At 42.0% G+C, this 478,022-nt stretch overlaps 3 protein-coding genes and 1 long non-coding RNA gene across 10 annotated transcripts; 2 read left to right on the top strand and 2 right to left on the bottom strand.

The window, feature by feature from the left end:
* Positions 1-6,999: 6,999 nt before the first annotated feature.
* Positions 7,000-40,866, bottom strand: SRSF11 (serine and arginine rich splicing factor 11). 7 transcript variants are annotated; one of them, XM_045026896.1, is made up of 13 exons: positions 29,522-29,655; positions 26,590-26,698; positions 25,851-25,967; positions 25,446-25,555; positions 23,833-23,925; positions 21,580-21,629; positions 20,744-20,871; positions 19,539-19,620; positions 10,962-11,093; positions 10,203-10,292; positions 9,150-9,245; positions 8,480-8,618; positions 7,000-8,372 (listed from the first exon to the last, which is right to left on the bottom strand). In XM_045026896.1, the coding sequence occupies exons 6-13, from the start codon at positions 21,597-21,599 to the stop codon at positions 8,175-8,177; spliced, it is 885 nt and encodes a 294-aa protein (XP_044882831.1). In that variant the 5' UTR covers positions 21,600-21,629; positions 23,833-23,925; positions 25,446-25,555; positions 25,851-25,967; positions 26,590-26,698; positions 29,522-29,655; the 3' UTR covers positions 7,000-8,174. The 7 variants fall into 7 exon arrangements, with proteins under 7 accessions (XP_044882831.1, XP_044882827.1, XP_044882828.1 ...); XM_045026892.1 differs by lacking the exons at positions 25,851-25,967; positions 26,590-26,698 and adding an exon at positions 40,507-40,866; XM_045026893.1 differs by lacking the exons at positions 25,851-25,967; positions 26,590-26,698 and adding an exon at positions 40,507-40,866 and having other exon boundaries at positions 7,000-8,369.
* Positions 40,867-48,491: 7,625 nt separating this feature from the next.
* LRRC40 (leucine rich repeat containing 40) lies at positions 48,492-83,135 on the top strand. Its single transcript, XM_045028365.1, has 15 exons — positions 48,492-48,813; positions 50,387-50,568; positions 51,915-51,988; positions 53,909-54,038; positions 54,687-54,810; positions 55,927-56,069; positions 57,473-57,645; positions 57,999-58,089; positions 62,208-62,253; positions 66,518-66,626; positions 68,266-68,373; positions 70,888-70,998; positions 73,691-73,768; positions 76,609-76,794; positions 80,853-83,135. The coding sequence occupies exons 1-15, from the start codon at positions 48,660-48,662 to the stop codon at positions 80,956-80,958; spliced, it is 1,815 nt and encodes a 604-aa protein (XP_044884300.1). The 5' UTR covers positions 48,492-48,659; the 3' UTR covers positions 80,959-83,135.
* A 17,359-nt stretch (positions 83,136-100,494) lies between these two features.
* Positions 100,495-453,025, bottom strand: LRRC7 (leucine rich repeat containing 7). Its single transcript, XM_045028890.1, has 28 exons — positions 452,454-453,025; positions 419,658-419,724; positions 363,055-363,129; positions 318,313-318,515; positions 297,926-298,043; positions 290,892-290,970; positions 276,862-276,951; positions 270,279-270,335; positions 224,067-224,130; positions 219,563-219,637; positions 208,005-208,149; positions 205,478-205,550; positions 198,109-198,238; positions 197,020-197,135; positions 179,481-179,550; positions 175,672-175,771; positions 174,673-174,797; positions 163,942-164,142; positions 157,915-158,026; positions 157,490-157,670; positions 154,903-156,580; positions 148,172-148,321; positions 142,740-142,859; positions 132,496-132,714; positions 130,314-130,406; positions 123,348-123,422; positions 100,731-100,787; positions 100,495-100,633 (listed from the first exon to the last, which is right to left on the bottom strand). Coding segments are annotated over exons 3-28 (4,371 nt in total). The 5' UTR covers positions 363,056-363,129; positions 419,658-419,724; positions 452,454-453,025; the 3' UTR covers positions 100,495-100,594.
* Positions 353,568-395,412, top strand: LOC123376687. The gene is made up of 3 exons (XR_006581895.1): positions 353,568-353,658; positions 389,958-390,128; positions 395,282-395,412. It is a non-coding gene; the product is annotated as an uncharacterized LOC123376687 (long non-coding RNA).
* Positions 453,026-478,022: the final 24,997 nt, after the last annotated feature.

Raw genomic sequence — 478,022 nt, 5'->3', positions numbered from 1 at the left:
CTGCACTTAAGCAATAGCAGATTAATGGAAAGTGAATTCTAATATGTGAAACCCTGGCCTCCTGTGTTTTTCTTTTTTAAAGAGCCTGATGCTTCCAATCATTGAGTGAGAGAAATTGCATACATGTCATTTAAAATAGATCTGGAAGAAGGTGATGAGGGGGAACAACAGACTCCTCACCTCTCCTTTCATGTTTTGCCTTCAAGACATGAAGCCTATAAATGGGTCTCTTCAAAATCCACATTGAAAATTTAGAGCTTAACCCTAGTGGAGTGGAAACGATTTTATTGCAAGACTAGAGTGGTGACAATGCCTGAGGAGGAAAATTATTTTTAGTCACTGCTTAACTTTTTATAGATGTAAATTTCAACAACACTTTGGAGAAAGGCTAGCTGCTTCCTTAACATCTTAAAAGGAGCCAGAGGCATTACCTCACACACATACAGAGCAGGCAATTTACAATTTACAAGCTTTACATCAAAGCAGCAAAAGCAGGGACCAAGCTAATCCTTCAAAGGCCAAACACTACAGTAAAATCCTGGAATGTTAATTATGAGAAGTATTTTTTAAAATAGTTACAGTTGCACTTTTCACTATCCTGAAATTCTTGAAGTTGGACCTTAATCTGAATATTTTACTAGTTTGTGCAAGCTTAGTAAATAGCTCCCTTACATGTTGGCTATCTGTAATAAGCATTTTATTAACTAGTGAATCCATTTACAATTTTTCAGCACAGCACTGATAGTTGATTATTGGGAGGGGAGGGGCAGAACATTTTACCTTAATGAGAATGTGGGCACTGTCAGTTACACATCAATTCCTGGTGATTAATTATATTTAATTCAAACTAGAGCTATGCAAGGATTAGTTCATAATAATCCACAGGCTTGCATGTTTGTAGAGCAGCACTTCGTGCCTCCAAACAAGGGCATATAATGAGGTACAGAGCTGCTTCCACTCAGTTACTTCACTACTGCAAAGCAGAGCCTCCAGAGCTAAAAGGGAAAGAGGCTGGGACACATTTCAAAGAATGCAAGGTTACTGTAAGGTATGTAACCTCTCCTCTGAGTATATGTCCCTGTGGGTGCTTTACCACAGAAGACGCCCAAGCAGTAACTTGCTGAGGAGGTAAGTCTGAGACAGTTCGGAGGACTGCATCACCAAAGAGGGTAGTATCCCTGGGCGCAGATAAAATCGTGTAATTCTTGGCAAAGGTATAAATGGGAAACCAAGTTGCAGGCCTACAAATTTCTGTTATGGGAACACCTTCAATAGAGATATAGATGTGGACAGCTCTAGTGGAATGTGCTGTCACTCTGTGAGAGAGATCTGCATCCCAGTTGATTCATAGCAGGTTAAAATGCAACCTGAAACCCAATTTGATAGTCTGAGTGGAAATAGGTTAGCCCTTCATCCTCTCCCCTAATAATAAAAATAGCATAGGAGGTGCCTGGCAGGTCTTATTCCTGTCAAGGTAGAAGGCAACAGCCCTTCTGGCATCTATTTTATGTAGGCTGGTCTCCTCTCCTGAGGCTTTGCATAGAACACTGGCAGATGAATCTCTTGAACAATGTGGTATTCTGAAGAGAGCTTTGAGAGCAAATGAGAATGGGGATGCAGTGTAACCTTGTCCTTATACAAAGTGGTATATGGCAGCTCAGTCATAAGAACACTGAGCTCTTTCGTCTACCTGAAGTGATAGCTATGAGGAATAAAGTCTTTTAGGAGAGGCTGAGGAGAGAACAGGTAGCATTGGTTCAAATGGAGTTTTCCTCAGGGCATTGAGATCCAAACTGAGGTCCCAGTGGAGGGGCTGCTTTCTGTACAGGAGGCAACCTGTAGGAATCTAGCTGTAATATGGTGGGCAAAGACTGAAGCCTTTAATGGGGGAGCAGAAAGCTGTTATAGCAGCCAGATGTTCTCTAAGCTCATGAATTTAACGAAAAGGCTTATCTAAGAGATAGTCCAGGATTTTGGAGCGCGGAACCATTGAGGCTTCAGAAGAGTGAATGGACAACCAAGGCGTAGAAGCATTTCCTCTTTTGAATGTAAATTTTGCTAGATTTCCTGCTAGAGAGGATAACTGACTGAACTCCTCCAAACAGGTTAGTTCCATGCTCTCAGGTTCAAAGAGAATGTTGGGATGGATCATGGTCCCTGAGTTCTGTGACAGGAGAGCCTTCTGGAGAAGAAGTCTGGGCTGGAGGTTCAAGTACCACACTTGTCTTGGACAGGATGATGCTATGAGGATAACCCTCACTCTTTCCTGACTCAATCTAAGATCTTCAGGATTAGAAATAAAGGCAGGTAAGCATCCAGGAGGATAAAGGGGGAGGGTGGGCACAATGTTGAGGGTATCTTCCAATGAGTTGCAGACATTTTCTCTTGGAGCAGGACAGAATTTCATGTTCAGGAGGCAAAGAGGTCTGCTTCTGGGGATCCCCAAGTCTGGCAGATGCTAAGGAAGACAGCACTGAGCTCCCATTTGTGGTCCTGAAGGAAGTATCTGGACACAATGTGTATTCTGGAGTTCTGGAAGATAGCCAGTTGAGATTTCTATCCAGTTCCAAAGCTTAAACAATGCTGCACACGCAGACTGGGATCTTGCTCTGACCTTCGCCATGTCTGAAGGCACTTGAAGGGCAGTCTTGAATGAGGCATGACAAATGTAGAGGCATACGAGCTGTAGGCAAGTTCTTGCAGTTGTTTGCAAGCTATGTTGTATTGGCAAGATTAAGCTGGACAGAGTAGAGAATCTCTCTTTGGTGAGAGGCTCTGGCAGTTAAGAGCCTAGAATGACTCCAATAAAGTCTAGTCTTTGGACATCAATGTAGATTTATTTTTATTGATGCTGTGGCCTACAGATTGAAATAGGGAGCCCTGGAGATTGCAGACTGGGTCTCTACAGCTGATCAGTCCCTGAAGAGCCAATCAACCAGGTAAGGGCTGCTATGCCCCACTGATGTAGGTGGGCCGCATTGCTGAAAGGTTTGTAAAGACGGTAGAGGCTAGGAAGAGCCTGAAAGGACTCAGTACTGGCAAGTCTTCTGAACTCAAATCCCATAAATTGAAGTGTAGGAACTGTTTGTGGGATGGGTGGGTCGCTACATGAAAGCAGGCATCATAGAGGTTGACGGTGACCAACCAGTCTTCTGAATCTATGAACAGGATTATAGTGGCTAGCGTCACCATCCTGAAGCGCTGGGAAAAGGAGGTTCAGATTTCTTAGGTTGAGGATTAATCTCCACCCCTTTTGGGAAGTAGGAAATAGTTGGAATAGAACTTTCTTCTGATGCACTCCGGGGCAACTGGCTTAATCATCCCCAAGAGTCAGATTGGACCTTTTGTTTCATGAGATCTTTGTGAGATGAGTTCCTGAAGAGGGATAAGGATGAAGGGATAGTGTGGATGGAGTATCCCACATTATTCACCTCCAAAATCCATCTGTCTGAGGTTCTTTGTGCCCGGGAAGGGGAGATGAATGGAATCGTTCAACACAGGATCCACATAGGTATATTTGGTTGAGGCCCTCAAATCAGATACCAAATGTATTTCTTAAAGGGAAGTGCAGGTATTGCTGTAGAAAGGGGTAGTTCCCTATTCTGAGGCATAGATCTCCTCCTTTGAAAAGTAGGAAGGTCTCAGAAAGCCTGTTGCTGGGTGTACTGGAACAGCCTAGATGGCGGTTATATTTAGACTTACCAAACCATCTTTTTGTTGCAGTAACTCAGATACCCAGTGGCAGTAAGGTAGCTCTTGAATCCTTCAGAGTGCATAGGGGGGAGTCCATGTCAGAGCTGAAGAGCTAGGCCCTTCGAAGGAGAGGGGGAAGAAGAGGACCTTCAACTATAATCTGCACCTCTCTTGGGTGCCTGTGAATGATCTGGTGGGGGGGGGGGGTTGGTTTCTTTCTGGTTAGAATCCTTATAAAATTGTTCCCTGAGGTGACCCAGGAATTCTAGTAAACCCACTGAGGGGATTTGGGGGGGGGGGGGGGAAGTGTCCCTCCCCATGGATAGTCATAAGCCCTGTCTCCAGGATGTCTGGAGGGGTCTGAATACTGGCTCACTTGCTGAATACTTAGCAAGGTGATGAAAGAGCCCTCTATGGAGGCCTTCAGACTAAGTATCATCCCCTGGGCTGAAGGAGGGAGCATCAGACATGGGTACTGAAGGCTGGAGGTCTGACCAATGTTCAATCTAAGCAGTACCAGCAAAGGGGTCCTGGTAAAGGACCATAACAGGTGAGATTCTGGTACCTCCGGTATAAACAAGTCCTCTGAGAAAAGAAATCTGGAGGCCTATGATGGCCAGAAGACTGAGCTGGTATTGTGCCTGGCATTGTAATGAAGCTTCATTGTAGAAGAGCTTCTCTGATATTGAAGCCCTGATGTAAGGGAGGTAATGGTCCTGTGGCATGCATTGGAGGCCTGTGCCTGGAAATGTCAAGACTTATCTATATGCTGCTTGTTGTGCAGTACCAGTGGCTTGGTACCCAGGCTCAGATGGAGCCTTAGTTGCACCCCTTGAGGGATGTGAGGTCTTAGAGTGGGGTTTGAGATAACCTACCCTCTTAAATTCTCTGGAAGGAGAAAGTCTTCTTACATGTCCTAGCCTTTGATGGTGCTGCTGCTGTCATGGGACAGTCCAGGAATTTGAGGTTGATGTACACAAGGGGAAAGCAGAGTCCCCCTGAGGCTAGTGAGCACTCCCGTAGAAGGAGCTTCAGTCTAGCCTTTCTGAGACCCATCTTTAAACTCCATACAGCCATTAGATGCAGATGGGTTATAGGTGTCTCTGAGGCAGGGAAGAGCTTGAATTCCTATCACTACAAGGTAAAAACCAGTGGGCAGGTCTGTCAGGGCTTGAACCTTGTGTCTTTGGCATAAACTGGAGTGGTAGAGGACTGAAGGGGAGAAGAGTAACCCTTTCTAAACAAAACCATGTAACATTAAAGAAATAAGGAAAAAATAAATGGAATACAAAGCAGGAAGTTGAGAATCAATAGACAAGCAATTGCTTCATCTCAAGCCACAGGCAGTAAAGAAGGAACTGAATGATGTGGGGACATGCCTCATTTGGAGGCCTGAGGTACTGCTCTGCACAGGACTGAGAAAGCATGGCTGCCTGTGCGTCCTATGTTAGAGCACCCATATAGACATATAATGGGAAAACATACTGTGCTTCTGTTGTTACTTGAAGAATGTAACTGATTTTGCTAAAATGCTGAATGTTAGCATTTCTCAGTCTTCAAAGCTGGCACTCCATCAAAAGGAGTGGGGGCAATTCACATGTGTCAGAGCTACCAGTGTAGGCTCAGGGAGTTAAAATAATCATTTAGTATTGGTCCACTGTACAACTATAAGATCTAATATTCTAAAAATGAGAACTTGGATTCTGCAGCAAATTCCAAAACCTTGGAAAAAACAGAGCCATGCACAATGAACACAACTGATTACATTTTAGTAGTTAATTAAATCTGTTTGTTTTTATTTGAAGCTGCTGCTGCAAAAAAAACAGGAGCAGCTGATACCAATCACAGACCTAGTGTACCTCTGAATGCATGGGGCTCATTAAAAGCTTGCTAGGCCACATCTCATTTATATTTGTCCCCAGCTGATGAAGGGGCATCCACCCCACCCCACACACTAAGATATGATCTAAGCTAATTTCAAAGTATTCTACATTTAAAAGTGAACATTTGCCAAAATGACCCCACAGTTGTCTGCTAGTGAAAAAATGAACTTAGCAACTACTGACTTCTGAATGGCAACTAGGGCTTCTGTGTTCAATTTTATAACAGGTAGAAGCATTCACTCATTGCACTGGTGAACGAATGTGAATTAGTAAATGGTAGTTTGTAAACCATTTTTGTTACTTCCGCTGTCTTCAGGCACCTGCACTTGAGTTTTAAAATAAAATAAGTGTGTGTGTGTGTATGTGTATGTATACACACACCACCACCCCCAATTTCAACGCACAATGCTCCTATTTCAGAAAATAGTGTAAAATTAATTTATGTAGCATTTTTCCAAGTTTGTACCCACCACACTTGTTGGTTATCAGAGGACAGGAGTCTCCTCATTGTTCAATGCTTATGCAATAGTGTTAATCTACAAATGTTTTATTAAAAGCAGGATGGCTTTTTTTCTTTTGTTCTGTATTTGCTAGCAAAATAAAGTACAATTAATTTAAACGTGAAGGAAGTGTAATTTAATTAGATGCAATATCCATGTCTTATTTCTTGATTAATGAGATTATCAGCTGTTTCACTCAACTAGAAAGAAAAGGCTAGGAGAACTTTTTGTATTGACATATACCTCTCTGTATTGACAAAATACGCAACAGGTTTTTAAAAGTTACATTTCTACAAATTCTAAAAATGACACTGCATATCTAGATGGCAAGTTTCATTTTAAAACGTCTGTGGAAAAGTGACAATTTAAAAAACCAGACTCATAAAAATTATAAGCACTTGTGCTAGTTTTAGTTTCATTCCAATACCTACTCATTTAAACCAGTGAATTGTTCTGTCATTTCAGGACCTTCTTTAATAGGTTAGCTTTTAGAGTTGTATAGCTGATGCACACCCTTGCATTTCATTATCCTGTTCCTGCTAATCTTCCATCACCATTCTAGGGAAGATAAAAGGTGAAAGTGTTTATATTTCAATGAAAATACACACTTAACAATGAGAAAAATATATCTGAAAAGTACTTAACATTTTAGGTTCTCATTCAGGTCTATTACTTTTATCCCCAGTTAAGGTAAAATACATACTGTACTGAGGGGGGGGAAAAGGCTTAACTCAGAGCTGAAAGATAGGCTGGCTTAACAGTTTTCTTCACCACATTTACTAGTAAGAGATATGGATTTAAAACTGTGATTCTGTTAAAGGAGGTGGATGAGGGGGGAAAAAGACAACTCTAAATGAATGAGGTAATTTCATACATTCAATAGTGTAAATAAATACAAGTACAGTTTTACAGGAACATGAGCATAAGTTTAAGGGTTTTATTATCAAAGTCTTGTAAAACAATTTCAGAAACTGTACATCAACATGGCACAGACTGTAGCCCACTTTTGTTTTTATCTGCACAAAAGTAAAAGCTCTGAAACGTCTTTAACTAAGAAAACAGCTCGTCTAACTACTTTGCATAACATGGAATCACTGTGTGCATAAGATTACTATTGCAGTGACAGTAAACACAAATTTATTAGTTTATACAACTTGAGATCAAGTAAAAAGTACATTATCAAGTAGACTTGCTTTTAAAAGCATACAAAGGTCAATTTTAAAATGCACTACCTCTTTTTGTAACATGTTTAGCTCATGAACAAATATAAAATAAAAAACTGGGTGATGAAAACTGCACAAAGCAACTTCTATTCATTGGGCACTGGGCAAGTCAGGAGACTTTGCATTACTACATCAGAAAATTTGACCTCCCCAGACCCAAGAGAAGAAGTTAGGAATTCAACTATACCTCTCTCCACTGCCTGAGATGGACTTTAAATTGACTGAGTAAAAAACCATCAAAATTAGCCATCAAAAAAGGTTAGTGCATTTTAACCTCGTCAAAATGAAACAAATCCCACCCACCCACCCCCCAAAAATAGCCACATGGCTAAAAAGATTATCTACTTATATCAGAATGCTTATTTCCAGATGTAACTATGAATATTAATTTTGTGTAGCCACACTTAAGACCCTTAAAAAGATCCATCATACGTTGTAAAATTTTCTTTGAACATTTAGGATGTTTCTGCCACAATTAACATGCAATCAGTGCATTCCCTATACTGCTCTATTACTGCAATGAATCAAACTCTAGAAACACTATCATAAGTGAGCCAATTTACTAAAGGAGATCATACAACATAAACAACCCATGCCTGCTGTAGATGCATGCAGCTTTTCACTTTTGCTTGAAGCAGCACCAAGTTAGTAAGACCTACTTGGCTACTCAAACCAATGTGGCCATAGCAAGAATGGCAACCAAAGTACCTCTCACTATAAAGCTTTTGATGTAAATTAATATCAGGAGCTTTACAACCATTTATAGGTTAGAGCTGTATACATCTAGATTTAGGATTAACAAGTACAGCATAAAAGAATCACACAGGAATGACACTGATGCATGTCTGCAGCTGCATTCACTGCAAAGGCAATATTCAGTCACTCATATCCATGTCTTCTTCATGATGATCATCCCCATTTACTTTGGATTCTCTTGCTGAATCTCCACTTCCCTTATCCACTGGTGATTCCTTTATTTTGGGGGAAGCAGAATCTGCTACCTTCTTTTCTTCCTTTTTCTCTTTCTCGCTGTCATATCCTTGTTCTTCTTCATCATAATCCCTTGTGACCTGCTTTGCCGAGATGAAAAAGTAAAAGTAAAACTTGCCTCAAGGTTCTTATGGGTTTAAGGTTAATACTACACCAAAGGCAGTGAAACTAAACAAGTTTTTAAACATACTTTTACGTCTTTGTCACTCTCGGATTTTCTTTCCCGATCCTTCTCTTTGTCTTTGCTTTTCTTCTTCTTGCTCGTTGACCGCTCTCTCTCATCTCTGCTTCTCTCTTTGTCTTTATCCTTCTTCTTTTCTTTTTTATGTCTAAGATGACAGTAAAGTACCTTGCTCAATCTTCGCACATTGCAAAAACTAAGGTTAAGACTTTACTGTAATTCCCTCACTGAGAACCAGCCCCTCATGCTAAAATCCTAGTTTAAACCAGAAGCCACCAAACTCACAAAACATCAGTTCAGCCAAGGTTAACTATTCCTTTAGAATACAGTCACATCCAGCCAGCTCCCTATCACATCTCAAAGCAAGAGGGGGAGGTGAAAAGACAGTGTGGGAAATTTTCTAAACAGGGCAAGGCAGGACATTAAGTTTATTTTCAGAATGCAATACACCCTCCCACACATTTATTAGTGCCAGAACATCAATCATCAAAAATCAGGACTTCCCTCTCATGGAGAATTTACAGCAGAGTTCAAGAAATTCCTTGGTTGAAAAGGATAAAACTATACCCTCCACTATAGCTCAAACATTCCAGGTACCAGGACTGTTTCCTCCCCAGATACCCCTTTGAAAATTAGAGCTACAAAGCAACTGAACTCAGAGGCCTGCTAGCACACTGACCTTCTTGGAGATGGGGACCGAGACAGTTTTCTTTTAGGGGACCTGGGCTTTTTAGGTGACCTTGTTCCACTCCTGCTTCTTCTGCGCCGTCGTTCTCTGTAGGCATTAAAAGGTAACAGTCCAAAAACATCTCAAAAGTCAGAAGTGTTTAATCTACAGAGTTTATATTAACTTAAATATATTTGTACTGGCACATATCTAAAATCTAAAGGAGCACTGCTCTACAGAGACATTCCTCCTTGTTTTACCAAAAAGACACATTTACTATTAGCAGCACTGCAAAGCCAATGCAGCTGTTGATATGCAGCGCAAGCTGCCCTCTGATTCTACCTCCACTATCATGTAATAAATTGCCATCTAAGTTCCTATTACACTATAGCAGTCAGACAAAACAGCGTGATTTTCAGAGACCAACTAATACCTTCTTAGCACTTAAAACGTCTTTGAGGCACTTCATTTCCCCCTTTATAAGTCCAGGGACATCTCTCTCTCTCTCACACGTTAATTTAAGAGATGCTTTATTTGAAAGTACATTTTCTCCTATTATTCTTTTATATGTGGACAAAATAAATGCAGATATGTTCCTGTAGTTTTCAAGCTGTCACAGTAAACAATTTCTGAATTGTGACCTTTTCAAGAGTCCAGAAAGACTCAGTGTGCTAATTTAAGGTTGGTATTTTTTCCTTGTGTATGAGATTTACAGTAAAAAAAACCCCAAACAAATAAAGAGATGTGCCTAGATCAATAAGGCATTGCACAGATTTCTTTAAATGCTCCAGGTGAGACCGAGTCTCTGTTTCACTTTCCTTGAAGTGGGAGCTGCAGGTACTTTGATAAATGGGCTGTGGTGGTCTTGTTGAAACAGCTCCTGTAAGTCTCTGTAACTCTAGTTGAAGTGCTAACTCATAACCTATAGCAACACACTTCAGCAAATAACTGATTTCTTCAGAGGTGAAAGAGGATAACTGTCACAAACCAGGTTAGAAACTTTTACACCAATACCACTATATTCTAATCCTTGAAACACAGACTAAGTGACCCAAGTTCTGGTACCTGCTTGTGCTTCTAGATCGTCTAGTTGTGCTGTAGCTTTTTGGTGGAGTTTTAGAACGTTTCTTTTCTTTCTCTTCCTTCTTTTTATCCCTTGAAAGGCAAATGTTACATATTCAAAATCAGTCAGTTTTAGGAGACAAATATTTGCATGTCACTAGAATAGGAAATAATACCAGATAATCACAACTATCAAGACATTTTACAGCACAAACTGATTGTCTCTCTCCACTGTGAAACTCATTTGTGAGAAAGAGAAAGCAAAGAGGGACAATTACTGAAATAGCAGAACAGCTATTTTAATTCTTCCTGAGACATCCAAGAAGAAATTACTAAGCTTAGATGCTAAAAGTTACAACTGATTTTTAAATGTAATAAGCATCTGCAGCTCCCATTGCAACTAATGGGAGATGCATGTTTTCAGCATCTATGACAATGAGGCCACATTTAAGTGCCTAAATACATATTCAGAGATGTCTTAACTTTGGGCATCACAGTGGAACACAAACCTACTCTTATAAAGATACTTCCTCAAAGACATGCAAAGTTAAATTCTACAAAAATGCTATTTGTTTAAATCTTGTCGGTGCTATGCTTCAGTACCTAGTACAGTTAAGAGCTCCAATTTGTGGCACAGTAATAAAAACTACTTGGTAGTATTTGATGACCTGGTTATTTTCTTTAACAGACGTTAAATTACATATATTTCAGAATTAACATCTGGATTTCTAGCAAATTTTAGGAGTAGCAAGAGGGAATTACTTGGTTTTGGATGCGCTCCTAGACCTTCTACCTCTCTCTCTGGAATGAGATCTCCTCCTTCTTGGACTTTTAGATCGCCGCCTGCTTCTTGACTTTGAATGTGACCTCCTCCTTGATCTGCTTCTTGATCGTCTATCAAACAACGCATTAGCCACAGGATTACAAAAATATATTTGACCTAGACATACCAGACTATTAGTTAAATGCTGTCAGCGCATACAGAAAAAATGAAGAAGATGGACCCCATAAAGTCATGCCCAGAAAGGCCACAACAGAAAAGCAAGTGCCACAAAGTACAGGTGATGAGTGAGTGATGGAAACCTCTATCAGCTATGCAACATTATCTATTTCGGTATGTGAATACACACTTATGGTGGCAGAAGAAAACTGATAGGGTGGCAAGGAAGTTTTGGAGGAATTATTTGAAATGGAGAAAGTAAATGCATGCCACATACTCATCAGCTGTAGGAGCAACATAGAAGGCATGGCAATGACAGCCAGAGGAAAACATATTGGGCAAAGCATGTTGGCAGGCAGATCAGAGATGCAAGCAGCAGTGGAACGCTGCAGATCCGAAGGTGGGAACAAGCTGAAACTTGATGCAGAAGATTTAGGAGACCCAGTAGAGTAGTATGAAGGCAGGAGGGACATAATTAGCATGACCTAATTGTGGACAGACTATTGAGGTGCAAGGTAAGAACTGAGAGGCCAGAGACATTGTATTGGAACACCTAAAAATATCCTGGTTTTCCATTTAATCAGTCAAAACATTCTTAAAAAAAACCCCAAAGTGTTTAAGCCACTAGTATATGGAGTAAAATTTGCTGTTTACCAGGAGCAAACAGCCCAGTGGAATATGCATTCAGTATAAGAAACAGTGTTTCTGGAGTGAGGACAGAGTCAAATGATTATTTTTGAAAATATCATCCACTTTGAGATCATAGAATCTAGTCCAGTCCCCTGCACTCATGGCAGAACTAAGTATTATCTAAACCATTCCTGACCTGTCTAACCTGCTCTTAAAAAAAATCTCCAATGATGGAGATTCCACAACCTCCTTGGCAATTTACTCCGATGCTTAAATACCCTGACAGTTTGGACATTAGGAAAAACTTCCTATCTAAACCTCCCTTGCTGCAATTTAAGCCCACTGCTTCTTGTCCTATCCTCAGAGGTTAAGAACAATTTTTCTCCCTCCTCCTTGTAACAATCTTCTATGTACTTGAAAACTGTTATGTCCCTTCTCTTTTCCAGACTAAACAAACCCAGTTTTTTCAATCTTCCCTCATAGGTCATGTTTTCTAGACCTTTAATCATTTTTGTTGCTCTTCTCTGGATATTCCCCAATTTGCCCACATCTTTCCTTAAATGTGGTGCCCAGAACTGGACACAATACTCCAGTTGAGGCCTAATCAGCACAGAGTAGAGCGGAAGAATTACTTTTTGTATCTTGTTTACAACACTCCTGCTAATACATCGCAGAATGATGTTTGCTTTTTTTGCAACAGTGTTACACTGTTCACTCATATTTAGCTTGTAGTCCACTATGACCCCTAGATCCCTTTCCACAGTACTCCTTCCTAGGCAGTCATTTCCCATTTTGTATGTGTGCAACTGATTGGTCCTTCCTAAATGGAGTACTTTGCATTTGTCCTCATTGAATTTCATCCTTTTTACTTCAGACCATTTCTCCAGTTTGTCCAGATCATTTTGAATTTTAATCCCAGCATCTAAAGCACTTGCAACTCCTCCCATCTTGGCATCATCTGCAAACTTTATAAGTGTACTCTCTATGCCATTATCTAAATCATTGATGAAGATATTGAACAGAACCAGACCCAGAACTGATCCCTGCGGGCCCCACTTGTTATGCCCATCCAACAATGACTGTGAACCACTGATAACTACTCTCTGGGAACGGTTCTCCAACCAGTTTTGCACCCACCTTATAGTAGCTTCATCTAGGTTGCATTTCACATGACGTGGTCATGTGAGACAGTATCAAATATGTACGTGTCATTGTTGAATCAGAAGCTGGCAGTAGGGCACCAGCACATATAATTTGTGTGTGTCTGAATATTTCATAACCCAAATATATGTTGTAACCAAAAAGTTTCCCAGTGTTTGATTTGGAAAATATGGTCAACCTTAAAGAGAACGCTGCAGAAATCTAGACATGTGATCACCAGAGCACGGATTATACAACTAAGGATGAAAAATGAAAAGGACAGATTTAAAGAAGTACAAATTGACATTACATTGCAGTATAGAGCAGGGATCAGCAACCTTTGGCACGCGGCTCACCAGGATAAGCACCCTGGCGAGCCGGGCCAGTTTGCTTACCTGCCGCGTCCACAGATTCGGCAGATCGCGGCTCCCACTGGCCGCGGTTCGCAGTCCCAGGCCAATGGGGGCTGCTGGAAGCGGTGCGGGCCAGGGGATGTGCTGACCACTGCTTCCCGGAGCCCCCATTGGCCTGGAGCAGTGAACCACGGCCAGTGGGAGCCGCGATCGGCCGAACCAGCGGACGCAGCAGGTAAACAAACCGGCCCGGCCTGCCAGGGGGCTTACCCTGGCGTGCCGCGTGCCAAAGGTTGCTGATCCCTGGTATAGGTGATGCAGTGGTAGGATGAATAAAATCATCAAGATTGGCCAAACGATAAAATAGGTTATTTGTTGAATAAGTTATTTGATTGGGGAAGATTAATGTAATCTATTTTTAAGTTTCATTGATAGGAGGTAAAATAACTTGGAATTAGATTATAAACATTGTGTAATAGTGTGGCAGGAGCAGCACCCCCATGGATGGGGACCTTTCAAGTGCCCTAACTTTGGTCTCCCAGGCAGAGAAATGAGTCCCCCCTTCTGGTGACACTGTAGTAGGGCTCTGGCCCAGGAATTAATTGTCCCTTCAGTCTTATCCCACTGGGGGATGAGGGAAGAGCAGGGGGAGGGGCATTGAGACCCAAAACAGTTCCAAATAAAAAAGCAAACCCAAGTCAATTGTGGGCCATCCCCCAGTCTTCCAGTGGGGCACCCCACCCTTCCCTTCAGGCCTGTCTCCCAGTCTCTTACTCAAACATGGCCTGTTTGAGGTTAAATGCTCCTCCAGTTAGCAGACCTGTCCTCTCACAGCTCTTTAGTCTGCGAGGCAGAGTTCCATCCTTCTTGCTGACCAGCCAGCTCTCAACAGCCAGGCTCTGTCCTTTTATTCCTCCTCCAGGCTTGGCACTGGGTGCAGATATAGCGCAGGGAAAGCTAGCTGAGCCCATAGGCTCTCCTTAACTCTCTCTCTGCTGGTGTGGGCCTTTCTATCCCATCCCACCTCGTACCCCCCCCCCCCCCGATACCATCTTGGGTACCTCCCTCCCCCACCAGCTCTCCCCTCTCCAAAGAAAAACAATCAGAATTTGGGTAACGTGCTGGATGTGGAAGGAGAAGGGGTTGAGAGATAGATACCATCTCATAATTTGAGGCTGGGTGTCTTTCATGGAGTGGAGTCAATATAGCGGGGCATGGTTGCTAACAAAAGTGAAATTATTGTCAAGGTAGTATAACAGCGAGTCCATGGTCCACTTCACTGACTACGTCTCTTTCTTGATTATGGAATAGGCTTTTTCCACTGGGAATAATTTCCAACTAAGGTAGAGGATAGGGGTGTTCTTCACATTCCATCAACTGGGATAAGAGAGCCTCTAGTCCCACAGAGGTGTTGCTCTGTAGTGGGAATTTCCTGGTGAAGTTGCAGCTATACGAGACAGGCTCTCAGAAGAGGTAAGCCCTATGGGTTTGAAAGGCCTTTTCACAAAATGTTGGTCCACTGGAATTTCTTCGAGCTATGGGTTTTAATGAGATCCATGAGGGAGGTTGCAATGGCCAAGCAGCCAGTAATAAACTGTTGGTAGTATCATGCCAGTCTTAGGAAACAGTTTACCTGTTTCTTTGAGGTTGGTGAGAGGCATGTCTGTAGGGCCTGGACCTTATCCACAAGGGCTGCACCTTGCCCTTTCCCAGTGTGCACTCGATGTAGGTTCTCTCATTTTTGCCAGACAGCATTTAGTAGGGTTTGCAGTAAGGCCAGCCACCCTCAGGGACAGGAACAGGGCAGTTACATGTTTCAAATGGTCTGCACAAGTCTGACTACAGATTACAATGTCATCTAGGTATGCAGCAGCATGTTATGGGGCTGGAGGACCTGGTCCATTAACCTTCTGAACATGGCTGGGGGCTCATGGAATCCAAACTGCAAATCCAGAATTGAAAAGAAGCCAAAAGAGGAAGCAAGGCTGTTTTTTCCCCAGGTCTCGGGCATGAGGGTAATGTACTCCACCTCATCTAGCCAATCAAGAATTAGTCAACATATGGCAGAGGGTAGGCATCAACTTTCAATATGCTGACTTTCCTGAAATCTATGCAAAAGTAAGGGGTCCTAACTGGCTCAGGGACCAGCGTTATTGGGCTCTCCAGTCAGTAAACTCCTCGATTATTCTCAGCACTAGCACTGTGAAGCAGAAGCGTGAGTCAGTTTCTCTCATCCTCTGGGTATGGGGTTGTAGACTTCCTTGGATTTAGTGTTCTGGTTCAGTCTGGATGTGATGGGCAATCAGATGAGTTCATCTGGGCTGCACAGAAAAAACAGTGGAGAAGAAGGCAGTGATCAACTGGTGGGGCTGGACCCTCTGTTCTGGAGTGACATTACTCCTGATCAAGACTGCAGTGGCTTGTGGGACTAATTTGGTTTCCAGCAGGTAGTGGGCTATGAACAAGGGTTTCCATAGCTTTAAAAGATTCATGAGGTAAACTGTGAATTTCTGTCTGCTTGCTGGATCTCAAAATTCACAGGCTCCACTTGTATTACCTCATAAGGCCCCTGACAGCAGCTTTGATGTCACACTGGAAATAACACGAGAACTTGATCCTCAGAACTTGATCCTCCATCACCTGGAGATGGATCCCTTTATGACTGGATGCTTCCTGCTTGATCTGGGCACCTCGAAGGTTCTTGCTGGCAAATGAGCCTAGAACTTCAGGCTTCTCCTGAAGGCTAAGGACACACTGTACCACAATGTCAGCTTGAGGTGACCGTTCTCCTCACATTTTCTGAATGAGATCCAAAATCCCGCATGCTTGTCTCCCAAGTAATAGTTCAAATGTTGGGAAGCCGGTGGAGGATTGTGGCACTTCACATGGTCCCAGAGGCAGATATCCATAGCTACAAACCTTCTCAGCATATTTTTTAGCAACCTGTTAAAAGTGTTCCATTAGCCTATCTCTGCGGGGACAGTGGACAGACATTCAGAGAGTCTTCATTTTCACAACTGACATACTTGCTTCATTGTCTGGGAAAAGAGGTTTGTACCCAAGTCCATTATAATTTCCCATGGAACCCAAACCCAAGCAAAGATCTTCAAAAGTTCAGAAGCAGCTACTCTGGCATTCACGGAGCACACAAGTATGAGGCTCAGGATACCAGGTGGCATAGTCTACAAGCACCAGAATTTACTGGTAGCCTGCAGCGCACTTACCAGGGCCAACTACGTTCATTCCTATACATTCAAAGGGTATGCTCATGAGTGGCAGGGGAACCACTGTCCAGAGTGCTGTGAGCTGGCACAGGAAGCACAAGAGTTGGGGAAGTCCATATACACTGCAGGCCTATCAAAACAAAAAAAAACCCCACAAACACCCCAAAAGACTCAGACTAGAATTCGAGCCAGTGTTTTCTCCACCCCTTGGTGCCCAGGAAGGGTCTGGTGTGGTCCAGCCGTATGACCTCCCTCTGGTAGGATCTAGGCACCAGAAGCTGGTTTCTGATTTCCTTGGTTTGGTAGTCTCTCTCAAGGTGAAATAGGTGGTTGGCCTTCTCTCAAAAAGAGGAAAGCTTCATCTTGTCAAGGTTCCACCAATTCTTCACTGAAAACCATCACTTGGGTATAGAATCAGCTCAGCATGTCATCAGTTTTCCGCTCTTCAATGAGGTTGAAAATTTTGTTCTGATCTCATACTCGGGGGAAGGAAGGTTCTCCAAGTTGGGATCATATTGGGCCTTGCTCTGTTTGGCTGTTGCCAATTTGGGTGGAAGTCTCTTCTCCAGGAGCAGGAACATCTCCCACACCAGGTTGACTGAGGTGTGTGGAATTGGGGAGACTTGTTGCTCAGAAAAAGGTCCCAAAGATTCCTTCATCAGATCCCTGAAATATTCCCAATCTCAACGATTAATAACTGGATAGGCAAGTGATGGGGCCAGGCCAACCATTATGCTCTCCCAAAATTAGATTAACTTGGACACGAGGGTACAGTTTCATGTCCCTGTGTACACATTGTAGAAGGAGAGTTCCCCAGGGTGATCCAGGATTTGGAACCACCAAGCTCAACATCAGGATTGAGAATATGTTGAGTCCAAAAGACTCACCACTTCTGTCCCACTCACTCTTATGGGGGTGATCAACTTCATAAGGCTTTGATCTTCAAGCATGGGCTCCCACTATCCAGATATGCCAAAGCTGCAATCTTGGGACCAATGCCCAGGACAGCCATATCAAAATGCAAACGTTTTGGGCTTTGTTGCTGTGATCAGCACCACCTGGGATCCCTGAAAGGTCCCCTCTGAGTTGGATCCCCCTACTTCAGTTTTCATGGTTGTTGCCTTCTTAAGTCCAGGCAGGCTGGTGGTTTCTTGAACTGGGACCCAGGTCAACAGCTCCAGACCTTTGGTCCAGGCTATCCAAGGTCCCTGCAACACACAGGATCTCACCTCATGAGTCCTGGTAAGGGGTCAGCAGGGTGGAACCCATGCCAAGACGTCAGCCTCTGTGGCCAGCTCTCTGTGCTCGTCCCTTGGCTCCAGCAGGCCCGTAGCAGATCATCATCATGGGGATCTTGGTTGTCACATAGTATTCCATGAGGCAAATGGTGTCAGTCATTGCCTCAGGTTGATGCTATAGGATCCAGTCTTTTCCCTCGGGGGAGGGTTTGGAGAGGGGGAGTATCTGGGTGAACTGTTTGAGTAAAATTATCTCTACCACCTGGGCTCATGTCTTCATCTAGGTCTGAGCCATCTCCAACACAAATCTCATAGCTTTTGGGCAACTGGAGGGAGCCATGCTCTCAGAGGGTACTACTCCTCCAGGAAATGTCAGAACACCTCTTCTGAGACATCAAGAGCATTGTGGATGGCCACTCTGACATGTGCACAATCTCAGGCAGTAAAAGGGTCTAAAGTATATAAGCCATTTGCATGCTCCAATTTAAGTACAGGGCAAGCAAATCTGCCTGCTGTTCAAGGGGCCGAGCTGCTGTGACTACCTGTTCAAAGATTTTGAGGAACACATTGGTGTCACTATTAGGCCCTATCTTTGTTCCTGACAGGAACAGAGTCTGCCACTGGGTCTAGGCCTGCTGGTACCACTGTAGTGGCTGGCTGTATACGGGTGACCAATTGTTGTACCAGCTGCTGCTGTTGGGCTGCTAGATCGCAGGATTAACTGCTCCTGCTGGTTGGCCATTTGCAGGAAGAGTTGCTGTTGAGCATTCTGCTCAGCCATTCACTTCAGCAGCTAATCCATATGCATCCAGCTACAGGGGCTAGTGGCATTTGTTTAGGGTCCCTCCTTTTTTAAGGTCTGACCAGCTCCCTTCCACAGGAAGAAGGTCGTTGCCTGCATTCTTAATCAATCCATATAGCATGGCGAGAGCAGCACCCCCCTGGGGACCTTCTAGGCACCGTAACACAGCCGTAGGTCTTCGGGGAGGGGAGATCTCCACCTCCGTGTCCACTGTCACAGGGCTTCAGCCCACCAGCTAATTGTCCTTTCTGTCTTATACCCCTTGGGGCATGCCGGGGTGGGGGGGGGAGAAGGAAAGCACTCAGACACCAAAAGTGCTCAAACAAAAAGAAAGCCCAACTCAATACTGGGCATCCCCCAGACTTCCAGTGGGCACCTCATCCTTCCCTTCAGACTTATCTCCCACAGTCTCTTACTTGTGTGCTGCTCACTCCTGGGGTCTAACTGCTCCTCTCCAGCGACTGCCCCATCTAGCAGGCCTGTCCTGCTACAGCTCTGCAGGCAAAGCTCCTTCAGGTGGAGCTCTGTCCCTCCTTCCTGATCAACCAGCCCCAAACAGAGAGAGCCTGGCTCATTTTATTCCCCCTCCAGGCGTGGCACTGGCTAAAGGTATAGCAGGGTGGGGCCTGATGAGACCATAAGCTCTCCTTTAGCTCTTTTTCTGCTGGTGTGGGGCATCTGCCCCACCACACAGGGTGAGAAAAATGTGTTTCAGTGGACACTTCTAAGACTATGAAAAAGTTGCCAGTGCAAATCTTGGTGCTGTAAAGTATAGGACTGTCTGTGCTACAACCAATCCATGTTCCCAAGCCCTCTACATGAACAGGGCTTCACCCACTTTCATGCTCTGCACTGGTCCTGGTGGTCAACTTAACTCCACTAAGAAGATTTGCTTTTTTCTCTATTTATACCTAACAGCTGGCATTGCCAAGCTTAACGTTTTAAACAAATTTTTGAAGGAACTGTGTAAGGCACTTATTTCTGTTAATATTTATGGAGTGAGAAATCTAACCTGTGCCTAGAAGTAGAAGGAGTTCTCCTCCTTCTTGATCGTGATCTTGATCTTGAATGCCTTCGTTTTTCATCTTTTTTATCTGAAATTAAGAAGGGGAAACATTAGTACAAGGACAAAAGTGGTATCTATCTTTAGGGAGACCCATAAAAGGAAAGGGTGTGTTTGCACCCTCTTCAGATATCATAAAGAAGCAAAAGAAAGCCTGAAAAGTTGTTTTTTGGTGATGGTAATTTTTTTGTTTTGTTTTAAACATCAGAAATTCAAGTCTGGTTTAGCCTGTTCTTGGAAGATGCTATGGAGAACTGGAAGACTATGACATAACATGAAACTTGATTTAGAGGGGAAGTGATTTTTATTCATACTAGTGAAAACTTTTGTTCACACCTGCTCAACTCAAGCATTTAGCTGTGGAAAGAAAAAACTTGTTATGTTAAAGTTTCCATATTCCCACCCCTTCATATAAGAAGGGCTGACAAACCCAACTCACTGCTTTGGATCCTTAAAAGAGAGAGTCCTAGAACAGAAATCAAGATGACTAGAGTTAACATTTCTGATCAATGGAGCTTCTCTGAAGTTCCCTTCTCTCCCAAAATACATTTAAAGCATTCAGACTTCTTTAACCATCATGAAGCAACAAATGAAAAAATCAGAATTTGAAAGTGAAAGTGAATTGGCCCAACTCTCCCCGAAACAGAATTTTTATCCCAAATTATGACAAAAATGGCCTCCTCTCCTTTTTTGCTACTTTCTAATCTGGTCACATAAACACTAGCAATCACTGAGAATAGCACACTTTACTGACAACCAAGTGATCTGACCATCTGATATTTTCAATAAAAAACTTGAAGCAGAGGTAGCTATAGCAACTTTTCTAGAATTCATTTTGAGGGTGATTTAGGCATTTCATCATCTTCAATTAAATGCACTTTGATAAATGATGTGTCTCGTTCACTAATTCATTCTCCAGAGCACTCTTCCAGAATTTACATAACATAGAATAATAATTGTGGTCGAACTGAGCTTCAGGAGAATCATTCAGCCACTTTGAAGGATCTTCTGCAGTAAGTGAGACACTTTGCAATTAAAAATAAACCCATACATAAGGAAGTATGAAAACTGTGTTTTACAGTGTATAAGCCCTTTTTAGAGGCTACACTGCCAAAAATTGTGTTTAACCAAATATTTTAAAGTAGTTCAATTACCTGGCTCTATGGCTGCAGAAATCAGTGATTGTGCTTCTCTTACTCTTTTCATAGCTTCCTCTATTTCTTTACTGGAGGTATCCGATTTCAGACTTGGTGAGACAAGACCAGCAGCTACATGGTTCAACCTGGAACAAGCCATTAAGTGAAGTGAAAATGAAATTTCAAATTCAAAACAATTTAGCAAGCTCCACAATGCTGCTCTGTGCTGGAAGCGGTGATACAGGGTACCAGAACATGGGACAACTTACATCCTCTTACTCCCTTGGCCCAGTGTACCACTGTTCAGCCCATAAGTAGTAAGGGGTCCATTTATCGTCTTGTATAGATACCTGTTGCCAATGTTACCTCTCAAATATTTTTGAAAAGGCAGAAATTTTTATTCTGATCAGCTAAAATGGTACATCCTTAGAGAAAAAGTAAACTAATTCAGATTGATTTGACCTCTAGAACACAGGATTCCATTTTAACTTCTTGTTTTTAGAAGTCAACTTGTTCCAGTGCAAGGTGTACACTAACAGACTTGCTCGTAGCTAATGGTTTAAAAGGATTAAAGTGAGTGCACCGCAAGTTTCTTTATATAAAGGGCATGAAGTAATGAAAAAAAGTTAATTCCTCTTGCCCCCAAATTAGGAGAGAAAGTCTTTGATGCCTAGGGTGAACCATCTTTCCCCCCTCCCCTCACCCCAGGTGGTTTCCACAGGAAGCCAGTTTCCTCCGGTCTTTATTTGGCCAGGTGTGGGAAATGCATCAGTATTGAGTGACATGAGACATTACCCTCAAGATTAAGTGCACGCCAACATAAATAAGTACTGAAAGCTATCACTTCCACTTACTTTGGATCCACTGTGCTCATAAGCTTTAGTAGCTGATCTGCCGCAAGAGACTGTGAAGAGACATTTTAAAACATGTTGAAAAACATTAAATTTGCTTTAACACATTAACAGGTTAACCACCATGCCTGAATACACATGGAATATAGCTAAAAAACCAAAAGCACGAAGTGCTTACAGTTGAGAAATACTAAAGGGTTAATCAGCCAAAGTGCCTGCATTGTTTTTAATCCTTGTTTTTGTGAAATCTGTTGACTGCCCGCCCCATCCCAGAAGGTGAACTGTTTTTCACTCAGGAGCGTGTGAATCTAAATGCTCTCCTTTTAATATATGCCAGTCAATAGCATCTTTCCTGAAAAGGAATAAGGCACTTTCTTTTTTGACAATTCGTAGTGTTTACAATTTATCTCCTAATTGTCTTAGGTAGAGGGCTCACCCACCCACCTGTCCATTCAGCGTGCCTATTTTTACATTTTCAGTACAATACTCACAATCCTTCAAGCAGGAGCACTAACCAAGTGTCTTTTTTCCTATAGATTTTCTCTAACCCACCCATAAATTTCAATTTTCCTGCTCTTAAGAATATCCAGAAGATACTACAGTCAAACCTGTACATAAGGCCACTTGCTACCTACTATCACAGCCAGCAAATCTCCTCCATAACAACTCACTATTTCGTAGGTGGCCTCTTGCAGAACTATCCAACTTGTGTTGTAATCAACCTGCTAAGCAGCCAGAAATGACAGCTACTTAAAAATGAAAGATTCTTCCAGGGTCTAGTTAAATTGTTTAAATTTTTCATGTTAAATTGCTTGTTTTAGTTATAAGACAAAGTGCCTAGCCAATGCATAAGAGAAGCTTGTCGAAATGGTATGTTTCTTATGCTGCATTAAAAAGACACTTGCTATAATAGCCAAGAAATGCGGAGTCTGCATGATCACCATTACTTAAGTGGTTCATGTACTAATAGATTATTGTAACTATTTCACTCTGATTTAAGACAATAGTGTCTAAGAAATCCTATGGTGTATTATAAAAAAAACTAAGATGGAGAGATTATTTCTAAATCTATGGATTTAAAAAGCTGTCTTTAATCTTTGCTCGGGATGTTTAGCACTCAACATGTTTGTAGTGGTCTATCAACTCAATGCTTTTTTCAAACTATATTTTACATATGATTTTAGCATCTGAACTCTCAAAATATGATAGAGTTGTATATATGACCTTACTATGGGGGGAATTCTGTGCCACTGTGCAATGCAAAATTTTGCAGAAATTAATGCTGTGTGCGCATAATTTCTTTTCCCCCACAGAAATGGGCTGTAGTCCTGCTGGCCACCACTAAGGGTCGCTGGACCCAGCGGAGCCCACCTTGCACATACAAAACAAGCCTGAGGGGAAGGTGAGAGAGCTAGAGGGTTCCTGGCAGTTGCAGTTCCCTGCATGCCCTGAGGGAAGGAGAGGACAGAGCGCAGGAAACGCCACAGAAGCCTGAGACTGAGTTTCAAGCTGTTTCTTCCTCTGGATCCTTGGGCTCTAGGAGGGTGGATGTCTGGGCTGGAGGGGCAGTTATCCGGGTTGGGGGGAAGAGGGGCTGGGCTCTGGGAGGGCAAAGAAAACAGGAATTAGGTTGTCACAGTAGTTTCTTTAACATTCTACTCCTGGGGGGAACTTTTGTGTGTCTGTATTGTTACAGACATTCTTGCTGACAGATATTTTGAAATAAATTACCAAAATAATTGAAAATGACATTATAAAGTGTTGTTTTGACAAATAAAATTTGAAGCATTTTAAAATATTTTGTGCTGAATGTTTAATTTTTTGGCACAGAATTCCCCCAGGAGTCTGACCACTTGAACGCTGGTGTTCCAAGTCTTCAATTGGAATCAACCACTGGGGTTTAGAGACAGTAATTCTTTAGTATACATTATCTCAAGTGGCAGGATTAAATTAGAAAAGAAGCAAGATTGCAAAAGGATTTTTAAGGTGTACTACCACACTGCTAGGTCCATAAACAAATGCACTATATCATATGAAAATAGATGGGATTAATTTCTACAAATCACTGGACCTTAAAACTATGCCAAATGCTGGTCCCTGGCTATAGTAGTATTCTTTTTAGTACTGGTTCAGGAATAAATATAGCAAGTCCTGGACCTTCAATCAGTCAGTTAATATACTGGTGGATCACAATCTACTGATCACAGTCTAAAAGTCTGCCAGAGATGGGAAAAGAATAAAAAGTCACGTATATACCTGAGAGTTTAAGTTTGCTCCAGGAAGCCCAAGAGCAGCTAGGGCAGGATCAAGAGCAGGAGCTCCCAAAGCAGCTAAAGGAACAGCACCAATCTATAACACAGATGATAATTAAAAAACAGGCATTGGCACAGTACAATCCCTTTAACACTACCACATCACCTCCTAAATTAAACCCAATCTAGCAAACATGTACATTAATATGCCCTTTAGCAAAAAATGCCAGTAAGAGCACTTCGCCTCTCTTACTTGTGTATTTGCAAACTGAAGCACATAAAAGTTTATACTACAGGAATTCTAGAGGGTGAGGAAGATTCCATCCCACCTACCCCTGGCCCAAGGGAGTGAGAGGCAACCAACCAACTAAAAAGACTTTCCCACTATATTCCACACAAACAACTTAAAAGGACATTCTTTTCCAAAGAAAAGAAAAGAAAAAAGTGACTAAAAATATCACTGTATGGTTCTGTGTTTATTGCCTCATTTTCTATAGCAAGTATGCTCAGATTACAATTAAAAAGGCAATTTTAACAGCCAGACTACAAACTCTACCTGGATTCTTTCTGTCCCTTTCATCATGCCTAATAAGAGGTTCTGAAGGTGATATTATACCTTCAGTAATACCTGTGCAAACTGACTGATCAGATGTAAGCCATTAGAATTTAGTAAACAACTGCAGATGCTGCAAAGGAAGGAACAGAATCCATCTCACTATTTTAGTTGCAGTGGGTCTGCAATGCTAACCAAAGTAAAAGGCAGTTTTTAAAATATACAACCCCTCCCCCGCATTTTTCTCACTGAAGTGAGCAATTATGACTCAATACACACAGAAAACAGATTTGCACAGTAAGTATGTATCTCCCCTCCCCCTTTAAAGGCATACAAGGATACTCAAACAGAGTCTATGAAAACAATAATGGAATTCTGAAACATGCCTACTGAAGTTATATACCCAACTCCCACTGAATGTGAATGGAAGCTGGGCACCTAACTCCTTTAGATGCTTTTGAAAATCCATACCAGCCATTATAGTTTCTGAAAAAGCCTAAATAGTCATACAAGAAAATCTATTAAATAAATTCCAAAGTAAAGCGCATTTCAGATTGGCACAATTAAAGTTAAGGATCTGTGTACAATATACACATTTTCAAGAATGTACACAAACCATTTTAAGAGAAACTAACCCTTCAAACAATAACTGTATTTAAAGCCAGTTCTGGACCAAGTTATTTAACGCTTTTAATATAAAGAGATAGAACTGAGAACTTGCCCCAACAGAATAAGATAAGATCTTCTGAATAATTCAATCCCGTGGTTAGGAGTCATTAAAGAAATTATACAGGCTACCAGAAGCACTAATTAAATTTCTGAGCATGCTTGTAAAAACCCCGTCTCCCCACTAACAACCTACAACTGTTATACCATGCAGTTCATGGCACATGATTGATTTGCAGTGTGGTTACACTGTTTAACTAAATCACTACAATGATCAATACACAGTCAAATCTCTTCTTGCCATCCAATCCCATTTGCCCAAGTGCATTAATATAGCAAATGAAGGTGTAGCAAAATATGGACAGTATTTCTTTCACTCCAAGCAAATGAAAACCTACCTGAGAAAGTGGGTTGGGAGTAGGCAGGAGACCACCTCCAGGCAGCAGACCTGCCACAGCATTAGCTGGTGCCAAAAGAGATAAAGCCTTAGTCTCATCAGGAATAATTCCTGCAGAGAAACAGCCTTGCATTAGAATATATTCTCTCTCAAGGTCAGAAAACACACAAATACACCCAGAAAATGTCTCCCTGATACACCACCTGAGTTTGTTGAAAGTACTTATGTTGGCTAAAATATAAAGCTTGATTTCTATTAATATTTATCATTAAATTTTATGTCAGAATGAAACTTCAATGTGTGAAAATTTGACTGTTCCTTTTTCTCTACAAATGGTTAAGTTTCTAGCGTAAAAAATAGCACAATACACACTACTTTTTTGTTAACACTGCCAAGATTTCATCACCTGTACTCGATTTTTAAGTCATGAACCAAACGTAAGCAAGCACAGTCGGTTCTCCAGGGGTGTGCTCTCAACTTTCAAAAGCTGTTTTATGAACAACGACTCGTGTCGGCTGCTTCACTATAAAGCACACAGAAAAATCAAGATACACAAGACAAAAAAAGTTTGATTTAGGGGTTAATAATATGGTACAGTTCACTATGATTTTTTACACCTACCATACAAATTTTGTAAAAAATTAAGAGAAGGTAAGGAAATATTTTGTTGAATAAAGCGTAGGGCTTTTGCTGACTCAAATGAATATGAAAGTGTCTGTAGATCTCCAAATACACGCTCTGTGTGTATATACAATATATTGTGGCACATTCCTTACCTGTCCAGTAAAATGCGTATGTTCCGTTATGTGCCATGCTTACTGTACCAAGAATGCTGCAACATATTGCCATTTCAGAAAAAACTTCTGGCCCAAACTCTTGTAGCCAACTAAGACAAGTGTGGCTGATTTTACTGCCTATTCTGCACACAGAACAATCTTATTAAGGGTCCTACTATGAAACAAATATGTATGTAGGTAATTTTTATTCTATCCAACAGCAAAAGCCCTATACAGATGGATTAATCTGTTAATGTGCCCAAGCCCCCAAAATGAGAGTTCAATAATACAATTTTACTATATATTTGCAAATACCAGTAGTGTTTATGTAATACATATTGAGAAACTGCATCTCATCATAAAACATACAATATGTACAGGGCACTTAAGAGAAACTGGATAAGCTGCAGAAGAAAACTGTTGGGTGGTATTTTCAGCAGGGCCTGGTATATAGTTCAGGCTGAACCAGGGAAAAGAACTGTAAAACACAACAACAAAAAAGAAAAACCACTGTTAAATAAAGGTAATGGTTCCTTCCACCTATACTGAGAAGTGCCGATAATATAAACAAATGTATAATACACAGCACTGTTATCTTGCTTGTGTCATTGAGCGGTCATCAATTTAGATACCAAAAGTTATGGAGGGAGAGGGGGGAAAAGGTCATTTAGATATAGGGCATTAATGCATCAATATATTAACATACCTATAGAGATTAGGGGTAATTTTGCATGCAAAATTATGTCTCAGAGGATATTATAAATTATATCTACACATTTCAAATTAGTGCAAATACAACATTTCTGGCATCTAAATACAACTCCTCTGACTTGAGACACCTCATAGAAGATCTGCATCCATTAAAAAAAAAGTCATGCATCTGATCCTCTTTTTTTTTTTTTTTTAAAGTATTTAGAAATAAATAAAACTACAATTTAAAAAAAAAGCAATGAGGCCCCTCACCAGTTAATTTTCATGCGGCAAAGTTTTTTTTTACTGCTGCTTTGTTAGAACCAAGAAATACTGCTTGAATGTGTAGAAATGAAAGAAAAAGAAACAGACAAAAGAAACAAACATTAACCAAAGAACCTACATAACCCCCCAACCATCTTTAATATTACCATTCCTTCCAAATCTAGGAATATCACAGTGAAAATTAAAATTAATACTATGCCTTACCGTAGACTTTGTGTATAGGTCTAACACACAAAGCAACAGCCAACACCAAAAATGTCAGTAAAAGCTAAAACTGGACTCTGATTGTGATATAGGGGACTATTATCTGTGCAGTGTAATAATTAACATTTACTTTAGTGATGAACAACATTAATACAGAATATCACAATAGAAAGTATAAAGAATTGGGCTCCAGTTCAGCAGACTACTTAAGCATGTGCCTAGCTTTAAGCACTGAGTAGTCTTGCTGATTTCAAGTACCTTCCTGTACTGTGCTTAAGTACCTTGTTGAATTGGGGCCTTACTGATAAATATTAAGAGAAAACTGTGTATTCCAAGAAGAAAACCAACATTTTACAAAAAATAACGGACTTAAATTTAACTTGAAAACAGCAGACTGTACTGTGATATGCCATATCATGTCCAGAATTCTGAATCTCTAGAACTACACACAAGATGCTGCTCATCCCACAAGAAACTCCTTGTTCAAAATAGGCCCACTAAAATGGTAGTATTTGTTTAACTTGTAACATATCTTTAGCACATTCTGAAATGAAACTATTGGGCAGATTTCTCTAAATGCCAAGATTATCCACCATCAAGCAAATCAGTCAGTCATACTGACAAAGAGAATCCTATTACCCATCGTAATTCAAATGCTGAGTTTAAAGTTCTTAAACAAGGGCCTATGAAATATTTAGATGCTACTGACAAAGATACTGTTATTATAGCATGCTTTAATTATGTATAAATAAGAATAAAGAAGAAATTCCTTAAGATACATTTTTACCCAGATTAGTGTAAACAAAAGCAACTACTTAGAAAGTGTTCTGTATTCTGAAAAATGACTCAATTACAGATCATGCTACAAATTTTAAAGTAATTAAGTCTTAAATTTTTAATTTCTTTTAAAATTTCTCTTTTAACAAGAACCTATGACTGCTCACCAGCCCTGGAAGACAGCTGATAGAATTAAATTGCCTTGTCAAAAGTCTGAACAACATAGGCCTTATTTTAAATTTGATACTGTAATAGGACTTAATCCACAGAGATTTTACTCTATTTCAAAAGGATTTTAAGTAAAAAATTTAAGAGTAAACCAATAATCAGTATATTTGAAATAAATTGCTTCTAAAGCCTAGTAAAGTTTAATGAGACATCTGTAATAAGTGTGGTCTTCTCAGAATATTGTTTTAAAACAAGTTCCAAAAAACCTGCTCACTGTCTTTCAAATTACTGTAACACCCTAAAATGTAAAAAAAGAAGAGAAAATGTAGTTAACAAGTGGTTACACCAGGAAAACACTTGGGGACTTGAGTGCTTGCTGGCCTTTAGTTAATGTCTAGAATCCCCTGTAGCTGCAGAGGACCCACTGTGTTTCAGTCATCTGGAAGGGCTTTGCATTTGCCTTCTCCACTACAAAAATCACACACACAAATAACAGAGAGAAGAGTTTATTATTCAGTGAAATTCTATAAAATATAGCAAGCCTGAACAAGAAAACTTGGAATAAAATTTAATACCCAGTGCCCATTTGGCACCTCTTGGAAGATCTCACTTTCATCTTAAAGCATAATCATTCAAACCCTTGGTATACTGGAATTTACAGGGAGGGTGAATTTTTTTTCCAGAGAAGTTGTCAACTAAACAAAGTATCAAGGACATTGCAAAATAACTGCTAATCCACTCCCCCATTCACTCTCAAAGAGGGAGAAAAAACTTGCATGAGGAGATTATATAAAAATACATATCCTGAATAATTAATCTTTAAGGCAATGTTTCTTATGCATACAAGTCAGGATTTTTAAGTCTGGTTAGAAACATGTCTTAGGAACTCTGATGAATTAAGAGCATAATTTTCATATAATTCTGCTTAAAAATATTCACACCTTAAATGTAAGATTTTCTTATATAAAAGATTAACAGGAAGACTTCCAGCTTTCATCGTGTGTCAATAAAAAACAAAAATTTGCTTTAATGAAAGACCTAATGACAGTGTACCAAGGGTTTCAAAACGTTAATATCTTAGATATTTTACAGGTTACTAAACCTCACTCTATTGAACTATACTGGGGTAGACTACCATTTTACGATGGCTTCATAGGTCATTAAACAAGTCACAAACCTTCTGCATATGGTACGACTATCAACGCTCTGTCAACGAACACAGTGTTTGTCAGATGCTGGGCCACAACTGCTGAGTCAGGATCATGGAACTTTACAAAACAGACCCGTGATGAAACAGGCAAAGGAGAATCACTAAAAAAAAATAATAATAATAAAGTATTAGATAAAGATTAACAACAACAACAAAAAATCAGACAAATTCATTAAAAACAATTAAACATTTGCAATCTGTTCACTGTATTAAGTCTAAAGACTATGTATTTGAATATAAAGCACAATATTTAAAGAAGTGTTGCAGTTTGGTTTCAATTTTGTACCAGTTCTTACTATTAACCTTTCCTTATCAATCATCATTGTTAATGACATGTACATAAGAATTAAATAATACTGAATGAAGTTGCTTTGCTGGATCACCAGAGATCTAACTACAGGACTGGAAATTACTTTTATTCCCCCATTTACAACAGATAAATAAATGCTAATTCTACCACACACAATCATCTCTAAATTAGCGAGTTATCTGAATACAAACCAGTAAGTATGATTCAGGAGAGTGATCCAGTGGGTAAGGGGGAGGGATAGCTCAGTGGTTTGAGCATTGGCCTGCTAAACCCAGGGTTGTGAGCTCAATCCTTGAGCAGGGCCATTTAGGGATCTGGGGCAAAAAACAAAAACAAAAAAACAACTGTCAGGGACAGTATTTGGTCCTGCTAGTGAAGGCAGGGGCCTGGACTCAATGACCTTTCAAGGTCCCTTCCAGTTCTCTGAGATAGGTATGTCTCCATATATATATATATTATATATATATATATATATATATATATAATTAAGATGTGAAGTGGTGGGGTGGGTGGGTGGGATTTCCTCAGGAAAAATACAGAAAGAAGGTATATGCCCCCACAGAAATTCCAAACACAGCAATTTCTACACCCTCTGCTTTTGGTCCAAAATTTGAATACTAATAATTTTTGAAGTTATATTAAGCACAGGGTAATGATTAAAATAGCACCTTCATTTAGCTATAATTAGAATTTGGAACAACACAGAACCTGCAATAGAATAAACAGAAAGTCATGAAATTAAGGTGGAACGCAATGGGTTTTAAATCTCACCAATTGCATCATCAAGAGTTTTTGAACTCTTATGTGGTGAACTTGAAGGAGATTAGAATGTTCCTTATAGGGCAGATCCAGATCTATGTCTATGCCACAGTTCAGCTGCAGCAACTGTTGGTGGAACTGCAATTAGAGCTGAATGAGTACCCAAAGGAAATCCACGTGGGCACCATGTAAAACTGTCTGTTGTGGGATCCGAGGGAGGGTGAAGAACCCTGGAATTTCTGGCAGAGAATGGGAAGATCTTTTCCATTCCTCTGTGATAAGGGGTGAAGAGTTGAAGGTTGTATGGACATCCTGAAGCTGATGGCCCCAAGAGGACGTGTAAAGGTTTGGAATTTGTGTTTTCAGTTACCCTAGTAGGAATGGAGTTTTTCATTTACGCAGAGGAATAAACTACCCAGCCAGTGAGGGAGTCTGAGGCAGCAACCATACTTGCATAGCAGATGAGGTAAGACCCCTATCAAAGTTAGGGACACAATCCCCCACAAATTAAAAATATCTCACAGTTCTGAGCAGTAGAAACACTGTGGCTGGAAAATAGTCTAGCAAATGAAGGTTTTCTTCATTCAGATACCTGCAAACATGGAGCATATTTTACCTGTCCACAATAGATTACTGGCTTCTAATTAGTATCCTGGTGCAATTCAAGGTGTTTGAAATAATCTATAAAGGGTTCATAATTTGGATTTTATGTTTTCAAAACAGGGTGGCTAAAAACTGATATTAATTTTTTTAAACATCTGATCTCTTTATTTAAGAAACCTATTTAAAATTATGATAACTTATGTCAAGGCCTTCATTTACTATAATCTTAAAATCATTTAAATTAAATAAAAAAAATAAGCAGTATCTTTCAAAGTCAAATCACTGGTGCAAGTCACTTGCTAAGCACTAGGAACCAGAATTTGTTGAAGTGCTAAACCCAGCTTCTAACAGCAGTAGCCTCTTCTGCAGGTGGAGAGAGACTATTTTCTTCATTTCAGTTCATTCAACTAGTTCAGTTCAATGACTAGTTCATTTAAAGCTAAGAAACTGATTGTGAGTTGAAAAAGCAGGACAGCTTGTTTTCCCCTTCCATCTACAAATAAAAACTAAGCGTGAGAGAATGAGACCTTTTAGTTCTACAATCTTGAAGGACATGGTGACCAGAAAGAAATCAGTTCAATTTACTAATGAGAGACACTTCCTTTAATAAATCAGTTCGTTCTAAATGCAAAACATGTTGCATTTAAACTTTTTTCTTATGTATCCAGCACACTTAAGCTAGTTTTATTTAATAAAAAAAATTTAGAATGCATTTGTGCATTTTTCCAAATAGAACTCGACAAACCACACGTAAAATGTCAATCTAGTAAATAAGTAATGCATCATTCACCATTTTCTAACATAAAATAAAAGTTAGGAATCTGAATGCATGTATGTTAAGGTATACAACTGCTTAAATGAATGCGTATAGAGTTATCCTTCTGGTTAGCAAAGAGAAGCACCAAATTTAGTATAAAGGCTAAATTTAGTTGCAAGGGAACATGTAATGGTTACTAGCCAATAAGAATCAACTTCTCTTTTGAAAAAAGTACAAATACAAAACAAGATTAAAATAGTTTTAAATAAAAGGTTTCCTGCTTGATGATGTAAACTGAGATTAAAATCAGTGATTTAAAGCAATCTACACTGATCAGAAAGTACTACTACTTATCTTACTTCATTTTTGTCTCACCAACTGAAATCATCCTGAATGCACGATCCCAATCTAACAAAGCAAGGTCTAACCTTCAAGAACTGAGGGTATGTCTACACTACCTGCCATGCTCCCCATAGCTTGGCCTTAAGTACCTGAGGCATAAATAACCTTGACAGAATCTAACAGCAATAATACAATCACAATTCAGTAGGTTTTAAGACAAAGCCATTCAAGAGTTGCTTTTGACCACATTCCTCTTTTAAATAGGTAACCTTTGCGGCCCTACAATACCCCCCCCCTCCCCCCCCCCCCCCCCCCCCCCCGGTCATTTCTTCAGTAGTGTCTGCTATTTTCACTCTAGTTTTGCCATGAAGTGGTTCTGGCACTTTCTTCAGCAGCCTTTACCTTTTCGGTGCACTCAATTTTGATCAGGAACTTACTAAGCTGAAAAATCACAAGAACTGTACCTACTATTATTCCAAACGTAAATTCTGTAATTCTCAATACCGCTGAATCTGTATTCAAACCCAATGACTTAAATTTTAATTTACAAAACTGATGCTGCTTAGTTTAAATAGAATTGGTAGAATTGTATAAAGAAAGCCAATAATTCCTGCTGCAAGAAAATGTAGAATGCTATTGTCAAAGATTTTTAAACCTTTTCCAAAAAGGATTCTTCTATGGAGCCAGAATCTGTTTACACAAATATATCTCCTCTCATCAACCTACCCATTTTACCTGATTCATATCAATAGTTTGATTCCATATATTTGTAAAGTTTTGACATCACACAGGCAATACAAACACTAAAGCTTTGATACCCCGCAATGATTGGATAGCACATGGTAATTTAATGAAATTTTAGTAAATTATTAGATTGGTAGCAGCCAACAGTTAATTTCAAATCAGATTTCTGAAACTCATCTAATGAAGCTAAAATTTTCCCAGCTTGGTCACCACCTCAAGGTACTTTTTTTTTTTTTTTTGGAACATTTGGGTAAACAGTAATGCTTAAAATTAGAGTGAAAAGTATATATTTTTCCTCTAAAACTTTAAAATTGATCTACACTCAACAGTGCAAAAAATTGAAGTTTGGTACAGAAGATCATCCTCAATAAGTGCTTTTTATTAGTAAGGTGAATATGGATTTATTTCAATGTCATATGAGCCTTTTGACAATGGTGTTTTTCACTAAAGTTATAATTGTTCCACTAGGAAAATATGTTGTACATGCCATGTAGCTATTCTAACTGCAAACTCAATTTTAGTTCCCCTATCCCTCTTGTCCATCATTGTAGTATCTAAATACATTTAGCTGCTGAAAGAGAACCAACCAGAAGCCCACAATTCAGAAGCAGGACCCTTTGCAGCAAATTGCCTCAAAAAGATTAAACAGTGTGGCTATTCAGCATATTCCATTAAGGACAGATTGCATAAAAATGGCTTTTTGTGCCATAAAGATAGCAAGGTGTAGTTCTGACAGGATCAGATTTCAGAGGTGAGGACCTGACACAGAATGCTTTGTCCCCAATCCTTTCCACGCTTCATCATGAGGTATCTAGCGTAAGTATTCCCCTCCAAGTAGTAGGTCTAAGATGCCTAGGACAGGCCATTTATGGCTTTGTAAGTCACGTATTTTGCCCAAAAGTGAATTAGCAGATTGTGAAGAGTATGAAACACTGCTAAGATTCTTGCTAGTTTACCCCATCTAAAAGGGGTGGTATGTGTTGGCCCTTAAGTGACTGAGATGACAAGATCTGCATCTGGGAGGAGTGTTCACTAGGCTAGAAATGACAGGTGTTATGCATGGCAGCTGGCACCTAAGAGTGTTCAGGAAAGTCAGTTTTTTTAAAGTACTTCTATCTGCCAACCAATGTCATTTTTCTTATTAGGGCTGAATATAAGCCAGCTAAGTTTTCAACCAGGTCCCTGCTCTTCCAAGTACCAGGAGAGTAGGGTAATAGCTCTGTCAGATTCCAGAGAAAAGGAGACAGAGTTCAACACCAGCATATTAACAATACTGTAATGCTTTTACCACTGTAAGATTCCTTTAACAGTTTATGGTAAATACAAATGCCAAAGTCTACCATGCTCAAGAATATCCTACCTCAGCCATCAAAGACAGAGGGATCAGTGTCAGCCTAAGCTTTTCATTACAAAATTAAGTACAGTCAGAAATACTCTCTACAATACATTGCCTTAGCATTCCCTATACAGTATATTAAATCTGAGAGGGGGTAGGTAGAGTGGGAATATTTTTCCAATGGAATCCTGGTTTTTCAGCTATTTCTGCAGCTACAACATTGCTATGAGGTCCTTGACTACAAGTCTAGTTTTAAAATCCCTGAATTGAAAAACAAAAAGCATACTTTCACAGATACTTATTAACTGCAGGCAATCTCACTAGGTCATAAATTGGATTGCTGTTGCAGTTTGTTCTTCTTACTACTGGATATAGACTAGTTTTCTCAAAGTTTTGTATTGGTATTATGACACTTATTTGACTTCTAAACACAAATATAAATAAGATTACTAGAAAACTTCATAGTCAAATTTTATTAACCAAAGATATGTATTTGTTATAATTTAATATGGTTTATGTTGACTTGGAGAGATCCACTGTGAATTACTAATACCACAAAATGTACTTTGTCTATTTGACAAGCATGACATAGAATGAAATTGACAATTCGTAGCACATCTTACAAAAATAACTGAATCGGTAATGTTGGTTTTAGCCCACGAAAGCTTATGCCCAAATACATTTGTTAGTCTCTAAGGTGCCACAAGGACTCCTCGTTGTTTTTGCTGATACAGACTAACACGGCTACCACTCTGAAACCTGACTCAGTAAGGAAACCTTACCACAGAACTCTAAGATTTGGGTGAGAAATAAGGAGAAACCACTATTTGTATCCGTGAATTATCGTACCCGTGAATTAAATTCTGAATTATACTACTGAAAGTTTTTGAAACAGCAATTAATTGGGTAAGCAAAATACAACTTTTATCCTTAAGCATAAATTATTGTATTTGCTCATACCATTTATAAGCACATTTGTCACAAAGCAGGAAGTGAACCTATTATATACACAAATCCTGATTACTGTGACAAGAAGAAATTAACAGAAATACATTACGAGAGTATTCTTCATGAGGGTGCAATTTTAAGAAGTTAGACATCAAATGCATCAACTCACATTAAAAACTATTATCTTCTAATCCTATGTTTCTCAATGACCGGTCCATGGACTGGTGCCAGTCCCTGAGATTTCCCTGACACAGTTGAGGAAGGCAGCAAGCTGGTGCCTGATATCAAAAAGATTAAGAAACACTATTCTAACTGGTCACAGATTTACACAAAATAAATCTGGGTTCGGAACCCAGTTTCTGAAGAATAGGAATGTCACAAAAGCCACCAGCACAACAAACCTGGATTCTTGATGATGTCTCAGCAGAAGCTATACTGCATAGACAGAAAAATTTATCCTCTCACTCATAAAGATCAGTCTAGAACAGGGGTAGGCAACCTATGGCACAGGTGCCGAAGGCAGCACGTGAAGTGATTTTCAGTGGCACTCACACTGCCTGGGTCCTAGCCACCGGTCCGGGGGGGGCTCTGCATTTTAATTTAATTTTAAATGAAGCTTCTTAAACAATTAAAAACCTTATTTACTTTACAGACAACAATAGTTTAGTTATACATTATAGACTTATAGAAAGAGACCTTCCCAAAATGTTAAAATGTATTACTGGCACGCGAAACCTTAAATCTGAGTGAATAAATGAAGACTCGGCACACCACTTCTGAAAGGTTGCCGACTCCTGGTCTAGAATAAAGTGGAGGCACAGTGATAACAGGGTACATAAGCTTGTATTGGGCCCATGACATACAAGGTTCTGTGGGTAAGGTACATATTGTAACCATTAAATACACTCAATCCCTAAAATAGCCCAGTAGCTCCTTTGCCCTGCCTTCTACTTCTTGAAGATTAAATTTAATGCACGATTTCCTCCCTGTATAAAAATAGTTAATGAATCAAAACTGGGATACATTCAATATACAAAGTTATATTTCCATGCAACAGGAGCTTTAAAAAAAATTTTTTTTTAAATCAGTTTGTCCATTTTGGGGGCAGAGAAGGAGATGGGGAAGAGAAAGAATGGTAAAAAGCCTGAGATCCAGATTTGCCACCCAGGAATTAACTTTCTGCAAACACTTTGCAACAATGAAAGTGAGAAAAATATAAACTTTCCTCGATAGAAATGGTGGACTAAGCCTAAGAAGAAACTCTGTATTCTGTTGTGCCCTCAAAATAATCTTCATTGCAGTATTTCTAGGCAAGGCTATTAGCACCACCTATTATTAAGGTTACCCAAAACTTTCCATTATAGTTAGGCAAGAGTTAAATGAAAAGTTAACAGTGAGAAAGAAATCCAGGTAACTAACAAGCAAAAACAGGGGAAGCCCAAGGACACTGACAACTGTAAACACTTGATAAACTTGTATGGTAAAGTGTCTGCCCAGTAACTCCGCTCTTAGAACAGAACAAACCTTCCCTTCACAGCCCTCTGGATATCTGTAAACACTCACCCCCAACCTACCCCTTTGCTTTAAGATAGTCATGAATAATTGATGTAATCAAAACAGTTTGATGCATAGGTTCTGCTCCTGTCACTGTCATGCTAAGTGCATTCTCTGTCTCTGAAACAATGTTTGTCTCTGTAAGAACAAGATAAATGCAAATGAAGTGATAAGAAAAAAAGTTATAATTGGTCATTGTAACCCCACACCTTTGAAGCTGCTTGTCATTTTTCCCAGTACCATAAATAAACCCCCTTCAGTATTGTCTGTGCCTGCCTGATTCTTGGGGAAAAGAATCTTTTTGCCTAACAATAGAAAGCCTGCTTTCAAATTCTTATAGATTTGCCAAACTTTAATTAGGATGAAATTTTCAATGTCAGGTGTCTTCCTCTGGCTGAACTATTTTTGGAAAACTTCTGCCAAAATGGTTCCGACATTGCTGAGAATTGGGTTAGGGAAGAATACTTTGCTTTCTCCATGTTAAAAAAATTCTGGTGACCTATATGTCCCATCCACCCCTAGTGCTGTTCCACAGAACATGACAAACAGCTACTGCTATCAGTTACTCTGTTGGCTCAAGGAGCAGAGGTTTATGCACTGATCTAAAGGATCCAATTCTGCTGATGCCACGTGCTGGTGTCAATATAGTACCACATGATGGAATTTGTCTTCTGAGCTTGCTTTTTGAAATACCTAGGAAACTACACACAAACAAAATTAAAAGAATGCCAAGGTGACAACCTTAATTCACGTACTAAAAAGTCGAGAAACGTTAGTATTAAGGTTACTTGTGCAACCTTAATTTAGTTTTTTGTGCATTATGATACAATTTTAATTACATGATCACATAGTATTTTTTCCACAGAAGCCCTGCCTCATTCAGTGCATAGTGTGGATCTGCTCTGGGGATTAATCAGGGTTGGAGACAGAATGAGAGGGTTACCCGTAGGACCACTTAACCATGAGATCATCGTTTCTATTTCTGCAACCCCATGCCTCTATCACTACACACCTTCCAGCTTCTGTAATAAATAAAGATGGAGTCCTACAGACAAGAGTTTCCTTTCTCTTGATTCATTCCCAGAGCATATCCTAACTTGAGTGCTTACTTTGCAGTCTTAATAAATATTCTTTCAAAGTCTACTTGTGTACAACGTGAAACTTGAACAGTACATGCCAGAAATGGATTTTAACTATGAAATCAATCTTAAAATGGACAAAGTACTGTTGAAACAGACTTGCAAACTAAACACATTACACACTTCTCCTACTGTAGTGAAGTGCAAATATTTGCTTTTGCAATCTTTCATTTCTTCAATAAGGCGGCAACGTGTCCCCTAGTGATAGTGCTCTGTCCCGGGCACATTTTTATCTACCTCTGACAAAGAGATAAACATTCTGTCTCTAACAATTTGCCAAAACTTGTATAGTTTGTTGTGACAATAATGTACTCTTGAACTGAATTTGGGTGCCTGTGTGAATGAGTGAGGATCAATTAAGAACATATAGGGCCATATACAAAAAACAAGTGAGTAGATGAGCTCACCAGCAGGAAAAGGTGGAGCTTCAGGAGTTATTTCTAGAAGCAACTACTGTCAGGAGCCCTATCCGCAGAAGTAGTAAAAGCATTAGACTGGTATTTGTGAGACCTAAGTTCAATATTCAATACCCAGTTCAACCAGACTCCCTTGGGAAAGTCACTAAATCTACCCTATGCCTTAGGTTCTCATCACTAGAGTGATGGTAACATCCACCTCATACAGGTGTTAAATATAAATATAAAATGTAAAATGACAGGACTTTTTTTTTAAATGATTGTGAGATGCTCAAATACAGCGAACAGGACCATAACACAGCCTAAACACATTTTTCTTGCTAAAGACAGCTAACTCTTTGTTATTTGGTAGAAATGAACTTTTCTGGCACTTAAATATGATTTTCCCACATGTACAAATTTAAAATTCATATTTGATATTATTCAAATAATAAAAACCTGTCACCAACTTTAATGTAATTGTATGCAGTTAGTTTTCTTCTACACTTCAAATTCCAACACAAAATTGCATTAACATGGGGTTCAGATTGCAAATGTCCATTTGAAAATAAACACCAAGACCACAGAAAACTCTGTGTTGGAATATACATACATATCCATCTAAGAGCACTGGAGGATTTTCCTTTTTTTTGGGGGGGGGGGGAGGGGGGAGTGAGAAAGAGGTGACAGGATGAAAGAAGCTTTGTGGTGATTTCCCCCACCCCAGTAACTATTTGAAACTAGGTGAAGAAATTGGTATGTTAGAAACCATCTGAGGGGAGACTAAAACAGGCACAGTCAAATCAAGGTAGTTTGTCACGACTGAAAAAAAACCAAAACGTATCATATAGACATTACATATTATAGTTACAAACCCAAAATTCCATGTGGTGGTGACATCCATGATCTATGTGACATTTATTTTGACCTCACTTATTATATAAGCCACTTATTGAGTAACAAAGGCAACCCTGATTCACAAACAACAAAAAAAGGAGTACAAACAGAAGCTTGCAGTTTTCAGTCATTTAAAAATAGCTTTTCATTCAGTGTTGCACAACAAACAAACAAAAAAATCACCTGTAATAGTTTATAGATTTTCCTTGCATGGATTTGGGATTACCATTTGTGAGTTGGGCAGATTTTGTGCATGTTCTTGTTAACATGCATGTATATCATGAACTGTTTTAAATCTTTCGTAAAAAAATAAAAATTGTTATGAGTTATATTTTCATATAGCTGAGTCCCTTTTAAAAATAACTGTAATCCATTAAAAGTAAATTGGAGGGGTTGAGGAGTTACTCCCAGCAATGCAAAGCACTATTTACTAAAACTATTATTATTATTATTTTGGATGTATGACCATAACTCAATCACTGATTCAAGATTTACTACCCACCTTGCACCTTCTGTGTGTATTGAAGAGAAAAAATCCCAAGTTTGTAAAGAGAAAAGCAAAGCCCCCCCCCGCCCCTTTTTAAATGGCAGCTGTCCAACAGGTGTGCGGTGGTTCTGTATCTGAGGGACAATCCCACCACAGACGGGGGTATCAGTTGGGGGCCCCGGAACAGCCAGCATACAAAATGACGAGCATTTCGCAGTGATAAGGGCACACAGGTTCGGGCCCTCCCCTCACGCGTTGATATCACGCATGCTTTGACAACTATTCCTGGAACATAAACCCAGCCGTGAACTAATCTGGCGCGTTGCTAGTCGAGGAGAAGCCGTGTGTGGGGGCCGACACACACAGCTCTCAAGCGCCCCCGGCACCACGCCGCTAGCTATCCCTTACGGTGACTCGCCTACACAAGCGACAGGGTGAGGCAGGCTTCCTGCGCTGCGGGAGAGGTTAAAGCTTCGGCGGGAAGCCAGGTCCCGCCGCACCGCGAGCCAGGCCCCACGGCCTACGGCTTCACGGCCCAGCGGGTCTCTCAGCAATGGACGGCGAGGAGCGGGGCATGATGGGAAAGAGGCGGGACGTTGCCCAGGAATGGGGGAGGGGAAGCCTGTATGGCGCGGGGGCGGAAGGGGACGAGGGGTGGGGGGAGGGAGCTGGCGGACTCACTCGGGAGGGAAGAGGCGCAGCTCCTCGATCTTGCCCAGGAAACCGAAGAGTGTCCGCATCTGCTCGGAGCTGGCGCTAGGAGAGACGTTGGTGACCTGAATCACGTCGGTGCCGCTGCTTGAAGCCATCGCGCTGCCGCCCACTCCAGTGCTACAAACACATCAGGGAGAGGGAAGAGCGCGTTAGGAACGGGGTAGCTTTTTGTTATGTCCCCTGCTGCTTCCCGTCCGGGCACAAGCACGGGCCCCGCGCACAAAATAACCGTTGTCGGGCAATAACTGCCACCAGCTGCCCGCTCCACCAGCCTGCCCGGGCCGCAGACTAGTATCCCACAATCCTTTACTGCTCTTCTCTACGCAGGCGCGAGCTGCGTACTTCGGTGGTCCTGCGCAGACTCACAAGTCGCCTCTCCCACAGAAGCCCTATTCGCGCATGTGCATTACGTGTACCTCTCCCAAGGACTTGCGGCTCGTGCACATGCGTACTAGTCAACCACGTCTTGCAGGGCTTGCTGCAGCGCCAGCGCACGCCTCATCCTGGTGCCTTTGCTGGACCCGCGCATGTGCAGTACGGGGAGCTATTCCGGAGGCGGCGTCTGGGCGCGGGAGGGATTATCTCCGTTTCCCGCTCCGAGCTCGCTACAGCTGAATCCCCAGGGGGCGGAGAAAGTTCAGCCAGAGCAGAAGGCGTCGGGCCTAGTCTGAGGCCTGCCCGGGGCTATCGGCACAGAGCGCTTAGCTGACGAGGCTGTAGCCTGGGTGGGCGCCCCCTCCCCATCCCCATCCTTAAGGGTCTACGAGCCCTAGAGCTGCAGGGCGCCTCCTCTGATCTTCCAGGACCAGCAGACCCTGCATGAGCACGGTGCTGAGCGACCCGTTTCTCCAAATGACTCCAGTGGGAGTTGAGTGTGATCAGCAGCTGGCAAAGGCTGCTCCTAATTATTTTACTGTTGTCAATTTAAAGTAGACTTCCCAGGGTAGATATTGAACTGCGAGCAAGGCGTGCACCGTACACGAGAAGTAGACTACAGTATTTCATCTCAATTTTAAAAGACCTGAATAATAATAATTTCCCAGTCGTTTTTCAGTTCTAGAGTAATTCTTTCCTAACTCTTATGCTGAAAACGAAACCAGTCTGCAGCCTGATCTTGCTGTAACTGAAGTACATTTAATGTAAGCAAAATTTGCCAACCCCTCCTCAACCTATCGACATCAAGGGGTTGTTACGTTATGCTAGTGGTAGTGGTAGATGCTTCCGTACACAGTAACAGCTTCTTTAGAAGTTTATTTTACATTGATAGTGCAATGCCACTATATTGCTTCTATAAAATCAATGCACCTTTCCAAGTAATACATTTCAACTGTCAGACTAGGTCAGCTGCTACTTAATTATAATGTTGTTTGTATTATTATTGATGTAGAAATAATTTGTTTTTTAAAAAATATACCAAAAAAACCTCTACTGAGACTGTGCTTCCACCAGTTTGTTTACAATTTGAGCCCCCAGGTAACCTGGGAAAAATCCTATTACCAGGTAGCCAACAGTAACACAAGATTTCTCAAATATCCAAGAACAAATTTAATTCAGATCACAGCTAAATGTTACTCATTCAAGGTAGATCCTGAACAGAGAAATGTGTTGAATCTGAGATTGCTCTGATTTCAAAGCAGGGCAGCAATGGGGATTTGTGTCAATTTCAAATTGCATAGGTCCTGTGAATAAATGGTGCTGGTATTCAGAAGCTTTCAACTAAAATTGCAACTCAGTTAACAGAGTATTTCATCCAAAATCTAAGCACCAATGCATCCAGTTAAGCAGAACTAATAAAACTTTGAGTAATAGTGTCATCTGCTGACTCCCAGTAATATTACACAGGTGACAGATAAAGGATAAACAAACAAGATGATAAAAATCAGAAGAAAACTGAGGAAAAAGAATGAATGAGCAAGCAAGAAAAGAGAGCCAGCCTCAAGACCATCATAGTTTGGTAAACTTGATTTTAAAGTTGAATCAGGATCAAATGTGAACTATTTTACAAAATGTTAGACCAGTAGATTTATTTATTTTTTAATTTCAGAGGAATCTTTAAAAAAAAAAAAAACTTTCCCCTGCAGTGTTGGAAACCCAGAGTGAGCTGGTACCTGAATGCCAAAAAATGAAACTGACTATAAACAAAAGTTGTAAATGGCTAAATTCTTAATTGTCCAAGTTGAGGGAAGTGCAAAAGTAAAGAACATAGGCTGTGAAAAGAAAACATTTTTACAGTTCTTTCAGTTTTAGCAATCTAGGAGTTACTAATAACATAGGAAGGAGATTTGGTTTTGTATACATAATTTTTAAAGGAAATTTGTCAAAGAAGGCTTATATTTTGCTTACCTGAAGAAAATTCTATTTGATAACTGATAGCAAAATGGATTGAGTTGTTTTCTTGTCTTTTTTTGTGATGGGATAGGAAAGGGAGAAGCATTATTATGCCTGGGACTAGAACTTTACATACAACACCAATATTTTCAGTACTCTTTCACCTACTAAAAAAAAGTCCATTTTAAAATAAATTAATAAGCAAAGGGAAATGGGGAGAAATTGTATTCTAAGGATAAGCCTAAAAGAAAGTACTTTATTGTTTATCTTGCCTTGTTCTCTTCAAAATGTTATTTTCAAAGATGTTACATGGTCTCTTTTATTGAAAATAGATCTGGCAGCAGAAGGAAACATGAGCAAGACATGAAAGGCACAGGCTGTCGGGGGGAAGAGGATTGGGGAGAATGAGATTTGTACAATGCCTAGCACAGAGGAGCCCTGGTCTATGTTTGTGGCCCTTACGTTTTATCATAGAATCATAGGACTGGAAGGGACCTCAAGATTTATCTAATCCAGTCCCCTGCACTTATGGCAGGACCAAGTATTATCTAGACCAGCGGTTCTCAACTGAGGGTCTGCGAGCCCTTTCGGGGGGCTGTGTATCCCTGCAGCTGAAACCCAGTGCCCCAAGTCCCAGTGCTGAAACTGGCGTCGTGCTTCCCCCCCCAAGCCGGAAATGGCACGGAACTGAAGCCGGCAAACCTCCCTCCCCGACCCAAGCCAGGACCCCCAGCTTCCCCCCCCCACCCGAAGCTGGAAGCCACACTGGGAGCCCCTCCCAGCCTGTACACAGCCCCTAGCTACCGCCTGCCTGCACCCTGAGCTACCTCCTGCCCACACATAGCTCTTAGCTACCCCCATCCTGCACCCTGAGCTACCCCCTGCACGCACACAGCCCTTAGCTATCTCCTGCCTGCACCCTGAGCTACTCCTCTCACTTCACACAGCCCCTAGCTACCCCACTACACCCTGAGCAGTTTTCAATTTTTTTTACTGACTCCCCCCTTTGAGTTATATTTTTTTATTGCGTCCCTCCACAGCCCAGACAGGTTGGGTGGCCTCCTGAGTGAGTCAGGGGGTGGAGGTAGTGCATCCTCCCTGGACCCCACTATGCTGAGCTGGCTTGAGCCCTGCCAGCTCTTGCCCCCCAAAGTAGAAGTAAAACTATGCCTATGCCCAAGGGTTCCCCCCCCCCCAGAGCCCTGAGTTCCCTCCCCTCCTTTCCCGCTGGGCCCTGGCATTTTTATAGCATGTTGAGGGGGGCTTCAGCAAGAAAAAGGTTGAGAACCCTGATCTAGACCATCCCTAACAGATGTTTGTCTAACATGTTCTTAAAAATCTCCAATGATGGCAATTCCAGAACCTCCCAGGGCAATTTATTCCAGTGCTTAACCACCCCGACAGGAAGTTTTTCTTAACATCCAACCTAAGCCGCCTTTTCTGCAATTTAAGCCCAATTCTTCTTGTCCTATTCTCAGGGGTTAAGGAGAATAATTTTTCTTCCATCTCCTAGTAACAACCTTTTATGTATTTGAAAACTATTATCATGTCCCCTCTGAGTTTTCTCTTTTCCAGATTAAACAAATCCATTTTTTTTTCAATCTTCCTGCATAGGTCATGTTTTCTAGACCTGTAATAATTTTTGTTGCTCTTCTCTGGACTTTCTGCAATTTGTTCACATTTTACCTGAAATGTGGTGCCCAAAACTGGACAAAAATTCTTCAGTTGAGGCCTAATCAGCACAGAGTAGAGTGGAAGAATTACTTCTCATTTCTTGATTACAACACTCCTGCTAATACATCCCAGAATTATGTTTTCTTTTTTTGCAACAGTGTTACACTGTTTACTCATATTTAGCTTGTGATCCACTATGACCCCCAGATCCCTTTCCACAGTACTTCTTCCTAGGCAGTCATTTTCCATTTTGTATGTGTGCAACTGATTGTTCCTTCCTAAGTGGAGTACTTTTGCATTTGTCCTCATTGAATTTCATCCTATTTATTTCAGACCATTTCTCCAGTTTGTCTAGATCATTTTGAATTTTAATCCTATCCTCCAAAGCACTTGCAACCCCTCCCAACTTCGTATAGTCCGCAAACTTTATAAGTGTACTCTCTATGCCAGAGATCGGCAACCTTTCAGAAGTGGTGTGCCACGTCTTCATTTATTCACTCTAATTTAAGGTTTTGCGTGCCAGTAATACATTTTAATGTTTTTAGAAGGTCTCTTTCTATAAGTCTATAATATATAACTAAACTATTGTTGTATGTAAAGTAAATAAGGTTTTAAAAATGTTTAAGAAGCTTCATTTAAAATTAAACTAAAATGCAGATTCCCCTGGACTGGTGGGCAGGACCTGGGGCACTGCGAGTGCCACTAAAAACCAGCTCGCGTGCCGCCTTCGGCACCCGTGCCATAGGTTGCCTACCCCTGCTCTATGCCATTATCTAAATCATTGATGAAGATATTGAACAGAACCAAATCCAGAACTGATTCCTGCGGGATCCCACTCGTTATGCCCTTCCAGCATGACTGTGAACCACTAATAGCTACTCGCTGGAAATGATTTTCCAACCAATTATGCACCCACCTTCTAGAAAGCCTCTCCCTTAGTAGCTTTCTCCAACTTCTGAAATAAAAAAAAGTCTCCAATATATTCCAGTAACTTTTAGATAATCTGTGCTCTGCTGTATTATTTTCCAAACAGATGTCTGGGTAGTTGAATAATATGTATAATAATAATTAATACCTTCTTAGGTCACTTTTTCAGTACAGTAGAATCAGTTATGGAATTCCAATTTGTGGTGGGAGAAAAGGATGGGGGGAGGTGGGGAAGCCTATCTCTTTCCATTTTTTCAGGGGACCTAGAATGAGAGGAAGACTGTGCTATAAGAAACGTCCATCTTTCCTCTTTGAGGAAATGGGATTGGAAACTAGGCATGGGATATTTCTTTGCTTCATCAGGGAGGAAGAGGGGAGGAAGAAGAAGAGGGGATGGGATTTCATGAAAGAGGCCATTGTCTCTCAGGAAGGAGAGTGTGCATGGTGGGAGGGGTCTCTCACAGTGAGGATTGGGGTTTGCTTGAGAAATGGGAAATACAGCATGCATGCTCAGGACAGAAGTCTTCGGGAAGCAGGTATGGGAGGAGATGAAAATGAATAGAGGATGAGTGTCTGTTTTAGAGAAACATCAAGAGTTAGAAGGGATGTAGCTGTGGGGGAGAACAGCCTTCCCATCACAATTGTAAAAAGAACAGGAGTACTTGTGGCACCTTAAAGACTAACAAATTTATTTTAGCATGAGCTTTCGTGAGCTGCAGCTCACTTCTTCGGATGCATAGAATGGAACACACAGACAGGAGATATTTATACATACAGAGAACATGAAAAGGTGGAAGTATGCATACCAACAGGCAGAGTCTAATCAATTGAGATGAGCTATCATCAGCAGGAGGAAAAAAAACTTTTTGAAGTGATAATAAAGATGGCCCATAGAAGGTGTGAGGAGAACTTAACATAGGGAAATAGATTCAATTAGTGTAATGACCCAACCATTCCCAGTCTCTGTTTAGGCCACAGTTAATTGTATCTAGTTTGCATATTAATTCGAGTTCAGCAGTTTCTCTTTGGAGTCTGTTTTTGAAGTGTTAATGTTGTATGGTGTGCGGTTGCTGGTGAGTATTTGCTTCAGGTTGGGAGGCTACCAGCAACCGCACACCATACAACATTAACACTAACCCAGGAACCTATCCTTGCAACAAAGCCCGATGCCAGCTCTGTCCACATATCCATTCAAGTGACACCATCATAGGACCTAATCACATCAGACACACCATCAGGGGCTCGTACACCTGCACATCTACCAACGTGATATATGCCATCACGTGCCAGCAATGCCCTTCTGCCATGTACATTGGCCAAACCGGACAGTCTCTACGCAAAAGAATAAATGGACACAAATCTGACATCAGGAATCATAACATTCAAAAACCAGTGGGAGAACACTTCAACCTCTCTAACCACTCAGTGACAGACTTGAAGGTGGCAATTTTGCAACAAAAAAACTTCAAAAACAGACTCCAAAGAGAAACTGCTGAACTCGAATTAATATGCAAACTAGATACAATTAACTGTGGCCTAAACAGAGACTGGGAATGGTTGGGTCATTACACTAATTGAATCTATTTCCCTATGTTAAGTTCTCCTCACACCTTCTATGGGCCATCTTTATTATCACTTCAAAAAGTTTTTTTTCCTCCTGCTGATGATAGCTCATCTCAATTGATTAGACTCTTCCTGTTGGTATGCATACTTCCACCTTTTCATGTTCTCTGTATGTATAAATATCTCCTGTCTGTGTGTTCCATTCTATGCATCCGAAGAAGTGAGCTGCAGCTCACGAAAGCTCATGCTAAAATAAATTTGTTAGTCTTTAAGGTGCCACAAGTACTCCTGTTCTTTTTGCAGATACAGACTAACACGGCTGCTACTCTGAAACCCATCACAATTGTATTATCTTGGTGTGGGAGAGTTGTCCACCATTAATCTCCCGCAAATATGTTTGATAGCAAAACAATCAGTGTATATTATTTTAAAACAACACAATTCCACATACTGACCACATTAAATGTGACCTGTAAAAGAAAACAAACCTTGTTTTAGTGCCCTTTGTGTTTGTTTATGGTATATAAAGAGGTTTTGAAACAGTTGTTTTTTTCTGCTAGCTTTTTCTTAGAAATTTCAGGAATGGCAAATCTCTCCTGTTTTCATTTGAGGACTTCTGGATAACTGAGGGGATTGGGGTCTTTCTCCATCTTTAGCTGAAGATGCAGACATGCTGAATGTTCAACAAAGAGTTTTTCTTCAAAGTATTTGTTAAATAGTTTACAAAATAATTAATGAGCAAAGTTTTAAATGGTCTGATTACATATCATGTCCTACCGCAATCAGACTTCACTTGCCTGGCCTCTCTAACATAATATAAATGTTAGCTCTCCTCTTATCCATGGGGTCTTCTGAGAAAAACAGGGTTTCTCTGGAGGGAGCAGGAGCGCTCTTAGACCTCAATTGGAAATGAGGTGAATCTTTCACAAAGCTTTTCTCCCAGGTGTTTGTCAGAAGTTTGAGTGAACTAGGTTTTAACAAAACAATCACAAGGTTTTAAAGTGTGATTCTACTCTGCAAAGTTAATTTGTGGGAGGACGTTGTGGAGTTCTGGGTTTATTTTTTCAGGATGACTCCAGATCCAATCCGTTCAGTTTACAAGATGGTTTTTCTAACTGCCATCTCTACAAACTCACTGAGTCTGGGCTCTAAAAGTTAACCTGGAGCCTCTCTGGCTCACACATCAGTAAGGAAGGGCTGGAGCAAGATTCAGAAGGGACTACAGAAGAATACCCCGCGGGGTTAATGCTAACGAACTGCGGATGGCTCTGGTCACTGACCCATGCATCGGGCTTGGCACTGCTAGGTCCCCCTTTAACACAGCATGACAAACCACGCCCAGAGACACAAGGAGAAGCCTCGGGGGGGCGAGTGAATAGTAGCCAGCGAGCGGGGATGGGGGCAGATTGCCCAGCCTCACTTACTGAGGCGGCGGACAGGGGCAGAGGGGCCCACGTTGGAGGTTGAGCTGCAGCAGCAGCAGCATCCCGGAGGCAGGCGGTGACCGCACCTCACCACGCCCGCTGGCGCTGAAGGCGGAGGCCGTGGCTGGCTCCGCCCGCCTCCCTGGCTTGGGGGCGGGCTGACGCGGTCGCGGGGAGGCTGGGCGGGCGGCGCTCGGAGGGGACATGGCGGCGGCGGCGCGCCGAGGGAGAGCGGGAGATCCTCGCGCCGGCTTCAGGCGGGACGCGGGGGAGCCGGGGCCCGCGGTGCCGCAGGGGCTGATCAGAGCGGCCAGGAAGAACGGCCAGTTAAACCTGGCAGGCCGCGACCTGAGTGAGGGTGAGAGCGAGAGCCTGGGACCCCTGCCCCGACCCGGTGTGAGGGGCTCCCCGGCAGGTGTGAGGGGCCCGGGCTCGCCCGAAGGCAGGAATGAGACCGGCGCATCCCTCCCCCCTTGTGCGCCGAGGCCAGGCCCTGCCCTTCCCCCAGGGGCAGACATGCTGCCACCCCACCGCCCAGGGAAAGGGCACAAGGCGAGTGCTTCACATTAGGGCCCTGCGGGTAAGGGGGGTGCCAGGCTGGCCCCCTTGCGGGATCTGAATAACCCGGGGACTCAGGGAGGACACTGTCAATGCAGCGCTTTGAAGATGTGATGCTGCATGTTTGTTTTATCGGCCAGTGTGTGGGCCTGGGCTTGTATGTTAAATAGGGCTTCCCTTGTTGTTAAGGCTGGTAGATCCGAACTGGTGGGCGACTTTTGCAGAAAGGCTTCTGAAAACTGTCAGAGGGGTAGCCGTGGTAGTCTGGATCTGTAAAAGCAGCAAAGAGTCCTGTGGCACCTTATAGACTAACAGAAGTTTTGGAGCATGAGCTTTCATGGGTGAATACCCACTTCGTCAGATGCATGTAGTCCATCAAGAGCTACATGCATCTGACGAAGGGGGTATTCACCCATGAAAGCTCATGCTCCAAAACTTCTGTTAGTCTATAAGGTGCCACAAGACTCTTTGCTGCTTTTTCTGATAGCTAGGATCCCAACCACATAGGGCTTGGGAATGCCATTGGCAGGTAGGTCCTAGGTGTAATGTGCTCTCTTTGTGTAAGGCTAACCCTGGCAATAAGCGAGCTGATGGATTCTGCTCTAGCTGAAGCTTCTGGACAGTCCTGAGGGAAAGCACATTATAATACTCAACTCAGCTCTTGATGTTACAAAGGCATAGGTCCAAAGCCAAAAGAAAAGGATGTGGCTGTTGCAACCAAGCACAGATTATTAAAAAAGGTCCTTTAGACCAGTGGTCTCCAAACTTTTTTGATCTCGCACCCTTATCAGTAAAAAGTTTTTGAGCATGCACCCCCTGCTGCGCCGCAGGGCCGGCTCTACCATTTTTGCTGCCACAAGCAAGCAAAAAAAAAAAAAAAAGTGCTTGGACTGTTGAAGTGGTGCTGTTCCAGCGGCGCGCCTCCTGCTGTGCACCCCGAAAGATCCTCTTGCGCACCCCACTTTGGAGACCACTGCTTTAGACAAGCAGTGGCACCTGGCTGTTCAGGAGTAGCTGGGGATTCTGTAGATTCCCAGAATTGTAAATGCCTTTTTCAAGCCCTTTCAGTTATGAGGATCTGACACCATCCTCCTCACGCTCTCCATGATGCTCAGCCAATTCATCTGGTTTAACTACAATTTATGATTACATAAGTACTTTGGTTAAGAATGAGAGCTGATCAGAAAATAGGGGGGAAATACTAGTGAAAGTAGTCACTTTTTTTGTCCATTTCATTTGGACAAATGTTCCAACCAGCTCTATGAAGAATAAAGTTATTAAACATTTTTGGATAACCACAGTGACAGTAAAAGTTTAAGGTTAAATATTGGAGACATTTATTTTACAAATATGCCACTTTTGTATGTGTGTAGTACCTGCGAATGTGTGGCGAATAAATTTGGATATTCCGGAGGAAGCCCATCAAAATCTGTCTTTTGGTGCTACTGATCGTTGGTGGGAGCAAACAGATCTGACCAAACTCATCTTAGCCTCAAACAAACTGCAGTGTCTTTCTGAGGATGTCAGACTTTTGCCTGCTCTCACTGTACTGGATGTAAGTAAAGAACACCTGTTATCAGATTGTGCTTGCATTCTGGAAGGGTGGGGGAAGGACTAGATTTCCTCACAGAGGTCTCAAGTTCCCCTCTCTTGTATTAAATGCTAGATGTATTAAAGTGGTATTGATGTGTTCGTAGGGAAATATAGGAATTGTTATATCAGATTAATGGTGCATCTAATCTAGTATCGTGTTTTTGACAGTGGCCAGAACCAAACTTTTCACAGGAAGGTCCCGGATACTCCATAATGGACAATTATTATAATAACTTGCCTGTGAGGACCAAAGTCCAGTCCTCCTCCACAGAGATTTGCCTAGATGGTGTCTTTGAGGAGAAAAGGCACCTGGGGGATCTTCAGGACCCAAAACAGAATTTTGAGTCTACACTCCTTCCCCACAAACTCTCTAGGTATTTATTTAGCCACTATCACAGTTGTATCTCAGTACCTCAGGTTTCTAGTATATTAGTAATCACAAGAGCACTGCAATAGCACTGTAATATCTTGTGTTCTGGCACCTGGAGTGCTGCAGAGGCAATGTGCTCAGATCCTGTCGGTATGAAAGCATGCTCTGATGCCCTCAACAAGCTAAAACAGTGGTACTGGTTGGTTTTGGGGAGAGTTGTTTCTTCTTTCCTGGAGGGAAGGTTGCCCTGGCAATGCCCTTTTCTGGATGGTAGCTGGCGAATAAGGGCATTTAGATAGGGTTCTTGGAGGATCCCTGAAGGAGTGAAAAATTAAGGAATAGATATATTCAGAATTTGGAGTCAAGTATCGAGGGGTAGCCGTCGTAGTCTGTATCCACAAAAACAACAAGGAGTCTAGTGGCACCTTAAAGACTAACAGATTTATTTGGGCGTAAGCTTTCGTGGGTAAAAAACCTCACTTCTTCAGATGCGTGGAGTGAAAGTTACAGATGCAGGCATTATATAATGACACATGAAGAGAAGGGAGTACCTCACAATATTCACAGTGGCACATGAAGAGAAGGGACTACCTCACCAGTGTTCTCCACTTGTGAGGTACTCCTGTCCGCCAGTGGGAGGGAGGGCCTCCCCTGCACCCCACTGGAAGGAGGCTGTTTTTTTCACTCTCCCCCAACCTTTTTGGTTTATCTCTCACCTCTGCTTCTCACAGCTTTTCCTGTCAACTGAGTGAAGCTTTTGTCAGACAGGTAACGCTGTAGTGTTCTATTAGTAATGAAATTATCCTGACAATTGGCACTTGTCAAAGCCTTTGTACAAAATTTTCTTTTGTATGCACGTAGCATATTTTGTTTCTTGGCTATATTAAAAAAAAGGGTATTGACAAGCAGTTACAGTTCTAAAACCTTTTTGTTTCTAGGTACACGATAATCAGCTGACATCTATTCCTTCTGCTATAGGATTTTTGGAAAATCTTCAAAAGCTCAATGTCAGGTAAATATGTTTTACAAATCTGAATACAGTAAATATGATATGTGTCGAGTGGTTGAGAAAATTAAAATCTTCTAAAATTGTCTCCCTGTAATTTAAGATAGGCTCTCTAAACCAGCACTGTGTTCAGTGTTATTAAATATATTTGTAGCAGTGAGGGAAGAACTTTGTGAGTGTAGTCAGGCTTTCAATTTGATATTTTAGTGTAAAATTCATAAAATGACAAAGTCCCATTTTGGTCCTTGATTGTGCAAAGAGAATCATGCAGATAAACTGTTATGCCTAGGCAGACAAATTGCACAGGTATTGGGATCTGCCTTCATGGTTCTACTTGCAGGATTGAGGCCTTGATTTGTCACCTTTTTAAACTGTTATTGGTCAATGATTGTGTTCATTGGTTTTTCTATACCCAGTTCTCCTGGCTAATTTTCAGAGCTTTTAGCCCAGTAACATTAATCCTTACTTGTGTAGTGTACATCTCAGACTTAAGACCCTGGATCTCTCAGGTTTCAGTTCTTAGAAGTATTGTGACTAAGTCATATTTTTATCTGGAAGGTGATCCCCACTGCTGACGCTTGACACATGTAAGGATGCTTGGAGAAAACAGCGATCTGAGCATGCTCACATGAGTCATGTAAAATTGTTGTGAAAATTTACCAGCTCAGATACAGAATCTACTCATTTGATTGATAATAGAAAAACGTAATGACATTCCATTTGCCTGTTGAGATCGGTGGGTGGGGGTCCCCCCGCCCCCTCTCCCCAATATCTTCTGGGACTAGTTAGTGAATAGAATTCTGCCAAGGCAACCCTAAAAACAAACGGACAGAACTTCTTTCATGAAGAAGGCCAACATTATTTGTATTTAAACACACTCAGTGAAAGAGTGGGAGTCTGAGTCTTGGAGATGTCACTGCTCACAGAAAACATATGTTGTCTCTACATTTAAATATTTTTGATGTCATAAAACTTCAGTTTGATTTCCTGATAAATGTACACTATATGTTGTTACTCCTGTCACGTGACAAATAAGGATGTTGAAGATTCTGGGCACTAAGGATGGAATTTTTCAAAAGTTCAAAGGGAGCTACACACCAAATTCTCTTAACTCATTAAAAGCCAACGAGAGTTGGGGATTAAATTCCTTCATTACTTCTGAAAGTCTTGGCCTAAGTTACTATATATAGCAAGGTGCATTGCTTTCTGGTGATTAGGCGCTTGATCTGAAGCACACTGAAGTGAACTGAAGTTTGTCCATTGACTTAAGTGAGCTTTGGCTCAGATCCTGGACTTGCAAGGCACCTCCACAAGCCTTTATGCTCTTTTTTTTGTCTCTGTATTAACAGAATTTGTTTTTGTACTTCATGAACATATTTAAAACACTGAAAACCTCAATATTTGGGTTTTGGTATGATCAGGGAAGGCCTTCCCTCAGTCTTGTGGTAGTTTTTAGGTTTTCATCTATTAATTCTTCAAAGGGGCATGTGCGCTCAGTCTAACAGCTTCAGTTTAAAAGATAAAAAGTACTCTTCATATGGAATGTGTTTGACAATGAAACTTTAAAAGCTTATTTGTGTTGAAAAGTGGTTCTTACCATATGAACCTTCAGATTTGTGGACTGAAAAATATAGGTACAATTTTCTTTAAGATGCTGTCTGGTAGAATAGCAACTTGGCAAGATTCAGCTGAAGTGTAACTTCAGATGGTGGTTTAAAGTCGTCTTGAGCAAATAAACATAGGGGAGGACAACCTAGAAAACTAACCATTCAAAATCTGCTTAATATTTATATCCATTTACATTTGCACTACTACCTTAACCCTGTCTTGCACAATGCTGTGTGAAACAGAAATATTTCACAAACAGTTGAGTTTAGAACAGGTTCATACTGATGTATCCCTTCACATTTATTATTTTATTACTAGTCACAACAAGCTGAAAAATATTCCAGAAGAGCTGACACAGTTGAGACACTTGAAGAGCCTGCTTCTCCAACACAATGAGTTGAGTCATTTGCCAGATGGGTTTGGACAGCTTATCAGTTTAGAAGAGTTAGTAAGTTGCATCTTTTTCTAATGGATTTTGCTATTGGCAGTTCAAAAAGCCTGTCTTTGACAGGGCTACCACCTACACCCACTTCATAAGTGTTTTAAAATATTCTAATGATTGCTGGGTACCATTGGATGTGACACTATGTCTGATTGAAACCATGTTCTTTAGTTTGCCAAATATTAGAACTTTTTGCAGCATCACACTTAGCTAAAGACAATAGATGGAAAGTTTATTATCTTGAAGTTAATATTAAACCCTTTCCAAAGTCTTTCAGATGTGTAGCAAAAAAATCAAAGGGACCTGGGCTCCTAAGTCACTGACGCACTTGTGAATATCCCACCTCTGGTTGTCATCATGGACAGTTCAATGAAATAATCTATCAATACATAGCAGTGGTTAAAGAAAAGCCAACAAAATGTAAGAATGTTTGAAGCATGGGATAGAAAAACTACTATAGTTGACACTACTCTCACCACTGCTGGAGAACCATGTCTTCTGCTCTTGTCCCTAGACGAGGGAAACTCCCAAACATGCTACCTAACTACATTTGATGTTCTCTCTCAGTGATTAACTTTGCACATGGGCTGTTTCTAAACACTCTTCAAAGCCATTTTGTCTACAATGTCTCAATTATTTTTTTTCCCCACCCAGGATCTTTCCAACAACCAACTTGCAACCATTCCATCCAGTTTTGCTTCCCTAACCAGTTTGGTGTGGCTCAATTTGGCCCATAACCAACTGAAGAACCTGCCGGCAGAGATCAGCGCAATGAAAAGTAAACGAGTTTCCCACAGCATTTTAAATGTCTTACAATAAGTCTATAGTCTTTTATCTTGAAAAATGTTGCTTGCATTTTTATTGCAGCTGAATAAATAGGTATAATGTGAGATATTGTAAATGGTTGAAATAAGTCATAGCTCGTGGGTTCTCCTGGATATCAAACTTCAGGTTTCCGATAGCTGTCATTTCTTGATAGAATGTGAGGAGCAATCAAAGAAGAGCAAAGATAAACCTTGTTCTGCTTAGAGGCTAGTGTTCTGGTTAAGATTATATAATAGATGAGCCTTTTCCTTATGGCATATGCTGTATGGAAAACCAAGCGCATAAAGGAGGTGATGGAATTAGAGCTGGTGAAAGTATAAATGGAATATTTGTAAAAGTTCAGTCTTAATCTTTGAATCACCTTAAATCATCAGGCTTAATAGCCATTTAAGCTAAATATGGGCCGTAATTGCTGTAGCAGATAAAGAGGAACAGATTTTGTACTGATGGTAGACTGTTAGGCTCAGTCTACATTGGAGGGAATCGATCTTAGTTACGCAACTTCAGCTACGTGAATACCGTAGCTGAAGTCAACGTACTTAGATTGACTTACCATGGTGTCTTCACCATGGTGAGTCGACTGCTGCCGCTCCCCCGTCGACTCTGCCTTCACCTCTTGCCGAGCTGGAGTGCAGGAGTTGACTGGAGAGGCCTAGACTAGACGCAATAAATTGATTCCCGCTGGATCGATTGCTGCCCGCCGATCCAGCCGGTAGTGAAGACATACCCTAAGTTTCTAAACTGACATAGTTGAAGTGTGTGTAGACCAGCTTGTGATCCCTCCATACCACCCCCAAACAAAGCCTGCTATGTGGCCAACCCTCTGCATTGTCATTGAATACTTAATATTTAATGTGCATAGAGTACTCTGAAAATCTTTGAAGTCTGTTTATAATTAGACAAACAGAAAGCTTTTGCAAACACTGAAGGTGTAGGTATTTCTGAAATTGACAGCTGCCACACAAAGCTTATTTTAGAAAAGCATATTTCTGTGTGCTATCTGCGTCTCTAGTAGATGTTTTAGAATTTTTGATATTTCAGTTTTTCACCACTGAAATTATTTCTCTAGGCTTAAAACAACTGGATTGTACTAAAAACCAGTTGGAAACCATACCTTCTGAATTGGCCACCATGGCATCTTTAGAACAGCTTTATCTAAGAAAAAATAAATTACAGTATTTACCAGAATTTCCATCATGCAAGTTACTGAAGGTAAGTTTTGTTACAGCTTTTGTAATCTAAATGTGTTCGGAGTAAATTTTTTTCTTAACCGTGCTTTGCCGTTGTGAACATGTAAATTATCACAAATTACTTTAAACATTAATCTTAAACTATAATGCTAGGCACAGAATTGTTATCAGTGTGCACAGTAATAACAGTTTCAAGTAACAGTTAAACTGGAAGACAAATCTACAACTATCTTTAAATTTGGGAAAATAAAAATGTGGATTAAAGGGAATGACTGAAAAAACTGAATGTAATAATATACAGTAGATATATAATTTATACTAGTCTCTAGAAATGCTTCTTTGTTCCAAGCATTTTGTAAAATAATGGGATGTCCATCTGATCTGTACCTAACAGGAAGATGGACCTGTCTTGAGTAAGAATATTCTGAAAGCTTATATGAGAAGCACATCTCTCCATGTATAGACTGAAAATTCTATTCACATTTGTTTTGTGATTTGAGAACTGCATCTTGAGTGCAGAAGGCAAAACCTAAAATAATTCCCATTGACATCTGCAAGGCCTGCTTTTGTTGCAGTTTGTGAGTCATATAGATATACACAGTCGTATAGTGTAAACTTATAGCAAAACCTACCTGGATCAATGTGCTGTGATGTCTGAAGATCCAGATTTACTGGAAAGGAAGTTATTCCTAGCTTTTTGTTGCAAGGAAGATATATAGTCTTTCTATACATACAAACCCTATACCCAATGTTCGTTTGTGACCAGAATTCTTAATACTTGATGATGCAGGATCTTGCATATTAGCTGAGTGACAGACTACAGAATGCTTATTGTTTTGTCTTCTGTATGTAAGTGGGGAGCATACAAGGGAACCTACCCTTTCTTTTCTACATACTTCTCTTCCTCCCATGCTTTGAGACATGTATGCTTTGAGAGCATATCTGCTTTATTTACAGTTAGCCCCATAACTTTTTAATATTAATCATCAGTTAGTATAAGTGTCTTTGGTGGGGGACAGTAGTTTTTTATAATATGAGAAAAATATACGAAAGGGCTATGAAGGAAATGGAAAGAAATTCTCCTCTTTAGTAATTAGGCCATGTTCTATTTTTATTGTAAATGAATTATCTGTGGTATCGATAACAATGATAGTGTTGTTACTTTTCAATAACAAACCCTTCAGAAATGGGATAAGCAACAGAGCTTTAAGGACAAAAAAGATTTAAGGCTAACATTTTCAAATGTGGGTTTCTGCAGTTAGGTTTTTAAGGCCAAGATTTTCAGAAGTGACTTGTAATTATGAACATTACCCCCTTCACTTTGTCAGGTTGGACACCCTAAAATGGAGGTGCAGTGTCAGAATTGAGATGAGTAAATTGCATTTTGCCACAGAAATATAATTTTGATGCTCTCTGCTTCAATAGGAGTTACATGTTGGTGAAAATCAGATTGAAGTGTTAAGTGCAGAGCATCTTAAGCATCTGAATTCTCTCTGCGTGTTAGAGCTTAGAGATAACAAGCTAAAATCACTGCCTGATGAAATTACTCTGCTTCAGGGGTTGGAGCGACTTGACTTAACCAACAATGATATCAGTAGGTAAGATTAAAAACCACATGAATCTGTGGTGAGGCATAACTAATTAAATCAATCTTCATTGTTTGAAGCAGTGAATTATTATTCTAATAATTCTGTAGTTATAAACTTACATTGTGCTTCAGTATTTTTGTAAAACAACTAAATTATTTGGTTATAAAATAAAATTGAACCCTGAGGTGGTTCTTCTAGTTCACTTTACCTTTTGTGGTCTTGATTCCACTACATCTTCTTTCTTACATGTGATAGCCTTGTGTATCTAAGATTCAGAATAGTAGGTGATCTGACTGACTGGTGCTAATCATATTCTAGTTTTGTTGAAGTCACTCTCTGAAATGAGCTACTTCTATTTGCAGCTTGCCTTGTGCTCTGGGGAATCTTCCTCAGTTGAAACTCCTAGCATTAGAGGGAAATCCTTTGAGAACTATTCGAAGAGACATGTTACAGGTAAGTACGCTTAGGAATCAAATATAGCTTGATATATCAAACTATGTTAAGGGAGTTTATTAAAATTACAAAGGCAAGCTCTCAAAAGTTAGGGAATGCCAGAATTAAGGTTGATTGTGTAACCTTAATTCATGTTGTCTCCTGCCATGTGTATGCATTGTGATAGTCTTTAGTTACATTTTTATATCCTGTCTTTTTCCACAGAACCTCTACCTTATTCAGTGCACATAATGGAAGATGATAAATTAATGAGCAGCTATTCAATAGTTTTTTCTCCTCGTTCTTCAGTGTGTGGCCTGCATACAATTCAAACCCTGTTCTGAATACAGAATTATTAATTTCCTTGTGGGCTTTTCTGTGGCACTGTGAAGGAATTGACTCCTTGTGGCCAGGTGCGGTGTAGCAGGCTCTCCTCTTTCTGGGTATACCCTGCAGATAACCGCTCCAGCCCTGTAATGGTCTGGCCCCTCTTGTGACTCAGCCCTCTGTCCAGGTCACATATTTGTCTGCCCTTTTTCGGATATATAAAGAGACCAGCAATAGACAGACCTATGGTCAGGCGAAGGCTCCAGAATTCACCTGGTCGGGGTCTCAGAGTCTTGACTTTTCTTTTACTTCAAGGTCTTCTCTTGTCCAAATTCCCCCATATGAAGAACAGGCAACTGCCCTCTCCTAGGGTTCCAATTCCAGGTGCAATAGTAGGCAGCTATATTATACACCCAAAATACTATGCTGCTGCTTCCCTGGATCACTTCCTACTAGTCCCCTCTTTCCCAATGCATAGTCACTAAAAAAACTGAAATCAACGGTAAAGTCTCAGACCTTCTGCATGTCCTTTCTCTTTGGGTTTGGCAAAGTCACCACAGCCAGAAAGCTCAGGCAGATGGCCCACCTGCAGTGCTTCTTCCCAGGAGCTGCATGTGAAGGTTACTTTATCTCCATTGTCTTTCCTTCCTACAGAGCTGGTCTGTTCTCCTTTTGAGCTCCTCCTCCAAGCCATACATGCTTTGCAGGAGTGGCGGGGTAGGGTTCCCCAGGCCCAGAGTTGGTTCTTAATTCCTCTTTCCTGGTACAGGGTTTGAATACCCTGTCACAGGGTCTAATCACTATAGTATCTGAGTGCTTCAGAATTTTTGTTTACAATACCCCTCTGAAGTGAGGGTATGGTATTATCCCCATTTTACAGATGGAGAACTGAGAAATTAAGGTCAGAAGTATCCGCTAATTTTGGCTGCCCAGTTTGAGACAGCTAGAACCTGATTTTTCAGAGCACTTAGCATTATATAGCACTCTGTGTGTTCCTCATTTACTGGTGCCTAATTTAAGATCCTGGGATCTGATTTACAGAAGCACTGAATCACACAAAACTGCAGCTGAAGTCAATGGGAATTGTGCTCTGAACATACAATCAATAACCACATATGAAAAGTTTGGTTTAAATGACTTTCCTAGCATCATATAGAAGCTCTGTGCCACAGGCAGGCATAGAATCCAGTTCCCCAGAACAGCATTCATCTGCTGTAACCACGAGACCATCCATTTTCTTTCTGCAACTGTCTGCCTTGTTCATTACACACCTTTCAGGGCACACATTTATATGGGGTGCGTCAGGTTACAGCTCCTCTCCTGACTCCTCCAAAACCTTTTACTGAGATTCTGGCTGTGCTTCTCCCCTCACCTCTTGATTTTTGCATACCCCATCTGTGGCTCCACAAAATTGCAGGACCACTTTGTCAACCTCCTGGTGTTGACCAGTATGGCCACCCATCATACCAGGAGGAGGAAGCTGGATGCGGGGGATGCTCTTTGACTGTGGAGCCTATTTCCATTCCCTTCTCCAATCATGCCTCTGAGCAGAGTCCATGGACTCCCTGGACTCCTTTGAGGAGCAGTGGGTGCTGTCAGGGGTTCGCTGCTCGGGGTCCCCCTCTGGATCTCTGATTTTTTTAATTTTTTTTTTTAACCTTTGGAAAAACAGGTCATTTGTTGTCCCCAGAAATCAATTGTGGCCTGGGCTTAGTGGTTCATCCTCCTTAATTGAGGGGGCTGGCCTTTAGTTATGAGTGGGCCTAAACCTTTATGCGTCAGTACTACAAGTAGTACTTCAGCTTCTGCAATACTTCCAGTTTCTGCAACAAATGGGGCATGGATCCTGTGGGAAAAATAGTACATGAGCATGGAACTAAAGACTGTATCATAGTGCAGTCATAAGGGGGGCAAATTAAGGTTTCATAGGCAACACTAATTCTGGCACTTCCTAACTTTTGGGTGCTTAACTTAGGAACCTTAATAATGTTCTTTTAATGTATTTTTATGTTATTTCCTATGTTTTCAATTTGCTTTTTAAAAAATCAGAAATTCCATCATTTGCTATTATACTGAAACCCACATGGTTCATCACCGGGGTTGGAACCATTAGGTTCTCCACACAGACCTCTGCCGCTTGAGCTAACAGAGTAACTGATAATAAGTAAGGTGTCCACCTGGAGTGCTGTCCTCAGAGAGGATGACAGTCCCACTTTGCCTGTGGGTTTGACATATATTAGCTCATAGCAGAGGAACGGTGAGACTCAGAAAACTTGGATTCTTCTCCAGGTTCTGGAGGGGAGTGTTCTCTAGTGGTTGGAGATCCTTCTGCCCTGTCTCTTCCAACCTGTCCCAGTCCTGTCTCTTCCCCATCTCTGGCTCCTTGTCCCAGCCCCATTCTTCTTCCCTACATAGTCTCAGTCTCCATTCCTCAAGCTTCTCAACTCAGTCTCTGTGCCTAGCCAGTCCTAGTCTCCCACTCCCAAGTTGCCTGTTTGAGTCCCAGTTCCCTCCCCCCCCCCCATTCCTAGTTTCTCTTGTTTCTACCCCAGCCCAACATCTTGTCCTCTGTCTTCTGGCCCAACCAGTTCCACCTGGCTCCTTGTTTGATCTGTCTCATCTGTTCCCAGTCTCTCACACTAGGTTCTTCATTCCATCTCAGTCTCCCACCCCAACCCTGCCTGGCTCCTTGTTTCAGTCTCCGATCTCTGTTTCCTTTTCCCGGTCTTTTTGCCCCGCCAATCCCAGTACTCTCCCCATAGCCCAGTTCCTTGCCAAATGTCTTAATTCCCCCCACTAATTTCTAATCCCAGTCTCCCTCCAGCTCCTCTGCAGATCTCAGTGATATACACTCCAGCATTCTGGTAAAAAAAATTTCCCCTCAGCGCCTTTCAGTCCAAGTCTCCTCCATCACCAGCTCCCAATCCCGGTCTCCTTGCTCAACCAGACCCAGCTTCCCTTCCCCCTTGGACTTTTAATCCCAGTCTCCATCCTCCCCCAACTCCGAGTCACAGTTTCTCTCTTCCCCTCCTATCCAGTCCCAATCTCACTAAGCTCCTTGTCCCATCCTTTCCCTGCTGCTAGTCCAGCTCTTGTCCCCTCTGCATTCCAGTTAGGTTCCCTTCTCCATGCTGCCTGGGTGTCAGCAGGGAGATCACTGAGAGCACTTCAAATACAAGCTACATTTCCTACCCTGCAGCAGCCAGCGGTGGCAATTACAGGAAAAATCTGGCTTCACCCCTGTATTCTGAGGCAGGCAGAAACATGCCCAGTCACTTTGTGGGGAAGAGCGTACAGAAAACTGAACTGATAATTCTGTGAGGAACTCTCTACTGAGCGTGTGTGAACTGAGATTTTTTTCAAGGGTTTATTACATTTAGCTGAATCTGGGTGGATGTTCACAGGAACAGCGAAAGGCCCACCCCCTGCCAAATTTCAAGTCTTTGCTCCAAAGCATGGAGGCATTAGAGCTTTTTAAAGAAAAGGTTACCATAATTTTTTAACATTGGCAAAACAATGTGGTTTTCTCTGACTTCATTCTTGGAAATGATTGTCATTTCCCCCAAAAAATTAGCCCGAGGCAGATACCAGACATGGAAATCTTCAGCCCAAATGGTTAAAGTTTTTTGCAAAGTTGATAATCAACTGAAAACATGATCTTGTAGTGGGAAGTGTCAGGCAACCGTAATAACATGCAGTGCTATGAGCTTTCCCTACAATACTGACACTTTTCATCCGTTGTTTCTAATAAAATTTCAGAAATACTGATTGACAGGTGCTTTTATCTTCATGTTTTTTCTCTGCATTTTTAGAAAGGCACCCAAGAACTCCTGAAGTATCTGAGAAGCAAAATCCAAGGTACAGTATTACTTTGCAACATGTTGAAAGGAGAGACTCTTATTTATTTATTTATTTAAACTGTTGTGGCTTTAAATGCATTAGAACTTAGAACAGTTGCCCTGGTTATCTTGTCCAGTTCTCCTAATATGATTAGCAGTGCTCTTTTTCCACAACTGATTTGATCTTGGAAGACATAGATGCTACATTTGAATCTAGCCTCTACCTCTCTGGATAGGAGAGTCAAAAAGCTATGTAATAGTATGAAAGACAGTGGATTAAAATTTCCAAAAGCACCTAAGTGAAAAATAAGAAAATAGATTGGGAGGGATGGGAACTGAGCCCTCTCTAGCCCTAGCCACCCCACTGCCAGTGCTTGTTTCTGCTCTTTTCGAGAGAGAAAATGTGCACCATGAACCTTTCTAACTTGTTTTTCAGGATCTTTCATTTAAATGTCTCTGTTATAAAGCTAATGGGAAAAAAATATGGTAGTATGCCTGAAAACAAATTAAATTATCTAGTTTTTTTATTTAAATGGTAAATAGGTGTGTGTGTGTATGTGTATGTGTGTGTATGTATGTGTGTGTATATATATATATATATATATATATATATATATAAAAATTACCTCATACACTTAGGAATTTAGAGAAATTTCTCCATTTAATATAGAAGGGGCCTATAGCCTGAGCATAGCTGTTTGAATACACATACTCAGGACCATTTTTCCTTCTAGTATAATATCTTTCACTGACTATGTATGGTTGATTTATTCCTTTTTATAATGTGTATCTCTTTGCACCAGAAGATGGCAGTATTAAACAATCAGTTTAGTGCCTTGCACAGGGTTGCATATGGCATTTGAAATGTCAGGTTCTTCGATATTGTCCTGAAAAATTAAATTCTAGCACTAACTGGGTAAAGTGCGTATGGATATAGGTAGTTTATCAGACTCAGTTTATATAGAGATGCTATGCTGTAGATGATAAAGTTAGTTATACTTACACTTATTGCAATATCTTTCTAGGTATTGCACCTGTTACTATGAGGTTTGAGAGCTAGATAAACTGAAGACTGCAGCAGTCCTGTTTCATAGAAGTTTGGCTTGAAAAATAATGCATGTTGTTATTTTTGACCCCTCTGTAGTAAAAGCATGTCTGGATGTATTAAAAGATAGGAAACAAAGGGTAGGTTTGAATGGTCAGCTTTCAGAATGGAGAGAGGTAAATAATGGTGTCCCCCAGGGATCTGTTCTGGGACCAATCTATTCAACATATTCATAAATGATCGGGAAAAAGGGGTAAACAGCGAGGTGGCAAAATTTGCAGATTATACAAAATTACTAAAGATAGTTAAGACCCAGGCAGACTGTGAAGAGCTACAAAAGGGTCTCTCAAAACTGTGTGACTGGGCAACAAAATGGCAGATGAAATACAAAGTAATACACACTGGAAAGCATAATCCCAACTATACATATAAAATGATGGGGTCTAAATTAGCTGTTACCACTTAAGAAAGAGATCTTGGAGTCATTGTGGATAGTTCTCTGAAAACATCCACTCAATGTGCAGCGGCATTCAAAAAAGCGAACAGAATGCTGGGGATAATTAAGAAAGGGATAAATAATAGGACAGAAAATATCATGTTGCCTCTGTATAAATCCATGGTTTGCCCACATCTTGAATACTGTGTGCAGACGTGGTTGCCCCATCCCAAAAAAGATACATTGGAATTGGAAAAGGTTCATGTCTGTTACAGCTGCCTCCCTGCTGCATTCCTTTTTTGTTTTCCTCTCTGTGTGTCCGCCCCTCCCGGCCATGGGCTAGCAAGAGTCATAGCCTGGCCCTGCTCATTGGAATGGCCTTTGCAGACTAACCGGAGCTATTGCTCTGCTTGGGCGGGGCGGGGGGGTGGACTTTTGCTCCTTTGTTCAGACCTGGGCTAGGTGTAGGGGGCGCTGCCCAAGAATGCAAGACCTGAAGTGGCCACATAGCTGAGCATGTGAGTCATGCTTGTGACTTAGAACTAGCCCAGACATGTCTGTGCCACATGAAGTCTGCTTTCAGTCTCCTCTCCTCCCCTGTAAGAAGGAGAACCAATCAAAGTTACTGGCGGGAAGCTGCCCAGGTTTGCCTTTATAAACAGACATTTTCTAAACAGACTTCAGAAAGAAAGATTCCTGCATTGCTGCCTGGTCTGATCAGCCAGGAGTTCTGGGGGGTCCTTTCTCCGCTCTCGTTTTATTTTTGAGCGTACCCCCGTTTTTAAACTCCCCTCCCACGAACAACGAATTTTGCCTGGAGATCTCCTGAGTATTGTGAGCGAATTGAGTCCTCTGATGCTGAAACTACTGTACCTGCTTCTGCCTTTGCTGCTGTCCTGGGGATTGGTAAGAACTCCCTCTTGCAGACCTCCCCTGTCCTAGCTGCTGACTTTCTTTCCCCAACAGACAGATCCAAGTTAACTCCTTGGTCTGTATCTGTAATCTACTTCTAGCTGCAGCCACCACTGGGCACACACACCACTCTGCCCTTTGAAACTACCCCTAGCATAAGGTGCACCCATTAGGTTAGGTTTAGCATTATACTCTGTAAGTTAGGCTTAGAGAATTGTTGCATTGTAATTTCATTTTGCATAGCTGTGGTTAAGTTAGGTTTAGCATTATACTCTGTAAGTTAGGCTTAGAGAATTGTTGCATTGTGTTTTGTTACTTGCTAATTTGTGTAGTCTTGGTTAAGTTAGATCATAGATAAGATTTTGCTGTGTTTTGTATAATTGTGGTTAAGTTTGTCTTCCCACTGCAAACACCCCCCCCGCCCCCGAGCTTCTCTGTGTCCCTCTGACTTCTTACAGTCTCTCTGTTCTCTGTGTCTCTCTTTTAAATCTCCCTCTGCTCCACCACGTGCTCCTCTTCCCCACATCCCAATCTAGCATAAAACCCCATTGGTTACTTTTTCCTCTCTGATACACCCCACATTCTACATTTACACCACTGTGACACATTTTTACCTAAAATTGTTTGTTGTTTAACATATTTTTCCATAACTGTGAGTTGGTTATATGCTGCTGTGACACACCTTTTTACATAGAAATTGTTAGCTACCTGTTACTTTTATACTTCAGTGTTAATTGTTTACCAACTGTATTGTACCCCACTGTATTGTACCCCACTATTGAAACCCCCTGTACTGTTCACCAAAAGAAACCCCTCCCCAATTGTCTACTTTAACAAACCCCATACCCCTCACTATTGAATTTTCCCTGTTTTTGCATTTTCTTAATAAAGTTTATTTTGCACCCCACCAGTGCAGTAATTGTCCCCCAAGTTCCCCTACCTGCTGGCAGGGACAGTTCAGAAAAGGGCAACAAAAATGATTAGGGGTATGGAACGGCTTCCGTATGAGGAGAGAGTGATAAGATTGGGACTTTTCAGCTTGGAAAAGAGATGGCTAAGGGGAGATATGATTGAGGTCTATAAAATCATGACTGGTGTAGAGAAAGTAGATAAGGAAGTGTTGTTTACTACTTCTCATAACACAAGAACTAGGGGTCACCAAATGAAGTTAATAGGCAGCAGGTTTAAAACAAATAAAAGAAAGTATTTGTTCACACAATGCACAGTCAACATGTGGAACTCCTTGCAGAGGATGCTGTGAAGACAATAACAGGGTTCAAAAAAGAACTAGATAAATTCATGGAGGATAGGTCCAGCAATGGCTATTAGCCAGGACGGCCAGGAATGGTGTCCCTAACCTCTGTTTGCCAGAAGCTGGGAGTGAGCGACAGGATGGATCACTTGACGATTACCTGCTCATTCCCTCTGGGGCACCTGGCACTGGCCACAGTTGGAAGACAGTATACAGGGCTAGATGGACCTTTGGTTTGACCCAGTAGAGCCATTCTTATGTTAATCTATATCTGCTCCCATTCATTTTTTCATAAGTGCTGCTTAAAGTCTGTATAGTTTCCTTTCTTAGTGGAAATTAGGCTTAGAATATAGTTGTACTTTCTGACAGATTCTTATACTAACCCATGGGTACATGGTGTCTTAAAGTCTGTTGCTGCAGCTCCATACATGCACAGTTATAGATTTGGATTCTTTAATCCTCTGGATTTACTAAAGAGAGACATTCCAGACTGTTCTCTAACCACTGACACCATTTTCCTCAAGATGACAGATAACAAACAGTAGGAACTCTAGAGAGAGGGTACTACATGTGTGCTTATACAAGTATTAATATCTATTAAATGCTGTTTTTTACATGTATGGTTATGTTTTCTCTAGATGATATAACTAGCCCAAATGAGGGGTCTCCTGTGACAGCCATGACTCTTCCAAGTGAGTCAAGAATTAACATTCATGCCATAACTGCATTAAAAGTATTAGAATATAGGTATGTGTTTCACAAAGGCTATCTATTTCTAGAACTATAAGAATCCTTTCTTTTACATTTCCTTTGTTTTCAGACTCTCAGTGCTAGAGCTGGTCAAAATATTTTGATGAAACATTTTTCTGCAAAAAAACATTGTTTTATCAAAACTGAAACATTTTGTGGAAATGTATCAGTTTGGACAAAAATTTCATCAAGAAGATTTCTTGGGTCAAGACAGCCAGAGAGCCAGGCACTCATCCAGAACTGCCCAGTGATTAGGACACACATCTAGGATGTGTGGGATGTCTACACTGCAATTAGACACCCATGGTTGGCTCGTGTCAGCTGACAGGCTCGTGGTGCTCAGGCTGCAGGGCTGTTTAGTTACGGTGTAGACGTTTTTGGCTCAAGCTGCAGCCTGAGTTCTGGAACTCTCCCACCTTGCAGGGTCCTAGAGCCCAGTCTCCACCCAGAGCATGGGACATCTACACTTCAGTTAAACAGCCCTTTAGCCCAAGTCTTGTGAGACTGAGCCAGCTGGCACAGGCCAGCTATGGATTTTTAATTGCAATGTAGATATACCCTGGGAGATCAAAGTTCAAGTCCCTGCTCCAAACCAGGCAGGACTTGAACCTCGATCTCCCACATCCCAGGTAAGGGCCCTAACCACCACTTTCTTGTCTATTTTGGTCTGTCTGTCTCTTGCACATAGGTTTTTTTTGTGAAAAATTCAGAAGGTTTCATTTTCGTTCCAACTGGGAATGAAAATAAATTCCAAAACCTCTAACGTTTTTGCAAGGAAGAATTCTGGTTTTCTGACCAGCCCTATATGGTGCATACCAGACATGCAGAGATCCTAAATTCTTGCACATCCTGGTATTGCTTCTGTATCTTTTTATTTTGTGTGCCCTGTAACAAGCATGGCAGAGTTTCTTTAAAGCTCACTGAAATGTTAATGCATCAGACACTTTTAGCACCTTTTATCAGATCTCAAGAGTTTTAGAAACATTAAGAAATTACCCTCCCAAAACCCCTTTGTGGTTTGTAAGGAATCTCTTCAACTACTTTTGAAATGTAAGCAATGCTTCAAAGGTTAGGTCAAGAAATGGAAAAAAAAATACCACATCCACTTGAAACTGCAGGGTGTGTGCACAATGTAATTATTGGAGCTGGAATAGGGCCAGAACAATAGGGTTAAGGCCCTTTCTCTAATGAAAAGTGCCATGGGATCTTTAATTACCACAAATGTTCAGAAATTCAGCTTTATTTCTCATCTGAAAGATGACCACTCCAGCATCAGGGACCCTGTGGCACTATACTGGGGCATTGGCTCTGAGGTAAGAGTGACACCTATGTAGACCCATTATCTTTTCCTCTGGCACTTACATGTTTGAGGTATTGATTTGGCCCAAGACTGTGCATCTTCTAAGATCTGACAACAGATCAGGATCACAGCATGAGGTGATAAAATTGCCTATGCACGAGGTACCATGGCACCATGTTCTGATAGCCTTCTGATTAAGAGGAATTCAAAAACATCCACATTTCAGTAAATGTTTCTGCTGATTATCTTTCTAAAAGAGGAAGAATGTCCAGTTAATGAACAGAGAATGATTGACATGTTCATGTTACTCTGCTAAATAAGATGCTTTTTGTTTAGTGAGAAGCGAGCAGCTGTGATTCCTGATGAAATATTTAATGCAGTCGGAAGCAATTCTGTCACTACTGTAAACTTCAGCAAGAATCAGCTGAATGAAATTCCAAAAAGGTATAGCTACTTTTTAGTAGATGTCACTCCACATCCTAATGATTCTTTTCTCTCCTGGTCAATCAGCAATATATTAAAACGTGTTTTTGACCTTGCTGCCAAGAATATTTACTCCATATCTTAATTTCTACTTCAAGACGTATTTTATGTTATGATGCTATGAATAAGACAATTGCACCTTTTCTTAAAAAGGACTTTGCTTATTCCGAGTAGTGTGCAGGTATCTTACATAGATGCTAATTGTAAGTGAAAGAAACCTAGCTAGGAGAAGAGATGGCTGAGTAATACTTTCATTACACACATGCATGAATGTGTGTGTGTGTTTTTATTTTTTTGCTCTGCTAAGAGTTGTTGAAACAAATGAGGGGATACTTCATTGACACCTCACATAATAAAAATGCAGTACAGCCAGTTGACCGGTTTGGTGAATCTGTAGGATTGTTCATTGTTCTCACCACAAAGTGGTTCACCTTTTCCTATCCAAAGAAATAATTTGTGTGGATCCACTGCTTTGAGAGCTGACAGCTGTGTGCTATAGATGAGGTCCAACTTAAAATGCAACTTTTCCAGGTACTTCAGTTTAGTGCAAGCATAAATAATTTTCAACATTTTCCCCCGTCACTGAGAGTCTGGAAGACTCTCCAAGCATAAAGCCCCTAGTACTGTAGCTTTAGATATTATTGGACTTCATTCTACCTCAATGGAAGTCCATGGAAAGTGTCGCAATAACTTTAGTGGGAGCAAAACAGTCTTATTTGTAAAGCACTTAAGAGTGTGCTGTACTAGATAAAAAGGAAGACATGATCCCTGCCCCAAGGAGCTTACAGATTAAATAGACAACACAGGAATGCGCTTAATTCTAATTTATTTAATAGCACAGTGATATCTTTTTTACAACGAGTTACTATTTGTGGGCCTCAAGAAAGAAGTGAGTTTTCAGGAGGGATTCCGATGCTGAACAGGAGGGCTGAGAGCTACTGAAACTGATTCCCCTATCTGGCACAATAGCCTTGTGGCTCAAGATAGGAGCCACGGATCAGAACTGCCAAGCCACCATCCATGCAGTGAGACAGAGATGAAGAGTCAGAAAGAAAGCCCTCCCAGGGGAAGGAGAAGCCACAATCCTGATTAGGGCCTCTAGGGGCTACAGTAAAATAAAAAATATTATCTGGTAAGAGGAACCCCCATCCTTGTGTTCTGACAAGCAGAGTATATAAGCTGCAGTGCCTAGACACGCACAAATGTGAACGAAATAACAGTCACTCTTGGTTCTATATGTTAGCTAGTTTCTTGCTGTTTTACGGTATTTTGCATCCATACCACAGTTTTGATCTTGCAGTCCTTATTCAAACAAAACTTGTATTATCTTAAATGGGAGTCTCACTTGAGTAGAAGCTCTAGAATTGAGCCCTGCATAAATGCTTATAAACTCTTCTGGGAAGGGACCATCTCTTCATATGTTTGTACAGCCCTAGCTCAATAAGGCTGTGATCCTAACGGGGGTCTCTAAGCAACATTGTAATATAAATATGTAATAATCATATATGCCTGCATGTCTAGACATAGACCTGTTATTTATTTGTATTGTAATAGTGCCCAGCAGCCCTTATAATGGACCAGGACTCCATTGTACTAGGGACTGAACAAAAACAAATACAACTGAGAGGGACAGCCAGTTTGTTCTATTTCCTAAATGAAAATATCTCTTCAATGCAGGTGTATTCCTAGAATTCTATAGAAAAATCAGTTTATTAAACCAGTGTGTGTGTAAACAGCCCCATTTGTTTAGTCACTGTATTAAAGACTGGGGGAGGAAGGTGTAGGTGAACCGTGTATGTGAATAGCTGCTTGACAGGAAGGAATTTCAGGAGAAATCACAATTTGGAAAGAGGAGTACTCTGTGTGTTAATTACCTCCCGCAATGGTTAAAGTAAAGCCTTAATCTGAGGGATTTCAATTAACTTCATGAACTTCCAAATAGTTCACATCGGAGTGTCTCAAAATTATCTCAGTACACTGCTTACCAGAGCAACAAATACAATGTTCTCTGTAATTCACAATAGTGATACAATGAAATAGAAATGAAAGACTGGAATTTAATTTCAGCATTGAAAGAAGCTATTGCATTTCATTGTGGCTAATAAGAAGAGTGACTCTTCGGTGCCTTTTTAGTAAAACAGAATTTACAGTGTGGAAGTTAACAGTGAAGGTCCAGTCCGTTTTTGCTATAGCTTTCTGAAATATTTTGTTTGCTGACTGAGGGCAACCTCAGAAAGTTAACTGTGGGCTTTTGTCTTGGCATTAAAATATAAGCCTCAAGGACAGTCAGCTTTCATAAGTGCATCTCCCATTATTTTCTTCCTGCCAACATGGCCACTGAAATCCCAAAGAGCACAGAAAATACCTGACTTGTAAATGAAAGTCCCATAACAAGGAAGCCGGTTTTTATAAATTACACAATAAAAAGGGAGATGTTTTACTCATGTAATAAACTTTATTTGTAATGGGTTGCAGGATTGTGGAGCTGAAAGAATCAGTCTGTGATGTCAATCTTGGCTTCAATAAACTCTCTTCCATTTCCTTGGAGCTCTGTGTACTTCATAAATTGACACACTTGGATATCAGGTTTGTGATGTTTTGCTGGATTCCTTTTAGAGTAATTTCTTTTAATGCCATTTTAAACCATCCGTTGGTACAGTATTGCAGTACTGAAATCTTTCATTTTCCTAATTGTTTCTATGATGGTTGAACAGTTCGCAGGCTTGGAGTTGGATGGTGATCAGGTGGCCTAGAGCTAACCATTGAAAACTGATCAAGTGGACAAGCCTTAAGTAAATAAGACATGAACTGACTGAAATGCTCTGCATCAGGGTTGTAAAGGCTGTCATGGAGTTTAAGTGACTCTGAGAAAAGAGCCTTCAGGGCAGTTGTGACGGCAGTGCCAAACAGTTATGCTCTCTGAGAATTACTCCTGGGACAATTCTGCGGGACTGTGTGCCCGCAGAAAACACCCCTCCTGCAGAAAACAGCAGGGAAGCAAAGGGAAGCTGTGTGGGGGCACGACCATGGGCACAGTTTTGGCAGGGTATTGACCCCCCCCCCCAACAGAGGCGAGGCGTTGGGGAACACAGGGTTACATGCCACTGGCCCTCCTTCCCCCATTTCTGCAAGCGCAGAGCTGCCCAGCTGAAGGAGGCTGTGTGGGCTCTGACTCTGCAGCTGAACGCTGCCTTCTGGGTCCTAGTGCCAGTCAAACTCCTTTCGAGGAGCCTTCCTCTTCTCTGTGCAACAGTGAGTGCCCATGGTGGGGTGGGGAAAATGAGGGAAGGGGGGTGAGAGGGTGGAGGGGAAGAGGCAGTGGGGAAGTGTGCGGGGGTGGAATAGGGCAGGGGGAGGGGAATGTGGGAGTGAGGCACAGGTGCTGGAACTAGAGGTGCTGGGTGCTGGCTTGAAGTGGTTTCCATTATATACAGGTTCGATGGCTTGGTTCAATGACTCTCAGCACCCCCACTATACAAATTGTTCCAGCACCCCTGGAGTGAGGGGGGGAGGATGAGGCATGGGGTATTGGGGGCGGGAGATGAGATGGGGAAGAAAAGGTGATAGGGAAATCACAGGGGGAAGCGGGAGCCCAGCATGCAGTGTTCCCTGGGCAGCAGCTGGGGCTCCCCCGTTAAGCAGGCCCATCGAACCCTCAGTCTGACAAGCCCTACCCCCACCGGAACCCCCCTGACAAGCCCCCCACATCCAGCCCACTGAGCCTCAACCAGCTACACCTGGGCCCCCAGCACGCAGATTCCCCCACACCGACACCACCCCCACCGAGTCCCATCTTCCCACACCCAGACCCCCCTGCTGAGCCCCAGCCACCTTCACCTGGATCCCTTGCAGAGTGCCATTGCCCCTGCACCCAGAACCCCTCCTTCCAATAAGCCCCTGTGCATCCAGATCTCCCACCCAGAAACTTGTCACCCCACACCTGGATCCCCCCCATACTAAGCCCCTCCACCCTTGGATCCTGCTGGGCTGAGCCTGCCTGTCCACACCTGGTGCAGAGGGGCTGGGCTCTGGGGCAGCCTCACGGCCAAGTCCCTGTACCGGGGGAGGTGGGAGCTTCAGGGTGATCTCCCACCTCAGTGCAGCCAGTTGCCTGTGCTCCCCACTGCCATGCCGGAGCCACATTTATTTATTGGCAAATACAATTTGCAGAAGTTTAAAATATTGTGTGTGTGTGTGTTTTTTTTTTTGGCGCAGAATTCCCTCAGGAGTAGAGATTAATAAGCTTGGAGTGTGGCCTTGGGCAACTATATTTGTCGTGGCTTCAGTAACTTCCAGTAGGCTCCTTATTGTCATTCAGATGAATACATTTAATCTTCATAACTTCTCAGGGTGTTCATTCAAGGTGGTGGAATTGTCATTGGCACTTGTTACCAGGGTATAGTGCAAAGTGAAAAGTAGCCAGACACAGCAGCTTGCATTGGCTTAGTTACATGTAAGCCAGCTTGTTTTAATTTATGTGCTGCTGAAGAGGGAGAAGTGGGAGGAAGAGTTAGGCTGCAAGTTGCAGGGATGGGTAAGACCATGTGAGGTGGTTGATGGGGAGGGAACGAGGCTGAGTGCCCAGGAAGGGAGTGACGGCAGATTTGTTTAGTCTAAGACTGCAACATTTAATGACCCTCAGTGATTAGTCTCCCTTACTTGAGTACTGTATATGAAATGGCCCATTCCGTCTCCTCTTCTCATTTAAGCAGCTCCTGAAAACCTTTTAAGAAAGAGGGTGGGTTTGGGCAACGTCATTGTACGTATGTTCTGTGTTAGAGGTGGGGTGGGGGATGCCAGCTCTTTGCACTGAAATGTTCTCAACTGTAACTACATGTTATTTTAGTCCATAAGCTCCTTGGGTGGATCTTTGTACGTCACTCTGACCATGGTACAATGCTGGGTACACATTACAGTACTATATAAATGCAATATTGAAATTATGGCAGTGACGTGATTAAAGATTTGATTTACTTAATTCCTACTCCGTACATACTGAAAGTTATTGTCAAATGAAGGTGATGCCACATTACAAAATGTTTGGGTATGTCTTTATGATAAAATCTGTTCTCTGACTGGCAAAAACCAAATGCTAAAGAAAACAATGATTTTGATGCCCATCTGCACTAACTGTGGTTTTGGCATACCCATGAATCAGTTGACTGGTTTAGCATGTTAGTAACATCAGCTCCAGGGCAGACTAGCAAATTTTGCTTTCTGGAAAACCTTAAATTTGCTAAAGGTTAGTAAATGCTGCTTTTCTTTGTCTACAATTCAGAAATAACTTTTTGACATCTTTACCTGAGGAAATGGAAGCACTGATAAGACTGCAAATAATAAATCTTTGCTTCAATAGGTAAGTACCCTTGCAAATAGACCTATTAACATATAATGAGAATGAGGCAAAGACCATCATGTGGTAATCCTGTTTGTGTGTTTGAAGCAATGTGCACGGGAGAATAAAAATGACAATGCTTCCCCCTCCTCAATACTACTGAGTCTGTTCATATTAGGGTTCTGATTCTGCTAGTAAAGAAGTTTTTTGTTTCCAAATCACTAATGAAAACAATGGAGAATAATTTGAGATGTTAGTTACCTCGTTTCATTGTTTTTTCTATGAGAAAAACACCTTGTCCTGCTTTCCCAGCCTCAGTAAGAACTTTAAATGTTCAAAGCATTCTGCAAATATGTTAACTAAGGAACTGGGTTGCACTGCATGTCTTATTAAGCAGGTGCAAGTGTTCTATGATTCCATCTGCTGATAATTAACACAGGAATATTCTGTCACTGATGCTGGGAGGGGGGCACCTGATAGGAAAAATACTCTGTACTTGTGATTTATTTTATTTTTTTTAAAAAAGGATGTCTGTGGGTATTTTTGAGGGTTTCCTGCCGGTCACTGGCTTCATCCTGTTTCCGTCATAGACATTTGTTGTAAAATCTTGGCCCTACTGAAGTCAATGGAGGTTTTGACATTGAATTCAATAGGGCCAGAATTTCACTCTTCATATTTTACGAGCAACAAAGAGTTTACAGACCTGGGCTATCGACCAAAGCCTTTCACTTTCTTGACTTGTAATGAGCTTGCATCTCCCACTTTTAGTTAGTGGTGGCTCATGGTTTTAGGAAGAAACTACTTTATCATGATTTGGAGCAGGCTTGAACATTTGGCACCATTGCCAAGCAGAGCTTTTCAGGGCAAACTGCTTCTTACCAAAGTGTAAACACAAACTCCTGCCTAGCTTGTTGTCTGTTTGGAGGAAACAATGCGTGAAAGTATAGATTTTGATTCCTTTCTTCCTTTTGCAAATGGCATTGCTTGGTGCTGGTTAGTTTCATATAATTTTCAGCCCATTTAAAAGAGGATCAGTTTTACAAGAAAATATAAATTGTCCCTTGTGCCTGTTCCAGGTTTTTTCATTGAAACCATATGTCAGTTTGCTTGAATGTATCAAAGTCAGCACTTTGCTGGATCAGGCCCTATGTGAACAGTGGATAAGGGAACTTTCTTCAGTAGCAGATACATTCCCGGTACTAGGCTGTGATTCATAGAGATGCTAGCTTTCTCTGCCTATGCTGGTGCCAATTGGGGCCAAACTTTAAAAATAGTTTACAAAGCACAATGGGATTTATCGGCATACACTCTTCTGCATGCACCATATGGTGCTTATTTTTCAAAGAACTTATTGCTGCAGCAAATAACTGGTGCTTGCAGGGAGCAATATATGTCACTGGTTTCCTGAGGCATAGTTGTTGTTTAGTAATAATCAGAGCTAGTTATGTATTTATAACAGAGATTTAAATAGATTCTGATTGATATTTATTCTCTTTCTAATTCCCATCTCATTTGGATGCTGCAGAGAATGGCAGGCCCCTCCTGTCTTCGCTAGTGATTCCTTCCTCCAGGCAGCAACACGTGTGGCTAAACCCAGTGTGGCTGGCTCCATTGCTCCAATCGAGCCTGCCCCTGCCTCTCAAAAGCTATGCTTAAAGTTTTTTAAAGAACAGTCTCTCCCAAAGCACTCCCCTTGTCTCTGGCCACCCTGGCTGCAGCAAGACTCTTGAAAATGTTGCCATTAAAAGAGCAGAATAAAAACTGAGTGGGAAGAAAGAGAGGCGCTCCTCCCGCCCCCCCAAAAACCCCACCCCCATTGTGAACTCTGATTAGATCTGTAACATCTCAGTGTTTTTCCAACAAGAAAAAAATTAATAGAATTCTGTGGGGTGGAAGTAATTTTCCTTCCTCTAAGACAATCAGTGCACATTCTGTTTAACACAGGATTGTTTTAATTGCGTTTTTTGGGGTTTTTTTAAATGACTAGGTGAAGATCCGTTTTGTTTTTAAGCAGTATTGAAGGTTCTTCCTGTATTAATATTTAAAAGGAAAACACTCTTTTTGGAACCAAATCTTGCCTGTGTCTTAATTAATGAAAACAAGCCGTGAAAATGGGGGGGTGATTTAGTTTTTTTTGCCAAATCACTGGGTGCTATGCATTATGCTAGAAATACAGCTGTTAGTATTTAGCAGAATCTATAAATAGTTTGTAAATAAGTATTTCTGAAACATTTTTAAATTGTGTGGTGCAGTAGTGTTTCAGAGCTGCATTAGTCAGCTGTCACGTTAAGGGAGCAGTGGGCGGATAAAATGCTGGATGATTACAAGTAACAAAGCTTCTACTTAATTTCTTTGTGCTATGGACCATAAACATGGTGTCTGTAAATGAAGGGCTCTTGTTTTAATATATAAAGTGGTCATAAGTATAGTGGGATTTGGGGTGGGGGGGTTGGTATCTGAATGGTGACAATTTTTTCATGGGTATAAAACAAGCAGGATTAAGCTTGGGGAATGTAATGAATGTGTTTACAGGAACTTAGCTCAGACTGTAGGAGGAATGTGTCTGGCTGACATCATTGCTATGCTCAGTTTTACAAAACGAGTGCTGCTGGCCTTTTGTTCTCTGAGCAGTCGTCATACAAATTACATTCTGCTTTTATGTTTGTGAAGTAGACTAATCAGTATTACTGCCACCCTCCCAAAAATGCATGTTTAAAATGTACCTTTAATGAGTGATTATTATTAAACAAATTCAATTAAATCTAGTCTTTCACCTCACTATTATCTGTTTTGTTACCCATTTTGTATATCTGTGTTTCTGATTTGATTCCTTAAGTTAATTTATTTTCATTTTTTGGTAGGTTTAAAATATTTCCCAATGTTCTTTATCGCATCCCAACACTTGAAACTATCCTACTCAGTAACAATCAGGTTGGATCCATAGACCCTCTGCAAATAAGGAAGATGGACAAGCTTGGCACCTTAGACCTTCAGAATAATGACCTCCTTCAAGTGCCACCAGAACTTGGAAACTGCGTAAATCTTAGGTGACTCTTTTTTTTTTTTTAATACTGCACAGTAACGTGGTTTTGATAACTGTTTTTTAGGCCTTTTTTTAGTCACAGGAAAATGGTAGAGTAACAGTGTACTTGTGTGTTGGTCTAAATTCATAAAATGCCTGACCTCTAGTCATCAGCTATGAAGCAGCTGCAATTTTTTTCATAGTTTCTCAAGACTAATTGAGAATAGAGGACATTTTTGGTTCATGATTTAATTTATCTATTTATTAAACAAACAGAAAATTATATTTTGCATTAGAGGCTAACTCACATTACAGAGGGGTACTTGAATGTGGAGTTTGGCCTTGAGCATCAAACTTGGAGTTAGTCCAACTTAATAAACCCACAATTTTGGAAAATTTAGAATTAAGCTGCTGGTCTGCTCTTAACTTGCCTTATCTTTACTTACTTCAGGGATTGTTCATAACAGAGGATTGTCCTCAGACTCATGTATAGTTCCCCATTTATTGACATTTGTCTCTTGGCCATTTGTCAAAGGCAATTTGTTAAAAGACTTAACAGTAGGCTGCCCAAAGATTCTGGTATTTAATATATTGATCAGTGATCAGGAAGGGGCGGGTTAGTAAAGTGTCATCATTTGCAAAGGACACAGTATTTAGATTAGATAATTGGAAAAGCCACTGAGGAATTTCATAACAAAGATAGGGGAATGGGCAATGTGATGGCAGATGAATACAGTGGTGACATCTGTATGATAACCCATATTGGAAAGAATAATTTGAACTCCTCAACTACATTCATCTGGACCCACGGGAAGGAGACTCTGGAAGAATTCCACCACGATTTCAACAGCGTCCACCCCACCATCAACCTCAGCTTGGACCAATCTACACGAGAGGTCCACTTTCTAGACACCACAGTACAAATAAGTGTTGGTCACGTTACCACCCTATACCGAAAACCCACCGACCGCTATGCCTATCTTCATGCCTCCTGTTCCACCCCGGACACGCCACACGATCCATCGTCTACAGCCAAGCGCTGAGGTACAACCGCATCTGCTCCAACCCCTCAGACAGAAACCAACACCTACAAGATCTTCACCAAGCATTCTCAAAACTACAGTATCCGCACAAGGAAATAAGGAAACAAATCAACAGAGCCAGACGTGTACCCAGAAGACTCCTGCTACAAGATAAGCCTAAGAAAGAAACCAACAGAACTCCACTGGCCATCACCTACAGTCCTCAGCTTAAACTCTCCAACGCATCATCAGTGATCTACAACCCATCCTGGACAATGATCCCTTGCTTTCACAGACCCTTGGAGGCAGGCCAGTCCTTGCCCACAGACAACCTGCCAACCTTAAGCATATTCTCACCAGCAACCACACACCGCACCATAACAACTCTAACTCAGGCACCAATCCATGCAACAAACCTTGATGTCAACTCTGCCCACATATCTACACCAGCAACAGGACTGAACCAGATCAACTACAACATCACCGGTTCATTCACCTGTACGTCCACCAATGTTATATATGCCATCATGTGCCAGCAATGCCCCTCTGCTATGTACATTGGCCAGACTGGACAGTCACTACGTAAAAGGATCTATGGACACAAGTCAGATATTAGGAATGGCAATATACAAAAACCTGTAGGAGAACACTTCAGCCTCCCTGGCCACACAATAGCAGATGTAAAGGTAGCCATCTTACAGCAAAAAAAACTTCAGGACCAGACTCCAAAGAGAAACTGCTGAGCTTCAGTTCATTTGCAAATTTGACACCATCAGCTCAGGATTAAACTGGCTAGCCAATGACAAAAGCAGTTCCTCCTCCCTTGGTGTTCACACCTCAACTGCTAGCAGAGGACCTCACCCTCCCTGATTGAACTAACCTCGTTATCTCCAGACTGATTTTTGCCTGCATAATTATACCTGCCTCTGGAAATTTCCATTACATGCGTCTGGCAAAGTGGGTATTCACCCACGAAAGCTTATGCTCCAGTACATCTGTTAGTCTTAAAGGTGCCACAGGACTCGCTGTTGCTAAATTACTTTGCGCATTCAGGAGAAAGATCTGGATATAGTTGTATACGCGCCATGAAAATCTCTGCTCGGTATGCTTCAGGAGTGTTTAATAATAAAAAAAAAAACACAAAATGTTTGGGTGCATAAAGAATGTGATAGAAAATAACACTGAAAAATTATATGGGCACTTTATAAATTAATTTTAGGGCCTCACCTGGCATACTCTGTTCAGTCCTGCTTGTTCAATCTCAGTGTTTATCTAGAGACAAGTGGTTCAGAGATGGGGATTGCAAATTATTAGAGGCATAACAAGACTTCCTCATGAGGAGAGAATGAAAGATTTGGGACTGTTCTGGTTTAGAGAAGAGAGATTTAAAAAAAAAAGTCAAAAAATGATTGTTACAGAGAAGGTAAATTGAGAGCAAATATGTCCTTTTTTTTTTCCCCCACACTACAAGATTGCAGAGAGGGTTGATGAAAGTGGAAGGTAACAAATTTACATTGATAAAAGGAAATGTGTGTACACACTAGAGCTGCTCAGGAATTTTTCTATAGAACAGTTTTTGTCAGAAAATGCCAGTTAGTTGAAACCAAAGCTTTTCCTGGGAAAGGATGGTTTCAATGCAACTTGCATTAGGAAGGTTTCTTAGGTCCACGGTGGGGGAAGTGTGAGAGAGAGGCCAGTGGTTAGACCACTCAGCTGGGATGGAGGGTACATGCCTGGTAGTGGGTCTCCTCCCTGCCAGGTGAGTGCTTTAACTCCTGGTTAGATTCAATAGATAGCCATTTTGAGAATATAAACTCTCAAGCTTCAGGGAATAATCCAACTGCTACATGAAAGAGTTTGAATAGAAAGTTGCCCTAGGGGCTGGTCATACCACTGTGATGTACTGGTGTTGACAAAGGCAAGATACTAGACTAAATGGGTCTCTGGCTGGCAATTCCTGTGTTTCTTTTTGCAATTCATTAAATAACATTTATTTTTTAAAATTAAGGCTTTGAAGTCATATAGGGACAAATAACCACTCTTCTGCCTACCACTAGCTTTACCAATTTAAACCATTTTTGTGAATGAAATGGAAATCTCAAGTGGGCAGACAGCTTGTATACCAAGCTTCAGTTCAGCATAGTTAAAAATGGGCAAGTTATGAACCCTAGCACTGCTTTTTCCAATAGAAATAGCAGTTGTTCTCTTACCATAGTGGCATAAGTGAGAACCACCTGCTGCACAACTGATTTGGCTTGCGAAGAGGTGCTGAGTCACCCACATTTCTCAGAGTAAACAGCATGCTTGTTTTTCTGACTGAGGAGTTTACAAGTGACTTTGTTTTAGATTTATTGGATAATCACATTTTCAAGAACATGGGCGAGGAGACTTTTGCAGACTTACGGAGTGTAGTTTTCTTGTGAACTCTAAAACTAGCCTCTGTAGCACTGGCAAATGCTGTTCATGAGTAGAATTTTAATGTGTTAGTTAATACAACAAAACAGCATCTTTTCCCCCCTATTTAGACAGGGCCTAAGGGTCTGACTAGTTCAGCAAAACACAGATCCTAGGTGATAAGGAAGACTTGAAGGGAACATATGGGAATGTGCTCTGGTGACAGGACTTGTGCTTACCTGAGAGCCTGTGTAAAACAACTGAGTTGGGAAAAGGTAAAGTTGCCATTTAGCATAGCTCAGTGCTACAACCAGTTATTCCCATTGATTTTATCATTTATTTTTATAAGCGCTTCCCTCCCCTCCCCCAGCCAGGGGTTTTACTGAAAAAGTATTTCCCCTAAATGTACAGTAGTACAGTATTGCAGGGCACATGTATATTATGCACACAAAACTATCCATCAGTACATCGCTGTTGTCATACTGTTAGCACTTGAATTAGGCCAATATGAAATCGAGTAGCAGAAATTCATAATACAGTGTTACTATTCATCTTTAAGCAGGATTCTTTTATTTTTCTAAAGAGCCATAAGTGTGCATGATGTATGAATGTGCTGGCACAAGCAAAAGCACTGACAATATTAATTTTTATTTCTATACTTCCCCAGGACACTTCTGCTAGAAGGAAATCCATTCCGCACCCCTCGAGGAGCCATTTTGGCAAAAGGAACAGCAACTGTACTAGAATACCTAAGAAGTCGAATTCCTACTTGATCAGAGTACACTTATTTTTTTGTTAGGCTTATGGATCAAAATACAAGCAAGATTTTTACCATCAGAAACCCAAAGGCCATACACCAGTCTGACTTCCTTCCTGTTTGTCAACTATTGATTAAGCTGGCCTGTGCCATAAAGCATTTTTTATAATACTGCTTTTATTCTGTTGGAAAAAAATGCCCATCCATAAAATCTCAGATCTTCTTCCAGAGTTGCATAGATCAACATTTCAATTGAAAATAGCACAATGCTAATTGTCTTTATTTGTAATGCAGTGATTTCAATGGATACGACCACTAACAATGACAATTTTTTCTATAGTTCAGTTTAAAAAAAAACTTTTTATGAATTAATTTTAGGAACACTAAAGGGGTTGCATAAAAAGTAAACTTTCTGATGTTCTTAGGTTTGTATTGTCCATAGCTGTGTGGGACCAAATGCTTTATAGCAGGTGACTTCTTAATCAAATAGGTAAGTGTTTCACACTGTCTGCCTCCTGTTAAATGCCTGAAACCTTAAATTACACACCAATGCTATAATAATGGTAAGGATACAGTATGTGCTACAAAGAGTGTGAAGAATGTTTACAAAAGTGATTGAATTCTACTTGTTTGACTAGTAATGAATAAATGTTTCCTGTTGGGTGTAAACTATTACCTTTGTTTAGTTTAATGTACCAGTCAAACTCTCTAGCTCAATAACATTAATATGTGCTTGCCATATTACATACAAATGTGTTGATGCATCTTAAGGTGCCATTTCCAGGATGAATAACACTGGTGATAAATTTGTTGGGGGAATGGGTGTGTCAGATCTGAACTGCGATGCAAATGTATATACATTGCTCTTTGTTGCATGTAAAAGCCTAAAAAATTGTAGCCTGAATCAAAATTGAGCCCATGGTGGTTTGCATTGACTGTTCTTTGAGCACTTCACTTCCAAACGGTATTGAAGACTGACAGCTGCCCTGTTTTTAAGGCTATATTTTCAAGGGAATTCAGTATTGTACTGAAGGTCAGATGGCTTTTAATTCTTACAGACTAAACTACAGTACATACATTAGGAATGGGTGAACATCTCCACCTACCTTGGCTTGCAAAAGTAATTTTTAACAAGCCTTTTTCTTCTGAGTGCAACCCATTTTCCCCATCTTCCTGATTGAACTTAAAAGAAAATGAGGTCTTGTACCTAAAGAGAATCCTGTGCTAATTATTAGGAATAGAAAAGCGACCTCTTGCCACATTCACTCTGCTCATGCCATTAGAAGACAGCTGAAGTGGATATTATGTATGGTGTGTATAAACTATGCTTTCATTCAACACTTTTCTCTTTCTCCATTCCCCATCTCCTATCCAACAGCAAAATTAAAAAACAATTCCAATTAAACTTTCAACCCAATGATGGTTGAGTGGGTCCAAAATTAAGACAAAATAAATACACCCATCCCTAATGTCTTACATTTAATGAGCACCTTTCATCATAAACTATCACAATACATGCAACAGCACTGAAATGTAACCCCCTCTGGGGAGGGAGGACAGCAAACAGCTGGCACATAATACTACATAGCAATAGGAAAGGACAAGGAGGTTGAGCATTTGAGTAGATGTGTTACTGTTTTAAGACACAGCCCCATGCAAAACAAAAAACAAATAGCCTTCCCACATAAATACATTGCAAATAGTTGAAGGCCAAAGTTGCCTCTTTGAATGAATGGTACCCAGCATTTTATAGCTCTTTCAAGTCTAACATTTAGATTACTGAGACACTCTTTCCAGCTTCTATACAAAGCACATTCTATATAGACACTGAATTTTAGACCTTCAGGTGCTGTAGCTTTTCTTCAACCAGTTGTGATAATTTTACAGTAGAACCTTAGACTTTCAAACACTTTGGAAATGGAGGTTGTATGTAACTCTGAACAAACATTATGGTGGTTCTTTCAAAAGTTTATCACTAACCATTGAGTTAATACAGTTTGAAATTTTACTATACAAAAGAAAAATAAAACATTAAATGGCAGTTGAAAAGGAACTAGACAGAGACCAACAGCAGTACAATTAATTACCTTGGGATAATTGATATCCCTTCTTTATATTAAAAGATGACAAAAGTTTGTTACAATAATGTGACATTTTTATTATTTGTACAATAAAGAGACTTTTTTAATGTTATTCAAAACACTTTTTAAATACTGAAAAAGTTGGTACACCAAAGCCGAAAAATGGCTCTGCTATACACTGCACAGCATTGTTTTAGTCCCTGTATTTCTTTTATGTACAGAAAGCATCTGCAAAATGCATTCTAAACACAATATGCACCTTACCAATTAGTGTCAATACATAAAATAAAACTGGAAGGATACAACTTGCATGTGCAAATTAACTAACAAGATAATTGATTTCACTGAATCAATAGATTTAAAATATAGTTTTAAAGTACCTTTTTGCACATAAAATGAAGCAGATTTCAAGTTCTGTAAGTCCTTATACTGCAAAACCATTAAATACATTCACAATCTATGTTAAAGTAGTAAATATTTCTTCATTCAGCTTTATTTACATCAATACTGTAATTAAACTGAAAAGTACAGTTAGTCATCTGTAATATAGCAATCTTTTTAACACATACAAAAATGACTTTTTTGTATATAATTTAAGCTCAATATCACAATTATCTCAAAATATTAATTACAATACAGCCATCTCCATCATAATTAAACATGTCTTTTATAAAATGGTAAAATTTTTAATAAAGTAAGCTGTTGGTTTTGAACTGGCTACAGTACTCCCAAGTAGAAAACTTAACATAAGTCTTGGTTTTTACCATGATTTCAGAGTAAACCCACTTAGGCTAGCAAAGAGGCCTAAAAGGCCCCAATTGATAAATATCAAGCCTCTTGTGCTGCACTGTTGTGGCTTGTTGGTGGTTCTTCATTAAATGCTTTACAAGGGGACAAGTTACTACTCTATGCAATGAAATGGAGTGCATTCATATACAGAATATCTGCTTGAATTGTCTGAGGCTATTAATGCTCAGAAGGATTGCCAAAGAATTTCGAAATAAACAAGGAACTGTTTAAGTATCAAATAATACCTACTTTTGCAAAGGTGAAATTTCATTGAGGTCTGATGAACATTCAAACTGCCACTCTGAGGAAAACAAGCTCTGGTTACATTGCCTGGCCTCTGGGTGTCACTGTTGTGCTGCACACATATGGCTGTAAGGCCATTTACTAAGCATAGCAAAACGAGTCATAAAAAGGCCAACTCAATTAATATCCAATCCAAACTACTGGCCTGAAAGTTGCATCATTGCTTTTATGTTTAGCTCATATTTACAGTACAGTGAAATAAACAAATCGGTTAATAAAAAAACAAAATTTATAATTTGATTCCACTTATTTGAAATCTAAAATGGACTGGATGACTATTTTAATACTTACATTTTGGAAGTTTTAAACTATAAAAAGCCCAGACGCAGAAAATGAAAAGCTAGTAAGTATATCTTACTCTTGGATTTCCAATTCAAAGCCCACCATTGGCAGCTGTAATTTTGTGTCCTTTTATGAAGATTAATATAACCACCTGTTTGCCAATGTTTACTTTAGTCCCAGCTGGGCGTGCATGGTAATTTCTGAGCGCAAGGTGAATGGAGACTGAACCCAGTACATTCACAAGCTAACTTTACAGAAAGTTGACAATCCCCTTTTCTAGTTAGGAAGATGGGTGACACAGATTACAAAGCTAGTTGAGCTAATGGATATGACCTTAAATTCCCATTGACTTCCCTGGAAGTTGGGACATGTATCCTGTGGCAGAATCAGGTCCTATGCTTCTTTTGAATGTTCACTTGCACAGGATAGGAAGAGAACCTAGGGTTTGTGAAAATGAACTCAATCATCATTTTTTCTTTACTAATACACAAAATATACATCTGACCACATAAGCTGAATAACAGGGATTGGTTAGTTACAAGCAGGAGCACGATGTAATGTGAGCAGTACATAGTAATAGCAGTGGCAAGCAGATTTCCTAAACACATTACATTCGATTCTTTTAACAGTTTATTATGGTCAGATGCTTTTTGAACAGTTAAGAATCACTGGTACTCGGGGAAGTGCTCGTGGTATGAGTTTGCAGCTGTAAAAATAACCAAATGAGCTAAAGCAATTTTGTGCAAGTTTCTTCATTTTCAGAAAACCTCGTAACATCTGCCTATACTCTTTCAGCCTGGGAAATTCAACAAACAGCTGGCAGCTTTTTATTTTACCATTTACATGGGATTTAGTGAACTTCCTTAAAATTGTCCCTGTGTATAAATAGAGTAGAGACACTGTCAAGAACTGCCTTAGTTATAGTTTGAGTAGTCTCTCAGTAGATCAGGCTGTAATATAATTGCACAAAGGAGAAGGATTGTGATGAATAAAGAGACAAATATATTTTTACAAATGTGGCTTGTTAGAAAATACATTTCAGTGAATGAAAAGATACTTGAAATTTTAATTTTTTTAATTACAATAAAAAAAAACCCAGAATGCGTAAAGCATTGTTATTGAGCCTGGAGGCTTCTTTAGGAAATGAATTGAGTCTCCTGTGGTCCTGTCTCTTTAGATATTTCTCCCATTCTGAGAATGACCTGTGGCCAGAGGTTGTTGGCTAGTACTCAATTCCAGCTGTGGCATCAACCAGTGGGATGCAACTGGGGAAAGAAGAGCTTTAGGCTCAGAACAAGCTTAGAGAAACTAACCCACACCCCAAAAATCTGGATGGGGGTTCTGTATAAAACTGAAAACACAAAAGTGGGTTGTGCCCTTTCTTGGATCGATTTTATATATGACTATCTGTAAACATGGTTGATTGGGGAGTTACTGTTGCATTGGCTAATACAGGTTTGGCTAAGATACAGCTGATACTTTTGTTACACATTTTCATAGTGGTGCTGAGAGTTGAAACCACGATAAGTTCTAGTTTCTGTACAGTGATTTGCCATGTGAGCTTTGATAGTAACCAGTCTGTGTTCCTTAACAGCTGCTGTAAAACCAGAACAAGGGAATTGTAGCAATGCCCTGCACTTTTAATCTAACCTTTACTTGAGGAGCACTTGCTGAGCTTTGTTGTGCAGAAACCTAAAAAGCAGTGTCACAATTTTACTGCTAGCCGAAGTGTTACCATGGGAACAAATTTAGCACAGCTGAAAGCCGACAGGAAGCTGGAAATTGAAAACGGTAGAAGTTCCAAAGGCAATTTGGAGTTTCTGGTTTTATTTCTAAAACACCATGTTTCAGTCATTGTCAAAAATTCTCTTTAGTAGCTAAAAAAAAATTCCTGAGCTTTAGGTATTGTGTACTTGATATGAAAGCACATGGTGTACTATCTAATAGCCTGGACCCAGGAACCTATATGCAATTTTGAGATCACAGCTGCCTGCTTCAGAACTCATTGACTAAACATGAAAATAACCACATCTATGGAATATACTCCAGGGTGCCTCGTCATATATATGCTATTCATCTGCTGCCAGCACCTGCCCTAGAATCTCAAGTTTAACAAGATAGCTGAATCAAGGTATCCATGCACATAATATGTGACTTCCTAACTGCATCTATTGAATCGCTCCAGAAAAGACAAAAGGTGTGTTATATCAAAACAAGAACACCACATACTAATTAGCCACAATGAAGACTTCCTTCATTGCTCAAAATATGAGCATCCCCTCTGCCAATTTGTATATAAATACAACAAACTACAAAGAGAATCATGCTTGCTTTTGGGGGGGTTGAGGTGGGGAAGACTCATCTTGAAGCTCAACTACTGTCTGAAAGAAAAGCCTGAACTCCTGCTCACTTACCAAGAGCTCTTTTACTTAACCAAGCTTCCGTTGACTCCAAAATCTGCAGCATTAGGCCTTAAATGTGACAGAGGTTCCACTGGAATGTCTGGTTTTATTCCCAACAAAGACTTCATTAATTAAGGGGGAAGTTAAAGTCTGACTATATAATGGAGAAAAAAACAACCTACTTGTATCTTGTAACACTCAGGCTTACAAACCACATTGGCATAATCTGTGTATATAATAAAAAATCCATCAGAACAAATGTGGCACAAACACAACACACTAAAGATCACTTGGCTTTTGTTATATTACATCTTTCTTCAATATGTTGTCTATGTAGTTTGTAGGCGCCCTAAGGCAGAACCCTTGTCATCCCACTTGTCTCTGTAAAAAAGCCGACCATATCTTGGTGCTATATAAATACAATATTTAATTTTGTAACATGCTTCAGGATTCTGTCTTTTAGTTTTGCTTAGAGGAGGGATGTAGTAGGCAATGTTACAGCATGACTCAAAACTAACTTTTTAGTTACTCAGTTTTCTTGCCAGAAGCAGAAGTCAAGGGAAATATTTGAGCTATGCAAATAAATTACAATGAAATTCCCACAGAACGTATTCCATTTAGTGTGTTTACATGGAGTGAATTTCTGCATGTAAAGAATGGATGTGAGCATCTCGTGACTGTTTTATTACAAAAGGGATAGATGATGATGACAATTTGACTAATGGACTCTGCAATTATGCAGCTGTTATAGACATTCTCTGACTTATGCAAACATTCTGTTCTGGAACACCTTGCATAAGTCGAATGTTGCGTAAGTTGAGGACATATACCTGACAATTACGCAAAACAAAACCAACCAAACCAAAAAACCCCACGTACGGAACTTTTTCCGTAAGTGCGGGTTTGCATAAGTTGGGTTTGTGTAACCTGGGGAGCATCTGTACACTGTTAAAGATGCTGCATTCCTGCACGCCAGGCTAACACAAATACTCTCAGTGAAAGAATAACTAAATTCAAACTATTTGGGTGTAAATATTTAAAATTAGAGCTGTATGGATCAGCTGTAGTCAGATAAGATACATGATATTATTTCTGCCTCCTGAATGGATGTGTGCAGCAGCACTTCCAGTGTGAGGACTTGTACAAATCAAACATTTGTTTTCTGTGAGAACTTACACGTGCAGGTTTGGAATAAACTTTCCAGTTTTGCAGTAAGACGTGTAATCATTCATGTTTGTGGAAAGCAAACAATAAAGGGGATGTGAACAGTCATCATTTTAAAACCAGGAACTGTGTAAATACAAACAAAAGGCCTAACCCTGCATTCCCATGCACCCAAAGTCCCCAGTTGCCTCAGAACCACAATTTGTCATTGTGATGAAGCTGACTGACCAAATCTCCAGCCGTATTGTCACATTGCAACAGCTGCCAAATGCCAGCTGAAAATAAATGAAATCCAAATAAGACAATTCAAAACATTCATCAGGGAACAAGCCCCCACCTCAAATATCTAATGAGCAACAGAAGACCATATAGTAGACAGAACATTACATAAACTGACATATATATTAAAAAAAAGATGTTTAATTATATATTTCAATTAAACTAATCAATACGTAAATGAATCAGAGGGGAGAGGGAAAACTTTAGTTAGTGTAAGTGTAACCCACACACCTCTTGGGGGTGATGTTCTGTCCCATCTAGTGGCATTGGCGGGGGGCAGACAGACTGCTCTACAGCCTTAGCTACTAGCCAGTTGGCTTTTAGCTTATGCAGTAGCGGCTCATGCACTAAGCTCCAAAGGTCCCCTGTTCAATCTTGCCTGTTGACAACTGGGGTCTGGCAGCATTACATAATAGAGACGCACCTCAAATTAACTAAAAAGTTCTTGATAGTAACTTTTAAAATCTACAATAGCCACAATTCAGGTGATCTGTGTTTTTTAAAAATGTTCAAATTTAATAAAACCAATTCAGAATACTCAATTTATTTCCTTCAAAAACTCTCATAAGGGGCTCATTCCTTCTGCCATTAGCCGTTACAATTTTTTACCATTGACTTCAATGGAAACAGGATTTACCTAATATATGTCGACTCATCCATGGCACAGAAATTAATTTTCCATGCTGTCAGCTGTAGGAATTACTAAAGCTTGGATTACTGAAATAACACCAACGTAATGTAGTTCTGTGCTGTGTCTGTTCCCGTCCCCTTAGAACTGCACTGAGATTTACCTACTGGTATTTATATAGCACACCTCAGAGAGAAACTCTTTTAAATGTCATCTAGTCTTACTAGCGATGTATTGTCCCACTGATTTCAATGGGCCTGCTACCCACAAAGGGCTAGCTTTGGCCCTCCTTACTCAGGGGTATTATAGTCTGGTGGGAGGATTGGGAATCAAAGTTTATTGAAAGGGCTCTATCATTTTAAATATATTAAAAAAATTCAGCATTAGGTTTTCCTGCCACCCACCACTCACTGCTTTTATTTGAGAAACAACACTATCTGAAATTATCGTGTCTGTTTCAACATGTAATCAGCTAAAAGGATCAGACAAAAGCAATTAATTTTGCCTAGACTATTATGTTTAGGTCCCAGGCTTGAAAGTATAATTTATGAAGTATTTCACCCTGTATTGCAATAATTCAGCTAATTAGTATGGACTCAGCACTAACCACTGTACTTGTACAGTTACTTCTATAAGGCATATATATTTGCATTGAAAAAATCAACACACTAAAGTTCAAATTTAATATTTACTTTCTTAGTGGTGTCTATGAAAATATTTTTTCTCTATAATCTTTCTTTTAGTATAGCACTGGTGATAGAAATATTTTATGGGAATTACAACTCATATGTTTTTCTTTATAAAGATATATACAACTTTGAGGCAGTATTTTTGATGGACAGCAGAATTCATAAAGAGCTTGTGTGTGCTTCTGTGTTCTGAAGTTTATGAAATCCACTTTGAGAAGTAACTTGATTAAAAAAGAAACTGCACCAATGCACAGCCAGAGGCTGACAATGAAAACTAATACATAACCACATGAACATCATATTTATATAGTTAACATTTTTCAAGAGGCGCAGTACTAACATATAGTATTATACATTTGGCACTAATGTTTGCCATTGGTCCAGCAATTGGCAAAATTTGTTTCCTATGTATAAATTTCTGTTTGAACGTTAGATCTGGCTAGACATATGTTTACTATTTATAAAAAATATTTAGACAGTAAGCTCACGTTGAATAACTAGGTCTACTGTATTCTGGAAACTCTTCAGTAGTAATACAGCTTTCTCATGTTCCATATGTACAAAACTGTGTCCATTTGCCTGTAACACACAAATAAAAACAGGAAACAATCAAATGAAGTTATGTTTAGCACTTTTTCCTTTTTGGGGAGAGAGCTGAAAATTAAAGTAAAAGAAACGTGATGGTTCAAAGATTAAAAAGAACATTGGACTACTTGTGATTACTTTTGATTGGTGGCAATGTGATTCCATACCTTGAAGAGAATAACAATAACATTCTAATTAAATAATAGTGTAACAATTCACTTCTTATAACTTTTAAAAAAAATCCTGCTATAACAGTATCTTACACAACAGTTAGAGCTATAAAATTAGAGATTTAACTGGACCATTAAGGGTATAGATGTAATCTCAGGATACATAAAGTAGATGTTACCCTAGCAAGCATGGTTTGTTGAGCGACAAAGCATAAGAAAGTTAGTTCCAGAGGTTGCCAAGCAAGCAGATGTAGCCAAGTATGTACGTGTTATGCTACCATCATCTAGCAGCGATGGAAGAGAGAAAACACAGCAAACACTCAGGGAAGGACTCTATATGGAAAAAGTGGATATGTCAGTTGAATAAAGAGTGAGCTATCTGCAGTGAGAGCCTGATGGTGAAGTTACGCTGTGTGGAATGCCTAAATGAAGCTATTGGGAGTCCTGCATGCAGAGAGGCTGCAGGTTGAGTCCTATACTCAGGGAGCATGTCCTCTGAATCTATCAATAATCTTAGCAATTTATAAGGTGCTTTTCCCTGTAGTTTCCAAATGACATTTCCACAGAAGTTAATTCTGCCTAATGCATCATTAACTACTAAAAGAAAAGCAGTTCACAGTGACGGGGAAAGTGGCAGATGGGTAACTATGTATTAGGAGGCTAGATACTGCTGAGCAAATTGTTTACATCTAGTTCTATCTAATTTCTACTTTGCCTATCGTAGTATCTAGACACCATAACAGACAGAGCTGGTACTCCCACCTCAGAAGTACAAAGATCCAGCTCTTGAGTTGAGTCTAGGCATATCACCATAGGGGCAGACCACACCAGTTGTCCAGGTGGACAAGCTGCCAAAGGTAAATATGTCAAAGCATAAGACTACTGATTACATGACATAAGCATTTCCAGGTGTATGATCACTCCACATACTGCTATAGACAGCAGTCACAACATGGCCCCCAACACAACACAGTCACATATGCTCCCTTGTATGCAGGACCTTGCCAACTAGAAACAACAGTCCAGAGGGATTTGTTTTTTTATTATTTAGTCCTGCATTCTTTCACATGACTAAAATGCCACAGTACTCTCTTGCTGCAAGTTCTTGGGGTCATAGAATTTCTGCCTCCTTTCAGTGTTTTCATGTTATGTCCAGAAGATGTGTGACTGTAGATTATTTCAATTTGTGCTATTTTTCAAGTACTTTATCCACTTCTGACTGCTGGTAGGCTGTGGCTCACATGGTGTTTAGGAGAATGTCTTCACTGCACTTTTTCCTGTAGGCCAGTGTTTTAATCATATCTTCTGTTGCATCCAAGAAATTACACCAAAAAGATTGTGTGTATGTTGTATTAGACCAGATTCTGTTCTCATTTACATTAGGAAAAATCAGGAGTAACTGCACTGAATTCAGGCCCACCACAGAAAGCTGAATGGTAGATGTGATAGGGGGTCTGGAATTTTGAAGCATGAATAGATTACTTATAAAAACATGATGATTTCATTACGTTTTAAAAAATAATAGGTGATGACTATAAATCCCAAGAAAAAATGCTATATTTTGACAGAATTGGTGTGAACTAGATGGGCCAAATTCTGCTTTTGGTTATATTAGTCTAAATCTGAATTAACTTCCCTAAATTCCAAAAGATGTTGTCTCTCTCATACATGCAACTCTCTACACAAACACTGTACAAACTTGTCATCAGTTGTGGCAGTTTTACTAAGTCACTAAATTAGAATGTCTAGGGCCAAGTAACGGATCTCTTGATGGAAGTTCTTCCACTCTTGGTCTATGCAAGTCCAAGGTACAAAAGCTCATCTGTTTACATGGGCTTTTGTCAAAGATAGGAGAGGTGACTGAAGAAGCAGGTTCCAACCGGTTTGGGCTAGAAGTACATTTTGTTCTGATATTTGTTGTTTATTGTTTTTTCATTTTTATAAAGAGGTTTGAATTTTAGTGGAGAAGTACATTTAATAAATTAAAAATAAAGAAATGATAATATGTGAGTGGGACTGTAATTTCTGAAGAAGCTATATGTGGGTCCAGATCCTGTTCTACTTGAACACATCCATTGTCTTGAAAAAGCAAAGGATCAGGCCCCTATGCGTGGTGAATAAATGGAAGAGTCCATTTTATTCGGTTGTTCATGAAACATGAAGAAGATCTCATTTGAGAGGCAACCGCACAGTTGAAATCTTCATCAACACAAAAATGCATAATGAATGCAAAAGATTCAGGATGCAAACTTCTGACAGTGGGGAAACAGAAGGTAGGAAAAGTGCCATGTAATAACAGCGTAGTAGCCACAGCAGTTATGTACATGTACTTTAAAGGTGTAAGTAAAGAATAACAGGCAGAAGCATGTTGAAAAGAAAGACAACACTACAGTAAAGAGCAACTCCTTTTATTCATTTTTGTTTTGCTTCATACAGTAATGTAATTTAGCACTGAGAAACAGGGTACAAATATCAGGCAGAAAAAGGTTTCAAAGGTGTGTCGTAAAGCAAACCCCCAAAAGGACACGCTGGCATTCAGGGCTGTGTTTGGAGCCTCCTTGGCCCCTAGCGTTATACACAGTGACCTCATGAGCTGATCTTTGTTACAGCAAAGTCACACAGCTACCTGCAATCTGTTCCACCCACTTAGAATAAGCCAAAGAACTGTGCAATCTCATCCACAAGATGCTTGGTTCTGCAAGTGAGGGTTGAATAGGACCAGCCCTAGTCATTGGAGAAACCCTCTTTACAGAGGGAGTATTTCCCAGGGTGCCAGTTTACCCCGCATTAAGAACATAAGAACATAAGTGATCTCTCTCCTGCCATCCATCTCCATCCTCTGACAAACAGAGGCTAGGGACACCATTCCTTACCCATCCTGGCTAATAGCCATTTATGGACTTAACCACCATGAATTTATCCAGTTCTCTTTTAAACGCTGTTATAGTCCTAGCCTTCACAACCTCCTCAGGTAAGGAGTTCCACAAGTTGACTGTGCGCTGCATGAAGAAGAACTTCCTTTTATTTGTTTTAAACCTGCTGCCTATTAATTTCATTTGGTGACCCCTAGTTCTTATATTATGGGAATAAGTAAATAACTTTTCCTTTTCCACTTTCTCCACACTCTTACACTTCCAGAGCAGCTGAAACAGGCCACAACTGGAAAGAAAATTCTTTGTTAGGTAACATATGGATAAATGACAGTCAGGAATCCTCTATTTCTTTCAGCCTATGTGCTGTATTCACCCCACTCCCTGTAATACATGCTATTAAATCCATGTATATCTAGGATTTATGGGCCTTGCTCTCCATTGCTTTGTACCCTGTATAGTTATTTAGATCTAATTCCTGACAAAAACAGTATGTTAAGATGGAGGCAAGGTTGAGAGTACTTATCAATAATTTACTGTAAAAATATATTACAGGGATGTTGTAATTATCTCCCCCCAAAAACCAATAAAATAAAAACAAAACAAAGAATTACAAATCCAGGAAATTCAGTTATGATTAAAGTTAAAATGAATCCAAACATATTAAAGTATAGAAATGTACAGTGAGGACACCCAAACAACCTTAACTCTGTCCTACAGTGATGACCATACAATTAAGATTAATGCATTTTAGAGTCCACAGCCCAGATTAAATTAAAGAGATGATTAATGACAAAGTAATTCCGCCCAACCCCCCCATGATGTCACTGCGGTGTCACGCCTACTGAGAACAATGAGAGATGGCAACCATTTTGAAAGAAGGTAATTCTTCACTGAATTCTCTGAGGAAAAGACGGTTACTCACCTTTGTAACTGTTGTTCTTCGAGATGTGTTGCTCATATCCATTCCAATTAGGTGTGTGCGCGCCGCGTGCACGTTCGTCGGAAGATTTTTACCATAGGAACACTTGGTGGGTCGGCTGGGTCGCCCCCTAGAGTGGCCCTGCCATGGCGCCGGATATATACCCCTTCCGACCCAACGGCCCTTCAGTTCCTTCTTGCAGGCTACTCCAACAGAGGGGAAGGAGGGCGGGTTTGGAATGGATATGAGCAACACATCTCAAAGAACAACAGTTACAAAGGTGAGTAACCATCTTTTCTTCTTCGAGTGCTTGCTCATATCGATTCCAATTAGGTGACTCCCAAGCCTTACCTAGGCGGTGGGGTCGGAGTGAGATGTCGCAGAATGTAGAACTGCTGAGCCAAATGCCGCGTAATCTCTGGACTGTTGTACCAATGCATAATGTGACACAAAGGTGTGGACCGAGGACCAGGTAGCTGCACGACATATCTCCTGGATGGGTACATGCGCCAGGAAGGTGGCAGATGAAGCCTGAGCCCTGGTAGAATGTGCGGTAAGGTGGCTCATCGGAACATGAGCCAGGTCATAGCAGGTGCGGATGCACGATGTCACCCAAGATGAAATCCTCTGGGAGAAGACAGGTTGGCCCTTCATTCAATCTGCCACCGTGACAAAGAGTTGGGGTGTTTTACGAAAGGGCTTTGTTCGCTCGATGTAAAATGCGAGCGCCCTACGGACGTCTAGGGAGTGCGGTGGCTGCTTCCAGCGCGATGAGTGTGGCTTCGGGAAGAAGACCAGAAGGAAGATATCTTGATTGATATGAAAGGCTGACACCACTTTAGGGAGGAAGGCCGGATGTGGTCGCAGTCGTACCTTGTCCTTGTGAAACACTGTATACGGGGGGTCCACCGTGAGAGCCCAAAGCTCGGAGACTCGTCTTGCCAATGTAATGGCTACGAGGAAAGCTGTCTTCCAGGACAGGTATAGCAGCGAGCAGGTTGCTAGCAGCTTGAAGGGAGCAGCCATAAGTTTGGCTAGAACTAGGTTGAGGGCCCAGGTTGGGGCGGGGCAGCGTACTTGTGGGTATAATCGCTCCAAGCCCCTGAGGAACCTCAAAACCATGGGGTGAGAGAACACCGAGTGGCCGCTCTCCCCTGGGTGGAAGGTAGAGATGGCTGCCAGGTGCACCTTTAATGATGATACCGCTAGGCTGTGCTGTTTTAGAGACCAGAGGTAGTCCAAGATGGTAGGGACTGGTACCTCGGTGGGAACAACATTATGTTGTTCGCACCAGCAGGAGAAACGCTTCCACTTGGCCAGATATGTTAACCTAGTAGAAGGTTTCCTACTACCCAGGAGTACTTGTTGTACCAAAGCAGAGCAACGTAACTCGGACTGGCTTAACCACGCAGCAACCATGCTGTGAGGTGCAGGGATTGCAGGTCTGGGTGGTGAAGTCTGCAATGGTCCTGAGTTATGAGATCCGGGCAAAGAGGTGGGGGGATTGGGTTGGCCACCGACAGGTCGAGCAACATGGTGTACCAGTGTTGCCTCGGCCACGCTGGAGCGATCATGATCAGGTGGGCTCTGTCTCTGCGGAGCTTGAGCAGGACCCTGTGAACCAGTGGAAACGGTGGGAAGGCGTAAAGCAGATGGCTCATCCACGGTATCAGAAATGCGTCTGAGATGGAGCCCGTGGAGAGACCTTGGAAGGAGCAGAACGCATGGCATTTCCTGTTCTAGCGGGAGTCGAAGAGGTCTATGCGGGGAGAGCCCCACTTCCGGAAAACAGAATGGATAATGTCCGGACGAATCGACCACTCGTGAGACAGGAAGGATCTGCTGAGGTGATCCGCCAGAGTGTTCCGAACCCCTGGGAGAAAAGATGCTACCAGGTCTATCGAGTGGGCTATGCAGAAGTCCCAGAGCTGACTAGCTTCCTGACAAAGGAGGGAGGAACGTGCCCCACCCTGCTTGTTTATGTAAAGCATGGCTGTTGTGTTGTCTGTGAACACTGAGACACAACGGCCTTGTATATGCTCTTGAAACGCCTGGCACGCAAGGTGGACTGCTCTCAGCTCCCGCACATTGATGTGCAAGGCCAGTTCCTGAGCTGACCAAAGGCCTTGAGTGCGGAGATGTTCGAGGTGGGCACCCCAGCCGAGCGATGACACGTCTGTTGTCAGGATCATCGAAGGCTGTGGGGGATGGAATGGCATTCCTGCACAGACCAGGGAGGGTGTCAGCCACCAGTCCAGGGAGCCTAGGATGTTCGGGGAGATCGTAAGGATCGTGTCTATACTGTCTCTGCCCGGCTGGTATACCGAGGTGAGCCAAGTTTGAAGGAGACGGAGACGTAGTCTGGAGTGTTTGGTCACAAAAGTGCAGGCAGCCATGTGACCCAGGAGGCCGAGACAAGTGCGAGCCGAGTTATCGGGAAGTTTTGTAGGCCTTGTATAATTGATACCATTGCCTGAAACCAAGGCTGTGGTAAGCAGGCTCTGGTGAGATTGGAGTCTAGGATGGCCCCAATGAAGTCTATTCTCTGTGTGGGAACCAGAGTGGACTTCTCTATATTGATCATCAGGCCTAGTCGCCTGAATAGGTCCTTGACGATGCCCACATGATGGGTGACTTGGGTCTCGGAGGTCCCTCAAATGAGCCAGTCATCGAGATACGGGAAGACGTGTATCCGACGACGATGGAGGAAGGCAGCGACTACAGCCATGCATTTTGTGAATACTCGTGGGGCTGTAGAGAGGCCAAACGGAAGGACTGTAAATTGGAAATGTTGACGGTTGACCACAAACCGGAGGTACTGTCTGTGGGGTGGGTAAATTGCAATGTGAAAATAAGCGTCCTTCATATCAAGGGCGGCATACCAGTCTCCGGGATCTAAGGACGGGATGATGGTCCCCAGGGATACTTCAACTTTATCATGAACTTGTTGAGTTCTCGCAGGTCTAGGATAGGTCTGAGACCTCCCTTCGCCTTAGGGATTAGGAAATAGCGGGAATAAAACCCCTTGCCCCTCGAGTCCTTCGGTACCTCCTCTATAGCTCCCATGGCAAGGAGCGTCCATACCTCTTGCAAGAGGAATTGCTCGTGAGAGGGGTCCCTGAAGAGGGACGAGGATGGGGGGTGGGGGTGGTGGCAAAATAAACTGGAGGTGGTATCCGAATTCTACCGTGCGTAGGACCCAACGATCCAAAGTTAGTTGAGTCCACACAGGGAGGAAATAGGAGAGGCGGTTGTAAAAGGGAGGGGAAGGATCCTGGGAAACAACTGGTATGCCGTCCTCGGGCATGCCTTCAAAAGTTTGGTTTGGGTCCCGCGGGTGGTTTGGAGGGACCCTGATTTTGACCCCCTTGGGTCCAGACTGCCATCTGCGATTGCCTCGGCCGTGCCTTCTGCCGAAGTCCTGTCGTGGCCTAGGCGGGGGGTAAGGGCAGTGAGGCTGAGGATGGAAGGACCTGTGCTGAGTCAAAGGTGTGTGCATTCCGAGCGAGTGCATGATCACCCTGTTGTCCTTTAGGCTTTGCAGCCTAGGGTCAGTCTTTTCAGAAAATAGGCCTTGGCAGTCAAAGGGCAAGTCCTGTATAGTCTGTTGTAATTCAGGTGGAAGGCCTGACACCTGAAGCCATGAAATTCTCCTCATGGCGACTCCTGAAGCCAGAGTCCTGGCTGTGGAGTCAGCTGCGTCCAGCAAGGCCTGGAGAGAGGTTCTCGCCACCTTCTTCCCTTCCTCCAAAAGGGCAGCAAACTCCTGGCGGGAGTCTTGGGGCACTAGCTCTGTAAATTTCCCAACTGCCTCCCAGGTGTTATAGTTGTACCTACTCAGCAGGGCTTGCTGGTTTGCCACCCTGAGTTGGAGGCCCCCAGCAGAGTATACCTTGCGGCCCAATAAGTCCATGCGCCTAGCCTCCTTTGATTTTGGAGCAGGAGCTTGCTGGCCATGGCGCTCCCTTTCGTTGACCGATTGCACGACAAGGGAGCAGGGTGCACGTACAGGTACTCGTACCCCTTAGAGGGTACCATGTACTTCCGCTCAACTCCCCTGGCCGTGGGCAGAATAGAGGCTGGAGATTGCCAGATGGTATCGGCGTTTGCCTGAATAGTATGAATGAATGGCAAGGCCACTCTTGTGGGGGTGTCAGCTGACAAAATAACCACCACAGGGTCTTCTATCTCCGGGACCTCCTCCACCTGAAGATTCATATTCAGAGCCACCCGCCTCAGGAGGTCCTGATGTGCCCGCAGGTCAATTGGGGGAGGGCCCGAGGAGGATGTCCCTGCCACCGCTTCATCTGGAGAGGAGGAAGAGGAAAGGCCAGGGACAAGAGGGTCCTGCGTGTGCTCCTGTTCTTGGGTGACATCAGGCTCAGGTGGAACCTGAGGGTCTGTTGGCTGAATGAGAGCTTCCTCCGTACCCGCAGGAGGCTCCATCAGGAGCTGTTTGAGACAAAAGTCCCACTCCTTCTTCGTCCTTGGCTTAAAGGCCTTACAGATCCGGCACTTATCCGAGAGATGGGATTCCCCGAGGCACTTAAGACAGGAGTCGTGGGGATCTCCCACTGGCATCGGCTTGTGGCAGGCCGAGCATGGTTTGAAGCCCGGTGAACCGGGCATGGGCCCCGGTACCAGGTGCAGGGAAGGGGCTAATCCCCAAACCCCTCGCAACTATATACATTAACTATATTATAGAACGAATAAAACTAACTACAACTATAGAAAAATTATAACTATATACACAAGAATTAGTAAGAAAACTACGAGTAGCTAGGGAAGTGGAGATCAGCTAAGCCGCGCTCCACTGTTCCAATGACCGACACGGGCGGTAAGAAGGAACTGTAGGGCCGTTGGGTTGGCAGGGGTATATATCCGGTGCCATGGCGGCACCACTCTAGGGGGCGACCCAGCCGACCCACCGAGTGTTGCTAGGGTAAAAATCTTCCAACGAACATGCACGCAGCGCGCACACCTAATTGGAATCGATATGAGCAAGCACTCGAAGAAGAAGATTATATTACAGCTTCTGCTGACTGACAAACTTTCAGTTACCAAAAAAAAATAAATCAGGAATAAATGCCTATTAATCCCTACAGTTTTTTTTCCAAATGTAGCCTAGGCATTAAACGTCAGTGGGTAGTTTATAGAGTTGTATTATTTTGTTACCAAGATCATTCAAGACCAAAAAAAATCTTACATCCAAGAAAATGGCACTTACATAATGCAAAGTTATTGCAAAATGGGTGTAAAATGTTAACCAAGTGTAAGAGAAGAATTCTGATTTGGTAGTTTTACTTGCAAACTAGCAGTAACTGAATACACAAGGCAATAGGCACTGGGGAATCAGATGCAGTAACTCTATTTTATTCTAAATTCTTTGACATCCGTCAGTTCTGTTTCTAAGGGAGACCTCCTCTTTTATCTGTTACAGAGCAACCTTTGAGCTTCAGAATGCCCAATGTCAAGTCAAACAAAGGCAACTGCATAAGCAGACTAGAAATTTCTCTACACCTGAACTGCATAACAGGCTTAGAGACTCAGTGCACCACAAAAGGCAACAAAAAGCATAGAAAAATCAGCCAAGGAATTGAAGACTCATCTCCACTCATGCTCCTACCACAGTTTTCTTTCCTTACCATCATTTCTGATTCAGATGCTTGTTGCTGCTTCAGAAGGTACAGCAAATCCTTCAGTCTTATCTGAAGGAAGACATTTCATTCTGAGTCACATTCCTTACAGCAGTTAAAAAGGGGGGTATTTTTAACCTGGAGGCCTTGACTGGAAGCCAAGAGACCACGAACACTCACAAACTTCATATGTAGGACATGAAGTACTGTAGCTCTGAATGGATATTTTCAGCTGCTCCCAGTCAGGACTCCAGAGAAAATGGAAAAGACACTCTTTGTGTTGCTGTTGCTCTGTACACTGTGTCAAATCTGGAGATTTTTCTGACCTAGTGATGGTGAAAATTGATAGGGAGCTATTGTACTGAGAAATTAAATACGATCAATCCCAAAGTCCCTACAGCTGAATGGCCTTGAAAAAGAAGGGACATTTCTCAGTAATGAGCGGTTCTTCACCTGCAAAGCATGTGGTTTCCCTGTATCTTTCGTGCTGGCCCAATGTCTTTCCCTGAAACATTCGTAACTTGATTTACTCAGTGGGAACTACTGCAGATTGGGTCTGTATATTTGCCATTATTTCCCCACCATTCCTAAAAAAATTCAATGCTGACTTTAAAAAAAAAAAAAAAAACCAGGAAGGGCAGGCTTTTTGAGGAGAAATGTTCCCCATTCATGAGCCATATCAGATAGCATGCATGTTATTGCAAAGACCCAACACATTTTACATGGGGCAAGCTAAACAGCTTCCCCAATACACACACAAAAATCTCACTTCTGATACCTCAGACATTCTAAACATGCTCTACAATGGACTGTGTTATTTCTTCAGGACAGAAGATTGGCTCTGAAATGGGATCAGGAAGTATCTGCCTCTTCATGTGTTCTCACTGCCATCTGCAATGAAAAGAAATATGTTTTATAACATTTTTTCACCATTTATACCATCTTTACAGAAAAATCCTCATCAAGTCTAATTCAATGGGAGACTTACCAAGAATCCATCCCAAGTTTGTTGGCCAGAATTTAAGCAATGGCCAGGTTCTGAAATCTGAAAAAGGAAAGCATAGTGGCTGGGTTCTGGATAATTTGCCACTATGTTATCATTATTAATAACTTATTATTTACTGAGTGTCAGCCATGCATTTGGTGCAGAACAAACATTTAAGATGACAGTCCCTGCCCCCAGTTACTTACTGTCTAACTCAGACTCTAATAGTACAGTTCAATCACATATAATAACCCATATTGGCTTGTCAGAGGTATTAAGATTCCCTGTGGTAAATAATCTCTGTTGGGGTGATTTAGCAGTATCTGGTAGTGAGATGAAATCCAACAGAGAAAGGGAAATTACCTCAAACACCTTTCAGCATGATGGAAATTTAGCTTCTTCAAGCTAAAATGGGCCACTCTCTGACCCATTACTGTTTGTTGTATACCCATAGGTTAGATATACTTCCTAGCTCAGAGGAACTGGATTAGCCACATTTGTCTCAAGATGAATGCACAGTACAGCACATACAATCACCTTGGAAATAGAGTGATACTGTAAGGCCCCACAGGTGAGGTGAGGTTCTGTGGCCTGCAATGTGCAGGTCAGACTAGAAGATCACGATGGTCCCCTTTGACCTTAAAGTCTGAGTCTAGAACCTAGGCCTGTAGAGCTACCAGGCAGCTGGCAGCTCCAGGTTGTCACTCAGCAGGAGCTGTAACTAACTTGTGCTTCACTTACTATGATCTGCTGTGGACCCAGACCATGGGAAGTTCTGTCTCAAGGGTTTGACAGACAGCAACCCTGTGGCTCCTTGCCCTATATAAACCCAAGCGGTATTCCAGGAAGTATCCAGACAACAGTATGGATCTTCTGTAGCTGCCATAACTGTTCCTTGCACTTGAATCACTGGCTTGACTTTGCCTTGATTTGGACTTTGACTCCTGACTCAGACTTGGACCCCTGGTATTGACCCTGGCCGGACTTGACTACAAAATCCTCTCTTATCCCAGCTTTGGTTTTGCCTCTGCTCTGACTGCCCTTGGTGGAATCATGACAGATATTGCACCTGATCCTGGAAGGGGCACAGCACTTGCAACCTCTGTTGATTTTGGCTGGTATTTCTAACGGAACTAATGGGAAGTAGGCACCCAAATCCCTCTGAAATTTAACAGAAGTTAGGCACCTAACTCCCTTAGACTCCTTTGAAATCCCAGCCTGTGTAAACACTATATTAGCCACAGATCAGTGACAAAGTCCATTGAGCTGAATATCGCCTTCTTCCCATGAAAACTGGGCAAGTGGTGGAGGCCCACCACTGTCCCCCCTTTAGTACTACTGCAAGGTGCAGATTGAGGTCTCATCCTCTGCCATTTCCATGGCGGATGTAACTCCTGCATCCCTCACAGCCCCAAAGAAACTGCTCAGAGGGCTAGGGTGGACAGGAGCTCATTTGCATGACTTGCCCATCCTTCTTCAACAGCTTCTACCTGTAGAGCAGCAGGTCCCCTTTTTTCCACTCTGCTCATCACATTAAACATACTAAGGAATGGTGAGCCCTGTGAGCAGTGGTTTCACATATATACACCCTGCCTTTAGGAGACTATATCTTGCACAACCAATTTTTTCTCCAAGTTATCTCCATTTTTTGTTTTGAGAGTTGGCAAAGTATGCTCACTTGAGCATGAGCTTTTCTTTCCCCAATCACTTTGTGTACACATCAAATATAGGAAACACTTCTTGGTAAGTAGCAAATAATCTTGAGGGTCAGCATTCATTCAGGGCAAGGTTCTGCCACCATTAGCCCTTTGGAGGGCTTAATTTCCACTACTTGCATCCGAAGAAGTGGGTATTCACCCACGAAAGCTCATGCTGCAAAACGTCTGTTAGTCTATAAGGTGCCACAGGATTCTTTGCTGCTTCTATAGAACCAGACTAACACAGCTACCCCTCTGATACTTGACCCTTTGGAGTAATTCCACTGAAGTCAATGGTACTACTTGTAGAATAAGATACTACTCAATGTATGTAAGCGGGAAGAACTGAGGCGTTATATTTTATTTTTACTTTTTTTTTTTTTACAGAGGAAAGTCACATTCTGCATTTTCTCATATAAATAGCATTAAAATTGTCTGCCTGCTGCTCTCTGAAAATAATACTCTATGTTGATGTTGCTGGACTTGAAGGACAATAACATATGAAAGCAAAAGTTATTTGAAATAACTAGATATTTTTCTTGTCATATTTTCTGGACTTGTATAGTATAGTCATTCATCTTAAAATGATCTATTAAAATTCCTGCCATTTTTTATAACAATATAAATGTTTCTTATCTGATAAGCAGTTAAATTATCTATGAGTTTATGAGTGACAGAAGAAAGATATGAAAATTCTGGTTGATAATGAGATATTGTTTAATGTTCCACAAAGAGGCCAAAAGGAAGCTACAGAAACAAATGACTTTTCATCCTCCAAATAATTAACACTTGGCATCAATACAGCACCTTCTACCTAAGGATCTTAAAGCACTTTACCAACATTAATGAATTAAACCTCACAATAGTTCTGTGTGATATCTGTATTAATATCCCCTTTTATAAGTGGTGATACTGGCATACAGAATGTTTAAGTGACTAAGGGTAGGTCTACACATAAACTGCTACAACAGAACCACTGTAGCGCTTCAGTGTAGATACTGCCTATGCCGATGGAAGGGATTCTCCCATCAGTGTAGGTAATTCACTTCCCTTCTTCCATTGACCTAATGCTGTTTACGCTGGGGGCTATGCTGATGTAAGTTTCCATTGTAGACCAACCCTTACTTAGTTAAAGAAGTCTGACGCAGAACTGAGAATGGAACAGAGATGTCTTGAGTCCCAGGACTCTCCATATCAAAACCATAAGAAAACTATCTTTCCCTAAAGTTTGAACAGTCATATTCAGCTATGAATTAATAACAGCCAGAGAATTCTGTTATTGTGTTTACTGTGCATATGACAAATTATTCTTAACCTAATACATTAATTAGTAGATCTTTTATCCTCATTTCAGTGACTTCTTTATAACAATAGACAGTAAACATCTTCATGGCTTTAAAACAGAGCAAAACCAACCCATTAAAATCCCTGAATTACATTTTCAATTTCTTTCAGTTGAACTTTATTGATAATTTCAGAGTACAAAAACTCCAGAATAATTTCATACTGTTAATTGCATCTTAAAAAGACTATAAACCCACTAAACTTTCTGTGGTTTTAGGATAATAATGCAGCTTTTTACAAGATGTATTCAAGTCAGCAAGGCTGATGAAATTCACCCAGAGTACTTAAGGAACTAGCAGAAGCTACATTGGAACCATTAGTGATTGTCTTCAAGAATTTATGGAAGATGGGTGAAGTGCCAGATGACTGGAGAACGCAAACACAGTATCTATTTTGTCCTCTGACAGACTGAGGCCTGGTCTACACTAGGACTTTAAATCGAATTTAGCAGCGTTAATTCGAACTAACCGCTCAACCGTCCACACCAGGAAGCCATTTAATTCGAACTAGAGGGCTCTTTAGTTCGAATTCGGTACTCCACCCCGACAGGTGGAGTAACGCTAAATTCGACATGGCTAGCTCGAATTAGGCTAGGTGTGGATGCAAATCGAACTTAGTAGCTCCGGGAGCTATCCCACACTGCACCACTCTGTTGACGCTCTGGACAGCAGTCGGAGCTTGGATTCTCTGACCAGCCACACAGGAAATGCCCCGGGAAAATTTGAATTCCTTTTCCTGTCTGGGCACTTTGAATCTGACGTCCTGGCTGGACATCGGGGCGAGCTCCGCAGCACCTGCAACGATGCAGAGCTCTCCAGCAGAGGAGTCCGTCCAATCCAAGAATAGAAAGAGGTCCCCAGCATGGACAGACCGGGAAGTCCTGGATCTGATCGGTGTGTGGGGCGAGGAGTCTGTGCTGTCGGAGCTGCGCTCCAACAAGCGGAATGCAAAGACCTTCGAGAAGGTCTCCAAAGCAATGATAGAGAAAGGATACAGCCGGGATGCAATGCAGTGCCGCGTGAAAATCAAGGACCTGAGACAAGGCTACCAAAAAGTCAGAGCGGCAAACGGACGCTCCGGAGCCCAGCCCCAGACATGCCGCTTCTACGAGGCACTGCATGCCATTCTAGGTGGGTCTGCCACCACTTCCCCACCAGTGACCGTGGACTCAGTGGATGGCATAGTGAACCTGGACAGTTCCTCCTCGATGTTCACCGATGTGGAAGATGAGGAAGGGTCTGTGGAGGACGGCGCAGGCGACAGCGAACACAATACCGCTTTCCCTGACAGCCAGGATCTCTTCATCACCCTCACAGAGATCCCCTACCAACCCTCCCCGGCCGTTAACCCGGACTCTGAATCAGGGGAAGGATCAGGCGGTAAGTGCTATAAACATGTAAACATTTATTTTTTATAAAACAGGTATAAAAAAATAGAAATACTATATATAAAATTTTCAATGAAAAACTATATGAAAAGTAGGTCCACACATATAGGGATTGAACAATAATCCTCCAGGGACAATTCAAGAAAGGTCTCATTTAGGTCCTCGAAAAGCCTCCGCAGGAGGTTCCTGGGGAGAGGTGCCTTGTTGGGTGCTCCGTGGAAGCACACTCTTCCGCGCCAGGACATCCTTATGTAGATGGGAATCATCGCCTCCACAAGCATGGCCGCATATGGTCCTGGTCTCTGCAGGGCTTCCCTTAGCATCCGCTCTTTGTGACTCCGAGGGACCCGCATCAGGGTGATCTCGTTCATGAAATGCTGCATCTAATTAGGGCAATTAGTGTATTGTTACTGTTGTGAATGGTTGACTTTTACTTTGCATAACAATGACCCTCGCTTAACAGCCATGTGTTGTAGGCCACATAGGAAAAGCATACATTGATCTTTCCCGTGCACTGGCGGGAGTGGCTGGAAAAGGGTCAGAGTATATGATTTCCAGATTGCCTTTAGCGGGAGGGCACAGCTATCCATTAACTGATAAGCAGAATGTACTGTAAGGCTTACCAGGACTGTCTGCTAGACGGATTCAGCTGTCTCTCCCCACTTGTCCGCTCTCCTGTGCAATGCCGCAGCCAATGAGAGCGTATTCCGAAATCTCGAACTTGTCCTGAGATCTCGTGAGACTTGTTGCCCTGTATGGTCTTGTTCAGAGAAACTGACTAGACTGTGTTCACTGTTCGCAAACATGTATCTGTTCAAGGAAATCAGTTACTTTTCCCATCACACAGCTTCGGGTCTTTCCCGGACTGCCCCGGCATCCCCCTCGCAGAGGCTGGTGCAGATTAGGCGGCGAAAGAAAAAGACTAGGGACGAGATGTTCGCGGAACTGATGGCCTGCTCCAGAGCCGAGGCGGCAGAGCAGAGACAGTGGAGGGAGACCCTATGTCAACAGCATCGCACACACATCAAACGGGAGGATAGGTGGAGGAAGGAAGACCAGCAGGCGACTCAAACGCTGCTTGGGCTAATGAGGGAGCAAACGGACACGCTCCGGCGCCTTGTTGATGTTCTGCAGGACCGCAGGCAGGAGGACAGAGCCCCCCTGCAGTGTATCTGCAACCGCCCTCTCCCGCCCAGAAGTCCTGCCCCCCCCTCACCCAAAAGTACAAGACGGAGGGGCGGTAGGGGCCGTGAGAACTGTCACTGCACCCCACTGCATAGCGCTAATGTACCACACACCTCTCACGCTATAAATTTGTAGAAGTGCTTCCCTTACAGGCTCACCCAGTCCCAAATCCAAGTTTCATCCCCCCACTGTGTATTAGATTATTAAAAGCTGTTTGCTGTTATTCACTGTTTCGGTCACGTCTTTCGTGTCAGAGGATTTTTTTGTGTGGGGGGGGAGGGGATTTATAATTGCACGGTATAGCCTACATTACCAGGGTACAGACTTGGGGGCATGATCAACTGCAGGGCACACACACACTGCAGTCAGTAGGCACCAGGGTCACTCTGTGTGGTGTATGCTGCCCCGGGTCATTCTGTGATGTGTATGCTTGTCCAGGGTTCTAGCGCCTGCCACCCCCTTAATGTTAAGGCACGCTGCCCTTACCATGCACTTCCACCGTAGCAACGAGCCTCTCCGCTGCCCTGAGCCCCAACAAGAGCCCTCATCCACGGACAGATACTCACCCTTCCCCCACACCCCTCACCCCTTCCTACGCCCAAACCCGCAGCCCACTGCCGTCATCCAAACCCCTATCCAAAGAAGGCACCACTCGCCCCTTCCTGCAAACCCACCCCTTCCTGCAATCCCTCCCCTTCATGCACAACCACTTGCAACCGTCCCCCACCCCAGAGACCTATGTAGGAGCAGGAGGATGTCATTCCTCTATGGAACAAGCGATCTGTACATCAGTGCACACCATGCCCAGCACAGTATGCGTCCATGTTTCAACACCTGAACAGAAATGCAAAGTAAAACAAAGATTTATTAATAATGAGCGTAACAATTAATTTGCTTTAAAACGTGCTTTGGAAGTGGGGGAAACTTGGAGAACGGGGTATGTAACCGCAGATTGAAATCGACACATACAGACACAGGCCCAGGGTCAGTTTCTCTTGAAAGCAAGTGGAGAGTCATAGGTTACCCTGCTCTCCGAGGAAACTTCCTTTCAAAGCCTCCTGGATACACAGCGCTTCCCACTGGGATATTCTCTCGGCACGGGTGTCTGGCTGAGCGTAAACTGCAGCCAGGTGATTTGCCTCAACCTCCCATCCGGACAAAAAGGTCTCGCCCTTGCTCTCACAGAGATTGTGTAGCACACAGCAAGCAGCAATAACTACGGGGATATTCTTTTCGCTGATGTCCGAGCGAGTCAGTAAGCTCCGCCATCTCCCCTTGAGACGTCCGAAAGCACACTCCACCACCATTCTGCACTTGCTCAGCCGGTAGTTGAAGAGTTCCTTCTCTCTGTCCAAGGCGCCTGTATAGGGCTTCATGAGCCAGGGCATTAGCGGGTAGGCTGGGTCCCCGAGGATCACTGTAGGCATCTGCACATCCCCAACCGTTATTTTGTGGTCCGGGAAGAAAGTACCTGCCTGGAGGCGTTTAAACAGTCCAGAGTTCCTGAACACACGCGCGTCATGAACCTTGCCCGCCCACCCAACGAAGATGTTGGTAAAACGTCCCCTATGGTCTACCAGTGCTTGCAGCACCATTGAAAAGTAGCCCTTTCGGTTAATGTACTCGCTGGCCTGGTGGGCTGGTGCCAGGATAGGGATGTGAGTCCCATCTATAGCCCCACCGCAGTTTGGGAATCCCATCGCGGCGAAGCCATCTATGATGTCCTGGACGTTTCCGAGAGTCACTACCTTTGAGAGAAGTTGCTCAACGATTGCGTGGGCTACTTCAATCACAGCAACCCCAACGGTAGATTTGCCCACGCCAAAGTGGTTCGCTACTGACCGGTAGCTGTCTGGCGTTGCAAGTTTCCAGAGGGCTATGGCCACTCGCTTCTGCACACTCAGGGCTGCTCGCATCCGGGTGTCCTGGTGCTTCAGGGCAGGGGACAGCAAGTCACAGAGTTCAAGGAAAGTGCCCTTACGCATCCTGAAGTTTCGCAGCCACTGTGATTCATCCCAGACCTGCAGCACTATGCGGTCCCACCAGTCCGTGCTTGTTTCCCGGGCCCAGAATCGCCGTTCCACACCATGAACTTGACCCATTGCCACCATGATCTCCACGGTGCGGCGTACCCTGCTTTGTGAGAGGTCTGCGCCACTCTGTGAATTCCTGTCCTCACCGCGCTGCCGGAGCCTCCTCGCCCGATTTCTCAGCAGCTGACTGTGGAAGAGGTGGACGATAAGGTGCGAGGAGTTGACAACGGCCATAAGTGCAGCGATGATCGCAGCGGGCTCCATGCTCGCAGTGCTGTGGCGTACGCGCTGTAACTGACAAGAGAAGGGCGCGAACAGATTTCCCGCCGGAGCTTTCAGGGAGGGAGGGCGTGATTGACGGTTCAATGATGACAGTTACCCAAAACCACCCTCGACACATTTTTCCCCCAGGAGGCATTGGGGGCTCTACCCAGCATTCCAATGGGCAGCGGGGACTGCGGGAACTGTGGGATAGCTTCCCACAGTGCACCGCTTCCAAAGTCGACGCCAGCCCCGTTACTGTGGACTCAGAAATTCGAATTAGTGTATTTACTGTGGATACACAAATTCGACTTCATAAGGTCGAATCCACAAATTTGACTTAAGTAGATTCGAAATAGTCTTGTAGTGTAGACAAGGCCTTACAGACCTAGTGGATTGGGGAGAAGCAACAGATGTGATATAACTTGATTTTAGTAAGGCTTCTGACACAGTCCCACATAACATCCTCATAAGCAAACAAGGGAAACACAGCCTAGATAAAATTACTATAAGGTGGGTACACAACTTGTTGAAAAACCACACTCAGAGAGTAGTTATCAATTTCTGCACAAATGTATATAAATAAGGCAGTAAAGAATTAGGCCCAGGTGGGCCCAAACCTAACATCCCAATCCAAACACCTCCAAACTCTGGGTAAGTCTATATCCCCATTCCGATCCAAAGTTTGGACTTGGAATCTGATTGTACAATGGATTGAAACAATACCCCAGATCCAAACACTTCCACATTTTCAGATGTTTCTCAACTTTGCAACCCAGGACATCTGTTTTTTGTTTGTTTGTTTTTTAGCAACTCTGATTTCAATCCATTCCTTGGGATGGATATGAGCAAAGAAAGCTAATTTTGTGCTATTCAAGCCAAATACTAATACTACAATAACAATTTTTTGTACCCCATGCTACCGGAGGGCAAGGGAAGTTCAGTCACAGCACACACAATTTTCTCCTCCCCTAGAAAATACTTCCATTTTAACTTCCATGTTATTCTCTAGTGGAACCTTTTTCCAAAATGCCTTTTGTTGGCCTCACTCTTTAAATTTGGCAGAGAGAAGTACCTGTAGCCCTAAAGTGGTCATTTTGCTACTAGCTGCTCCTTCCTGTATCTTCATCTATTTCAGCTAATAAGTGTTCTTCATTTCTGATAGGTTCCACACTTATTCCTGAGGAGAAGTTTATGTCCTAGAAGCATGTTTAAAACAATGTTAATCTGACTGTTTTATTCAAATAGAAAGTTAAAGTGGGAGGTACAGTTCCAAACTGAAGCACTGGGAAGATGTTCAGAACAAGAAGTAATGGGTTTAAATTGTAGCAAGGAAGATTTAGGTTAGACACTAGGAAATGCTTCCTAACTGTCAGGGTAGTTAAGTACTGGAACAAATTACCTAGGGAGGTTGCGGAATCTCTGTCCCTCAAGGTTTTAAAGAGCAGGTTAGGCAAACACCTGTCAGGGATGATCTAGGTAACACGTAGTCCTGCCTCAGTGCAGAGGACTGGACTAGATGACCCACTGAGGTCCCTTCCAGTCCTACATTTATATGAAAATTGGTAGAGGAAGGAGAGCGGACTCAGAAAAAGAGAGAGAGAGAGAGAGAGAGAGATGCAGTTGGTGGTGGGGGTGACACCTGGGCTCTTCAATGTGGCTAGGAGAGTTTCCCCTTGTAATGAGTGAATGTTTGGATAGCTGGAGAAGACTAAAAGGGGCTAGTGTGGGAGGCTATGGAGAGCCCTGCCCTGGGGAAAGTAAGGAGCATCAAAAAAGTGACCAATTCTGTATTACTGCAATGAAGTTCTCTTTAGCTCCTTGAGAGAGTATTCATGTCTGTATGTCACTCCCAACCCTTCCTTCCAGTCAGAGTACAACACGATACTCCACTTCTATGAGTGAATGGTAGCAGATCCCAGAGTACTTGGCCTACAGGATGTGGAAGACATGCTGTCTCTGCACCATACTCCCCTTCCTATCCTTCCACATCCTGGTAGAAGCCTCTTTGCAGATGCTCTTTGTGGTTGGGCCCCTGAAGTTCTGAAAGGGGCAGGCTGGCTACCTCCTACAGAATGTCCCTAACCACACCAACCTGTGAGCCAATCTGATTTATGTTAACTTTCAAGGGCTCCTCCTCTGTCCTGGGAATCCACCCTCTCTCCTCCTCCAGGGAGAGATTAGGAGCGGCATTGGCCAATGTGAGATTAAATTGAATTTGGGAAATATGGGGCTGGGGGAATGGGAGGGAAGATGTCTGGTGGCAGTGCAGAGGAAGAAAAGTTCCGCAACATTTTGAGGACCAAACTTTCTTCAAGTTTTGCCTGGGGATAATGGAAGAACTATTCTCCTAATGGAAAAACACACGGGGAGGAAACTGCATAACTAAGAATTTGCAATTTCCTTAACTACATGGGGAAAATCCAAATAAGTAAGCACCAGGCCCTTACATTTTTAACACGTACCTTTTCTCCTGCTTGGGGCACCCCACAAAAAAAACCCAACCCAGAACAATAAAACATTCTTTGATTAAGAATAATACAGGGTAAGCAGATCATGTTAGAAAATGAAGTAAGCATTGACCATTCCATTCTTGCTCCACACTACTTTGTTGAATGAGTTCATATTTCAGACAATAAAACTGACTTAGAGAGCACTGCCATTAATTAGGTGCAGATTTAGGGATGTATGAGTGGGCTGAGTTAATCATTGATTCACTTTGCATTGATTCACAAAGTAGTCAACATATTATTTTCTCCAGTGTTTTTTGTGTCAGTACAAGTTTTCATCACTGATCCACTAAAACCAAGTCAGCTTTTAAAAGGGCAGCAATATTAAAATCAATAAATATTTTAGAAAATTCAGAAGCCACAGGAATTATTTCTTTAAGCTATTTTGGATGATACATTATTAATGTTTAAAAAATTAAAAGGACACTTTGCTTTACATGCAGACTAAAGCACAGTTTAATTTCTACTGCCTTCAGTCCATTTTAATAAAATTACAGCAGATGGCATGGAATAAAGTGAGTTTCTAACAAATTTAACTAATTTCTCTTACATTCAGATAGCTACAATCAATTAACAAAATCTGTTGAAACTGAGGGAAAACAAAATATGAATCTAACATACTTTGGATTTGATTGTCTGTATTCCTATTTTAGGAACTTAATGGTGAGCACTATAGCTTAGGTAAAGTTGCCTTAATCTAATATCTGTACTTTTTTGTTAAAATTATAAACACTGATTAAGTGTAGCAGTAAGAAATTACTCAGGAAGGGCCAGAATCCACCATGCTTTCTAATCCTGAGTCGTAGCTTACTTCTGGATACTTAAGTAATAAAGTTCTACTCTACATGAGAAAGGGTGGCAGAATATGACCTTAAGGAGTAGAGTTCTTGTGGTTGTGTTGGTCCCAGCATATGAAAGGGAACAAGGTGAGTGGGGCAACATCTTTTATTGCACCAACTTTTGTTGGTGAAAGGGATAAGCCTCTGAGCTTCACAGAGCTCTTCCCGGCAGACCTGACCTGAGGAAGAGTTTTGCGAAGCTGAAAAACTTGTCTTCCACCATCATAAGTGGGTCCAATAAAAGATATTACCTCAACTGCTTTGTCTCTCTCCAAAGGGCTAGTCACAAAGGGACTTAGGCCTTGTAATGCTCAGTACTGTGATGCTTAGGTCACCTGCCACCAGGGGCGGCTCCAGGCCCCAGCACGCCTGCGGGAGGTCCACCGGAGCCTCAGGACCGGCGACCGGCAGAGCGCCCCCCGCGGCGTGCCGCCGTGCTTGGGGCGGCGAAATATCTGGAGCCGCCCCTGCCTGCCACTCTGTGGAATTCATAGTCTGGAGTAGGTGCCCAGGCATGGGGAGAGGTAGGTGCCTAAGAATGGGATTCAGAAAATCCAGCACTCTGAACAGGGAGCTGCCTCACACAGCCAGTAGGAAATGCTGAGGAGACAGGTGCAGTTTAAGCTCCACTTCTCAAAGGAATTTAGCTGTCTAAATCCAGGCCAAAGGGAGATGCGTATCTCTGCTTGGGATTAACAGCCATGAACCCTCTCCTGGAGTTAGGTGCCTAAGCCCTTTCTTGGGTTGGAAAAAAACCAAACCAAAACAAAAAACAGTGGTGCTGGTGCTTCCCCCCACTTTATTACCTTTCGCCTAGTGGTTATAGCAGTCAAGCAAGACATGGTTCAATTCCTCCTTCTGTCTGATGTGGAGCAGGAATTTGAACCCCTCAGAAGAGTGCTCTAATCACTGAGGTATGGGCTATTATGGGGTGTCTCTGTGTCCCTCCTGTTGAAATTGTTCCATTTTGTATAACCAATTAAATAGAGATTTGAACAGAGAATTGAATTTGGGTCACCCGTATCCTGGGTGACTGTGCTAACCGCTCAGCTAAAGATTATAAAGGTACGACCATCACTTCCCTCCTCTGGCCTTCGAGTACATCTACGGATCAGGCCCTGCAGGTGACAAAGGTAGGGCAATGCCTAGTTTTACAATCCTGCCAAGGCTTAGGCATGAGCAAGGCAACTGGGATCAGCACTGAGGCAGATGTGCGCATGCTCAGCAGCAGATGTTTAGGTGCCTATACTGGCAGAAAACTAGACTTAGAGGCCTACCGAATTAGGCAGCAGCTAAGTGGTGAATGCCAGTGGTAGCTAAATGTTGGAATTAAGCAGTTAGTGGCAGTTAGGCACTTTAATCCCTTTGTGAATCTGGACCTAAGTATATATGAGTCCAATCCAGCAAGCCCTCTACATGCAGGACTCCGGATTAAGCACTGAGAATTTTGTGCACAGAAGGGTTGGGTGCATATCTATCTTTATAGAAATCTTGAAATACACAACCTACGGTAAGAAACATTTACATCTCAGATTTGACACAGCTAGTTAGCTATAAGTGGCAATAGGGCTATTAAGAATGAGCATGCTCCAAGAATCCACCAGCATTTCACTGTGAGGCAGCAAGTTGGTCTTGTGGTTAAGATATTGGATTGGGAATCCAGGTTCAATTCCTGTCTGTGATCACAGGCAAGTCACTTAACCAGACTTAATTCCTTATTTGTGAAAGAGGGGTGATAATACTTTGTCGGTCTTTGCCTATTAGAGTCTGCGCTCTTCAGGATAAGGACTATTTCTTATAGTTTTAATGTGTATATAGTTCTTAGCAAAACAGGACCTCAATCTTGGGTTTGGGTTGCGCTAGACATTTCTAGTCACCAGATGTCACTCTGCAAAGTGCAGTTTGGGCCTTCTCTAGCTGACAGCTCTGTTCTAGCTGTTGTCCAGGAATAGAGCTGGTTAAAAAATTTAAAAGTTTGGAATGTCAACATAAATATGGTGAAATTTTCATGAAAATAATGTCTTGTTTTTTGCCAGCTATAAATGGGAAGGGGGGCAAGGACCATACAGCTGACAAAGTAAAAAATGACGTGCGACTGGGGGAAGGGGATAAGGGTGATGAGGCAGGAGCTTTTCCTATTCTTTCCCAACAACACCCTTCTATACCTAGAGAAGAAGGGAGGAGCCCTTAAAAAGATCCAAACTGGTAACTGGGGTGAGAACAGAACATAGAAGCAGATTTCATCCAATAATACCTTTTGTTTTTAAAAAACAAAACCGTAGTTCATAGTTTGGCTTGGATCCAATCTGTCCCCACACTTGTAGGAGAGCTACTCCAACACTACTAGAGGTGAATGGCCAGAAAGAGAAGAACTAATTCCCCTGAAACATAACCTGTGGGTGCATGGAGGGAGGGCGCATGACTGCATGAAATCTCCCAGCTTGTTTTTTAACATGTCAATATGGACCTGGTTCTTCTGGAGCATCTGCAACAGTCTGACTCTGAATAGGCCACGCTGCTGTGGTGCCAAGATCTGCTTCCTTCTGATGCTTGTACAGCTCTGAAAGCTGTAGATATTTATGTCTGAACAGGTCACATATCCCACACAATCACCTGGGTACTTTCAAACTTTTCTGAACAAAATACAATTGTATGTTGGTCTTAAAGAAAAATTCATAAAATGATTAAGGAGACAGATAAAGACATACATGTCATGGAATACTGCATTTAAAATTGTTTATGTCAAGTTATTAACCATTGAGTTTATAGACCCAATAATTTTAAGATTATTTAGATATTCAGGTTATTATTTCCATAATTTTAAACTACATTGTAAACATTATCAGAGGCAAGACAATGAGTACTACTGCAACTTGCTGATTTACTGTATGATTAAGGAATTTATGCTGCCTTAAATTGATGACAAACATTTTGATTTAAGATTGATAATCATTATTTCCATATCACTATCATGGTTTTTAAAACTCAGTTTCTAAATGTGCAGTTCTACTCTGAAAAGTTATTCTGAAAAAATTGGCATATGGAGCTCCATGTTTACTGTCTCACTGATTCCAAATTGAATTTACTTTGTATAAAAGTAAACAGATTATACTTTGCCAATTCTGCAAATTTACCTGGACTCTGAGGCATAAGTTGGGTCCTTTCATCCTTGCGCACCATTATCAGTAATAGAGGTTCTGCAGGTCAGATCACTCACTGACTTCTGCACAACCCCATTAGCCTTCAGTAGCATTGTACAGATACAAGAGAAGGTATAACTGGAAGACAGTAGGGTTGCACAAGGGTAACTGAGGACATAATTTGCCTAGGGTGTGTCTGTTACTGGTGATAATGTACAAAAGTAAAACCTTGTTTAATTCCCAGCTTGAGTTTGGTACTGAGAAAAAACATATTACATTTGATATGGAAATGGTGAGAAACAAACCTGGAATGCCGTGTTGCCATTTTTAGAAAGTCACTCTTCAGAACAAAACAGCAATGTAAACTCCCTTGACTTCATTGTGCCTGAAAGGCACTCCCCCAGTGGTGGCACCAACCAGGTAGAGGCCGGTACTGTGACTACTGCTATGCCTCTTCATGAAGTTCAGTTTACTCCTCTGACACATCTAGCCAGCCTTGCCAGGCACTGCACAGAGAAGAGGGAAAGCTAAGCATCACTTTCTTCCCACACCTTTTAAGGGTGCACAGGTGGGGAAGGAAAGACTGCTTGTGTGCTTCCTCTTCTCTCCACATTTCTACATATGGGTCAAATGCAATCCTATTTTACTAACTCGATAAACTTTGCTAAAGTAGTTCACTAACAGGAGACAGTTGCACTTCTTTGTTTTTCACTTGAAGCTGTTTTTCAGTTACCTATGGTAACTGAATGGTGTTCACAGGCAAAATTGGCTCTAAGCTACCACCATGAATCATGTTGTTAGACCTCGCAGTCTACTTGGTACAATAAATATTTTCGTCTAACCTGTTTTTCCTCTCAACAACAAAGTAATCATAACTAATTGAGTGTCACTATTCAAATGAGATCAGAAGTATAAAAGGTATAATAAATTAGGTTGGTAGGTAAACCATCTGCACTGTTTTTCAGTTACAGTGCATTCACTCTTGCAGTATGGACAGCATTAAAGAGAGAGAATGCAGTTCCAAAAGTTGCAGGTAAATTTATTATTAATACTTGTCTCCTATTTGGAATACATATGTTTTGTCTTTCTTGTATTTAATTATATCATGAAGACTCCTGCCTGTTGATGTATAAGTGAAAGAGTACAGACTAGATTAACAGAAAAATTCCAAATAATTTAAAATGGAAAGCAGACATCCCATGCAATTATGTATTGCTGCTATTATACCTCCAGCATTCCTTTGCATCTCTTGATCTCAGTTGCTTTGATTTTAAAGAGCACTGAGTCAACCTAGTGACAAGGGCATTTCCAGAAATTCTCTCTCCTGGGGTCAGTCAAATTACTGCACTTCTGCAATTATCAGGCTACAATGTAGGAAGTGTAGAACAATTTATTACAGCAGTGACATTAGCATGTGTCACTGTTAATGGTAGATAACTCAATGCCATTCACATGTTGTACTGTGAAAGGGGGAAGCAGGGGCTAAGGCCAACGAGGGGGGACCACCAGACAAGGAAGATGGGCGGTGGAAGCATGTGACCGTGAGAAGCAGGCAGAGGAAAAGGAGAGCCAGTGAGGGGGAAATTGAGCTAAGGAACAGGTATGAAGGTTTGGAGAATGAGGAAGGGGTACAGCAGGTGGTAGCTGATGGTGGGGGGCCAAGGAAAAAGAGACGAGCGGCCAGTCCCATGGAAAGAGGGGAGGAGTCTATGGAGACAGCACCAAGTTTGGGCCCAGGGAGGTTACAGGATGGCTTAAGGGGAACCATAAGGGACGATAGGAATGGAAGGAGCGTGCGACGAGGGGGGACGGGGGATAGGTTAGAGGACCGCACTGTCCCCAGGCAAAGGCAGGTCTACGTGATTGGGGATTCCATACTGAGAAGGTTGGATAGGCCTGTGACTAGGGCCGATCCGGAAAACAGAAGGGTGTGCTGTCTACCGGGCGCTAAAATACGGGATGTGGACCTGAGGTTGAAAAGGATCCTAAGAGGAGCGGGTAAGAACCCTTTGATCATCCTTCATGTGGGAACGAATGATACTGCTAGATTCTCGCTAGACAGGATCAAGGGAGACTATGCCAGGTTGGGTAAGACGCTCAAGGAAATTGAGGCTCAGGTGATCTTCAGTGGGATCCTACCTGTTCCTAGGGAAGGGCGCCAAAGGGGTGAGAGGATAGTGACGATTAACAGTTGGCTAAGGGAGTGGTGTTACAAGGAGGGCTTTGGGATGTATGGGCACTGGGAGGCTTTTGGGGACAGACAACTGTTCTCACGGGATGGGCTCCACCTAAGTAGGGAAGGAAGTAGACTTCTAGGAGGGAGGCTGGCTCACCTGATTAAAAGAGCTTTAAACTAGACACTGAGGGGAGACGGTTGGGAGAGGTCCTGGTGCTCTCCACGCCAAATTTATACATTGGGAGCGAGAACAACAAAATAACAACAGATATAGCCAGAGGGGGGCAGGCAGGTGTAAGGAAGAGGGGGGGGACGGATACTAGATCTACAGGTCATGCTGGTAGTACTGTGTCCCTACCGAGTTGGGTGAAAAGAGTGAGAGGAGCCCAACAGCAAAAATTAGGATGTTTGTTCACCAATGCAAGAAGCTTAGGTAATAAAATGGAGGAACTGGAGCTCTTGGTCCGAGAATTGAAGCCGGATATCGTAGGAATAACCGAAACATGGTGGAACGGTAGCCATGACTGGAGTACAGGTATGGAAGGGTATGTGCTGTTTAGGAAAGACCGATGCAAAGGTAAAGGGGGGGGAGTAGCATTGTATATCAATAATGAGGTGAGATGTAATGAAATAACTAGCAATGCAATGGATAATACGGAGTCTGTTTGGGCAATGGTCACATTGGGGAAGAAAACTACTAGAGCCTCACCCGGGATAGTGATTGGGGTGTGCTATAGACCGCCGGGATCTACCCTAGAGACGGATAGAGAGCTCTTTAATGTTTTTAAGGAGGTAAACACTAATAGGAACTGCTTGATCATGGGGGATTTTAACTTCCCGGATATAGATTGGGAAACAAATGCTAGTAACAATAATAGGGCTCAGCTTTTCCTAGACGTGATAGCTGATGAATTCCTTCATCAAGTGATTGCTGAACCGACGAGGGGGGATGCCATTTTAGATCTGGTTTTGGTGAGCAACGAGGACCTTGTTGGGGAAATAGTTGTAGGGGACAACCTTGGCTCGAGTGATCATGAGCTAATTCGTTTCAAAATAAATGAGAGGATAATCAATAGTGCATCAGAGACTAGGGTTTATGATTTCAAAAGGGCTAACTTTACTAAACTAAGGCGACTAGTTAGGGAAGTAGACTGGCCTAACATATTTAGGGATCTAAGGGCAGATGACGCCTGGGGTTACTTCAGGTTGAAGTTGCAGGAGATGTCAGAGGCATGTATCCCAAGAAAGGGAAAACGGCTCGTAGGTAGCAGTTTTAGACCGAGCTGGATGAGCAAGCGTCTCAGAGGGGTCATTAAGAAAAAACAGAAAGCGTACAAGGACTGGAAAATGGGAGGGATCAGCAAAGAAACCTACCTTATTGAGGTCAGAGGGTGTAGGGAAGCAGTGAGAAAGGCAAAACGACGGGTGGAGATGGACTTAGCGAAGGGGATTAAAACCAATAGCAAAAGGTTTTTTAGCCATATAAATAGGAAGAAAACCAAGAAAGAAGAAGTGGGACCGCTTAAAACTTTGAACGGAGTGGAGATTAGGGATAATCTTGGAATGGCACAATATCTGAACAAATATTTTGCCTCGGTCTTCAATGAGGCTAATGAAGGGCTAAGGAATAGTGATACAGGGACCGATGGGAATGAGGATATGGGGGTAGACATTATGGTATCGGAGGTGAAAGCCAAACTTGAACAGCTTAACGGAAGTAAATCGGGGGGCCCGGATAATCTTCATCCTAGAATATTAAGGGAACTAGCGAGTGATATTGCTAGCCCGTTAGCGATGATTTTTAATAAATCTCTAAATTCGGGGATTGTACCGTTGGACTGGAGATTAGCTAATGTAGTTCCTATATTCAAGAAGGGGAAAAAAAGTGACCCGGGTAACTACAGGCCTGTTAGTTTAACATCTGTAGTATGCAAAGTCATGGAAAAAATTTTAAAAGAGAGAGTGGTTACGGAGCAGGAGGCCGATGGCAACTGGGATAGTTTACAGCATGGATTTACGAAAGGTAGATCGTGCCAAACCAACCTGATCTCCTTCTTTGAGAAAGTAACAGATTTTTTAGACAAGGGAAATGCAGTGGATCTAATATATCTAGATTTCAGTAAGGCGTTTGATACGGTACCGCATGAGGAATTACTGGTTAAATTGGAAAGGATGGGGATTGAAATGAAAATCCAGAGGTGGATAAGGAGCTGGTTAAAGGGGAGACTGCAGAGGGTAGTATTGAAGGGGGAACTGTCAGGTTGGAGGGGGGTCACTAGTGGAGTTCCTCAAGGTTCGGTTTTGGGTCCAATTTTATTCAATCTATTTATTGCTGACCTGGGAACCAAGAGTAGGAGTGGGCTGATAAAGTTTGCGGACGACACCAAGTTGGGAGGTATTGCCAATTCGGAAAAGGATCAGGATATCCTCCAGGGAGATTTGGATGACCTTGTAAGCTGGAGTATTAGTAACAGGATGAAATTCAATAGTGAGAAGTGTAAGGTTATGCATTTAGGGATGACTAACAAGAATTTTAGTTATAAGCTAGGGACGCATCAGTTGCAAGTAACGGAGGAGGAGAAGGACCTAGGAGTCCTGGTTGATCGTAGGATGACCATGAGCAGGCAATGTGATGTGGCCGTTAAGAAAGCAAATGCGGTATTGGGATGCATTAGGCGAGGTATTTCTAGTAGGGATAAGGAAGTGCTAGTCCCGTTATATAAGGCGTTGGTGAGACCTCATTTGGAGTATTGTGTGCAGTTTTGGTCTCCCATGTTTAAGAAGGATGAATTCAAACTGGAACAGGTACAAAGAAGGGCCACTAGAATGGTCCGAGGAATGGAAGGCCTGTCATATGAAAGGAGACTTGAGGAGCTCGGTTTGTTTTCCTTAACCAAAAGAAGGATAAGAGGAGATATGATTACACTCTTTAAATATATCAGAGGGATAAATACCAGGGAAGGAGAGGAATTATTTCAGCTCAGTGCTAATGTGGACACGAGGACAAACGGATATAAATTGTCAGTTAGGAAATTTAGGCTAGAAATTAGACGAAGGTTTCTAACTATCAGGGGAGTGCAATACTGGAACAGCCTACCGAGGGAAACAGTGGGGGCGAAGGACCTCCATGACTTTAAGACTAAGCTAGATAAGTTTATGGAGGAGATGGTATGATAGGATACCGGGCTTAGTCAATAGGTTAATTAAGTGCCACACTGGTAAATAGTACAATGGGTCAATGATATGTTATTCTTAACCTTTTTCCAGAGGGTCTGGCTGAAGAGTCTTGCCCGCATGCTCGGGGTTCAGCTGACCGCCATATTTGGGGTCGGGAAGGAATTTTCCTCCAGGGTAGATTGGCTGTGGCCCTGGAGGTTTTTCGCCTTCCTCCGAAGCATGGGGCAGGGGTCGCTTGCTAATGGAGTGGGGAGATCGGCTAATGTGGCCTGCATCTTGCAGGAGGTCAGACTAGATGATCATATTGGTCCCTTCTGATCTATGATTCTATGATTCTATGATTCTATGATTCTATGAAATGTCCCTGTTGTATGACAACATGAAAAATCACTTGAGATAACATGTCAACTATGAAATTAAACTAGGTCTGAACTGTACACTCTAGATAAAAATTATATAATGTACAGAATAGTAGAATCCATCATCTACACTTGTATAAAACAGTACAAATTACAAAGGATTCTATCAGGAATACCCTCACAGTTTCTGCACATTGCTTGCAACTTTAGACAACATTCTTACCTTACCATTATTTTTGTACTATTCTTTGTTTGTTTGCTTTACTTAACCTACCATCAATGTTCTGCTTTATAATTATAGCTGTCTTTTATTTAAAACACTTAATTTAGATTTGTTGGCTGATTTATTTAATTCATTGCTCTCTGGGAACACTTTCAAGTAATATAATATAATATAACATAACATTAATAAATTAGTTCATATAGATGTATGTTAACTGCAAACAAATTAGCAACAATGAAGGCCTGATTCAAAGCTTGTTGAAGTCAATGAGATTCTTTCTAGTGCAAGGTGACCTTGGAGAACAAGGGAACAGGTATGATACAGTAGTGTAACTGTAGATTTCCCCACTATAGACGTTTGCAAAATACAATGTACCTCAACCCCAGGATGAGTTCAAGAGGATTCAAAGTCTGCTATGAACCTTTTGCACAGCTAGAATCACTCTTCCCTCACTCACATACTCACTCCGCCTGAAAATACTATTTATAGTGACAATACATTTTCCAGGTAAAAATAATGGTTTCCAAGATTCTGTAGAAAAGCATCTTTTTTTTTTTTTTTTTTTTTTTTTTGAAAAAGTATAGTTATTTGCCATTACTTCTGAGTGGGAAATCTTGATCTTCCACCAGTGGAGAATTTCTAAAATGCTGTCAGGGCAGTTTGCCTTGCCTTTGCCTGGATTACACCAGGGGACTTGATTTAAATAGTCCATACTAAAATGTAGAGCTTTCATTTGAAATCAATTGACAAAAAAGGCCCCAGGTTTCTTCTGAGGCCATTCAAATGTTTTTGTTCTCCCGCACAAGGGAAGTCAGTTCTTCTGGGGAGAGTATTTCAAAGATATTCACACAGTGAAGGAGAGGCAAAGTACTGCAGTCACATTTCTTTGTGAAAATGTGACTGCAGCGAAATTTGGTCTTATATACTGGAAGAAAATGTGAAAATCATAAACATGACTTGAGTTAATAAAATGTTCAAATTCTTGCTCTCATTCATGTACAAGAAACAAGCAAAGGAATAACACTGAAATAGCATGATGTTATTCATTTATACAACAGCACAATTGTTGAGGTAAAAAAATATTGCATAAACTAATAGTGACTAAAAGAAGTAAACAATTTTAGAAAGTTGTAAGGAAAACTGCTTTTTATCATCTCAGAGTAGCTCTATTGTTGGCTTTGCATTTAAAGACAATAAATGGGACTGTTATATCTGTTGCCATTCGAAGTATGGGTTTACATATAGTTTGGGTCCTTTACAGAGGGTCCTTACCCACATAATCCAGAGAGCCTGAGATCATACTCCTGCTACTAGATCCATGATTTCAACTCTGCAGGGCAGGTGAAAGGGCATTCCCAGTGAAGATCCCTTTCCTTTGGAGTATATTATCCTGTTAGTTTAACAGAGCTGGAATCTGTTGATCTTGCTGCAAAGCACATTTACCAGGGTTTTACCTGTGTGAGAGAACTGTGTGGAGGACCATTCTTTATTTTTGGTCAGTCTGTTCTCCGGAACTGATTACTGGAGTATTTGCATTGCACATAGACAGAGGTAACGAGATGGGCACCTCACTGTACATAAAGAAGAGCCCAATGCTTCCCTCTCTGAAAAGTACATGGGAGGGCAAAAACGATGGGGGACAAACTCTCTACCAAGTTCATCTTGATGCCATAGGCTCATTTCAAAAAGGAGCAGACTGTGGTCTATGGGAAGGAGAAAGGTCACAGTTTCCAGACCCTGTGGATCCAGAGCATAAGCCTACAGAGCTTGAGCCGATCCTGGTAACAGACTTTCTCTCTGAACCCGTTCTCTGCAGGGTCTAGTAGCTTCCTCTGTGTTGCCATTAGCTCTTCCTTCCTGTGCCTGAACACTACCATCCTCTGAGGGAGCAGAAGCCACAGAGAAGAATGAATACTGCTTGGACCTCATGCCCCACTACTGTGTAATGCTGAGCTCTGATCTCAGAGATTTCTCCAGGAGGGTTTCTTCAGCTCTCAGGAAGGTGGTGCATGCCACTGAGACAAGTTGTCTCCTTTCTTCATGTTTCCCATCCCTTCCACACTGGTTTGTTCCCATTCCCTCTGAGAAAGGGAAGAGAAATGCCTACCTCTAAATAAAGTACTATGAATTAATTATAAACTAAATTAATAAACTAAATTAGCTAACAAGAAGTGGGAAATAGTCTAAACTAATTGGCAGTGAGAAAAAAAATTACTTGTATATTGTGCAAATTTGATCTAGAAGTAAATTCAAATTACAAACTAAACAAAAAACATAGTTCCCTCTTACCTTAAGGATCTTATCACCAGGCTGGAGCAGGCTGGATGCTGGTCCATCAGGCTGAACCCTAGTAACAAAGATACCCTATAAGTCAGAAGTAACAGAGGTTAGGATTCTATTACCAAGCACTAGCTAAAGGTTCGTTTGATATTTTGTATTAAAAATGGAGGAACTTCAGCAATGACCCCATGTTCTATGTAGCTCAGTTTCTAAAAGGTCCCATTCATTGAGATTTAAAAAGATTTGATATTGTGCAACAGGAGAAAAACTGCCAGTCACCATGCAATAATAATTTAGAAATATGCATACTTGAACCAGTCACTAAGAGTGATTTGTCCAGCTCCAGAAGCATGGTGTTGAACTATATATGCACTATAAAAACTATTTTATTTTAAATCATCTGGAAGCCCTCCAGTACTCAGCTTTTCTGAATATACCCTGTAGATGTGACCCCAATTATCGCATGCACCCTTCAAAGATGTGTTAGAACTGTTTCTCTCATTGATAATTTTACCTATTATAAGTTTAAAAGATTTATGAACAGAAGTAGACCAGTGATTATACACTCTTACTTCAGTAAAATACTGCAAGTACCTGACTGCATGCATTACAGAAGCTTTCATAAAGAACTTTAAAGTACTGATGCTTGCGAAACATCTTGTAAGAGATCAGTACAATCATTTCCTGAAATCTGTCCAACTGCCTGTTGTTTGCTGATCTGAAGGCTTTATATAATCCTGTTAATGCTTTAAAGCTAAAACTTTATAAGTAGCTAAGCAGCAGTCCCAAGTTACAGCACCTCTGTATTGTGCTCTCATGGTGTTTCTCTCCTGATATCAATTTAATTAGTTAGAAGTCACTTGGAGCTAAGATTCTAGCTCTCAGAATAAGCCAACGTTTTCATCATTTCTGGATATAAGCGAAAGGAATGGGTTTATTGGGAGGAAAATGAAGCAAGAGCTTGTTAGTTACAGTCTAATTTATGCAGGATGCTTATTTATTTTACTTAGATGGGGAAAAAAGCATTATGCTGAAAAGCATACCTTTTGTGATTTATTGGCCATCAGGCTCATTGCATAAGAGTTTCTTTTAGTTCTATGTCTCAGAAATGAACAACTTAAAAGATGGCAATATTAAATGGAAAAGAGTGTTTTTAGTTCCAGTATTTCAGGGAAGTATAGTGTACAAACTAAGAACTGAAATATAATTTCTGGGTGATCATCACATTTTGAACATTTCACATAAAAACACCCCATGAAACACAATCTCTTCAGTGTTATCCTCAGCCCCGTTTACTGTGTATCCTATTTTCTATGCGTCTCTTTGAACTGTAAGATTTTAGGAAGAGGATAGTCTTAACTTCTGGGTTTCATGTTGTCAGTACCAAGAAATTATATTTTTTTTATCATCATTTAATCCATGGTGATTCCACTGCAGTTTACAGGCCTTTTGTAGCTCATCACCTTCCTTCTTGAACCCTCAGACAAGGTTCATTTCCACCATTGCTGTTTTGTCTTGTCAGCACAATAAACCTTCTGAGAAAGGAGGGTGGAATTCTCTTGTGTAGCTTGCATTTGTTCACCCATCTGGTCTATATGCTATCATACTTATGAGACAGATCTGCTATTCAGCACCCCTGACATGGACATAGAGGCAAAATGAGTACAGACATGCATGGAATTAAGCAGCAGACCTAAACTTTTATTAAACTAACACAGGGGAGGGGCGCTACCCGCCCATTACCCATACTCTCCTATACTAGGCATTTAATTGGTTCCAGTGAGGGGGTTACAGGTCTCTTTACCATGTAATGGGGGTAGGACTCAGCTCTCAGCTCTCTCAGAGCCAGAGCACCCTCACCCTATGATGGAGCAGAGGGTGAGCCACAATGCGAGGGACACAACGGCTGACCCTGGCCCACAAAAGCCACAAGGTCTCACCTTATCACATGAGCCCAAGGCCCATCACCAAAATCCCAGATCTTTTACTTCTGGGAAACATTAATTTTATTCTCTTAACCACGCTGGAAACCAGGTGCAAGTTGTGACAAATAAACAACTCTATCCAAGTACCACAGTTAGTTACTTAACCAACTGTGGTTTGAAGGTGCTGTGAAAAAAGGCAAAAAACTCCCCGGATCTCTGCCAATTGGCCCATGGGAGAAAGAATTCCTTTCTGAACCCCAAACAGATGATTGGCAAGACCAGCAGCCTCTCTCAGGCCAGGTTCCCATTCCTAGTTCAGGTGGGTAGGATGGGATATTGGATTGGAGCTGTAAGAGGCTACCCATGCCTCCTGCACTGGGTTAAATTCTGGGAACTGGGGAATGCTGGCCATTCAGCACCCCTCACCCCCAGCTGACCAATGGGTGCCAGAGACTCCTGGAAGAGGAGTGAATGTTTCCCTTCCTTGTTGCTGGGCCTGTCCCGCTTTCACCGCTGGACATCAAGTTCCTCCATATGTTTATGTGGGTGGATGGCATTTTTTATGTTCTCAGTTACTTCTCTGTTCCTTTGGCCCCCCTCTGAATCATTTTGTTTGCATTCTTTCTTTATCGGTCACACCCTACTTCTCTGCTTTTACCTAAATCATTTTACTACGTTTAACCAGCATCTTTGGTTCTTCTCTCTGTTATATAGGTCATGCTTGGAAATAGAGATTGGTTAAATAAACTTTCTCTTGATTTAGTTTGGAATCTGACCTCTGGGTAGCACACAGAAGGGGGAGGGCAAGGAGGCCAGACCATTTCAAAAACATGATCCAGAAGGTACTGCACATAGGAAAAGAGTTGAGGACTCCATCAAAATAACTGCTAGGTGATTAGGAAACTGAGACAAGGAGAGGTCACTCAGAGTTGCTGTTGGCTAAGGTTATTATGGACTGAGCAGGCAAGATGATCTAGGCAATTCTGAGACAGTGTTACTCCATCAGCACATCTTATTTTAACTATCTATTATTATGAGGATGAATATTCTTTAGCATGATGTGCTATAAGTTTACTGATTTTACATGGTATACAGTAAAATACTGTACATTAAGTATTTATATCTGAATTATTGGAATTGTATGATGAGAGAGAGTTGAGCCCCACTATGACCTTTAAAATATTATAAATACGCAAATAATGATTGAAGCATTAAAAATACTTAAAAGATCTCAAGTAAAAAAACATGTAGATTTAAGAGCAATGATTTGAAATAACCTGAAATAATTAATTTCTTTGATAAAAAGAAATAATGTAGAAATGCAACCACACACAGTCTAACACACACACTCAAAAGACAATTCTCTGGTCCAATTTAAACTTTTCTTGATTAATTGTTAATCATATTAAAATTTATGGTTATAATTTTGCTATATACAGTTGTTACAGAATCAAATGTATTACTTATGCAGATACATTAATGAGGGAATATAGTTTCTTTTCCAAAAGAAAAGTGTGAAGAATTTTAATTGTCAAAACAACTGATACAGAATTTCATTATAATATCATAAGCCAATTTAGGAACCATGACATGAAGTCACATTTACATTAGTTATAAAGCACATTGGAAAGACCATATTAAGCAGCATTTCAGCCTCCAGGCAGGAGAACCAATACATTTTTAAGTACTACAAGTTCAAATGTCTATTGGTTATACAGAATAAAATGATCTACTTCCTGTAGTCCAAATTAATAGAATCATAGAATATCAGGGTTGGAAGGGACCTCAGGAGGTCATCTAGTCCAACCCCCTGCTCAAAGCAGGACCAATTCCCAACTAAATCATCCCAGCCAGGGCTTTGTCAAGCCTGACCTTAAAAACCTCTAAGGAAGGAGATTCCACCACCTCCCTAGGTAACCCATTACACTGCTTCACCACCCTCCTAGTGAAAAAGTTGTTCCTAATATCCAACCTAAAACTCCCCCACTGCAACTTGAGACCATTACTCCTTGTTCTGTCATCTGGTACCACTGAGAACAGTCTAGATCCTTCTCTTCTGCAGACTAAATAATCCCAGTTCCCTCTGCCTCTCCTCATAAGTCATGTGCTCCAGCCCCCTAATCATTTTTGTTGCCCTCCACTGGACTCTTTCCAATTTTTCCACATCCTTCTTGTAGTGTGGGGCCCAAAACTGGACACAGTACTCCAGATGAGGCCTCACCAATGTCGAATGATCACATCCCTCCAATTCAGTAATTGACAACGTAAAAAATCGTCAGAACTGTCCATATTACATGGGTATCTTCAAAGGCATTTGACATTTTCTGTAAATATTAATTTTCCTTTCAAGTTTAATGGAAGCTGATGGGAAATTTAAAAAAAATTATGGAGTCTAAGGCTACATATGAGGATTTGTTTAAAAAAAAAAAAGCCGATCCCATGATTTGCTTAGCATTCTCAGCTCACACTGAAATTTGTGGGCATAGATGGCTGCAGAGATGAGGGTGCTGGCCACCCAGCAGGATTGGGTCTAATCTTAACACAGAATACACCATGTTTAAAATATACAAATTTATAGTCTTTTATATGTAACAAGCTCCACTTAGTTTTAGTACGCATCACAGATTAATTCAGACACCTCAGAGTCCACTTTCTAATCTCTAGACCATTTTAATTTGATAACCCTTGATTGTCACACTTTTATTTGTCCCCATTTTGCTGACTAAAGAGATATATCATTCTCCTAGACTATTTAATGTAAACATGCAATAGATCTAGATGTTTATTACCAAAAACTTCACAATCCTGATTACTAAAAGGCATGCTCATTTATAGGGAAATGTGTGGAGAGTCTTCTATAGACCTTTCCACAACTATTAATCTGCAGAGTACAAATAGGATCTGTTGTGTTTGGCAGAGTAGGCAAAAGCCTAGGCAACTGAAGCTAGTTAATGACACTACTACTGTTCAAAATACCAGTGAATTTATCCTCCTAATTAGGGACCAATCCAACCCACACTGAAATCAATAGGAATCTTTTCAACTACATCAGAAGGAGTTGGATCAGGTCCTAGTTTTGTTCTGGAAAAAATATATGCTTACAACTAGGGTGACCAGGTGTTGCTGTTGCCCAGACCTCTTCTCCTCATGCAGCTGCACGGTCTGTTGCCCCATCGCCGGCACCCAGGAGTTGGAGGTATGTGAATCCCCATCTCCAAGTGCTGGGAATGGGGCTACACACCCATCCCCCTCACTGCATCCCTCCCCATCCCAATCACCTCCTGCACCCCCATACCTCCGTCATTGCATCCCTCCCCATCTCACCCCATCCCCCTAACTGCATCCCTCCCCTGTCTCATCCTGCCCCCCACACCTATCCATCCCAGTCCTGTGCCCCCACTCTCCCACCCATCTTCTCCACTTCCCACAGCCACCACCCCCATGTCCCTCACCCCCACACCCTTGCACCCCATTCACCTCCATACACTGCTGCACTCTCGTTATGTCTCTATATATCCCTGTGCCCCCCACCTCCCAGAGCCACCACCCCCATGTCCCTCATCCCCCACGCCCTTCCATCCCATTCACCTCCATACACTGCTGCACTCCCATTATGTCCCAATACACCCCTGTGCCCCCCCGCATCCCCATCCACCCCACATACCCACCCCCTCCACCCTGCTCTTGTCCTTGGCCTCTTTCCCTCTCCATCCTCTCTCCTCCATCCCCATCCCCATCTTTTCCCCTCCAGCCCACCACCCTCCCTTGTCGGCTGGGTGATTTACGCAGCCCCTGGAAAAGTGTATGAAAAAGTGTCTCTGTGTAGGCAAGTGTGTGAATGCATTCACTGTATGTGTGTAAGAGACTATGTCTTTGTATAGGGAGGTGCGTGTATTGCCGCATGTGTGTATACCTGTGTGAATAAAATTTGCAGCCTAACTTTGATTTTTATTCCTTTTGTTGGCTTGTGGGAAAAAATTGATGACATAAAGATGTATGTATTCATTTAATAAGTTTTTAAAAGAGAAGGGAACTCTAAAATAAATGTATTATTTCTTAAAAAGTAAATGTTGTTGACTAGTAATTGCAGAAGAGCCAATGCACCATACATTTGTCCCCACCTTTGTCTAGCTACATTATAAACTCTTTGTTGCAGATTCTCTCTTTTTGTGTGCACATTCAGCACCTACCACCGTGGAGTGCGGATCTTAGTTGGGGTCTCTAGGCACTAAACAACAATTGTAATAATAAATAATGTGGAAGTATATGTGCTAGTGCATGCTAGATGTGTACACATGAATACACATGTGTATCTGCATGTAGGTGTGGGAGTCAGTTTCTACAGATTTATTTATATAGGTATCTGGACAGGTGCATTTCTGTGGTTGTGCTCTGTGGATTTGTATTTGGGCTTCAGGAGTGGGCCTTTAATGAACCCATTGCAGCTGTGATAATGTGTGGTCCTAATTCCACACATAAATTACAATAACTTTAGTGAACAAAAAACATGGAGCTGATTATGAAAAATGGGAAGAGGAGAGGGAAAGAATCATGAAAACCTTTGTGAAATTTCATTTTTTTTTAAAATTACCCTTTTTGACTATTTTGCTGTCAGCTCTAGCATCCTGTAACAAATAAAACCTGAACTTAACATAATACATCTGTCAAAACAATAAATATGCCTGTTTGGACCGTTCAGTGAAAATGAGCACGAGCGAGGGTGGGGGAGAGAGAGCGGGGGTGGGGCAAGGGTGTTCGGTTTACTGGAATTAGAAAATTGGAAACCCTACTTACAAGAAGTCAAGGGAGTTGGTACTTTGGAAAAGGCAAAAAGCTTGAAAAGATTAACTAGTCCAATACAGGGAATAGCCTATTTGATTAAACCTTTATTTATCAACCAGAAGGAAAATGCCCATTTTTGTTTAAAAAAGTCACATCCTGGACCAATTTCTATATGTTCACAACTTCTGTTGAATTTCACATGCTTGTATCTGAGGACATTGTTTGGATCGCTGTAATAAAGACTATTAGTAAGAAATTCACATCTTACCTTATCAGAAGGTTTGAATGGATTTCCTTGTCCACTTATTCCACCACTGATACTAAATCCAAGGCCAGGATTCTTTTCTATTCTCACACAAAACTATGTTAAAAAGATATGGAAAGATAATCGAACACACTCATTAAAGCTAATCTTCTAAACAACTGTGTCTCTGCCTGACACATTTTGGTTTATGGTGAACTATTGGAATTGACCATTCTGAATGATATTGTACAGAGTATTAAAAACCATTAAAATTGTTGTTTTGAAGTACACAAATGTGATATTTCACCATTTTTAATATGCTGTCACACTTCTGAGGCTCATCCAAACAATACCTGTGCCTGACAGGTACTATTTCTTCTTTATTCATCTGACTGAAGAACACCTTACAAAGTAACTGTTAATCTAACTCAAAAGAAAATAGCCATAAAGGGCAAAATTAAAATAAACTGATGAGGAAAGTTATTACATGCAGTGTCCTCATTTCAGATCACTGCACTTTTGGTGGTTTAAAAGGAACTGAAGGCCAGCTAGGGGCTCTCCCCATTTTATATCCTCAGAATCCTCTATGAGGGAAGGATTGGATAGGGGTGAGTGACATCCACAGACACTGCTCACTAGAAAAATTCCAGAATTCAATGCAAGAGGCGCCAGATCACACTAGTGGTAATCAGGGGCAGCTCCAGGCACCAACGCTCCAAGCACGTGCCTGGGGCGGCAAGCCGCAGGGGGGGCGGGAGGCTCTGCTGGTCGCCGCTAGGGAGGCAGGCAGGGTGCCTTCGGCGGCTTGCCTGCGGAGGGTCCGCTGGTCCCGCAGCTTCAGCGGACCTCCCGCAGCGGACCCTCCATGCTTGGGGCAGCAAAATGTCTAGAGCCGCCCCAGTGGTAATATGCAGAAGCCACTTGAAACACCGCTGTTTCTCATTTCTCTGAGTCTTACTCCTTAAAAGCTGTTTTTCTTCAATGTTTTGTTTATATAATGTTCAGACTTCTAAAGTACACACTCTTCCTCATACCTAAGAGCCAATACACTGTTCAATAAAACACATCTAAATGCACATGAATCCTCCTTTCTTCAGCGGTAGAAAATAGGATCATCCTCCACAGCCAATCAATTCCCCCATCATCCCTCTCAAATCAATGCCAGAAAGAAGAGACTGGCTTGCACTGTGTCCTAAAGGCCAAAAGACTCTGGTTCAGTTGGACCATCTCAGAAAGTGTCAATTCTTAGATTGACAACGATATTATTAAAATAACTGCAATAATAGGCCTGGTATAGCTCCCGTTAGTAAATGGAAAAATATCAATATGAATTTGCACTGTGCTGGACTTTAGGTTTTCAGTTAATGTTAAGTAAAACATCACATTTAAATTTAAGCAGTATTTTCAGGAATAAAAATACATTTATGTATACATCTGTCAGCTGTCCACAACATGGATACATGTATGACATACTTGTTACTGAAACAGTCATTTTAATTAGCGAATTGGGGGGAAATGTCAGCAACCTTCCTGATAAAAAGTGGATCATATTTGTCATTAATGCATCACTTGTTTGTTTGTAAGTAGGCTTTTTAGATTCCCAAATATTATAAGTATTCAAGTACCCAGTTACAAAGTGGACAGAAATGGGAGCGGGTGTACGTTCTCCAAGTGAAACAAATTGCTACAGGCACAAATAATAAGACTGGAGCTGATTAAGGCCCTGAGACATTTCAATGAATGCTTTTAGAAAAATGGCATGATCAATAGTACAATTTATGTCCATTCAATTTGCTAATACCGTGTTAAGTGCAACCTCAGTGGAATAACTCAGCTACAAAACAAAACCAAAATGCTTTGGAAAAAATCATGATTCTGCTGCAGACAGAAAGTTCTCTTTAAAATCTGTCCATAGGAACTCAAATATAAGTAGGCTCAAAGTTCTGCTCCTTCCATAAAATATCAGACTAATCACTCACATTGCTCAATGTTGTGTATATGGCAATTGTCATTCATAATCAACATGCCTAAGCATGTGCACACAATCATAAAACACTAATCAAAATTCTTGCAAATTGATAACTCTTACATAGACCAAGAATCATAAATTCCTGTTCATGTAGCCCCTCACTCTGCTGCTACCTGACAGGAAAAAAAAACAAATGTTGCTTCATCAGCATGTTATTTTAGATACACATTTTCTCACCTGCTCCTGATAACCATCCATACTCCTCTGCCCTTTGGTTTGAATTAAGCACCGCCCCGCCTGAGGTGCCCGAGAGCTCTGCGAAGAAGGGATCTGAATTGGCAGTGGTGACTGAAACTGCTGAATGGTCACTTTATTCATGTTTCCCTCATATTGCTGCTCTCGACTCCGATGTTGTAGGCTTTGAGATCCCATCAAAGTCTGGATATGGCTACCTGCCTGTGGGTAACGTAACCCGTTAGGCCAGAAATTCAGGAAGCTGAAAAGAAGCAATTATTACAACTTACACAGTCAAGTAAAAGCAAACCTCTTCAATAAATATCAGAGGTTTGCCTTTTGACCACAGTTGGAAACAACCGTGATTAAAATCTGCAAGGATTTATCCATTGCATTTAGTGAATCTAGGAGCCATAATTGAGATCAAATGTACAGAGTCTGATACATAAAAGGAAAATATTTTACGTCCTATTTCATGTTATATGTTTCTGCTCAGAAAAATCTCATGAAATGAAAACATATAACGATGAAATAAATAAGCACATTCTAAAAAATGTTAAATATTGGGTAGCATTGAATTTGAGGATAGCTTGGAATAGAGTTTATTCTCTATTGATCACAAATATAAATATTGGCCTAAATTGTACACTGTTTCAGGATTATCTATTTAAAAAAATCACATTTTATAATATAGTTAAAATTCAGTGCTTGTTTATAATCATGTCACAGGCTAGCAGAAGCCAAGTGGATGCTATTCAGTATCAATGCATTGTCCCAATAAAGAATGTGGTTTTTACATGATCTTATGTTTACTAATGCCACTAATCGTATTATCAACTTTTTTAAAAGAGCTAGTAGTTTGTAATTTGGAAAGACTCATACTTTTCAAAATTATGGAAAATATTGAACTTGTGTTGTTTTGTTCACTGTCTTTTGATATTTATCAGAGAAAGGCCACTGATAATAGTCTTCAATCCCTGCTTATCTGTCACATTTTCAATTTTATTGCTCTAACGTGTGGGGTTTGGTTTGTGTGTTACTCTATTCTTGACATGGTAAAGTTGCACACTTGCTTACTTTTCAACATACATTCTGTTTATACACATAAATTACATACACATTTGAGTCAAATCATTTAAAAATAAATTAATTGAAAACAATTTTACATTGTTTATGATGACAGGATTGAACTGTTGATGCTTATTAATAATTGCATTGCAACTTAGCCATAAAGGAATGAGTAAAATGAATGCTCCAAGGAATGTTTATATATTACTACTTCCATGAAACATCACAATCCTATGTTACTGGCCATCTTCAGAGTACATAAATTCAGCAATTTATGATAGGCATGTTAGACATCATGGTCCAATTGTGTAAGTATAAGTACATTTTTCTGACTCTTTGGACACAGGTGCATAAACCTTTCTACATAGCCCTACATACTGGAATGTCCTGGTGAGCTCTATAATTGTCTGGTGGAGGCGAGGAACTCTCTGACAACACTGCCTCCTCAGGCAATGAGGAAGAGGAAGCCAATGCTTGAGGAAGTGGAGCCTCCTCCAGTTCTTATATGGGAGTATCACCTGAGCAGATTGCTCCTGTTCGGTACAGAGCCTGGTACTGGGAGCAGCTTCCTTCTATTCTTCATGGGACTGATCTCAATGGCTACTAGATGAAGTAGACCAGGGAGGGTGTGGATACAACCTGGAGGCAGGTGGAAAACCCCAGGGGTTTCAAAGTGGCCACTGGTATGGTCCCAGAGCCCATGTCCTTCCTAACCATGGATCTCTCCCAGTCAGGCAAGATGGAGTTTCTGCTGGGTACAAGGGTGGTAACTGCTCAGTGGGAAGCAGTGGCTAACATGATGCGGTCACGGCATATGCGAGCCAACTTTCAACTCTAATGAAGAGCTGGATTCCTCTGACCAAGGAGGAGCTGCTCCTGTGGGTGCCAGATATCATGCTAGGACTACAGAGAAGAGGGTACTGGTGATATTGTCAGTTTGCCTCTTGACAGTACCAAACAAGGAGGAACCATAGTGAGCAGCGGTGCCCACAGAACCAGATGCTGAGCCACCATAGATGGCAAATCATAGACTATCAGGGTTGGAAGGGACCTCAGGAGGTCATCTAGTCCAACCTCCTGTTCAAAGAAGGATCAATCCCCAGACAGATTTTTGCCCCAGATCCCTAAATGGCCCCCTCAAGGATTGAACTCACAACCCTGGGTTTAGCAGGCAATGCTCAAACCACTGAGCTATCGTCTGTATAGGGCAAGAAGATTTTTGGTCAGCTGGTGAAACCAGTACTGAGAGACTCAGCAGGTCACTTGCTGCAGCATATGTTTCAGGAGTTTATAGTATCGGGAGAGTCTCCTGTTGCTCTGAACCAGTAAAGACTGCACTGCTGAGCCAGACAGTGCCACCTTAGGGGTCAGTCTCTATAGGGCCAATATTGGCCCTGGAACTGATGACCCTGACTACAGAGACCTCTACCTTCTTTGCTGGCAAGTTTGCTGGACTTCGGTGCTGGGGACCTCAATCTCCTAGGTATTGAGTCTTTTGATGCCCTTTTCTGGTGCCTCCTCCTTAGTATCAGAGAAGGACACCAGCATAAAGAGTCCTCCAAAATGGGAGGAGCACTCCTGATTGAAGCAGATGTTCTCAGCACATGCTCTGAAAGGGGAAGCTGAGAATGGGCATGAGGCTGCTTCCATCAGAAGGTATTTTAGTCTAATCTCTCTGTCCTTTGTAGTTCTTGGTTTAAAGTCCCTGCAGATTTGGCACCTGTCTGATGTTAACCTCTCCTAGGCACTTCAGGCACCTGGAGTGCAGCTAACTAAGTGGCATCAGCTTCTTTGAAGGGCCCTGTGATTGAGGCATGCCTTGGTACTGGATATGTACATAAATAGCAGGCATCAAATAGTACCAAAAAAGTACTCCAATAAAGGAAACCTACAACTAAAACTATATTAACACTGAAGCTATTAACTATTAAGGAGTACCAACTGTATACAAATGTAAAAGAAGGGAAATTGCAGTAGCAAGATAGAACGTTCCAATAACCATCACAGGCAGTAAGAAGGAACTGAGGACGGTCGGAGGTGGCTCTGCCCTTTATACCACTGCACAGAATCATTGAGGTCGGAGAGGGTGCTTGTGCCATCCTTACAGGGCCGGCTTTAGGCCTATTCCACCAATTCCCCCAAATCGGGCCCCGCGCCTAAGAGGGCCCCGCGACCAGTGAGAATCCCTTCCCTGGCTAGAGGCGCCTTTTTAATTTTTACTCACCTGGCAGTTCTCCGGGTCTTCAGCGGCACTTTGGTGGCGGGTCCTTCAGTGCCGCCGAAGACCTGGAGCGAATGAAGGACCCGCTGCTGAAGTGCCGCCAAAGACTCGGAGCACCACCCGGTGAGTACAAGCCCCATGTGTTTTTTTACGTTTTTTTTTTTTTAAGTCAGCCCTGCTAGGGCCCCGTCGAAACTGTTCGAATTGGGCCCCGCACTTCCTAAAGCCGGCCCCACAGGTACCACTGAGAGTAAAATCTCCAACAATAGTGCACTTTGTGTGTGCACTTGACGTGAAATGGACATTCAAAACCACTTGAAGAAGAATTTAAAGTGCCTCAGGCCTGGTCTACACTACGAGTTTATGTCGAATTTAGCAGCGTTAAATTGAATTAACCCTGCACCCGTCCACACAACAAAGCCATTTTTGTCAACATAAAGGGCTCTTAAAATCGATTTCTGTACTCCTCCGACGATGGGATTAGCACTGAAATCGACATCGTCGGTTCAAATTAGGGTTAGTGTGGACGCAATTCGACGGTATTGGCCTCCGAGAGCTATCCCACAGAGCACCATTGTGACCGCTCTGGACAGAACTCTGAACTCGGATGCACTGACCAAGTAGACAGGAAAAGCCCTGCAAACTTTTGAATTTCATTTCCTGTTTGCCCAGCATGGAAAGCTGATCAGCACAGGTGACTATGCAGAGCTCATCAGCACAGGTGACCATGCAGTCCCATGGAAAAAGAGCTCCAGCATGGACCATACGGGAGGTACTGGATCTGATCACGGTATGGGGAGACAAATCCATGCTATCAGAACTACGTTCCAAAAGACAAAATGCCAAAACATTTGAAAAAATCTCCAAGGCCATGATGGACAGAGGCCACAACAGGGACTAAACACAGTGCTGCGTGAAACTTAAGGAGCTGAGACAAGCATACCAGAAAACCAAAAAATTGAACGGATGCTCCAGGACAGAGCCGCAGACATGCTGCTTCTACACTGAGCTGCATGCAATTCTAGGGGGGGCCCGCCACCACTACCCCACCCCTGTTCATGGACTCTGATGATGGGATATTCTCAGTCACCATGCCTGAAGATTTTGCGGATGGGGAAGATGAGAAGGAGGAGGAGGAGGACAATGAGGTTGAGGAGAGCACACAGCACACAGTTCTCTCCGACAGCTAGGATTTTTTTCTCACCCTGAGTGAAATACCCTCCCAACCCTCCCAAGGCAGTATCCTGGACCATGAAGCCATAGAAGGGACCTCTGGTGAGTGTACCTCTGTAAATATAAAACATGGTTTAAAAGCAAGCATTTTTTAATGATTAATTTGCCCTGAGGACTTGGGATGCATTCATGGCCAGTACAGCTACTGGAAAAGTCTGGTAACGTGTCTGGGGATAGAACAGAAACCATCCAGGGACATCTCCATGATGCTCTCCTGGAGGTACTCTAAAAGCCTCCTCACCCAGACACCCAAGAACGTGGGGGGTGGGAGGGGAGGACGGACGGACTCCGGACACCCAACCACTCCACCTCAGTGGCCTGCCCAAGCAACAGAAGGCTGTCATTCAACAAGTTTTGAAATGGCCTTTTCCTTCCCTCCTCCCTGTCTCCCTCACCCCACCCAGGCTACCTTGTGAGTTATCTCCCTGTTTTTATAATCAATTAATAAAGAATACATGGTTTTTAAATGATAGTGACTTTATTTCCTTTGCAAACAAGCTGCGATCGAATGCGGGAGGGCGGTTGGCTTACAGGGTATTAGAGTCAACCAAGGTTTTCATCAAGGAGAAACAAATAGAACTGTCACATGGTACCCTGGCCAATCATGAAACTGGTTTTCAAAGCTTCTCTGATGTTCAGCGCTTCCTGATGTGCTCTTCTAATTGCTCTGGTGTCTGGCTGTGCGTAATCAGCAGCCAGGCGATTTGCCTCAACCTCTCACCCCACCATAAATGTCTCCCCCTTACTCTCACAAAGATTGTGGAACACTCAGCAAGCAGCAATAACAATGGGAATATTGGTTTCGCTGAGGACTGAGTGAGTCAGTAAACTGCACCAGCGACTCTTCAAACATCCAAATGCACATTCTATCACCATTCTGCACTTGCTCAGCCTATAGTTGAACAGCTTCTGACTACTGTCCAGGGTGCCTGTGTACGGCTTCATGAGCCAGGGCATTAATGGGTAGGCTGGGTCCCCAATGATAAGTATAGGCATTTCAACATCCCCAACAGTTATTTTCTGGTCTGGGAAGTAAATCCCTTCCTGCAGCCATTTAAACAGACCAGAGTTCCTGAAGATGCGAGCATTATGAACCTTTCCTAGCCAACTCACGTTGCTGTTGGTGAAACATCCCTTGTGATCCACCAGTGCTTGCAGCACCATTGAAAAGTACCCCTTGCAGTTTATGTACAGGCTGCCCTGGTGGTCTGGTCCCAAGATAGGGATATGCATTCCGTCTATAGCCCCACCGCAGTTAGGGAATCCCATTGCAGCAAAGCCATCTACTATGACCTGCACATTTCCCAGAGTCACTACCTTTGATAGCTGCAGCTCAGTGATTGCATTGGCTACTTGCATGACAGCAACCCACACAGTAGATTTGCCCACTCCAAACTTATTCATGACTGATCGGTAGCTGTCTGGCGTTGCAAGCTTCCACAGGGCTATTGCCACTCACTTGTGAACTGTGAGGGCTGCTCTCATCTTGGTATTCTTGCGGTTCAGAGCAGGGGAAAGCAAGTCACAAAGTTCCATGAAAGTGCCCTTATGCATGTGAAAGTTTCGGAGCCACTGGGAATCATCCCAAACATGCAACACTATGCGGTCCCACCAGTCTGTGATTGTTTCCCGGGCCCAGAATCAGCGTTCCACAGCATGAACCTGCCCCATTAACACCAGGATGTCCACATTGCCGGGGCCCATGCTTTGAGAGAAGTCTGTGTCCATATCCTCATCACTCTCGTCACCGTGCTGCTGTCGCCTCCTGGCCTGGTTTTTCAGGTTCTTGATCTGCACAAACTGCACGATAATGTGTGAGGTGTTTACAATGCTCATAACTGCTGCAGTGAGCTGAACGGGCTCCATGCTTGCCGTGCTATGGTGTCTGCTTGGGTAATCCAGGGAAAAGGGCACGAAATGATTGTCGTTGCTTTCACGGAGGGAGGGTTGACTGACGACATTTACCCATAACCACCCCCGACAAATTTTTGGCCCCATCAGGCATTGGGAGCTCAACCCAGAATTCCAATGGGCAGCGGGGACTGTGGGAACTGTGGGATCGCTACCCACAGTGCACCGCTCGGAATGTCAATGCTTGCCATGGTACTATGGATGCACACCGCCAAATTAATGTGCTTAGTGTGGACGCATGCACTTGACTTTATACAATCTGTTCCCAAAAATCGACTTCTGTAAAATCAGAGTAATTTCGTAGTGTATACATAGCCTCAATCTCCAGCCATCAAGTGGTAGTGACTGACGAAATTGTTCCCTACTTTGTAGGCAAAAACAAAACAAAACAAGTCCTCCTCCTTCCCTTTTATATTACCTGAGGATATGAAAACACTTTTCAGAAATTGGTTGAGTTCGGCCTCACACTCAACAGCCTTGTGAGACGGGGGAGTATCATTAATATCCCCTTTTTACAGCAGGGAAAACTGAGACCCTGAGAGAACTTCAGTGCCTTGCCCAAGATCACAGAGGCAGAACATAGCCAGGAGAAATCTGATCTAGTGACTCAAAACAATGTGCCTTAATGATAACTGGTCAGATCCTGAGCGGTTTAATGAAGCTATGCCAATTTACACAAGCTGATTATCTGGCCAGAATATATGCGCAGTTTCACATTGACTCCGTATTTGGATTTTCACCAGATATTCATCATGGGGTGCTTGAAAATGAGTAGTGTCTCATCAGCTTCAAGTCACAGCACAAATGTAATCTGAAGATGTCCTTTATAGAAGTCCACAGCAGGTACACCGTCTAACTCAGAGGAAGAAATCTGCTGAAAGGTCTTGCATACAGAAATTGTGGCCCAACACCAAAAAAACTTCATATCTATTTTACTGGCTTGGATCACCTCACAGTTGAGTGACAGATGTACATAATGAAAACAAAACGGAGCACCAGCTCCTCAGCTATGGCCAAGGCATGCACTCAACTCAGAAGAGGAGGGAAATAGCAGTTTTAATCACTTTTGCATATTCTAATTCTAGGCCAGCAGTCCAGTGGTCATGTGTACTGGCACAGACCACTAACTTGCACCAAATTCACCACAGACCAAATTATTCTCAAGGGGATCATACAACAGCCAGCGTGCAGGGATGCCCTGGCCCACACACCTTTTCCCTAGCCATGTTTCTTATAAAAAGCTGCAAGGAGGGGAGTGGGTGATATTGTTACTTGTATTCTGGCTCCATGTCACAGGCCAGATACACCAGGTTTGTATACTATACTTCTTCCATTTCCCTTCCTTCATTCAACCTCGTTCATCTTCCCCTTGAGCAATCCCCAACTTCATTTTCAGTGATCTCACCTCCTAACACTGAATCCCTTTCTTTCTCATAAATGAGCGGTTAACTCGTAAGATAAATATGTAGATGAGTTCGTCAACTAGTTTCTCGTAGGCACCACAGAAAGAGTGGGTCTCCAGCAGTATTAAAATGAGGAGTGGATTGTTTTTCAGCAAATGAATAGACTTACAGAGTGGCATTCTAAATCAAGGGCAAAAATACCAAACTACTTTTTAATGGAAATAGTCTAGTGATTTTCTGCAGATTACTGTGTAATTGATCACCTTGGATCCAGAAGCAACTGGCATTTAATCTGCATAGTTAAGAGGAGAGAAATAACCATGAATTACTATGTAATTGTATAGTAATTACCATGTTAATGGTTGCACAGTAATTACCATAGTTGCATGGTACAATACATACATACTGCAGTTACATGGTGATTACCCATTGCCTGGTAGTTACCATGTAACTAGTCAACACTGGCCCTACAGGTATGGATCATTAACATGATATATATTCTGTCACGCAAACCGAAGAAATCAGATTTATTATGGATAGGTGACACACATGGGGCTCTGTACCAGATTCTGCTCTCATTTGCATTGACACAAATCCATTGAAACCAGTGTGATTATGCTAGTGGGAGAGCAGAATTTACCCCTTATTTATTTTCACAAAATCACATTATTCAGTATATGGGAATTTACTTTTACAGAAGACTCTGAAATTAATTTCAAAATGATTGCAACATTTACGCCTTCAACTGGTGGAAAAACAAAACAAAATATTCTAGGTAACGTTCAATGCAAGGGAAATTAGCATTGTCATAAATGCATATTAAAAAGTACCTATTGAGAATGAAAAGTAAATAATATTCATAATTCATTCTCTCATTCATTTTCATAGATTTTGTTTGCAAAGATTATATCAATGCTTCTTGTGCCTTTATAGCATGGTTTCTGATAAGTTGAAAATAAAATCCTTTTCTTAGAAAAAAGAATCACTAATTCTGCTGAAAAAACATCTCTATTGTGTGGAATGTTTTCCCTTGATTTCATTTGTATTCTATATATTATTTTAACATCCATCATAAAAGTTAATTATTTGAAGCTGAGAGTCCGTTATTGCCAATGCAATTAAAACTGCTGATGATGGCTACAACAATGGATAGTGCCAATGAGTTAAACAGATTCTGATGCATTGTGTAATATTTTAACATACCACATCTGTACAGCGGGATATTGAAATGTCTAATACGGATTTGACTTTGCAGTTTCTTATCACAATAATGTACAAATACATATCATATATTGTTTGAGATGATGAGTCTAATCCTGATCTCACATATACTGGACAAAATCAGGTGTAACTCCTCTCAGGAAGTACAATCTTTCTCCCAGCTCCTGTGTACACTATACAATCCCTTTGAGTGGTTCAGCCCATTCTCAGTGCCCGTTTCCACAAATGGAAGGCCAGGGCCCCATCTGCCTTCGACCGCCCTTTGTCTCTTGCAATGATTTATGTTCCTGGGGGTGCCAGGAGGGAACAGTTCCTGGGCTGCACAGAGCAGAGTGACTTCTATTGCATCTGGACCTGATGCTCTACTTGAGTAATTCTCCTGCACATTTATAAATGACCTCTTTTCACTGTGTAATTTTTGTAATGGCAAAGACTGCTGCTTCTGAGCCTGCGTTGAATGAAAAAATCTGAAGTCAGTAGGAAAATATTTACCTTATCAATACTTAAAAGATATTTGAAGTGCAGCATTTGCAAATATATTCATTATGTCTTTGGACCTGACTCTGATTCACTTACACCATTTTTACTCACTTCCTCTGTTCACTCCTATGACTAGTGCAAGAGAGATCAGAACCAGCATGTGTAGATTAACAATTTAATTATCTCTACTGTTTTTACAGTTAGATCTTTTTAAACTTGAGTTTTTAAAACATTTTAGTTTATTAAAATTCTTTGTCCTTCAGTTTTATGAATATTCATAAACAAGTTTACCACTAATGGTCAAACTTTCAGCAAGCCTTAAGCTGGTCTCTTTCTCCACATTTAGTTTTAAATTACTGCACCCTAAGAATGTAGGAATCTGAATATTTTGTGCAGGTAGAGTATGCAGCTATTTGCCCAGCTATCTAGTTTGTGTATGCAGAACTACTGGTACATGCACCCCCTTTTGCAAACATAGTAAGTTAACTTGGCATAATTGAGCTCAAAAAACAGGTTAGGATTGAAAATATGACCCTTAGATTATTGATTTACAAGCTGTTTTAAGCCTTGACGAAAAAGTGTATTGCCCCTATTCTGTGTCCAGTGAAGCCAACTGGTGTAGGGGGGTTGCTGCTGATTTTGGTGGGAGAAGGCGAAAACTTCCAGTACATAAGTGTCAGATTTTATATCATCATGTTGCTATTGGTTACCTTTTTAGTAATGGTTTCTGGTGGCACATCCCGCCTTCCAAGTGGATATGGATTCCATTGGCTACTAGCAGAAACATCTTCTTGTCCGTTGTCTAGGATGTTGCTCTGCTGTGATGGGGTCTATCGTAAAAATGGTAGGATATACTTTAGTGCCTTGACAGATCACCCTAGAAAACCACCACTTACTTTTGCCCCAAATCCACCTTGTTCAATTGCACAACATTTCATCTGTAATGGGAATCATTTTATGCTTTATCCCTATATCGTGTTAATGTGTAAGAACTGTATACCTGCTGCAGTCTTGACTGTACTGTTGTCTATGGACCTTACTTTAAATCAGAGAACTTTAGATGCTCATTAATTATCTTGGCAATAATGAGAGAAGTGAGAAAATTAACTCAAATTCTGAAGTAATAGAACAGTAAATATTTTTCTGAAATTACATTTAACACAATAGTTTGCTATAGAATCACACAATCTAAAAGCATCTTACTGCTCATTCAAATTGTAAGTACAGTAAAGAGCAATGAAAGAATGTATAAATATCTCACCATCATCTATAATGTAAATATGAAATGTTAAGCTTACAATGGATACTTTAAAAGGTTATATTTAATACTGACAATATTGAAGTTATAGTTGTCATACCTTGGGTTACCTTCTGCATTACTCTTGCAGACCTCAGTTCAGGAAAGCACTTAAGCATATGTTTAAATTCCATTTAAGTCAATGGGACTTAAGCGCATGCTTAAAATTAGGCACATCCTTAAGTGCTTTCCTGAATAGGATAGACTTAAGCACATGTTTAAGTGCTTTCCTGAACTAGACTCATACTTCTTTTATTCTCTTCTGTTCAACTCCCTCCTCCCCCCCAACACATTTAATTCTGGTCATTTTCCTTCACTGGTGACTTTACACATCTCTTTTTTAGTTATTTTTGTGGTCTTCGTGTCCTATTCTATCTTAATCTAATTTTATTTTCCATTTATTAATTTTTTTAGTTAGGCTTAATTAATTTTTATTCACATAAATATAACTTTCTTGTCTGAATCCTTTCAAAATCCTGCCATCACAGGGCAGATCCAGCCACAGGAGGATTTCTACAATGTGGAGGATCCTCTGATGATACTTCTGCTGGCACAAATGCATGGCTAGGAGAAGGAGAGCATGGCTGAGAGTCCATTACCTTTGGCTGATCCCTCATCTATTGTAACAGACCCTTGGGACCATCAGCAGATAACATAAATTAAAGCAGATTTTAAACCACTCTAGTTTATGCCAGGGACTGGCCTGGTGCCCAGAAGGATAAGAGGAATGCAAAAGTTGCTTGGAGCCATTACCATACCACTTACGCTCTACTGTTTTCCTTGTCTGCAGTTCAGAATTTGGGCCACTGTTTCAGATTATTTCCAATTTATTCCCCCCCTCCGGAAACCCTTTAGATATCTGAGTACTGCCAATGCCTCCTACTCTGTTTCTCAGTTTGGCTGAATGAGGCTGCATGATTGCTATACCCTTGGAGACATGAAAATAAGATGTGTATCTTGTGAGATTATTCCAGTGAGCAACGTTAGAAATAAAAACTTGCCATCGCATAGTCTCTATTCTGAGAATAAAAATACACAGAGAAAAGCAAATGTGTCATCCTTGTGATGTGACTAATTTCCACCAGTGCCTCTCATGGACTGAAATCCCCAGAGTTGCTCCTACTTTGTAAGAATGATAAGAACATTTAAAACAAATCATGCGCTATATGCTATTCAAAGGACTGTGTCTATATGACAATATTTTCTGACAAAGTAACATACTGTTTGATTGTTCCTAGGGGAGAGAGTAATATGATTTTGATACTGAAGTTCATCTAAGCAACAATCCATACAGTGTAAAAAATAATTATCATATGAACTTTAAAACTGAAGGCATTCTTCTGAAAGAAGTTCCTTTTTTCACTGCAGAGAATGTGGTGCCATTTTTATATATGTGATGCCATTTTTATTTTTAAAGCTGCGGAATAAAGAAAAATTAGGCAGTTATTTACTGTTTTCTGTATAAGATTGGGAAAAATCTGTGATGATAGATCTTTTCATTTTTGACAGGAAAATGAATTTGACTGCTTATAAAGTTATTCATTTGACAGTGGCTGAATGAGCTGCACATCAATAGAAGTTTTACACTTACTAAATCTAGATAAAAAGTAAGAAGCAACAGTTCAATGTGATAGTAGATGCAGTAGAACAGATTAAGAAAGATAAACACATCCCTAATTGTTTTCTTTGACTCTTTGAGCTGCTATTGGCCAGTTAGGCCTTAATTATGGCTCTTTTGAGTCTGAGCAACACTAGGGAGAAGGAAGAGGAGCAAACCATCCAAGTGGTATTGTCCGGATATATTACAGCTTTAAAAAGCATAACGCACATGATTCCTTCTTACTTTCACCAATGGAAATCAGTAACTCCTTTGGAGTCAAAGGAATTACGCTGCTGTAAATGAAGGCCTGGAGTAAACAACTGATGTAGTGTGATTCTTACTATAACTGCACAATAGGTATAACAGGCATTCTCCCTAGTATAGCAATCCTGGTATATAAGGGGCTGAGGACCAGGTCCTCTCCTCCTACTCCAAAACACACCATTTATTGGGCCCTTAGCTCTCTGTTGAAAGCACTAGCTGCTTCCCCTTGATTCATAGCACTAGAAGCCAGATTGTATGTGAGTGTGCTGTGGGGACAAACTCCCTGCTACATCTCCTCCCTTTAATGCACCTACATATGGGAGGAATACTTTTGCTTCTAGAGTTTCTGTCCCTTGCCTGAGTTCTCAGAGTCAAAACAACAGATCCAGCTGAACATCAATAACTTAAGCATAGCATTGTTTTAAATGTGTTAAAATTTGCTCTCCCGTCAATATATACTCCAATTAATGTCAGCAGGGATTACATTCATATAGAATGTATCCCTTTCAAAGCTTTTAAGTAGACAAATGTAGAATTGAAAATTAAGAATCCAATAAAACACTGTAGATGTTTAAACATATGATGGTGTTGTTTCAATCTGTCTAGATGTGGAGACACCTGCAAAATGAAGTAAGGTTATTTTAATAACCAGGAAAATAATAAAAAAAATCTTAAACAAGTCAGAGAGAACATAGCAAAAGCTGCCACTGTCATTAAATTTGCAGGCTCCACAGGTGTGGATTGCTCACAGGCATTCAGTTTTCAGAAAGAAAAGGTTGATATATGTAAGCAATCTTTTTCCCTGTGAGATATGCATTCTGAATGTGAGAATTTTAAGCGATTTATGTTTAGTTATAAACATTCTACTGCATTACCCTTCTTTGAATAAAAACAGAATCAACATTTTCTGTGAAAACAGTCTGAATCCACAACACACTTCCAGACAATTCCAGAATTTCCAGTAGACACCTCTCAAAGATCTACACAGTGCCATTGGAAGATTTATAGTTTAACATTTAGTTCACAAATTATTTATGTCTTGCAGCCAGAAATACAAAATGTTCTAGAAGACATCAAGGAATAAAAATAAGCAGTATTAGGAATTCAAAGTATTACATCAGTACTAACTTTGTCGTTGCTTTGCAAATTGTATGGTAAGAGAATATCATTCTTCCACATTTTTTAAGATGAGATTTTATGGTGGCATGTAGCAGATTGTGACTGAGTGCTTAACAGAAGGAATACTAGAGCAAGAGTTTGGAGAGTCCTTAGTTGCTGGTCACATGAATATGCATGTGGGGTCATATATCACCTAGATTCATACATATAACTCCCCATTGACCTGAATGCATTAAAGTCAAGTATAGCATATGACCTAATATTCTTGATGTGTGTGATATATGAAATACCTCATTCTTAAATATACATGCATAAAATACCAAGGCAGTCTGGAATTACACATCAAAGTGATTCCTTGTAATGACATGGAACAAGAATTAATATATCACCCAAAGATATAGCAACAAACAGTCTTTGAAAGAAAAAAATATGATAAATGCTGGAAAACTCCTTTTCAAAGTGAGTACCAATTAATATGCCAATTGTCATTAATTGTGCCACATTGGAGATGTACAAGTACAAATATGAAGGTTTGTAACACTCTGGATAAGCAGAAAGTGAGAGGCATAAGAAACTAACCAAATGTGAAAGGATAAGTTACTAGGTGCAGCTTGGCAATACAATGTGTGTATTTGTACTGTTGAAATATACCGGTTTGCTTAGTGGCTGGGAAATACAATACACTATATGTATTAATAGTTAGATCAGGCTGTCAGACTCCAGTTCAGCAAAACTCTTAAGCCACATGGGCTAATGTCAGAGCATGTGAGTAGTCACATTGATTTCATATGCATACGCATAAATAATATGACAGTTTGGAATTTTATGTCAAAATTATTCCTTGCAAGGACCTATCCTTACTTCAGTGAGACTACTCACATGTGTTAAAGCTGAGACTACAGTCCCTTCTACATAATCCTATGAATATTTTGGCAAGATTTTAATGCGTAGTATTCTACTCTGCTACTTCTTTCATGAACCATGTAGATTAGTAGATGTTTATACGTGTGTATGATACATATATACATGCATAAATATATCAATAATAGGTATGAAATCAGAAACAGAAAAGTTTGAGAATACTAATTTGCTTTTCTATATCCTCAATACTTAAAACCAAAATTTAAAAATACTGTAATTGTAGCTAGTAGGGGCTCAAAGCATGTCAGTGCTGTTACAGATAAATTAGTGGAAAGTGGAAAACCTTGGCTCCTATGATGCAATCTACATACATTCTTTAAAAAATGTCTATAGTGTCATTTCTAGGATTAAACATCTACAACAGGGGTAGGCAACCTATGGCACAGATGCCGAAGGCGGCACACGAGCTGATTTTCAGTGGCATTCACACTGCCGGGTGCTGGCCACCGGTCCAGGGGGCTCTACATTTTAATTTAATTTTAAATGAAGCTTCTTAAACATTTTAAAAACCTTATTTACTTTACATACAACAATAGCTTAGTTATATATTATAGACTTATAGAAAGAGACCTTCTAAAATGTTACAATGTATGACTGGCACACGAAACCTTAAATCAGAGTGAATAAATGAAGACTCGGCACACCACTTCTGAAAGGTTGCCGACCCCTGATCTACAACATGAAACATAATCCCAGCTCTATTCCCAGAACATATAATCAGGATAACATTAGTCTGCAACACAAGAGCAGAAAGCAGCAATGACAGCCATGTGAGCTGGTTAATCCAAAAAGCAAGGTTATTAACTAGGCAAACTATGGTACTAGCATCTTTGCTTTTTGGACTGATTACAGGGTATAAGCATGAAAAGCTAAAGCAGGAAAAAGCAAAGGGTATTAATTTATTCTGTGGTGTTGGTATATACTGGCTATCCCATACTTACTTTTGGTAGAGGTAGCTCTTGCTGAATTTGGTTTTCAAATTTAGATCTAGTCTGCAAGTTTAAAGTCATGCTTCTGCCTGCATGCATTGCTGACAAACTTCCAGAGTGCAGCATGCCAAGGTTAACAGTGTGGTGTTTGTAAGCAGCGGTCTGAGTAGAGGAAATAACCATGTGACAGGATATGAACACACATGCTCATTGAATTAAGTATCACACAAACATGGTTAACTTCACAGGTTTTAGTTTAAGCAAACAAACAATACCAAGAAATAAGTAGCTTTTTTGATGCATGCACTCAGTTGAATAAAAGCACATACAGTACTGGTTATACATAAAATGAATACCATAAAAAGACTATAACACTGATAGCAAATAAAATATTTTTATACCTATAGTCTGAAAACTGTGGTATATTGTATGGTACAAATCCTTTTATGGATATAGGGCCAGGGATGCCCTACACTCCCAAAAATCTGTGTATCCGAAGTCCAGGGAAGTAATAGCAGGAAAACCCATACAAGAGGTCTCTGTACCATCTTGTGTGCTATTTAATTGATCTCTAAGGCAGCTCTTTGTGGAAGAGAAGATTTTGGTTGGGACAGACACATAGTGAATGGGTCTGTGCACACATGGACTAAATGGACCAAAATTCCACATAATAGGATCAGCTGGCTGGATCCACTACTGCCCATTTCCTTTATTAGCAGCTACAAACCAGCTGCACAGGCAACCTGATATGTTTGGGTTGAGGATTCCATCAGTTAGCACAATATGTTTTCATTTGGAACAAAGACCTTTAACATGAAGTTTGTTACACTTCCTACATCTCCATAAAGATTGGTCCATAAAACTGATCTTGTGCAAAGTATCGTTATGGTCACAGTCTCACTTTCTGACTGCATGCTACAAATTTACTATATATTAGATGACTTTCAATTGCATTAATCAATATGAACCTAATTTAATCAATCAGGATCTTCACTGCATGCTTTATATGAATGAATGTATTCCTTACACCAAACACAAATATTTAAAATAATTGTAAAGTGTGTCCTAAACCAACAAAATCCAGAAAATACAAAGTTTAGCCTGAAACCTCTGTCCTTAAGATACCACATTTTGATTAGGTATTATGTGGTCTCCAAACAAGGAGTAATTTTACATACCACAAGTACAGCAATGGAGGTAAGGAAGAAGTTTCAGTCTTCAAGATAAATTTTTTAAGTTTGTCTGTTTAAGCCTTAATGTTATTTTAACATGCATCATTCTTTAGTACATGAATAGCAATGGGTATCTTGACTTCAGAGTTGTTAAGATCCAGCATAAATTATGTATTTGGATACATTTTAAAAATGCATATAATTTACACATTAGACCACAGCAGTTTTTCAAAGCCGCTTTGGTTTATGAAACAAGCCCATACTTATAAAGTGTATTTTTTGCTGGATAGTCAAACCATGCATAGAAATATTATATCATCAGTACTAGATTTTGCACTGAAAATAAACATGCTCATCTTTCTACAGCTAAATGGGTATAACAATAATCTCCACACTGAAAAGCAGTAATTGTGCATGTCCAATGCTTCCATTACAAGTTAAATAAGCTACAGGTTTAATATTGCGCCCTAAAAACACCAATGAGGGTTAGAATACACTTTTGACAGTTTACTTATGTTTTTTTTCCCTCTCTTTAAAAAGCTATGATGTATTTGTAATACACTATTGCCAAACAGTATCCAGAGCCTTTCAATGCTCTCTGAGCATTACTGAAAGGGTAGGGTTTCAGCAGTACACCCATATCACTTCTGACAAAACCATTAGCAGGTTTCTTTTTCTTTTTCTGTTTCTTTTTTTTGGGTAAGGACTCCTGGAAATCAAAAGAGTTAAGCCTTCTGAGTTAGTTTTTCAATGAAGAGTGCATATTACAGGCAAAATGGAGTCATGTGTGAAGAACTTCTGAAAGCCACTACCATCCCAAAGCTGGAGAAGAAAAGTCATAATGAGTCTGTCTTCAAAACCTCAACCAATCAATTATTTACTTTAATATGACTTCTGTTAGTGATTGTCAGAAGTAGAACTGACTGGAAATTTGTGTTAAAACCGTTTTCATTTAGAAAATACTATTTTGATTAAACTGATTTTTTTGTGAAATTGTATGGATTTTAGTGAAATTTCATTTAAAAATTGGAAATCATTTTGAAAATGTCAAAACATCCTATTTCAAAATTTTCAGAACAAAGTTTTGATTTTTCATTTCAAAACATCCTTTCATTTAAAATTTACTTTATTTTTATAAAAATAAAAGGGGGATCAAAATTGAAAACTTCCTATATATCAAAACAAAACATTTTGAGTGACCCTAAACAGTTTTTCCCCAGAGTTTTGTTCTGCAAAAAATTTCGGCTTTATGTCCCAATTCAGAATGAATTTTTTTCACAATCTCAAAATGTTTTGAGGGATGGAAAATCAATTTTCTGACCAGCTCTAGTTAGTAGTTTTCATTGGTTTGACTTTTTTTTTAAAGTGATATGATGTTTGAAACCCCAATAAGTCATGAATGATACATTACCAACCACAGACCATATTCTGCATTAAATTATACCCCTATTGCACATCTGTAAATGAGAACAGAATTTGAACCCTTATTACAAAATCATTTCATTTATATAAAAAACAAATCTACTATCCAGCCATCCTTTATGTAAGTTAGATTGGTTTAAAAAAAAGGAAGATGAAAAACAGTATAATTTTTTTTAATTACCTTGTTTAATTTTATTTTAAAAGACAATATTGCTTTGGCCTGTAGTCACCAGCCCCCAGCAACTCCTTCTTTCTTCTTCCAGTCTGCTTTGGTGTTTTTCAAATATTGGCCTTGCTTTAAAATGGAACCTTTACTTACAAAACTAAACTGGGAGTACTGAATCCTAATCTGGATGGAGGGAAAACAAGTTATTTCCCACAAATTTGGCCATTTGAAGAGTGTTAGCCATTAGACATCAAAGATAAAGTCTAAGTCTGGTTGCCAAGATTTGGAGGTGGTTGAACCTCTTTGGAAAGTAGATAATTTACCTTTCATTTGAAAATAAAAATTCACAGCAGCCAGGTGCCCGTTTTTCTTGCAGGCCTGTCTGACAAAGGATGCACAAGTATCCTTTAAAATGTGACCATCAGGGGTTCAAGCGGTGAGACATCAGTGGGAAACGTTCCATGTTTCTCTTTAGCCAATGTGGCTCTCAGCTGTGCTTCAGAGGTAGCTTTGGTGCCATGAAACTTTAGGAACAGATTTTCTGTCTCCCGGCTGTGGCAGTACAGTAGGGCTTAATAAGCACCTTATGGCGTCACAAAAGAATTCCCTGCATGGCCTTATGCTGTCCTCCCTGCAATCTCCAGCACATGAGGATGCCAAGGGTAAGGAAAGGAGGCATTATAGGGGGCAGGTCCATAATGCATGGCACTATGGAGATTATGGCCTATGTTGCAGCACATAGATCATTCGAGATAGGCTATTGTATGTTAGCTATACAATTTATGCTGGGGGTAGGGTAACCATACATCCCATTTTGGCCAGGATAGTCCCCTTTTTAAGCCCTACCCCGGGTGTCCTGATTTTTGGGTCAAATGCCCAGTTTTGCCCCAAAAGTGCACCCTATTTAATGGGGCATGGAAGAATGTTTGGGAAGGCGGGAGTAGGCTTGCCAATTGTGGTTGGATGTATTCCTGGAGGTTTCATCACATGACATAATGTTTAATTAAAGATGTCTAATTCCTGGAGACTCCCAGACAATCCTGGAGGGTTGGCAACCCTTGGGGGAGTGAGCGGCAAACGCCAGACCCACACAGTGGGGTTCAGGCAAGCAGTGATGCCAGGTGGCTTGGGACAGCCCTGCATGCAGGAGGGAATGCAGGCAAGCAGCTCAGACCAGCTCTGCGTGGAGGGCTGGATGAGAGACTTGGGCGAGCCCCACACAGTATCCCATTTTCCCTTTGGGAAATATGGTCACCTTCGCTGGGGACCATTTTCGACACTAGAGCAGCCAAGAATCTGAAGTATGCTGTGACACAGAGGCCCCTTGGGGGTTCACTACGCTGTGTCAGCAACTCTTGTGAGGCCTGACATACTCACTACAGCTAATACTCGTCATGATATATATTTAAAAGGTGGCACGTAATATATCTCTGGAAAATGAATAACTCACTGATCATTAATATTCTTGCATGATGTATGCACTGTCAACCCACAAGGGATTACACAGATCTTCTGGAGTTATGACTAAAACGTGTTTAAACCAGGCATATCAGAAGGAGTTGATAAAACAGTCCCCCACACTCCCAGACAAAGGAATGAGGTTGTGTCTGCTTGCATGTGTATTTCATCTAAATTGAGTAAGATGTGACCAAAGACAAAAGCATATTTGCATGCCAGGCTAACAAAGCCACAAGGAGTGCAAATGGGGAAAAAGCAATCACAGTATCAGCGAGAGATGGAGACTGAACCCCCAGGAAACCTTCCTGCCCTTCAAAGAAGAGTTAATGAACCTTGAGATATACTTTTCAAAGGTTTACTGGACTATAGAGAGAGGAACAGAAAACCCCTAAATTATTCTTCACCTGAGGAGACAAGGAAAACCAGCACCTTGGACTCTGTGGGGATCCTAAGAGCTAGTCACTGACCGCTGGAAAAGGAAGCTTACACAAGGTAGTTTCCTCACTGAAGACTGTAGCTTAAGTTACACCTTAGTCATTATAAAGCATATTTTGACTTTTGTTTTTTGGTAACCCTTTCTATTTTTACCCCATATCCTCACTTAAACCTCTCTCTTTTTGATTGAATAAGCTTGTTTTTACCTTTTATCTAAACCAACCAGTGCTGTGGTTGAAATAACAGTGTTTGTCAAACCCCAGTTAGATTAATGAGCTGCAGAGTATAGTCTCTTTAAAGGAGCAACAAACTTAATAAGATTCTGTGAGTGCTACAGTCAGAAGGACTGGACACTACAAAGCAGATGGTTTGGGGGACATTCAGGACTGGGAGGGTCTTGGAGTCACTTGGCAAACAGTAACTAAGCAGTGGAAGCCAGGGTCTGACATGCATGCTTGTGTTGAGGCTGTTGGTGTCAGGGCTGTGAGCCACCATAGCATAGCACTTAAGGCACCCAGAGTTGCAAGGCAAGTGGTGACACACCTCTTACTGATCTGGGTTGAACCCAAAGTGTCACAGATGCAAAGGTGGGTGGCATAAGGCCATATTTGGTCCCTCCTCCCTGTGCACTTCCTAGAGGTACAGCCAGAGTCAGATCCTTACTCTACTTTTTAAGTGGAGTTCAGACCAAAAGTTGAAAACCTCGGTACCTATACTGCCATCTAAATGAGTTTTGAAAAGTTTCTTCAATTTTTTCCGAAGATACACCATGAAATAGCTCTGACAAAGCTGAATTGGGAACTTCATATTTTAAAGTAAAAATTACATTTTAAACCAGATTAGTAGTCTACATAGTATAATAGTTTTTCTGGTGGAGAAAGGAGGAAGCTGATGAAGGGGATATGAGGGAAGAAAAAGGCCATTTTAAGACTCTTTGTTAGTTTGGCCACTCTTCAGCAGTGCATTCTCACCCACTAGCCATTATTAATTTTCACATTTTTCCTCATGAAGGTTATAGGGGAGCTGTAACATTGTTGTTTACATTCACCCCCCAGAGTTCCATCAAGGTTTGCAGTTTAGCATCCTTCAGTAGGAAGTGAGTTGGAAATGACTACTGGCCACAAACTACTGGGGGAAGGGCATTCAAAATCACAGGGGGACTGAAGAAGACTGTGTCCAATAGTCTGAGAACACAAAGAAGTCAAACAAATACAGCTCTGAAATACATTCACTCAAAATAGTAGAGAAAAGTTTTTGTAATAGTTTCCTTACAATTTTTTGCTTTTGCTGCTATGAACTGTTTTACCTAATACGGAGATATGTTGCATAAACTACCCTAGACAATTTTAAAATTATTTTTGAAATTATGGGGCAAGATTCTGATCTTGATTAGTAGCATAATTCAATTAACTTACACCAGTGGGATATAAGAGTTATGCTCATTAAATTTACAATAGCAACAAACTAAGCTAGGATTTGAAACCATTGGCCACTGGTGCCCTTCTTGGGTATCCCAGACACCTTGTTGTGGCTAACTGCACTAATGGACTCAGAATGGATTTATTTTCTACAGGTTTACATTGACAGTAATTCCATCCAGATCATCTACTCTCAATCTTATTTCTATTCTCTGAATTTGTTTTTAAAATTCTTCCTACTTATTGTATGGATAAAAGTTTAGTGATATCATTTTGGGAAATTGAAAAACAGGAGAGTTGAGATTTTTCCACTAAGATTCAGTCCTTTCTAGTTTTATTTCAGAACCTTCTACTATGGCTGATACTGCTCTTTGATAGTAATTATGGTTGTAGTGTTTCAGACAGTCCCGAAGTAGTAACTAAATGAAGCAGGTTTTTTGGTACCAAACACTTTTATACATAAGCCTCCATAAATCATTTACCCCAGAACCCCCAATACTAATTGATTATATATCTTACGTCAACAAAATCCTTCACAGATGAGTTCCCCATAACACAAATACAGGGAATCTCAGAATCAGAAATTTGTATATTCACCACTGTACATGCACATACTTAGAAATATTAAAATATAAAACTAGAGCATTAATTCCAGAGAAATGCCAAACATACCCTGTCTAACCTTCTAGCTTCTATATGTCTAAGTAGCTGTTGTCTCCAGTCTGCAGGCATTTTAGCACAGCTCTCATTTCCCTTCACAGGGGTAGGCCTTGTCTTTATATCACTGTTATCTGAAGGCTTGTCACCATAGTTACCCAAGTTATAGTCCGATGGTATCTTTTCCAATAGAGCTGCCATTGTAGGCCGAGCTGAAACTGGCCTAGTCTGAGATGTACCATAACTCTCTGTACTGTAGCTTCTTGCAGACAATGGCCTCCTTTGTGTAAGGTTTTTAACTGGAAAACTTCCAGATTGGGCTTTCACTTCTTGATATGAAGGGTGTTCATCTTCATACCTGCCATTTCTTTTGAGGAACTGGGTTTCAGACACTGAGATACTGCTTTGGCGTTCCATAGCTGCTCTATACTGAGGTCTGCTATACCTATCACTCTGAGGCAGTTCGTGAGGTTCGCTTACTCTTCTATACATTGACATTTCAGTGGAGCTTGCCAATGAATCAGCTCTTCTCAAAAATCCTGACCTTGATCCCTGGGTTGAGAATTGAGCATTAACAGCCTCCTCATTAACTGAAGGCTGAGAGAATGAAAACATGTGCTCCATGGGGGGATAGCCTCTATAGGCTCTTGGACTAACCAAATCCTTGGCAATGTTTTTACTCTGCTGGGGAACATATTCTGGATTGTGTTGAAAAGGTGGTGGTATCCTCTTTTCTGCTTTAACTTCCACTGCTCCTTGAGGGTTGAAGCTTTGGTCAAACTGATAGACTTTTTTGGTAACAGAAGGCTTTTGCTGCTGCTGTACCTTAACACTTCCATAACTCAGCAACTCATCATCTAGCATTGGTACAGACTGGCTACGAGACATACTAGACATACCATGCTCCTGCCCTATCATTTTATCTAGTCTTTCATGGGTTCCTGCATTGTCATTACGGGATGCATAGTTTTCTAATGGAATATTATAAACTTTATATGTACCAATGTCTATCTCATCAATACTTTGTGACTTCTTAAATTTACTAGTTTTTAAATCTCTCATCATTGGGGAAAGCCTCTCTGTACTCTTGCTCATTGCAATAACACTTTTAGAAGACTCTGGACGGCAATGAATATGTGAAAAGACATTACTAAGACTTCTGTTAGCATTTGAATCATGATACTCCCAGGCTACTCCTGGAGAAAAAGTGCTAGCTGCTTCAGGAGATTCTTTGATATGATCTTTCCTTTCGGGCAAAGGGCTGGTGGTGGGGGTGCTCTCCAGTTTAGAAGGAAAAGCTGTCCTATCTTCAAAAGGACTTGGAGTTCTGGTCCAATTCTGCCAAGGATTGGGAGGAGGCACTTCTGATTCAGGTGCATTTCTGAGTGTAGGCTGTTCAAGTTCCAGGGGAATGCCAACTATCCTGTCTTGTCTAATTAAAGGCCTGCGTCCATGAGCAGATGTGCTTCTAGATTTAGCGCATAAGAGAGGGTTAGTGCTAGGATTCTCCACTGTGCTCTCCTCTGCAACAAACCCTGTGTTATCATAGTGTGGGGTATCATTCCAGCTGTCAGCAAAAGTGTCACTCATTGGATGCCTATCATTGCGCTGCTGCAGATTTCCCACTGGAGCAGACTCTAGCTGGCTGAGTAATGGCTTTGTCTCAAGAGGCTGTGGAAAAGACTGCGCAAGCCTGCAAAAAGTAAAAATAAAATGCAATGAAAACTATCCCGGTCTCTGTTACAATAAGTGAGCAATCAGCAGAAAGAAGTTCTTACAAAACATCCTTATGTTTTCTCATGTATATCTAGCCCTTTGGATTATATTACAATATATAAAAATTATGCCAGTGCTTTGTCACGAAATCTGGCATTTTCTAACTTTTGAGGGCTTAGCTTTTCAACTTAAATAACTTTTAATTTTTTTTGTATGTAATATAACTTATTTTTCGGCAAAGTGGGTAACTCTGCACATAATAATTCAGCTATAAAAGCCTCTGCTGTCATAAATCCAGGAATTAACACAATTCCAGGCTGAAAAACAAAGCTTCTGAAAATTTGGTGCACGATGGCCCTGATCCTCTTGTCCAGTTGGACAGCTTTGTGCTTTTGCAGCAATACAATGGCATCCCCATAAAGCAAGCTTAACCTGCCTGTGGAGGATTCCGCATGTGTAGGACACATTTTGGTGGCAAAGAACTGCTGTAGCAGTTTCTATTTTGTGTTGTCAGTGTAGGGGCATGGCTGGGGTAGAGAAGAAGTGACTCGGTATCCCTATGCCCTGGCAATCTCCAGCTGCTAGAATAGTCCCCTTGAGGCTGTTGATAGCCAGTGAAAATTAAAGCAGCTTTCAGGCTTCTTATTTGTGCAGAGGTCCTCTCAGGACAAACTGAGGGCTGGGGGTTACAAGCATTCTGTCAATCCTAAGGTGTGCCAAGCACTCCTCAGCTGCAGCTCAGGATCTAGGCTTATTGTGTGCAAACTTTATAGCATAGCAATTTACTATGCACTTTCAGTATGTGGTTATTTCACTTTAGAAAATATAACAGAGAACCTGACTCTCCACTTCACCAGAGAATCAGACCTAGTAAACATATACACACCTGTTACCCCACAGAGAATTATTCACTGCTTCTTTGGCAGTTGTTTGCAAGGACCCCATTTTAACACGAGCATTAGAGGACCCTGAGGAAGCTTGGGAAGGTGAGTAGTCTGAGTAAGTGCCTGAGGAAACACTGTTATTGAGACAGTGGATTTTATCTGCTTCAGATTCATCTGTTGATTCTGAAATAAAATAGAACAAGCATTATGTGGGGTTGGAGCATTCAGAAACTAAACATTCTGGAAAAATAAATGTTCACACTGTTATTATGCATATATTTAAAAACATGTTTGTAAGATATCTGCAAATCAGAGTGTAGTATCCAATACATTCCAGCACAATGTATTACTTCTAGCTCATCTGTCTAGCTGCATGCATTAAACATGCCTTCACTGAACACCTTTGGGAGTCAAGATACTGTAGTACCTTTCTTTTCTTTACCCAGAAGAACAAGTTTGGGTTGATACAAGGGAGCCTCAGCCATTGAAGGGCGAAGTTCTCCTATCCTCATGTCATTAGCAGGGTGTCCAAAGGAATCCTGAGACAGAGAGAGAGAATAATACCAAAGTATAAAATAAAATTATAGTAAGGTGGACTTGCAAAAGGCAATGAAGAAACAGCTGCATTTGTCATGAACATGGAACTACATAAACCCAGGCACAGACAGTATCATTCTAATCATGCTGAATTTGTCACTCTAGAATTCTACTTATTCATAAAATATTTTAACAAAGCAGTAATATTATGATGAGAGTGTGTTTATTCTGAACATGCAGATGAGCTAGATAGAACTTATGAGATGTGTCAAGACCACACACACATTCTTGATGGAGTAAAGGTTACAAAAATGTAAAATTTAAGTAGAAATGAATGAAAATTTAGAAAAAACTATTCACTTATTGAAGAATTAAGTACTACTCATTCATTTGTTCTGATTACAATGGGACAGATCTTTACAAATTCAACTGTCCCTACATCTGCACTGAACCAAAAAGCTATCTTGGCTCCAAAATAATTTTCTATGAACTTAGGCTAATAATAATGTCAGCCCTGTGTTTTGAGAGTAAATGCTAATCTGGCTGAACTTCAAAAGGTTTCCTACATAATGCAAGGAGCAAACAAGATGTGTGCTGCTAAAATCCACGCTGCAAAGAATTAGACCAGTAAGTCATTTGTTTCTGTTTTTAAACAAAACACGTGCTTTTATTGGTTGAAATATGTGTTCTGACACTTTTGGTTAATTATGACTTGAAAGATTATTTTAGAAATCATAGTTTGCAGCTCTCTTTAATAGAATAATTCATATTAGGATTAAACTGAAAAACATTTTGAAAATCAAAAGTCACTAGGTTCACAGAATTTAAACAATAATGTAAAGAAAATTTGGGGTTGGAAAAGCAGGGAGAACTTTCAATGGTCTGATAGAACCCCAAAGATTCTGACTCATCTCTGATCTACTTATAAAACCCTTGTTTTATAATACCTAGCATTTACATATTTATTTTTCATACATAATCTCAAAGAATTTTACCAAGATAGGTAGGCGCTATTATCCCAACACACAGATAAGGAAACTGAGGCACAGAAAGATCAAGTGACTTGCCCCAGGTCACACAGTGAATCAATGGCAGAGCCAGGAATAGAACCCAGCTCCCCTAGTCCACCATTCTAGTCATCCATGGTGCCCCCTTAAGTGTTGTTTCTGATATTGTATGAGTTGGATGAAACCTTGTTATGGGGTTGCGGTTCATAGGTGCGAATTCACCCTTCAGTTAACATAACTGTAAGCATAAGACAAAAGGAGTGCATGAACCCACCCAGAAGCTTTTGCTGAGGTTTTTTTGGGCAAGTATGTGTATGGGAAGACAGGACACAAAGAAACTGAGAAGGAATGAGAGAGAGAAGGCCTGCACACACAGAAGGGAGCTATTGAAAGTATGATAGCTGTCCCTGGAAGAAGCCTGGGGAAAGGTTTTTGGGTCAGGAGTGCAGGCTGGAAAGAATGCTCCTGGTGCTATGAGCAAAAGAAGCTGTTTCGTGCTATTTCATTCCTTCTGTAGTCAGACACAGACGACTTCGTACATTTGTTGTAAATAAACAAAACAGCATAAAGAAATATCTGATTACCACCAATTTCTACTCCCAACTGGTACACCAATGGGACCCCAAACTTTGACTTGCCACTCGGGTCAAAAGGGGCAACAACATTTTGATTTTAGGGGCTGATAAGGAAAAGTAAGGGGAATTAACTCAATGGATTTCCTAGAGACTCTGCCCTTTTGCCTTCCTAGTACTGAAATAAATTCAAATTGAGTCCTTAGATTGTGTTAAGATTGAACCCATTTAATTTAAAAAGTAAAGTAATATATGGTTTGGGGGGCCTTCTCAGTTGTTCCCAGCTGGATGTGGCTCCTCTTTTACAGCTGTCATTTCCAGCATCAGATTCTTTGTCCACAGCTCAACCATAAAACTGTCTTGTTAAGTCAACAACCCAACTTCCCATCAGAAATGCTCTAGACTCATCCATTCGTTCATTATAACTCACCCAGCAGCTGCTACTGCTTGATGATCTCTCACTTCACTCAGAACTGTTTTAGCACAATTTATCCCTTTGTTTTTCATATCCAACCAGACAGTTGCTGCTTCCCTACTTGAGAAGCTTTATGATTCCATATATGTAACTGAGCCCAAATGCTGCACTGTCTGACATCTCCAATCTGACTGATTTTCTGTACTAACCAGCTATCAGATATGCTCTGAAAACACCAAGAAAGAGGAAGAAGGGAAGTGAGATAGTGGCTTGAACCATGGAGGGGTAATTAAAATTAGGGAATCACAGAACAGGGCAGCTAAGTGAAAGGAATGGAGATATGAAAAGGGATCATTCTCTGTATTTCTCCTTCTCTTCCCTTCCCATCATGACATGGACATGGCTCAGGTGTGAGGAGGAGACTGCCCATGGAGACCTTGTGAAGGACACAAGGTGGGAAGGGAGATAGTGGAAAACACACTATCTAGAGGAGTTACGGGGGGGATCCAAGCCTTAGGGGAGACCTTGGGGAAGGCAGCTGATGGAACATAGCCATAAGGGGCACTCTGATGGAACACAGGCTTTGGGGGATTGTCTTGTGGGGGGTACCCAGCCTCAAGGATCAGGAAGGCTGGTGTGGGACACAGCTTTGGTGAGACACGTGGATGGTAGATGAGTTAGGGGGACGATAGATTCAGAAAAGACCTTCTGGGAAGGGTGGACACAGGTTGGAGGAAGAGGGGATGATAGTATCGGTCATGGGGAGAAGAATGAACATTTGGTGGAGAAGACTTGGTAGCAGAGAGAGAGGGAGAGAATGAGAGGTGTTAGAAGGGAGAGGGAGGAAAAATTGGCATTTATAGGTAGGAGTGAGGGAGGGAATGTTGGGGGAAGAGAGGTGGTTTGAGCCTTGCTGGAGGTATACTTGTAGCTGAGCACTTCTGCTACAGAAGGTGGAGGGGGGTTGAGGCACTATGAGACTCTGTCCCCCCAGCCTTTGTTGGCAAAGTTATTCCATCAATAGTGAGTTAAATGACTTTGTGGAGAAGATGAAAGAAAGGAAAGAGGTGCAATATTCAAAAACACAATTTCATTAATTAAAAATGAAACCATGTTATTATTGCTCTTATTTTCATAGTTTTATAAGATGTATACTTTATTAATTGCTTTTAGTAACATGAGTGAAAGCAAAAATCAGTGAGAGGATTGCCACATATACAGTCCTTTGAGAGTACTATTATACTTCTGTAGTGATATTTTAACATTTTTGCCTTACATGTAGTTATACCTTCTCAAAATTCCTGAGATTCCTTATCAGTCAGTTTAGTCAGTCCCTCAATGTTGGCTAAACAAATATATATATTTGTTTCTTATGCATACTCCATATTTATTGTAATATATTCAAGACCTCAAATTATTTTGATACACCAGTTACAGTTCCTTTATACTATTTTGTATAAAAATACACTATATAAAATATACTATATTTCCTATACAATATAATAAATACACACACAACTTAAAGCTGGCCATTATTTAATAACATTTTGCCAGTGCATCAGTCAGTTTCCACCCCAATATACAAACTTATCATCCAATGTCTTTTTGAAAAAGTACGTGTGTAGCATTCTCAAGCTGTGATATACTGTAATGTTTGAAGCACAGAGCATGTTAAGTTTCTTATTGTACCTCTGAGCATTCTGTATGTTCTTCTTTCTTCTTCCTGTTTGAGATTTCCAAAGTCAAGTTATGAATGTTGTCTGAATCAGACAGGTGGTTTTTTGGAATGCTTGATTTTCTATTCCTTGGTCTACACTACAGAGTTAGGTCAACGTAAGCTGCCTTACATTGACTTAATTGTGTCAGTGTCTACACTACAGCCTTGCTCCCACCAATGCAAATGCCCTACTACATCAATATAATAATTCCACTTTCACAAGAGGCATAGGGATTAGCTCGGTGTAGTTAGGGCAACACAGTGTCCATGTAGACACTGTTATTTACATCGGCTGTTGGCGGTCATACTTGCCAATTTCACAGCTGAAAAGAATTGAAAAGAAAGACTGTTAGGCTCCCTGCTATGAACCCCGCACCCGGCTCACAGTTTGGGCTGTCACCCTGGGGCGAGTGGGGAGCTCCAGCTAAAGCTCGGCTGTCCCCCTGGCTCCTGGCTCCCCGCTGGGCTGCCGTCCAGGATGCCCACTTCAGGCTGGGCTGCCACCCAGGCTCCTGGCTCCCCGCTGAGAGCCCTGCTGACCGCCCACTCCCAGCCAGGCTGCCACCCAGCTCCCCAGCCCCCACCGGGCTACCACCCAGGCTCCCCGGTTCTTGCCCCTCGCCAGGCTGCCACCTGGGCACTCTGCTTCCCACTGGGAGCCCAGCTGCTACCTGGGCTCCCGGCTCCTGGACCAGGTGCCACCCGGGCTCCAGGCTCCTTGCTGTTCAAAGCTAGATGATACAATACAAATTTATCTAGTTGATGTGAACAAAATGGCACAAATACCATGACTGAAGGAACAGGATTGTAACAACATTTGGTAAAAGTTAAATGATTAGAATGTATTTCAGAGAGTTAAAAGAAACAACATTTGGATTCAAGGACTTTAAAGAAAACAGCAAATTATTTGATTTTGAATACTCTGATCAAAGTACCCAGCTGAAGCAATACCTAGGTTTTGTGAACATTTGTGGAAGCAGTCCCAAGGGAAAACAATTGTGCTAAAGTGTGCTTTAATAAGAACAAGCCCAAAAGAAATGGAAGTGAAACACACATGGCAGTGCAACGAGTGGAGCAATGATTACTAGGACTATTGGATGTGTGAAAACAACCCAATCTGCAGTGGTACATGCACAATGGGTGAAGACAAATTAATGTAATTACACAGCAACAGCTGGCCACAGGGTGGTACCTTTCAAGGATAATGCATCAATTGTAACAGTTAAATTACAAAGAGGTGAAAAGAAAATTTGATAAAGATTGAATGACTTTGTTTTCTAATTTATTTTCTTTTTAAAATTTGGGTTTTGTAGGGGCTTCCAAAAGTGTGTCAGGTGCTTTCCATGGATCTCTCCAGGTATGTTATAAAATGATCACTAAGTACTTCAAGCATCATCACAGCTGTAATTTGTGGGTTTAATTGTAATTAATTGGTTTTAAAAAGAGGCTAAATTCAGACTTTGTATAAGTGAGTAAATGTCCACTGAGCTCAAAGGAACTGACCCTACTTACACGAGCTCTGAATTTGGCTCCATATAGCTAGTAAATTTTGGAAATAACTTCCAACAATGTTCATGCTAGAATTGCAGCCTTTTACCATATAAGGACTTACCTTCTCTTGGTAAGTATCTATTTTTTAAGGAGCAGGTTCCGCAACTCACTCACAATGAATAGTACCTTACTTCATAAGTAGTCCAATTGACATCTATGAGACTTCTTCAGTAAATACTATTCAATGGGCCTGACAAAGTTCATTGAAGTCAATGGAAAGACTTTTGTTGACTTCAGTAACCTTAGGATCAGACTCAATGTGAGTAAAAGGCAGAATCTTGCCCTAAATCATTAGATTTGTTATTACATATACTCATAAATGTCTTCTTGATTCAGATATGACTGAGATGTAAATTATTATATGGTCTATTCTGCTACTGCTATGTATATTTCACTGCCATTAACATTTAGGAGAGTTACAGACACACATGAACAGCAGAATAGCTCCTTATATCAAATCCGATTGAAAATTGAGAAAATGAGTCTCAACTAATTTTAGAGAAAAACTAGGAAAAATTAATCTGATTCTAATAAAAAAGTTAAAACCAGAAACAATTGCCTATGATTTTAAGATCAGACATAAAACAATGTCACGTAATGGAGCCAGGTTAAAACCCACCTTGAGCTCTTGAAAGTAACAATCTTGTAATATTACCTCCACTGAAATCTCCTTTGTTGCCATAGGCCACTTGTGCTCATACTTTTCTTTCATAATTTGCTCACTGTTGGCAGCTGGTGTTGAGTTCTCAGGCCTCACTCCATGGCTTGTTTTGCCCACCAGATTTTGAACAGATTTTACCATGTTCTTTAAGTCTTCTGGGTATGGAGTTGGATAACGTTTTAGATTTATTTCAACCTAAACATTTATAAATAGAATTAAAGCACAAATATGAAATAAAAATAACATGCAAGTTAAATCTATGGTTACAGTACTATGGATAAGTACATAATATACAAGCAGTGAATTAAAATATTTGAGAAATGTGCTACATATATTTGTCATTATGAGCTGAGCTGTGTGAAAAACTGATTTTTCAGTTCAGTGGCTGAGTGTTTTGTTTCATTTGACATCATTATTTTTACCTTTAAAAAAAATTAAACTGAAGCGAAATTCAAACAGCAGTTTCAATCAAAAAATCAAAATGATTCATTTTAAAAATGTCAAAATTAAACTCATTTCTTTTTTGCTGAAACAATTTAGCAAATTCAACATTAATTCACAAAGCTTTGTTTAAAAAATTTCACCCACATCTAATCATGAGTCGTTTTCAAAGTCTGTGGGCTGGAATCTATTTCAGTTATACTAATGTTAATCTAAGGTATAACTCCTCTGATGTCAATTACAGATCAGAATCTTTCCCTGTATGTTCAATTTTTTACCACGTAAGAATACTGAGGTTCAGATTCTACTCTCAGATCAAGATCACTATCAGATCAGATCACATTCTGTTCTTAATGACATCTGTGAAAATCCAGAATAATTTTCCTATATTCAGTGGAGTTATTTTAGATTTACATCAGAATAACTGATAGCAGAATATAACTCATTGTGGAACTATTTGTCCCTTGATATATACATGTAGCTTGCACTGATGTCAATGAGATCTATTCTTATGCATAAACAAAAACAGGAGAATAAATCCTTATTGACTTAGCAGTGAGTCACACTGAATAGTACCTTACTCCTGATAGTCCTGTATAGACCTGTTGATTTCCTGTACTACTCGTGTGACTCAGGGTGGCATAACTAAGTCTTTAAAGATATACATAATAGAATCTTATTTTCGATCAGTAGAAAATTTTCTAAGTAGAAAATATATTGGAGGTCCCCAAATGCAGCAGACATCTGTTGATATGCATGTCCTAGAAATTCAAAAACATGACTGATTTGAAAACTAAAAGCTATGGGAACTAACATTCAGTTCTTTACTATAATAAAGTATATATTAAAGATGGTATGTTTTGATATGCTCTTTAATACAAAATGTAAATGTATGATTACTATATTACAAGTTAATATGGAACTCCCACAGGAAAAAGAAATTGGAAATGATGTGTAAAATATAACCTTGGTGAAGCTTTGGTTGATTTACAGTTGAAAGAAATAATATTTATATGTGGCCTAATTATGCATTTGATTTACCACAAAATCTGGGCCATGATTTAAAAGCAAGAATACAATATAACCTTGCTTCTTCTGCACTGCACAGTAAAGAGCATCATTTAAACCAAAGTATAGAATACTTGTCCTGCACAGTATGTCTTATTTTTAAAAAGTGCAGTTTATTCAAGTGAAACATCACTATTGAAACACATTCATATTGCACTGAAATAGATATTCAAGCTGTGCTTGTAATATATATAGGTATAAATATGATATGATGAAATATGTTTAAATGCACTGGAAACAGTTTATTTCAAAAGATGGAGAAAGCACTAGAGGAGAGGTTGTTCTTGATTTGATTTGACAAACAGGGAGGAACTGGTTGAGAATTTGAAACTGGAAGGCAGCATGGGTGAATGTAATCATGAAATGATGGAGTTCATGATTCTAATGAATAGTAGGAGAGAAAATGAAGGAGAATAAAGAATGGATTTCAAGAAGACAGGCTTTAGCATAATCAGGGAGTTGGTAGGTAAGATCCCATGGGAAGCAAGTCTATGGGGAAAAAGAGTTTGAGGGAGATGGCAGTTTTTCAAAGAGACATTATTATGTGCACAGAAGCAAACTATCCCACTGCATAGGGAAGATAGGAAGTATGGCAAGAGATCACCCTGGGTTAAAATCAGGATATCTTTGATAATCTAAAACTCAAAAAAGAATCCTTCAAAAAGTGGAAACTAGGTCAAATTACGAAGGATGAATATTAAATAAAAGCCAATACAAGCATGTAGGGACAAAATTAGAAAGGCCAAGGCATAAAATGAGATTAAATGAGTTAGAGACATAAAAAATAACAAGATGACATTCTATAAATACATCAGAAGCAAGAGGAAGATCAAGGCCCATTACTTAACGAGGGGGGAAAGACAATAACAGAACATGTGGAAATGATAGTACTAAATGATTTTTTTGTTTCAGTTTTCACCAAAAAGGTTAGTAGCGATCAGACATCTAACATAGTGATTGCCAGTGAAAATGAGGCAGGATCTCAGGTTAAAATAGGGAAAGACCAAGTTAAAAATTACTTAGATAAATTAGATGTCTTCAAGTCAAGGAGCTGACTGAGGTGATATCTGACCCATTAGCAATTATTTTCAAAAATTCATGGAAGACAGGAGACATTCCAGAGGATTGAAATAGGGCAAATATAGTGCCAATCTATAAAAAGGGGAATAAGGATAACCCAGGGAATTACAGACCAATTAGCTGAACTTCAGTATCCAGAAAGATAATGGAGCAAATAATAGAGCAATCAGTTTTCAGACACCTAGAAGATAGTAAGTAACAGTCAACATGGATTTGTCAAGAACAAATCATGTCAAACCAATCTAACAGCTTTCTTTGACAGAGTAACAAGCCTTGTGGATGGGGGGGGGGGGGAAGTGGTAGATGTGGTATACCTTGACTTTTGATACCATGTTGTATGACCTCTCATAAACAAACTAGGGAAATATAGCCTAGATTGAGCTACTGTAAGTGGGTGCATAACTGGTTGAAAAATCATTCCCAGAGAGTAGTTATCAGTGGTTCACAGTCAAGCTGGAAGGGCATCTTGAGTGCGGATCCAGTTCTGTTCAAAATCTTCATAAATGATGAAGACAATGGAACAGAGAGTACACTTACAAAGTTTGCGGATAATACCAAGCTGAGAGGGGTTGCAAGTGTTTTGGAAGATAGGATTAAAATTCAAAATGACCTGGACAAATTGGAGAAATGGTCTGAAGTAAATAGGATGAAATTCAATCTGGACAAATGCCAAGTACTCCTCTTAGGAGAGATCAATCAATTGCACACATACAAAATGGGAAATGACTGCTTAGGAAGGAGTACTGCAGAAAGATCTGGGGGTCATAGTGAATCACAAGCTAAACATGAGCCAACAGTATAACACTGTTGCAAAAAATGCAAATAGCATTCTGGGATGTACCTGCAGGAGTGTTGTAAGTAAGACACGAGAAGTAATTGTTCTACTCTACTCTGCACTGATAAGTGCTCAACTGGAGTATTGTGTCCAGTTCTGGGTGCCACATTCAGGAAAGATGTGGACAAAGTCCAGAAGGAGTGTACAGGGAGATCTTGGTGGATCAGCAAATTGCTTGGACCACTACCAGTAGCTGGAATATTGATTATCATGCTTATTGCAAAAACAGTCAAGTCAGTAGGCCTTAGCATAACTAAGCCAGGAGGCGAGTAGATTTGAGTGATCACAAGAAGGGAGCCTTTCCTTGCGTCCTTCCTGATAAGATTTCTGTTGAAATTGCGGAGGAATGTACTTTTAGAAAATAGGAAGCTTATCTATATTTGCCCTCTGGGTTGTGTTTCTCAGGATGCTCAAGCATACAGACTTTGCAAAAACACATCCGTCTAATTAGTGATCTGAGGAAACCTCTGGTTTAACCTTTGAAATTGCTTCCTTAAGTTTTTTGATTGACATTTTATTGTTATACTAACACAATAAATAAGAGTGGAGAAGTTTGGGATAGTTGAATCACTTTGTGGACACATCTTAGGACCCCATTAGCAGACGAAAGATTGGCCATTGGACGAATCATGGCACTCAAAAACTGCTCCAGACTCTGGTAATTATTGAGGGTTGTGGTGTTTTACTAACCTGTTGCGGATATGTGTCAGTGCTTAAGACTAAATAAAGTGTAGCTTTAAGTAAGAGCACTCTTGTATTGTACTGCTGGTGTCAACCATCTATTAGTCAGATTGCTGTGTCCCCACTGATTTATTTCCTGCCACTGCCTCACCAAGAGTAAAGTTACCAAGAACTTTGGATTCGGAAAACCCCGGGTAACAGGAGAGCAATGAAAATAATTAAATGTCTAGAAAACCTGGCCTAGGAGGGAAGATTGAAAAAAATGGGTTTGTTTAGTCTGGAGAAGAGAAGATTGAGGGGGGAACATGATAATAGTTTTCAAGTACATAAAAGGTTGTTACAAGGAGGAGGGTGAAAAATTGTTCTAGTTAACCTCTGAGGAGGACAAGAAGCAATGGGCTCAAATTGCAGCAAGGGAAATTTAGGTTGGAGATTTGGAAAACGTCTTTAACTGTCAGGGTACCTAAGCACTGTAACAAATTGCCTAGGGAGGTTGTGGAATCTCCATCATCGGAGGTTTTTAAGAACAGGTTAGACAAACACCTATCAGGAACGGTCTAGTCATTACTTATTCTTGCCTCAAGTGCAGGGGACTGGACTGACCTATTGAGATCCCTTCCAGTCCTACACTTCTCTGAGTCTATGAATGCTATAACCTGAAAAGGACAATGCCAGTATTCAGTTATGTAAAGGAAATAGCATATGATGGAATTTAGATTTCCCCACCTCTTAGAGCTGGAAGTCAAGATTTCGATTGCTATCATCTCTATTATTAACGTTTGAAAATTCCTAGTACCCTAACATTAACATAGTAGTTTTTGTATATATAAAAGTATGTAGCTATTTCCAAATGCTTTGTTCTAATTTAACTAAGTGCATGAACACCATCCAAGTAACAGTAGTAATAATGCTGTGAACATTTTCTGTACAGTCATGTTATAGTTATTTGCATCATACACAATGTTAAAAAATAGTTCTAAAAATTCTTTAGGAAACATTACAAACATAAATAAAGACAAAGAAGGTCCTTTGTATTGTAATGGCAACTCTTTTATTTTACTGGCAATTTTCTATACTGTTGTATTTCTTTTAACAATTGTAACCAAATTATATTTATGTCACACTGTATTTTTAAAATTAGAAGTAATATTCTACTATACAAAGCTAATAGGACTACAAAATTCTTCACATTACGAAGCAGTCGTACTATGTTAATACAAGAATGGTATTCTGTTCCAGCTCATTTCTAAATTATTAGTATAGGTCAATAGTGCAGTTTTTGGTTTTTTGAACTGATAATATACTAATGGATAAAACTGGCATTTTAATCCACTATTCACTGGGTTTTGTATTTGTACTGAACCAGAAAACTGTAATCAATCTACTGTAAGATTTCAGTGTAACCTATTAATTATGAGTGCATGATTTTTTAAGTCAATTTATTTTCTATTTAACATCAAATAAATAGTGGACTAGAGTGTATTTAATCTGGTCACAACCAAGTGGAAGAGAACTTATAATAAAACAAAAGAAAAAAAAGTCTACAGAAAATTGAAGCTCCAAACGTAAAATACAAAGAGTAGCTATAATTTTATTACGTTTTTGTGTTTTATTTTTTAGAATTTAAAAAACTGTGATTTTATTGTTACTCATAAGACATTATCTCAGATATCATTTTCCAATTTGGGTCTCTTACAGTAGTGGTCAAAGACTTACAATGGTGAAGTATTTAGTCTGTAATAATTCACTGACACTATGTTGGAAGTAGAAATTTTTGTCCCCACCTGAAAACAGATGGAACTGATGATGATCTCACACCCATGAAAATAAAAAACAAGTCCTATGACAATGCTGGAGTTACATTCATTTAAAACTCATACTCAGGCCCAGAAAATGGTCCCTGCTCTCTATATAGAGTGCACAAACTGGAAGGATGCTCTTTGCACTCTCCATTTATTGAACACTTATGGCTAGGGCCAGGGACAACATGGCTATTTGTATTTTGAGATATCATTTGATAAAGGAAATTAATTATTATTTACATTTTATGTGATCCCTAAAGGTTATAAGGTAGCGAAAGGAACTGTGTAGCAGGAGTGGGAGAGTGGGGGAAGATTCTGCCTCATGAGTCACCTACTCAGGGCTATGGCTAAGTGCTCCAAAACAGCATCTAATCCTGTGTGCTAAAAGCTCAGAAGCATTTCTACTGGGCAAAGTAAATAGCCCTGGTGGAAGCTTTCTATTGCTTAGCAAGACCTGTCAAACCTGATCTGAAAAGGGCAGTTCCTTGGAGTTCAGCCATGCAGCATCCATGCCATCAGGAACAGGGAGGCGAGGTTTGGGTGAAGCAACCTGCCATGGTCTTCTGAAGTCAAGTCTCAATGGAGTGGGAGTGCGAGTGGGGCTGCCACTGAGAGGTCCAAAAGTATGCCGAACCAATGGTGGTGTGGCCACACCAGTGCTATCAGGATAACCCTCACCTTGCCCAATTTGATTTTTAGGAGCACCTTGTGAACCAAGGCGATTGGAGGAAAGGTGTATAGCAGATGATCTGCTCACTAGAGCAGGAAGGCATCGGAGAGGGAGCCTGAGCTGTGCCTGTGCGGCAAACAGAACTAATGGCATTTCCTGCTTTTCTTGGTGGTGAAGAGGTCAACCTGGGAAGGCCCCCACCTCTGGAAGATGACACTGACGACCTCCGGGTGAAGAGACCACTTGTGGTGAGAGGAAAAGACTCTGCTGAGGTGATCTACCAGTATGTTTCAGGCTCCTGGGAGATGCATCCCCTCAAGGTGAATGGCATGTTTCACACAGAAGTCCCACATCCAGAAGACAGCACAAAGCTGAAGATCAAGCCGCTCCCTGCTTGTTGGTGTAAAACACGGATGCGGTGTTGTCTGTCAAGACCTATACCATTTGGTCTGAGATGTGGGGAAGTAACACTTGGCAAGCTAAGTGTACCACCCTGAGTTCCCTGACATTTATATGTAGGGAGAGTTCTTCTTGGGACTAGAGCCCTGGGTCCTGAGGTTGCAGAGGTGGGCTCCCCACCCTATGTCTGACATGTCTGAGACTAAAGTGACCGAGAGTTGAGAGACAGTAAAGGGTATCTCTTTATTACTGATCCTTGGTCTTTCCACCAGGTCATGGAAGTTAGGACCAGAAATGGGACTGTGAGCACTGAATCTAAGTGCTGCCTGCTTAGGGAGTAGACTGATACCAGCCACATTTAGAGGGGGCTGAAATGAATACTGTACCAGCAGGAAGGCTCTGACTTGGAATGAGTCAAGCACTGCCTCGATGAACTCTATCCTCTGAACCAGGACCAGAGTTGACTTTTGCTCATTTATCAGCAGGCCCAGCACCTGGAATGTGGCCCAGACTCTACTGATGCTGTGCTGTGCCTGAGTCTGTGACCAACCTTTGATCGCCTTGGTGCTTGAGGAAGACCGATACTACTACTACCACCATACACTTTGTGAAGAACCATGGGGCTGATGATAAGCTGAAGGGAAGACTGGTGAATTGGTAGTCGTGTTGACCCACTACAAACCTGAGACTTTTCTGTGGCCATGGAAGATAGACATGTGAAAATAAGCATCCTTTAAGTTGAGTGTAGTGTACCAGTTTCCTGGATCCAGGGAGGGAATGATGGGAGACCAAGGAGACCATGCAGAACCTCAGTTAACTGAGATATCTGTTGAGGTGATGCAGGCCCATGATGGGCTGTAAACCCCTCTGGCCTTTGGTATTAGGAAATACTGGGAGTTAAACCACTTCCTTCTCAAATCTCAGGGACCTTCCTTTATGGCCCCCACACGTAGGAGGGATTGCACCTTTAGGGCAAGGAGCTGCTCATGAGAAGAGTCCCTGAGGAGGGACTGGGTTGGGAGGGAAGGGTGGACACAAACTGGAGGATACTGTACTGTTACTGTACTGAAGACCCAATGGTTCAATGTTATATATGACCTCGCTGGGCTGAAGGGTGACAAGACAAGACAAAAACAAAAGAGGGGCTGGATCCAGAGCTGAGACTGGTATAATGCCATCGGGCACACCTTCAAAAGGCCTGCTTGGCCCTACCGGGATATCTATGAGAGCTCAACTAGGAGACGGAAGTGGACAGGAGGGGTTGGCAATGCTTGTAACCTTTCCCTTTTCTTTTGTGGGGCTCCTATTTGGGAAGCGCAACAAATTTGGAAGGTTGCTAAGGTTTAAAGTGCTTTCGGGATGCTGATGGTGTATCAAGTCCTAAGGTCGGCAGGGCTGCCCTCGAGTTCTTGAGGCAGTGAAGCTTTGAGTCTTTCTGCTCCGAAAACACGGAGGAGTCTTCAAAGGGGAGATCCTGTTGAACCTTGTGAGGGAGGTTGGAGGACTGGACCATGAACAATGCCTCATGGTGATTGCAGACACCATAGTCCTGGCAGCTGAGTCTGCCACATCCAGAACAGCCTGGAGGGAGGTCCTGGACACACTCTTGCTCTCCTCCAAGACTGCTATGAACTCCTGTCTTGACTTCTGCAGGAGGGAGTCCCTAAATTTGGACAATGAGTCCTATAGATTAAAATCATACCTCCCCAGCAAAGCCTGCTCTTTGGAAATATGTAACTGGAGGCTGTCTGTTGAATAAACTTTCTGCCCAAAAAGGTCTAGTCTTTTGGCATCTTTATTCTTAGGGCAGGCACTCAAATAATCCTGTCTGTCCTGCTTATTTCCTGCTGACACTACCAGGGACCCCGGGGGAGTGTGAATAAAGGTACATACTCTGCGGGGCAGAGAAGACCAGGTTTGCCACTGTGTTTTGACTGGCTCCATCACTGTTTCATTAATAGGCAAAGCCACTTTGGAGGGGGCAGCTGCCACCAGGATGTTGATCAGGCTGTGTGCGGACACCTTAAGGTCTTCAATCTCCAGACCCAGGTTCACAGTGACTCTTTTCAGGAGGACTTGATGGGCCCTGAAATTGACCCGAGGGAGTAAGTTACTGGGTCTTGCCATTGCCTCAGCTGGGGATGATGAAGAAGAAGCTTGTACTGGAGGGGGAGCTTCCTCCTCCTCCTCTGCCTCCACTACTTTCATTGGGATCAGTTTTGGAATCAGGGTCTGGTGCCAAGCAGGTAGGGCCGGTAATGCATCTTTCTGAAGCCACTGAGTGTGAGCAGTGAGAAGGGGGCACCAGTATCAGGGAATACTCCCGGTGTTTCAATATGGCCAGTGCATTGGCCCTTGGCCCGCTGGCCATGTGTCAGCCAGAGGACCAGTACCAAAAGTCTGCTGGGTACTGGTGGAAAGATTTTGGTGGGGCAAAGAATTCCCCTTTGGACTACGAAGAGGATTCTTCCTGTGGTGACCATAGTGAAACAGAACCCGCTTCTGTCACCAGGTGGTCCCAGCAGTCTGGGGACCAGTGGCAGGTCGGTGACCATCGTGCCAGGATCATGGAAGGCTCTCTCCTATGGGGTGCCAAGGTGGTTGGTCCTGGGAAGGAGCTCTGCACTTCCTGCTCTCCCCTGTTTCCAGCTGTCTTGGCTGCCGGTGGTCCCTGCAGGGTTGGAGGAATCAGAAGAGACAGCAGGTCCTTTGCTGCCTGGAATGCCTCCGGTGTTGAAGGAAGCCTAGCACTGCAGCTGCTTCCAGTAGTCGGCGATAGGTCCCAAGCTGGACTCAGTCCATTCCCCACTTATCCCTCTTCTGCACAAGAGAGCGCCCTCTCTCAGTGTTTGTTATGCTTCTTCCTCAGCACCGGAGATGGAGAACAGCGCCAAGAAGAGCACGGTGCCGGTGAAGTACTCTGCACGGATGTCAAAGTGCTTGGCGCTGATTCGGAATGGCTTGGTTCTGAGACTTGTCTGAGGGCTACCTCCAGGAGAATGGCCTTCAGTCAAATGTCCCTGTCTTTTCTAGTGCGAGGTCTGAAGTCCCTGCAGATCTGGCACTTATCTTTATTGTAAGATTCCCCCAGACACTTTAGACACTTATAGTGTGGGTCACTCACTAGCATTGGCTTGTCAAAAGAGGCACATGTCTTGAAGCCTGGGGCATGCCCATCACCTGGGGTGAAAAGTCCCTCGATGACAGGGATAACTATTTACACAACTATATATACTAACTCTAAGAACTATATACACTAACTACAGTAACTTAAGAATAAACTGAGAAAGTCGAAACAACTGGAAGGAGAACTTGCCACAGCAAAAAGGATCATTCCAGTAACTGTCATGACTTGTAAGAAGGAACTGGGGTGTGCAGCTAGTGGTAGTCCTTATATCGGTGCATTGTCACATGACTCCAGAGGGCACTAGAGACAGCCCTGTGGATACCACTAAGGGAAAAGTCTCCAGCAACAGTGCACATGGCATGCACACAACTAGCATGGAATGGACATGAGCAAACACTCAAAGAAGAAACAAAATCTGATAGTCAGGTAACAAGGGCGTGAATGGAAACTATTAGTGCATACTTCAGGGAACACACACCCCTCATTTTTCATTAATGATTATATTTGGTCTCAAACACTCTCTGCAAGTTTAAAAGATAAAAACATGTTAACATGGCATTTGTGTATTGGATCTTTTATCCACAATATATAAAGCAAGAAAAAGTGAAAGCTAACTAGTTACCTTAACTTTTCCTGCATTTTCCTCCTCTTCCTTTTTTTCTTCAAATTCAAAGGCTACAGTCATCCGCTGCTGTCGCTGCTCCTCCCATAAAGTAGGGTTAAAGCTATCGCTGTCTGACTGGAAATCTACAGTTAAAATTCAGGTAATAGCTTAGTAAAACTGCTTTGTAACAGAATGTGTAATTAGTGCACCAAGCAAAACAAATGAAATGTTGTTTATACTCTAAACGACAAAAAACTTATGTTGTGCTGAGGCCTGCACCCCCTTCAGTTTTACACTTAAATCATCCAAAGGGTGTGAAAAGTGACAAAAATTTGTCACAACCTATAAACAAGTTACATAATTTTTAATGTAATAAGGTGAAGTTGAAAGGAGTGGTGCAAACTGGTTGTGTTTGAACTAAATATTGTCAATTATGGCATTTCAAGACTCTGAGTGAAGTCACAGGATTGCTTTAGCAGAAGACTAAGATGTATCCCATTTTATTGTAATTTAGGTCAGAATAGGGAGGATGGGAAAGTGGTGGAAACTCACTAGATGAGTGCCTCCTGCTACCAGATCTATGAAAGAGCACAGGCCATCCTCCTGCCTAATGTAAATATCAGACCAAATTCTGCCTTTCATTGGCCCCAGGCAACCCTAATTAAGTGAATTCAGGGTGTTTATACAGTGTGTCAGAAGGCACAATTCTGATCCTCCTCCCCCCAGCATCCCAAAGAAAAAAAAAAGAAAAGGGAGAACAAATCTCAATCCAGAATTAAGGATTTGGGAAACCTTAGATTTAACATACAAAAAGAGCCTGTTTAGAACCCTTTTCAGTATGACTAAACATATACTGCCTTGCATACACTGTTTGTTATATAAACAACTGTAGCCATTCTCATCCACGGAACCATGGTTTCAATATTTAAAAATAAATTCCCCATTTTCTCACCAGGATTTAAATAAGCATTATAAACATGTTTTTGCCTTTGTAATAAATTGCTGACACTATTTTACCTTCATCACCTCGGGGTTGCTGGGGAAACATGTAGTTAGTCAGTACTCTTTGCTTTGTTTCTGGATGGGCCTCAGTTTGCAGAGGGATAAGGGCCTTGGACTATAAAGAAAAAATGAAAGATTGTTCATAAGAATTCCAAGAAAATCAGATTTTATGATCTGATAAACAGAAAATATCAAAAGAAAGTAAGACTAGTGTCCTTGGTCTAAATTAAACTGTTCTTACAGCTGCTGACTGAAAAAACATACTATTGTGATGTGGAATTTTTTTCTTCGATCCCTCACTCTTATTACATGTATAATATTCCTACTGACTTCAGTAGGAATATTTCCAGTGTAAGGAAAACAGAGTCTGACACACTGTAGTGACTGAGTGAAATGAGAAGCAGAGGAGGGTGGGAAGGGGAACAGTGTAAGCACTGAGTGTCTGATTCTAATCTTATTCACGCTTGGGTAAATCAGGAGTAACTCCACTGACGGCAGTAGAGTTACACTGGTATGAAACTGGTGCAAGTGACTAGAGATTGTGTTCTCAGGCCCAATGAGTATTCTGATGATACTGGTATATTTTAATTAAATTAATGCAAATTAATCTATGATCTCTTGTAGAAAAGTCCAATAAGTTGAAGAAAATAATGTGTCCTTAAAAGAATATAGGCTCTCAGTTGGTGTGCAAGCTAGATGGGCTCTTGAGCAGGCACTCAACTGTCCACATTAACTTTTCATATTATTATGGGGTGATATTTCTATGTTTGTAAGAGGTCACATTCTACTGATCAGTTTTTGACAGGTAGGAATAGGAAGGGGAAGAGAGAGAAGGATCTAGTTTACTGCGTTGAAGTCCACACATTGTTTTCCACCCTCCTCCCGTCAGTTTGTTTGCTTGCTTGCTTTTTACATTCAGGTATATATAGATGTCATTTAAAATTCTGAAAATTAGCTATGTAAGTAAAAATAACATTAAGAATGAGTAAAATTACTTGGTATTAACAATAAATCTCCTTATTTGATTAAATTTGTTCTTATGGCAAGCACAGTGATGCTGAACTATTACTTATTAAACAAGAGTCAGGAATATATATACTCTATGTTTGTTGGGAGAGGAACATCTTAGGCCCCAATCCTGCAACTGACTCAGCACAAACAGACCTCTGTGTCTGTGCTAAACCTCACTGAAGTCAACAGTACTCAGTACAGGTACAGGAGTCCTCCCACACAGGGAATGTCTACACTGCAATGTAAACCCAGGGTTAGTGGGACTTGAGTCAGCTGATCCACATTAGGGAACCCTGGGCTTGAGTGTTTACATTGTATTTTAATCCTATATTGAGACTTTTCTAACCCATGCTCAAACCTAGGACTCTGGCATCCACACTACAGTGCACAGAACCGTCTCGAAGTAACCACATCCTAGAGCCCCTAGTACCACTTCCCTCCCAATGTGACTGCTCTAGCCCTAGAACTAAGGTGCACTGTGAGAAAATTTTACTACCTGCCCTGTGTGTTGCAGAAAGTTTGAAGCAGCTTGCTTTGCAAAAGGCTTGACTGATTCACTCTCCATTGCAAAACCAGGAGGCTCTCTGATAGTGTGCTTGCAGATTGGTGATCAAAAGAGAATGGGTTAACGCTGACCTGAGCTGTTGCCGTTGGCAAAGTGGGGGTGGCTTCCATTTTCAATAGAGTGGATTGTAGATCGCTGGGATAGAGAGGACTAAGGAAGTTATCCCGTGGAATTGTGGGATACTTCCAGCTGACTCTTGGAATCTGAGTCAAGCGGGGCTGTCTGTATGCTGCAATTAAGCAATAGAGCTCAGACCCTGGGTTCTGGCTTAACTTGAACTCAGACCATCCAGTCCTGCAGGGTCCCAAGACCCTAGGTCTGAGCCCTGTGTTAGCTCAATTGCAGTGTCAACACAAGGGGGGTTAGGCTTCAGCCCAGCTCGAGCATGGGCTTGCACTGCAGTGTAGACATACCTTTAGAGGTAGTTGCAGGATCAGGGTCTCAGTGGCTTTTGCACACAAACAGAATGGATTAGTTTACAGTGATAGGAAGTTTGGACCATGCAAAATTATACTGATCAGACCTGAATTCAAGAAGCAACAGTTATCTGCAATAAGTGTACAATTCTAGAGAAAAAAAGAAGTATTGAAGTTATTGCAATAATGGAAGTATCACTTTTAGCTACATTGAATATTTAGTTTTTGTGAAAAGTAAGTTCTTTTCCTTTTAGAGTAAAAGTTTAAATGCCTAAAACTGTGAATTCCTTTTTCTACGAACATTTGTAGTGGTTGATAGGTCTTAATCTACAGCTTGTAAATTGGTTGATTGTTATATTTCTGAGCACCAATGCTGGCTGCATAATTAGTTTAACAATAAAGCCTAAAAATACAGACAGTATTAACATATAAAGATGATTTAACATTTTAACATTGGACCAAATCTAGGAGTACTCAAGAAACTCCAACAGAAGTTGATGAAAGTTTTCTCTAAAGAAGGACTGAGGACCCTCTTTGTGCATTCTTTACATGCCCCAAACTCACATTGACTTTAGTGGAAGTTTAGGCTATTTCAAGAGTGCAGGAATATAGGTGCCAAGTGAAGACTACAAGATTTGGCACTTAGGACTTGACCAACATATTTCTGGAACTCTGGGATCAGTAGTCTCGTGTTAGTTACAGATTTTCATGCTACAGACAAATAATAAGACTCTGATCCCACAAAAACTTATGAATGTTCTTAACTTTAAATGCACAAATAGTGCATAAATATTTGTAGGATCTGGGCCTAAGATGGGTTGCTCGTCATGGCTTGGCTGTGGCAAAAGTCAAAAAATTGAGAAGTTGTAATTTTGGGGCTTTTTTAAAAAGAAAAAAAAAAGGAAGATGCACAAAACACCAGAATTTCAGATGATGTAAATCTACATACTTCCGTTGACTTCAACAGAGCTATGCTGATATCCACCAGCTGAGGATTAAGCCTAGAACACTTAAAATATTATTGGCTCTGGTTGGAAACTTTTCTAATGACACCTTTATTTAGAAGAAAACCAAGGAAAAAAACTCTTCATGAATTTTTTAGACATTTTAGACAAGGATTAAAATGTTCAGAAGTGCCTAAAGTCCCTCAGCACTAAGAAGATGAAAATCAATGGAAGTTAGGCTACTAAATGCCTAAGTCAATTTTGACAATGGGACTTAAGACACTTATCCTAGTTCTATTTACTATGTTTACTTTCTATTAGCAAGAATTAAAGAGTTGTCATTGATAATTTAAAAGCATAGAAAGATAGCAAAACACCAAATGAGAGCCTCATGTGTAAAAGTTAATGGAAGAATCTTTCTTCCACATGAAGAGGTAAAAAGGTGGGGAGAAGGAGTAAACAAAAACAGGAATAGATAGGGAATGGGGAGCCAGAAGACAAGAATGGAGGCACAGAAGGATTAAGGGATACAAAAGACAGAGAATATGCCCAATATAAAATCCTTGGGTCCCAACATGGGCCACGAGTGATCCCATTCACTATAGTCCTCTGTGAATACTCTTGGCCTTAACTTATTGAATTTGGTCAGGACATACAATCCCACCTGATGAAAGCAATAAATCCTTCAAAGGTGAGCTTTCCCAATTAATACCACAACATTCAGCGGAACCTGAATGTGTAGCTAATACAGAGGACATGGAAACTGCTGGGACTAAAAGCTTCATAAATCTAACAATAGTCTGTTAAAACATATGTTTTATCTATGGCCCTTACCAAGATATCTTGCTCCTTACTACTAATGAAAAGACATACATTAAAAGTTATTACCTGGTTGTCAGATAGCCACAAAGCTGCAAGTTCTTTAAGCTTAGTAAAAGTGAATGGTAAATTCTTCAGTCTGTAAACAACAATATTGGAACAACATGAATGTCTCATGTATGCAGTAGTCTCTTTTAAAGAGACACTGTCAAGATTTTTATACAATGTATTTCAGCTGGATCATACTGAAATTGGTAGCATTTTTCATTTTTATTTTCTTTGTTTGGTTTTAAAGAAAGATATTTTTATAAAGGCTATTCTCATTGAATTATTGCATTTAAAAGCGAGAGCCACATTTTAAGCCTGAACAAACTGATAAAGTGCCTTAGAAATATTAAAGAACAATTGTCTTTGCCTTATTGTTAACATATGAATTGGTAGCTGTATGAATACTTTCCCCCTTGCACAATAAGAAGTTATTATTCGAACTTGCCTGGCATTATACAATATCAATAACGAACATACAACCAAAATAATGCCTCATAACATAGTATTTCTTGGCAAGTACCTGCATTAAGGGAATTTGTTTATATATATAACATACCATTTGACATTTTAATTTTCTATTAGAATATATTCTGCAATAATCTGAAACACCTTTTCGAAGAGACACTATAATACAGTCATTATGATTTTTCCCATAAGACAAAATGGAATGTAACAATAAAACAAAAGTTCTAAATTGCAAAATGTAGTTATATACATGAACAGATGTTTTCATGTAATACCAGTTAGCTTGGTCTGCTAAAAGTGACCTGCAAAAGAATGATGGGAATGGGTAAATTTTCTCTCCCTGCCCTCTTTTTTGTTTTCCTTTTCTTTTTTGTTTGTTTCTTTATGAAGCTAATAAAGGCCTGAAAGTTTTTGTCCCAGGCCCCACAGGAAGACAGACAAGACACCAGGATTGTGGTTTAACTAGCCTTTATTAAGTAACATATCTCAAAAATTCATCCAGTGCAAGTCATCCTTCCTTTGTAATCTGTACCACCTGGTGGAGAAGCTGCCATCAGCCCTCCATCTTGACAACCTGTTCCTGGCACCATTGCTGATCCCCATCACCCTCCACCTGTAGAAGGGTTAATTGGGGGTAGGGGATTGTCTCCAGAGATTAGAGGCCCTAACCCCATTAATTCTTTAGGAGGTGCTTTCTACTAATCCATTTCCAGTTTATCAGGGAACTGGACCTCCTACAAAATGACTTCCTGCACTAAGCACCTGCCAAGTTGCAACAAAATGAATTTTACAGCCTAACATACCCTCTAGGTGTTGGGATTGCTGCAAGGAAGGTGAAAAAACCCACACCACCCTAGCTAAACTGGCAGCGAGGAAAAATATTTCTTCCCAGCTCCCAAAAGGCGACTGGCATAATGCCCAGAACAAGGCCCCCAAACCTCGTACTACTCTAATCCCAAGAGGGAAAAGGGAGCCTTTCTTTCTGGTGCAGAAAGACCCACCATACAATTTCCATACCTAGATGTGGCCCTCAAGCCAAAAGGTTTGCCCTGCATTAGACTAAGGCTTCATCTGTCTGTCTGTCCAACCAGTCACAGAGCCCCCTCTCCTCAAGTCCAGGGGAGGGGCTCTATAACTGATTAGTTGGTCAGACAGATGTCCAACAAGGATGGGAAGAAACTAAGTTTTTGCATCACATCATCACCAAAGACAAGTATATAAGCTATTTAGTAAAGACAAGGATATAAGCTATTTAGTTCAAAGACAAGGATATAAGCTATTTAGTTAAAAAAAGAAGGATAATATTTACTTCTGATAATTCATTTCAAATAGTTATATTAAAAATACCTGAAGGCGTTGCATCTGAAGAAGTGAGACTTTTTACCCACAAAAGCTTATGCCCAAATAAATCTGTTAGTCTTTAACGTGCTACCGGACTCCTTGTTGTTTTTGTGGATACAGACTAACACAGGTACCTCCTGGTATTAAAAATACTGGTTTCCTCGTCTATTAGAATGAATGAAATTCCATTGCTAAATATGAATATATATTACCCCGGTGAGATAATCTCCAATTCCTGGTATGTAAAATGACTCTATGGACCGAAAAGTGTTATACATTTTAAATCCTATAATTAGTACCACAAGAAAGGAAAAGATGCCTAAACTAGCTGAAATTTAGTTTTCACTACTATGTTATCAGTAAAGTGGATCACGGATTAATTAATTACTATTTGTCTCTGGAACACTGCAGGCTCTGACATATTCCTCATAAAATAACATGATAAACTTAAGTTCTACAAGAATTAATATAAAGATTCTCAAGCAGAGAGAATACCTGAATTTTTCATTCAGAATTTGGCTCCTCTTTAAAGAACTAACATTTATTTTGTGTATTGAGACACACTGAAATAATATTAATATTGAAAACCTACTTTGACTTTCATTGTTATGCCTAAATATGTAAAATTGCTCACTATACTGAGACAAACTAATTCATGCACACAGCAATGCCTGGCCAAATTTTCAAATTCAGAATTGGGTCTAAGAAAGTTTAGAGGGATCTTTAGTTAACATAGAATTTAAACCTTCTCCTGATGCCCCTGACAGCGAATGGTATACAAATGTAGACTTCCTCCAGACCCAATTAAATTCTCTTTTATTTATCAAAATGTAATTAGACACCCCCTCTATCTTATTTATTGCCCCAACTTTGGGTCCCCATGCTTGAGTATAAGGGAATGTACGTTGGTATATGTCATGCACTGAGAAGACAAAAAGAGACAACTGTAGTATGAGCTTCCAAACGAGGTTTTCCTGCTGGGTGTCCGAGCACAGCATCTCTCCCTCACGCTCTTCCATACAGGCTGTCCTGGAGTACCTGCTCTATTTGAGGAATCAGGGCCTGGCACATTCTTCCATTAGAGTGTATCTAGCGGACATCTCCGCTTTTCACCTGCCAATCCAAGGACAGATGGTGTTTTCCCACGATATGATGGTCAGATTCTTGAGAGGGCTTGAGAAACTCTTCCTTCGGGTATGGCCTCCTGTTCTGCAGTGGGATCTTAACTTGGTCCTCTCTAGGTTCACTGGCCCGCCCTTTGACCTCTGGGATCCTGCTTCCTTTCCCACCTGTCATGGAAGGACGCGTTCCTGGTGGCAGTGACATTGGCAAGACAGGTCTCTGAAATTAAAGCCTTGACCTCAGAACCTCCGTACATGGTCTTCTACAAAGATTCAGTTGTGGCCCCACATGGCCTTCCTCCCAAAGGTTGTTTCCACCTTCCATATGAATCAGAACATCATCTTCCCAGTATTCTGTCCCAAACTGCACAAGACCAGTGAGAAGAGGCATCTTCACGCCCTGGACATCCGGAGGGCCTTGGCTTTCTACTTAGAATGTACCATGCCTTTCTGAAAATCGACTCAACTCTTCATTGCTATAGCGGATAGGATGAAGGGTCACCCGGTGTCCTCGCAGAGGATTTCCAGCTGGATCACCTTGTGCACAGGGACCTGTTATGACCTGGTGGGGATTCCTCCACCACTGATTGTCAGAGCCCACTCGACGAGAGCCTGGGCATCTTCAGTGGCCTTCCTGGCACACATTCCTATCCAGGACATCTGTTCCTCTGTTCACACGTTTACCGCTCATTATGCCATCACTCAGCAGGCCAGAGACGATGCTGGGTTCGGCAGAGCTGTGTTGAAATCTACACGTATGTGAACTCCTACCCACTTCCAGGTGTACTGCTTTGGAGTCACCTAATACGGAATGGACATGAGCAAGCACTCGAAAAAGACAGTTACCTTTTCCGTAACTGGTGTTCTATGAGATGTGTTGCTCATGTCCATTCCACAACCCTCCCTCCTTCCCCACTATCGGAGTTTCCGGCAAGAAGGAACTGGGGAGGGGGAGCTGGTGGCGCCCCTTATACGGTGCCATGTGGGCGCTGCTCCAGAGGGTGCCAGAGCCGGTCCCCTACAGATACTGCGGAGGGAAAAACTTCCAGCATCGGTGCATGTGGCGAGCACACACACCTAATATGGAATGGACATGAGCAACACATCTCAAAAAACACCAGTTACAGAAAAGGTAACTGTCTTTTTCTAGCTATGACAGAATACTATAGATTTTTTATTTTACAGAAAGGCCTTATTTGGCACAATAAGTCATTTGGATATCTGGCATGAATATGTGTATCTACACGGGCTGCTGTCTGCATCTAAAACACATAAATTATTTCCAAATATCAAAGACTCATGATAACAACCTCAGAGGCTCCAGTATTTGCTCATGATAACAACCTCAGAGGCTCCAGTACAGCCACCCAGGAATATTATAAAGGAAAGAGAGTAGTGGCCCAACAGGAAGGATACCAGGCAGGGCATGACTACCCTCATAACTCCATACATCCGCTGTTTAGATCTGTAGAGACCCCAGACTCCTCTCTGACCCATAAAACTCAGAAGAAGGGGCTTTAGAGGAATAGGTGAGAGAAGATCCCTTTGTTGGGAGTAGGAAGAGGAGTAAGAAAAGTCTATTCCAAAAGAGAGGCTGCAGAGACAGAGGTACTAAATTGTAACCCCACAATACAGTGCTTGAGAAAAGTTCGGTACTGTTGTGACAGTGGGCCCATATACTAGTGGAATGTGAAGCCCTACTGAAAGCAGGGAATCAGGTTCTTCAGTGACCTGGAAGTCCTTCAATACCATGGACCTCATTGGTACCAAGGTAGACAGGGCTGTGAACCCTGGGGTTAAAGTATAGTGCATAGAAGTAGCAGGAACTGAAGTAATTAGTACTGATGTGCTCAGTACTGAGACAGTTATTGCTGCTGAAATGAGGTAGCAGCTGATGCAGACACACAGAGTGCCACAGCACCTCAGCAGTTGTAGTCTTGGTAGTGATCATGGAGAATGTATCCTCAGTGAATGGTACCTGATAGTTGGTACTGTTGAAACTCCTCCAGTACACACTTTGGGCCGTGGAGTCTCCTTAGATTAGAAGTGGAGAGGCGATTTTGACCTCTTTCTTGCAGAAGTCTTTTGAGGAGCTCTATTCTTCAAGGCTGAACAACAATCCTTTCTCTCAGCACTCTAACAGGGACAATCCTACCAGTACACCTGGAAGTTGAAGGTTAAGTAGATGGAGCCCTGAAGCTATCAGATGCCAGGCTCAGCAGGGCACTTCTCAGTATCACAGGCTAACATCCCAGGGGAGTCAGATGGACCCAGGTCTGATGCAGGCACATGAAGTAGTCAAAGAGAAACATTTTATGCCTCACATCTCTGACCTTTAAGGTCTTTTTTTGAAAAGGACTTACACACAGTGAATTTACTGGAGGTATCCCATAAGAAAGGCACCTCATATGCTCATTAATGAGGGTTTCTGCCTCACCAGAGAGGCAAAATTGATTACTTTTACTTGTACAGTAATTACTGTTCATTGAGATATGTTGTACACATATACATTCCACTGTAGGTATATATGCACCCAATGCATTTGAGTTGGAGACTTTTGCCAGAAGTACCACTATGTGCCCCAACTATCCTCATCAGGGCCGCCCGGGGGGGCAAGAGGGGGAATTTGCCCCAGGCCCTGGGTTCCGCAGGGACTCCCACAAGAGCTTTTTGGGGTCCCTGGAGCAGGGTCCTTCACTTGCTCTGGGGGCCCCGGAAAACTCACATGGGGCTCAGGCCCCTCGAGCTTCTTCTGCTCCCGGTCTTCGCCGGCGGGGGGTCCTTCCACCCCGAAGCGGAAGGACCCCCTGCCAGCGAATTACCGCCAAAGCAGGACCCACCGCCGAAGTGTAGCCGGGTCTTCGGAGGTAATTCGGCAGCGGGGGGGCCCTTCCGTTCCGGGACCCGCCACCGAAGTGCCCTGAAGACCCGTGGCGGGGGCCCCCTGCCACCGAATTACTGCCGAAGACGCGGCTGCACTTCTGCGGTGGGTCCCACTTCCGCGGCAATTCGGCGGCGGGGGGTCCCTGCCATGGGTCTTCGGGGCACTTTGGTGGCGGGTCCTGGAGCAGAAGGGCCTCCCGCCGCCGAATTACCACCGAAGTGGGGCCCCCTGCCACCGAAGACCCCAGGCCCCCGGAATCCTCTGGGCGGCCCTGATCCTCATGCATGGAGCTGAGGATACAGAGAGGCATGGATGCCACTGCCTCCCTCTTTGTTCCTTCCCACCACCATCTAATTAATACCCAAAGTAGCAGAGAAGGTGGAAGGATCCGGAATCATAGAATATTAGGGTTGGAAGGGACCTCAGGAGGTCATCTAGTCCAACCCCCTGCTCAAAGCAGGACCAATTCCCAACTAAATCATCCCAGCCAGGGCTTTGTCAAGCCTGACTTAAAAACCTCTAAGGAAGGAGATTCCACCACCTCCCTAGGTAACCCATTCCACTGCTTCACCACTCTCCTAGTGAAAAAGTTTTTTCTAATATCCAACCTAATCCCCCCCCTCTGCAACTTGAGACCATTACTCCTTGTTCTGTCTTCTACCACTGAGAACAGTCTAGATCCATCCTCTTTGGAACCCCCTTTCAGGTAGCTGAAAGAAGCTATCAAATCCCCCCTCATCCTTCTCTTCTGCAGACTAAACAATCCCAGTTCCCTCAGCCTCTCCTCATAAGTCATGTGCTCCAGCCCCTTAATCATTTTTGTTGCCCTCCGCTGGACTCTTTCCAATTTTTCCACATCCTTCTTGTAGTGTGGGGACCAAAACTGGACAAAGTACTCCAGATGAGGCCTCACCAATGTCGAATAGAGGGGAATGATCACGTCCCTATGTGCACAATAAATCTTGAAGAACAGTTACTGTACAGGTAAGTAACTGTTTTTTCTCCTTTAAGTGATTGTGCACATATATATCCCACTTTAAGTGATTCACCAGCGGTTTCCTTACAGGTGGTGGGACTTTGGATTACTTGGAGAGAATGTAGCACTGATTTTCCAAAGTAGGTGTCATCCTGGGAAGCTTGAGTGATAGTGTAGTATCTGGAAAAAATGCATCCATATGGACATTTGTAAAATGGCAGCGTGGTCACAACAGCTATGTTAATCCAGAAGGCTGACAAAGTGGACTGAGCTCTAGTGGAATGGACTATTATCCTCGGAGGAGAAACTTTTGCTAGATCATAGCAGAGCTGGATATAGTTAGAAATCCAACGTGACATGCACTGGGCTGTAACTGGTTGCCCTTTAATACTTTCAGCAAAGGCTACAAAAAATTTAAGAGACAACCTGAAAGACTTTGTGTGGTCCAGGTAAAAACACTCAAAAGAGATCTTTTGAAATTCTTCATGAAACAGAATTTTCTTGGGCTGGGTTCTAAAATTCCAGTGTGGACCTGAGAAACTTTCTAGATGAAATTTTAATCAAATAACATGTTTCCACAAAATATATTTCAGTTGTAATGAACTGGCTTTTTTTTGATGGAAAAAAAGTTTTTATGAAAAATTTTCAATCAGCTCTAACAGTGACCCACATATGCAATTCCAACAGCTATGACAGTCTTCATGTTCATATTCTTAATTGAATTTAAATAGATTTTAATAAAGTAGTCTATATAAGAAATACTATCCACATTCCGTGACTTTCCACAACTTCTGTGACTTCCACAGCTGCAGTAGCCGGTGTGGCAGGCCAAGGGGTGCCTGAGCAGCTGGCCCAAGGGCCAGCCATACCAGTCACTGCTCGAGCGGCCCCAGGCAGCACTCCAACAACAGTGGCCAGAGTGGCTGCCCCAGCAGCAGTGGTCTCGGGGTGGCTTCAGGAACCACCTGAGCAGCAGCCCTGGGAAATGCCCAAGCATCAGTCCCAGGGGTGGCTCCAGGGACTGCCCTAGCAGCAGCAGTCCTGGGGGCAGCTGGAGCAGTGGCCTCGGAGGTGGCCTTGGAAGCCATCCGGAGAGCGGTCCCTAGGGGCCTCAGAGCAGTGAGGCCCAGGAGCAGGGATTTAGTAATGGGTATTTATAGTAAAAGTCCGGGACAGGTCATGGAACATGATTTTTTGTTTATTGCTGGTGACTTGTCCATGACTTTTACTAAATATACCCATGACTAAATCTTAGGGTACGTCTACACTACGTGATTATTCCGAATTTACATAAACCGGTTTAACAAAACAGATTGTATAAAATCGAGTGTGCGCGGCCACACTAAACACAAATAAATTGGTGGTGTGCGTCCACAGTCCGAGGCTAGCGTCGATTTCTGGAGCATTGCAATGTGGGTAGCTATTCCGTAGCTATCCCATAGTTCCCGCAGCCTCCCCCGCCCCTTTGAATTTCCGGGTTGAGATCCCAGTGCCTGATGCGGCAAAAATCATTGTCGCGGGTGGTTCTGGGTAAATGTCGTCAGTCACTCCTTCCGCTGGGAAAGCAACGGCAGACAAGCATTTCATGCCTTTTTTCCCTGGATTGCCCTGGAAGATGCCATAGCATGGCAATCATGGAGCCTGTTTCGCCTTTTGTGACTGTCACCGTATGTGTACTAGATGCCGCTCACAGAGGCGATTCAGCAGCGCTACACAGCAGCATGCTTTTGCTTTTGCATGATAGCAGAGATGGTTATCAGCCATATTGTACCATCTACCATACCATAAATTGGTAATAAGATGATCGTGGCTACCAGTCCTTTTGCACTGTTCCATTTGCTGCTGTCATAAGTGCCCCTGGCTGCTCTTAGCCAGGGGCGCAAAAGCCAAAATTGGGAATGACTCCCTGAGTCAATCCCTCCTTTTTGGTATCTAAAAATAGAATCAGTCCTGCCTAGAATATAGGCAAGTGTACTAGAGAACCACTGTATCAGAGAACCAGAGAGCACAGCTGCTCTGTGTCAGATCCTGCAGCAATTATGAGCTGTATTCTATTCACAGGGGGTGCTCCTGCAACAACCCCACCTGTTGATTCCGTTCTTCCCTCAGCCTTCCTGGGCTACTGTAGCATTGTCCCCCCACTTGTGTGATGAAGTAATAAAGAATGCAGGAATAAGACACAGTGACTTGTTAGTGAGATATGAGTGGAAGGCAGCCTCCAGCTGCTATGATAGTCCAGACAGGACAGTAAGGAGTGTGTAGGAGAGGAGCCCAGCATCCCTCTGCTAGTTCAGGGGCAATTGAATCTTTTCTTTACACATGAAGGGTGGGGGCTGATGGAGCTCAGCCCCCTGTTGCTATGATGACGATGGTTATCAGCCATACTGTACCATCTACCAGGAAAAATTAGGACCAGACGCCCTTGATCGACCTAACAGATGCTAGTCAGCATGGTTACCAGTCCTTTTGCACTGCCCCATGTGCTAATAGGCTGATGATGAGGACGGATACCAGTCATTTTGTACCATCAGCCATCCATAGCGTGGGGGGAGCAAGGATGTTGGTGTTGAGTGCTGCACCATCGCGTCTATCTGCAGCATTCAGTAAAGATAGGGTGACATGTAAAAGAGTCAATAGAGGATTGTTTTCCCTTTCACTTCTGGGGGTGGGTGGGGGTTTGCGTAAATTGCCGAGCTATGCCCTGACCCACCGCGGACACTGTTTTTGACCCTAGAAGCATTTGGAGCTCAGCCAAGAATGCAAATGCTTTTCAGAGACTGCAGGAACTGTGGGATAGCTTGAGTCCTCCAGTCCATGAGCGTCCATTTGATTCTTTGGCTTTCCGTTACGCTTGTCACGCAGCAGTGCGCTGAGTCCCTGCTATGGCATCTGTCTGGAGATTTTTTAAAAATGATTTTGAATTTCGTCTTCTGTAACGGAGCGCTGATAGAACAGATTTGCCTGCCCTTACAGCGATCACGTCCGCATCGTCCATGCGGGAGCTCTTTCTTTATTTTGATTTTTAACTGCATCACCACACGTGCTGATCGGAGCTCCACGCTGGGCAAACAGGAAATATTCAAAAGTTCGCGGGGCTTTTCCTGTCTACCTGGCCACTGCATCCGAGTTCAGATTGCTGTCCAGAGCGGTCAGTGGTGCACTGTGGGATACCGCCCGGAGGCCAATACCGTCGATCTGCGGCCACACTAACCCCAATCCGATATGGTAATACCGATATTAGCGCTACTCCTCTCGTTAGGGAGGAGTACAGAAACCGGTTTAAAGAGCCCTTTATACCGATATAAAGGGCCTCTTAGTGTGGACGGGTGTGGCGTTAAATCGGTTTTACGCTCCTAAAACCGGTTTAAACGCCTAGTGTAGACCAGGCTTTAGTCTTACGTATGAGAACAAAACTGAATGGACACATTTTCAAAACTATGACTTTGGGTGTCCAGTTTAAGACACCATAATGGGAGCATATTTTCAGGTCCTTTTAAGGCAAGGTCCCCAAACTGTGGGGCATAAACCTTTGTGGGGGCCACAGCCAGGGCCGGCTCCAGGCACCAGCCTAGCAAGCAGGTGTTTGGGGCGGCTAACGGAGAGGGGTGGCATGTCCGGCTCTTTGGCGGCGGGTCCCTCACTCCCTCTCGGAGCGAAGGACCTGCCGCCGAATTCTGAAGCGGTGGCGGTAGAGCTGATCGCGATCATGGCTTTTTTTTTTCTCTCTCCTCTTTTTGCTGCTTAGGGCGGCAAAAACCCTGGAGCTGGCCCTGGTCACAGCAGGGCCCAGGCCAGCCCCCATGGGGGGGGGAAGACGGGGAGGGAGTGCCATCCAGCCCCTTCCTGCCCACAGCTGTGCTCCGGTCCTGCTTGCAGCAACATTCCCGGCCCCGTGCCTGGCCCCATTCCTGGCTCCACTCCCTGCCCCAAATAGACCCCTAGTCTCAGCCCCCTTATCCATGTCCTTGCCCCACACCCCTTCAGCTGCGGCCCTAGGGAGGCAGGGGATAACAGACCGGGGTAACAGGGGCGTGACTCTCAAAAGTTTGGGGACCACTGCTTTAAGGTGTCTAAAGTTCAGCACCAGAAATATGAAGGCATACAAAATTGCTAGTCATTTTTGAAAGTTTAGACCAGAACAATCTGAAATCTATATAATATATCTTTTAGTTCTACAGTGCATGTATTTTGTGAATTTAATAATCACAGTTAAGATGTAAGACATGAAAATGGGGGGCAATCATTTACATATATCTGTTTCAAACATTGTTCATTCTACCTATTGTATTTTCAGCTAAGATGAGACTCTACTTTCTTTTGTGGTCACAATTTGATTTCACAAAATTTGTGACCCTGTTTTTGTACCTGAATTGAATCATCAGTGAAAATCTGATCATATGAACCTATCTTCTTGATTTGTGCCCTCAATCTAGTGGTTAGATATGCTGGTAACTCAGATTTGAATCAGCAACTGAACTACTAATATAAATTTTGCATTTCAACAACACTTCTGAAAATTGATCCCATAATACTAATCACAGTTCGCACACTGATTTAGGCTGTGAATGGTGAAGAAACGAGTAGATGTTTTTTCTTGGCTGCTCAGTCAGAATTATGTTACACTGTAGCTACAAAAGGATGCAACAAAGGCATTGCAGTGTTGTTGATTAATTACTGATGACAGACAATGGTCATATTCCCAGTTGCTGTAAATCAGCATAGTTCCACTGATTTCATTTGAAGCGATGCTGATTTTCACCTCTAAAAATATAGCCCTATATGCATCCTCCACTGAGCAGAATAGATGATATAAAAGTGCACTATGCCCATTAAAATTTTAAAGTGTGTTTAATCTGCCTTGCCTCCATTTATCCAGCATTTCTGATGAGAACATTCAGAAAGTATACCAACTGCACAAAGAAGTCTAAAGTCTATAAATGTGCTATTCAACAAAGTGCTTATCTTTCATGCTTAAATGCCTAAATTTCTCACTAGACAGTTTGGAAAATTACTTACATAATTGCTTTTTTGTGTAATACATAGTTAAGGAAAAATGTATTCACAATATTAAGTTTTCCTAGGTGAAAGATGAACTGGTACATGGATAATTTCTGAAGGAGTTACCTAAACTAAATTAACATATAATTCAAAAGCAAAGCACACGGTACCAAAGCAATCAGTTTCTACTATGGGCCTAAATCTCTTCCTGGCGTGCATCAGGCCTGAGTAAATAAGCTTCTGTGGCTGTCTGTGATGTGGAAGTGAGTTGGAATCACAGGCTCCTGTGTGATTGCTCCACACCCTCTAGTTCCTGCCAGTAAGGGGTGGAGGGTGTCTAATGGGTGTCTGTAGTCACAGATTCTGTGGCCATTTCCCAAGTTGTTAGGAGGCTGGAGTTCACAGGTTTGTACTGTGTGGGATTATCACATTTTTTACTTCTCTACCACTCTGAGTAGAGGAATCATACCAGTTTCAATGCATTCAAGGCCTTCTGCTGCCCTTATTTCCCTGTTTGAGCTACAGGATTTGGATTTATGTACATGCTTTTGTAACCCTTCTGCCAGGCCGAAACAATAGCAGCAAGGGCCGGGTTCAATACATATGGGTCCCTTCCCTACAATGTAATGCAAAACCAGCTCGAGCCCCCACCCAGTGACCTGGGAAAACCTTACACACACCCCTGGGCGCCTCAAGGAGGCAATACTTCCCCTCTCGCAAGCACAGAGTCTTGGTGTAGCAGAAAAGATTTAATTACATGAGGTAAACAACAAGCATTAAATTGGGAAAATACCTCAGCTAGAGTTCATAGATCAAACCGTGAGCAAAGACCCACCCAAGGAAATTGGGCCGTGTCCTTCTCTCTGGTCTCTTGAGTCCAGCAACCCCCCAAATCACCCACAGTCCCAAAAGTCCCACAATCCAAAAGTCTCTATCCCAGGTCAGGCAGCCCAGAGTTCGAGAGTCTACCTGCAGAGGTCCCCCTCCCCAGCCTCGGTAGCAAGGGGCACCTTACGTGGTTTGGGGCCAACTGCCCTGCCTCTTCACGGGGTTCTGCTTCCACTAGTCGTCCCCGCAACTGCTCAGCTCCGTGGCTCCGTGGGCTGCTCCACCCGTCCCACAGCTGCTCCGCTCTACCAGCTGCTCTGGTCCACTAGCTGTCCTGTGAGCCGCTCCAGCCGTCCTCGGAAACTGCTCGCTCCACTCTGCCAGCTGCTCTGCTCCACAGTATAGCTTCAGGCTCCCCCACTGGTTAGCACAGTACTCAGTGCTCTTAGCTCAGCAATTCCAGTGATTTCAACTCTTAGTGATTTCAAACTCTTAGTGATTTCAGCTCACAGTAGGGGAGCCCAGTGCCAGTGCACTACTGGTCCAAAGTGAGTTCAGCTCAGTAACCTGTATCTAGATTCTTAAGGGAATCAAAATTAACTCTGACATTCCACAGTGGAGAGAGGCATAGGCAAAACTGGGGCCTCTGGCTCACACAAGGAGCCTGCACCACCAAGTACAGATACCTATCCCCAGCCTCTCTCGAATCACTGGGTTTTGGAACCCATATCCCCTGTCTAGCAAGTACTATTTAATGTAGGTTGAGTCATTTCTGTCATAAAGCAGTCTCATAGTTCCTCATTCACATAATTAAGGTAACAGCACTTTTTTTTCCTTCCTGCCCCAATAACAAAGAAATTGGGGATTCCACAGTGTGAAAATAACCTTCCCATGCTGCTGTGTGTTATGCTAAGTGGAATGGGTTTACCAATGCAAATGCACATTCCTAAAATTCCTTTGCCCACTCCTCATAATGTACCACCAGATGTCAGGGTAGAGCTCATCCTGACTCTGTTTACACTTTTAATCACCAATAATTAAAATTGCAATCTCTTGGAAAAACTAACTTCTTTAAAGAGTTTAACACAAGTGATAACTGATTTTTTAAAACAGCATATTAGTGCCACTCAGATTGTCTGAATTCACATTAATTTAATTAAACAGAACAAAATATAAATGTGAAAATCACAGCAGACATTGATAGATGAAAAAATTGAAATATTTAAAATAAAAAACAGGAAGTCATGAAACAATACTTTGATAATATGCTAAATCCCCAGCTGATTATTCAATAAAACCACTATTTACAGTAACTTGGAAGAGCCCTGACAAGTATGGAACGATGTGTTCCCTTTTCTAATGTTCAATTTTCATATAAAAAGTGTTTTCCTGTATGACAAAAGATGAGGAAAAGTAGAATTTCCCCTGAAGTTCTTTGGAAAGAAAAAAACCTTTCTAAATATATTCCTAGGTCCCAAACTGTCAGTAAGAAATGATTCCATATCCTGTCATAAATTACATATCAGCGATTAAGTTGAGATAAAGACTTTGAAGCTATTTCTTTTTATCATTATTATTAGGTTAAATTCTAGTTATAAACTGAGATGTACTTTAAGAGCCAACTAACATCAAATTTGCCTATGTCTAGAGAAGAGTTGGGAAGCTATCTTAGCTTCAGTTCAGTACTATCCATAGTTTCTGACAATATGAGCCAGATCACTTCAACCATGAGTCTGTGCTGGTCTATAGATTTAACCTGGATCAATTTTTAAAAGCTCAAGCTGCGTTAAGTGTAAAGTTATTTTAAAATCTGTAGCACTTTAGGAGCTAGTTAACGGATGTCATGTCCAGGGAAAGAAGTAATGTCTCTTTTGATTTTAGTCAATTTATTGGATTCCCTCATTTATTCACAGATCAGCTGTGGATAGCTGCTGTGCCACCTTCTCTACTCTTGCCTACGAAGGTGTCTCCTCTGTGAGTTGGAGAGACTGCCTTTAGGATTAAAAGAGTAGTTCAGCCTTTATTTCCTTACACTGTGTGGCTGGTTCTAAGCTGATACCTGATCTGTAACATACAATATCCCATTAATTAATATCCTCAGTAATTAACACAAATTAGCATGGCAATATTAAAAAAAACTAGGACACATTCTGATAACGCATTTGTCTTTCAAAATATGGAAAATGTCACTGGGCATCCTCTAATAATGTAAACAGTGTTAAGTGGAATACGGCATGAAATGAGGGCAAAAAATATTTTCTAGTGGGAGAAGAAAATATTCATTTTGGCATTTTATTCTAAGTTTGTGGACAGAAACAGCCTGAATTTTTCTTTCTTGATGGGTCATTTCTCTTATGTTCACCCATTGAATACTTACAGGTTTCAGAGTAGCAGCCGTGTTAGTCTGTATCCACAAAAAGAACAGGAGTACTTGTCTTTAAGGTGCCACAAGTACTCCTGTTCTTTTTCCATTGAATATTGTGTGTTCAATTCTGGATTCTGATTTTGCCATGTTCCAAATAAACAAACACAAACAACAAACCCTATACTTATATTTCTCCAAACCTTGTTTATACCTCTTCCCCAAAGAGGCTAACCTCATAGTATGTGAAACATTTTATACTGAACATTAGCTGGAGGATTCTATTGAAAGACAAGTTAAGTCCCCTAGAGCTCTTAATACACCCAGGACTATTTTCTAAATTCATAAACCTCTGTACTTATTTTTGGTGACATTAAAAATAAGAACCCAAATAATGACCAATGTATCTAAAAGAGAGTGAAAATTAAAACTACTGAGTGTTATGTCCGATTTGACAAAGGAAGTATCACAAAGAAGGCCTCAGCAGTCAGGCCCACAGAACAGGGATGATTGCTGTTTGTGACCCAACATCTGGGAAGATGATGATTTTCCACAAGAAGAATATAAAACTAAGCATGTGTTACTGTTTGTATGATAATGGAAGGATGCCAACAGTACTTTTACATATGATTAATATTTTACATAATTTCATGATTAGTGATGGGGAAAACCTGTAAGTCTAAGTTTTGGCTAAACACCAGAACATTAGAATACTTATTTGAAATTTATCCTAACACTTTGGTCTGGAAATCTTGTGAGATCAGGATTTTTCAGGAATTCCTAATTTCACCCAAGCTGGAAGTACCATGATAAAAAAGCGTTGTTCACAATGTTTCAATAATTCCACATTCAGTCACCACTGAAATCAGTGACCACTAAGATGTGAAAATTTAAACAAAAACAAAAAAGCAATACATGTACACCACAGTTTTTCAAATCTCAGAAAAGATCTAAGTTTGCTCTTGCTCCTAATTCCTCTTAACTAGTTCCATCATCCCATTATGAGCCTGATTCTGCTCTCATACAAGGTTTACACTGGTGTAACTACCTTGACTTCAGTGAAGTTACTCCAGTTTTTTGCTGCTGTCAGAGCAAAAAATCAGGTCCTATGACATCTAACTGACTTTCAGAAAACTGTTCCAATAAGTGGATAATTGTTATCAAGTGCATTATAGGATATTTCTGTGTTAAGGATTTATAATGTGTTGGTGAACTAATTTCTGTTAATAGCCCCCAGTATAGAGGTGCAAAGTCATTCTCAGTATTGTCTCCATCTACCATTTGCCACACTACCGAACAAACCTGTATCTCTTTTTATTTTGCTGAAAAGGGTCCTATCCAAGTTATTCTTGAAGTACATGTATGCATGAATTTTTTGATAAAACCGTCTTTCTCAGTGTCTATATGTGGGGTTAAATCATTCTCATCTTATTCATGCAAATAGCCATATTTTCTTCAATGAGACTAGGTATGTGAAAAAAGGGTTTGGCCTTAGGTTAATAGATTATAAAGTCAGAAGAGACTGTTATCATCTAATTTGATCTTGTGTGTAACACAAGCCATAGGACTTCCCTGAAATAATTCTGTTTGAACTACAGCACTTTTTTTTTTAAAATCCAGTCTTGATTTTAAAATATTCAATGATGGAAACTCCACCACAAACCCTGGCAAATTGTTCCAATGGTTAATTATGCTCATCATTAAAAATGTGCACATTATTTTTAGCATGAATTTGTCTAGCTCAACTTCCAGCTACTGGATCTTGTTATACCTTTGTCTTTTAAATTGAAGAGCCCGTCATCAAAGTTTTGTTCCCTATGTAGATACTTGATTAGTCTGTAAAGTCACCCCTTAACCTTCTCTTGGTTAAGCTAAACCAATTGAGTTCCTGGAGTCTGTCACTAGAAGGCATGTTTTCCTATCTTTTAATCATTCCTGTGGCTCTTCTCTGAATCCTCAGTGATTTATCAACATCCTTCTTGAATTGTGGACACAAGAACTGGACACAGTATTGTATTAGCAGTCTCACCAGAGCCAAATACGAAGATAATATAATACTTCCAAGGAAAGTCTTTTTCAGAGTTACTGCTTCCCAGGATATAGGTTGGGAGACTAACTATACTCTGCATTCTTTGTTCCTAGATGTATACATTTACAAGTGGCCATATTAAAATGCCTATTTTTTCAGTTTTGCCATTGACTTCAATGGAGCCAGGATTTCCCCCTTGATGTTTACATTCTTTTGTGCTTGCACCTAAAGACCTACCATATACCAATACATGACCATCTTTTAATCAAGATCATAATATATACCATCATAAGGCTTACCTAAACTTTTTCATGAAGCAAAACATTCATGAACATAAACATTTTCACATGGTAATAATAGGAGACATGAGTGGTATCAGGATTTTACTTTTGTGAATCCATTGGCCCCAATGAAGTTTTGATATGGAGTTCAATGGGACCAAAACTAGGTGCTTAATGATGAAAGACTACCACCTCAATAGCTATTAACTTTGAATGTTTAAAATCATTCAGCAAAACACTTCTAGGGTGAGATGATTAAATTATGCAACGTATACCTGTTATCACTCAGATTTAACACTCTCAGCTTCTGCATCTGACCAATCTCATCAGGAAGAAATTCTAGCTTGTTAGAGCGCAGGGACATAACTGTTACGTTCTTACAGCTTCCGATCTATGGGCATAAAAGACAAGAAGTTAGGATTCTCACTTTGTCAAAGTTTCTCACCACTAATTCTCCTTATCTGAGAAGGTGGCCTAATTATGTCTTTAAAAATAATGAATGAGATAATGACTACCTATTGTGTACTTCTGAGATAATACTTTGAGCCAAACTGACTTCAGGTACTTTACTTGATAAATGGCTTTTCAAGTTATAATTTAACCTATTTGCTATCAATAGCTTCCTGCTATATTAAGATGTATGTATACACATCACATTTCTTCACATAGTTTGATTAAAATGCTTTCTATCATCATGTGTTCATTAATGAAATACTCTTTTCCAATTCTAGTCTCCCTATTTTACATTGATATTGACATTAATGGTCAAGGACATAAGCCCTCGGTTTACAATGTAAAATGACAAACAAAATGTGAAAGAGACAAGGTGGGTGAGAGAACATCTTTTATTGGACCAACTTCTGTTGTTGAGAGACCGGGTTTTGAGTTTACACAGAACTCTTTTTCAGTTAACATGGAGGTGACCTGAAGCAGAACTCTGTGTAAGCCCAAAAGCTTGTGTCTCTCACCCCCAGAAGTTGTTTCAATAAAAGATGTTAACTCACCCACCTTGTCTCTCTAATATCCTGGAACCAACCCAGCTACACCAACACTGCATAAAAGCATTAGTAACCCATGAGAAAAATGAACAGGGCCAAATACTGCTTGTCTTGCACACAGGGTCAAATCCTGCTTGCCTTGCTCATGTGAGTGATATCACCTGTTTCATGGGAACAAGTGATTAAGGCAAGCAGGACTTGGCCTTCCATCTGGATCATTTATGACCCCATCCTGCAGAGTGAGAAAAAACTTCCATACACCTGCCATAACTTCAGTGGATGTTTTGTCTGAGTAAAGATTGCAAGGTTAGGCCCTTCATGTAAAACATACTAATTAATAATTTAAAAACAGAATCAGTTTCTCACTTCTCTAGGCAATTCAGACAGGAAATTCTCATCCACAGCTAATGTCCGCAGGCTATGAAGGTAACCAATGGTAGAAGGTAGGGACTCCAGTTCATTACAGCTGCAGTCAAATTCTTCTAATAGAGATAAACTGAAATTTTAAACACGTTGTTAGACTTTTTGAAAAAGTAAGAACACAAATGAACAGTTTCAAATCTCTGCAAGTATATAGTGTCAGATTACTACATTTGCAAATCATATATTGAAAAAGTAACATTTATTATTCAGATTCTCACAGAACAAAAGGTTGAAGATATAAATAAATATAAATACACCTAAGGGTATGTCTACTCTACCCGCCGGATCGGTGGGCAGCAATTGATCCAGTGGGGATTGATTTATCGCATCTAGTCTAGATGCGATAAATCGATCCTTGAGCCCTCTCCAGTTGACTCCTGTACTCCAGCGCTGCGGGAGGCGCAAGCAGAGTTGACAGGGTAGCGGCAGCAGTCAACTCACCGCAGTGAAGACACCACGGTAAGTCAATCTAAGTACGTCGACTTCAGCTACATTATTCACGTAGTTGAAGTTGCATAACTTAGATCGATCCCCTCTACCCCCGCCCAGTGTAGACCAGGGCTAAGTATAGTTGAGTATTGGTAATACTATTAATATTGAGGTAATCCTATCTATTTATCTAAGGCAAAGCCAGCAAGGTATTGTTTAAGGGATACCATTCTGTCCCATACATTATTATTGTTATTTATTATTTGTAGTGTAGAAATGCCTAGACTAGAGACATCTGTCAAGGATCAGTGACCCAGTGTGTTAGGCACTGGACTTATGCACAAAAAAAGACGATAGGTGGGAAAAAAACTGTTTGGTGAGAAGAAAGTATCTTTATACACTACTGAAAAAAGTATATTTTTCAGCTGATGTCACTGACACAAACTCTGATACAAAAAGCTGGTTAGTGGAGAGAGACAAACATTGATCCAAATTCAACAAAGCCTGCTATAATTAGCCATTAAAGCAGAAGATGTATTATTTGTAAGTTATCTTTCAAATTTTGACAGATTATCTTCTGAGATTGTTTCAAAACGCAGTATGGGATAGCCAATTGTATAGAAAATATTAATACAAAAGCAAACAGAAATAAGTCATTTTAAGAGTATTTGGCTACTGAACTTAAAGTACTTCAAGGTTTTCATGCCTAGTCTTTAATATAAAACTGCCTGATTAGTGGAACTGTGTAATGTGCTGAGCACCTGATGTACTAAATACTAACATGCTCCCTTTATGAAGAAATAAATTATCTCAATATCTGCCCTGGATCCTTGTTGTGCTGCACCTCTAAAAGCTCACAGCAATGTAAAAGACTGTAGTGGAGATCAGAATGCCCACTTGCATGCTTCAGAGGTGCCTCACCCATGTCAATCTAGCTATGATTGTAGTGTAAGAGATTTAAGGTTTAAAATATAAATAAGAGAAAAGTGAGGCCTAAGAATTTGACCTTTACTTGAGTGAACAGTGCTCACACTCATGGGTACAATTGCAATACTAAAGGCAATGACAGTTATAAGTGAGCAATGGTTGCAGATCTGGACCTTTCAATATTTCTTTAAAATTATTTTTACCCAACTAAATTATTTAAAAAACTCTTCCAGCCTTCGAACTCTGAGAAATGTAATGCCTGCAGCAGCTAATCTACACCGAAGGCCCAACTGGTTCTCAGGTCTGAAGCATATCACCCCTCCATGAGCCATACGGTGATTAATTAAGTGAATTGTGAGGAGAACAGCTGAAAGCTTTGCCAGCTATTTTATTACAAGTTTTGTATCTATCAACCTGTCTTTCAAACCAGACAAAGAGCAATATTTTGCAAAGGTAATACTCAAACATGTTGGCCTAGTTCATTCAAGATCTTTCCTGGCAGGAATAGGCATAGGACAGAGGACTCCTGTAAAGGAAAGTATAGTGGAAAGTATGCCATCCTGGAAGCTGCCCACAATCAGCTAGGGTTTGCTAGGGTGATGTGCTGATTTAGCACAACTCCCCTGTCCCTACTTAGATCTAGAATTGGGAACATTACAAACACTATCCTGAAAACAGTAAATGTCAAGAGCCACACAAGGGGTGCCACTGAAACCTTAATAGGCAATGTAATTTTAGTTAAAAGATACAATCTGACATATACATTCTCAAACTCTTTCCCTCTTGGTAACAATCAGGACAGAAATGAAGTTTGTGATAACAGAGGGAATACAGTCAAAGTGAGACTGGACTTAATCTAGCTATCCAACAGCTATACAACTTCGGTGCAACTCAGAAGTCTAATGTTCATTGTTCAGAGTTTGTGGACGGAAGGTAACCTGGCCGCAACAGCTTATCATATGAATTTAGTTAGGGTTCTAATAACCTCATCACTCACTGAGGGTCCACTCATTCTCCCTGGGTGTGCAGAGTATGAAAGCAATGGACCTTTATGGGTCTTCTGTGCAGGGGCGGCTCCAGGCACCAGCGCAGCAAGCATTTGCCTGGGGTGGCAAACTGCGGAGGCGGCCTGTCAGTCACTGTGAGGGCGGCAGTCAGGCTGCCTTTGGCAGCATGACTGTGGGAGCTCCGCCGGTCCCACGGCTTCGGCAGCAATTTGGTGGCGGGTACACCGGAGGCGCGGAACTGGCAGATCACCCGCCAGAAACGCCACCAAATCCGCGTGACCAGCGGACCCCTGCAGGCATGCCGCCGAAGACGGCCTGACTGCCGTGCTTGGGGTGGCAAAAAACATGGAGCCTCCCCTGCTTCTGTGTCCTCTGGAAACCATGGGGCTATGCCCAACACATGCTCTACCTGTATTAGAGAGAACAGTAACCCATAGCTTAAGAAGTCCTCGTTCTCATGTCATTTTCACCACATATTTGATCAACCATCCTAAAGTTGGGGAAGGATGGAATTGATAACAAAATGGATACTAGATGCTTGGTGGAAGAAGCCTGTAACTTAAAGAAGCCCTCTCTCACCATGATTTAGTTATTACTTCTCTGCATTGTTTCCCCCTCTTTCACTTCGTGCAGTTTTTCCTACTCTACTTTGATTGTGTAGATCCACCAGAAGGATAGCTACAGATGAGATAAATGAAGGGAAATTAATGCTTTTCAGTATTTTTGAGAGATGCATTTTTCCTCAAGTATTTTCTTAACTGCACCTATCATTTAAAAAAAAATGTATATTGTTTAAAGCAGTGGTTCCCAAAGCCGGTCCACCGCTTGTTCAAGGAAAGCCCCTGGCGGGCCGAGCCAGTTTGTTTACCTACTGCATCCACAGGTTTGGCCGATCACATCTCCCACTGGCTGCGGTTCACCACTCCAGGCTAATGGGGGCTATGGGAAGGGCAGCCAGCACATCCCTTGGCCTGCGCCACTTCCCGCAGCCCCCATTGGCCTGGAGCGGTGAACTGCAGCCATTGGGAGTCGCGATTGGCCAAACCTGTGGACGCGGCAGGTAAACAAACTGGCCTGGCCCACCAGGGGCTTTCCCTGAACAAGCGGCAGACCAGCTTTGAGAACCACTGGTTTAAAGTACCAAAGAATACTAGGAGAGTGGTGATGGTATGGTACTGAATATCACCAGGATATTTTAAAAAGTTACCTCACATTGACGTGTAATTTGCATTAAGGAAGGTAGGTATCAGGCCTGAATCTACATTTTTTGCACACCAAAAACGCTCCCTGAAATCAGTGGGACTTTTGGGTGTGCCAGAAGTGCAGTTTGGGTCTCATCATATAATAAAACAACAAATTTGTTGATAAGTAATCACCAATTTGTTTGATTTTATGATAAAAACAACAGTGAACAATGTAGCTGTTTCACATATGTATGTTTGTTATAGCAGTTGCCAGGATTTATATGACATGCATTCTGGAAGCCACTCAAACGATATTCATTACATGAGTTACATCAGAATACTTCCTTACAATAGTTTGCATTCTGCAGTGCAGTACATGTGCTACAAAATACAAAAGTTTTCCTTTGCTCAAGTATTTTCACCATATTGTATATGTGTACTGAGACCTGATAAAAACTGTGTTTCCTGACATTGGAAAGGATGTAACCAATTGCTTCTTTAGCGCAGTACCACTTAGATCCATGCTTGAAAGTCCCAACCCTAGGTCACTACTGCAGATATATTTTGCCATCCTGGGTGGAGAAAGGGAACCAGACTCAGTAAACAAGATAAGGCAGCTCTCACTGACAGAGCCAACCAGGAAGAAGTAGTGAAACAAGACTGGAGACTCAACCTAGCCTCATCTCCCTGTGTCCCTCTAACTCTCCATAAAGGGCCAGCCACTGTGTGACACCATCGTTCCCATCTGACAAGTTAATTAGTTTTCTGCTCTCATTATGTCATTTTCGTTGTAAGTTCAATCCTTGAGGGGGCCATTTAGGGATTTGGGGATTGGTCCTGCTTTGAGCAGGGGGTTGGACTAGATGATCTCCTGAGGTCCCTTCCAACCCTAATAATCTATGATTCTATGTGTGCAAATGATATCTCCAGGTCATGAATGAGCACATCTCTAGAGATGAGCATTTTTTCTCTCTATGGGCTCAATCCAGCAAAGCACTTAAGCAATGGGAAACCATTGGGACTATTCAGAGTTCTTAAAGACATGTTTAAATGCTTGTTGGATTGGGGCTACACTGTTCAGCATCTCACAGGGTTGAACCCTAAATATCTCTGAGTCTAGGCTGATACTGACTAACCACCATCACTACCACCTTTTTGGCTCCAACTGCTTTGTTGGCAGTTCTATTAAGGCAAGTATCAAATAGTTGACAGACTGCTCTCTATGTCATTATAACATCCGGCTCCAAGAGAGTCAGTTCTCTCCTCCTCATTGTTGATTTTTATATTACAATAACATGTTCCAGTGGGTACCATGGCTACCACTTTTTGAGAAAGACCCAGCAGGAAACTGTCTAAAGTAATGAATGAGTCAGAGAAGGGAAGCACAATTTGAAGTTATAGGTACAGTGCTCATTCTATGGAAGAAAATTACTTCACCTCTAGTGCTGCCAGGCCCCTAAATTTAACAAGCACAATCATTCAAAAATGATGTAGCAGTATTAGCTGTCTATCCTAGTGTTCTGCAAATCCACCTCTTAGAGCTGCAGTCTCTCTCTTTTGAGATCTAATTAAGGCTTCTTGAGAAACAATATTTAACAGAAAGTTGGCATAAGACCAGAGGATTCCTTTCAATTCTGAACAATTCCATCACCGAGATAATATCTTAATGACAGGATTCTTTTTTTAAAAAATGCACACTACAAAAAGCCACCAAAGTGCCAACTAGTGCATAAACCATCTGGATAGTGTCCAATATAATTTCTATCATCTTCAGATCTACCTGGCTTTCAATATTTACTGCTATATAAACTTTGTCTCATAGGATTCATGAAACCTTCTATTGCTCTACACCAATGCACATCACATAAATCCAATGACCCTTCATCAGGTAAGCTATTTCAAGGTAAAATTCAGCTTTCATTGCTTACTGCTGTAATGTTGCAGAATTCAGAATTTTTCTGAATGTCATACAAACAGTTAATTAAGTTATTATTGAAAGATCCTGCAAAAAAAAAACTTGTTAAAGCTCTAGTTATACAGAGTAGAGACTAAAGCAGTTCTACAGGCCTTAATATATTTGGTATTGAGTCAGAATACTCTTAAATCTATGTATTTTTGGAGAAGTATAATGAGCTATTCAAGAGAGCTTTACAATGACGTCTTCAGGACAGAACAGACCTAGGAACACTGTCTGGAGTAAAAGCAGGGTTTGTTGAAGAGGGCTTTACTAGAGTGAGGAGTGTGTGAATGCTCTGCCCACCATACTAAGCTGCAGAGTGAGTTTCCTGTGGCTCACAAGTGGGATCCACTTGCAACATTTTGCTATTTGTTCAGAGGTTCTCTAACTTCACTCTGGTGTGCAGTAGTTCTGTATCTAAAGAATAAGAAAAAAAACCCTATGTTCTATCAACAAGAACGTATTTGGATTTAGAACTTTTAAATAAATGCTTTATTTATGGGCACTTTTATATAAATTAAAATGCTATAATATAAAAATATTCAAATATGACATTTCATATGATGGATATTCAATCACTATACTTACCATAAATACCTACCTAAAAAGAAAGATAAAAATAAAATAAAATCTCTGACAAAGCAAGCATCTGAATGAACTCCATAATTTAGGTATCTATTTGTTTACACTACTGCTTATTAAACTGAGGTTAATCTGGAAAATGCTTTAAAAACAGATAATTTCAAAAGGAACATGATTTAACAAAATGCTGACTGTTTTATGTGAATTTTTTTAAACTGTATAGATAGAGCACATTGTCAATCTCTTACACAAGACAAACTATTTATATTCTGAAAAACTGTATTGCTTGAACAAACTTGTTCTTTAAAAATCCTACTGCATGTAGATGCAATATTAAATTCTAGTAGACAATATATTATATTCTAAAAATCCCTACAAGCATTCATTTGATCCACATTGCAGCAGTAAAAACGGTAGAGGGGGAAAATGCTTTTAAGACAAAAGTGTCAGCTCTCTATCAGTTTTCTATCAAAAAAGAATACATATAATTGCAGTCTAGTTGAAAAATAGGCAAATCTTTTCACCGTTTTAGAGAGAGGTTTCCATCGGTCTTGAATTTTGTAATGAATTTGAGCTTTAACTCCACAATAAACCCAAGACTAAATAAAAAAAGCACTATGAACTCCAGTACAACTGACAGACTATATTGCAAGAACCAAATAACTTCTCATACAACTACAGAGTTAAGGAGTTATAGAAGAACACTGTTATGAGATAATTTACACAGTATTATCCACATTGTGTAATATGTACCTATGAAACTGTGATTCCTTTTGTTTTATGCAATATGTTCTATTCCTTTAAAAATTCTAAGCAATGTTCATGTGTGTAAAGTTTGGCAGCCATTTTGTTCTCAGAATTCAGTGGAGACCATCACTGAAGAGAGACACACTTCTTGAGAGAAGACTTTACTTTTTTTCTTTCCAGTTTTGTTCCTCTATTGATCGGAACTACAAATAATTTAGACTGAAAATATATCTTTGCTCTTTGTATATGGAAAACATAACAGATAGTGGTATGTGATTTTCTGCTTATATACACTAGTGTAACTCCTTGACTTCAAACATAAGATGAGAATTAGACCCATATTCTTAAAATTACCGTAGTTCTCATTTCAGTAGATTATTTTACTTTTGTCTCTTTCAAAACAATATGCATATGGCAAAGCAAGGCAGGTTACTCCTAATGTTAGAGATGCTGTAGTATAAGAAATTTCTTCTACTTACTTTCCAATTGCATTGGGCAGTACTGTAAGCTGATTGTCATCTACTTTTAGTGTTGTAAGCCTTTTCAACAATCCTACAAAACAGAGAAAGTTATTTTAAATGACAGATATGTGGGTAGAGAGAATTTAGTACAATATGTACTTAGAACAGACTAAGTCGGTATTGCAGCATACGTATTATACCTCCAATCCTGAATGCACATGTTTAACTTCAAGTATGAATGGAGTTATTTATGTGCTTCAAGTTAAGCACACGCACAAATATATGCAGGACTACGGTCTACATTCACAGATGGGGAATGTGAAACTCCTGTATTCCGATGGCAACAATAGCAGGAGTTAAGAGAAAAGAGTAATAGGCTGACAAAAAAACCAACAAAACAAGATTTTTTGGCTAAATTGGTTCCCTGAGCACCTGTGTGGCGCTAAGAAGGCTGCTGCGCAGCTGTGCAGCTTATAGGGAACTTAGGTTGTGACCTAATTAAACCCATCCATGGCCTCCTATCTTTCTTCCAGCACGGATGGCCAATGCAGGAGCGTGTCCTGTAGCATATTCATGAATGCAAGAAGGAGGGTGTCTCTTCCCTGCTGGTGCAGATGTGGGAGGCCCAGCCCCCCCTTATTTAACTTTCCTTCAAATCCTTCAAAGGGATACTTTACTTCAAATCCTTGTCCAATCTATTTTATGTGATAACCATATTCCTTCCATAACAAGTGCCTGCACTGGACATCTGCCACAGCAAGTCGCCAGAAAAATGCTTGGCTGCCTCCCCGCCACCCTGCCTGGATTCCCAGATATCCACAGATTCCTTCCATATTTGCATCCTGTGTCTGCTCCCAGGCTGCCAAAGAGCATACAGGGTGCATCAGCTGTTCCCATCCTGGTACCAAGTGCCTCTCTGTGGCTGCATGTAAATATCCCACCACTCATCCAGTCAGCAGAAAGGACAATACAGCGACATTGTTCTGGCCTAGCCCCAACTGCTTCCTGCCCTTCCTGTCTATCCCCGTAAACTTTCCCTCTTTTCCCAATCTGCTGTGAGGGAGCCCTTAAAGAGGCAATACTCCTTTTCTTTCAGTTAGCTGGAAGACCAACTTGCATAATGGTTGCTACAGGCACAGTGGTAGGGTGATTAACAAATTGTTTTAATTGATATTTTACAAATCAAATTTCTATATGCTAAATTCTGTTTTAACTATTACCAGCGTAGAACTGGAGAAATGTTATGACTTCCATGCCTACTTTGGATTTAGCAAACAGATCAGGATTTGTCCCTAAAAATTTATTTTAATTCCAGTGTCAAAGGTTTTTAAATTATACACTTGTAATCTTATATTCAAAGCAAATAACTCAGAGCTAACAAAAGTGTCTCGGATGATTAAGTGTGGATTTAGGCACCAAATCAGAAAGCATTTGCCTGTTTGAAAGCATAGTCCCAATGAAGTCAAGTTAGGTATGTGCTTAAGTACTTTGTTGAATCAGGGCAAGACATGAAAAGAAATTATGAAAATCTAATACAATCAAAATGACTTTGTTCTATATACATTTAATTTTTAATGAAGATAAAATATTTCCATATATTTAACTGAAAATGGCCTTGATTCAGCTAAACTCTTAAGCATGGGCTGAAAGTTAAGCATATGCTTAAGTGCTTTGCTGAACGGGGCCCAATATTTGAATTTGGCACTTAAAATTAAATTGTATTTGACATGTTTAAACTTTGCAATACCAAATAAAGATGCTGACCGTGCATAGCAAATGAACATACAGTACTTAGATGAAAAGGACTCAGCTTGAATGTCATCTGTCTACATACCACATCTAGTAATATGGCCTTTACTATTATCAGATTATTCTAAGTATATGGCATATTCTGATAAAAATAATACAAATCTTTTAGACTGAACAGTTTAGAACTTCTTTTAAATAGTGGAAAATAAAGTAAGATCGCAAAATAACAAAAAAGTAATTCTTTACAGGAATATGCATATTTGTTTTGTAAGTATCTGTAATTGCAGAAGTATTAATAATTCCATTAGAAATTATATGTAAACCAAATAGTCAAAAACAGAAAATAAAATATTTTGACCCAATGTCTTCTCCCACTTATATTGGTGCATTCCCATTGACGTCAATTTTGGTTGCACCATTGTAACAGAGCAGGATTTGTCCCTTAGATTTTAAAGCAATTAGTATATATGAATGGACTGTCATAAACACTATCAAATTTACATCCGATTGACTTGACCAATAACACCTTTCTTTACTGTAAAGTAGAGATGATCCAGAACTAGAACACCAGATCTCAGTTCCTCCAAACATGGGGAAAGTTTGTATCTAGATGCAGATCCTGATCCTATCTTTGCAATTTGAACCAGAGCACCAAATATAAACAACTCTTGAACTTGGGGGTAGTTTATATTCAGGTCTGGATTCTAGCTTGGTAACTCAGGCCCATCTCTGCTGCAGAGATATAAATAACACCAACAAATTTAAAAGCTTATCAATCAGCATTTACTCTTCTCACCTAGAGAGTCTGGCAGTTGTTGTAACATATTGGATGACAATAGGAGATCTTCAAGTGCTTCACATCCTGATACATCCAAGTCAATAGTTTCTATCCTGTTTTTTGACATATCCAGGTACACCAACTGCTTTAACTTCCCTATAGACTTAACGACATGGTATAAACAGGGTTAGCTGAGCAGATATGCATTCCATAGGAATCTCTAATGCTTAACAGAAACATGCAGTAGTAGCCCAGGCTTATCTTTTGCTATCTGAATGTTTACTTTTACCCAGATTGCTGTTGCTTCGATAAAATTAATCTGATTTGAGAGCTTTCCTGTTCAGATAACCACAAAATGAAGGACTGACATCTGAGAAAGTTGAAAACAATTGATGTTATTTCTAAAAATTATGTTATTATATAAAGCCTAATAAAATGGTGGTCATCAGCATTACAAATCCTCTAAAATTTGCTATAATTCCAGGCAACTGGAAAATCAACTATTGCTTGTTTTTTATTGTTTAGATGTACCAACCCAGTCAACTCTGCAAAAAAAATTGTTTTTTCAAAATAAAAAAAAATCACTAAAGTGTCATTGGTTCTTTAACTAGGAACCAATCCTAGGAACTCTTACTCACACAATCAGTCTATACTTAGGTGATGTCTACACTTAAAACGCTGCAGCTGCACCACTATAGGGCTTCAGTGTATACACGTACTACAGCAACAGCTACAATCACTGTAGTAAATCCACCTCCCCAAGAGGTGGAAGCTAGGTCAATGGACGAATTCTTCCATCGACCTAGCACTGTCTACACTGGGGGTTAGACAGACATAGTTACATCTCCCAGGGATGTGGATTTTTGACACCTCAGACGGACATAGCTATGCCAATGTAAGTTTTCATTGTAGAACAGCCCCAGTTGTCCTTGGCCTCAGTGTGACACTAGGTATGTGAATGAGTCTTTCTAGGGGTCAAGCCGATATGGTCTAAATTTTATACAATTATGGATGCTGACTTAAAATCTGGCTGGATCTTAAAAGGCAATAATTCACTGCCCAAATACAATGTTTGAGCTGCAGCAATACCATCAATGATCAATTTGGTTACCCTAAGGAATTCTGTAGCCTTCTGGGATCTCTCTCAAAATCTGTTTAACATTAAAGTGTAAGTAGCCTAAACTGAAGTTAGGTAGTTAATACTTTCTAAAAAGCTGTAGTCCTAGTAAAAATGGCAACTATAATTTTAAAGATGTATCCATGACAAATCACATCTGACAAATCAAATGTAACATTTAGAAAGGAAATGATTTTTGGTCCGCTAGAGTAGCATTGGCACGTTATTCATGACATAAAAGTTCACCTGGAAAAATTAACATAAGCAGTGCTTGTGATTTTTCCGAAGTTTATATCTATTAAACTTGCATGTAGAATAAACATATTGAAAAAATAGGCAGAGGTGGACCTACAGTAGTGACAAGATAATTGCCAGTTATTGTGAGATAATGCAGCACAGTAACATTACCATGAGCTACATGCAATTATTTTTCTTTCAAGTGCTGTTACAATCTACAACAGTGGTTTTCAATTTTTTTTCTAGTGACCCAGTTGAAGAAATTGTTGATGCCAGCAACCCAACGGAGCTGGGGATGGGGGGTTGGGGTGTTGGAGGGGGTTAGGGCTCTGGGCTGGGGGTGCAGGCTCTGGTGTGGGGCTGAGGGGTTTGGGATGCAGGAGGGGGCTCTGAGTTGGGGGGGCTCAGGGCTGGGGTAGAGGGTTGGGGTGAGGGAGGGGGTCAGGGCTCTGGGCTGGAGATGCAGGCTCTGGGGCGGGGACATGGCTACAGGAAGGGGCTCTGGGTTTGGAGGCGGCTCAGGGCTGGGGGAAGGGATTGCGGGCTTACCTCGGGCGCCTCCTAGTCAGTGACGCAGCGGGGGTGCTAAGGCAGGCTTGCTGCCTGTCCTGGCACTGCAGACTGCCCTGCGCCCCGGAAGCAGCCAGCAGCAGGTCCAGATCCTAGGTGGAGGCATGCAAGCAGCTCCATGTGGCTCTTGCCTGCAGGCTCTGCCCCCGCCCCCCGCTCCCACTAGCCAGGGCAGGGGCAGCACGCAAAGCCCCATGGCTCCTCGCCTAGGAACCGGACCTGCTGCTGGCTGCTTCCGGGGCACAGCACGGTGTCAGAACAGGTAGGGACTAGCCTGCCTTAGCTGGGCAGCACCGCTGATGGGACTTTTAATGGCCCAGTCGGCGGTGCTGACAGAGCCACCGCAACCCACTGCCTTACATTCCACAATTTGAAAACCACTGATCTACAGTAATTACTTTGTTCTTACTGCAAAATTAAATGAGGGACATCAATACTCATGTTTAAATACATAAACAAAAATAGCCCCTGCCTTGATTCCCTCATGTACATCCATGAAGGACATGGGAGCTGCCTATAGTATTTTATGAATGATATATGTTCCACCTGTTTATTTTGTTTCTGTGTTCTTTGCTTTATGATTACAAGTAGTTAATTCAAGCACAGATTACTTCCAGGTATGCAGGAAAGGGGATAATAGTTTCAGATTTATTAGTATTTAAAAGAGAACTTACATTTGGTCATTATTAAAATACAGATATGAAACATGGATATGCAGACAATTGAAAAAAATGAATTACAATCCTTTGAATTATGGTATTAGAAGAATTCTGAAAATATCATGGATAGATAATTAACCAACAAAAAAGTATTGGAGATAATAGGTACTCAGAAAATGCTTGCCAGATGAATGAAAACTGTATGAAAAGAAATATTTGAGTTTAGGGCACCTTTTAAGAGATTCAGTGTGAGGCATGTTTATGGGCTCTGGAAGAGACAATTGATATACAAAGAACAAGGCAGAAAAAACAGTTACCTACCATTCTTAACTGTTGTTCTTTGAAATGTGTTGCTCATGTCCATTCCATTCTAAGTGTGCGCATACCCATACATGCAGTCGTCAGAGATTTTAGCCTTAGCAGTATCTGTAGGGCCAGCTGTGACGCCCCGTTGAGTGCCGCGCTCATACAGCGGTATATCAGGCGCTGCCAGCCCTATGCCCTGTCAGTTCCTTCTTGCCAGCAACTCTGACAGAGGATCAGGAGGGCAGGTAATGGAATGAACATGAGCAACACATCTCAAAAAACAACAGTTATGAAAGGTAGGAAACCATTTTTATTTTGAGTGCTTGTTCATGTTGATTCCATTCTAGTTGACTCACAAGCAGTATCAATGGAGATGGGCTCAGAGTTCATGGTCTTGCAGCTTGCAGCACTGCTCTGCCAAAGTCAGCGTCATCTCGAGCTTGCTGGATAAGTGTATAATGAGATGCAAACATGTGGACAGATGACCAGGTAGCGGCCCTACAGATCTCTTGGATTGGCACCTGTGCCAGGAAGGCCGCTGACAACGCTTGTGCCTTAAGTGTGCCATCACAGGCACCTTCACCAGCTCATAGCAGTAGCGGATGCAGGCCATGATCCAGGATGAAATCCTCTGAGCAGACACCGCAATGAACAACTGCGTTGACTTATGGAATGACTTTGTTCTATCTATATAGAAGGCCAATGCCCTCCTAACGTCCAGGGTGTGTAGCCTGTGCGCCTCATCTGACGCATGAGCCTTTGGAAAGAAGACGGGTAAGTATGTCCTAGACAGTATGAAACTGGGAAATGACCTTGGGTAGAAACACTGGATGTGGTCGCAGCTGGACCTTATCCTTGTAGAAGACCTTATAGGGCAGCTCCGAAGTAAACGCCCTGATCTCGGACACCCTGTGGGCTGACGTTATCTCGATCAGGAACGAAACTTTCCAGGAGAGAAGCAGGAGAGAGCAGGAAGCCCCATAAGCCTCAACAGCACAAGATTCAGTTCCCAGGGAAGGATGGGATCCCAGGCTTGCAGGTATAGATGCTCCTAGCCTTTCAAAAACAATGAGGTCATGTCATAAGTGAAGATCGACCTGCCTTGGACTGGAGGATGAAAAGCCAAGTCAGCGGCCAGGTGGACCTTGATCAATGACAGGGACAAACCATGGAGTTTGAGGTGCGGCAGATAATCCAGGATCTCCTGCAGCGGGGCCTGCTCAGCCTGAATATGCTGTTCCGAGGCTCAGCACATTAACCTTTTCCATTTGGCCAGGTAAGTAGCTCTGGTGGAGGGTTTTCTGCTACCCAGCAAGGCCTGCTGAACATGGGCCAAGCATACCCGTTCGTCCATGCTTAGCCATGCAGGAGCCAAACCATCAAGTGCAGTGCTGCCAGGTTCGGGTGCAAAAGGCTGCCATGGTTCTGGGACAGCAGATCTGGCCAGTGGGGCAGCTACCGAAAGGCTCAGCACCGTGCCAAACCAGTGCTGGCGAGGCCACACAGGGGCTATTAGGATAATTCTCACTCTGTCTTGCTTGATCTTCACAGCACTGGGAGGAAGGCATATATCAGCACCCCCGACCACGGAATGAAAAAGGCGTCTGATAGGGAGCACCTGTCCATCCCCTGGATCCAACAGAACACACGGCACTTTCTGTTCTGCCTGGACACGAATAGGTCTACTTGGGGGTCCCCCACCTCTGGAAGATTATGCTGCCCGCCTCAGATAGAGCAACCACTCGTGGTGAGATGAGACAGTCCTGCTGAGGTGATCTTCTTAGACATTCCTGGTTTCACGCAGGTGTGCAGGTATCAGATGGATGGCATGCCACACACAAAAAACCCAAAGGAAGAGAGTTTCTTGACAAAGGGCTAAAGACTTGGCACTGCCTTGCCTGTTGATGTAATACATTGCGGTGGTATTGTCTGTCAGGATCTGTACCACCTTGCCCTTCACAAGGGGCAAGAAATCCTGGCAGGCCAGGCGAACCGCTCTGAGTTCCCTGATGTTGATGTGGAGGGCCAGATTGTCCCACAATCAGCGTCTCTGGGTGCTTCTCTCTCCCAGGTGCACTCCCCAGCCAAGGTCCAAAGCATCAGACACCAGGGTCAGCGACAGGGTCGCAAAGAGGACTCCCTCCAATACTGACCTGGGGTCCAACCACCAATCCAGGAACGACCTGATGGGGTCCAGCACCCTGATTACTTAGTTTAGGTTGTGCCTGTTGAGGACATAGACTGACACCAGCCACGCTTGCAGAGGCCGGACATGGAGCCGAGCATTGCTGACCATGTATGTACATGTGGCCATGTGGCCCAACTACCACAGGCAGGTGTGAGCCATGGTGAGTGGGTGGTTCTTTACATAGGAGATCAGATCCAACATGGCCTCAAAACACACTTCTGGAAGGAAGGCTCTCGGTCGTATGGAGTCAAGAACTGCCCCAATTAATTCTATTAGCTGGACCAGTATTAAAGGTGGATTTTTTCTCATTTATTAACAGTCCCATGTCGCAGCAGGTGCAACGCACCAGATCGAGGCTTCTCTGCACTTGTACTTTGATGAGCCAGACGTCTCAGCTAAGCAGCCATTGGCGCCATACATTTTGTGAACACCCTTGGGGCTAATGAGAGGCCAAAGGGCAGCACTGTGAATTGAAAATGGCATCCGCCCACTATGAACTGGAGGAAACATCTGTGACCTTGGAATATGGAATTAAGCATCCTTCAAGTCAAGGGCAGCATACCGGATCCAGGGAGACCATGTGAAACTTCAAACTTTCTGAGAGACTTGTTGAGGCAATGCAGGTCCAGGATTAGGAAGTAGCGGGAATAAAACCCTTTCCCCTTCATGTCCTGAGGGACCTCCTCCACCACCAAGGTGCAGGATGTTCTCAACCTCTTGGACAAGGAGTTGCTCATGAGAAGGGACCCTGAAGAAGGATGAGGAAGGAGGGGCGGTCAAAAATTGCAGGGTATAGCCCTGAGATACTATGTCCATCACCCAGCGATCCAAAGTGACCCACGACCAGGCCGAACGGTGGGGATGAAAATAGTCAAGGAAAGAACAAGATGGATCCAGAGAATTGACTGGGGTATCGCTCTCGAGCGTACCTTCCAAATGAGCACTTCTGGCCCCTGGGATGCTTTGCAGGGCCAGGCTGCATGGGTGAAGGAAGGGCGTCTACAACGGAAGCTCATATTTCTATCCCTTCCCCTTGCAGGCCACTGACGAAGCTGCCAACGCCTTGGTGGTGGGGGTGGCCGGAACTGTTTCCATGCAGACTGCAGCGTATGCATGTCCAGCAAGCAAAGGATGGCCCAAGTCCTTTAACCCATGCAACCTCACATCAGTCTGCTCCGAAAAGAGACTGTTCCCATCAAATAGGAGGTCCTGCATAGAGGTCTGCATCTCTTGGGACAGGCCGGTGGCATGAAGCCAGGAGCTGCATTTCATGACCACCGCCGATGCGACCACCCTAGCTGCCGAGTTCCACGTGATCTGGAGAGAGCACCTAGCCACAGTGGTGCCCTCCTCCACCAGGATGCTGAATTCCTGGGCCAGACCCTGAGGGAGGGACTCCTTGAACTTACGAAAGGAGTACCATATGTTAAAATTGTACCCGCCCAAGAGGGCCTGATTGTTTGCCACCCAGAATTGCAGGCTGGCTGTTAAATAAATTTTTCTCCCCAAAAGGTCCAGTATTTTGGGGAGTTGAATTAGTGTGCCCCTGCTTCTTTTCTACCCTTTTGGAGGTGGGAGGGATGGACAACAGGGTTTGCCAGAGGGCCTTGGCAATTTTCAAGACCCCGTCATGCATTGGTAGTGAAACATGTGCCAGGGTAGAGGCTGAGAGGACACTGAACAAGGTGTCTGCCTGCTCGGCCATCTCCTCCATCTCTAGGCCCAAGTTCTTGGTCACCCATTGGAGCAGGGCCTAGTGTTCTTTAAAATTGGAGGGCAGGCTAGCCCTTGAGGGTCCCGCGACTGCCTCGTCCGGGGATGATGACAATGACTGTACTGCCAGGGAAAGCATCATCCCTCATGGGGGAGGGTAGTTTTGGAGTGGGCGCTGTCTCCTCTACCCCGATCTCTGAGTGAGTCTCACCCACCGAATCCAGTGCTGTCAGTACCACCAGCTGTTGCTCCGAGGTGGCAGTAGATGAGCGGTGCAAAGGGGATATCGTCATCACCGGCGTGCCCAGGCACTCTAATATGGCCACTGCACTCGCCATGCTGCCAAGGCAGCGCCAGAGATGCTGGCGCAGCCTCAGGTGCCCAAACGCCGATGGGGTCTTGGTGAGGGGCTGAACTGCCTTTCTGTGCCGGTGGAATCCCCTTCTGGTAACCACAGCAGGACCGTCGACGCCTCTGCTTGCCTGCTAAGCGTCGATGCCAGAGACCAGTGTTTGGAGTGAGAGGATCAGTGCCAGTATTGAAGGGACCAGTGCCGGGGCGGACTGGAATCACAACGGGGAGTGCTCCCTTGGGGCAGAGGACCGAGATCTGCACCAAGGCGACGACTGGTGGGAGGGTGAACACTGCCCGTAGTACAGAGACTTGCACCTCCTCCTAGGTGATCTGCGTCAAGATGGCGGGGACTGCAATTACAATGCTGGTGACGGAGGGCGAGCCCCAGAGGATCTGGGCTGTGACATCGGAGATCTGCAGTACAGAGATGGAGAGCACTGCCTTGTCTTGGAGGATTGGTGAGGCTCCACTGCCCCCTCAGGGGTCTTAGCAGCTGGCTTGCCCACATAGGGAGTCTTTGCTGCTTCCTGTGGCACATGCTGGCGGAGGCCTCTGCTTTCTCAGCACTGGTGAAGCTTGGGAAGGCATCGATGCTGCCAGAAGTTTGGGTCTCTACCACTCCCAAGAGTCGGTGGTGGATCCTTTAAGGGGCTACGGGCCCTGACTGTGGAGGCACGTCCATGTGGCTCCGGAGTGGCAGGGAGGCCCGAACTGGGTCCTTTGCCTGATGCCCCATGGCCTTTCTTGCCTGGTGCTGGGAAGCCGTGCTTCTTCATTTTCTTTCTGGGCACTGGCGACAGGGGGCCAACATACTAGGCAAGTCTTGGTGGGACAGCTCAGACAAAAGGCAGCCTCCATGAGGAGAGCCCGCAAACGAATATCCCGCTCTTTCCAAGTCCTTGGTCAGAAATTTTTACAAATATGACACTTCTCCTTCACATGTGATTTCCCCCAAGCACTTGAGGCAGCTGCTGTGGGGGTCACTTACAGGCATAGGCCTTTACAGTCCACACAGGGCTTAAACCCTGGAGACCGGGGCATGCCCCACCTGGGGCAAAGTCTTCGCTGGGACTTTAACTTCTAACTCCTAACCACACTTAACAACTACTTAACATTTATGAAGCCCTAAGGCTCGAAGTCAGAAGAGACGAAACCGCTAGCCATTGCTATGCAAGGAAAGGAGTTCCGGCTACCCACCATGGGCAGTAAGAAGGAACTGAGAGGGCATAGGGCCGGCGGCGCCTAATATACCAATGCATGAGCGCAGCACTCAAGGGGGCGCCACAGCCAGCCCTACGGATACCGCTAAGGGAAAAATCTCTGAGGACCCCGCATGTGGGCACATGCACACCTAGAATGGAATCAACATGAGCAAGCACTCGAAGAAAAAGAAGCTCTTGGATAGACAATGTGGTATCCTGGGTGGATCAAAAGGATTATTCATCCATAAAGAGATTAGCAGAGTATTGTACAGAATGTCTACTATGGTTGCAAACCTCCAATAATGGAGATGCCACATAAGAAGAAAGGAGAATGTAGGTGTCACTCGTTTTTTAAGTTTTACTTCAGACCATGCTGAACTACAGGAGTGGGAATCCAGGTGGGAAAAAGTGAAACAAAGAACTCTGGGGTACATAAAGGGGCAGTCCCTGAAGAACAGGCAAAGAATGAGGCAGAAACTGCTGGGAAGCAGTCTGAATCCCACTCCTCAGAGGTATGGGTGTCTGTAATTAGCTATGCCTACGTAAGCCTAAAAGTAAGACGTATGTGTCTAAATCTTTTATTGTGTCTAAATCTTTTATTGTGTTAAAAAAACACCCACAGGGTACTGTAGTCCTGGCCCCAGTCTAAGAGTGGGAAAACTGCAGGATTCCTCCCAGGCATGGTTGCTGAGGGAGGAGCACTTGGAAAGGCCAAGGAAAAGTTGCAGAGAGCTCTGCACTATGACTGCATCTTATTGGATAGTTGTTCATTAATAGAGATTTTACATTTTACTCTGAAACACCCAGTACTGGCCACTGTCAGAAATAGGAAAAGGGCTGTGTAGGCCATTGATATGGCAATTCTCACATTGCTAAGTATGTGAAATGCACTATATGGTAAAAATGGAAGAATAGCTCAGCAAGTTTGGACATAATTTATCTCGAGATAAACCAGTAGGTTTCTACTGAATGTTTCTAAAAATGTATACAGGATGTATTACACTTGATCTCATAGCTGCCAACTTGGTTTTGACTTAGAACCTAGTCTAAGCAGTAAGGATAATTAGCTTCCTAGTAGAGTCCTGTTAGTACAAATGACCTCCCTGTACATTAAGCAGTTGTGGCTGTTGTCTTGCTTGTTGGAAAAAGTGTGCGCCCCTTTAAGGACTAGAGAGCTACAGACCAGGTTAGTATGGGGACGCTGACCCAACCCCCTCAGGTGACCAGAAGAGAGGGGAGACTATATAAGTTCATACCAGTGCAGGAAAAGCCATCTTTTACCTGGAGTAGCACCCACCCTCCCTCCTGTGAAAGTGGTGAAATACTGGGTTTTGTCAGGATCCACTGTGGGCACTGCGCTAGTCACTCCAGAGAGCTGGGAAGGAATTTTTCTCTCACCGCCTGACTGGCCAAGATGAAGCAGGGTTGGGGTTTTTTTCACCTTCCCCACGCAGGTTCAGGGGGACTTAGTTGGGGCAAACATGAAAGGGGAGTTAGGCTATGATGTTGCAACTCATTATATAAACATGGGGCAGCGCATGTACTCTGTAATGAAGGAATACAGTGGTCAAATAAAATGGATTGGTAAAGGATTTAAAGAGATATTCTTTAAAGGAGCAGAAAGGGTGGACTCATGGACCTAAAGCCCCCCTCCTCGATAGTCCCCCATTAACCCTCATACAAGGTGGGGGGAATGGTGAGGTCCCAGCAGCAAGTTGGCTGGGTAAGGGGGAGGGCTGACAGAAGCCACCTGGGGATATACTGAAATGATTATAGAATTACCTGCACTGTACACTTTAATCTGCCAGATACTCACAGACATTTAAGAATAAAGTTGTGACCTAAATAAACTACATCCAGTGTTTCCTGTACAAGCAGGGAATTCTTATTGCCAAGTAACTCAGCTTTGCAACTGGCCAGCTGTTCCTAGGATTGTTGGGCTTAGTAAAGAAGTGGGGGCAGAGGGTAGCTTCCCATCTCTGGAACACCATCATCACTCCTCATTGTCTCTCACCAGTGTGAGAGAAATGGATTGGCCTGAGGTGCAGAGGAGGAAACATTCTCAAAGTCCCTGTTCCCATTCCTGTTTTCAGTCCATTTTAGAGCGGTCAGCTGAGATTCTCTTTTCTGCACATACCATTCAATATCCCTGGATGAAACAATTGGGAATGAAACTCCACTCCCCTCACTGGATCATCTGTATTCATCGGGCCCCAGCTGGAGTGGAGAGGTTGATTTTACAGACTTAACTCTTGGAGAGGTGGCCACATAAAGACCATCTGATTGCACCTGAAAGACGCTCTCTGAGAAGAGACTGAGGTATCTGCAGGCACTGAGTAGATTAGTGCTGTGAGGATGTTTTTGACTCTGAGCACAAACAGATAGGGCCAGAATTTGGCTTAATGGGTACATTGTTTGAATTAGAAGTGTGCATGCAGGATTTGGTTCTCTAGATGTTACACTATATAGTGTCTTTGTGCCACAACAACAAAGCATAGAGTGAATCATGAGGAGATTCAGGCCTCAGATTGTACATGTAAGCCATGGATGTGTCTTCTCCTACATCAGGATGTATGAAAGACGCTGAGCATACTCAGTTTTTTTTCCCCATGAGACCATTCACAAGTGTCTGCCCATTAAATAGGTCAATTGGGCTAGGTGGAATAAGAGGGTTTTTTTTCTTCAGAAGGTAGCATTGAAAGCCTACTGAGGTATCCCAGTAGTAACTGAAGAGAGGGGATTTTCACCCTGACAAACAGCCTCTGGGGTAGTGCAATCCACAATGCTCGCCAAGCTTCCATAGCCCATCTGTCATAGAAGTTATTTTCAGCTTAACCAAGCCCAGATGTATCAACATCCATTTTCCTTCCATCTGACAGGAAAACACAACTACTCCTCTAGCATTCAAAAACACATATAGTTTAAGAAAATGACAATTTACAAATGTATGACCAAAAACCAAATAAAGTGGAATTTTTCACATATTAAAACAAGATTCAACAGAATTATTCAATGCTACTATAGAGCAATATTTTCTCATTTCAGTATTATTGTGAAATAATGCAACATTTAAAATGTTTTGTTTTATTTCATAGCACATTCTATGATGGAGATCTCCATCTATTATTAAATGAAAATAATCCCTCTATGCGCGCACACATACACACACACACACACACTTATTCATTATATCTTACAAGAAAATAATTACATAATATAAATGTCCATACCCCAGGCAGCATCTGAAGTGAATTATTGTCCATCCACAATTCCTTTAGGTTTTGTATTTGTTCCAGAACCTCAGGCTAGAGAAAAAATAAATAGTGTAATCGACACGCTCATTAATTCTGTATTTTTTTTCATATGGTTTCCCTGTCCTCTTTTGTTCTTTATAAATATATTAATCATCTACATCAGACTTTCAGAAATAAAAATTAATTAAGCAGTACAGTTCTTTAATTTACATACATTATTGTTCTTTATCAAACGGTATAGGAAATCTCAGTAGAAATGGATGCAAAGGCCTTAGGAGTCCTTGATGCAATTAGAATATTGTCAGCTATCAAAATGTAATTTCTGAATGAAACAGAACAGAAGTCAGGATTGTGGAGCTTCAAGATAGATGTGTTGACTTGAAAGACTAGGTCTTAGTTTGGAGCTTTAGTTAAATTTTGCTTTTGGCATAATATACAGTCTTAACAGTGAGGGCAGCATAACAGTGTACACTTTGCTGAGCTACTGGAGCACCTAATGCACTTCTGAATTACCTATATCTCCCAAATCCTCATTCTGAGCAATAATTTTAAGGATCCACTTTTTTTAAGACTAGAAGACTTTAGTGATAGCAAGACCTTCTCTCTGAGTATCATATGTCTCAGACACACTTCAGCTTTTTAGTCAAATTACTGCTTGTGGAAACAAAAAAAAATCAAGAATCAGCTTTATTAGCAGGCTTCAGATACTTGCATCATGTAAGATTGGGCAACATTTAATTCATGAAACTAACTTCATTAACTTAATTTTTTTATTACACTTAAAACTAGACTGCTAAAATAGGAAATCTGTCTTTTTGTAGTATTGATTTTTGTACATTTTGCAAAAATTTTCCATCAGGAAAAATCAAAAAGAAATATTTTGTTTTGGGTCAGTTCGTGATATCGGAATATTTTGTTGCGTTGAACTGACCTGAAATGCTTTACTGCATTGCCCTATCAGTGCACTGCCTTATGGAAGTTGTCATTCAGAACCCCATCCTCCCCTATTAGCCAGTGTCATAAGGCAGGGCTTCTCCCCAGCTTACTACTACCCCTGCAGTCTTCTTTTTAGGCAGGCTTTTATTGTTCCTACTTACGCAAGCAACCAAAATCAGTTCCTCAGCTCATTCTTTGCTTCTCTGGCTTTCACTGCCTCCCACCCAGGGGACTCTGACACTCTTGCTTCCTGCAGCTTCCTACCTCTCTCTGACTCACTCTCCCTCAGCCAGTTCCTTCTCATATCCAGTCCTTTGCTGGAACTCCCTCCAACCTTTTATAGCCCCAGGTGCAGCCCCACTCCTTTAACAAGGCCAGCTGGGAGCATCTGTTCTGCAACAGCAGAGCTGGACCTACTGCATTTACAAAGGCCAGCCACCCAAAATCAGCTAGGCTCCCTGGAAGACCAGGTGCACTATAGAAGTCACAAGAAAAAACATAGTCCAGCCAGGGAGTCTGACCTACAGGGAAGAATGGCACCAGGCCAGGGATCCTGAACTACAACTCCCATGAGACACTATACCACAATAGGAAAATTATTTTTAATGTTGAACTGACCCAAAACTGTTTATGATCAGTTCAACAAACCAGAATAAAACATTTTGATTTTGGGAATGTAGAAATGTTTCATTTCAATCAAAATTCCAATTTTTTTTTAATTTCCAATCAGTGAAAAAATTTACAATTACAACTTTTTGTTCCTATTTGAGACAAAAACAAATGTCAAAATGTTGGAATTTCCCATGAGATGGAAATTCTGAATTTTGCTCAGCTCTGATAGCATGCAGTTTATTTGTTGAATGTAGATCTTTGGGGGAGGGGTCAGTGAAATGTCCTCAAACAGACTGATTTTTACAAATGTTTTCTACACAGATATTTCAAATTATGAATTAATAGTAATTTGTTTTGAGATGTATAACCTGTTTCAAAGGTTTGAATCCATATTTTTTACCTGAGGAACTTTAAAAGAGAAGGAGTTGTACAAACCACTTTTTTTTGCTAGAGACACGTTTATGGTATATGAAAAGGTGAGTTTTATCTGAAAATGGGTTGGGAGGTTTGGGTGGTTATACAGTCTTGCTTCATCTCAAAGAACTATCTTCTCCTATTAAACATTGTATATATCAATAATCATCAAGATGTTTACAATAATCAAGAAAGAAAATCATATTGAGCATGCTGCTACATAGGGACATTGGGATGCTAGTGGATGTTTCAAATACGTTGAAATGAGTGTTTATTTTAAAGTTTTGTTTGTTTTTATAAAATGACAGCAAACGCCATCCTAATCAAAGATGATGGATCATTAGAGTCAATGGCAGTCTTTCCATTGTCTTCAGTTTGGCTTGGATCAGTCCAGAATGAGGAACCTTAATGACTGTTGGATATTCAAAAGGTAGACAAGTCACCCACAAAGAATAATCTAGAGCTAGTGTGAAATGTTTTCCAAGAAAGAAACTCCTATTTCCATGAGAAATGTTAGATGATTTCAACAATCACAATCCCTGCAACTTCTCCCCTCCTGTCCCCTTTCCTACAATTATTATTACTTAAAAATGTCTGATCATACATTTAAAAAAATTCTCATATACTATAACTGTTTATATTTTGACCTTTCTTTTTCCTCTCTGTGATTCTGATGATATATCTGATAGAAACTTTCTTCTTTTAAAACCTCCTCCCGTTCTGTGATTTATACAATTATGCAAAAGAGCACTCCATTGTAGTGAAAAGTAATGTCACTAATGCTTCAGAATTAGTTTTAACATATTATGCATGCCAGTCAGAAATGGATGGTTTGCACTGCAGTGCCAACGATATGTGCATGCAACTAAACATACAGACTTATAACTCGATTTCTCTAATAAGAATTTACCTGGATTTATGATTAATGACAATTTTTACTTCACATGCAGTTCTTCAGAAATTATTTATATTGGAGGAAATGGGTCAAATCCTGTTCTATTATACCTATGCAACCTAATGGATTTTTCATATACCATGAGAACTTCAGATATAGGGTCCTGAGTTCACTTTTACCCATTATATTAAGTGAACACATTTTTCACTCAACCAGAAATTTTTACCATTTCCATCCTAATAGATCCATTTCTTATTTCTGAAATAAAGTACATCTCTTTCAGACAATAATGTTGGCATCTATTTTGCTGCACATTATCCAAATAAAGAAATTTTTCTATGTATATCTTTGGACTTTCTGAAAAGAGCAAACACATCCTAATCAATGACAGTTTCAAAATTGTTTTTGAAGAACATTAAATCTTACTTTTCAAATAAAAAGCTTACAGCTTAATGGACTTCTGTGCTTTCTCACAGATAGGCTTACTGCAGCTAATTCAGGATAACACCATACACAAGAGATGAAATTGTCCCAAAATTCTGGTACATACAAACATGCTGTTTTACAAAGGCCTGGACCATGACAGATCTCTAGCAGTTGAAAGTCTGACAGAGGATGAGGCAGCAGTGGTGCAAAGTGGCCTCAACCTCTCTTGAACTTTAGAACACCAAACACAAAATGCTGAATAATTTGTTATTCATCAGCTCATTTAGAATTTATTGTTTTAATTGATGGAATGTAATATTATTTAGAAGTCCACTGCTGATGACCAAGCTGACATTGTTTACTGTTAAATATTAATGGTTATTTATATAATGTCAATTGTGTGCTAGCTGCTTTACACATACAAGTGGGAATACATCATATTATAAAAAGTTGTAATTTAGGTATTAGTGTGATGGTACTATAGAAATAGCTAAGACAGACTGATAGAAAGAAGGAACTTAGTGCCTGATAAATGTGCTGGATTAATAGCTCCTCTATTTATCTACAGAATAAGCACAACAGAAGATCAGTTTAAGTTTCCTCACATTGCCCCACAAAAGTGCCTCATCCCTGAAATTACAGAAACACACCCATAGACGATGTTAAATTAGTCCTTTGTCTCTTTAATGAGAGAGTACAATTTTCCAAAGCACTCAAGTAACTTAGGTCCCATTTTCAAAAATAACAGGCATTTAGGAGCCTCAGTGAAAGTCAATGGGACTTAGGCTCCTAAGTCACATAAGTGCTTTTGAAAAGTTTACCCCTGCTAGTAAGTATGCCACATAGTGCCAAATGTGGCTCTAGCTTTGGAAATATTAACACCTGTTCAAAAGTACCTATGATGGGATCACCAATTCATTTCACATATTGGCAGGCCTCCCACATCTATTAGTTGTTATTGATATTCATTCACTTCCAACTTTGACCTGATTTCAAACAGCTTGCTGGAATTGAAAGGTCCTGTAATTCCATTACCAGTCCTCTGAGCCATGGCAAATTCATTATTTTACTAATAAATGTGCCCAGGACCAAAACATCTTTTAAGTTAAAAATTTAATTCTCCATGCCAAAAGGTCTAACACACACACACACACACACACACACACACACACACTCTACCAAAACATTTTTCCTTACCAGCTCAGAGAACTCATTATTGCCTAGGTCAAGCCTCTCCAGCTGTGTCAGTTTGTGCATTGACCTGTAACAGACAAGGAAAATATGTAAGGTGAGAATTTTACCTTGAAATTTTGGGCCAAATTCTGCTCTGTTAAACCAGATTAAGCCTCAGATAAGGCTACGGATTTCAATTGAGTTACATCAGATTTACACTGATATAAGAGCAGAGTCTATACAATTTGTTTCAGATTTAAGGCATATTAGCTTAAGTTCCTGAAGCAAAAAATATTACTTCTAATACAAAGATAGCCAAAAGGGAGCAAATTGAATACTTTTACTGATTTTACCTGAGTCACTCCAAGAATGAATTTGACCCAAGTATTTTTTTAATCATATATATTTTCACAATTCTAATTAAAAAAAATTATTTATACAACCCCCAAAAATGAATTAGGGGCTTTATAGAAAAAGTACAAAGACATGGTCCTTGCCCAAGAGGGGTTTGCAGTCTAATTTCAGACATGACACAATGAAATTGAAATTCATCTGTGTGCAGAGGAGCAGCACAGAGTCTATGTAACAATTAATTCCCACTTAAACCCTATTTTGAGGGCTTACATTGGCCTGAAGTAATGCACAAGCCTGAGACTAGTTCTCTGCTCATAGGCAATTCTGGCCCTGCATACATATAACAAACAATAGGAGGAAATGGAGTGAGAAAAGAAAAGGGATATACAGTAATAACATTACTAGATTACTCTGTTATTGTACATTTACATTTTATTGATAATCTGAAACTAATCATTCATTCCTGCCATAACTAAACAGCTACACTGAAAAATATTATGGATTTTTTCTGATCTATTATCTTAAATAAATCAATGTAAACACTCAAACTCAAGGACACAATTTTTAATTAAGCAATTATGCACTGTACCAAGATATCTAGTGGCGACATTTATTTACGGAGTGAAACCTGAAACCTACTAGATATTTAGTGTAATTTGCTATTTTATAACATAAAGAGCAACAATGCTCAATAGAGGATTTGATGTGATTAGCCTTGTCCAAGAGATTAACCAAAATGAAAGGAGACAAAACAGCCTAAGACATATACAGTCTTTTAAATGTATTGGTGATTTGCCAGTCCCTAGATAAAGACCCACTTTAATAGTGAAATAATATTCAGGGCCAAATATGGCTGTCTCTCATGTCAAAGTATTGTGCAAGCAACTTCATAATCTTATACAGAAAGAGAGATGTTCTTCATTAGATAAAAGATATTGGGCAAGAATTTAATATTCTTGAAGCATATTATAACAGTTTATTCTTTTTCTGTCTCTATCTTTCTACACTAGAAAGTCTGAGAGACATTTTTTCTAGGGATCAACAGACAGCTGGTACATCAGTGAAATGGAGGAAAGTACTAAAAATTACCAGATTGTACCGGATTGTTTATGCTATTCTGTGGGTGCACGAAGGAAGTGGGAAAGCATAATGAGCTCCTCCCGCTTTGAGCTTTGCTCCACTACAGGGCACAATTGCAATGTAGGACAGATATTTCTTCCTCTGTGCACTCCCTGGCATACACGACATCCAAAAGGGAAGTAGAGATCCCACATCTGTGTGGGGGAAAACGTGCCATATTCCCTCATAGCTGACTTCCTCCCCAGGGTGGTGAAGCTCCTTGCTGCCTGTACTGCAGCACTGTGTAGACATGGAACAGTAAAGCCTACCAAAGCAGCTCACCTTCTTTGGAACACTGTGAAATGCAACGAAAAATCAAGAATACGAGGTATGCAGGTCAACCAATTTATGCCTCCTAATAATTAATCAACCACAGTGAGTATGGTAAAGGACTGTATCAGGAGGAACCTGAATTTACATCTGTGATTAATCACTATGTAACCATGAAAAACACCTTCTACCTCAGTCAATGAAGCTGCAAATTATGAAAGGCAAGACACTCACTCACAGTAAAATTCTAGATTTGAGGTCAAATTTATCTTGGTCCTGCATAAATCAACTGTAATTCCTACTCGACCCCTGCAAAAACAACCAATCACCAAAAAATAAAAAACCCTACTCCTAAAAAGCCCCCATCCTTTAAATTCCTGTTATGTGCTACATTGCATTCCCCCCTACCCCTCAAATACAGGTAACAAACATCACTGAAATGTATATTTAAACTAAACTATGTGAATTTCACAAAATCAGAAGGAGCTGAGTGTGACAAAAGGCAGAATAAGAATGCATTTGGGAGATTTTATTTTCTAGCACTGCATAAAAAAGTTAGGCCACATTCAGGCTATGGAATTTAGAGCTCCATTCTACACAGCAAGAGAATAGAAAAGGTCCAAAGGGTAAGAAGGACAATAACTACCCAGGCTGCTTCCAGTGTCAATGTTCACATTGCTGCTTTAGTGCACGAGTGTGAATCTGTCTACTGGGCTGGGAATGGCACCTTCCAAGCTGCAGTGTAGACCTACCCAGTGGGCCCAGGATTTCAGCCTGAATTGTATTGTTTATTGTAGAGCGGACAGAGTCATCCCAAGCATAAAACTGACTCTGTTAAAGCCATTTGAATTACATCAGCAATGAATAAGGCCCAAGATACTTAAAATAATATGTAAATGGAGTTTGTAAGATTCTCCAGTGAGGGTAGCAGTATAATGTATGCACCTTTTGGACTGATATTAAATACAAGGACAAAAGACAGCAAAAAAACCTCAAAACTAGGTACAAGATTTTCAAAAGAAGGTAGAAAAATTTTTGAGTAACTTATGAACAGCAGTGGGAGAAGAAATCGAAGTTATTTTTGGTTATTGGTAGGTGCAGACAATATCTTGGTCAGACCAGACTGACTTAGCATTTTTTCCACTCATTACAAAGTTTCCACAGGGCCGCTGTTGCCAAGTCCACGAGCACACCAAGCCGATGCTGGCAAGGTCATGCCGGGGTGATCATGACAACTCTGGCTTTATCCTTTTTTATCTTCATGAGGGTCCTGCTGATAAGCAGGATAGGTGGAAAGTCATACATCAGGTGGCATCAGAAAGCGATCCACTGTCGAGATCTTGCAGGGAGAAGAACTGGGTCCATGAAAAGGGATGGGGAAGGGGGGGAGAGGGGAATAGAAATAAACTGGAGGTTATATCCTACTACTACTGTGCTGAGGACCCACTAGTCTGATGTTATAGCAGGGAGGAAAGGAAACAGGTGGCTTGAAAACAAAAGGGATGCAGGATCCTGGCTGCAGACTGGAAAGTTGCCATTGGGCACACCCTCAAAACGCCTGCTTGCTTCCAGGCGGGTAGTGGGCGGAATCCAAATAGGAGGAAGAGGCTGGTTGTTGGCCTTGATGGTGCTTGTAGCCCTTGCCCTTTTTACGGTAGGGCTCTGGTCGGGCTTGGCCTCCTGGTCTTTGAGGTTGCTGTGGCTTAAACCTCTTTCCCTAGAGTCCTAAAGCCCATGTAACCATGAGACTGTCTGTTCCACAAACAGGCCTAGGTCCTGAATTGACTACTGGGCCTCCATTGACAGTCCCGAATATAGCAGCCATGACGCTTGTCTCATTGACACAACCGTAATGATGGACCCGGCCGCTGAGTCTGCCACGTCAGAGGCTGTTTGAAGTGAGGTTCTTGCCACATTTCTCTCTTCCTCTAGAACAGCCAGGAACTCCTCCACCATGGCCAAAATGTCAAAGAGGGTGTCAGAGGATTCCATCAGCTTCTCTGCTTCCAACCCCAGGTTCGCTGCCACCCACTTTAATAGCTCTACATGTGCCTTGAAAGAGTCCTGAGGCACTGTCTTGGATGGTCTTGCCACTGCCTCTTTGGGTGAGGAGGACGAGGAGGGGAGGGAAGGGGGAGGAGCTTCATCCAAGGCCAGAAGGTGCTGGTAGACACCTTGCTCAGATCCTTACTCTGAGTCCGGGGGCGGGAGGAGAGGACGCACGGGCAGGAGATTGTTACCAACTGCCTCTCTGACACCTCCAACACCGATCATTGCAACTGGGTTTCCAATGCCTGGGGGAACACCCACGGGTTCTAAAAGTGCCTCAGGGTGGGCCCTGGGGGCATGCACTGGCTGGTAGTCCCAGGCTCTAAACATCACACTTGACTGAACTGTGCTTATTAAGCCTAGATGAAGACACCTATATTCCAGTACATTTGGGGAAAAGACACCTGACAATCCCTCTCTAAGCCTGGAATGTAGAGGACTTGAGTGTAGCCAAAGCAGTGTTGTCTTTCTGAGTCTGCACGCAGCCTGAACATCATCATAGAGGTATGAACTCCTTAGCCTCTCATGAAAAAAGGAAAACAACTCATTTTAGACCAAAATTTATTCCCATCCCATAGAAACTTGGTGCTATTTCACTGTTTGTTTCCGTCAGTTATATTAATCACAACTACTGAATCAGACTACAGAGCAGTTTGTATGCATTAAAAATTAGATTTAGGGCAGGTCTACACTGTGAGGTTAAGCCAACATAGCTTAGGTAGACTTATTGCGGTGTCTAAACTCTTCCATCACTTTACCTTACACTTCTCATCAAGTCGACGGGGGAGTGATCTGCAGTCGATTTAGTGAGTCTTCACTAGACCCGCTAAATGGACCCCCAGTGGATCGATGGCCACAGCATCAATCCCCAGTAAGTGTAGACATTCCTTTAGTATGGCCATGCCCCAAAACCATCTGTGCAGTTGAGATTAAGGATACCTAAATTGTGGCTCTGGGTTCCCTTTGGTGCAGCCACTGGAAGTAGCTCTCCTCAACAAGTAAGTGATATCAAGAGAGGCAGGCAGTATGTGGAGCCACAACTCCCACATACACTCTACCCTCACCCCAGCCCTGACCAAAATGCAAGCCTGGTGCTAAAGAAGAAGTAAACTACATTTTGTTTAGGGATTGTTTGCTTACTTCCTGCAACCCCAGGAAATAGGGGGGAGGGAGGGAACGGTGATTCCAGTATGCAGCATATCCTAACATTTTTGTGCCTATGTCTTCCACATTTCCTGAGAAATACTCCCAAACAGGCATTCCAATTCTACAAAAAAACAAAAGGTTACTGAATATAATTTTTTTTAATTAATAGGCAGTAAAGTTATAGACCATGGTAATCTACTAATATAGAGCATAACTGGATTATTACATGCATTCAAGAGATAGACCCAGGTCTCGACCTTCATAATCTCCCCAAAGTTTAGAGGTTGGAGAGCCACAGGTTAGTCACCAAGTTGAGAGCTGGATCTGAATTTCTCGAGTGTTTAATTCTGGAGTTTTGGTATAAGCTAATTTCTATTTCTTTCTTTTAAAATATATTTGTACAAATGAATATCAATTATATGTTACCTGACATCAATTCCAGTAAATACAGAAATGTTTAGAATAATTCAGATCTACAAATCTAACTGGTAAAATCATCTAAATGGGGTTCCATTACAAGCTTGAATAAAGTATTACACATGGGTATAATTGTTCTCACTATGATGTTTCAATGGAAATCAAGATGGTATTTTCCATTGCTTTTATCTTCTGATAGAACGTGCTATTGGGTAATCTCGTATAATATGTGGCAAATGTAAAAGCTACTTATTAAATAAGAGATAAAAGTGTATCTCTGTAATGCTTGGTTATTACAGGATACATTTACTTTTCTGGAAGATCAATACCAAGTATAAAACAAACCTTTAAAGAAGTAATAGGGTTTATATTTGGGTACATTTTTTCAGTGACACGTACTACAGCTGAAATGCATAACTCCTACTAACAATAGATGTGCCCATCCTTTTATACCACACTGGAAATTACCACTAAAAGATTATTGGTAATTAGTGGCTAAACTGGAAAAGAATAGAATGATAAAAGTCCTAATGGATAGCGCACTATACTGTCAACATTTTTCACGCTAATTGTATGAGAAGTGAATTCGGTAATCAAAGAGGTTAAATCTAAAATATGGCAATCTACCTGACCTTGTGCTGAAAGTCAGATAGAAAATATTGATATGCATTTATTAATATGAAACTATCTCATTTTTAAGTTCTTCAAATATAGACAAGGCCTTTTTTTATTTCATAGAAAGTTTTTTATAAATACTATTCTTTTCTAGTAGAATGTGCAACTGTCACAAACAAATAATAAATCAGTTTTCTTTGAAGAGGTTGGTAAAGCGAGAAGCAAATAGATAAGCAAATGCTCAGCTACCAAGTTTAAGAAGCTATCTGCTTAATTAGATTTCTGTAATTAAGCAGACACTTTGGTTAACCTATTGTACTCCAGCCTTCAGCATAACTTCAACCTCATACATGAGGGTCATACATTTAAGTCAGGATATGAACATCAGTGTGACAATTCTGATACTACTGTGCACATAATATTATTATTATATTATTTGTACTACCACAATGCCAATGAACCCAAGTCATGGATGAGGACTCCATTGTGATAGAAGCTGTACAAACATGTACCTGAAGCCAGACAAATCTCTCTCTAACATACAGTAATTAATGTTTTACAGCGAGAAGTTGTTGAAGTGTATTTCTAGCTCGGGGTGGGCAAACTTTTTGGCCAGAGGGCCACATGTAGGTATGGAAATTGTATGGTGGGCCATGAATGCTCATGAAATTGGGGGTTGGGATGAGGGCGCTGGCTGAGGCTCTGGGGTGTGGCCAGAAATGGGGCGTTCAGGGTGCGGTAAGGGGCTCCAAGCTGGGGTTGCGAGCTCTGGAGTGGGGCTGAGGGGTTAAGGGCGCAGGAAGGTGCTCTGGGCTGGGACCGAAGGATTCGGAGGGCGGGAAGGGGAATCAGGGGCTGGAGCATGGGAGGGATTGGGGTGCAGGCTCTCCAGTGTGCTTACCTCAAGCAGCTCCCAGAAGCAGCGGCATGTCCCCCTTCCGGCTCCTATGCGGAAGCGCAGCCAGGTGGCTTTTTGCACTGCCCCGTCTGCAGGCACCACCCCTGCAGCTCCCATTGGCTGTGGTTCCTGGTCAATGGGAGCTGCAGAGGTGGCACTTGGGGCGGGGAAAGCGTGCGTAGCCCCCTGGCTGCCCCTATGCGTAGGAGCCGGAAGGGGGACATGCTGCTGCTTCCGGGAGCCGTGCACAGAGAGGCAAGCCTCCGACCCTGCTTCCCAGCAGGAGTTCGAGGGCCAGATTAAACATCTGGAGGGTCGAATGTGGCCTCTGGGCCGTAGTTTGCCTACTCTGCTCTAGATTCTGAGACAAATGCTCCAGCAGCGAATCAAATTAGTATCTCCCCACACATGTATCAGCTGAATAGCTCATGAGCCTTTACATTACACTTACAGTATAATATATAAATTACAGCATTTTCAAATTTAGAAGGAGTTAAGCAAGATAAAGTAATCAATACAAGACTAATTAAACCATTTGTTCGGAAGCCTCAATGTATTAGCCAAATCCTGCAGTCCTTTGACTCTGGTGTTATTGGAATTTTCACCAGAGCAAGGACTGTAGGACGTGTCTTTATATTATTAAATCATCTTCACTTGTTTCTTTAACCTCTATGCCTTCCATATGGTTTTCTTCTACGTTTTCATTGTTCTCTTACTGTTTTTCTTCATTTCCAAATTAGTAAAATCTCAGACACCCCCCACCTCTCCGCCAGTCCTTTAAACCTGCAAATCAACTACATCTTGTTGATCACTCAGCATTTTAGGATGTGCATATCACTGTTACAGCTCACATTCTCATTTCTTTCATCTTCCCACTATGGTCCCCATAGACCCTGCTGGTGTGCACTAAAAGTTCCCTAATTCCCTTTAACATAGTACTGTTCCAAACAGTACTGCATAAAAGCACACTAGGGAACTTTTAGTGTGCACCAGCAGGGTCTACTGGGACCAATTAATGAGTAACACATTAGTGCACTTTAGAAATCACCCTCCACTCCATACAGCACATTGCCACACTGTTTAGACAAGCCCTTAGTTACGCAGCAGGGTGAGACTGATTTTGTTCTGTGCTGTCCCCCAACTTCCAACTTGTCCCTTAATAAAGTTTTGTTCTTAAAATGCACACTTGTTAAAACTGCAACTGATTTAAAACCAGAAGGAGTGATGAAAATATTGTACCTTTCCACATTAAACAGGTAAGGTTATTTTGACAAAAAGTTGGAGTCATTCAAGACAGAACAAAGCACGAAAAGGTAATGAAATCATCTCGATTAAATGGGTGCTTTAAATCCCCTCCCCAAAATTATTTTGTTCCAGTTTTATTCTGCAAGAAAATTCCATCTAAAAATGCATCCCCTCTCCTCCTCCGGACTTCTCACTGTATTGTATTTCTGACAGGAAAATGTCATGTAAAATCTAACCGAAATCCACATATCCAGGAAAATGAAACTCAATTAAACAAAGGGCAGAAAGTACTGAGTTTGAAAAAAAGAAATAAATATGAAAACAATGAACAATTATTACTAGCTTTCTGATGAGTTGTAACTCACTATACCCAACTGCCTAAGGGCTTGTCTAAACTAGAAAATTTGCACTAGTCTACCTAAATCAATTTATAATTGATCTAGTTATACCAGTTCACACTTTTAGTGTAGATATGTTTAAATCAGTTTAGTTTAATCAGAATTTTGTCATTAGTTACATTGGTGCAAGTTTTCAATACTAACGACAGCATTAGTACCATAAGGAATCCCATTGATATCAATGGAACTCCTCAGACTAGTATGAGCTACCCTAGCAGAAAGAGTCTGCAAGATTGGAATTAGTTTCTGAATAATGATTACATTTAATTTTCTAGCATCTTGCCAACTATTCCTTTGTGGATGGAAGCATCTTGTATAAATCATATGAAAAAGATTCAGCCCTTATACAGATTAACAGTCCCTCAAGCAGTAAGATACTGTACAAGCTCTCAGAATGACCTTGAAAATGATGAATGCAACCTTTGTGAATTATGAGAGTTCTCTGAACACCTCCCTCATAGCATCTTTCATTTCTTAATATCATACAAAGGCTTTTACTTCCATAGAAACATACTTCAAAATGTAAAATTAGTATCCCAAGCATACAGTTATTTACACTACCTGGTAACATGCCTTTGTTTGCCATTACAGTTTTTCAGCAGTATTATACAATACATGTACATACATAATTTAGTACAATGCCTTCACATGTGAAAAGAGAAAATGCTTGGCTCTTAAATTTTCCATTGACAGTTAATATTACATTCTAATATAAAATTTTGTTTCTCACAGGTAATTATTTCTGTACCTTTACCATTCAATATTTAAGGAATTAAAAATTGTGAGTGATTATGCTCCATCATGCCCTATGCTGACAAAAAATGCTCCAAGGAAAAATACCTTTATCATTCCAAAAATACCTGCTAACTTGGCACCAGCAAATAAATAGCAATATGCTATTTTTATATTTTTTTAAATTTATGTTTAACATAAACTCTTCTCAAGTAAGATGAAGTTGATATTTTAAAGGCGCAATTAATTCTACAGTCTAGTTTGTTTTGCAAAAGTATACATAAAAAACCCTATGTTTATTGTACATTATTTTCAGTCTCAAATAAAGATGTCTTTGAAAATTGGCTTGTTTTCTAGAACTTTAACTTCTGCATAAAATTATTGCAAAATGTGCTCAGAAATATACCGTTTAAGCAATATTTTGCATAATTAGTGATGACCATAGTCAAGCAAACAACTTAAGAAATTATAGGTTTTTTAAAGAGGTGACAGGACAATTTCCACTGGTTTATAATATATAAAAATATATTGCACAATGCTATATAGTAATTTTATTGCACTTAATGGAATTATATATATTCATTGTACTTTGCAGTATTTACAAGTTATTTTATATAATCATTATATATCTCTTGTATGAAGAATTAATCAAATTTCTAATGAGGGTTACTACATCAAAGATGGCATTGTAAAGGGGCACTCAAGACTAATGCTTAGTTTAATACTCACTGCTTAGAAGATCTCATGCAATTATTGTGACTTAAACTGTATACAAAGGTTTTAGTAAAGTTTTGACATAAATGTTTATCCAGGCTGCACTAGATTTAAAGAGTCTATTCTTCAATTCATAAATAAGTGTCAGCTTTATACAAGAGGGCCTGACCCTATGCTTCCGCAGTCAATGGAAGTTTTGCCATCGACTTCAATAGGCAGAGGATCAGGCATGTCACTCCTATACACAGCAGTGGGAAAGCAGACTTCTGTAAAATTGAAACTATGTGAAAAACTAAATAAATTAGTATTTTGGAATGTTTGTTTTACAGTTGATGAAACATCAGCAATTATTACAGTGATATTAACCACATTCACACTCCATAAATTATGATTCAAGTGGTAGAAGTCATTGGCATTAAATATAAAATTTTATTGTAAACCTAAGAAATTGCTAATCCCCTTGTGATGTTTATTTTGATTGTCTTTGTTAGCTTGCACATAGCGGTCATACCCCAAACATTTTAAATAAGCTGCAAACCTGGTCCAGATTTACATTTAATAGAAACACAAACATCCACGTTACTGGCCAAATCCTGGTCACTTTAGTCATGATGAGTATTCCCATAGGCTTAAAATGGTGATTATGGCAAGAAGGATTTGGCCTTTAGAACACATACTTTTCACTAGATTCAAGTTTTTCCACATACAAAGCAATATATACTCATGAAAAACAACAGCATCTATAAATGTGGTAAAATCATGAATGAGAATCAATATATCAGGACAGCTTACATTTATCTGGTAATAAATACAACATAATTGCCATGGAACTAATGCATACCTGCTATATCTTGTCATTTTTGTCAGTTAAAATATAGGGAATTAGGGTATGACATACACCATTTTCCTGTCCAGCTGGATACAAGGTGAAATTTTTGTGCTAGATAGTGATAAATGGAAGCCATTATTGCTTGGGAAATGAAAAGCAACCAAAAGCAACAATGTTGCCTTTATTGCTGATGTATTATTTCCAAATAATATGTAAGTTGTTTTCATACCACCTTTGTATAGATTTTAATTTGTTAATGATCTCACAATCAAAAATACATTCCCTTCAGGTCCTTGCACTTTAGGACTTACTGTGTAACTTTATAATTATCTCATGATACAATTTTAAATTTACTTTGTAAAACCTGCAATTTAGTTTACGTTTCCCAATGCAGTGTAGCTATATTTTAACTAGTACTAATGAAAGTGTTACCATGTACACCCAGTAAAACTCACACATCAGTTTATTTGCATACCAACTAACAAATTACATGTGAAGCCAGTATCAGCTATAAAATGAACCTCAAAGCAATATATACCATTTATACCAGTGGTTTTCAATCTGTGGTCCATGGACCTCTGGGGGTCCACACACTATGTTTAAGGGGTCTGCAAAAGGTTGTCGTTACCATAGAACAATGATATGATGTCTAAAATTTCCAAAGACATCCGCATCTTCATTTGAAATTTTATAGGGGTTTGCAAATGACAAAAATGAAAACCACTGATTTATACAGTATAAGATGGTGTATGTACTGTATAAAGCTAAGCCATGTGTAAATTAATGCATTATATATTATTGAATATATGTTATCTGGACTTCACAGATAATCCAGTATGTTTAATTAAAAATTAATTTTCATCAGATAGAAAACATTCTTACACGTGAATAAAGATAGCTATCACAAAAAAAGTGATAATACAACACCCATTTCAATTTAGGCAAATTGGAAAACTCAGGATTTTGTACTCTGAAATAACAATCAATCGAGAATCAATAAATGTCATCAGGGACTATGACAAAATATTAAAGTAAGTGATTTGTCTCTGAAGACTTTAAATAACTCTAGAAGTTCGCATATTAAAGTTAAGTAATTGTCCTCCAACATTAAGTTTGCATGGGTCTCTTATGGCCATTTAGAATTATTCTTATTATAAATATTATTTCTTAGGTCTACACAATCAACAAAGCATAACGCCTGCTTTGGTTGCATGGCAATTAGGAATATTAATCTGCAAAATGCATGGCTGTGCAACAACACGTTGCAGAGGTTTGGCCAAGTGTATAATTAAGCAGAGGTTCAAATAAGGAAAGTGGGATTTTCCCCTTTAAACCACATAGGAAAACTACGCAACATTTAATAGAGAACAAATATTTTGCACAATATTCAGAAACAAAGAGGCAGCCTCCATCAGCATGTAGTATACCAAAATGGTTTGGTTTCATAGTATAGTGCAGGAGAACTACCTCAACACAGTCTACTCGTACTGATGCTCCTGATGCTGCCATTTCTGGTGCCCGAAAAGCTGCTGCCTCCACTTCCTCTGCTGTTCGTGCCACTGTACACTCTCAGGCGATGGGGCAAAGGGCACACTCTGGATCTTCAAATGCTAAGATGAGAAAAATCAATTTCAATGCCCAAAAGATGGAACTGCTGGTGTAGAAGGTGACTAAACACTACTATTTGGCCTACTGAAGTGGAATCTTGAGAGTTCTAATCTAGTTCAATATAAAGGGGTTTGAAACAACATGTTCTGCTTTTCCTAGGGTGTCACAAAGACATACGATTCTAGAAATAGTAAATGGAAAGTGTTTTTCCCTTGTATCAGGTGGAATGAAAATGCATGCATATCTGATTGTCAAGGGAAAAAGTGTTTGTGTGTAGTATGTAAAAAAATAATTTCAAAAAAAGGTCACCCTCTTCCTATTTCCTCTTATATATGCTGCTAAAATTACTGTTAACTTTGTTTATTGTAGAGTTGAACCTGAGCTCCAAAACAAGGATCTCAGTTTGGGTTCAGGTTTTGAACTCTACTGAATTTAGGGACTGGTCAGATTTCAGATTCTGCTTTCAGAGAGGCCCAAACTGCACAATTTTGACTTGTATTGCATCTGAATTTCTTCCCCTATATAGCTTCCATATAGGGGAGGAGAACTGGATACAGGATTTTGGTTCATGTCCATCTCTGTTTAATTGGTTATATGAGTAAAGAATAAATCCCCATTATATAACAAAGTTCTCTACCCTATCATGTTTCTCTCTCAATATTCTTTATTGTGTTTTTCAAAATTTCCCATTTCCCCCCTCTTTTTACTTTACACCTTCCTTTTTGGATTTCTGCACCTTCTTCCTGCACAATGTGTCTTGCACAGCCAATAAATAAATAAATAAAGGCTGGAAAATATATTGCCATTCTCTTTTCTCAGTCCAAATTACATGAAAATCAGCCTTACATGGTGCACAAATCTATTCAGAATGTCGGACATAGGGTTTGAGCCCATACAGGAATACTTCTTGTATATCCCTAGAAGGAAGCCATTTGCTCACTATCCTCACTGAATAAGTAAGCTATGTAATGTAGCACTGGCTGCTTTCTGTAGGATACCATGCTGAACAGGACCTGTTGAGACAGTAAGTAGCACTTATCTGCTGCTCCCTAGGTAGCAGCAAAAAGGCCCATGATGTAGTGTGATGTCTGAGTGCACATCAAAGCCCAAATAAATATATTCTGTATGTTGTATTTCCAAACATAGTAAAAAAGCCAATATTTCCAGACAAGGATTAACTGCCTTTGCACAGGTTTCAGAGTGGTAGCTGCGTTAGTCTGTATCAGCAAAAACACCTAGGAGTACTTGTAGCACCTAATGGCATGGATACAATTGCAGATATAGAGCGCTATGAGTTAAACCCGCCTTCGTAGAGCACAGTAGGGAAAGTGCTGCAGTCTGTCCACACTGACAGCTTCAAGTGCACTGGCCTGGCCACATTTGCAGCACTTGCAGCGGCATTGGGAGCAGTGCATTATGGGAAGCTATCCCAGCATGCAAGTGACTGCAACATGCTTTTCAAATGGGGGGTGAGGTGGAGTGTGACAGGGAATATGTTGTGTGTATATGGGGAGAGAGAGAGTGGGTTTTTGGGGTGCTGAGAGTGTGTCAGCATACTGTCCTGTAAGTTCAGATCCCCCTCTCCCCACCTCACCCCCGCCTCTCTTTCACTCACTCAAAGCAAACAGTAAATGTTTGCTTTTTCTCAGAGCTGATAAGCAGCCGGATTTTCCGAAATGGAGCTTTGAAAGGGCATTTCTGCATTCCTGCAGCTGATTTCACAACAATGGCCATTTGACTTAAGGGGATTATGGGATGTTTCTGGAGGCTGATCACAGCGCAGTAACGCAACACCTCATTCACACTGGTGCCACAGCACTCCAGTGGGGGCGCAGCAAGCGGTATTCCACTCGCTGAGGTGGAGTATCAGCAGTGCTGTAGCTGCAGAGTCAGAGCGCTCTACGTGCCTTGCCAGTGTGGACGGGGAGTGAGCTAGGGCGCCCAGGGCTGCTTTATTGTGCTGTAACTTGCAAGTGTAGCCAAGGCCTTAGAGACTAACAAATTTATTTGAGCATAAGCTTTCGTGGGCTAATGATGAAGTGGGTTTTAGCCCATGAAAGCTTATGCCCAAATAAATTTGTTAGACTCTAAGGTGCCACAAGTACTCCTTGTTGTTTTTGCCTTTGCACAGTTCACTTCTATTGGCAGCTGAATAAATCCTAGCTCCCAAATTCCTCTTGATTGAGCCAGGCTGCCTCATCTGAAGCTACTGACACTCTGGATCAGATTTGGGAAGGGTTCCTTCCTAACTAGTAGCTCCAATAACTCCATCAGATTCAGGGGATCACTAATTCCTTCGTTTCATGGGTGGTATTGGAATATAGTAGTCAGTGGCTCCAGAGAGTACCTGAATCACTATTATATGTACAATCCATCCCAGGGTCATGCATCAAACCTGGGATCACTTGCAGCTGAACTCTTGGCAGCCTTGCTCAACCAATCCTGTTGCATAGTTATTGAATACATGTTGTCCTGGTTTTACATTGTTTCTGATATAGTTGAGAGGTTATCTTCTCAGTACCTGGTAACATTATTTTCCTAAATGCTTAAATCAAGTAACCTCTCTTATACACCAACTAAAAACAAAACCTTGAAAAAACTATTTCATTTCCAAACATTTATGTGCATCTGCTACCAAGTTATCACCAGCTCCTTATTCTGGAATCCCAGACACTGGGCTGGTGATTGGTGCAGAATATACCACAGGCTGGGGGACTGTGCATCTCCCCTTGCTTGCAGAGCCCTTTCACTGTAAGAGACTTTTGTATATCTAGCTATTTTGCAGGTACAGGCAATAAGGAATAAGCATGAGTCCTTGACATTTTTTCAAGTATAAGATTGGGCGCACAGTGGAATGTGCTTTGAATGTTGCTCTATAAAAGACTTTAATTATTGTAAGATTCAGCAGTCAAAGGTAAATGTATTAGCATAATCATGTAATCACAGAATAATCAAAATGTAAGGCTGGAAGGGTCCTTGAAAGATCATCCAGTACTATCCCCTGTGCTGAGGCAAGACCAAGGATACCTAGATCATCCCAATGGGAGTTTATCTAACCTTTTCATAAAAGTGATTGAGATAGCACTTGTAAGCCTACTTCTTTGCTTAACTATCCTTTATAGTTTTTCCTAATACCTAACCTACATCTCCCTTGCTTCAGATTAAGCCCATTACTTCTTCTTGTCATTTGAAAACTTATCAGGTATCCCCTCACTCTTCTTTTCTCAAGACAAAATGTGCCCAGTTTATTTTTTTAACCTTTCTTCAGAGGTCTAGTTTTCCTAAACCTTTTATCATTTGCATTGTTCTCCTCTGGACTCTCTCCAGTTTGTCCACATCTTTTTAAAAGGTGGTGCCCACAAATGGACACATTAAAGTCTCACAGTGACAAACAGAGCGGAACAATACCTCACCTGTATTACATACAACACTCCTATTAATAAAGCCCAGAATTATTTTAGCCTTTTTCACAACTGCATCATGCTGTTGACTCGTACTCAATTTGTGAACCACTATAAGCCGCAGGTCCTTTTTCAGCAGTACTACTGCTTAGTCAGTTTTTCCCTATTTTGTATTCGTGCATTTGATTTTTCCTTCCTAAGTGTGGCACCTTCCACTTGTCTTAACTGATGTTAATTTCAGAACAATTCTCCAATTTATCAAGGTTGTTTTCAATTTTAATCCTGACCTCTAAAGTGCTTCCAACCCTTCACTGTTTGGTGTCATCCACAAATTTTATAAGGCTACTCTCCACCCTATTATCTAAGCCATTAATGAAAATATTGAACACTACTGGACCCAAACCAACAGGACCTCCAATTAGATATGTTCTCCCATTTTGATAGGAAACCTTTTCTAATTACTTGAGTAACTTTCAACCAGTTTTTCACCCACTGCATAATAATTTCATCTAGACCACATTTCCCTAGTTTGCTTATGAGAAGGTCATATGGACCCATATCAAAAGCTTTACTAAAATCAAAACAGCTCACACCTACTGCTTCCCCCTATCCACTATGCCAGTAACCATGTCAAAGGAGGAAACAAGGTTGGTTTGGTATGATTTGTTCTTAACAAATCCACCCTGGGTAGTATTATTAAAACCTTATTATCCTTTAGGTGCTTACAAATTGGTTGTTTAATAATTTGTTCCAGTATCTTTCCAGATATCAAAGTTAGGCTGACTGGTCTATAATTCTCCAGGTCCTCTTTGTTCCTCTTTTTAAAGATAGGTACTATGTTTCTCCTCCTCCCATCCTCTGGGACCTCACTCGTCCTCCATGAATTCTCAAACTTAATTGCTAACGGTTCCAAGATTGCTTCAGCTAGTTCCTTAAATATTGTATGATGAATTTTATCAAGCCCTGCCAAATTGAATACATCTAACTTATTTAAATGTTCTTTAACCTGTTCTTTCCCTGTTTTGGCTTGCGTTCTTTCCCCTTGTCTTCTCAATTTATCTTTTTAGTGAAGACTGAAGCACAACCCAGCAGCCCAGTGTCTGCCTTTTTGATGTCACTCATTATTAGCTATGCTTCCTCACTAAGTAAAGGACCTGCACTTTCCTTCATCTTTCCTAATGAATTTATAGAACCTCTTTCTGTTGGTCTTTGTCTCTTGCTAAGAGAAACTCATTTTATACCTTTGCATTTCTGATTTTGTCCCTACATGCCTGTGCAATTCTTTTGTATTCCTCATTAGCAATTTTGCTGTGTTTCCACTACTTATAGAATTCCTTTTTTATTTTCATGTCACTAAAGAGCTCCTGATGGTGCCATACTGGCCTTTTAATATCTTTCTTAAGATTATTTTCAAAAATCTTTTTGATTCGTACCATGTATAGCCGTGAATCAATTTACTATATCCAATCTAACTCTGAAATGAAGTCAAAAGATAATAGATCATGGTTCTGGCTCCTCCCCCACAAGCAAAAATCTAAATTTTCTGGAAGAAACAAGGTGGGTAAGGTAATACCTTTTAGTGGACAAACTTCTGGTGGAAGGGACAAGCTTTTGAACTTCAGAGTTCTCTCTTTAGATCTCCTATATAAGGAGATCTAAAGTCATCTTAGTCATAGGTATTTTTAGTAAAAGTCATGGACAGGTCATGAGGAATAAACAAAAATTCACGGCCTGTGACCTGTCCAAGACTTTTACTATAAATACCCGACTAAATCTTAGCTGCTCTGGGACTCTCAGCTGCTGCTCTGGGGGGAGCCCAATGGCTGGCCATTGCTCCGGTGTCACAGTCTGACTATCCCAAGCTGCCCACTGCTCTGAGGCCACCTGGGACCACTGCTCCAATGGCCTCCGGGACCACCGCTGCCCCCAGAACCACTGCTGATCCGTCAGCCCACCTACGGTCATCCCAGCAGCAGCCAGTGCAGCTGGCCCTGGGCTGCCCCAGCAGATGGTCCCAGGGCTAGCTGGTTGGGTGGTCCTGGGGTCAGCCGCACCGGCCACTGCAGCTGCGGAAGTCATAGAGGTTCCGGAAAGTTCGTGACACACTCACATCCTTACTTATATATTTTCTGTGTCAGTTAATGTAGTTTGTGCATCTAAAACCACTATACGTGATCCAGTGGAAAGTGAGAAATAGTAGTAAATTGTATTGACATGTCCTTGTTGAATGTAATTATTCAGCAGGAACCATCCTGAATCAATTAATCACACTATAAGTCATCTTTAATTATGCAGTGGTCCAACACTCAAAAGTCAGTCACATTTTTTACAGTTAATAACTATTACCCATTTTGTTTATGATTGCTGAATTACTGTATTTTAACTTAAACGAATTAAATAAATCGGACATCTTTCTTAATTAGCAACAAACTGAAAATTAGAGATGCTTAAATAGCAAAACATAAGCCATCCTTGTTTTGATAGCTATGATTATAACTGTACACCCAGGGCCAGATCCTGGCGTTGCTCAAGTAGCTGTGCATTGCTGAACACATTCTAATCCTCTGGAAGCTCCCTGTGGATAGGAAAAGCTTTCAGTGGCAGAGAACCACCGTTGGCACTGCTATACCTTCCTCTTTGCTAGCCTCAAGTGTAGGGGGCATAACCAAGGAAAAGGGGCACAGTCGGGGCATACCAGCATGCTGATGATCTCTGACTGCCAGAATGGCTATATGGGGCCATGGGCTCTAATTTACACTAAGGCCCAGCCCAGCCATAACTTCAGGGTAGCTTAAAGGTAGTTTAAAGCACCTTTGGCATAAAACAGATTTGAGGGGGCCAAGTGAAGTTTGGATGAAATAGAGAACTGGGCCCATAATTTTAAATTATGGTTAATGAACATTATTTTGTGCCATTTGTTTTTTAACCTAACAAACTCCATCTCTGCACTTTAACTTAATTAAAAAGATTGTGAGAATTAAATAAATATACAAATGCAGTACACAGTATAAATTGTCATTTTGAACAGTTACTGGCTGAATTTTTGCAGCATTATATTGCAAGCATGCTTACAGTGATGAATCTTTACCTACGTTAGTTTTATAGTTCTTTGTTATGCACATAACAGAACAAAATAATGATGAATACAACCATCTTGCTTTCCAACTAAAAAGATATAGAAAGAAGATTTCCACTTTAGATCATGCTTTTCTTACTCAAGGTACACTTAAAACACTTTACAATCATAAGCCAGGTGGTAGAAAAGTAACTACGTAGGCATTCAGCAATTTCTCACTGGCTCTTAGCAATTCATTTTACTGAGAGATGGAATACTGGCCAGAAAATTAAGGTTCACACTGCACATTGTGAAGCTTCTACTTGGACAGCCATCAGATGTTGACGCACAATATTTTAGTTTGATGTCTTATGCAGAGAGACAAATTCTGCCAGTGGATGGGTCTGGCTCCAGGGGTAGAATTTATATATTAATATCCTGGCATGTGTGCAGTGCCATTGATTCAAGGATCTCAATGTACTTTACTTAAGCCTCTCAAAAGTCCTACAAAATTATTTTTACTTGAGGAACATCCTGGTTCATGGCTGATGGAAAACAGTCATGTGACACTTTATATTAGTAAATTTATATTGATTATTTCAGGGAACTCTGGAGTAATGTTATCCAGTCAGATCATACATGCATCTTAACTGGCTACAATGAGTTAAACTGATCTATTATCCTCTTCCCTAGAGTTAGATATGTTTTTCTGGACCTCTAATAATAGTTTTAGAATGCTAGTTTTAGTGGGAAAAAATGTGGCACTTGTGAAATTCACAGCTGTGAGATTTGTAAAGATGTCTAAATAAAGGCATGCAGAATATATGTAAAAATATATACATAGACATACACAAGCCTCTGGATGAAGACAAAAGGGAAAAAAAGTGGTGACCATGTTAGGGGATCTACTATGGACCACCAAATCAAGAGGAGAGGGCAGATAAGGCATTTCTAGAACAACAGAAATAGCCAAAACACAAGACATGGTAGTCATGGGGAACTTTAACTAGCCAGATATATTGGAAAAGTAATACAGTAAAACACAAAATGTCAAAAAAAATATTCTTGGAATGTGCTGGGGACTTCTTGTTTCAGAAATAACTGGCAGGGCAACTATTTTAAACTTGATTCTGACCAAGAGGGAGGACTTGGTTGTAAATCTGAAGGTGGCAAGCAAGTTGGGTGAAAAAGGAGAACAAAGAGGATTCAGGGACTTATAGATTCAGTCAGCTTAATTTCAATACTTGGAAAGATACCCAAACAAATTATTAAACAATCAATTTGTAAGCACCTAGAAGATAATATGGTGATAAGTAATAATCAGTATGGATCTGTTAAGAACTCATGCCAAACCAACCTAATTTCCTTTTTTGACAGAGTTACTGGCTGAGTGGTTAGGGAGGAAGCAGTAGACATGATATATGTTTATTTTGGTAAGGCTTATGACACAATGCCATATGACATTTTTATGAGTGGTGTGGTCTAGATGAAATTGCTATAATGTGGATAAAAAACTTGGTTGGCTGTCAAGCTGGGAGGATATATCTAGTGAAGTCCTGCAAGGGTCTGTCCTGGGTCCAGTATTATTCAATATTTTCATTAATGACTTGGATAATGGGGTGGAGAGTAGGCTCATGAAATTTGTGGATGAAGTCAAACAAGCACTTTGGAAGATAGGATTAGAATTCAAAAGAATCTTGATAAATTGGAGAATTGGTCTGAAATTTACATCAGTCAAGACAAGTGGAAAGTGCTACATATAGGAAGGAAAAATCAAATACACAAATACAAAATGGGGAATAACTGAGTAGGCAGTAGTACTGCCGAAAGGAATCTGGGAAGTTATAGGGGATCACAAACTGAATGAGTCAGTGTGATACAGTTGTGAAAAAGGTTCATATTATTCTGGGGTATATTAACAGAAATGTTGCATGTAAGACAGGTGAGGTAAATGTTCCATTTCACTCGTCACTAGTGAGGCCTCTGATGGAATTTTGTGTCCAGTTTTGGATGCTCCACTTTAAAAAAGATGTGGACAAATTGGAAATCATCCAGAGGAGAGCAACACAAATGAGGTCAGGTTTCTAAACCTTTTATATGAGGAAAGGTAAAAACAAAAAAAACAAACACACACACAAAAACACCCTGGGTATGCTTAATCTTGAGAAAAGAAGACTGTGGGATGATCTTACAAAGAGTCTTCAAATATGCTACAGGTTATTATAAAGAGGACGAGAAGTAATAGGCTCAATCTTCAGCAAGGGAGATTTTGGTTAAATAGTAGGAAAAACTTTCTAACTAGAAGGATAATTAAGCACTGGAATAGGATGCCAAAGGAGGTTGTGGAATCCCCATCTTTGGAAGTTTTAAAGAACAGGTTGATAAACACCTATCAGGGATGGCCAAGGTATCTTTTGGTCCTGCCTCTGTGCAGGGGAATGAACTAGATGACATCTCGAGGTCCCGTTCAAGGCCTACTTTTCTATAAGTTACAGCTTCTTGGTCTATATTTGGCCAATGAAATTAACCTTTGCTTATTCTACCCATTTTACAGATGGAAAAACTGAGGCAGAAAGATTTTACATCACTTTCCCAGAGTGAGTAAGGGGATGATCTAGGTTTAGAAATGCCCTTTGTATGTGTGTGTGGGAGGGAACCATACCTCTGACAATACAGCTGTCCTTCCAAGTGGCACTGTCAGCATGATTATGAGCCCACACCCTGCTGCAGCATTTGAATGCACAATTACTGGAACACAGGCAACACTGTTTTCTCCAAATATTTCAACAAAGATCACATTGGCTTCAACCAGTTCTGTTTAGCAGATGAAGTATTTCTCAAAACAGAATTTATTACTTATATTCTGTTAATATATTGTTAAATTGTAGTGCAATCTTGCAAGTAAATGGTAAGCTCTGCAATACGGATAAGCATACTGCTTTTGTAATTTTAGCCAAATTTTACATATGCAATAGCAAAAACATTAGGGGCTGATTCTCATTGACATCTACACCAGTGCTTCTCAAAGCTGGTCCGCCGGTCCTTCAGGGAAAGCCCCTGGTGGTCCGGGCTGGTTTGTTTACCTGCCGCATCTGCAGGTTCGTCCAACTGCGGCTCCCACTCGCCACGGTTCGACGCTCCAGGCCAGTGGGGGCTGTGGGAAGCGGCGGCCAGCATATCCCTCAGCCTGTGCTGCTTCCCGCAACACCCATTGGCCTGGGATGGTGAACCACAGCTAGTGGGAGCCGAGATCAGCTGAACCTGCAGACGCGACAGGTAAACAAACCGGCCTAGACCATCAGGGGCTTTCCCTGAACGAGTGGCAGCCCGACTTTGAGAAGCACTGATCTACACTATTCTGATTTGGCAAGGTTTTACACCCATTTTGCATAGGTGTAAATGACTCCACAAGTAATAGGGCAGTGGAGAATCAAGCCTTCTATTTCCTCTCAGTAGATGCTGCCTAGCAATAACAAATAGGGTATACAACTATAACCCAACAAACACTCTCTAAAGAGTACGTGATATGTGCTTTGTAACCTGATTTGTTAGTTTTACCTTTACAGAATGAGCAAGTCTGAGAGACCTGTTTTTAGAATGCACATATAAGGGTTCAATTTTGCAGTCAGTGAGAGTTCTCCCATTTACTTCACTGGACAGCAGAACAGGGCTTAAGTTAGTACACTGAATTATTAACTAGTATGAGAAAGTTTAGAGAGGTACTACTGAAAACCCAGGGACCAAGGTTTGGCAGAACAGACACACCTTGGAAAAGCTGAGTCTAAGTACTTGGCTCTCACCCACCAGCTACTTATCTAGGAAACAACAAAAACCCCTTTGATCCCTGTTTCTGTTTTTAACATACTCTCATGACAATCAGCACACTTGTAAAAATCCAGAAGCACTTCCAGAGCAAAACCCAAGACTACCATTGGGAATGGTGATGGCTTAAAATAAAATGAAGACACCATTGAAACTGGGGACCATGCATAAACTGTATATGCAGATAGTACTTTATATAGGTCACTGTTTCTATCTAAAAAGAACAAAATGTATACGTTCAGACTAGATTACTTATTTTAGTTGAAAGTCAAAAGAAAAACAAAGTTCAAATAGAAAATCTCATAAGAGAGCACAGAGTCTCTTTAGTAGGCTGCAGCAATTCTGCCTCTTAAAATGACTGCAAGTATGTCTGCACTGCACTTGGAGGTGTGACTGCAGCATGAGTAGATGTATCTGAGCAAGCTTTAATCTAGCTAGCTCAGGTACCAAGAACAGTAAAGACATGGTAGCATGAGATGCAGCAAAGGTACATACCCAAGCATATACCCAGACTCCCTGGAAGGCTTGTACTGGACTAGCCCATATTATAGCCTGTGCAGCTGTGGCTATACTGCTTTTGGTACCTAAAGCTAGCTAGTCTACTTTATCCTGCAATCATATCTCCAACTTCATTGTAGACATAGTCTATGTCTCTGCAGACAGAAGTGTTCTTTGATACTTAAAGGTGCACTACACAGAAAACAAATGCAACAGTTACATAGCCATTGTGATGTAGTTACCTATGTACATAAAGAAATCATCTAGTTACATATCACGGAAACGTTACAATACCCATGTAAACAAATTTGCCAAATTTAATATACTGGTACTTTATCTTTTTTAGATGTAATTTACATCTAAACCAACCTGATTTGTATTAATACTATTGAACAAAAGGAATAGGCCCTCAGTCCTTATTCAGTACAAATTAATATCTTGGAGGGCCCAGAGGTCTTAGCCCGCCTGGAAAGGTTGAAAGTAGTAAATAATATTCTAGGAATTTTAGGGGCATCTAAAGCTACGAGACAGTCTAAAAAAATGCATTTTAAAAGATCTAAGGGGCAGACTCTGCTACCCATGCAGTTAGAACTTCCTATTTTCTTTTTCTTGCAAAAATAACACAAAACAGAGTCTCACTGTGTAGGTCGGGGGGAGTGGGGGAGAGCGTGTAAACAGAGATTTAAGGGGAGTGGAGTGGTAATGGACTTTGAAGGTGATGTAAGGGAAGCCACTGAGGGGATTCCAAGACAGGAGTGAAATGGTCAGAGCAGTAGGGAAAGATTATTTTAGCAACAGCATTTAGAGGCCTGGAGGAGGCAAGACTAGTCAATATATGACTATTAAGGCATGGATACAATAAGAATAGAGAGAGGAAGATGTAAATTTTAGAGATGTAAATGAAGTGACAGGATTTAGTGACAATCTGTGTATTACACTGGGGAGAAGTACAATAGTAATCCAAGATGGCACTGAGCTTGCAAGCATGGGTGACAGAAGACAGTGACATTACCATTCCAGTTACTTGACAGGGATTTGGAAACTCCCCATCAAATTTCTCTCCTATGGAAGTGTAGACAGTCTTTCCATCATTAACCTTCCCCAGGGTTTCAGCTGAGAGTAACTGGCAGAATCTTCAAGAGAATTCTATCTCCTAGTTACTACCTAATTTGTGGGCTACAGTGGCTGCTCACCAGCCCCTTTAACGGAGAGAAGATTGTGGGAACATTGGGCGTCATATGGCATAGCATGAATCCCCTGCTGACTCTGTACTAGACCTGTGGAGTGTATCTAGCTTCAGATTTGCACTCAGGAGCTATGGCTTTAAAAAAAAATCCTACAAGTCTCTGCCCAGTGGGACAGTGCCTCTAGCTCAGTTCAACTAGTAGTGAGAATTGTTGAATAAGGGAAGGACCATTATATTCCATTAGGGAACAATTTTAAACATGTACAAAACTCGATAATCCCAAGCGACAGTTGGTGAGGAGACTGGACAAAGTTCCTGAACTTTGAGTGAGCCAGTCTACCTGAATGATGTGAGAGAGAGAGAGTTGGAAAAGCCAATTGCACAAAGGTGAGCACCGAAGAAATGCTGCCAAAGCACAAGTATATGGCATATATAACAGATATGCCTTTTCTACAAAAAAATATTTATATTGCAGTCACAAGCAAACAGTATGCTCAAAATCTCTCAGACATTCAGGGTATGAAGAAAATCAGGGTAAAAGAAATAGTTGGTCATGTAGGCCACAGCCATACGAAGTGCATAGTATAATTGTGAAATACATGTTGAAGGTTAAAAAGAACTCAAGTACAGTGTACATCGATGCAGCTGAGCTGCTGTAACGTGTCTGGTGAAGACATGCTATGCTGACAGAAGAGAGCTCTCCCATCGGCATAATTACTCCACCTTGGCAAGGAGTGGAAGCTATGTCAGTGGGAGAGCGTCTCCCATCAACATAGCACCGGTGCGGACAGCACAAAACTTGTGTTGCTCAGGAGAAGGCCTTTTTCACACCCCTGAGCGACATAAGTTAGATGGACTTAAGCGGTAGTGTAGACCTGTCCTTAAACTTTTTAGCTTCCAATATAAAGAGATCAAGCAAGTATAACAATTTATTAGGTGGTTGTGTATTCTGTAGCCAAGTTTTCAAATGTAAGTCAATCACAATATTTAATCATGTATTATAATCTAAGCAGAGATTCATCAAGTGTTGCATGATTTTTATTTTGCTGATTGCTGTTAGAGATAATGAATAAAGCGCTTCAAAACAGAGTGAATTTTTCAAGATTGGAGGGAAACAGATGTAACCCCCTGTGTACCAAAGAGCCATGGAAGTTCTGTCTGTGTGGCTACTAACAGGGGATTTTGGGTAGCTGGGAGAACAACTTGGGGCTCAAGCCAGCTATGTCTTCTTTTACAGAGAGAATGTGGCAGTAGGGGTTGTGGTTATACGCCCTGCTACTGGGGATGGAAACAACTAAGAAAGCTCTTGTTCAAGGTTTTAACCCAGATGAACCACAGTTTGTTCCACTGGGCCAAATTTTGAAGTCCTTAGTCTTTACACAAGCAAACTTACTATTAAAGTCGGAAGCCACAAATTACCCCATAACACTATGCTGAAGCATTGATTAAATACTGACTCAGAGGAAAGAGGACAGGAGTACTTGTGGCACCTTAAAGACTAACAAATTTATTTTAGCATGAGCTTTCGTGAGCTACAGCTCACTTCTTCGGATGCATAGAATGGAACACACAGACAGGAGATATTAATAGACGGCTGCTATTCTGAAACCTGTCAGAGGAAAGAGGGTTACTTACCAAATAACTCAGATCTACTCTATGCACTGGGATTCAGTAGGTGATTTACTCCTCTGAGAGTCCATGGTGAATTAATATCTCATTTATGAGGTATGCTCTGCTAGAAGTTCCCTATTTCAGTTGAAAAAAGTAAAACCAAGATCCCATAGATTCACAGTAGTTAAAAATCCCATACTGTTCTCATTAAAATCCAACTCAAGTAGCTGCTTACCAAAATTCCTTCTCCTGTTTCAATTGTCTACACAAAGGTGTAATAAATTAAGTTGAAAAAAATTACTGTAGAGTAAAATAAAATGTATACTGATTGAAAGTTGACTCATCATGTAATCAGTGACTGATTATGCAGTTATGGATGTTCACTGGCCTCATCGAAGAAGGGAGTTTTGAGGTGGTATTTGAATAAGGAAAGAGGAGTCACTTTTGGGATGAGATGAGGGACAGTATTCCAGACTTAATGGGGCTACCTGGAGAGGAGATTGGGAGAGAAATATAAGGAAGACAGTCAAACAGAAGACTTGAGAAAAGCAAAGGCAGAAGGAACAAGAGGACTTGAGAACAGATATGTGCCACAGGCAGAGATGGAGTTGTGCAATATGATGAGGAATAAGATGTGAAGCGAGTAAAGAAGTTTGAGGTAGAGGGGGAGGAGAGGAGAGATGGTCAGAATGTCAGGAGAAAGAAATAATATTGCTACTACTATGCCAGTGAAGGCTTAGTTTATGAGCAGCATGTTGACCTAATTTTAAGAGGCGGAATATACTAAACCACTTCCATGTATCACATAAAACTATACCTCTACCCCGATATAACGCGACTTGATATAACATGAATTTGGATATAACACAGTAAAGCAGCGCTCCGGGGGGGTGGGGCTGCGCACTCCGATGGCTCAAAGCAAGTTCGATATAACATGGTTTCACCTATAATGCGGTAAGATTTTTTGGCTCCCGAGGACAGCGTTATTTCGGGGTAGAGGTGTATATTAGAAGAGGAGGCAAAGCCGGAGGAATCAATTCCTCATTATGACATGAAGTACAAATAACTGCTGGTGTCAGAATAATCACTGAAGCAAACAAAGATGGCATCTCAAGAAACACATACTCAGAGAACAGAAAGAGACCCTTTGATTTTTGGATCAGCTAAGTACTGAGACCAGTGATGATCTGACAAATCTAAGTACACAACAGACTTCTTAACATACTGCAGAGTAATCAGAAAGTAATTAGCTTAATTAACATCCTGGCTAAAAAGGTCCAAACAAAATCTAGATGGTCCATTACAGAGATGGAATCTATTCACAAGTTCAAATCCAAATCCAAATGTCAACATTAAGGAATGTTCACATTCTGGGTTTTATTAGGATTTAATGTACAGAACCAAAAATATCTCTAGGGAGATCAAACCGACAAAAGAAGTTTTGCACAAAGTTCTTTAAAAAATGTCATACATTCCGCTGCAGACCTGATGTAAACATATCAAGCCTCACTAATAAGAGTCATAAGGAATTACTCAGTGCATTTAATTCCAAGTCGTGCTGGAAAAAGCTCTCAATGCTCTTTTAAAATTCCACCACCTAACTGAATGGAAGGAAGGTTGGGATGATTTCCTTGCCTCTGAAATGTCAACTTCTTCTGTGTGTTCACTATATTGTTAAATCCCTGCCAGCAATTATATCCCTGGGACTCATGTAAGAGCAAAATTACTGATTCAGGAATGCACCAGACTGCATCAAATGTTATGTATTTAACTAAATAAAAACAAAACAAAAAAATCCAGGGCAAGGAAACCTTTCAATCCACCCTCAAGGTTTCAATTTTTACTTTCCACTTCCTCTGTCCACCTCACATGTTAAACAACATAAACACTCTGCTATGCTATTAATGTACATAGGATGCCAGATCCTGGAATCCTGTTGGACAAAGTTAGCTTAAAGTCATCTTTGCTCTCCTCCAATCATAGGACAGATAGGGACCAGTTCATCCCAACTCCTAAAATGGAGTTGCCTCTAATTTATAAGAGAATTATTGGTCCAGAATATTGAAGTACAAGAAGTTCTGGACATGCCTCCTCTCCACATGCTTATTACTTCGGAAGTCAGAGAACCAGCATTAACTGGCTTTGTGTCAGGCTGGGATTCCCTTCCACAAGGGCATTTACTTTAGGACAGCTTTCTATTCCCTTTGCATCAGGTCTAGCCAGTATATTTATCAGGAGCAGAGTACCTCACATTTTTTTTTTAATACTAGGAAAACGAATGAATACATTTGCCGGCCCCACTCCTTAGAAGCACATGGACCCCTACTACACAGGATTTATCACAGCTTAACAGGGAGCTATTTTGAGGACACCACTTAATAAATATTGGCAGCACATTACTGATCTAGTGCCAAAGTCTTCTAGAAGATGATTTATTAATTTCAGCTAGAGCTGATTTTTCAAGTAAATAGGTCATCAACCAGGATGAAAACATTTGTAGCTTCCAAAGATGGGAAACCAAGTAGAACCTTTATAATAAGCTAGGAAGAGATGTTAAAGGAATGGGCCTACATTTTCAAAAATAAGAATGTAAGATTAGACTTCTGAATCCATATATAGACACCTAGGGGCAGATCCTCAGCAGGTATAATTTACCATAGCTCCACTGACTTCAATGACAATTTACACCAATTTAGGATTTTTCCTCTAATATGAGATTTTCAATAGTGCCTAAGTGACTTAAGAACACAAGCCCCATTAACTCCTATGGGACTTGTGCTTCTAAATCACTTAATTATAACAATTATATTGCTCAATCCACATTTGTAAAGAGCAACTGAGTGTGCAATTACTCTGATTTCTGAGTATCTTCTAAACAAAATTATTGAAAAATTCCTGCAGAGATGTTACCAGAAAGATAGGAATGTGAGTGCTTAAGGCTAAAGAAATGGGTAAAGTATGACGTAATTTATTCCTAAAACATACTGCAAAATGTTTAAAATTCTCTTACAAAGACTCTGACATGTCTCAGAAAAGCAATATACAGAATTGCTACACTAAGGTGTAAGAAAAGATAGCTGAACTCTATTTGAAAATATATCAGTGGGATTCTTTTCTTTTCAGGCATGTTTCATATATTGCATGCAAATTCACAAATATGTATGTGTTTTTACCTATACCAAATAGATTAATAAAGTCAGCTAATAATTCCATTTTGTTATCTTATGCACAGTGTCTTTAAGATTTACACCTAAATTGTAATACTTATGGTATTTTACCATTAGGAGTTAGAAAGTTGGCAAGATAATAACTCAGAGTGCACTGCTTTCTCACCTCCCAAAAACAGTTTTTAGATGGAGGTTGTACAGGGTAATAAACTTTTTTTGCCTGCTGCAATCTGCAAACACAAGGTTTTTTCCCCCAAAGTAAAAATGAGTGAAAATTTGGAACTTTATACGGATTTACCCCTACCATTCTTAAAAGCATGATAGTGTGAAAATGGTACCTTCTTACTCAACTGATTTTCTCTCTGTGTGCATTCTTTCATCTATTTACTTTAGTGGCAAAAATATGTTTTGACCACTTTTTCACCTCTTAGCTTAACAAAAAGAACACAGCTAAAAAAGTATGAACTGGATTCTATTCCTTCTTGTGCATCACCAACAGATTTGTTTATTCCTTTCTAAAAAGTTATACCATATAAGTGTAATTTGGGTCATGGTTTTACGTCAATGCGGTTGTACAGGTGTAACTCAGGGCTGTTTTGTCCCTGCAGAGCCTTTATTAGTGATGTTGCATGAGACAAAAACAACCCATTTTGACTCTTAGATTCCAAGTTGAGTTTACTTGCAAACTGAGCTGAGTTGATTTGGACATAGCTGAGAAGGCAAAAACATGGAATCCCACACCACCATTTTTACAGACAAGATCCACACCTTAAGGACTATTATGGATTAGGCTTTAAAATGAGCTCTCTCAGATGATAAACTTTTTTGAATCAACTGTAGAAATAATAAACTAATCTTGACTTTGCAGATACTATTCTGGTCTGCAGCAACCGCATCAGAGAAGAAGGAATGACATCTTGTCAAAGGTAAGTTGATCCTTCATCTTATCTTTGTTTTTAAAAATTAAAGTTAATTAAAGTTATCAGAAAGGAGGCAAGATAATTTTTATGGCAGAAAAATAGTAGTGGAAACATTTTGCCTTACCTGGGTAGCTATATTGAAATGGATATGTAAGATCCAAAGGAGGTATATAGAAGGCTATGAAAAGCAAGTAATATATTCCAGCAGCTACTGAAGATCTGGTGAATCAGAAAGACCAGTTTAAGGAATAATTTTAAAAATCACTTGTTGATAAAACATTATTGTTGTATTTCTATATGGAAAAGAGTTGTAGCATTGAAACAGACGAACAGAATAGACTTGATGCTTTTCATAGTAAATCTCTGCAGAGAATTTCTGTGGAGAGATGAAAATAAAATGATCCAAATAAGGACAAACCTGTCAGCAACCTCCAGCTCCTTCCCCAGCATAGAGCTTCATATATAAATTATGCACAAGAGATTTAAAAGGGGTCAAGTATAAGGATTTTCTCCCAATCTACAGAAGCTCTCCATAATAAAAAATATGGGCTGTAGTGACAGCTGGGGTCCCTGTATGCGCTGTAGCTGAGAATTTGTGGCTATATTATACCCTGGCACAGCTTGCATTCTTCTCAGAGCTTCCTGGTGCACAAGAGAAGTTGGGTGCCTGCTGCTTTCATACTGGACGGCATAGTGCATCTAGACAGCTCCATGGGACAATATGGAATAGATGCAGGGTGATGGTCCCATTTCCTCTCTCTCTCCTCCCTGCCTCCTTTTAAGGAGCAGTCCCTGATCTCTGTGGAACACAATGATTGCAGTTATGCTCCACTGCTGTACAGGTTCACAAGGCAAGGGGATTCTTTGTGTCCTTCACAGAGCAGCAGGACGTGATCTGGCCTCATGCTATGGATCCACATGGTGACATGTCTACTGGCTCCTTCCCTGGCCTATCCTTCACATTCATCTAAACTGTCCTATTTGCTGCCGCAGAGAGAAGCGAATTGTACAGAGTACAGCTCTGGCCCCAAAGAGATGTACAGTTCCCCTGTGTGATAGTTCCATTGCATTTCTTCTGCCTTTAGGACTCCCAACCCAACAAAGGAGTCTGGGGAGAAAGGGGCAATATTTTGTCCTAAAAATATTAATTATAATCAATTCTGTAACCAAGCATCACTGAATAAAACAGAATACATTGTCTCAGACACCTCCCCCGCATTCTTTCAACTAACAGGCAGCGGGACAATGGCAATGTTCTGTACAATACAAACAATCTGAACTTTGTGATTCACATATCAGAGGGGTAGTCGTGTTAGTCTGGATCTGTAAAAGCAGCAAAGAGTCCTGTGGCACCTTATAGACTAACAGACCTTTGCTGCTTTTTGTGATTCATGTCCCTGTCTACAATCAAGTTGAAGGTTGCTGAAGGGACAGACCACACTGAAGTAGAGAATGACTTTAGTTCATGAACAGTGCTATATGAAAGAGTTTAACTGCTAAGACCATCTCACAATTGGAAATGAGCTGAATATTCCACCTAAACCAATCTAATTATCCTTCTAGAAACAATAAACAAGCTCACAGGAACACTAAATGCATACACAAAACAGCTAACATAGTGAGATTGGTTAACTAGTGGCCTTGAGTATTACAGTCTAGCATGTAATAATCTGTTGGGGCAGAGGGGTGGAAATGGGGAGTAGACTGTATTCTCACAGGTGCCATTCCAATATTATATATACAAAATATGCTTATCCAGTGTGAATTTGTGAACAGACTGCAGTTTGGTACTGTATTTCAGAAATTAAGTAGTCATTTAAGAATAACACAAATGCCAATGTAAATTTAGGTGGAGAAAGTTAAAAAAATAACTAATACTTAGCGCTCATATAGCCCCTAAAATGATTGAAGTGCTTTAAAATATTAACTAATTTATCTTCAACAAAAACCCTTAATTATTCCTGCTAATGCATACAGGGGAAACGGAACCTTCTGGCCTGGTCTACACTGCTGCTTAAGTCGATGTAAATTGTATTGCTCAGAGGTGTGAAAAAATCCCCCCTCCGACCCCCCAGAGCAACGCATCTTACATTGACCTAACATGGTGTCTACACTGCGCTATATCAGCGGGAGATGCTCTTGGGGAGGCGGAGTACTGAAGTCGTCAGGAGAGTGCTCTCCCATCAACTTATCGTGTCTTCCCGCTGCATCCATCGCAGCAGTGCAGATTTAGCATGCCAGTATGGACAAGCCCAGAGACATGAAGCAACTTGCCCAAAACCACATCATTAGGCAATGGAAGAGTTGGGACTAGAAACCAGGTCTCCTAACTCCTACTCCCATGGTTAATCCCCCATGCTACCTACCATGGCAGAAAACATGTGAGCCAGTAGTTTCTATAATATGCTGGAGAGTTTGTATCTGTTCTATGGTGATATTCCAATTTCTCACTTATTGTATATTTGGTTCAGATTCAAGTGGAAGTAAATGTCACAAGACTCCCTCATATACCTCTTATTGGGTTCACCGCTGATCCCTCAATGATCCCACTCTCTTCTAGTTGGTCAAAGTCTTAGTACTTTTCTGTCTGAAAATAAGGGTAAATCCAATGAATGAGGTTTTCATAATATTCCCTTGGCAAGTGGTATAACACGCCTGAAATTGCTTTGCATTCTTGGGCTGAAATCTTGGCCTCACTGAAGTAAAATTCAAAATTTTAATGATAAAATATTGTCCAAAATAGAACGGATACTCTTTTTGCATATAATTTGGTGGAAAATGTTCTTTATGGTGCTAGAATATATATGTTCAATTATGTAAAAATAAAACAGCAGCTAAATATAAGGTAAAACAGAGATGTGCTGCAGCTTGAGACATTCAAAGAGGCAGATAGAAAATAAAGCAAAATATTACACATAATTTTTACCACTATTTATCACATATTCACAGGCAAGTCTTAATGATTTATCAAGTGGCCTCAATTCCTGATAGAATGTTTCTTTATTAGTAATCCTTTGAAATAAGACTTTGTTGGTGTCAAAAAACACAGTCTATACTTTTACATCAATATATTTTATTACAGTTGAAAACAAATACAGTGCAATCACACACATAAGTCCTACATTCTATAGAACATATTTTATAAGCATTAATTCACATTAGAGGATTGAAAGTACATAAATGTAAATAGGCTAATTTACATTGTAAAGTACATCTTAACACAAGGAAAAAACGACTACAGTAATCATATCCTATAAAGTGATTTCATTTTCCCTCCAATTGGTCAGTACAAGATTTCAGCAATGAAGGACAACTGCATTAAAATGATCACAAATAGAAGGGACAGAGATAATATACGAAGTAAAAAAACAACCTTTCAAAACTTCTTTAATATGATTGACAAACATATTAGAAAACAACAATGTATGTGCTCTTCTCCAAAGAGATATTGAAAAGACTGTTACTATATAAAAGCAATCTTATTTCTCTTAGTCATGATAAAGACTTACCGTTCTTAGAAATTTTTTAAAACCTCCAGGATTTTGCCTTGCCCAGAATGTGGATGTTACGTGCTGATTCACCACCCAATTCAAACCTTCAACATTCTGAAGTTCTCCATTTGAGTATAATATTTCCACAACATACTACTGACAACAATAACTTAACCACAGGGGCAAAACTGAAATATTTAAAGCTATATTCAGAGAAAAAACATGTCAGTAAAAGAAGACAAACCCAGGATTGTGGGAAGAACAAGGATGGCTTAAGGCTCCTTGACCATAGTGAAGGATCTGAACCATATAGTCTTCTGACTAAATATTTAAAGGGGACTCATCCCTGATCAAAAACTTACAGCCTCAATTTTGCAGAATGCATCGTCACCCCATTACTCAATTTGCCTGAGCAAATGTAGTTTGGATGCTCAAATACAAGGTGTACAATTTGAATATACAAAAACCTGGATGAGATGTTGCACCTGAGAAAACTACTGCAAACAAATTATGCCTGAAATTATAGAGGCTACTTTTCAGAATTTGTTCCAGTGTCATGGCCTTTTCTAGCCTGCCAGGCAAGTGAATCCTGAGACATAGAGAGGTAGATATGCAAAAAGTCATCAAAGGGTAACATTATTTTCTAGTTGATCTGTGTTTCCAACACATGAACCTCTAAACATCTGCATCTTTGAAAATGTCTCCACTGTACACTGTTTCCTGAAAGCGTAACATAATTCCATTATGTCAGTGTCAGCTCCCACTGTCAGGACCATGGAAGCAGTAGGAGGGTGAGCTACTGTTTTAGGTGGGAAACAGTGACTCACTATGATGAATAAGAGAAATAAGAATACTTTTCAAAAATTAATAGTAATCTCTATTTCTCAGATTTATTGCTAACGATTCACTATTTGTTCACAATTATATTTATTACCTATCCTATCTGGCATTCTTTAATGTTTAATACTACTTCATCTCTATCTGAAGGACTCCCAGGAAACCCTGGAAAAGTATTTTCTCTAATCATCACACATCAGAAAGAGCAAACATCACTCTAAATACACTGCTATCTTTTGCAGAAATCTTTGAGTGCATTAAAGTGTAAACAGATTTTTCTGGCTGCCCAGTCTAGACAAAAGCAAGTGTCATTATGCATATTATTTCATAAGATGTGAAACACTGATATTCCTCTCAGAAAGTCAACAGGATATTAATGTCCCCAAACATTCAATTTAGGAGTGACACATTTGTTACTCTGATGAACAATGACTATTCAGGACAGGATTTTATCTAAGGATATACATAATTCAATGCAAATTAATGAGTTTATAAAGCAGAAGTATCCAAATCGGGCTTAAATGTGGTTGTTAGAAAAATTTATGCCAATTATTATAACATTTGAAATGGAATTTGAAGATTCATTTTGAACCATGTTGTAAAAGTCTCCATCAACTCCATTTGAAGGATTGATGGAGATTTACCCAATCCTGAGTTGCCGGTATGCATAGCAACTCAGCAGTGTCTTGACACAAGTAACAGAATTTTCCTTAGGCGCACATGAACAGAATGCAGAATATTGATGGAAGACCTTTGAATCTCTGGATTTTATATATTTGCTATTACACCTGAAACACATTGGGCTAGACCCAGCCCATAGCAAGGCGCAGTAAATTATTTCGCTGCTACAAAAGCAGACTGGGGTGGTTATTTTGACAAATTCCCTCTGAGACGCCCCACCACTCTAGGAAAGGAGTAAACATTAATAAGTCTATACTTTCACAGCATACCTTTCCCAACATGTTAGTATAAATATGCCACCAGACACATTGGGGAGGTGGAATAAAGGCTCCACCCACTCCCTGCACTCTCCTGCCCATCTGTGTGAGGGGAATATGTAGTAGTTTTGAGTAGCTTGTTTCCCCTTGCAGAAAATGATGTTATAGTTCACCGGTACAGGAGAGTAAGAGGGTGCCTTATGTCCCCTGTACTCTCTTCTACCAGTGCACCGGTCATGCCCTTGGAAAACAAAGTTAAAATGGCTATTAAAAGAACATTCAGTAGTAACTCTGAAAGAGGCTAACTGATCAATATGAACATTTACTGAGACAGGAAGATTGAGAAAATAGATAGTCATATATTATTTGCCGCTAAGAGAGCAAAACCACATCCTTTTTCTATATTGTAAATTTACACCTAGTTTGAATGCCAACACTTTTGCATTTCTGTTTTACTAGAGGCAAACTGATCCAAATTGTGGAAGATCTGCTGCCTATTACTTAATGTATTGAACCCACGTGTCCAAAAACACACATCCTTCAAACTGCAGGTCTAGGATGACACAGCTAAATTAAAGATGGTGATTGCCAATGTGGCTCTACAAAGTAAAGTTGACTCTACATAGTGTAAGAGCTCACTTACATAACAATTAGTAGCATAAAGATTTCTGTATTATTTAAACATATGAATAAAAATTCATAGAGACATTGATACTGATTTTATATATATAAAATCTAAAACCTGAAGGCGAGACACATCTAGTAAACTCCACTTCCAAAACTGCAGAAAACCTTATAGGTACATTACGCTGTACAGACAGTTCCTCAAACTCAATTAATGAAATACTTTATGCACCTTAGATTTTGAAATAATCATGCAAATTTGAGAGTCATGATTAGATCAGTCTTCACATGGAACTCCCTATTGGAGTTAGAGGGAGTTCCATATATGGAGCTCTTAAAGGATTGTATTCTATACTTGCAGTCAAAATCATAAAAGGGCTGAGTCTTATAATGAAGTTAAAAAGAGTTTTACCTGTGTAACAAGTGTAGGGTCAAACCTTATACTTTTAAAGGCTGCACTTTTGAGATTCTTCTCTTTGAAACAATGTTTGGTAAGTAGGTTCAAAAAGATATGAACACAGACAGACACAGGATCAGACCAATTGTGCTAGGCACTTTACAATCATATAGATATAGAAAGACACAAGTTCCCTACTCCAGTGATCTTACAATCTAATTTCAGACAAGGCACACTAACTGACATTATAAATAAGAGGGGAAATGGAGAATAAGGGTAACAGTGAGATGAATAGGCCTTTACATAGGCTAAGAATGTACACAACTTATGGTTACACACACATTTACATAAAATATAACCACAAACTCCACATATCAGCATATACCTGGGTATGCTATCTAGCCACTGAGGATCAAATGCATTACTTTTGATGAGACATTGTCCTTTATTAATAATAATCTTCTAATATACTTTTAGATTTCATACATCAGTATGAATGTCAGCAGTGAGAATGGTCCAGTCAAAAATACCAAGGCCAAATCGTGTATGGGCACTATGTAAGTTCACAACTTGGGAGGAGTGGGAGAGGCACTCCCATTCCTTGTATCTCCTCACAGTTTCTGGGCAATAATGGCAGTCTCTTGGTCACAAGGAATGCACAAGGCTATTATCCACAGTGGCTCTTGCATCTTCAGATTGAACAGATGGGGCAAATAAGGTCACAGAGAAAAAAAAAGAGTATGCTGAATCTTGTAATTATGTGGCATAAGGTTTGCACTCTTTTAGCTCTGCAAAGCATTGTATCTGATACAGGCATTGTACCTGCTTCATAGCAGAGTGTTGCACCTGTTCATAATCCTTAATGAGGACCAATGCCTTAAAGGCACAATTGATCCCAAAGTACTGTAACTATATAATGCTGTAGTCTTATAAATGCCTCTTTGTAATGATTAATGATCTAATATGTCTAGTACAAGTTTTAATGTAGACCGAATTAAAAATATTAAATACATAATTCATCTAAAATGTCAACAGCCAGGAGATTGCTTAGTTACATACAGAACATGTACTGCTAATTTCAATTTATTTTAAAATGATATATTTGACAAAATCTATTTTTATGTGGTGCATCATGTGTTTTATTAGACAGAAGAAATAAAACAGTAAACATCAAGGCTTTTTATAGCAATAATAGCATAGCAAAATAAACCAACCTACTTTTTCTCTGTTTCATGTTTTCATATTTCATATTAATCTTCTGTTGAAACCCCCCCTATTTTTCAGTTTATAAAATAGTAATAAAGCTGAATCCACTTAAAAGAATTAGCAGAATACCTAGTTAAAAGAGGAATTTGTATGTGCACCAAACATGAGTAGTGTAGAACAACCCTTTAATTAATAATAATGGACAAAAAAGCACATCAAAGAACCAAAAAGGGAAGCACCTACAATATAAGGGCTATTTGGTCTGTCAGAGAAGTAGTCTCTGTGTGTCAAATATGTACCTATTAAAAAGCAGAGAACTTTTTGCATAAAACCATTATGATTCTAGCAAGTGTATATGAAAATCACATCTCAATGTTCAGACTGTATATAACAAAAGAATAAAGCTACAGTCTCATCTGTATTGAAAACCTTGAACAAAAGATTGCAAATTATGGGATGGATCTGGGGCACCATAGACTGTAGTTGCAAGGACACACTCCAAACATAGGACATATTTTGTAACATCTTGTTTCCTAATGTCACATTTTATTCTACATATCAGTCTAAAGAAAAAGAGTTCTTAGAAAGCAATTTTTGCCAACTTCTTTAATTGTAATTGTATAACAATGTTGGGATATAAATTTCATTTACAAAACAATGCACAGTGCCATACAACTAATCTTGTAGGCAGGATAATGGAAATTACTTATTCACACCTGTCCAGTTCTGAATATGCAATGAAGTTATGAACAACTGTAGCTTCACTGATTTAATAATGAAATCCATTAGGGACACGTCTGGTAAGGGAACAGACAGTTAAAACACACTTTTCTCTCTCTCTCTTTTATGAAAGAATTTACTGGTAATATTGTTACCTAAGACTAATATAAAACTGATACAAAATTGTTATTAGACCAATTTTGCAAGCTTTGGTCATGTTGTGAAGTACTTACTCATTTACTTCAATGGGACTGTTTAAGAATATTCAACCTGTTCAGCACTAAAAGACTAGTCCTGACATTTTCTCTGCAAGAAGCATAAAAACCTCTTTAGCCTTTCTAATAATCTACTTCTGATGCAGAAGTCTTTTCATATGTGGAACACCCAGCAAGATCAAGGTAACACCTTAGTTTATATATTATACAAAGTGCAAAAATATAAATGAAAAAAAAATTGAGAGAGAAAGAGAAGTGTATTTAATTGCTTTTTTCTTTACCGGCTATTACTTCTATACAAATGATATACTACATGCCTCTCACTTTGCCAAAATATTGTATCCCGCAGCACTCTGGCAGTCCTACCCAATTGTGTAAGATCATGCTGCTCACTAAGATCTGGAGGCTCAAGACCCCTAGTACTGTTACACAAGTATGAGTGTTTCACAGTTAATTATGTAATTTACTTATATAATAATATCACTGTATCATTCTCCATAGCCCTGGGTGCAGGATGTACATGAAATCTAACATCATATTAAAATAAACTTTCCATAATAAAAAAAAATAGCACAAACAGCCCCACTGCCAAAACTAAAGTAGTAAATAACATTATTACAATCCATAGTTAAGTAAATGCTTGATCAATAGGACGTGCTCTGCACTGCTGTATAAACAGTGGTAAACTCAGGCTCTCGCAGATCCGCAAAGAGAGTGAGTTCCATTTTAGGGAACCTCTATTAAAGTTGCACCATCTCCAGTCCTCAAAAGAGTGCATGTACAGACTGTCAGAAAATTCACCTTAGCTGATCTGAATTGTCATGGTGGATGTGGAGAGAGGCAGTGTTTAAGGTAGCTGGGTCCTAAACTACATCACAATTTACATAATAGAACCCAACCTCCTGAAGTGCACTAAGAACCATATGAGAAGCCAGTGCAGTTCTGATTAATGTGCTGCTACATTCTCCTCTAGCTAAGTCTGTGAGTGATCTCCGTGATGGGTAGGACCAAATAGAAATCATCGCAATAGTTCACCCTGGAGGTAGCAAGGCATGGATAACTATTATAAGGTCCACAATATCAAATAAAGGCTGTCATCTCCTAGATCACTACGGATGACAAAAATGTTACAAGCAAGCAAGCATTTACTACCTTGTACTCCAACAACAGGCAGTAGCTCAAAAGGCACCTTAAAAGTGCACACCTCTTGATAAAAGTGTTATAATTTTTCCCTAGCAATTCATCAAATTGCTTCCCCTATCAACCTACATTCCTTCCCCCCTCTCTCCCCCTGGATTGAGCTTCAGCCTTCTCATCATCACATAGTTCCCAGACTCAGCTAGGTATTGGGGAAGCAAGGACACTGCATAATCTTTTCTGCAAAGTAAGTTACACACTGATGCCACCACAGCACAAAGAATCTGATCCAAAGTCCACAGATATCAATAGAAATATTTCCACTGACTTCAGTGAGTTTTGGATTGGGCCAAAACATCTTACATGGGGCTGTCCATAAACTATGTAACATCAATTCTGCATGTTTGTTTCACTGTTACAAGGGGTAGATGGGTTTTGAAAAATCACCAAAAAATGTGTTAGTTGATTTATGGAGAGCACTAGTGGATTCACATACACATTACACAAGAAAGGGTAACAAATTAGAACCCTACAGGATCATATGTGAAAGGGCTGTTGGAGTGAACAGGATTAACACAACTGTTTTGAGACTAAATTTCCAAGGACTGATAAAACAAGGAAAGACTTAATTTATTCCTGGATGGTGATGACTTAGTTAGCCGCTGCTGTGCAACGTACAACTTTAGTTGCTGTTTAGGTCAGTGTTTTCATTGCCCGGTGTTCTGTATTTACCCCCGCCTCTTTTTTGGGGGGGAGGGGGGATGCTAACTTCTAACATTCTTAGGATGATTAAAGAGGAATTATATCTTTGTATAAACAGAATCAAGAAATAGTTATCTTGTTTATTTTTCTAAGCCAAAAGATGGCCCTGTGAAATAGTTTGTAATGTTGCTTAAAACAGGGAGATGGTTTGAGTTTCATAATTATCGGTCGAAACTCAAACTTTTTATTCAAAGCATTTAACAGATGTAACAAAGAAAAAATATATACTTTTGTAATTTCATTATGTATCGGTTTAGGTCACTAATATAATATTAGAAGTGATTTTTCAGTATTGGTCAATGATTTCTCTACTGCTTCCAATCTCCTAATATTTCCACATGTTAAAAAGCTCATAGCAAGAAATATAAATATTAACTAAATAAGCCAAATGAGACAAAAATGAATGATTAATTTACAGTAAAAATCCTGTCAGAATGTTTGTACAAAGTACAATGCAAATTAATTAAACAAGGAAAAAAGATTATACTTTATAAATCTAACTGTGTAATGTTTTCTGTCAAATAAATTACTATAGACAAAAGACAGGAACACCAAATACTATCTTTTAAAATGAAAGAAAGATATTTACTAATCCATATACAACAGATCAGTTTCATATACCGGTATTAGTCTGACTGTTCTATAGGCCTGTTAAAAAGGATTATGAGATATATATTATTTAAAAAACACCTTTATTGCACAATGCATCACTAATTTCCATCAGGACAGCGTCCAGAAAAAAATTGGAATGTTTGGGCATGCTTTCAGACACCATGAGTCCTTCTCTGATAATCTTAAAACAACAGAGAAAAAGAAAGCACTGAGCATTTTCATGTAAATTGTAGTAAATAAATATGCTGGAGATTTATTGCTTGCGTAGAAAGCCACCTTTCAGCAAGGTACAGTAAATACAAATAATTTAATATCCCTTCATAGTCAGTTACCATGGATACTTTTTACTCAATAGAAATCATGAACTGTGTACTTGCATGAAATATTGCAATCGTTAAACTACAATAAACAAAAAAGTACTTAATACTTATCTATGCCAAGAATCCAAATATTTGCTTCAAAATACAGTATCAAAGACAGCTGTGAGGACATGCAGAATTTCAAGTATCTACTACTCTCCTATATGTATACCTAAAATGTTTTTTCTAAATTATATTTAATATAAAAATAGAAAAAAAAACCAATAAGGCAATCCAGCTCCTATTATTAGGAAATCAATAGAAGCTGATTTAAATGGAAGCATGGTCAGACAACATGTTTAAAAAATATATTCAAAACTACATTTCTCAAAATGAAATTCTCTTTTCACTTCTTTTCATGCTTTGCCTTCCATTAGAATCATTCAAGTAATTTCCATCTACAACCAGATTCTCTTACTCAATAGTGTACTCAATCTTGATCACCAAATTCTCTCATCAAATCGCTGAATGAAAATGTAAGTCTTTCAAGTCCGTAGATGGAAGATCCAGATGACTTTTTGTACAGCTATGTTAAGGAATATTTTAATTTATACTACTACTACTTTTAACGGACAGACATGCCTTTCATTTAGACACTGTATACTGGTCATAATAATACTACTTTTATTTCCCGAGCAATGCATTCAACTTGAGGCATTTCTCTTTGGCTGTAACACAACAACTTTGAAACACCATTGATTTTGGTGCAAATCAAAACACTAGAAAAGCCTGCATTCCCTTAATCCACCCTCCCCCTGCCACAATTTCCCTGTGTGCCACATTCCCACAACCCTCTGTTTCACGGACTCCACCAATAGTACTCACCCATTCCCTCATGACAGGGCCTATTGTCTTATGGTCTTCAGCTACCTATTATTTTCTATACATACCCCAATTAACTGTGCTGAATTTGAGCAAAGCATAAGATGGAATTCACCTACTAACCTGGAAACAGGACAAGGGGTTGCAGCGTATCCCTCTGGCTGCTATTGCAGTCTATGTTTTAATGGGAGCCAATCCACTATACTGGGACATCTCATTTGTTCCCTTACACAGAAAACTCTTCTATGGCATAAAGGTGGTGCAAAGGCAACCTTAAATAGCCACCATACCTACAGTTCCAAAGTGAAGTATAAATGACCTTTTGCCAATGTCCTCCACCTCAGGTGAATTTCACCTTATAATATTTCATAATGTAGATTTCCCATTTCTCTTATAGTCTTAGCTACAACCTTCAAATAAGTCATTTACATAGGGAAATAATATTTATTTCCAGGTCTTATTAGCAGGGTATATAGATACTTTCTGCCATAGCAAAGAGCAGAGGACATATATGGACAACTAGAATTTCCTCACTGTTTTACAAGAGTCAGTGCAGCATTCGCAAAGCCAGAAATGTCTTATCCACATCATTCTGTTTACGAAGCAATTAACTATTGGAAAAACACAGTGTGGGAATAAAACTACCTATCAACCTCAAAAAAAGTATTGTTTAATTGTTTTGAAGGACTGAAGCTATGTAGTTATTAAGAAGACAAGCTACACTGTGAATCTTCTAAATAGAATCACCATCCTAGAAACTAGAAATTTCCCTGCAAAGCATAATTCATTATAGAAATACATACATACATACATACATAGTGATAACTGGCCAAGTTTATGAAGGCCCTACACTCAACTTAGTGGTATTTGTCTATCTGTAATGCAATAACTTTTGAATGCTGCATCCAATCAATTCCAAAATTCCAGGGGAGTGTTCTAAGCGTCAATAGCCAGAACTCTATTGATTGTAATGAAAATCAGAAAACCAAAAAGGGAAAAATGGAAGACACACGAAGCCCCTGCCAACTCTTTAGCTTAGCCACAGCCTCAAGCATCTCTGTAATAAGACTGGAAATAAGGTGTTCAGACTGGAAATGAAGAATAAATTTTTAACAGTGAGAGTAATCAATCATTGGAACAATTTGCCAGGGGTCATGGTGGATTCTCCATCACTGACAATTTTAAAATCAATATTAGATGTTTTTCCAAAATACATGCTTTAGGAATTATTTTGGGGAACTTCTGTGACTTGTGTTATACAGGAGGTCAGACTAGAATGATCGTAATGGTCCCTTCTAGCCTTGGAATCTATGAATTATCTATAGATCTATTGTACTCATTGCCTCCCAGCATAACAATGCTCCTAACTCATTTCTGTTCATCCTCCCAAGAGAGTTTAACATGTTGATACCCCAAACTATTTATTTCCTGGGCAGAAAGAAGAATAATGGTGGGTCAGGGAGAGGAGGAAGGGATTATTGGGGTTTGCACACAGCCACTGGCATGGGGGTAGAATGGAGGACACTGGTATGGGACATACAGAACCCCTGATGGGGGAGGGGGCTGACAGAGACGCTAGCACAAGGGTGAAGTGGACATGAGGGTGAAATGGAAATAGAAAGAAAAAATGGGAGGCAGACAGAGCTCTTGCCATCGGGGCGGGGAGGAATGGGAAAAATGAGGATTCACATTGAACCCCTGCCATGGAGGGAATGAGTGACACTGTCATGGGGGGCACACAGAATCCCAGGTGGGGGAATATTGGAAGACCCCGGTGTAAGGGTAGGGGGAAATGGGAGGCATGGGGTGAAAAGGGAGGAATAAGATTGCACTCAGCATTCCTGTAAGGGAGGGGGATAGGGGACCTTCAAACAGAGAAAGGGAAGCCACAGAGCCCCACAGAGTAGGGGGGAATGGGGCACACAGAATCCCTGGTGAAGAGGAGGTTGGAGGATTCTGGTATGGGAGGATGGGGGAAATGGGGAACATAGGGGAAAAGAGGGGAAGATTGAGGAAACCTGGTATGGGAGAAGAGGGGTACACAGAGCTCCTGGCATGGGAAGAAAGTGGAAATAGGGGTGCACACAATGTACTGGTATGTCAGGGAGAATGGGGCACACAAGCAACTGTGGTGGGTGGATATTGTGGGGTTGCAGGGAATCCCTGAAAAAGAGGGGATGGCAGGGCAGTACACAGGGAGTCTGTGGGGGGTGGGGGAGAGGAGAATGTGTGTGTACTCCTTACATCCCTCCATTCCCATCCAGGAGCTCCCTGTAATACAATAAGCCCTGGTGTGTGTGATAAGATCACCCTATACAAGCTATGAAATATGTGACTCCCTAGCATTAATTGTGACAGCACACAATCTGTACCCAATCCTGCTGCAACTGAAGTCAATGGCAAAACTCTCCATTTTTGGAAGTAGGACTGGGCCAGAGATATAGACTACCATTGATAGCATAAGTTCTATTGGAGGGAGCTGATCCTGCATTCCTGAACACTCAAAACAACCACTGACCATCAGTAGCTGGAAAGGATAAAAAATGATAAATGATTGTGTAGCATGTTTACAAGGAGTTGCTGATTGTTACAGGAGTTTCCTGCCTGTTGAAAATTTGCATTTTATTTTAGTCCTTTGTACAAGAGGTTGACTTCTGCAAAATTGGTCTAGTGTACAGAAATAAATGTTGCCTTCTGGGTCATGCAAATCCTCAATGGCTGCACATGTACTTTGCTGGACAGGGCCCATATTTTAATGCCTTCTCAGTAACAGCATAAAAGACGGCTACTCACCTGTAGTAACTGTTGTTCTTCGAGATGTGTTGCTCCTATCCATTCCAGTTAGGTGTGCGCGCCGCGCGTGCACGGCATCTCGGAACTTTTTACCCTAGCAACCCCGGCGGGCCGGCTGGCGCCCCCTGGAGTGGCGCCGCTATGGCGCCCATTATATACCTCAGCCGGCCCGTCCACTCCTCAGTTCCTTCTTACCGCCCGTGACGGCCAGTTGGAACTGTGGAGTGCTCTCTGGCCTCCACAACCCTAGCTCTCGCTACTTCTTGTTGTACATAGCTTGTTTAGTGTTAGTATAGTTAGTTCAGTAGTTAGTTAGTTAGTATTTTAGGTAAGGATAAGGGGGGTATTTCCTCCCTTCCCTTCCCCAGTGCGGGCTCATGCCCAAGGCACCGGGCTTTAAGCCCTGCGCAGCGTGCCAGAGGCCTATGCCGGTTGGTGACCCTCACGGCTCCTGCCTCCGTTGCCTGGGCGAAGGACACCTAACTGGAATGCATAGGAGCAATCACTCGAAGAAGAACATCTTGTTTCTTTTACCAAAGTTATATGATTTCTAGAAGAGTGGACATAGTTTATACAGAAAAATTACTCCTAACTATTGTTAAAAATCTCCTTTCAACCTCAGAAAAATGTTACCTTCCTTTAGAAAACACCAGGGACAAATTCTGCCCTCAGATACCTACCCACTGAAAGCAATGAGAGCTGTAATCAGACAAACGAAGGCAAATGTTCCCCTTAAAATCTCTAATGTTCAAAAGGTATTTTGATATGTGCATTTCTTTTTAAAAGTGCTGCTTATAAGGTAAATTAAGTAACATATAATGGGGCACTAGCAAGGTTTGACAAATACTGATTTTCAACAAATTACTGAACTGTTAGCTATCTTATGAATAAAGTATTGTTGACTAAGCTAAGATCACAAGTGTTTTGCCCTAACTTTTGCATCCTTCATTGGCCAATTTTGTTTAGGTTTTTTATTTTAAAATGATGCATATTGAATTATACACATTAATTTGTGGAGTAATGTTTTACCTGTCTTCATCCCCCTGCATATGTGATTTGCTCACCACTTGCATGCACAACAACTTCTTGTCTAACATATTCCATAAATATGTAGTTTCTTTACACAACAGAAAAAAAATAACTTACATAAATATAACTTACATAAAAATAACTCAACCAGATTGCACAATTATCAGTGGAAATATTTTACATTGTTTGTGAACTTCAGGACAGAACTTAGTTAAAAAAAACCCATTAAATCTCACTTACTTTGGTAGAGTTTTCAAATGATTTTCTCTTAACTCCAAGATACGCAATTTGACAAGTCTAGAAATACCAATATAAAACAGTATGATTAATACATTCAAGTGAGAAAATACTTCTGAAACCAGTAAGAATTACTGGAGAATTGTTTATTCCAGTACAAAAAGATTTAGCCACATATTTGCATTACATTATTTTTATGTACCTGGCCAGTCTCTGCTGGAAAGTACTACCACAGGGGTCGGCAACCTTTCAGAAGTGCTGTGCTGAGTCTTCACTTATTCACTTTAACTTAAGATTTCGCGTGCCAGTAATACATTTTAACGTTTTTTAGAAGGTCTCTCTCTCTAAGTCAATATTATATAACTTATAATTGTTGTATGTAAAGTAAACAAGGTTTTCAAAATGTTTAAGAAGCTTAATTTTAAATTAAATTAAAATGCTGATCTTACGCCACCAGCCCACTCAGCCCACTGCCAGCCTGGGGCTCCGTTCACCTAGTTTGGCAGCGGGCTGAGCGGGGCCTGCGGGACCCCGGTTGGTAAGGGGATGGCAGCCGGGACCCCAACTGGTAGCGGGCTGAGCGGGGCCGGCTGCCAGGACCCCAAACTGGGGGTGCAGGTGGGAATGTGTGTGTGGGGGGGGAGGGTGCAGGAGCTCCCGTTTGGTGCTCAGGGTGGGGGTTGGGATGTGGGGGGTGCAAGAGTCAGAGCATGGAGTGTGGGGGGCTGGGTATGTGTGGGGGGTGCAGGAGTCAGAACGGGGGCTGGAAGTGTGTGAGAGGGTGCAGGAGTCAGGGTGTGGGATGGCTGGGTATGTGTGGGGGGTTCAGAAGTCAGGGCTGGGGTTGTGGGGGGTGCAGGGATCAGGGCAGAGGGCTGGGTGTGTGTGGGGGGGTCAGGGCAGAGGGCTAGATGTGGGGGGGTTCAGGGGTCAGGAGCTGGGGTGCTCAGCTTGTGGGGGTGCTCCCAGCACCCTGCCATTAGCCGCTCACGGCACGGGGCTGGAGGGGATATGCCCCGATTCCACCCCTTTCCCCAGGGCCCCATCTGTCCCCACATCTTCTCTGCCTCCTCAGCGGAGCAGCGAGCGCGCTGTGGCTCCGCTCCCCCTCGCAAGGGCGATCAGCTGATCGGCACAGGGAAGGAGAGGAGGAGAGGCAGGAAAGCACCACACTGGGGGAAGAAGCAGAGGAGGGGGCAGCTTGGCTGCTGGCAGGACCAGGAGAAAGCAGTGGGCGGAGGGGCTGAGTGGGGCCAGGACCCCGGCAGACAGCAGGTAGCAGCGTGCCATTAAAAATCGGCTCGCGTGCCATCTTTGGCATGCGTGCCGCAGGTTGCCGACCTGTGTGTCAGTTGCTAGAAATAATTCTAAATCAATTTTTGATGATTATTCAAACAGGAGAAATATGGTGAAACTTAATTTACTACAAATATTTCCAGTTCTGTTATAGTAATCAACTTCAGTTCAAGTTGCATCAAGCTTTGATTACTGGCAATAGGTTTTGGTCTGGAAAATCATGAATACCCATGTAAAAGGATTAAAATTGTTTAAAATATTTAGAGCACTTACACAGATGCATGGCATTTTGAATGACTGTTCACAAGTTTACACAATTTTTTGTAGAGATCATAATTTCTTTTTGCATTTTTGGGCCTTGATCCTACAACTGACTGCACACAGGCAGACTGCTACCCCAACACAGATCCCCACTGACTTCTATCGGATTGAAGCACAAGCCTTTATTTGCCATGCGCATAAGTGCTCTGTTGAATTAGAGTCTCTATACTGCAGTAATTTACATCTTCAAAACATTGTACAAATATTAAATAATGAATACTCATAACACCCTTTGAGGTAGAACAGTAAGTTCACAAATGGGAAAAAACTGAGACAAAAACAGGGACACACAAAATGGGGGTTGAGGATCCAGGATTAGAACTCAAGAGTTTTTGGCTCTAAGTTTCAGTGCTCAGCCATGGTGACCATCAAATGTCACCCATTGACTTCAATGGACTTCAAATCATGCCGCTATTCCTGGGTTCTTTTATCTTAGACCATTGTTAATCCCAGTGGTGAAGGGTATAGGAGCCAAGGGATCTCTACTCCTGACCCAACGTCCTACAATTTCAGCTGTAGAGAATCTGTGGAGTGTTAACTGTCGCAATAATTAGGCCTGCAAATAAAGCCTAATTATAAGCTCAACTGTAAAAAGTGAGAGAAAGTTCATAAGATGTCATGGTAACCTATTACAATAAATGTAGATGGGGAAAGGTGCAAAAAAGAGACAAAGACTGAATGTGTTCAAACAAAAAGGTCTCCTGATATTATAATTCAAGAACTGTGTTAAAATCATGCCTGGTAGACAAAGAACAATGTGAGACCAGAAATCAATTAACCAAAATTATTGTGTCCGAAATTAGTTCTAATTGGTGGATAAAAGATTGAGAGAATGGGCTATTGCACCCAACACTCCCTTTTGAGGTTCTTTAAAAAAAAGAGAGAGAGAGAGAGAGACTTTCAGGGGGAATACAGATGAATGGATGGAGGCTACTCACGATAATGGCTTACTTAGTCTCCACACCCTCTTACACCAATGTGTCCTTTTCATTCCCTACCTTATTTCTTTTCTTTTCTCTCTCTCCTTTTCCCTTCTGTCTAGTATGAGTCTGACTTAGCTGACCAGGACTGTATATTTTTCAATACTACTGTAAGCCTGTGGCCAGATAGAGGCAGCAAAATGCAATTCTCTAAACAACGGACACTGGCACAAGTTTGCCATGTCTTGGAGTGGCTGATAAGACTGCATGCTGGGCCTATGTTTCTCAAGAAGTAAGTTGCAAGTGAGTCTCAGCACGAGAGACACAAGCTGCATTTTCTATCTGAGCTGTTATTTTTCCCCCCCTTTTGTGTTTGTCTTGTTTTGGCTTCTAGGAAACAGGATTGGAAAACCAACAGCTCCAGTCCATCTTAACTAACTTCTCTTTTCTCCTGAAAAAATAATTATTATTACTATCTTTAATACCATCTAAGAGACTGTCAAACAAGGGTTTTTTTTCTTCTAAAAACTCTTCAGATAAAGAGAAAGAGAACAAGGGATTGTTAAAATTAAAGCCTTATTTAAAACTTTACATTTCAAGTGCTTTAATTGTCTGTCTTCTTTTCTGTATCCTTAATAAAAGGTTAAAAAAATGGTGCATTTGCCAAGGTACTATGTGGGCTGAAGTCTCTATATACCAAACCACAAACTGTGTTTAAAACTGTAATGTTGGACAGTTTCAGGGTCATGTTAACACCTTTGACTCTTTGGGCCCATATGCTAAATTGAAACAACAGAATTCTCTAAAAGCAGCAAAGAGTCTTGTGGCACCTTATAGACTAACAGACAGTTTGGGAGCATGAGCTTTCGTGGGTGAATACCCACTTCGTCGGATGCATGTAGTGGAAATTTCCAGGGGCAGGTATATATATGAGCAAGAAAGAAGCAGGCTAGAGATAACGAGGTTAGTTCAATCAGGGAGGATGAGGCCCTCTTCTAGCAGCTGAGGTGTGAAAACCAAGAGAGGAGAAACTGGTTTTGTAGTTGGCTAGCCATTCACAGTCTTTGTTTAATCCTGAGCTGATGGTGTCAAATTTGCAGATGAACTGAAGCTCAGCAGTTTCTCTTTGAAGTCTGGTCCTGAAGTTTTTTTGCTGCAGGATGGCCACCTTAAGATCTGCTATTGTGTGGCCAGGGAGGTTGAAGTGTTCTCCTACAGAATTCTCTAAGTGATTTGGGAGCATGCAAAATTTGTACCAAGCATTGTCTTCCCATGACTGACTGATTCCACTCTGCTCAGGCCTGAACTTAGTAAAGGATTCTGTTAAACTGGGTTAACCCACATAATTCTTTTGCAAGTTTGCCACTCCTAAATAGTGAGGCCATCCAAAAGCCATGCCACTGAAATCTTTAGTTTACACCACACTATCCTTCCTATATATGCGACGGGAATATATTTCAGAAAATTTTAGAGGGTTTTTGAGTGATTTTGTTGATATTTTTATACCCCTCTACCTCTAAAGTCAGGCTCCCTAGATACCATGAATCTAACTGTACAGACCTCTGAGGGAAGGAAAACAATCAAAGTGCATGATAAATCCAATATGTACCATATATTGAGGGGATATCCCTGTGGTAAACTGCAGAAGCATGTCATGCATTTATTTTCCACTGATCTTTGACCACATTGCCTGCCCTCCACACAAAACCATCTCCCTTGAGATTTACTCAAATATTTCAAACCCCAGAGTAAGCTAAAACAGCCAACATTTTTCTTCCTGTTTCTCTTTAAGCGGGAATTTTTTCTCAAATTACTCCTGTCCAAAGCCCAGGACTGGTAAGATTCAGTTCCGGGTCAGTGTTTTGAAGTAAAAAAAATGTAGCAGCTTAAAATTCAATACCTCATTATCCTGCAGGGCTAGAAAAAGGTTTAATACCATTGGAAAGAGAAATTCCCAGATTACCAATGGGACCCAGCATTTACTTCCTAAAATAGCATACTCTGAAGTCATGACTTTTTTATGTACAGAAAAACTGTTTTAAATTATCAGATCTTTTATGGCTCCCTCTGAGCCCTGTACAATCGGACTCATGGTAACTAAGGCAACCAGCTTTATATGCAGAAGGTTACAAGAAATACTACCAATACATTTTTTTTAAATAAATCTAAAAAGTATTCCTAAAACTTTTTTTCTGAAACATATTTTGCAGCTTACAAAAAACATGAAAGATTTTGTCAACATTCATCTGCATAATTAACCTGTGGCTTAACCACTCATGAATAGTATGATCATCCCAAACCCATACTGATAAAACCTTTATACCACACCACCATGTATGACAATTTCTATATCGGGATGGGCAAACTATGGCCCAGGGGCCACATCCAGCCCTTCAGACGTTCCCAGCTCCTGCGTGTAGGAACCGCGGCCAATGGGAGCTGCAGGAACGGCGTCTTCTCGTTAAGAGCCGGATGGGGGACATGCTGCTGCTTCTGGGAGCTGCTTGAGGTAAGCACCGTCCAGAGCCTGCACCCCTGACCCCCTCTTGCGTCCCAACCCCCTGCCCCAGCCCTGATCCCCCTCCTGCCCTCGAACCCCCTTGGTCCCAGTCCGGAGGACCCTCCTGCACCCCCAACCTCTCATCCCCAGCCCCACCCCAGAGCCCTCACCCCCTCCCACACCTTAACCCCCAATTTCATGAGCATTCATGGCCCGCCATACAATTTCCATACCCAGACGTGGTTCTCAGGCCAAAAATGTTTTCCCACCACTGTTCTATATCCCCAATACATAAGGTAAGTGTACTTTACATATTTACTGTACATACACAATGTATGGTAATACAGGGTGAAATCCTGCAATCCTTACTCAAGCAAAACTTCCCTTGACGCAATAGTTTTATTTAAATCTGGACTTCAGGATTGGGCCTACAATTGGTTACATTGAAGTGGAAATCCAAACAGAGATGCTGGCAATATCTTGAAATTAGCCTGTCTCTTTCAGCAGTCATTGGAGTGGCCACACTGCACACCCAGAGAGCAGAACAGAAAAAAGTGAAATAACAAACAGTGATGATTTGTTCAGTCCAAACACCATTAAAATTACTGTGTGGTCAATCATAGCTAGTGCTGTCTGCCATCTACCACAAAGCATTCAAGAATTGCGCAGACACTGCTGGGTCAATTAGCTAGCCAACTTCAAGGCAGTTTCCAAGGGCAACGTGTGCAATAGTGCATTTGCAACATCCTTATTGCCAACACTCAAACTGTATTTGCTACCCTGTTTCTGCAGACTCAGCTTTTTTTTTTTTTTTTAAGTATCGCCTGCTCCAACTTCTCTTATTTCTTGTTTTTTCCCCCCCTGCTCCTGGGTTTTCTGTTTTTCTATTTTCTCAGCTTTGTCTTCTTACTACTCTTTTCACTTCTTCTCTATATCTATCAATCAGTCTACATTCCCTTTTTCCTCTCTCTTTGGCTCTTACTTTCACATCTCTACTTTGGCTCACTCTGCCACACACATTTTTCTCTTTCTTCCTGACCGGCAGCCCTTGGATTCCTCACCAGAGGAAGCAACCAGAAATAGACCCTACCAGAACAGACCTTACTTTGTTCCTTCTGTCCTTTTGGCCAAAAAGTAGCAGTCACTTTTGGTCAAGGACAAGCAAAGAGAAGCACAAACACTGGCCACTGAGAAGCTGGATCAAAGTATTGCAGTAAACCAAGTTGCTTACACAGTGCTGGCACACACTAGCTAATTCTGGGGGTCATCAGTCTAACTGCTTTTATTCTACTGTCCTCTAGCTTGGCACTATTCCTCTTCCCACATCCATCTCTTCCTAACTCATTTAATAGCTCCCCACTACTCAGGATCTCTTCCCCAACCTCCCAGCTGAAACCAGTTCGACTCCTACCTCTTATCATTCATCAGAACTGGATTGCAGAGACTAACAATCATATTTTTTGTTTTTCGTGCATACCGTTTCTAAATGATCTTTTAAAACTAAATTAATTGCTTGTGAAGTGGTAATGTGGTTTAACAATTAACTTACCTTCCAAAGTTAGCTGGAAGAAACTCCAGAAAGGCATCATTTAGGTAGAGCTGGGTCAAGTTTAGAAGCTGCGTGAAACCATCTGGCAGCCTAAAAAGAAGTTAAAGATTTAGTCCTTGAATCTGAGTTGCTATAGAAACAATGCAAATGTAAATCTCTAAGGAGAACATGGTAAGTTCTCCACCCTCACACCCCTTAGCTACGCAGCTTATGAAAAAGAAGAATTTATTGAGAAACTTGTTACAGATGGCATTTTTGCTTGTTATTAAAACAAATAGCACACAACTTCTCCCTGTTACTGTCACAGGATTAAATTTATGTGCCTGACACATTAAAGCGGCTTCATCCTTCTCTCTTGTCCTATTTTAAGCTTTTTATCAGAGGATTTTTTTTTTTACTGAAATGGCAAGCATATGCTGAGTGCTTCACTTTTCATAACTTCTTGAATGGGGCTCTATTTCTCTATGATATAGCATGTCTTTTGATGATAAAGGTAGTAATGTAATTGTATATACATTAGGGGGCTGTCAAGCGATTAAAAAATTAATCACATGATTAATCGCACTGTTAAAAACAATAGAATACAATTTATTTTAAATGCTTACTACCTTTTCAAATATATTAATTTCAATTACAACACAGAATACAAAGTGTACAGTGCTCACTTTATATTTATTTTTATTACAAATATTTGCACTGTAAAAAACAAAAAAATGTATTTTTCAATTCACTTCATACAAGTACTGTAGTGCAATCTGTTTGTCATGAAAGTTGAACTTACAAATGTAGAATTATGTACAAAAAAACTGCCTTCAAAAATAAAACAATGTAAAACTTTAGAGCCTAGTCCACTCAGTCCTCCTTCTTGATCAGCCAATCACTCAGACAAACAAGATTAGGTACAATTTGCAGGAGATAATGCTGCCTGCTTCTTGTTTATAATGTCACCTGAAAATGAGAACAGGCATTCACACAACACTGTTGTAGATGGCATTGCAAGATATTTTAGCCAGATGCACTAAAGATTCATATGTTCCTTCATGCTTCAACCCCCATTCCAACCATGCCTCCATGCTGATGACGGGTTCTGCTTGATAACGATCCAAAGCAGTGCGGACTGATGGATGTTCATTTTCATCATCGTGAGTCAGATGCCACCAGGAGAAGGTTCATTTTCCTTTTTGGTGGTTTGGGTTCTGTGGTTTCCGCATCAGGGTGTTGCTCTTTTAAGACTTCTAAAAGCATGCTCCACGTCACGTCCCTCTCAGATTTTGGAAGGCACTTCAGATTCTTAAACCTAGGGTGAGTGCTGTAGCTATTTTTAGAAATCTCACATTGGTACCTTCTTTGCATTTTGTCAAATCAGCTGTGAAAGTGTTCTTAAAACAAACGTGTGCTGGGTCATCATCCAAGAGTGCTATAATATGAAATATATGCAGAATGTGGGTAAACAGAGCAGGAGACATATATTTCTCCCCCCCCCCCCCCCAAGGAGTACAGTCACAAATTTAATTGACGCATTTTTTTAACACGCATCATCAGCATGGAAGCGTGTCCTCTGGAATGGTGGCCAAAGCATGAAGGGGCATATGAATGTTTAGCGTATCTGGCATGTAAATATGTTGCAATGCCGGCCACAAAAGGACCATGCGAATGCCTGTTCTCACTTTCCAGAAGTGGTCTGATCCTGTTGCTGCTGAGAACTTTGGGCTCATTACTGAGCTGAGTCATGCTGAGAGGAGGGAAACGCAGGTGGCACACAGACAAATCTCCCAACCCTGGGCCAGCTAAGATGAACTAAACTGGCCCTCTGCATAACTTAGAGCAGCCACTGGGCTGCTGGGTAGAACAGTCTCCTAAGGTAAGTCTACATTGCAATAAAATTCCTAGAGCAGTAAGTCTCAGAGCCCGGGTCAATTGACATAGGTTTAAGCTCATGGGGCTCAGGCTGCGGATCTAAAAACATATCCCTAGAGACCTTTCCATTGGCCTCCAACCACAAGCAACCTCCTGGCATCAGATGAAATCAAGAGAGACTGGCACAAAATAAACTATGCTTGCCCAGGACTACCCCTGTTGGGGGAATAAGCATCCTCCTCCTATATGGCAGCTTTAAAGCTACAACACGTTGCAGAATGCATAACATTTTCAACCTGGTGGCATGCAAACCCAGTCACTGTTTGGGCAGAATGGAGTTATCTAGGTATATTGGCTAGGCAACCCAAGGAAATTCCATACAACAATACATTATTTAGATAATACTGAGGTGGGAAAATTAAGCATTTAGCCACTGACTTTAACGAGATTACAATTGTTCTGTTGGATTGAGCCATTGTACTCAACACCATGCAGAACTGAGCCCATTAAATAGAAAGTCTTATACCTCAGAATAATTAAAAAGATGCTACAGATGCCAAGCCAAACAATGTCACATCAAAGAGCTCAAATATTACATTATCTCTTACAATTTTTTATTATCACACTATAATCTGGCAATTATTCAATGAACACTAGCATACGTTTTAAAACAATCTACCACACCATATATTCTGTATGAACTAGGGGCCTGATTGGAGAAACCCTTATTCACATGACAGTCCTCACATAAGTCAGGGTTTGCAAGATTAGGCACTTATTTTTCAAAATGTGATCATTTAATTTATAACCAGTTTTAGGTTTCAGATTAATACAGGAATGAATTTTGAGTCCTTGGACAAATAACTCAATTAACACAAGATTTCATCTTTTCTTTACATCAGTGTTTCATTTCGAGTGTCTTCATAATACACTATAGGGCAAATCATAATATATAGATCAATAACTCAGTAAGCTCCATTGCATTTTCTGTCAAAGGTTAATAACCTGAAATCAACATTTACAGACTTTAAAATCCACAATCATTAAAAGAACATATATGTACATTTAAAATGGCAATGTAATTTTAGAACAAAACTTTGGACAATAAAATTTACTGCAGGAAACCACACAAATATACCATAAAACAAGAAATTACATTTAATGAGCACCTGAAACAAATGCTATTACCAACATTTCAGCCATCTCTTTTTTTCTAGCTTGCACAGTACCTATACGATAATCTTAGACCCTGATTTTGCAGTTGTGCTTGTGCATAAAACCCATTAATTTGAATGTCAGATGTTATTAAAGAGCTCTCTGCTTATCTGTTGCATCTATTGCATACTAATTAGTAACTCACTACCATAGCTGGTGTTTTAAAATGTTTAAATGTCCATTTTGAATGAGAGTGAGTGAGTGAGTGTGTGTGTGTGTGTGTGTGTGTGTGTGTGTGTGTGTGTGTGTGTGTGTGTGTTCGAAAATGACTTTTCCCTTTACTCATGCTTCCAGCAGTTGATGACACCAGGCATCAAAAATAGTACAATACTGCATTCTTTATTGTTTGGTATGTTTAGGTTATCAATTTTTACAGGGGAAAAGTAGAAAATCTTAAACTCAACACTTGGGTCTTGACCCTCCCAAAGACCTATGAACATATCTGTAAATCTTTGCAGGATTGAGACCTTGGAAGAATAATAACAGAAGGTTACTTACTGTAACTGGAGGTTCTTTGAGATGTGTGGTCCCTATCTGGATTCCAAATGTGGGTGTACATGCGTGCCATGTGCCGGAACTGTTCACAGTAGTGTCCACTGACCCGCACATGCATCGACCACATGGTGCATCAGATGCTTTAAGAGGCCATGAGGGTCAACGCCACTCCAGTTCCCTCTTACCAGGCAGTAGCAAAGCCCAGAGCAGAGGGGATGGATAATGGGATTGAAATCCAGATAGGGACCACACATCTCAAAGAACCTCCAGTTACAGTAAGTAATCTCTTCTTCTTCATGTGATGGTCCCTATGTGGATTCCAAACACGGGAGAGTAGCGAGCAGTACTCAGTGCGGAGGCGGGTGCAAGGGCTCTCCAGAAGTCACAGTCAGAAGGATGGCACAGCAAACGGCCGCATCTGCCACCACGGTGGGGTGAGGCATAATAAGTGGTAAAGGTTTGGATGGAGGACCAAGTGGCTGCCTGGCACCTGTCCTGCCATGGGACGTCTGCAAGGAAAGCTAATGTGGCAGCATGAGACCACATGGAGTGGGCTGAGACTCATTACAGGAGGTGGGGGGGGGAGCCAAACGGAGCATAACAGTCCACAATGAAGCTGGAGATCCAGTGGGAGAGACGTTGCGATGAGAGAGTGTGCAGCCTCGAAAGCGGTCAACGATGGCGAGGAAGAGACTAGTGGAGGCACAGAAGTCACGGGTGTGCTGGAGGTAGAGGGCTAGTGCTCAGCAGACATCGAGGGAGTGCAGCATGCACTCCCTAAAGGAGGCATGCAGCTTAGATTAGAAGGTGGGTAAGTGTACACACTGGTTGAGGTGGAATGGGGAGACCATTTTGGGAAGGAATTTGGGATGAAGGCATCCACCTTGTCACAGTGGAAGATGGTGAAGGGCAGTCCCACCATCATGGCTACCAGTTCACTGATGCACCGTCTGGAGGTGATGGCAACCATTGCCCAATCCCACCAGATCTTGCGCAGGACCTGGGGAAGCAGGAGAATTTGGGGCGGGGGGAGAGACATAACAGAGCACGTTGGTCCAGGGAATGAGAAAGGCATCTCCCTGGCAAAGAGGTCCCATCGAGGCATGCCCCACTGGCGAAAGATGGAGCAGATCGTGGATTTCCCACTCATGACTGGCATGGAAGAAATGACTGAGCTCATCCATTAGGAAGTTGCTCATGCCGGAAAGGTGTACAGCATGGAGGGTGATGCTGTGCCGGAGACACCAATTCCAAAGGTGAATGCCCTCCACACAGGGGGAGGGGGACCAGACCCCGCCCTGCTTGTTGACATAGACGACCACCACCATGTTGCTGGACAATACCTGGACATGGCAGGAACAGAGGAGTGGCAGAAAGGCCCGGGAGGCAAAGCGAATGGCACTTGGTTCCAGGATGTTGATGTGCATCCTTGCCTCTCGGGGTGACCAGAGGCCCTGGGCCTGCAACTATCCAAGTGGACTCCCCAGCCCACTAGTGAGGCATCAGTGGTGAGAGTGGAGCGAAGCATAGGAAGTGTGAACGGAATGCCCATGAGGACTGTGGATGGGTTACACCACCAGGACAGGGAGGCCAGGGCGAGGGGGGGGGGGAAATGAGTGAGTTTAGTGAGAGCGTCCCTTTGCAGGTCGTAGGTTGAGCAATAGCTACAGTTGGAGGCAACGCATATGCAAGCAAGCAAACGGAGTGATTGCAGTACAGGCAATCATCTGGCCTAAGAGAGAGAAGCACTGGCAAACGCGCATGCATGATCGGTGGTGTAGTTGTGCGATAAGAGCAGTAAGGGCAGCAAAGCAGTGTGAGGGGACTGGTAAGTAGCACAGGGACGAGGTCAGAAAGACGACCAGTGCCACCTGTAGGTAGGGGCGGAGGTATAGAGGCCCAGAACTAGAGGGTGACCCAAGAGTCCCTCCGTCTCTCCTTAAGGATTCATCAGTTTGGTCACCGAAGAGTTTTTGGTTATCGAAAGGGAAGTTCTCAAGTACGGTTTGGACCTCCTTCAGGGAACCGCTGGACTGCAGCAAGAAGTCACAGCGGAACACCAGTCCAGAAGCAACGGAGTGGGAGGTAGTGTCAGTAGCATCGACCGCAGCTTGAAGGACTACCTTGGCCACTAATTTGTGCTCGTCTAAGAGATGTTGAAAAAAACCGGTTACCCACTTTTTCATAACTATTGTTCTTTGAGATGTGCTGCTCATGTCCATTCCATTCTAGCTGTGCGTGTGCCCACGTGCGCAGTTATTGGAGATTTTTGCCTTACCCGTATCCATAGAGTCGGCCATGGTGCCCTCTGGAGTGCTGCACTCAAGCAGTGGTACATCAGGCACCGCCAGCCTTACACCCTCTCAGATCCTTCTTACCGACAACTCCAACAGAGGGGCAGGAGGACGTATAATGGAATGGACTTGAGCAACACATCTTGAAGAAAAACAGTTATGAAAAGTTGGGTAACCGTTTTTTCTTCTTTGAGTGCTTGCTCATGTCAATTCCATTCTAGAGTGACTCAAAAGCAATATCCACAAAGGTGGGCTAAGAGTTCACAGTCTTGCCGCTTGCAATACTGCTCTGCCAAAGCCAAGGTCATCTCAAGCTTGCTGGGTAAGCATGTAATGAGATGAAAACGTGTGGATAGATGACCAGGTAGCAGGCCGACAGATTTCTTGGATCGACACCTGCGCCAGGAAATCTGCTGATTATGCCCGCACCCTAGTTGAGTGCAGGGGCGGCTCCAGGCCCCAGCATGCCAAGCGCGTGCTTGGGGCGGCATGCCATGGGGGGCGCTCTGCCGGTCCCCGGGAGGGCGGCTGGTGGCTCCGGCGGACCTCCCGCAGGCGTCCCTGTGGAGGGTCCGCTGGTCCCGCGGGTTCGGTGGAGCATCCGCAGGCACGCCTCCGGGAGGTCCACTGGAGCTGCAGGACTGGCGGACTCTCCACAGGCACATCTGCGGGAGGTCCACCGGAACCAGCGGACTCTACACAGGCACGTCTGCGGGAGGTCCACCGGAGCCGCGGGACCGGCGACTGGCAGAGCGCCCCCCGCGGCGTGCCGCCATGCTTGGGGCAGCGAAATGGCTAGAGCCACCCCTGGTTGAGTGAGCTGTCACGATCACTGGCAGAGGCACCTTTGCCAGCTCATAAGCAACAAACAACTGCATTGACTTACGGAACGGCTTCATTCTGTCTATGTAGAAGGCCAGCGCCTGCCTGCAGCCTCATTCTTCATCTGACACATGAGGCTTGGGACAGAAGACTGGTAAGTATATGTCCTGACCAGTATGAAACGGGGAAATGACCTTGTTCAGAAATGCCGGGTGTGGGCACAACTGGACCGTATCCTTGTAGAAGACTGTATAAGGCGGTTCCTATGTGAGCGCCCTGATCATGGGCACCTTGGAGGCCACAGTTATAGTGACCAATAAAGAAACCTTCCAGGAGAGAAGCAGGAAGGAGCAGGAAGCCAAGGATTCGAAGGGAGGACCCATGACCCTTGACAGCACAAGATTCAGGTCCCAAGCGGGGGGACTGGGTCCCGGACGTGTGGGTAGAGGTACTCCAGACCTTTCAAGAACTGCTCTGTCATACGATGGGCGAAGACTGACCTGCCTTGAAACAGAGGGTGGAATGCTGAAATGGCCATCAGGTGGACTTTGACCAAAGAGAGGGATGGACAGGTTTAACGTACAGCAAATAGTCCAAGATGTCCTGCAACAGGGCCGCTTCAGCCCCGTGCCAATCTGAGACCCAACACGTGAATCATTTCCATTTCACCAAGTAGGTTGCCCTGGTGGAGGGTTTCCTGCTGCCCAGCAAAACCGTTGGACACCAGCAGAACACGCCTGTTCGTCCAAACTTAGCCATGCAGTAGCCAAGCTGTCAAGTGCGGCACCGCCAGGTTCGGATGCAGCAGATTGCTTGGCTCTGGGACAGCAAATCCAGCTGAAAAGGCAGCTGCAGCGGGACAGCTGCCAAAAAACTTAGCAACATGATGAATCGGTGCTGGTGAAGCCATGCTAGAGCTATCAGGATGTAGGACAAAGCAAACGTCTTCACCTTTACCAGGACCCTGAGGATTAATGGAACCGGTGAGAAGGCATACAGCAGTGCTCCTGACCACAGATCGAGAAAGTGTCTGACAGGGAGCCCTTGTCCCTTCCCTCAGAGAACAGAACGCATGGCATTTTCTGTTCCACCTAGACATGAACAGGCTGACCACCTCCAGATGGAGCGACCATCCGTGACAAGACAAGAAGGTCCTGCTGAGGCAATCTGCCAAGACGTTCTTGCTTCCAGGTAGGTGGGCGGCTACCAGATGAATGGCATGCCACACATACAAGTCCCAAAGGCTAAGCGCCTCCCGACAAGGGCCGAAGACCTGGGACCGCCCTGCCTGTTGATGTAATACATCGTGGCGATATTGTCCATCAGGACCTGCACCACCTTGCCTTTCAGGTGGGGGCAACAAAGCCTGGCAGGCCAGGCAAATCGCTCTGAGCTCTCTGATGTTGATATGAAGGGCTAGGTCATGTCAAAACCAATTACCCTGTATGATGAGCTTGCCCAAGTAGTCCCCCCAGATCTGATGCATCTGAGACCTAGATTAGTGACAGGGTCACAAAGGGAACTCCCTGCAGCATTGACTCAGGATTCAGCCACCAGTCCAGGGATGAAAGGATGTGGTTCGGCACCATGACCACTCGGTCCAGGGTGTGCCTGCTGGGGATATGGACCGAGGCCAGCCATGCTTGCAAAGGCCGTAGATGAAGTTGAGCATGGCTGATCAGATACATGCAGGCAGCCATCTGGCCCAGCAGTCGCATACAGTGTAGGCTGTGGTGAGCGGGTGGTTCTTTACATGGGAGATCAGGTCCAACATGGCCTGAAATCACGCTTTCAGGAGAAAGGCCCTGGCTTGCGTGGAGTCAAGAATCACGCTGATAAACTCTATGTGCTGGACTGGCATTAACATGGACTTTTGCATGTTTACCAACAGATCCAGATCGCAGCAGGTGGAACACACCAGATCAGGCTCCTTTGCACTTGCTCTGAAGATCTGCCCTTGATGAGCCAGTTGTCGAGATACAGGAAAATTTGGATCCCTCATTGTCTCAGATAAACCGCTGCTGGTGCCACACATTTTGTGAACACCCTGTGTACTGAAGACAGGTCAAAGGGCAGTGCCATGAACTGGAAATGGTGTCCAGCCAATATAAAACAGAGGAAACACCTGTGCCCTGGGAATATGGAGACATGAAAATAAATGTCCTTTAAACCGAGAGCTGTGTACCAGTCTCCTGGATCCAGGGAGGGGATGATGGAGGCCAGGGAAACCATGCGGAACTTCAATTTCTTGAGAGACTTGTTGAGGTGACACAGGTCCAGGATGGGTCTTAGTCCCCCCTTTGCCTTCGGGATTAGGAAGAAATGGGAGTAGAATCCTCGTCCTTCCATGTCCCAAGGAACCTCCGCCACAGCCCCCAGGCGCAGGAGCTTTTCGACCTCCTGCAAGAGGAGTTGCTCATGAGAACAGGCCCTGAGGAGGGACGGGGGTGGGTGAGAGGGAGGGGCAGCCATAAATTGCAGGGTATAGCCCTGAGATATTATATCCAGGACCCAATGGTCCAAGGTTACCTGCAACCAAGCCAAATGGTAGGAGCGGAGACAGTTGAGGAAAGAACACGATGGATCTGGGTAACTGACTGGGGCATCACTCTCGAGCGCACCCTCAAAATGAGCACTTCTGGCCCCCTAAGTGCTTGGCGGGACCTGGTTGCACAGGCAAGCAAGAGGAAGAAGGGCGGCGATGACTGAAACTAGTGTCCCTTCTTCTTGCAGAGCCCTGATGAGGCTGCCAGGGCTTTGGCGCTGGGGGTGCCAAACACCTGGGCCAGACCCTGCAGGAGAGATTCCTGGAACTTGCACAGAGCATCCCACCTTAAAAATATATCTGCCCAACGGGGTCTGATGATTTGCCACCCGAAAATGTAAGCTGGCCATTGAATAAATTTTTCTCCCAAAGAGATTGAGTCTTTTGGCCTCTTTGTTCTTGGGAGTCGAGGAGGTGTGACTCTGTTTGTCTTTTTCACTGGCCACAGACCCAACCAGCGAGCCCTGGGGTGGGTGGGTATATAGGTATTCAAAGTATCTCTTTTCAGCCCTTTTGGAGGGGGGAGAGATGGAAGAAGGGGTTTGCCATAGGCCTTTGGCAATTTTAAGAACTCTTTCATGTATGGGTAGGGCAACCCGGGTAGGCACAGGCTGAGAGGACATTAAAGAGGGTATCCTCCTGCTCCATCATCTCCTGCACCTCCAGGCCAAAATCCTCAGCCACATGCCGAAGTAGAGCCTCATGTTCCTTGAAGTCGTCTGGTGTGCTAGCCCTTGAAGGCCCCACAACCGCCTTGTCCATTGATGACAAGGAAGATTGGACTGCTGGAGGGAGTCCCAGGGGTTCTACCACCTCCAGAGCAGGAGACTTAGGGGTGGGCACAGACTCCTTCGTCAGACCTCTGAACAGGTCCCCTGCACCAAGCCCGGTGCCATTGTTGCCGCCAAACGATGCTCCAAAGCGGCAACCAAAGAGCGCTGCAAAGGGGGCATCGTCATCACAAGTGCTCCCCATGAGCTCCAATAAGGCCACTGTGCTGGAATGGCTGTGCTGCCACTGCAGTGCTGCAGACAATGGCCCAGGCTCTAGTGCCCAATCTCGCCGATGGGACCTGGGCAATGGGCTGAACTGGCCCTCTGTGCTGGAGGAATCCCTTCCAGTGACCAGGGAGGGGTTGTCGAAGCCTGCGTCTGCTTGCTGGTCATGGCTACTGATGACCTATGCGAGTTGGGTGATGGTTGTCGGTACTGGGGAGATTGGTACCAGTGCTGGGGGGACCGGAGCCGAGACGGGGAATGCTCCCACTGCGCTGGCAATTGGTTGTCCTGGAGGATGACTGGTGCCAGGAATAATATGGGGAATGACGTTCTCATGCCGGTGAGTAGTGCTGAGGGGATCTTGACACTGGTCTGGGTGACCGAGGGCGAGTGTTGGACCTGTCCCAGGATCCACAACATGATTGGGAGGATCACTGCCTCTTCTCCAGTGACTGGTGGTACTCTCCTGCTCCTTTAGGGGTCTTAGTGTCTGGCTTGCCCTCTTGTGGAGCCTGAGCTGAGTCCTGTGGCACCCGAGTTGTTAGCGGCGGAGGCCTCTGCATTCTCTGCACCTTGGAAGATGACGGTGCCAAGGGTGTGGATCCCATACCGCTCCCAGGAGTCAGTGGCAGACTTTTGAGGGGGCTGGGAGTCCCAACCGGGGAGGCACGAACATGTGGCTCCGGAGTGGCCTGGCAGTTTGGCCCAGGTCCCTTGCTTGACGACCCTTGGACCTTTTTGCTCGGCACCAGGGAGCGTTTCCTGGGGCGAAGTCCCTGCTGCAACCCTAACTGCTAATTAACAATTACATTTAACAACTATTTAACTAATACTATAAACAAACTATTTACAAAGGCTTCAAGGCATAAAGTTGGTTGAGATTAAAAACTGCTAGCCCTTGCCAAGCAGGGAAAGGCTTTCCGACTAACCACCATGGGCAGTAAGAAGGAACTGAATGGGCATAGGGTCAGCAGTGCCTGGTATACTGCTGCACGAGCACGGCACTCCAGAGGGTGCCACAGCTGACTCTATGGATACTGCTAAGGCAAAAATCTCAGACAACTGCACAAGAGGGCACGTGCACACCTAGAATGGAATCAACATGAGCAAGTGCTCGAAGAAGTGCTGCTGCTTATCCAGTGGTAGGAAGGCTTGAAAATCCGCAAGATTGGTTTAGGATAAGAAAGTCATATTTTGCCAGGATGGCCTGGTAAACTGGCACTGCAGAAGTGCAGGCCCACAGAGCAGTAGACCAATAAGACCAAGCTTCTTCGCTGCCTGGTCCGAGGAGGTGGACCGAAGATGTTGCTGGTGGGCACATTCCATGGTCACCTAGATCACCAAGGAATTTGGTGGTGGGTGGGAGAACAAGTCTACATGGTTGGCTGGCACACTGTATCTGCACTTGGATTGTTTTGGGGTCAGGACACAGGAGGCCAGAGTGTGCAAAACCGCTTGCGCTAGTTCAAGGATGGCATAGTGTATGGGCAAGGCGGTATGGGAAAATCCTGGGGGGTAAAGGATGTCCAGGAGCTGATTGTGGGGTTCCTGTACATCTTCCATGGGGAGGTTGAGAGCAGCTGCCATGTGGCAGAGAAGGTCCTCATACTGGATGTGTAATCCGGAGGTGAGAGGAGGAGGAGAAGGAATGGGCATGTCATCCGGTGAGAAGAAGCGCCAGTGGGAACCAAGGGAGCCAATAGTGCCGGCAGCACAGAGGGCACCGGAAGAGCAGAAGCATTGTGTGGATCCTCAAAGACAGAGGGATCAATGGGAGGTGGACACGGGCAGTGCTGCAGGCATGACGAGAGTCCGCACTGGATTCCAGACAGACCAGTAGGGCCGAGCATAGGGGTCATTGGGCATCAGTGGTCCCCGTGGGTAGGCAAGCCATGGATTGGCCAGTGGATCCTAGGGGGGCAGAGAGGGCTGGCTGCAGGGGTCCAAGCTGTAGGAGTGAGCCAGGAAGAAGGCTGGGTCCTGTTCGGAAGACCAGTCTGACTCTGAAGATGGATCTGGTAGAGACAGACCCATCAGTGTGGGGTGGGATGACTCCGGGCAATCCATGAGCAGGAGAGGTGTTTCATAGCCAGAGACGGAGGACTGAGATTAACCAGTGGTCCAGAATGTGGAGGAGAGCCAGCAAGCAGCAGCAGTTTAGCCGTCAGTGTCGGGGGGACAAACATCCCAGTGTGTGCACAAGACCAGATGGGCAGGCTGGATGGTCTTTGCAGTGTGGACAGTGCCAGAGGTGATGGTAGCGGGATGGAAACCATGGCTAAGGATGGTGCCAACAGAGCGTGATGCTTTGATTTATGCTCCGAACACGTGACCCAACCTGGCGCAACTTGGGGAGGTAATGTTGTATTTAGCAGCAGTCCCTGTCGGGGAGCCGCCCTTGTTTCCAGTGAGTGTCGTTCTTACGCACACAGTGGGATTTGAGCAGAGGTGGCGGTACCGCTGGCACTGGGTGGGAAGGACTGGGGGAAGCGCCTGCTGCCAGTGGGCACTCTGACAGATCCACCGGTGCTGGATCCAAAGGGCCACATTGCTTCTTCCATGAGGAACTTATGGAGGCAAAGCTCCTGAGCTTCCTGAGTATGGGGCAGAATCAATCAGCAGCGAGCGGTGATATGGACTTTGCCCAAGCAGTAAAGGCAACATTGGTGCTTGTTGCTCACAGAGAAGGAGTGAGGGCACAAACCACAGGACTTAAAACCTGGCTTGCCTGAAAGAACAAGGAGCAATGGTCTGCAGTGTGGGAGGTCTAAGCTGGATATTAGGAAAAACTATCTCACTAGGAGGGTGGTGAATCATTGGAATGGGTTACCTAGGGAGGTGGTGGAATCTCCATTCTTAGAGGTTTTTAAGGCCCAGCTTGACAAAGCCCTGGGTGGGATGATTTAGTTGGCGTTGGTCCTGCTTTGAGCAGGGGGTTGGACTAGATGACCTCCTGAGGTCTCTTCCAATCCCAATCTTCTATGATAGTCCCCAGGCTGCAGAAGAGTCCCACAAAGGGAGGGAAAGTCTAAAACAGTAACAACTAGCAACTATCTGAATGGACAACTAACTACAACTAGAGAAGAAAAAACTATGTACAAGGAAAAACGGTGAAAAAGGCAGTACTTGTAGCAAACTAGGAGCACCAAGGAACAGGGGTTCTGATTCTGGCCATGCAGCAGTAAGAGGGAACTGGACCGGCATCGACCCATACAGCCTCTTAAAGCCTCAGACATGTGATGTAACTGACACTATGAACAGTTCTGGCTCTGGTGCACATTCACACCATGTTTGGAATCCACATAGAAGAAGGAAAGGTTTTCAAATATGTTATGCAAAATTGGAAAGTAAGTATCTGTATTTGTGTAATCTACACACAGTGCATTTTTTTAATCAGAATTCACCCCTCCCATCAAAAATCCAGAGTGATCAGACTTTGTGTAGGGCATTAAGTGGATGACTGGATAGAATTCACACCCATTGACATGCAAGTAATGATGCTACAGCACAGCCTCTCTGTGGCTTTTGTTTCAATTTACTGGCATGAATAATGGCTACAGAAGATTCACCCCAATGGATCCACATAAATGAAGATCCAGAGTGACTCCTTTCCAACAACCTGCACAGCAAGTTACTGATGCATCAACTTGGGTGAAATTCATCCTTAATTTGGGATCTTAATTAAAAAAATAATTAAATTAACTTTGTACACGGGCTTTGCAGTGCACCTTTACTTTTCACTTCCACATCTATAAAATATCTGCAGTGATAAATATAAACATAACTCTAATTATTGATACTCACTTAGAAATTGGATTGACACTGGCTTCAATAATTGTTAAACACTTACAGCACTTTATAGTTTCTGGAAAATCTTGAATCCCTAGAAAGAAAAAAGTTTGAAAGGTATTATAAGGATGTCCTATGAAAAACTGCTAAACTTGCTTTGCTTCTAGATATCTAATTTAGTCAAGTTAGATGTCTAAATGAACAGAGCCTGATGAGATAAATCCTAGAATACTTAAGGAACTGGCTCAAGAGATCTCTGGGCACATTAGTGATTATCTTTGAGAACGGGAGATACACCAGAGGACTGGAAAAGGGCAAATATAGTACCTATTTATAAAAAAGGGGAATAAGGACAACCCATGGAATTATAGGCCAGTCAGTTTAACGTTGGTACCAAAACATAATGTAGCAAATAATCAAACAGTTTGTAAGCACCTAGAAGAAAATAAGGTAGTAACAGTCAACACAAATTTGTCAAGAACAGATCATGTCAAACCAACCTAATATCCTTCTTTGACAGTATAACAACCATTGTGGATAGTGGGAAGCAGATGATGTGATATATCTCAACTTTAGTAAGGTTTTTGATACTGTCTCACATGACCTTCTTATAAACAAACTTGAGAAATATACTCTAGATCAGTGGTTTTCAACCTGTGATCCATGGACCTCCGAGGGTCCATAGACTATACCTAGGATTTCCAAAGGGATCTGGCACTCCATTTGAAATGTTTTAGGGGTCCACAAATGAGAAAAGTTTGTAAACTACTTGTTTAGATGAACCTATTATAAGGTAGGTGCATAACTGGCTGGAAAACCATACTCAGAGAGTAGTTATCAATGGTTCACAATCAAGCTGGAAGGGCATATCAAGTAGGGTCCTAGAGGGATCTGTCTTGGGTCCAGTTCTATTCAATATCTTCAATAAATGATTTGGATAATGGCATAGAGAGTACACTTATAAAGTTTGTGTATGATACCACCTTGGCACTTTGTAGGACTACAACTCAAAATTATTTTTACAAACTGGAGAAACGGTCTTAAATAAATAGCATAAAATTCAATACATCAACTACAAACCGGAAAATGACTGCCAAGGAAAGAGTACTGCAGAAAGGGATCTGGGGTTACAGTGGATCGCAAACTAAATATGAGCTAACAATGTAATACAGTTGCAAAAAAAGCGAACATCATTCTGGGATGTATTAGCAAAAGTGCTGAAACCAATTAATGAGAAGTAATTGTTCCACTTTACTCAGCACTTATAAAGCCTCAACTGGAGTATTGTGTCCAGTTCTGGATGCCACACTTCAGGAAAGATATGGACAAACTGGAGAAAGCCCAGAGGACAGCAACAAAACTGATTAATGATCTAGAAATCTTGACCAATGAGGAAAGACTGAAAAAAATTGGTTTCTTTAGTCTGGAGAAGCGAAGACTGATGGGGGACGTGATAACAGTCTTCAAGTACATAAAAGGTTGTTATAAAGGGGAGGGTGATAAACTGTTTTCCTTAACCACTGAGGACAGGACAAAAGTAATGGGCTTAAGTTGCAGCAAGGGAGATTTAGGTTAGACATTAGAAAAAACCTTCTTATCTGTAAGTGTGGTTAAGCACTGGAACAAATTACCTAGGGAGGCTGTGGACGTTAAGAACAGGTTAAACAAACATTAGTCAGAGATGGTCTAGAAAGATAATACTGTGTCGTGCCTCAGTACAGGGATTGGACTATATGTCTTGAGGTCCCTTCCAGTCCTACATTTCTATAATTCTATCTTCACCAAAAAGTTTTCATTATTAATGTAAAGTACTGCTATAAATTCAGGTCAGCATTCAGACATTAATAGGTTTTTGTATTTTTTTCATTATTACTGATCTTTCAGTTGTCTGTGAGGTGGCTATAAAGCTTATATTCCCAAAAATCAACTGCAGTATTTGGGTAAATACTTCTGGCAGGTCCACAGAATAGTAGCCAACATAGGTACCATCATTTGCAAAACTCCCACTGGATCCAATGCGGAGTACCACCAATGTAGGGTTATGAAAGTATTTTGTCTATATTTTGTGACTGTTACAGTCATGATTCGAATACCAGAACTGGCAAAATTTTATATATTGCTTAGAAAAAATCCTTTTATCCTTTTATCTTCAATCAATGGTAATTGCAATTGCTATTCAAGACCTATGTCAGGGTTGGCAACCTTTCAGAAGCGGTGTGCCGAGACTTCATTTATTCACTTTAAGGTTTCACATGCCAGTCATATATTTAAATGTTTTTAGAAGGTCTCTATCTATAAGTCTATATATGATATAACTAAACTATTGTTGTATTGTAAAATAAACAAGGTTTTCAAAATGCTTAAGAAGCTTCATTTAAAATTAAATTAAAATGTTGATCTTACACTGCCAGTCCGCTCAGCCCGCTGCTGGTCTGGGGTTCTGTTCATCTAGGCTGGCAGCGGGCTGAGCGGGGCCTGTGGCCGGGACCCCAGCTGGCAAGGGTCCGGCAACCAGAACCCCAGACCGGCAGCGGGCTGTGTGGGGCCGGCGGCCGGGACCCCAGACCGGCAGTGGGCTGAGCAGCTTAGCCCGCTGTCACTCAGGGGTTCCATCCGCCGGCTCCTGCCAGCCGGGATCCCAGCTGCCGGACCTGCTCAGTCCGCTACCGGTCTAGGGTGAGAAAAACTGTTTGATTCAAATACTGCATAGTCTAATATGATTTAAGATTTAGACGGAGCACTTACCTTTTATTTTCTTCGGTAACTATCTCTAACCTTTTGCGCCTGCCACTTATAATCATTTAAAATCTTTCTCTAGTTAATAAATCTGTTTTATATTTTACCTAAAACAGTGTGTTTGGTTAAGTGTCTGGGAAATCTCAGCTCAGTTTACAAAGGCTAGCAGGTGTCCTCTCCACATTGAGGGAGGAGTGGACTTGGTAATAAACTTACACTGGTCAGGCTTCTGAAGAGGGCAAGATGGTATATTCCACGGGTGCAAGGCTGTGGGCTTGGGAGATTTGCTGGTGCCTTTTTCTGTGTGATTTGTGAGTGGTTCAGGGAGCATTCACACAATTTAGCTGGGTGTGGGGCTGGTCACCAGCAAAGCATTGTGAAAGACAACCCAGGCTGGAGAATTGAAAGGGCACAGAGGTACCCCAGCTGCAGATTGTACCCCAGGGATCCTGTCACAACTATACTGGACATTTCCTTAAGAGGTTAATTTCACTTCTATTCCATGAAATAACTTTCCCCTAACTAAGCTGATATACACTCAAATTGTGAGAGAAACCAAGAGAGAGAAAGAAATGGCTCCCAATGGTCTATGTAAGTGTAAGAATCAAGCATGGATATAAAAAAAGAAACAACTAATAATTACAAATGTATGTGTCAGGGTGCATATCAAAGCCTGACTGATTTGTTCAATTGAGTTCTATCTATTTTGGTTTAAAAACAACAAAAAGACTAAATGAGAATGGAACTTAATTCCTTACCCCTTCTCACAATCCATTTACCTTTCTGATAATTTATTATGAATGCTTACATTAACTACTTGCTTCTCTCCAGGAGAGCATGACTGGAATAAATACAATTTCGACTTGGTAAGTAAGCAAGAAAAGTAAATCACAGATAGTTAAAAAATGGAAGAACACATAGATGACAAGAACTCTGCTTATGTTTATAATGTGGGTACAAATATAGAAACTAATGTCTCTGTAAAAAGTCTATGTATAGCTTACTGTGTTCCTAAAGTGCCAGGACTGTGAAAAACATTTGTAGCGTCACATCTTGCCATTGTTCCCTGTGCAGAACTGCCACTGAAGCCAGTAGGAAATTAACTTTTCCATACATAGCAGGACATAGCTCAAAAAATTATAATCATGGCAGGGTTAGCAGACTTTCAGGTATGGCTACTGGTGTAAGTAGAAATGCACAACAACATTACTAGCAGCAAGAACTGCTGATATTTTCTATTCACTGACCCTCCTCCCTGACTTGTTAAAGTATTCTAAGTACTTTATGTGTCTGTATCAGTATGACAACTGTCTGTATTCTAAGTATTGCAAGTCATCAGTTGAAGTTACTTATGTTAATTTTTTTTATTAGACATGACATGGAAACAGCCTCTGGCTGTTTACTCTGTGAACGGAGTGAAGTAACCCACGAGGTGACAAACTCAAATGCAACATCAGCTATAGAGTGCTGACACAAAAAATATTACATCTGAGCATGCCACCCAAGGACTAGGATAGGGGTAGGCAACCTATGGCACGCATGCCGAAGGCGGCACGTGAGCTGATTTTCAGTGGCACTCACACTGCCCAGGTCCTGGCCACCGGACCGGGGGGGTTCTGCATTTTAATTTAATTTTAAATGAAGCTTCTTAAACATTTTTAAAACCTTATTTCCTTACACACAACAACAGTTTAGTTATATATTATAGACTTATAAGAAAGACACCTTCTAAAAATGTTAAAATGTATTACTGGCACGTGAAACCTTAAGTCAGACTGAATAAATGAAGACTCGGCAAACCACTTCTGAAAGGTTGCCGACCCCTGGACTAGGAGATTACAGTCTGATGCTGTTAATGGAAACTAGTAGCTTTGTGCCATTTCCCAGCCACATTCTAGTTTTTAAAGTAAAGTCTAACCTTTTTCCATTTAAATTTTCAGTATAATCTTTTATTTTGGGGGAAGATAAATACCCAAATATTAGTAAAGTATATTCTAATACACTATATCAGGTATGGACATTTTGCTTTTTATTCCCCAAAATAAAGATAAGATTTATTTTCTACTAACTCTTTCTGCCTTTCATTCATTTTTGAACTGCTCGTCTTTCCCACTTGTACTTCCTGTCTTCTCTGACCTCCTTGTTTATAACTCTAACCTTGACCTTGGGTAAAATTTTCAAAAGCACCTGAAGACCAGTGATGGAGAATCCACCACAAACTGTGATTAAAATGTGCGCCTTATTTCAAATCTGAATTTGTCTAGCTTCAACTTCCAGCCATTGGCTCTTCCTATACCTTTGTCTGACAGATTGAAGAACTTTCTATTACCAAATTTCTGTTTCCCCTGTAGGTACTTTTAAACTGTAATTACGTCACCCCTTACCCTTCTCTTTGAGCAAGGAAAGTGGACACTGAGGGTTAGCTGTCCTGCTGCACTCCATGGAGATGAGCAGGGGACCCAGGTGCTGATTTTATTCATTCATTTAATTATCAGTAGTTTATCCCCATAATCCTGCTTCAGACGGGAGAAGGAAATTGAAATATTTTCCAAGAAATCTTCAAGCAGCAAGCAATTTTCCTTCCCTGCATGGGTTCTCTCTGAGTTTCTCAATGAAGGAATTGGCCTGGGACTCAGGGACCGGTTTCCCAGAAGCTATACCCTCTTTTGCATGTAATCCATATGGGCTAGATAGATCTGTGTTTCCTTTGGAGGTCTCAGCCTTGGAGCCTATTACCCCTTTTCACACTCTCTGGTGTTGGCAATGCCCATGGTGTGCCCAGTGCCCCGCCATCCATGACCCATGGGGAAGAAGAGTGGGAGACAGAGACCGAGTTCTGTAGTCAGAGGCATGGCTGCTTGTTCAGGCTAGAGAGACTCAGGTGCAATCTTCTATCCGGTGCACTGCCCTTCTGGTTTCACACCTCTCCTGGAGATGGGGGATAGGTGGCTGCTTGCTGCTGGAGCCAGCTCTTTTCCAGTCTTGCCTGGCTCCTGGCCTGTAGAAGGGTGGCACCAATGCAACCCCATCAGGCTTTGGCTTCAAGGGAAGCTTTATCCCTGGCTTTATCTTCACTATAAAAGTAGGTGTATTCTTAACTCAAAATAGCATGTCCTGCTAGCTTGTGCACAAACTATAACCTGCCTTGTCTGTCTTCACTAGGATTTTACATCAAGTTACCTAAGTTAAGAATAGGCCTTTTTTTGTAGTGAAGACAAGCCCCCTGAAGTCTGCAGGGGCAGCAGCCATTGCAAACACCTCAGAGGGGAAGTGGAGCCAAGGGGACAATCTCCCCAAAAGGTGAATGCAGCCCTGGAACGTGGCTGGAAGTTTAGACAGAAATTTATGAACCAAATTGTTAGTCAAATTTTTTTTGAAAAGCTCTACAGCAGAGAGGTCTGGCTAGGCCATGGGCCACTTTGGAGACAGAATAAAATGGAGGGATCTTAATGGGACAGACTATCCCCCTGCTGCTAGTGACTGACAGGTCTAGTTCTGCCCCTAAAATGCAAACAGGATGAAGAAATGTATATGTGGACCGTAGCACGATGAATATCTACTCTAGTCACTGTAAGATTCACAAGGAAGCAGGAGTAGGAATCAAAAATATATTTTAATAACAGTTTTGATTAGAATAAAGTGAGTCAGGTGTACAGTGCTAAAGAATAGTTGCCTGGGTTTTGTTTTTGGGATCTTCACCTACACCAATAATGAAAATCTGCTAGAAGAGAATATCCAATTAGGCAATATTGTTACTTCAGTGAAAAACTGAACATAAACAAATCCATGCTATGGTACTGTCATCTGTCTCTTAATCACACCATAATTCATGCTGAAACTTGAATATCACTAAAATTGTTTTAATTCCAACATTCAGATTCATTGCTGACTTGCTAAATGGTTAAACTATTTAGCATGTGATTTTATTTATTTTTAAATCTCACTTTATCTGCTACTGTATATTGTGCATTGGGAACGTATTAATCCTTATAAAACATAAAATAAATTTCAGGTTCTATAGCTATTTTACACTATCAAGGCCAAATTCTGGCAGGCATTGCACACAGATGTATATTGGAGGATGGGGATGAAATCTTTACTGACCACAGTGAAATGTCAGAGAGCCCACTAAAAGGAGTGGAACTACTTTGGTTGTTAACAGAAAGCAAAATTTAGTTAATTTGTTTTAGAGTTTTTTTGGAAGAGTAACTTTTTCATTCATTTAGCATTACAATCTTATTACAGCAACACTATGCAAAATGTTCAAAAATTTCAACACATAATTTCAAATTATTTTATTGTTGTGTTCTTACCATTTTTACTGATGTCAAGTTCCTTGAGATTAACTAAACTAGCAATAGTGGTTGGCAGGCTTGAAAGGTCGTTGTCTGGTATACTCAGTTTACGTAGAGCTTGACAGTTGAACAATTGCTACAACATGAAAAAGAACAACTGCAATTAACATATTTTAGTAAAATTCAGTTTAGCAATGTTATTTACACACAGATGCAATAATAACTATCATAAAAATATTTTCGTTATTTTTAGCCTATTATTTTGCTGTCCTCAATCAACCTATATTAAAACTGTTTGGGAAGACGTACTTATAGATTACATTACACTTTAAACAAGGAAGATTACCCAGAGATAAATGTGCTGCTTACAAATAATTCCTAATGAAATATAGTTTTAAGATGGACCTTTATAAGTTTATGAATGTGATTATATGATGGGGTTGCTCATGATAGCAGGGGACTGGTCTTGATGATCCACAAGGTCCCTTGCAGTCCTATAATTTTATAACAATAATAGAGCTATTTGAACATTTTTCAGCAGAACTTTTCCCCCCGTCAGAAAATGCAAATTCTTCAAAATTCAATATAAAAAATGTTTCATGTGAATGTGTCAATTTTGATGAAATTTTTGATGGGAAAAAGATGAAATATTCATTTCAATAATGACAATAAGGTAAAATGTTTCATTACTTTATATTTCAATTCAATTTGCTTCAATTTTTATATTACATTAAAATATTCATTTTAATATATTACATTTTTCATAATTTTCACTCCATAGGAAATTTTGAAATTTCTGCTTTTTGTTTCAATTTAAAACAATTCTTTTCCAAGTGTTGGAATTTCCCATGGAACAAAATTTCATTTACTGACTAGCTGTAATCAATATATCATATGGTAACCATTTATACTGCTGCTTCTTCCATATAATAGCAGTTGTTATCCAACTACAGCAACTTCAAACCCAAGATAAATACTAAAATAATGGAGACAATACTGTACTGAGCAAGAGAAGTCTCTAGAGCTAGAATGTGACATTTAGACACAGTGCATTGTAAGGGGCAAGTACAGAGCTTTTTTATGAGGAGGAAGCAAGCTGCACCTTTAAGATGGGGAAGCCTGCTCTCCATCACTCAATCCATTCCTCAAGCTGGTGCAGGTGTGGGGGTGAAGCCGTGGCACACCCTCCTCCCTTGGAGTGGTGTGTCTCCCCCCCATGGATGCATGCAAGGAACAGTCTACATGCTCTCCAAACACAGGGACAGCGTGCGCCTATTAGTGTAAAGGACATATAATGGAAAAATAGACTGCAAGAGCGGAGGACAGGGAAACTCAGTCCATGGCTGGCTGGCCTGACTATTAAAAAAACTGATGTCCCCAGGAGCATCACTCTGCATATTCTGGCTTCAGGTATCTGCAAAGTGACCTCTCCCCTAGCCACCTATCATACAGACTGCATATATCTTGCAATGCTTAGGTGCTTAACCCCAACCCCTCATTTGTGTACTGCAGATTTTTAAGCAGTTACCTTGTAAAAATGAGTTTGTTATTACTAGTCACTAGTCTAATTATTAATATAATTAGAAAACAAGTTTACCCAGTGATCTTTGAATGAGTCTATGGATTCCAAAAAGAGCTTACTCTCCTTTGGAGGAATCTTCATGACTCTTCAGAAGTTAATGGTATTTTCAAAACAGCTTTGATACCTCTTTTTTGCAAAGTTTCATATCCAAATGACATTTAACTTTGTACCCAAATGTCTATTTGAGAATGTAGCTTGATTTGATTACCAAACTGAGCAAATAAAGAAAACTAGGTAGCAGGGAATTAACTACAAATGACGCTCAAAAGCTAATGTGAACTAGACAAGTCATTTAAAGTAAATTTGAGCTCATTTTCAGGCTCTCACTTTTTTTGAAAACACTATAAGTTTACATCTGAGCCTTTTAATAACAAGAACCCTCTGAGCTGCTTTTCAAGGCAGTATACTTTCTCCAAAACTGGAAGTCCAAAACCAGCTTTAACCAAATGGGAATCACATTAATAGAATATAGGCAGAATGAAACATATAGGACAATGACCACCACAAATTTCTAACAAATAGGAGTGGTTTTTTTAACTGAAAGAATTCCTCTAGACTTCCTCTATGCATTGACAGACTTTTGCTGTTAAGCCTTCTCTTTTCCTTTCAAAAAAGGCATTATCCTAAGAATTGCTTTTACGTTTATTACAAAAAAAATACTAGGGCTGTCAAGCGATTAAAAAAATTAATCGCAATTAATCGCACTGTTAAACAGAATACCATTTAGTTAAATATTTTTGGATGTTTTCTACATTTTCAAATATATTTATTTCTATTACAACACAGAATGCCAAGTACTCACTTTATATTTTTGATTACAAATATTAATACTGTAAAAAACAAAAGGACAGTTACCTGTTCCATAACTGGCGTTCTTCGAGATGTGTTGCTCCTGTCTATTCCACAGTAGGTGTGTGCGCTCGCCACATGCACCAGTGCCGGAAGGTTTTCCCTTAGCAGTATCCGTACTGGGGGAGCACCGCGGCGATCCCTGGAGTGGCACCTGTATACCGCGCTATAAGGGGAGCCGCGGGCTCCCCCCACCCTCGGTTCCTTCTTGCCGGACAACTCCGACAGAGGGGAAGGAGGACGGGATGTGGAATAGACAGGAGCAACACATCTCAAAGAACGCCAGTTACGGAACAGGTAACTGTTCTTTCTTCTTCGAGTGATTGCTCCTGTGTATTCCACAGTTGGTGATTCCAAACAATATCCGTGGGAGGTGGGTAGGAGTTCACGATGGTTGGGGACGAAGTACCCAGCATCATCCCTAGACTGGGAGATGATCGCGTAATGCCAAGTAAATGTGTGAACTGATGCTCAAGTGGCCGCCCTACAAATGTCCTGGATGGGGACACGGGCGATGTAGGCAGCTGAGGAGGCCTGAGCCCTCGTAGAGTGTGCCCTGACGATCGGTGGCAGGGAAATCCCTGCCAAATCATAGCACATGCATATGCACGAGGTGATCCAGTGGGAAAGCCGCTGGGTGGAGATAGGTTGCCCCCTTGCCCGCTTGGCCGAGGCAACAAATAGTTGAGATGATTTCCGGAATGGCTTAGTCCGATCCAGGTAAACAGCCAGCGCCCGACGCACGTCGAGCGTGTGGAGGCAGCGTTCCTCATTAGAGGAGTGGGGTTTAGAGCAGAGCATGGGAGTAAGATGCTCTGCTCCATATGGAAGATGGAGACCACCTTCAGGAGGAACGCCGGGTGTGGGCGGAGCTGGACTTTATCTCTATGAAAAACCGTATGGGGGCTCCCAGGCTAAGGCCCTGAGTTCCGAGACACATCGGGCTGACATAATCGCGACGAGGAAGGCCACCTTCCACGAGAGGTGCAACTAGGAATACGTGGTCAGGGGTTCGAAGGGAGAATCATAGAATCATAGAATCTCAGGGTTGGAAGGGACCTCAGGAGGTCATCTAGTCCAACCCCCTGCTCAAAGCAGGACCAAACCCAACTAAATCATCCCAGCCAGGGCTTTGTCAAGCCTGACCTTAAAAACCTCTAAGGAAGGAGATTCCACTACCTCCCTAGGTAACCCATTCCAGTTCTTCACCACCCTACTAGTGAAAAAGTTTTTCCTAATATCCAGCCTAAACCTCCCCCTCTGCAACTTGAGACCATTACTCCTTGTTCTGTCATCTTCTACCACTGAGAACAGTCTAGATCCATCCTCTTTGGAACCCCCTTTCAGGTAGTTGAAAGCAGCTATCAAATCCCCCCTCATTCTTCTCTTCTGCAGACTAAACAATCCCAGTTCCCTCAGCCTCTCCTCATAAGTCATGTGCTCCAGCCCCCTAATCATTTTTGTTGCCCTCCGCTGGACTCTCTCCAATTTGTCCACATCCTTCTTGTAGTGTGGGGCCCAAAACTGGACACAGTACTCCAAATGAGGCCTCACCAGTGCTGAGTAGAGGGGAATGATCACATCCCTTGATCTGCTGGAAATGCCCCTACTTATACAACCCAAAATGCCATTAGCCTTCTTGGCAACAAGGGCACACTGTTGACTCATATTCAGCTTTTCGTCCACCGTAACCCCTAGGTCCTTTTCTGCAGAACTGCTGCCCAGCCATTTGGTCCCTAGTCTGTAGCAGTGCATGGGATTCTTCCGTCCTAAGTGCAGGACTCTGCACTTGTCCTTGTTGAACCTCATCATATTTCTTTTGGCCCAATCCTCTAATTTGTCTAGGTCCCTCTGTATCCTATCCCTACCCTCCAGCGTATCAACCACTCCTCCCAGTTTAGTGTCATCTGCAAACTTCCTAAGGGTGCAGTCCACACCATCCTCCAGATCGTTAATGAAGATATTGAATAAAACCGGCCCCAGCACCGACCCTTGGGGCACTCCACTTGATACCGGCTGCCAACTAGACATGGAACCATTGATCACTACCCGTTGAGCCCGACCATCTAGCCAGTTTTCTATCCACCTTACTGTCCATTCATCCAGCCCATACTTCTTTAACTTGCTGGCAAGAATACTGTGGGAGACTGTATCAAAAGCTTTGCTAAAGTCCAGAAATAGTACATCCACTGCTTTCCCCTCATCCACAGAGCCGGTTATCTCATCATAGAAGGCAATTAGGTTAGTCAGGCATGACTTGCCCTTGGTGAATCCATGCTGACTGTTCCTGATCACTTTCCCTTCCTTTAAGTGGTTCAGGATTGATTCCTTGAGGACCTGTTCCATGATTTTTCCAGGGACTGAGGTGAGACTGACTGGCCTGTAGTTCCCTGGATCTTCCTTCTTCCCTTTTTTAAAGATGGGCACTACATTAGCTTTTTTCCAGTCATCCGGGACCTCCCCCGATCGCCATGATTTTTCAAAGATAATGGCCAATGGCCCTGTGAGATGGGACAAGACCAGGTTGAGGTCCCATTGCGGCACGGGGGGCCTAGCGTATGGGAACGAACGGTCAAGGCCCTTCAGGAAGCGGGAGGTCATTGAGTGGGAGAAGACCGAGTGGCCTTGCACCGGCAGGTGAAAAGCCGATATGGCCACCAGGTGCACCCTAACTGAGGAAGGTGCCAGTCCCTGGGCTCTAAGGGATAAGAGGTAGTCCAGGATAACCTGGAGAGGTGCAGTGGTGGGAGAGACTCCCCGCTCACTCGCCCACCTGGCGAACCTGGACCACTTCACCATATACGTTTGACGAATGGACAGCTTCCTGCTTTCCAGGAGGACTTGCCTTACCTGCTCCAAACACCTATTCTCCTCCTCATTCAGCCACGGCGCATCCATGCTGTCAGGTGGAGCACGGCCAGATTGAGATGGAGGAGGCACCCTCCGTCCTGGGAGAGGAGGTCCGGATGGAGCGGTAGCGCCCTCGGGGGGGCCGCTAAGAGGCGTAGGAGGGGCCCGTATCAGTGTTGGCAGGCCCACGCTGGGGCTATGAGAATGAATTCCGCCTTGTCCGCTTTCACCTTCTAAAGGACCTTGGCAATGAGGGGGAACGGAGGAAAGGCATAGAGGAGTTGGCCCAACCAGCTCAGGAGGAATGCGTCGGAGATCACGCCTTCCCCCATTCCTCCCCCGGAGCAGAACCGGGGGCAACGCCAGTTTTGACAGGTTGCAAACAGGTCAATCTGGGGAGCTCCCCACTCTTGGAAGAGCCGGAGAGCAACCTCCGGGTGCAGTGACCATTCATGCTGGGGAGAGAAGACCCTGCTGAGGCAGTCTGCTCGCGTATTGTGGATGCCCTGGAGGTGAGCGGCCCTTAGGGAGATATCGTGGGCTATACAGAACTCCCATAAGTTCAGGGCTTCCCAGCAGAGGGCTAGGGAGCGGAGTCCCGCCTTGCCTGTTGATATAGTACATGGCGGCAGTGTTGTCCGTGAGGACTCTGACCACCTTGCCGCGGAGGTGCATGAGAAAAGCCATGCACACCAATCGAACTGCCCTGAGCTCCTTGACGTTTATGTGAAGGGGCAAGTCCAGGGCCAACCACGTTCTCTGGGTCTGAATGTTCCCTGTGTGGGCTCCCCTTCCGAGGTCCGAGGCATTGGACACTAGGTCTATGGACGGGTTGGCCTCTCTCAAGGGAACCCCTTGCAGCATATTGGTCGGGCAGGACCATCAGAGCACGGAACCCAGTACCAGGGGCGGAACCGTGAGAACCTTGTCCATACCGTCCCAAGCTTGGGAGAATTGGGAGGCCAGCCATATCTGGAGAGGCCTCATGTGGAGTTTGGAATGGCGGACCATGTAAGTGCACGCCGCCATGTGTCCCAGAATCCGGAGACACGCCCTTGCCGTGATCACTGGGAAGGTCGTGACTGAGGCAATGAGATCCCTTAGGGTCTTGAACCGGTCTAGGGGAAGAGAGGCTGTGGCCCTGGAGGAGTCTAGCATGGCCCCAATGAACTCTATGCCCTGAATGGGCACGAATATTGATTTGGTCTCGTTCACAACCAGGCCTAGATCGGCGCATGTCGAGAGGAGCAGCTCCACGTGGGCCTCCACCTTGAAATGAGACTCCCCCTTGAGGAGCCAGTCATCCAGATAAGGGAAGATCTGTACCCCCTCCCGCCTGAGGTAGGCCGCCACCACGGACGTACATTTCGTGAAGTCTCTGGGAGCCGTGGAGAGGCCAAAGGGGAGGACTGCAAATTGGTAGTGGCCCGTCCCCACTATGAATTGGAGGAAGCATCTGTGCCCTTCAAAGATATGAGCGTGAAAGTACGCGTCCTGAAGGTCCAGGGCCGTGTACCAGTCCCCCGGGTCCAGGGAGGGAATAATAGAGACCAGGGACACCATGTGGAACTTGGAAGGGGTTAGGAACCTGTTCAGGCCACGCAGGTCCAGGATAGGCCTGAGACACCCTTTTGCTTTAGGGATCAGAAAGTATCGGGAGTAGAACCCTTTGCCCTGGAACTGAACTAGTACCCTTTCCACCGCTCCCAGGTGAAGCAGCCGATCCACCTCCTGACCCAGGAGGCGGACATGTTCCGGGTCCCCCGGGGCCATCCTGGAGGGTGGATGATTTGGTGGGGGTGAGGTGAACTGCAACACGTAGCCCTTGGAAATGGTACTGAGGACCCACTGGTCCGAAGTTATATGGGATCACGCCCTGAGGAAGGCAGACAATCAGTTGCAGAACACACACTTTATTAATCGGGGGTTCTCCTTGGCAACAGGCCCGGTGCCCCCCTGCAAGTAGTCAAAACTGCCTCTTTCCCTGCCTCTTGCCTTTAGAGGGTCCAGGCTGTGGGGCAGAGCGGGACTGCTGCTGAGATTGATGCTTCTGGTCTCTGGGTCTTTTGTACGGGGGTTCATATCTGCTCCTCACAGGTTGAGCCACTGGGAGTGATTTGGCCTTGTCCTTAGCCAGGGGGGGACGTAAAGGCCCAAGGTCTGCAAGATGGTGCGGGAATCTTTCATCCTATGCAGCCTGGTCTGCAAAGAGCGCCTTGCCATCGAACGGGAGGTCCTGCATCAGAGACTGGGCCTCCGTCGACAGCACGGACAACAAGAGCCATGAAGCCCTGCGCATGGCGATCGCGGAAGCCATTGAATGGGCTGCCGTGTCAGCAGCATTGGACGCCGCTTGCAGGGCCGCTTTAGCCAACGACGACCCTTCTTCCATGAGAGCCTTGAAGTCCTTCCTATCCCGGTCTGGGAGGAGGGGCTCAAATTTAGGCAAGGACTCTCACAGGTTGAAGTCGTACCTGCTCAGTAAGGCCTGGTGGCTGGCCACCCGAAGCCGGAAACTAGCCGACGAATAAAATTTTCTGCCAAAGGAGTCCAGTATCATGTCATCTTCATTCTTGGGGGTGGGCGCAGGCTGGCCCTGGCGCTCTTTGTGGTTTACCGATTCCACTATGAGCGAGTTGGGTGCCGGGTGGGAATAGAGGTATTCATGGTCCTTCGCCGGCACAAAGTATTTCCTCTTGGCCTTTTTTGAGATTGAGGCCAGAGAGGTGGGAGTTCGCCACAGGAAGGTAGAGATATTGGCAATACCCTGGTGCAGAAGCAGGGCCACGCGGCCCGGTGCCGAGGGAGATAAAAAGGGTATCAGCTGGACCCTCCATCTCCTCAGCCTGCAGCTGGAGGTTGGATGCTACCCACTTTAGCAGGTCCTGGTGCGCCTTGAAGTCCTCCTGCGGGACCGGTGGCGGAGGCACCACTATGGTGTCGTCCGGTACTTGAGAGAGGGCCCGCACGGAGCCGGGCGCCTCGGTCGGTGCCAGGGTGTCGAGACCAAGGTCAGAGTCCTGGCGTGGGTCCGCCGACTCGTAACCCACAGACTTGTCCTGTGGGCGACCAGACGGGGCCGATGGAGCCTGGGACACTCCGGCAACCAAGCAGGCCCCCATTGGGGCTGGCACCGATGGCCACGGTGCCCACAGGCACCACTGTCCTTGCCATGGGGTCCCTTGCCATTGGTTCGGCTGCGCCTGGGATGGCAATATGTGTCCCGGCGGAACAGAGCGTGCCGAGGATGGGTGGACAGGTGCTGAGGCCGAGGTCACCGATGAGCGCTCAGTGCCGCGGGAGCAGTAGGAGCAGCATCTGTGACGTCATCCACCTCGGGACCGATGGACGTCGATGAACGGTACCCATGTGACAAACTGCTTCAGTACGTGTGACGGCAACGCAAAGCCCAGTGCCCTGATGCTGAGGTACCCCAAGGGGAGTCTCTGGCGTGATGTCCAGACGAGCAGGAGCTGGAATGGGAACAATGACATCTGTCCCATAGAGAACAGCTCCGGTAGCTACGTCTAGCAGGGGAGCGCTCTCGGTGCCTCTCTCAGTGCCTACGCTCGCTGGCAGGCGGCGGAGAGGGTCCCCACGACTCCCGTCCCGACGGCGGCCCAGACTGTCTGGTTGGCATCGAGGGTGGCCGGGAACTGTCAGAAGAGCGGCTGCTGCACGCCAAGCGGTGCGGGGAGTGGTCCTCGGAGCCGGAACTGCGGCTGCTCGGAAAGATCTGGTGGGCACCCAACAGGGGCTTGCCTCGCGACCTAGGGCCCGTGCCCGTTTGTGAGCTTGGGACAGGCAAAGACATCATGCCTCCAGCGCCGACAGCATCCGTACTGGTGGGAATGCCTGGGCCAACGGTACCGGGCTGCTCCGCTCCATGCAAGTCGGAGCTTTCGAGCCTGGGGGAGACCTAGGGCTGCCCAGCGTGGGACCAGCCTCCCCCTTATCCTTGTCACAGCGTCGTTGTGAGGCCAGGCCCTTCCCTTGCTTTTTGGAGGGAGAGCGGCGCCGACTGGTTGAAGGGGCCTCGCTACGTACCAACAACGTGGCGGCTGGTGCCAAGTCCGATCTGCGTACCGGCGTTGGGGTCAGCGCCAACTCCATCAGGAGAGCTCTAAGTCTAAAGTCTCTCTCCTTCTTGGTCCTTGGCTTGAACAACCTACAGATCTTGCAATGGTCGCTAATGTGAGTATCAACCAGGCAGCAAAGACACTCAGTGTGAGGGTCGCTCCTGGGCATGGAACGGCGACAGGAGTCGCACAACTTGAAGGCTGGGGCATGGGGCATGCCCCGAGCCCACTCTAACAACTGAAGGACGATCTATCAGTGGTACCACTAAGGTCGAGAAGAAGGGCTGCAGCAGAGCTGGAGCACAAAGTTCCGACTACCTTCACTGGCGGCAAGAAGGAACTGAGGGTCGGGGGAGCCCGCGGCTCCCCTTATAGCGCGATATACAAGCGCCACTCCAGGGGTCGCTGCGGTGCTCCCCCAGTATGGGTACTGCTAAGGGAAAAACTTCTGGCACCGGTGCACGTGGCGAGCACGCACACCTACTGTGGAATACACAGGAGCAATCACTCGAAGATTATTAATATTTTTCAATTCACCTAATACAAGTACTGTAGTTCAATCTCTTTATTATGAAAGTTGAACTTACAAATGTAGAATTATTTACATTATTTACATTATTATTATTTAAAAAAAACTGCATTCAAAAATAAAACAATGTAAAGCTTTAAAGCCTACAAGTCCATTTAGTCCTACTTCAGCCAATCACTTAGACTAACAAGTCTGGTTACAATTTGCAAGAGATAATGCTGCCTGCTTCTTGTTTACAATGTCACCTGAATGTGAGAACAGGAGTTCGCGTGGCACTGGTGTAGCTAGCATCGCAAGATATTACGTGCCAGATACACTAAAGATTCATATGCCCCTTCATGCTTCAACCACCATTTCAAAGGACATGCATCCATGCAAATGACGGGTTCTGCTAGGTAACGATCCAAAGCAGTGCAGACCTACTCATGTTCATTTTCATCATGTGAGTCAGATGCCACCAGCAGAAGGTTGATTTTCTTTTTTGGTGGTTTGGATTCTGTAGTTTCTGCATCGGAATGTTGCTCTTTTAAGACTTCTAAAAGCATGCTCCACATCTCGGCCCTCTCAGATTTTGGATGACACTTCAGATTCTTAAACCTTGGGTCGAGTGCTGTAGCTATTTTTAGAAATTGCACATTGGTACCTTCTTTGCGTTTTGTCAAATCTGCTGTGAAAGTGTTATTAAAACAAACATGCTGGGTCATCATCCAAGACTACTATGACGTGAAATATAAGGCAGAATGTGGGTAAAACAGAACAGGAAACATACAATTCTCCTCCAAGGAGTTCAGTCACAAATTTAATTAATGCATTATTTTTTAACAAGCGTCATCAGCATGGAAGCATGTCCTCTGGAATGGTGGCCAAAGCATGAAGGGGCATACAAATGTTTAGCATATCTGGCACGTAAGTACCTAGCAACACCTGTTCTCACTTTCAGGAGACACTATACATAAGAAGCAGGCAGCAACATCTCCCATAAACATAAACAAACTTGTTTGTCTTAGCGATTGGCTGAACAAGAAGTAGGACTGAGTGGACTTGTAGGCACTACAGTTTTGCATTATTTTGTTTTTGAGTTCAGTTATGTAAAAAAAAATCTACATTTGTAAAAATCTACACTTTCATGTTAGAGATTGCCCTCCAGTACTTGTATGAGGTGAATAGAAAAATATTATTTCTTTTGTTTATCATTTTTACAGTGCAAATATTGCAAAAAGTGCGGCACATGAGCTGATTTTCAGTGGCACTCACACTGCACGGTCCTGGCCACCCATCTGGGGGCTCTGCATTTTAATTTAATTTTAAATGAAGCTTCTTAAACATTTTAAAAGCCTTATTTACTTTGCATACAACAACTGTTTAGTTATATATTATAGAAAGAGACCTTCTAAAAACATTAAAATGTATTACCAGCACGCAAAACCTTAAATTAGAGTGAATAAATGAAGACTAGGCACAGCGCTTTGGAAAGGTTACCGACCCCTGGCCTAGCCAGTTATTCCCCATTTTGTATTTGTGCTAATACAACTACTCTTTGAGTATGGCCTTTCAACTAGTTGTGCATCCATCTTTTAGTAATTTAATCTAGACCACATTTCCCTACTTAATTAATGAGCATGTCATGTGGGACTGTGTCAAAAGCCTTACTAAAATGAAGAAAATTCACATCCACTGCTTCCTTCCTATCCATTAGGCTAGTAATCCTGTCAAGGAAGGACATGAGGTTGGTTTGGCATGATTTGTTCTTACAAATCCATGCTTGCTATTCCTAATAACCCTATTATCTTCTACGTGCTTACAAACTGGTTATTTAATAATTTGTTCCAGTATCTTTCCACATATCAAAGTTAAGCTGACTGGTCTATAATTCTCCAGGTCCTCTTTGTTCCTCTTTTTAAAGATAGGTACTATGTTTCCCCTCCTCCCACCCTCTGGGACCTCACCTGTCCCCCATGAGTTCTCAAAAGATAACTGCTAATGAACCTGAGATTGCTTCTACTAGTTCCTCAAATACCCTATGATGAATTTCACCAGGCCCTGTCGACTTGAATACATCTAACTTATCTAAATGTTCTTTAACCTATTCCTTCCCTGTTTTGGCTTGTGTTCCTTCTCCTTTGTTATTAATATTAATTGTAAGTCAAGTCTGAATTTACCATTTTAGAGAGGACTGAAACATTAGGCATTAAATACTTTCACCTTCTCAGTATTGTTTATTATTAGCTCTCCTTTCTCACTAAGTAGTGGACCTGCACTATCCATAATCTTTCCTGAGATACTCATAGAATCTCTTCCTGTGTCCTTTTATGTTTCTTCCTAGGTGTATCTCATTTTGTGCCTTAGCCTTTCTAATTTTTTTTCTCCTACATGATGGTGCTATACTTTTATACTTCTCTTCAACAATTTATCCATGGCTCTACTTTTTGTAGGATTCCTTCTTGATTGTCAGGTAATTAAAAAGCTCCTGATGTTACCATATTGACCTCTTACTATTCTTCTAAATTTTTCTTTACCCTGATTTTGTTTGCCATTGTGCCTTTAATATTGTCTCCTTGAGAAACTGCTAGCTTTTTTGAACTCCTTTTTCCCAGGGGACCTCATCTACCAATTCTCTGATTTTGTTAGCATGCTTTTTTTAAGACAATTGTCATTATTCTGGTGTTCTCACTCCTTTCTTTCCTTAGAACCATGAAATCTATCATTTCCTGATCACTTTCGCCCAAATTGCCTTCCAGCTTCAGATTCACAACCAATTCTTCCCTGTTGGTCAGGATCAAGTCTAAAATGGCTGCCCCCCATTCAATTTTCTGAAACAAAAAGTTGTCCCTAATGCATTACAGGAACTTACTGGAAATTCTGTGTTTTACATATTACCCAGATGTCTAGGTAATTACATTCCCCATTACTATCAGATCTTGAATTTTGGATATTTGTAAAGATAGTAGACCCTTACCATGATGTCACCCGTTTTTCTCCTTTTATCTTTCTCTTGATATTAGTAATATTATAAAATACACAAATTGTTATCTTCTCAGTTATATTTATACAGACTCATTTGACCAAGAGTGAACTATCTTTATAAAAATTAGAAAAGAGGCCCAGAGCTTCAGAAAGTTTGAGACCCACTGAACTGTGATCAGGAATTTGGATTGGTGAATAAAGAAGCCTAGTGAAAACTGATTTCCATTAAGAAAATTATTTCTTCCAGAATAATTCTACAATGTAACACTCTCAGAAAGAAATTATAAGTAATAGCAGCAATAAGGCGAGAGTGGGAATACATTCGAACAGGCACAACGTTACTTTAACAACCATTTTAAAGCCTTTTTAAAAACTTTTAGACTTTTATAATCGTGCCGTTAGGACTCAAACTTAATTATCAGACAATACGTCCTTATAGAATCATAGACTCAAATATATGTAGGGCTGGACTGGTCACTGGGAGGTCATCTAGTTCAGCCCCCTGCAGTGAAGCAGGACCAGATATACCTAGACCATCCCTGATAGTTATTTGTCTAACCTAGTCTTAAAAAGGATTGGGATTCTACAACCTCCATTAGACACTTATTCCATTGTTTAGCTATCCTTACAGTTACAAAGTTTTTCCTAATATCTAAACTAAATCTCCCTTGCTGCAGATTAAGCCAATTACTTCTTGTCCTACCTTCAGTGGATTTCGAGTACAATTGATCATTGTTATCTTTATAACAGCCCTTAACATACTTGAAGACTGTTTTTATTCCTTTTAGGCAGGAAAACAAGTGATCCTAATGGTGCTGTGATTTAGGTTACACAGTGGATTATTCTACAATTCTCAACTTCTTGGTTTCATGAAAATAGATCTTGAAGGCTCTCAGTGCAGCTATAGTAAGGTAAAAATATTGCTCTTTAGATTCCACAGATATAGACATAAATTAAGTCGACATAAAATGAATTGGTTAATGGAATGGAATGGGGAAATTAAATGTCAGGATGACAAAGAAATATCACTTTTAATTTTTTTTCAAAAGCGCAAACAGAGCTCATTGTTGGGCAGATTTACAAACTATCCAACTCCCTCTGCTAAAATAATTATAACCAAATGGAAAATTCAATGCAGAGGATTGCAGGTAATTTATAATGCCTACACACTTATGTACATGAGCTGTACTTCACCAGGGCCCTTCTCGCCTTATTAGACAGAGATAGGATTGCATATTTTCATGGGATGATCAAGTCTACTTTGAATATTCAATTTCAATGCAGCTTTTAGTGCCACTGATCCACTGTGTACTTTTTTTCAAATAAAGAGGACATAGCCTTTGAAATGAAAAATATCTCCAATTTATCACATACATTTCATCTTGTAACAGGACAGTCTGCTCCTTTAAAGGCCTATGTGAACAGGGAGCAGGGGCCCCTGTTCTGGAAGGAAGCCCAACAAGCAGGTACAGAGAATCATCTGACTCAGCTGGACACCATTCAATGATTGGGGCTGATGATTCCCAGCTAGGGGATATAAAGGCGAGCTCCAGATCCATGAGAACAGGGAGGACCAGGTGAGGTCTTGGAGTGCACTCTCCTGTAGCTGCAGCAAAAGGCTGTGAGAGGGAAGGAAAGCCCTGCAGACCCCTAAGCTGGGGAAAGGTCAAGTGCATCAAGTTAAAGGTGTCCTAAGGGCCCTACAATCTTAATTGAAGAATAGAACCATTTTTTATTGCTCCAGTTTCTTTTTTATATTAAAGAATAAACAAAGTCCCAAAGAAAAGGCCACAGAATGAACTGGTAGTGACCAATTGTTAGTCCCCTGCACTTATATTAACTTAAGATGAATTATTTTTCAGTTCTACATTTTTTCCAAGAGACTAGAAGGAACTGAAAAACTACTTCATTTTATATACAGGTTTCAGGATTTCTCCTTAATCTGTCTACTTCCTATGCAATACAATGAAAAATATGTTCTTGCAGTAAAAAATTCATATTTGGATAAGTTACATCCCTATATTACTGAAAAAACAATACAGTGTTATGTCCCTTTCAATTTCACTAGGTACATAAAGAGGAGGTCAGCCAGTTCAACTATATTTTGTACAAAGACTTCACTGAATCACCTTATCCTTTTGAAGTAGCTACCCTATTTTAGGATTTTTCGTCTACTACAAATTAATGTGTCACCCAGCCAAAACCTAAAAGCAAACTGCTCTCTGCAGTGACAAGCTGACTTACAGCCCCCATTCATTTCATACAGGCTTCCAGGTTCCCCGCAGTCAAGAACAGTGAGGAAAGAAACAAAGAAAGCATAGCTTGTCTTTGACAACTACACATTTTAGTATTGATTGGGAGGGCTACTTGAAATTGAATGGTCTTTAGCACAAGATTGATATTTCCAGAGTGAAGTACAAATTTATGAAACCCCTAGAATGGTTGGAAAGGAACAGGCAACAAAATTAATGGCTTACAATAAATATGACCTTATGGGGTTTTCCAGTTGTTTATGAGTCCTGCCAGTCTTTCCCTGAAGAGGCAAAGGACTCATGAAAATATACTCCCAAATGCAACAACTACTCCAGGGCATTAAAGTGAAAAATGAGAAAATTTAAATCCTTAGATTCAGCATGAAGACTACCAAAGCATAACATACGAGAATCGTAGAAGGAATGGATACCCAAAAAAAACAGGGAAGCAGAAAAATCCAGAGAAAAGTATACTTAAAGGGCAAGTGTAAGAGGTCATTCAAGCCAAACAAATGACTGACTATCAGAAATTGGTAAGAAGCCTTCACAATAACTGGTGCAGCCTGCTGGATGGTCAGGGAGTAAAGGAAGCAATTAAGGTGGATAAGGACACTATAGAGACGCTAAATGATTTCTTTACATCTTTTTTTTAATCTGCAGAAAACCACAAAATTCATGGCTTTCTCTAGTCTTGATTAAGCCAAGTAATCACTTCAGAGGCACTTAAATCTCAGTGAATGACAGACAGAATTCAGTGTTAAAAATAAAAAGTAATTCTCTCTGGAAGCAATAATTTGAATTCCTTACGTACACTAATGGACAAACTCAATGAAAACTTTTGCTCAATGTGTTCGGTATAAGGAATGCAAATGAAAGTACTGAATATACTACAATGTCATTATATAAAACAATGGCACACTTTCACTTCTAATATTGTTGACCTTAACTTATAATATATATAGCAGAAACAGGAAAGGTTCAGAGATGAGTGATAAAAATGGATTTGAAGCATGGAAAGACTTTCATCAGAAGAGAGAATATAAAGACTGAAACTTTTGAGTTTATAGAAGTGAGTATTAAGAGAGAACATAACAGAGCTATTAAAAATAATGAATAGTATAAAGAAGGCAAATTGGGAAGTCCTATTAATGTTTTAATATGATACAAGAACAAAGAGAAGTTCAATAAAACAAATACAACAAATTTAAAATTGATAAAAGGAAATTTTTTTACAATTTTATAAATCACAAAACACCATTGAGGGGAAAGGATTGAACATCTATAGATACATTAACTAGGATTATTTTCTTGAAGGTTCTGCTTGTTTGTTTGTTTTGTTTAGGAAGAAATATAAGCTCCAACATTTCATATAATAAAACCACCACTAACTGATAAAAGTTAATAAGAAAATTCTGCTATGAGCAGGTTATTCCGTTATCCGTTACTTGTTACTCAAGTCCATTATCATGTCCCCCTTAATCTCCTCTGTTCCAACCTAAACATATCCAGTTCCTTCAGCCTTTACTCATATGGCTTGCATTCCATCTCTTGGATCATCTTTGTCACTTGCCTTTCCAGTTTCATTACATTCTTTCTATACATTGGTGACCAAAATTGGACACAGTACTCCAGCTGAGGCCTAACCAGCGCCAAGTAGAGTGGTACTATCACCTCCCGTGACTTACATGCTATCCCTCTGTTAATGCAACCTAAAACTGCATTTGCTTTTTTTGCAACAGTATCACATTGTCGACTCATGTTGAAGTTGTGATCCATCACAACTCTCAGATCCTTTTTAGCAGTGCTGCTGCCAAGCCAGTTATCCCCCATTCTGTATTTGTGCATTAGGTTTTTCCTTCCCTTACATTTGTCTTTACTGAATTTCATTTTGTTGTCTATAGCCCAGTTCTCCAATTTATCAAGACCCCTCTGAATTTTAGCTCTAGCCTCCAAAGTGTTTGCAACCCCTCCAGCTTTGTGTCATCTTCAAATTTGATCAGTGGGATCTGAGGGAAGTGGCCTGTAGAATTTGGTATTGGAGAGTTGTCTGGCGGCCTCCTTTTGGTAGTCAGACCTGTTCATGATGACAACAGCACCTCCTTAGAGCCCCGACCAGGGTTATTCTATCTACTACCCAAGATCCACAAACCCGGAAATCCTGGACGCCCCATCATCTCGGGCATTGGAACTCTCACTGAAGGACTGTCTGGATATGTGGGCTCTCTACTCAGACCCTATGCCACCAGCACTCCCAGCTATCTCCGTGACACCACTGATTTCCTGAGGAAACTACAATGCATTGGTGACCTTCCAGAAAACACCATCCTAGCCACCATGGATGTAGAAGCTCTCTACACAAACATCCCACACACTGATGGAATACAAGCTGTCAGGAACAGTATCCCTGATGATGCCACAGCACAACTGGTTGCTGAGCTCTGTGCCTTTATCCTCACACACAACTATTTCAAACTTGATGACAATATATATCTCAAGTATCAGAGGGGTAGCCGTGTTAGTCTGGTTCTGTAGAAGCAGCAAAGAGTCCTGTGGCACCTTATAGACTAACAGATGCAAGAAGTGGGTATTCACCCACGAAAGCTCATGCTGCAAAACATCTGTTAGTCTATAAGGTGCCACAGGACTCTTTGCTGCTAATATATATCTCCAGGTCAGTGGCACCGCTATGGGCACCCGCATGGCCCCACAATATGCCAATATTTTTATGGCCGACCTGGAACAACGCTTCCTCAGCTCCCGTCCACTCATGCCCCTTCTCTACCCATGCTACATTGATGACATCTTCATCATCTGGACCCATGGGAAGGAGACTCTGGAAAAATTCCACCACAATTTCAACAGCTTCCACCCCACCATCAACCTCAGCCTGGACCAATCTACACGGGAGGTCCACTTCCTAGACACCACGGTGCAAATAAGTGATGGTCACATTAACACCACCCTGTACCAAAAACCTACCGACCGCTATGCCTACCTTCATGCCTCCAGCTTCCATCCCAGGCACACCATAAGATCCGTTGTGTACAGCCAAGCACTGAGGTACAACCGCATCTGCTCTAACCCCATAGACAGAGACCAACACCTAAAAAGTCTCCACCAAGCATTCTCAAAACTACAGTACCCGCACGAGAAAATAAGGAAACAGATCAACAGAGCCAGACGTGTACCCAGAAGCCTCCTACTGCAAGACAAACCCAAGAAAGAAACCAACAGGACTCCACTGGCCATCACATACAGTCCCCAGCTAAAACCCCTCCAACGCATCATCAGGGATCTACAACCCATCCTGGACAATGATCCCACACTTTCACAGGCTTTGGGTGGCAGGCCAGTCCTCGCCCACAGACAACCCGCCAACCTGAAGCATATTCTCACCAGTAACTGCACACTGCACCATAGTAACTCTAGCTCAGGAACCAATCCATGCAACAAACCTCGATGCCAACTCTGCCCACATATCTACACCAGCGACACCATCACAGGACCTAACCAGATCAGCCACACCATCACCGGTTCATTCACCTGCACGTCCACCAATGTAATATACGCCATCATATGCCAGCAATGCCCCTCTGCTATGTACATCGGCCAAACTGGACAGTCTCTAAGGAAAAGGATAAATGGACACAAATCAGATATCAGGAATGGCAATATACAAAAACCTGTAGGAGAACACTTCAACCTCCCTGGCCACACAATAGCAGATCTTAAGGTGGCCATTCTGCAGCAAAAAAACTTCAGACCAGACTTCAAAGAGAAACTGCTGAGCTTCAGTTCATCTGCAAATTTGACACCATCAGCTCAGGATTAAACAAAGACTGTGAATGGCTTGCCAACTACAGAACCAGTTTCTCCTCCCTTGGTTTTCACACCTCAACTGCTAGAACAGGGCCTCATCCTCCCTGATTGATCTAACCTCGTTATCTCTAGCTTGCTTCTTGCTTGCTTATATATACCTGCCCCTGGAAATTTCCACTACTTGCATCCAATGAAGTGGGTATTCACCCACGAAAGCTCATACTGCAAAACGTCTGTTAAACAATATATAGAGGTGAGAAATAAGAGACTTCAACCCTATTGTCCCTCTTCACATTTGTGTACACAGATCTCTTACCTCTCTCTAAAAGTGCAAAGTTTCAAAAAGTTCAGTGAATAGAAAATTGTTGCGGGGGGGGGGGGGGGAAATAGATCTGGACAAGGAGAAGAAGTCTTGAGATAAATGTGAGATGAGAGGGATTATGAACAAACAGGAAAAGGAAGGTGAGGACAACCGAGATAGCTGAAGAAGCCAATATTTTAAGTTTCTCATGTTGACCTGGCTGACATACTCAATTTAATTTTTGATTTTTTAATTATTTCATTTAGCTATTTTGATTAAAAACAATTTTAACAAAAACAAACCTGATTTTAAAAAATGTGAATGTTTAAATTCAAAAATTCATATGCTTGTTTTGTTAAAATATTATGTTTGCTGTTGAAGAAAAAAATTCAGAATACATAACACTGTTGTTTTAGTTAAATAAAACAATTTAAATGTCTGTCTGGTGATGATCTCCTCCTAATACTGCATGGCAAGAAAATCCTCCAAATATTAATGATGAACCTGTTGAATTGGAGATATCTATGAAGTCACTGGGAGGTGAACTATCTGCTTCAATTACCTTTGGTAAATGAAATAACCAAACAATCATTCACTTTCTGATATAGCTGCAAAACTAATCTGAAAAGTTTTTAAAGCGATTTATTTTGAAAATGTATAGTGTGTACCTTTTAAAAACAAAACCTACATCTATCTCTGAGTTGTGAAGAATATGTATTAAGGTTATAACAACCAACAAGAATGCACTTTTATGTAGAAATCTATGATTAAATCAAGTCTTCCTGATTAGTGATTTAAATCGTGATTTAAATCAATTTGATTTAAATCAAATCCACCGTTCCTTTTATCAGATTTGAATTTCCCACTTTTTTATTTCATTGAATGTATCCTTAGTATCACTAAACAGGGAGAAAAGATGCTCCCAATCTACATTTTCTGTACTATGTACTAGAAGGAATAGAATCCTACTCAATCTCTCTTAGCCATGTTGGCTCTGAAGAGCTAATGGAAGAAAAATACATAAACAAACCAAAACAGTAAAAACATATTGTAAGAGTAAAACCTGTTATATCAGAAGGTGTTATTTTTATACAGACCCTCTTCAAAATCGAAGTTCACTTTAAATGCTCATTTAGTAATACACCTTTTATTTCTCTATTACAGAAAGAACAGTATTTACCTTAGGCAGATCTTCAATTTGATTGGCATCTAGGTAAAGCTCCTCTAATGTCCGTTCTAAGTTAAAAACCTCCTTTGGCACCTGCTGTAGGCTGCAATGGGAGTAATCTAGCACTGAGATGATTTCCTCTTCACCCCGGAAACATCGGCATGGCACCAGACGGCCAATAATTTTCCTTTTGGTTGTCATCTCCAAACACTGCACTAAAGGAAAAGAAAATTACTGTTTTCTAAAATCATCACCATATGTGATAATATTTATATTATTAAACTATTGTCTTAGTAATAACACTAATCTTCTCACATGCATGTGAAATCTGAATTATATATGTCCTGGAGTCTATTTTTCCATCCTTATAGGGTTAGAGGAGGGGGATTTATATATGTCTGCATAAATCCTGTGTCCACAAACCCCTTCACCTGGAAAAGAGTCGATGGGAGGCTTTGTATTTTATGCTTTGGTCCATTATCATCAACTTAATTAAAACTAGCTGAGGTACTAGTTTTTATCCTGACCATCTATAACTAAAATATATATCTTGCATCCGAAGAAGTGGGTATTCACCCACGAAAGCTCATGCTGCAAAACGTCTGTTAGTCTATAAGGTGCCACAGGATTCTTTGCTGCTTCTAAAATATATAGTTAATCCATGTAATTTTTTCTGGATTTCAAGAGAGCATATGACTTTTTTCTTTCTACAGTCGCTTGTTGGGTCTGTTTGTTTTTTGCACTTTCATCAGGATGATAAAAACCCCATACAAAACAATTGGTTACAAACCTGCTAATATGCAAACAATCTTTACATTGGATATCTTAGCTCTCATTCCTGTCTTTCAACATTCTTTGTTAATGCAAAAGATTACTTTGAGTTTCATACCATTATTTTTTGTGGAAGGGAATACAATATATACATTTGTGAAATTTTATCAAATTACACCTCTAGGTCCAGCTCCTGAAACCCTTACTTACATAAGTAATCTGTCCATTCAAGTAAATGGAACTACTCATGTGAGTAAGGGTTTACACAATCATTCCCTATTGTTTTTCAACTGATCAAAAATATTTAAACTAACCTGCTGTTTCATGCACACTATATTCAGTAACCAGATACACTGGTACAGTATCTACATTTGAGGCTGATATTGCAAACATTTGTTTTTAGAAGCATTATTTGAACATGACAACAGATAAATCAGGCTGTTATGGGACTTGACATAGCATTCCCAGTATTGTTTCCATCACCTACCTTCTAAATAATTTGGAAAGCTTGTGTTTTACTTTATGGGAAAGTGCAGCAAAGTAGATTAGTCTATAAATTGCCACAGGATTCTTTGCTGCTTTTACAGATCCAGACTAACACGGCTACCCCTCTGATACAAAGTAGATTAAGTACCCCAGTGGTCACCAGTCAGACTGCTCATCTTAGAGAACAGCTGTACATCGATGAAAAATATCAATAAACATAAAAGACACTTATTTCGTAGTAAAAGGGAACCATTGTTTGTGATATGTGGGGTCACACTGTGATTTCATTTACACTCATGTCAATTTAGAGTAGCAATACAGACTTAAGTGAAAGAACCCTTTGAAATATATGCTCCGGACAACTCCACCACACATCAAAGGGAGTTGCATCTATATCTGAGTAAAGACAGAACATTCACACTACCTAAACAATGACTTAATTGAAACATAACAGGCAGTTAGTCCATAACATGAAGTTAGTGGGCCAGATCCTGTTTTCCAATGTGCTTCTTTGGCTTCACAATACGCCACAGAATACATACATTTTTCTGAGGTAAATACACACTCAGATGTTAAACTCTAACAAGATTCAGACAAGGAAGTGTATCTGCCTCTAGCAATCCCATTTAATTAACATATGAAAGCTGTCAGAAAAAATATCTATTCCAAAATTTCTCAAGATGTGAAGAACAAGAGAAAGATGTTGAAATAAACATCAACGGAAGCAAAGTGCACCTGGTTTCTCATTTGGCAGTGCCAATAACAAATTTTCTGTTGACTGATTTTGGCCGAAGGGTCATAGCTAAAAGTGAGAGCAAAAAGTAAAGTAATTTTATATTTCAACTAGACTAGATGCTGAGCTTTTATGCATAATAATCAAATTGCATTTTTAGTTAATATCAGCTGTTAAAATGAAAGTATTTTCACATCATACACGTCTACCCCGATATAACACTGTCCTCAGGAGCCAAAAATCTTGCTGTGTTATAGGTGAAACCGTGTTATATCGAACTTGCTTTGATCCGCTGGAGTGCGCAGCCCCCCCCCCCAGAGCACTGCTTTACTGCATTATATCCGAATTCGTGTTATATTGGGTCGCGTTATATTGGGGTAGAGGTGTAGTTTACAAAAGCATATGAAAAATTTAAAGTAGACTGGACAAAACACTAGTAAATATGCAAAATGGGGACAATTCTTCATTGACACAGACATGGACTACATAATCTAACAGCCTTTTTCCCCCCCCCCTAGAGTCTATTTTATTTATTTATATATTCCTAATGCACAGGAGAAAGGCAAAAACAAATTACACAATCTAAATTGTATGGTATGTCACTCATTCCAGAATGGTATTTAGCTAAGTTACCCACAAACTTGGACTTTTTAATACCTTGTTATTTCAAATTTTTCACATAAAAATACTGGATCTTAATCCAAATGTCACATACAATACTATAAGCTAATGCTGGATCTTCTGTGCATCCAAAATTCCCAGTGAAATCAAAAAAATCAGGTTCAATGTGTTAAAGAAACAATCATTTAAATATTGCCCTCATCCCTGTTTTTTGTTGCATCATTTGCATTTTGGGTGTTTGAGAATGGTTTTTTTTTACAAATATTTGAGATATGGCAGAGTAACTCTGTGGCCTCTCTTACACAGACTTAAATAGCACTTCAGTGGAAACTGTATTCCAGGGTAGGTGCTCATTCTGGTCTAGAAGGCATGGAAAGTAAATTCCACATGCTCTCTTTACAGGTTCTCTTATTATGGGTCAGAGTCTCTGTTAGTATAAATCAGCACAGCTCCACTGACTTCAGTTGAATTACCCTGAATTACACCGACAATCTGGCTCTGTATGTGTTCACCCCTCTCCTGACCTGTATTCTCTCAAGTTTTGCTACCATGAAAGAATCATGATATTTTGGGGAGAAAACTAAGCATGGCTCAGCGAAAACAGACTTACAATAGATCCTAGGCTGTACATATAGTTGAGTGTCAGCTATGTTTTAATTTTAAAAAATAGTTTTGGTCTAAAGTACACAAGAAGTAAGCACCCTCTCATCTGGCACTACTGCAAGGAGCAGGTGGGACATGACACTTAGAACTGCAACCCATATAGTATCTTTCCCTGCACCCTTCAAGTCACACTCATTTGTAGATCTTCATGGGATTGTGTGACCACATCACTCCCTTTCCTCGGAGTCCCTTCACTCCCACTCCTCCCCTGCATCAAGAGCAAGCTATGTTTTCTTACCTTCAAGGCCCCACATACACACTGTTCCTCCCTACTTAACCACGTTTTCAAAAGTGGCCACTAATTTTGTGCCTCACTTTTCAGGCACTCAATTTCAATCACTGTCGCCTGATTTTCAGCCACAGCTTCATGGAACTTTTAATTAAATTTAATAATTGGAGATATACCAATCTCCTAGAACTGGAAGGGACCTTGAAAGGTCATCAAGTCCAGCCCCCTGCCTTCACTAGCAGGACCAATTTTTGCCCCAGATCCCTAAGTGGCTTCCTCAAGGATTGAACTCACAACCCTGGGTTTAGCAGGCCAATGCTCAAACCACTGAGCTATCTCTCCCCCCAAGCAGAAGTGGGGAGTGAGGAAAGAGGTGTGGAGACCATTGTGGGAGAAGTAGAGAAACAGATGTCAGTGCTGGCATCATTTGCAGAGGGGAGAAAAACGGGGAGGACACAGTAACAGCCACATTTTTAAAAGTGGCCATTGACAAGTCTGAGAGTGCCTTGACTTTCCTTCCCAATTGCAAGGGCCCTTCCCCTCCCCAAGCATCATCCCACAACTGCCACAGAACATTGTGGATCACCACATTCCAGCTTCCCTTGACCAGAATTAAGGTTGCCTGTGGAATCTTTTTTCAGCCCCCTGGTGTGTATGACCACTACCACTTAAGATAACAGAATAACTAGTAGTAGCAGGCTGTTACCCTCTGAAACATGGCCCCTCACTGTCAGAATGGAAAAGAGATTGGACAGCATTCATATGAAGTACTTTGGAATGACTGAAAACATCAAATGATACAAATCAAAGAGATGTGTTTTCTAACTAAACAGATCCTGCTCCCTCAAACAATCACCCAACACTCTCTCCTGCACTCCCCAGTCTGTCTTTGCTCTTCCTTCTCCACCCCTCCCCACCCAAGACTGCATTCCCTCAGCCTGCCTCTGTCCATCCTATCACACCTGTGCCTGTGCTTGTGCCCCCTTCCCTCTCCCTGCTCCTCATCCCTGTGCTTTCAAGTCAGGCTGCTTCCCTTTTCTTCTCCACATCACCTGGGCACCCACAATCTCCCTGCTTTTTGTTCCAGTGCCCAGCACCATGGCAGTCATCAACAGCCAGGAGAAGCAACTGCAGGGAAAGATCTGCTCAGACTTGGGTTGGAGCAATCTTAGTGAGCTCCATGTGGTGAAGCCTCTAACAAAATTTCAGTCCAATTAGCACAAAATACTGCACTGAAGTAATATTACTGTTCATAATTAAAACCACACAGATACACACACAGAAAATAATTCAAACTTAAATATGCACTCAGTAACTTTGTGTTTCATCAGTGGCTGGTGCTTTGTTAAATTATGATTCAGAGATTAAAATATATTTCCAAGAGTTTTGGAGCAATCCAACAGAAGCTCATGCATGATACAATGCCAATTTAGACAATAGGCGGAAACCCAAAATTTCCTTTCTTTTGTGGTTCTGCTTGAGAAACTTTAGTATTATTTTAACATAGTTATTTCTATTTAAGTCCCAACAAAATGTATTATTCAACAAGGCAGTTCAAAGTAATGGAAAATAGTATAAAATTTATCCTTTAACAAAAGCCTAGAAAATTGCGATAATCTGTATTGTAAATGCTTTTCTCTTATTTCTCTTTGAATTATATTAGGTCAGAGAAAAACTGCAGCAGAAGAACAAATATAAACAATGCAATTAAATAGCTTGGTGCTGGAACTCTTTATAATAATCTGTAAGGCTTATTTTCTTAGAAAGCCTTTAATCTTGCAAAAACATTTGTTGTACAGAAATTAATTAGAACAATCTGATCTCTGCTCAATTAGAGGATTTTTTGTGAAGCAAAATTACTAATCCCTGTTTCTCACTAATCATGAGACAGGAATGCTTTCACCTCGATTTAAAAGATAGAGAACACAGGAAATTATGGTTTCACATATAGCTCAATAAACTTTAATTTAGAGATAGAACAAACTGGATTGTCAAACTTTAGGTACCTCCAAACCATAGGATCAGTAATTTTTTTTCTACCTGCTCACCACTTACTCTCCAAAGCATAAGCAAACCTCATTTTGATTTTAATTGCAAAAGTCTCTCTTGCTATTACCCTGTATGAATAAAAGGCAGCCATTTTCCTTTGTTCTGATTGGCAGACAAAATGAGTTTGAAAACACAATTCAAAGAGATGTGTTTAACTTAAAAAAATCACACTTCTGTCTGACATTCTTAAGATTACGACATCTGAGACAGAGACAAGGTGGGTGAGATAGTAACTTTTGTTGGTGAGAGAGACAAACATTCAAGCTCCACAGAGCTCTTCTTCAGGTCTTGGAAAGGTAGAGTGTCACAGCTAAATACAAGGTGGAACAGACTGTTGCAAGAAACCATTCAAAATGAAGTGGGCAGTTAACACCTCTGCAGCTGTAGGACCAAAGAGAGTTAGTGGGTTACAGACTGTTGTAATGAGAAACAAAGCCATTGTCTTTACTGAGTCAATAATTTTTGGGTTTGGCGAGTTATGAATTTAAGCTCCCAGTTTTGTCTTTTGAAGGTGTTGTGCAGGTTTCCTCTGAGAATGAGAACTGGGAGGTCAGATATGGAGAGAATGTTTTGTGCAAAGTATTTCTTCACAAATGATAGGGTTTGTCTTTTATCATTTTTCTGGAAGAGTTCATTTGAGAGCATAGTGATTGTAACTTGCAGCCATCTCTCCACTGCTACTATGACCAATACCTCCCCTGCAACACATCTATCAAGATCCATGGGTCCTACATATGCCTCTCACAACATATGATGGACCTCAAACCGTACATCAAATCTCCCAACAACTCTGGGGGTGAAACCAGACAATTACTATACTTTAACCCTTGAGCCTTATAACAGCTTGCATTGGATCCCCTTATGTTGACATGTCATCAGTAATGCTGATCATGGCCAGCATTATTTCAAATGCCAGAGTTTGAGGACTAAGAAAGCATTTGAAAAACTTTTGAAAATGCAAGAAAATGTAATTATAAAGCATTTAATGCAATTTGTTCTTAGAAGCAAATTATAATCCGTTGCCAATCACCTTCAAAAATAGTAAGTAGCATGGCATGCCACAAGAAGGGGGGGGGGAAGATCTAGTTAAAACAATATTATAAATGAACATAGTTTAGCTTTCTGTGGTTATATTTAGATTGTGTGGCTTTTGTTGGCTTTTCATTTCAATACATCCATTGTTTAAAACAGATTTGTTATGGATTTTACCACAAAACCACAAGCTATCAATGTAACCTTGCACTTTCTTTAAAATGTTTATTTGTGTGTGCATTATTTATCTCAGTGAAGTATTATCTCCCTAGTGCATGGCCATAGTTTATTAGCCTGGGGCAAAACTCAATATCCATCTCAAATAGAAAAGAAAACAATCAACTAACAAGAGCTAAAGAACTAGCTTGTGTTTCTTGCAGGGACAGAGCATTAGAGTAACTGTACCCTTGTAATTCCATCCAGAAAAGCCCTTCATGAAATTGTGAGGAAGGTTAGAGGAACCTGATAGTGTCTCAAAGTCATTGAGTGATAGTGAGAATTAGGACTACATCGTTTTAGAATAAAAATATTTCAGATCTGAATAGAGAAATAATGTTGCCATTTACTATAGTATCCAGAAAACATTTAATCATATTCACAGCAGCAGACAGTCCACTTCAGTGAGTTCCTTTTCATACATTCATGTCCATATGCATGCTAAAATAATGTGTAATCTCATAAAATCTGAGGGGCATCGTGTGCTCAGATAAGTGGAACAGTGGCAATTACATGGTTGATTACATGTCTATCACAGCACATTGGATACCATCAGAAAACATACAGCACTAACAATTCTGAAAAGACCACACTGAAGAGTACAATGGTCTTTCAAGCAAAGGCATAAAATTGCCAGCCTGACTTTCTGAATCCTCCATATGTTAAGCATTTAATCTGTCCTTGTTTGAACATGTATGGATCCAATAGAGATTAACACATAAAGTGAAATTCTGGCCTCCTTGAAAATAATGGCAACAGTCCCATTGGTTTCAATAATGGTTGACTCCAGAGACTGGAGTTGGAGTTGGTGAAACTTGGCTATAGAAAATATTATAAAGGCACAATGACCACCCAGACCATCTCATCACTAAAGTATCAGAGCATCTTGCAATCAGTATCACAAACCCTACCACGTCATATTTCTCTCCTTTAGTTCTCTTCCCACTCTGATATGAATTGGCAATTTGTGTGTGGGGGAGAGGGGTTATTTTTCTTTCCCTTTTTCATTTCTATCTTATTAGCACCATCATCATTATTCATATCCTAGGAACCATTAATTATTAAGTATAGTATGTGGCAATAATTGAGCCTGGAAATCAAATGTATGGATCACTGTGGCCAGGTCACTGTATGTCAGGAGAGATAAAGACCTCCTAGACAGATATGGGTGGAAGATAATCTTTCTAACATCTCTTGCTATCTGTGCAACTAATAGCAGCAAGGAATCCAGAAAGACCCCACCATCCTGATGATCTGGAGCAGATAGCTTCAAAAGATGTTTCCTTTGCTGTTGCTAAGTCCTTGAACTTTCTCCCCTTATTGCATCAACATCACCCCCAACTGCTCTTCAATCCAAGCACTACTCTCGCTTACACACTGGAACAGCTGAGATGATATAAATTCACTTGAGGGCTTGAACCTGAACCTCCAAGGTTTCCTTCTACTCTCCAGTTACTCCTCCCTTCCAACGTCTCCCTGTGAATCCTTTCCCAATGTCATGCCTTCCACAACATACTCTGTTTTTCCATCGATAAATTTCTTCCTTCAAACTCCTTAAAACACATCTGTCCGGAGGGCCTTTTCTTGGTATTGTAGTTGATTTGAGCTTGCACCATTACTCATAGTATTATGCATATATCTCTGAACTACAGGTAAAATGCTTCCCTTATTGAAGTTAATGGGAGTTCTGCCATTTACTTCAATGGACCAGGATTTCTCCTGGTATTTTAACTATTTAATTATATTTCCACTCTTTGAGATATGGACTGTGTGAGTATAAAGATGAGCACATGGCTGTAGTTAAAAACAAAACCAAAAACTCTCTAAATTCCCCCAAGCCAAAAGCCCTCTTCCCTAGGAGTACATTCCTGGCACCTAATAACCATGACTTTCTTGCTTTGTTTATCCTTTTTATTTTTAATTGAGTAGGTTTGTGCTCATTTAATTGAGAACTTCATTTACAAGTTGGCCATTCCCAGACTGGTAGTTACGAGATATGCTGACCTACTGATATAATTAAGGAGCCCAGAGTTCTTTAGACATGACATACTAACCAGTTACAATTATTCTTTATTATTAATACAATAATATTACACCTCTACCCCGATATAATGCGACCCAATATAACATGAATTCGAATATAACGTGGTAAAGCAGTGCTCCAGGGGGGTGGGGCTGTGCACTCTGGTAGATCAAAGAAAGTTCGATATAACGCGGTTTCACCTATAATGCAGTAAGATTTTTTGGCTCCCGAGGACAGCGTTATATCAGGGTAGAGATTTATTTAATAATAATAAGTGTGTGGAAAGATATTATAACTACCCGTTTGGCAGCCAAGACTATTTTGCAGTCTAGCCGCTTCTGTTGGCTTTTACTGTTTACATGTGCTGTTGACCTTACTGTCAACTGCATCTCACCATGGGAATCATTTCAGTTTCATGGTTTTGGCCAAGTCAGCAGAAAAAAGTATATGAGATCTCAGTAGAGTACTTCTTTGCTTACTTCTTTGTGAATATAATCCATTCTTTGTCCCTGAAATGTTTTTTGTTTTTAAAACCTAGGCAAATTTTTTTTATCTGCAGTCACAGCATCATGCTTGTGATGCTAGAGTTATGGGTAAGAAAGCGCCTTCATCATAAGCCTCTATGTATTATTCAAGTTCTTATAACCTTCCAACATAAATTAGAGTTTGTGCTGAAATTTCTCCTGTTTATACTTTACCTGATGATAAGCAAATCTTTTTTTTTAAATATAAATTAATCTGGAAAAAAATCTAATTGGTAAATTAGAAATATCAAAGGAGGGAGGGAGTTTTCACCAATAAACACACTTTTTAGAAACTTTTCTGGTGTTCATGTAACTCAAACTCCTTTCAACTAAACTTCAAAACTTGCCATGCATTTATTCCCACTGATGAAAACCCCCCAGAAAAGCTGCCTTTCAACACACCTACTGGCATAAAGGAATTCACAGCTGCTTTCCCCAGGGGTTCCATCAGGGAGGACAAATATAATATGCAGTGAAGCAGTACATCCCAGAATGTCCTGTCCACATCCCAAGTTCCACCCAGCACTGCCCACTATTGAACTTGTCAGCTCTAGGCCACTTCTAGGAACCCTGGGGAGATATTCTGGCTGAAGCTAGGGCTAAATAAAGCCCAGTAAAGAAAATGCATTATAAAATTACATAGAAAGCATATGAATAGAAATTGTTTAACAATGCATGAAGGTGAGGCTCCCTACACATGCACATGTATATGGCTAAAATATTACCCACTGAGACAGAATGTAAGCTGGTTAAGACACATTTGAAGCCTGATTGATCCATATTATCCTTGATTACTCTGGAGCCCCCTGCAATTTGGCCAACCAGCAATCCCTTTCACATCTCCATGAACCTGCCAGCTTTAATGGAATGCACTATCATCATTAGAACAGATATGCAAGTCCTTTATCTTCAGTTACTATACACTGTTACAGAGAAGATACAAACACTATGCTCTCTTATGGAGGTTTTTAAAATTTCTTATAATTTCCCTTAATTTAAATATAATTGTAGACTAAACTATATGGACGCTCTTTGGGTATAGAAAAACATAGCTTCATTTCTTTATAGAAAAAAGATGATATAGTTGCGTGCAGGGAGAGAGGCAAAGGTAAGAAGTTATAAGAAGGATGGAATATACATAAGGAAACCATTCCAGCCATAAATATTCTGAAAACTAGTATATCTTATCCAGAAATAATATTAAAATTCATGAAAATAGAGTCCTATTTAATATGATTAGATCATTACTGTATTAAAGTTCATCTTTAGAGTCTGTAAATCCTATAACATAACTGATATTAGAACATGAATAATTAGATTGCAACTTCTCTGCCTGACCCCCAAAGACCCCCAAAATAGTTGGAGGTTGTCACATCATTAGAAAGGTAATTTTATCTATTGTTGCAATAAGATCTGGGACTTCATGCACAACTTGAGTATTATTAAATTTTGGGCATTTACAACAAAGATGAGTAAAAATCCAGGGTGGTATTAATTTTGCAAAGTCTGAAAATTAGTTTTTGGACTTACCAGATCCCTGTTGCATTCTAACCTAGGAATCAATCCACTTCCCACTGAAGTCACAGTAAAGACTCCCAATGATTTTGGTAGAAGTTTGAGCAGGTCCCTAACTCCTGAATTTCAATGTAGGAATTTCTGGAAAAATTGGTTTTGGATTTTGGTTTGCCTTCATTTCAGACAGTGATGGACAGAAACTGGGACAATTTTGAAAATTCAGAAGAGAAGTGTTTCAAATTTGCATGGCATTCTACCCAAACACCTAAAATTTGTGCATGCTCAGATAAAAGATTCTAGTTTGGGGCAGTTTCTTTTTATACAGAAATTAGAAGAGTTTGAATAATTAGTTATGTATCAACAATTCAGCATAATCCATATTTAAAATTACTTATGATTTGCATCCTACCAACACCTAGAAATTTCAATCTGCTTAGGGGCCCATTATGCAAGATGCTATACAAACATATAGTAAGAGATAAACCCTGTCCCAAAAAACTTGCAATACAAGGGGGAAAAAAATCAACCTTTTTCAGAAAGGGTGCTTAAGTACATTTTTAACTGTAAGTTAAGCATGGCTGAATGGCTTTCCTGAAACTGGGCCTAAATTTAAACTTGGATACAGTTTGATTTGTACCTGAAGTTGTCCTTCAGTTTAAAGAGATTCTGTATGAATTAAGAATAAAATGCTGTATTCCTTGACCCCACACTAAAACATTGTTTAGCGTTCTATACAAATGAACAGAATCTGTACCCATAACAAAACACAGAAAACAATTTACCTGCCAAGGTATTATTAATTGAATAAATTGATATTTAAACATACTGTAATTTTCAGAGTGCAGATTTCTTCCTATCACAGGAAAGACGCTTTAGAGAATATCCAAATATTTTAGTGATTTACACCACAGTTTTTCTACATTATCCTTACTAAAGGAAAACTATACTCATTTTGCTGAGTTCATTTTAGTCTGAAAGTTTCAGAGATCATAGGAAGCAATGAAAACACTGAAGTACGTTTTGGAAATTAAGTTTTTAATTACAACCAACAACAATGAATTACCCAAGACAGATACTTTGCTTAAAAAACAATTATTTGTGACAAGGACAGCATGGGAGACCAATGTAAGCAAACAAACTTATTTCTATAGTGAGTAACTAACATATTGTCTAGGCAATTTATTATATATATACGTTGCCTTTGCCAGGAATAGATACTTCATAGATGTCTAAATAAACAAACATTAAGGCATGTTAGAAATAAGTTTGTTTGCTTACACTGGTCGCCCATGCTGTCCTTGCCACAACTAATTGTTTATTAAGCAAAGTATCCCCACATCAAAGCAAAGTAACCCCACATCCAGACATCATATAGTCCTCAGCCCACCCCTTTCCCAAACAGGTTTATCTATCATTACAAAAATGTTGTCCTGACTTATAACAAGATGGCCTGCCCTGTTAGGGGCCTGCAGACCCATGGCTGTCCAACTATTTAATTAACCCTGCACTGCTAAACCAGTGCTGGGTGTAGGACTTAAAAAGGGAGAAAACCTGGAAGTTTGGAACTGGCTGAGGAAGAGAGCATTTGAGCTGTATTATGGCTGGAGAACTAAGTTGTTGTAAACATTTACAAAGCTACCTCATTATCATCCTTTAAATCCCTCCTTAAAACTTTTCTTTGCTGTGATGCCAACTTTTTTTTTTTACAATTGCTAGGCTGCAAATGTGCTGAGGCCACTACCTATCATGCCGACTAATATTTTCTCACTGTTTCCCTGTACTCCCCTGTCTGTCTATATCCATGTGTTGTCTTTTGTCCCATGCAGTAGAACCTCAGAGTTACAAACACCTTGGGAATGGAGATTGTTCATAACTCCAAAATATTTGTAATCTGAACAAAACCTTATGGTTGTTCTTTTAAAAGTTTACAACTGAACACTGATTTAATACAGCTTTGAAACTTTACTATGCAGAGGAAAAATGCTGCTTTTAACTATCTTAATTTAAAATGCAATAAGCACAGAAACAGTTTCCCTACCTTGTCAAATATTTTTTAAAACTCTTTTATTTTAATTGTTTATGTTTAACACAGTACTGTACAGTATTAATTTTTTTGTCTGGTCTCTGCTGCCTGATTGTGTACTTTGGGTTCCAAATGAGCTGTATGCCTGACCAATCAGTTCATGATTCTTATGTTCATAACTCTGAGGTTCTATTGTACTTAGATTGTAATCCCTTTGGAACAGGATCTGTCTTTTACTCTGTGTTTGAACAGCGACTAGTACAACTGTGGTTCTGGACCCTGACTAGGGTTCCTAGGTTCTATGGTAATACAAATAATAATACTAAAATAAAATAAATAATAATAATATAAAAACATTTAAGTGATCTTAAACACTACGTACTTGATCCTATCATCTAATATTCTGGTATTTGTGTCAGACAAATCATCAAAGACAACCATGTCAAGGTACAAAAATGATGCACAAGTTCAAGCCTAATTTATGTGTACAATTCTCACAACTGTGCATGCACACTGGGTATTCATATATTCAAATGCACAGTTAGGCATCTAAATAGTCATTTTTCTCCTCAAAATGCCTGGTACCTGCAAACACATGGATTATAATGTCTTATAAAATCACCTGTGTTGTGCTTCTTCTGGATTTCACAGAGCATGCAATGGTTCTCTCCTATATATTGCTGGGCAGGATTAAGCCATAAGATGTTAACAATCCCTTTACTCACAAATAATTAGAGAACTGCTACTGGAGTTTTAAAATAGAGATGTTCCACACCGAGCCCCCCGATTTGAAAGTCCCCAAAACTCTGGGTAATTTCACATCTGAACTTGAAATATCTTCACATTAGAGAAAAGTTCCTCTCATGACAGGAAAAATCATTCTAAAAACTATATTTTCTTGAGGGAGAATTGAGGCTATGTCTATAATTGTATCTGGGGATGTGATTTCAAGATAGAGTAGACATACTCATGCTAACTCTCACTGAGGTAGTGCGCTAAAAATAGTAGTGTAGCTGCATTGGCGCATATTCCATGGGTATGTACTCAGAGATGGTAGCTCCTGCCACTGTTGCTCATGCTATTGCCGCTACACTACTATTTTTAGCACACTAGATCAATGAGAATTAGCTCAAGTATGTCTGTTTAAGCTGGGAATTTCACCCCAACTCCAAGTATATATGTAGCCTGAGAGATGTGACTCTCTCGTGGATTTGTAGAGGCATTTCAACAGATTATTTTCCTTTTCTCTACATATATTGTGCTATATTAACCACTTCCACTTAAAATCAAGCAAGATTCAAATTCTAAGAAAAAGAAATATCTTAGGCTAATCACCTACAGAAGAGCCAGCTAAAGAAATATCACAAGTCATATGGCAGGAAAAAGAGTTGATATCACTATTGGCCTATAAAGTAAACATATACATCTTTGTGTAAGAAGAATCATAACGTCCTTTGCAAACCAAAATTATTGTCTTCAGGAAATCACAATAGAAGATTATACCTCAAAACTTGAAAAAACGCACTAACATAGCCATTTTTATTGAATATGTACCTTAGCTTTTTAAACATACAAGCTCCATTTTCAATTAAGTTAATGAGACAAAGAGGACCCAAAAAGTCAACCTCCAAAAAAAAGATGAATTCGTTATTGGCGTCCTTCCACATATAGTTACACCAAGAAATTCACAAAGGATCATAGCAATGAGTTTTAATTTTATTACTATACAGTCATGCCACATAGTACTGAGGAATGACTTGTTTTGATTAATTTTTGCTTCACTCAGTAAACCTACAGACAGCATATTTCAGTTTTCTTGCTTTTTACAGCCCTATTTTCCCATGAACGTATGTTTCACCATTTTGCATTTTTTCTCTTTCATTATTTAAGCAGTTCTTGCCACCCTCAATTTCCCTAGCAATTTTGGGATAAATTAAGAAGAGCATCACTGGCCAAAAAAGAATCATCTTTTTTCCTTTATAGAGATTGCTATGTCCTTTATTTGCATGCATCATCAATCATCAACCCGTTGTGGAAGCTGCTGGGAGCTACTCTTTCCTATTATGCTGGTCAGTTTAGTATGAGAACTGTAAAATTTCCAGGATACACTAGCTTTCCATTTTACTGCCTGCAAAATGCCTGGAAGGTCTCAAAGTAATAACAACCACTATAAAAGAGAACAGGGAATTAGAAACCAAACCACCCTTTGGTTGCCTGAGATGCATCTATATTGCCACTATAGGGCTCTATGGGATCACTATTAAAGTAGGGCAATTGTCTATGTTATTAAGGCAGAAAAATGTCCCTTCAGCTGTTTATGAAATTGAACTTTACATTAAGAAAAATGCATGGGGATTATCATCAGCTTAGATTAGTCGTTTAAAATGCCAGCCCTGTGTTCTGCACCCTGGAACACTTATCAAAAATAGGTCTACTGATTTCCTTTGCTATGCAACAAGGAGAGCAGGAAATGTGCTGGGGGATACTTCAGAGAGAAAAGCTGGCTATGCAGCATGCTCCCTCTTCATGCATAACTTCCAGCAGCACCTCCAGACCAACCATGCATGGTTTAACAGACACATGTTCAGCCACTGGTGGTGCGGAGAGAAAAAGACAGGGAGGTGGGTTGTAAAATAAAGTGTGTGCATGCACACTGAGGGAGGGGAGAAGTGGTTTAACTTACAACCTCCTGTTGGTTGCTTTTCCAGCAATGTGCCTCTCCCATACACACTCCACTCCATCATCTGTCCTTATATTACCTCTCTGAATACCAAATTAATCAAGTTACACTACCACTTATTTCTGACCAATTTAGATATATACATTTTATCACCATTTACACCACTACACCATTTACACCAGTGACATACATCTGTTTACCCCAGGTTTGCAATTTGGCTGAATGGGCCAAATTCAACTCAGGTGAAACACTCCAGTGGTGTTATATCAATCATGAATTTACCCCGCTCTGATGGAAAAAATGAATTCTCACTAATCTTATTATGATCATCTTTGCAGCTATGGAAAAAGCACAGAATAAATACAGTCAGTCACATAAAATCACCAGAGTTAATTAGGCTAGGCAAAATTCAATTTCTGTATAATTTTGACTAATTTATTTTTAAACATTTTTAAAGATTTATTTATTTAAATGTTCACAATTGTGCAAATTATGGAGCTTTTTCATTTTGATCAATTTAAACGTTCACTGTTGTGGGAAATTATGGGGGTCAGACAATAATTAATGATGGTAGACATTGCAATTCAAAAACAAGCTTCATAACCATTAAAACACAAATTGTCAACATCACATGTCAAAATATACAAAGTAAATATCCATAAATCAACTGATTTATCAAGCAGCATTTTTCTTACTTTGCCTATCTATAAATTTGTATCATCATCAATGGAAATATTTTTTGTTGGGCTGTGTATATGCTGAAATTGATGTTTACCAACACTTACTGATAAAAATCTAATCTTTCCAAGCCTAAAAGTAATGACTTCTGAAATCTGTGAACCCAATGACAAGGAGTCTAAAAGTCATTTTCACCGAAGGCTGCAGGAATTAAATTCATTTCCCATTCATGGGATACAAAAAGTGGTCCTGAGTATTCAAAATAGCAACTTGCTTATTAATCTAACTTTAAATAGTTATTGTTTTTCCCACCAGCAGAGACCTCATACCTACATTTTCTTAAATACCATGCTCCCTCTCATAATTAATCTGTTCAAATGGTGTTTAAATCAATTCAGATGCTGTTCTTATGGTACAAACATTCTGTTTTTTCTCACAGCTGAGCTATCAAATGCTGAGATTTAGAATATTGGAATGTCAAGCTTTTTAAAAGGTCCAGGAATTTGTAGAGTATAATCAGTCTTTCTATGCCCAATTATACAGTATCTCTTACCCTTATCTTTGGTGACAACTTTTGTCATTTTCATCATGGGTTGGACTTACCAACCAAAGTTGATGTCTAGTTCTTCCAGTAGAGAAATACAGTAGTTGTCTACATATCCTACATGCGGTAGGTCAATTGGCCTTTTAGTAACTGCTGTTTCCAGAATAATTCTGGAAGATACAGTCTTGTTGGTACTTTTTCTCCCAGCAAGTATGAGTCCTTTTTGCTTCTACAGTATTTCCATTGCTCATTGGTGCTTTTGTCCAGGGGTCACAATTTTAATTGCTAAATTATCCACTCTTATTAAACATAATGCCCTTCCCTTGTCTCAGCTCATTTAGATGACCAGGCATTCTTCAGCTAGAGATTGCACACAACTAGACCAAGATACTTCCCTTAAGCAATTACCATAAATACTAAAAGTCAGAGTAATTTCTTGCTGTATGAAACAAGACAGAGAAGTATACGGACAAACCACAGAGTAAGATTTTAGCATCCACCCACTTGCTTAATTCTTAGGTATAAGAAAACAGAGATGGCCCGCTGGCATCCACTGATAAATATACACAAACTTCTGGAGTAGTACTGTCTACTCTGGTGACAGTAATTCCAGATGTTTATCAAAGTCAATGTTACTCTTTCAAATATAGCCCTTGATACTAACTATAATTGTTAACGGACACTGACAGAATATGAAATTTGCTGTACTCAATCTATAAGTCCTCTTATGAACACTTTTCCTGAACTATGTGTTCACTGTTATTATTTATTTGTATTACCGTAGTGCCTAGGACTAGGAGCCCTAGTTATGGATCAGGACCCCATTGTGCTAGGCACTGTACAAGAGATAGAACAAAAAGATGGTCCCTGCCCAAAAGAGCTTACATTCTAAGATATTGTCTACACTGGTGGTGGCATGTAGGATATGTGTTTCTACATGCCACAGTGAAAAGCAGGCTGCATCCATGTTACTGAGCGTAGCTACATGCAGCAATGAAAGACACAGGCAACAGGAGTTGCCGGAGCTGCAGCCTTTCACTGTGGCAGGGCAAAACTCCAGCAGCAGGACACAACAATGTAAAAACAGAGAGTTGAGTAGGGTATATACCCTAAAATTCTGGCACGTCTTTAGTTGCCTAAGCAGTGCCTCATTGTGCACACTGTTATTCATACCCAACAGAGACAGACAGATGAGAATACAGGAAAACAACGAGATGCTATCGACCACCAGCAGTCTCACCATTGTCAACTTTGAGGACCCTCTGGAAAAAGAGTTTGAAGGAGGGATTTGAAGGAGGATAATGAGGCAGCTTTGTGGATGTTTATGGGAATCTCCTTCCAAGTGGGGATGTGAGGGCAGTATGGGAGAAAGCACCAAAGTTATAGTTAGTGTCAAGGGCTATACTTGAAAGAATAACATTGACTTTAATAAAGAAGCTAAGGGACAAATGTCAGGAAGAGCATGGTTTACAGTGTCAAAGGCATCTAGAAAGGTCTTGAAAATGTGACCTACGTGGAAAGATTGAAATAAATGGGTTTGTATAGCCTGAGGAAGAGAAGACTGAGGGGGGACATTGCTACAACCTTCAAGTACATAAAAGGTTGTTATAACTAGCATGATGGTAAGTTGTTCCCTTATGCACTGCAGACAGGACAAGAAGTAATGGGCTTAAATTGCAGAAAGGGAGATTTAGTTTAGACGCTAGGAAAAACTTCCTAACCATAAGGGAGTTAAGCTCCGGAAAAAGATACCAAGGGAGGATGTGGAATCTCCATCATTGGAGGATTTTAAGAAGAGGTTAGGCCAGGGATCAGCAACCTTTGGCACGCAGCCTGTTAGGAAAATCCACTGGCGGGCTGGGATGGTTTGTTTACCTGCAGTGTCCCCAGGATCGGCCGATCGCAGCTCCCACTGGCCACGGTTCGCCATTCCACGCCAATGGGGGCTGTGGGAAGCGGTGCAGGCCAAGAGATGTGATGGCCACTGCTTCCCGCAGCCCCCATTGGCCTGGAACAGCAAACTGCGGCCAGTGGGAGCTGCGATCAGCCAAACCTGCAGACGCTGTAGGTAAACAAACCGTCCCAGCCCGCCAGCAGATTTCCCTGATGGGCCGCGTGCCAAATGTTGCCGATCCCTGGGTTAGACAAACACCTGACAAGGATGGTCTAAATAATACTTAGTCCTGCCTCATTGCAGAGGAATGGACACTAGAGGAACTATCAAGGTCCCTCCAGTCCTACATTTCTATGATTCTATGATAACTCAAGGAAGGTGAGAATGTAGTACTGGTTCTGAGCTTCAGCTAGGAAAAGATCATGAGAGACTTTGGTGACAGTGGCTTCAGTGGTGTAAAAGGGGTAGAAACCACATAGGAGAGGGTCTAGAATGGAACTGGAGGAGAGGAACTCCAGATAGTGACTGTAAACAAGGTATTCAAGGAGCTTAGTGATAAAAAGGAAAAGGGAGATGGGGAGTATCGACAAAGATCAGTTTTTAAAGATGAGAGATACTAAATATGCTTGTATCATAAGGTGAAAAGCCAAACAGTGGGAGATTAAGGAGAAGAGTAAGGGAGGGAATGACCGTGGGTTGCAAGGGAGCTCAGCAGATGGGATGGGGTCGTTGGGGCGAGTGGAGGGATCAGATGAGGAGAGCAGACAAAATGTTTGTATTTGTGACAGCAAAGAGGAGGAGAGAGTTGTAGTGGGGGAAGAAGGAAGGATGAAAAGAAGGCAAGCAGAGAGGGGAGAGAAGTTCATGTAATATTTTTTCAATTTTCTTTTCAAAGAAATCAGTGACAGAAGTGGAGGCAGGAGATGGGGAGGATTTCAGGAGTGAATCAAAGGTGAGAGCTTCACTTTGAAGATGTCGCACAGGGGGACTGGCCCCAACCGGTCAGCTGTCCCCAGTTAGGTTTAAAGGAGAGCACACTGAGCCTAGAGCAGAGTGAGACCTAGTGAGTGAAGCAGGAGCAGCAGGGGGACTGCCAGAATCACCTGGGGTGGGGAAGCTGTGGGAACCTGCTAGAGTTAAAAAGCCTCCAAAGAGAAAGCCTGGCATGAGGGTGCCCAGTGAGCAGAGCAGGGAAGATTTCTGCAAGAAGCCCTGAAGCAGGAAGGACAGAGTTAAAGGGCAAAGTGCCACAGGAGCTGTAACCCAGAGTGGGCTGAGGAATTGATTTTGTTAGTTTTGCTTATGTTGGGAAAATAAAACTGACTGGAAAGACACTGGGTGTGGCTGTGGGTCCTTTTGTGTGCTGGGAAGAAGGCCAGCTAGTTACAATGTCATATTACTTCAGTTGCAATTTGGGCTGTCAAGCAATTAAAATTAATACAGATGAATCATGCTGTTAAACAATAACAGAATACCACTTATTGAAAATATTTTTGAATGCTTTTTACGTTTTCAAATATACTGATTTCAATTACAACACAGAATACAAAGTATACAGTGCTCACTTTATATTATTATTATTAGGGCTGTCAATTAATTGCAGTTAACCCACACAATTAACAAAAAAAATTAATCACACTTAGAACAAAAATACCAATTGAAATTTATTAAATATTTTTGGATGTTTTTCTACATTTTCAATATTGACTTCAATTACAATACAGAATACAGAGTGCACAGTGCTCATTTTATGTTGTTATTTTTTATTACAAATATATGCACTGTGAAAAAAGATAAACAAAAGAAAGAGTATTTTTTAATTCACCTCATACAAGTACCGATGTGCAATTTCTTTATCATGAAAGTGTAACTTACAAATGCAGATTTTTTTTGGTTACATAATTGCACTCAAAAACAACACAGTGTAAAACTTTAGAGCCTACAAGTCCTACTTCTTATTCTGCCAGTCACTAAAACAAACAAGTTTGTTTACATTGACAGGAGATACTGTTGCTCGCTTCTTATTTACAACATCACCTGAAAGTGAGAACAGGCGTTCATATGGCACTTTTGTAGCCAGCACTGCAAGGTATTTACATGTCAGATATGCTAAACATTCATATGCCCCTTCATGCATTGGCCACCATTCCAGAGGACATGCTTCCATGTTGACGACACTCATTAAAAAAATAATGCATCAATTACATTTGTGACTGTACTCCTTGAGGGGAGAATTGTATGTCTCCTGCTCTGTTTTACCCACATTCTGCATATATTTCATGTGATAGCAGTCTCAAATGATGACCCAGCACACGTTCATTTTAAGAACACTTTCACAGCAGATTTGACAAAACCCAAAGAAGGTACTGATGTGAAATTTCTAAAAATAGCTACAGCACTCGACCCAAGGTTTAAGAATCTGAAGTGTCATCCAAAATCTGAGCAGGACGAGATGTGGAGCATGCTTTTAGAAGTCTTAAAAGACCAACACTCTGATGCAGAAACTACAGAACCCAAACCACCAAAAAGGAAAATCAATCTTCTGCTGGTGGCATCTGACTCAGATGATGGAAATGAACATGCATCACTCCGCACTGCTTTGGATGATTATCAAGCAGGACCCATCATCAGCATGGAAGCATGTCCTCTGGAATGGTCTTTGAAGCATGAAGAGGCATTTTAGCGCATCTGGCACGTAAATATCTTGCAACGCCAGCTACACCAGTGCCACTTTCAGGTGACACTGTAAACAAGAAGCAGGTAGCATTATCTCCTGCAAATTGTAAGCAAAGTTGTTTGTCTGAGTGATTGGCTGATCAAGAAGGAGGACTGAGTGGACTTGTAGGCTCTAAAGTTTTACATTGTTTTATTTCTGAATGCATGTTTTTTTGTACATAATTCTACATTTGTACGTTCAACTTTCATGATAAAGAGATTAGTGGGCCATTTGCTCACTTTCATGATAAAGAGATTAGTGGGACACGGAATGGGCGGAGCCTTAACTGTACACCCCAACTCACTGACTACTCCAGCTAAGCCAACATGGGGGTATTGTAAATTTGTCCTGTGTATAGGTCACCTTCCTCTTAGTAAGGCAGGGTTCTGAACTGCAGGGGCTGCAGTCAACTCCAAGTTTTGGGTGTTGTTTTGTAATTATGTAATGTACAAACAAAAACAACAGAAAAGATGGTTACTCACCTTTGTAACTGTTGTTCTTCGAGATGTGTTGCTCATATCCATTCCAATTAGGTGTGCGCACGCCGCGTGCATGCTCGTCAGAAGATTTTTACCCTAGCAACACTCGGTGGGTCGGCTGGGCGCCCCCTGGACTCTGGCGCCGCCATGGCACCGGATATATACCCCTGCCGACCCAACCGCCCCTCAGTTCCTTCTTGCCGGTTACTCTGACAGTGGAGAAGGAGGGCGGGTTTGGAAATGGATATGAGCAACACATCTCAAAGAACAACAGTTACAAAGGTGAGTAACTGTCTTTTCTTCTTCGAGTGCTTGCTCATATCGATTCCAATTAGGTAACTCCCAAGCCTTACCTAGACGTTGGGGTTGGAGTGAGATGTTGCAGAATGCAAGACTGCTGAGCCAAATGCTGCAGCATCTCTGGACTGTTGAACCAGTGCGTAATGCGAGGCAAAGTTGTGAACCAATGACCAAGTAGCTGCTCGACATATATCCTGGATGGGAACATGGGCCAGGAAGGTGGCAGATGAAGCCTGAGCCCGAATAGAATGGGCGGTGAGGTGGCTAGCCGGAACATGAGCCAAATCATAGCATGTACGGATGCAGGACGTCACCCAAGATGAAATTCGTTGGGATGAGACCGGTAGGCCTTTCATCCGATCTGCCACAGCTATGAAGAGCTGAGGTGACCTTCAGAAGGGTTTTGTTTTCTCGATATAGAAGGCGAGAGCCCTGCGAACATCTAGGGTGTGCAGCTGTTGTTCCCGTCGCGATGTATGCGGCTTCGGGAAAAAGACTGGGAGGAAGATGTCTTGATTGACGTGAAAGGCAGACACCACCTTAGGGAGGAAGGAGAGGTGTGGTCGCAGCTGTACCTTATCCCTATGGAATACCGTACACGGGGGATTAGCTGTCAAGGCCCGAAGGTCAGATACTCGTCGCGCCGAAGTAATAGCGACGAGGAAGGCTGTTTTCCAGGAAAGGTACAGTAACGAGCAGGTGGCCAGCGGTTCGAAAGGGGCACCCATAAGCCTGGCTAAGACCAGGTTAAGATCCCAGGTAGGAGCCGGTCATCTGACTTGAGGATACAAACGTTCTAAGCCCTTGAGGAACCTTGAGACTATGGGGTGAGAGAAGATCGATCGGCCATTTTCCCCTGGGTGGAAGGCGGAGATGGCTGCCAGATGGACCTTTATGGACAAGACCGCTAGGCTCTGTTCTTTCAGGGACCAGAGGTAGTCCAGAATAGCAGGAATAGGCACCTGCATGGGCACTAAGTTACGCTGGGTGCACCAGCAGGAGAAACGCTTCCACTTGGCCAGATATGTCATCCTAGTGGAAGGCTTCCTACTGCCCAAGAGCACCTGCTAGACCGAGGCAGAACAACGCAACTCAGATTGGCTCAACCATGCAGCAGCCACACTGTGAGATGAAGAGACTGCAGGTCCGGATGGTGAAGCCTGCCAAAGTTCTGAGTTATCAGATCGGGCCAGAGTGGCAGAGGAATCGGGTCTGCCACTGCAAGGTTGAACAACATGGTGTACCAGTGCTGCCTCGGCCACGCTGGAGCAATCAGGATCATGCGGGGGCTGTCCCTGCGGAGCCTAAGAAGGACTCTGTGGACGAGCGGGAACGGTGGGAAGGCACAGAATAGGTGCCTCTTCAGGAACGCGTCTGAGAGGAAGCCCGGGGAGCGTCCCTGGAATGAGCAGAACACCTGGCATTTCCTGTTCTCTCAGGAGGCAAAGAGGTCGACGTGGGGAAACCCCCACTTCCGGAAAACCGAATGGATGACGGCCGGGCGGATCGACCACTCGTGAGACAGGAGGTGATCTGCCAGAGTGTTCTGGACTCCGGGGAGAAAGGACGCTACCAAGTCGATCGAGTGGGCTATACAAAAGTCCCAGAGGCGAACGGCTTCTCGACAAAGGGGGGAGGAGCGTGGTCCGCCCTGCTTGTTTATGTAAAACATGGCCGTTGTGTTGTCCGTAAAAACTGATACACAACGGCCTTGGAGATGGTCTCGAAACACTTGGTATGCTAGATGGACCGCCCTCAGCTCCTGCACATTGATGTGCAAAACCAGCTCTTGAGATGACCAAAGACCCTGAGTGTGAAGGCCCTCGAGGTGGGCACCCCAACCCAGAGATGATGCGTCCGTGGTCAGAGCCATCGAGGGTTGCGGTGGGTGGAATGGCATCCCCGCGCAAACTATGGTGGAGTTCAACCACCAGGTTAGGAAGACCAGGACCTCCTGGGGAATGGTGAGTACGGAGTCCAGGCTGTCTCTGCGCGGCCTGTATATTGAAGCTAGCCAAGCTTGAATGGGGCGGAGGCGTAGTCTTGCGTGCTTGGTTACAAAGGTGCAGGAGGCCATGTGCCCTACCAGGCTGAGGCAGTTGCGTACCGACGTTGTCGGGAAGGTTTGGAGACCTCGAATAATGGAAGCCATCGCTTGAAAACGCGACTGTGGGAGGCAGGCTCTGGCCAGATTGGAGTCCAGAGTCGCTCCGATGAAGTCTAGTCTCTGTGTAGGTGTTAGAGTAGACTTCTCTGCGTTGATCATGAGGCTGAGGCTCCAGAAGAGGTCTTTGACTATGCGCAGGTGCTGCGACACTTGCGACTGAGAAGTCCCTCGAATGAGCCAATCATTGAGGTATGGGTATACGTGTACCCGACGATGGCGGAGGGAGGCGGCGACTACGGCCATGCATTTCATGAACACATGCGGAGCTGTAGAAAGGCCAAACAGGAGTGCAGTAAACTGAAAGTGTTGAAGGCCGACCACAAAACAGAGGTACTGTCTGTGCGGCGGGTAAATTGCGACGTGGAAATATGCATCCTTCATATCCAGGGCGGCATACCAGTCTCCCGGATCCAGGGAGGGAATAATGGTCCCCAGGGTTACCATGCGGAACTTCAGCTTTATCATGAATTTGTTGAGTTCTCGCAGGTCTAGGATCGGTCGCAGACCTCCCTTTGCCTTGGGGAGTAGGAAGTAACGGGAGTAAAACCCCTTGCCCTTCATGTCTTTTGGTACCTCCTCTATGGCTCCTAGAGGTAGGAGCGACTGGACCTCTTGCAAGAGGAATTGCTCGTGAGAGGGGTCCCTGAAGAGGGACGGGGAGGGAGGGTGGGCAGGTGGGGTTGAAACAAACTGGAGGTGGTATCCCAATTCCACCGTGCGCAGGACCCAGCGGTCGGAAGTGAGCTGGGACCAGGCAGGGAGGAAATGAGAGAGACGGTTGAGAAACGGAGGAAAAGGATCCGGGAAAGTAACTGATGGGCCGCCGTCGGGCGTCTCATCAAAAGTTTTGCTTGGGCCCTGCTGGTGGTTTAGGGGGCGCCTGATTTTGGCCTCCTTGAGGGCCAGACTGCCTTCGATGATTGCCTCCGCCACACCTTCTGCTAAAGTCCTGATGCGGGCTAGGCGGGGCGTAAGGCCGGTGTGGCTATGGCCGGAAGGTCCTGCATTGGGTCACTGGCGTGTGCATACCCAGCAAGCGCATTATAACGCGATTATCTTTCAGACTTTGCAGTCTGGGGTCAGTCTTATCTGAAAACAGGCCTTGGCCTTCAAAGGGCAAATCCTGAATGGTTTATTGCAATTCAGGGGGAAGGCCTGATACTTGGAGCCAGGAGATGCGCCTCATCATCACTCCTGATGCCAAGGTTCTGGCTGCCGAGTCCGCTGCATCCAGAGAAGCCTGGAGGGAGGTTCTCGCCACCTTTTTACCCTCCTCGAGGAGAGCGGTAAACTCCTGGCGGGACTCCTGCGGAAGAAGTTCTGTGAACTTCCCCACGGACACCCACGTGTTAAAGTTATACCGACTTAGGAGGGCTTGTTGGTTTGCCACCCTAAGTTGGAGGCCCCCGGCAGAGTATATTTGACGGCCTAGGAGGTCCATGCGCCTGGCCTCCTTTGAGTTAGGAGCCGGGGCGTGTTGGCCATGACGCTCCTGTTCATTCACTGATTGGACCACTAAAGAGCAAGGAGGTGGATGAGTGTAGAGGTATTCGTACCCCTTTGAGGGGACCATATATTTCCTCTCAACCCCCCTTGCTGTAGGTGGAATCGAGGCCGGGGACTGCCAGATGGTATCCGCATTGGATTGTATGGTGCGGATAAATGGCAGGGCCACTCTAGTGGGTGCATCAGCCGAGAGGATATCCACAACAGGGTCCTCTACTTCAGGGACCTCCTCCACTTGTAAGTTCATATTCAGAGCCACTTGTCGCAGGAAGTCCTGATGGGCTCTGAGATCAATCGGTGGAGGGCCTGAGGAGGATGTTCCCGCCACCGCCTCGTCAGGCGAGGAGGAAGAGGAGAGGCCCAGGACCAAGGGGTCCTGTGGGGGTTCCTGTACTTGCGGAACGTCCTCTGCGTCAGGTGGAGTCTGGGTGTCCGCAGTTGGGATCGGAGCCTCATCTGTGTCTGTAGGTGGAGCACGGCTTAACGTCGCCTCTGGTGCCCGGTGTTCTGACGGGACCGACTGTGGAGCCACTAGTGGAGCACCTTGGGATTGGTGGTATGCCCACGGTGTCCAGAAGGACCAGTGATGAGCTCCTTGGCTGGGGATGTCAGAGTTACGTTCCTGCTGGCAGGATGCACTACCAGCCTGAGAGGACACCGATGTGTGTCTGGAAGGCCACGGCAGTGCCGAGAGATCCTGGGGGGGTGTCACAGATCTGGATGTGCGCTCCTGGGTCGGTAGCGGAGAGCGGTACCGTGAGCCATAACGGTACCACGAGCAAGACCGGGACCTTCTACCATAGCGGTGCTGAGAGGTCAACCAGTACCTCAAGTCCTTTTGTCTAGAGCGACTGCGGGAAACACGGTGCCGAGAATCGGATCAGTACCGGGAGTACCTGGTCGGCGACCGAGATGTCGACCGGTGCCGCGAGTGCGACCGGTACCATGATGGAGAGCGGTACCGGGACTGCGAGCGGCGCCGGGAGCGAGAACGGTGTGATCGAGAGCATCTGCGAGATCGTGATCTTGAACGACGACTCTCTGTTGGGGCAACAGAAGGTGGCCTTACCAGGGCCGGTTTCCCGACAGATTGAATAACCCGCACCGGCGGTGCCAGGGATTGAGGCCGTGCCGACTCCGTCATGGCAATGAGCTCCCGTGCCGTGGAGAAGGTCTCCAGTGTAGAAGGCAGGGCAAGCTCAACCACAGCATGAGCCGGGGAGCTGTCAGGCACCGGACTCAACGGCCCTTGTGGGACCGGAATCGACGGTGCTGAGCTCAGTGGAATCGCAACTGGCGGTGCCACGACTGACGGTGCCGTGGCAGAGGATGGTGCTGGGCGGGCCATCTTCGAAGAGCGCTCCTTCTGTTGAGCTGCAGCAGTTGGAGCGCTATGTTGCTTCCTGGGTCTCGGGGACAGGGAGCGGTGCTGAGCAGATGTCGGTGCCGGTAAAGGTCGGTGCTGGGGCTCCTTCTCGGTACCGGAGCGGTCCGGGGCCGAAGGGGCGCTCCTTACCGAAGCAGTCTGTTGGGCACTCGGTACCAACGCTGCAGGACTAAGTGCCGACTCCATGAGGAGCTGCTTCAATCTAAAGTCCCGCTCCTTCTTCGTCCTTGGTTTAAAGGACTTGCAAATGCGGCACTTATCTGTAAGGTGGGATTCCCCTAGGCACTTGAGGCAGGAGTCGTGGGGATCCCCTATTGGCATCGGCTTTTAGCACACCGAGCACGGTTTGAACCCCGGTGCCTTGGGCATGGGCCCGTACCGGGGCGGGGGAAAGGGGCTAATCCCCGATCCCCCCTTTTTACTATATACACTAACTAACTAATACTAACTATAACTACCAAACTCGAACTATGACACAATTAGCAGTATAGAACTATGAGTAGCTAGGGATGTGGAGATCAGCAAAGCCGCGCTCCACTGTTCCAACGACCGTCACGGGCGGTAAGAAGGAACTGAGGGGCGGTTGGGTCAGCAGGGGTATATATCCGGCGCCATGGCAGTGCCACTCCAGGGGGCGCCCAGCCGACCCACCGAGTGTTGCTAGGGTAAAAATCTTCTGACGAGCGTGCACGCAGCGCGCGCACACCTAATTGGAATCAATATGAGCAAGCACTCGAAGAAGTGTTAAATACAATTGCTCCATACCCTACTAAGAATAGCACCACATGGTATAGATACATTTAAGAGCAATCAAAGAATTTTCACAGCGATTCCAGATACCTTAACTACACATATAAACCCACTAAGGATGGACAGCTGAAAACCTCCACCAGGAGTAAGGTTTGGGGGAAATGTGGAGGAACCATGGAAGTTTTTGAAACAGAAATCCTTGTTGCATGTGATTGAAGTGGATGCAGATAAAATGAATAGTACCAGCCAGTGAATTGGCCTTATTATTGACTGTAGTTGGTGCAGAGGCCCTAGATATATTTAATACTTTTGTAAAGAAATGTCTAATGAACTGTTACTAAATTTATATTAAATAATCTTACAGAAGTACATGTTATAAGAAAATGTAAAAGGGAACTTTTCTGCTTTCTGTGTTTCTTGTTGACACAGGTTTCAAAGATTGTAAAAAAATGAGAAAGCTTGTTTGTGTCTTATCTACAGTGGATCCTCGGTCTGTGTAGATAACAGGGCGAAGCAACCAGACCAAAGTGTGAATTACTAGCTAGATGTAGAGCTCCCTAGTAAAACAGACTAGGGAGGACTAGCCAGCAACTCCAAGGACACAAAAAGATAACTGAGATAATAATAGAAGAGTTGTAAGAAATAATGAATATATGAAAGCAATGGTTTAAAACGAGAGAGAAGAAATATCAATTAGAGCTTTAGCAGGATAAGTAAAAGTGTATTAGAAATATATTTAGAATGAAATATTTGTAGATGAGGTAGCTTTAATAATTTGTATTTGTGTGATGTTATGAAGCAAGGTATGAAAGGATATGTTTAGCAAAGTGGGGGAGGGTGGGAAGCAAGGCAGAACTTACACCAGATCAAACCAAGCACGGATCTGACAATGATAGAAACAGCCTTCATGCACCCCTGGACTGAGTAATTGATTGCTGTATCCCAGGGGTCGGCAACCTTTCCGAAGTGGTGTGCCAAGTCTTCATTTATTCACTCTCATTTAAGGTTTTGCATGCTAGTAATACATTTAAATGTTTTTAGAAGGTCTCTTTCTATAAGTCTATAATATATAACTAAACTATTGTTGTATGTAAAGTAAATAAGATTTTTAAAAAGTTTAAGAAGCTTCATTTAAAATTAAATTAAAATGCAGAGCCCCCCACAGGACCCAGGCAGTGTGAGTGCCACTGAAAATCAGCTCGCATGCCTCCTGCGTCACGCATGCCATAGGTTGCCTACCCCTGCTGTATCCTGTTCGATCTGCTTTACTTATGCTTTATGCTTGATTAAGATGGTAATATGTTGTCCTAAAGTTTCCTTATCAAAGATTTAAATTAGTTAAGCTTAGTAATTGGTGTGGACGGTGCTTTTCACCCAAGAGTTTCCTGCTCTCATCTGTGAATAGAGTCTGCACAATTTGTGAGCCTGGAAAGAATGGAAACTTTGAGAAACTCCTTTTCCACACAAGAGTGCAACTCCCACAGGGATGGGTAGGTGAACACAGCATTGTCAGCTAAGCAGAGTATGGATATTGGCTGCTCAGAATTCAATGAACTCATTGCCACTGAATCCACATCAGGGACAGAATGTGAAATTCTCAATTTCAGCCTGAATGAGAAAAAATAAAATTTGGACACAGTTTGGCATGAAGCCCATTCATTTCTCCTCATCAAGGGAAGCAGATGGTATAACAACACCCTGAAAGCTATTTTGCTGCTTCTAAAGGAGGGACTAGAGATCACCTACCAGAACGTTGGGAATAGACATAACTTCAGGAGGAGCAATAAGGAGCATTAAAGAATATTCCAAAGCAGTCAAAGCTAGAACCAGATTTGCAGCACTGTTTCTGTACACATGGTTCAGTTTACAGTAAAATGTCAGTTCAAGAATTAGATGCAGTACTACTACATTGGAGAGACCAAGACTGGGGCTTTGAAGCATACATATATGCAGCTTCACAGTCTTATTTTTTTTTAATTATTATTAAAATAGAAGGATGTGTGGAACAGCTGCTGTTATGTAAGGATGGGTTTATCTGCAAAGAGCAATGGTCATCCTCCATTTTGGAAGGCAGGATTCTGGACTGTGGGTTGCAATCAACACCAGGACCTAGTTGCTGTTGTGTTAGTTATATAAATATTTAATTAAAGTTATTTTGTTGTTAAATGGAAGACCTCTAGGGCCTACTGAAAAAGACTACCACCAATTATCTTCCTAGAAAATTTTAAATTGTAGCTGGTACACATTTGCATAATGCCCATTTTCAGACTGGATAGCCATTTAAAAAAAAATCCTTAAGACAGACTATAATGCCAGTAGAACTCACTTTATGGTTTAAATCTGGATGATGATAACAAATAATAATAATAATACTTTTCAATCAAAACTTCAAATGGATGACCTTATTAAGAAACAAACACTCAGGTATGTTTAAAAGGGCTCTTAACTTGACTAATAAAAGATCTGAAAAATCCATTGTTCTCTCATCTTAATTAAATTAAGCCTTTATCTTTTCTCAAATTCACCATTAAGGTAGCTTGTTTTTATCTTATCTTTTCAGTCTTATGTTAATCTGTTCATAACTTTAGAGTTTAGAAATAAGGTATTGAACATGTTCATTAGTGACTTTAAAAAGCTACATGCCATATTGCAATTTATTATACTAATAGCATATTACATAATATATTATCAGGGTAGGCTCCAGGCCCCAGCACGCCAAGCGCGTGCTTGGGGCAGCATGCTGCGGGGGGCGCTGTGCCGGTCGCCGGGAGGGCGGCAGGCGGCTCCGGTGGACCTCCCGCAGGCGTCCCTGCAGAGGGTCTGCTGGTCCCGCGGCTTCAGTGGAGCATCCACAGGCACGCCTGCGGGAGGTCCACTGGAGCCACGGGACCAGTGACCGGCAGAGCGCCCCCCGCGGCGTGCCGCCGTGCTTGGGGTGGCAAAATGGCTAGAGCCGCCCCTGTATATTATGTAAACATATTTTGCTTCTTTATATTAAGTTTCCTCAAATTGAAAATGGGGTCAAACTCCCAGTATGAATTCTTTTAAAGTTATACCTTTACTACTACTGGTGAAAACATCTAGCTGAATCTTCCATGCATGTCCCTTTTAGTTATGCAGGGAAGGTGGCCTTGTGAAAGAGGTGAAAAGTGGGTTCTACTGTGTCAGTATATGTAGGAGATACATGAGAAAGTCTGCACTCAGTTATGAGAATCAAGAAAGCTGTGCAGAATACACATCTTTTCACCAGAGTTCCCTTCCCCTTTGACATCATGGCTAGCTCTGCCATGCTTGCATTTGCTTCCTCTCTCTGCTTCTTAAACTGAAGGTTTTACACCATTGCCTCCTTTTTGTCAGTCATTATATTTAACTGTTCTTTCTAATCACAGAAAGAGTGCAAGGGCAAGTTTACAGGTTATCAATTTTTATTTATTTAATGATCACTGGAAATTTGGGATGATAATTTGGAAAACAAAAATAAATTTCAGCAGATGAGAATCAGGAGCAGCTACTATATAGTCCAGGTAATTGTTTATAGTCACATAATAGCCATTTACAAACTTTTAAAATAAAGAGCTAGGCAGAATTTCCTTACTTAAAAGGAATGTAAAAAGTTCTACTCTCCTGTCAATTCCAGGCAGCAAAGGGCCTTTAAATACTTCCCCGCCTCTGTCACAATGAGAAATCCACAAATTAACAACAGATGGCTTGAGAGGCAAAAGTGAAATGTTAGGTCCTCCTCCCTCTGCTGGGATGGGGGAACGGGGACGGGACACTAAGGTGCCATTACAGTGACTCTCTTTGTTATCATGCTATGAGCTTTTGTTGCAGGGCACAAGCCTAGGGCACAGATGGAGTGCCCTATACTCTAGCTATCCTGAGCTGTTGGATCAGCCATGGGGAGCCATTTGCAGCTGATGTAATTTAGAGCATTCAGTTACAGCTTAAAGAGGCTAAGGCTGCTCTAAGCTATGACAGGGACTGGGACTATACAGAACTGGCCTCAGGTTTGCGGAGGCCCAAACAGCTCCTTTGTACTCCCTCCTCTCTTTAGCTTTAACCAGGAAAATCTGACGCTTAGATCTGAAACACAGATAAATTCCTGGGCCTCAATTCTCTTTCCACTTATACTGATGTAACTTCATTGATTAGTGGAGTTACTCCAGATTTACATCCAAGTTAGAAAATAACATGGCCGCTGGTTTCACTAAAAAAAATATTTTTGTAGCTCACATATCAAACTCTGCAGGCAGTCAGGTAGAGAAACAAGTAGTCAGAAAGGGAATGTTAAAACATTTAAAGTTTAGTTATTTTTTTCATCCACACTGGATGCAATTACCTCAAAATGCAAATATTTTATAGGCAACTAGAAAAATACCTCCTCTGATATTTCTTTCTTGAAAATTTTGCACTTTGTACACTTTGCATATGGCTAATTAAAAGGAAGACACAAGTGTCTCTAAGTTGGTGATTGGTCCAAATGCCAACTGGCAAGAATTAACATGGCCAGTGCTATTCATGTTCTAAGGATGTACATACATACTTGATTCATTACTTGTGTTTTAGGGAACAATACAATAATAAATAATGTATTAATGAAAAGTTAGTGTGTTTGACATACCAGAAAAAAGGACAGCTGTTTTAATATTACAAAGCTGTACAGTTGCCCTACTTATACTCCGAGTACCTATGGCAGACTCACTTTTTTTAGTCTATTCATTGTCCTAACTACTCCTTACTATTTCCTATGCTCAACATTGCTCAGGGAGTAAAAATAAAAAAGGGTACCATTATTCCCTTTAAATTTGAATCCTGTATCCCTGTGTGAACACACAGACACAATCTACAGACAAACAGGCCAATTCCACTGAAATTAATGGAGCTACTCCAGATTTACACTGGTGTAAATGAAAGCTTCTGATTCTTCCAATATTTTAAAAACTGTTACCCTGAATTTTAGAAGGGAGATGTTTCTGCTTAGGGGCATTGGCTGATTTCTTTTTCACTTATAATAAAGGATTTCATGCTTAGCCTACATGTACAGTCATCCTCTCAGTGGGAGCTGTCTACATTTTTTTTGAAGGAACAAGAGAATGTAAGTGAATCAACAGAAGCGTTGGCAGCTGAGATATCAGTTTCAGATGAGTGAAGATAAGTTATTTTCTTCCCTTAACTTTTCATCCTACTGTTCAAAAAAAAAATCAGTGAAAACAACAGTGCCCTATAAAACCTGGTAAAATTATGACGACTTATTTGTACTGCATCAGCAAACTCATTGCAGCAGGCAATATAATTTAAAACACGATGCATCAAGTAGGCATAACAGAAATGGAGGGAGTGGGAAACTGAAAATAAGGGCAAAAGTAACCAGAAAGGATAAAAAGTTCTTGTTAGTAAGAGAAACATATGCAGCGTACTTGTAACTGTGTCGGTCCCAGGATATTAGAGCAACAAGGTGTGTGAAGTAATATCTTTTACTGAACCAAGTCTGTTGGCGAGACAGAGCAAGAGAAGCTTGAAAGCCTGTATCTCTCACCAACTTAAGTTGGTCCAATAAAAGATATTACCTCACCCACCTTGTCTTTAACCAAAGAAAAATTTGTTTTGGTTAAAAAAAGATATTAACGTTACTAGTAATCCTTACTGGTCACATGCCTGGTCTTTATCCATTGGCAATTTACTGTGAGCATCATAGCAGAAATGGGTCTTGAGGGAGGATTTGAAAAATGACAGAATAGAATGCAGAAGACATTTCATGTGTAAGAATTACATGCCAGAAAGCGAGAAGGTGATTATGGGAAAGGTGGGCGAATAAGGCAATAGAAGATGGCATCTCATCTGAGATCTCAATCCATCTTATTATAATTTTAAAGAATGTTTCTCCCTGTTCACATCCTAGACAGAAGGTAAAACACCTATTGGGCCTGATTCAAAATGGTATTTCTCCAGTGTTACCACTGTCATGCCATTGATTTTGATGGTTATACCAGTGTAAAAACTACAGTAAACAGTAGTGAATCAGACCTATTGTTCTGTATTTAGGGCTTTTTGTTTATTTCTAGTTCAGATTAGTTAGGCGTCAAAGCACAGATATAAGTACACATACCCTCTAAAAATAAAGAAGTGTATTAAGTTTGAAAATTCCCATCGACCAAGATCACCATGGGATTTATTGAACTAGAATTGTGAGATTCATGATTATCTATAATAGACAGAATTATAATAAAAGCATTTAATTGTCACACACTTATCTTTTATGATATAGACAAGATGGAACGCATCAAACAAAATAACTGTCTTCTGGATTTAAATTCAGCTACTATAAATGCCATTCTGATCTACGAAGCAGAAATCCCTACTGATTTATGGAACAAATTGTACCCTCAAACTTGCTTTAATTATTTCTTTCCTTTTTAAAGGGACAGTTTTGAAACAATCAGTTTAACAAATCAATGTATGAAATTTTTTCAGCTTGTTGGGAGATCCCTTGAAGTGTGCTACAGCTAACCTCCTATGGCACTGTTTCAGCAATTTTTAAAAAATTACACAAAATAGGACTACACATTGTTATATGCACGTAAGTAGCCTTTAAATGTATATCCATAATTCTGAAGTGCAATCCCTCCCCCAAGCTTGTGCATTTACACACATCCACTCATATGGCATGTGCAAATATTTGGAGTGCAGATTTGGGGTTTTGAATAGATAAAAATATTGTGTGTATACAACTGAGTGCAAACTTACAAGTGTGGTTGAGGTTACTATAAAAGTTTGACTCTATCTCTGATAAACTAACAATATGTCATCAGAATCCAAGACTGGCATAATACATTGGCTCATTTATGTATAATTAATACTACACACCAATCCACATCAAAATGTAGGGAGTTGTTCAAAATCTGAAATTGGATCAGCTCTAATTTTGCAAGTAACCATACACTTTAAAATGTATATATTGTTTTAATAGAGTGTAATAAAAATTCTAAATAAAAAGCACATCCTCATGTGTTGTGTTTTACTTGCTTGAAGTAAGTGGTGATATTTGTCTGCTAAACACACTATAGACAAGATATGAATACGCAATATTAAAATATGCAGGGTTTTTTTGTTTGTTTTTTTTGGTAGGAAGTGGAAAACAAACAGTCAGGCCTTCTTTTATCAAGCAACAAAAAAGGGCCTAAATCAAAGTTAGATTCCCCTTCAAGGCCCCTTTATGGTGAAAAGCAGTTGATCTCATAATACAGTAGAACCTCAAAGATAGGAACACCAGAATTACGGACTGACCAGTCAACTGGACACCAGGTGAAAAGTAACCAATCAGGCAGCAGCAGAGACACCAAAAACTGTACGGGGCCTATATCGCATCTTAAAGGTAGGCACATCTGGGCTACCCCAGGGCACCCACTTACAACTAGGAATTGAAGATGCTGAGCTTTGCAGGCAAAGCTGTGAGCCCCTGCTGCCAGTCCAAGGCAGACGGCGCAGGAACAGCATTAGATCCTGGCTGCTTTCCTGTAAGCCATGAGTGCTGTTTTCATCTCCTCTCCATAGACCGGGGGGGTGGTACTGTTCTCCTGCCCACCCCTGGGGTTGCACTGTTTTCACCACCATCCCCCCTTCCACCCTGCAAGGAAGCTGTCTAGCTGCCTCCAGAACCTGGCCCGGAGTGTTAACTGCTGGAATCAGAGCTGCGTTATGTTCAGAGTCACGAACATTTCAGAGTTATGGACAACTTCCATTCCTGAGGTGTCCGTAACTCTGAGGTTCTACTGTACTGAGTGCTTGTCTACATTCACAGCATGGGAGAGCTTCTCCTGTTGGGTATAGGTATTCCACCTCCCTGAGAGGCAGTAGCTAGAAGCCCTCCCATCAATACATTGCTCTCTACACTGGGAGTTCAGTCAGTATAACTGCGTCGCTCATGAGTGTTTTACCCTATACTATACAGATTTCATGGAGGAGACCAGCATTTCTCAAAATGGATCCTAACCCAAAAGGGAGTTGCAAGGGGATCACAAGGTTATTTTAGGGGGGTCGCAGTATTGCCACCCTTACTTCTGTGCTGCCTTCAGATCTGGGCGGCAGGAGAGTGGTGGCTGTTGGCTGGGTGCCTAGCTCTGAAATCAGCACTCTGCCAGCAGCGGCACAGAAGTAAGGGTGGCAATACCGTACAATTCCACTCTTACTTCTGTGCTGCTGCCTTCAGAACTGGGCAACTGGAGAGTGGCGGCTGCTGACTGAGGGCTCAGCTCTGCAGGCAGCAGTGCAGAAATAATGGTGGTAATACCATCCCGTGCCATCCTTACTTCTGTGCAACTACTGGTGGTGGCTCTACCTTCAGAGCTGGGCTCCTGGCCAACAGCTACCTTTCTCCAGCTGTCCAGATCTGAAGGCAGAGCAGTCACCAGCAGCAGCGCAGAAGTAAGGGTAACAGTACCGCAACCCCCCATAATAACCTTGCAACCTCCCCACAACTCCTTTTTGGGTCAGAACCCTTACAGTTATAACACCATGAAATTTCAGATTTAAATAGTTGAAATCATGAAATTTATGATTTTTAAAATCCTACAACTGTGAAATTGACCAAAATGGACCATGAATTTGGAAAGGTCCTACACATGTCTAATAGTACATTTATATTTCACATAATACACAGTCATCAATATTTCTTTAGATGTATTTTGATAAAAAGTCTCACACAAACACACCCACAGACACACACCCCCTACAAGTTACAGTGTAGAGCAGGGATGGGCAAACTACGGCCCGCAGGCCGGATCCAGCCCATCAGGGCTTTGGATCCAGCCTGTGGGATTGACACCCTTGTGGCACCATGGGGCTAAGGCAGGCTGCCTGCCTGCCCTGGCTGCTCCTGGAAGCATCCGGCACCCCGCCCCCGAAAGCCCCTAGGGAAGGTGGGGGGGAGGGGAGTGCCAGCAGAGGCCTCCGCGCACTGCCCTCGCCTGCAGGCACTACCACCCGCGGCTCCCATTGGCCAGGGATGGGGAACCGCAACCAACGGGAACTTTGGGGGAGGAAGCACAGGGGGAGCCCACACCCTGAACTCCTCCTCCAACCCCCTGCCTCACCCCTCCTGCACCCCAACCCCCTGAGTCCCTTGCCACACCCCTCCTGCAACTCAACCCCCTGCCCTGAGCCCCCAACCCCCTGCCCTGAGCCCTCGTCACACCCCGCACCCCTCCTGCATCCCAAACCCCTGCCATTAGCCCCCAACCCGCTGCTGTGAGCCCCCCATACTCCACACCCCTCCCTGCACCCCAACCCCCTGCCCTGAGCCCCCTCCCACATTCCGTACTCCCAGCCCTGAGCCCCTCATACATCCCACACTCCTTCTGCACCCCTTGCTCTTGCCCTGAGCCCCTTCCTGCACATTGCACCCCCTCCCACACTCCACACTCCCTTCCGCACCCCAATCACCTGCCCCAGCCCTACATTCATGGCCCTGCATGCAGTTTCCCCACCCAGATGTGGCCTTCAGGCCAAAAAGTTTGCCCACCCCGGTGTAGTGGCAGATCCTTGTTCCTATCCTGAGACCCATAGACATTGTAACTCACAAGATTAAGGCCTAAGTTATTTCACAGGTTCCCTGGATTCCTCCTCCACTTTCAGAAGGAGAAGGATGCCCATGATATTTCATCTTTCTTATTTTGTTTCTCTAATTATAAATAATTTCATCTGATCCAAGATAAAGTATACAGATGAATGGTAAAATAACTATCTATATAGTTGCAGGTTGAATTTGTATTGCTTCATAAAATGAACTGTCATGTTCTGCATATTAAACAGAATAGCTTATACAAAAACTCTTGATAAGCTCAGCGTAGCTGGTGCAAATTGCCCTAGCTCTGTTAGATCTTGCCCTAAGGCTGAGGAATAGGAGGCTTGATTACGCACTGCCTCACACTTTGTGTGTAGTCATTTACTCTTGTGCAAAATGAATGAAAAAGGGATACGCAGGATGTTAGTGTTTTACATCCACTTTGCATAAATGTAATGACAGCTCTGGGCCTGATTCACAAATGAATTACTCCAGTTTTAGGCTTGTTCTAGCCATTGGAGTTACATCAATCTAAACCTGAAGTAATGCAATGGAGAATCAGGTCCATAAGGTGCAAAGCAGTGTAAAGTGTGGCCATATCATCTAAGTGTTGATAGGCAAGCCTAAAAATGCAATTCCATTCTCAATTGCAAAAGCAACTGTCAAAGTTCTGCTAAGAGCAATACAGGGTCAGATATTGCCTAACTTACACTGAGATGCGAGTGGAGTTAACTATATCCAAGAGGCTGTTCACTCTCTCTTCTGAATTAAGTGGAGTTACCCAATGCCATTGACTTCAGTGGAGCCAGAATTTCATCCTGATGTCAGGTTCACTGGGCAAGGCCTAACTATGAAGTGTGATGATGGTGGCAGCAGATCCCTCAATACAGGACATCTGACTTGTTGGTGGAGCCTAACTAAAAAGTCCAGGCATGGAATTAGGAGAACTTAATGTTTTATTTTAAAAAAAGGAAGTACCTCACTGGGAGTAGATTATACAGCTTCAGTTACATTTCATAGACATGAAACTGGTTCGACAAACTAGCATAAATCAGCAGAACTTCATTAACTGCAGTAGGCTAGGCCGATTTACAACAGTTGAGAATCTGGCCCAGTCTCTTTATATAGCCGTCATTATATAGCCAAGACATGTTTCCAAAGTTAATCTGATTTTTCAAGCCTATATAGAAGTTTACCACTAGAGGAATTCCCTTTGCGAAATTTAATATTTAATACTAAACTTTAATACTAAAAATGCAGTATGTATATTTTGTCATCTGACACAAAAGTTTCCACTGTATCTAGAGTTTATGTTTGAGTACAAAACTTTATCATATTTTCTTAGATTACCCATTTTTCACAGTTTGGATTACAGGACATTTGAACTACAGCTATTTGGCCAAATTCATCCTTGGGCTAATTCTACAAATTCTTCAAGTTTTTGAAAATTAAAAACTTTAAGATGAGGTAAAGACATACCGATGCTGCCACTTAGGCCTTGTCTACACTACAAGACTATTTCGAATCTACTTAAGTCGAATTTGTGGATTCGACCTTATGAAGTCGAATTTGTGTATCCACAGTAAATACACTAATTCGAATTTCTGAGTCCACAGTAACGGGGCTGGCGTCGACTTTGGAAGCGGTGCACTGTGGGAAGCTATCTCACAGTTCCCGCAGTCCCCGCTGCCCATTGGAATGCTGGGTAGAGCCCCCAATGCCTGCTGGGGGAAAAAATGTGTCGAGGGTGGTTTTGGGTAACTGTCATCATTGAACCGTCAATCACGCCCTCCCTCCCTGAAAGCTCCGGCGGGAAATCTGTTCGCGCCCTTCTCTTGTCAGTTACAGCGCGTACGCCACAGCACTGCGAGCATGGAGCCCGCTGCGATCATCGCTGCACTTATGGCCGTTGTCAACTCCTCGCACCTTATCGTCCACCTCTTCCACAGTCAGCTGCTGAGAAATCGGGCAAGGAGGCTCCGTCAGCGCGGTGAGGACAGGAAGTCACAGAGTGGCGCAGACCTCTCACAAAGCAGGGTACGCCGCGCCGTGGAGATCATGGTGGCAATGGGTCAAGTTCATGGTGTGGAACGGCGATTCTGGGCCCGGGAAACAAGCACGGACTGGTGGGACCGCATAGTGCTGCAGGTCTGGGATGAATCACAGTGGCTGCGAAACTTCAGGATGCGTAAGGGCACTTTCCTTGAACTCTGTGACTTGCTGTCCCCTGCCCTGAAGCGCCAGGACACCCGGATGCGAGCAGCCCTGAGTGTGCAGAAGCGACTGGCCATAGCCCTCTGGAAACTTGCAACGCCAGACAGCTACCGGTCAGTAGCGAACCACTTTGGCGTCGGCAAATCTACCGTGGGGGTTGCTGTGATTGAAGTAGCCCACGCAATCGTTGAGCAACTTCTCTCAAAGGTAGTGACTCTGGGAAACGTCCAGGACATCATAGATGGCTTCGCCGCGATGGGATTCCCAAACTGCGGTGGGGCTATAGATGGGACTCACATCCCTATCCTGGCACCAGCCCACCAGGCCAGCGAGTACATTAACCGAAAGGGCTACTTTTCTATGGTGCTGCAAGCACTGGTAGACCATAGGGGACGTTTTACCAACATCTTCGTTGGGTGGGCAGGCAAGGTTCATGACGCGCGTGTGTTCAGGAACTCTGGTCTGTTTAGACGCCTCCAGGCAGGTACTTTCTTCCCGGACCACAAAGTAACGGTTGGGGATGTGCAGATGCCTACAGTGATCCTCGGGGACCCAGCCTACCCGCTAATGCCCTGGCTCATGAAGCCCTATACAGGCGCCTTGGACAGAGAGAAGGAACTCTTAAACTACCGGCTGAGCAAGTGCAGAATGGTGGTGGAGTGTGCTTTCGGACGTCTCAAGGGGAGATGGCGGAGCTTACTGACTCGCTCGGACATCAGCGAAAAGAATATCCCCATAGTTATTGCTGCTTGCTGTGTGCTCCACAATCTCTGTGAGAGCAAGGGCGAGACCTTTTTGTCCGGATGGGAGGTTGAGGCAAATCGCCTGGCTGCAGTTTACGCTCAGCCAGACACCCGTGCCGAGAGAATATCCCAGCGGGAAGTGCTGTGTATCCGGGAGGCTTTGAAAGCTAGTTTCCTCGGAGAGCAGGGTAACCTATGACTCTCCACTTGCTTTCAAGAGAAACTGACCCTGGGCCTGTGTCTGTATGTGTCGATTTCGATCTGCGGTTACATACCCCGTTCTCCAAGTTTCCCCCACTTCCAAAGCACGTTTTAAAGCAAATTAATTGTTACACTCATTATTAATAAATCTTTGTTTTACTTTGCATTTCTGTTCAGTTGCTGAAACATGGACGCATACTGTGCTGGGCACGGTGTGCACTGATGTACAGACCGCTTGTTCCATAGAGGAATGACATCCTCCTGCTCCTACATAGGTCTCTGGGGTGGGGGACGGTTGCAAGTGGTTGTGCATCAAGGGGAGGGATTGCAGGAAGGGGTGGATTTGCAGGAAGGGGCGAGTGGTGCCTTCTTTGGATAGGGGTTTGGATGACGGCAGTGGGCTGCGGGTTTGGGCGTAGGAAGGGGTGAGGGGTGTGGGGGAAGGGTGAGTATCTGTCCGTGGATGAGGGCTCTTGCTGGGGCTCAGGGCAGCGGAGAGGCTCGTTGCTACAGTGGAAGTGCATGGTAAGGGCAGCGTGCCTTAACATTAAGGGGGTGGCAGGCGCTAGGACCCTGGACAAGCATACACATCACAGAATGACCCGGGGCAGCATACACCACACAGAGTGACCCTGGTGCCTACTGACTGCAGTGTGTGTGTGCCCTGCAGTTGATCATGCCCCCAAGTCTGTACCCTGGTAATGTAGGCTATATCGTGCAATTATAAATCCCCTCCCGCCCCCATACAAAAAAAAAATCCTCTGACACGAAAGACGTGACCGAAACAGTGAATAACAGCAAACAGCTTTTAATAATCTAATACACAGTGGGGGGATGAAACTTGGATTTGGGACTGGGTGAGCCTGTAAGGGAAGCACTTCTACAAATGTATAGCGTGAGAGGTGTGTGGTACATTAGCGCTATGCAGTGGTGCAGTGACAGTTCTCACGGCCCCTACCACCCCTCTGTCTTGTACTTTTGGGTTGGGGGGGGCAGGACTTCTTGGCGGGGGAGGGCGGTTGCAGATACACTGCAGGGGGGCTCTGTCCTCCTGCCTGCGGTCCTGCAGAACATCAACAAGGCGCCGGAGCGTGTCCGTTTGCTCCCTCATTAGCCCAAGCAACGTTTGAGTCGCCTGCTGGTCTTCCTGCCGCCACCTATCCTCCCGTTCGATGTGTGTGCGATGCTGTTGACATAGGGTCTCCCTCCACTGTCTCTGCTCTGCCGCCTCGGCTCTGGAGCAGGCCATCAGTTCCGCAAACATCTCGTCCCGAGTCTTTTTCTTTCGCCGCCTAATCTGCGCCAGCCTCTGCGAGGGGGATGCCGGGGCAGTCCGGGAAAGAGCCGAAGCTGTGTGATGGGAAAAGTAACTGATTTCCTTGAACAGATACATGTTTGCGAACAGTGAACACAGTCTAGTCAGTTTCTCTGAACAAGACCATACAGGGCAACAAGTCTCACGAGATCTCAGGACAAGTTCGAGATTTCGGAATACGCTCTCATTGGCTGCGGCATTGCACAGGAGAGCGGACAAGTGGGGAGAGACAGCTGAATCCGTCTAGCAGACAGTCCTGGTAAGCCTTACAGTACATTCTGCTTATCAGTTAATGGATAGCTGTGCCCTCCCGCTAAAGGCAATCTGGAAATCATATACTCTGACCCTTTTCCAGCCACTCCCGCCAGTGCACGGGAAAGATCAATGTATGCTTTTCCTATGTGGCCTACAACACGTGGCTGTTAAGCGAGGGTCATTGTTATGCAAAGTAAAAGTCAACCATTCACAACAGTAACAATACACTAATTGCCCTAATTAGATGCAGCATTTCATGAACGAGATCACCCTGATGCGGGTCCCTCGGAGTCACAAAGAGCGGATGCTAAGGGAAGCCCTGCAGAGACCAGGACCATATGCGGCCATGCTTGTGGAGGCGATGATTCCCATCTACATAAGGATGTCCTGGCGCGGAAGAGTGTGCTTCCACGGAGCACCCAACAAGGCACCTCTCCCCAGGAACCTCCTGCGGAGGCTTTTCGAGGACCTAAATGAGACCTTTCTTGAATTGTCCCTGGAGGATTATTGTTCAATCCCTATATGTGTGGACCTACTTTTCATATAGTTTTTCATTGAAAATTTTATATATAGTATTTCTATTTTTTTATACCTGTTTTATAAAAAATAAATGTTTACATGTTTATAGCACTTACCGCCTGATCCTTCCCCTGATTCAGAGTCCGGGTTAACGGCCGGGGAGGGTTGGTAGGGGATCTCTGTGAGGGTGATGAAGAGATCCTGGCTGTCAGGGAAAGTGGTATTGTGTTGGCTGTCGCCTGCGCCGTCCTCCACAGACCCTTCCTCATCTTCCACATCGGCGAACATCGAGGAGGAACTGTCCAGGTTCACTATGCCATCCACTGAGTCCACGGTCACTGGTGGGGCAGTGGTGGCAGACCCACCTAGAATGGCATGCAGTGCCTCGTAGAAGCGGCATGTCTGGGGCTGGGCTCCGGAGCGTCCGTTTGCCGCTCTGACTTTTTGGTAGCCTTGTCTCAGGTCCTTGATTTTCACGCGGCACTGCATTGCATCCCGGCTGTATCCTTTCTCTATCATTGCTTTGGAGACCTTCTCGAAGGTCTTTGCATTCCGCTTGCTGGAGCGCAGCTCCGACAGCACAGACTCCTCGCCCCACACACCGATCAGATTCAGGACTTCCCGGTCTGTCCATGCTGGGGACCTCTTTCTATTCTTGGATTGGCCGGACTCCTCTGCTGGAGAGCTCTGCATCGTTGCAGGTGCTGCGGAGCTCGCCCCGATGTCCAGCCAGGACGTCAGATTCAAAGTGCCCAGACAGGAAAATGAATTCAAATTTTCCCGGGTCATTTCCTGTGTGGCTGGTCAGAGAATCCAAGCTCGGACTGCTGTCCAGAGCGTCAACAGAGTGGTGCACTGTGGGATAGCTCCCGGAGCTACTAAGTTCGATTTGCATCCACACCTAGCCTAATTCGAGCTAGCCATGTCGAATTTAGCGTTACTCCACCTGTCGGGGTGGAGTACCAAATTCGAACTAAAGAGCCCTCTAGTTTGAATTAAATGGCTTCCTGGTGTGGACGGTTGAGCGGTTAGTTCGAATTAACGCTGCTAAATTCGAATTAAAGTCCTAGTGTAGACCAGGCCTTAGATAATTATCACAGCACACAGATCACATTTCAGAAAGAAAAAAAATATAACTGCACGAAAAATAAGTCTAAACATATTACCAGGATCCAATAAAGATAATTGAAAAGGTTTTTCTGACAAACTGTCACATATTCTTGCTTATTGTTCAATGCGGTAGTTTCCTAATTCACTTATTCCTACTCATCCAAATGTCATATGTTCTCTAATAATCCCTCATATTTCACTCCTTGAAAATGTCATGAAGTAATGATAAAAATAAAGCAAACCCTTTTAGTATGTTGGTAGTGTTTGTCTGCACTGAGATTTATTAAAGCTTAACCTTTCAAAATATATTTAATGTTTACTAGCCAAGTGAAAAAAGCATATCATTGCAAAATGAGCATTTGTGGGCATTTCAGAGGTGATCCTGTTGGTATTTATGTACTTAAAGATATTTCTTACTCTCTTCCACAAAATGTGTCTTCTCAGATCTGATCTGAGAAATAGTAATTGATACAGAGAAAAAATTTACTCTCAGTTATACAGATATAAACCTGGGAATAGCTCCAATGACTTCAGTGGATTTAACTGGGTTTAAATAGTAAGAAAGAGTAAAATTAAGATTAAAATAAGCAGCGATGTCTTGAAAGAAGTTGAAACTTAACATCCTGCAACACAGAAAGAGACACGTCATATATTATATAGCACTAAAATGATGTTATCAATTCTTTTATTAAAATTAATCATTAATGTTTTCTCCCCTCTGTTTAAATATTAAAATGATAATGTTTATCAAGCACTGCCAAGCACCATTTCACAATTAAACAGATATGACTGCAAAAATATTGTTAATTTTTAAATAAATACTTATAAAGAGCAAAATAATGCAGTATCTACTTGCTAATAGTTCCTGTAGCTGCAGATGTCTAGGTAGCGATCATTTTGACTCAAGGTTTTTCACGTAGTGCGTTCCTTTAAAAAAAAAAAAGTAAATTTTAATTAGTCATGTTTAAAAAGGCCCCATGTGAGTATAACTAGGTCAGAATCTGTGCTGAAAAGAATACTGTGAAAGAACCTGCTCGCCTGTTAGGTTACATGCATCACTGTTTCACTGAGGCTACTCAGTCTAAACCAGCAAACTTGGGGGAAAGGGCAGGAATGTGGGTTGGGAGGAAGATATTTTCTAAAAAAAATGGGAACACTGACGGCCAAATCTCAAATCCAGTGCAAAATCGTTCAATTAGCAATCTTTTCCTCACCCTGCTGTAAGGCCCACGATCTAGTGTGTTACACCCTTGTCTCGCCCATCCACTCCAAACTCCTATGCCATGACAACTGAGAAGAGATAAGATGGAATATTTAAAGTGCTGGGCATGTGTATGAAAGGAGTTGGAAAAATGGCAGGAACAGTACTCCCAACCTCCAGAATCCAAAAAAACTTAAGCCTGGCTTAAAATATTATGAAAGGAAGAGGGGGAGAGGGTTTAAAAAGTTTTCAGTTTTGAAAAAAAGCTTTTTTTGTTTGTTTTCTTTTTTTCTCATTAGAAAAATATTAAGAAAATTTCAAAAATTAAACTTTCCACAAAAATACACTGTTTCTTTAAAAAAAAAAAAAGAAGAAGAAATTAATTCCTAAGAAAAAAGTTCTGAAAGAAAAAAATCAACCCTGTTTAGTTAGCATTTTGGCAGCTTCTTTGGTTTGGTAACATGCCACTACCTGAATTTCTGGGCATGCAGATTCCACATGTGGACAGAGAATTCCAGGAATTCTGACTTCTGGTTTTAAATTTTCCAATGTAACATTTTGTGAGAAAATGCCATTTCATTGAAATCAACTTTCCAAGTTGATTTTAATTAAATTTCATTTAGAAAAAAAACGAACAAGGCATTCTGATAAGGTTGAAATATTCTGTTTCAACCGTAGAGAGACAAAGTGGGTGAGGTAATATCTTTTATTGGTCACCCACCATGTCTCTCTAATATCCTGGGACCAACACGGCTACAACTGTACTGTATACAACTGTTTCAACCTTATCAGAAGGCAATGTTTTCATTTTTTTGCTTTTAAAACAACTTTTCATTAAGAAATTTATTTTATATTACATTACAATAAAGAAACAAAGTCAAAATCAAAATAAAACCTTTCAAAATGGAGAATTCTGTCCAATCCAAAATGCATTATTTATGTACATTTTGTTTCACAGGAAATGAGAAATTTAGACTTTTTTTGGTTTTGGTCTGACTCGGTTGAAAACAAATGCTGAAAGGTCAGAATCTCCTGTGAAGCAGAAATTCCAATTTCGACCAGCTCTAGTCTCAAGGCAATAAAGTAATTCCTGCTACAAACAAGAATGGGGCGGGGAGAGGGCATTGTCTGTTTAGGCTTCAAAAACATACCTTCCTTAGATACAAGTGAATCACATACAACATCCCCAGAGAACCCTATACCTAATATGAACTTTACTGATGTATTTAACCCACAACACATTTGGGGAGGGGAGAGAGGGATGAGAAGGGACTGCCCAGCTATAGGAAAACCTAGAGACATTCAACAACTCAGCCACTGGAATACTGAAAGGGCTAAAAAATACAGAACCAGCCAGACGAAACTAAACCAGTAACTAAATCCAGGATGCTGTTCATTTATTCTTTAGGATTCTTTAAACTAACATTTGACAATAGCACAATACATATGTAGCCAGTTACAATCACCCACATCTCAATACACACCCTGAAAATAAAATACATCTCAAGCAAATAAAATAAAATAAGTATAAGGATTAGGGTGGGTTTTTTTGTTTGTTTGTATTTCAAGAATAAAGTGGGTAAGAAAAAGAGCAACATTTAAAAGTCTTTTATAGATGCTGTCCCATTTTTGGTATAGTACATTGTTGCTCACTAGTGCACCTCCAGGGGAAAATTACTCTTCGAAAGGCTTTTAAAGAATGCCTATACATATAGTAACATTATTTGAAAGCCTTTTGAAAAGCCAGCGTTGTTGCTCTCCACTATCAATCTTTGTGCTCTATGCCCCAGCCTGAATGACAAAATGGCAGCATGTGATAATACTTTTATCAGCTTCCATAAAAATAATAAAATTAAAAAATTAAAAACTGTTAAAAGAATGTTGCAAAGTCAAGCACTTAAAAGTTAAGAAATGCCAAGGAAAGCTGCCTTGTGCAACTTTAATTCTACCACCTTGTGTGTCTACATTATGCTACAGTTTTTACTTACATGATCACATCAATGGGGCCCGGGAGCACTCTGAGTGCAGCTGGAATACTCAGAAAATTAATTCTATGGAGCATGTACAAATGGTGATTTTCCTGCTGCATATAACTCACTCTAATCTGAACAAAATTTCACCAGGATAGCAAAAGGTACTACTTTAATGTTATAACTAGATCCTTGACAAATTTCAACTTTACACAACCCCCCTCCTCCCAAATCCTCCGAGGTGCTAGAATGGTTCAAAAATATGGTAGGAAATGTGTTTAAACACAAGCACAATGATCTATTTTTCACCAGTCCCATTCTCAGACACAGTTGCAACAGATCTGCTCAAAACTTGAAACAACAATTTGAGGCAGAGACCAAGCACTGAATAATTTCAGTGAAAGTTACACAACTGAAAATAGGTTAAAATGGAAAATGTTAGACCCCACCTTAACTATAGGTATCACTACTGCTCCTCCTATAAATTAGCCTAAATAGATGCTGGCAAGGAAATTCAGCAGCATACCTGTAAAGTTTAGAATGACAGCTCCAATTTGTGTGCTACAGGGAAGTAGTTCTCTTTTGTTTACAACTTTTAATTAATGTAAATTGTAATAAGGGAAAAGAGAGAAACATGAAATAAATAAAATAGTGAGCATTGACAGATTTGGAGCTGTATCCATTACGAGTACTGTGGTACAGTGCAACAAAATGTTAGTACACCTCTATCCCGCTATAACGCGACCCGATATAACATGGGTTCGCATATAGCGCGGTAGCAGCAGGGTTCCGACGGCGCTTTAAAGGATCCAGGGCTCTGATTGATTCCCAAACATCTCCTAGAAGGAGGGGTCAGAGTTCAGTGGGTCACCGACTGCAGCACCGCTCTACCAAATGCTGCATCATCTCTGGCCTGCTGCATAATGGCGTAGTGTGATGTAAATGTATGAATCGACACCCATGTGTCTGCCCTCCATATATCATGGATGGCGACTTGTGCCAGGAATGCCGCTGAGGATGCCTGTGCCCTTGCAAAGTGTGCCGTCAGCATGGGGGCAGGTATCTTTGCCAGGTCATAGCATGCCCTAATACAGGCTGTGATGCACGAGGAGATTTTTTGGGACAACACAGGGAGCCCCTTTATTAGCTCTGCAATTGCAACGAAGAGTTGAGTTAATTCCCAAAACAGCTTTGTCCGTTCGATGTAAAAAGCCAACACTGACATCCAGGGAGTGGAGCATTCGTTCCCAGTTGCTAGCATGTGGCTTAGGGAAGAACACTGGAAGGAATATGTCCTGGTTCACGTGAAATTGCAAATCTACCTTTCAGAGAAAAGCTGGGTGTGGACACAACTGTACCTTGTCCTTATAAAAATAGGGGGTGGGGGGGCTCAGAATTCAAGGCCTTAAGCTCAGACACCCTCCTGGCTGAAGTAATAGCCACCAAAAACACTACTTTCCAGGAAAAGTAGAGGCGACAGCATGTTGCTAGGGGCTCAAAAGGAGGGCCCATCAGCCTTGAGAGCACGAGGTTGAGATCCCATGGGGGGATTGGCTGCCTTACTTGGCAGTACATTCAATCTAGTCCTTCGAAGAAGCAACCAACCATGGGGTTAGCCAAAACTGACCGGCCAGCTAAACTGGGAGGGAAAGCCAACATGTCGGCCAGGTGTACCTTTATTGACACCAACAGACCTTGCTGTTTCAGGTGTAGTAAATAGATGGAGGGAACTGATGTCTGGAAAGGCTGAGGGCCCTTTCGTAGTGACCAAATCAAGAATCTCTTCCACTTGCCAAATAAGTGGCTCTAGTGGATGGTTTCCTGCTGCCAAGGAGACCCCCACCAACAGAGTCTGAGCATGAGTTCCAAAGGATTTAGCCACAGAGTTTCCATGCTGTGAGGTGGAGAGACTCCAGATTGGGATGCTGGAGGTGACCGTGGTCCTGAGTGATCAAGTCCGGGATAAGGGGCAGAATTATAAGTGTGTCCACCAACAGATCTAGAAAGGTAGTGAGCCAGTGTTGACACAGCCACACTGGTGCTATCAAGATCATTGATGTGCCATCTCTTCTGACCTTCAGCAGGACCTTGTGTACGAGCGGGAAGGGCAGGAATGCATACTTGATAACTGGAGGAGTAAGTATGATCAGGAACAGTAAACATGCATTCACCAAGGGCAAGTCATGCCTGACCAATCAGATTGCCTTCTATGATGAGAGAACTGATTTTGTGGATATGGGGAAATCAGTGGACGTGATATATCTTGACTTTAGCCAAGCTTTTGATATGGTCTCCCACGCTATTCTTGCAAGTTTAAAATGTATGGATTGGATGAATGGACTATAAAGTGGCTAGAAAGCTGGCTTGATCGACGGGCTCAACAGGAAGAGATCAATGGCTCGATGTCTAGTTGGCAGCCAGTATCAAGCGGAGTGCCCCAGGGGTCTATCCTAGTGCTGGTTTTGTTCAACATCTTCATTAATGATCTGGATGATGGGATGGGTTGCACCCTCAGCAAGTTCACGGATGACACTAAGCTAGGGGGAGAAGTAGATACACTAGGAGGGTAGGGATAGGGTCCAGAGTGACCTAGACAAATTGTAGGATTGGGCCAAAAGAAATCTGATGAGGTTCAACAAGGACAAGTGCAGAGTCCTGCACTCGGGATGGGCGAATCTCATGCACTGCTATAGGCTGGGGACCAACTGGCTAAGTGGCATTTCTGCAGAAAAGGACCTGGGGATTACAGTGGACGAAAAGCTGGATATGTCAACAGTGTGCCCTTGTTGCCAGGAAGGCTAACAGCATATTGGGCTGCATTAATAGGAGTACTGTCAACAGATCAAGGGAAGTGATTATTCCCCTCTACTCGGTACTGGTGAGGCCGCATCTGGAGTACTGTATCCAATTTTGGGCCCCCCACTACAGAAAGGATGTGGACAAATTGGAGAGAGTCCAACAGAGGGTAACAAAAATGATTAGGATGCTGGGGCACGTGATTTACGAGGAGAAGCTGAGGGAACTGGACTTATTTAGTCTGCAGAAGAGAAGAGTGAGGGCGGTTTTGATAGCAGCCTTCAACTACCTGAAAGGGGGTTCCAAAGAGAATGGAGCTAGGCTGTTCTCAGTGGTGGCAGATGACAGTACAAGGAGCAATGGTCTCAAGTTGCAGTGGGGGAGGTCTAGGTTGGATATTAGGAAACACTATTTCACTAGGAGGGTGGTGAAGCACTGGAATGGGTTACCTAGGGAGGTGGTGGAATCTCCATCTTTAGGGGTTTTTAAGGCCCGGCTTGACAAAGCCCTGGCTGGGATAATTTAGAGTTCAAACTAATGTGTTTTCCATCTGCAGAAGTGTTTTAATCATAATTTAAGAGAGCAAAGCCAGCACATAATTTCATGAGAGTCAAAAATGGATTAGCTGGCTCCAGGCCTATGGAATGTCAGACAAGTTTTGAAGGCTGGTTGATGAAACAAGGTAATCTCTTATTTTGTTTCATGTTTTTCCTCTAGCTAAGGTCCTTCTTGTACTTGGCAAAACCTTTTTTCAAAGGATTTACTAGGCTGTTAACTGTAAGGCAACGAGTCCCCTCAGACACTATGCTAAGTTTGCTAGCAGGCCTCTAGAACTGAGTCTGCAAAACTTTGCACGTGTATCTGTTACCCTGCAGAAAACATTACTTCTCACATGCAAACTGGGTAATTAAATTTCTGGATACCCAACTAGCATATGAAAATGCATGTCAATAGGTGTAAATGTGATTTTTACAGACACTGTATTAGAGCCTCTGTTTAAAAATGTGTCCCTTGGTGTCTGTTTGGTAGCTATCAAGCTAATAGCTTGGGAAAGTACACATGCCCACTTAAACAATGTGAGAGATTTCCTGTGCATGCTCAGTGAAGTGCAGTGCACCTCAATACTAGTCACTACATGAAGAACAATGCCTTCTAGTGAGCATGTTAGAAAAGTGTGGCAAACTACAACGTACTGCAGCTATAAGGAGACAATGTGACCCGCATTAAAAATCAGGGAACTGGGTTATTACTAGGAAATTAGTGATAAAGATATGAATAACTGTAGAAGTGTTGAACAATCTCAACTTTGTTCAGTAAGATCATTATGCTGAAGATCTACTTGCTTTGAAACACATGCTGGTTGCACTCCAAATTCTAGTAAACATGCTTCCTTGTTTTTCTGAAAATGTCAATATAATTCACTGTTCCAGTACTTATCATCATAAGGGTGCTTGCTGGGATTAGCAATGAATGTTTTTGACACATTTAATCGGCTCGATAACTAACTCTGATGCACTGGCAAATTTATGAACTAGTAGCATTAAGTACGTTAGGGAAACAAGATACATGGCTAATAATAAAATGTAAAGTTTTAGCAATAATATCTTTAACAATAAGAACTTATACAAGTCACAAAACTCTGACAATACCATTTATAATTCAGAGATCTATAAATATTTTTCAGTATTGCCAATTTCAGGATTAAAAAAAAAATCATTAATCCAGCCCCCATCTTCTACAAAAATCATGAGATGGCCACGTGTTGTATCCTCTGTTCTAGATCTGTACAGCTAAGGAATTAGACAGATTTATTTTCTCTCCTATAAGTAGGTGTTACTTTTAAATAGAACTATTAATGCACCACCTCTTCCCCTGCCATTAATGACGTATTGAAAGAGGAACTAGATGTTACACATCACACACAAAATCCACTGCCATCAAATGGCATGTTCGACAGAAAAAAAAGTTTTGATTACAGGATATATACTAGGAAGTTCTTCTCTTTTAAGACTATGGAGGTAGACATGTGTGACTACAGAACAAAATCATATGTGTATATAAATAGTGGAAGAAGGTAAAAAAACAACAGTATTTTCACTATTCATGCTTTTCACAGAGCTGAAGGTAAGTACAAACTTAGGCACTGATCCTACAGTGCAAGCCCCATTGAAATCAGTAAATTGGAGTTGCCCTATCAATTTGGACATGGGGTAACAAACAGAGGCAAGCATTAGCCCCATGTTTGCAGGATTGGATTGCTGAACAAAGACCACGCCTAAATAAAAAGAAATTAGAGCAAGACTAGAATACTATATTTTAACAGGGCTTCAAGAGAATAATGGTATTATTCAAAAGTGACAATATACTGATAAGCAGAGACATACAGGGGAAATCAGAGGTTATAAAAATGTGTTCTAAATTCAGGATATGAATGATCTGTTCAGAACAGTGTATAAAACAAGTAGGTGTGGACAAATATGGTTTGTTAAGTAAGTTTTGAATGCAGCCAGAGAAGAAAAGCAAAGGCTTTCCAAATGTTTAAGAATACAAGAAGAAAAGCTGAAATCCATGTGAAAGACAGAAGGGAAACCTAAGAACAAAAAGACAACTGCCAGAATGTAAATGAAAATAATAAAAAGGAGAAGCAGAGAGATGCTGAGTGCGGCAACTAGCACACTAGGACAGGGGTAGGGAACCCTTTTTCTATCAGGGGCCACTGACCCACAATTTAAATCAGCCACGGGCCACAGACAGCCCCACAGAGCGGAGGCTCGGGGCTTCCCATAGACTCCAGGGTGGGGCCAGAAATTAGGGGCTCAGGGTGCGGGAGGGGGCTCAGGGTCAGGGCCAAGGGGTTTGGAGTGTGGGACTGGGCTTAGGGCAGGGGCACAGGAGGGGTCAGGAAGGGAATTGGGGTGCAGGAGGGAGTGCGGGCTCTGGGAGGGAGTTAGGGTACAGGAGGGTGTTCCAACTTGGGTCAAGGGAATTGGGGTGCAGACTCCATCTGGGCAGCGCTTATCTCAGGTGGCTCTCGGTCACGGCACAGCAAGGCTAAGGCAGGCTCCGTGCTGCTTCCAGAAACAGCCACAGTTCTCGGCCAATGGGAGCTGCGGGGGTGGCACTTGGGGCAGGGGCAGGGGCAGCGTGTGGAGCCCCCTGGCTGCCCCTACGCATAGGAGCTGGAGGAGGAACATGCCGCTGCTTCCAGGAGCTGCGCAGAGCAGGGCAAGCCCCCAACCCCATTCCCCACCTGGAGCACTAGAGGCAGGTAAGCCCCAGACTCCGCTCCCCAGCAGGAGCTCAAGGGCCAAATTAAAACATCTGGAGGGCCGGATGTGGCCCCCGGGCCATAGTTCGCCCACTCCTGCTCTACATTCTCAAAAGCTCATGAAAGTAAATGTATAGGACTATTACCCTATACAAATACAACCCCCTGCCCCAGCTGGCTAGCATTCCCCTGGAATTGGGAAAGATCCTTATGGATTGTTATGTTTTCCATTCTATAAAGAGAGCATACAGAAAAGAATAATCACCTTTAATGTTGAAGTACCCTAAATGACTAGAGTATATGTATTGCAACTATCAAATGTGTTAATATGCCATATTCGTTCCCTATTTTTTGCCTCAGCAAACCCCTGAAGTGTGGGGAGCATCTTGTCAAGAAACTTGAACACTCTTCAAAGAACTATTTCATAGAAAATGTTGTACATAGCAAACTAGAACTTACCTAAATATTGAGGAAGGGAAGAATGGATGCCACCTTGATGATCATCTCTGATCATTATCACTTATGTTGGGGACTTTGGCTACCCCTTTTCTCTCCTCTTTTCTCCTGTGCTAGGAACTAGGAAAGAGCATTAAATGAGGCCAATACTATGAATTGGTGACTCTGCTGAAATTGTTTTGCATTCTTCCATTTTGCAAGTGGTATTTCAATGGCAATACTTCAGTACCCCATGTAATCAGTTTCATGTCCAACCAATGATGAGCAACAGTTAACATGCCTCCCATCTTCCAAATTTTCCATTTGAAGCTCAACAGCCAAATGTTGTTATCATTCAATGCATGGTTGTGGCTCTTACTCAAATGAAGTTGAGTTGCTCACCTGCTTCACCCCAATAATTTAATTTCATAAGCTGTATACTTCCAAAGGAAATACAATTTTTTTCACCATACGGATGCTCATATCAATAAAAACAATGTGTCACTAGAAGATTAACAGTGGTGCATTGGTTACTTATGTCAAATGGTGTCTGCTGTCAAGCCCTCTCATGGAGTGTTAACGATCCTTTATGGAACCATTTATGTGGAGAATAATGGAGTTATTTATATTATTTTTATGAGTATCATAAGTGTCTCAGGTAAATGTTGTACTGCCATGTACTTGGACTTAAAGGGTTAAATCACAGTTGAGCTGTGGTCTGACCATATGTGGGAATTGAAGACAATGACTTTAAGTACAATCACCATTTTCCAAAAAAAATCAACATGTGAATTCCTTTTAAGCGTCATGTCCTATCAAAGTTTGGCTACCAACCTCAGATGGTCAAATATTGTCAGATATGCCAGCAAGAAGACTCTCGTGTAGGTGGCAGCCTACCTTTTTGATTGCATCATGGTGCCATCTGTTAGCAACCCTATTTAAACGTCTTGATCATTCACTTTATTACATGCTAATGCCACCTGTTGGGAAACAGGTGAAGTGAAAGTTGAGCATTTTGACTGGCTGCAATTTTCTAGTATAAACGTGTGTGTATATATGTCTTTATTTGTATACTAGGACACCAGCATACATGGTGGTTTACAAAGCACATTAAAACGAGATAAAAGACGCAGTCCTTGTCTTGAAGAGCTCACAGACTAAAATGATTACAGAAGCAGAAATTTGTGTTATTGTTCTAATAAATTAGTGCTTTAAATATTTGACATTATCTGAAAATATATGATCAACATTTAACTGGTCAAATTACTTATTTTTTGACCAGTGGAACAGCAAACCCTATGCCTGGCCATTGTCATCAAGCAGCCTCCTGCTTCAGATTACAAACAGCTCAGGTTTAACCTGTCCATATGGGACTTCAAGCAGGTGGCAATTGTCAAATAATGCTCAGTATCATAGACACTACTGGAGGATGTGGACACTTGTATAACAACAACTGCTGCCATGTTTTGAGCCCTAAGCTCACCATTGTTATACCAACTCTATTGTATGACACTGAAACACGGGCACTGAGGAAGGCGGATGAGCAGTGCATTGATGCCAGCCCTGGAGCTGCAGCTGCTTCAGAGGCTGGGGGAGAGCAGCATGGCCAGAAGAGGAGAGATTCTGGTCCTGCCTCTTTCCTTCTGGCTCTGCTGCCTCTCCTTGCCCCCTCTGATGCGGGGAGGGGCTGCATCCTACCTCTCCCCCTCTCTATACCTGTTCATAAGCCAGCCCCCTTCTCTGATGCTTCCCTTTTTTACTAAAAAAAATTCGGCTTATGAACGAATAATTAGACTGGATGACCAATGAATCAGGAAGCATGTTTACCAAGGAATGCTGCTATGTGGCCAGTGAATCACAGCTGCCAAAAGCTTCAGTGATGCCAGTGATAGACATAACCCAAATAGACAGACAGACCACATTAAGGACCTAGCCACAAATCAATCTGGATGGCACTTGATCTGCATGGAGGCTACGTCCCTTTAGGATTTGCCATGATGATGAAGAATTTAGAGCAAAAATTCAAACATGCAATTAGATACATTAGGTCAGTCTCACATATAAAATCACACTACTGGGTATTTGTGCAGGAAGCCAGCTAAGGGCAAAATTATTCTCTCAGATCTGCTCATTAGATTTTGACTCCAATATTCTGCTCTATGTGCAAAGAACTTTCACTCACATCACTAAGGGTCAAATCCAGCCCTCTGGACATGTGTGGGAGAGACCTAGGGGTGAGCACCCCTTCTGTGGATTCCAAGACTAAAAGAACTACTGGCCTCTGGACAGTCTCCCAGTGGGAGCTGAGTTTACATATGCCTTGTTTAATTAAAACTTAATCAAAATTGACTTGTAATTAGATGCACACCACTCATCAGCAGATATCAGTAACTAAACCAAACCATTATATACAAATGTTCTGAATAAAACTGTTATTCAGTTTCACAAGCTAATTTTTTTTTATTTTTACAAGTCATAATTGCAGAAAGATAAGAAACTGCAACTATATAACCATGCAATGTTTAATCAACTGAAAGAAGGAGTGCACACTTGAAATCCAAGTTGGATAATTTTGAGCCTGAGACTACTTTCCTCTCATGTCAAACCCTCCCACCGTTACCAACAGAAGTTTCATGTGATCAAGGAATGTGCAGAATCAGGTTACTTCAGTTACATTTTTATCAATTCCAAAAACTGAACCAGAGGTTAGATGATGAGCCAGTGACTACACAAAAGCTTGGGCCTTGACATCAGCCCAGCTAGCTAGAAAACTGCTGAGTCAGCAGTGTTACAGGGTATGTCTACAGTGCAACTGTAAGCCCACAGTTAGTAGAACTTGAGTTAGCAGACCCTCGATTTGTTAGCCTATGGCTTGAGCATCTATATTCATTTGTAACCCACGTTAGGAACTGTTGACCCCTGGGTCTCAACTTGGGGGGCCAGCATCTATGCTGCATTATGTGGCCTGAGTTCAGGGTCCTCACATCCTCCCGAAATGTGGCCACTTTAGCCCTTTGTCTATGGTGGAATGTCCATGGTGGAATGTGGGAATACTTGACCGTCCACCAAACATACACCATCCAGAGGACAATGTATGTCAGCCCATGAGACTGCGGAATACTTTTGGAAGACTACCAGAGCATGAGTCCAGTGGGATTGTATCTACGGCCTGGTCTACACTACGCGTTTAAACCGATTTTAGGAGCGTTAAACCGATTTAAGGCCGCACCCGTCCACACTAAGAGGCCCTTTATATCGATATAAAGGGCTCTTTAAAACGGTTTCTGTACTCCTCCCCAACGAGAGGAGTAGTGCTAATATCGGTATTACCTTATTGGATTAGGGTTAGTGTGGTCGCAAATCGACGGTATTGGCCTCCGGGCGGTATCCCACAGTGCACCACTGTGACCGCTCTGGACAGCAATCTGAACTCGGATGCAGTGGCCAGGTAGACAGGAAAAGCCCCGCGAACTTTTGAATATCATTTCCTTTTTGCCCATCGTGGAGCTCCGATCAGCACAGGTGGCGATGCAGTCCCAAATCCAAAAAGAGCTCCAGCATGGACTGTACGGATGTGATCGCTGTATGGGCAGACAAATCTGTTCTATCAGAGCTCCGTTACAGAAGACGAAATTCCAAAGCATTTTAAAAAAATCTCCAGACAGAGGCCACAGCAGGGACTCAGCTCACTGCTGCGTGACAAGAGTAACGGAACGCCAAAGAATCAAATGGACGCTCATGGAGAGAGGGAGGGGGGACTGAGGACTCAAGCTATCCCACAGTTCCTGCAGTCTCCGAAAAGCATTTGCATTCTTGGCTGAGCTCACAATGCCTGTAGGGTCAAACGCATTGTCCGGGCTGGTTCAGGGCATAGCTCGTCAATTTACCACCCCCACCCACCCCCACAAGTAAAAGGGAAAAAAATCGTCTCTTGACTTTTTTAAATGTCACCCTATGTCTACTGAATGCTGCTGGTAGACGCGATGCTGCGGCAGTGAACTGCAGCATCCTCTTCCCCCCACCCTGGTGGCAGATGGTACAATATGACTGCTATCCATCGTCATCATCAGCCTGGTGGCAGACAGTACAGTGCAGAAGGACTGGTATCCGTCCTCATCATCAGCCCGTGAGTACTCCTGGCTGGCCTCAGGTGAGGTCGGCCGGGGGCGCCTGGGTAGATGGTACAGAACGGCTGGTAACCGTCTTCATCATAGCAACTGGGGGCTGAGCTCCATCAGCCCCCGCCCTTCATGTGTAAAGAAAAGATTCTGTACTGCCTGGACTATCATAGCAGCGGGATGCTGGGCTCCTCTCCCCCACACTGCTTAATGTCCTGTCTGGACTATCATAGCAGCTGGAGGCTGCCTTCCCCTCATTTTATCTCACTAACAAGTCACTGTTTCTTATTCCTGCATTCTTTATTACTTCATCACACAAATGGGGGGACACTGCAATGGTAGCCCAGGAAGGCTGAGGGAGGAGGGAAGCAACAGGTGGGGTTGTTGCAGGGGCACCCCCCTGTGAATGGCATGCAGCTCATCATTTCTGCGGGATCTGACACGGAGCGGCTGTGCTCTCTGGTTCTCTGATACACTGGTTCTCTAGTACACTTGCCCCATATACTAGGCAGGACTGATTCTATTTTTAGATACCATAAAGGAGGGATTAACTCGGGGAGTCATTCCCATTTTTGTCTTTTGTGCCCCCGGCCGACTTCAGCCAGGGGCACCCATGACAGCAGCAGACAGTACAGTACAGTAACCGTCATCTCATTGCCAATTTACAATGGCAGCAGACGGTACAGAATGACTGATAACCGTCTCTGCTATCATGCAAAAGCAAATGAATGCTGCTGTGTAGCGCTGCTGTATCGCCTCTGTCAGCAGCATCCAGTACACATACGGTGACAGTGACAAAAGGCAAAACAGGCTCCATGGTTGCCATGCTATGGCGTCTGCCAGGGCAATCCAGGGAAAAAGGGCGCGAAATGATTGTCTGCCGTTGCTTTCCCAGAGGAAGGAATGACTGACGACATTTACCCAGAACCACCCGCGACAATGATTTTTGCCCCATCAGGCACTGGGATCTCAACCCAGAATTCCAAGGGGCGGGGGAGACTGCGGAAACTATGGGATAGCTACGGAATAGCTACCCACAGTGCAACGCTCCAGAAATCGATGCTAGCCTCGGACCGTGGATGCACACCACCGAATTAATATGCTTAGTGTGGCCGCGTGCACTCGACTTTATACAATCTGTTTTACTAAACCGGTTTATGTAAAATCGGAATAATCCCGTAGTGTAGACGTACCCTACATTGCAAAGCAGTAGGGCTTAAATACTGGGTCTTGGCATGACTCAGGCTTCGACCCTCCACTCTGTGGATTTCTGGGACCTAGAGTCTGAGCCCTGAGTTAGCATGATTTGTCTGTAGGCAGAAGGGAGTTTAGGCTTGAGGAGCCTGAGTTCAAAACCTGGGCTTACGCTGCAGTGTAGACATACCCACAGAGACATCAGCTCTGGAAGAGTGGTGCTGAACCAGAGATCCCACACAGACCCGTAACCTCAGCAAAGCTTGCAGTGTTGCTGACCAGAAGTTTTTAAAAATCAGGAGGCAGATCTCCTCCCCCTCCCAAAAACAAAATAAAAAATAAAATAAAGGGGGGGGGGAGAAATATCAAGATTAAAAATAATCCCAAAGTAATAGACTGTGTATTGTTTTTATCTGACTTCCAGTGTGAGTATTTAGGGGTCCCCTTTTCAAACTGTCTGAAACCATGAAGACTAGGAATTTACTCAGAAAACAAAAGTGGAAATTCTTGCATAACCTCATGATTCCAGGAGCTGGGGCTTTAACTAAATACTGTATAATGCAAAACTCAAGTTTGCAACAGTGGATTTGTACCTTAACACCAGCCTAGCAAGATATAAGTATTGAGCCAAGAACTTCAATACCAGGTCTTATTACTACCAGAACAAGTCAGTTGTACTTAGTGTAAACCTCACAATAATCTGTGATTTGACATTAGTGTAGCAATCTAGTTATTAAGCAAGTGTTAAATTCAAGGGGAGTGCATGTGACAGTGCAGTTGCCCTTCTTCAGTTAATGTCGGAGAGAGACAGCTCGTGTTCCTCAGCCTCCCTCTCTCTGAGGGCTGAGGCAATACAGCTTACCCACTTCCTGCCTCTTCACTGGCTGATCTGAGAGCAGCAGGGGTCATGCCCTTGCTGGGGAGTTTATGGAGCTCCAAGATTTATCACTAGTAGGTGGAGCAGCACCCACACCTGATGGGAGCAGAACAATTCTCCAAGCTGGGAGTCTATCACCCTTCTTTCTTCAAAACAAAGATCTGCCTCCTATGCTTGTTCCCTCAGAGGGACAGAGTGGGTAGGAGGCACCATCTGCCACCCCACTCTTCTTCCTCTCCAAGAGGAAACACAGACCCAGTCACCTGAACTGGTGAGCTCTCTTCCTACTTAACCTCTGAAAACACTGCTGATGTAATCCCCTGGTACCCAAGCAGTATCCCAGGGAATGGGCCAAACAGTTTGTTCTTATGAAAGAAGCCAGGCAGGAGTGTTCTGGTCTGCAAGTCACCAGGATCCAGCAGTTGGACTAAAAAAGATTGTACTTTCTAAAGATGTGATACATAGAAGATTGTATCCTACACAGATCCCTGACAAATATCCTTAGGAATATTTAAAGTTTGGTGTTATTTGGATGTAATAAGAAATAACAACTGAGGCTCTATTCCATCAGCAAAAGCAGTTGTCGATTAATAATTTAAAATAAAATATTATGAAACAGCAATTATCTTTGATTAAACAAGTGTGAAGATTAACTTGGATGGTTACCCTTTATTTATCTTAGATAAGAAAAATGAAATACCTATTCTGAATGGGTTATTTTTTAACTCTTATATACCTATAAACAAGGTGTCTAATTTTGTAAACAGAGATGACATTGAAATGAATAGGAGTTCTGATCACAAAGCCTTACAGAATCAGGCTTTTAGTTAACTGCAGCAAAAATAAGTATTCTTAATTGAGGAGGTAGAGACTAACTTGGCATTACCAAAACTCTGATTTTATTGTAAAAGCATCAAAGCTCTAGACTCATATGAAATAGCAAAAGGCTAAATTCTGCCCTAGGATTTAATAATAATAAATCACTGAACCTGTAATTTACTATAAATCTGTACAGCACCTAGCCCAACGGGGCCCAACCTGGCTGGCCTCTAGGCAGTACCACAAATATTAAATCATTATCACCACCAATGCTTGTACCTACTACATTTTTTAGGTACTCAAAAATAAATGTATTCAATGCCACTGATATACACAGTGCTTTACAAAATGTATGTCAGCTTTTCTTTTCTTTTTTTTTTTAAATATGGCTCCCCTGACTAACATGGGATTGAGCACACACATCTGAGGGGAGAATTGGGTCCTAAACCCTTTCTTACGCAAGCGCTAGCATGCACCAGCAATCTTATTCATTCAATATAAACTTGCCTATCTGCAGGTTTATCAGCAACAGCGGGCAAATTTTATAAATGGGGAAGTAATTCTCTGCAGCTTTACACAAGTGACACAACTTCTGAATTTTCCCTGACATATGTGATCTCTACCTACACTATGCCCTAGATCTATAAGCAATTTGGTCACTGAATAAAATAGGTCTCTTCAGTTCCAATATCAAGCTATTGCTGCCACAACATGAGGTTAACGAAACTAAGTTGAAGTTAACCCCTTCTTACCTACATAGTGCCACTGCATGCTGTCACATACCACTAAAAGGTGTGCTGGGTAACAATTTCTATTTCTCCTTTGTTTTTATTAGGCCCAATTGTTAAAATTGTTCAAGTCACAGACAATCCACTGTGTTTGTAGAAAGCTAATTTTGCTCCTAGAATTTAACTCGACATGTTTGCAACACATTTAAACTGTATCCATCTTAAAATGCTATTGATAAAATGGCACGCACCTATGTATACTAAACTCAGTTCAAACAGAGGAGGCGGTAACTTTTATAGACACCATCACTTCCCACTTGCCACAGTAATGCTGTCATGTGTTATTATAGGCTTTCTACAGCAACTTGCAAAAATACTGCGACTTTGCCACGGCAGGAGCCTTTTCAAACTTCATCAATAATCATTTGAGTCAGATTCTTCCTGTCTCTTACTCATCCTCCCTCCTACAGTGCACCTGTGGAAGGAGCTTCTCACCTTGCTTGTCTAGCCCATGGTAAAGGCTAGGCAGCATTCCAACCCCTGAGCCCAAGCATGGACTGATCCCTTCCAGCTTCCTGTACAAGCAACTAATACCCCAGATGGGGCTGTGCCGCCACACAACTCCAGCCTGCAGAGCTGGCTGGCCATTCAGGATATGTTATGCCCCTTGAAAGGGGAGCACTAGTGCAGAATGCCCTGGGTATCTTGCTACAGAAACTAAAATGTGGTAAGTGATGAGTCATAAGAAGGCATAAATTTAGATCATCAGGAGAAACTCCTTCCTGGCTTTGTATAACCGATTCTCATGGACACAGATCTCATTGCAGTTATCCATGCCTTTGTCCAGGCTACACAACTATAATATACTCCTTAGCCCTCTTTTCTGAAATTGATCTGTGGTCTATAACAGCTGCAGAACTGCTACTTTGCTCTTTAGGATAAGCATGCAGGATGTGGCTAGTTATCATTAATTTCTATTATGCTAAAAGATAAGGGTTCGTCTATTTAACTAGCAACTAAGCAAGCACTTAAAAAGGAAAATATAATACCAAATACAAGCACAAACTTTGAGAGTACACAAAGACTAGTATATCATAACAGTGTTTGCACTCAAAGATTATATCCTCAATATGTGGTATGCCTAACATTTTAAAATGGTGTGACGTCTAAAAGTTATGTGATATCTTTTAAAAAATCCTTTTAGAATACAGTATATTATACCCATTACAAAGATGAATTGACAAAATAATCCTACTACTGTGCTATCAGAAATGAAGGCTACATTGAGAAGTTCACGGAACTGATGGGCAGGATCCTCTGGGAGACTAATATGAGGGGAAAAGGAGTCCAGGAGAGCTGGCTGTATTTTAAAGAAGCCTTATTGAGGGCACAGGAACAAACCATCCCGATGTGCAGAAAGAATAGCAAATATGGCAGGCAAACAGCTTGGCTTAACAGAGAAATCTTTGGTGAGCTTAAACACAAAAAGGAAGCTTACACGAAGTGGAAACTTGGACAGATGACTAGGGAGGAGTATAAAAATGTTGATTGAGCATGCAGGGGTGTAATCAGGAAGGCGAAAGCACAATTGGAGTTACAGCTAGCAAGGGATGTGAAGAGTAACAAGAAGGGTTTCTACAGGTATGTTAGCAACAAGAAGATGGTCAGGGAAAGTGTGGGACCCTTACTGAATGAGGAAGACAACCTAGTGACAGATGATGTGGAAAAAGCTGAAGAACTCAATGCGTTTTTTTGCCTTGGTCTTCACAGACAAGGTCAGCTCCCAGATTGCTGCACTGGGCAGCATAGTATGGGGAGAAAGTGAGCAGCCCTCAGTGGTGAAAGAACGGGTTAAGGACTATTTAGAAAAGCTGGACATGCACAAGTCCATGGGTCTGGATCTAATGCATCAGAGGCTGCTGAGGGAGTTGGCTGATTAGATTTCAGAGCCATTGGCCATTATCTTTGAAAACCGGTGGCGATCAGGGGAGGTCCCAGATGATTGGAAAAAGGCAAATATAGTGCCCATATTTAAGAAAGGGAAGAAGGAAAATCTAGGGAACTACAGCCTCCCCTTAGTCCCTAGAAGAAGTATGAAGCAGGTCCTCAAGGATTCCATTTTGAAGCACTTGGAGGAGAGGAAGGTGATCAGGAACAGTCAACATGGATTCACCAAGGGCAAATCATGCCTGACCAACCTGACTGCCTTCTTTGACGAGATAACTGGCTCTGTGGATATGAGGAAAGTGGTGGACGTGATACATCTTGACTTTAGCAAAGCTTTTGATATAGTCTCCCACAGTATTCTTGCCAGCAAGTTAAAAAAGTATGGATTGGATGAACAGACTATAGGGTGGACAGAAAGCTGGCTAGATCGTTGTGCTCAACGGGAAGTGATCAACAGCTCAATGTCTAGCTGGCAGCTGGTATCACGCGGAGTGCCCCAGGGGTCAGTCCTGGGGTTGGTTTTGTTCAACATCTTCATTAATGATCTGGATGGTGGGATGGATTGCACCCTCAGCAAGTTTGTGGATGACACTTGTTGTGTATTTGGTTGTCATGGTTTTTGGTTCCTATGGTAACTGAGTTAGATTATTAGGGGATAGCTCAGCCAGCTTCAGCCGGCTGGGTGAGTTCTGTGAGTCTGTAAATAAAATGGTGGTTTTGTTAGCTGTCTGCTGTCTGGCCTCAAGTGATTTCTTCCTAAACCGGTTGCCCCCAAGGATATAACAAGTGGCGACGAGGATGGGATCCTGGTGCTGCTCCAGTAACAGAAGGAAGTAGAAGTCAAGGTACAAAACAAACAAATAAAAATAATGCTTGTTTGCACTAACTGTGAAAGTGAAACTAAAATCATGGCTACTCTGACCAGGCCACTGGAACCTTTTGATGAGAATATAGAGCAGTGGCATGTGTATACTGAGCGTTTTGAGCTTTTTGGTATTGCAAATGACATTACAGAAACAAAGAAGGTGCCAATATTCTTAAGTGTTGTAGGGGCTAAAACCTACTCCCTGCTATGCAGCTTACTACACCCTGTTAAGCCTGAGACTAAATCTTACAGTGACATTGTGGAAATCCTGGGGTCCCATTTCTCCCCAAAACCACTGGTAATTGCTGAAAGATATAGGTTCCACAAAAGAGACCAAAAGGAAGATGAAACAGTTGTACAATTTGTAGCCATTTTTAAAAAGCTAGCAGAACACTGTGAATTTAAAGAGATGTTAAATGATGCCCTGCGTGACAGGTTAGTGTGTGGCCTGTACAGTGAAGCTATATGGAAGCGCCTACTGACAGAGGCTCAGCTTACCTTACAGAAGGCTGTTGATATTGCTGTCTCCATGGAACTGGCTACAAGGGAGGCGCAATACATCGGTGCATCCCCTAGGGTGAAAAAAGTGTCACAAGAACTGACCCACAAAACGGTGCAGAGTCAAGAATGTTACCGCTGTGGTAAGCCGGGTCACCAGGCATCGGAATGCTGGTGTAAGGACCTGGTGTGTCGACACTGTGGCAAAAAGGGACACATTGAGTGTGCCTGTAAACAAAAGAAAAGGAGGCCTGTGGTCTGGCCGACAAAAAGAGGAACCTTGCATACCCTAGAGCAGACCCAGGATGATCAAGGTGACACCTCAGCGCAAGAGAAAGTGCCACTGCATGTTTTGTCTTTGGCAGTGGGCTCACATGAATACTGGGTAACCCCGTTATTGGATGGCAAACGTATACGCATGGAACTGGACACCGGTGCAGCCGTCTCACTAATCTCCGAGACTGTGTATAAAGAAAAGCTACAGCATCTTCTGCTTAAGGCAACAAAAACAGTTCTGAAGACGTATACGGGAGAAGCTGTGCCATGCTGGGCACTATTGATGTTAAGGTGGAGCTCAATGGACAGGTGGCTAAATTGCCACTGTTTGTGGTAAGAGTAACTACCCAGCCTTAATGGGTAGGTCTTGGCTTGGGAAGATTCAACTGAACTGGGCAGAAGTGCACCGGATGACTAAAGAAGAAACCAGTCTAACCCCTATACTAAGGAAACATGCTGCTGTTTTTGGAGATGATTTGGGAAGTATGAAGGCAAATGGGATACACCACATCACGTCAGCACCATATCATCCATCCACCAATGGATTAGCTGAAAGATTTGTGCAGACAATGAAAAACGCTTTGAAATCAGCAAGGGGACAACACTCCATTCAAAAGCGTCTGGATATCTTCTTACTTTCCTACCGAAACACACCTCATGCTACGACCCAGGCATCCCCAGCCTTTCTAATGTTGGGACAACAGCTGCACACTTGCTTTGATCTGCTGAAACCTTCTGAACCCAGACAAACTGTGCAACATCAGCAGCAATATCAAGTCATCAGACAGGCACCCAGAGCAAAAGACCGAACCTTTAGCCCGGGACAGCCAGTTTTGGCTCGGAATTATACTTCCAGAGCTAAATGGGTCCCGGCCACGGTCATCACTCAAACAGGACCTGTTTCCTACACAGTCCGGACTGCAAAGAATCTTACCTGGCGGCGACATGTAGATCAGCTGTTGCCAGGTCATGCCAGTCCTCAGGACACATCTGCAATTGAGGGGTCTGACTTCACCTCTTCTGGTGAGACACCAAATCACGAATCACCTATTCCTGACTGTCCTCCTCCCTTACTGCCGGCAGCTGAGATGCCCCTTTGCCCAGCACGAGCTGATACCACCTCCTCACCCGTTCGTGCTGGGGACCCTGAGCCCATGGTACTTTTGGGTGCAACAACACCAGAAGTTCGCCATAATCCACCTAGAGACAGAAGGCCTCCTCATCAGATGGATCTTTAGCTAGGGCGAACCCATGGTTATGGGGCAAAATAAACTACAGGGTTTAGCCGGGAATGGAGGCAGTCTACCCTCCTTCTCTAGTCTAGTGTGTGTTTTATTTAGGGGATGTTCTTATTAGGGGGGGAGGAATATGTTGTGTATTTGGTTGTCATGGTTTTTGGTTCCTATGGTAACTGAGTTAGATTATTAGGGGATAGCTCAGCCAGCTTCAGCCGGCTGGGTGAGTTCTCTGAGTCTGTAAATAAAATGGTGGTTTTGTTAGCTGTCTGCTGTCTGGCCTCAAGTGATTTCTTCCTAAACCGGCTGCCCCCAAGGATATAACAACACTAAGGTGGGGGGAGAGGTACATATGCTGAAGGGTAGGGATAGGGTTCAGGGTGACCTAAACAAATTGGAGGATTGGGCCAAAAGAAATCTGATGAGGTTCAACAAGTACAAGTGCAGAGCCCTGCACTTAGGATGGAAGAATCCCATGCACTGCTACAGGCTGAAGACCGACTGACTAAGCGGCAGTTCTGCAGAAAAGGACCTGGGGATTACAGTGGACGAGAAGCTGGATATGACACCATAATGTGACCTTGTTGCCAAGAAGGCTAACGGCATATTGGGCTGCATTAATAGGAGCATTGCCAGTGGAGTGAGGGAAGTGATTATTCCCCTCTATTTGGCACTGGTGAGTGCACATCTGGAGTACTGAATCCAGTTTTGGGCCCTCCACTACAGAAAGGATGTGGACAAATTGGAGAGAGTCCTACCGGGGGCAACAGAAATGATTAGGGGGCTGGGGCACATGACTTACGAGGAGAGGCTGAGGGAACTGGGCTTACTCAGTCTGCAGAAGAGAAAAGAGTGAGGGGGGATTTGATATCAGCCTTCAACTATCTGAAGGGGGGTTCCAAAGAGAATGGAGCTAGGCTGTTCTCAGTGGCGGCAGATGACAGAACAAGAAGTAATGGTCTCAAATTGCAGTGGGAGAGGTCTGGGTTGGATATTAGGAAAAACTATTTCACTAGGAGGGTGGTGAAGCACTGGAATCGGTTACCTAGGGAGGTGGTGGAATCTCCATCCTTAGAGATTTTTAAGGCCTGCTTGACAAAGCCCTGGTTGGGATGATTTAGTTGGTGTTGGTCTTGCTTTGAGCTGGGGGTTGGACTAATTGACCTCCTGAGGTCTCTTCCAACACTAATCTTCTATGAATCTATGATACTACAGCTAAACATTTGGGAAAACACAATATTTTTATTACTGGTGCCAACGAGCTTGGTTTGTAATTATTCCATGATCCCAAGAATAAAAAATAACTTTATTTTGATATAAAATATTAGTTTTTTTCTGGGTCTAATATCATCTCCATTTACCTTCTGTACTACTAATGACAGTAATGAGAGTTACATAAGCATTTTATACAAAGAAAAGAATGGACCTTTTAGTTAGTTTACTCAATACATTTTAGCCCCTGGTGATTCCAGGGGATAATTTTTCCATTATCACAATAAAAAGGAATTCTGAACTTAACAAAGATGTGGATAAAGAAAAGATCAAGCCATAGGAAGCAAAATTTTTCTATACTGAAAGTCAAACAAAAATATTCTAGTTTTAAGGCTAGACCCTCAGCCAGTATAAGTCAGGGTCGCTCCACTGATTTTGATAGGGCTACACTGATTTACGTCATCCGAGGATTTGGCCATTTCTCTCAAGTTTCATCACTGCACTCTCAGCTTTCAAGCTTCACAACGGTGTGCCACTTTCATTCAAGTCATAAGGAATAAGGCAGCTGCAGCTGTTTGGCAGGATATCACACATAAATTAACAGAACATTATTGAAATATAGGAAGGTTTTTTGTATTTTTAAATAGAAAAATTATAAAATGTATAATGATATAAGGAGGCAGGACGTTAGCATAGAGAAGACACTTATAGCGTTTGTGGACAATACCAAGCTGCGAGGAGTTGCAAGTACTTTGGAGGATAGGATTAAAATTCAAAATGATCTACACAAGCTGGAGAAATAGTCTGAAGAAAAAAGGATAAAATTAAATAAGGACAAATGCAAAGTACTCCACTTAGGAAGGAACAATAAGCTGCACACATACAAAATGGGAAATGACTACCTAGGAAGGAATACTGCAGAAAGGGATCACAAGTGGATCACAAGCTAAAGATGAGTCAACACTGTTGCAAAAAAACAAACAAACACACACACGCACACACACACACACTCTCATTCTGGGATGCATTAGCAGGAGTGTTGTAAGCAAGACAAGAAGTAATTCTTCCACTCTACTTCATGCTGATTAGGCCTCAATTGGAATATTGTGTCCAGTTCTAGGTGCCACATTTCAGGAAAGATGAGAACAAACTGGAGACAGTCCAGAGAAGTGCAACAAAAATGATTCAAGGTCTAGAAAACGACCTATAAGGGAAGATTTAAAAAAAACTGGGTTTGTTTTCTCTGGAGAAGAGAAGACAAAGAGAGGACAGGATAACAGTTTTCAAGTACATACAAGTTTGTTACAAGGAGGAGGGAGAAAATTTGTTATCCTTAACTTCTGAGGATAGAACAAGCAGCAGTGGGCTTAAATTGCAGCAAGGGTGCAAAGGGTGGTTTAGGCTGGATATTAAGAAAAGCGTACTAATCGTCAGGGTAGGTAAGCACTGGAATAAACGGTCTAGGGAGGTTGTGTAATCTCCATCACTGGAGATTTTTAAGAGCAGTGTGACGGGGCAGCGACTCACCCCTGCGGCACCTCCTGCTGGTCGTCCAGGGAATTAGCGTTTCCAGTCTCCAGAGCGCCCTCTGCAATCCGGTGTCCCGCTTGCCGCTGGGCCCAAGTCCCTCCTGGACCCCGGTGCCCCTTTCAGGCTGGGGTGCTGCCCCCTGGCAGTACCCGCACATATCTGGGTCTCCCCTCCCCAGGGAACCCCCACCTTCTATCCCCACCTCGCCTCAGTCAATAGCCACTGCCAGTCATCAAGTAGCACCCGTTCCCTGGGGCAGACTGCACTGTAAGTGCCACTCATCACTGGCAAGGTGGGGGGTTGGACCTGCTGCCTCTGCCTGCCCTTGGGCTGCCCTCTGCAACCCAAATACCTTCTTTGGCGTTTAACAAGGCCTGCAGCCTGGGGGGTTTCTGGGACGGAGCTCCTCAGCTCCTCGGGCCTTCCCCCAGCCCCGCTCCAGTCTTCCAGCTTCCAGGCAGCCAGGCCCTTCCCCCTCTACTGCTAGAGAGAGACTCTGTGTGCTCCTGGCCCACTGCCCTCTTAGAAGGGCCAGCTAGGCCCTGACTGGGGCATGGCTGCATCTGTGGCTGGTTCCCCAATCAGCCGAGGCTTTCTTCACAGCCACAGCCGTCTCCAGGGCTGCTTTTAACCCCTGTTCCTCAGGAGTAGGGCAGCTGCCCCATTACAAGCAGATTAGACAAACACCTATTAGGGATGGTCAGATAATACTTAGTCCTGCCAGGAGTGCAGGGGACTGGACTAGATGACCTCTTGTGGTCCCTTCCAGTCCTACAATTTTAATTTAGCTATTAATGTATTGGCATATAGGTAAAATAATCCAACAGCAGACAGTATGCAAGATGAAAAATGGCATAAACCTAAACATCAGTTCTATTATTTCTTTGTCCTCTATTTAAAAATATAAGTTAATGTCCCCAACACATTATCTCAGGGCAAACTGTATATTTAAAAATTAGATTCAAATGTTAAAAATTAAAAGGGAATTACTGAATATTAGAAAATCTGGGTGGTCCTCAGTTGTCTATAGAAGCAAAATAAAGTTAAATTTGAACAGTAGCATTGCTTAAGTTTATGGAGATATCACTGGTTCTATTAATAAACTGAATTCACTCAGACCTCTGTTGTCAAAATTCACCATTTCACATCAGACAAATTCATGTTATGATTACTCATATTTGGCTCTTCTTTGTTCCTCCACCTCAGTAAAGCTTGCAAAACTGAACTAACAGCTGCAAATATTTGTTTTAATTAAAAAAGTTTAAAGGCATGAATTAACGTTCTCTAGTTGGCTGTGAAAAATTTATTGACAGAATATAACAAAGTATGAATATGCCTAATATATGAGAAAAATATGACTGAGATCCAAGTTAGACAATAATTAGTCTATTTTGTTGCTATTGTATGGTAACGAACAGGCAGCAATGCAAGACTCTTTATTTGGATTTCTCTATACTAAAAACATACTAAGGCTGTAGACATGCCTGAATATCTGTCAAAGGATTTTGTTTCAACTTATTGACATTCTCCAGTTGCACATAACAAGGCACCAACTAGAAATTATGGGTTTGATCAAAAGCAAGAATTACTTTTATACTCAGACTTCAATGATTTTTCAGTTATACATGTTTTTTAAAAAGTTATGTAACATTTACTCCTGGGGGAATTCTCCATCACTGAGTTCGCAGAATTCATGTCCCCCACAGATTTCTTTGTTTCCATGCAGAAAAATGAATTCTGATGGGGAAGCAAAGCGAAGCCACAAGAGTGGTCACGCGCTCCACCCCGGCAGTGAAGGCAGGTCACTTTGAGTACCTGGAGCAGCTGGTAGAGATGTAAATCACTGCTTGGGGGGGCAGTCATGCATGAGAGACATACACACACACACAGTCCCTCTCGCTTGCTATTGTGGCATGCTCAGCATGGAGGGGCAGGGCATGGGGTGTTTCTGAGGAGGTAGGTGTAGGGGCAGGCTAATAACTAGAAATAAAGGGTCAAACCTAGCTACATTACTATTAAGCAAAGGGGTTTGGGGATTTTCTCCAATGCTCCCCACTCCCATTCTCTATCCATTGTATTGTAGTTTAAATAAATTACCATACCAAAATAATTGAAACCAGCATGATTATATTGCATTATTTTAACAAATAAAATATGCAGACTTTTGCAGAATTTTAAAATATTGTGTGCAGAATTTTTTAAGTTTTGGTGCACAATTCCCCCAGGAGTAAACATTCATGGTTGCTAACAGTAATTAACTACTTGTTGCTCCCGTAAAGGATGTTTCTGAGATCAATTCAGTTGGTGCCAATTCAATTGCCAAAAGATCGGGATAGTGCATGTGAAATGGGGGCAGAGGGAGAGAAGCTGGCTGACCATTCTAAATCATTCACAAGAAACAAGTTTTCTTGATTAGATTAAGTCTCTTGCCCCTGGTCTAGAACAAGTTCACAAGGAAGATTTAGGTTAGACACTAGGAAAAACTTTCTAACAGTAAGGATAATAATACTGTAATAGGTTATTAAGGGAAGTTGTGGAATCCTGGTCACTAGCAGTTTTTTCAAGAACAGATTAGACAAACCCGAGTCAGGGATGGTCTAAGTATATTTGTGGTCCTGCCTCAGCACAAGGGGATCGGCTACGTGACTTCTAGAGGTCCCTTCCAGAGTCAGTGTTATCCTCTAGCCTCAGCAGGAGCACTGGCACTGGCCCACATCCTACCAGCTCCTGCCTGGCTTTCTTAAGACCATGGAGCATGGCTTCACTTGTTGATCCTTTCTCTGCAGCAAAGAACAATCACTACTTTGGGATTTCCTGCAACCCAGACATCCAGGATTCACCCCCCAAAAAGATGACATTTCAGCAGCTGCATCTTTGGACCCAATGTCCTGGACCAGCTCCCAAGATTGCATTCCTGCACAGCTCTTTTGACCTCCCTCTCCTTCTGCAGTCCTAGGGTATGTCTACACATTTTTGAACTTGAAAAAATTGATAGTAAGTTAACTTGAGCTAACAAACATGAATGTACACACTAGTCTGGACACTCCAGAGTTGTCTGTGGTTTACCCTAGCCTGGGGTAAAAATGGACTGAATGGACTAGCACCAGGAGTAAAGCTGGAATGATCCAACTTGAAAAGAAACCAGCATGTCTGCTGCAACCATGAATCATAAGGAACTTCACAAGCAACTTCTATGCAGAAGCTGAGATCTCAGTATTTCACATCTGTAACCCTTACCACTACAATGGGGTGGGCTCGTCCCATTGCACACTCATTCCATAACCACTGATCCCCTTAAAGTAGATTCACACAGTGAGGGGAATGGAGATGCATAAGGACTTCCACAGCTCCTATGCCGTTGGGTGCAATTCACCTAAATTGAGTATTCAATTAAGAATTCTAACTAGCTGATACAACAAATGAAAAAACAAACAACTATTTAAATGCCAATATCTTCATAAGATATATATAACTGCAGATTAATCATGGTATCCTTGTAAAAACTAAAATATGGGGTAACCGCTGTGTTTAAACCAGACATCTCAATTTCCACTTCTTATAAAACTGCAAGCAGCAGCACTTAGGACTGGGAAACCAAAAGTGAGTGTGGCGCACGCGCGCGCGCACACACACACACAGTATTGAAAAAAAACACTTGTTGAAAATAGTGGATCTGTCACTCATGCTTCAGACATATTGACCAATCTATCCCTTCTATCATAAAATTAGTGGCTTCTATGAAAATGCTATGTGGTTGAGCAGAAAGTGCTACTAATACCACACTTAGCCCACTAAGACCATGAATCATCAATCTTGAGCCATTTTCTTATCCATTTTCCTTCTGCCACTTATAGTTTTTACACCATTTTTTTTAAACTGTCACCATATAAACACCACTTTCTGCCTTAATATTCAAGGGCAATAGCAAGTCACTCAATTAACTGAGCCAAAAGAATGCTTGACTCCTGGTGTATTAGACTAATACCATAAAAACATGACGAAACTCAAATAAGACTTTTAGAGGCAAGCATCTACAAGAAAAATATAAGCCTTTAATGCCAGGAAGTTCATCTGTTTTCAAAAACTGCCCAATTTGAAGGATGACCAACTCAAAAGGGGCACTCATATGATTTAGTGCAGCATTTCTCAAACTAGGGTCTGCGGTCAACAAAGGTATTCCAGGGGGTCCGCCGGCCCCACTGATCAACTCCTCCCTCTCCCTCCCAGAGCCTCCTGAATGCCGGGGAACAGCTGTTCAGTGGCGCTGGGAGGGTGGGGGAAGAGTGGGGACAGGGCATGCTTGGAGGAGGGGGCGTAAACGCGGGGAAGAGAAGGGGCAGGGGCTGGGTGGAAGGAGCCTTGGGGGAAGGGTTGGAGTGGGGGCGGAGCCTGGGGCTAAGCTGGGAATTTGGGAGTCCATGAAAATTTTTAAATAAAAATGGGGGTCTTTGAGTTGGTAAAGTTTTAGAACTGCTGTTTTAGTGGGATACGGTGCCTCTCTCACTTAGAGGATTAAAACCCAGCTCTCTAAAGGGTTACCACCAAAACTACAACAAAAATCAGAAGGAAAAAACACTAACAGGTCAGGGAATGTATTGTCAATTAGGTTAAGAGGAGGCAACCTAGCATTAAAAAAAATAAAAATTAAATTAAAAAAAACACCAACAACCCACATGCCTCACTAGGACATCAAACATTGGAATAACAACTCAATTTTGACTAATTAAGAGGCCTTTCATCCCTTCTTTTTGGATATCACTGCATAAAAGCCATTTATAACAAAAGCTTTACTTTAAGTAACCACAGTAATAATGACAATGTAGTATGGACAATGAGCTAATGTTTTGAAATACATTCTACACTGGCACAAACAGTGAAAATGTATCTCTACCTGATTATTTGTGTTTTGAATGTTTTCAATTTCAAAAAAATAAATAAATAAAATAAATCACTTTTTTCAGCCTATTCCAATTTAAAATAATATGAGATTAGTTTGTAATCTGGTCACTTCTACAGTAAGTGGTGCTAAAAACAGGAAGAGGTGGAATACAAGAACTATACCATTTTATGATTGGGCATTCATATGAGTAGCACACATCTCAAGGGTTATACTATATGACTATTCATAATTTGGAGTTAGAAAACCAGAATGTGCATTCAATACTACTGTTTCCAGTGTTTAAGGAGTTAAAACTTCTATTTAACACTCCCCTGCAACCCCCACACAAAAAAAGTTGAATGTACATAGAAAGGTCAATCAACTTGAAATTAGGGCTGTCAAGCGATAAAAAAAATTAATCATGATTAATCGTGCGATTAATCGCACTGTTAAACAATCATAGAATACCATTTGTTTAAAAAAATTGGATGTTTTCTACATTTTCAAATACATTGATTTCAATTACAACACAGAATACAAAGTGTACAGTGCTCACTTTATATTTATTTTTGATGACAAGTATTTGCACTGTAAAAAAAACAAAAGAAATAGTATTTTTCAATTCACTTAAAGAGGTTGCACTACAGTACTTGTATTATCATGAAAGTTGAACTTACAAATGTAGAATTATGTACAAAAAAACCTGCATTCAACAATAAAACAATGTAAAATTTTAGAGCCTGCAAGTCCACTCAGTCCTACTTCTTGTTTGTCTGAGATTGGCTAAACAGGTTTGTTTACATTTGCAGGAGATAATGCTGCCCGCTTCTTGTTTACGTCACCTGAAAGTGAGAACACTGTTGTAGCTGGCATCGCAAGATAATTACGTGCCAGATGTGCTAAAGATTCATATCTCCCTTCATGCTTCAATGACCATTCCACGGGACATGCATCCATGCTGATGATGGGTTCTGCTCGATAACAATCCAAAGCAGTGTGGACTGACGCGTGTTCACTTTCATTATCTGAGTCAGATGCCACCAGCACAAGGTTGATTTTCTTTTGGTGGTTTGGGTTCTGTAGTTTCCGCATCGGAGTGTTGCTCTTCTAAGACTTCTGAAACCATGCTCCACACCTTGTCCCTCTCAGATTTTGAAAGGCACTTCAGATTCTTAAACCGTAGTTTGAATGCTGTAGCTATCTTTAGACATCTCACATTGGTACCTTGTTTGCATTTTGTTAAATCTTCAATGAAAGTGGTCTTAAAATAAACATGTGCTGGGTCATCATCCAAGACAGCTACAACATGAAATATATGGCAGAATGCGGGTAAAACAGAAGGGGACATACAACTCTTCCCCAAAGAGTTCAGTCACAAATTTAATTAACGCACTTTTTTTTTTAAACAAGCGTCATCAGCATGGAAGCATGTCCTCTGGAATGGTGGCTGAAGCATGAAGGGGCAGATGAATGCTGAGCATATCTGGCATATAAATACCTTGCAAAGCTGGCTACAAAAGTGCCGTGCGAATGTGTGTTCTAACTTTCTGGTGACATTGTAAATAAGAAGAGGGCAGCATTATCTCCTGCAAATGTAAACAAACTTGTTTGTCTTCGCGATTGGCTGAACAAGAAGTAGGACTGAGTGGACTTGTAGGCTCTGAAGTTTTACATTGCACTCAAATAAAAAAACAGTTATGTAATAAAAAAATCTACATTTGTAAATTGCACTTTCACTACAGAGACTGCACTACATTACTTGTATGAGGTGAATTGAAAAATACTATTTCTTTTGTTGATCATTTTTGCAGTGCAAATATTTGTAATAAAAATATACACTGATTTCAATTACAACACAGAATACAATATATATGAAAAGGTAGAAAAATATTTAATAAATTTAAATTGGTATTCTATTAACAATGAGATTAAAACTGCGATTAATAGTGATTAATATATTTGAGTTAATTGTGAGTTAACTGCGATTAATTGACAGCCCTACTTGAAATGTATGCACTGTATAAAAGAGCTCTATTTTAAATAGTGATTTGTAACAATGATTTAAGTGCCTCTTTTCCTCTTCCTGGAAAATCTTTGAGAGATGAAATCCATTAATCTGCCCTGCTACCCAGCACCAGTTCAGTGAGCCAAGAGGAGAAATAGTACTTGAAAATCCCTGCTCCCTTTGCCCAAAGATTTGGGGTGTCACCACACAACATATCCCAGCCTCGTCACGATCCCAGAGACTGGCCACAAACAGAGCAGCAGCTTGTTCTCTGTAACATGCAGCTCAACTGACTTAAGAATGCACTGGTAATTGGGGTCAGTGTGCATATCTCACCATAACTGTTACATCTTTGGCCTTTAATAAGATTAAAAATTCTGGGAGCTGTAATTCCTCTGTATGGGCTAGATGTCCTCAGTGGAGATTATCTCCCAGAAAGATCACATGTTTAGGGGGATCATTCTACTAGCACTAGTCAGACCATTATTGCAGAGACCAAACTAAAGCATGGCTCACTCCAGCCATGCTCAGAAGACTTCCCCCACAGCTCTCCCCTGTTCTCCTCAAAACTCCTGCCTTCTTCATAGTGAGATCTTACTGCCAGACTGCTCCAAATTCTCCATAACACTCCCTCCCTTATTGGGCCCAGTTCTGCCCTCACTTAAAAATCGACAGCAAAACTCCTGTTGGCTTCAAGGGTAAAAGTATTGGGTTTATGGTGTGCTGAGAGGAATTAATTTCCATCGCTATTACCCTGAAAATCCCTACACAGCTAAATGCAGGGGAGGGTTAACCCCTGCTAGCCAAAGGGAAGGGTTAACCCCTGCACTGCTAAATGCAGGATGCCAGATCCTTGGCAGAGCAGTCCTGCTGTATCAATACATCTGTCACCTCTCCCTCAGACAACCGCATAGGAGGAACATCCCAGGAAAAGGGAACATGGCTAGGGCATCTGTATACCTTGGCAACCCTCAGCTCCCAGAATCGCCCCTTTGGGACCATGAGCAGTTAGCATAAATAGAGGAGCTTTAAAGTACATGCCAGCACACAAGCCCAGACCCCCAACTTTGCACCATCTTCTTCCTAAAGGGAGCCAGACAGAGGCCAGACTGGAAAACCTGGCCCTGGTTTTTACTGGGTAAGGCAAAAGAATGTCAGGTCAGTCCAGTGTTAGCAGGGAGATTGTCTTACGAGTACTAAACAATGTTTGTCTTTTCCATTTTTAGATTTTGTTATCCTGTAATTCTGGGAATGGTTCCAGTGGTTCAGCAAGAAAAAAAAGACCCATAAATACTTGATAAAGCATAAATTTTCATTCAGTTGAGGACTGCTGTATACACACAGACAGAAAAGCCAGCTCATTACACTGCAATTCATATTTGGACCATTTATAATTTGGAAGATAATAATTTTCTGACAAAATATATTAATAGCCAAATGCTAGCTCAATCTTCATTACTGCCTCCTTTACTGCTCAGTTTTTAAGCATTGCTTCAAAAAAAAAAAAGACATTGCTTCAAAAAAAAAAAAGACTCTGACACTCTAAATTTGTAAATAAATTACATTTTTATATGTTCCCTTGAGATACAATCCTCTTTTATTGCTGGTGTGTATATTAAAAGTGATCTGTAGCATCCTAAATCATTGTTGAAAAAAAAAGGCAGCCTTCTGCAGTAAATCTGAAGTTCTAGAAATGGATAAGGACTGTGTAGCATGTGAACAGGGAGCATAAGTTTGGAGTGGTTTCCAGTATATCTGACAAAAGGCATTTTGATCTTGATTTCATGCTACAGTCTTCCTATTCACAGTGGTTAGTACACCAAAACAAGTTACTCGCCACCTTCAATATGTTTAGCAGAAATTAACGTTTTAAAAGTGAAATGAATAGACTATTTCTTGTGACAGGAACTTACTGACAGTTCTGTGTGTGGATCCTGGTGTAAGTGGTCATAGCTCTACTGACTCAATGAAAATTTACAGCAGCCAAGAATCTGCCTCCTGGAGCCTATTTGGACAGGTACAATCAAGGCAGGGCAGCACAATCATCCTTCCCTACCTCCGACCTACCAATGCCCCTTATTCCTCTCCTGATGGCACTGTCTCTAGAGGTTTGGTCTCCATACCCTGCAGTGTTTGGCCTCTTTACTGAGACTACCAACCAGCTGGTAATTAGCATCTATTATGATTGTAGCTTTTGTGATGTATTTTAGGTCCATGACACCTACAAACCAGACTGGAACAATCAACAATCAAACTTGTGTTAATATTCAAAAAGAATAAACAGGATGACTCAGGTAATTATAGGTCTGACACTGATCCCAGAATTAAAAAAGGGTAATATAATTTATGACAATCATCCTGGGTTTATGGAAAATAGATTTTGTCAAACTAACTTGACATCTTTTTTTTTCAATAAGAGTTCAAGTTTCATTAATAAAATATAGTGTTGATGCAGTAGATCTGTGCAAGGCATTTGACTTGGTACCACAAAATATTTTGAGTAATAAACTAGAACCAAAACAGTTCAACATGGCCAAAATTAAATGGATTAAGATCTGGCTAAATGATAGGTCTCAAAATTTAATTGTAAGCAGGGGATTATCAAGTGGGTGTGTTTCCAGTGGGATCCCACACGGACCGTTTTTTGGCCTTATGCTATTTAATATCTTTATCGGTGACCTGGAAGAAACACAAAATCATCATTCAGAAAGTTTGCAGAGGACACACAGATTGGGGGAGTTGAAAATAATGAAGGGGACAGGCCACTGGATCACTTGCAAGATGGATGCAAGCAAACAATATGCACTTTAATACAATCAAACCTAAATGTTTACATCTATAGACAACGAATGTAGGCCATACTTATGGGATGGGAGGACTCTATTCTGCGAAGCACTGACTCTGAAGAGGACTTAGGGGTCATGATGGCTAATCAGCTGAACAAAAGATCCCAGTGTGATACTGCGGCCTAAAAGAGCTAACACAATCCTTGAACGTATAAATGGGGGAATTTCTAGCAGGATTAGAGAGGTTATTTTATTTCTATATTGGGTATTAGTGTGATCATTGCTGGAAGACTGTGTCCACTTCTGAAGTCCACATTTCAAAAAGGATGTTGATAAATGGAGAGAGTAAAGAGAAGAGCCACGAGAATAATTAAAAGTTTAATTTATTTAGCATATCAAAGAGAATGTTAGGGAGTTATTGATCAGTCTATAAGCACCCACATGGGGAATAGAAATTTGGTAATAGAGGACTCTTCAGTCTAGCAGACAAAGATATAACAAGATTCAATGGCTAGAAGCTGAAACTAGACAAATTTAGACTAGAAATAAAGCACACATTTTTAAAATTAGGGTAATTAACTACTGGAACAATATAGCAAGGGCTGTGGTGGATTCTCCATCACTGGAAATGTTAAAGTCATGTTTTTCTAAAAGATATGCTCTAGTTCAAACAGGAATTAATTCAAGTCAGTCCTATGGTCTGTGTTATTCTGGAGGTCAGACGAGATGATCACAGTGTCTCTTCTGGTCTTAAAAATCTATGAAAAACAACACATTCTCATGAATGCCTAATTAAAAATCTAATAGAATCATAGAACTTAGGATCAGAAGGGACCATTATGATCATCTAGTCTGACCTCATCTTGAGGGAGGTTAACCAAACTTTTCAATTTAACTTTGCAGGGCGTGTGTAATCAGCTAGCTAAGAACATAAGGACCGGGGATGAATTGGAGAGATTAAAAGTATAAATATGGGAAACCCAAAGGCGAACACCAGTAAAATTTAAGCATAAATATGTTTTGAACAAAATAATCATGCAACTAAGGTGAATTGGCATAAGAAAGTGAATACAAAAAAACCTGTATAGGAATGGAAATTAGGTAACATATAAAGTAAGAGATGGAATAAGGTATTCAGCAAGAATGAAGGCTTAAACAAGAGGTGTAATATAACAAATATTGTACATAATACTAGCTCTTTCTCAACTGAGTGGCAGTTAAAATTAATAAGGCACACATTAAGTGGAAAAAATGGATAACTGATAGGTCTGCAATTTTAACTGGGGAATTATTATCAAGTGTGTATGTTTCCAGTGGGGTTAGCAGGGGCTGGTTCTTGGTCCTACACTATTTAACTTTTTTTTAAATCAGTGACCTGGAAAATCATCACTGATTAAGTTTGCAGATGACACAAAAATTGGGGGAGTGGTAAATATTGAAAATGACAGGTCACGGATACAGAGCAATTTGGAGCTCCTGGTAAACTGGGTGCAAACAAACAATATTCATTTTAATACAGCTAACTATAAATATATACATCTCAGAACAAAGAATGTAGGCCACACTTGCAGGATGGGGGGCTCTATCCCCAGAAGCAGTGACTCTGAAAAAGATTTGGTGATCGTGGTGGATAATCAGCAGAACAAGAACCCCAGTGTGGTCCTGTGGCCAAAAGAGCTAATGTGATCCTGGGATGCATGAACAGAGGAACCTTGACTGGGAGTAGAGAGATTATGTTACCTCTATATTTGGCATAGGTGAGACCACTGCTGGAATATTGTGCCCATTTCCGGTGTCCACAATTCAAGAAAGATGTTGATAAACTGGACAATGTTCAAAAAAGAGCCATGAGAATGACTAAAGGATTTAAAAACAAGCCTTATAGCAGAGGTCCCCAATCTGTGAGGCATGCTCCCTTAGGGGGGTGCCATGGAACATTCGGGGGGGGATGTCTGGAACCTGGGTCAGCTCCCAGCTGTGGCCCCAGCCACCGGCCCTCTTACCCCTGTCTGCGTCCCTCCTCCCAGAGCCACAGCCCCACTCCCAGCCCGAGTTCTGGGAGGCTGGGGGATGCGGACTGGGGCAATGGGGGGGGGGGCACAAGAGGTAAAAAGTTTGGGGACCACTGCCTTATAGTGATAAACTAAATAGATTGAGCTCTTGGAGTCTAACAAAGATGGTTAAGGCACTGACCTGCTATGTGACTTTGGGCTAGCAGCCATGCTGGGGACACTACACCACTCTGAAAAGTGAGAATATAAAATAAGAATAAAACAGCATATATGCAGCTCAACTCTCTGTGCCATTCCCAGCTGTTAATAGGTCTCCCAGAAAAGGACTCCATGTGAAGAAGCTGCATGGCATGCCAGAGTCTGTATTGTGCCCACATGCATGCTCCAGTAGCACTGCATTCCAAACAGGGCCGCCCAGAGAATTCCGGGGGCCTGGGGTCTTCGGCGGCGGGGGGGGCCCCTTCCGTTCCGGGACCTGCCGCCGAAGTGCCCCGAAGACCCGCGGTGGGGCCCCCTCGCCTCCGAATTACCACGGAAGCGGGACCCGCCGCCGAAGTGCAGCCTGGTCTTCGGCGGCGGGGAGCCCCCGCCGCGGGTCTTCGGGGCACTTCGGCGGCAGGTCCCGGAATGGAAGGGCCCCCCCGCCACCGAATTACCGCCAAAGACCGGGCTGCAGTTCGGCGGCGGTTCCCGCTTCCGCGGTAATTCGCCGGCTGGGGGTCCTTCCGCCCCGGGGAAGCGAAGAAGCTCCTGCGCCCGGCTCCGCAAGAGTTTTCCAGGCCCCCCGGAGCGAGTGAGGGACCCTGCTCCAGGGCCCCTGAAAAACTCTCGTGGGGGCCCCTGCTGGGCTTGGGGCCTGGGGCAAATTGCCCCTCTTGCCCCCCCCCTCTGGGCAGCCCTGATTCCAAATAGCTCTAGAAACGTTCTTTTAAATTAGGATAAGATTCAAAGGGTGCCAAGCCCAGAAAGTCTTTCTAGCTTCCACAGAAATTTGCAGAAGCCCTAATTTCTGCTGAATAAAACTCTGGAAGGTTAAACCTCAAATGCAAAAATGAGAAAGAAATACTCAAAATACAGTGCAAACAAAGTAAGGCTGCCCAATCCACCAAAACAAATTGAATGCTGGATTATAAGCAATAAAAACCTCAAATGTGCTAAACAGGCTATAGGTTTTTCATTAAACGTGACAATATGATAGATAAGACACAGTCACTTAAATTGAGAAGAAAGTGAATGAACATTCAAACTTAAATACCATTCCCAGGCTGATTATCTGTGTCATTTCTCTAGAGAAGAGCTTCCCCTCTAATATGCTTTTTGTCCAGATGTCTTTCCTGGGAGTGACAATTGTGCTTCTCCTTAGCCGTATGTAGTATTGTTCCACAGCATCAGACAAAGAGTTTTGATTCTTTAAAAAAAGTTCTTTAAAAAAAACACTGACTAAAAAACAAATTTTACAGAAGTTTTTCATCTATTATGTTTAGAAGTGACACGTCTGATTAGTATAAGAAAGAAATTAAAGAAGCGTTTTCCCTCTTTACTGTGTGTATTTGACAACACTTTTTGTATAGTTAGCTTCACTGTTTCCACGGTGTATTCAATTAGTCAGTCCCCTTTTATTTTTTACAAAACAGATGAGGAAAGAGGTTTTTGGGTTTTTTGTTTAAAAAAAAAAAAGGAAATATGGTTGCAAAATCGCCAAAATTAACAGAGGGTTTCAGAGGTAAATGCTGTAGTTGAAATGCCTAAGTTATTTTTTAAAATCAGCTAGATGCTTCATAATAACTACTACTTATGGTCCATTAAAAGTCTTTACCAAAATTCAGCTGCTATGTACCCTACTCTAGATCATTTATTCCAAGCTTAAATTAAAATATCCCAATACCAGACATTAAAAAATGGTAATTAAATCCATCATGAATGTGCTGTACATGCTTATTCAATTTTTTTTGGGCTACGTCTGAAGCTCAGTTTCAATTTGGGTGAGAATTTTGCCTGAGTAAAAAAAAAAAATGAACTGAGTAAGGACATTAGGATTTGGCTCAATATTTTTAAAACCAGTGAATGGAGAAAGGATGACATCTCTGCATTACTTAGGGCGAGGCAATTGTACTGTGAGCTAGATCCTGCCCATAGCTTAGGGCAAGAGACCATGGAAAGTCTCTTACCTCCCCTTCTCCCTAGTGTAAACAGTGGGAGGAGGGTCTACACAGGAGTACTATAAAGAGGATCAGTGAATATGCAGACCCAATCACCACGTGCATGTTCCCCTCTAGCCAGCAGGCCATGGTGATGTCTGGCCCCAAGTGATCCACTGTACGTGCTTCAATCAGCAGAGAACGTTAATTAGAAGTTGCATATTTGTCCCATTTAGAGCTGCAGTGAAATATGCCCACTGTATGTAATCCCTCCAACATTCCCCATGAAAAACTGTCCAGGCAGGGATGACAGGAATCCTGGAGCAGAGAATACAACGGTCATCAGTCCATGGTAGATCCCAGAAGACATAGAAGTACCCTCAGGATAAATCCCATATTTACAACATTATCTGTTTAAAAGGGCTAGTCAGATTATTATTCAAGCATCAAGTACCCACAACATGCAGCATATGTTCAATTTACAACAAACTCAGGGTCAGCTCTCCTGTCACTTATGCCAGGTGGATATTGGCATAATATAAACAGGACATCAGCCTCACCACATTTCTCTCATTTAAGAGTACTCAGATTTCCAGAGGTTTCGAGTTTTTTTAAAATGGCAATCAGAGCAAACTGACATATTGAATAAAAGAAGAGGTGATAATTTGGGACGCATCTTGGACACAATTCACCCAAATTAGCTGGTTCCACACATTTGCCTTTGCCACATAATAGACACTTTTCAAAAACAGAGCCCTAAATACATGTAACCCACTACTCACTGTATAATATGCATCCAACTCTGCCCAACACATAGAAGATATGGGTCTTTTACACACTCCAGCTACAAGACCTGGGCTGTTTAAGTAAAGTGTAGAGACTCATGCTTTTTGCTGTGGTCCAACAGGTTGGCCAAATTGGAGGTCTTCACATACACACTGGACCTGGTTTCCATTCATCCCAATCTGTCATCCCTTCCTAAATACATTTTAAGACAACATAAAAAGCAGCAATAAACACAAGTACTTTTAACAGACCAAATTCTGCCCTGCCATAATGAGAGAGCACACAACTCCACTTGATTGCATCGCCAGCTACACCCACTGAAGCCAGACTGAATTTAGTCCAATGGCTCTATAATAAATCATAATAAAGATTATAAAACATATGTGCCTATGTCTATTCAAAAGGTTTTGCTTTATTTTCCATATGCAAGTTAACATTAGGTAAGATAAAAGCTTTTTTATGTAAGAATCACCTAGTGAAAGGTATGTCTTATTTAAATACAAAAGTAAAATATACGGGCTAGATTCTGATCTCAGTGATGTTGGTGTAAATCTGGAACAATTTCACTTAAATCTGTGGCATTACAACAGTGTAACCTCAGTCTTCACGGCTGAGGATGTTGGGGAGATTCCCAAACCTAAACCGTCTTTTGTGAGTGACAAATCTGAGGAATGGTCACAGACTGAAGTGTCATTAGAGGAGATTTTGGAATTAATTGATAGACTTAACAGTAACTAGTCACCTGGACCAGATGGCATTTACCCAAGAGTTCAGAAAGAACTCAAATGTGAAATTGCGGAATTATTAACTATGGTTTGTAACCTGTCCTTTAAATTGGCTTCTGTACCCAATGACTGGAAGATAGCAAATGTAACGCCAATATTTAAAAAGGGCTCTAGGGGTGATCCCGGCAATTACAGACCGGTAAGTCTAATGTCAGTACCGGGCAAATTAGTTGAAACAATAGTAAAAAGAATATAAATTGTTGAGCAAAAGTCAACATGGTTTCTGTAAAGGGAAATCATGTCTTATTAATCTATTAGAGTTCTTTGAAGGGGTCAACAAACATGTGGACAAGGGGGATCCAGTGGACGTAGTGTACTTAGATTTCCAGAAAGCCTTTGACAAGGCCCCTCATCAAAGGCTCTTACATAAATTAAGTTGTCATGGGATAAGAGGGAAGATCCTTTCATGAATTGAGAACTGGTTAAAAGACAGGGAACGAAGGGTAGGAATAAATGGTAAATTTTCAGAATGGAGAGGGGTAACTAGTGGTATTCCCCAAGCGTCAGGCCTGGGACCAATCTTATTCATAAATGATCTGGAGAAAGGGGTAAACAGTGAGGTGGCAAAGTTTGCAGATGATACTAAACAGCTGAAGATAGTTAAGACCAAAGCAGACTGTGAAGAACTTCAAAAAGATCTCATAAAACTAAGTGATCGGCCAACAAAATGGCAAATGACATTTAATGTGGATAAATGTAAAGTAATGCACATTGGAAAAAATAACCCCAACTATACATACAATATGACGGGGGTTAATTTTGCTACAACTAATAATGAAAGAGACCTTGGGGTCATCATGGATGTTCAAAATCATTAAAAAAGGGATAGAGAATAAGATGGAGAATATCTTATTGCCCTTATATAAATCCATGGTATGCCCACATCTTGAATACTGCGTACAGATGTGGTCTCCTCATCTCAAAAAAGATATACTGGCATTAGAAAAGGTTCAGAGAAGGGCAACTAAAATGATTAGGGGTTTGGAACGGGTCCCATATGAGGAGAGATTAAAGAGGCTAGGACTTTTCAGCTTGGAAAAGAGGAGACTAAGGGGGGATATGATAGAGGTATAAAATCATGAGTGGTGTGGAGAAAGTGAATAAGGAAAAGTTATTTACAAGAAATACATAATACAAGAAATAGGGGCCACCAAATTAAAAATAATGGGCAGCAAGTTTAAAACAAATAAAAGGAAGTTCTTCTTCACACAGCGCACAGTCAACCTGTGGAACTCCTTGCCTGAGGAGGTTGTGAAGGCTAGGACTATAACAAGGTTTAAAAGAGAACTAGATAAATTCATGCAGGTTAAGTCCATTAATGGCTATTAGCCAGGATGAGTAAGGAATGGTGTCCCTAGCCTCTGTTTGTCAGAGGGTGGGGATGGATGGCAGGAGAGAGATCATTTGATCATTACCTGTTAGGTTCACTCCCTCTGGGGCACCTGGCAAGAGCAGCACATGGCAGTGGTGGGAGGGACACAGCTGAACTGCAGGCAGCTGCTGCACAGGGAATTTAGGGGAGCGGGGAGCTGATAGGGGGCTGCTGGTCCACCCTGGTTCCAAGCCCCCACCAGCTAGCTGCAAGAGGCTGCTCTTCCTGCAAGCAGTAGACAAAGCAGGCAGCTGCCAAACGACATTAGATGGGAGCATTACACAACTTTAAACGAGCATGTTCCCTAATTGATCAGCAACGTAACAATGAAACAATGTTAACCGGGACGACTTTAAGTGAGGAGTTACTGTACTACCTTTTCCTTAACTTCTTTATTCCCAGTGAGGATTTGGAGAATGAGACAGCCACCTACACTGCCTAGTTGAAACACTGGTTTGCAGGGTAGACTTTATACATAATAAAAAAGTGCCCATCCAAATGTCTCTGGACACATTTTACATAACCTAAACATCACATCTAGCTGTGTCTAAGTAACCCTACAATCTGCCTTTAGTTCTTTGGGACCACTGGAAGCATTTGTCCTTTTGAATCATGGAAAGAGCTGAAAAACAGCTAAGGGACAGACTGTGCAATTAATACAATGGCCCTGCCCTGCAAGAGGAGCATCCTCACTGAACAATGCCCTTGGATGATGCGGGCTATTTCCACCTGCCTGGCTTGCTAGCCTTTATAAGGTGGGTGGAAAGAGGAGACAAGTCATCGCCCTGCTTCTTCTTTACCCCCTCGACCATTTTCCACACTGGTGGGAGTGTAGGCAGGACTGAAAGGACTGAGATTGTATCTGGCCTTGGTCTTTGCACTGTATTTACAAGGCAATCCTTAAGTAGGTTAAAATATTTTCACATCAGGATTACTTACCACAAACAACAATAAAAAGTCAGTATTTTAAAATGTGTTCTAACGGCTGGGGTCAGGAACCTTCTGGCAATAAGAAACAGCTTTCAAGTACACTGTGGCAAGTAGTTGAGGCTTGAACTTTAACCTGCTTGTACTTTAACATTGCCATGTTCTACTGTGGTTGGTTACTTTTTTCCTCCTAAACATCATAATATTCTAAATTCAAGTTGTTTTTAAATTATCACCGTTTATGCAGAAGCTACAATGTATTTTTGCTCTCATAGTGGCAGAGACCCAGCCAGCTAGCAGAAGGAACACACATTAAAACACTCTTTTCACAGATTTTAGTGATGGAAACACTGATGTTGATAATAAAATTAATGTTTGCCCAAATGGAAAAGGACAAAATTGTTACAGTAAATTAATCTTTAAGCTTCAAGGGTTATTACATACAATGGAGAGTAAATATATAGGCAGAGTGTGAGTGTACAGACGCCACACACCAGTAAACATAACAGAGAAAAAAATTCATGGCCACACCCATATAGACACTACTGAGGTTTGTGCTGTTGTGTAAGGTTGGTGGGCTAGAGAGGTCAAAGCGGTCACCTTCCATATTGGAGGGTAGGGCCTTGGACAGAGAGTGAACTGCAGGTTCTCAGTATTATTATGTAATGAATACATAAAATAATGTAAGTGTTAACACACATAGCTCTTGGTTTAATGCAAAGAACACCACAACTACTACACTGGGTATAAAACTCAGGATCTTTGGCCCCAAAGCAGTGGTCTGTATCTTAAAGAAGAAATCCTACTGGCTAATATGGGGGAAAGTGATGGAGGAGAAGGCCGTGGCGCACATGCAGACAAAACAGAAAGCTGCCCTTTTATCACCCTTCCGACAGGCATGCTAATGACCAACTATGGGGAAACGTTATAGCCATAGCAACAATTGGTATTCTTTGTGGAATACACAGGATTTTCAACTGTTTGGATCCCCAGGAAACCCAGACTGGAAAAATAGTTAGCCAAATGATCTTGAGGACAAGAATAATCTATTGATCTACCTTTCCCCTGTAACTAATTTTAGATTACTTAATAGAAATAATGCAATCCCCCAAATTAGCCTCATTACAGATTTGATCATATGCTGCTGAACAACAAAAGGCTGAGAGAAGACAAATTGCTCATCAGATTTTACAGTGTCCAAACTGTTTCTCAATCTAAGCAAAAGAACCTGCCATATGGATTCATATGCCAATTAACTCCTTGTGACCAACTAGGAAAGTTATGACAAGCCACATACATACATTTTCTGGATGGGAGAGTTGGAGGCACATTATAGAAAAGTTGCTGTATGATTTATACAACCTTGCGCGGATACAAAATTTGTATCTGCATAAAATCTGCAATCCGCAAAAATAATCTGTGGATGCGGATACCCGCGGAATTGCAGGGCTCTAATGATTTGTTGATATCAAAACCCTGGAAACAAGAGGAAAGTGAGACCTCATACTCTAACTGAAGTCAGTGTGAATTTTACTAACAAACTCAAAGAAGCATGATCAGGCCTGAAGGCAGGAACAATCCTTGAATCAGGCTACAAGGGGTTTCTACAGGGCTGAAAGTAAGAGGCAAAGTAGGCAGCAACAGTTAATGGATTCCAGCTGGCTATCTGTGGTTGTGGGCTTCACCTGACAAAAGATATCAAAGATTCCTAAGTAGAAGAAATACAACAGTCTATCTGGTCACTGGGGCAGGAGAACTGAGAGGGTGAGTTCCACCTTGTCCTGTGCCTGAGTGTTTTGAGGGGACTTGACATTTTGATTAATCTGGGAGCCATTCAGCTGGAATCCATCCAAAACAGGAGCGAATCAAGAACCTTTCCAGGTTATACACAGTTGACTTATTTCTATACCCATCACAGGACTCTGAGGAGTTGCATTCCCCAGTTCCCAAAAATTAGATATAGATAGGCCTCAACTGCAAAGTTTACATCAGAACTGGACTGGGAGTGCTCCGATCCAGGATTTTGGGTCTGCCCATTATAAAGACATAGGGATTGGATGTAAAGTTAGAGGAAAGTCAATTCTGTATGCTATGTGTGACAATGAGTGAAGCTGGAGTGTTGGTCCAGACCCATTTATAAAATTGACCCCACTCTACCATCTCCCATCTGGTTCTCAATTAGCGGTATGTGTAACCCTGGGGGCACGCTGAGGTCTTTCAGGGGGTACATCAACTCATCTAGAAATATGCCTAGTTTTACAACAGGCTACATAAAAAGCACTGGCAAAGTCAGTACAAACTAAAATTTCATACTATTTGTTTATACTGCTCTATATTCTGAAATGTAAACACAATATTTACATTCCAATTGATTTATTTTATAATTATATGGTAAAAATGAGAAAGTAAGCAATTTTTCAGTAATAGTGTACTCTGACACTTCTGTATTTTTATGTCCGATTTTGTAAGCAAGTAGTTTTTACGTGAGGTGAAACTTAGGGGTACGCAAGACAAATCAGACTCCTTAAAGGAGTACAGTAGTCTGGAAAGGTTGAGTCACTGCCCTATCCAACCATAAAGCTTCACTTATCATGTAGAAAGAAGTATTTGAAAAGAAAAAGCATTCACCCATAACCCAGGTTTTCTAAGAATGCTCTTTATGAAAAAAATTATGCTGGTTTAAAACAAATATGCACACTCTGAGCTCCCGAGTACTGGCAGCTTGCGAACATAGCTCCTAATCTGTTGACAGACCATGCTTGTTCCTGGGCATTATGGAGTGCCTTTTGTCCCTAATAAGTAAAATCCCTCAGAAACCACTAAAATAATCTCTCACATATTTGATAAAAAAGGGGAATTAGCAAATCATTATTGACCATCATGATCCCCACTATATTGTCTCACACATGTTACCTCCTTCATTTAATCATCTTCATAAGTTATTTATTATCTCACACATAAATCTCAACTTCTCTGGGAGCCAGCTAGTTTATCTAGGCACTATCCCAGATGAAATGAAGCTGCAAATTAGAGCAGCATGAACCATGGTAAGTGTCTGGGCTATAATTAGATCTGGAGGACAAGGCTGATTCAAATAATCAGTGAAGAATTTGGGCCATATTTAGCATAAATGAAAAATTAAAATAAGGTGACATATTGTCAGTCACCAAGCCACAAGCATTCATCTTTCTCATACTGTGGATGCATATCTCTCACTAACAGGAAGAAATAGCAATTGCTTTGACGCACTGCTTCAAAGACAGAACTGGGATTGAGTAGTCCCTTATTTTCCAGGAAGTTCCAATGATTATTCATGGAGTTAGGGATATTCAGCAGGAGTAAGGATATCAAAATGGACCGCTGAGATTTTATCCCCGAGTTCCCCTCCCACAGATGGAGGATGATTAGGCCCATACATTCTTTTTTAAATGAATCCCTAGAATGTGCAAACTACTGGAGAATGTACACTAAAATTGTAGGAGTCAAGATTACTTAAACACACACAAGTTTCACCTGTCACCTGTCTCAGGGTTTTGATCTCTGAGATCTCCCTCCCTCATGCAAATTTTGTCAGCCGAAATAGCCCCTTTTCTTTTTAGTCATGTCAGGCAAGAAGAATACGCACTATTATAAAAGTCTAAAAACCTTCCTCAGGCAACACAGTGTTGGTTGCACTACTACACAAACCTGAATAGATTAGGGAAAGCTTCATTAGATGGTGCTAAAAGTTTCAGCAGTTGCCCACTGAGTTGGGTCTGAAGTTATTTTTTTTTAAATTGCTTACAAATTGATTTTACTTTTTTTCCTTCCAAACACACAAAAGCATTGGTGCACGCCAGGTTTCAAGTTACAGGGCCAGATCTTCAAACTGTGACTCAGCGCAACTTCACTGTCATTAAAAGAGCTAATTCAGGGCTTTGGAGCGGAGCCCAGAGCTGGAGCGCGGAGCAGCTCGAGAGCAGTGGAGCTGCAGGTTTTTTCCTGGAGCTGGAGCAGAGCTCCAAAGTCCTGGTTATTTATACCAACAGAGAATCTGACCCATAAACTTCATAAACTGCTTTTGCTGCAACTCTTTTCATAAAGATCTGGTATAATGTTCCTCCCCACAATAAGAAAAGTGGCTGAAGGGATTTTACTGAAAAACAAATTTACCATCAGGCAGAACATGGAAAATTTCATTCCCAGAGGTGAATATTTCAGAAGTTAGGAGTGTATGAAAACAAGGGATTATAATGCAATTTCTTTTACAATTTGCCAATCAACTGCCACAGCTACAACCATGCTGCAGTACAAAGAAGGGTTATATGCAGTACTACAATATGAATAGTTGTGTGTATAAAGGAAGAAGTACTGCCATTATAAAATCTCACTATCAGCCTTTATAATATCGAAGCAGAGAAATTTCTTTAAAAGCATACCTGCAAGGAGAGGAGAAAAAGCAGAACTGACTGACAATCTTTCAGTAGATAAAGGAATTTGGAAAGACGACTGATTAAAGGCCAATGTAAAATGCTATAGGAAAGTCACAAACTTTTTTTTTTCTTGTGAGCCCAGTATTTGTAAACTGCCAGTCAAGCTGCCAGTCTTCTTCATGGCTCAGGCTTCCATTACCCTACCACACCCCATGCTCATGTCCCTCCATGGGCTCCCAGTCAGCTAAGCCTGGATCTTAATTTTCCAAGCAATTCATAGATCAAGCCCCAGCTACATCAAAGAAATACCGGTTTATGAACCACTGTGACAGCTTTGCTACTCTGCGACAATGCAGATCAAAGCCTAGGTCAATGCCAGTGAGAGCTTGGGGACAAGGCATTCTGTTATAGAACCAACATCCAGAAGAGATCAGGCAAATACAGAATCTGACCCTTATTAGGCAATGCTGTAAGGAATCCTTTCCACCATAAGAATGATGCTCAACACCAACATTCCCTTCTATCTAATAAACATGTACCAAAAACAACCAAAAACCCTACCGAAGCAGAAAGACTTCACTACTGCTATTGGATTTTACATGGAAGATACTCAGATATTACAGCAATGAGTGGCTGTATAAGGTCCTAAGGTGGGGGTGGGCAAACTTTTTGGCCCAAGGGCCACATTGGTGTTGCAGAACTGTATGGAGGGCCGGGTAGGGAAAGCTGTGCCTCCCCAAACAGCCTGGCCTCTGCCCCCTATCCACCCCCTCCCATTTCCTACCGCCTGACTGCCCCCCTCAGAAAACCCCAAACCATCCAACCCCCCCCCCCGCTCCTTGTCTCCTGACCACCCAGTCTCCAAACCCCCTGCTCCCTGTCCCCTGACTGCCCTGACCCTATCCACACCCCCGCCCTCCGGGACTCCCGCCCCCTATCCAACCACCTTCTGCTCCTCATCCCCTGACCACCCCCTCCCGGGACACCCCACCCCTAACTGCCCCCCAGGATCCCACCCCATTATCTAGCCCCCCCGCTCCCTGTTCCCTGACTGCCCTCCCAACCCCTATCCACATCCCTGCCCCCTGACAGGCCCCCCGGGACTCCCACTCCCCAACCCTCATTGACTTTAATGAGCTTTGCATCAGACTGTAATTAATGTGTCCAGGATTTTAAAAACATGAAGCACTACATAAGAACTTAATTTTCAGAATATTTTCATTACAGAATGCACAAGGATCATACTGTTTGGGGGCAGGGACAATGTATTTTTTTTATGTTCCTAAAATGCCCAAATATTGTGGGCACAACCAGAAACAAATATTAGCCAAATTATGACAACAGAATTAACAAATTTATTATCAGAGGGGTAGCCGTGTTAGTCTGGTTCTGTAGAAGCAGCAAAGAATCCTGTGGCACCTTATAGACTAACAGACGTTTTGCAGCATGAGCTTTCGTGGGTGAATACCCACTTCTTCGGATGCAAATTTATTGTAATTGTATCCAGGTCCAGAGACGGTTAACAGAAGTTGGATAGAAAAAAAAAAGTCATTTTGACCACAGTCATTTGAATTCTTAATAGTAGGTTTTTGAAGTGCTAAATGTCAAAGGCTGAACACTGACCCTTTCATCTTAAGAGACTTGTCCTTACTTGTGTTTATTCCAATATCTATAGACAATCTAAATTCCAGGAACTAATAAAAGAGCCCAGTTCAATCCTCTTGGGATGAAATATATAAGTGGCCTCCATTAATGTATCATTTCCTGGGGCAAAACCCTGCATTTTTGTGAGTTTAGTGGACAAACTATGTAACTGAGTCCAAACTACAACTATGCACAGGTAAATGAGAATTTTGTGTATGGACAAATACAGCAGGTCTCACACGGTCGTCTATGAAACACCATCAGTCTGCACAGCCCTTCCCGGTAGATTACAGAATTAAATAAGTCAAGCAGTGTAAGAATCAGCATGTTGGGCAGAGTAAGTACGTCTCAGAGAATTTCTCTCTTACAAAGTGGTCTATAAAATGAAGAGGTAGGAGCAGGGCCAGCTCTAGGTTTTTTGCCGCCCCAAGCAAAAAAAAATTTGGCTGCCCCCCGTCCCAGCCCTGGGCTCCCCCCTGCATCCCCCTGCTGCCCCAGCCCTGGGCTCTCCCTCCACCCACCCACACCCTCTGCAGCCCCAGCGCTGGGCTTCCCCCTTTGCCCCCCACCAGTGCCCCCCACACACACCTGCTGCCCCAGCCCTGGGCTCTCCCCCCCGACCTACACCCTCCTTCTGCCGCAGCCCTGGGTCACTGGTAACTCGCTCCCAGGGCAGGAATTTTTGATGTGCACAAAACACAGACAGGATTGTTTCCCACATGATTACAGAGCTGCAGTAAAGTGGAACAATTTTCAGCTTGTCTGATTGGAGGATATCTGGATGCATATTATAAGACTGTCCTCCATAAATGAGGAAAAGTTGAGGTGCCTTTATTATTCTTTTGTTCCACTCTTTCTTTCTATGGGGAATTAGCCAATGCAGTATCACTGTCTTCCTTTTAAACAAAACAAACAAAAAAAAAGGCAATGGCTGTTGAAAATAGCAATTCCAGTCCTAATAACCACTGAGAAGCATTTCTTGCTCAATTTTATCCTACTTTTTCTACAGCAAGTTACAGTGGATCAGTATATTTGATTTGGGAGAAATGAAGTAACAGCTGCCCAAACTGAGCTTGAGCACTCCTGAATTTTGAGGTGTTCAAATCTGGAAGGCAGGTGCTGGGTGGGGGTGGGTGCTGTGGGCTCCGCGGGAGAGCATGGCAGCATGTATGCAGCAGCGTGTCTGGCACTGCGCTGAGCCAGACACGCAGGTCTGAGTGACACGGTAAGGGGGCAGGGGGGTTGGAGAAGGGGTAGGGGGTTCTGGGGGGCAGTCAAGGGACAGGGAGCAGGGGGGGTTGGATGGGGCAGAGGTTCAGGGGGGGCAGTCAGGGGCAGGGAGAAGGGGGGGTTAGGTGGGTCAGGGGTTCGGGGGTAGTCAGGGGACAGGCAGTGGTTGGATAGGCATGGGAGTCCCAGGGGTTTGTCAGGGGACAGGTAGGGGGTGGGGTCCTAGGGGGGAAGTTGGGGGGGTCTCAGGAGGGGGCAGTTGGGGACAAGGAAAAGGGAGGCTTAGATAGGGGGTGGGGTCCCAAGGGGCAGTTAGGGGCAGGGATCCATCAGGGGACAAGGACCAGCGGTGCTTAGATAGGGGGTGGGGTCCTGGAGGGCAGTTAGGGGCAGGGGTCCCAGGAGGGAGTGATCGGGGGACAGGGAGCAGGGCGGGTTGGATGGGTTGGGGTTTCTGTGGGGGGCAGTCGGAGGGAGTGGATGGTGGCAGGGAGTGGATGGTGGCACCCCATGGAGTGTCCTGTTTTTTGAATGTTAAAATATGGTGCAACTCTCCACTCACAGCATGCTGCCACATTAGGTCCTCCTCCTTCCTTTCCAGTTGGTAGTGGCCAAGGGAATGCTGGGAAATGTAGTTCTTTCCCTGCTCCAGGGCTGGCTCTATAGGCAGGGAGCTAACCAAGGAACTACAGCTCCCAGAGCCCCCTGTTGGTTCTCAGCTCCCATGCTGGATCCCTGCCGCCCCTGCAAATGGGCTGCCCCAAGCAGGTGCTTGCTTTGCTGGTGCCTAGAGCCTCCCCAGGTAGGAGAATGGCTAAAAGATCTATACACTAGCATGTTAATGGTGGACAGCTAAATATATGGTTGTTGAGTTCTTTGGTAAAACTATTAGGTTACACTCTGTCCTCAGATCCCCAACAGCAATGTGCATATCTAAGAGTAGAATTTGAGCTTTTGGGTCTGACCCTGGAAGTTTTACCATGGGCTTTGATAGCAGCAGAATTTGTATCTTACCTACTGAACTTAGAAAGCAATGAACCCAGTTCTGATCCCATACTGGTTTTATGCCTAGCCTTCCATGGAGCTATTCCCACCTTGTAATGGAAATCAGAATCCAGCCCACTGCATTATAAGTAGCAGTTGGTTACTTGTGAATTTAAGTAATTTATCGAAATACTTTACATAAATTACTGAAAATCACAAGTATTGCTATGAAGCCTATTATACCACAATCCTCTCTTTTGTTAACATTGTATCTGCATGTTCAATGACTTCATCATGATTCTAACTACATTACTGCAAATCAGCAGTAACGCCAATTAAATAAATAGATTTATGCTAATAGAAAACAGGGATAATTGTGAAGAGAACAGGACCCACTGTGCTTCTAGCAGTGAAGTCACCAGGGTCAATACAATATTAGCAGCCACCCTTCCAATAATATATTCATGCAATACAACCAGAGTCTGTAGAAATAATTTCAGAGAGTTTACTGTACAGTGTGCAATTTCATTACCTTTAATGAGGCTGCATGTAGTGCAAGCCAGGATTGAATTTGGCCCTCTATCTGTGACACTTCATCAAAATTATCACTGTTACAGTCCTAAAGCAATTACAAATAAACCAGCTTACACTGATCTTGTTTATGAGATCACAAAGATACAGGAAACATCACAGAAACACGAAATACTAATCACCGTGCTGCCCTGGGTAATAAAACACAAAACCAAACCAATATTGAGATTTCAATATACTGAATATTTCTTTCGATGCCTTTCTTTAAAGGGTCATATTTACTACATTTTCAATTATTTAATTTTAAAGTTGTTTTATTTAAATAAAATATTTAAATGTTACTTTATCTGTTGATGCTTGCTGTATGTAAGTAAACTTTTGAGAAAACAGCATGGAAAACACAGGGCATCCCTCATCCACATTTTTTCTGTTTGAATCTGGTTTTTAAACACACTGACACTAACATGGAATTAATTTACCTTTGTACATAAGACAGTGATTCAAAATGACTCCCAAGAACAACATAAAGTCAATTGGCTACATCTTTTGTACTTAAAAAAAAAAGTTACAGAAATAATGTTAGTCCTAATACTTAGAACCTGATTCTGATCTCACATTGGTGAGAATCAGGGGTAACTCCATTGACATTAATATAGTGCTAAAAACATCTTAGTTAGAGGTCAGAATCAGACCAACTCGGCCTCAGTCCTGCTCAAATTGATGTCAATGACCAATATCTTCAAGATCGGCCTTTTCACATGGCCCGTGCTCCAGGTTAAATCCCTGAAGCTGGAGAATCAGCACCTCCCCTATAGATGGCCACTGGGTGCCAGACACTCTATGAGGAATGGAGAGGAGATACGTGGTGTCCTTCATTGAACATTCTCTCCCTCACTGCGGCAGCTTGTCCCCTTTTGCTGCCAGACCATTCACCTTCCCCCATCTGTTGAGGCAGATGGGTGGAATTTCTGTGCCCAACATAGGCATCAGGTTTGAATACAGCTTTAAGCGGGTCTAGTTCTGAAGCACAACTTAGAGCAAACACATGGCACACTTTGCCCTCATTTTACACAGCTATCACTGACAGCACAGAATACAGGAGAACAGCGAGCCAGGCCCTGTGTCATGGAATAAAGAATAAAATGAAGTGGATGCCAATATTGAAGAACTATGACTATATGCTGCTTGAATAAGATGCAAGGAGAATGGCCAATGCATGTTCTGTGTTCACACACAAAGCAGGAAATAGTAGATTACACTTATTATCAAGTCATCTGAACATGGTCTTTCTGCAGCACCCTATGTACGTAGGCCCACCTCACCTGCTGTGCATGCAGATATGGAACCAACCTCTGCCCTTAGACAGATAGACTTAATGGAGTCATATGGATGCAAGTCAGAGCAGAATTTGATCCAATGCAATTTAGAAAGATAAAGAAAATGAAAAAGTTAGAATAAGGGAAATGAAGAAAAACCTTAACTGGTGTTAATGTATAGATTTTCTTCTTCTTATGGAATAATTTTAATATCCGAACAGTTAGCCCATCTCAATAGCAATATTGTAATATAGCTTGCTATTAAGCTCTTTCCCCCCTACGATTAGCACAAAAGTGTTCACATTATTAACATCCCCAGTTAAATTTTGTCAGTGGTTATTACCAATCTCCATTTTAACTCTACTAACTAAATGTTAGCCACTCTCAGTGACATTTTGAATTTTTAAGACTAACAGTGTTAAATGTCTGCCTCAATTTGCTAAAGGTCATTAGATGAGAATGCATTCACATAGTTTCAAGAGGAAAGGGAATGCCTACTGGTGAACTCAGTTACTTTTTGAATTTTGTTGTCTTAGTTATCCTTTTTTAATAGCTTTCTTAATTAAACAATACATTTTCACTGAGATGACAGTTTAATTTGAAATACACTTTTACAAAATAAGCTTTTTTAAGATGTTAAAAAGACATTTAAATAGGATGCTACAATTTAGTCAGAAAATTGGATATATTCAACCTCCTCATAATTACAGTGTTATGTAAGCAAGTAAACCACCAGTGCTGCAAAGCAAGAAGAGGAGGTTACTCACTTTGTGCAGTAACTGACATTCTTCGAGATGAGTGTCCCTGTGGGTACTCCACTCCAGGTGTCGATGCGCCCCTGTGCCTTTGATCAGAGATTTCTGCAGCAGTACTCGTACCAGCCACGCATGCACAGAGCCTGCCCTCCCCCCGCCACTCTGAGTATACCTCTTATTGAGCATGCGGGGCCGGTTCCCTCAGTTCCTTCTCTACAACGGAGGCTACCCCAACTCCGAAGTAGAGGGGAGGAGGGTAGGTAGTGGAGCACCCACAGGGACACTCATCTCGAAGAACGTCAGTTACTGCACAAGGTGAGTAACCTCCTCTTCGAGAGAGAGATGTCCCTGTGGGTGCTCCACTCCAGGTGACTTAGAAGCAGTATATCTCAAGGAGGTAGGGACTTCGGATGTGGTAGGAATGCAGTAGATAATACTGCTCTACCTAATCGTGTGTCAGAGAGAGGGCCCTGAGTAAGGGCATAGTGTTTAACAAATGTGTGTTCGGAGGACCAAGTGGCTGCTTTACAGATGTCAGTCAATGGCACTTTACGTAAGAAGGCTACAGAGGTAGATACAGATCTAGTGGAATGGGTTCTGATGGATGCTGGAGGTGTAATGTTTTTTATCCGATAGCAGAGTCATATGCAATCAGAGATCCAGTTTGAAAGTCTCTGGGTAGAGATAGGCATGCCTTTGGAGTGCTCTGCAATGGAGACAAAAAGTCTAGAAGAGTTTCTGAAGGGTTCTGTCCAAATAGAAGGACAAGGCCCTGCGCACATCCAGCGTGTGCACTGTGGCTTCGAAAGAGTTTGCATGGAAGAAAGTTAGTAGATGTATTGGCTCATTAATGTGGAATGAGGCATGAACTTTTGGAAGGAATTTGGGATGTAGCCTTAGGGTAACCTCGTCCTTGAAAAAGAGCATATATGGTGGATCTGCCATAAGGGCTGCTATCTCTCCTGCCTGTCTGGTGGAGGTAATCGCCACCAAAAAAGCTGTTTTCATCGAGAGGTGTAATAGGGAGCAGGTGGCTAAGGGCTCAAAGGGTTGATGAGTTAGACAGGACAATACTAGGTGAAGATCCCACGGAGGGGTAGATGGCTTAATGTCTGGGTATAGGGTTTGGAGTCCCTTCAGGAAACACTTGGTGATGGGATGAGTGAAGACCGAGGTATTGTCGATTGTATCATGAAAGGTTGTGATGGCAGCTTAATGGACTCTGATGGAGCTGAAGGAAAGGCCGGCTTGCTTGATGTCCAATAGGTAGTCGAGTATGCGGGGAAGGGGTGTGGATGTAGGAGACAGTTGTTTAGTTGGAACACCATACTGTGAATCGCTTCCACTTTCGGAGATAGGTGGTACGGGTGGATTGTGTTCTGCTGTGTAGGAGCACTCTTTGAACTTGTTCGGAACAATCTAGTTCGTTTTAGGAGAACCATGCAGGTACCAGGCTTTGAGATGAAGCATGGAGAGATTGGGGTGAAGAAGCTGGCCGTGTTGCTGTGATAAAAGGTTCGAGATGAGAGGCAGTGAGATTGGTGGTCGAATTGACATTCTGGTGAGGAAAGGGAACCACGGTTGTCTCAGCCATGAAGTTCAATAAAGTCCATGAATTTGTTATAGTTTCTGTGTTCATACTTTGCAAGAACTGCAGTATAATTGGGAATTCGAAATTGTAAAGTTGAAGAGGCATATACTTTGCAACCAAGGAGGTCCAAGCGTTTGCTTTCCTTGTTGGCTGGGGTGGAGCGGAAATATTGTTGTTTGTTCCTTTGGTTGGCTGCATCCACTACCAGTGAGTTTGGCGCAGGATGTGAGAAAAGGAATTCAGAGCCCTTAGAGGGAATGAAGTATTTACGGTCCGCTTGTTTGCAGGTAGGCTGGCTTGTGGCTGGAGCCTGCCAGATGGACTTAGCGGGTTCCAGAAGGGCTGCATTGATTGGTAATGCCACGCTGGACAAAGAAGAGGGCTGCAGGATGTCCGTTAACTCATGTTGTTGGTCCGGGACTTCCTCTAAGTTGATTCTAAGCTCGCTGGCAACCCTTTTAAAAAGGTTCTTACAGGAGGAGCAGCGCTTAAAGCCTGTGGAGCCAGGCATGTCTGAAGCGGCTGCGGCTGAGAGAAAAAAAAATTATTTTTTTTAAACGGTAGAAAAAAGGTAAGTAACACTAACTAACAAGAAACTAGCTAACTACGAGTTATTTTAAGATGAGGAAAGAAATTCTTTAACGAGTCTGCTGAGCTCCGTCTCAAGCCGAGTACGGTAGAGAAGGAACTGAAGGAACCGGCCGCGCATGCTCAATAAGAGGTATACTCAGAGCGGGGGTGAGGGGGCAGGCTCTGTGCATGCGTGGCCGGTACGAGTACTGCTGCAGAAATCTCCGATCAAAGGTGCAGGGGCGCACCGGCACCTGGAGTGGAGCACCCACAGGGATATCTCTCGAAGAAGAATAAGAAGTTACCATTTAAAGCTTGAAAGAGAAATTATGTCACTCCACAAAATGCATAGTAAAGACAATATAAAAAAACTCTTAATAGCAGTGATTATGGATTCATTTCACACTAATGTTAGGGCTTGACCATGCTTCCACTGGAGTCAGTGGTAAAGCTCCCTGCTTCAATAGGAGGCCAATAGGATCCTTAAAATGGTTCTTCCCTCACAGTAATAGATTGTTGCTAAGTGTTTTAGACCAGTGCTTCTCAAAGTCAGGCTGCCGCTTGTTCAGGGAAAGCCCCTGGCGGTCTGGGCCAGTTTGTTTACCTGCCGCGTCTGCAGGTTCAGCCGATCGTGGCTCCCACTGGCCACGGTTCACCGTCCCAGGCCAATGGGGGCTGCGGGAAGCGGCGCGAGTCCAGGGATGTGCCGGCTGCCCTTCCCACAGCCCCCATTGGCCTGGAGCAGCGAACCGCAGCCAGTGGGAGCCACAATCAGACGAACCTGCGGACATGGCAGGTAAACAAACCGGCCCGGACCGCCTGGGGCTTTCCCTGAATAAGCAGCGGACCGGCTTTGAGAAGCACTGTTTTACACTGTACTACAGAAAATAGGATTGTATCAGTGTCCACTTTCCTTTCAGCTCTCCAGAAATTACTTTTAAAAGTTCTAATTTATCAGGCCTTTCTGGAGACCAGAAAATCCCAATCCTCCACTGCTTTGATTTCTGATTAATATATTCTTGGTTTAATTCTGCTCTCAGTTACACTGAGGCCCTCCACTGACTTCAGTGAAACAGATGGAGGGTAACAGAGGAAAATTTGGCCTCTTGTGTATAGCCTCCTCCTAAGGAAGCTTTGGAGCCTCTTAGCATGGGGCTTCATGTTTGTGGTCACCAACATCTCCCCACAGATAAATCAGGTCTAGTCTGAGCAGCAATAAAAGATCAGAAAAATATGGATGTTCTACTACTTTAGTGTCAATTTGTTGTTGAAGTGAGTCCCACACAATGCATCATAAATAGATGTAAAATATTTTTAAAAGGATACAAACAAATTACAGTTCATAACTAGAAACAGTAGAAAGTATTCATCCCATTATGGTTGATTCTACCATCAAATGTCCAGGTTTCTAATAGATTATTGACACTTGTAATGGGATGACTTATTGACAATTTTATGTTTCTATTGAGATGGATTCTTGAAATTTGATGTACCCTCATTATAACTTACTAAGTAAACAAGGAAAGAGAAATCCACATTTAAACTTTGACCTTTCCAAGGGTCACCAATATGTCCATCTTTGTATTGAGCATTTTTGTGCTATCATCTTGAAATGTGATTTATTTGTTCATTATCGAATGCTGTGTACGTAAAAGTTTTAAAATGGACATTTCTGCCACAGGAGGTCAAGAGTTCAGATTAACTATTTACAAAAGTTATCTTAATTTCTGATGTAAGGCTAATCTGTGGAATATGAGACTTACGTTTGTAGAAGTTAGGGTCATCTGCAAGTCACCTCCAGCTTACAATTATTGGGTTCAGCCAAGAAAACTGAAAAGCAAAGCAAGGGCATTGTAGACTCTAGTGCTGCTAGCCAAACCCATCTGAAGGCTGAACTGCCATCTACAAGTGTATAAAAATATTCCCAGGCCATGTTCAGAAGAGACCAATCCATTAACTCTTTCTAAGAGCAACAGTCTGCCTATGCTCCTGGCGAAAGTCACTATGTAATGAAACACGTGCCTTAGAAGTTAAGATAATAAAATGCTTTCAGATATCTCATCATTCCTTTCTTGGGAAAAAGAGTGTGGGTTAAAATGAAAACACAACAGAAGGTTGGGGGGAATCATTAAAAGCTCTAATATCAAATCTGGTTTGCACATTAGTCTGCAATAGACAATTTAATAGCCTGCAGTTCAGTCAATAAAGTATCAAATGTATTGTTAAACACTGTAATTAAAAATAACCCAAAAATATTCTGGATAATTAAGCTACAGACAATGGAATACTGAACCATAATTGCAGCAGTGAAAATGTATATTTTTTAAAAGAAATGCAGATAGGAAATCCATATAGATTTTATAAAATCCCATTCTATATTATTACAAAGAACTTTGTTAAAAGAACATTAAAGTTGCAAAACCAAGCACTCAAAAGTTAGCAAATGCCAAAATAAAGATTACCTGTGCTGTTTCAGTCTCCTTGCACTGCCAGTCCCAGTTCCTCCCTCTACTCTCTTCCCCCCCCGCCCCCCCCGCTGCCCATCCTGGCCCAGCCACCCCCCACCCATGTCCTTTGTCCCCATTGGCACCCTGTCCAGTATCCCTCCCCAAGCTCCTTGTCCAATCTCAGTGTCCATTTCTCCCACATCCCAGTGTATCTTCCCAGTCACTTCCAGTCCCCCTGCCCCGCAACTCCCAGTCCAAATTTCCCTCTCCCACTGTCAGCCTTGTCTCCGTTTCTGTAGTCCCCTTTCGCAGAGATATGGCTCTTGTCCCCTCTGTATTCTAATTAGGCAGCTTCCTCCTCCATGATGCCTACATCCAGCAAGGTTTCATTGAGAGCATAGGAGAGACAGGCTTCCCATTTTTAAGTGCCTAGACCTAAACCCAGCATAGGTGCAGGACGATTGCAAAATGCCAGGAAAGTCCTCTTGTTTTCAGCCCTAGGCCAATGCAGACAGAATCTACGAGGAATTTATCTGCTGAAATCTCAAGTCTCTACTGAACATGTGTAAACCTCAATTTTTAAAGGCTCACAACTTTGTCAAATTTAGACAGATTTTCACCAGGAGTGCAAAAGGTACATCCCTGACCCAACAACCACCCCTACCAAATTCCAAATCCCGGCTCCAAAGCATGGGGGTGCTAGAGCTTCTCAAAGAAAGGTTTACTAGATTTTTTTTTTAAAAAAACATGGGCAAAACATATTTTTCACTAGCCTCATTCACAGAAATGACCAAACTCTTGTTTTGGCTGAAAAATAAATAAAAATAATAATAAAATAAAAAATGAATAGTTACCCAGCATGGAAAATTTCAGACAAAACAGTTACAGTGTTGCAAAGATATAACCATCTGAAAACAGTCTTATGTTGAGAAGAGTCGGACAACCTTAAAAGGCAGTGGTGCTCCTGGCCATCTACAACACAATTATCATTTGTATAGATAGTTACTGTAAGGTGCTGCCCCAAAAATTTTACGATACCAGACACTCACATAGAAGTTTTTAATAATGCTTGTAGCACCCTGTATAAATCTTGCGTAATGCTTGTAGCAGAACTGTCACAGGTTACCCTGCTCGCTGAGGAACCTAGCTTTCAAAGCCTCCCGGATGCACACCACTTCCCGCTGGGCTCTTCTAATTGCACGGGTGTCTGGCTGAGCATAATCAGCAGCCAGGCGATTTGCCTCAACCTCCCATCCCGCCATAAAGGTCTCCCCCTTGCTCTCACAGAGATTGGGGAGCACACAGCAAGCTGCAATAGCAATGGGGATATTGGTTTCGCTGAGATCTGAGCGAGTCAGTAAGCTCCTCCATCTCCCCTTCAGACGTCCGAAAGCACACTCCACCACCATTCTGCACTTGCTCAGCCGGTAGTTGAAGAGCTCCTTGTCAGTGTCCAAGGCGCCAGTATAGGGCTTCATGAGCCAGGGCATTAGCGGGTAGGCTGGGTCCCCGAGGATCACTGTAGGCATCTGCACATCCCCAACATTTATTTTGTAGTCCGGGAAGAAACTACCTTCCTGCAGGCGTTTAAACACACGCGCGTCATGAACCTTGCCCGGCCACCCGACGTTGATGTTGGTAAAGCGTCCCCTGTGGTCCACCAGTGCTTGCAGCACCATTGAAAAGTAGCTCTTTCGGTTAATATACTGGCTGGCCTGGTGGGCCGGTCCCAGGATAGGGATGTGAGTCCCATGTATAGCCCCACCGCAGTTTGGGAATCCCATCGCGGCGAAGCCATCTATGACGACCTGGACGTTTCCCAGGGTCACTACCTTTGACAGCAGGAGCTCCACGATTGCGTTGGCAACTTGCATCACGGCTACCCCCACGGTAGATTTGCCCACGCCAAAGTGGTTCGCTACTGACCGGTAGCTGTCTGGCGTTGCAAGTTTCCACAGGGCTATGGCCACTCACTTCTGCACAGTCAGGGCTGCTCGCATCCTGGTGTCCTGGCGCTTCAGGGCAGGGGACAGCAAGTCACACAGTTCAAGGAAAGTGCCCTTACACATCCTGAAGTTTCACAGCCACTGTGATTCATCCCAGACCTGCAGCACTATGCGGTCCCACCAGTCCGTGCTTGTTTCCTGGGCCCAGAATCGCCGTCCCATAGCATGAACATGACCCATTGCCACCATGATCTCCACGGCGCGGCGTACCGTGCTTTGTGAGAGGTCTGAGCCACTCTCTGACTTCATGTCCTCACCGCGCTGCCGGAGCCGCCTCGCCCGATTTCTTAGCATCTGACTGTGGAAGAGGTGGACGATAAGGTGCGAGGAGTTGACAACGGCCATAAGTGCAGCGATGATCGCAGCGGGCTCCATGGTCGCACTGCAGTGCTGTGGCGTCCGCGCTGTCACTGACCAGAAAAAGTGCGCGAACTGATTTCCCACTGGCAGGAGGGACTGTTGAATTCTGACAGTTACCCGAGACCACCCTCGACACAGTTTTCCCCCCAACGTGCATTGGGGGGAAATCCCAGAATTCAAATGGGCAGCGGGGAGTGCGGGAACTGTGGGATAGCTTCCCACAGTGCACCGCTTCCAAAGTCGACGCTGGCCCCGTTAGTGTGGACTCACAAAGTCGAATTAGTGTCCTTAGTGTGGATACACAAATTCGACTTCGTAAGGTCGATTCCACAAATTCGAATTAAGTTGAATCGAACTACTCTTGTAGTGTAGACATACCCTATGATACATAGTTCCCCACAACACACACAACACCAGTGCTCCCTGCATCCTGGCCAATTTCCCCACCTGGGCTGTGAGGCATCTGAAGCTGTTACTCTCCTGCCCTCTCCTTACGTAACCCAGGCAGGGAAAGTGACCTGGATGCAGGAAACCCTGACATTGCTCCTCGCTCCCCCCCCTCACAGCTTCCTAGGGGTGCTTGGGGTGGAGCAGCAGCAGTCCAGTGAAGGAGTGAGCAGCAATGCCAGCTGCTCCATCCAGGTCAGTTTCTCCACATGGGTGCAGGAAGGGGACGCAGAGGTTAGGGGTGCAGGAGGGGTGTGCAGGCTGAAGTGAAGGGGGCACAGTGCAGGAATTAGGGGAACAGGAGGGAGGTGCAGGGGCTAGGGATGAAGGGGGTGCAGCGCAGGGGTTAGGGGTGAAGGGAGAGTGGGGAGCCTGGGGAGCCCATGAGGGCCAGGAGAAATGGGGGGGCACACCACACCTCCCGGGGAACCAAAATGCAAGTTTGCCCAGGGTGCCATTTTCTCTAAGGCCGGCTCTGCCAAGCTGTCAAAACTGATGGTTTGAGGCGGGTGGTTGTGAAGAGGAAGACTGAGGGCCTGATGGATTATGCTTTGAAAACCTGGATTTTTTTCCTTTTTGGCTCAGAGGAGTGCTGAGTTGGAAAGTATGCTGTGCGGGATTTATGTTGAGGTTGAGGACTAAATTTTCTTTTTCTGTCCGGGTGTATAAATCCCTAATGACTGAAAAGTAGCCCCGGAATATGGAGGGACGCATCAGTCTTCTCGGCAAACAATTTAGTGAACTTGAAAGGGAGGTTCTCTACTGTTGTTTGCATTTCCTTAGGGAAGCCAGAGAGGTGCAACCATGATTCTTGCCACATAATGACAGAAGTGTAGATGGATCAGACTGCTGGGTCGGCTGCATCAAGTGCTGACTGGAGTGCTGTCTTGGTCACTAGTTGTCTTTCAGTAACAATGGAACAAAACGGTTGACGATGTGACTCAAGGAACTGATCAATAAATGCTTTGAGCTTGGAGTAACTGATGTAACTGTATTTTGCGGTCAGGGCCTGATAATTTACAATGCTGAATTGCAGTGTGGCAGATGAATAGGCTTTTTTTTCAAAAAGGTCAAGGCACTTTCAATCTCTGTCACTGGGTGGACTTCGCCTGGTGTTGACAACCTCGGGAGTTCACTGCATCTAGAACAATCAAATTACGGAGGTGATGGGAAAAAGAGAAAATCTGTATCCTACGCCAGGACATAATATTTCTTATCAGCCCATTTACAGATAGGTGTGACAGATGCTGGAGTTTGCCATACAAGCTGGGCTGGATCCAGAAGGGCCTCGTTGATTAGGAAGGCTATTCTGGAGGGAGAAGAGATGTATAAGATGTCAAGGAGTTTATGGTGAGTGTCTTTTACCTCAAGAGGTACCTGTAATGCATCTGCCACCTGTTTAGCCAGATCCTGAAACAGCCTGAAGTTGTCTGTGAGACACGGTGGAGTGATCATCACTGCCTCGTCTGGAGAGGAGGAAGAGATGTTGGTCTGTGGTATGACCTCCTCCTCAAATCCAACCTCTTGTTCCTCCATGATCTCTTTGAGAGGATCAGAGACTCTGGATATGGTGGCTGAGGGAGAGTGCCTCAAAGGCTCACGGTGGGCCATGCTGGATGTTCGGAAGGCGTGGAGTCTATATGCCACCCAGGGATCCCAGTAGGGATCACAGTGGTTGGGCCCATGGTTGGCCATACCACAGTAATTGAGGAACAGATGATGGGTATGACTGAGGGGGCCCAGGCTGGTAACAGGCACTATAAGGAGTACAGGAAGAATGATAGGAGATGATTTTGTGACGTTGCACTCCATATGCTTTATGAAAATATGCTTGGAATGTGGATATGATGTAACTGGAATATGTTTTATACAAAAGGTCACTTGTAAGGTATCATTACAAAGCTTATAACCTACTAAGTGTGGTCATCCTATTTGTATGAATGTACCATTCTTGTATCTGAAACTAGGAATATGAAATATAACTCTAAGGTCCTATTGTAATTATGCAAAGTGTGGGCCATTAATGGTGGTTTGGAATTAACCAGGACAATTGGCTGTAAATGGCTGTGTTTACTCACAAACCTTCCTGGGTACATGCAGGCCAACCCTGAAAGAATGGAGAATGAGGTCTTACAGTGACATGTGATCATGTCTCCTGGTACTGGAATCCATCTTAAACCTGGTGCTTTTCCATTTAGAAGGAAGGGTGGGAACCCAAAGAGAGATAAAGGATTCCTGCCTTGTCCCAAAACTATAAAAGGGGGTGGAACAGTTCAAAGGGGGTTGCAGTCATGAGAAATCTCCTAGTTACCACCTGAGCTGGAACTAACAAGGACTGTACCAGGGGAAAGGATTCAGCCCAGATTAAAAAGGAGTCTAGTCTGTGAAAGAAGCTTATTGTAAAATCTCTGAGAATGAGATTTACTTGCATTCAGTTTCTTAAATATATTAGGCTTAGACTTGCGTGTTTTGTTTTATTTTCCTTGGCAACTTACTTTGTTCCTTCTGTTATTTCTTGAAACCACTTAAATCCTACTTTTTATACTTACTAAAATCACTTTTGTTTATTATTAAACCCAGAGTAAGTGATTAATACCTGGAGGAGCAAGCAGCTGTGCATCTCTCTCTATCAGTGTTATAGAGGGTGGACAATTTATGAGTTTACCCTGTATAAGCTTTATACAGAGTAAAACAGATTTATTTGAGGTTTGGATCCCACTGGGAGCTGGGTGTTTGGGTGCTGGAGACAGGTAATTTACTGAGTGATTTTCAGTTAAAGCCTGCAGCTTTGGAGGCATGCACCAGACCTGGGTCTGTGTTGCAGTGCAATAGCATGTCTGGCTCAACAAGACAGGGTTCTGGAGTCCCAAGCTGGCAGAGAAAACGGGCTCAGAGGTAGTTTCAGCATGTCAGGTGACAGTCCCAATGGGGTCTCTGTGACCAAACCAGTCAGAGATTTCCTCCTAGGTTTTCCACTAGAAAATGGAGGTGCGTGACACAGTACTGGTGAAGATTCCCATGTTTGAGATAAACTCTGGTATTTCAGATACCTCGAGGTTCTTTGAGTATTTGAACTCTTGTGGTTCCGTCATTATTCTGTACTGATGGCAGTCATTGGTGCTGGTTGATGGCACCAAGGGGACCAGTGATCTTGGCCATACCAGGCGCTCTGAGGCTGGATGGCAGGGCCGCCCAGAAGATTCAAGGGACCTGGGGCAAAGCAATTTCGGGGGCCCCTTACATAAAAAAAAGTTGCAATACTATAGAATACTATATTCTCGTGAGGACCCCTGTGGGGCCCAGGGCAATTTGCCCCACTTGCCCCCCTCGTTCCCCATCCCCTCGGGCAGTCTGCTGGATGGTATGCTGTTGACTGTACCAATGCTAATCTCCATACCGCCAACATCTTTCCAGAGGTAGTCCAGTCCCTGTCCTTGTCTTTCCCTATTGGTACCATTGCTTCAGTGCCTGTGCCTGTCAGGTCTTTAGGTGTATAAATGGTACATGCCACACTGGATTCTCATGAGCTATGGATACCATGTCTGGATGGCTTCAGTGCCATTGGTGCCGACAATACCGAATGTGCTGAAGATCTTTTTTGGCTAGTCCGGGGCTCATTCTGGGGACACACAGCTCTCCTTTTTAAGCCTTACACGAGGGGTCCATGGTTGTTTTCTTTGACTCATAGTCCTTAGATGTCAAGGGCTGTGGGAAAGATGCACACTGCCTGGGTGACTCTTGGTGCAGTTAGAGGACAGTTAGAGTACTGCTTCCATGAGGAAGAGTTTTAGTCTCAATTCTCAGTCCTTCCAAGATCCAGACTTCAGTTGATGGCAGAGACCACATCTTTGGGAAATGTGGCTTTCCCCAAAGCAACAGATGCAGCGGGAACGTCCATCCACTACTGAGATGGCTTCTTTGCATGAGAGGCACCTCTTAAACCCCGATGAACTGGGCATATCCCATGCTGGGGCAATCCCCAGACAAGGGGGAAAGTTTTTTTCTTTTTTGTCATTGTTTTGGGAAAGAAAAAGAACTAGAGGAACTCTAAGACTTAGAAAAGGACTAACTAGCTATTAGAATTCAAACAGAGTTAACAATCCAATGAATGGACTGCTAATAGCTCTGTCTCTAGCAAGGGGTGGCTGATAAAGAACTGAGGGGGTTCACCTGCACAATGCTGGGGGAACAGTGTATGTGCGGGCCGAACGGACACTGCTACCAAACTTCTCCGATCACCAGTGCAGGGACACAAGCACACCTACAATGGAGCATCTATAGGACGGCTACTCAAAAGAAGAATTCTTAATTGTTTTCCCAATAAAGATTATGGGAACACAGGACATAGGACTGGGAGGGACCTTCTAAGTTGACAGTCTGCACAAGACAATCTGTTCTATGATTTCTCCAATATATTCATTAGCTTTCACACTTCATGTAAGCACTTACCAACATCATGTGCCAAACTTACATAAGCTCCCTAAAATTTTACTAGATAGGCTGATATGAAGAAACAACCTGCATGCACAATGTACAATTTAAATCACTTTCAGAACACTAGTCTACGGCACAGCATCCTTATCCTTCGGATGGAACTGACAACCCACAGGGGGAAAAGTGAGTTCCTAGATCACAGTATGCTGAACATTTTTAAAAAGATGTTTAACTCTAATACTGATCATCTTGCTTGCTGCTGGAAATTGAGGTCTGCTATACGAGATTTTAATTGTGCAATCTCTATTAATGTGAATTCAATTAGGGGTGTGTGTGTGTGTGTGTGTGTTCGTTTTGTTTTACAATTGAGGATGACTACACAGATTGTTACACTGAATACTAATGTGGATTTCTCCAGTACCTAGAAGAAGTCTGGCCTCAAAAGAAACGAGATCAAGTCATATAAAAGAGGACAAACCACATAAGGATGGTAAGAAAAGGATGAAGGATTTAAAAAAACAAAAGGCAGTTTTGTGGGTAATTTAATTGTTCAGATTTATCTGTTCTTTGGTTAGGCTATGATTTATCCTTTTTGTGCATTAAAAAGTTTCCTAAAAATGGATGTTATATTGCAGTGTAAGTATTTATTACAAAGAAAAATTCTTAACTAGAATGCATTTTTTAACATTAATTGCTTTGAGTTTTTTTAATTTAGTCACTCTGATGTAAAAAAGTCATTAAACTGATACTACCAAAGTTAGTGGATTGAGGCAATGAAATTAGCAGAAAACCAGTGGAACAAAAAACCCTTTTATGTAGCATTTCTCAAAACCATTCTGGAAGTATAGCCAAACACACACACACACACTCTTATCTACCGGAAATGAGAGTTAAGTATCAAACTATGGAATTAAGTGTGGTTCTCCTAAATAAGGAGTTTGCTAAAAACCAGACTTCTATGCCCGTAGATCTGGCTCTTGAGAACATACTGATGGACCTCCATCTTGCAGTCCTATGCTAGTGCAAGCGTCATGCTTGATGATTCCTACAGTTGCTCTTGCTCTGTCTAAAGTGCCCTATTTCCTCCTGGAAGTGTACACTGCAACTGTCCCTCTAGAAATAGAAATGAATCTAAATCAACACCCCTCCCATACCAGAATTTAACACTCTCAAAAAAGGAAAAGTTGGGATCCAAAGTCTGTAGCTTTGACCTATACCTATTTTGAAGCTGCCACAATTACATAAAACAAATAGCCTGCCATCTTGCCAAATTCTGCCAACATTAATTAAATGTTCAGTGCCCTCCTGGCAACAGAAGAATTAAGATCCCCTTTCTTTCTAACTGTGACCAAAAGGCTGGGTAAAATGAATGCAAAATTATTTCTTGATCTCTGTGAAACTCCCTTTTCACTTTTTTGAGTAACTTGTGCCTAATAGAAGAATTGGATCAATGGCCTAGGAGGGAAAATATAGGGAAGACACTAGTTCCATTTAGAGAAGGGATATCAAAATATATAAAGCCAAGTAAAATCTCTTTTGGCAAAATTCTGAGGGACATGCAGGGGAAAGCCACTGATCTGACTGATTCTTAAAATTGCATGCCTATAATCTTATTTGTAAATCACACACATTTTATTGGAAAAACTGATTTTCAAGCACCTGTACTCACAATAGTCAAGGCTGGCATGACAGGGAGTGCAGGAAAACTGCACTATTGCTCCACAGTCTGATTTCTTACCAAAAAAAATCTTACTGCAAAATAATTGTTAGAAGTATAAAGATGAAAAGTAAGCCAACTTGGGGGAGGGAGAGAGAATGAGCTATTCCTATCTACATATGAAAACCTGGAGGTAAGAAAGAATGAACAGATAGCCCAAAATTGGAGGTGGGGCGGGAGGGGGCTGTTTCAAGAGTTTCACAAGGGACATTGAGTTAATTACAGATGAGCTCCCCATTCCCTTCCAGACTCCTGGCTCTCCCTCTTAAAGGGACTGTTGAGGCTTCTCCAGCCCTCTGGGCCTTATGTATCAAAAGAGTATAAAGGAACCACCATTGTTGTATACCAGCAACCAGATCTGGCGAGCCCAACACCCTTATTTCTTACTCCTAATAGATCTTCCAGTTGTTGTATTTGTCTCCCAATCACACTATTGGATTTGACTAGGGTTTGGGGTATTTTTTTTAATTATTAAGGGGTTTACTGCAATTTTTTTAAATAGTTCATCTAAGCAAAATGTGTTTAGCAGCTTTGGCAAGATCTAACCAAAAGCAAACCCTCTCTATCCTGGCACCTATACCCTCTCCACACTCTCCACTGCCAAGTACTATCCTAATGCAGTTATGAATAACTCATTTTCTATCATGAGTGGCCTGTTTTCTATCCTTGTCCCTTTAACAAAAGGTTAATATAAATTTTTTTGAAAAAGAAATGTTTATTTAAAATCAGGGGGAAGGAGCGTTAGAAACCATTTATGTTGGGTAGTGGTTTTATTTTTGAAGTGTCTGATCTTCAAACTGTCATCACTGACCAAACTGCCATTAATATCAATAGGAGTAGAAGCAGGCTCAAAATGTGCATCTCTGTACTTATAAAACCCAGCATGGGGCAGGAAGACCTTTCAAACAGCAGAAATACTGTATTTCTGCTACACAGATGATATGAATGGATGGGCCAAAATCTGGGAGATACTGAGTAGCTGATGAGTAGCTGCACATCCTGTTGAAGTCAGTGAAGGGTTGCAGCTGCTCATCACTAAGGATTTGACCCCAAAATAGATAGATCATGCTAGATTACTCCACATCTCCCCAGTAAATCTCACAACAGAAGGAGTTGTGGGCACAAGATCCACTGGCTCAAAATGGCATCTTAGAGAAGGAACAGACCATTTTGAATGTCTTTCACCCACTCTGTGACTTTCAATGTAAACCTGGACCAGCTCCATAAGCCCCAAAACAGGTTGGGAATAAGGACTCTGACTCCAACAGAGGAACACCCTTTCAGCTCGTCTCTACTCCATGTCCAGGATTGTACCCTAAATAATTACACACTAGCTGAATGGTTCTCCTACTGTGCTACACAGGGTATTGGTGTTCTGCAGAGCACCTCCCAGTGGCCCATGGAGCTGCTTTGGGCAGAAGGCTGAAGCATCTACCAATACCTTCCTGATACCTATAGCCCATTCTAGGATTCCATTGGTGATTCCAGTGGAATTTCTGATCTCTACACTCTAAACAAATAATCCCTGTGTACTCTCTGAAATTACTTCATGTCTTTCATAACCAAGAAAAAATTGGTACAGTAATATATATTCTGCTTTGACCAGATTTGCTGATGATACCCAAACTGGAGGAGTAGTAACACATAGGAGGCCAGAATTAAGTTACAAAATCAGCTAGAGAGAAGAGAATAGCGGAAGCTGCAGGAAGTGAGAGTCCTAATAAACATTAATTTCTCCACCCTATGATACAAAATGTAAGCAAGCAGCCAGACGCATCACCTCAAAGTGAATCTTTTTCATCGTGCCTCATTATTGTCTTAAAATTATTTTCTCAAGTACCAAATTAATACAATTGCCACAGCATAGATGCAGGATTGGAGTTGGGAGGGGAGGTGGTCATGAAAGGACCTCTCCTTTAAGAAACAATCCACAATATAAGAAAGTCTGAGAACCACTGTATTAGTGACCCAATGTACTTTAAACATGTTAAAGTGCTATCTGAATAGGAATCTTAGACATGACAACTAATGACAATAGAGGCCTGATCTAATGCTCACCGAAATTAGTGGAAAGATTTCCATTTGTTTCAATGGGCTTTGGATCAGACCCTAGTGCTATAAATTGAGCAGCCCTTACACAGAAATGCACCTGAGAAACAGGGCTAATTAAATGTTTTTCAGTATATACAGCTATTTACTATGACATCTCCTACAAACTCAGATGAACTGAAAATAGAATAGGGGAGAAGATGTGAGTTGTACAGTGAATTGTTTTTGGGTTTTCTCCCCACGAATGGTATTTGTATAAAATTAAAAGAGAGGGAGAGGGAGAGAGAGAGACTTTCTAAAAATTAAGATATCATGGGCAAGGACTGAATAGAGGATGACAGTTTTATTGCACCTATTTATGTTAAATCTGGTACACATAAAAATAGCACTGATGATTACAGTGTTGCAGCAGTCCTCTACTTCTGAGAGACAGTCTCATGACTTATTTTTTTAACTTGTCATAGTTTATACATTATCACCATTATAAATGGAAATAATCCTTCAACAGCGGTGTATTAATGCTTATTTTTTAAAAGTACATTTCCCTATAATTTTCTTAGGAGCATGTATGAAAACGTTTATTCTAAAGAGCTTCCAGAGCACAGATTTTGAACCTCCATAAGGTAACAAGTCAAGCTTTTTGACATTTTAATATTTATATATTTTATGTATCAAATATATCATCATGACTTCTTTCACATATACTCCCATAGGAATATTAAACATGGCTTTGCCAGGAAAGTCTTTCAGTATTTATAAAATTTACTGCAACGTCAAATGTAACCCCAGAAAAAGAACAAAAACAGTTGCATTTTTTGACACAAAACAAAAATTCTTCCTTACAGAATACATACTAACTACTTCTTTATTTAAAAGTGATAAACATTATTACTATTAAACTGACATGGTAAAGAAGTGCCTACTTTGTTTGATGTCCATGACGTTCTTATGAAGTTTACCTTCATCCTGGCAGTAGCTCTGAATCACACACATTGCTCAATGGATGACAGTTACAAACCAGTTTGTTACGTACAGCACATGTGTGGTTATACATACAACATATCTGTGCTCTAACATTTCATGCATAAACTAAATGTGTATGCTGTTAAGCATACAATACATACCATCATTAGACAATATCAACATTTAATTTCAGTACTGAAACTTTCATGGGTTGTTCATTTCTGAAAGTAATGGATACAGCTACTGCATTAGATCAGTACTTCCTAATTGGGAATATATTAGTACTACAAGTGAAAAGCATTACAAGTGAGATGCCTTTTGATGACATTTCTTTCTTTGATCTGATTAGCCTCCTTTATTCATAAACAATAATCTAAAGAAAATTGCAAGCATTTTATTATGTAAATTAAAACCCAATTGAGCTACAAGATAATTATTAAAGAAATGAACAAAGCTTGGAAAAATATTAATATTGATCATAAATTGTAGATAAGATGAGTAGAGTTCAAAAAGTAACTCCTTTCCATGGTATACACATAGGTAAGCAATTTTAGAAAATTCACAGATGTACAAATCCATATTATATGTACGTATAATAACTCTTTGTTTACACTGAAACTCATTTCAGGATGCAATATGCTCCCATTTAAATGAGAAAGAGCTGTACCCAAATGCAGCAGGGAACAGAATTTGCCCCTGTATGTTATCCATCAGATCTAAGGAAGGCCGTCAGACTGGGAGCATGTATCGAACAGGGTTCTGCAGGGGGTTTATTCTGCGTCTGGTACTATCCAACATTTTCATTAATAACTGGGATAATGGAGCAGAGAGTATAATAAAATTTGCAGGTGACAGCAAGCCTGCAGGGGTTGCAAGCACTTTGGAAGACAGAATTAGAATTCAAACAGATTTTGATAAATTGGAGAACTGGTCTGAAATCAACAGGTCAAATTCAATAAAATGCAAAGTACTACACTTTGGAAGGAAAAATGCAAATCCATCAGGGCCAGCTCCAGGGTTTTTGCCACTCCAAGCAGGAAAAAAAAAAAAAAAGCCACGATCACGATCTGCGGGACTTTGGCTCTACCGCCGCTGCTTCAGTCTTTGGTGGCAATTCGGCGGCTGGTCCTTCGCTCCGAGAGGGAGTGAGGGACCCGCCGTCGAATTGCCGCCAAAGAGCTGGACGTGCCACCCCTCTCCATTGGCCGCCCCAAGCACCTGCTTGCTGGGCTGGTGCCTGAGCCAGCCCTGAAATCCATGAATACAAAATGGGGAATAGCTGGCTAGGCAGTAGTACTGCTGAAAAGAATCTGGGGATTATGGTGGATAACAAATTGAACATAAACCAATAATATGATGCAGCAGTGAAAAAGCCTAATATACTGGGGCATATTAATAGAAGTGTATTATATAAGACAAGTATCAGAGGGGTAGCCGTGTTAGTCTGGATCTGTAAAAAACGACAAAGTCCTATGGCACCTTATAGACTAACAGATGCATGACATGGGTATTCGTCAGTCTAGCATCTGTTAGTCTATAAGGTGCCACAGGACTTTGACGAAGTGGGTATTCACCCACGAAAGCTTATGCTCCAATACGCCTGTTAGTCTATAAGGTGCCACAGGACTCTGTCACTTTATATAAGACACAGGAGGTAATTGTCTTACTCTACTCAACACTAGCCAAATACTTGTAAAGAATGTTCTAGGTTTACTTGGTCCTGCCTCAGTGTGTTGGGGGCAGAGGGATGAACTTCCAGCCCTACATTTTTATAGTTCTATAACTGTGTTCCTCATGTAAATCAGACTGGATTCTGTGATGATCCCAGAATGATCATGACAATTCTACAACATGAATATTTTAGGCCCACAGAGGTCCAAGAAATTCCATGAGGTGAACCTGAGGGACCAAAATGTTTTCCTATATGTTGGGGCAGGAAAGAGGGATGGAGGAGGTGAGGACGGAAGAATGAGGTTTGGGGACAACTAGGGAGACACAGGCTGTGGCTTTCAAATCAAGTAAATCTAGTGGATCCAGAAGGAACTCTAGATTCAACTTGGTTGGTTTTCCCTCCTAAGTACTTTTCAGCCTCACTAGCTGCATCTTCCAGTCCCACAGCAGATCCCAGTATTAACATTTCCAATTACATCTGTGCAAACTCTCCTTCTCTGAAAGGTGCAGATGTGTAACAGAAGTTGAAAGGCATCATTAACTTTCACACAGATACACATCTAATCCCCAGGGAAGCATACTATGGAGAGCACTGGCCTCCTCACCATGCTCCAGCAGTGCAGTCTCCCACTCCAGAGCTCTGACCATATAGTGAACTTCCATCAGTTTTCAGTTACATCATCCAGGCCTCACTTGCAAGTATCACACATTTAGAAAGCAACAGAGTGCTGGCCCTTAAAATTCCTCCTGTATACAAGATGGAAGTGTTTTTAGGGTTGAAATCTGTTTTAGTCACTGGAATTCACCCTGCAGGATTGGAGGTCAAGACTGTATGCTGTCTTTACAATAATTTAAACATGTTTTCATATGACATGTCAGAGGTTATCATAATCATAGAAATAAGAGGTAAAATCACTGCAGTGTCAGATCATTTAGTGCATCCACTGCAGTTCTGGTGTTTTGTCCATATTCTAGTTATAACGTCTCAGAAATGGAGATTCAGACATAGTTTTAGAAGGCAATTTCACATCTCAACATCACGATCCTTTTCGTGATACACAACCTAATTTTTTCTGTTCTTAGTCTCAACTCTTTACTCTTGATTATTTCCCCATAGATGACCCTAAAGAATGCTTGATCCTCAGTGCTATACTCTTCATATTCTTGTAGTCAATTATGTCTTTCCTTAGTCAGTGCTGACTACATATCACCACAAAAAACACTAGTTGGTCCAATAAAAGATATTCCCTCACCCACCTTGTCTCTCTCAAATATCAGTCATTTACTTCACCAGACATACTGTGTGACATGAAAACGAAGCTTCTGGTATTACACAAGACAACGTCATGCAATATGTCACTTTATCAAGATATACAAAAATCTTAGCTTGTCCTATAGTACTCAGTTGGATGTACGGTCAAGAGACCACACATTTGAAATGTCAAAGAGGCTGTACTCCAGGAACGGTACCTACCTCCAACCTAGAGAGAAAAAAGTAGATAAGCGTCACAATTCAAGGCCACAATAGGCAGAGGGCTCCCTTATTGACTTCAATTTAGATGGCTACACCTATTGGTATCTGTCCTCTGGTGTGTCCGTGCCTTGTCATGGTGGGACGCTTGAGTGCTCTAACAATCCCCAGAATCTGTGTCTGTGGGGGCTTTTTGCATCTGGTAGGTTCAACCATGCTGGATTGGTCTGTGGAGGAGGGGCCAGACAAAACAAACACCCTGGTCCTCCAGGTTGAGGATTAGGCACAGGGCTAACAACCCTGTCCCATAAAAAACAAAATATGTTACAGAAACAGTGACGGAGCAGTGGATCATTAGTGTGTGTGATGGCCTTCAGGAGTCAATGACCTGTATGACTGACAGTGGTGAAAGCCAAAAGGAAGCCACTGGCATGAGGACAGAAGTGATTAACACCAAGAAAAAAACAAACTTGTTTTTTGGAACGTACAGACAATGTATGAAACAGGGAAGCTAGCTCAGGGCACAGCAGAGATGAGATGTTACAGCTTACACATACTGGGTGTCAGTGAGAGCAGATGGACAGGATCAGGAAGATTAACAATAGCCTCAGGAGAAACTTTGCTGTATTCTGGACGGGATGATGGACAACACCATGAGGGTGTTGCCATCCTTTTGAGGAAGGGAGTGGAACATTCCCTGCTTGAATGGAAGTCCATCGGCAGCAGACTAATGAGAGCCAAACTGAAAGGGAAATACAATAATATCACCCTGATTCAGTGCTATGCTCTGACAAATGACAGTGATGAAGTAGTAAAGGAGAAATTCTACCTTGCACTACAGGCAGAGTTAGAGAGAGTATCATGCCACAACCTAACTATTGTTATGGGAGACCTGAATGCCAAGGTCCGTAAGGACAACACAAACAACAATAGAGCAATGGGAAGACATTGGTGTGGCATGGAGAGAGGCTTGTTGATTTCTGTAATATGAATGACCTAGTCATCAGTGGAACCCTATTTCACCACAAGCTGACATGGTGTTCTCCAAATGGCAGAGATAAAGAACCAGATCAACCATATGATGATCAAAAGCAAATGGTGATGCTCACTGACAGATGTGAAAGTGAGAAGAGGTGCAGATGTTGGCAGCGACCACTACCTTGGGGCAGCCTCCATTAAGCTAAAACTGAGAAACGTGGGTCCACCAAACAAGAGACATAGACTTTATGACATTGACAAACTAAAGTCCCCTGAAATACAGAAAGCCTTCACTCTGCAGTTAAAGAACAGGTTTCAGGCACTTGCAGACCTTGATGAAGAGGAGGGGAATGCAGATGAGGAGATTAATAAGTGGGGCAAAGTAACAGCAATTTATAAACAGAGCAGTGAAACCTATCGAGGCTACAGGCAGAAGAGAATGGAGGAGTGGATTACACCCAGCACATGGAACACCATAGAAACCAGATGACCCCTGAAGAAAAACGTTTTAGAGGCAAAATCCCAGAAGCTAAAGGACAAATACCACGAGAAGTATAGTAAGGCACACCAGGAGGTCAAATACCTTGTGAGAGTGGACAAACAACATTATATTGATAATCTGGCAACACAAGCAGAGGATGCAGCTGCTCGTGGTGAACAAGGAACAGTCTACAAAATGACACTGCTTATCAGTGGTAAATAGCAGACACCAACACACACTCTTATCAGGGACAAACAAGACCACCTACTAACAACAGAAAAAGAACAAGAAATATGCTGGACAGAGCATTTCAAATAATTGCTGAACAGAGAGCCACCTAAAGTGGAAGCAAACATCCAGGAGGCAGAAGAAGATCTTGATATCAACACAGACACCCTACCTAAGTAAGAGATCATTCAAGCCATCAAATCTTTAAAAAATGAGAAAGCTCCTGGCAAGGATAACTTGAATGCGGAATTGTTCAAGGTAAATCCTGAGTTAGCAGCATCTATCCTGGAGCCTCTATTTACATCAGTCTGGGAAAGGGAAAAAGTGCCTGATGAGTGGACCAATGGGTTTATAGTTATGATACCAAAGAAAGGAACTCTTAGTGATTGTAATAACTGGCATGATATCAGACTTTTATCTATGCCAAGCAAAGTATTGTGTAAGATCATAGTCCAGCGTACATCAGAGGCAATTGATAGCATTCTCAGAAAACAGCAAGCTGGTTTTTGGAAAGGGCGTGGATGCACAGACCAGATCTTCACTCTATGAAACATAATAGAACAATGCTTAAAATGGCAACAGCAGCTCTACATAAACTTAATAGACTTTGAGAAGGCTTTTGATAGCATTCCATATAATCATCATCAAAAGCTTTTATTTCAACTTTACATGCAATGTTAATTACAGTGAGCTCAGTTTTGAAGTCAAAACAGGAATACGTCAGGGGTGTGTCATGTCTCCAATCCTCTTCAACATTGCCATTGACTTGGTAATGTGCCGTACAACAGAAGATATGCCTAGAGGCATTAAATGGACACCCTTCTCATTCCTTGAAGACCTGGACTTCGCAGATGTTCTCGCTCGCCTATCACATACCCAACACCATATACAAGAAAACAATTTGACTCAACACATTCAGCCAGAAAATTGGACTGAAAATCAATTGCAATAAGACAGATATCATGACCTTTAATATTACATAGAATCATAGAATCATAGAATCTCAGGTTTGGAAGGGACCTCAGGAGGTCATCTAGTCCAACCCCCTGCTCAAAGCAGGACCAAACCCAACTAAATCATCCCAGCCAGGGCTTTGTCAAGCCTGACCTTAAAAACCTCTAAGGAAGGAGATTCCACCACCTCCCTAGGTAACCCATTCCAGTTCTTCACCACCCTACTAGTGAAAAAGTTTTTTCTAATATCCAACCTAAACCTCCCCCTCTGCAACTTGAGACCATTACTCCTTGTTCTGTCATCTTCTACCACTGAGAACAGTCTAGATCCATCCTCTTTGGAACCCCCTTTCAGGTAGTTGAAAGCAGCTATCAAATCCCCCCCTCATTCTTCTCTTCTGCAGACTAAACAATCCCAGTTCCCTCAGCCTCTCCTCATAAGTCATGTGCTCCAGCTCCCTAATCATTTTTGTTGCCCTCCGCTGGACTCTCTCCAATTTATCCACATCCTTCTTGTAGTGTGGGGCCCAAAACTGGACACAGTACTCCAAATGAGGCCTCACCAGTGCTGAGTAGAGGGGAATGATCACATCCCTCGATCTGCTAAAAATGCCCCTACTTATACAACCCAAAATGCCATTAGCCTTCTTGGCAACAAGGGCACACTGTTGACTCATATTCAGCTTTTCGTCCACCGTAACCCCTAGGTCCTTTTCTGCAGAACTGCTGCCCAGCCATTCGGTCCCTAGTCTGTAGCAGTGCATGGGATTCTTCCGTCCTAAGTGCAGGACTCTGCACTTGTCCTTGTTGAACCTCATCCTATTTCTTTTGGCCCAATCCTCTAATTTGTCTAGGTCCCTCTGTATCCTAGCCCTACCCTCCAGCGTATCAACCACTCCTCCCAGTTTAGTGTCATCTGCAAACTTCCTAAGGGTGCAGTCCACACCATCCTCCAGATCGTTAATGAAGATATTGAATAAAACCGGCCCCAGCACCGACCCTTGGGGCACTCCACTTGATACCGGCTGCCAACTAGACATGGAACCATTGATCACTACCCGTTGAGCCCGACCATCTAGCCAGTTTTCTATCCACCTTACCGTCCATTCATCCAGCCCATACTTCTTTAACTTGCTGGCAAGAATACTGTGGGAGATTGTATCAAAAGCTTTGCTAAAGTCCAGAAATAGAACATCCACTGCTTTCCCCTCATCCACAGAGCCGGTTATCTCGTCACAGAAGGCAATTAGGTTAGTCAGGCATGACTTGCCCTTGGTGAATCCATGCTGACTGTTCCTGATCACTTTCCCCTCCTTTAAGTGGTTCAGGATTGATTCCTTGAGGACCTGTTCCATGATTTTTCCAGGGACTGAGGTGAGACTGACTGGCCTGTAGTTCCCTGGATCTTCCTTCTTCCCTTTTTTAAAGATGGGCACTACATTAGCTTTTTTCCAGTCATCCGGGACCTCCCCCGATCGCCATGATTTTTCAAAGATAATGGCCAATGGCTCTGCAATCTCATCGGCCAACTCCTTTAGCACCCTCGGATGCAGCGCATCCGGCCCCATGGACTTGTGCTCGTCCAGCTTTCCTAAATAGCCCCGAACTACTTCTTTCTCCACAGAGAGCTGGTCACCTCCTCCCCATACCGTGCTGCAGAGTGCAGCTATCTGGGAGCTGACCTTGTCTGTGAAGACAGAGGCAAAAAAAGCATTGAGTACACTAGCTTTCTCCACATCCTCTGTCACTAGGTTCCCTCCCTCATTCAGCAAGGGGCCCACACTTTCCTTGACTTTCTTCCTGTTGCTAACATACCTAAAGAAACCCTTCTTGTTACTCCTAACATCTCCGGCTAGCTGCAACTCCAAGTGTGATTTGGCCTTCCTGATTTCACACCTGCATGCCTGAACAATACTTTTATACTCTCTCCAATTTATCCACACCATCACCAGTATGGATAGAGGATTATGTTCTCATCAATGTAGAAACATTCACATATTTGGGCAGCACCATCAGCCAGCATGGTGGAACAAGCCAGGACATCCAGAACAAAATCAATGAAGCCAGGAACACCTTCAGGAGCTTAAATACAGTCTGGAAATCATCAAAATACAACACCAAAACCAAACTCAAGATTTATCAGAGCTGCGAACTTTCAACATTCCTTTATAGTACAGAATGCTGGGGAATGAGAAAGTATGACATGTCCAAACTGTCTTCATTCCATACAACCTGCCTCAGAAAAATCCTCCGTAACTTTTGGCCCAGAACAATCTCAAACCAAGATCTATTAACACAGGGCAGCCAAGAGGATATGAGCACCATCATTGCCAGGAGGCGCTGGAGATGGACTGGCCATGTGCTTTGGACGGAAACTGATTCCATTACCAGAGCAGCAATAAGATGGACACCTGAAGGCAAACGAAAAAGAGGCCGCCCAAAAACAACATGGCGAAGAACTGTGGAAGCTGAGCTGTAAAACCTGGGGCACAGCTGGGGAACCATTGAAAGACTTGCCAGAAACAGACAGGACTGGAGGAGCTTCGTCACTGCCCTAAACACCAGAGACATAATGGGAACATGATGATGATGACCTATTGGTATCTGAGCATCATTTCTCCCAATGATAGTAGCCTGTACAATATGTATGACTTAGTAGGTCATATTGTAAGCTACTTTCCACAGAAAAAAAATGAAGAACATTTCACATCTGATTCATAACAAACATATAGCACACAGCTCATCAGGAAGATTAAACTGCAAAATAGCTGCAGTAGAGAACATTCATGGGTATGAGAAAAAAAATCTTTTGCCATATAAGGACTGTGAAAAAATTTCCCATTTTAAAAAAATGTGTGGGATCATATTCACAGACATAGAAATATGTTCTGTTCCCTAACACCCACAAGCCCTAGAACATTAGGCTGAAGTGCTGGCATGAATAAAAACCGTTCATTAAGCAAAAAAAACTCACAGATTAGAACACTGTTGAAAACCACCAATTTAGTACTCAGCTTCCTTTCAAATTTAATAATTTTTATTGTAATGAAAGTTACAGTTTGATTATGACCAAAAAAGTGGAAATGCATGTCATATGAACAATACAAATTATCAAGCACAGAGTCAAAATTAAATACAAAGACAAACAAAATTCTGTCACCTACCACATAACATCAGCAGAAACTATCATAACTATAATATGGAAATGGCTCACCATGCAGTAAAAAGGCAACTTTCTCCCTCTTCATTACCTAAGCAATCAGTACTTTCAACTATTCCAGCCTCCAAGACTATCTTTATAACTAGGTGACAAAGAGTCCTGTGGCACCTTATAGACTAACAGACGTACTGAAGCATAAGCTTTCATGGGTGAATACCCACTTTGTCAGACGCATGTGGTGGAAATTTCCAGGGGCAGGTATAAATATGCAGGCAAGAATCAGTCTAGAGATAACGAGGTTAGTTCAATCAGGGAGGATGAGGCCCTCTTCTAGCAGTTGAGGTGTGAACACCAAGGGAGGAGAAACTGCTTTTGTAGTTGGCTAGCCATTCACAGTCTTTGTTTAATCCTGAGCTGATGGTGTCAAATTTGCAAATGAACTGAAGTTCAGCAGTTTCTCTTCGGAGTCTGGCCCTGAAGTTTTTTTGCTGCAGGATGGATACTTTTACATCTGCTATTGTGTGTCTAGGGAGTTTGAAGTGTTCTCCCACAGGTTTTTGTATATTGCCATTCCTCGATATCTCTAGACTGATTCTTGCCTGCATATTTATACCTGCCCCTGGAAATTTCCACCACATGCATCTGACTCTTTGTTGCCTTTTACAGATCCAGACTAACACGGCTACCCCTCTGATACTTTATAATTAGGTAGGCACCTATGTCTCCCTTCTATCATAGTTCTGTACCTGTCAAACTGCCCTTTTATTGTTGTTTAATTATTAAGGAGGTCAATAAATGTTTGCAAGGTGTTTTACACAAATGAAAACAGTCCCTGTCTGAAGTAGACAAACACAGAAAATGAAAACAGGAAAGATGGGGTCGGGCAAGATCTAGAATGTATAGTACTTGAAGCTTGACTGAATTTTTTTTTTTTAATCTGAGAATAAGGTGAGGTAAGAGAAATAGAGAGTATTAGAGGGTTCAGTTTCTGGCTCTGTCAAAAGTTTCCTACATGACCTCAAGCAAGTCACTTAAGGGCCTGAGCCAAAGTCCACTGAAGTCAATAGAGAGAATCTCAACAACTTCAATGGGCTTCACATGAAACCTTTGAACTGTGCTTCAGTTCCTCATTTGCAAAAAGGGGATAATATGTCCCCTCTCCCTGCCTTTGTCTGTTTCACCTATTTAGAATATTAAGTCTTCAAGCAGCTTCTCTCTCTTACTAGGAGTTCCATTTGGTACCTTGACAAAAAACAGTAACATACTCATCACTTGAGCCTCTAGATGCTATCATAATATAATAATAAATTAGTACCACAGTGGCCAGTCTGTAATTTATCACACACTACATTTTAATTAAACTAATGTACTAATGCTTGGGTTCTTTAATATATTACTTATTTTTATAATATTCTTCCATAATACTCTGTGGCATGCCACATTTCTTACAGATATCAAATATGCCATTTGAATTCACCAACATTCTAATAAAATTAATTATAGTAGCAGAGAAACAAAAACAAAAAGAGGTATTTAAGTAAAATTTTAACAGATCAGGCTGTAAACTATAAAATAGACAGATTACTGTAGACTGAAGTTCTAAATTAAATCATAGAATCATAGAATATTAGGGTTGGAAGAGACCTCAGGAGGTCATCTAGTCCAACCCCTGCTCAAAGCAGGACCAACACCAACTAAACCATCCCAGCCAGGACTTTGTCGAGCTGGGCCTTTAAAATCTTTAAGGATGGAGATTCCACCACCTCCCTAGGTAACCCATTCCAGTGCTTCACCACCCTCCTAGTGAAATAGTGTTTTCTAATATCCAACCTAGACCTCCTCCACTGCAACTTGAGACCATTGCTCCTTTTTCTGTCACCTGACACTGCTGAGAACAGCCTAGTTCCATTCTCTTTGGAACCCCCTTTCAGGTAATTGAAGGCTGCTATCAAATCCCCCCTCACTCTTCTCTTCTGCAGACTAAGTAAGCCCAGTTCCTTCAGCCTCTCCTCATAAGTCATGTGCCCCAGCCCCCTGATCATTTTTGTTGCACTCCGCTGGACTCTGTCCAATTTGTCCACATCCCTTCTGTAGTAGGGGGCCCAAAACTGGACACAATACTCCAGATGTGGCCTCACCATGGCGAATAGAGGGGAATAATCACTTCCCTCAATCTGCTTGCAATGCTCCTACGAATGTAGCCCAATATGCAATTAGCCTTCTTGGCAACAAGGGCACACTGTTGACTCATATCCAGCTTCTCATCCACTGTAATCCCCAGGTTCTTTTCTGCAGAACTGCTGCTTATCCAGTTGGTCCCCAGCCTGTAGTGGTGCATGGGATTCTTCTGTCCTAAGTGCAGGACTCTACACTTGTCTTTGTTCTGCCTCATCAGATTTCTTTTGGCCCAATCCTCCAATTTGTCTAGGTCACTCTGGATCCTATTCCTACCCTCCAGCGTATCTACCTCTCCCCCCAGCTTAGTGTCATCCACGAACTTGCTGAGGGTGCAATCCATCCCATCATCCAGAGCATTAATGAAGATGTTGAATAAAACCAGCCCGAGGACTGTCCCTTGGGGTACTCCGCTTGATACAGGCTGCCACCTAGACATCGAGCCATTGATCATTATCCATTGAGCCCAACAATCTAGCCAGATTTCTATCTACCTTATAGTCCATTCATCCAATCCATACTTTTTTAACTTGCTGACAAGAATACTGTGGGATACCGTATCAAAGGCATTCTAAAGTCAAGATATATCACACTCACTGCTTTCCCCATATCCACAGAGCCAGTTTTATCATCTTAAAAGGCAATCAGGTTGGTCAGGCATGACTCGCCCTTGGTGAATCCATGTTGACTATTCCTGATCACCTTACTCTCCTCCAAGTGTTTCAAAAAGGGTCCCTTGAAGACCTGCTCCATGATTTTTCCAGGGACTTATCCTCTGCCTTTGACTTGTGCCTCAACTCCATGAGCTGAAGTCAGGAGGCCACATGCTGCTCAGTTACACAGCTGTAAATCCAGAGTAATAGCTACAGAATTAACGGAATTACTCTGAATTTACATCAATGTAACTGGGCAGAATGTCATATGTCAGACTTGCCTTTCAATTTCCAAGTTTGTGAATTTGTATTTAAAATACACTTTAAAAAAACCCCCAAATTATACAGCTGCAGCAGTGAAACCTTGAAGGGAAAAACAGCACTTGAGCAGTGGCAGATTTAGATTTAGATGGTGGGGCCCAGCTTCATTTTCAGGACTCCCCCTGTGAAGTGAAGTAAATGAAAATAAAGTGAGGTACCTTGATTGGGGAAGGGGGTTGTGGTGCAGTAGGGGGTGCAGGCTCTGGGCTGGGGCAGGGAGTTGGGAGGTAGGGGGACGGTGCTTACCTCAGGCAGCATGGCTTCCAAAGTGACTGTCATACACACCCCTCCAGCAGCAGCTCCTAGGTGGGGGTAGGGGGAAGACAACCGGGGGGGGGGTCTCCATGCACCACTGCCCGCAGGTGCCGCCCCTGCAAATCCCATTGGCCACAGTTCCTGGCCAATGGGAGCTGCAGAGTCGGCGCTTGGAGCAGGGAAGCACACGGAGACAGACAGACAGACAGACACACACACACACACACCAGGGGCCACAGGGATATGCAGGCCGCTTCCGGGAGTGAAGCGGCGCGGAGGGAGGGAGGCAGAGTGGGCAGGGAGCCGCCTTAGCCCTGCTGCTGGCATATCTCTGTGCGCCCCTTTGGGGGAGGTGGGCAGCGGGTCTCCTTTATCCTTTTTATTTTTTTTTTAGAAAAAGCTATCCTTTTTCTAAGCACAATGGAAGACTGTGGTAATCTCAGAAGAAATTACTGGTAAGTAACTTTGTAATAGCTTCCACACTACCTTCTGTAGTAAAGGCCACATTCTGCCACAGAGAATGGCATCATTGTAGTACCATTACCAGATATGAAGATGCACATCTTCTGTGTGGGATGGAGTCCTGCTCAGTGAAGTTTACGCTGCTGTGGCATGTAGGGTGGGTTGCATCAGGGCAAGACACACACAAACCATCCAAGATGTTGCACACACCTGAGAGTGGATGTTTGCATGGTTTAAAAATAAAATAAAAACAAAAAACCAAAGTATTATATGCCAAGTGTTGGGGAAGGGTGAAAACTCAAATGGATCTAAAAGGAAATTTCCTGTAATTATTACAATTTGAAAATGAACCCTCTTTGTGCATATCAAGATTACACGGTCATCAACTTAAATTCATTCAGATCTTAAAATACAGGATATGTTTGAAAACAAAGTAGCTTCCTTTTGTTGGAATCACATGAAAGAAAATTACTAGGGCTGTCAATTAATTACAGTTAACTTATGTGATTAACAAAAAAATTAATCGTGATTAATTGTAGTTTTAATCACACTATTCAACAATAGAATACCAATTGAAATTTATTAAATATTTTGAATGTTTTCTACATTCTCATATATATTGTATTCTGTGTTGTAATTGAAATCAAAGTGTATATTATTTATTACAAAATATTTGCACTGTAAAAACAAAATAAATAGTATTTTTCAATTCACCTCATACAAGTACTGTAGTGCAATCTCTGTCCTGAAAGTGCAACTTACAAATGTAGATATAACTGCACTCAAAAACAAAACAATGTAAAACGTCAGAGCCTACAAGTCCATTCAGTCCTACCTATTGTTCAGCCAATCGCAAAGACAAATGAGTTTGTTTACATTTAAAGGAGATAATGCTGCCCTCTTCTTATTTACAATGTCATCAGAAAGCGAGAACACACGTTCGCATGGCACTTTTGTAGTTGGCATTGCAAGATATTTATGCGTCAGATATGCTGAACATTTGTATGCCCCTTAATGCTTCAGCCACCATTCCAGAGGGTATGCTTCCTGCTGATGACACTTGTTAAAGAAATAATACATTAATTAAATTTGTGACTGAACTCCTTGGGGGAGAATTGTATGTCCCCTGCTCTGTTTTACCCGCATTCAGCCATATATTTCATGTTATAGCTGTCTCAGATGACCCACCACATGTTATTCATTTTAAGAACACTTTCAGTGCAGATTTCACAAAACACAGAGACGGTAACAATGTGAGATTTCTAAGGCTACATACAGCACTCGACCCAAGGTTTAAGAATCTGAAGTGCCTCCAAAATCTGAGAAGGACGAGGTGTAAACTACAGAACACGAACCACCAAAGAAGAAAATCAACCTTCTGTTGGTGGCATCTGACTCAGATGATGAAAATGAACATGCGGTCCAGACTGCTTTGGATTATTATCAAGCAGAACCTGTCATCAGCATGGACGCATGACCTCTGGAATGGTGGCTGAAGCATGAAGAGACATATGAATCTTTAGCGCATCTGGCACGTAAATATGCAATGCCGGCTACAACAGTGCCATGAGAATGCCTGTTCTCACTTTCAGGTGACATTGTAAACAAGAAGCGGACAGTATTATCTCCTGCAAATGTAAATAAACTTGTTTGAACATAAGAACATAAGAAAGGCCGTACCGGGTCAGACCAAAGGTCCATCTAGCCCAGTATCTGTCTACCGACAGTGGCCGATGCCAGGTGCCCCTGAGGGAGTGAACCTAAAAGGCAACGATCAAGTGATCTCTCTCCTGCCATCCATCTCCATCCTCTGACGAACAGAGGCTAGGGACACCATTCTTACCCATCCTGGCTAATAGCCATTTATGGACTTAGCCACCATGAATTTATCCAGTCCCCTTTTAAACATTGTTATAGTCCTAGCCTTCACAACCTCCTCAGGTAAGGAGTTCCACAAGTTGACTGTGCGCTGCGTGAAGAAGAACTTCCTTTTATTTGTTTTAAACCTGCTGCCTATTAATTTCATTTGGTGACCCCTAGTTCTTGTATTATGGGAATAAGTAAATAACTTTTCCTTATCCACTTTCTCAACATCACTCATGATTTTATATACCTCTATCATGTCCCCCCTTAGTCTTCTCTTTTCCAAACTGAAGAGTCCTAGCCTCTTTAATCTTTCCTCATATGGGACCCTCTCTAAACCCCTAATCATTTTAGTTGCTCTTTTCTGAACCTTTTCTAGTGCTAGAATATCTTTTTTGAGGTGAGGAGACCACATCTGTACACAGTATTCGAGATGTGGGCGTACCATGGATTTATATAAGGGCAATAATATATTCTCAGTCTTATTCTCTATCCCCTTTTTAATGATTCCTAACATCCTGTTTGCTTTTTTGACCGCCTCTGCACACTGCGTGGACATCTTCAGAGAACTATCCACGATAACTCCAAGATCTTTTTCCTGACTCGTTGTAGCTAAATTAGCCCCCATCATGTTGTATGTATAGTTGGGGTTATTTTTTCCAATGTGCATTACTTTACATTTATCCACATTAAATTTCATTTGCCATTTTGTTGCCCAATCACTTAGTTTTGTGAGATCTTTTTGAAGTTCTTCACAATCTGCTTTGGTCTTAACTATCTTGAGTAGTTTAGTATCATCTGCAAACTTTGCCACCTCACTGTTTACCCCTTTCTCCAGATCATTTATGAATAAATTGAATAGGATTGGTCCTAGGACTGACCCTTGGGGAACACCACTAGTTACCCCTCTCCATTCTGAGAATTTACCATTAATTCCTACCCTTTGTTCCCTGTCCATTAACCAGTTCTCAATCCATGAAAGGACCTTTCCTTTTATCCCATGACAGCTTAATTTACGTAAGAGCCTTTGGTGAGGGACCTTGTCAAAGGCTTTCTGGAAATCTAAGTACACTATGTCCACCGGATCCCCCTTGTCCACATGTTTGTTGACCCCTTCAAAGAACTCTAATAGATTAGTAAGACACGATTTCCCTTTACAGAAACCATGTTGACTATTGCTCAAGAGTTTATGTTTTTCTATGTGTCTGACAATTTTATTCTTTACTATTGTTTCAACTAATTTGCCCGGTACCGACGTTAGACTTACCAGTCTGTAATTGCCGGGATCACCCCTAGAGCCCTTTTTAAATATTGGCGTTACATTAGCTAACTTCCAGTCATTGGGTACCGAAGCCGATTTAAAGGACAGGTTACAAACCTTAGTTAATAGTTCCGCAACTTCACATTTGAGTTCTTTCAGAACTCTTGGGTGAATGCCATCTGGTCCCGGTGACTTGTTAATGTTGAGTTTATCAATTAATTCCAAAACCTCCTCTAGTGACACTTCAATCTGTGACAGTTCCTCAGATTTGTCACCTACAAAAGCCAGCTCAAGTTTGGGAATCTCCCTAACATCCTCAGCCGTGAAGACTGAAGCAAAGAATCCATTTAGTTTCTCCGCAATGACTTTATCATCTTTAAGCGCTCCTTTTGAAATTTGAATTTTGATCATCAAATCATGACTGAGTGATTGGCTGAACAAGAAGTAGGACTGAGTGGACTTGCAGGCTCTAAACTTTTACATTGTTTTATTTTTGAACCCAGTTTTTTGTGCATAATTCTACATTTGTAAGTTGCACTTTCATGATAAAGAGATTGCACTACAGTACTTATATTAGGTGAATTGAAAAATACTATTTCTTTTGTTTTTTTACAGTGCAAATACTTGTAATAAAAAATAAATATAAAGTGAGCACTGTACACTTTGTATGCCGTGTTGTAATTGAAATCAGTATATTTGAAAATGCAGAAAACATTCAAAAATATTTAAATAAATGGTATTCTATTATTGTTTAACAGTGCGATTAATTGTGTGATTAATTTTAATTGTGTGACACCCCTAAAAATTACTCTACTTTTCCCTTTCTTTTTCATCAAAAGAAAATAAAAAATAGTGTGAAACCAAAATTTATTTATAAGAAAATTAAACTTAAAATTTGTGAAAATAGATCAGTTTTTCAACATACTTTATTCCCTTATTTATTGATATAGATACTGAAATTAATTTGATAGGTTGGTGTTTGTATTTCTTTAAGAAGGTGCTGCTATTTCTGAAACAGAATATGTTCAGTAACATTTGATGTAGGAGTTGCCATGGTAAGTATACGTGTCTTGTTGAATTCTAGATGAATAGATGCATAAAACAAACACTCACATAGCTAGTCTTTGCAAGTTACTTTCCTTGTCTGATCATTTAAAGTTAGTGTTAAAATGCAATTTATATAGTTCAAATTACAGTCTTCTGCACATTAAAACTATCCAGAACAGTTCAGATTAAAAATAGGAATAAAACTGGGATAAATAAAAATAGGAATAAAGCTTTTTAGCTGAAAGTTATGGAATAAGAGAATTAAGCATTTTGCCATGGGAACAGGCATGTTAAAATTCCCAAGATAAAACTACCACCTACCTCCCCACCTCAGGGAACTTTTAATAATACTTTCACTGTTGTTATAACCCTTCACTAGCCCTGCCTCACAGAAAAAAAACCTAACTCAATCAGACTACTCCTTAAAATACACAAAAGCCTGATTGTGCTTTCATTTGCCCCAGGGTAAAATAGGAATGCCCCACCTCCCATTTAAGCAAATGGTGCTATGCCACTATTAGAGGGAGAAGATCCAGGCCCATTGAACCAGCATGTAGGCCCCCATCCTGCTCCCACTGAAATCAGTGGAGTTTTGCTACTGATTTTAATAGGACTAGGACCTGGTGCATACTTATTCTCAACCTCCTGGAGTTGTAAGAAACCAAGTGTTTCAGTGAACTTATATCCCTAACACACCAAGCTTCCCCAAATTGGTTACTGTTTAAAAGTACCATGCTTTAGAATAGAGGTGAGGGAAGTCAAGGCATACAGGGAATAAATTAAGCCCATCTTTCTGGAAACATGGCAATATTAGTATTTCAAAATGACTGTATCAGTATTTGTTTCTAATCATTAGAGGTTCAGCAGAAGTTAAGATATGAAGATTGGAAAGGGCACAGGAGGATTGCTAAGCTTAATATCTTATTTCAGAGGGTCAAGAGGTGGTGACAATGAAAATACACCATCTCTGCAAAAATACATTTTACCCTATAAACTTACACTTTTTAAATGCATTCTGGGGGAAAAAAGGATACATACACTGTCTATTCATAGGCTTGGTCAGAAACAAAATAACTCCCAAGGTCTTCCCTGACTGAAGTATCAAGTGTTTTACTTTCGTTTTAATATACCCAGTAAAGCATTTAACTGTGTCCAGAAAGTTGGCTTTGATAGCCCTTTACCGTCCGTTCCTTAGTAAGAACACTGGAAATACTGAACCAATTGTTATGGCCTACAGAGATCTTACAAGCCCCTCAGGGATTTATTCTGATCTTATTTACATAGGTGTATGTTAAGAGTAACTCATGGTTCAAATTCTTCCCTGATGTTACAGTATTCACTGAGCCAAATGCATTCCCCAGTGTAACTGACAGTGAAGTTCCACTGATGTAAATTAACACTCCCTCCCCGCCCCAGTATCTTTATCTAAATCTTGAGCAACCCCAAGCACAGTCAGCATAACGTTGGAATGATGATTAGGAAGGAATCAAGAAGTGAAGTTGGATTATATATAATCAATCTCTTTACTGATGTTCCTAAAGAAGACATGCCTGAATCAAGAATCATGTTGCTTTAGAATCAGAAAATAATTTAATTGGTGGGATGAGGTGAGATGCAAGTTGGGTGATAAAGATTTCCAATATTTTGACTTGGTCGTAATGAAGCAACATGGTAAACAATTTTTATATTAAAAATAAAAAAAATTTTCACAACACAGCAACTACAAAAAAGGGCTGTCTTTGAAATAGCACTTCAGACTCCTTGAGGTTCCTGAGATCACATATGTGATCACCACTGTAAGGCAATTTCCTTATTAAAAAATACCCACCTTACTGTGCCAACATTTTTGCCTTTCCCTCCCTCCCACCCTATTCTTCTCCTGTAGTACTAAAATAAATGCCCTTTCCTCTGTCTAGGGGTGGAAACAGAAGGAAGTAGCAGTGGAATTTCAGAAGAAAGAGCTCATCAGCTTCTGCACATGGAACACAAAGGCAGTTTGGAATCACTGAAAATGGACCTTTTATGCCTTGGGGGGAAACACACACACACACACACACAAACACACACACTTTCTCTCTCTCTCTCCCCTTCTCCAAACAAGAATGTGCTTAATGAATCTGCCTGTTTCCCCCACAGTCACGATCAAGCAGGATCTTAAGAAAAGAGGCATGGAGAGTGGCAGCAAATTTCCCTCTCCACAAGTGTCAGTGGTGACTGCAGCCAGGGAAGAGCTTCCATTACCGATTGAATCCCCCCGCCGCCGCCGCCGCCACCACCTCCTCCCCCGCAAGAGACTGCCCAGCATTTCCTTTCCATGCTGAGCCCAAAAGAGGCAACCCCGCTCGGGGGCAGGATCGTCCCTACTCTCTGCACATGGGGTTTTTGGGGGGAAGGGTAAAGCGTTAATGGGGGTGCACACTAGCAGAGGTATTCACAGCCATCCTTCTTTGCAGTAGCTGCTTTCCTAACGCGATTTAATCTGGTAGGTACCATCACACCCAAGGACACCGCTTCCCTTCCATCCCACCATCCCCGCAACCGGCAGCAGCACATCCAGCGGGCAGCGAAGCCACAAGGAGCTACTCCCTCCAGGATCACCGCTGCCCATGCAGGAGACTGGAGCGTTGTGCGCTGCTGCTTGCATGCCGCTGGTACACCCCCCCCCCCCCCCGCCACACGCCTCCACAAGGGGAGCAGCAGCTGCCCCTTCCTCCAAGGCAGCAGGCACATACTCACATTGCAGAGTGGAGGAACTGTCCATCGGTCTCCGCTGCCCGGAGATAAGCAGCTGGAATGGTTATTCCTAAGGTTTGGGGTCCGTTGTTTGGGGAGGGGGGGGGAAGGAGCTAGAGAAAAGGGGAGGGGGAGTTTTTTCGTGGGAGACCCCTCGCTAAACCATGATGTAAATGCCCTTCAGATGAACAGCTGGATATTTCCCCACGAGGCAGAGAGTAACGCCAGGGAAGCTCTGGAGCACAGGCACCGTGTCAGCTGAAGTCTCTCTCCTTTCCCACCCCACAGACCGACCAGCAACCAACCAACCAACCAACCAAAAAAAAAAAAGAATAAAAATCTTCATCCAATAAATCCCTGGGAAGAGAAGGCGAGAGGAGACACACGCACACAGAGGGGCCAGGCTGCCCCCGCCCCACAGTACCTGTCAGTGGGGGGTGCCGAAGTGGGCCTCCACAAGGGCAGGCGGGGAGATCCTCTTCGGCTCCCGCATGGAGCGGGTTTGGGAGGTTGAGGCGCGGGGAGGCCGAGAACCGCGAGATGATCAGGACCCCTGGAGCCGCTGCGTGTCTTTCTCGGCCCTCCTCAGTGCAGCAGCTTCACTCACTCGCAGGTGCAGTCGTTGCAGACGAGGCGATGCATGTGGCTACTCCCGCCAAGCTCGCCAACCTGCCCCCCCCCCTTCTCGTAACGCCGCCGGGGGTCACCGCGGCTGGACAGCGACAGACGTTGGCGGGCGGTTCACAGGGAGCAGCTAAACCACCTCGATAGGAAACCGCCGTGTACGGCAGCGCTCTTCCCGCGGCAGGCGGGCTGCGGGACCCTGCGCCCGGCACCGCCGGGGAGGAGCGGGCAAAGCAGCAGGCGCTGGCTTGAGGGAGCAGTGCCCAGAGCCAGCTCTCCGGCGCAGGAGGTGCACGGGCGGCAGCAGCCTCCTGCCAGGGCTGAGTCAACGGGAGAAGCCCCAGTGCTCAGCAGCTGTCGCCGCCAGCCCCTCCCGCCCCCACAAGATCCGCGTCAGAGCTCGAGCGGCTGCCGTTGCTCTAACGGGCAGGCTGCGCCCGCCTCCTCGCGCGCGTTTAGCCCGAGGCTGCGCTGGGAGAAGAGGGTTTGCACGCGACCCCCTCCCCCCCCCCAGCCCGGCCAGGCTCCTGCACCCCAGCCCTTGCCCGTCCCCTCCCTCCCCCCAGCCCTGTTGCGTCCTCCCACAGCCCCTCCGCTGCTGTCTCCTCCCATTCTCTCCCCATATACTGCTTCCCCCCAATCGTTCCCCCCACCCACACCCCATTGCTTCTCGCCCACTAGCGCCTCCTCACCTGTGTACACGGGTTGCTTCCTCTCACCCTGCGTCGCCCAGGGGTCCTATCCTCAACCCACCTTTACTACTGCTACTACTTCCTCTCACCCCCCACATCTCCGCTGTATCCCTCCTTCCCTCAATGTGCTCCTGCTCACCCTCCTCTCACTGCTGCCTCCCACATTGCTCCCCCCCTCCCTTCAAACCTCACACCTTTGCTGGTGCATCCTTCCCTCCAACCCCCCAAGAAAGACTATAAACCCTCCTGCATCAGGATAACCTCTAACAGATAGCATTATGAAGAAACTTTAGCCTAAAGGCAAGTTTATTCTGTAACTGTCCACTGTAGTGTTTCTTGCAACAGCTGAGGCTTTTATTACTGGCTGCTGCCCAAAACAAGAGACTGGACGAGATGGAGTTGTGCTCTGGTCAGGCATAACCTTTCCTATGTTCTTCTCACTTGTGCCCTTCCCCACACATTTTAAAGACAGGACCCAGCTGGAAGACTGAGCTGGCTGCGGTCAAGCCCTGCCTATTATATTCAGGGCCAACCAAGAGAGCACCTTCCCCAACAGAGGGAGTTTCCATGTGCAGGAAACCCCTAGAATTTAGGATAGGAGCCTCACACCTCAGGGAGTTGGACTAATGACAAGGGCTGAGCAAATCTTTTCTTGGTCAGCTCAGGAGCTGGAAGAACTTGGCTGGTACATGCAGATCCTGTTCTCTCCCACTGATCTTTCTACGATCCTATAATGGCACTCATTGCTGTAGGATCTGAGCATCTTCCAAGGCATAACTAAAAAATAGACCAATTATTACATTTTCCTCCCTACTTTCTTGAGGGAAGTAGAGACTACATTTCAAAAGAAGTTTCCTTCTCTCCCTCTACTTTACACTCTTTTCTGAAGGCACGGAGATCGGTGGCTGTTTAAGGGTATGTCTACACTACAAGAGTAGTTCGATTCAACTTAAGTCGAATTTGTGGAATCGACCTTACAAAGTCAAATTTGTGTATCCACACTAAGGACACAAATTGGAAGCGGTGCACTGTGGGCAGCTATCCCACAGTTCCCGCAGTCCCCGCTGCCCATTGGAATGCTGGGTAGAGCCCCCAATGCCTGCTGGGGGAAAAATGTGTCGAGGGTGCTTTTGGGTAACTGTCATCATTGAACCGTCACTCCCGCCCTCCCTCCCTGAAAGCGCTGGCGGGCAATCTGTTCGCGCACTTTTCTGGTCAGTGACAGCGCGGACGCCACAGCACTGCGAGCATGGAGCCCGCTGCAGTTATGGCCATTGTCAGCTCCTCGCACCTTATCGTCCACCTCTTCCACAGTCAGCTGCTGAGAAATCGGGCTACTTTTCAATGGTGCTGCAAGCACTGGTGGACCATAGGGGACGTTTTACCAACATCAACGTCGGGTGGCCGGGCAAGGTTCATGACGCGCGTGTTTTCAGGAACTCTGGTCTGTTTAGACGCCTGCAGGAAGGTAGTTTCTTCCCGGACCACAAAATAAGTCTTGGGGATGTGCAGATGCCTATAGTGATCCTCGGGGACCCAGCCTACCCGCTAATGCCCTGGCTCATGAAGCCCTATACAGGCGCCTTGGACAGCGACAAGGAACTCTTCAACTACTGGCTGAGCAAGTGCAGAATGGTGGTGGAGTGTGCTTTCGGACGTCTCAAGGGAAGATGGCGAAGCTTACTGACTCGCTCAGATCTCAGCGAAACCAATATCCCCATTGTTATTGCAGCTTGCTGTGTGCTCCACAATCTCTGAGAGAGCAAGGGGGAGACCTTTATTGCGGGACAGGAGGTTGAGGCAAATCGCCTGGCTGCTGATTACGCTCAGCCAGACACCCGTGCGATTAGAAGAGCCCAGCGGGAAGCGGTGTGTATCCGGGAGGCTTTGAAAGCTAGGTTCCTCAGCGAGCAGCGTGACCTGTGACTGTTCAGTTTCTTTACAGAGAAGCTGAACCTGCCCCTGTTTCTTTACCCAGTTACTGTTGACTATCCTCTGCAGTTACATACACCGTTCACCCCGTTTCCCCCCTTCCAGCACACGCGTAAAAATAAAATACATGTTCCATTGTTACTTAAAGATTTCTTTATTAATGACTTTGCGTTAAAGGGTTGAAACTGGGATGCAGACTGTGATGGGTAGGGTGTGCGGTGATGTAAAGACCGCCTCTAAACTCGAGGAATGACAGGCTCCTGCTCCTAGAGCGGTCCGCAGTGCTGGACTGGTTGTTTCAACGGAGCCTGCCATCCCTCCTTTTTGGGACTCTGTGTGCGGGGGCTATGTGTTCTTGTTGTGGAGGAGGACGGCTACAGATTCCCCTGCTGCGTGGCTCTGTGGTCCAGGACAAGGACCGCTGCATAAGATCTGTAACCGCCCTCCCCCGCTACAAAGTCACGTACCCCCCAACCCACACAGAACATGGAAACCACCTCCCATACCGACCAGGGTGCCTACTGACTGCACTGTGTATGTGACCTGCTGCTGATCCTACCCCCGTGTCTGTACCCTGGTAAAGGTGACTGTCCTATGCAATTGCCAACCCCCTTCCCCCCCCCCCCTTCAAATAGAGTCTTCTGTACAAAAACATGACGGAAACAGTAATTAACAGCAAAGTATTTTTAATAATCAACTAGACAGTTAGGGGATGAAACTGGGATTGGGGCTTGGGTGAGTCTGGAAGGGAAGGACTTCTCAAAATTTAGGGAATGGGAGCTTTTGGGTACTTGAGCACTCTGCTGGGGTGCGGTGACAGTTTTAACGGCTCCTGGCGCCCCTCCTTCTTGTTATTTTGGGTGAGGGGGGTATGGGACTTTGTGGCGGGGGAGGGCGGTTGCAGATGCAGTGCAGGGGGGCTCTGTCCTCCTGCCTGCGGTCCTGCAGAACATCCACAAGGCGCTGGAACGTGTCCGTTTGCTCCCTCATTAGTCCAAGCAGCGTTTGAGTCGCCTGCTTGTCTTCCTCATGCCACCTCGCCTCCCGTTCGCTGTGTGAGCGCTGGTACTGAGAGAGGTTCTCCCTCCACTGGCTCTGCTGGGCTGCCTCGGCTCGGGAGCAGCCCATAAGTTCAGCGAACATCTCGTCCCGTGTCTTTTTCTTTCGCCGCCTAATCTTTGCCAGCCTCTGTGAGGGGGATGCTGGGGCAGGTCTGGAGACAGTCGAAGCTGTGTGATGGGAAAAAGGGAGTGAATTCCTTGCAAAGATACATTTTTGCGAACAATGAACACAGTCTAGTCTGTCTCTGTGAACACCACCATGCACAGCACCTATCTCGTGCGCACTCCTGCTGCAGGCAATCCGGAAAGCACAAACTCTGCCCCTGTTCCACCCCATCGCAGTCTCCCCCACCCCTTGGAATTCAGGGTTGAGATCCCAGTACCCGATGGGGCAAAAATCATTGTCGCGGGTGGTTCTGGGTAACTGTCGTCAGTCGTTCCTTCCTCCGGGAAAGCAACAGCAGACAATCATTTCGTGCCCTTTTTCCCTGGATTGCCCTGGCAGACGCCATAGCGTGGCAACCATGGAGCCTGTTTTGCCTTTTGTCACTGTCACCGTATGTGTACTAGATGACAGAGGCGATTCAGCAGCGCTACACAGCAGCATTCATTTGCTTTTGCATGACAGCAGAGATGGTTATCAGCCATTCTGTACCGTCTACCATGCCATTGTAAATTGGCGATGAGATGACGGTTACCAGTCCTACTGCACTATACCTTCTGCTGCTGTCATAGGTGCCCCTGGCCGAGATCAGCCGGGGGCACAAAAGACAAAACTGGGAATGACTCCCCGAGTTAATCCCTCCTTTATGGTATCTAAAAATAGAATCAGTCCTGCCTAGAATATGGGGCAAGTGTACTAGAGATCCAGTGTATCAGAGAACTAGAGAGCACAGCCGCTCCGTGTCAGATCATGCAGGAATGATGAGCTGCATGCCATTCACATGGGGTGCTCCTGCAACAACCCCACCTGTTGCTTCCCTCCTCTCCCAGCCTTCCTGGGCTACCGTTGCAGTGTCCCCCCATTTGTGTGCTGAAGTAATAAAGAATGCAGGAATAAGAAACAGTGACTTGTTAGTGAAATGAAATGAGGGGAAGGCAGCCTCCAGCTGCTATGATAGTCCAGACAGGACATTAAGCAGTGTGGGGGAGAGGAGACCAGCATCCCGCTGCTATGATAGTCCAGGCAGTACAGAAACTTTTCTTTACACATGAAGGGTGGGGGCTGATGGAGCTCAGCCCCCTGTTGCTATGATGAAGACGGTTACCAGGCTGTCTACTTATGGGCTGATGATGAGGACGGATAGCAGTCCTACTGCACTACACCATCTGCCACAAGGCTGATGACGAGGATGGGACCGCAGTCCTACTGCACTACACCATCTGCCACAAGGCTGATGATGACGACAGAGATCAGCCATATTGCACCATCAGCCACCAAGGAGGGGGGGCGAGGATGCTACAGTACAGTGCCGCAGCATTGCATCTACCAACAGCATTCATTACACATAGGGTGACATTTAAAAGAGTCAAGAGACGATTTTTTCCCCTTTTCCTTCTGGGGGTGGGGGTACATTGACGAGCTATGCCCTGAACCACCGTGGACAATGTGTTTGACCCTACAGGTATTGGGAGCTCAGCCAAGAATGCAAATGCTTTTCGGAGACTGCAGGAACTGTGGGATAGCTTGCGTCCTCAGTCCCCCCTCCCTCCATGAGCGTCCATTTGATTCTTTGGCTTTCCGTTACGCTTGTCACGCAGCAGCGTGCTGAGTCTCTGCTATGGCGTCTGGAGATTTTTTAAAAATACTTTGGACCAGGCCTAACATTACACTAATTCCCCTAATTAGATGCAGGAGTCGCCGAGCGAGATCACCCTGAGGAGGGTCACTGAAGGAGCTAGAGAGTTCATGCTGCGTGAAAGCCAGCACAAACCAGGGGCCAACACTGCCATGCTCCTGGAGGCAATGCTCCCAGAGTACCTGAGGATAGCCTGGCGCGGAAAAGTGTGCTACCACGGAGCACCCAATAAGGCAGCTCTCCCCAGGAACCTCATGCGGAGGCTTTTAGATTACCTCCAGGAGAGCTTCGTGGAGATCTCCCAGGAGGATTTCTGTTCTATCCCCATATATATAGACCTCCTTTTCACATAGTTCAGATTCCTGTTACATTAATAATAAAAGTTTACATGTTTAAAGCACTTACCGACTGATCCTTCCCCTGATTCAGGGTCTGGGGTAAGTCTTGGTCTCTTGGCAAGTCTCACATAAGTGATGGCTTTGGTTTGGGTTTTTTGCAGCTGTTGTAATCTGAGTGTTCCACAGTAGTGAGGAGCCATTTGACAATCTGGAGGCAGATCCCTTCAGGAGAGGGTGAGATGTTAAGTCTTCAAACTATATTCTTCTTCCCACCACTACCATCATCTCTACTACCCAAGTTCAGTTTCAGCCAGTGAGTTGTCTTGTCAACATAGAATAGTATCTGGGAGTTGATGCCACCTGTGCTGGAGGTAAAGGAGATATAGAGCAGTATGTTGTCTTCATACTACTGGCATTAGAAACCATGGTGTCTCATACTTTCCCCCCTAGTGGTTTCATATAGAACTTTAAAAGGATGGAACCCCACAGGTGAGCAATCTAGATGTAGAGGAGTTGCCTGTCAACACTTTTGAAATCAGTGCTTCAAGGAAAGATCAGAGTCATTTCAGAGTTTTCACATCAGCCCCCATTCTATCTGTGAAGAAAGTCAGTAGGATGTTCTGGCTGATAGTATCAAATGTTCCAGGTGATCCAGGGGAAGGAATATGCATATCCTGCCTCTGTGTATGGATAGGAAGAGGACATTACTCATCAGCCCTTGGGACACCTGATTAATACATACAAGAAGAGGACAAAAGCCTAGTGTTTGTAGTTACTTAAGAGGAGATAGAAAAGCAAAGCTATGGAAAGTTAAGAATGGTGATGCTGGCTATTTTAATGGCTCTAATGGACTTTATATATGTCTGGCAGAGCATTTGCTGTCCTGTGGGTTTTGATGTACACAGCATTTATTGGTGTTTTAACAGAGCACAGAGGTGGCCCATCCATATAGGCACCCTAGGTGGTCACCTAGGGTGCCAAGTTAAATGGGGCGCCAAATTTGAGGAAAAAAAATCAAATAAAATGAAAAAAACACAAATAAAATACAAAGATGTCATTATTTCAATTCCCATGCGCGTATGGAGGGAATATGAATTATAATTCGTTTCTCTACATTTCTGAGAATTTATTAATATGTCAAATCTTTTATTTACTGCAAAAATATTTTAGCAAAATTTGTTTTCAAGTTGCGACGTAGGGTCAAGATGACCCACTCGGCAATTTTGATAAACAATAACTCAGCCACAATTAAACATCCGCCAGCGGCAAAAGCTGCAATGCTAGTGCCACCTAACTCGAATATACATGAAGGTCACATAACCGGAAATTCACATAGAGTGGAGATATCACGAGTTGATACATGTCAAACGGTCATTTTAACACACATTGCAGGCAGCTGGTTAAGAATCAAGCAAATACTGTAGAAAATTGTGATTCTTGGTGCCAAAGAATAAAGAATGTCTTTCAGCATTATAAATCCAAAATGTGAATATTTTTAAAAGTTATTAAACTCTAGTGTTATTATCGGGCTGTATAATTATGAACTTTTCTTTGTTATAACTGGTTCACATGTAATAAGGTCCATAAAAGAAAAGTAACAGCGTTAACACTTAATAGACTATGGAAGTGATGACATCACACTCCAAGTGGGTAACCATGAGGAAATGGATTACTTTCCAAATAACCGGTGTCGGGTTATAATATCAAAAAAGGTAATTTTGTTTCCGTGTAAATGCTGTAATTAACTGTTTTAATAGATAAGTGAGTGTATGCTACTAATCATTGAACCTTTAAGCAGTGAAAAGACATATTGGGATGTCTGCAATGTGGTTTAAAATCACCAACCATGTGATGGGTGTGTCAGCCATCCTTAAGGCTATATGCTTGCAGTCAGGAGCACAGTACATAATATTCAAATGCCCCATGGCAGAAAGAGGAAAAAGAAAACCCTCAGGAGCTGAGTATCATAAATGAAAGGCTGAGAAGGAAAAGGACCAAGCAAAAACAGCAGGGATCCTTCCTGAAATATCTTCTCTTTAATCCCAATAAAGATGGAAGCAGTTCACAGCATCCAGATGAAGGAATTTTACTTGGAGAAGAGGTTAGCTCACATCCGCATGGAAGCAGTTTGGAACATCAAGATGAAGGTATATTACTTCGAAATGAGGGTAGCTCACTTCCACAAAAAAGCAGTTTGGAAACTCAAGATGATGGAAATTTACTTTAGATGAAGGCAGCTCAAGCATCAGACTGATGTGGAAGTGGAGAAAATTTATTCACCTTCAGAGACACATGCAGAAATTGAAGTAAATGAAGTAGAAGGAAGAAAGGATGAGGAAGTTACAAACAAGTTACAGTATGGGGACCCAGTTTCATGGCCCAGATGTGATGACAGTGTGCAGCAAATTCCTGTGGAACACGGACCCAAACAAGTTCATGAATTTCTCTTCCCTAAGGACAGAAATAAAAGAAAATTCTCTGATCAGCATTACAGGAGGAAACTCATTAATGGGGAAGAAATTCATCAAAACTGGTTGCAATATTCAGTGTCAAAGGACTGTTTTGCTTTTGCTGCAAGTTGTTTAGAAATCCAGCAATTGGATTCATCACTTACTGAAAATGGTTCGAAGGATTGGAAAAACATATCTTCAGTTCTCTCCTCCCATGAAAGAAGTACAGAACATTTGGAATGTTTTTAAAATTAGAAAACTTGAATTACAATTGAAAAAAGGAAAAACTATCGATGAAGAACATTTACCTGTGATCAAGGAAAAATATTGGCGTCTGATTGCTTTAGTGAGAGTTCTCAGTGGGCAAAAATTTAGCATTTCGTGGCCGTGGAAGAAATGAAAAATTATACACGTTGGGTAATGGAAATTTAAAAATTTGTTGAATACCTAGCTTTGTTTGATCCAATCATGAAGGAGCATCTACGTAAAATAACTGATCATTCTACATGTTTTTCTTAAGTAGTGAACCTGTTTCATGAACTGATTCAAATCCTAGCAAATGCCATTAAAAAGAAAATTGTAGAAGCTGCCCATTCTGCAAAATACTTTTCAATAATACTGGATTGCACACCAGATGCAAGTCATGTTGAACAAATGACGATCATTCGTTTTGTGGATATGGAAAAGTCTGCAGATGAAGATGCTGAAGTGCTCATAAAGGAACATTTTTGGGTTTCGTACCACTGAAAGAGACGACTGGAGCATTTATGACAAACTATTCTACAAGAGCTTGAAACAATGTAATTATCTATTGAAAACGTACGTGGCCAAGGCTATGATAATGGGAGTAATAAGAAGGGTAAAGCCAATGGTGTGTAAAGGAGAATGATGGGCCTTTTTCGTTCCTTGCAGTGCGCATTCTCTGAATTTGGTTGTCAATGATGCTGCTAAATGCTGTTTGGAGGCAAGCAGTTTCTTTGACATGGTGCAACATGTTTGTGTGTTTTTCTCAGGCTCAACACACCATTGGGAGATTGTGACTCACCATGTGAATTCTCTAACTGTGAAACCACTTCGTCAGACAAGATGGGAGAGTCACATTGATGCTTTGAAGCCTCTTCTCTATGAGCTTGGAAACATTCATGATGCCCTAATTGAAATTTCTGATGATACTACCTTTACTGGATCATCTGGCATTACAGCACATTCAGATGCAGAAGCTCTTGCAAATGGCCTTTTAAAGTTCAAATTTGTTACTTCACTCATTTTGTGGTATAATATCCTTTTTGAGATTAACCTCAATAGTAAGCAGCTTCAGGAAAAGAACTTTAACATATATTCTGCTATTCAAAAACTGCAGCAAAGTAAAAATATTCTGGAGGAATACAGAAGTGACGAAGGGTTCAAAAGAACACTGGTAGATTCTCTCAAGCTTGCTGAAGAAATAGACTTTCTGACAGAATTTGAACCAGAGCCAGTTCGCATTCGGCAAAAGAAACAGCAGTTTTCATCTGAAGGACGAGACACACCCATTCAGAACCCAAAACAAAGGTTCAAAGTGAATTTCTACTTCGCAGTCCTTGATACTGCTATTCACTCAGTTGACGAAAGATTTCAACAGATGCAGCAGTTAGAGTCAGTATTTGGCTTTCTATATGATATCCACAGCTTGCAAGAGAAAACAGCAAAACAGATAAGAGAATTGTGTATAAAACTGGAGTCAGCATTGACTCATGAAAATTCAGAAGATATTGATGCTACAGATGTGTAGTGAGCTTCAGGCTTTTTCAAGTCGACTTAAGGAACATTCCACTCCTGAAGAAGTACTGAAGTTTGTTTGTGAAAATAAACTCTCAGACAGTTTTTCAAATATTTTTATAGCTCTACGCATTCTTTTAACTTTGCCAGTTTCCGTAGCTGGCGGGGGGGCACTTAGCTTCTCAAAGTTAAAATTGATAAAAGCATATCTGCCTTCAACAATGGTGCAAGAGAGACTTGGACTTGCCTCAACGTCAATAGAGCATGAAATAGCTGAAAAACTGGATCTAAAAGAACTAGTGACTGAATTTTCAAAACTTAAAGCAAGAAAAGTCATGTTTTAAGAGCACAGTGTTTTTTATTCCGAGTGTTTTGTAAAGGTTAAAGTTCACTGAAGAGTTTTCTCATTTCTTTCTATATTGGATCTGGTGGTAATGGCAGTTAAAGCAGAATAGCGTAATGGATGATTTTGGATTTGTAATAAAAATTAACATTTTTAATGCATTTTTATTTGAAATCGGACTGAAATATCATCCAGCTGTCATGTACAAATCTAATATGATGTCTATTTTATCTGATCTCAGAAACATTGGACAGACAGACAGACGGACAAACTGAATAATTAAGCCTGTGTTTTTTAAAAAACCACTTAAACGTTAAAAGGAAAAAAGGGGCAAAATGTTCCCCAGTTTACCAAAAACCTCAGCCTAGATCTGGGCTGTGGGGGTGCCGATTGCACGGTTTGCCTAGGGTGCCAGTTGCTGGAGGCTAGTCTAGGGCCACCTCTGGCAGAGCAGTTACTCTAGTACAAACTAGAGTCCTTTTTGCCACCTCAATCCAGCATAACATTTGTTTTGAAATACTTCAAAACCTTTTCCAATGCACAAATTGCATCTGGTATTTAATAGTTCCTGCCTCTCCCTCCCACAATTTTGTTTATATCAGTTGCCTCTGCCCCTTAATTTTGTAAGCTTCTCACAGGTGTGAGCCATAAAATGCCTCTCTGGAAAAATGACCTGTTAACAATCAATGTCACCCGGAGGTCATCCAACTGGGATTGAAAATGGCTTGGTTGTAGCAATGGGTGTAGTTGTGTGTGGGTGGGTGGGAAGACGTTGCCTCCCCAGACAGAGGTGATGCAGAACTCGGGGACGAGGGCAGTGTCACACGCTCCCCCCCACCCAATACAAGTGCCAAGATGCTCTTGCAGAATTTTCTCTGCTCCGTCTAATGAGGGAAGGGGGCTCTGTCCTCCTTAAGTTGCACCCCCCCAACTCCAGCTTGTTTCTGGCTTGCTCGGCCCCTCTCCCCAGCAGTTGGGCCGGGTGAAGAGCAGAAGCTGCTTCTCCTGCTCGGTGAGTGTGTACGCTCCACAGCGGGTGCCTCCAAGAGCCCGGCTGGGGAGGTGGTGGCACTCCACCCTTCAGGGACAGCAGCAGCCCCAGGCTGGGTGCACGTTTCTTCCGTTCAGCCTGAGTTAGGGGCATTGCCCATCCCCCCATCCCCAAAGTGTCTGCAACAGCATGGGAGTTCTGGGGAGAAACTGAGTTATTCCCCTCCACCCCCACACATGCTCCCTGTTCCTGTGGTCTCAGCCCCCTCCCATCAGGATTGACTGCCCTGGTCCAGGGAGGGGATGGAAGGTTCCTGCACCCAGGGGCAATGCATGGGGTGGGGTGATCAAGTGACCCTTGCAACATTTGAATTGTGCCTATCAGCAGGTATGGGTCATCTCTGCCCCCAAACTGCAAGCTCCAGGCAGGTCAGGAATTTGCCCTTCCCCACGGCCCTGTTGGCCTGATTGAAGCTAGCCCTCCCAAATATAGAAGTCAAGCTACACCTATGGTTGTAGCATAGACAAGTTTTCAGGATTGACTACAGAAAGGCTTTTCTAATCACTGCTCCACTGTGGGAGTCACATTACACCAGCAGCAGTTCCTGGAGCCATTCTGCCTTTGGAAGAGAGTCACAGGCAGATTGCTACCAGAGATGATGGGTGCAAGTACACAGAGGAGCAGACATTTTCACTAGGCGCAGAGTATCCACAGATCGTCTTTTAGAGTGATTAGCACCTCCAGTGGAGTTAACCCCCTCCCATTGCTGGTGTTCCCAGCAATCAAGCAGTAGAATTATGGAGACCTCCTGCACCAGCGCACACATTAACAATAAAGAGCTCCCTATGGTCTCTCCTCACACACCTGCATGATAGGAGCCAAAATCTGGCCTACAGTGGCCTTGTGCCAACCACATTCTGTGGGGAAAAAAAAGAGTTTGGTCCTAGCAAACAGCTAGACGGGGGGAGGGAGTGTCTCAAAAGGTGATTTCCCATGTCAACAATAATGAGTTATTAACTAGCAGAGGTAAGGCCTCATATAATCTGTTTTGTATTGCTCATGAGGTTATGCTTGGATAGGCAAACCAGTGTGTGCCTGCCTCCATCAGACCATAATCACCAACACAAAAACAATTATTGAACAGTCTGCTACCTGAAATATGCTTCCCTAGGCAGCCATCCATTCTGTCTGTAGGGAAGAGGCAGGCTTGATTCTGCACATGTCCTGGGATCCCACTAGAATTACCAACAATGCACAGCTAAAGAAATGACTAACTGTACATAAGATTTCTTTTCAGCAACAGTGTCCACTAGAGAAGGAAACAAGCCTTTGCCTTTTTTTTTCCTGTTATACATGATCTTCTATATGGCTATGTGGAATCACTGGACCTCCTCCAGCTCCATTCTCTGAACCTGTGCCCTGAGATCTGCAGAATTTAAGACTTCCACAGGGTAGATGCCTGCTCTTGGGGAGGTGGTGGTGAACTGCAGAAGACCATGGCTGTGCAGCTTTATGTTCCCATCAGAAACTGGTGAAACATTTTTTTCAAAACCACAATGGCAGAAACAAGGGTCAAAAAGGCCTATGGAAGGAGGGAGGAAACAAGTTCACCTGGGGCTGCCACGGCAGAATGGTTCCCCGAGGAGCGATACAGCAAAATGGTTAATTTTTAAATGTTTACAATAAATTCCTTTATTTTTATTCAGACTCCAGCCATGGTTTTCCTAGGGCTACAACTCTGACTCTGTTTTAGAAATGTATGCCTTTATGGAGCTCTGCAGCACAGGGGGCTATGAAAGTTATAGCTTTTAATAAAAAATACAGTGCAGAGAAGAAACCCATTGACACCAAGAGTAATAAAAAAGAAGTCCGGTTTCATTGTTGGGTCTGCTTTGTACAGTATATAGGCAAAATAGGATTCAGTAGATAGCACTAGGGATGGACAAAATGAGTCTGGTATTTGCTTGAATTTAGAATTTCACGGTTAAAAATGGGAGGGTGGGGAAATGTATACTCATGGGGCATCCACCTAGATTACACACTTAGTTCCAAGCTAGCCAGCTTCTGAATGTGTCTGATATTAAATACAGTATCAAGGGTCCTGAAAGATCATTCATTCAGCATAATAAAATATGACTTATATAAGTTCAGATGTTAAGTTTTCAGGTTTCCAGCATATCTCTAGGCAGTTCCTGTTATGTTACTTATGTTAAGTGACAGTGATACTTTACATTGCCTTACTGTATTGCTGGTCCTGGCACCAAGAAGCAAATAAAAGCGCAGTTACTGTAGCCTAGTGTCACAAACAGCTGTTGCATTACATTATGTCAAAGAGTGAAAAGGATACATTTGCAATAAAACCACATTCTTTGACAGTAATTAATGAAATCACATATGGTTAACTTGAGATATTGTATCCCACTGAATACAAAGAACATTAAAAAAATCATGCTTTTGTTAAATCAATAGCACTGTATTTGTATTAGTACTTTTGCCTGTGTATAACATTGGAAAGGTTGAACACCAACAAAGAAACATGCTCAATCCTGAATCATTGTTAGATTAGCAAGTGGATACAAAAGTCTGATTCTTCTTGGTCTTATGATTTCACATTGGTTGCAATTCCACTATGGAGCCACTCCTGATTTACACCAGATAAACAGTAGACTCAAGCCCAACAAATTTGCTTTAACAGAAAAAAAGAATTAAGATCACTCTCTAAATATAGCATAATAAAATTATGAGATGGAATTATAGCCTGTCTTTGAAAAGTGTGTTCAAATGTATTTTTCACCAGCACGCATATGTAAAATACACAAATTTGTCAAATGGAGTACTCTTCTTTGGGGTATTTGGGCAGTGAAAGTTTTAAAGCCATGCAACTTTTTGGTGTTTTTTATTGGAAAGCTAAATATGTACATAAATCATTGAACTCAGATTACACCAGTTTCTAATGGAGTGACACCAACCTACAACTGGTGTGACTGCGCTGAATCAGGGCCTATACACGTTTAAAGAACATGTATATTTTCTTCATATACTTGAACTAATAGTTCTTGAAAAATTATTTGAAGAACGATGTTAAAGTATTTTGTCTGAAGACTGAACACTAGAAATATGCAAAGCAGCAATAACCATTAAAAATGATGTTCTTAATATATATAAATAGCCATGCTACAGTGGTTTGAGTTTTCTTCCCTTTAAAGCTCTTGTATTAATCTATTTTGTTTGTCAGATCACATTTCTCTCAATCTCTGCTTAACACATCTCTGAACAGTGATTTTTTTCATTAACATATTACGATTAAGGGGATTGGATGTCTCAGAGGCCTATAATGGACTATGTAGATGTTCATTTCTAGGTCATTGGTAGGACCCTACCAAATTTATGGTCAATTTCACTGTCATGGGATTTAAAAAATAATAAATTCCATTATTTCAGCTATTTAAATCTGAAATTTCACGGTGTTGTAATTGTAGGGGTCCTGACCCAAAAAGGAGTTGTTGGGGGATAGGGTCACAAGGTTATTGTAGGAAGGGTTGCGGTACTGCTATCCTTACTTCTGCGATGCTTCTGGGCACAACACTGCCTTCAGAGCTGGGCAGCTGGAGAGTGGCAGCTGCTGTCCGGGATCCCAGCTCTGCAGGCAGAACCACCGCCAGCAGCAGCACAGAAGTAAGGATGGCATGGCATGGTATTGCCACCCTTACTTCTGCACTGCTGCTGGCATGGCGCTGCCTTCAGAGCTGGGTGCGCAGCCAACAGCCTCTGCTCTCTGGCCTCCCAACTCTGAAGGCAGTGTAGAAGGGTGGCAATCCTGCAACCCCCCTAAAATAACCTTGTGACCCCCCCCCCACAATCCCCTTTTGGGTCAGGACTCTCAATTTGAGAAATGCTGGTCTCCCCTGTGAAATCTGGTCTTGTGTGTGCTTTTACCCTATAATATACAGTTTTCATGAGAGGGAGACCAGATTTCATGGTCTGATGCAGTGGTTTCCCCAGGAATTGAAATTAGGGGGGGGTGTTCGAATTTACAGGGGGGGGGGGTGTCAGGACCAATGAGATATGAAAAGAGATATGAATAAAGTAAATGTTTTGTTAGGATTATGCAAATTTAACATAAGAATAATGCAAGTTACACCAAAACACATAACACGTCTAGATTTCTAAAAAATATATACATTTAAAAAAAAAGTATTTAATTTAAATTGACTTTTGAAAAGTAAGCCATCATGGGGTAAGAGGGAAGATCCTCTCATGGATCAGTAACTGGTTAAAAGATGGGAAACAAAGGGTAGGAATAAATTATCAGTTTTCAGAATGGAGAGAGATAAATAGTGGTATCCCTGAGGGGTCGGTACTGGGACCAGTGCTGTTCAACATATTCATAAATGATCTGGAAAAATGGGTAAACAGTGAGGTGGCAAAATTTGCAGATGATAAAAAACTATTCAAGATAGGTAAGTCCCAGGCAGACTGCAAAGAATTACAAAGGGATCTCATAAAACTGGGTGACTGGGCAACAAAAATGGCAGATGAAATTTAATGTTGATAAATGCAAAGTAATGTACATTGGAAAACAATCTCAACTATACATACAAAATGAAGGAGTCTGAATTAGCTGTTAACACTCAAGAAAGATCTTGCAGTCATTGTGGATAGTTCTCTGAAAACATCCACTCAGTGTGCAGCAGCAGTCAGTGATTCCCAACATTCTGTTTGCTTCTTTAAAAAGAACAGGAGCACTTGTGGCACCTTAGAGACTAACAAATTTATTTGAGCATAAGCTTTCGTGGGCTACAGTCCACTTCAACGGATGTAGCCCACAAAAGCTTATGTTCTTTTTGCAATACAGACTAACATGGCTGCTCCTCTGAAACCTTTGCTTTTTTAAGAAAGGGATAGATAATAAGACAGAAAATATCATATTGCCTCTATATAAATCCATGGCACATGTACACCTTGAATACTGTGTGCAGATCTGGTTACCCCATCCCAAAAAAGACATACTGGAAATGCACAAAGTACAGAGATGGGCAACTAAAATGATTAGGGGTATGAAACAGGAGAAGAAATTAAAATGACTGGGAATTTTCAGCTTAGAAAAGAGACAACTAAGGGGGGATATGCTAAAGGTCTATAAAATCTTGACTGATGTGAAGAAAGTGAATAAAGTAAATGTTTTGTTAGGATAATCCAAATTTAACATAAGGAAAATGCAAGTTACACCAAAACACATAACAGATCTAGATTTCTAAAAAAAAAATTTTTTTAAAATGTATTTAATTTAAATTGACTTTTGAAAAGTAAGCCATCATGGGGTAAGAGGGAAGATCCTCTCATGGCTCAGTAACTGGTTAAAAGATGGGAAACAAAGGGTAGGAATAAATTATCAGTTTTCAGAATGGAGAGAGATAAATAGTGGTATCCTTGAGGGGTCAGTACTGGGACCAGTCCTATTCAACATATTCATCTGGAAAAATGGGTAAACAGTGAGGTGGCAAAATGTGCAGATGATACAAAATTATTCAAGATAGTTAAGTCCCAGGCAGACTGCGAAGATCTACAAAGGGGTCTCACAAAACTGGGTGACTGGGCAACAAAATGGCAAATTAAAGTCAATGTTGATAAATGCAAAGTAATGCACATTGGAAAGCAATCTCAACTATACATACAAAATGATGGCATCTGAATTAGCTGTTAACACTCAAGGAAGAGATCTTGGAGTCATTGTGGATAGATCTCTGAAAACATCCACTCCATGTGCAGCAACAGTCACAAAAGCAAACGATGTTGGGAATCATTAAGAAAGGGATAGATAATAAGACAGAAAATATCATATTGCCTCTATATAAATCCATGGTACGTGCACACCTTGAATAGTGTGTGTAGATCTGGTCACATATCCTAAAATATACATATTGGAATTGGAAAAGGTACAGAGATGGGCAACTAAAATGATGAGGGGTATGAAACAGGAGGAGAGATTAAAGTGACTGGGAATTTTCAGCTTAGAAAAGAGATGACTAATGGGGATATGATAGAGGTCGACAAAATCTTGACTGGTGTGAAGAAAGTGAATAAGGAAATTTTATTTAATCCTTCACATAACACAAGAACTAGCAGTCACCCAATGAAATTAATAGGCAGCAGATTTTAAAAAAACAAAAGGAAGTATTTCTTCAGACAATATAAAGTCAACCCAGGGAACTCTTTGCCAGGGGATGCTGTGAAGACCAAAACTATAACAGGATTTTAAAAAGAACTAGATAAATTCCTGGAGAACAGGTCCATCTGTGGCTATTAGCCAGGATGAGAGGGATGCAACGCCATGCTCTGAGTGTCCCTAGCCTGTTTTCCAGAAGCTGGGAATGGGCAACAGGGGATGGATCACTTGATGATTCCCTGTTCTATTAATTCCCTCTGAAGCACCTGGCCTTGACCACTGTTGTAAGACAGGGTACTGGGCTATATGGACCATGGGTCTGACCCAGTACGACCATTCTTATGTAAAAATTAATTATAATAAAAATGTTTAGTACAGAAACTCCCCAACATAATGACCTCTCAAGATAGCAACAATGTGAGATAACAACCTTGGCAAATACTGCATTTTAAAAATCTTGGCCTACTGGGAAACATATTTATATAAGTTTCCATTCCCAGTCACAAATCTAGCATTCTGGAGCAAAGTGACTAAAATATAGTCCAACAAACAAATGTTTATTTAACGTGTCCCTCACTTTTCCCTCCACCGCACTCCACTCACCGGTGTTGTCCTTGGTCAGTGCAGACTCAGAGTTCAGAGGTGCTTTCACGTGAGTACACCTTCCAGGTGGGGGACAAAAAGGCACAGTTTGCTCTGGCCACGGCTGTTCGTTGTGCCATGGTTCACTTTACCACTCTGTTGCCAATGGCCCTGCACAGTCACCTTCTGCTGTCACCTACCACTGTGACCTCTGCGAGTTGGTCTCTTGAGGTTCCACCAGCTCTCAGGGTATGGCTACACTGGCGATTTGCAGCGCTGGAAAGCCTCCACCAGCGCTGCAATTAGTAAGTGGCCACACCTGCAGGGCACTTCCAGCGCTGCAACTCCCTGGCTGCAGCGCTGGCCGTACACCTCACTCAGCATGGGGAATAAGGATTGCAGCGCTGGTGCTGCAGCGCTGGTCATCAAGTGTGGCCACACACCAGCGCTGTGATTGGCCTCCAGGGTATAAGGATGTATCCCAGAATGCTTTTATAAATTACTCTCTTTGTTTTGTTATGCAGCCTCTCTTTGTTTTGTTATGAACGAGCTCCGATCGGAGCTCCGTTGCTTATCTAAAAAACAAACAGAGCTCCTGTTTGCTGTGATCATCTGTACCTGGCTGTAAACAATCAAATGAGAGGCAGGGAGGGAGTGAAACAGCGGGGAGTCGTGTTGGCTGCAGGCTGTTTGCAATTAAGAGTTAAGACTAAGGGGTTGGAAACATGTTCTGATTTTTCAATGCAGGAAGCTAAACACACAGTGTTGGCTCCAAAAATCCCCTCTCTCTTTCCCCCCGCTCCCTGTCACACTAGACCCCACTCCACCCCCCTCTTTTGAAAAGCACGTTGCGGCCACTTGAACGCTGGGATAGTTGCCCATAATGCATCACTCCCAACAGCGCTGCAAATACTGCAAATGTGGCCACACACCAACGCTGGTAGCTGTGAGTGTGGCCACACACCAGCGCTGGCCCTGCACAGCTGGATGACCAGCGCTGCAAACTACCAGCGCTGCAAACCGTAAGTGTAGCCATACCCTCAGTGATTTCAGCTGAGCTCTCAGTGCGGGAACCTTGCTGCTAGTGCAGTCTGGGCTGTCTCTTACACAAAAACACTGTACCCACAGGAACACTGTCCCCACAACAGGACTAAGCAGATTGTCAGTGATTTCAGCTGCAGTGGTCACTTAACAGAACAAAAGACTATCTATAGAGCCTAATCAGCTCTGTCTTTAAACAGTGGAGAGGGACAGGTCCCCACCCTCTCTCTTTATGCCTTCAAATCATCACAGGCTAAGTACAGTTCTACTGCCCTTTACTCATACAATAAGAACAACATTTCATCCCCCCTTCCCCGACATTCAAGTGGTTTGTAACCCAACCCCAGCCAAAATCTATCACTTGGACAACACAGCTCTGTTTGCTGGATACCTAGGTAGATTAGGTGTGAATGTAAATATAATCTGGCCCTGAAGCCTTAGCCCCCAGCTCATCACTAGCTGTCAGGGAGAACTCATTTAGACTTTGCTTACAAATCATCATTTGAAATTATTAGGTTGGCCAACATCAACTAAATGAATGCACTGACATAATAAAAAACAGCTGTATAAGGAAGCAAGGAAGCTAGTCTATGTTCATACTTTTCAAATATATTATACTTTTTCAGATACACATATTTTATCAGCAAAGAATCCTGTGGCACCTTACAGACTAACAGACATTTTGCAGCATGAGCTTTCGTGGGTGAATACCCACTTCTTCGGATGCAAGTAGTGGAAATTTCCAGGGGCAGGTACATATATGCAAGCAAGAAGCAAGCTAGAGATAACAAGGTTAGTTCAATCAGGGAGGATGAGGCTGTGAATGGCTTGCCAACTACAGAACCAGTTTCTCCTCCCTTGGTTTTCACACCTCTACTGGTAGAACAGGGCCTCATCCTCCCTGATTGAACTAACCTCGTTATCTCTAGCTTGCTTCTTGCTTGCATATATATACCTGCCCCTGGAAATTTCCACTACTTTCATCCGAAGAAGTGGGTATTCACCCACGAAAGCTCATGCTGCAAAACGTCTGTTAGTCTATAAGGTGCCACAGGATTCTTTGCTGCTTTTACAGATCCAGATTAACACGGCTACCCCTCTGATACTTGACATATTTTACCATACACTGTATAAGCTTTTAAAGTGTGTATTAATGTTTCAGTTTAAATTCAGATTTCCAAACAGACACTAAATTGGTATGCAACTAGCTCACAAAACTTGGGGGGGTGTTGGGAAAATTCAGGGGGGGTGTACACCCCCCCCTGGGGGGGGTGTAGGGAAATCACTGGTCTGATGTATTTTTCATCGTCGTGAATTTGTAGGGCCCTAGTCATTGGGTCTGATGCCCTTTAGATGACTGGTTGGGACATATGAGAAAGGAGGTCTCAATACAATTTCTAGTAGAAAAGTATCCACATTACAAAAAGTACCACCACAGTTGTCGTTAATGGGCACCCTTGTTAGCAAAGTTAGAAGAAAAGCAAAGATTTTAAGGAGTCTCACCCATGTAGATGTTTTTCTAGATTGAGACACAGGGCATTGCTAGGTCAGAATGTGGAAGCCTACCATACCTCTACCTAGACTATACCTGTTCTGTGGACAAAGTACTTCAGTTTCCAAAGCAGTCGGTCTGGCACTTATTACTACATTTATATTAAAACAAAAACATTAAAGGTAGAGTAGAACCTAATAATCTTCCTAGTATGTTATCATTCCCAACATGTTTAAGTGGAGGATAAGAGAGCTACCTTCAAGCAAAAATCAGAGGTAATTGAAGCAGAGAAAATATGTTCAATACATTAAAGGCAATAGTGTAAACAAGCCTTCCAAAAGTAACTGAGAAATAAGCAAAAGAAAACAAATATAGCAAAGCTTTAAATAGAACTTTTAAGGGACAAATGCTGTTGACCTTATACATCCAGAGTCACACTGACCACTGTCATCCAAGCAGGATTTAGACCTGTATGTTAATATTCCCATTACTTCACAAAGAGGAATAGTGCAGTAGTCCTTACGATTATGAAACATCTAATGAGATCTATTTACAGAAGACAAACAGTACAATACAATTTGCTACAGTGACATCAAGTGTATAATCATAAATATCTTAATACCTGGAGTTTTCCAAGGGAATTAATTGTATAAAGGATAATGGTGATGATAATCTCTACAGTGTCTTCCTGACAATCAGATCTATTAGTCTTTAGAAGCCTTATACATGGGACCTTTAAAACTAAACTAGACTAGACAGAGTACAGGGATGGACCATATGACCTAATTGGATGGATGGGAAAAACCTATTTCTGTAATACATTCAAATACTGTGAGGTGAAGATAAACAGAAAGGAGACATTGTAGGGACATGGAGGGAAAAAAAAGTTTTGATGGGAAATGGAAAAAAGGTTTGATTAAAAACAAACTGACTAATGATTCTCGACCAGCATACAAAGGCCTGGTTTGTTCCACCCTGCCAGAATTTTTCCTGTTAGGCTAGTAGAAATAAATACAGTTGACCTGCAGTGTAATAGTGCTAATCTTTGGATCTGGTTCTTTTAGCATTATAAAATAAAGGGAGATGGAAACCATGCAAAAATCCTTTGGTCAAGGTGATGGCAGGACTTGTATCAACCGACTGCGAACTCTTTGCACCCAGATCTAAAGTCAGACTGAAAAGATAAACTTATGAATTATAAGACAGCTTGGCAGGTTGGTATTCCAAACTGAATGTAAATGGAAATGAAAGAGGCACAGATGACTTGCCTTTATGGATTAGATTTTGATCTCAGGACTTCATGGAGTTATTCTGGATGGCCTCCACAGCTGAGGTAAGTAAGATTCTAGACCTATCTGCTCATGTTACTTCAAGAAACTGACCTTTTCGCTTTGTCCAAAACCAGTTTAACTCTTCTTGGGTGTATGAAGTGAAATAACTCATTCTATATATTTAATAGCAAGATTAAACAATCTATATCAGTTAATAAGCACTTAAGAACCTTTATTATAAAATATGAGTAGTCTTACTTTGCTCATTCTTCTCCACTCAGTGAACTCAAACTGCTGAGGTTTCTTTATAAAAAGTTTTCCTAAATTTAGTCAGCAGCATTTTTTAAATGGTTGAGATGTATGGGGTTATAATGGAGAAACTGACAGACCTTTAACTGTAATGGCATGAACAACGTTTCAAGAATTGATTATTGATGGCAGTATAGCAAAAGGCTAGAATGCCTCTGTGGTTCAAATGCACACCAACATTGATGTTCTTCCCAAATTATATTTCCCAATAACAAATTAATCTGTTATTACTACTTGTTTTTGGCTGGATCCAAGATACCACTAGTACTGATATTCCTCGTGATATTTCTGCTTCCAGTCCCATCCCAGCCTGAATAAAGCAGAGTGACACATGAACATTAAAACAAAAAAGTTTACCTTGCTTTTCTCTAAAAAATAGATTTGAGGGAGAAGTTTATAGTCCCAACAAAAGAGATGCTAGGGGACAGTGTAGTGGCATGGATGTGGGGAGTTGTCACAGCTACACTATAGTAGTTCAGTCCAAGGCAAAGGTTTAGATTTGTTCTCATTTTATCTCAAGTTATTTATGCAGTGTTATAACTGTGGTTAGATTTTTTTAGTACTGTCCTTTAATGCAATATGGGGTCATGCGGGGAGGGAATAGCTCAGTGGTTTGAGCATTGGCTTGCTAAACCCAGGGTTGTGAGTTCAATTGTTGAGGGGGCCATTTAGGGATCTGGGGCAAAAATCTGTCTGGGGATTGGTCCTGCTTTGAGCAAGGGAGTTGGACTAGATGGCCTCCTGAGGTCCCTTCCAACCCTGAGATTCTATGATTCTATTCTATGTTCCATGATTTGGAGTTCTGTAGCTTCCAAGGATTTTTTTGTTTTTACTCCCATCCCTCTCCCGCAACTCTCATAGCTTCCTCCCAGTGTTAGCCATCAGATAGTGAAAAAACCCTCTGCTCTCACTTGGTCTCCATTCTGCAAGGTGGTGAGCACTATGGCCTCTTCTAGCAGAGGACTTACTGAACTTTGTGCATTAAATTCAATGAGGCTACTCACATGCTTAAAGTTGGACACATGCTTACATGCATCACTATAGCAGACCAAACTGCTCAGCACCTTGTATAATGGAGTCCTAAAAGAGGGGTTTGCACACCTGCTGCTCCCCTCTTTTGCCTCCCCTCAAAGGGAGGTGAGGAGACCTGCTGCTCATTCTCCTGGCACTGCTTTAATGGTGTGAGGAAGAAACTTGCTTCTCTTGACTCCCCTATGGAGGGTGAAGAGATAGGGTGCTACTGCTCATGTAGCAGCAGGGCCAGGAGAAATGGAGGCAAGATGGACAGTTTTTTGGAGTTTTTTTGCAGGGGGGGGGAGACACCACACAACCCACAGCTGAGTCACAAAACCATTATTTAATCTGAATTTACCAGGTCTGATTCCCATTGATGTCCATGAGAGTCTTTCCACTAGCATCAGTGGAAGGTGGATCAGGCCCTAGGTTTATTCTAAAGTTTGGGTTTCAGGAACAATGCTGGAATCAGGGCTGGGTTGGAGCCAATGGCATCAAAATCTCCTTACTGTTTTCACAAGAATTATGCCCCAAATAACAAAAGCCTCAGGAATCAAATCAGCCACTCATCAGCTTAGACTGAAGTCTCGTGAGAATAGCCATTCTTTCTTACAAAATTCTGGCTGCATCTCAGCTAATATTAGAAAAGAGACTCCCTTCCAATATTTAATCTAGCATGGAACAAAAAAGAAAAACCACACAACACAGGTCTGGAATCAGTGGAACTGAATCTGAAGATCTTTCCTAATCTCCAAAACTCAAAATGGTTCAAATTCAAAATTGTGTAGCTAACTGGTCTGTATCTAATTTACCATGAAGTGTACACTGTCAGTTTAAACATCCTTGGCCTGACTACACAATTTCTTACAAGCTAAGCTCTTCTTGTTAGCAGATGTCAGTGATCAATGAACTAAATTAAATAAAAGGAGGAAACAGAGGACAATATAGATTAAACATGTTCAGCAGAGTTAAAAGATTGGTGGTTGGAGCTATTTTTACAGATGTATGGCTGGTCTTGATCTTCTTGGTAGTAAACGCTGCCGCAATTGATGCAGCAGGGATTGATTTAGCAGGTCGAATGAAGACCTGCTAAATTGACGTCAGAGCACTCTCTGGTTGACCCTGGTACTCCAGCTCTCTGAGAAGACTAAGAGAAGTTGACCGGAGCGCATCTCCCATCAATGCAGCACAGTGAAGACACCAGGGTAAGTCGATCTAAGCGAGTAGCATAACTTAAGTCAACTAACTCCCATAACAAAGACAAGCCCTTAGGCTTTAATTCTGTAATGAGTGCTAGGCAAGCAGGCAGACCCCTGAGCCTGTATGGAGTGCCATTCCTTGTTAGGGAGTCATCTATTTCGAGCTCATTGCAGGACCAAGATCTATTGATCAGTCTGCCCACTAATGGCCCAGTTCAACTCCCTTCAAAGTCAACAGAAATCTCTCCATTGACTTTGAAGGGAGTGGATTAGGATCCAAGTGAATTCTAGAATCCCTCAATTCAGTGGATACTGACTTCTGCCATGTGATAAGGGCATGAATCTTTTGTAACCTTGACTCAGCTCATGTGATCAAGGCCAGGAAATAAAGATTACTTTCTTACCAGCACCCCCAAGCATCACATCCTTATTAACTCAAGCCCAAATCCTGATTGATAACAATTAGTAGCACCTAGTATAAACCAAAGCCACAATATTTTGGTAATGATGTTCCACCAAGTTGTATCAAATGTCTTATAGCTTTTAAAAGCTATAACTGTTACTAGGGAGTGGCCATATGGAGAGAGGTACAGCAAATTAAGAAGCTGCCTATGACTGGGTACATTTCACATGCTTCACACTGCCAACCCCAAGCATTCAAAAATCAAGACCCCAAAAATCACAAAGTTGGCTTACAAATCGTAAGATTTTGACAAAAGAATACAGTTAGGGATTTTATTTGCCTTCTGGTTTTGAGTCCTTTAGGCACACTTCTGTTACATTTTCAAGCTCCCATCTGAGGACTGCCCAGGCCACACCCTAGATCTGAGGACTGGTCTACACTACTGCAGTAAATCGATCTAAGTTACGCTACTTCAGTTACGTGAATAACGTAACTGAAGTTGATGTAGCTAGATCTACTTAGCGCAGT

The sequence above is a fragment of the Mauremys mutica genome, chromosome 8 (assembly GCF_020497125.1).
Source record: "Mauremys mutica isolate MM-2020 ecotype Southern chromosome 8, ASM2049712v1, whole genome shotgun sequence".
In the NCBI taxonomy this organism is placed as follows: domain Eukaryota; kingdom Metazoa; phylum Chordata; order Testudines; family Geoemydidae; genus Mauremys; species Mauremys mutica.
The sequence above is the reverse complement of the archived record's forward strand: the minus strand, read 5'-3'. Positions and strand labels throughout refer to the sequence as shown.

Bases quoted from the DNA above. Each gene is read 5' to 3' on its own strand.
- SRSF11 (XM_045026891.1), bottom strand. From the start codon at position 40,019: ATGCTGGCTGTTCCGGGGCCCCCAACTGATACCCCCGTCTGTGGTGGG. The intron at 20,872-21,579 runs GTAAGTGGAAGT...GGCTTGTTCCAG, and splicing joins ATGAGCACAGTGGATCCAAA to GTTGAACCATGTAGCTGCTG. The intron at 8,370-8,479 runs GTATGTTTAAAA...TCGGCAAAGCAG, and splicing joins AGAGTGACAAAGACGTAAAA to GTCACAAGGGATTATGATGA.
- LRRC40 (XM_045028365.1), top strand. From the start codon at position 48,660: ATGGCGGCGGCGGCGCGCCGAGGGAGAGCGGGAGATCCTCGCGCCGGC. The intron at 51,989-53,908 runs GTAAATATGTTT...TTTTATTACTAG, and splicing joins CTTCAAAAGCTCAATGTCAG to TCACAACAAGCTGAAAAATA. The intron at 76,795-80,852 runs GTGACTCTTTTT...ATACTTCCCCAG, and splicing joins GGAAACTGCGTAAATCTTAG to GACACTTCTGCTAGAAGGAA.
- LRRC7 (XM_045028890.1), bottom strand. The intron at 198,239-205,477 runs GTAAGTAGAAGA...TTAAAATTTCAG, and splicing joins CTGCCCAATGCAATTGGAAA to TTTATCTCTATTAGAAGAAT. The intron at 164,143-174,672 runs GTAACTAGTTAG...ATAAATGTTTAG, and splicing joins AAAATGCAGGAAAAGTTAAG to GTTGAAATAAATCTAAAACG.